At 36.3% G+C, this 473121-nt stretch overlaps 5 protein-coding genes across 8 annotated transcripts; 2 read left to right on the plus strand and 3 right to left on the minus strand.

Moving 5' to 3' along the window:
* Positions 1-960: 960 nt before the first annotated feature.
* On the minus strand, positions 961-43290 carry LOC149777745 (cilia- and flagella-associated protein 77-like). Of its 4 annotated transcripts, XM_089938790.1 has the most exons (9): positions 43079-43290; positions 39668-39764; positions 38460-38703; positions 34475-34577; positions 25715-25756; positions 21967-21999; positions 13312-13422; positions 2981-4171; positions 961-2886 (listed from the first exon to the last, which is right to left on the minus strand). In XM_089938790.1, exons 1-8 carry the CDS (start codon positions 43172-43174, stop codon positions 4043-4045), a joined length of 855 nt encoding a protein of 284 aa, XP_089794916.1. In that variant the 5' UTR covers positions 43175-43290; the 3' UTR covers positions 961-2886; positions 2981-4042. The 4 variants fall into 4 exon arrangements, with proteins under 4 accessions (XP_089794916.1, XP_089794918.1, XP_089794917.1 ...); XM_089938792.1 differs by lacking the exon at positions 25715-25756 and having other exon boundaries at positions 43079-43289; XM_089938791.1 differs by lacking the exon at positions 21967-21999 and having other exon boundaries at positions 43079-43289.
* An 8569-nt stretch (positions 43291-51859) lies between these two features.
* LOC149777746 (beta-hexosaminidase subunit beta-like) lies at positions 51860-166463 on the minus strand. The gene is made up of 13 exons (XM_089938794.1): positions 166362-166463; positions 155154-155418; positions 132744-132809; positions 131976-132022; positions 131086-131196; positions 118963-119064; positions 116405-116543; positions 113724-113919; positions 108627-108786; positions 97128-97326; positions 95300-95390; positions 73994-74098; positions 51860-52122 (listed from the first exon to the last, which is right to left on the minus strand). The coding sequence occupies exons 1-13, from the start codon at positions 166455-166457 to the stop codon at positions 51957-51959; spliced, it is 1743 nt and encodes a 580-aa protein (XP_089794920.1). The 5' UTR covers positions 166458-166463; the 3' UTR covers positions 51860-51956.
* Positions 166464-194509: 28046 nt separating this feature from the next.
* Positions 194510-364290, minus strand: LOC149777747 (uncharacterized). Its single transcript, XM_089938795.1, has 15 exons — positions 364184-364290; positions 315315-315538; positions 290960-291183; positions 284356-284491; positions 283956-284098; positions 249900-250023; positions 235904-236019; positions 230973-231237; positions 223835-223932; positions 219431-219483; positions 218583-218656; positions 216963-217082; positions 215202-215337; positions 209809-210002; positions 194510-206075 (listed from the first exon to the last, which is right to left on the minus strand). The coding sequence occupies exons 3-15, from the start codon at positions 291178-291180 to the stop codon at positions 205893-205895; spliced, it is 1863 nt and encodes a 620-aa protein (XP_089794921.1). The 5' UTR covers positions 291181-291183; positions 315315-315538; positions 364184-364290; the 3' UTR covers positions 194510-205892.
* A 250-nt stretch (positions 364291-364540) lies between these two features.
* On the plus strand, positions 364541-433335 carry LOC149777748 (pre-mRNA-splicing factor SYF1-like). Its single transcript, XM_089938796.1, has 24 exons — positions 364541-364711; positions 369686-369834; positions 371675-371798; positions 372915-373112; positions 377702-377836; positions 380752-380916; positions 381900-382044; positions 382634-382706; positions 383054-383132; positions 390714-390833; positions 396706-396806; positions 400588-400663; positions 401910-401996; positions 403494-403607; positions 407049-407135; positions 409763-409838; positions 411023-411132; positions 419256-419359; positions 423205-423304; positions 425505-425621; positions 426266-426326; positions 427228-427336; positions 431373-431479; positions 433047-433335. Exons 1-24 carry the CDS (start codon positions 364667-364669, stop codon positions 433112-433114), a joined length of 2550 nt encoding a protein of 849 aa, XP_089794922.1. The 5' UTR covers positions 364541-364666; the 3' UTR covers positions 433115-433335.
* Positions 433336-458890: 25555 nt separating this feature from the next.
* Positions 458891-460043, plus strand: LOC149777749 (TM2 domain-containing protein biscotti-like). The gene has a single exon (XM_089938798.1). It carries the CDS (start codon positions 458917-458919, stop codon positions 459508-459510), a length of 594 nt encoding a protein of 197 aa, XP_089794924.1. The 5' UTR covers positions 458891-458916; the 3' UTR covers positions 459511-460043.
* The last annotated feature ends 13078 nt before the right edge of the window (positions 460044-473121 follow it).

Consider the following 473121-nt stretch of genomic DNA (forward strand, 5'->3'; position numbering starts at 1 on the left):
CAGGGAAAACCCCAGAAAGAACCACCGACCCTCGAGAAGCTACCGGCAAGCTTTCTCACATATCCACATTGGCCGAGCCCTAGACTCAAACCCACGCAGACAGAGGTGAGATGGCAGTGATCCATGACGGAGAGCGCTTTAGACCACTTGGCCACTCCGGGCCCCCCTTAATGACAGTGCATACTAATTACATATGTTGCAACATGCAGTTTGTTGATAAACAAAAGAAATGATGCTCCATTCAACAATAAATTACTAGAACTATTCAGCAATAAATGCCTAGAACTATTCAGCAATAAATGACTAGAACTATTCACAATAAATGACTAGAACTATTCAGCCATAAATGATGAACTATTCAGCAATAAATGACTAGAACTATTCAGCAATAAATGACTAGAACTATTCACAATAAATGACTAGAACTATTCAGCAATAAATTACTAGAACTACTCAGCAATAAATGACGAACTATTCACAGTAAATGACTAGAACTATTCAGCAATAAATGATGAACTATTCACAATAAATGACTAGAACTATTCAGCAATAAATTACTAGAACTACTCAGCAATAAATGACGAACTATTCACAGTAAATGACTAGAACTATTCAGCAATAAATGACTAGAACTATTTAGCAATAAATGATGAACTATTCAGCAATAAATGACTAGAACTATTCAGCAATAAATGACTAGAACTATTCAGCAATAAATGACTAGAACTATTTAGCAATAAATGATGAACTATTCAGCAATAAATTACTAGAACTATTCAGCAATAAATGATGAACTATTCAGCAATAAATGACTAGAACTATTCAGCAATAAATGACTAGAACTATTCAGCAATAAATGACTAGAACTATTTAGCAATAAATGATGAACTATTCAGCAATAAATGACTAGAACTTCAACTTTATGTAAAAATCATCATAACTGAGAGAAAAAAATCACAATCATGTTTCAGTCATTTATTTGTCATTCTTATGAGACAAAACAAGCAGTGTAGGGAGTACAAAAAGTTTGGGTGTGATTCAGATCTTCACACAATTTACATGTATAATGTATTCATGAACTTGACACAGAGCTGAATGTGTCATACAGTTTAGAAAATTATTCCTATATACACTGGTTTGATTTATCATGATGACACACACACACGCACACAAAGTAATATAAATAAAACTAAAATAAGGCAAAAAATCACGGATGAACTTTGTGCAGTGTGAAGAAAAAAAAATGAGATGAAAACTTTCAGAGCTAACTGAAAGAAACATTGAATACTTTAAGTCATATTCTGTGTACATGTTTTGGTGTTTATTTTAATCGTTGAATGATTAGACAAAGCACATGCATGGTATTCCTGCCAGATTTTTAATGAAATCTGTTTAATCATTTTGGTTCCTGCGGACAATATGGTTTGGTTTCTGATGCATCTTACAATCAAAGTATATGCAAAGAAAACTATGGAAACAGCGACCTGTTTAACACTGCCATTATAATGTTTCCCTAATTACATAATGTAACTAGCCAGCAAATAGTGATCAACACCAAAATATTCTATTACTAAGTATCAAGATTTTTTTTTACAAATATACCGGTATAAAATTTGACATAATTTACTGACTGAATCTGCAAAACTCTATTTAAATTACTGAAACTTAACAAAAAACCTTTTGGTTTATCTACCCAAGAATCTTCAAATAATTATGTGGCAATCATTAAACTAGAATCTTTAAAAATAAAAAGCAAGTTTCTAATTTAACCATGCAAACAAACAGATAAAAGTACTATCCAATATTAAAATTCTTTCCTGGAACTTTATATTTAAAAAGTCTAGAATTACGTCAATATATCAATAGAAATTATAGATGTACTTGTAAAATTTATCAAATTAGTTCAAGAAATTATGCTACTCTAAACTCTTAAATGCAGACCACAAATCAATTAAATCATTGTGATTGATTTATTCTAGCCTGTTTGTTGGTTCTACCTTTTACAAATGCAATCTTTTATATAAAAAATATTTTGTACATATATTGAAATTGTTGTGACAATCATATGAACAGAATGAAGTTAAAACAAGATTAATTTGTAGTTTTTTTAATGACAACTGATGTTGCCATGCCATCATATGGTCAAACAAACTTCACAGTACAAGTTATGATTTGTGTAACAATCCTAGTTTGATTGACAACACCATCATATGGTCAAACAAATTTAACAGTAAAGGTTGTGATTGTATAACAATCCTAGCTTGACTGATTATATGATTTGTATGCAAGACTGACTGCCAGCCAAGGGTGAACAACGTAAGCCTGGCAATTTTAATTATCCTGCAATTCAAAAATGGAAACTTTCTCTGAGCACATAGGACTGTGAAAATTCTGTAACTATACTGCTCTATTAATTTTTGCACAGGCTTTTATTGTTTATATTAAAATGAGGCAACATCACTTTTTCCTTCTAATTAAATACACATAAGTCAATTTTTAAAGATGTAAAACCTTCCATAAAATTAGACGGCATAATGATTTCATTGCTATAATTATGTATATTTCTTGGTTTTATTTGATCTCTTCATATTACAACCATTTTTATTAATAATTCTCACTAGTACATATAAAAAAAACTGTGACAAATTTTCTCTCCAAAATGTAGCGAGCTCTTGAAAATATTCAACGCTATTATTTACAAAAATCTTGAGGGTACAATTACTTGAACACTAATATCTGGAGTCGAATTAATTGGACAAGATGTAAGAAAATCTGAAATGGACATTGATCACTAATAAAACACTGACGGCAAGATAAAAAAAGGAATTATTGAAAATTCCTATGCATATCACAGTAAATAGATCAAACTTAAAGGTAGATCTTTCTCTCATTATAATGCACTTTGTGATGTGATTCCAGATATCACATGATTCCTCATTATAATGCACTTTGTTATGTGATTCCAGATATCACATGATACCTCATTATAATGCACTTTGTTATGTGATTCCAGATATCACATGATACCTCATTATAATGCACTTTGTTATGTGATTCCAGATATCACATGATACCTCTTTGGATCTATGACCAATACAACAAAAAAATTATAAAAATTACTTGTATTTATAAACTATAAAAATTTACAGGCTTTTCTACTTTCTCTGAGCAAAAAGATATTTCAAATAAAATGATCTAGGAAAAAAAGGAGATCACATGCCAATGTAAATGTAATGTTATCAGCTGAAATAATAATACATTTTTATTTGAAAAATGCAATAGGAATATTTCAGAAAACCTACCATCTACAGTTACTTATAACTTGAACCCAACTGCAAACCATATAGACCCTGATCTGTTGTTCCATAATATACTGGCATATCAGGTTTATGCTGTTAGTTCTACTTACTACTACTGTAGAGACTCTGATATGCCTGCACCTGATGTGCTGGCAGATCTTGGTTTATGCTGTTTACAGTTGGACTCAACTTATAAGCAAGTATAGACGGTACATATAATACAGTGATCACATTTAGTCATGAAATTCAGAGATGATACTCAAATCTGTCTCAATGAAAACTGTATACAGGACAAGATTTTCATTTAAGGACATACTCAAGCTGAGATGCTTTATAAAAGTCTCTCTAAATCAGACAACTTAAACCTTATCATAAACTTAAGTCTAGAATCCAGCAATCACAATCTGATTGAATGATATTTAAATCTTACTCAAAATTAACCAATCAAATGTCTCAAGACTAGAATCTAGCAATCTGATTGAATGATATTTATATCTCACTCTAAATTAGCCAATCAGATATCTCAGGTTTGGACTTATGTTTATTTATAGATTTATTAGTGTAATTAGTGTCATGAGTATCTAAACTGAACTGTCCTAATACTTGTAAAATTTCTTAACCATGCTTTTTCAAGTGCACTAAAATATTGCTAGACTTGTAGAGTTTGAAAAATCCAAGGTGCTGTCATTCAAATGGTGATTTGAATTGTAACAATTTTAAATATATAATCAGGAGATGCCGAGTTAATTCTTAGCAGACTCATAAACTCCCTGTCCAAAGTCCCCTTTCCTGGAAATCTTGTCAAACTCGAAGCTTTCATAGGCAGATTTTCTTGCTTTTGCTGAACGGAACGTTGAAAGGGATGGATGAGCCTGAAAAAAAAATTCAATCAATCAATCAATCGGTCAAACATTAAAAAAATCTGTAGCATTGTAAACAAATATAAACAATGCTGGTTTTCTCTGGCACATTAACACAAGTAGCTTATTTAGTGCCAAGGCTATTGGAGCCCAGTGCCTTGCCCAAGGACACAGGTTCATCCAGTGATAAGATTCAAACCTGCACTCTAATGGCTATGATATTAGAATGCTGACCACTAAGCCATGGTGGTTCCAAATAAAATCAATAAGAAATTTCAACTATCAACAGTACAAAATGTCTATTGTAAGAAATTTCAACTGTCAACAATAAAATATGTGAAATGTCAACAGTAAATGTCAACTGTCTACAGTAAGAAACGTAAATTGTAAGAAATGTCAACTGTCAACACTATGTAATGTCAAATGTCAACTGTAAGAAATGTCAAACATCAACTGTATGAAATGCCAGATGTCATGAGTAAGAGATGTCATTTGTCAACAGTAAGAGATGTCAACAGTAAGAGATGTCAACAGTAGGAGATGTCAACAGTAAGAGATGTCAACAGTAAGAGATGTCAAAGACTGTATGATGGTCATCATGATGTCTACCTTCAGTTTGGAACAAACTCTCTACATTTCTTGTATAAACATTTTTTTGTTTTAAATCCATGATGGATGAGATCAAGATCCTGGATTCCAATATATCAATAGTCATTTGAATGCTACATACAGTATATCTAATACTCTAATGCAGGGGTGGGCAAACTACAGCCCACCAAGGGCTTTCATGTGGCCCGCCAAGGGTTTCCATGTGGCCTAGGAACAAGTCATCATTTGCATGGACTCTTTTTATGTTACTCTGTTTATCAAATAAATGTGCTTCTTTTGAAGTTTAAGTTTTCAAATATTAACAACATATTAACAACTGAAAATTAATTATGATGTTATTTAGAAAAACCTTTTGTTTTTGCTATTTCAAATATTAATTATTTTACTTAATGAACTATGCGGCCCGTGACAAGGTGTAAATTTGTGTATGCGGCACTTGCACTGGAAAGTTTGCCCACCTCTGCTCTAATGGGACACAATGAGTTAACCTGCTATGAACAAAGATGTATAGGCTTGGTCTATCTAAATAACTAAAACATTTCTGAATATATATGCAACTTGAAATATGGTAGTAATAATTTCTATATGCAAAAACAATTGGGGTTGGTGTGAAATTATAAACTGTATGAACTCTGAAGGTATCTTACTCAATATGGCATTGTGAATTGCATGGCATTGCATGGCATTGTGATATGCATGGCATTGTGAATTGCATGGCATTGTGATATGCATGAGCTCATAAAGTATCTTACTCAATGTGACTTTGTGAACTGTATGAAATCTCTTACTCATAAGGTATCTTACTCAATGTGACTTTGTGAACTGTGTGGAATCTCTTACTCATAAGGTATCTTACTTAATGTGACTTTGTGAACTGTGTGAAATCTCTTACTCAGACGGTATCTTGATGCAACCATGTGAACTGTGAAATCTCTTATAAGGTATCTTACTCAATGTGACTTTGTGAACTGTGTGAAATCTCTTACTCAGAAGGTATCTTGATGCAACCATGTGAACTGTATGAGCTCATAAGGTATCTTACTCAATGTGACTTTGTGAACTGTGTGAAATCTCTTACTCAGAAGGTATCTTGATGGAACCATGTGAACTGTATGAACTCAGAAGGTATCTTACTCAATGTGACTTTGTGAACTGTGTCAAATCTCTTACTCAGAAGGTATCTTGATGCAACCATGTGAACTGTATGAACTCAGAAGGTATCTTACTCAATGTGACTTTGTGAACTGTGTGAAATCTCTTACTCAGAAGGTATCTTGATGCAACCATGTGAACTGTATGAACTCAGAAGGTATCTTACTCAATGTAACTTTGTGAACTGTGTCAAATCTCTTACTCAGAAGGTATCTTGATGCAACCATGTGAACTGTATGAACTCAGAAGGTATCTTACTCAATGTGATATTGTGAACTTATGTAATATAGTAGTAATAATTTCTATAAGCAAAAAAATATTGGGTTGGTGTGACATTATAAACTGTATGAACTCTGAAGGTATCATATTCATATGGCATTGTGAATTGTATGAACTCAGAAGGTATCTTATGCAATGCAACATTATAAATTATATGAACTCAGAAAGTATATTACTCAATGCAACACTGAACTGCAACAAATAAGTTACTCAATGTGACCATGTGAACTGTATTAACTCAGAAGGAATCTTAATGTGACATTGTGAACTGTATGAACTCAGAAGGCATTTTACTGAATTTTTGATAGTCTTAATTACAGAAACTTTTAAACCAACAAACACATATTAGCTGATAAACAAAGTTATAAAAAATACAGAAACAAGTAACCCATTTCCAACAAAATGTACCTGTTGACTTATATAATTGCCACCTCCATACAAAAGGATCACACAAACTGTTGTTAAACCCATGCATATTATTAACTAATTATGTAGCAATTAAAACACATCAGTATAATTTGCTTTTTAACCCTTCCTTATGATTTCTAGTACTACTGTAAAGTTATCATAGTGGAACCATAAATGAACAGATGGACATATGGAGTCATGCTAGAACATGATACATGTATACACTGCCCCCCCCCCTTTTTTTTTTCCAGGTAGGCAAATACAAAAGTAATTAAACAGTAATTTTAAACCCAATGTTCTGAATGGCATTGAGTTGTACAGGTTATTTCTTTATCCATAGATTATTACAGGAAAAAAAGAGAGTTTTTCAATCAATAGTTAATTATAGCAAGAGTTCTATCGTAGCGTTGAGTTTTAGCAATTTACCTGGTGTATTTGTTTGATTTACATGTTGATAGATTTTTGAGCATGATATTTATGAACACTTTCGACCATTTCTTGCATACTTGCAGTCAATATAAAACATCAAGGTGAAATAATGAAAACTGACCCAATCACGGATCAATAAACTTTGCAATAGGTTTCTCCTTATGAATAAAATATTAACAAAACACAAAGATTTGCTGTCAAAAATCACTCGACCTGAAGCGAATCAAAACTTGATCAAGCTGTTTTCCTTTCTTTGACAATACCCCAATGTTTTCAGATAAAAAGATATTCATGTCTTGCTTATTATTTTTATTAAAAATGACAGAGCACCAAACTACTACTAGCTGCAGGGATCTTTAAAAATGATCCATAAGTAAATAATGTGTCACATGCAGAACGGCCAATTTTATCAGTTTATCTCTAACAAATTTTAGCAAATTGCTATATTTGGGAGAAGGGGATGGGTGTAAAAAAAACTTCTGAACTAATAAGCCAAGGCCCTAGTTACCCAGGAAAAACTTATAGGCCCAGGCCCTAATTACCCAGGAAAATCTAATAGGCACAGCTCCTAGTTACCCAGGAAAAACTAACAAGCCCAGGCCCTAGTTACCCAGGAAAAACCAAGCAGCCCAGGCCCTAATTACCCAGGAAAAACTAACTGGCCCAGGCCCTAATTACCCAGGAAAAAACAAGCGGCCCAGGCCCTCATTACCTAAGAAAAACTAATTGTCCCAGGCCCTAATTACTGAGGAAAATGCTACAAAATGACATATTTCACACTTTACATCAAGTTATAGCCAGGGAATTTGTAAATACACGTTTCATTTGCATATATCTGCAGAATCAAGTAAATTAGATAAGTTGCTATGTACATGCTGAAGTTAATTAATGAGGAAAAACTAATTGGCCCAGGCCCCAATTACCCAGGAAAACTAATTTGTCCAGGCCCTAATTACTGAGGAAAATGCTACAAAATGACATATTTCACACTTTACATCAAGTTATAGCCAGGGAATTTGTAAAACACATTTCATTTGCATATATCTGCAGAATCAAGTTTAATTAGATAAGTTGCTATGTACATGCTGAAGTTAACTAAAACTTCCTTGAGTTCAGCTTTATATAATGTATGGATGATCATAAGAACTATACCTTGTATCAAACAACTTGACAAAGATTAGGCTGTGAGCCATACATTGTTGTCCAAGTTAACACCTGGCATTACAAGGAGTAACACACTAGAAGACATGTTTGTATACCTGCAACAGGTAACCACTTACCAAACCTAAACAAAGATTAGTAGATCTTAAGGGACTAGCCCACTTGTTCATGTTCCTATGGCATGTCATACAACAACACCACTGTATCAAATCAGTTGACATATACATGTATAGGGTTTTATTGGAGTCAGTCACACAGTTTTCATATCAAATATAGAATGTCTCTTGGTACAGTACTACCTCAACATATCATGCCACTCAATTTCTCACTAAGAGTATGGTCCCAGAGCCACCAGTACATTTTAGTCAGGATAATCTGGGTGAAAGTCATTAATTCCACTTAATTACATGTGAACAGTACTCTCCCCAACCCACCAGTACAATATGGTCTGGACAATCAAGGTTAAAGTCATTAAATCTGCTTGATTTCATGTGAACAGTACTCTCCCAGGCCCACCAGTACAATATGATCTGGACAATCAGGGTTAAAGTCATTCAATTTGGCTTATTTTATGTGAACTGTACTCTCCCAGACCCACCAGTACAATATGGTCTGGACAATCAAGGTTAAAGTCATTAAATCTGCTTGATTTCATGTGAACAGTACTCTCCCAGGCCCAACAGTACAATATGGTCTGGACAACCAGGGTTAAAGTCATTCAATCTGCCTTATTTCATGTGAACAGTACTCTCCCAGACCCACCAGTACAATATGGTCTGGACAATCAGGGTTAAAGTCATTAAATCTGCTTTATTTCATGTGAACAGTACTCTCCCATACCCACCAGTATAGTATGGTCTGAACAATTAGGGTTAAAGTCATTCAATCTGCTTGATTTCATGAGAACAGTACTCTCCCAGAACCATCAGGGCAAGGGCAGATCTAGATATGAGCTTTAGTAGTTATGTGTAGACTTTAGAAAGTTAAATAAAGCAATCTACCATGACTGTAGTAAAAAGTACACTCTACACAGGTAAATAAAGCAACCTGCCATTCTAGTCAAGTGTACACTTTACACAGGTCAATACAGTGTATAATAACTTGTACACAACTATAATGAAGAAACTACTTATGATTTTTTTCAATTTCTGTGGGTACCTATTTTTGTGTTGTGAAAAATAAAAATTTTCATTGTACTTAAATTATGTGTTGTGGGGATTACTAGGTGGTCCTATTTTTTTTACACAAGTGTCATTGTTTATAGGACTGGGTCTTTATTGTCTTGGTTTTTGGCAATGATGAAATCCACAATAACTGACACCCATGATGAAATCCACAATAACTGTTACCCCATGATGAAATCCACAATAACTGTTACCCCATGATGAAATCCACAATGACTTATATCCATGATAAAATCCACAATGACTTATATCCATGATGAAATCCACAATAACCGTTACCCCATGATCAAATCCACAATAACTGTTACCCCATGATCAAATCCACAAAAACTGTTTTCCTATGATCAAATCCACAATAACTGTTACACATGATGAAATCCACAATAACTGTTACCCCATGATGAAATCCACAATAACTGATATCCATGATGAAATCCACAATAAATAATGCTGAATGATGAAATCCATGATAACTGTTACCCCATGATGAAATCCACAATAACTGTTACCCCATGATGAAATCCACAATAACTGTTACCCCATGATGAAATCCCTGATAACCGATACCCCATGATGAAATTCACAGTAACTGATACCCCATGATAAAATTCACAATAACTGATACTCCAATGATAAAATCCATTATAATTAATACCTCATGATGAAATCCAAAATAACTGGTACAACATGATGAAATCCATCATAACTGACACCCCATGATGAAATCCACAATAAATGATACCCCTTGGTGAAATCCATGAAAACTGGAACCCACAAAGAAATCCATGTTAACTAATACGCAAGAAAAAATGATGAATTCACAGTATTAAGTAATATAAGTTACTGTTTTGAATTGAGTATAATAGCCACATTTTGTAACACCTGAGTTTTGAATTTCTTCAGGTAAGTTTTATAATAATTATGATTATTCCATACTTTCTCCAGCATGATTCTGAGTTTTAATTAAAACTGACTTTTAACTCATAATAAAGACAAATATTTTTCAAAAAATGTGTGACCCACCAGTCTACTGATATATATATATATCCCTTTTGTAATTATTATGATGCATAAAATCTTTCTAGCAATCCAAGCACAATTAACTTTTTAGATCCCCTGGCCATGATCCGTTGTGTATCCATCACCAATAGTATAATCCCCTGACCATGATCCGTTGTGTTTCCATCACCAATAGCTATAATCCCCTGGCCATGATCCATTGTGTATCCATCACCAATAGCTATAATCCCCTGGCCATGATCTGTTGTGTATCCATCACCAATAGCTATAATCCCCTGGCCATGATCCATTGTGTATCCATCACCAATAGCTATAATCCCCTGGCCATGATCCATTGTGTATCCATCACCAATAGCTATAATCCCCTGGCCATGATCCATTGTGTATCCATCACCAATAGCTATAATCTCCTGGCCATGATCCATTGTGTATCCATCACCAGTAGCTATCTTCAACTTTTTTTTATACAAAATCACTCAACCAATTTCAACAACTTCCCAAGAACCAATAAAAAAATTTGACCTGATCATGACAAAAAGCAGCCTGACATTTTAAAGACCTTTCAATTTTGTACAAATTATACTGACCCACATTCAAATATGGACACTGTCACTAATGACTTCTTGTCAAATATGGACACTGTTACAAATTATTTAAAAAAAACTTTACATGACTTCTTGTTAAATATGGTCACTGTTTATATGACTTCTTGTCAAATATGGACACTGTTTACATGACTTCTTGTCAAATGTGGACACTGTTACTAAGACTTCTTGTCAAATATGGACACTGTTACTAATGACTTATTGTCAAATATGGATAGTTACAAATTATTTTTAAAAAATTTTACGACTTCTTTTCAAATATGGACACTGTTTACATGACTTCTTGTCAAATATGGACAATGTTTACATGACTTCTTGTCAAATGTGGACACTGTTACTAATGACTTCTTGCCAAATATGGACACTGTTACAAATTATTTTTAAAAAACTTTACATGACTTTTTATCAAATATGGACACTGTTACAAATTATTTTTTTTAAAAAGACTTTAAATGACGTCTTGTCAAAACTGCCTCAAGTTATCACACAACAAATAAGACAATTTTTAAAAAGTGTTAAAAGTAATTAAAAAAAAGCTTTAAAACCAAAAATACAGGAAAGAACATGTTTAAAATGTATCGCCTGTAGAATTTGTTTCCAATATTTCATTCTATGTTTAGCTGATAAACAGCAATTAGTTTGACTCCTATTTTGGTTAGTTGTAACCTGTACAATGCAGGCCATTGTATGAAACAATGAAGGTTTTATGTTACATCAAATATTTATTGTACCAAAGCAACAGGTAAAGTGAGACCCCTGAAGGTTATAGGTCACTGATTATTTCAGCTGAGTGGAAAATAAAACAATACACAAGTCTGTTTATTCACATGGGTCACGTAAGGCAAGGAAATGAATTTCTATGTAAGTTTGGCAAGTCTGCCATTTGTGAATATAACAGTGATTTTTTTTAACAACACATATACTGTTGATATGCTATTCAAAGGTGGTAATGACTTTGTTGTTTAGTAAAAAGAAAAAGACATGTTGCATATATTGTACCCACATTTATTCAAACAATGGTTTTGCTCACTCTATTTTTTAAAAAAATTCATAACATGAAACTAGAAATTTGCTCATAAGTAACATGCTCTGCCGTATGATGCCAATTAAATCCAATGTGTTCTTTGTCAAACAGAAGCTATAATTTTTTGCAATAAATATTTGTTAAAAAAATGAATTTAATCCTCTCATCAAATCTGGCTTTAACCCATAAAGTTCTTCAAAAGTTATCAAGTTGGAACTGATAAGCAACATTTTAACTAAAAAAGGGCCCATAAATTTATAAATCATCACAGAAAATGATGAAAATCAAATTTAGCTTTAATCTTCTACATATTGAACCTCATATAAATAAATATGTGTATGGAATCCATGAAATTCTTCAAAAGTTACAGGGTGGAAATTTACACAGATGGGAAATAATGGGTCACCACTGTCCCCTCCATAGAAATGGCTGGAGCATAGAAACTACAAACAGTCGAACTTCAATAATTCAAACATCTCAATTAAATTGTCTATACAAACTACCTATTCAGTCCCTGAGTACAAACTAATTTTGCCTGAAACCTGGAATTTAGGCTCACTGCACTTCAGGCTCATAAAAGTTCAAATAAATATTGTGGAAAACACTTCACAGTTATAAAAAATATAGTTTACCAAAAACACAACTCAAAATACCCATATATGTGCCCCATCATAGTCATTAGAAACCTCTGAACGCGATTTAATGTACAAGTAACAGTAATAATTTACAGAAGAGTGAGTGCATTTATCAAGCAAATAATACCCCACCTCTCCTGCCTCCCACCTCTGCACCCAAGTTGACGGAGATGAGTTCGCTGTCAAGAAAGCACACAGCTGTTTGGAAAATGGTGCAAGTTTTTCAGAGTACAATGACTGAACATCATTCATATCTTTTAATGCTGGCAATATATGCTAAATTTGAAAGCAATCCACTGAAAACTCAATGAGTATTTGCATTTACATGGATACACTGCATCCAGTTACAAGTCAACAAAGGGCAATAACTCATTCACAAAAATTACAAAAGCAAAATGATTTATCAATATGCGTATCTTTAGCTGATAACCATAATCTGTATCCAGTTTCACAGTGATCTATATAAATGTGCATTCACAAAATTCTGTCATAAGCTACATTCAGCTGCATGACCAAAAAAGGGCAATAACTCTATATAAAAAATGGATGTACAAAAGGATTCCTATATAGCCTTCTACCCTTCTCTATAGAGGAGGAGGAGGAGGTATAATAATAAAAATAATAATAATAATAAACAACTGCTTACATTTCTGACAAATTTTGGCATCTGCCATAGGGGCGCTGGGTCCACTGGGTTTTGATAAGTTCTTAATAGTGATGCACGGGTTTCATATACAGTCCCAGGAATCTTCTTTTGCTGTAAAATTAATAATGTAGAAAAAGTGTCCATAATGATTTGCATAGAAAATTCATTATATGACAAACACTTTAATTATTTATAAACTTGGATACAAATATTATCAATGTGTATTTTAATGCATTTTCTTAAAGAATTACACAACAATATAAAGATATATCTTTATCCATCCTTCCATACACTGAATATATTTTTATCCATCCATCTCTATATTAAATATATCTTTATCCATCCATACATACACTGAATATATTTTTATCCATCCATCTATACATTAAATATATCTTTATCCATCCATACACTGAATATACCTGAATCCATCCATACATACATTAAATATATCTTTATCCATCCACCTATACATTAAATATATCTTTATCCATCCATCCATACATTAAATATATCCTTATCCATCCTTCCATGCACTGAATATATCTTTATCCATCCATCTATACATTAAATATATCTTTATCCATCCATCCATACATTAAATATATCTTTATCCATCCTTCCATACACTGAATATATCTTTATCCATCCCTCCATACACTGAATATACCTTTATACATCCATCCATAAATTACATACATACATATGAATATATAGCCAAACCTGTCATTAGCAAACACCTCTGAAAAAGGAAAAAGGTGACCTCTGGAAAACGTGCTTGCTTAGTGGATACTGCTTAATCAGGCTTTGATAAACCATCAGTTTAAGACAAGTGATTGCTGAATACTAGGTCATACCTGGCATCAGTTAAACTGTACAATTATATTTTACTGTACACACCTTAAAATACTGTATTTCTACTTTGATAAGACCAGAGGAACATCCTAGTGAATTTTTAAAAAGTTGGATGTTGGCTTGTTATCAGATTAAGATTTCATTAGCAAATATTTGTCACAATTTTTTAAAACTAGGGGTGAGACATCATTAGATAAATATGTTAGTCAACTAGTTTTTCAAACTGGGAGTTGACCTATCATTAGATAAATATGGTACAACACTAAATTTCAGATTCAGGGTGGACCTATCATTAGATTCATATGGAAGCCAACTAGTTTTCAGACTGGGGGTGGGTCTATCATTAGATAAATACGGTAGTCAACTACAGTCTGACTATACCTCCCCATTCGTTTTTATCCCCCTACCAATTTAAACAAAGAAAATCATTAATGTGATAAAAATGTGCACAGAACTTAGTCAATTCATGCAGTGATTTATAATTTCTTACCATAATGTGACCAGAGTGGCCCTAACACTGGCATTCCCTGTGCCTTTCATACTTAACAGACCGTCCATACTAACACAGCGCCATGTTGCATACACTATGAGCAAGTTGATTTTCTCAGACAACATTGTCATGCAGTTCATCCTATTCAGTAACTGCCAGGTAATTTAGTAAATTAATGTTTAATTAATTAATTAATTAATTAATGTTTACCATAATGTTGAGATTTAGAGTTATATCATTTGCCCACAGGTACTCAGAAATTACACTGCTAGTTAATTTGATGTGAAAGGCAAATTTGCAATTGTCATTCTATTCCTTGGACATTGTAAATATCGGAAGCAGCTGACATAGTATTTTTCTTCTATGTGCATATATGTGTAGTTGTACATACACCCTTTTGCTGAAAATGGACTTGTCCAGGAACTGGAAATGACTTGCAAACAGGGTCATCTTTTAAACCAAAACCTTCTCTTTGGAATGAAACATGCAGATGATAACGGTGTTAGGGTCACATCCAGGTATAATCAGGTTTGAAATTATAAATCAATAAATGAACTGATTAAGTTATATGCATCGTTTATATCATTTGTGCTTTTCGCCTTTTAAATTGGTTGGAGGGTACAAACAAATGGAGAGGTATATTCTGACTATAGTTTACAGACTGGGAATGGACCTCTCATTAGATAAATATGGTAGAACACTAATTTTCAGACTCACAGTAGACCTATCATTAGATAAATATGGTAGAACACTAATTTTCAGACTCACAGTAGACCTATCATTAGATACATATGGTAGAACACTAATTTTCAGACTTACAGTAGACCTATCATTAGATAAATATGGTAGTCAACCAGTTTTCAGACTAGGGGTGAACCTATCATTAGACAAATATATTAGTTAACTAGTTTTCAGACTGTTGTTGGGCCTATCATTAGATAAATATGGTATACTAGTTTTCACACTGCAGGTGGGCCTATCATTAGATAAATATGGTATACTAGTTTTCACACTGCAGGTGGGCCTATCATTTGATAAATATGGTATACTAGTTTTCAAACTGCAGGTGGGCCTATCATTAGATAAATATGGTATACTAGTTTTCACACTGCAGGTGGGCCTATCATTAGATAAATATGGTATACTAGTTTTCACACTGCAGGTGGGCCTATCATTAGATAAATATGGTATACTAGTTTTCACACTGCAGGTGGTTCTATCATTAGATAAATATGGTATACTAGTTTTCAAACTGCAGGTGGGCCTATCATTAGATAAATATGGTATACTAGTTTTCACACTGGGGGCGGGCCTACCGTTAAACACATAAGGTAGTCAACTAGTTTATCAGTTTTCCTACATTACTATAAGTATTTCTGAAAATAAACATTGTAGCCTAAATAAAATTGGTTAAAGCCCTAAAATGAATTAATCTTTTGAGTGATGCATTAATTACAAATATTCTAGAGTCATACACCAAGATGAAAATTAAAGTTTGGCTAGTTGTTTTCTTTTACATACTCAGAAAATAAACAACTTGTGTACCAAATAAGTGAACCTGAATATCTTAAAATAAACTATAAAAAAAATTAACATCACATTTATCAAAATGTAGTTTCTTGAGAACATTTAACTTTTAATGTATAGGTCACAGAATGAGCATGTGACAAGGTTTATATCACTATAGTGCATTCACAATATCCATAACAAGCAATACCTGTTGTATAGGTCACAGAATGAGTATGTGCCAAGGTTTATATCACTATAGCACATTCACAATATCCATAACAAGCAATACCTGTTGTATAGGTCACAGAATGAGTATGTGCCAAGGTTTATATCACTATAGCACATTCACAATATCCATAACAAGCAATACCTGTTGTATAGGTCACAGAATGAAAATGTGACAAGGTTTATATCACTATAGCACATTCACAATATTCATAACAAGCAATACCTGTTGTATAGATTTCAGAATGAGTATGTGACAATGTTTATATCACTATAGCACATTCACAATATTCATAACAAGCAATACCTGTTGTATAGATTTCAGAATGAGTATGTGACAATGTTTATATCACTATAGCACATTCACAATATCCATAACAAGCAATACCTGTTGTATAGGTCACAGAATGAGTATGTGCCAAGGTTTATATCACTATAGCACATTCACAATATCCATAACAAGCAATACCTGTTGTATAGATCACAGAATGAGTATGTGACAAGGTTTATATCACTATAGCACATTCACAATATTCATAACAAGCAATACCTGTTGTATAGATTTCAGAATGAGTATGTGACAAGGTTTATATCACTATAGCACATTCACAATATTCATAATGAGTAATACCTGTCATGAGTATCTGACAGTATTGCTATAGTACATTCACTATATCACATACATGTCACAGTATATATATTGGTAACTTTAGGGCCGTCATAGTAGTACATGCTCTGAATGGTCTCACCATCTATATTAGGGTGTCAATTAGTACTTCTTGAACTCAATGATCTCACTCTGAACCATCTCACCATTCATATTAGGTGGTCATAATAGAACATGCAATGAACCGTCTCACCATCCATATTAGGTTGTCATAATAGTACATGTTTTGGATGGTCTCACCATCCATATTAGGTTGTCATAAAAGTACATGCAATGAACCGTCTCACCATCCATATTAGATTGTCATAATAGTACATGCAATGAACTGTCTCACCATCCATATCAGGTTGTCATAATAGTACATGCAATGAACTGTCTCACCATCCATATTAGGTGGTCATAACAGAACATGCAATGAACCGTCTCACCATCCATATTAGGTTGTCATAATAGTACATGTTTTGGATGGTCTCACCATCCATATTAGGTTGTCATAAAAGTACATGCAATGAACCGTCTCACCATCCATATTAGGTTGTCATAAAAGTACATGTTTTGAATGGTCTCACCATCCATGTTAGGTGGTCATAAAAGTACATGTTTTGAATGGTCTCACCATCCATATTAGGTTGTCATAATAGTACATGCAATGAACCATCTCACCATCCATATTAGGTTGTCATAATAGAACATGCAATGAACCGTCTCATCATCCATATTAGGTGGTCATAATAGAACATGCAATGAACCATCTCACCATCCATATTAGGTTGTCATAATAGTACATGTTTTGAATGGTCTCCCCATCCATATTAGGTTGTCATAATAGTACATGCAAAGAACCGTCTCACCATCCATATTAGGTAGTCATAATAGAACATACAGTGAACCATCTCACAATCCATATTAGGTTGTCATAATAGTACATGCTTTGAATGGTCTAACCATCCATATCTGGTTGTCATAATAGTACATGCAATGAACTGTCTCACCATCCATATTAGGTTGTCACAATAGTACATGCTTTGAATGATCTCACCATCCAATGTTACAGTTGGATGATTTGCATAATTTTTTACCTACGGGCCAAAAATATTTCTTTTAGCACGTGCTAATCCCATATTTAAAACTAGAACACATGAATGGATATTGTGAATTTTTTTACCTGCAGATATCCTAATTATGAAACACACAGCACCAGATACTCTTGGTATAGTATACCAATGCCACAATACAGCACCTGTACTGTATATGGACTTGTAAGCTAGGTCAAAATGCCAATTGCATAACCCCAGATCTGCCATCACATAATAGCCCCCAAGATCTGGGTTTATGCAATTTGTAAGGAGTAATAAGTAAAACCAAACACCATAGACCCTGATCTGCCATCACATAATAGGCCAACAGACATGGGTCTATGCAGTTTCTTAGGAAAAATAAGTAGAACAAACACCATAGACCCTGATCTGTCAGTGCATTATGCAACAGCAGGTCAGGGTTTATTTTATTTGCAGTTGGACATAATTTATATTATATACAATATAATTGAAATGAAAAAAAGAGTTCGCAAAGCACTGTACAAATATTGCATACAAATGCATGATAAAGTTTTTTCATGGGTGGATTCAGGAAATTTTTCAAAGGGAGAGATCAAGTTTCAAAAAAGGTAGCTGGATATAGTTCTCCATCAGTACACTAAAAAAAGTATATTGTCTTTACTAAATCTCCTCTAAATCTGCCCCTGAGTTTTATACTCTCTAAAAAAGCAGCTCATGCAATGCATTTTCTGAAACTACTTTTTGTTGTTCAAGATTCCTTGTAATTGTTTTTAGCTTGGCCACTGCTAATTCTTTTATGACAAATTGTTGTGCAACATACAGCCCCTCTTATTATAACATGGTAGCTGGGATCCATAACTATTTTATTACTGTATGCACTGAACTATGGTACCAAACTATAACCATATTATGCACTGAACTATGGTACCAAACTATAACCATATTATGCACTGAACTATGGTACCAATCTATAACCATATTATGCACTGAACTATGGTACCAATCTATAACCATATTATGCACTGAACTATGGTACCAATCTATAACCATATTATGCACTGAACTATGGTACCAATCTATAACCATATTATGCACTGAACTATGGTACCAAACTATAACCATATTATGCACTGAACTATGGTACCAATCTATAACCATATTATGCACTGAACTATGGTACCAATCTATAACCATATTATGCACTGAACTATGGTACCAAACTATAACCATATTATGCACTGAACTATGGTACCAAACTATAACCATATTATGCACTGAACTATGGTACCAATCTATAACCATATTATGCACTGAACTATGGTACCAAACTATAACCATATTATGCACTGAACTATGGTACCAATCTATAACCATATTATGCACTGAACTATGGTACCAAACTATAACCATATTATGCACTGAACTATGGTACCAAAATATAACCATAGCATGTACTGAACTAAGGTACCAAAATATAACCATAGTATGTACCAAGGTATAAAGGTATAACAAGACTGATTAAAAATTATATAAATGGTTAAATAAGGGTAGCAAAGGTAAATAAAATAAATGTTATTTTCACTTCATAGTATTTGTGCATTTAATTTTGTCAAAAAATAATAATTATAAAACAAACAATACTAAATAACATGTTTGACTCAACCCATATTGAGTGACTAATTCAAGTACATGGTTTTGACATAAATATTTCAGCTAATGGATGTTGAAAATTCATTTTTTTTACATTTGTTTTATTTTCGTAATTAGGGTCATTGTTATATTTGGAATTGCATGATAACGGCATTATAACAAAAGAGGGCTCAAATTAGAAAGCAACCGACTTATTAAAGTATGAAAAAGACTACTGACCAAAAAGCATTGGAAATCAATCCTATGATGTTTATTTAATTAAACCAAATTATCCCCATTTTCTTGATTATAAGTGTATCTAAGTGTCAATCAGGAACAGAAGTTTCTTCTATCAAAGTGTTGTTTTTTTTATTGTTTTTTATTTTTAATTAAAGAATTCAAATATTCATATATGATTTCAAAACTGTACAAAATATAACTATAATTTCTGGGTATCATGCACAATATGAACTTACCCTGTTACCACAGAGATGATCTTACCCTATTACCACAGAGACGATCTTACCCTGTTACTACATAAATGTCATGCTCTCCCACCCCATGCCTCCCACTGACATCAGTCAGATGGAGAATGCAAGATACACAAAAATGGTGCATTGAATTTAGTTGCATTTAATTTAATTACTCTTTAGAAGGTGCAATAAACTACAAACTTTAAAAGACATCAAGTATATCTTGAAATTCATAAGTGTGTATGTTTCCTTATTTGTCGACTATACTATGTTGAGTAGATCACTACCAAAGCTGGTCAAAACATTGAAAATTCAATTCAATTTAAACATAGTTTAAAATATATTAGTGAAGCTTTTGAGGGATTGATATAAAATTTTCAGCAGTACAATCCACAATATTAGAAAATTGTCATGTCTGTCTCTCTGATGTTACAGTGCATGAAAACTTGTCATGGCTGTTTCCTTGATGTTACAGTGCATGAAAACTTGTCATTGCTGTTTCCTTGATGTTACAGTGCATGAAAACTTGTCATGGCTGTTTCCTTGATGTTACAGTGCATGAAAACTTGTCACTGCTGTTTCCTTGATGTTACAGTGCATGAAAACTTGTCATGACTGTCCCTGAGATGTAACAGTGCATGAAAACATTTCATGACTGTCTCTGTGATCTTACAGTGCATGGAAATGTGTCATGGCTGTCTTTGTGATCTTACTGTGCATGGAAATGTGTCATGGCTGTCTTTGTGATCTTACTGTGCATAGAAATGTGTCATGGCTGTCTTTGTGATCTTACTGTACATGGAAACTTGTCAAGGCTGTCTCTACAATATTACAGTGCTTAGAAACTTGTCATGGCTGTATACGTGTGACATTACATAATGTATGGAAATTTAACATGGCTATCTATGTAATGTTACAAATCATGAAAAATTGTCAGAGTCATCTGTAATGTTGCTGTGCATGGAAAACTTATTATAGTTATCTCTATGATGTTAAGCTGCATGGAAACTTGTCATGGCTCTGTGATATTACAGTGGATGGAAAATTACATTTTCTGCTTTTATCAACAAAAGTTTCCAAAGTGTGTTCGATTAAAATTACGGGTTTTGCATTTGAGGATCTAAGTGTGTTAATGGTAGTTTACCATCATAAATATTCCTTTTACCTACTCCACTGATACATCTGCAACAGTTAACGGTGGTTTTACCACTACAAATATCCATTTTACCAGCTTAATTAATGTGTCACCAATAAAACTCAACATTACAATATTAAACCATCATAAATGACCTTTGACCTCAAATCCCCCATCACATGACTGTTATTCCCTATTTCTTTAAAACTGTATCTCACATTACATTCTCATTGGAACATGAATTTCATCTCTTAGTATTAAGCTCTGGTCTTCCAAGCAAACATAATACTGAATCCTCAGTTATTACCAACACATTAATGGATTTACTGACGTTTCTCATTCAGTGTATTCAAGGTGAATAATTCCCACCCACTGTAAGCTTTATGTATAATGTTTCCAACATAATAATCTGTATCCATCTGATTATGAAACCATTTCTGTGTATCTGGCATTCACTGATAACTCATTTGAAAATATTAATAATATATCTACCATCAAGCTTGCATGCAGTCATGCATGGGCAGGTTTTCTGTACGCTACAATAAGCGGGTTATAGATAGCTGATTCACTAAAATGACTTTTTTTTATACGTATAAATGATTATTCTGGCCTACCTTATAGGCATTAAACCTCAACATTTCTTTTTTCTTCAAAAAAAGAAAACACATTAATTATCTTTGATTATTTAACTTTACGTCATCAAAAAGAACAGACATAGAATAATAAGCATTGCTGGGTGTAGTCAAGTGTATTTGGAAATCACTCTTCGGTATTATACTCATTGAGTGAATACACCAAATATGCTGAGTTACACAAGAAATTTGGGTGCACTCTCTAATTAGGACATAGTACAAACTATTCTGCATTTGATACAAGGTGAATATAGCAACTACACTGAGTTACATAGGAAATTTGGGTGCAATCTCTAATGAGGAAAAGGCACAATTACAATCTGTATTTGATACTAAATGAATAAGGCAACTACACTGAGTTGCACAGGAAAGACTAGTGCACTCAATGATTAGAATAAGGTTCTAACTGTTAAATTCACTTTCTGATAGAGGTATAAATAGTGGCAGCACAAAGAAGACACACATCTGTATAAGAATGAAGCATCAGGTATAATTCAATACATAAGTATAACGCACTGTTTTCATAAATGCAATACAGTGTAACTGAAGGACAACCCTGTTAAAAAAAGAAGAAACATCCTGTGGGCTCATGCAGTTCTTTCTATATATTGTAACTTGATCATCCTAGTTGCCTGCAATTTCAAAATATATTTTTTTCTCAGACAAACCAACCAAAGAAACGTTAAATTTAAAAATAAAACAATTATATCAATTTGATAAAGTCAGGGTCTGAAAAGTCCATGCACATAATCATATCCATGACCCCAAAATTTTGTCCTTGGGACCCAGTCATTTTCCCATGAAAAAGTCCACTGGGCTCAGTCTCAGTATATAAGTTATAATGGACTACATGGATATACTGGGTAGACATAAAATGAGAAAAGAAAACGGAGGGTCCAACATGAAAAATCCATCCAAAATATATATATATATATATATATATATATATATATATATATATATATATATATATATATATATATATATATACTGTAGTTATAATATACACTGTTGTACATCACTGCGTGAATTCAATACAATACTGACACACAAATGTCTTAAATCCAAAACCAGCTTTAAATTGAAGTAAAGAAAAAATGTTCAGCCCTTGTTATGTATGTTACATTCACTGCAAAACTATTAACACCAATACAATGGGTTTGAGCAGATTTCTATTACACATTTTAAACTGACTATGTGTGGATCAAATGTTTCACAGAAAAGGGAAAATGCGTTTTGCAACTTGAGTTTATTTTGAATATGTTTACATTCTTTTCACTAAACTACTATAGTAAACTTCCAAAACACTGAAATACATTAAGATTATAGTCAACAATTTCTTGTTGTGCAGTTTCATATGTAAATAATAAACTGGTTTCAAACTATTGAAAACATTTTTTTAAAATTCATGGTCTTGTTTTTTTCAAATTTTTAACTTTAAAAACTGGCTTAAATTTTCATTAAAAAATCCTGTGAATTTTTATACAAAAGTTTTGCTCATTGCAATATAGTTGTAAGTGCCATGGGAGAAGAACAACGGAACACCAAACCTTTTATAAAATTCTCTTTCAAAACTTAGAAATCTGAACAGGCTTTTCACTCTTGTGAAAAAAATATTGTGATAAAATCCCAGCAATGGTGTTAAAGATTATTAATACCTAGTAAATACATGGAATTAGAAGTCATTCCTGTCTACAATACCTAGTAAATACATGGAATTAGAAGTCACTCCTGTCTACAATACCAAGTAAATACATGGAATTAGAAGTCACTCTTGTCTACAATACCTAGTAAATACATGGAATTAGAAGTCACTCCTGTCTACAATACCTAGTAAATACATGGAATTAGAAGTCACTCCTGTCTACAATACCTAGTAAATACATGGAATTAGAAGTCACTCCTGTCTACAATACCTAGTAAATACATGGAATTAGAAGTCACTCCTGTTATTCCATATCTAACTTACTTCATGATAAATGGAATTAGAAGAACATGCTCCAAATATACCATATTTCACCAACTTAAGTTAACTTGGAATTAAATGAAATCACTCCAAAGACACTGTATTTGGAATTTAAAGAACTCACTCCAAATACACCATATTTCACCTACTTCACGCTAAAAGGGAAAAAAGAACCACTAATATAATTACAAATTAAGATCTATCCAAATTAAACTAAGTTCAAAACACGCATAATAAAACAACAATAAAATGACTCACAGATTGTTAGAATTTAATGATGTACATGAATTACATCATTAGAACACGTCAAGTTGTATGCGATGTTTTAGGGCAATAAGCAGCTAATAAAGGACGCTATTTACTAGCGAAGCAATCAAGTCAACAGACATGTTCCCAACAATTTCTAAAGTATGTTAACTTTCTTTAAATTAGTGCCTTCGAAGTAAATGATAATGTGACATTACTTGTCCCAACATGATAATATGAAATCATTTATCCCAAAATGATATGAAATCATTTATCCCAGAATGATATGAAATCACTTACCCCACAATATGACATCACTTATCCCATAATGATATGAAATCACTTACCCCACAATATGACATCACTTATCCCATAATTATATGAAATCACTTACCCCACAATATGACATCACTTATCCCATAATGATATGAAATCACTTACCCCACAATATGACATCACTTATCCCATAATGATATGAAATCACTTATCCCAAAATAATAATATTACATCACTTATCCCAAAATTATAATGTGATATCACATGTCCCATAATAATAAAATGACATCACTTATACCATAATGATAATATGACATCACCTATTCCATAAAGATAATATGACATCACTTATTCCATAATAATAATATGCTTTTGCTTGTCCCAAAATGATAAAAGCAACAGCAGACAATGCCCAATCTCAAGTCTGATTCTTAAAAATGTATAATTTCTAGAAATTCTGAATTCTTTAAATCTTGTTTGGAGGATTTTTACATCTGGAAGACATGCAATTTGTTAGCTGGCCCGGAGAGAGTTTCTGAAACACTCACTCAAACTTTAGTTTGTTGTTTCAAAAGAAAAAAAAGATTTTGGCTTTTTTTCCAAAGCATGTCTTGGATAATCTATATATTTATATTTTCAATCCAATTACATTTTTATTGCACATGAAATTCACTGTTAAATAAATAAAGAATTGTTTGTTGCCTTCCTAACTTGTAAGGAACATGTCTGCTTAAGTTAAGAACGCCATGTAGAAACCTTAACATGCCTGTCAAAATGTTTTATACCATCCTGTATTTTCAGAAATTAATCAAAATCCATCTTCAAATCTGAGTTTTAAATTTAGGTTTTAAATTATCAGATTTTTCTGATTAAATAAAGTTTCAACTTTGAATAAGTCGTGAATTTAAAATGAAAATCAACATTAAAACTTTAATACAAATTCAGTCTAAAATGATGTTTCAAATTTTGGCAAACAATATTTCATTTAATTCTAAAGAAAAAAATTTCCACAGGCTCAATTCTCCTGCCATTTGGTATGGAAACCAATTTTAAGTGAACTCCTGTTTGAATTTTGAAGAAAAAGAGCATTTTATCAGTCTCTGAATGAAGGCATGTAAAGGACCAAATACGGAGTTCTGACTTGGATGAGTCATGCTGGTGAGACTATTTAAATAAGCTCAAGAAATACCAGTCATCAGTACTTATTACTACAAACAAACAACACCACTGAAGACGACTCACTAGATTATTTACAACTCCTGCTGAATATGTGGATCTGCCCATCTGAATAAAGGATTAAATATTTGGCATGCATTTCTTAATGTCATGCATCTATTATTTCATGCAAATGTAATACTAATATCACAATAAAATCCCACCATAATTATTTCATGCAAATGTAATACTAATATTACAATAAAATCCCACCATAATTATTTCATGCAAATGTAATACTAATATCACAATAAAATCCCACCATAATTATTTCATCAAATGTAATACTAATATCACAATAAAATCCCACCATAATTATTTCATCAGACATATAATATTTATACAGTAGAACCTGTCTTGAAAGACCACCTCTTCTGCCAAAAAATATTGGTCTTTCAAGACAGATGGTCTCTCATTACAGGTAATAACACTATATAATCAATAAATCCGTGCATGGAGATCCTGGTCTCTCAAAACAGGTGGTCTCTCATAGCAGAGATCTCTCAAGACAGGTTTTACTGTACTGCTATTTCTTTCAAAATCTCATATGGCGCATGTTATTTAACTGGACTCTGTCTGCATAGGTTCAAGTCTTGGATTCGGCCAATGTGGGTATGTGAGAAAGCTTGCCAGTAGCTTCTCGAGGGTCGGTGGTTCTTTCCGAGGAATTTCCTGGGTTCTTCCTCCACCATTAATACTGGCTGCCATGTATAGCCTATCGTGTGCTGAAAAATAGCATTAAACTCTACAACAACAACAACAACAATTTACCTGGTATCTTTCTCAAATAATTTGGTTCCAAATTTATAGTCACATGAGAAAACGTTATTCAAAATAAACAATCAAGAGCAGTAAATAAACATGAAAGAGATTTTAGTAAAACATAGGGTAAATTTGATATCAGATATAAAATTAAACTTGTTTTAAGTTCAAGAACAAAATAATTTGACTAAAGAAATATACTAAATTAGCTGACATCTATGAGTCAATCATTAGTAGTCAAATGCAGTTGGCATGACATCTATGTTGAATATAACATGACAGTCTTAATGAATATATTAATGGGATTTAATTACAGCTGTATAATTATGTAAAAAAAATTCAAGTCATCTAAATAAATAAAACATAATCACCAAAATTTAATACCCTGTTGTAACAACCCATCACAATGCTCTACTGTAACATTTCCAACATAATGCCCTGTTGTAGCAACCCATCACAATGCCCTGCTGTAACATTTCCAACATAATGCCCTGTTGTAGCAACCCATCACAATGCCCTGCTGTAACATTTCCAACATAATGCCCTGTTGTAGCAACCCATCACAATGTCCTGCTGTAACATTTCCAACATAATGCACCGTTGTAGCAACCCATCACAATGCCCTGCTGTAACATTTCCAACATAATGCACTGTTGTAGCAACCCATCACATTGCCCTGCTGTAAAAACCCATCGAATTCCATGCTGTAACATTTCCGACATAACGCCCTGCTGTAACAAATCTAACATTTGCCCTGCTGTAACAAATCTAACATTTTGCCCTGCTATAAAAACTGATGATAATGCCCAACTGTGACAAATCCAACATAATGCCCCTGCTGTAACAAATCCAACACAATGCCCTTGCTGTTACAAATTCAACATAATTCCCTGGTGTAACAATCAATCATAATGCCCCTGCTGTAACAAATCCAACATAATGCCCCTTAAACATAATGCTCTCCTTTAACAACCCATTATTGATTTATTTATTTACTTGTTTTTTTTAAATATTTTTTTATTGATCATATGATTCTACCTTGCACAGATATATGTATATACATATATGAAGATTAAAATATAATTTTCCAGAATGCCTTATCTTTGAAAGCATGAGAATACTGTTTACAGTGTGCCTGTTTGTACTTATGTGCTATTTTGTGTGTAATGTACTATGTGTAATCTACCTATGTACTATTGCATGTGTAATCTACCTATATACTATTTATGTGAGTGATCTAACTTTGTAATATTGCAATGTGTAATCTACCTTTGTACTATTTATGTGTGTAACCTACATATGTATTATTGCATGTATGCAATCTATGTACTACTGCACTGTGTAATCTACCTATGTACTATTGCATGTGTGTAATCTACCAATGTACTGTGTATTATTTCACTGTGTAATCTACCTATGTATTATTGCATGTGTGTAAACTACCTAAGTATTATTGCATTGTGTAACCTACTCATGTATTTTTACATGTATGTAATCTACCTATGTAATACTGCATGTGTGTAATTTATGTACTTTTGCATGTGTGTAATCTACATATATACTATGTATTTGTGTAATCTACTTATATCCTATTTATGTGTGTAATCTACCTATATACTATTCATGTGTGTAATCTACTTATCTACTATTGCATGTGTGCAATCTACCTATGTACTATTGCATGTGTGTAATCTACCTATGTACTATTTATGTGAGTAATCTAACTTTGTAATATTGCAATGTGTAATCTACCTATGTACTATTTATGTGTGTAACATAGCTACGTACTATTGGAATGTGTAATCTACCTATGTACTATTTATGTGTGTAACATACCTATGTACTGTATGTGTGTAACATACCTATGTACTGTATGTGTGTAACATACCTATGTACTATTTATGGGTGTAACATACCTATGTACTGTATGTGTGTAACATACCTATGTACTATTTATGTGTGTAACATACCTATGTACTGTATGTGTGTAACATACATATGTACTGATTGTGTATAACATACATATGTACTATTTATTTGTGTAACATACCTATGTATTATTTATGTGTGTAACATACCTATGTACTATTGCTATGTGTGTAACATACCTATGTACTATTTATGTGTGTAACATACCTATGTACTATTGCAATGTGTGTAACATACCTATGTACTGTATGTGTGTAACATACCTATGTACTATTTATGTGTGTAACATACCTATGTACTGTATGTGTGTAACATACCTATGTACTATTTATGTGTGTAACATACCTATGTACTATTTATGTGTGTAATCTACCTATGCACTGTATGTGTGTAATCTACCTATTTATTACAGCATGTACATAATGTCCTTCAACCCCTCCTACACAATTAATCCTCACACCTGAAATTTGGGTCAGTGACTGGAGGAAGGTCTGATTTGGTTTTGAGGGTTTAACACAATTTTTCAGTACAATATAGACTACACATGGCAGCCAGTATATTCGTTGTAGGAAGATCCCAGTAAGAACCACTTACCCATGGAAAGCTAGTAACAAAGCTTTCTCAAATACCCATGTTGGCCAAGCCGATACTCTAACACAAGCAGACAGAGGTGAAATGTGAGTGATCTGGAATACACGCCTACATAAAATGGCTGTCTTCTTAGAAGAACTAGTACGATAAGGTTTTAACTGATCCTGCATGGAGAGAATTTGCTATCTTTGGTTTATTTGTTGCTAGCAGACTCCCAAGGAAAGATTACAGAAATTATAGCATGTCATATATGTATTTAAATTAAAGAAATCAAGACAAATGTTCCAGGATTACTGTTTAGGAAATTTTCTAAATCTTTTCACTCACTAAAGACATGCATCAGGATCTGTTGTCCAATACTGAAATGCCTTTATACAAAGATGCTTTCTTTACAAGTTGGTCAAATTCTATTAAGTGTTTTGTTTTTCTTGTGGATTTTTATAAATAAAGTTGTTTCAATGTTTTATGTTTTTCTACATTGCATAATGGTAACAAGATTACAGCATTTCTTGATATCTGAAACACTAGGACGCTTTTTGTTCAATTTGGTAAAATTCTGCCTATCAATTGTTATTAAAATGTTTGTCTATTTTTAATAATTCAACAATATTTGAAAACAGATCAGCGTCATTTGTACAAATTGAATTGCCTTTCATTCTAGAATGCTTTCTGCTAAATTTATCCAATTATACTGAGTTCTTTTTAAGGATTTATTTGAAGGATTATCTGTTTTTAGTAAAGATGACTTTCACAAATTTAAAATCTCTTCACGCCAGAATGCTTCTCTTGAATTTGGCAAATTCTATCAGATATTATTGTAAGAATTCATTTCAAGTTTTTTTTAAATTTTGGTAACAACAGCCACATATCACATTGGGTCAGCATTATCTGTAAGAAAACCCTGAAAACTTTTCATGCAAGGAAGCTTTTTGTCAAATAAATATTGTCAAATGCTGTTGGGCAGTTTTTGGGAAGTCATTTAGTTTTTTTCCATTTTTAGTAATGTTGGCCATATCTGATAATATAGACTGGCATAATTTATAAGAAATTGAACCTCTCATGCAAGTATGTTTTCTATCAAATCTGGACCAAAAATTCTGATGACAAGTCCTATTTACCAGCTGTCATATTTGACAGATTATCAGCAAGAATTTGTACAAATCTGAAATCCCTTCATGACTGAATACTTTCAAATAAATTTGCTCAAATTCTAATCAGCAAGTTTGGAGAAGAAATCGCTTTAAGTTGTTTCTATAATTAGCAACAAATTTTATGGTAAACATGAAACCCTTTATGATAAGATGCTCATTACAAAATTTACATGAAACTGATCCAGTGGCTTTTCAAAAGAAGAATAATATAGCAAAGATAACATATGACTAATCTTGCTTAGCTTTGCATGCAGGTGAGCTAAAAATAGCATCAAGATGTAAAAAAATATTCATACGATAATTTTAGGTGTTAGCTAGCTAAAATGTTTTGCGTTGGTTACTGAAATTATCTATATTATCATGCATAAAAATGAAAAACATATGAATGTATGCAGTGTATAAATTTATAAAATTATTAAATAGTCGATCCCCACATGCAGCTGCTCATCAATAGCCGATCCCCACAGGCAGCTGCTCATCAAATGGTACTATATTATTATGTTCCTTTACACCCATTGCAGCCTGGTGCCTAAGACCTGTAGTACACCCGAGGATCACTCATTTTACACTAGTCAGTGTACTAAACAAGTGCACCCCGTTTTTAAATGTTACAAGGGTACACTCTGTGTAAGTTTGAAGTGCTACTCTATGTCAGTAGGAGAAAAGATTTAAAAAATATGTTAATATTTCGTAACTTTTGTAACAAATAAATACCAAAATTTGTACACTGCACTGAATTACAAAAAACGTCCAGTAATAGAGAATTTGATGAAATGCTGATCTTATCTAATGACTCATCATACATCGCATGCACTGCACCATAAAATTGCAAACAAAATTAAATATGCATGTAATATACCATATAAACTCATTTATAAGTCAAGTCAAACTGCAAACAACAAACATCCTGATCTGCCATAGCACATGTGTGTGTGTGTGTGTGTGTGTGTGATTTGTATTTTTAACATAGCTTTTTTTAAAATTCAGTCATATCACTACGATGCCTGCAGTGTGACGGTTTATAGTGATGTCTAGCACTGGGGCATCATGCCGCAGACATGTAGCACGATGTCCCACCCAGTCACATTATCCTGACACCAGGACGACCAGTCCTAACACTAACCTCTTAATGCTGAGCGCCAAGCGAGGCAGATGTTAGTACCATTTTTGTAAGTCTTTGGTATGACTCAGCCAGGGATCGAACCCACAACCTCCCACATCCGAGGCAGACGCTCTAACCACTAGGCCACCGGAGCGATTTGCCATAGCATAATGTGCCTGTAGATTTGGGTCTATCTTGTTTGTTCTACTGATTATTCCTAACAAACTGCACAGACCCAGATCTGCTAGCACAGATCTGGGTCTGCAGATGGAGTTGGATTCAATTTATAAGTGAGTACATACGGTATGACATGCAAGTATGAAACCTTATATGAAATAATAACATTGTCTGGGAACAATACCTTTCAGAAATATTATATCTTTATTATAAATTTAACCTTTATATTTTGCATAATTAGCTATTCTTCTGGGTCAGTCTTAAGTCATATGGTATTGTTAACTTTTAGTAATAATTCAAATAATGAACAATATTATACATGCCAAAATATAACCTTATAAAGGGTCTACATACCAAATTATAGACTTATATAGGGTATAGATACCAAAATATAGACTTATAAAAGGTCTACACCAGTTGCTGTATGATTGTTACTTTTTTTTTCACTGTGCTATATAGTTTGAAGCAGCAGAGGAAAATTTACCATGAAATGTAAGGTTCATTTTGTCTTTTCAACTAACAAATTTATTTTCGGTATCAATAAAAGTAGCAACCATACTGGTAACTGGTTCTGGGTCGAATCTTAAATAGTCCTATTAATATAACCAGGATATGGCAACCTCATCGGTAACATCATATTACAGTAAACATGGAACTTTGATCAAGTAGCCCTCTAATTCTCAAAAGTATTACCGTACATACTCACTTATAAGTCAGGTCAAACCGCAAGCTGTATATGCCCACATCTGCTGTCTGATAATGTGCCAGCAGGTTTAGGCATTTTGATAAAAGTAATCAACAGAATAAACAACACCGACCCTGATGTTCCAGCACATTATGCGATGGCAAACCAGGACCTAGTTTGTTGTTTGCAGTTAGACTTGACTTACTCCCTCCATATAAAGTCATACCTTAGAACACAGTTTCTGTTCAAGGACAGATATGGCCAATGATCCCCATTTCATTATCCAGTACAATTATTAGCCAGTCTCAATACACATGATATGCTCTATGATTCCCATGGACAACATTATATTCAAGAAGTTATATTATAGTACTAAAACTATATAAGTACAATTGATCCTATATTAAAAATATATCCTACACTAAAAGTATAACAGACCATTGGATTACTTATCTTAGAGATGGTCACTATAAATGTAATTTGATCATAGCAGTTGGAAAAATAACATCCAAAAAACATGGCTGTATTTATAAAAGTTACTGTTGCTCCATCATGCAAGTAGAAGTAAGTATTTTTACTTTTGCTCCCATCACATATCTGCCAGTGGCCGGTTGAAATGGTAATTTTCATGGGAAAATTTACATATTTTCTGAAGACTTGTGTATGTACAATTAATGTAAACCAGAAATAGATTGAGGATATACACTGCAACAACATGCAGAGCACAGCAATGCAGTGCATCAATTACGGTCTGCACACAATTGGTCAATGCAATTTAGTGCACAAATTTTAACAAATGCACAGAATGCTGCACTGTGCCACATATAATTCAAATAAACTTTGTATAAGTCTACCACAGCAAACAATGAGTTTCCTTCATCTAAAGACTTCAAATATTTTTACTTCAAGTAATATGTTATTGAATCTAATTTTACCAACCAACCTAATATTACCAACCAACCTAATTTTACAACAAACCTAATTTTACCAACCAACCTAAAGATATTAAAGTGGTTTTAGACTGCCTGACCAACAGCTATGAAAAACATCCATTTTGCTAAAGAGTTAAATACTCCAACATAAGGGATTATCCTTAAGACAACCTGTCCATAATGGTCATTTATAGCCAGGTGTTAGAGACTCCAACATAAGGGATCATCCTTAAGACAACCTTACCATAATGGTCATTTATAGCCAGGTGTTAGAGACTCCAACATAAGGGATGACCCTTAAGACAACCTGTCCATAATGGTCATTTATATCCAGGTGTTAGAGAATCCAACATAAGGGATGACCCTTAAGACAACCTGTCCATAATGGTCATTTATAGCCAGGTGTTAGAGAATCCATCATACGGGATGATCCTTAAGACAACCTGTCCATAATGGTCATTTATAGCCAGGTATTAGAGACTCCAACATAAGGAATGACCCTTAAGACAACCTGTCCATAATGGTCATTTATAGCCAGGTGTTAGAGACTCCAACATAAGAGATGATCCTTAAGACAACCTGTCCATAATGGTCATTTGTAGCCAGGTGTTAGACAATCCAACATAAGGGATGATCCTTAAGACAACCTGTCCATAATGGTCATTTATAGCCAGGTGTTAGAGAATCCAACATATGGGATGATCCTTAAGACAACCTGTCTATAATGGTTATTTATAGCCAGGTGTTAGAGAATCCAACATAAGGGATGATCCTTACGATAACCTGTCCATAATGGTCATTTATAGCCAGGTGTTAGAGACTCCAACATAAGAGATGATCCTTAAGACAACCTGTCCATAATGGTCATTTGTAGCCAGGTGTTAGACAATCCAACATAAGGGATGATCCTTAAGACAACCTGTCCATAATGGTCATTTATAGCCAGGTGTTAGAGAATCCAACATATGGGATGATCCTTAAGACAACCTGTCTATAATAGTCATTTATAGCCAGGTGTTAGAGAATCCAACATACGGGATGATCCTTAAGACAACCTGTCCATAATGGTCATTTATAGCCAGATGTTAGAGAATCCAACATAAGGGATGATCCTTACGATAACCTGTCCATAATGGTCATTTATAGCCAGGTGTTAGAGAATCCAACATAAGGGTTGATCCTTAAGACAACCTGTCCATAATGGTCATTTATAGCCAGGTGTTAGTAAATCCAACATAAGAAATCATCCTTAAGACAACCTGTCCATAATTGTCATTTATGGCAAGGTTTTAGACTAGTACTCAAGTTCTCATATGCAGATTTGTGTGTCACAACAGTGGTTGTATTACACTGCACTGCATCAAACAAAACGTGTATCTTTCACCCAGGTGTGACACACACAATGTGTACAACTCATACCCTACATCTGAACTAAATATCAACAATCAGTATACTTACTTTTGTCTCCTCTTGCCTCTTGGCCAGCTCCAGTTGACGCCTTTGTTGTAACCATTTGTCTTGGTATTTGTGCTCAAGAAGGTCGAAAATTGGAGTAGATGGCCTGAAGTGATATGAAAACAAAACACATGGAGATAAACAACAAAAACGTTTATTTGCTGTAAAATTCATTTAATCTCATGAGTATTAATTTTCATGGTTTTTTATTTGGTACTTACATTCACAGATTGGAAAAAAGTTATAGTGTTTTTCTAAAAAAAAAAAACATTCATTTTTTGGATACAAATTAAGCATTTTAGCATTTTGTAAAAAAGCAATGAAAAATAGTGAATTCATGGTATTTTACTTGTAATGTATGATAAATTCTTGCAACTTATGTGATGCACTCCTGATATTTCAGATGTTGAGAGAAAACAGTCTTTCAGCAAGTGAAACCACAGAGCCTAGAGCTGAACTCCAATCCTCTATATGTGACCACATAACTTTGCAACATTTTGAACATCCATGTCTCTATCCAAAATGTTAAATGTGCATGATTCATAAAAAAGACACTCAAAGATAATGATGTTTCACAAGAATGGGCAACATGGCAGAAGAACATCTAGCTATATATGTTAAAAATAGATCCTCATAAGGATAAACAGACTTTTCGATCCTCATAAGGATGCACAGACTTTTAGACTCTCATGATACAAAGACCTTTAGATCCTCATGATACAAAGACCTTTAGATCCTCATAAGGACACATAGACCTTTAGATCCTTGTGATATACAGACCTTTAGATCCTCATGATACAAAGACCTTTAGATCCTCATAAGGATACACAGACCTTTAGATCCTCATAAAGATACACATACCTTTAGATCCTCATGATACACAGACCTTTAGATCCTCATGACACACAGACCTTTAGATCCTTGTGATATACAGACCTTTAGATCCTCATGATACACAGACTTTTAGACCCCCCCTCATGATACACAGACCTTTAGATCCTCATAAGGATAAGCAGACCTTTAGATTCTCATGATACACAGACTTTTAGATCCTCATAAGAATAAACAGGCCTTTAGATTCTCATAAAGATACACAGACCTTTAGAGCCTCATGAAACACAGACCTTTCGATCCTCATGACACACAGACCTTTAGATCCTCATGAAACACAGACCTTTAGATCCTCATGAAACACAGACCTTTAGACCCCCCTCATGATACACAGACCTTTCGATCCTCATGACACACAGACCTTTAGATCCTCATGAAACACAGACCTTTAGATCCTCATGAAACACAGACCTTTAGACCCCCCTCATGATACACAGACTTTTAGATCCTCATAAGGATACACAGACCTTTAGATCCTCATGACACACAGACCTTTAGATCCTCATGAAACACAGACCTTTAGATCCTCATGAAACACAGACCTTTAGACCCCCCTCATGATACACAGACTTTTAGATCCTCATAAGGATACAAAGACCTTTAGATCCTTATGATACACAGATCTTTAGATCCTCATGTTACACAGACCTTTAGACCCCCCTCATGATACACAGACCTTTAGATCCTCATAAGGATACACAGACCTTTAGACCCTCATGATACACATATCTTTAGATCCTCATGATACAAAGACCTTTAGATCCTCATAAGGATACACAGACCTTTAGATCCTCATAAGGATACACAAACCTTTAGATCCTCATAAAGATACACAGACCTTTAGATCCTCATGATACACAGACCTTTAGACCCCCCTCATGATACACAGACCTTTAGATCCTCATAAGGATACACAAACCTTTAGATCCTCATAAAGGTACACAGACCTTTAGATCCTCATGATACACAGACCTTTAGATCCTCATGACACACAGACCTTTAGACCCTCATGATACATAGATCTTTAGATCCTCATGATACACAGACCTTTAGACCCCACTCATGATACACAGACCTTTAGATCCTCATAAGGATAAACAGACCTTTAGATTCTCATGATACACAGACCTTTAGATCCTCATGAAACACAGACCTTTAGATCCTCATGACACACAGACCTTTAGATCCTCATGACACACAGACCTTTAGATCCTCATAAGGATACACAGACCTTTAGATCCTTATGATACACAGATCTTTAGATCCTCATGATACACAGACTTTAGACCCCCCTCATGATACACAGACCTTTAGATCCTCAAAAGGATACACAGACCTTTAGACCCTCATGATACACATATCTTTAGATCCTCATGATACACATACCTTTCGATCCTCATGATACACAGATCTTTAGATCCTCATGATACACAGACCTTTAGACCCCCTCATAATACAGAGACCTTTAGATCTTCATAAGGATACACAGACCTTTATACCCTCATGATACACATATCTTTAGACCCTCGTGATACACAGATCTTTAGATCCTCATGCTACACAGACCTTTAGATCCTCATGATACACAGATCTTTAGACCCTTATGATACACAGACTTTTAGACCCCCTCATGATACAGACACCTTTAGATCGTCAAAAGGATATACAGACCTTTAGACCATCATAAGGATACAAAGACCTTTAGACCATCATGAGGATACACAGACCTTTAGATCCTCATAGGATATACAGACCAAATAGCCTCATAGACCGATCCATTAGCCTAAGTGGTTAGAGCATATGCCTCAGATGCAGGAAGTCGCGGGTCGCCAAGTCATACCAAAGACTTATTAAAATGGTACTAGCAGCTGCTTCCCTTGGTGCTCAGCATTAATAGGTTAGTGTTAGGACTTTTCAGCCTGGTGTCAGGATAATGTGACTAGGTGGGACATGATGCTACATGTCTGTGGCATCATGCCCCAGTGCTAGACATCACTATGAACTGCCATACTGTAGACATTGTAGCGATATGCTAAAACTGTTAAAGCTCTGTTAAAAATCCAAACACACACACACATACAAAGAGCCTCAAAATTATAAGAAGATCTTTATAATATAATTCTATGACTTTGTGACCATCACTAAAATACCTGCATCTGTAATTTTTAATGTTACTCCCTTTGAAAGGAAAATGATTTGAAGAAATCATTAAATTTTAAATGAGTCTTAGTATTGCTCACTTGGCTATCCATAATCACAAGTCATCAAACTGCCATCAAACAGTCATCAAACAGTCATCAAACAACCATCAAATAGTCATCAAACAGCCATCAAATAGTCATTGAACAGTCATCAAATAGTCATCAAACAGCCATCAAATAGTCATCAAACAGCCATCAAACAGTTGTGACATTGATAACATAATTAGACTCAGGATTTCAAATGCGCCATTTGCCAACATTATTCTTTGGTTTCCTCATATGAAATCAGTATTTTTCATGAATGGAATCTTATATCTATAATAATTTAAAATTAAATTTATGAAATTCATCCAATCCTCTCAGCTTTCTGCTTGCCAGGGATCACAAAAGATAGAAATTATTCAAATTAATTTATACATTTTATAAAGATAGAAATTATTAAAATTAATTTATACATTTTATACAATTAGAAATTATTAAAATTAATTTATACATTTTATAAGATAGAAATTATTAAAATTAATTTATACATTTTATAAAGATAGAAATTATTAAAATTAATTTATACATTTTATAAAGATAGAAATTATTAAAATTAATTTATACATTTTATAAAATTAGAAATTATTAAAATTAATTTATACATTTTATCTGAAATAAAAGCTCATACTAAGACCCCTTTTGAAAGTGATATGATAAATCATGCTTGAGAATTAATAATTTAAAAAATGCTTGCCAATTAGGTTCATCAAAGGCTCTCTAAATTTCTCTGCATGGTTCCATTCTGAGTCATTAGGAAATCCTGCACTCCAATTATCTCATTGTCTTGTCTGTTGGCATTGAGACAACAATAAAGTGATAATCTATTGGATGATTTAGGTAAAAGGCATGTTTACCTTGTTGAAATTCCAAAAACCATGGTTGGTGGTATCCGCCGGGTGCGACTCCTCTGTTTATCATCACCGGATGCTTTTCGGCGCACATCATGTGTGGCCCGGAATTCATACTGCTCATTGGCTGACACAAGACCTGAGGTCACTGCAGCTCTGTTTAATGCCATGAAATCTCTCTCTGCAGTCTTCTTTTCTTTCTTTCTGAATGGCAAGGTTGTGGACTGTAATGTGGGCCAGCCATGAAGAGCTACAAGAGAATTAATGGTATACTAAGAATACTAGGGTATAATTACATATAAGACTGACACTATAATGATATTCTTTCTCTCTCCTTAATTTACAGCAAATATCCTCAATTTGCTGAATATTATGGGCTCATAAATGAGGTAGTGCCTGTTTTGTGGTGCTGGGATACCATCCACAGTAGCAATACTGGCAAAGTATCTACTCATTTTTGACCTGTAATTTCAATGGAGCAATGACTTACCCATTAGTATCCCTGTTTGAACTATGATGTACAGTTTACTATATCTGACCAGATGTTGGTGATGACTGAGTTGTTAGGAAACACATCTAATTGACCACATGGAACAATTGAAACTGAGACCTCTCTCACCTACAGACACACACAAAAGGACACCAGTATATTTACTTTTTCCTTGTAAGTTCTATCACATGAAACTTATATGAAAAATCATGTATTTGAAGAACATTCCTTTTTAAAATATCAGAGATTTAAATCAAATATGCCCCCATGCTGCTGTTTTTGTCATGTTTTTATGACTGAATATCTTTCACTTTAGATATAGGTGCAAAAATCACTGCATTGATAATAGTACCTACGTTTTTCTATTTAATATTTTGTCATATGATTTTGTTTTGATTATCACTTGCTTTACCTGTGCAGCTATGACACAGCTATTGGCAATGCTTTGCAAATCAAACTATGACACAGCTATTGGCAATGCTTTGCAATCAAACTATGACACAGCTATTGGCAGTGTCATGCCAGTCAAACTATGAAACAGCTATTGGCAGTGTCATGCCAGTCAAACTTTGTCACGGCTATTGGTAACGTCATGCAAGTCAAACTATGACTCAGCTATTGGCAGCATTATGCAAGTCCAATATTCTTTAATATTATTGTGAAGTTTGCTAAGATCTCATTCTACCACATGTATAAATACACTAAAAATACAGATTTTTGATACCTTCTGTTGTGCCTCCATGCTGATCTTCATTTGGTCGTCCAAAAGTGTAACTTTCTGGTAAACAAACACCTCTTCGCTTTGGTCTACCTAGCTCAGGCTGGAAAAGGAAAGAAAAAAAAAAGAAAAAGAAATTGAGAAAAGAAACTCAAGAGCCATTTATTTTAAATGCTATTTAAAAGTGTCACAAGATTCATTTCAGTTTTGTTTTTATCCAAATTTTTATCCATGTGTCATACAATAATTTTTTGCATATCTGCACAAAAGAGCATTGAATATTTTCTCATCAATTTTCAAAATTCAAATAAATTTTAAGAGTTTATTTGTTTATTGTTAAACAGGAAAGTACTTAAGTTTTCTAGACAATATGCAACAATGTCATTTAAAGTATATTTCAAAGAATGAATTCTGAAATAAATCATATATTTCCACCATTTCAAACTCTCATATATTTTGGAATAATATCATCTATTCGAATAAGCCTGTCAGTGCCTCTAGATATACCCATCTAAAAATGACCCTGAATTAATAGAAGAAAAGAAGAAAAGAAAAACACGGCTACTGGTGACATTTTCATTCATATTTTACTGTTTATATTTAAGAAACTTAATATTTGCCATAGAAAATCAATCTTACAGGCATTTTCAAAGTAACAGAGTAGTTAGTGGTAATGGTGATGATTATGACTATGATAAATTTGTCAAATATCCAGAACCACAGATTTGGCAATCCAATGATCGGACTAAGTCCTAAAGAAGAACTGTCCTTTAACCTTTCTGGACAGTACTGGTCCAGTAATCATATATTTAATAGCATTATTATCAGTAATTAAGTAAATATTACAGTCTGTAGTAATCTGGCATGTTTAAAAAGATAAAATGTTAAAAATACAAATTTTAAAATAATTCCGTTAAATATAAATACTCATAAGATTTTACATTTGAACTTCAGGCTTATTTGAAATTATACTGGTCTATCCATGATGGAATGATAACATTTGTGCCATGCAGGGTCATTATATGTGTTGTTTCATGAACAATGTAAAACAGTTTTGATTCAAGTAAACTTTAGCAAATATGGATTCTATTCACCCCTGTACCAGTAAAAGTGATTAAATTCTATCAGCTGTTAAGTCATTAATGGTCACAGATTGTCAATTACAGACACTTGGACTAAAGAACGCCTTTTACTGGACTATTATGAATCTTTACTTCTGCTTAATTAGCTTGGAATTTCCATAAGACAAATTATATATTGCCCTAGCAGAATTTACTGTGTGTACAAATCTTACAGTACAAGAATAAACTTTCTCTTTTTGCATATTCCTCTCTCTACCTCTCTATTTATTAAATTTGTTTTAATTTAAAAATACAAATAAGTTACACATAATACTTTGTAACTATAATTGCATAAGATTATATTTGTGTTTGTTGCCGATTTCTGTTACTCTATTTTGTAATCAGCAAATTTGCTTCATTTATATATACATGTACAGTACATTGTAAAAAGTATAAATTTCAGGAAACATAGCAGTAGTTCATAAAAGTGAATAATATGGATATTTGGCAACCAGATAATTGATATTTTACTGTATAAAGGAGTGATACTGATGTGAGTGATGGAACTAGAAGAGGTATTAATAATACAGAAACCGAGTTTAATTATTCACTGGTAGCTGGAGATAAAATCTAATGAGTGAAAACCTTTCCTGTCATAAATATCAGTAAGATAGTACAACCTTTCACCATTCAGCTAACTACATAAGAATTAGATTTTTGTATTAGTTTTTTAGTCTTTTTTGCAGATCTGGCTTATTATGCCATTTTAAAAGAGGTAGGAGAAAGTCTAGTTATGAGATTCATTCACAGTGATAACAAAAGGAAAAGCATAGCAGGGATGTGGAAATCCAATGGCTGATATACCCAGTTTGCCCCATGAAACTGCCTGGCAAGCACAATTTTGCCTTTCATTTTTCATGGAAAAGAGAGAAAAATTATGAAATTAATATCATCTTCCTGAATAACAATATACTGTACAGTCAAACATGAGTTAAAGGAAATCTGTATTAAGCAAACACTTGAAAAGTCATTTTTCTGTGGCCTTTTCATGTAGTTACGAGACCTGTTAGACAACCACCTCTCTCAGAGACTACTAATATCTTAATTCATTTATTATGGCAGGGAGTTAATAGTCTATATGTAGGCTCCATTCCCAATCAATAAATGTGTTTTTTTTCTAACTTTTCCCAAACAAAATCCACTTTTTGACAAGCTAGGTTGGAGGGTCAGATTACAAGTAATTTAAAAAAAACTGTGTTTTCTTATTCCATTCCTAAGTGATAAACGAAAAAGAACTATTACAAGTAAAACTCTGCATTCATCACAGTGTTTTATTGTAATGTATACAAATTTTGTTGTGCTGGATTCTTGGAATTGCTTGGTAATTACTTCATAAAATTATGAGTAATCATCCTTGCATATAAATGACATCAAAGTGCCCATGTTATGCCGCTACACTGGTAGGCACAACAAAACCAGCTTATAACATCAATGAAAAAGAATGCTCAGAATTATAAAAATATTTGATAATCATCAATTACTTTGATTTTTTTAAAAAGAAAAGCTTCTCTTATTTGGTTTTGTTGGTTATAACCCCACCATGATTTACTATTTTTGGCAAATACTAGTAATTGTATGTAGTCAACAAATATTGTCTTGTGTTGCTGCCCATCACTATTAGACTCAAACTACCACAAACTGTTTATGGTAGCAACTGTTTTAATGCATTAAAATGTGATGTCGTTAGCTCACTAATACACATGAAGATTTCTGTTTCTATTATTCTGAAAATGTCCCATTTCTTTTGTTGAGACATATATTTCCCCAATTCTAATACCCAACACTGTAAATGGTAGGAAAATCCCTGTATGGACAAGTACATAATATCATAGAGGTGTGTTGTCACAAAACTATGGACAAGTGCCTCCAGCATTCGGACAAATATAAATTTTGCAATTTCCTTGGCTGGGCACATTAGACTATTTTTAAGATTTCCACACCTCTTTGTACAGAACCAGGCCTATCCCTTGAGGAAATGTAATCAAAATATGTACCACAAAAGGGGAGGCGCCTGGTTGCAACTGTTTCAATTTTCCCAAAGAAGATATCTGAAATCCGAAAGTGTCGATGACTTAAACAGTCTTGTTGTTAAGTCTGTGTGCTAAATATGTTTGAAGAAATTAAGAAAAGGCTTATTAAAACTATATTTAAACTGATTTAATTTAAATGAGATTTTTCAGACACATATATGATCAACAAAGATGTGGTCGTGGAGAGAGAGAGAGAGAGAGAGAGAGAGAGAGAGAGAGAGAGAGAGTGAGAGAGAGAAAGCGAGAGAAAGATAAAGAGGAGTTACCCGCAATAATAATTCATTTTGTAGCATTGATTCCCTCTGGTTACCAAGTTCTCCAGTGGCGGTATAAATGAATGGATTCTCCACCGACATCGCCATATTTAAACAGGTTTATGACACTAGCTACTGCCAATACTGGGCTTTACAAGTAAGTCGGTAACAACACACTTCTACTTAAACGTAAGGAGGAAAATCTCCATAGCGACTGTAAGCAAGTAAACTAGTCTGCTTGTTCAGCATGATCATTCCATTGAAGATACTTATGCCATTGGTATAGAACCAGTCAGGAAAATAAGGCGCCCTCTTTTGTCAAACTTTGAGAGGACAATACTCTTGCACGAATTACTACGCTTGCTAAGTGTAGGACATTCTTAAAGTTGGGGAGGATCAGGCATTATTATTAGCATATTCTAATTCGCTACAGTTTCTGTCAAAAATATTTCAAGAAACAGTACATTTTAGTTCAGTTTTGCATCTATCCTAGAGAATCATTATTATTATTATTATTATTATTATTATTGTTGTTTTTGTTGTTGTTGTTGTTGTCGTCGTCGTTGTTGTTTCTACTGTTGTTGTCGCTGACGTTGACGTTTGTTATTATTATTGTTGTTATTTATTAGAGAAAGTGAATGAAAATCATCGTTGTCTTCGTTTTCTGTTGTTATTGATGATGATGACGATGACGACGACGACGACGATGATGATACGGTGCAGGCGGCGGAGATGACGGTATTGGTGGTCAGGTGACCACAAAAATTTGCACTTTTATCAAACTTGTTAAATAATCTTATATCATCAACTTATTAGATTGATTTTGATGTCGAGGAAGATCTGAGATAATCTTGTATCTAAATGACCGACTGGAGACCTAACATTTTGCTAAAACTTGGCAAAGCAATATATTACTATGGACTCAAATAATTTCTATAGCGAGTGAGATCTGTTACTGAGATAATCTTGTATCTAACTGACTGATTGGAAACCTAACATTTTGCTAAAACTTGGCAAAATAATATATCACCATGGTCTTACATAATTTCTATAGCAAGTGAGATCTGTTACTGAAATAATCTTGTATCTAGCTGACTGACTGGAGAACTAACATTTTGCTAAAACTTGGCAAAACAATATATCATTATGGTCTCAGATAATTTTTATAGTGAGTGAGGTCTGTTACTGAGACAATCTTGCATCTGATATCAGGAGCTTGTTATCTCTCATAAGATTGAAATTTTCACCTATTATCACTTAAACATTGTAAATAGGTCATGACTTCAAGGTCTTGGGCAAATTTTATTATTAGCGAGATTGACGGATGTGAAATGGGTCTTTATCACTTGGAAGATAGTTCATGAAACTATAGTGAAATAGGTAAATCAGCAAGATATATAATGTTTGTTATTTACATAGGATTGTGTTCTTACATTACTACAAAAGCCTATTTAGTGAAATGGTTAACTATTAAGTCAGCAGAGTGATATTAGCCCCACTTGTGCCTCTTTAATATTTAATGGCATTTTCATATATAAGTGACCTTAAGCACAAGATGGTAGATTCTCAATTTAAATTTTCATAAACAAAATCCGCACTTTTGCATTATCAGACTGTACATCTGCAGCGTTGACAGAAAATCCCCCAAATCTGGATAAAGTACACGTATTGGAGGAAATGATGATGATGATGATGATGATGATGATTATTATTATTGTTATTACTATTATTATTATTATTATTATTATTATTATTATTATTTTGTTGTTAATTATCATTTCCTCGACGACAGTGGTCATGATTCATTTTATCATTATTATTTATATTTCGATAATAATAATAATAATAATAATAATAATAATAATAATAATAATAATAATAACAATAATAATCAATAATAGTATTGCCAGACTTTTACAGGTATATTATATTGACATATTCAGTGTAGAGAGTTGATTGTACATATTTGTCGGTCTCAAGTTCACTTGTGTGTCTGTTCATCTTTGACGGCCTATAACCAGAAAATGCAGCTCGACTCTATATTGCATTTTCCTTGTCATTTCAGAGTTGCTTCCCTTTAAATAAGTACCGTTCGAGCTTCCATTTTAACTAAATATATTGACACTGTAGTAATAATAAATGGAGATAAGCGATAAAAGGTTTTATTATTTAGTGGATTTTATTTGCATAGATGTATTTTGTGTTTTTATTGACAGAAAATCAAGCGTCAAACATTATATATTTATATGCATGCCGTAATATCTCAACCATTTTCCAGATTAAATTCTTCTACAGCTGGAATTAAAATATTCTAATATGTTTCTAGTTTAAACGCTACCCACCGTCTATTCCTCTGTACGTTGTATCTCTTATCACGATTACGATTTCTTCTTTTTCTTTTTCTTTTCTTTCTTTTTTTTTGGGGGGGGGTAGGAGTGGGGTACCTTCCAAGAGATTTTTGCATTTTTACTTCGAAAATTGTTTAAACTAAACATTACTATATATCCAGTAGTATGCTCTCTCTCTCTCTCTCTCTCTCTCTCTCTCTCTCTCTCTCGTAATATGTTGACAACCATTTTTATATACCCCTTGCCAGTATGCACGTTTTAATTCATTCCATGGAGATAAATTCGTAAGTGTCAAGTGGACCCTATTTCTTCTGACAGTGTCTGTTTTATTCGTTTTATAACCCTCACTATTACATAATATTGCAGGCAAAATATTACTATTGCCAGGAAAAGGGACGCCTTTAAGTCGAGTCGTTATGTTTGTCCGTTCTTGAGTTTGTCCGTTTGTCCCTTCTGTCGATGGAAACAATCATAATGTTGTATCTCAGAAAATTACGTGCATACAATCACTGTTCATTTAAATAACCTCGCAGCGCAAGGACTAGCTACATGGATTTATTTTAAATACTCTGTATTTAATTTTATAACAATACTATATTAACTTCAAAGGCATAGGGTGTGGTTTGGATTTTTATCGTAGCTTTAACAATTTTTCAGTCATATCGCTACGATGTCTGCAGCGTGACAGTTTATAGTGATGTCTATCACTGGGGCATCATGCTGCAGACATGTAGCATAATGTCCCACCCAGTCACATTATCCTGACACCAGGCCGACCAGTCCTAACACTAACCTCTTAATGCTGAGCGTCAAGCGAGGCAGCTGTTAGTACCATTTTTGTAAGTCTTTGGTATGACTCGGCCGATGATCGTACCCACGACCTCCCACATCCAAGGCGGACGCTCTAACCACCAGGCCACCTGAGCGGTCAAAGGCATAGCTAAACAGCATAAAAAATATGCATAATGGATGCAAAGATTGCCGTCACTTTTGGCATTGCGACTTTTATCTTTGATGACATTCATTTAAGGACTCGTAATTAGTAATATGTGCCTCCTGGGGTCATATGGATCCTACATAGGCGACATTAGGTTATCGCGCAGCCCACCTTTGAGGGTCAAAGGAAAATCCTGTTAATATGGTGCATGAACTTAAATGCAGCCACCACTTGGTGGTCAAGAGTGTTTATAGAATAAAACGTTTTTATGGGACCAAAATGTTTATAGGGTCAAACGTTTTTTAGGAGTCGAATAGGAATGGCGATGTAAAAATTGTTTATCTATCGTCCAGCACCCCACACTACGCAATAAAACTTTGCGTGTAGTGACCGATATTCTGTCACCCACTATCCAACACATCACACCATAATATCAAATACGTCGTAAGCAGTGACAAATACTCCGTCATCTACTATCCAACCGCCCACACTATACCATCAACACGACATATGTTGTGACCGATACCCCTTTAGCGGCTATCACACACGTCACACTATGCCATCAACACGACGTGACCTGCTGTCTAGTGGTTATATTTATACAGCTAAGGTTTAAGAATAGAACATTACCTATTCCTCATGTTGGAGGTGTCAGTAAATTTGCATAAATTGTACAGATGTTATAATATATCTTTAATCAAGTGATCCAGTTTATAATAAAACTAAATTGGACTTGGCTAAAAGCAGTAGAACATTTTCGACACTGTACCTTGCTTCAGCGGAGAATAGACAAAGTCAGGATTATAAGAATATAATGGTGGCACTCCAGTTTTGCATTTTACATAGGGTTAGATTTTTAAAGACAAACGATTTCCCTGTTTTTTCTCTCTATTTATCCTGGCTGTTTAAAAAGAACCTTGTACATGTTGGGTTTTGTTAGATTAGCTTTTAATTCCCTTAATTTGATGCATCAAAGGTAAATTGTATATAAAAAAGAACCAATATTTTTTTTACTTTTTATATAATCTGTAATTAATTCACTACACTTCTGGAAGTTGGTATTGTCTTATACATGTCACTCTCTCAAATAATATATGTAGAACGCACCCAATGGCCTAGACTAAATATAGTACTAAACTTCCGAACTGTCACTGATTTTAGCCTGAAAAAAAATCGAAACAAATCTTTACAAAAATGTTTGATTAGATTAAAAGTGATACCAAAATTTTAAAACTTAACCGATGTTGGCGGAGACTAAATATGGTCGAGACTGAAAATAATGCTAAAATTGCTAAACTTAGAAAAAATATCAAACACTGAACACAAAATTTAAAAGGTGCACAAAAAATGTGTGCAAATTGAGAAAACTAAATTTTAAAAGTAAGAAGTAAAATGACAGGACAAATAATTTACACTAAAGTTAGCGAGCACTGAAAAATGTCCGGACAAATTGAAATATTGCAGAAAATATCTGAGCTTAAAATTTTAATATTTTTACAACTTGCGAAAGATACGTATAAAAAGATTTCACGCTGTCTTGAAAGAAGAACAACCCATACTTACTAGCTAATAAAAACTCAATGTAAGCGCGGACGTCAATGGAAATAACAATCTTTAAAATAATTCAAAGATCGACAGATAAAACGTGAAAGAACGTGTCTAAATTAAATTTTTTGTTTCTGCAAAACCAAAAAAACCAACAATTTTTAATTAAACTAACATTTTTAACGTAAAATGTTATATGTTTTCTCCTTCAGTTTTGGCAGAATGCAATTTGAAAGCAACTGCACAGCCATGTTTCCTTGATGTTATACTCGACGACATCAGAATGTACAAGGACAGCTACCCAAACGTTTGCTCATTAGCACTGTCAGTAATGCCGCTCTCAGCGAAGGAGTCATCCGTAAAATCATTTCGAGTTCCAACACTTCAATGTGTCCAAGATAGATGTCACTCGAGATGGCCAAACATTGTGTACCAGACCCTTTGAACCTTTTGCATATAAAAATTATTTGAGATCTTACTTCACACAATTTGAAGCCACAGGGCAGGTAGGTAGCGACAACAGCCATGACATATGGCACGACGATTATGCATGAAGATATGCTCCATTTCACTTCAGACCAAGGCGGCGACCAATGGAAACTCCACGCTCTAAAACCGGGCCAACTTCGCTTGCCATTTCCACCCTATAACACCGAGCCAACTTCGCTTGCCATTTCCACCCTATACTACCGAGCCAACTTCGCTTTGAACTTGAATTTGCTCTAGCCAAAATGGTGAACGTCATCTTGTATACAAGATTCGATTATACTGTGCAAATCAACAGTTTGAGAGAATTGATTCTAGATTATTAGAAAATATTGAGCAAGACAATCTATGGAAATATGCAATGATTATATTTTTGAACCAGAAAAACTACTACTACATTCAAAGACAACAAGTGAATAAGAAGATAAAAAAAACCCACCGTCATGGTGTCAAGATGGCCAGAACAAGAACACCATTTCAGTCTTCTGATTTTCTCGAAACTTTGCTTAAAGAATTACAAGTGTCACCAGAGAACATTGTTATTTATCAAATCGATCATGCTAGTCAGAAACAACACAACAAATATATGATGATGAGTCAAGAAGAAGAGTTGGAAGAAGCTTGGACTCTCATTTCAGAAAAGAAAATTTAGAGAAAGTGGTATAGAGACGTGCGTGACTAAGTTCTCTCGCAACAAAGTACGGAGACTACCCGTGGTTCATCGACTTACAAGGCAGAAACTTTCAAAGAAAAAGTTAGGTGTGAAATGATAACTTATATTTGCCTATGAAAACACAACAGATAAAGAAAAAATGAATACATGGGAAGTTAATTACCTTCTGAATCACAGTTTGTACATAAATTCTTACAGTCATAAGCTGTAAGCTAAAGATGAACGGTTTACACCGCAAAACCAAAGATGTTCAAGCCCATGTCGTCAATAGAGATACACTCATCGTCCAGGAACCCATTAGGTAGCCATCAAATTTCCCAACGATCACAGTTTGGACTATTTTGATTCTTATGGATTACTTCCTCTTCTTATGAATTACCTCCTCATTGACTTTATGAGAAGAAATACTTCTTCTCATCGACTCATTGCAATAATACGAGATAACAAAGATTAGATTCCATAGTGCTTGATGCTAGAGTGAAGGATCATGTTCCAAAGCGATCGTAATCTTAGCTGAGCAAAGGTAAATCTTCTGTTTCTTCTAAAAGATTTGAGACACATGAAATGGACTTCCGGAATGCGTATTGATAGCTTTAGTAACATTGCTAAGAATTTGAAACAAAGATCTTTTGATGACAGTTTTTAGTAAAAGGTGGTCTCTCTATTTGATCAAGCCTTCATGGCGTAGAGGTGGCAAGGATAGCTCAGTTGGTAGAGCGACAGATTCGGAATCAAGTGGTCGCGGTTTCGATACCCACCTAGTCCGTCAGAGTTGACTATCTCGGTGTGTCATTGAGAAAGGTACTTAGCTACGTCGAGCCGGAACTATATTATCTATGTTTAACGATCAATTTGGCCAAGCACTAGAAAAACTTCTCTTAAGATCTAAACGCTCTCCAATAAATTTTCTCCCAGTTTGTTTGCTATTCTGAGGGAAAACACAAATCTCGTTCCTACGAAGGAAATCATCGAGAACGAACGATTGTTTAATTATTCTCGATCCCTTATAGAACGGAACGAATAACTGGTTTTAATGTTTATGTACTCTGAGTACAACGTCGCAGGAAATACAGTTGCTCCTTTTTTGAGAGTCATTTTATTTTTGTAACCAACCTAAAGTATGTAACAGAATAAAGGTTGTCGCTGGAATCGATCAATATAGTACATACATCTACATTTAAGCTAAACATTTGTGTACTTCCTTCCAAAATTTCAGTGTACAGTTTCATATCTGCATTCCTTCTAAAAGATTTGCACAAAGGAGAAATGTCACTTTCCAGCTGTCAAAACGTGTGCGTATGCATGGGTTGAAATTTACATATCAGGTTCGGTACATATACATTCCTTTAAGATTGTTATGCAATGACTCTGGCATGTGCCTGTAATTCAATGGAAATGATTTAATTTTTGTTATGAATTGTGATTTGTGATTTGATAGAGTGATACGATGACAATTCCAAGAGAAAGAGATTATGTTTGGGTCTAACATTCTATTAATGTAATCTATGATCAAAAATGGCACAAACAGTTCGAAAACGTATCTAACCAAACCCATTTATCTAGCCACTCTGAGGATGAAGCATAATACGACGCCTTACTTACATCCTAATAGTTTATATGTTTTTAATTGCCTGTACCGCAGTACTTTGGGTACTTTGATTATTTCATTTTCTTCAGTAGAAAAATAGGTTTAATTTTTTTTAATCAATCGAAACGGTTTCCATAGCAATTTTGCAACCTTCTGAAACGTTGGTACCCAGATTCCTAAATATTGTATTTTATACTTAAATCGTTTTTATAACCATCCAGGGCAATTTTTGTAATGTCTGACATTTTTATTCTCGTTAGGTTATAGCTATTTAAATAACAATCGTATCAACACTGAATAGTGGGCTTTGCACTCGACTGACCTTTGACTTCAGAATTTGCCCCCAAAGTGCGTGATTAAACTGTAACATAGGATGTTATTATTCAGTGCCAAGACTATTTTGCAGGTCTTTCTTTTACCGATTATTTAGGTACCGTGTGCACCAAACGACCGTTAATAAGAATAAAAGAACGTCGGCGAATGGATAAATAAACATTGCCAGTTTGACTTTTAATAACATATTCCCCTTGATTCATCACGCATTCTTGTCAAAACATTGAATATTTATAGCTAGATTATCATTTTATTCGGAACACTTGTGTGGCCGTGCATTTGCACCTGGTTGACCTAATTATGATTATTCATGTTAGGAGTGGTACCTGCACGAACCATAATGAGAACACTTTTAACAACAACATAAATTCCATTATAAATGAAAACTATGAAGCTACAGTGGTGAATCAGTCTAACTGGTTGGTCATTTTAAGTTTATTTTTCGCTCAACATAGTAATTCAATATTAGGTATGTCAATGATATTCAGTATTAGGTATGACAGTGATATTCAGTATTAGATATTACAATGATATTCAGTATTAGGAATGCCATTGATATTCAGTATTATATATTACAATGATATTCAGTATTAGGTATGACAATGATATTCAGTATTGGGTATGAAAATGATATTCAGTATTAGGTATGCCACTGATATTCAGGATTAGATATTACAATGATATTCAGTATTAGGTCTGTCAATGAAATTCAGTATTAGGTATGCCATTGATATTCAGTATTAGGCATGACAATGATATTCAGCATTAGGTATGACAATGATATTCAGTATTAGGTATGTCAATGATTTTCAGTATTAGATGTGTCCATGATATTCATTATGAAGTATGACGATGGTTTGGACAAGATACAACGACAAAAATATACGAATATATCTTTATTATACTATTAATATAACCGTTGTCTTCGGTTTAAACTTGATACAAACGTAAAATATATACATCATTCCTTCGAGTTTATTTCAAACTACAAGTATACAGTCACGTAATTTCATCAAAATGAAAAATGCAAAACACAGCATGGCAGGTTTGGTACTTTTGGCTGCGGATACAGCGGGGTTTGTATCACCTTTCCAGTCAACATGCTCACAGTAACCATTCAGAATTGGCTCTGCGGGAATACCTCGCCTGAAAGAAAATTAGCCATGTTTACAGATTCATTTCCCTACTTGCTTGCTTGGTTTCTATCCTGATTGATTTCTATTTCGCTTACTTGTATGTAGTTTTGGGGGATTTGGGGGGAGTGGGTGTGTTAGGGAATGTTGCCCAACTGAATGTAAACTTATTCAATTATCGCAGAATATACCGCTAATCTGATTATCCATGGTAGCTTACATTTAATATTATCAGCTACTGACTTTGATAGATCAAGTTGAACGATTTATTACGTAAGTAGTGAATGGGGATCTTATAGGGTCTATGGGACTTATCATTAAAAATACCCTTGGGAACATATAGGGTCTATGTAAATTTAACATGGAGAAAAATCGTGGGAACATATAGGGTCTATGGGAATTAACATGGCCAAAAACCCTGGGACAATATAGGGTCTATGTAAATTTAACATGGCCAAAAAACCCCTGGGACTGTATAGGGTCTATGTAAAATTGAAATAGGGAGGGTCTCTATTTTTTTTTTTAAAAAAAAAATAAAAAATAAAATAAAAAAAGGGGTAGGCAATTCAAAGGCTATCTCTTTTCGAGAAATATGGGGGCCCTGAAAAGGGCCTTTGGGTTTATGTTAATGTATTCATAAACATAAAGGGCACCGCATTGGTCTTCTTCTTGTCCTTAGGCTGCGTCTTACTGTTGGTCCGTACATCAGCACTCTTTTCAGGCATCCTTGTCTTTCTACGTAGATCCTACGTATCCACAGACTGGTGTTTGTCCTGTGGACAACGGTCCACTTCGATCGGACATACATGAGCAAGTCTGTCTGAAACATCATGGAAGACACAAGGGTGGATGACTCAACTGTAGTCCACATCTTGAAGCGACGAGAACAGGTGAATCAATGCATTGAACGGCGCTTATTTATAGGTACAGGAAGGATTGAAACGGATTGAGTTCATTTACCAATCCGAACACGCGTTACAGAATTCAGTCAACTCGCATCCAATCCGAAGATAGCAGTCTGTGACGTCACGTAGTCTATATAGATTCGCTAGCGCTTGTGTGCAGTCAATCTATGCGACAGTGATTCAACATGACGGAAACTCAGAAAACGATCCATTGGGGTGCACCAGCAGGGGAGACTGCCCAAGGGAACTCGGACTTACTTTCAGAAGAGGTGAATTGGGATTTTGTGGATTTTCTCTCCTCGCAAGAATTTGTTCCGGAACCTTCGTTACCTTCTTCATTACCGCAAGTGGAGAATTTTAGACAGAGACAGAAAGAAGAATTGGAGAAATTTATACAACGACAAAAGGAAGCGGAACAGGCTTTTCTCCTACAGCAACAGCAACAAGAAGAAGAGGTAAGAAAAAAACAACAGCAACAACAGCAAGAAGAAGTAGCAGCAAAGAAACAAGAGGGTGAAAATCAAACGGTCACGGTACTATTGGACATTTTAGCGGAGTTAAGAAGTCTGAAACAAATGTATCAGACTTCTTTATCACGACCGAAGAGAATACGACCTTCCCGAGCTAAACACGTCAACCCTGTGACTAAGCCTACCGTACCACCCTTAGTGATTTCAACCCAATCATTATCATCATCATCATCAACATTACGCAGTCCAGAAGTAGGCCTTGGCCGTGGCAAAGGCATAAGGCAGTTAAAGTTGATTGCTTAAACTCACCCCTACATCATAAAGAGAAAAAGGCCCTTTTCAGGGCCACCCACATTTCTCGAAAAGAAATACAATTTCAATTTGCCAATAACTCAAAAATAAACCCCACCCATTTTACCCTTATAGTACGTGTCTGTGTATGAGTGCGTGAGTGTACGTTCTTATTTTAAAATCAAAACTCAAAGACACTTACCTTATATCATTAATTTATTCTTTTATCCATTTTTTACAATCCAATTCACAATTCACAACACAACACTTTAATAAAAAGTTCATTGACTTCTTCTTTCTCCTTGTTTAGTCTCTCTGTTTTTTGAATTTCTTCACCGTCTTTTCCTCATTTTCTTCCCTTCTTCTTTTCTTCTTCTCCTGTTTCTTTGCCTCTTGTAAATAGAATTGTCTTTTTTCTTCCTCTTCTTCCTCTGAAGAATCCCTCTCTTCTTCCGAAGAATCCCTCTCTTCTTCTGAAGAATCCTTCTTTTCTTCTGACTCCTCTTGTTTCTTTTTTGGGCAATCTGGAGACCAATGTCCTTTTTCTTTACAATAATAACAGGTATCTTGACTTTTGTCTTTTTTAGTCCCTGTTTTTGTTCTTTTTTGACGGTCTGGACACTCTGAAGACCAATGCCCTTTCTTCTGACAGATATAGCAAGTATCTTGACTTTTATCTCGAAAGGAAGGAGAGTAGTCCGTCGGCTGGTCTGAAGAGAATTTTCTAATGACCCCTCGCAAAGCTCTGACGAAACGTTCCATCTGGGTAGTCTCTTCCATCGTTGTACTCGGCTTGAGAGTGAAATGAATAGTGAAAGGATAAGACACACACCCTTTTATATACGCTGGTCTGCTATGACTATAAAGTAGCTCACGGTGTTTGAACTTGAGTCATTTGACTTTTTGCTTTCAAGATGAAACGATCCCATTCATTCGAGAAGAAAGAAGAAGAAGAAAGTAAGAGGCAGAAACGTGATCTATCGCCTCGAACCAGGGCTGAAATCTTGGCACAAATTCATGCCAGTGATTTTGAAGAGGACATGAGTGAACCAGAATTTGAAACCTCTAAACCAAGTTCACCACCCTTAGTCAACCCTGAAAAATACTATTCCATTCGAGAGACGGAAAAGCGCTCCTCTAGAAAATTTAGAACCACGGCTTACAAATACACGGTGAAGTTTAAAGATTTCAAGTCCGAAGTACCGTTAGAGAAAGCAGAAGGGTTCATCACCGGAGTGTGGGATTCTCTGCTCACTGCACTCAAGCGACAATGTCAACCCAAAGAAGACGATCGCTTGAGACTTTCCATACAACACGACGGTTTGAAATCCCCTGTTTGGATCGAGTTTAGTACCCCTGCAGAATTGACCGCTTCCAAAGTCATGGACAAGATTCAACACGTACAACAATCTAATGACCAGTTTGACATCACCGATGGAAAAGCCACATTGGACATGACCCACGTCTCTCCTCCTCAAGGGACCGGACGCAAAAAGATGTTATTGGTGAACGACCTTCGCAGCATTAAGCGTAGCCTTGTCCGAATTCACAATCCTCATGACCAGATGTGTTTAGCCTGTGCCATCGTGGTGGGACGAACCTATGCCAACAAGAACGACACGGTACAATGGAAAAGAGACTGGGAGAACATTCGACAATCGCACCGAGCCAAACAACGAAGTGAAGCAGAACTCCTGTTACGACAAGCCGGACTGTCCAAAGACACACCCTGTGGCATTCCTGAGATGCAAAAATTGCAAGATGCCCTAGCTCCACGATACACCTTGAAATTGTACCCTCAAGAAGTGCGCGGGTCTCTGTTGTTTCGAGGGCAAGACTTTAAGGACGGAAAATACATTCATGTTTATCATCACGATGAACATTTCGATACCATTACCAGTATCACCGGATTCCTGGGATACGGTTATTACTGTGAGAAATGTGACCATGGTTATAATAATCGAGAGCAACACAAGCATTGTGGATTGAAATGCTCAGGATGTTTGGCCTCTTCACCCTGTCTGAGCGAAGAACCAGTGCCTTGTTCAACTTGTCTGCGCACGTTTGTCAGCCCTACCTGTTACCAACAACATCTGAAAACGCAAGGTTCACAGAAGAAATGCGCTTGTCAACTCCTGAGATTGTGCCCTACGTGTGAACAAGTCATACGTACCAATAGTACCAAGGCACACGTATGTCGAGGAAAGAAAAAATGTCACATTTGTCACCACATCGTGGACTTGGAACACCAATGTTACGTGCAAAAATACCAACCCCCACCAGAGAAAGAGGACGGTCACAAGAAGAAAGGCAATTTCATCTTTTTCGATTTCGAATGCATGCAAGAAACCGGCATTCACATTCCTAATTTCTGCGTGGCTCATCGAGCGTGCGAGAAGTGCATTCAAGAACCTATCTTCAGTCATTGCCCTCACTGCAGCAAGATTCCTGGAGGGCGTGAAAAAATCTTTCGGGGACCGAACACGTTAGCCGATTTTGCCCAATGGGTCTTAGACCCCGTCGACAAGACGTGGAGCCAAGAGGACATCGAACGTTACGGAGATTGTCATCGTCATGCCACGGTGATGGCTCACAATTTCTCCGGATACGATGGACAGTTTCTTTTGAGGTACTATACGGAACAAGGCACCGAACGTCCTAAAGTGACTTTGAACGGAGCCAAAATCATTTTCATGCAAGTGGGACAAGTACAGTTTAAAGATTCGATGAGCTATTTGGCCATGCCTTTGAGTCGAATGCCTAAAACGTTTGGAATGACAGAAATGGCTAAAGGGTACTTTCCACACTTTTTCAATACGGAAGCCAATCAACACGCCGTTCTACCCCATTTACCCGAGGCTCACTATTACGACCCCGACAACATGCGTACCGAACAACGAGAAGCTTTCTACGCTTGGTACCAGGCTCACGCCTCGGACCCTTTCGACTTTCAGGAAGAAATGTTAAAGTATTGTCGTTCCGACGTGGACATTTTACGACGTTGCTGTGGAAAATTTCGAGAACTGTTCATGGAACACGGAGGGGTCGATCCTTTGAAAGAAGCTTGCACCATTGCCAAAGCGTGTTCCTTAGTGTATCGACAACGATTCATGCCTGAAAACACCGTGGCTGTCATCAGTCCTCAAACGACCCACTTTGTCAAACGTCAATACTCGGTCAAAGCCCTACGTTGGTTACATTACTTGTGCGACAAGGAAGACAAGTGGATTCAGCATGCCCGCAACGGAGGGGGCGAAAAGACCATCGGAACGTATTCGGTCGATGGCTGGGACTTAGAAAACCCCAAGATCGTGTACGAGTTTAACGGTTGCTTATTTCACGGATGTCCCGTCTGTTACCCTGACCGTGGCACTAAAAATCAGTTTTTGCAACGAACCATGGAAGACTTGTACCAGGACACTTGTCAGCGGCGCCTAAAGTTAGAACAGCAAGGATACCAAGTGGTGGAAATGTGGGAACACGAGTACGATCACCGTATGAAAACCGATCCCGAGTTTAAACGCCTCGTGGAAAGTTACCAGTTCATGGACCCGCTGAACCCGAGGGATAGTTTGTACGGAGGAAGGACCAATGCCACCTGTTTGCTGTACCAAGCCGACGAAAAGAAAGGAGAAGAAATCAAATACTTGGACGTGTGTTCGCTGTATCCCTACGTGTGCAAATATTGTCGCTTTCCTGTAGGGCACCCGCAATTGCTGACGGAACACATCGACCTGGTCAACATTCGACAATACGAAGGCTTGATCAAGTGCAAAGTTTTGCCTCCCACGAACCTATACCATCCCGTCTTACCTCACCATTGTCAAGGCAAACTGATGTTTCCCTTGTGCCGTACTTGTGCCGAAACGTGCAACCAAGACCAACCTTGCCATCACAGCCAGGAAGAACGGGCCTTGACGGGAACCTGGGTCAGCGTAGAATTGTTCAAAGCTCTGGACATGGGATACCAACTGTTAGAAGTGTACGAAATTTGCCACTTTCCCAAGACACAACAATACCACAAGGGTGACCCCAGTCAGAAAGGCATTTTCGCCGACTACGTGGATGCCTTTTTGAAACTGAAGCAAGAAGCCAGCGGCTATCCTTCCTGGTGTCACACTCCCGAAGACCAAATAAAATTCAAAGAGAAATACTACGAACAAGAAGGCATCACTTTAGACCACATCGAGAAAAACGAAGGCAGGCGATCGTTTGCCAAAGTGATGTTAAATTGCTTGTGGGGTAAAATGGCACAACGACCGTGTTTACCCAAGACGGAATATTTGACAGAACCTTCCCGCTACTTCCAGATGATTCACGACAAAACCAAATACATGAAACACGTGGACGTCGTTCGAGAGAATTTGATCTTGGTCAATTACGAAGAAGATCTGGACTTTGTACAAGACGACCCTTTTGGAAATGTCATCATTGCGGCTTACGTGACAGCCCATGCTCGCTTAAAATTGTACGAAGCTTTAGAACTGTTAGGGGAACGCGTCCTGTACTTTGACACGGACAGTTGCATTTACATCCATCACCCGATTCAACATCACCCTAACATCGAAGGAGACCGTTTAGGAGCCTGGACAGACGAGCATCCCGACGACAAGATTCTAAGTTTCGTCAGTGGCGGTCCCAAAAATTACGGCTACGAATACCGGGACAAACAAGGAGAAGTGCACACGACGTGCAAAGTGAAAGGACTGACTCTGAATTATCGTACCAGTCGTGTGGTCAGCTTTGGGGTATTGAAAGAAGCCTTGCAATCGGGAGAGGATGGAAACTTTAAAGTGACCACCTATCAACCGAACAAGATTGTACGTTTACCCACTCACCACATCGTCAGTCGACCCTTGGAAAAAGTCTATCAAATTGTATACCAGAAGCGAGTGCGACTTCCCAATCATTTCACCTTACCGTACGGTCACGTCGGTATTGGTCTGTATATAAAAAAGGAACCCTAGGCAAGATCGATAGTTCATTGTGACTACCAAGACCGAGCGAACAAGATGAATACTTTGAAAGAGGCATCGTTCCAGTTTGGGGATTGTAAAAAAGTTGTGTCTTCCTCTAGTGTGACTAATATTGGATGGATAAGACCCATGCATTGCGACGGAAAATGTCCGGAAGGAAACTGCCATTGTCCATGTGGTTACCATTGTAATTGCGTAACGGAGTTTGCAGACGAGTGCGATTGTGAGCCTTGAGATGGGTACGATGCTGTACGTTGTGACCTGAGCGATGCCGTAAAGCATCATGGGAACTTTGTTCTCACTACCCCTGTCATGGAAAGTGATGCTGTGCGTGTCAAACCTGAGGGATGCGAAAGCGATGCCGCTCGTCCTCTTAGACATTTTACCGGGTTTAAAGGGGAATGTTCACCTTCACGTCTACCCCCCTACGGATGTCATCCAGCCCTGAGCAAACTCCTGTTCCTGTCACCCAACCCTCATCGAAACGAACCTGTGAAAAACGAATATTCGTTTCCTGTGCGTTTGTCGGAATACTGCGACTTTGAAAATCGTCTTCAATCGTTCAAAGGAAAATGGCCTAAATATCTGGGAGGACCGACCCCCGAAGAATTAGCCAGAGCCGGATTTTTCTACTTGGGCGAAGGAGATAAAGTCAAGTGCTTCAGTTGCGGTGTGTCACTTCACCACTGGGAACCGCAAGATTCGGCCTACGTAGAACATGCTCGATGGTCACCGAATTGTCATTACTTACCCTTAGTGGGACCGAGACATTGAAGTAACTTCTTACCATAATAATCTGTTCATGGATACTTTGCTAGAGAACATTCGTGCCTTGCCTGTGGAATTGAGAGAATGCATTTACCGAGAGCTGGTCAAAATACAAGTGAAACGTAAAGAACAATTGCATCCGTTACGTCACCGGTGTTTGAACCACTGGTACCTTCAGGCTATACAAGGACTGATTGAGTTGAAAGTGTTCCATTGGACAGACATTGATCAACGACCTCCTGGTTATAAAAAGGAATGGTTTGGTATTGACGATTCTATCTACTACATTGTAAACGTACTGCATCGAATTCCAGAGGAAGAGTTAACGAATTACCAACATCTTTCACGCAATGTCAACTTGGTGAAAGAGGAAACTTCTGAACGAATTGTAATGTGTAAATTAGTGGTGAAACGATTTAGATTCGACAATGAATTAAAACCATGTTTGTGCAAACAGTACATTTCTTGTGTCAGACCAAGGAGGATTTAGTATGACCTATTCATGGATACTTTGCTAGAGAACATTCGTGCCTTGCCTGTGGAATTGAGAGAATGCATTTACCGAGAGCTGGTCAAAATACAAGTCAAACGTAAAGAACAATTGCATCCGATACGTCACCAGATCTTTAACCACTGGTACCTGAATGGTATAAGAGAACTGATTCGTCAGAAATTCTTTCAATGGTCAGACATTGTTCAAAACTTTGAGGTCGCTAATGATCGACATGTTCATGATTATGGTTACTTCGAGATTCACCTAGTGCAACGCATTGAGGAAGACAAGTTAAAGGATTACAAACATATTTTACGTGGAATCTGCTTAGCGGAAGAGGAAACACCTAAACGAACCCTGACGTTTCGGTTACAGTATGCAAGATTTAGATTCCCTACTGGAGAACGAAGATCTCTGGCTAGAAAGTACGTGTATTGCATCCAAAAAAAAGAGAATATAAAAACAGGCTGCCATGCCACGGTTTATGTCACATGTCATCCAACAGATTCCGTGGAAGGAACTCAATGACCATATTCAAACCGTGGATCATTACCATCAATTATTACAAGAACTGTATCCATTCAATTTGGGACGACAAGTGGTGTGTGTCTTAGTGACTTGTTTTCTGGGATTTCGTTTACCAGCCGATTCTTTGTGGACTCTTTACGATCAGTACTTACCACCTCCATGGCCTTAAATGGTCACGAAAAACTCCTTTTGCTCAAAGCCTTGCGTTTTCATCTGGATACTTCTCAACCTCAACAGGAAAAAAAGATTCGTCAACTTTTAGCTACCCAAGACGTGTATGACGATGTGTGTGTAGCTTGTGACTTACATCCCCATTTGACAGATGTCCGTGCCTGGAAAGAATGGGGTTTTGAGGCTTGGACCCAAGAAGTGGCCCAGTATGCACGAGAGTTGTTCAAGGAAAAAAGTTACTTTTCAACCCGTGTTAGTGACGGTGCCAGAAGAACCCGTCACTCAGGACAGGATTGTCGTGGACAGACCTGAAAGACCCTTTCGGGAGGACACTTGTGTGACCTTACCCCCTACTATAGAACTGGTTAGAACATTACCCAAAACATGTTGTACAGACACTTGTGTTTATTCCACGTTCATAGTTATCATGTGCCTTGTATCCTTGTACTTAAGCCTTTGGCTTTTATGTATTTTTGTCTTTCGTATTCATGTTTGAAAAAAAACATTCAATAAACGTGTTCTGAAAAAGTATATAAACTCTTGTCTTGTTTGTTTTTGTGTCACAAGTGACATTTCTCACACCATGGCTACCTCTGCTGTCTCTGCTCCCTCTTCCTCTACTGTCAAAGTCATCGACGAACACTTAGATCGTGCCAGTTGGGAGGCTTTGTATCTTCGCCATCCCTTTAACATGCTCATTGCTGGACCTAGCGGTTCAGGCAAAACCGAATTCGTCAAACGTTTGATCGAACATAAACATCATTTGATCGATCGGCCACCTCAACGGATCGTGTGGTGTTACAAAGAGTGGCAATCGGCGTACAGCCTCTTGCGAGAAAGTCAAGGCGATTCCATCGTGTTTGTGGAAGGCATTCCTAAAGAAGACGACGGCATCGTCTCTGACTACCGTCAAACCCATTTGGTCATTTTCGACGACATGTTAGGAGAAGACGAAGAAGAAATTAAATTGTGGTTCACGCGCAAAGGGCATCACCGTAATGCCAGTGTCGTTTACATCACCCAAAATTTGTTTCAACAAAGTAAAGCCCATCGCACCATCAGTCTCAATGCTCATTACGTGGTCTTGTTTAAAAGCCCTCGAGATAAATCGCAAGTGCAAGTCTTAGCCAAACAGTTAGGAACGCCTTGGCTGACTCAGGCGTACGACGATGCCACTCAAACACCACACGCCTATTTACTCGTCGATTTGAAACCTACGACCCCCGAGGATTTGCGATTTCGTACCCACTTGTTTCACCACTGGTGCCAAGACGGAGGGCCTGTCCTGTACACGTCTCCGTCCTCGACTTCATTTCACTCCCCATGAAAAAATCTATAAAAACCTCAGACCCTTTTTCGTCTGTCTCACACAGTGTGAACATGACGTCCCTTCAGTCGCATCTTCCCGTCAAATTGATTCGTGCCTTGTATGGCATCAGTCGAGAAAAAGATCCACAAACACGAGCTCGTGTCTTAGAAACTAGTCTCAAAGAAGTCTTACGATGGTTCACGGTGACGGCACGTCAATTACTGCAAGGAATCATTCAGATTCCTCATCAAACCAAACGCTTTTTCGATCGAAACAAAGTCGCTTTGGTCCAACTGGCTGATCCCCGCATCGACACTCAAACCAAAAAACAAATCATTTTGAAACCTGGAGGGAGCGGTACTCTAGGAGGGGTCATCATTCGCTCACTCTTAAGATGGGATCCTAATGCCCCCAAAGTTATCCCCAAGACAAAAGTCCAACGAAGCCCCAAGAAGAAAAAGAAAAAGACCAGGTCCCCAAGAAGAATAACTTCTCCAGTGGCAGGACCCTCCTCTTACCAGACACCACCACCCCGGAAAAAGAAAAGAAGCCCCCAGAAAAAGAAACAGAGAAAAAGTCCTCAGAAAAAGAAAAGTCCACAGAAGAAAGCTAGTCGCAAGAGAGGCACTTCGGCCAGGACGCAACCTTACACTCGCAAACCACGATCTGCCACAGCGGTGACTGCGTCTCCGGCAGCCTCACGTGTATCCACTTCTCCGTTGATGTCACCAGGAACTGAAGAGTACTTGGAGACGTTGATCACACCAAGAACTTCTCCGTTGATGACCCCCAAAAGAACTTCCCCAGTGGCAGGACCCTCCAATTTAGTGGCAGAGGCTGCTGCTCACAAAGTACCTTCTCCCAAAATCAAAGTCCATGAAAGATCGGGCATGTTACAAACTTTACTGGATTTGTCCAAGCAAGAACTGGCTCGATTTAGTCCGTTACGTACCCCTGCACGACGTGTCATGCCTGTCCTCAAACTGATACGCCGTAAAGACAATCAGTGGCGACGCGTTCCAGTATAAAAAAGGCCTGTGACCGAGTAGGGTATCAGTGTTTTTTAGGTGCTCCTAAAGACTCAAAGATGTCACCCTCCAGAAAACCCCAAGGAAAGAAAAGGAATGGACTGCCACCACGTTTAGCCAAACATGGGGACCTGTTATCTGTCCTGTCCAAAGCTTCTCCACCCCTACGAAAAAAACTCATTCAAACGGCCTCCAAAGAGGTCATCGATACCGTATGCGAATGTTGTTTGAACGTTTTGAAAGGCACGATCCCTTTGTCCAAACACCAGAAACAATGCTTAAGCAAACATCGTCACGTTCTTCGCCAAATGGTTCGAAAGAAAATTCCCATTCGTCAAAATGTTAGTGCAACGTGGAGGCATTTTGCCTCTCTTGCTAGGCCCCATACTGAAAGGAGTCTTGGGAACCATGTTGGGAGGACTGGTGGGAGCAAGATAAAAAGGCCTTCGAAAGTCCCAAGATCTCAGAATCGACCCCTGACAACCCCATGGAAGGACGAAAACTAGCTTTAGTGCCTTACAAACGATGGATGGAATACCATCGGTGGCAAGAACAACGCACCCCGCATTTACCTCCCAATCCCAATTTGAGCGAGATGTCCCAGTTACAACACGAATTGCAGTCCTTGATGGATCGCCAAGATTTGTCCGAAACAGAAAAATCGCAAAAGTACGGTCAACTCTTGCAACGACTGCAACTCTTTCACCAGAAAGCTTTAGACGAAACAGCTCTACCCACTTTGAAAGATTTTAAGACCTTGATGAAAAGTCCAGCACCATCACCACTACCAGCACCAGTACCACCAGTACCCGTGACCAAGACAGAAAAAGGAGAAGAAGAGGAAGGGTTTCAAACTCCACCAGAAAAAGTACGCAAGTTAACAACACCACCTACCTCCAGAATTGGATGGATTAAAAAGATGATGGCCACCCCTTCCTCCTCACAAGAGAAAAAGAAAGTGAAGACAGAAGTGAAGACAGAAGTGAAATAAGAACCGATATCCCCCGCTCAGACATCCTTCTCCTCTTCGACACCTATTGCCGGCCGCACACGCAAAGCATTGCAATCCAAGAAAGTACCCCAAGAGAAAAAGAGTAGCATACTCCAAGAGTGGGTGTCTTATTAACACACCAACCAACACAAAAAATGGAAAAAGTCTTAGCCAGCATTTACTACGATCCCTCCCATCCTGCAGGTTACGCAGGAGTTCAAAAATTGTATCGTGCTGCCAAAACTCGACTGAAAAGTCTCCGTTTACCTCAAGTGCAACGATGGTTACAAGAACAAGCTACCTACACTTTACACAAACCCATTCGACGCAAGTTTTCCAGAAGTCGCACCCGAGTGGAAGGCATCGATCATCAATGGCAAGCCGATTTAGCCGATGTCTCTCACTTGGCCAGCTACAATCGTGGTTACAAATATTTGTTTTGTGTCATCGACGTCTTTTCCAAATTTGCCTGGGTCGTACCCTTGACTTCCAAATCGAGCAGCGAGTTAGTGCGAGCCCTGCAACGGGTGTTGAAACAAAGCGGTCGTCACCCTCTTCGATGGCAAACGGACAAAGGCACCGAATTTCTGAACCAAGCTTTCCAAAAAGAATTAAAGAAACGTGACATTCATTTTTTTACCACCGAGAATCCCGAAACCAAAGCCAGCATCGTGGAACGTTTTCAACGCACTTTGAAAGAACGCATGTGGAAATATTTTACGCATCACCACACTCTGAAGTACATCGACATCTTACCGCACCTGGTGCAAGCGTACAACCAATCTTACCATCGAAGCATCGGACGTGCCCCGCAAGACGTGACTCCCGACAACGAAGTGCTGGTGTTTGAGCGTCTGTTTGGTACGTCCCCGACGAGGGCTGTCCCCAAGAAAAGTGGAGTGTTGGCCGTAGGAGATTGGGTGCGCATTGGCAAAACCAAACGCACTTTCGACAAAGGTTACTTACCTAACTGGACGACCGAATTGTTTCGCGTCACTGGACGAGTGCATGGCCGTCATCCTGCCGTCTATAAATTGGAAGACATGAACGGAGAAGTGCTCAAAGGAACGTTTTATTTGCCCGAGTTACAACGTGTCACCAAAAAAGAAGACGACGTGTACGACATCGAAAGCATTCTCGAACGCAGAACCCGTAAAGTGGGCAAACGACGTGTCAAAGAAGTCAAAGTACGTTGGAAAGGATATCCACCCAGTTTCGATTCTTGGATCGACGCTTCGCAAGTCATCGACTATAAAAAGAAGTGACCATCATGCCCTTTCACACAGCAGACGCAGCTACGTCGACCAGTCCTTCTTCACCCAGTTCTTCTGTGCAAGATTTACAAAAACAACCCTTGTGGGTGTGGTGTGGAGAACGTGTGCCTAAAACGCAAATCGTCTTTTTCTGCCAAATCTTCGTGGTGTATTGTGTCATCGCGGCAGCCATCGCCAATTTGAGTTTGCAACAAGGAGACAAACAATTGTGGACCATTTTATTGAGCAGTTGCATCGGTTACCTGCTTCCCAATCCCTCCCTGAAATTCTCCTCGAACAGGAACGTTGCGTCCAGTGCCAGTGCCAGTCACCACTCCAACCACAATCAGAACCCCATTTTGGGCGGAGACACGCCTCTGACGTCCATTAATAACCCCTCGGACAGCCACAGAACTCTGGAATTATGAGTCACCAAAACCAATTTTACTTAACCTTACCCAGTGACAGTTCCATGGAGGTGTTTCCCCACAACACGTTGTGCTGTTACACGGCCAAATTACCTCAGACCATCCCCTTAGATCACGAAGCCCATTGGGAAGTGGCTTTAGTGGAAATGATTCACCCGACCCAAGTCCTCAATGTCCTTCCCAATCAAAATGTTTTTGATGTGGAAGTTCATGACGAACAATTGCAACAGTACTTGGATACCTATGGCAAATATGACAAGAAAACCCCTGGCACAAAAAATCAAAAGTACACCACCTATCACTTGTTCATTCCCCCAGGGTATTATTTTAGTGGTCAACATTTGGTGAGCACCATTACCTCCAGGTTTAATGTCGTGTTTCTGAAAGCTTTGGAAAGTGTCAAAAAAAGTGTCACCATGGAATACCACAAAACAGCTCGTCGCTTCTTGATGAAATTTGACGGGAGTAAAATCCTGTCCATTTTATTTTGTCCTGAATTGTTTGACATGTTGGGCGGAGACATGGACATGAGAATGGCCATGATGAAGAAAAACGAATCACCCATCGTTTACGACAACGAGTCTTTTAGCAAGTTATTTCGTGCCCCGGTAGAACTGAACCAAGGACTGAATTTGATGTTTGTGTACTCCGATGTGGTGGAGTATAACGTGGTGGGACACACCTCTGTACCGTTACTGCGTGTCATTCCTTTCAAAGTGGATTCTGCCACGAACGCTGACGAGGAAGGTGGAAACACTTATCACGTCCACCGCGAATTTGTCCATCCTCACTATTTGCCTTTCAGCAAGTCGTATTTGGACACGGTCAACATTACTATAAAAGGAGATTTGGGACAAAATATTCCATTCACCAAAGGAAAAGTCACGGTGAAACTCCATTTTCGAAAACGGTTCTCTCACGATTCGTAAGTAAGTCATGTATCCAGTGTACCGAGGGGTTGCTCGACAGCGAGGACACGGTTTAGGAGACATGCTGAAATCGGCCTTTCGTTCGGTGGCTCCGGTGTTGAAACCGATGGTGACACGCGGATTGCACGCCTTGAAAGACGCGGCACTGACGCAAGGCAAAGAATTTCTCCAAAATGTCATCATCGACAAACAAAACCCTAAAGAAGCCTTCATGAGGGCAGGCAAAAATGTCTTGCTGCAAACGGGTAAAGACATTTTGGGCCGACGAGACACACCTATAAATGCCCTGCACGCTACCGAGTCAGGCATTCAGCAAGGACAAGGCAGAAAGAGACGACGAAGAAAACACCCTTTCTCCAGACTTCAAGCGAGAAAGGCCAAGAAAAGAAGAACCGTTCGAGACTTAGACGTTTTCGATTATTGAGAAAGAGAAAAAAATGATGCACCGAGAGTCTTGCGCTTGTTCCAAGACGGAACTGGACCTGTTTGCCATGCCCCCCACCATGATGACCATGCAAGAATCCCAGTGGGTGGAATTTCATCCCGTCTCCTCTTTGACGGAATCAGCTCCCATCGAGTTTGAAATCAAAGGACAACCCGAAGATTACATCGATCTGAATAGCAGTTACCTGTATTTGAAAGTGAAAGTGATCAAAACGGACAACACCAATCCAGGAGGCGATGCTAGAGTAGCTCCTGTCAACAATTTCATGCATTCCTTATTTAGCGAAGTGGACTTGTACTTGAATAACAAACTGGTCAGCAGCAGCATGGATACTTACCCATATCGTGCCTACTTGGAAAATCTCTTGACGTACGGAAAAGAAGCCAAGAATACTCATCTGGATGCTTGCGTGGTATGGAAACCTGACACAGCAGGTGTAGGCACGTTTAGCGACACAGTCCTGACAGAAGATGACAATCCTCACAATGTGGGGTTTAACGACCGTCGTAAGAAAATTCTGCAAGGGCGAAGTTTAGAACTGATGGATCGTTTGTATTTGGACATGTGGTTACAAGAAAAGTATTTGCTCAACGGGGTGGATATCCGTCTGAGACTGAATCGTAGCAGTGCCACTTTCCATTTGATGGCCCATGCCAACGAATACAAAACTATCATTCAAGAAGCCCGACTTTACGTGCGTCGTGTTGAAGTGTTACCTAAAGTGGGAAACGACGTCAGTCAGACGTTGAGCAGAACGACCGCCAAGTATCCGATACGACGCGTAGAAGTGAAAACGTTCACCATTCCCGCTGGACAGCGATCTATGATCGAAGATCATCTGTTCCAAGGACAGTTACCCAAACGTTTGATTGTTGGTATCGTCAGGAATTCAGCCTTCAACGGAACCCACGATCAAAATCCTTTTGAGTTTCAACATTACAATGTGTCCAAGATCGAAGTCAGTCGCGACGGCAAGACCTTGTGTACCCGACCCTTTGAGCCCAACTTTGGTGTGGCAAAGAATTATTTGAGATCGTACTTGTCCCTGTACGAAGCCACGGGACAGTTAGGAACCAACACCAGTCACGGTATTTCGTACGACGATTATGCAGGAGGCTATGCTTTGTGGGGTTTTGATTTCACTCCAGACCAAGGCAGCGACGAGGGACATTTCCACCCTATAAAATCAGGCCAGATTCGTGTGGAACTTCAGTTTGCAAATCCACCTCCAGATCACACAGTGAACGTCATCCTGTATGCAGAATTTGACAATACCATAGAAATCAACAGTTTGAGAGAAGTCATTCTAGATTACTAGAAGTCATGGAAGACTGTTATCCCTCTTTACCTAGTGGAGAAACTTTGGACATGAAATGTGAGGAGACTGTGGAAGAAGAAGAAGTGATCATAATGAAGTCGAGATGGCCAGAACAAGAAGCCCATTTAGTCTCCTGTTTTGCCAAACACTTGGTCGATAAAATGACGGAATTGATCAAGAAAAATTGTTATGGATGTCAAAACGATCATCCCAGTCAAATTCAACACGATAAATGCCTAATGTTAAGTCAAGAAGAAAAATTGGACGAGTATCTGGACGATGCTTGGAGTCTCATCTCGAACAAAGACGTGTTGCACCAGTGGTATAAAGACTTGCGTGAACATTCTTGTCCACCATTAACCACTCAAGAGATCCATCGTATCGAAGCTCTCCTGAATCAGAGTGAGGAAACAGAACGAATAACCGTTTATTCGTCAGACATTTTCAAGCAAAAAGTCAGGATCGAATTGACGACTTATTATTACCTGTGAAGAAGAAAACACAAAACAATGGATACCTGGGAACTTTATTACCTTTTGAACCACAGTTCGTATACGGCTTCTTGGAATCCTGTCGTCTGTGCTAAAGATGAACTCCCTCATCGCAAACCTAAAGACCATCAAGCTTACGTGATCAACACGGACGACAGTCATCTCCCAGGAACCCACTGGGTAGCCGTCTACTTTCCTCAAGAAGGATGTGTGGAATATTTCGATTCGTACGGATTGCCCCCTTTGGAAGACGATATCATCGACTTTATGAGAAGAAATGCTCAAACCACCCGATTCAATAATGTGAAATTACAAGGCACAGATTCCTTGGTGTGTGGACAGTACTGTGTGTATTTTCTGCATCATCGCAGCCTGGGCTATTCCTTAGAACATTTAGTGACTCATTTCGATCCTCGTTCTTCTGCTAGAAACGATGTGAAAGTAGATCGATGGTTTTGTGACCGTTATGCTTATCTTTTGTCTCAAGCTAGGAAACGTAGTGTCCATCAATGGCCTAATGATTTCCAACAGTGGAAATCACAATTTCATTCACAACGTTGTCAGCCCTGTTTAAAGTAGGTTGTAAAATGAGAAAAAAATGTTTGTGATTTGAAAAAATTGTTTGATGTTATAGTGATGGATTATTGTTAAAAATGTTAGAGTTGTTGTTTAGTGTTAAGTGATTTTTGAATAAAAAATGTTGTGTTTTGAAAAAATGCTTTTGTCTTTTGTTTAGCTATAAGAATGTTGGATTGATGCTCTTTCATTTCTTACTATCCCTCTCATGAACGTTGCGGCTCGAAAAACCGTGTGGGGGATGTTTTCCTTCACGTCCGCGCTTTGACTTTAAGAACCGGTTTGTTCCCAGTCTAACCATCCATTGTCGACTCATCCTCCTAGGAAGATGTGCTCCAAACTAGCTAAGCTCAACGAAGCCTACGTGAATTTGCATAGGGTCAGACACAGTCTGATACCGAAGCCAGAAGAAATAGAGAATGTGAGAATGTTAAAAATCACTGAAGACATGATAGAAGAGCTCTTTTGAGAAGAAATGAACAGGGAGAAAGAAGAATGGACAGAGAAGTACAGACTTCAGAGACAGCAGCAACAGCAGCAACAGCAGCAACAACAGCAGCAACCTGAAGCTGACAGAGGCTTTGTCGATTGCCGTATCGACACCAAAGAGTTCTTCTTCTCTTTCCGAAGAAGCAGACCTATCGCCAGAAAGTCTATCCTCAGAGGACATCGCATTCTTAGAAACTAAAAAAGAATGCCATAGCAAAACAAAAAAAACAGCCCTTTTCAGGGCTACCCAATACTCTAGAAAAGAAATAACGATCCATTTGCCAATGTGTGTAGGTAGAGTAGTGTGAAAATAAACACTAACTCTTTTTTTAAAAAAATGTCAGGGTATGTGTTTGTGTGTTTGTGTTTGTAAGTGATTAAGTAAGTTGGTATGGATAGTAGATTAAAATAATGTCTTTTTTGGTGTTTGAGGTGTATATTTGGGGTTAAATTGGATTGCTTTGCGTATGTAAATAGTCTATTGAAGTGATTTATAAAAATTTTTAAAATAGTGATGGGTAGCATAAAAAGTGAGTGAGTGTTTCTTTTAGGTCCGCGCGTTGTTGTTGTTTTTTTTTTTTTGGTCATGATCTAGGTAAGATGAATTTTATGTTTTTAGGGGGATGTTTTCCATCACGTCCGCGCTTTCAGTATAAATTGAAACTCGCTCGGCAGTCCAGCTACCCTTGTTGATTGATCAACACAAGAATGAATAGCAGAATAGTGAAACTGTTAGAACTCCAGATGCACCTGGAATATGCCAGGCGCATAGTAAACGAACTATCAGCGGAGGCTATCGTAGAAGAAGCAAGAATGAAGAAAGAAGAGGAGGAGAGAAGAGAGAGGGAAGAAGAGGAAAAGAAAAGAGAAGAGAGGATGTCGTTCAATATTCCCGAGACAGAGGATTGGGGTGTTGAAGCGAATCATCCTCCCTCTGCGCTCCCCAGAAGAAAGGTGAAAGAAGACTGGGGAAGAAGATGCGTGTGTGGCGCAAGGCCAGGAAGGTGCAACCATTAGATAGGTGCATCTGGAGTTTAAAAAAAACCAACAGCCCTTTTCAGGGCTACCCAATACTCTAGAAAAGAAATAACGATCGATTTGCCAATGTGTGTAGGTAGAGTAGTGTGAAAATAAACACTACCTCTTTTTTAATAGTGAAAGTGTATGTGATTGTGTGTGTGTTTGTGTTTGTAAATGTTGAAGTAAGTTTGTGTTTGTAAATGGTGAAGTAAGTTTGTGTGAATAGTAGATTATGGGTTTATTTATTGATTCTTAGCGTATGTAGAGAGTATAGTTGTGGTTATATGAAATGAGAAAGTAGGGGGATGTTTTCCTTCACGTACGCGCGATGTTAGGTCATGATCTAGGTAAGATCAATTTTATGTTATTAGGGGGATGTTTTCCTTCACGTCCGCGCTTTCACTATAAGAACCCACAGTGTTCGTTGTTCAAACCATTCTGCAAAGAATAAAAAGAAGATGGCGTCAAACCAAATGGACAAAATACAAACCTTGCAAGACGTTTTAGACAACTTAGGAATAATGGAACAGATGCTAACAAGACTCGTTGAAGACCATTATTCCTATAGTCCCCATCGTGTAAAGATGGAAATTAATAACTTAAGAAAAGCAAAGGACAAGATTAGTGGTGTCATGAAAGAGATAAAGGAGGAGAAGGAGGATGAAGAGGAAAGAATAAGAATACGCAAATGGAACGAAAAAATTGAAAAAGAAGAAGAAAATGAAAAGAGGAAGAAAGAAGAGGAGGAAGAGAAGAAGAAAGAAGAGGAGGAGAAGAAAAAAAAGAAAGAGAAGAAGAGTGTAGGAGATAAAATAAGAACTTGGTGGAGAAAAAGAAGAAATTAGAAGAAGAAGAAGAAAACCCAAAGGCCCTTTTCAGGGCCCCCATGTTTCTCGAAAAGAGATAGCCTTTGAATTGCCTACCCCATTTTTTATTTTTTTTTTTTTAAAAAATAGAGACCCTCCCTATTTCAATTTTACATAGACCTTATACAGTCCCAGGGGTTTTTTGGCCATGTTAAATTTACATAGACCCTATATTGTCCCAGGGTTTTTGGCCATGTTAATTCCCATAGACCCTATATGTTCCCACGATTTTTCTCCGTGTTAAATTTACATAGACCCTATATGTTCCCAAGGGTATTTTTTATGATAAGTCCCATAGACCCTATAAGATCCCCATTCACTACTTACGTACATTCAGGATGTATGTATTAGGACAGAACTCTTTAGCAACAGTATTAAGATTGAAATTTTCTCTAAATTGTATTAAAAATAATTTTTCATTAAATTATATTCAAAGTAATTTTCCACTAAAATATATTGAGATTCATTATTATTTATTTCTGTACTACAACTGTAGAGTGTTCTTTATGAGAAATTGCAAAACCCCTTGTACTATAAAATACATTTCCCTTGTGTCCAAAAGTCAGCAATATTTAGACTCGGTTGTAAGTTATGCTGAACAGGCAAATTTCTTTTTGATGAGTATGCAAGAAGATTTCACGTGTTTCTTAGAACAAATAAGCTGATTCAGCAGAATTGTCTGTCTGATGACGTACACAGACGCAGAGATTATCAGTGAGGAAGACGGGAGCCTCGTTCTGATTCGTAATGAATGAACACGAAAGTACCTAGACTAATGTCCATATTTGGCCTTCAGATTACGTACAAAACTGCGTATAAATTGAGAACAAGCTTGCGCAAAATCGGTTCATTCATCGAGAATCATCAAACTGTCTTTCCTTACAGGTAAGCATCGCCTGTATTCGTAGACTTCTTTAAGGTATATGGACTTTTTAATATTTGAGATTTTCATGGTAAAGTTCAGTCTAGACTCGATATTTTTGCTACAATTTTGTGCGTTCTTTTCTATTTTATATTATAAAGTAATGGAATATTTAATTGTTTAAAATAATTTATATTCATTCGTGTTTATAGTATTTATTATTGGAAAAGACGAATTCACTACCAACTTCATGTTTAGGAAAATTTAATTTGGAATTAAAATATTCTTTAAGTAATAAAGAATAATGTTTTAGTAACCTATTCCAAATTAGTATTCTGTTTTAAGCTTAGTAAAATACATTTCTTCAAAATGATTTTGTATTAATCCCAAATATTGAATTTATATTCTTTGGCTCTCATGAATTTAGTCGAGATTTTATTGTATTCAACAATGCAGAAATTATACAAATGTATGAAGCTGGTAAGCTCGAGGGAAAGTTGTAATTGTATATGTATCTCTTGGATTTAAAATATTAAGTTTTTGTGCATGCAATATTATACATACATACATATATATATATACAGACATATATATATATATATATATATATATATATATATATATATATATATATATATATATATATATATATATATATATATATATATATATATATATATATATATATATAAAATTTAAATAAAGTTCAGTTCATTCATCGAGAATCAGAAGACTTTCCTTACAGTGAACCCGTTACCTGTCTTTCAGCCATTCCCTAAGATGTAGACGTATCGACACCGTTATGAGTGACATCTTTTGTTAAGAGCTCTCTCTCTCTCTCTCTCTCTCTCTCTCTACATGAGCAAAGACATATCTTAAGCTATAATTATTTCCTTCTCATAGCAAAAAGGGAGAAGAAGGTTATGAGAAAAATCTCATCGTGACATGTACACCTTTGTTAAAGGACGTTTCTTCCTATTGTTAAAGCAACAGGTTAATTCGTAGGAAACTACATTTATAAAGTTGTAACAATTACTATCAATTAATCAATCAAGCAATCAATTATGAGACAAAAAGCAAGCTAATATATTGGTGTAATTTTGCCTTCTGCACTTCATGAATCCAAATTCTGAGGAAACGAAATCCACAAGCACCAACAGTGGGAAATCTGTTTTATGATTCTATTTATTTAGTTTTTAATTTTAATTTTGTCATCGCTGGTTTATTTTATTTTTTTTTGGGGGGGGGTGTCTCCAAGTTCCATAGCAAGTTGTTACCTGAGCATACGACATCTTTGCTGGTCGAGACGAAAGGCGGCGCTGTCTGTATCTGTCACGTGACGAGGACTCCATAATCGTTCCGCTACAGCAGACGCTCGAGGCCTGATAAAGATGGAAATATTTGTGATCAAATTATGTATTTCCTGTACTCACACTTTTGTAATAAAGATTTTTTTATTTTAGTTTTAAATTTTAATTTGATGGTATTCTTTATTATTTATTTATTTATTTATTTATTTATTTATTATTTTTACTTTACACGTTTAGGTTTGGATACAGAATGACTGCCAGACTGTCTTTGCTGAAACGCCAATACGTCTAATCTTGGTTCATTTTGACTAGTGAGACCATAAACATGTTCACCTTTGTTACCGATTTTTTTTACCGTTGTGGCAAGCCTATTTAGAACATTATAGATAGGCGAAATCGTTCCAGTAAAATATATACCCTTGGAAGTAATTACTTTTTCAAGATGAGCTAATCCGTTAAAAAAAATATGGATATATCCATGAAATTTCATTTCTCATGTTTAAATGAATACGAATTCTTTATATATCAAATAATTCTCATAAAATCGTAATAATTAAGTTTATTGTGTGTGTGTGTGTGTGTGTGTGTGTGTGTGTGTGTGTGTGTGAATAGAATAGTAGTGAAGTGGGATACCCTGGCGACAATGGGAATTAGCATTAAAAACACCCCTGGGACGATATAGCGACAATGGGAAATTTAACATTACGAAAACCCCTGGGACACTACAGCGACAAGGGGAAATTAACATGGGAAATATATTTTGGGACTGTTGAGCGACAAGGGGAAATTAACATGGGAATTTGGGACTGTTGAGTGTCAAATGGAACAGGGTCGGGACCCTATTTTAATATGGTCCCGACCTGATGGGTCTATGGAAATGGAACAGGCGAAACTTGAAACAGGGAGGGGTCTCTATTTTTTTTTAAAAAAATAAAAAAAGGGGTAGGCAATGAAAGTCAAGGTCTTTTCGAGATATTGGAGTGGCCCTGAAAAGGGCCTTTGGGTTTTATGTTAATATTAAGATATATTAACATAGGTGGCGCTCACCAGATAATATGTACTTTTGAGAGAGTGACGTATGTAAGGTGAAGTAGTTCCTATTTAAAACATGCACAGAGGAGAGAATGTTTGCATACCTCTATGCTACATTAATGTAATGTGGATGATATTTCTTTTGGATATTGTACTTTTGGAAATTTTATATGATTTAAGTACACTGCTAATTAAAATGACTACTCCCTTGTGTTAAAAAATCAGTCTGAATTAGTCTAAAGTACACTATACATAGCAGCTATTAAAATAGGGAAAATGAATTTTGCCAGACAAGACAATACCAGCTTCTGAAAGTGCAATGAATGAATTACCAAATATATAAAATGTAAAAAAAGTTATCGACTCTTTTTTATACAATTTACCTCCGAAGTTCAGGAAGTGAAAATGACCAAGTAGAGCTAGCACTTTTTTGAAAGGTGCACATTTGAAGTAAGGCCAAGCTGTATACTCTATAATCCATAGTACACCCATCAATCATACACCAAAATAAAGGGAATTAAAGGTTCTTTGCACTATACCTAAGATATACAAGGTCTTTTTTAAATAGCCAGTATAACCAGTGAGGAAAGCCGCGGACATTCTTTTTCTTTAAAATCCTAACCTATGCAAAATGCGAAACTGTATAGCGCCACGTTAAAGGGCACCGCATTGGTCTTCTTCTCGTCCTTAGGCTGCGCCTGACTGCAGGACCGTAAATCAGGACTCTTTTGAGGCACCCTTGACGCTCCACATATACTCTTCGCATCCACAGACTGGTGTCTGTCCTGTGGACAACTGTCCACTTGGATCGGACATACATCGGTATGTCCGTCCTGAACATCATCGAAGACACAAGCGTAGAAGATTGAACGTCGGTCCACATGTTGAGGCGCCGAGAACAGGTGAAGAAATGCAGTGAACTGCACTTATTTATAGGGAGAGGAAGGATTGAAACAGATTGAGTTCGTTGACCAATCCATACACGCGTTACAAAATTCAGTCAGCTCGACACATGGTCTATATAGATTCGCTAGCGCCTGTGCGCAGTCAATTCATGTGACAGTTTTTCAACATCACGGAAACTCAGAAAACGATAAATTGGGGTGTACCAACCGTGGAGACTACCCAAGGGAACCCGGACTTACTTTCAGAAAAGGTGAATTGGGATTTTGTGGATTTTCTTACCTCGCAAGAATTTGTTCCGGAACTTTCGCCACCTTCTCCTTCATTACCGCACGTGGATAATTTTAGACAGAGACAGAAAGAAGAATTGGAGAAATTTATACAACGACAAAAGGAAGCGGAACAAGCTTTTCTCCTACAGCAACAGCAGCAAGAAGAAGAGGTAAGAATAAAACAAGAAGAAGAAGTAGCAGTAGCAAAGAAACAAGGGTGTGAAAATCAAACAGTCACGGTACTGTTAGACATTTTAGCGGAGTTAAGAAGTCTGAAACAAATGTATCAGACATCTTTATCACGACCGAAGAGAATACGACCTTCCCGAGCTAAACACTCCAACCCTGTGACTAAGCCTACCGTGCCACCCTTAGTGATTTCAACCAAATCATCATCAACAGTACGCAGTCCAGAAGTAGGCCTTGGCCGTGGCAAAGGCTTAAGACAGTTAAAGTTGATTGCTTAAACTCACTCCTACACCAAAAAAAGGCCCTTTTCAGGGCCACCCACGTCTCTCGAAAAGAGATAGACTTTCAATTGCCAACATCCATTCAAACTAAAAAAAAAAACATTTTCCACTATAGTACATGTGTGTGAGTGTGTGAGTGTAGGTTCTTATTTTAAAATCAAAACCCAGAGACACTTACGTTTTATAGACTTTCTATTCTGGTACAAATTTTACAATTCAATTCACAATTCACAACATAACACTTTAAAAAGTTCATACACTTCTTCTGTCTCATTGTTTAGTCTCTCTGTTTTTTTAAATTTCTTCACCGTCACAGTCTTTTCCTCCTCTTCCTCCTCACTTTCTTCCCTTCTTCTTTTCTTCTCCTGTTTCTTTTTCTTTACCTGGCTTCTTTCTTCCTCCTCTTCTTCCTCTTCTTCTTCCTCTGAAGAATCCCTCTCTTCTTCTGACTCTTCTTGTTTCTTTTTTGGGCAATCTGGAGACCAATGTCCTTTTTCTTGACAATAATAACAGGTATCTTGACTTTTGTCTCTTTTAACCCCTGTTTTTCTTTTTTGACGGTCTGGACACTCTGAAGACCAATGCCCTTTCCTTTTGACAGATATAGCAAGTATCTTCACTTTTATCTCGAAAGGAAGGTGAGTAGTCCGACGACTGGTCTGAAGAAAATTTTCTAATGAAACCTCGCAACGCTCTGATGAAACGTTCGATTTGTGTAGTCTCTTCCATCGTTGTGCTCGGTTTGAGAGTGAAATAAATAGTGAAAGGACAAGACACATACCCTTTATATACGCTGGTCTGCTATGACTATAAATTAGTCCATGGTGTTTAAACTTTAGTCATTTGACATTTTGCTATCAAGATGAAACGATCCAATTCATCTGAGAAGAAAGAAGAAGAAAGTAAGAGGCAGAAACGTGATCTATCGCCTCGTACCAGGTCTGAAGTTTTGGCACAAATTCATGCCAGTGATTTTCAAGAGGACATGAGTGAACCAGCATTCAAGCCCAGAGAGCCTTCCTCTAAACAAAGTTCACCACCCTTAGTCAACCCTGAAAAGTACTATCACATTCGAGAGACAGAAAAGCGCTCCTCTAGAAAATTTAGAACCACGGCTTACACGTACAGGGTGAAGTTTAAAAATTTCAAGTCCGACGTACCGTTAGAGAAAGCAGAAGGGTTCATCACCGACATGTGGGATTCTTTGCTCACCACACTCAAGCGACAATGTCAAGCCAAAGAAGACGATCGCTTGAGACTTTCCATACAACACGACGGCTTGAAATCCCCTGTTTGGATCGAGTTTACTAGCCCTGCAGAATTGACCCCTTCCAAAGTCATGGACAAAATTCAAAACGTACAACAATCCAATGACCAGTTTGACATCACCGACGGAAAAGCCACACTGGACATGACCCACGTCTCTCCTCCTCAAGGGACTGGACGCAAAAAGATGTTATTGGTGAACGACCTTCGCAGCATTAAGAGTAGCCTCGTCCAAATTCACAATTCTCAAGACCAGATGTGTTTAGCCAGGGCTATTGTGGTGGGACGAACCTATGCCAACAAGAACGACACGGTAGAAATGGAAAAGAGCCTGGAAAACTATTCAAAAATCGGACCGAGCCAAACAACGAAGTGAAGCAGAACTCCTGTTACAACAAGCCGGCCTGTCCACAGACACACCCTGTGACATTCCTGAAATGCAAACATTGCAAGATGTCTTAGTTCCACGCTACGCCTTGAAAGTGCACCCTCAAGAAGTGCGTGGGCCTCTGTTGTTTCGAGGCCAAGACTTTAAAGACGGAAAATACATTCACCTCTATCATCACGATGACCATTTCGATACCATTACCAGTATCACCGCATTCCTGGGATACGGTTATTACTGTGAGAAATGTGACTATGGTGATAATAATCGAGAGCAACACAAACATTGTGGATCGAAATGCTCAGCATTTTTGGCCTCTCCACCCTGTCTGAGCGAAGGACAAGAACGAGTGCATTGCTCTACTTGTCTGCGTACGTTTGTCAGTCCGGCCTGTTACCAACAACATTTGAAGACGCAAGGTTCACAGAAGAAATGTGCTTGTCAACTGCTGAGATTGTGCCCTACGTGTGGACAAGGCATACTTACCAACAATGCCAAGGCACACGTATGTCGAGAAAAGAAAAAATGTCACATTTGTCACCACATCGTGGACTTGGAACACGAATGCTCTGTGCAAAAATACCAACCCCAACCAGAGAAAGAGGATGGACACAAGAAGAAAGGCAATTTCATCTTTTTCGATTTCGAATGCATGCAAGAGACCGGCATTCACATTCCTAATTTCTGCGTGGCTCATGAGCGTGCAAGAAGTGCATTCAAGAACCTATTTTCAGTCATTTCCCTCACTGCAGCAAGATTCCTGGAGGGCGTGAAAAAAATCTTTCGGGGACCGAACACGCTAGCCGATTTCGCCCGATGGGTCTTAGACCCCATCCACAACACGTGGAGCCAAGAGGACGTCGAACGTTACGGAGATTGTCATCGTCATGCCACGGTGATGGCTCACAATTTCTCAGGATACGATGGACAGTTTCTTTTGAGATACTATACGGAACATGGCACCGAGCGTCCTAAAGTCACTTTGAACGGAGCCAAAATCATTTTCATGCAAGTGGGACAAGTGCAGTTTAAAGACTCGATGAGTTACTTAGCCATGCCTTTGAGTCGAATCCTTAAAACGTTTGGAATGACAGAAACGGCTAAAGGGTACTTTCCACACTTTTTCAATACGGAAGCCAATCAACATGCCGTTCTACCCCATTTGCCTGAGGCTCACTATTACGACCCAGACAACATGCGTACCGAACAACGAAAAGCTTTCTACGCTTGGTACCAGGCTCACGCCTCCGACTCTTTCGACTTTCAGGAAGAAATGCTAAAGTATTTTCGTTCCGACGTGGACATTTTACGGCGATGCTGTGGAAAATTTCGAGAACTGTTCATGGAACACGGAGGGGTCGATCCTTTGAAAGAAGCTTGCTCCATTGCCAAAGCGTGTTCCTTAGTGTATCGACAACGATTCATGCCTGAAAACACCGTGGCTGTCATCAGTCCTCAAACGACCAACTATGTCAAACGTCAATACTCGGTCAAAGCCCTACGCTGGTTACATTACTTCTGCGACAAGGAAGACAAATGGATTCAGCATGCCCGCAACAGAGGGGGCGGAAAGACCATCGGAACGCATTCGGTCGATGGCTGGGACTTAGAAAACCCCAAGTCGTGTACGAGTTTAACGGTTGCTTATTTCACGGATGTCCCGTCTGTTACCCTGACCGTGGCACTAAAAATCAGTTTTCACAACGAACCATGGAAGACTCGTACCAGGCCACTTGTCAGCGACGCCTAAAGTTACAACAGGAAGGATACCAAGTGGTGGAAATGTGGGAACACGAATACGATCACCGTTTGAAAACCGATCCCGAGTTTAAACGCCTCGTGGAAAGTTACCAGTTCATGGACCCCCTGAACCCGAGGGATAGTTTGTACGGAGGAAGGACCAATGCCACCTGTTTGCTGTGCCAAGCTGACGAAGAGAAAGGAGAAGAAATGAAATACTTGGACGTGTGTTCACTGTATCCCTACGTGTGCAAATATTGTCGCTTTCCTGCAGGGCACCCACAATTGTTCACCGAACACATCGACCTGAAAAACATTCGACAATACGAAGGCTTGATCAAGTGCAAAGTTTTGCCTCCCACGAACCTATACCATCCCGTCTTACCTTACCATTACCAAGGCAAACTGATGTTTCCTTTGTGCCGTACTTGTGCCGAAACGTGCAACCAAGATCAACCTTGTCATCACACCCAGGAAGAACGGGCCTTGACGGGGACCTGGGTCAGCGTAGAATTGTTCAAAGCTCTGGACATGGGATACCAGCTGTTAGAAGTGTACGAAATTTGCCACTTTCCCAAGACACAACAATACCACAAGGGTGACCCCAGTCAGAAAGGCATTTTCGCCGACTACGTGGATGCCTTTTTGAAACTGAAGCAGGAAGCCAGTGGCTATCCGTCCTGGTGTCACACTCCCGAAGACCAAAATACATTCAAAGAGAAATACTGGGCACAAGAAGGCATTACTTTAGATCACATCTAGAAAAACGAAGGCAGGCGATCGTTTGCCAAAGTGATGTTAAATTGCTTGTGGGGTAAAATGGCACAACGACCGTGTTTACCCAAGACGGAATATTTGACCGAACCTTCCCGCTATTTCCAGATGATTCACGACAAAACCAAATTCATGAAACACGTGGACGCCGTTCGCAAGAATTTGATCTTGGTCAATTACGAAGAAGATCTGGACTTTGTACAAGACGACCCTTTTGGAAATGTCATCATTGCGACTTACATGACAGCTCATGCTCGCTTAAAATTGTACGAAGCTTTAGAACTGTTAGGGGAACGTGTCCTGTACTTTGACACGGACAGTTGCATTTACATCGATCACCTGAGTCAACAGTACCCTGACATCGAAGGAGACCGTTTAGGAGCCTGGACAGACGAGCACCCCGACGACAAGATTCTAAGTTTCGTCAGTGGCGGTCCAAAAAATTACGGCTACGAATACCGGGACAAAGAAGGAGAAGTGCACACGAAGTGTAAAGTGAAAGGATTGACTCTGAATTATCGTACCAGTCGAGTGGTGAACTTTGACGTATTGAAAGAAGCCTTGCAGTCTAGAGAAGATGAACACTTTAAAGTGACCACCTATCAGCCCAACAAAATTGTACGTTTACCCACCCACCACATCGTCAGCCGAACCTTGGAAAAAGTCTATCAAATTGTGTACCAGAAGCGAGTGCGACTTCCTAATCATTTCACCTTAACGTATGGACATGTCGGTATAAAACATTGGCTGTAAGAGGATAGTCACCCACCAGAAGGATGACTTCGCCACAGCAAGAATCGAGTGAGAAATCCAGTGAGAACTCCAAGTTCAAACCCTACCATTTTCCGGTCTTCTTGCCTGACTATTGTGATTGTGCCCGTCTATTGGACACGTTTCAAGCATGGGGAAGGATTACCTACTTCGCATGTTTTAGCTAGAACAGGATTTGTCTACTTGGGACCTGAGACTGGATTGGGATACGAAGTACAGTGTTTCAATTGTGGCCTGAAGTTACGAATGGGTCTATGTATCTATAAAGATTCAGCTATTCTGGAACATACTCGATGGTCTCCGAACTGCCCTTACATTTCTATGGCCTTTCCACCCCTTACACTACAGTACAATTATGACGGCACCTTAGAGACGGTACCTTCCAAAACTAAACATATAAAAGGAACGATGTACAAGCTTGAGACTGCATTGCGACTAGTATAAAAAAAGGGCTATGGTCAAGATCGATAGTTCATTGTGACTACCAAGACCAAGCGAACAAGATGAATACTTTCAGAGAAACACAAAACAAGTCCAGACAGGCACAATTCAAGTTTGGGGCCTATTAGTGGAATGCGATTGTGAGCCTTGCGATGGGAACGATGCTGTACGTTGTGACTTTAGCGATGCCGTAAAGCATCATGGGAACGTTAGAGTCACTACCCCTATCATGGAAAGTGATGATGTGCGTGTCAAACCTGAGGGATGCGAAAGCGATGCCGTTCGTTCTCTTGGACACTTTACTGGGTTTCGTTTTAAAGGTGTATGTCCACCTTCACGTCTACCCCCCCCTACGGATGTCATCCAGCCCTGAGCAAACTCCTGTCCACGTCACCCAACCCTCATCGAAACGAACCTGTGAAAGACGAATATTCGTTTCCTGTGCGTTTGTCGGAATACTGCGACTTTGAAAATCGTCTTCAATCGTTCAAAGGAAAATGGCCTAAGTATCTGGGAGGACCGACCCCCGAAGAATTTGCCAGAGCCGGATTTTTCTACTTGGGCGAAGGGGATAAAGTCAAGTGCTTCAGTTGCGGTGTGTCACTTCACCACTGGGAACCACAAGATTCGGCCTACCTAGAACATGCTCGTTGGTCACCGAATTGTCATTACTTACCCTTAGTGGGACCGAGACATTGAAGTAACTTACCATGTCGTTGAAGAAGAAACCATATTGGTTAGAAGTCAAATGTTGGACATCACCGAGACCAGTATTTAAACTTCATTTCAAAAACGATATTGAATCATTACCTAAAGAACTGCAAGAGAAGATTTACAACGAAGTTTGGTAGGGACTTGCCAGAGTGAAATCTCAGTGGGTAACTGTAGAACTTTTGTGCCGAGAAATTCACAAGAGGAAAGTGAAAAAAGTCAACCAATGTGTTAGATTTCTCTGGGTCAAGGGTGCATTCATCCTATTATATTACTCTAGACCGTTTACATCAAAAGAGTTCAATGAGATTCTTGGACGTTACCCTGAGTGGCAGTGGTCAGAAATTACTCACTATGTGGATTACTTTTGCTCTAGGAAAAGATTATGAATTGTACGGACTGACCTATTGATGCATACATTACAAGAGAACATTCGTGCTTTGCCTGTGGAGTTGAGAGAACACATTTACCGAGAGCTGGTCAAAATACAAGTCAAACGTAAAGAACAATTGCATCCGTTACGTCACCGGTGTTTGAACCACTGGTACCTGAATGCTATACAAGGACTGATTCAGTTGAAATTGTTCCATTGGACAGACATTGATCAACGATCCCCTGGTTTTAAAAAGGATTGGTTTGCTATTGATGATTCTATCTACTACATTGTAAACTTACTGCATCGAATTCCAGAGGAAGAGTTAACGAATTACCAACATCTTTTACACAATGTCAACTTAGTGAAAGAGGAAACTTCTGAACGAATTGTAATGTGTAAATTAGTGACTAAACGATTTAAATTCGACACTGAAGTAAAACCATGTCTGTGCAAACGGTACATTTCTTGTGTCAGAAAGAGGATTTAGTATGACCTATTCATAGATACTTTACAAGAGAACATTAGTGCTTTGCCTGTGGAGTTGAGAGAACGCATTTACCGAGAGCTGGTCAAAATACAAGTCAAATGTAAAGAACAATTGCATCCGTTACGTCACCAGATGTTTAACCACTGGTACCTGAAGGTATAAGAGAACTGATTCGTCAGAAATTGTTTCAATGGTCAGACCTTGTTCAATACTTCCAAGCCACCGATGATCCACGTGTTCATCAGTTTGGTTACTTCGAGATTCACCTAGTGCAACGCATTGAGGAAGACAAGTTAAAGGATTACCAACATATTTTACGTGGAATCTACTTAGCGGAAGAGGAAACTTCTAATCGAAGTTTGAAGTTTAGGTTACAGTTTGGAGCATTTAGATTCCCCACTGGAGAACGAAGATCTCTGGCTAGAAATTACGTGTATTGTTTCCGAAACAAAGAGAGTATAAAAACAGGCTGCCATGCCACGACTTTTATCACATGTGATTGAACAGATTCCGTGGAAGGAACTCAATGACCATATTCAAACCGTGGATCATTACCATCAATTATTACAAGAACTGTATCCAATCAATTTGGGTCGACAAGTGGTGTTTGTCTTAGTGACTTGTTTTCTAGGATTTCGTTTACCAGCCGATTCCTTGTGGACTCTTTACGATCAGTACTTACCACCCAAATGTCCTTAAATGGTCACGAAAGACTCCTTTTGCTCAAAGCCTTGCGTTTTCATCTGGATACTTCTCGACCTCTACAGGAAAAAAAGATTCGTCAACTTTTAGCTATCGAAGACGTGTATGACGATGTGTGTGTAGCTTGTGACTTACACCCCCTTTGGACAGATGTCCGTGCCTGGAAAAAAGGGTGTTTTGAGGCTTGGACCCAAGAAGTGGCCCAGTATGCACGAGAGTTGTTCAAGGAAAAAAGTTACTTTTCAACCTGTTTTAGTGACAGTGCCAGAAGAAGAACCCGTCACCCAGGACAGGACTGTCGTGGACATGCCTGAAAGACCCTTTCGAGGGGACACTTGTGTGACCTTACCCCCTATAGAACTGGTCAGAACATTACCCAAAACATGTTGTACAGACACTTGTGTTTATTCCACGTTAATGGTTTTCATGTGCCTTTTATCGTTGTACTTAAGCTTTTGGCTTTTATGTATTTTTGTCTTTCGTATTCATGTTTAAAACATTCAATAAACGTGTCCTGAAAAAGTATATAAACTCTTGTCTTGTTTGTTTTCGTGTCACAAGTGACATTCCTGACACTATGGCTACCTCTGCTGTCTCTGCTCCCTCTTCCTCTACTGTCAAAGTCATCGACGAACACTTAGATCGTGCCAGTTGGGAAGCTTTGTATCTTCGTCATCCCTTTAACATGCTCATTGCTGGACCTAGCGGTTCAGGCAAAACCGAATTCGTCAAACGTTTGATCGAACATAAACATCATTTGATCGATCGTCCACCTCAACGCATCGTGTGGTGTTACAAAGAGTGGCAATCGGCGTACAGCCTCTTGCGAGAAAGTCAAGGCGATTCCATCGTGTTTGTGGAAGGCATTCCTAAAGAAGACGACAGCATCGTCTCTGATTCCCGTCAAACCCATTTGGTCATTTTCGACGACATGTTAGGAGAAGACTAAGAAGAAATTAAACTGTGGTTCACGCGCAAAGGGCATCACCGTAATGCCAGTGTCGTTTACATCACCCAAAATTTGTTTCAACAAAGTAAAGCCCATCGCACCGTCAGTCTCAATCCGCATTACGCGGTCTTGTTTAAAAGCCCTCGAGATAAATCGCAAGTGCAAGTCTTAGCCAAACAGTTAGGAACGCCTCGGCTGATTCAGGCGTACGATGATGCCACTCAAACTCCACACGCTTATTTACTCGTCGATTTGAAACCCAGTACCCCCGATGATTTGCGATTTCGTACCCAATTGTTTCACCACTGGTGCCAGGACGGAGGGCCTGTCCTGTACACGTCTCCATCCTCGACTTAACCACACCAAAAAATCTATAAAACCCTCAAACACTTTTCGTCTGTCTCACACAGCGTCAACATGACGTCCCTTGAATCACATCTCCCCGTCAAATTGATTCGTGCCTTGTATGGTATCAGTCGAGAAAAAAAACCACAGATACGAGCTCGTGTCTTAGAAGCTAGTCTCAAAGAAGTCTTACGATGGTTCACGGTGACAGCACGTCAATTACTGCAAGGGATCATTCAGATTCCTCATCAAACCAAACGCTTTTTTGATCGAAACAAAGTCGCTTTGACCCAACTGGTCGATCCCCGCATCGACACTCAAACCAAAAAACAAATCATTTTGAAACCTGGAGGGAGCGGTACTCTAGGAGGGGTCATCATTCGCTCTCTCTTAAGATGGGATCCTAATGCCCCCAAAGTTCTCCCCAAGAAAAAAGTCAAACGAAGCTCCATGAAGAAGAAAAAGAGCCACGGTGTCAAGACCAGGTCCCCAAGGAGACCTGTGTCTCCAAGAACTTCTCCAGTGGCGGACCCTCCTCTTACCAGACACCACCCCGGAAAAATAAAAGTCCCCAGAAAAAGAAGCAGATAAAAAGTCCCCAGAAAAAGAAAAGTCCACAAAAAACTAGTCGCAAGAGAGGCACTTCGGCCAGGACGCAACCTTACACTCGCAAACCACGACCTGCAACGGAGGTGACTGCGTCTCCGGTAGCCTCAGGTTCATTCACTTCGCCGTTGATGACACCAAGAACTGAAGAGTACTTGGAGACGTTGATCACACCAAGAACTTCTCCGTTGATAACCCCAAGAACTTCTCCAGTGGCAGGACCCTCCAGTTTAGTGGCAGTGGCTGCTGCTCACAAAGTACCATCTCCCAAAATCAAAGTTCAAGAAAGATCGGGCATGTTACAAAGTTTACTGGATTTGTCCAAGCAAGAACTGGCTTGATTTAGTCCGTTACGTACCCCTGCACGACGTGTCATGCCTGTCCTGAAGTTAATACGATGTAAACACAATCAGTGGCGACGCGTTCCAGTGTAAAAAAGGTGTGTGACCGAGTAGGGGTATCAGTGTTTTGGTGCTCCTGAAGATGTCGCCCTCCAGAAAACATCACTCTTCTAAACAACCCCAAGGAAAGAAAAGGAAAGGACTGCCTCCACGTTTAGTCAAACATGGGGACATGTTATCTGTCCTGTCCAAAGCTTCTCCACCCCTACGAAAAAAACTCATTCAATCAGCCTCCAAAGAGGTCATCGATACCGTGTGCGAATGTTGTTTGAACGTCCAGAAACAATGCTTAGGCAAACATCGTCACGTTCTTCGCCAAATGGTTCAAAAGAAAATTCCCATCGGACAAAAGAAGAAGATGTTGGTCCAACGTGGAGGAATTTTACCCCTCTTGTTAGGCCCATTACTGAAAGGAGTCTTGGGAACCATGTTGGGAGGACTGATGGGAGCAAGATAAAAAGACCCTCTGAAGTTCAAGATCTCAGAATCGATCCTTGACATCCCATGGAAGGACGAAAACTAGCTTTAGTACCTTACAAACGATGGATGGAATACCATCGTTGGCAAGAACAACGCACCCCACATTTACCTCCTAATCTCCATTTGAGCGAGATGCCCCAGTTACAACACGAATTGCAGTCCTTGATGGATCGCCAAGATTTGTCCGAAACAGAAAAATCGCAAAAGTACGGTCAACTCTTCCAACGACTGCAACTCTTTCACCAGAAAGCCTCAGACGAAACAGCTCTACCCACTCTGAAAGATTTTAAGACCTTGATGAAAAGTCCAGCACCATCACCACTACCACCACCACTGCCAGTGATCAAGACAGAAAAAAGGAGAAGAAGAAGAAGGGTTTCAAACTCCACCAGAAAAAGTATGCAAGTTAACAACACTACCTACCTCCAGAATTGGATGGATTTAAAAGATGATGACCACTCCTTCTTCATCAGAAGAGAAAAAGAAGGTGAAGACAGAAGTGAAACCAGAAAAGATATCTCCTGTTCAGACATCCTCCTCTTCGACACCTATTGCCGGTCGCACACGCAAAGCATTGCAATCCAAGAAAATACCCCAAGAGAAAAAGAGTAGCATCCTCCAAGAGTGGGTGCCTTATTAACAAACAAATAAAAAAAATGAAAAAGGTGTTAGCCAGCATTTACTACGATCCCTGCCATCCTGCAGGTTACGCAGGAGTTCAAAAATTGTATCGTGCTGCCAAAAGGCGACTGAAAAGTCTCCGTTTACCTCAAGTGCAACGATGGTTACAAGAACAAGCTACCTACACTTTACACAAACCCATTCGACGCAAGTTTTCCAGAAGTCGCACCCGAGTGGAAGGCATCGATCATCAGTGGCAAGCCGATTTAGCCGATGTCTCTCATTTGGCTAACTACAATCGTGGCTACAAATATTTGTTTTGTGTCATCGACGTCTTTTCCAAATTTGCCTGGGTCGTCTTCCAAATCGAGCAGCGAGTTAGTGCGAGCCCTGCAACGAGTGTTGAAACAAAGCGGTCGTCACCCTCTTCGATGGCAAACGGACAAAGGCACCGAATTTCTGAACCAAGCTTTCCAAAAAGAATTAAAGAAACGTGACATTCATTTTTTTACCACCGAGAATCCTGAAACCAAAGCCAGCATCGTGGAACGTTTTCAACGCACTTTGAAAGAACGCATGTGGAAATATTTTACGCATCACCACACTCTGAAGTACATCGACATCTTACCGCACCTGGTGCAAGCGTACAACCAATCTTACCATCGAAGCATCGGACGTGCCCCGCAAGACGTGACTCCCGACAACGAAGTGTTGGTGTTTGAGCGCCTGTTTGGTACGTCCCGACGCGGGCTGTCCCCAAGAAAAGTGGAGTGTTGACCGTACTTTCGACAAAGGTTACTTACCTAACTGGACTACCGAATTGTTTCGCGTCACTGGACGAGTGCATGGCCGTCATCCTGCCGTCTATAAATTGGAAGACATGAACGGATAAGTGCTCAAAGGAATGTTTTATTTGCTCGAATTACAACGTGTCACCAAAAAGGATGACGACGTGTACGACATCGAAAGCATTCTCGAACGCAGAACCCGTAAAGTAGGCAAACGGCGTGTCAAAGAAGTCAAAGTACGTTGGAAAGGATATCCGCCCAGTTTTGATTCTTGGATTGACGCTTCGCAAGTCATCAACTATGAAAAGAAGGGACCATCATGCCCTTTCACACAGACGCAGGTACGTCGACCACTCCTTCACCCAGTTCTTCTCTGAAAGATTTACAAAAACAACCCTTGTGGGTGTGGTGTGGAGAACGTGTGCCTAAAACGCAAATCGTCTTTTTCTGCCAGATCTTCGTGGTGTATTGTGTCATCGGGGCAGCCATTGCCAATTTGAGTTTGCAACAAGGAGACAAACAATTGTGGACCATTTTATTGAGCAGTTGCATCGGTTACCTGCTTCCCAATCCCTCCCTGAAATTCTCCTCGAACGGGAACAACGGGAACCTTGTATCCAGTGCCAGTGCCAGTCACCACTCCAACAACAATAACAATCCCATTTTGGGCGGATACACTCCTCTGACGCCCAGTAACCCCTCGGACAGCCACAGAACTCTGGAATTATGAGTCACCAAAACCAATTTTACTTAACCTTACCCAGTGACAGTTCCATGGAGGTGTTTCCAAGCAACACGTTGTGATGTTACACCGCCAATTACCTTAGGCCATCCAATTAGATCACGAAGCCCATTGGGAAGTGGCTTTAGTAGAAATAATTCACCAAACCCAAGTCCTCAATGTCCTTCCCAGTCAAAATATTTTTACGGTGGAAGTTCATGACGAGCCATTGCAACTGTACTTGGATATCCACGTCAAATATAACTTTAAAACCCTAACACAAAAAATCCAAAGTGGACCGACTATCACTTGTTCATAACTCCAGGCTATTATTTTAGTGGTCAACATTTAGTCAGCACCATAGCCTCTAGGTTTAATGTGGTGTTTGGGAAAGCTTTGGAGCATTTCAAAAAGTGTCACCCTGGAATGCCATAAAGTAGCTCGTCGCTTCCTAATGAAATTTCCTGAGGGGGGTAAAATCATGTCTTTTTTATTTTGTCCTGAATTGTTTGCCATGTTGGGCGGGGACATGGAGCTGAAGAAGAAAGCAGAACAACAAAAAGACGAATTAGTAGTCATTTCCGACAACGATTCTTTTGCCAAATATTTTCGTATCCCCGGTAGAAGTGAACCAAGGACTGAATTTGATCTTTGTGTACTCCGATGTGGTGGAGTACAACGTGGTGGGACACACCCCGTACCGTTACTGCGTGTCATTCCTTTCAAAGTGGATTCTGCCACGGCCGCTGACGAGGAAGGTGGAAACACTTATCACATACACCGCGAATTTGTACATCCTCATTATTTGCCTGTCAGCAAGTCTTATTTGGACACGGTCAACATTGCTATAAAAGGAGATCTGGGACAAAATATTCCATTCACCAGAGGAAAAGTCACGGTGAAACTCCATTTTCGAAAACGGTTCTCTCACGACTCGTAAGTCATGTATCCAGTGTACCGAGGGGTTGCTCGACAGCGAGGACACGGTTTTGGAGATATGTTGAAATCGGCTTTTCGTTCGATGGCTCCGGTGTTGAAACCGATGGTGACACGCGGATTGCACGCCTTGAAAGATGCGGCACTGACACACGGTAAAGAATTTCCCAAAATGTCATCATCGACAAACAAAACCCAAAAGAAGCCTTCTTGAGGGCAGGCAAAAATGTCTTGCTGCAAACGGGTAAAGACCTTTCGGGCCGACGAGAAACACCTATAAATGCTCTGCATGCTACCGAGTCAGGCATTCAGCAAGGACAAGGCAGAAAGAGACGACGAAGAAAACACCCTTTCATCAGACTTCACACTTCTAAGAAAACACCCTTTCACCAGACTTCACACTTCTAAAGCTAGAAAGACAAAGAAAAGAAGAACAGTTCGAGACCTAGACGTTTTCGATTATTGAGAAATAGAAAAAATGATGCACCGAGAGTCTTGCGCTTGTTCCAAGTCGGAACTGGATCTGTTTGCCATGCGCCCCACCATGATGACCATGGAAGAATCCCAGTGAGTGGAATTTCACCCCGTCTCCTCTTTGACAGCCTCAGCTCCCATCGAGTTTGAAATCAAAGGACAGCCCGAAGATTACATCGATCTGAATAGCAGTTACTTGTACCTGAAAGTCAAAGTTGTAGATCACGACAATACGGAACTAGATGCCGATGAGGTACTAGCTCCCGTCAACAATTTCATGTATTCCTTGTTCAGCTCAGTGGACATGTACTTAAATAACAAACTAGTCAGTAGCAGCATGGATACTTACCCTTACCGAGCGTACCTGGAAAATCTCTTGACGTGCGGAAAAGAAGCCAAGAACACCCATCTGGATGCTTGTGTGATATGGAAACCTGACACACGAAATAAGTTTACAATTCTAGATGACAAAAATGTGGGGTTTAAAGAGCGTAAAGCGAAAATTGCTGGAAGTCATAGTGTAGAACTGATGGATCGCTTGCATTTGGACATGTGGTTGCAAGAGAAGTATTTGCTGAACGGGGTGGATGTCCGCCTGAGGCTCAATCGCAGCAGTGCCACTTTCCACTGGTTCACTAATGCTGCTGCTGCCAATTGCAAAACTGTCATCGAGGAAGCTAGGCTCTACGTACGACGCGTGGAAGTGTTACCTAAAGTGGGAAACGACATCAGTCACACGTTGAGCAGAACGACCGCCAAGTATCCGATCCGACGCGTGGAAGTGAAAACCTTCACCATTCCTGCTGGACAGCGATCCATGATCGAAGATCATCTGTTCCAAGGACAGTTACCCAAGCGTTTAATCCTTGGTATGGTCGAGAATTCAGCCTTCAATGGAGCCTCCGACGAAAACCCTTTTGAGTTTCAACACTTTAACGTGAAGAAAATCGAAGTCAGTCGCGATGGCAAAACCTTGTGTACCCGACCTTTCGAACCTGACTTTGACAAAAAGAATTACTTGAGATCGTACTTGTCTCTGTACAAAGCTACCGGACAGTTAGGAACCAACACCAGTCACGGTATTATGTACGAAGATTAAGCAGGAGGCTATGCTTTGTGGGCTTTTGATTTCACTCCAGACCAAGGCAGCGACGAGGGACATTTCCACCCTATAAAATCAGGCCAGATTCGAGTGGAAATTCAGTTTGCACACCCAGCCCCTACTGTAACGGTGAACGTCATCCTGTATACCATAGAAATCAACAGTTTGAGAGAAGTCATTCTAGATTATTAGAAGCTATGGAAGACTGTTATCCCTCTTTACCTAGTGGAGAAACTTTGTATATGGAATGTGAGGAGACTGTGGAAGAAGAAGAAGAAGAATCCCAAGACGAAGAAGTTATCATGATGAAGTCAAGATGGCCAGAACAAGAAGCCCATTTAGTCTCCTGTTTTGCTACAGTCCTGGCAGATATAATGAAAGAATTGATCAAGGAAGAGTGCTACGGATGTCACAACGATCATCCCAGTCAAATTCAACACGACAAATGTCTGATGTTGAGTCAAGGTGAAAAGTTGGACGAATATCTGGACAAAGCTTGGGGTCACATCGAGAAAAAAATGCCTTTGTGGTTTGTTTGGCTATAGGAATCTTGATTCATGCTCTTTGACTTCTCTCTATCCCTCTCATGGCACTCATTGAACGGTCCGACTCGAAAACCGTGTAGGGATGTTTTCCTTCACGTCCGCGCTTTGACTTTAAAAAACCGGGGTAGTTTCAAGTCTAACCATCCATTGTCGACTCATCCTCCTACGAAGATGTGCTCCAGACTAACTAAGCTAAACGAAGCCTACGTGAATTTGCATAGGGTCAGACACAGTCTGATACCGAAGCCTGAAGAGACAGAGAATGTGAAAATGTTAAAAGTCACTGAAGACCTGATAGAAGAGCTCTTCAGAGAAGAAATGAACAGGGAGAAAGAAGAATGGACAGAGAAGTACAGACTTCAGAAACAGCAGAGAGAGTAGCAACAGCAACAACAGCAGCAGCAGCAGCAACCTGAACCTGACAGAGGCTTTGTCGACTGTCGTATCGACACCAAAGAGTTCTTCTTCTCTTTCCGAAGAAGCAGACCTATCGTCAGAAAGTCTATCGTCAGAGGACGTCGCATTCTTAGAAACTAAAAGATCACCCAAGCTTCAACTTCGCACACAAAAAACAGCCCTTTTGAGGGCTACCCAATACTCTAGAAAAGAAATAACAATCGATTTGCCAATGTATGTATGTAGAGTAGTGTGAATATAAACACTTACTCTTTTGTGGTGTGAGTGTATGTGTTTGTGATTGTAAGAGATCAAGTACGTTTGTGTGGATAGCAGATAATGATAATGTTTTTTTGCTGTTTGACGTGCGTGGAGAGTAGCTTTGGGGTTTGATTTGATTGCTTTGCGTATGTGGATAGTATATTGAAGTGATTAATGAAAATGTTTAAATTAGTAATGGGCAGTAAAAAAAAGTGAGTGAGTGTTTCTTTTAGGTCCGCGCGTTGTTTGGTCATGATCTAGGTTATATAAGTTTTGTCTTAGAGGATGTTTTCCTTCACGTCCGCGAGTTGTTTGGTCATGATCTAGGCAATTTAAGTTTTGGGTTTTAGGGGGATGTTTTCCTTCACGTCCGCGCTTTAACTATAAATTGAAAATCGCTCGGCAGTCTAGCTACCCTTGTTGATTGATCAACACTAGAGAATGCACAGAAGGCTAGCGAAACTGTTAGAACTTCATGTGCACCTGGAATATGCCAGGCTCATACTGAATGAGCTGGCCGCAGAGGCTATAGTGGAAGAAGGAAGGATGAAAGAGGAGGAGAGAAGAAAAAAAGAAGAGGAGGAGAGAAGAAAAAAAGAAGAGGAGGAAAAGGAGAGAGGAATGGCTGTACCACAGACACAACAAGGAAATTTCAGAATCCCAGAGACAGAAGATTGGGATTCTGAAGCCAATCATTCCGCCTCTGCACTCCCAGCAAAAAGAGTGAAAGGAGATTGGAGTAGAAGATGTGTGTGTGGTGCCAGGCCTGGAAGGTGCCATCATTAACCAGGTGCCCTGGAGTTCAAAACAAACAGCCCTTTTCAGGGCTACCCAAACCTTTAGAAAAGAAATAGTAATCAATCTGCCAATGTGTGTATGTAGAGTAGTGTGAATATAAACACTGACTCTTTTTTCCTAGTGTGAGTGTATGTGTTTGTGATTGTAAGAGATCAAGTACGTTTGTGTGGATAGTAGATAATGATAATGTTTTTTGCTGTTTGACGTGCGTGGAGAGTAGATTTGGGGTTTGATTTGATTGCTTTGCGTATGTGGATAGTATATTGAAGTGATTAATGAAAATTTTTAAATTAGTAATGGGCAGTAAAAAAAGTGAGTGAGTGTTTCTTTTAGGTCCTCGCGTTGTTTGGTCATGATCTAGGTAATATAAGTTTTGGGTTTTAGGGGATGTTTTCCTTCACGTCCGAGCTTTTCGTATAAGAACCCACAGTATTCGTCGTTCAAACCATTCTACAAAGAATAAAAAAGAAGATGGCTTCGAACCAACTTGATAAAATGAAAAAATTACAAGACGTCCTGGACAATTTGGGTATGATGGAGCAAATGTTAGTTAACCTAAACGAGGATCACTATTCGTATAGTCCCCATCGAGTGAAGATGGAAATCAACAATTTAAGAAAAGTAAAAGAAATTATCAGTGATCTGTTGAAAGAAATAAAGGAGGAGAAGGAGGATGAAGAGGAAAGGATAAGGATGAGAGTATGGAACAAAACAATTGAAAAGGAAGAAGAAAATGAGAAGAGGAAGAAAGAAGAGGAGGAGAAGCAGAAAGAAGAGAAAAAGAAGAAAAAGGAGGAAGAAAAGAAAGAAAAGAATAGAAAAAGTGTAGGACAGAAAATAAGAAGCTGGTGGAGAAATAGAAGAAATTAGAAGAAGAAGAAGAAGAAAACCAAAGGCCCTTTTCAGGGCCACTCCAATATCTCGAAAAGACCTTGACTTTCATTGCCTACCCCTTTTTTATTTTTTTTTTATTTTTTAAAAAAAATAGAGGCCCCTCCCTGTTTCAATTTTCGCCTGTTCCATTTCCATAGACCCATCAGGTCGGGACCGTATTAAAATAGGGTCCCGACCCTGTTCCATTTGACGCTCAACAGTCCCAAATTCCCATGTTAATTTCCCCTTGTCGCTCAACAGTCCCAAAATATACTTCCCATGTTAATTTCCCCTTGTCGCTGTAGTGTCCCAGGGGTTTTCGTAATGTTAAATTTCCCATTGTCGCTATATCGTCCCAGGGGTGTTTTTAATGCTAATTCCCATTGTCGCCAGGGTATCCCACTTCACTACTTAGAACTGACCATTTAATATGGTTGTATGGAGGAAAATATATTTATTTCTTGTTTCTTTTGCAAGAGTTGCCAGCAAGGCATTGTCAAAAATGGAAAAAGGTCGCAGGAAAGACACTTACTTATTATCTCGATTACAATTTATTATGAAGGTAGTAATTGAAACCTCATAATGGTAATGTATTCAAAATTGATCGGTGCTTTTTGCAGTCTACAAATCTTGAGCCTACTAAATACCATAAGCGAGGCAAAACGTTCGTCTCGTCCACGTATTCTGCCCAAATACAGGCTTCTCCTCCAATCACGCGACTATAGTCAGCCTCAGTTCCTTTAAGATTGAACAATATAAAATTAGGCAATTTTAAAATTAGATAATATCTGCAGAGAAAAAAAAAACGTAAATTGTAGCATTGATTTATAATTAATTTTCAATACTATATATTCTTAGTTCAGTGCACTGTTATTTTTTATTTATTTATTTTTTTTTTTGGGGGGGGGGTATCAATTGTCACTTGCCTATACTAAAAAGCAGAAGGCTGTTTCTACTCAAATGTTTCCTTGTAATCTGGTTTGTATCATTTCAGGGACGACTACTCGTGCAACGGATCTAACGATATGGAGTCTGATGATACAGCAGCGTACGAACAATATAAACACCATAATATGTTATGGAATAATACTAACATCAGATAAGGTACAGAAGCGTATCAATAATACGAGCACCAGAATAGGATACAGTAGCGTACCAATAATAATAGCACCATAATAAGGTACAAAAGTGTACCAATACTACGAGCAGTAGAATAGGATACAGTAGCGTACCAATAATAATAGCACCATAATAAAATACAGTAGGGTACCAATAATCCGCACACCAGAGTAAGATACAGTAGCGTACCAATAATACGAGCACCAGAATAGGATACAGTAGCGTACCAATAATAATAGCACCATAATAAGGTACAAAAGCGTACCAATACTACGAGCAGTAGAATAGGATACAGTAGCGTACCAATAATAATAGCACCATAATAAAATACAGTAGGGTACCAATAATCCGCACACCAGAGTAAGATACAGTAGCGTACCAATAATGAGAACATTAGAATAAAATACAGTTGCGTACCGATAATACTAGCACCAGAATATGGTACAGTGGCGTACCAACAATACTAGCAGCAAAATAAAATATTGGACTTTTATATAGCGATAAGCTTAGTATTGAACCATTTGAATTTTATTTATTCTTTTAAAACAACGTCCCCACAGTGTATTACAGCTTACAAAATCAAAAAAAGTTCATTTAAAACTTTAAAAATAAAACGTGACTGACAAATCATACGGATATACAATACATATAAACGGATGCATAAGTTTATGTTTCGGCCCGAAATTCTTCGTATTCTCTTCAATAAGATCAAATTCATCTACATAGGACGCAATTTTCCTTCGTGGAACATTTAACTGACAGATAGAAGATAATTTAATCTTAAAAACCTAGTGTGCAAATAGCTTGGTTGGGCTGAAAATGGTAGGTAGCGTCTGTTATACGTTTGTATATCTTCATGATCAAGGAATTTGGAGTCTAGTTTTCAATAATGATTTAAAACTTGATATCACTTTGTACATGTAGCAGTAAACTAATCAGTCTTAACTGACGGCTGATTAACGTTAAAAGGTTTCCTATCGTGTTTCATTCAAATAATACCTTGTAAATAACATCGTTCAATCTTGTCAATCAACGGGTTTTAAGTATGCATCAACTACTTATTTAAGCCAACCAACCAATCGGATAATTATTTAAGCCGACCAACCAATCGGATTATAATTTAAGCCGACCAACCAATCGGATTATAATTTAAGCCTACCAACCAATCAGATTCTAATTTAAGCCGACCGACCAATCGGATTATTATTTAAGCCAACCAATCAATCGGATTCTACTACAACCAACACTTCCTGAATAGCAACTCATTTGAGACTGGGTCTAATTATAAACTGCTCTTTCTAAATTGGAGATCCCATATGAATTTAGTATCGACAGTGACTGACGCCATGAACTGACCCGTAAAATTCAGTGGTTCACACTCGTATCTCTTTCTCCAGTCTGGACCATAACTGATATAGTTTAAATACCAGCAGGCAGATAAAAGGGTCTTGTAGCCTTTTTTGACAACTGGCACCAAATACTCTTGCCAAGGTCGAAACTTTTTGGGGTCGAATACGGCGTCCTTCCATACTTGCACAATAGTATCATTTCCGACCTGAATGAAAAAGGAAATTACCTTAGACAGTAAAAAGTCGATTGTTCACTGTTTATCAAGATTATTAGCAACTACAGACTCACACAACAGACTCACACAGCAACTAAAATCGCATACAGCCACTACAGACTCATACAGCTATTAGAGACTCACGCAGCTATTACAGACATACAGCTACTACAGACCTATGCAGCTACTAAAACACAGCCACTACAGTCTCACACAGCTACTACCGACTCACAAAGCTACTAGACTCACACTGCTACTACAGACTCATGTAGCTACTACAGACACATTACTACTACAGAATCACACATATGCTACAGACATGTAGCTACTATAGAAACATGTAGCTACTACAGAAACGTGTAGCTACTACAGACTCGTGTAGCTACTGCAGACACATTGCTACTACAGACTCACCTAGCTACTACAGACTCACACAGCTGCTACAGACTCACACTGCTACTACAGATTCATGTAGCTACTACGGACACATTGCTACTACAGAATCACACATATACTACAGACTCATGTAGCTACTACAGAAACGTGTAGCTACTACAGACACACCTAGCTACTACAGACTCACACATATACTACAGACTCACCTAGCTACTACAGACTCATACATATACTACAGACTCACCTAGCTACTACAGACTCACCTAGCTACTACAGACTCACACTGCTACTACAGACTCATGTAGCTACTACAGACACATTGCTACTACAGACTGATGTACTACTACAGACACATTGCTACTATAGACTCACACTGCTACTACAGACTCGTGTAGCTACTACAGACACATTGCTACTACAGACTCACCTAGCTACTACAGACTCACACATATATTACAGACTCACACATATACTACAGACTCACACAGCTACTACAGACTCGTGTAGCTACTACAGATACATTGCTACTACAGACTCACAAAGCTACTACAGACTCACACATATACTACAGACTCACCTAGCTATTACAGACTCATGTAGCTACTACAGACACACTGCTACTACACTCACAAAGCTACTACAGACTCACAAAGCTACTACAGACTCATGTTGCTACTACAGACACACCTAGCTACTACAGACTCACCTAGCTACTACAGACTCACACATATATTACAGACTCACCTAGCTACTACAGATTCACACATATACTACAGACTCACACTGCTACTACAGACTCATGTAGCTACTACAGACACACCTAGCTAATACAGACTCGTGTAGCTACTACAGACACACATAGCTACTACATACTCACACAGCTACGACAGACTCACACAGCTACTACAGACTCATGTAGCTACTACAGACTCTTACAGACACACGGCTACTGCCAAGTCAGCCATAAGAGGATAATCAAAGTAATGCTAGCAATCTCATCTCTTTAACTTAAAATGAGGGTTAGGTTTTATTTGCAAGGACCAATGACAATAGTGGACTGTAATAAATTCAACGCAAATGCAAGCAGCCAGTTGGATTTTAAACACAAAAACAAATAAATTATCCATAATGCTATTTATCAGACAACAAAAGGCCGTCGCCTACAACCAAACATATTGTTTAGATGTATCTATATTAATTTCTTGGACTATTTAGTGGTGGGGACACGAGAAAATTAAAATGGAAAAATAGATGTTGTTTCTCACTATCTATTGGAATTCGTTTCCTCAATGACTATGACCACGTAGACTTAGCAAGCAATTCGCACTTATGTTCCCCAATTAAGGAAGAAACTCCGTAATTCAAGGAAAAGAATCAGAAAATTAGCAAGAAAACAAAATCCTATACTTCTGATTATTACAATAATTTTCTATAATTCATTTATTAGCTTGTAATATTTTTATCAACAAAAATATACTGCCAAAAATATTAAAGAGATATATCTCTATACAGCATGTTAGAAAAACTTTACTATTTAACAGCGTAATTATCGATCTAAAAATATTTTTAAGCAATCCGTACTTTTGGATTATCCGTCCCGGTTATAACATATGAAAGGAGAAGAACTCCTTCTTAACAACATCAAATATCATCCGTCCCATAATCTTTTGTTTGCTTACCTTTACATAGGTAAGATGTATTTCTAAATTTGACAATGTCGAAAAGGAATTTATCAATATTGATGAACAATTACAGGTAACAAGTATTTCCTTGAGGAAGTATATATATATAATTTTGTCAATTTTCGTTGTCTTTATAGTGTATATTTTTTCTTAAATAAAAAAAAAGTTACTTTGATTGTTATCGTAAATGCCCATGATCTTTTGTGTAATGCCTTTTTGTTTCTCACTTTTTGTGCGTCCTTCCGTTTACTCAGACTCCGTGAGTTATATATTGGCGATTTATCGGGACCTTCGTTTCAAAAAGGTTTTCTGCTGTTCAGAGTGATTGTATCTATATAGCTATCTCTGAAGGTTACACAATCAGATTCCAATGGACACATGGTGTGTGTATATGCTTACGTATGTGCGTGCGTATGTGTGTGTGTCTACTACGGGGCTAAGCGATTTTAACATTACAGTTTCACTATTGGTGTCTATGGCAATTTAACAATACATTTCGTTCACTAAAAGAAACTTGAGATTGCGTCTGGGCCAATAAACACTCTAATGAGAAATTTCACATTACATCCTGCTTTTTTATAAACTCTAGTAACAGAGAAAGAGGGACATAAAACAACCCCTTGTACCTAAACTAATATATTAAAAGTTATACAGGTGGGTTAGTAAAAAGATGTGAATTCAAAGCTTTGAAAGATTTATGTAATCATCAATTAAGATGACAAATAATAATTATTCTTCCACACTTTAAACGATATATTCATGTAGAGACATGAGGTGACCTATATTTTTCCAACGCTATGCTACATAAATTCACGTCCAAAATGTCACGTGTGGCCTAATAAAGTTTCACAAATTGTTCACATTCTAACTGCAAGGTACGGCCTTGTAAAATACTCGTTCTTCTTTTGTCTGTGTTCACTCTCCAACAACAGTGTGTGGCCTAGTGATGTTTAAATAATCCTGTAGTGTTAAAGTGGGTTCTGCAATGAGTACTGTCGATGAAGAAAGAAGGCACCTATCAGTTTCATCCAGAATGTGTGCATCCCCATTATATTTCTGTCGGTAAATCCAGTTTTGATAGTGTGATAATTGGTATGAAAGAAGATTTCGGACAAAATATTCTATTCTCGAAGGAATTGTAACTCGTGTATCTCGTTCAACGCGGAGTAGGTTGATGACGACGACATAGTTTGGAAGGCATATTCAAATCTGTCTTTCGTCCTGTGGCATATGTCTTTAAAATCACTGTCTCTCATATGATGCATGCTTTAAAAGAATGCTGCCTTAGTGCAAGACAAAGAACTGATCCTAAATGTGCCCATGTGCAACCGAGCCCCAAGCAAGCATTACTGAAAGCTGTGGAAATGCGTTGATCCAGACAGGAGATGACTTCGTTGGACCTCTATAAAATTACATTTCCTTTCTAGCTAAAAGTGAGGATACCTTTATCGTTCGAGTGAAAGGACATAGTTGGGTCCCAGAACGTCAACAGTGTCAGGAAAAAGAGCCCCGAAAGAAGAACAGAGTAGAGAATGTTTTGTGTATCACTAGTAAATACACTGGCCTTCAGGGTGTCCTCCACACAAAAGAAAGATGAAGAAAAAGAGAGGAGAAAACAAGATACTTAAAAAGATGAAGAAGAAGACGAACACATTTTCACTGCGAAATTCAAAGCAAAAACTAACAAGAAAAATGGATTTTGCAACATGTTTGAAATTTCATTGTAATTCTAAAAGATACGGGTGGCTCTGGAAAGGGGAAAACGGTAGTTGCTTTGAAAAGTAGTCATCTCATTAAAATGTATTAAAACCCTTTCCAAGTTCAAGTTCGTCGCAGTCATCCATGTTGTAATTCCCGCAGCAACTGATGATGATGATGATGATGATGATGGTTTGATATTTTATGGAACAAGGCAGTTTTGTTTCTGATAGACTTTGTTAAAGATATTTGGAATGCTCCCCTCTCTATGGTTATCGAGGATTTGATGTAAGTACAAATGTGTGCTTGTAATCTTTACCTTTAACCATTTTCTGCCCTCGTCCAGTCTTTATGCAAGGGAGAGTACTGGATGATATAAATGTGCATTTATTGTTAGGACGACTGTTAGCGATCCGACACATTAAATATCTCACAGCCCCTTTCACGCGAGTTTGTACAGAGGTTTTAGTTAGTTAATAATATATATGAGGTTGTTGTTTATAAGCGTGATTAGCGAATTGTAATTAACTGGATTAGTGATCATCATAAAGTTCATCTTCTCCGTCCATTTTGTTTCCATATATGGGTGTTGTATAATCAAGACGAATGATGACTGGCCGTTAGGTGTTAATTCTCGCCACTCTAAAGGCTGCATCAGTAGATTGTGACATGTGTTAAAAGCCTTGACTTTTCTTTACCCCAACCACCCTGTTCAGGGTTGCCGAGGTAACTAGAATGAGAAATACTAATCAGTATTATTAAATACTAATCAATATTCTGAAAAACCCAGAACTTATTTTGTATTTTTATTTTGTTATTTCCTTTGAAAATCTTAATAATTTTAATTTTTTTAAGCATTTTAAACTATATTGAACATGTCGTTAGTATTTGTAAAAGATGTAACATTTTAAAACTAGTTCAGTTTTTAAACGTTCCTTACAATTTTAAATTTTCGGGGGTGGGGATACTATTCGGTCTTTACAATATTTTGTTTTGGTACAAGTTGCTCAATTATTTCAAGTTTTTACTTGTATAACGTTTTTAGTCTCCACTAAATTCCACATCAGTTAGTAATTTTAGTGCTACTGTTTCAAACATCATTCAAGTTCATTTCAGCTTTTTCTCAGTCTCCTTCAAATTCCGCATTAGTATCGAATTTTGTACTTATTTTAGTCATTGCCATAATTTTCATAATTTTTCTGATTGTTATCTAACTCCTCTCAAGTCCATGACAGTTTCAGAATTTGATTACTACTTTTAGTCTATGCTGTAACTTTTACATTTTCCCCATTGAGTCCATAGATAATGTTTTCAAGAAAGCATCCGTAATTTTAATCACTGAGGCCATGAGGTTCCATTTGATACCATATTGTTCCCATTTCATTCCCAGATCAATTCGTTCTCAATTAGCCCAGCTCATCTTCTGCTCCTCCTCCTCTTCCACTTTTACTCGATTACTCTAGCTCGCCGTCGTCAGCTCACCTCATGTTCACTCTATTACATATAAAACTCACTCTACATGTCTCCGGCTCACTTTATTATTTCTCCAGTTCACTCTATAATATCTCCGGATCACTTTATAATCTCTCCGGCTCACTCTGTGATGTCTCTGGGTCGCCTTGCGATCTCTCCAGCGCTATCCATTAGGCCCTACGTAATGTCATGATCGCCCTAGTAGCATATATGTCAAGTTTCATGCATAGCGTGTGAGACACGTGCATTTTGTACTGACACCGTGCTCAAACGTACATCCTGAATTTTCTACTGCAGTCTTAAAAAAAGCAAAATGATTTTGGACATGTGTTCTCGACATATTAAATCTTAAATCTACATTTAGTATTGTTCTTATGCATGTGTTTTCAACATATTTACCGGAAATTTTAAATTCAATATCAACATATTATGTTATATAGTGTTATTACAAGCAGGCCAAGGCAAACATTAAACTGGTTTCTGATGTAACTATAATACGTTAACTTGGGAGGGGGGAGGGGCTTCCCTCTCAACCTCCCACTGGGACTTCGCCCAATGTCCGCGACCAGACAGCTGGATACCTGTACTATTGTTGACACATCTTAGCCCCGTCCCAGCACATAGAGCTGGTTAGAACTTAGAAGTGACACCCTGATTATATCTAAAAGTGTATTTATTGTGGGTTGACCCTGTCCTCCCTTAATACATCTGTATATGTTCATTGTATAAAACAATAATGTTGATTATGAATTTTGCAGGGTTAATTTCTTTTTTATCATCATATTTGTAAGTTTTTTTTAAAAATCCCATGAAGCCAAAAGCTTATGTACTTTCCGACCTCCATTAGGACTTTTAGAGGTCCGAGTTCCATAAGTTTGGACTTCCGATTTAGGGTCGTACTATTACCCCAGTGACATATTAATGACATGGGCCAATTTCCTTCCCCTTGTTTTCCTTTTATTATGCTTTTTATTAAGTTGACTTTGCCAGAGTCATTTAACCCCATTAATTATTATTTAAAATTTTTAATTCGTTTATTTTTTATTTATTTTTTATTAAATTTTTGTATATATATATTATATATTCACGTATTTAATTTTTGTATTGGCTTATCTATGTCAAATGGATCCAGTCTTTCTCTTAAGTAAGTATATAAGAATAATAAGTGTGTATATATGTTTGTATGTTTGTGTGTTGTGTAGGGGGGTTGATGGTATGACATAGCATACTGTATTTTATTAGATTTTTTAAAGAGTGATGGTTTTTCTTGTAGTTCAAATTTTTTTTTATTTTTTATTTTCACATTTTAGTGCATGTATCTTAATTCGGGGTAATTCTCTCTTCCCCATTTGTCAAACAGGAAGTTGAGCTGTATTAAGTTTTAATTGATGTACCGTAGTACTCTTGTACTTCTAATCATTATGTATACTTTTTTGGAGTAATACATATTCATTAGATTTCTATTTCGGTTGAGTCAATTTGTTTATGTTTGTAGATCTTATATACTTGTGATAGATCTTAATATGTTAAATGAGTTCAATTGTATAGTATTTTCTCAAGACTGGTTTTCAGTACATATCACTGAGGAATTTGCCTCGGGCCCATCTTCATGAAATGATCGTGGGCAAATTTACCTCTTGGCGCGATATGTCAATTTAGAGATGAGGCGATCGTTTTCTGCCATCAAACAGCGGGATTCTCTGTAATGGAACGTCTGAGTCTGCCTGAAAGTCTCTGATAGTACATCAGACTTGTTCATGCATATAGAAATATTTTAGTGAGCTGAATTTGGAATAAGATGGTTATACGACTGTGGCATAGATTCCATCATCAGAAACTTTAATAAACGTCTGAGATGAATTCTCTGTCACATTCATCGTTCATCTATTAAGTTACTTTCCGAATTTAAAGTTCGAATAAAGCTATAATATCTCTTTATTAAAATATAATTTTAAGATTGAATTATAGCATTTTAAATGTAATTTTTCATTATTTCTTGGTTATATTCAATTTTATTGAATTCATTATAAAGAAGAGGGTAGTGGATATAATCCCTTTCGGGTGTCATTTCTCGTATGATTTACCATCCCCTGCCTCGTCTTTATTTATATATAAGTCTTCTATTCACAATGGTCTAAAATTAAATAGTTTGTATTTATGGAAATAAAATATAAGGGAGGGGGATCAATTATGAGTCCCTTTCGGGTGTCACTTATATGATTTCTCACATGGCATCCCGCCCTTATTTAAAAATTGAATTTTGAATTTAAGTTAAATTACAGGAATTGTTTTTTTCCATTTATTTAAGCAGAGGGATTTTTGCAGGCCCCTTTTGGGAATCATGATGATCTCCTGTTTGGATCCCTCTATTAATTCTTCATATAGATGGTAGATTAAGATTTTGTGTTCAATCATATTTGTTTTGCTTGAGTTGGATGTGGAGGAGTATTGAGGGGTCTTGTTAAAGAATCAGATATGATCTGTCCCTCTTGGAGCCCCGCCACAGCTTGTTTTGTTGTAGGTCAAATCCGCTATACATGGTTGTTGATTTGTTTTGTACTGGTCAATGAAGCTACAGCGGCGGACAGACTTTATCCGCAGTCGTAGTATCCTTCATGTATATTAGAAGAGAATATCTGTTTGTTCTCATTACAGAGCGGTCACGTGGTAGCCACATGGTTTTACAATATTAGTTCCTTGTTTGCAAGCAAACCTATTCTTCTCTCTCTCCTGGTGTGTTTTCACTAGCCTATAGGACTCACGGTACTAATTCCACTCCAATGGTAAACATATGGAAACTCTATCATATTCAAAATTCAATAACTTAAAATTTATGGGTGCTGATAATGACACCTATAATTTTTCGTGCACATCTAACCTTGGTGCAAGCTTATGTGTGGAGAACACCATATGACCCGCGGCAATTTGTTTACATACATGTGCATGAAACACGTGTTATTGATTCTGCACCAAATGAATCAGGTGCTACTTTCAGTATTGAGTACTCCTGAGTCAAGCCTGTAAAAATGCTAAAATTGCATCAGTAGAAATTTGTCAATATTTTTTTTACATTACATATAGGACAAGCTCTCAAAAGATATTTTTCCTAAAATTTTAATTTTCATTATTAACCAATTATGGACCACCAAACCTGTAAATACTCTATTATTTCTTCACCCATTTCTAGACTGCTTCACAGTTCTTCCGTATAATTAGTACCGTGTGTCCTATAGGCTCTCCAGGCGGAGGGTTTCTTATTGTAAAAGTAGAATGTTAATTAATGTTAATAAATGTTGATAAATGTTAATAAATGTTAATATCTGGTGTTTTTTAACTAGCCTTTTGGCTTTTCAGTTATTATTCTGCTTCAGTGCTCCATATTTTACTATTTCTTTCACTGATTGCGTGGTAAATGAAATTAATAACTATTTGGTATGTTTTTTTATCGTTAATATATGCTGTATATAGTAGGTTTAGTGGATTAAAGTTACCTAGTTTGTCGGTTATTTGGTTTATTACTTCAGTTCTCTCATTATTTAAATGTGTACATTCTAATATTATATGTTCTTTCCTATCTGTAGCAGTATTACATAATAAACATTTTGGTAAAGAGTGTATTATGTTTCTTCTATATGCATGTTCTTGTGTCCACCATGCATTATGAAGATAGAGATAAAAATTACCATATTTGTTTGGTTCTTTTATTTCTCTACAGTGTTTCCACACTTTAATCCAATCTACATTAGGTACTTGAATTTCTATTTTATTAGGATCCGAATTTGTTATTTCGTTTATTTGTTTCTCTATTAATGGTTTATCAAATATTTGCCACATATTCGAAAAAGTTAGGTTTCTATTTTGTTGCAAATTTATTTGTTTTCCGAACCAGTATATATATAGTCCCTGCCATTAGTATAATGGTTGGTGGTCTAACATATTCAATCTTGAGATTATGTTGGCTTGTTGTTTGTTGACTAGATTTGGTAGCCCTTGTCCACCTCGTTCATAACCTTTTTGTAGTGTTTTTTTTAGATAATTTGTGTATTCTTTTCCAGAGAAATTTTATAATTATTGACTCAATTTTGTCTAAATATAATTTTTCAAACTCTATATTGTCGAAGAGGAACCATATAGAGTTGTATAAATATGTTTTTGCTATTTGTATTTTATGCGTGAAGTTTAAGTTTCTGTCAGTCCATATATTTATGTGTTTTTCTAAACTTTGCTTTATGTGTAAAAAATTTATTATTTTGCTTTCTTTTCCATACGTCACACCGAGTGCTTTTACCTGGTGTCTGATTTGTGTAGTTGGAAGTCCTTGTGGATTATCCTTCCATTGGCTTATTAATAGGATTTCAGTTTTATTATCGTTTACTTGGGAACCAGAAGCTTCACTAAAATTTTTATATTGATTAATCAGACATGTATAAGATGATTTTGTGGTTATTATATTATTACAGTCATCTGCATGTTGAAAAGTTTTGCATTGTTCATTCATATTTGGTATCTTAATACCATGAATATTTTGATCTTGTTGTATATCTTTTTGCAAGATTTCAATGCTAAGTACATAAAGTAACATTGAAATAGGACATCCCTGTCTTACTGATCTATTAATTTTAAAGGGTTTTGTTTTTGCTCCATTTGTTTGTACCTGTGAGCTGATATTATTATGGATATCTGTACTAAGGAGCCATGACAGCTTTATATAAATTCGCCTCACGATCTTTCCAATTTGCTCTGACTTTTGCCGCTCAATTTTCTCATCAATTTTTGAACAATTCGGCGTTCCATACGGACGCAAGTAAATAAAGGAAGTAAACTATATTGTAGATATACTAACTATATTAAAATAATTTAAATAAAAGCTCGCTCAGAGTAAATAGATAAAACTGAAAAGATAAAATAAATAAATAAATCTAGTACGATAAACGGGTGTGTTATGCAAAACGTAGGTATTTGCAGCAAGTTTCTCGACAAACACAATTACTAAAATAGGAAGAAAAAAAATGCAATAAAATAATTTAAATGGCTGATTGCTTTTAATTTTAATACATTCGGGAATATGACCTTAAACATTTCACCGTATTTCTTTAAGTGACATAGTTGTGTTACGTCTTTCGGCTTAAACTACGTAACTTAACAAGGTAACCAACAAGCATTCAAGTTTACCAAAAAAAATAAATTTATTTTGCTAAAATAAAAAATATTAAAACAAACAAAATGAAAGAGATAAATATACCTTACAGTGTATGAATTCCTAGAATATTATCCTAAAATGTACTGTCAATTTCACTGATCTGGAAACGTTCCAAAGGTATTCCGATTGAAAGTTCAAATGTGCGCATATGCTAGGACAGGGGTCGGCAACCTGTGGTGGCACGTCAAGATATTTTGTGTGGCACGCGAAGGGCAGACAAAAATGATTTTAACAGTGTTACTCTCTTACTGGTGGCACGCGCTCGTTCATTTTGTAATTAATCCGGATAAAAATGGCACGCTATGTAAAATAGGCTGCCGACCCTTGTGCTAGCACAACTTAAGAATCACGGTTCAATGTAAATTCCACGAAAGTGAAATAGTACAAAAAGTCATTGAAAGATTCAGATAATCCGACAAAATTATTGAAACGTTCAAGTCCTTGAATAATTTCTCATAGTCATCAGTCAGTCAGTAAGACAAACGTACTTAACCATAGAACTCAGTAGCAAGCTCGTTAGTTTTATTGTTAGTTACTTCCTAAAGTAGTTATTTACGATTATTAGTTAGCCAGGTAGTTAATTAGCGCTTGTAGTGTACTGATGTGTCTTTTTATGCATTGTTTCACTGTTTGTTTTTCTTGTTAATTGTGTTTTCTTTTGGGTGGTTATTTTGGTTTTCGTATTTGTTTCATCGTTGTAGAAGAGCGAATGCCAACATGTCATTTCCCATCATGCCTTGCATTTCTTACCATAATTATGATATGGGATAATACTTGCTATTTCACATTAATGGCAGTACTATTATACCTAGCAGAAGTAAAATAAATATGACTGTATTTACCTCTGCTCCGTTGTCGACTGGATCGTGCCACATAATGATTTTAGACGCCAAACTCTTGACAATGGTTATAACTTTTTCTATATAGTACTGTTCTAGCAGAGTGAAATTGGACCCAAAACCTTTTGAAGCCATGAAGCTTTTGATCTCTGGATTTGTTGCCCTGGAAACAAATTTCAAAGCAAAGCATTCCCATTAACATATCACATTTATTAAATGTACAAATTCGTCAACCCAATTGTGAAACAGTGTTATGCTAGTGTTTCCTGTCAACGTCCGCATGTATCTGCTTCTTCAGATAAGGCATTAACCCAAGGATGAAACTGACTTTGGATATACAGTAATAACATGCACTTGACTATATCCACTTATGTATAATACAAATTACTCTATGATCAGAGTATATTGTTGTGTTCCGATAAAATTTTAGAAAAATTATTTAAATTATTCATTGGAATTACACAATGGTCATTGATTTTTTGGGACTACGAAAATATTTGAGATTGTTTAGAACTCATTCAAAGACATTCTGGATTATATAATTGTAGCACATCGGGATATTCGAGAATGTTGGAATTCATTTGGAATATTCTAACTATTAGACCTGTGCTATGACAGTTAGGATTATTTTGAATTTAATTCACAGTACTGTTTCTTTTGAATTTTCACTGTGTTTTATAGGCAAATAAATTATTTCTTGAATTTTACTTGTTGGTTTAACTTCTTTTCTATTTCTTAGTTTAAGAGCACAAAGTCATAACAATATAACAACACTGTACTATGTATCCATCATTTTTATATTATTTCAATGCATTGGTGAAGGACATTTAAACACTATCAAGTAAATCCAATATTTGTGTGCAGTAATCAGTGAAGCTAATATAAAAATGAAATAAGTACGGTATTTATTGGCTTGGCGGAACTGTACTGAAGATGCATCCTATGGATGCTGACTTTAAAATGACCCCAAAATTCAAAAAGATTTTTATTTCATTTGAAGAATGAAAAGGACTGATATCAGGCTTCCTTAAATTTTCATCCGACGACGTCGTCCGATATAAAACAGGTATGAGTACCAGTTTCATTTTTGTTAGAGAAATACATCAATGGAAAATGTGCAAATCGACAGCGTATGATATTTATCTAACTTTTGCACTGTATTGACAATCCAACCATTTCCTGTGCATGCTCGCCACAAGTATTGAATCAACACGTTTTATAAACAAAGGTATTATATGCTCATTTTTTCTCCGTTAACTTTACATTGTCAGAATCGTTCAGTATTTTACAATATTGCTCTCGCGCTCAACTTCATTATGAACTCACGTGTGCCCAATGATGTATTAGGAACTACTTTGTAAACAAATCATGTACACTCTCGTAGTAGACGCTTTAGGTTTTGGTTCATTAAATTTGTTTCTGAATGAACTAAAGAAGATGTTTCGTGGACGGCCACATACCAGCTGCTTTGCTACATTCCGCGTTAACTTTTTCGAAACAATGTTTCGGATTTAGGCGGAAGATGCCAGATTTCATAAAATTGTTGGGTACCTACAAATAACATGCAAGTGACAAGGCATGAACTGTCTTCTTTAGCTGGTAAAAAGAATGGCAAAAATATACTTACAGTTTTAAATACTGAATTTTCTCAGAATGAACTTTCTTAGTTCTGCAAATCCGAATTACATGAGCTATGTCATGGGTCCTCAAGCTTGATTACACCTTTCAAAATTGTACTGTAATTTCGACTATATTCCAAGTGCAATTACATCCTCCTTACTGCGCTCAAAATGACTTAAACATTATATTCCATAGCTTCATATTGATAATTGCAAATGAAAGACTTCATATTTTTCCCACATTATGATTTCAAACATTCAATGACAGAACAGGAACACACTTGCAGATGTCAACACGCTAATGAAATCCGATGTACTTCGATGTAGAATTGGCACAGATAAATCCGTCCATAATCATTAAATTTTGTACAATCGACAAAAATACCAAAATCTATTCATTCCAGATCAAATGGAAAAGTTGTAGTAATGCACATTCATTCAAAATATGACTCAAATTTCATTTTTAAGTAAACCAAAACGCCATTTTCTTTCAAAAGTTATGTCTAGCGCTTGACTAAGTTCAAATTTATCTGGGCGCAGTTATGTGCGCAGTAATAATGTTGTTGTTGTGTAATGACGAATCTGCATTTGTGTATTTAGTTTGGAAAACGGTATACGTTCAGTTACTTTGTTTCTTGTATTGTATTTTGTTTACATAATTAAGCCTTAGGCAGAATACGAAAATGAGCAGACAATAAAAAGGTTACTGCATTTGTATGGGAAAATATGAACTCATTTTGTCGGATGGATATACTACACTCCCAAGGTTGTAGATAACTAAGAAACAGAAATACCCGTCTCTTTCAAAACTGCGAATATACCGCTCTTCTGTCAATAAATCCATACACCATACAGCAGCGCCACACTGTACACCGTCATATGCATGAATAATAAATCTAGTGCCGTTTCTTTAAAACAATGAAACGATTCGAAATCCTTTGCAGTGATATTAACGTTTTCAATGAGCGTTAGTCGAATACAGTTTCAATATTAATCATTTGTATCATGAACTAGTGTATATTTTATCTCTAAATGAATCGCGAATGACGTCATCAGTAGCCATATTTGTGATATGCTGGCAGATATACTGTTAATTTTATATTGTGTTTGAAAGATGAAATAAATTCACGGAATCTCAAGACACTGTGACAAAATGTACACACATAAACAGAACACAAACCAGGCTTTATAACAGTATCTATATTTGCAATTTAGAAGTTGATTTTGCCTCAGTGTGCCTTGTTGAAAATGGCCAATTTTGGTACTCGCATATCGAATAAACTGCCAGGTAAAATGGGCAGAAGATCGTCTCCTATAGTACAAGTCACATGGGTCATGTATGCGCATTTACTCATTTTAAATTAAATATAAATTGTTCTTTTACAATTTAACACCAATTTTCTTTTACCAAAGTCTATTCAATCCTGATTAATGAATGTTCTGCACCTTAACAGTCTCCAAGAAACTTCCAGGCGAAAATTATTTATCGCTATGGACTATTACAATGGTGGCCACGTACTAAATAAACTTGGGTCAACATAAGAGAGTCGAGTGGAATCGTCACAATCGAGGGTATTACGAATTTGTGTATCAATGTGCGTAGCATTCATTGTTACATCACAGCGCACGACATTCAATCCGGATGGTACTGAATCACATCTTTAGGTTTATTTCGTCGAAAAATGTATACGTACTTGAACATTGATTTTGCCGTATCGTGGCGTCTAAATAATGACCTTCCAAAGGAATATGGATGTATGCGAATCCAAAATGAAGTAAATAATTGCCACTTAAAGGTATGTACAATCAAATTCTAAAAAAAATTACACCCATCACTGAAATAATCGGTGTTGAATGCCTACATGACCCTTGTGCCTTGTACTATAATGAAGTTATTGGGAAGCATCTGTACATAGGTTTTGTCCTCAGCTTTCTACGAAATACAAGTTTCATCTCAGTACTCACGCTGCCTTTATTATGTTCCTTCTGTCTTTTCGTCTTAGGCCGCGCCCATTTCTATTACACAGTTATCCTTGTCAAAGTAAAGCTCTTTTCCACAAGTAACCATTGTTGTGGTCCAACACGTTTAGAGCCTGATTTGTAGAACTTGTTTAATGCACGTGGCACTATTTCAGCAGTCATGTCTTGTGTTTACTCGCCAAGGCTACTCACAAATTTATAATTTTGCTTTTACGACCGCCTTTATTATCACTAGTATCATCATCGTCGTAACGCCAATATCATTATTAATACATCTATCACTATCATCATCGTTACAGTTCTTTTATTTGATAATCTGTACGTGCAGCACTTCAGACGTGCATCTCTGTAACATCTCTGATTAGATGAATAAAAACACTTTTTTATATGTGACGTCATAATGATTACCCATACGTCATATCATGGTCTCCCAATAAGGAAACTTTACGGAAGTACCCATTCCGTTCTTGATGTATAAATGTAAATGTTGCTCTGATTGAATAAATGCTAAAATATTTTCATTTGTGTCAACATAATGTTTACTTACACGTCAATTAACTGAGCTTTAAATAGCTTGGGAAATGCCCAGCAACAGGCAAAACATAGCAACAGTGGCCGACATGAAATTTAGTTAAATGAAATAAATAATAACACGAAATTTGTTGATGTCAGTGATGTCAATCTGTTTTTAAATGAGAACTTTGTTTCTCTTTAATAAGAAGAAAAATCATGGGCTAAGCACACATCACCAAAAAATTATGTCTGCAGTGTGGCATTTTATAGTGATGTCCAGCACTGTGGCATCATGCCGCAGACATGTAGCATGATGTCCCACCCAGTCACATTATTCTGACACCAGGTCGACCAGTCATAACACTAACCTGTTAGTGCTGAGCGCCAAGCAAGGCAGCTGTGAGTACCATTTGTGTAAGTCTTTGGTATGACTCGGCCGAGGATCGATCCCACGACCTCCCGCATCCGAGGCAGACGCTCTAACCACTAGGCCACCGGAGCAGTTCACTATTCTGTAAGACGATGGATTAAATGGCATGCAGAATATCAAAGGAACTTATTTGGAATACTTCATTTGGAATACTTCATTTGGAATACTTCATTCGGAATACTTCATTTGGAATACTTCATTCTTTGGACTTGTAATAGAACTTTTAGGATCGTTTAGGATTTCATTCACTATTCTGTAGGATATGTTTAATTTTTCACTTTGTATTCCAGGAAAATACATTAGTTGTTCGATTTTACAAAACATGCTGGTTTTTCACTCTTTTCTGTTACTTGCTTTAAGACGGTAGAGTCGTAATATTAGTAACAGTCAACAACATAGCAACAGCGGTCGACACAAAGCATTTTTAAAGGTAAATAGAACTAAAATCACATTACTAAAAATTCATATAATGAGAATGAAATAATTTTTTCACTGCAATATAACGAAATAGGTGTGTATAGTCTATCCAGCTGACGTTGTTGTTGTTCGGAAACATACCAGCAAGCTCGATAAGCTTCGTCCATTCCCAAATGCATATACTGATCAGGGAAGTCCTGCTTCACCTCGCTGTACAGCTTATGGATGACGTCATATGTGCTATTTAGAATCGGGTTGACAATCTCGTACTCCGCGTGACTTGTATAATTTGCAGTACCCGGATTCTTTCCGTCTCCATAGCAAGGAGTCAAAAAATCTATTCAAAATAAAATAAAACAAATTATGTTTTAAACAAATGGACAAACATGATTAGCCAAAAAACATACATTAGTATTTTTTATAACATATTTTGAGAATATGTTGAGCGCTAGGTCAATTTGGTACAGAATATAGTCATTTTGCACACTTAAGATCTCACCTATTCGGACTCAATTATTAAAGAACAATAAAATAAAATAATGACAAAATACAAAGTACATTTAAATTAGCTACACTTAATGCAGCTGCGTCCCTTTCGTTCTTTTTTATATCACCAACTGACCTAAACATCAACTTAAAGCATTGTAATACTTAGTTTCACATCCCTTAGCTTGAAAATAAGTCTTCATGTGCCTCCGAGGGTTCGGTGTAATTTAGCATCCGCTTTTGTTACCCTTCAGCTAAATTCATAATTTAAAAAATATTCATCAGAAAAATGGATAGTCTCCCTTCGACAAATTCAAAATTGACTCCATATGGCCTTGACCGTTAGTGATTTTACCTCACACCGTTAACACATAAAGCAAGTCGAAATCTGAACACAAACCACAATGAGGTTTCAATTGGTTATTTTCATTAAATGGAAAGTTCTCCAGCTGCGATTGTAGTGTCAGCAACACTGTGTTTAGACCTATCGGCCCGATAATTGGTTTGTGACTTCTACTTTGCAAATGTAGTAAATCTGTCATGATCGAATTTTTCTGAAAATTGTATTAAAAGCAATTTTTTAATTCTTGTAACTCAAATATGTATTATTTCAATAAAGAGCATGTTTTTATGTTGGAAAACTGTAAAATCCCTTTCACTGCATAATGCATTTCTTCTTATATTCTAAGTCAGCAAATTTAGACTCAGTAAGATTAATAAAAGGTTTGCTGAGCTAGCAAAATTATCTTCTGCTGACATTATCAGATAAAGTATATGTGTTTCATAGAAAATGCTCCTGAAGCACATTATTATATAATGACACGTACAAACGGACAGAACGGACAGCAAAATATGTATAGAGCCCTGGAGTTATGGTGCAAGATGAGAAACGTATGTCCTTTCTTGGTATTCGCCCAAATCACATATAAGCAAGATGCGGCTTTGTGTAAATTAATTCGTTTGCCAGAACTCACGACCTGTCTTTCTTGCAAGAAAGCAACTGTCTGTATTTGTAAGATTTTCTCTTCGGTATATAGAATTTTAATGCTTTAAAATGATACGGTTGTGTTTTGGTTAGCAGTTCAATCTGAGATAAATGCATTTGCAGCATGTTTTTATTCCTTTGATACCCTATCATTATTCTTTACTATAATATATTGGAAAGTTCAATTGTGTAAAGAATGTATATTTACTTGTAATCATGCTATAGATGATTGCAAACGACGAGGTCACTAACAACCTCGTGCTCAGTAATAATTAATTTAGAAATAAAATATTCTTTAAGTAATAGAGTATACTATTTTTGATATTTTAGGTCAAATTCAGTAAAATACTTTCTACAAAATGATTGTTATAATATTCTGAAATATTAAATATTTACACACTTTGGCCATCGTTAATTTATTCCATATTCAATTATTTACACTATATTCTAAACGACAGAAACTCTAGGACTGTATGAAGTTTGTAAGCTGGCAGGAATATGATAATTTTGTATGTATTTCTTTATGTAATTAATTATATCAAATAATTTCAATAGAGTTAGTTCGTTCGCCAGAACTCACGGCTTCATTCTTGCAATCGATTCCGTACCTCTCGTTCAGACTTCCACAATGATGTAGATCTACACCGTTAGAAGTGACACCCCTTCTAAGAGAGCGTGAACTCCCTCATTCTCTCTAAGTATGGTTGAAATGCAAAATATTTTATGACCAGTATTGGGGGGAGGGGAGCGAAAGACATTTCTTAAAAAGTTATTAAATTCCTTTCATAACAAGTACATTTCTTAAAATGTTGCAAAGAGTTTCATAATGTTATAAAAAATTCTTATGCAGAAACCATGACTGCAATTTTACGTCCGTTGCCTTGATCCTCAATCTGTCTCTTGCAACCTCTGTAAGGAAATGTCCTTCCGTAAGTGTAAATCAAAACTGAAGTGTCTGAGGACTCCATTAACCATTCATTTCCCTATCTCAGAATCATTTGGGAGCCGCCCCAGTGTAGCTGCCTATGAAGTATGGTGATAATTAGGGCAATGAGAATTTTCTTATCGTGTAAAAACGAAAATCCCACTTTCATCCTATGTGGCCTTGACCTTGTACATAACATGGTTCTGTTTCTTCCCATAGGTAAAGTACACATGTTGTTCGACTTTTTAAACAAAAGCAACAGCAAAAAAAAGTGTTGCCGAAACTATCTCGGTTACGAAAGGTCAGACAGACAACGTCGCAATATCCCCGTCCCGTCCACACCTTCGGTTAAAAGTGGGATAAAAAGCGCGCGGAAAAATAAAGATAGAAGAAAAAAGAAAGAAAGAAAAAAAAGAAAACACGTACCTTTAAGCGCTCTTCCCCATGACTGAGTGTGTCCGGGGGTATCAAACTCCGGGATGACACGTATTCCCCTGAGACGAGCATACTCGATAACTTTCCGTATGTCACTTTTTGTGTAGACAAGATTTGGTCCATAAGCTCCCTAAATCAATCAATAAATCAATCAATAAATCAAGCAAGCAACAAGACAAACTCTTTATGTCACAGATACCCACTTCGGAATGTATACCTTTATATCATTTCAAAAGAACATACATACATACATACATACATACATACATACATACATACATACATACATTCCATTAAAAATAATAAACTTGGTTAACATATTTTCTTCGCCAATCGCTTGATCAAAGCCATATTGACAAAATGACTGTTAAGTGTGATATACATACATCCATATGCAAAGCCTAGCTTCTCTCAACACTAAATGAAAATGCAGGTACTGTAGCAGTATCTAAAGAGATATACGTATTGTAGCAGTATTCAAACGAGATACATCTATTGTAGTAATATCAAAAGAGGCGAAAGTATTGTGATACAGGTATTTCAGTAGTATCCAAAGAGATAAAGGTGTTGTAACAGTATCCAAAGAGATACAGGTATTGTAACATTATCCAAAGAGATACAAATAATGTAGAAGTATCCAGAGAGATACAGGTATCGCAACAGTATCCAAAGATATATATATATATATATATATATATATATATATATATATATATATATATATATATATATATATATATATATATATATATATATATATATATATATAATGTAGTTGTATCTAAAGAGATATAAGTATTGCAACAGTATCCAAAGAGATACAGATAGTGTGGCAGTATCCAAAGAGATAAAGAGATACAGGTATTGTAGTAGTATCCAAAGTGATGCGGGTATTATCACGGTATCCAAATGAAAACAGGTATTGCAACAGTATCCAAACATATACAGATATCGCCATAGTATCCAAAGAAATACAGGCATTTTAGCAATATCCAAACAAATACATGTATTGTTGTAGTTTCCAAACAGATACACATGGTGTAGCAGTATCCAAAGAGATAGAGATATTGTAGCAGTATCCAAAGAGATACAGGTATTGTAACAGCATCCAAAGAAATACAGACATTGTGAGAGTATCCAAAGAGACGAAGATATTGTGGTAGCATCCAAAGAGATACAGGTATTTGAGCAAAATCAAAAGAGATGCATATATTCTAGCAGTATCCAAAGAGATTCAGATATTGATGTAGTATCCTACGAGATACATGTATTGTAGCAGTATCCTAAAGATACAGTAATTGTAGCGGTATCCAAAGAGATACAGGTATTGTAGCGGTATCCAAAGAGATACATGTTTTTGTAGGGTTTAACGCCATTTTTCAGCACACGATAGGCTATACATGGCGGCCAGTATTAACGGTGGAGGAAGAACCGGGAAAGCCCCAAAAAAGAACAACCGACCCACGAAAAGCTACTGGCAAGCTTTCTCACATACCAACATTGGCCGAATCCGAGACTCGAACCCATGCAGACAGAGGTGAGATGGCAGTGATCCGTAACGGAGAGTGCTTTAGACCACTCAGCCATTCGGGGCCCCAGAGATACAGGTATTGTAGCAGTATCCAAAGAGACACAGGTATTGTAGCAATATCCAAAAAGATACATGTATTGAAGTAGTATCCAAAGAAATACAGGTATTGTAGCAATATCTAGATAGATACAGGTGTTGTAGCAGAATCCAAAGAGATACAAATATAATAGCCGCATCCAAATAGATACAGGTGTTGTAACAGCAACCAAAGAGATACATGTATTGTGACAGTATCCAAAGAGATACAGGTTTCTTAGCAGCATCCTAAGATATACATTTATTTTATCAGTATCCAAAGAGATTCAGGTATTATAGTAGTATCCAAAGTGATGCAGGTATTGTAGCAATATCCAAGGAGACGCAGGTATTGTAGCAGTTTCCAAAAAGATACAGGCATTGCAGCAGTATCCAAAGAGATAAAGATATTGTAGCAGTATCCAAAGAAATACAGATATTGTAACATTATCCAAAGAGATACTGATATTGTAACAATATCCAAAGAGATGCGATAGTTATATATATATATATACATATATATATATATATATATATATATATATATATATATATATATATATATATATATATATATAAAACCACGACAGTATATTAGGCATACGGTATTACCCTAGTCCGTCTATGCGTCCGTCCGTCACACCATGATAAACGTTTGCGTTTGAGTCATTCAGGCACAATGGTGTTCCATCAATATATATTGAGTTAAGGTTCAAATAAAACTGTGAATCTAGTCATGACCTTGATATCGACCTCGTAAATGACTTGGCTTAAATTCAAGCATTAAACATTTATACTGACAATAAATAAAGAAATACATTTTTTAAAACTTCTTGCTGTCTTTGGTACTTAAAAGAGCAATAGATGTATAACAAAACACGACCTTTGCTTGACGTGTAGAAAAACAGGACCTTGGGACAATTTAGGTTTTTATGAATATTACCTTCTTTGACAATTCTGGAAATTCTTTACTGACGTAGGGGAAAGACTGATCGTCCACAATATGCCAGTGAAAAACATTAAATTTATTGTATGCCATGGCATCCTGCAATAAATAAATAAATAAATAAAGATAAAAAAAAAATAATGACAAAAGCCAAAGTATTTTTGAAGCGCTCTGCTTTCTTTTGCAAAGAAGACGTAAATACACAATCATTGTGGATAGAAAACACATTCTTTTCAACGGAATAAATAAATTTAATTTATGTTTGATTGATTTGAGCAGTCAATGAAAGAACCAGGAATCCATCTATCCACTCCTTTATCTGGCACTTCTACCTCTCCATAAATTCCATCTGTCATTCGCTATAACTAGCAATCTAGCTGTCGATCTGTATCGATCTATCGATTTATCCCAGAGGCTGAATAAACTGGGGGTTGTGATATTCGTCAAAACCACTGAACAACTAGATGGAACAAAAATTTTTTTTATATTCAGCACGAAAAATACGAACCCATGTACACACACACACACACACACACACACACACACACACAAGTAGTGAATAGGGACACTCTAGGCACTAGGGGACTTCCATGTTAAAAAGGGTATATCCACTCTGGGGACTATGTAAAATTTAACATAGGAGAAAAAAATATCCACTCTGGGGACTATGTAATTTAACATGGGAGAAAAAAAATATCCATTCTAGGAACAAGGGGAATTGAACATGGGAATAGAGTTTGGGCCTGTCTAGGGACAAGGGGAATGGAACATGGGAATACTGTGTGGGCCTATCTAGGGACAAGGGGAAATGGAACAGGGTCGGGACCCTATTTTAATACGGCCCGGACCTGATGGGTCTATGGAAAGGGAACAGGCAAAAAATTGAAACAGGGAGGGGGGTCTCTATTTTTTTTTTAAAAATAAAAAAAAATAAAAAAATGGGCTAGGCAATTGAAAGTCAAGATCTTTTCGAGACCTATGAATGGCCCTGAAAAGGGCCTTTGGTTTTATGTTAATATATCCTTAATATTATATCGTGGATAAACACCCATGTATCTATTTATAGCTATAATCAGCTTAAATTCCTCTGAAATCTCACTATCTATCTATACTACAACTTGTGGGTTATTCCTTTGGAAAATCCCACTATCTTTTTATAGCCTCAGCTTGAGTGACGTTCCTGTTTATGAACTCTAATATATATGTATAGCTACAACCTGTGGAAATCCCCAAGTCCATATTTATAGTCTCAAAATTTCCAGCGTCAGTGACGTCACTGTACTGAACACTAGGGGATAAATGTCAACAGTGTTGCAAGTCGCTGACCTGAATACGTGCTACTGTAGGTAGGTAGGTAGAGTGTATTTGATAGGGATAAAGTGAGTTTTATAGGAACAAACAGAGACCAATACACATACACACACAACGTACGCGCGCAGACACACACACACACACACACACAGAGGGAAGAGGAAAAAAACAAATCCAAACATACTATCCATACAAACGTACCCAAACGGATACAATCCCCAAACATACTATCCACACAACGTCGCTAACGCATATAAACCCAAAATATACTATCCACACGGAAGGGATGGAAAACAAAACCAAATATACTATCCATACAAACGTACCCGAACGCATACAAATATTTGCTAAAAGTCATACGAAAGTATAATTCAAGGCAAAAGTGGCAACAAAACTTACTCTTTTGGTCGTTGATTTGATGAGAGTCATACGAAAGTGTGTAAGTGCTGATGAAGTTTGCTATATCTGCAAAGGTAAATGGGTATTTGTCTCCAGAATACCTGCTCCGTCTAAGAAAGAGAAACAAAAGTCAAGTCGATCTGTGCTGACTCTTCCATCTTCTTGATCGTTTGAGAGTGCAATGAATACTCTGACGCTAAGACACTTTCCCTATGTACAGAGACCTGCTGCGTATGAAACCTAGTCAAATGTAATTTTGCAATAAGATGAAACGATTTCATTGAGAAAGTAAAAGGCAATGACGTGCCGTGTCGCCTCACACAAGAGCTGAAGTGTTAGCTCAAATCCGTGTCAGCGATTTCGAAGACGACATAACTGAGCTTTAATCAATGTTCTCCATTTATGCCACAAAACCACGAGTCCTGCTTCACGCCAAAAGAAATTTCGTTCGGTCCGTAAAATATAGTATCACATCTGAGAAACGCAAAAACGAACTTCCAGAAAACTGAGAACGACGACTTACACCTACATCGTAAATTTATGAGTTTAAGTAGTGCGTAAAACTTAGTCAAATTAAATTTTTATAGTCAAGACGAAACGATCTATTTTCCAAGAAGAAAGCAGATACCAAGCGACAATGGCGATCCGTGTCACACAACACTTTTCAAAATGTATTATTATAGGTTTGTTCTAGCGATCTGCACGGTTAAATTAAATGTTGATGTATTTTGCAATAAGACGGACACAATTTCCATGGGATCGCCCATGGTACGATTGTTCGTCCATTAGTTTAATTTTTTAAAATATTTTTTTTTATATAAATCGCCTATAGGATAGACTCAGTAAAGCATGGCCATTCTCGTCACTGTCTGAATAGCTACTCAAGTCAATTCGAAGTGAACGCGGTAAGAAAATAAGTATAGCCAATGAAATGGCTTACAACGGGTGATGCATTGTTTTGTTCTAGGACTGTGTGGCATAATAATCCCTGTGTTCTTGCGTTGCTACCATTACAGTGCAGACAGACTGGAATGTGAACTTACAAGCCCTTTTTGTGTATTGTACCATTTCTTCTTACCACATCAAAATACTGAGCGTCACAGTATTGGTTCGCGTTTTCAAGCTGACCATTTTTTTATATCTCATTTAAACATTTTAACATAAACACTCACACTCACACTCACATCGGTAGAGTCAGAACAGACGTGTTACAGTATTGAGGGGCATGCTGTCTTCTTTTTCTTTTTTTCTTCAAACTAATAAATTTGGGGTTTGTATGAAGTAAAGAACCGAAAGTACAGTGAACCTCAAGGATGATGACCCAATCTGTCTGTCTATTGATGCGTGTATTTACTTAAGAAGAAATATGACCTCTAAAACACAAAGAGATACGGCAGGCATGATTAGAATGAACACAACGATGTTTTCCTTCACGCCCGTGTAATTTAGAGTTTCAATCGTCTTTGAAGACAAACTTGGTCTCCTTTTGTAGGGTTTGAAATAAAAACAATCTGAAAAATCTTAAGCACTTTGCTATAGATAATTTCATCAACAGACTAAACAACATAAATACCGTTACAACAATAGAAAGCCTTAAATCTTCTATCAAAAAGAAATGCATCAAAAAAATTAAAGATTAACGATAACTAACCAATGAAACCGAATTTAACAAAGGAAATGACATGTGAAGAAACGCCTCTCACTTTGGAAAGGTAGGCGAATGTAATCTGTCATGCACCATCAACTTGAAAAAAAATTATAAACAGGGAGAAACCTAATTCAAAATTCAGTTTTATTTTTTTTCAAAATTGTTTCGTTTCTTTTTTCTTTTTTGGAACAAATCGAAGCACTAATATAGAGTGGAAAAGGGAAAATGCACATAAAAGCTTTGATATTTCTGAAAAAAATGAGGGATATTCCTAACGTTCATAAACACCTATATATGCTTGGACTTGTCTGTGACTTATCCACAAAACAAGATATACATATTTCTGGTCAAGCTGCAAGTGTGTGCGTGTTTTTGAAAATGGTAAAAATTGGATATACAATTTTCTCGTGACACTTATAAAGTAAAGAGTCTGTGCAAGTGTCAAAAGCCAAAGTCATATAAGTTTTGTATTTTGTACGGCTTGTAAAGATTTCTACTTTAGAAAATGTGAAGTATCACAAGTTATTATCACAAACAGAAGTGGAACATAGGGGCTTGCAAGAAAGAAAATAACCCAGACAGTTGGTGTCATCAAGAGTGCTAGAGACGGTACCCGAACTTGCTTGCTTGCTTACTTGAATTAAAGTGATTTTCGCTCTAATGGAGCATGTATCACTGGTTTAATTACGCACCACTTGATTTTTAATTACTCCTGGGGAAGGAAAGAGAGCCTCATCCCCCAGGCTTTTATGTACTCACAGACTACTTTTAAATTTAGCCACTCAGGTGTAGGACTAACTAGTCCTTAACAACCTGACTGAAAGGCTTTAAACATGAGTGGGAATAGTTTCACCACACACTCATTTTTCTGTCCGAGCGTGGTAAAGGAGGAAAAAGGTGCTCAGCAAGACAGCCATGGGTGTTAAGTACTCAACAAAACGCTAGCCCGTACTTATTTCAAATCAAGTCCCGTTTTTGCTAATGGACAATAAAAAGTACCAATAATGTGTTAACCACCTGTGCAATTAGTTCAAATCTAACGAGTCTGTTAAATTTCCTACTTCCTAACATATCTATCTAATATTAGTACTTAGTGTACATAAAAATAGCCATACTGATCTTATTTAAATTATTATGTCTAAGCGACATATACCAGTTTGGTCACTGTTAGGTTTAAAAAGTTAAGTTTGTTGCGGTGTTCCAATGGGTCAAGTTTGTTTCGAGAATAGTTTAGTCGAGGAGGGATACCAAGCCAAATATGGTTCCCTATTTAATAAAAAGCAATCTTTTGGAGCCCTAAAAAAGGCTGGTTTTTTTTCTGTTAGAAGGTAACACGTATCTCTTTTGCTTCCACGTTCTTTCCCGCACTCCAGGTCTCGTGATTCTTGATATCAGGAAATGCGTAGCCATGATGGGCGGCAATGTAAGCAGCGGCTTCTACCAGTTGACTGAGGGGGTATCCAGTGTAGGTTTGTCTGTAGAATTGGGGGAGAACTCTGACCCCTAATCCCCATTGAGAAGGTCTTGGTTTAAAGGTGTCTAGAGATTTGTAGGCAACGTATTGTATGGCTCTAATAAACTGCCCTGCTTTGTTGACGTCATACAATGCTTGATCTAGCCCCATTAAGGTGTACTTCTCAACGAGGGTCAGCGTCCCCCTCCTCCTCCTCAACCGCCTCACTTTCCTCTTCTGGTTTTGATACTAATTCTTCAGTTGAGGTAGATAGTTTCAAATCCGCTGCTATGGTGTCTGTCGCTGTTATTGTTGTTGTGGTTGTTCTTTTAGCTGAGATTGCCTGTAGTATCGGAGTGAGAAAAGAACGTAGTGCCTCCGATAATTACATCTGAGTTTGCCATACCGTTTGTCTAACATAATTGGCCGTTTGTTCTGCCACCACTCTTTCCGGGGCGGGTTGTTTGTTAGGTATAGTCGGCTGTTGACTAGATGTTATTTGTGTTCTCGAGGTGGGTGGAGTGCTAACTGGCTAGGTCTGCATTTCTTGCTCCCGCTGCTGTTGCCTATATTTCTTCCCTCCACACCGAGTTCCTGGCCTAATTCTTTTAATTTCGTTGTACCCGAACTTACATTATCCATATTATCACCAAAAAAAAAAAAAACGCACAGACTTAAAAGAACACTCACTCACTTTTTACAGAACATTACTATTTTAAAAATTTTGATAAGCGACGGAAACGAAGGACTTAGAGTCACACTTTCTAACCAAGATAAAGAAATTATGTGCTTATAGACTCACTTCTGTAATTTTTCTTCTAACTGACTAACATATCATAGGCAATGGAATGTTATTTCTTTCGAGAGTGTAGGGTAGCCCTGAAATTTTTTTTTTTTTTTTTTTGAGGGGGGGGAACTTGAAGCTATGGCGATCTCTTAGGTTATAAGATGGCGGCCTCCTCTGACGACAGGCTTTCTCACAGGATAAGGTCTGCTTCTTCGGAAAGAGAAGAAGAACTCTTTGGTGTCGATACAACTGTTGACAAGGCCTCTGTCAGGTTCATGCTGCTGCTGCTGTTGCTGCTCTCTCTGCTGTTTATGAAGTCTATACTTCTCCATCCATTCTTCTTTCTCCTTCTTGAATTCCTCCTTGAAGAGCTCTTCTTTCAGGTCTTCAGTGACTTTCAACATTATGATATTGTCTATCTCTTCAGGTCTCGGTATCAGACTTGTCATGACCCTATGCAAATTCACATAGGCTTCGTTCAACTTGGCTAATCTTGAGCACATCTTCGAAGGAAGATGAGTCGACAATGGATGGGCAGACTGGAGACTCCCGTTTTTATGGTCAAAGCGCGGACGTGAAGGAAAACATTACTACACGGTTTTCGAGTCGAACCGTTCAAACAGTGTTATGGGAGGGATAGAGAGAAGTCAAAGAACATGAATCAGGATACCTATAGTTAAACAAACCACAAAGGCATTTTTTTCTTCAAAACACAACATTTTTATTCAAAATTACTTAACACTAACAAACAACTCTAACATTTTTAACAATAATCCAACAATATAACATCAAACATTTTTTTCAAATACCAAACATTTTTTCAACTAACACATTATTTTGGACAGGGCTGACAACGTTGTGAATGAAATTGTGATTTCCACTGTTGTAAGTCATTAGGCCATTGATGGACACTACGTTTCCTAGCTAGAGACAAAAGATTAGCATACTGGTCACAAAACCATCGATGTACTTTCACATCGTTTCTAGAAGAATGACGAGGATCAAAATAAGTCACGAAATGTTCTAAAGAATAGCCCAGACTACGATGATGCAGAAAATACACACAATATTGTCCACACACCAAGGAATATGTGCCTTGTTATTTCACATTATTGAATCGTGTGGTCTGAGCATTTCTTCTCATAAAGTCAATGATATCGTCTTCCAAAGGGGGCAATCCATACGAATCGAAATATTCCACACATCCTTCTTGAGGAAAGTAGACGGCTACCCAGTGGGTTCCTGAGAGATGACTGTCGTCCGTGTTGATCACATAAGCTTGATGGTTTTGAGGTGTGCGATGAGGGAGTTCATCTTTAGCACAGACGACAGGATTCCAAGAAGCAGTGTACGAACTGTGGTTCAAAAGGTAATAAAGTTCCCAGGTATCCCTGTTTTGTGTGGGTTTTTTCTTCACAGGTAATGATAAGTGATCAATTCGATCCTGACTTTTTGCTTGAAAATGTCTGACAAGTAACCGTTTCTTCGCCTTGTCTCCCAACTCTGATCCAGGAGAGCTTCGATGCGATGGATCTCTTGAGTTGTTAATGGAGGACAATAATGTTCACGCAAGCCTTTATACCACTGTTGTAACACGTCTTCTTCCGAGATGAGACTCCAAGCTTCGTCCAGATACTCGTCCAATTTTTCTTCTTGACTCAGCATCAGGCATTTATCGTGTTGAATTTGACTGGGATGATCGTTTTGACATCCATAACACTCTTCCTTGATTAATTTCTTCATTTTTTTCTGTCAAGACTATAGTATAACAGGAAACTAAATGTGATTCTTGTTCTGACCATCTAGACTTCATCATGATGACTTCTTCGTCTTTGTCTTGGGGTTCTTCTTCCTCAGGATCTTCACATTCCATGTCCAAAGAATCCCTACTATATAAACATTGATAAAAGTCTTCCATGACTTCTAATAGTCTAGAATGACTTCTCTCAAACTGTTGGTTTGTATCGTATTGTCAAATTCAGCATACAGGATGACGTTCACCGTATTATCTGCGCGTAGATTTTCTGCAAACTGAAATTCCACACGCATCTGGCCGGATTTTATAGGGTGAAAATGTCCCTCGTCGCTGTCTTGACTTACAATTCGTTAGAGAACCGTTTTCGAAAATGGAGTTTCACTGTAACTTTCCCTTTGGAGAATGGAATATTTTGTCCCAGATCTCCTTTTATAGCAATGTTGACAGTGTCTAAATACGACTTACTGACGGGCAAATAGTGAGGATGTACAAATTCACGGTGTACGTGATAGGTGTTTGCACCTTCCTGGTCATTGTTCGTGGTATTATCCACTTTGAAAGGAATGACACGCAGTAACGGCACAGAGGTGTGTCCCACCACGGTGTACTCCACCACATCGGAATACACAAAGATCAAATTAAGTCCTTGGTTCAGTTCTACCGGGTTTCCAAAAGCTCTGTAAAAATCCATATTACTGTTGATCTTGGGGATCAAATTGTTTGCGACCATTTCTGCATGTCCACCCAAAATTTCAAACAAACTACCATCGAACCTGAGGGACAATGTGTCCGTATCTTGAAATTTGATCATAAGACGATGAGCCACTTTATGGTACTCAATCTTCACACTTTTTTGGCTCTGTTCAGTGCTTTGCCAAAGGCTAAGTTGAACCTGTCCGCAATAGTGTCCACCAAATGTTCACCACTAAAATAATAACATGAAGGAATTTTCAAGGTGTAGATAATGAAGGCTGGATTGCTGGCTGGTCTTGTATCCCCTAAAAACCCGATTTTATTGATTTCTTCCTCCAATTGGGCATTCAGGATTTCCACCTGGAAAGTGTTTTGCTTTTCGGTGATGCTTTTGATTTGTATTGGGTGAATGATTTCCACTAAAGCCACTTCCCAATGGGCTTCGTGATCTAACTGGATGGTCTGAGGTAATTTGACCGTGTAACAGCACAACGTGTTCTTGGGAAACACCTCCATGGAACTGTCACTGGGTAAGGTTAAGTAAAATTGGTTGTTATTGCTCATAATTCCAGAGTTTTGTGGCTGTCCGAGGTGTTACTGGAAGTCAGAGGAGTGTCTCCGCCCGAAATGGGGTTGTTGTTGGAGTGGTGACTGACACTGGACGCAAGATTTCCGGTCTTCCCGTTCGAGGAGAATTTCAGGGAGGGATTGGGAAGCAGGTAAAAGTGGCAACTGCTCAATAAAATGGTCCACAATTGTTTGTCTCCTTGTTGCAAACTCAAATTGGCAATGGCTGCACTGATGACACAATGCACCACAAAGGTTTGGCAGAAAAAGACGATTTGCGTTTTAGGCACACGTTCTCTATACCACACCCACAAGGGTTGTTTTTGTAAATCTTGCAGAGAAGTACTGGGTGAAGGAGTGATCGCAGTAGCTGAATCTGTGTGAAAGGGCATGATGGTCACTTCTTTTTATAGTCGATGACGTGCGAAGCGTCGATCCAAGAATCAAAACTGGGTGGATATCCTTTCCAACGTACTTTGACTTCTTTGACACGTCGTTTGTCCACTTTACGGTTTCTGCGTTTGCTAATGCCTTCGATGTCATACACGTCTTCTTTGTTGGTGACACGACTTGATTTGAAATAAGTACGGGCTAGCGTTTTGTTGAGTACTTAACACCCATGGCTGTCTTGCTGAGCACCTTTTTCCTCCTTTACCACGCTCGGACAGAAAAATGAGTGTGTGGTGAAACTATTCCCACTCATGTTTAAAGCCTTTCAGTCAGGTTGTTAAGGACTAGTTAGTCCTACACCTGAGTGGTTAAATTTAAAAGTAGTCTGTCAGTACATAAAAGCCTGGGGGATGAGGCTCTCTTTCCTTCCCCAGGAGTAATTAAAAATCACGCGGTGCGTGATTAAACCAGTGATACATGCTCCATTAGAGCGAAAATCACTTTAATTCAAGTAAGCAAGCAAGCAAGTTCGGGTACCGTCTCTAGCACTCTTGATGACACCAACTGTCTGGGTTATTTTCTTTCTTGCAAGCCCCTATGTTCCACTTCTGTTTGTGATAATAACTTGTGATACTTCACATTTTCTAAAGTGGAAATCTTTACACGCCGTACAAAATACAAAACTTATATGACTGGCTTTTGACACTTGCACAGACTCTTTACTTTATAAGTGTCACGAGAAAATTGTATATCCAATTTTTACCATTTTCAAAAATACGCACACACTTGCAGCTTGCAGCTTGACCAGAAATATGTACATCTTGTTTTGTGTATAAGTCACAGACAATTCCAAGCATATATAGGTGTTTATGAACGTTAGGAATATCCCTCATTTTTTTCAGAAATATCAAAGCTTTTATGTGCATTTTCCCTTTTCCACTCTATATTAGTGCTTCGATTTGTTCCAAAAAAGAAAAAAGAAACGAAACAATTTTGAAAAAAAACAAAACTGAATTTTGAATTAGGTTTCTCCCTGTTTATAATTTTTTTTCAAGTTGATGGTGCATGACAGATTACATTCGCCTACCTTTCCAAGGTGAGAGGCATTTCTTCACATGTCATTTCCTTTGTTAAATTCGGTTTCATTGGTTAGTTATCGTTAATCTTTAATTTTTTTGATGCATTTCTTTTTGATAGAAGATTTAAGGCTTTCTATTGTTGTAACGGTATTTATGTTGTTTAGTCTGTTGATGAAATTATCTATAGCAAAGTGCTTAAGATTTTTCAGATTGTTTTTATTTCAAACCCTACAAAAGGAGACCAAGTTTGTCTTCAAAGACGATTGAAACTCTAAATTACACGGGCGTGAAGGAAAACATCGTTGTGTTCATTCTAATCATGCCTGCCGTATCTCTTTGTGTTTTAGAGGTCATATTTCTTCTTAAGTAAATACACGCATCAATAGACAGACAGATTGGGTCATCATCCTTGAGGTTCACTGTACTTTCGGTTCTTTACTTCATACAAACCCCAAATTTATTAGTTTGAAGAAAAAAAGAAAAAGAAGACAGCATGCCCCTCAATACTGTAACACGTCTGTTCTGACTCTACCGATGTGAGTGTGAGTGTGAGTGTTTATGTTAAAATGTTTAAATGAGATATAAAAAAATGGTCAGCTTGAAAACGCGAACCAATACTGTGACGCTCAGTATTTTGATGTGGTAAGAAGAAATGGTACAATACACAAAAAGGGCTTGTAAGTTCACATTCCAGTCTGTCTGCACTGTAATGGTAGCAACGCAAGAACACAGGGATTATTATGCCACACAGTCCTAGAACAAAACAATGCATCACCCGTTGTAAGCCATTTCATTGGCTATACTTATTTTCTTACCGCGTTCACTTCGAATTGACTTGAGTAGCTATTCACACAGAGACGAGAATGGCCATGCTTTACTGAGTCTATCCTATAGGCGATTTATATAAAAAAAAATATTTTAAAAAATTAAACTAATGGACGAACAATCGTACCATGGGCGATCCCATGGAAATTGTGTCCGTCTTATTGCAAAATACATCAACATTTAATTTAACCGTGCAGATCGCTAGAACAAACCTATAATAATACATTTTGAAAAGTGTTGTGTGACACGGATCGCCATTGTCGCTTGGTGTCTGCTTTCTTCTTGGAAAATAGATAACCCACAAGTTGTAGTATAAATAGATAGTGAGATTTCATAGGAATTTAAGCTGATTATAGCTATAAATAGATACATGGGTGTTTATCCACGATGTTATATTAAGGATATATTAACATAAAACCAAAGGCCCTTTTCAGGGCCACTCATAGGCTCGAAAAGATCTTGACTTTCAATTGCCTAGCCCATTTTTTTATTTTTTTTATTTTAAAAAAAAAATAGAGACCCCCCTCCCTGTTTCAATTTTTTGCCTGTTCCCTTTCCATAGACCCATCAGGTCGAGACCGTATTAAAATAGGGTCACGACCCTGTTCCATTTCCCCTTGTCCCTAGATAGGCCCACACAATATTCCCATGTTCCATTCCCCTTGTCCCTAGACAGGCCCAAACTCTATTCCCATGTTCAATTCCCCTTGTCCCTAGAATAGATATTTTTTTTCTCCCATGTTAAATTACACAGTCCCCAGAGTGGATACTTTTTTCTCCTATGTTAAATTTTATATAGTCCGCAGAGTGGATATACCCTTTTTAACATGGAAGTCCCCTAGTCCCTAGAGTGTCCCTATTCACTACTCTCACACACACACACACACACACACACACACACACACACCATTCGTCAGGTCAAAACACAACTAACTTACTCGCCATTGCAACGATTCTAAAATAATATGTACAGATACTGACATCAGACGTAACATATCGCTGATTCGACCATGTAATTTATTGTACAGATACTGACATCAGACGTAACATATCGCTGATTCGACCATGTAATTTATTGTACAGATACTGACATCAGACGTAACGTATCACTGACTCGACCATGTAATTTATTAAGTTGTCATCGCACTACAGGATTCACTTCTTTTCAAAATTAAATTAACAAGTATGCCAAGAAAGTATCAAGCGGCCTACCAGATTTGTAAGAATGGTGTCAACAGCGATGTAATGCCTGGCAGTATCCAGCATCAGTCCCCGATGCTGGAACCGAGGCGAATCAATTATGGTTGTTGCATTGATTTTGAACTGAAATAATAATAATAATAATAATAATAATAATAATGAATAATGAATAATAAAAAGACTATAAATGGAAATAAATATTCACACTTTTCAAGCTTGCCACCACCTACCCAAACGCTTTGCCCCCGTCCCTAATCTTCATTAAGTATTCCAAATCTTCGTTGTCATCTAATGGTACTTCTGAAACATCATACGAAGCATAATCGCCATCTCTTGTTCGGTGGAGATGGTGTTCGCTTAATAAGGAAGGGTATATAATACATAAAATAAAACATGTTATATCGATCCGCCTCCCCTGGTGGCTGTACTCATGATATGCACGCGCACACGCACATACGTACTCACATATGTATGTATGTATGTATGCATGCATGCATGCATGCATGCATGCATGTATGTATGTATGTATGTATGTATGTATGTATGTATGTATGTAATGTATGTATGTATGTATGTATGTAGGTAGGTAGGTAGGTATGTGTGCGGTATATTTTTCCTATCTGTAAATCCTTTCTTTTCACTCATTTTTCGTTTATTTTAATTGTTTATCCATTGTTTTTTTTTTGTTTTTTTGGTCTTTTTCTCTGGTTAATTTTTGAATTGTTGAATTTTTACAAATGCTCCCTATAAAATCTGGTCAAAATATGTATGTATGTATGTATGTATGTATGTATGTATGTATGTATGTATGTAAAATGACACAAAGGGAGAGAAGAAGCAAAGAAACAATTATTTATGCAATGCAACGACTTATGTTAGTACCGAAACTATTGTTTACTTACTTCATTTTTACTGTCCATGTAGAGAAGTTGACTAAACGTTTCGAAACCTGTAGAACAATGGCTAGCGTCATAACAAATAAATCGCATTTAAATATTTATGTTAACATATTGAACAATGGCTAGTGTCATAACAAATAAATCGCATTTAAATATTTATGTTAACATATTGAACAATGGCTAGTGTCATAACAAATAAATCGCATTTAAATATTTATGTTAACATATTGAACAATGGCTAGTGTCATAACAAATAAATCGCATTTAAATATTTATGTTAACATATTGAACAATCCATTATAATGACTGTGGTTACACCTTATATCTATGCAAGCATATGTAACAATCCATTACAAGGAATGTATTTATATGTGGGATGAGAAAGACTGGATTAAAACGATCCATTTAACGCTATTTACTCAGTCAACCTAAAGTGCATGAAATATTCATTGACCTAGGTGTATTCTTTTGACATAAAAACAAAGCGTACTGAATTCTGCTGCTTATGAATGTTCTATTTACATCCAATAATGCATGGAACATTAAAAATAATACATTTTCGTATGTCACAACATATCAAATACAAGTTTTAACTGGCAAAAGTTTGTCAAAACTATTTCCTGTAGTTGTTAAAAAGATAAATCAAGAAATCTCCCTTATAAACAACCAGAAAAACTTGTATAATTTAGATCACAAATTTATTCTTCTCAGAAAGAAGGGACTTAATCCTTCCCTCTTTCATGATGAATTATATCATTCACATTACTCTACCCCTTAAGGCGCCCCAAACAGTAGAAGATTCCAATGTCGCTGTTCCTGGAGACACCGTTAAGACGTCTGCAAATGAAACCATAAACAAAACCATAAATCACGACGAAAAAATTACGTGCTTAATGTAACAAGGTGATTCCACCTGGCGAGTGTAGCATACCTTTTAAATCAGTTTTGATACCCTCCACACACCTACACTTTCATTTCCTACAAATTAAAATAAAGTCTGCTGCCTGTGTACCAGAGCTAAGCAACCTATAGTTTTCAAAATTGATGATACGTTAATCGATAAATTAGGATTAAGTTAGTACGAATAATACTTAATTAGGATTGATTTTGTATAGATGACACTTAACAAGGATTACGTTTTTATAGGTGAAACTTAACAAGGATTAAGCTAGTGCAGTTGATACTTAGTTATGATTAAGTTTAGTACATCTAATACTTAATTAGGATTAAGTTGAGTATAGCTGATACGTACTTAGGATCTGATACGTACTTAGGATCTGATACGTACTTAGGATTCTGTTATTACAGATTACACTTAACTAGGATTAAATTAGTATAGGGAAACTTAATTAGGGATTAAGCTATTATAGTTGATACTTAATTAGACTTAAATTAGTATAGGTTACACTTAATTAGGATTAAATTAGTATAGGTTACACTTAATAAGGATTAAATTAGTATAGATTACACTTAATTATGATTAAATTAGTATAGATGATACGTAATTAGGATTAAACTAGTACAGATTACACTTAACTAGGATTAAATTAGTATAGGGAAACTTAATTAGGGATTAAGCTAGTATAGTTGATAGTAGTAAGTAAGGATACATTACGTACAATGGAAATTAGCATTACAGAGACCCCTGGGTCAGATTACGTACAATGGAAATTTAACGTGGCGAAAAATCGTGGGTCAGATTACGTACAAGGGGAATTAACATGGGAATAAATCGTGGGTCACTTTACGTACAAGGGGAAGTTAACATGGGGAATAGAGTTTGGGCTTGTTTAGGGACAAGGGGAATTGAATATGGGATTTTTTTTTTTTAAAAATTTTTTTTAAAAAAAGGGGTAGGCAATTGAAAAGTCATTCTCTTTTCGAGAAATATGGCTGGCCCTGAAAAGGGCCTTTGGGTTTATGTTAATGTATCCATTAACATAAAGGGCACCGCATTGGTCTTCTTGTCCTTAGGCTGCGTCTCACTGTTGGCCCGTAAATCAGGACTCTTTTGAGGCACCCTTGTCTTTCTACGTAGATCCTACGTATCCACAGACTGGTGTTTGTCCTGTGGACAACGGTCCACTTGGATCGGACATACATGGGTATGTCCGTCCGGAACATCATTGAAGACACAAGCATAGAAGATTGCACATCGGTCCACATCTTGAAGCGACGAGAACAGGTGAATCAATGCAGTGAACCGCACTTATTTATAGGTAGAGGAAGGATTGAAACGGATTGAGTTCATTCACCAATCCGAACACGCGTTACAAAATTCAGTCAGTCCGCATCCAATCCGAAGAGAGCAGTCTGTGACGTCACGTGGTCTATATAGATTCGTTAGCGCTTGTGTGCAGTCAATCTATGCGACAGTGATTCAACATGACGGAAACTCAGAAAACGATCCATTGGGGTGCACCAGCAGGGGAGACCGCCCAAGGGAACCCGGACTTACTTTCAGAAGAGGTACATTGGGATTTTGTGGATTTTCTTACCTCGCAAGAATTTGTTCCGGAACTTTCGTTACCTTCTTCATTACCGCAAGTGGAGAATTTTAGACAGAGACAGAAAGAAGAATTGGAGAAATTTATACAACGACAAAAGGAAGCGGAACAAGCTTTTCTCCTACAACAGCAGCAACAAGAAGAGGTAAGAAAAAAACAACAGCAACAACAGCAAGAAGAAGTAGCAGCAAAGAAACAAGAGGGTGAAAATCAAACGGTCACGGTACTGTTGGACATTTTAGCGGAGTTAAGAAGTCTGAAACAAATGTATCAGACTTCTTTATTACGACCGAAGAGAATACGACCTTCCCGAGCTAAACACGCCAACCCTGTGACTAAGCCTACCGTACCACCCTTAGTGATTTCAACCCAATCATCATCATCATCATTACGCAGTCCAGAAGTAGGCCTTGGCCGTGGCAAAGGCTTAAGGCAGTTAAAGTTGATTGCTTAAACTCACCCCTGCACCAAAATGAAAAGGCCCTTTTCAGGGCCACCCACATTTCTCGAAAACAGATAGCCTTTCAATTTGCCAATAACTCAAAAAAAAAAAAATAGTTAACAGCCCATTTTACCCCTATAGTACGTGTCTTTGTATGAGTGCGTGAGTGTACGTTCTTATTTTAAAATCAAAACTCAAAGACACTTACCTTATATCATTAATTTATTCTTTTATCCATTTTTACAATCTAATTCACAATTCACAACACAACACTTTAATAAAAAGTTCATTGACTTCTTCTTTCTCCTTGTTTAGTCTCTCTGGTTTTTGAATTTCTTCACCGTCACACTCTTTTCCTCTTCTTCCTCCTCACTTTCTTCCCTTCTTCTTTTCTTCTCCTGTTTCTTTTTCTTCACCTGTCTGCTTTCTTCCTCTGAAAAATCCCTCTCTTCTTCCGAAGAATCCCTCTGTTCTTCTGAAGAATTTCTCTTTTCTTCTGACTCCTCTTGTTTCTTTTTTGGGCAATCTGGAGACCAATGTCCTTTTTCTTTACAATAATAACAGGTATCTTGACTTTTGTCTTTTTTAGCCCCTGTTTTTGTTCTTTTTTGACGGTCTGGACACTCTGAAGACCAATGCCCTTTCTTCTGACAGATATAGCAAGTATCTTGACTTTTATCTCGAAAGGAAGGAGAGTAGTCCGTGGGCTGGTCTGAAGAGAATTTTCTAATGACCCCTCGCAAAGCTCTGACGAAACGTTCGATTTGGTTAGTCTCTTCCATCGTTCTGCTCGGCTTGAGAGTGAAATGAATAGTGAAAGGACAAGACACACACCCTTTTATATACGCTGGTCTGCCATGACTATAAATTAGTCTATGGTGTTTACACTTGAGTCATTTGACGTTTTTCACTCAAGATGAAACGATCCTATTCATTCGAGAAGAAAGAAGAAGAAGAAAGTAAGAGGCAGAAACGTGATCTATCGCCTCGTACCAGAGCTGAAATCTTGGCACAAATTCATGCCAGTGATTTTGAAGAGGACATGAGTGAACCAGAATCCGAACCCTCTAAACCAAGTTCGTCACCCTTAGTCAACCCTGAAAAATACTATTCCATTCGAGAGACGGAAAAGCGCTCCTCTAGAAAATTTAGAACCACGGCTTACACCTACACAGTGAATTTTAAAGATTTCAAGTCCGACGTACCATTGGAGAAAGCAGAAGGGTTTATCACCGAGATGTGGGATTCTTTGCTCACCTCACTCAAGCGACAATGTCAACCCAAAGAAGACGATCGCTTGACACTATCCATAGATCACGACAGCTTGAAATCCCCTGTTTGGATCGAGTTTAGCAGACCCGCAGAACTAACCCCTTCCAAAGTCATGGACAAGATTCAACACGTACAACAATCTAATGACCAGTTTGACATCACCGATGGTAAAGCCACACTGAAAATGGCCCACGTCTCTCCTCCTCAAGGGACTGGACGCAAAAGGATGTTATTGGTGGACGATCTTCGCAGCACCAAAAAGAGTCTCGTCCGAATTAACAACCCTCATGACCAGATGTGTTTAGCCCGTGCCATCGTGGTGGGACGAACCTATGCCAACAAGAACGACACGGTAGAATGGAAAAGAACCTGGAACACTATTCAACGTTCCTATCGAGCCAAACAACGAAACGAAGCAGAACTCCTGTTGCAACAAGCTGGCCTGTCCAAAGACACACCCTGTGGCATTCCTGAGATGCAAAAATTGCAAGATGTCCTAGCTCCACGATACACCTTGAAAGTGCACCCTCAAGAAATGCGCGGACCTCTGTTGTTTCGAGGCCAAGATTTTAAGGACGGAAAATACATTCATGTTTATTATCACGATGACCATTTCGATACCATTACCACCATCACCGGATTCCTGGGATACGGTTATTATTGTGAGAAGTGTGATTATGGTTATAACAATCGAGAGCAACACAAGCATTGTGGATTGAAATGCTCAGGATGTTTGGCCTCTCCACCCTGTCTGAGCGAAGAACCAGTGCCTTGTTCAACTTGTCTGCGCACGTTTGTCAGCCCTACCTGTTACCAACAACATTTGAAAACACAAGGTTCACAGAAGAAATGTGCTTGTCAACTGCTGAGATTGTGCCCTACCTGTGGACAAGGTATATGTACCAATACTGCCAAGGCACACGTATGTCGAGGAAAGCAAAAATGTCACATTTGTCACCACATCGTGGACTTGGAACATCAATGCTACGTGCAAAAATACCAACCCCCACCAGAGAAAGAGCACAGTTACAAGAAGAAAGGCAATTTCATCTTTTTCGATTTCGAATGCATGCAAGAGACCGGCATTCACATTCCTAATTTCTGCGTGGCTCATCGAGCGTGCGAGAAGTGCATTCAAGAACCTATCTTCAGTCATTGCCCTCACTGCAGCAAGATTCCTGGAGGGCGTGAAAAAATCTTTCGGGGACCGAACACGTTAGCCGATTTTGCACAATGGGTTTTAGACCCCATCGACAAGACCTGGAGCCAAGAGGACATCGAACGTTACGGAGATTGTCATCGTCATGCCACGGTGATGCCTCACAATTTCTCCGGATACGATGGACAGTTTCTTTTGAGGTACTATACGGAACATGGCACCGAACGTCCTAAAGTCACTTTGAACCGAGCCAAAATCATTTTTATGCAAGTGGGACAAGTGCAGTTTAAAGATTCGATGAGCTATTTGGCCATGCCTTTGAGTCGAATGCCTAAAACGTTTGGAATGACAGAAATGGCTAAAGGGTACTTTCCACACTTTTTCAATACGGAAGCCAATCAACACGCCGTTCTACCCCATTTACCTGCGGCTCACTATTACGACCCCGACAACATGCGTACCGAACAACGAGAAGCTTTCTACGCTTGGTACCAGGCTCACGCCTCGGACCCTTTCGACTTTCAGGAAGAAATGCTAAAGTATTGTCGTTCCGACGTGGACATTTTACGGCGTTGCTGTGGAAAATTTCGAGAACTGTTCATGGAACACGGAGGGGTCGATCCTTTGAAAGAAGCTTGCACCATTGCCAAAGTGTGTTCCTTAGTGTATCGACAACGATTCATGCCTGAAAAGACCGTGGCTGTCATCAGTCCTCAAACGACCAACTATGTCAAACGTCAATACTCGGTCAAAGCCCTACGTTGGTTACATTACTTGTGCGACAAGGAAGACAAGTGAATTCAGCATGCCCGCAACGGAGGGGATGAAAAGACCATCGGAACGTATTCGGTCGATGGCTGGGACTTAGAAAACCCCAAGATCGTGTACGAGTTTAACGGTTGCTTATTTCACGGATGTCTCGTCTGTTACCCTGACCGTAGCACTAAAAATCAGTTTTTACAACGAACCATGGAAGACTTGTACCAGGACACATGTCAGCGGCGTCTAAAGTTGGAACAGGAAGGATACCAAGTGGTGGAAATGTGGGAACACAAGTACGATCATCGTATGAAAACCGATCCCGAGTTTAAACGCCTCGTGGAAAGTTACCAGTTCATGGACCCGTTGAACCCGAGGGATAGTTTGTACGGAGGAAGGACGAATGCCACCTGTTTGCTGTACCAAGCTGACGAAGAGAAAGGAGAAAAAATCAAATACTTGGACGTGTGTTCGCTGTATCCCTACGTGTGCAAATATTGTCGCTTTCCTGTAGGGCACCCGCAATTGCTGACGGAACACATCGACCTGAAAAACATTCGACAATACGAAGGTTTGATCAAGTGTAAAGTTTTGCCTCCCACGAACCTATACCATCCCGTCTTACCTCACCATTGTCAAGGCAAACTGATGTTTCCATTGTGCCGTACTTGTGCCGAAACGTGCAACCAAGACCAACCTTGTCAGCACACCCAAGAAGAACGGGTCTTGACGGGAACCTGGGTCAGCGTAGAATTGTTCAAAGCTCTGGACATGGGATACCAACTGTTAGAAGTGTACGAAATTTGCCACTTTCCCAAGACACAACAATACCACAAGGGTGATCCCAGTCAGAAAGGCATTTTCGCTGACTACGTGGATGCCTTTTTGAAACTGAAGCAAGAAGCCAGCGGCTATCCGTCCTGGTGTCACACTCCCGAAGACCAAATACAATTCAAAGAGAAATACTATGAACAAGAAGGCATCTCTTTAGACCACATCGAGAAAAACGAAGGCAGGCGATCGTTTGCCAAAGTGATGTTAAATTGCTTGTGGGGTAAAATGGCACAACGACCGTGTTTACCCAAGACGGAATATTTGACAGAACCTTCCCGCTACTTCCAGATGATTTACGACATAACCAAATACATGAAACACGTGGACGTCATTCGAGAGGATTTGATCTTGGTCAATTACGAAGAAGATCTGGACTTTGTACAAGACGACCCTTTTGGAAATGTCATCATTGCAGCTTACGTGACAGCTTAAAAATGGACGATGCTTTAAAACTGTTAGGAGAACGCGTCCTGTACTTTGACACGGACAGTTGCATTTACATCCATCACCCGAGTCAACAGCACCCTGACATCGAAGGAGACCGTTTAGGAGCCTGGACAGACGAGCATCCCGACGACAAGATTCTAAGTTTCGTCAGTGGCGGTCCCAAAAATTACGGCTACGAATACCGTGACAAACAAGGAGAAGTGCACACGACGTGCAAAGTGAAAGGACTGACTCTGAATTATCGTACCAGTCGAGTGGTCAACTTTGGGGTATTGAAAGAAGCCTTGCAATCGGGAGAGGATGGAAACTTTAAAGTGACCACTCACCAACCGAACAAGATTGTACGTTTACCCACTCACCACATCGTCAGTCGGCCCTTGGAAAAAGTCTATCAAATCGTGTACCAGAAGCGAGTGCGACTTCCCAATCATTTCACCTTACCGTATGGACACGTCGGTATTGGTCTGTATATAAAAAAGGAACCCTAAGCAAGATCGATAGTTCATTGTGACTACCAAGACCGAGCGAACAAGATGAATACTTTCAGAGAAACACAAAACAAGTTGTTTAGAAAGGCACAATTCAAGTGTGAGGCTTCTGAAGTGGAATGCGATTGTGAGCCTTGCGATGGGTACGATGCTGTACGTTGTGACCTGAGCGATGCCGTAAAGCATCATGGGAACTTTGTTCTTACGACCCCTATCATGGAAAGTGATGCTGTGCGTGTCAAACCTGAGGGATGCGAAAGTGATTCCGCTCGTCCTCTTGGACATTTTACTGGGTTTCGTTTTAAAGGGGAATGTTCACCTTCACGTCATCCAGCCCTGAGCAAACTCCTGCCCATGTCACTCAACCCTCATCGAAACGAACCTGTGAAAGACGAATATTCGTTCCCTGTGCGTTTGTAATAATACTGCGACTTTGAAAATCGTCTTCAATCGTTCAAAGGAAAATGGCCTAAGTATCTGGGAGGACCGACCCCCGAAGAATTAGCCAGAGCCGGATTTTTCTACTTGGGCGAAGGAGATAAAGTCAAGTGCTTCAGTTGCGGTGTGTCACTTCACCACTGGGAACCGCAAGATTCGGCCTACGTAGAACATGCTCGATGGTCACCGAATTGTCATTACTTACCCTTAGTGGGACCGAGACATTGAAGTAACTTACCATAATCTGTTCATGGATACTTACAAGAGAACATTCGTGCTTTGCCTGTGGAGTTGAGAGAACGTATTTACCGAGAGCTGGTCAAAATACAAGTGAAACGTAAAGAACAATTGCATCCGTTACGTCACCGGTGTTTGAACCACTGGTACCTGAATGCTATACAAGGACTGATTGAGTTGAAAGTGTTCCATTGGACAGACATTGATCATTGGTTTGGTATTGACGATTCTATCTACTACATTGTAAACGCACTGCATCGAATTCCAGAGGAAGAGTTAACGAATTACCAACATCTTGTACACAATGTCAACTTGGTGAAAGAGGAAACTTCTGAACGAATTGTAACGTGTAAATTAGTGACTAAACGATTTAGATTCGACAATGAATTGAAACCATGTCTGTGCAAACAGTACATTTCTTGTGTCAGACTAAAGAGGATTTAGTATGACCTATTCATGGATACTTTACAAGAGAACATTCGTGCTTTGCCTGTGGAGTTGAGAGAACGCATTTACCGAGAATTGATCAAAATACAAGTGAAACGCAAACGCAAAGTTATTCAACCGTTTTTAAATTATGCTCTGTTCCAAAGTACAAGAAGACTGATTATGAGTGGATATTACATTAGGCACAAAGTTAAACGAGGCTATTGGCCACCACCCAACGATTCCAAAAACAGTGTATATACTTATGGATACTTTACAAGAGAATATTTTGGGCTTGCCTGAGGAGTTGAGAGAAAGGATTTACCGAAAGCTGGTGAAAATACAAGTCAAACGTAAAGAACAATTGCATCCGTTACGTCACCAGATCTTTAACCACCGGTACCTGAATGGTATAAGAAAACTGATTCATCAGAAATTGTTTCAGTGGTCAGACATTGTTCAAAACTTTGAGGTCGCCAATGATGTACATGTTCATAATTTTGGTTACTTCGACATTCACTTACTGCAACGTATTGAGGAAGACGAGTTAAAGGATTACCAACATTTGTTATGTGGAATCTGCTTAGCGGAAGACGAAACTTCTAAACGAACTCTGACGTTTCGGTTACTGTATGTAACATTTAAATTCCCTACTGGAGAACGAAGATCTCTGGCTAGAAAGTACGTGTATTGCATCCGAAAAAAAGAGAATATAAAAACAGGCTGCCATGCCACGACTTATGTCACATGTCATTGAACAGATTCCGTGGAAGGAACTCAATGACCATATTCAAACCGTGGATCATTACCATCGATTATTACAAGAACTGTATCCATTCAATTTGGGTCGACAAGTGGTGTGTGTCTTAGTGACTTGTTTTCTGGGATTTCGTTTACCAGCCGATTCTTTGTGGACTCTTTACGATCAGTACTTACCACCTCAATGGCCTCAAATGGTCACGAAAAACTCCTTTTGCTCAAAGCCTTGCGTTTTCATCTGGATACTTCTCGACCTCTACGGGAAAAAAAGATTCGTCAACTTTTAGCTACCCAAGACGTGTATGACGATGTGTGTGTAGCTTGTGACTTACATCCCCATTGGACAGATGTCCGTGCCTGGAAAGAATGGGATTTTGAGGCTTGGACCCAAGAAGTGGCCCTGTATGCACGAGAGTTTTTCAAGGAAAAAAGTTACTTTTCACCCCGTGTTAGTGACGGTGCCAGAAGAACCCATCACCCAGGACGGGACTGTCGTGGACAGGCCTGAAAGACCCTTTCGGGAGGACACTTGTGTGACCTTACCCCCTACTATAGAACTGGTTAGAACATTACCCAAAACATGTTGTACAGACACTTGTTTTTATTCCACGTTAATGGTTATCATGTGCCTTTTATCCTTGTACTTAAGCCTTTGGCTTTTATGTATTTTTGTCTTTCGTATTCATGTTTGAAAAAAAAACATTCAATAAACGTGTTCTGAAAAAAGTATATAAACCCTCGTCTTGTTTGTTTTCGTGTCACAAGTGACATTTCTCACACAATGGCTACCTCTGCTGTCTCTGCTCCCTCTTCCTCTACTGTCAAAGTCATCGACGAACACTTAGATCGTGCCAGTTGGGAGGCTTTGTATCTTCGCCATCCCTTTAACATGCTCATTGCTGGACCTAGCGGTTCAGGCAAAACCGAATTCGTCAAACGTTTGATCGAACATAAACATCATTTGATCGATCGACCACCTCAGCGGATCGTGTGGTGTTACAAAGAGTGGCAATCGGCGTACAGCCTCTTGCAAGAAAGTCAAGGCGATTCCATCGTGTTTGTGGAAGGCATTCCTAAAGAAGACGACGGCATCGTCTCTGACTCTCGTCAAACCCATTTGGTCATTTTCGACGACATGTTAGGAGAAGACTAAGAAGAAATTAAACTGTGGTTCACGCGCAAAGGGCATCACCGTAATGCCAGTGTCGTTTACATCACCCAAAATTTGTTTCAACAAAGTAAAGCCCATCGCACCATCAGTCTCAATACGCATTACGTGGTCTTGTTTAAAAGCCCTCGAGATAAATCGCAAGTGCAAGTCTTAGCCAATCAGTTAGGAACGCCTTGGCTGACTCAGGCGTACGACGATGCCACTCAAACTCCACACGCCTATTTACTCGTCGATTTGAAACCTACGACTCCCGAGGATTTGCGATTTCGTACCCACTTGTTTCACCACTGGGGCCAAGACGGAGGGCCTGTCCTGTACACATCTCCGTCCTCGACTTAATTTCACTCCACATAAAAAATCTATAAAAACCTCAGACCTTTTTCGTCTGTCTCACACAGTGTGAACATGACGTCCCTTCAGTCGCATCTTCCCGTAAAATTGATTCGTGCCTTGTATGCCATCAGTCGAGAAAAAAATCCACAAACACGAGCTCGTGTCTTAGAAGCTAGTCTCAAAGAAGTCTTACGATGGTTCACGGTGACGGCACGTCAAATACTCCAAGGAATCATTCAGATTCCTCATCAAACCAAACGCTTTTTCGATCGAAACAAAGTCGCTTTGGTCCAACTGTCCGATCCCCGTATCGACACTCAAACCAAAAAACAAATCATTTTGAAACCTGGAGGGAGCGGTACTCTAGGAGGAGTCATCATTCGCTCTCTCTTAAGATGGGATCCTAATGCCCCCAAAGTTATACCCAAGAAAAAAGTCCAACGAAGCCCCAAGAAGAAAAAGAAAAAGACCAGGTCCCCAAGGAGAACTTCTCCAGTGGCGGGACCCTCCTCTGATCAGACACCACCACCCCGGAAAAAGAAAAGAAGCCCCCAGAAAAAGAAACAGAGAAAAAGTCCCCAGAAAAAGAAAAGCCCACAGAAGAAAACTAGTCGCAAGAGAGGCACTTCGGCCAGGACGCAACCTTACACTCGCAAACCACGATCTGCCACGGCAGTGACTGCGTCTCTGGCATCCTCACGTTCATCCACTTCTCCGTTGATGACACCAAGAACTGAAGAGTACTTGGAGACGTTGATTACACCAAGAACTTCTCCGGTGATGACCCCAAAAAGAACTTCCCCAGTGGCAGGACCCTCCAATTTAGTGGCAGTGGCTGCTGCTCACAAAGTACCATCTCCCAAAATCAAAGTCCAAGAAAGATCGGGCATGTTACAAAGTTTACTGGATTTGTCCAAGCAAGAACTGGCTCGATTTAGTCCGTTGCGTACCCCTGCACGACGTGTCATGCCTGTCCTCAAACTGATACGACGTAAAGACAATCAGTGGCTACGCGTTCCAGTATAAAAAAGGCCTGTGGCCAAGTCGGGGGTATCAGTGTTTTTTGGCACTCCTGAAGACTCAAAGATGTCACCCTCCAGAAAACCCCAAGGAAAGAAAAGGAAAGGACTACCACCACGTTTAGTCAAACATGGGGACATGTTATCTGTCCTGTCCAAAGCTTCTCCACCTCTACGAAAAAAACTCATTCAATCGGCCTCCAAAGAGGTCATCAATACCGTGTGTGAATGTTGTTTGAAGGTCTTGAAAGGCACGATCCCTTTGTCCAAACACCAGAAACAATGCTTAAGCAAACATCGTCACGTTCTTCGCCAAATGGTTCAAAAGAAAATTCCCATTCGTCAAAAGAAGAAGATGTTGGTCCAACGTGGAGGCATTTTGCCTCTCTTGTTAGGCCCCATACTGAAAGGAGTCTTGGGAACCATGTTGGGAGGACTGGTGGGAGCAAGATAAAAAGGCCCTCGGAAGTCCCAAGATCTCAGAATCGACCCCTGACAACCCCATGGAAGGACGAAAACTAGGTTTAGTACCTTACAAACGATGGATGGAATATCATCGGTGGCAAGAACAACGCACCCCGCATTTACCTTCCAATCCCAATTTGAGTGAGATGTCCCAGTTACAACACGAATTGCAGTCCTTGATGGATCGCCAAGATTTGTCCGAAACAGAAAAATCGCAAAAGTACGGTCAACTCTTGCAACGACTGCAACTCTTTCACCAGAAAGCTTTAGACGAAACAGCTCTACCCAATCTGAAAGATTTTAAGACCTTGATGAAAAGTCCAGCTCCATCATCACTACCACCACCACTACTACCATCCCCAGGGGTCACCAGAGATGCTACCCCACGAAGACCTGAGGAAGAAGAGATGCGAGAAGTGTTTCAAACACCGTCAGCAGCTCCCATTTCGAGTAAGATTGCAGCATCCTTGTTGACCCCGTCCCCCACACCCCAACGAGAAGAAATGAAAGCTTGGGTTAAAAAGATGATGTCCACTCCTCCTTCGACAGAAGTGAAAAAGAAAGAAGGGAAACCAGAAGTGGAAAAAGAAAAGAAGACCAAAGCCATTCCATTGCCACCTCCACCACCACCACTACCTTCGACTTCTACTCCCGTAGCCCATCGGACACGTAAATCCGTTTCTAAACCACCCTTTCGACCCACCCAAAGTAGCATCACCGAAGAGTGGGTGACATATTAACACACCAAAAAAATGGAAAAAGTCTTAGCCAGCATTTACTACGATCCCTCCCATCCTGCAGGTTACGCAGGAGTTCAAAAATGGTATCGTGCTGCCAAAAGGCGACTGAAAAGTCTCCGTTTACCTCAAGTGCAACGATGGTTACAAGAACAAGCTACCTACACTTTACACAAACCCATTCGACGCAAGTTTGCCAGAAGTCGCACCCGAGTGGAAGGCATCGATCATCAATGGCAAGCCGATTTAGCCGATGTCTCTCATTTGGCCAGCTACAATCGTGGCTACAAATATTTGTTTTGTGTCATCGACGTCTTTTCCAAATTTGCCTGGGTCGTGCCCTTGACTTCCAAATCCAGCAGCGAGTTAGTGCGAGCTCTGCAACGGGTGTTGAAACAAAGCGGTCGTCACCCTCTTCGATGGCAAACGGACAAAGGTACCGAATTTCTGAACCAAGCTTTCCAAAAAGAATTAAAGAAACGTGACATTCATTTTTTTACCACCGAGAATCCCGAAACCAAAGCCAGCATCGTGGAACGTTTTCAACGCACTTTGAAAGAACGCATGTGGAAATATTTTACGCATCACCACACTCTGAAGTACATCGACATCTTACCTCACCTGGTGCAAGCGTACAACCAATCTTACCATCGAAGCATCGGACGTGCCCCGCAAGACGTGACTCCCGACAACGAAGTGTTGGTGTTTGAGCGCCTGTTTGGTACGTCCCCGACGAGGGCTATCCCCAAGAAAAGTGGAGAGTTGGCCGTAGGAGATTGGGTGCGCATTGGCAAAACCAAACGCACTTTCGACAAAGGTTACTTACCTAACTGGACTATCGAATTGTTTCGCGTCACTGGACGAGTGCATGGCCGTCATCCTACCGTCTATAAATTGGAAGACATGAACGGAGAAGTGCTCAAAGGAACGTTTTATTTGCCCGAGTTACAACGTGTCACCAAAAAAGAAGACGACGTGTACGACATTGAAAGCATTCTCGAACGCAGAACCTGTAAAGTGGGCAAACGACGTGTCAAAGAAGTCAAAGTACGTTGGAAAGGATATCCACCCAGTTTTGATTCTTGGATCGACGTTTCGCAAGTCATCGACTATAAAAAGAAGTGACCATCATGCCCTTTCACACAGCAGACGTAGCTACGTCGACCACTCCTCCTTCACCTAGTTCTTCTGTGCAAGATTTACAAAAACAACCCTTGTGGGTGTGGTGTGGAGAACGTGTGCCTAAAACGCAAATCGTCTTTTTCTGCCAAATCTTCGTGGTGTATTCTGTCATCGGGGCAGCCATCGCCAATTTGAGTTTGCAACAAGGAGACAAACAATTGTGGACCATTTTATTGAGCAGTTGCATCGGTTACCTGCTTCCCAATCCCTCCCTGAAATTCTCCTCGAACGGGAACCACGGGAACATTGTGTCCAGTGCCAGTGCCAGTCACCACTCCAACAACAACCACAACCAGAACCCCATTTTGGGCGGAGACACGCCTCTGACGTCCAGTAACCCCTCGGACAACCACAGAACTCTAGAATTATGAGTCACCAAAACCAATTTTACTTAACCTTACCCAGTGACAGTTCCATGGAGGTGTTTCCCCACAACACGTTGTGCTGTTACACGACCAAATTGCCTCAGGCCATCCCCTTAGATCACGAAGCCCATTGGGAAGTGGCTTTAGTAGAAATGATTCACCCCACCCAAGTCCTCAGTGTCCTTCCCAATCAAATTTTTTTAATGTGGAAGTTCATGACGAGCAATTGCAAGAGGAGATGGATAAGAATGTCAAATATGACAAGAAAACCCGTTTACAAAATCAAAAGTACACCACCTATCACTTGTTCATTCCCCCAGGCTATTATTTTAGTGGTCAACATTTGGTCAACACCATAGCCACCAGGTTTAATGGCGTGTTTCAGAGAGCTTTGGAGAATGTCAACAAAAGTGTCACCATGGAGTACCACAAAGCAGCTCGTCGCTTCTCGATGAAATTTGAGCGGAGTAAAATCATGTCCATTTTATTTTGTCCTGAATTGTTTGACATGTTGGGCGGAGACATGAACATGAGAACAACCATACTCAATAACAACGAATTACCCATCGTTTACGACAACGAGTCTTTTAGCAAGTTATTTCGTACCCCAGTAGAACTGAACCAAGGACTGAATTTGATGTTCGTGTATTCCGATGTGGTGGAGTACAACGTGGTGGGACACACCTCCGTACCGTTACTGCGTGTCATTCCTTTCAAAGTAGATTCTGCCGCGAACGCTGACGAGGAAGGTGGAAACACTTACCACGTCCACCGCGAATTTGTCCATCCTCACTATTTGCCCGTCAGCAAGTCGTATTTGGACACGGTCAACATTACTATAAAAGGAGATTTGGGACAAAATATTGCATTCACCAAAGGAAAAGTCACGGTGAAACTCCATTTTAGAAAACGGTTCTCTCACGACTCGTAAGTCATGTATCCAGTGTACCGAGGGGTTGCTCGACAGCGAGGACACGGTTTAGGAGATATGCTGAAATCGGCCTTTCGTTCGGTGGCTCCGGTGTTGAAACCGATGGTGACACGCGGATTGCACGCCTTGAAAGATGCGGCACTGACGCAAGGCAAAGAATTTCTCCAAAATGTCATCATCGACAAACAAAACCCTAAAGAAGCCTTCATGAGGGCTGGCAAAAATGTCTTGCTGCAAACGGGCAAAGACATTTTGGGCCGACGAGACACACCTATAAATGCCCTGCACGCTACCGAGTCAGGCATTCAGCAAGGACAAGGCAGAAAGAGACGACGCAGAAAACACCCTTTCACCAGACTTCAAGCTAGAAAGGCCAAGAAAAGAAGAACCGTTCGAGACTTAGACGTTTTCGATTATTGAGACACAGCAACAAAAAAAAATGACGCACCGAGAGTCTTGCGCCTGTTCCAAGACAGAACTGGATCTGTTTGCCATGCCACCCACCATGATGACCATGCAAGAATCCCAGTGGGTGGAATTTCATCCCGTCTCCTCATTGACCGATTCCGCTCCCATCGAGTTTGAAATCAAAGGACAGCCCGAAGATTACATCGATCTGAATAGCAGTTACTTGTACTTGAAAGTCAAAGTTCAAGATAAGGATGGAAATGCTATAGACACTGAGCCAGTAGCTCCCGTCAACAATTTCATGCATTCCTTGTTTAACGGAGTGGACTTGTACTTGAATAACAAACTAGTCAGTAGCAGCATGGATACTTACCCTTATCGAGCGTACCTGGAAAATCTCTTGACGTACGGAATAGACGCCAAGAACACTCATCTCAATGCCTGTGTGGTATGGGAAGCTGACGAAGCAGGCAAATTTGAAACATTCGAAACTAATACAACCAAAGACAACAATGATGGATTTGTAGAACGAAGAGACAGAATCAAAGATGGAAAGAGTTTAGAACTGATGGATCGTTTGCATTTGGACATGTGGTTGCAAGAGAAATATTTGCTAAACGGAGTGGATGTCCGCCTGAGACTGAATCGTAGCAGTGCCGCTTTCCATCTGTTGTCTAATGCTAACGATTACAAAACTGTCATCCAAGAAGCCAGACTCTACGTGCGACGTGTGGAAGTGTTACCTAAAGTAGGTAACGACATCAGTCAGACGTTGAGCAGAACGACCGCCAAGTATCCGATCCGACGAGTGGAAGTGAAAACCTTCACCATTCTTAGGGGACAGCGATCTATGATCGAAGATCATCTGTTCCAAGGACAGCTACCCAAACGTTTGATCCTTGGTATGGTCTTGAATGAAGCCTTCAACGGAGCTGTCGATAAAAATCCTTTTAACTTTCGACACTTTGGCGTGTCCAAGATCGAAGTCAGTCGCGATGGCAAGACCTTGTGCACCCGACCTTTCGAACCTAAATTTGGTGACGGGAATTATTTGAGGTCGTACTTGTCCCTGTACGAAGCCACCGGACAGTTAGGAACCAACACCAGTCATGGCATTACGTACGAGGATTATGCAGGAGGCTATGCTTTGTGGGCTTTCGATTTCACTCCAGACCAAGGCAGCGACGAGGGACATTTCCACCCTATAAAATCTGGCCAGATTCGTGTGGAAATTCAGTTTGGAAACCGAGACCCTGATGAAACGGTGAACGTCATCCTGTATGCAGAATTCGATAATACCATAGAAATCAACAGTTTGAGAGAAGTCATTCTAGATTACTAGAAGCCATGGAAGACTGTTATCCCTCTTTACCTAGTGGAGAAACTTTAGAGATGAAATGTGAGGAGACTGTGAAAGAAGAATCCCAAGACAAAGACGAAGAAGATATCATGATGAAGTCAAGATGGCCAGAACAAGAAGCCCATTTAGTCTCCTGTTTTGCCAAACACTTGGTCGAAAAAATGACGGAATTGATCAAGAAAGAGTGCTATGGATGTCAAAACGATCATCCCAGTCAAATTCAACACGATAAATGCCTGATGTTGAGTCAAGAAGAAAAATTGGACGAGTATCTGGACGAAGCTTGGAGTCTCATCTCGGACGAAGACGTGTTGCATCAGTGGTATAAAGACTTGCGTGAACATTCTTGTCCACCATTAACCACTCAAGAGATCCATCGTATCGAAGCTCTCCTGAATCAGAGTGAGGAGACGAAACGAAGAAACGGTTATTTGTCAGACATTTTCAAGCAAAAAGTCAGGATCGAATTGACGACTTATTATTACCTGTGAAGAAAAAAAACACACAAATGGATACCTGGGAACTTTATTACCTTTTGAACCACAGTTCGTATACGGCTTCTTGGAATCCTGTCGTCTGTGCTAAAGATGAACTCCCTCATCGCAAACCTAAAGACCATCAAGCTTACGTGATCAACACGGACGACAGTCATCTTCCAGGAACCCACTGGGTAGCCGTCTACTTTCCTCAAGAAGGATGTGTGGAATATTTCGATTCGTACGGATTGCCCCCTTTGGAAGACGATATCGTTGACTTTATGAGAAGAAATGCTCAGACTACCCGATTCAATAATGTGAAATTACAAGGCACAGATTCCTTGGTGTGTGGACAATATTGTGTGTATTTTCTGCATCATCGCAGCCTGGGTTATTCCTTAGAACATTTAGTGACTCATTTCGATCCTAATTCTTCTTCAAGAAATGATGTGAAAGTAGATCGATGGTTTTGTGACCATTATGCTTATCTTTTGTCTCAAGCTAGGAAACGTAGTGTCCATCAATGGCCTAATGATTTCCAACAGTGGAAATCACAACGTTGTCAGCCCTGTTTAAAGTAGAGTCTGAATTGAGAATAATCTTTGTCATTTTTTTGAAGAAAAAAAATGTTTGATGTTATCATGTTGGGTTATTGTTAAAAATGTTAGAAATGTTGTCGTTTAGTGTTAAGTGATTTTTGAATAAATTATGTTGTGTTTTGAAAAAAATGCCTTTGTCTTTTGTTTAGCTATAAGAATGTTGGATTCATGCTCTTTAATTTCTTACTATCCCTCTCATGACACTCACTGAACGTTGCGGCTCGAAAACCGTGTGGGGGATGTTTTCCTTCACGTCCACGCTTTGACTTTAAGAACCGGGGTTGTTTCCAGTCTAACCATCCATTGTCGACTCATCCTCCTACGAAGATGTGCTCCAAACTAGCTAAGTTCAACGAAGCCTACGTGAATTTGCATAGGGTCAGACACAGTCTGATACCGAAGCCAGAAGAAACAGAGAATGTGAGAATGTTAAAAGTCACTGAAGACCTGATAGAAGAGCTCTTCAGAGAAGAAGTGAACAGGGAGAAAGAAGAATGGACAGAGAAGTACAGACTTCAGAGACAGCAGCAACAACAGCAGCAACAACAACAACAACAACAACAGCAGCAGCAGCAACCTGAAGCTGACAGAGGCTTTGTCGATTGTCGTATCGACACCAAAGAGTTCTTCTTCTCTTTCCGAAGAAGCAGACCTATCGCCAGAAAGTCTATCCTCAGAGGACATCGCATTCTTAGAAACTAAAAAAAGATTGCCATAGCAAACAAAAAAACAGCCCTTTTCAGGTCTACCCCAATACTCTAGAAAAGAAATAACCATCCATTTGCCAATGTGTATAGGTAGAGTAGTGTGAAAATAAACACTAACTCTTTTTAAAAAAATGTGAGGGTATGTGATTGTGTATAGGATTGTGTGTTTGTAAGTGCTCACGTACGTTGGTGTGGATAGTAGATTAAAATAATGTTTTTTTGGTGTTTGAGGTGTAGATTTGGGGTTAGATTGTATTGATTTGTGTATGTAAATAGTCTATTGAAGTGATTTATAAAAAATTTTAAAATAGTGATGGGTAGCATAAAAAGTGAGTGTTTCTTTTAGGTCCGCGCGTTGTTGTTTTTTGGTCATGATCTAGGTAAGATCAATTTTATGTTTTTAGGGGGATGTTTTCCGTCACGTCCGCGCTTTCACTATAAATTGAAACTCGCTGGGCAGTCTAGCTACCCTTGTTGATTGATCAACACAAGAATGAATAGCAGAATAAGCAAACTTCTTGAACTCCAGATACATCTGGAATATGTCAGGCGCATGTTAAATGAACTGGCCGCGGAGGATATAGTAGAAGAGGAAAGAATAAAGAAGAAAGAGGAGGAGAGAAGACAGAGGGAAGAGGAGGAAAAGAAAATAGGAGAGAGGATGTCGTACAATATTCCCGAGACAGAGGATTGGGGTGATGAAGCGAATCATCCTCCCTCTGCGCTCCCCAGAAGAAAGATGAAAGGAGACTGGGGAAGAAGATGCGTGTGTGGCGCCAGGCCAGGAAGGTGCCATCATTAGATAGGTGCATCTGGAGTTTAAAAAAACAGCCCTTTTCAGGGCTACCCCCAATACTCTAGAAAAGAAATAACGATCCATTTGCCAATGTGTGTGTGTAGGTAGAGTAGTGTGAATATAAACACTAACTCTTTTTTTAATAGTGTGAGGGTATGTGTTTGTGTGTTAGTGTTTGTAAGAGCTCAGGTATGTTTGTGTGAATAGTAGATTATGGGTTTCTTAGCGTATGTGGAGAGTATAGTTTGGGTTTTATTATATGAAATGAGAAAAAGTGGGGGATGTTTTCCTTCACGTCCGCGCGTTGTTTGGTCATGATCTAGGTAAGATCAATTTTATGTTTTTAGGGGGATGTTTTCCATCACGTCCGCGCTTTCAGTATAAAACTAACAGTGTTGGCCATTGGAGCCCATTCTACAGAATAAGCAAACAAGAAGATGCCAGCAGCTTCAGCTTTATACAACGATCTTATGGGAAGTTGGTATTGGATGGTGGATGGACTGAGTGTAGCAGAAAGGGTTGAACAGGAATGGAGGTATGCAGTGACAAAAGACTTCGTCTCAAGACAAGTAACCAGCCTCCACTTATCCGTAAATATTGTAAAAGAAATGATAGAGGATGAGGAGAAGAGAATCAGAGGTTTAATTAACCCACCGTATGTGAAAGTGGGTAAGTTAAAAGAAGCGATAGTTCATGTGACGAGTGCAAGGTGCTTTCTAGAAGACATTGTAGAATGGACAGATTGGTCTTTCGCGAAGTGGGGGTTAGACAAACTTAAGAAAGCGGAAGAAGTAATGAGGAATGTGCTGACCGAAGAGGTCAAGAAGATCAAAGAAAAGTGGTCAAAGGAAAGAAAAGAAGAAGAAAATAGAAAATAAAAGGAAGAACTAGAAAAACTAAACGCAAACTGGATGAAAATCCAAGAGAAGTTCCGGGCCATGGGTCACTCGGACAGGATGCCGGAAACAGAAAAGAAGAAGAAGAAAGGAATGATGGACAAAATAAGAGGATGGTGGAAGAAGTTAAGAAGTTAGAAGAAGAAGAAAAACCCAAAGGCCCTTTTCAGGGCCAGCCATATTTCTCGAAAAGAGAATGACTTTTGAATTGCCTACCCCTTTCTTAAAAAAAAAATTTTTTTAAAAAAAAAAATCCCATATTCAATTCCCCTTGTCCCTAAACAAGCCCAAACTCTATTCCCCATGTTAAATTCCCCTTGTACGTAAAGTGACCCACGATTTATTCCCATGTTAATTCCCCTTGTACGTAATCTGACCCACGATTTTTCGCCATGTTAAATTTCCATTGTACGTAATCTGACCCAGGGGTCTCTGTAATGCTAATTTCCATTGTACGTAATGTATCCCTACTTACTACTGTTGATACTTAATTAGGATTAAATTAGTATAGGTTACACTTAATTAGGATTAAATTAGTATAGATTACACTTAATTGGAATTAAGCTATTAGAGAGGGCCTGACTTATAACTGATATCTACATGAACTTGAGTACTTTCAACTTCATTAAGTCTTTATCTCGCGTTGTACTATGTATGGCACAAGGAAAACATAATGACAAATAGGCTTCGCTATTTGTACTGTAAATTGTGAACAACTTATCCATTGTAGTTTAAAGTGTGCCAATGGTATCTGCTGGCTGACAGTCATCCGTACTTAGTAATCAGTTTGATACAGAGTTCATGCTGCTGATTGACAGTCAGCCCTACTTACTGATCAATTTAATACAGAGTTCATACCCAATCTGTTCAGTGTAAACATCACCCAGTGCACAAGTTAGATTATAAACCGAAAAGAAAGACCTGAGGAGATTGCTTATTCCCCAACGTTTAGAGTCATCTTTAAAAGACTTGTGTTTGACCCAAAAGTGTTCACACAATCGATCACGAAACAATCAATCAATTGAAATCATATTCTTAAAATGTTAATGTTCTGTAGTTATCTTCCTTTATAATAAAAACCTGTAAAATGAATAAGTACACTTTTCGTTTATAAACAACGAACATAAATATTTACATAATGTAAAACTGAATGACTACTTTTGACATTGTATTTAGTGTGCGAAAACGTAAAGTACTCTATTCATTACTGTCAAGAGAAGGGTATTTTCACACGCACATGATTCGATACTGCTAAGAGAAGGGTATTTTTCACACGAACACTATTGAGTACTGTTAAGAGAGGGAATTGTTAACGCGTACACGATTGAGTACTGTCAACAGAAGGGTATTGTTCACACGCACAGGGTTCATTCCTGTCAAGAGAAGATTATTGTTAACACTTACACGATTCATTACTGTAAAGAGATGGGTATTGTTCGCATGAACACGATTGAATACTGTCAAGAGAAGTGTAGAATATTCTTCGCTGTCAAGAGCAAGGTATGGTTCACGCTTACGCGATTTACTACTGTCAAGAGAAGGTATTAATCACACGTACACGATTCATTATTGTCAAGAGAAGAGTATTGTTAACACGTACACGATTCATTACTGTCAATAGAAGGGTATTGTTAACACGTACACGATTCATTATTGTCAATAGAAGGGTATTGTTAACACGTGCACGATTCATTACTGTCAATAGAAGGGTATTGTTAACACGTACACGATTCATTATTGTCAATAGAAGGGTATTGTTAACACGTACACGATTCATTATTGTCAAGAGAAGAGTATTGTTAACACGTGCACGATTCATTACTGTCAATAGAAGGGTATTGTTCACATGTATACGACTGAGTACTGTCAAAAGAAGGGTATTGTTCACACGTATATGATTCACTATTGACCAGAGAAAGGACGTATACGATTCACTGATGTCTAGAGAAGGGTATTGTTAACACGTACAAGATTCATTACTGTCAATAGAAGGGTATTCTTCACACTTTCCACTTGTTATCTGAAGCTTTTCGACTTGTTTCAGATCAGGGGCCTTGCGTCCAGACTGCTTTCCAAATAAAAGATCCTGATATCGTTTTTCAGCTGCAACCAAGATATCACAGTCTACGTCATGGATAATGCTAAACTCTTTCGGGTCAACGGTAAACTGTTCCGTGAAGTTTATCCATTCTTTTGGCATGGGCCAAGGGGCACCGGGAGCTGCTACAAATCCCTGAAATGAAAACAATACAATTTTCTTTTGCCATTACGGTTTGTGTGGTCGTTTTGGTCATTTCACCATGAATTTTGGCCATTTGACTTCACATCTCCTATTGCCGTTTATCCAAATGGTTTGCATCAATTTTGTAATGACTTGCTATAAAAGAAGTACTGTTCACTTTTAATCTCGTTTTTTTTTCTCTCTTTCCTTTTGTTATTTCCCTGTCTTTCTTCTTCGTTTTCTCAACTTTACTCACTTGCCCAACACATTTTCATTCCCTCTCCTTATCTTTATTTTCTTTATCTTCATTTTTACCAACTCCTTCGTTGTTCATATTTGCATTTAACGAAGATTGTCTCCAATGTAAGTATTCAATTGTTTAAATTCGGTGTCATTACAACTCAATGTCGTTCGCGATATATATATATATATATATATATATATATATATATATATATATATATATATATATATATATATATATATATATATATATATATATATATATATATATATATATATATATATAAACCAAGAACCAAAGCTGACACTTTACATTGTTATTGATTCAAACAGATAGGAGTCGTGGACCATTTTATTGTAATTACAAATAAGCTTACAAAATAGTTATCATATGCTACTGTAATAAACAACTTAATTTTTGTTTTGCTTTTAAAACTTCACCAAGTCCATCGGATTCAGATTCAGTTTTGAATTATCCCTTGATCATGGAACTGGAAAAATTGAGTTTGCTCATCCTTGCCATCATTGACTATCATCGATTTAACAGCTTGTCATCATGGTGCAAAGACTTCTACGCATGTATTCTTGTGTACATTTATAAAGATTGTCTTGAAATTGCTTTGAAATGTTTTGCGCTGTCATTTTGTATTGATGTTATTGAAACTTAAAAAAATACTTGCTTGTTCTTCTAATTATCTTTGTTTTGTTAATTTGTTAATTTATTCTACTGTAACCTATGTACCAATATCATAATCAATTACAATAGATAGCTTCTCATGTGCCTATTTTGAGTAATATGGCCCAAATACATAGGGTAGTGACCAAAACGGAAACATCGACCTTAAAACAGAGGGAAGACAAATATAACAAGAATAGAAACACAACAAAGTGAATTTGCCTATACATGAGGAAATAGAATTTAATTGCGATCTACCATTTGCCTTTTGTTGCTCAGTGACCTAGCTTGTCCCTCCAGGACAACTCCAACTGGTAATCTTATTAATTTCAGTTTGCACAACTTAACAGGATTTGGTTTGAGAGATCGAACACTGTAAAAGTGTTAGAAAGATTAGGTAGCAATTCACACGTCCTTAAATACACGACCATGGTTATTTTAATCCTTATAATTCCAATTTACTTCCTTTCTCATATCATATAAGTGGATTTCATCAACAAAACATTCACTTTTCGGTAGCTCGAAGTTTTCTTTCGTTAACCTCTTCACATCAACAGAAAATATAGCTCCATCTTCGCTAGAGTAGATTCGTCGATTCTTTAAGTAAAACAGAGTAGAATGCCAGACAGGATCATGATAATGATCTAAGACATTTTGTTTTGGTAATTTTTAAAAACAAATGGTGGTATGTATATTTCATCTGTAATGCTTGATGGCTTTTCTCTATGATTGTATGTTATGTATAGATGTATTTTGTAATTGACCTTAGACCAAAATCAAGTTCATGGACTACCTGACTAGTGACATTTCTTTTGTAAACAACATGATACTTAGCTAATATTTCTCTATGATTGTAGATTAAATATTCAGATTATTATTAATGGAGGTAAACATGCTTTTATTCTATATGAGTGTAGGACATTAGTTTTTCACTTGGAAATTCCTAAGTTGTTGACAGCTTTGAATATTTTAGAAAGTTAGTTAGCCCACATCTTGTACTGTGTCTTATCTTTACATACTTAATGTTGTTTACTTGATTACTCATTTCTATCCTAACATTCGAATTGGAATCAGTCTTATAGTTGTGTTCAGTTATTAGTTTCGGTGGATTCAATTATTTAAATTACTCATTGGAACTATAAAGTGCTCATTAATGCTTGTTGGACTAAATCATTAATTTGCAACAGTAATGAATTCAGTCAAGGACATTTTGGATTATATTCCTGTGATAAATCTAAAGACTGCCACGTTCCAAGCCATTAGTACATTCGAGACTACAGGCACATCAACACATTCAATAGTGTTACTTATTTGGAATGCCACTGGAATTCAATTCGAACTTTAAACATTTGGACTTTTGATTGAATATTTATGACTATTTGGGATTTAATTCACAATACTGTAAGTTCCTTATGGAACTAGCTTTTGTAATTATTATGGTGTAAAACGTTATGTAGATAATGCTTCAAATCCAATTCCGAGGAAACAGGGAGCCGAAAGTAGTCTGCATAATTTACCTAAGTGTACAACATTCCAGATCAGTATCACGTGACCGTTGATATCCAATCAGATTGTAGAAAACTCGGTCAATTCATACAAATTGGAATTATAGTTTTAAACTGGGCAGCAGGTGTAATTGAAACAGTTTCAGATGCTAAAGGTGTATAGCAACAGCCGGATTACGTTTCGTAAGAATAGCTATCGTTGTGTCTCTGCCTTTGGCTTTTATCGTTGTGGCTCTACCTTTGGCTTTTATCGTTGTGGCTCTACCTTTGGCTTTTATCGTCGTGGCTCTACCTTTGGCTTTTATCGTTGTGACTCTATCTTTGGCTTTTATCGTTGTGGCTCTACCTTTGGCTTTTATCGTTGTGGCTCTACCTTTGGCTTTTATCGTTGTGGCACTACCTTTGGCTTTTATCGTTGTGACTCTACCTTTGGCTTTTATCGTTGTGTCTCTACCCTTGGCTTTTATCGTTGTGAATAAGATTTGTTGCATAAGACTTCCAGAAGTTTTAAAGCTTGATGAAATAGTGACATACGCCATTAGTAAATTGAACAGTGTCGACTTATTAAGCGTAATGATCAATGACAATGAAATTATATATGATGAGTTTATTTTATTTATCAACGATAACAACAAAAAGAAACAAACACTGCAGAAAACAAGATATTGTGGATTTGGAATTTTGTTTGACTTGAACATAGAAATACAGCAAAACGACCAATAGAAATCAAGCCCGTGAATGATTTCATCATAACAATTACCGGCTCGTACAATACGAGATTTCCTAAGACATGTTAGAGTTGTTGAAGTTGACTGGTTTAACAGAGATAACCAAAACAAAAACAGGATGATAGAAGATAAACGCTACTGAATGTACGATTAAAGCTCCAACAATATCTTACGATTGATTTGTCTGTAAAAAATATGTGTGAGTGTGATTTGGATTTTTAACATAGCTTTAACAATTTTAGTCATATCGCTACGACGACTGCATTGGGCAGTTTATAGTGATGTCTAGCACTGAGGCACCCAATCACATTATACTCACACCAGGCCGACAATTCCTAACACCTACCTGAGCGCCAATCGAAGCAACTGCTAGTAACATATTTAAGTATTTGGTATGACTCGGCTGTATTTCGAACCCGCAACCTTCCGCATCCGAGGCGTGTGCCCTAACCACTTAGGTCACCGGAGCAGCTACTACTTTGGGTAATAAAATGAAAACTATGCAAGATATTAGATTTACTGAATGTTAAAGCAGATATGTGTTACAAAAATACATCACTAACATGAAGTGGTTAATCACATCGGTGCAGTTCAAGGTAGTATTGACGAAATATACCAAAGGGTTACACCAATGATCTAAGATTTCAATGACTTTGAACAGCCATTTACAACAGATACGGATGAAATCAAAACGGAAATAGACAAAGCAATGCCCTCTATATTTGGTGGTAGCCCACATGTACTTGAAACCGAAATAAAGGAAAACGTAGAGACATTCAAATCAGAATCGAATTCAAAAGTGATATCACGATATTTATCGCTTTACTAGATTTGCTTTGTATCAAATCAATATAATCCAAATGGTATAAAACTAATTTTAAAGGGTTTAGTTAGAGAAATTTTATACATTGGAAAAGGTGGATCTGACGAAGAACAAGTTTGTATTTAATTATGCCTCGTCAACCTCTCATGAGAACACATTACACAGACATGGTGCTATTTTAATTACGATGAATATGTCATTCAAATAAAGGAATTATATTTATATACCCTTTTAAAATTTGAAATATGATTTATACATGTTAGATATTGAAGTTATTTCCATGGTTGCAAGCAACGTATTTCCTATTTATTAGAACTAAACAAAATATTGTTATTATTCTTAAAAGGTAACACGGTATTTTATGCGTGCGATTAAAATTTAAAATATCTGCCCCATTTCCGTCTGATAAAATAAAACGGCTGGAAGATGCTTTCGATCATATGCTTCTATTCATAACGCAACAGGAACACGTGATTTGCACGATTCTCATGCATGTACTCACATAGAAGCTACTGTATAACTTAAGAACCAAGTCAACCTAAATTAAATAATTAATATCAACCTTTTTACTATAAAGTCGGATGCGGGAGGACGTGGGTTCCATCCCCGGCCGAGCCATACCAAAGACTTACAAAAATGGTTCAAACAGCTTCCTCGCTTGGCGCTCAGCATTAAGAGGTTAGTGTTTGGACAGGTCGGCCTGGTGTCCGGATAATGTGACTGGGTGGGACATGATACTACATGTCTGCGACAGGATGCCCCAGTGCTAGACATCACTATAAACTGTCACACTGCAGAAATCGTAGGATATGACTGAAAAATTGTTAAAGCTACGTTAAAAATCCAAAACACACACACACAAGTCAATTAAGAGTACATATCCACTGCACTTGTGATGGGTGTTAATGTGCATGTTGCTTGCCGGAGGATTCTTAATGTCGTCTGCATGACTGTCGTTTCGTACACACGCGATGCACCGGACATCTTCCACGGTTCTTTTGTTTTTCTTTGTTTGTTTGTTTGTTTGTTTGCTTTTGTTGGGTCATTTTGTAAAATTAATGGGAAATTAAGCAAATAATACTTCCCCAAATCTCAATTGCAAAGCTAAGTCCTAATATATTGATTGCAACAGAAAGGTGTGTGTGTGTTTGTGTTTGTGTGTGTGTGTGTGTGTGGTTTGAGCTAATAGTCAAAGAGTTGCTAATAATTTAGTTCTTAACAGTCTTGGAAAGCTTTTGAAAGACATCGCTGTATCCTGATACTTAAAGAAAAATTACTACAACACTTTCATTGCATGCATTTAGTTTTATTTTTCGTTATTGCTTGTCCATCGTTATTGTTTGTCAATCGTTATTGTTTGTCCATCATTATTGTTTGTCCATCGTTATTGTTTGTCAATCGTTATTGTTTGTCCATCATTTCCAATAAAAGAGACTTACAATAGATGCTGAAGGAGGGAAATGTGATCATGATGGATCATCATTCCGAGACTGAATTAGACCATGGTCTATCTGTACCAAAGTAAAAGTAATTTGTTTATGAGTGATAACTACGGCAAACTTTTCGAGGTAGAAAGGAACAAAACTAAATTAAGGAAACTAGCGTTTATCGTTTGACGTTTTGAAATATCTATATGAGTAGTCCTACGAAAGTACAACACACAGATTTCAGAGAAAGTACAATTTTTGGATGTATTTTACATCAATGACAAAAGAAGAAACAAGAAAGAATGGAATCGGAGTTTTGAAGAGAATCATGTTGATCCTGATGAACCGAAAGGAGAAATTTTAAAAATAAAAACAACAGACACAAACTTTTCAAGCATTTACAATTTCCTTTTCAATACAAGATGCTTATTCTTCCGGACCTTATTGACTCTGACATGAGTTTGTTCATTTTGATGATGCTATGCAATTTGCATTTGTATGACCTTAAAAAATTCATATTTTGACAATTATCGTTTTCACTGAATAAGAAATGCTCTTTTAGACTTAAAACTTCTTTTCATTGCACGTTTGTATTCCTTAGCACTCTGTCTTTACATCTTTTACAGCTTTTACCTTTTTCCTTAACTGTAAGCCCATTTAATTCATCCTTTAAAAAAGTCTAAACTCTTTTCAGTTCATGCTTGGGACACCATATATGTTATCTTTGAGATAGTTGCTAGAGTTGAAAGATATAATTACTAAAATTATATAACTTGATGTTATCCTTCATGCCACTGTAAACATTTTCCATCTCAACATGGATACCCGATTAATCTCTGTCAGTCATAAGTAATTTAAATCTGTCAACAAATTTGTAGTTCAACTTGCTAAAGCAAAGATGGTATATTGATTTTTTGATAACCTTAAATTAAAGTTTAATTGACTTCTTTAATTTTATTATTTTTCAAACGGAATAATTTCAAGCCAGCGTCTATAATTGTCCTCCTGGAAAACGATCAGTGTTTTCGTCTTATACAAATGATAAACTTCATATTTTTATTTTTTCCTCAAACGGAATTAATATTTGTTTAAAGTAGACCGTTGTTTATCAGTTAGACAAATCTTTCTCGAAATCATATGCTTCTTTTTGTCTCAATTTTGTATTTAACTCGGTGCAGGCTTTCACAAATAGAATTTAATTTTGTGTATCTTTTCTTTAAACTAATATATAAGAATTTAAGTTTTAGTGGTGAGTGACAAATTTATCTTTGTGTTTTAATGTACATACCAGTCATGGTACAGTTGACTTTACACCCTTGCAAATAATTTACCAACTTCTTTTGCTATTCTTCCGGAATCAATTTGTTGAATCTACCGAGTCGTCCTTTATATAGTTATTCTTCCGGAATCAATTTGTTGAATCTACTGAGTCGTCATTTATGTAGTTATTCTTCCGGAATCAGTTTGCTGAAACTACCGAGTCGTCACTTATATAGTTATTCTTCCGGAATCAGTTTGCTGAAGCTACCGAATCGTCCTTGATATATGTACGGTGTAATGTAATCCTCATTTGACTTCTATCGTAGACATCTTATATTTACAACGTAGTTTATTCTGTCTCTAATTTATTCACCAGTTGCCTCTTGGTCCATTCTTAACATTCTTAGACTCTAGGTAGATAATGAAGTATCTTGACCTTGACCTTCTGTACTCGTTACCATGTTATTTCCGTACAATCCGTGTCAAAGATTCGCCTCAGGGTATATATAGGATTAGTACAATTCGTTGTCGACCCCTTATTCCGCTCTCAATCATCAAAAATATGCCACAGTCTTTTTAAGGTTTTCCGGCTTTAGTTCTCAATAGAAGCATTCTGAGTTCACCCTCAACACACCATATGTTAATTCTGTCATTTACTCCATAAATATTGCTTAATACCTTTTTTAACTGATTTAAAATAAAAAAGTAAAACCCTAATATAAGGTATGTGGGTTTTTTTTTTTTTGTATTGTCTTGCTGGCTCTACACATTAACTTAGTCTTCGTGTTTCATAATTGTTCTGGTGTACTGTTTTAAAAAAACCTAGTTTCTTTACTTTGTATGTTTGTTTATGTTACTGAATTCAGGTTTGATAAACATTTAATGACAAGGTAAAAATGAATTCCAAGTTTGTTGTCATAACTTCCACTCTACTGAAATAAAAATAACATCAGATTTTCTCTCTCCCTCTCGCTCGCTCTCTCTCTCTCATAATTTGACAGATTTAATATAGTTTCAGCCAATACCTTGTCTCCCGTTTCCATTATTCCATGTATATTATGTTACTTTTTAGGCTCTTTCAAACAATAACAAGAACAGAGTGAAGACAACAAGCTTTGTACAGTTTAACAAATAATTTATTTCCCTAGAAAAACAAGGTAAAAATAAGAAAAGGAACTTACAATTTTACGATTAAAGTCCAAAAACAATCCAAGAATAATCCAAGAATTAAAAAATAGAAGTCCTAGTAATAAAAAGTCCTAACAAAAATAAGTTCGAATCCCGACGAAATCCAAAATGGAAGGCGATGACGTATGCTGTGGTCATCGTCGTACTGATGTGTCAATAGTTCTTTGCTGAATCACAGAAAATAATATTCCAGTGTTTGAATTCTGTGTAAATTTCGATAACTGTCCTTGTCCAATAATTAATTTAGAGCACAAGTATTTCCAGGAAAAATAATCTCTTCGAATCCAAATAATTAGAAGAGAACAAAATAATTAGCCAAAAACACTGGTCACAACATAAAACACCTGGACATCTCCAGTGTTAAGGCAAGTCGGAAATTCAAACACTGGAATATTATCTTCTGTGGTTCACAGAAAACTGTAGACACGTCAGCGCTATACTGACTACAGTCTACGTCATCGCCTTCCATTTTGGATTTTCGTCGGGACTCGAACTCAAATTCATTAGAACATTATATTACTATGACTATTAATTTTTAATTCTTGGATTATTCTTGGATTATTTTTGGATTTGATTCTTAAAACGGTAAGTTCTTTTCCTCATGTTTACCTTGTTCTTCCAGGAAAAAAAAAATATTTGTTAAATTTTACAAAGCTTGTTGATTTCACTCTTTCTTTGTTACTGTTCATGAGAGCCTAAACACGTGTTATATATATATATATATATATATATATATATATATATATATATATATATATATATATATATATATATATATATATATATATATATATATTTAATTGCGATCATTACTTTTTGCAACTGCTTGGACAGAGAATGAAAGAGATACATATACAGGTATTAGATAGGTGGGTAGGTAAGTATATAGGTAACTAGGTTGGTAGATTAGTAGATATGGCTGAAAAAATCAAACGGTCGTACAAATTATATTCTTCAAAATTATTTCTATCTTCTAAAAACTTTGCATGCGGGATTTTGTGTGCCTCATTTAACAATTACTGTTCCCCGCAATTTACTTTCACATCTGCAACGCGCCGCCGGAAAGTTTCTTTCATAGATCTGGAATTTCCAGGAAACATCTTCCACTCTATTACAAATCCAATAATGCAATCAGTGGTTACAATTTACTCAAATTTAAAACCCAAAATCTATTTCTGTAAATGAAATAAATTTCGAGATATATTCTGGGATTGAAATTTTCCTTATTAAAACAAATAATCCATCAAAAATCTGGAAAAAGGACAATCTTTTTCTATAAATTATTTAGAGCAGCTTGATTTCGTTTCCCTTATTAATTTGTATTTAAACACTGCCATACTTTAAACAAAAGTGGGACATGTAAAATTTCACCTTTGCTGAGATGATGTGTTTTTTATACTACTCAAAGGAGGTGACGTTTAAACTGATTCTACCGCAGCATTATGCACCTGTTTCATAGCCCTTTTGCTAGGACACTGTACAATTTGTAATATCAAATACTATATATCACGTCAAGCACCGATATTAAGTGTTGGTCTGTCTTGCTATTGAACGATAGGTACATTTCTCTGTCTCCCCCTTTTCATTATCAATGCATTAGAGAGGAGGGGTTGATTATAGGGTAGACCGAGTATAGTGTTCTCTTTCGCTAACATGCCCATATCTATGGGCAAGAAAGGGAACCAGACAATGCTTCTTGTTTAATTCAGTCAGAGATCCGGATTACTTGAACGCTTCATCTGTTTGTTTGTTTTTTATCAATGTTTATTATTTTTTTGTTTTCAAGGATACACGTGCTGGGTTTTGTTTATTTCTTTCTGATTGAGCCAGGAGCATCTAAGTGCCCACCATTATTAACATTCAGCCTAACGGGGATACAAGTGACATTTTTCCCAAATTCTGAACTCTTGCACTTTGATAAAGCTTATAATTGTATAATTAACGCAAGACTCGTAACCTTTTTGCCACGTGTCGAACAGCAACAAAAAAAAAAAAAAACATTGTCCATACAAAAGAGATCTTAAGCTTTAGAGAATCATGCAATAAGATAATACTGTGGCTAAAAAGGAGGCCATGAGTTGTAGCGAATCGTGCAATATAATTATACTGTCCATACAAAAGGAGGCCTTGACTTGTAGATAATCAGGCAATAAGATAACACTGTCCGCACTAAAGAGACCTTAAGTAATAGAGAATCATGCAATAAGATAACACTATTCGTACAAAAACAGAACTTAAATTCTAGAAAATCATGCAATAAAACAACACTGTCCGCACAAAATAGGCCTTACGATGTAGAGAATCATACAATAAAATAATACTGTCCGTACACAAAGATACTTTACATTCTGGAAAATCATGTAATAAAATAACACTGTCCGTAAAAAATAGGCATTACGTTGTAGAGAATCATGCAATAAAATAATACTGTCCGTACAAAATAGGCATTACGTTGTAGAGAATCATGCAATAAAATAATAATGTCCGTACAAAATAGGCATTACGTTGTAGAGAATCATGCAATAAAATAATACTGTCCGTACAAAAGAGACCTTAAGTTCAAGACAAATCGTGCAATAAGATAACACTGTCGGGACTAAAGAGACCTTACATTCTAAAACATGATGCAGCAAGATAATACTGTCCGTACAAAACTATGCCTTGAGTTGTAGGGAATCATGAAATAAGACAACAGTCACTAAGATCACTTCCGTTGTAATTGCATTGATAAAAGGAAACCATTAAAAGACCTGAAGAAGATGACATACCATTCTAACACTGTATTAAGTATTATCATGTCAGAAAAATACTACATACTGATTCTTTATTTAAAATCATGGTAACGAAACTCTTGAATCCACTTCAATTAAAGACACCGGTAGAATATTTGTAACGTCAATCTTTTCCTTTAAGAACAAAATGAGTGGTTTGTTAAAAATTAAATGTTCACTTAACCTATTACTTAACAGAGTAGCGACAATGAATAAGCTGGGTATTTTTAGCCCGAAGTTGCGAAGCCAAAATTTAATTATCTCAAAAATACAACATTTTTTGCTCGTTTGTTATTGATGGATAAATTAGCTTGTAGTTAGAAAAGATACTCACTTTCAAGGGGAGTCTGGCTGCGATATATGTGATGTATCCTTCAGAAAATGCCCATTGTGCCATGAAGAAGAATACGGGGAAACTTAGTGACGCCATATTGCATTTGCGATATCACATCGGTTCAGAGTAGATACCCTGCAATTCAATCACTGTTTACACGTACCGCAAACAAGTACTGCATAGATGCAGATACCATTGGGCTCTTAATGTTTTGTAAATAAATGAAACAAAAATTAATTAAGGATTAAATATGCATTTTAGACAGTTTGCATAACCGTTTATTTAAAATATATTGTTTAAATTCTTGCATAGATAGATAGATAGATCTATTACTATGTTAGCATGTATGTGGGTAGGTAAGTACATAGATTATTTTATATCAACGAAAAAATACAAATAGTCCAGCAAAATAATGTTTCTTTTTAAGAACAAAATTTCATATAGCATATTTGCCGCCTAATGAAAGAAATTAATAGCATTCCCACTGATTTGTCATATCAACTCGCTGTGGAAAGATTCATCAACTGGGCTGGAATTTGAAGCGAACATCTTCCGCTCTGTTGTAGATCCAGTAATGCAATTATCGTAACAATGCACATAAACAGAAAGCCATTTAATCTCTTTTCTTCACACGTGGTTTCAATCTTTCGTACATACTTTCTGTAAATACAAGTTATATATAAAATGTGGGAAAATGAAAATTTTACCTCTATATTATTTAGAGTAGACAAATTACTTATAACTGGCTAGTTTTATTTAATAAGATGCAGCCTTGAGGAGACCTGGGTGGCAGAGTGGTCTAGAGGAGCCCTGGGTGGCCGAGTGGTCTAAAGCATTCGACCTTAACCCATCACTGCCACCTCACCTCTCGGCGTGGATTCGAGTCTCGGGCTCGGTCAATGTAGATATGTGAGAAAGATTGCCTGTAGCTTCCAGCGTGTTCGTAGTTTTTTCCCAGGGTTGTCCCCGATCTTCCTCCACCAGTTATAATGACCTATATAGCTATCGGGTGCTGAAATAGCGTAAAGCCCGAAAGAACAACAAATGCAGGTTTGAAGAAAATGGTTCATCTAATTTTCACCTGGCTGAGGTGTAATATATTTTATGTTCACCCATGTAGGTGCTATTTACCATGGTCTCCACCTCAACATTATACTCTTCTGTTTCCAGGTTACTATGTCTAGCACCGCTATTAAAGTCTTAGTGTATCTTGATATCAAATGACAGGTCGACTTCCCTATCTTGTTTAATTGCCTCATAGTTACTACGGTGACATGGCTGGGCTGCATTAAATGTATACCGTCCCGATCTTCCTCCTCTCATCAAGGCACGAGAGAGAGAGAGAGAGAGAGAGAGGGAGAGCGAGAGAGGATAAATATAGGTTAGAGACCCGACCAGAACACGATTCGTGTCCCATTTAGTTAAAAATAACTGAACATCAGCAGCCCCAGCACTTTGCTTGCAGATACACTTCCACACATTGATATTGTATCGGCAGCGCTTTAAGGTCTCAATGGACAGTTTATCTGATGAATTTTCATCCGACAATGACCTATTGCAGAAAAATGGGAATAATTTTACACTGAAGATACTTAAAAAAAAAAAAAGTAATGATTTTTGTAGAAAGCATGCATGTGAGATTTTGACTTCGGCAGTCAGGTTAATCCCTGATACAACTGGTGGATTTTATATTGAACCAATACTGCCACCAACCCCCTCTTATTACATTCATTTTGACAGCAAATAGCTATTTTGAATATTTTCCTGTGGCAAGGCAGCTAAAAGAATCAGTATGTGCCTTATGCATTAATAAAGTTCACTAGTACTATAACAAATTAGCATACTTTTCATCACCCCTCAACCATCTAGATTTTTAGATATTTACCACTGTAGCAGACATGCAAAAATACGTAAGCCAAGTAGGCTGTTCATTTGCAGCCCAAGTTACGCATTTGATCTCCAGTGCTAGTCTGTGACAGGTAGTCACCAACAAGCCAACCCATTTCCAAGCCTAACTGAAAGTAAATCTAAACCATATTACAGATTTAACTTCTGTGTGAATTTATAAATGCTAGGATTAAGATAAATACGAAACTATCCAGCGAGACCTAAGTTCGCAGACAGATAGCTTTATATACCAACATATTGATATCCGCTGGTGTAGCGTAGCAGAACGACCCTCGTAGGAAAATGAACCCATTTTTTTGTAGGAGAATAATTACCCCACCCCACCCCACCCCACACACGCTAATTCGTAGAAAAACTCCCCCATCCTGAGAAAAGTGACCGGGGGAGGATCATTTTTGCTACAGTTCACTTTGTTACAGGAAAGTACATTGAACAAGGAATTAAACTACTGTAACGAGGGGTACAGGGGTTATTATATCGATCGCCTCGCGATCTAATTAAAGAAGATCAAAAGGTATAGCGGCTTTCCTTTAGAAGTCTGACACGTCGTGTATGGCTGACTGTTTGGCAGTATCAAGGAAAATTAAGTATAGATACTGAAGACGCATAGTACTACCTCATTTTCAACATGGATCTGTAGAATCTTGTGCTATTAGGAACTTTGTTTTATAATAATAATAATAATAATAATAATAATGAGGACTTTGTATAGCACCTAATCTTTAGAAGCTCTAAGCGCTTTACAACTTTAGACAACACCTATAAGATAAGAAACATAATAATATTATTACCAAAACAAACATGAAAATAGAAAAACATTTTTGAAAAAAATGAAAAAAATGCTGAGAATATTTCAGGTAGGAAACATTATTAGATCTTTAAGTTTGTTCTTGCTGTCGAAATAAGTGAGTTTTGAGAGCCCTCTTGAATGTGATCACTGTGTCATGCAAAAGAACGCTGTCCATATGACTTTGTTTTCATACTTGGAATAATGAGTATACGATTGTCAGAAGAGGAGCGTAAGTATCTTGCTGGTGTGTACACATGAGTGAGGTCAGATAGGTATGTTGGACTAGAGTCCGACAGTGAAATGTAGCACAGCGAACAAATTTTGTGTTTGATTCTGGATCGAATGGATAGCCAGTGTAGGGTACAGAGCAGCGGGGAGGTGTGCTCTGATCGTGGTACTTTAAGTATGATCCGAGCAGCTGTGTTTTGAACTTTTTGAAGTTTCTGGAGTAGATATTGAGATGAACCAGACAGAATTGAGTTACAATAGTCCAGTCTTGAAAGTACTAATGAATGCATAAGTGTTTTAGTGGCATCAACTGAAAGATATTTGCGAATTGAGCTGATGCGTCTCAGCTCAAGATATGCAGCCTTGCATATGTTCATGACATGTTAGTGCAATGTGAGAGTACTGTCCAGAGTAACACCTAGGTTTCGTACTGATTGTGTGAATTTAATGTTGGCGTTGCTGATATTTATTGTTTTAGGTAAAGGATGTGAATGAGAAAGTCTTTGTGTTGTGATCAGAATGGCCTCAGTTTTATCATCATTCATGTGCAGCTTATTACAAGTCATCCATGATTTCGCATCAGAAATGCACCTCTCTACACCTTGGATGGTAGCATCAACTTCAGTTGGGTGGCTAGTTTTATATATTTGCGTGTCATCAGCGTACAATTGATGAGACACTGGATGATGATCTATCACACTTGAGAGTGACTGAGTGTACAGAATGAAGAGAACAGGTCCAAGAACAGACCCCTGTGGAACAGCACAACATAGATCAACTGGGTTGGAGTGTATTCCATTTGCAGACACAATTTGTGTCCTGTTGACCAAGTAGGACTTGAACCACAGTAAGGCTGTATCATGAATGCCAAATACATGCTGGAGACGGTGAAGTAATATATCATGGTCTATTGTGTCAAATGCTGCAGACAAATCAAGGAGGGTGAGGACTGTAATCTTTCCGCTATCCAATGCAGAGAGAATGTCATTAACTACTTTTAAAAGAGTAGTTTCAGTACTGTGGCAAGGGCGATATGCAGATTGTACATTGCTAAAAAGACTGTTTGAATTTAGATGAGATACAAGCTGGGATAGAACAACCGTTTCTAAGATTTTTTAAATGAATGGGAGATTAGAAACTGGGCGGTAGTTCTTTAAATCGTTATGGTCTAGTGTTGGTTTCTTCAGCAGAGGCTTTACAATGGCAGTTTTGAAAAATGATGGGAATTCCCCAGATGAGAGAGAGGTATTAATAACATCAGTTAGTGAAGGCAATACTGGATCTAAGCACTCAAGCAGCAGTGATGTTGGAACTGGATCAAGTTCACATGACTTTGGTGCACTCTTCACCACGATTGTACGTACGAAATCCATAGAGACAGGTTCAAATGCTGTTAATGGTTGCCGCTCAAATTATGTATCCCAACTGTATGGTGACGACGAGTCAATTGAAATTGTGGTGTCAAGCATATCTCTAATGGTTTGTACTTTGTCACGGAAACAATTTGCAAACATGTCCGGAAGGTCGACTGGAGAGAAGGTAGTTGGAAGTGGTGTTGATTTGTTCCTTGACATTAGCTTGTGAGTAATCTCGAAGAGCTCTTTGCAGCTGGAACTTTCCATGATCTTAGTAGTGTAGTGGGCTGATTTCGCTGCATGGACTATATTTGTGACGTTCTTCTTAGCGACTTCATAGATTTGCTTATGAATAGTGAGTCTGGTGGAAAGCCAGAGCCTCTCAGCTTTACGGCTGTCTTTTTTAGCAGTGCGAAGCTGGTCCCTAACACTGCTATACCATGGAGAACACTTTTTAATTGATACTCTGCACTTGGTAGCTGGGGCATGTTTGTCAAGCAATGAACGCAGAGAGTTATCGAGTTGTTCTGCTGTAGGAGGTAAACAAGTTTTTAGGTTAGCTTAGATGTCGTGCATTAGTTTTGTTCTATTTATCATACGGAGGTTTCTCTTAGTAGCAGATAAAGGTGGAGGGTTAGGGACTGATACGTCAAGATGGCATATAATGCAGAGGTGATCTGATGCAAGGTCATGAGATACCAGGGAGGACTGTAGAATGTTAGCATCAGGTCTATGAAGAATCCAATCTAAAATGTGACCATGTTTATGGGTGGGTTGGTTAACTGACTGTTTGAGGTTGAAAACATTAATGGAATCTAGGAGTTTTGATGTATTTGAGTTTCCGGGACAGTCAAAGTGAAAGTTGAAATCTCCAAGAACAATTAGGTTGCCACCTATCGAATTTCCTTTGTCCAGGAGATTCGGAAACTGCTCCAAAAAGAGAGAGTCATCTAGCTTGTTTTTTCTACTAGGAGGAGGGCGGTATAGGCAGAAAAAATGTACTGACCTTTGCTCCAGTGTGAGTGTGGTTTGGACTAGTTCAAACGATGTATGGTCGAAATTGAATGTTGTGGTGTAGTTCAGACGTTTTATCATGGAGTTCTTTGTGATGACAGCAATTCCACCTCCGCGAGAATTACGGGGGAACGACTTGATGGAGTAACCAGTGGGTGTTAGATCCGCACACTTGGGCTCATCGCTTGATGTTTTTAGCCATGTTTCTGTCAAGAATAATATGTCAACATTTTCGTTGTTGATAAAATTAACTATTTCTGTGCGTTTTTCCGGTGGTCCTACTGATTGGGCATTGAATAATGCAATGCGCAGAGGTATTTCTTGGATACTTGACATAAAGGTTGACGAATTAATTGGGATTTGAATTAGGTTATCTAAATTAATGGTCGAAATTTTTTTAAATGGTTGAGTCGAATTAAGGGAGATAACTGGAATTCTTCTTCCTGTTCTACGCCGGCCAGCTTTGAAACAACGTTTCTTTTTTCGCTTCAGTTTACATTTAGGTAATGATAAATGTAGTCCCAGTTCGTTTAGTCTAGAGCACAATGTAGTGTGGAGAGCCAAGGAGTGAACATTTAAAGCAATTAATGAGGGCCCATCGTAGCATAAACGGGTTGACAGGCGAGTATCACGTGATGGCGGTTTGTTCAAAAACAGTGGAGCAAGACAGCTGAGAAAAAGTCTAATTATTCTCGTTTCCAAAACAAGGAGATGAAGAACACATACGAATTTAACAGCCAATACATAATGAACACAATAACATAGATGAAAACAGGCAACAAGCACAAATATCGTGAAAACGGCACTAAAAAACGGAACAGCTGCTTCAAGCCGGTTAAGCGATAGCGGCCATCTTGTTATTCAACTAGTAACAAAGTACAAAGTATATCCTAATACCATTAGAAAACAGAAAGAGAAATTTCCGGAGAAAGTTTAAAGATTTCAGTGTTCAAGATGACATTCTGTATTTTCGTTCTCTACAGGTAAGTAGTGAAAGGGGTGAGATTAGCGTCAATGGGAATTAGCATTACAAACACCCCCTGGGCGAGATTAGCGTCAATGGAAATTTAACATTAACCACCCTGGGCGAGATTAGCGTCAATGGAAATTTAACATGGGCAAAAAACCCTGGGTAAGATTAGCGTCAATGGAATTTAACATTGGAGAAAGGAAAAAAAAGGAAATATTGAGATTAGCGACAAAGGCATTCGAACAATGGAAAAAAAAAATATCGATTCTAGGGACAAAGGCAATTGAACATGGGGAATAGAGTTTGGGTCTGTCTAGGGACAAGGGGAATTGAACATGGGAATAGAGTTTGGGTTTGTCTAGGGACAAAGGGGAATTGAACATGTTAGAAAAAAAAAACTACTTTAGGGACAAGGGGAATTGAACATGGGATTTTTTTTTTTTTTTTGAATTTTTTATAAAGGGGTAGGCAATCGAAAGGCTATCTCTTTTCGAGAAATGTGGGTGGCCCTGAAAAGGGCCTTTGGGTTTATGTTAATATTAATATTAACATAGACGGCATCTGTCACATCTTCTTCTTCTTCTTAAACTCCTTCTAACTGCAGGTCCATACACAAGTACCCTCTTGAGGCATCCTTGTCTTTCTATGTAAACTCTTCTCATCCATAGACTAGTATCTGTCCTATCAACAACAGTCCACTTGGACCGGACATACATGAGCATGTCCGTCCTAAACATCATGGAAGACACAAGGGTGGATGATTCAGCTGTGGTCCACATCGTGAGGCGACGAGAACAGGTGAATCAGTGCAGTGAACTGCGCTTATTTATAGGTAGAGGAAGGATTGAAACGGATTGAGTCCATTCACCAATCCGAACACGCGTTACAAAATTCAGTCAGTCCGCATCCAATCCGAAGAGAGCAGTCTGTGACGTCATGTGGTCTATATAGATTCGCTAGCGCCTGTGTGCTGTCAATCTATGCGACAGTGATTCAACATGACGGAAACTCAGAAAACGATCCATTGGGGTGCACCAGCAGTGGAGACCACCCAAGGGAACCCGGACTTACTTTCAGAAGAGGTACATTGGGATTTTGTGGATTTTCTTACCTCGCAAGAATTTGTTCCGGAACCTTCGTCTCATTCTTCATTACCGCAAGTGGAGAATTTTAGACAGAGACAGAAAGAAGAATTGGAGAAATTTATGCAACGACAAAAGGAAGCGGAACAAGCTTTTCTCCTACAGCAACAGCAACAGCAACAAGAAGAGGTAAGAAAAAAACAACAACAACAAGAAGTAGCAGCAAAGAAACAAGAGGGTGAAAATCAAACGGCTACGGTACTGTTGGACATTTTAGCGGAGTTAAGAAGTCTGAAACAAATGTATCAGACTTCTTTATCACGACCGAAGAGAATACGACCTTCCCGAGCTAAACATGCCAACCCTGTGACTAAGCCTATCGTACCACCCTTAGTGATTTCAACCCAATCATCAGAAGTAGGCCTCGGCCGTGGCAAAGGCTTAAGGCAGTTAAAGTTGATTGCTTAAACTCACCCCCTACACCAAAATAAAAAGGCCCTTTTCAGGGCCACCCACTTCTCTCGAAAAGATATAGCCTTTCAATTTGCCAATAACTCAAAAATCAACAACAAAAAAAAACCATTTTACCCTTATAGTACATGTCTGTGTATGAGTGCGTGAGTGTAGCTTCTTATTTTAAAATCAAAACTCAAAGACACTTACCTTATATAATTAATGTATTCTTTTCTCCATAGTTACAATCCAATTCACAATTCACAACAGAACACTTTATAAATTGCATTCACTTCTTCTGTTCTTTCTTTTTTACTCTCTCTTTTTTTAAATCTCTTCACCGTCACACTCTTTTCCTCTTCTTCCTCCTCACTTTCTTCCCTTCTTCTTTTCTTCTCCTGTTTCTTTTTCTTCACCTGGCTGCTTTCTTCCTCTGAAGAATCTCTCTCTTCTTCTGAAGAATCCCTCTTTTCTTCCGACTCCTCTTGTTTCTTTTTTGGGCAATCTTGAGACCAATGTCCTTTTTCTTGACAATAATAACAGGTATCTTGACTTTTGTCTTTTCTAGCCCCTTTTTTCTTTTTTGACGGTCTGGACACTCTGAAGACCAATGCCTTTTCTTCTGACAGATATAGCAAGTATCTTGACTTTTATCTCGAAAGGAAGGAGAGTAGTCCGTCGGCTGGTCTGAAGAGAATTTTCTAATGACCCCTCGCAAAGCTCTGATGAAGCGTTCCATCTGGGTAGTCTCTTCCATCGTTGTGCTCGGTTTGAGAGTGAAATGAATAGTGAAAGGACAAGACACACACCCTTTTTATATACGCTGGTTTGTCATGACTATAAATTAGTCTATGGTGTTTAAACTTGAGTCATTTGACGTTTTGCACTCAAGATGAAACGATCCTATTCATTCGAGAAGAAAGAAGAAGAAGAAAGTAAGAGGCAGAAACGTGATCTATCGCTTCGTACCAGAGCTGAAGTCTTGGCACAAATTCATGCCAGTGATTTTGAAGAGGACATGATTGAACCAGAATCCGAACCCTCTAAACAAAGTTCACCACCCTTAGTTAACCCTGAAAAGTACTATTCCATTCGAGAGACGGAAAAGCGCTCCTCTAGAAAATTTAGAACCACGGCTTACACCTACACAGTGAAGTTTAAAGATTTCAAGTCCGACGTACCATTGGAGAAAGCAGAAGGGTTTATCACCGAGATGTGGGATTCTTTGCTCACCTCACTCAAGCGACAATGTCAACCCAAAGAAGACGATCGCTTGACACTATCCATAGATCACGACAGCTTGAAATCCCCTGTTTGGATCGAGTTTATTAGACCCGCAGAACTAACCCCTTCCAAAGTCATGGACAAGATTCAACACGTACAACAATCTAATGACCAGTTTGACATCACCGATGGTAAAGCCACACTGAAAATGGCCCACGTCTCTCCTCCTCAAGGGACCGGACAACGCAATAAGGTGTTATTGGTGAACGACCTTCGCAGCACCAAAAAGAGTCTCGTCCAAATTAACAACCCTCAAGACCAGATGTGCTTAGCCCGAGCCATCGTGGTGGGACGAACCTATGCTGGAAAAGAACCTGGAAAACTATTCAACAATCGGACCGAGCCAAACAACGAAACGAAGCAGAACTCCTGTTGAAACAAGCTGGCCTGTCCAAAGACACACCCTGTGGCATTCCTGAAATGCAAAAATTGCAAGATGTCCTAGCTCCACGCTACACCTTGAAAGTGCGCCTTCAAGAAGTGCGTGGGCCTCTGTTGTTTCGAGGGAAAGACTTTAAGGACGGAAAATACATTCATGTCTATTATCACGATGACCATTTCGATACCATTACCAGTATCACTGGATTCCTGGGATACAGTTATTACTGTGAGAAATGTGACTATGGCTATAACAATCGAGAGCAACACAAACATTGCGGATGGAAATGCCCAGGATGTTTGGCCTCTCCACCCTGTCTGAGCGAAGGACAAGAAAGAGTACATTGTCCTGCTTGTCTGCGCACGTTTGTCAGCCCTGCCTGTTACCAACAACATCTGAAGACGCAAGGTTCACAGCAGAAATGTGCTTGTCAACTGCTGAGACTGTGCCCTACGTGTCGACAAGGCCTACGTACCAATAATGCCAAGGCACACGTATGTTTAGGAAAGAAAAAATGTCACATTTGTCACCACATCGTGGACTTGAAACACGAATGCTACGTGCAAAAATACCAACCCCCACCAGAGAAAGAGGACGGTCACAAGAAGAAAGGCAATTTCATCTTTTTCGATTTCGAATGCATGCAAGAGACCGGCATTCACATTCCTAATTTCTGCGTGGCTCATCGAGCGTGCGAGAAGTGCATTCAAGAACCTATCTTCAGTCATTGCCCTCACTGCAGCAAGATTCCTGGAGGGCGTGAAAAAATCTTTCGAGGACCGAACACGTTAGCCGATTTTGCCCAATGGGTCTTAGATCCCATTGACAAGACGTGGAGCCAAGAGGACATCCAACGTTACGGAGATTGTCATCGTCATGCCACAGTGATGGCTCACAATTTCTCTGGATACGATGGACAGTTTCTTCTCAGATACTATACGGAACATGGCACCGAACGTCCTAAAGTCACTTTGAACGGAGCCAAAATCATTTTCATGCAAGTGGGACAAGTGCAGTTTAAAGATTCGATGAGCTATTTGGCCATGCCTTTGAGTCGAATGCCTAAAACGTTTGGAATGACAGAAATGGCTAAAGGGTACTTTCCACACTTTTTCAATACGGAAGCCAATCAACACGCCGTTCTACCCCATTTGCCTGAGGCTCACTATTACGACCCCGACAACATGCGTACCGAACAACGAGAAGCTTTCTACGCTTGGTACCAGACTCACGCCTCGGACCCTTTCGACTTTCAGGAAGAAATGCTAAAGTATTGTCGTTCCGACGTGGACATTTTACGGCGTTGCTGTGGAAAATTTCGAGAACTGTTCATGGAACACGGAGGGGTCGATCCTTTGAAAGAAGCTTGCACCATTGCCAAAGCGTGTTCCTTAGTGTATCGACAACGATTCATGCCTGAAAACACCGTAGCTGTCATCAGTCCTCAAACGACCCACTATGTCAATCGTCAATACACGGTCAAAGCCCTACGTTGGTTACATTACTTGTGCGACAAGGAAGACAAATGGATTCAGCATGCCCGCAACAGAGGAGGCGAAAAGACCATCGGAACGTATTCGGTCGATGGCTGGGACTTAGAAAACCCCAAGATCGTGTACGAGTTTAACGGTTGCTTATTTCACGGATGTCCCGTCTGTTACCCTGATCGTAGCACTAAAAATCAGTTTTTACAACGAACCATGGAAGACTTGTACCAGGACACTTGTCAGCGACGCCTAAAGTTAGAACAGCAAGGATACCAAGTGGTGGAAATGTGGGAACACGAGTACGATCACCGTATGAAAACCGATCCCGAGTTTAAACGTGCCGTGGAAAGTTACAAGCTGATGGACCCCCTAAACCCGAGGGATAGTTTGTACGGAGGAAGGACCAATGCCACCTGTTTGCTGTACCAAGCCGACGAAGAGAAAGGAGAAGAAATCAAATACTTGGACGTGTGTTCGTTGTATCCTTACGTGTGCAAATATTGTCCCTTTCCTGCAGGGCACCCACAATTGTTCACGGAACACATCGACCTGAAAAACATTCGACAATACGAAGGCTTGATCAAGTGTAAAGTTTTGCCTCCCACGAACCTATACCATCCCGTCTTACCTCACCATTGTCAAGGCAAACTGATGTTTCCATTGTGTCGTACTTGTGCCGAAACGTGCAACCAAGACCAACCTTGTCAGCACAGCCAGGAAGAACGGGCCTTGACGGGAACCTGGGTCAGCGTAGAATTGTTCAAAGCTCTGGACATGGGATACCAACTGTTAGAAGTGTACGAAATTTGCCACTTTCCCAAGACACAACAATACCACAAACTACCTTCTCCCAAAATCAAAGTCCATGAAAGATCGGGTATGTTACAAAGTTTACTGGATTTGTCCAAGCAAGAACTGGCTCGATTTAGTCCGTTGCTTACCCCTCCAGGACGTGTCATGCCTGTCCTCAAACTGATACGCCGTAAAGACAATCAGTGGAGACGCGTTCCAGTATAAAAAAGACCTGTGACCAAGTCGGGGGTATCAGTGTTTTTTTGGTGCTCCTGAAGACTCAAAGATGTCACCCTCCAGAAAACCCCAAGGAAAGAAAAGAAAAGGACTACCACCACGTTTAGTCAAACATGGGGACATGTTATCTGTCCTGTCCAAAGCTTCTTCACCTCTACGAAAAAAACTCATTCAATCGGCCTCCAAAGAGGTCATCGATACCGTGTGCGAATGTTGTTTGAACGTTTTGAAAGGCACGATCCCTTTGTCCAAACACCAGAAACAATGCTTAAGCAAGCATCGTCACGTTCTTCGCCAAATGGTTCGAAAGAAAATTCCCATTCGTCAAAAGAAGAAGATGTTGGTCCAACGTGGAGGCATTTTGCCTCTCTTGTTAGGCCCCATACTGAAAGGAGTCTTGGGAACCATGTTGGGAGGACTGGTGGGAGCAAGATAAAAAGGCCCTCGGAAGTCCCAAGATCTCAGAATTGACCCCTGACAACCCTATGGAAGGACGAAAACTAGCTTTAGTGCCTTACAAACGATGGATGGAATACCATCGTTGGCAAGAACAACGCACCCCGCATTTACCTCCCAATCCCCATTTGAGCGAGATGTCCCAGTTACAACACGAATTGCAGTCCTTAATGGATCGCCAAGATTTGTCCGAAACAGAAAAATCGCAAAAGTACGGTCAACTCTTGCAACGACTGCAACTCTTTCACCAGAAAGTTTAGACGAAACAGCTCTACCCACTCTGAAAGATTTTAAGACCTTGATGAAAAGTCCAGCACCATCACCAGTACCAGTACCACCACTACTAGTGACCAAGACAGAAGAAGGAGAAGAAGCAGAAGAAGGGTTTCAAACTCCACCAGAAAAAGTACGCAAGTTAACAACACCACCTACCTCCAGAATTGGATGGATTAAAAAGATGATGGCCACCCCTTCTTCATCACAAGAGAAAAAGAAAGTGAAGACAGAAGTGAAACAAGAACCGATATCCCCCGCTCAGATATCCTCCTCTTCAACACCTATTGCTGGTCGCACACGCAAAGCATTGCAATCCAAGAAAGTACCCCAAGAGAAAAAGAGTAGCATCTTCCAAGAGTGGGTGCCTTATTAACACACCAACGAACACAAAAAATGGAAAAGTCTTAGCCAGCATTTACTACGATCCCTCGCATCCTGCAGGTTACGCAGGAGTTCAAAAATTGTATCGTGCTGCCAAAACGCGACTGAAAAGTCTCCGTTTACCTCAAGTGCAACGATGGTTACAAGAACAAGCTACCTACACTTTACACAAACCCATTCGACGCAAGTTTTCCAGAAGTCGCACCCGAGTGGAAGGCATCGATCATCAATGGCAAGCCGATTTAGCCGATGTCTCTCATTTGGCCAGCTACAATCGTGGCTACAAATATTTGTTTTGTGTCATCGACATCTTTTCCAAATTTGCGTGGGTCGTGCCCTTGACTTCCAAATCCAGCAGCGAGTTAGTGCGAGCCCTGCAACGGGTGTTGAAACAAAGCGGTCGTCACCCTCTTCGATGGCAAACGGACAAAGGCACCGAATTTCTGAACCAAGCTTTCCAAAAAGAATTAAAGAAACGTGACATTCATTTTTTTACCACCGAGAATCCCGAAACCAAAGCCAGCATCGTGGAACGTTTTCAACGCACATTGAAAGAACGCATGTGGAAATATTTTACGCATCACCACACTCTGAAGTACATCAACATCCTACCGCACCTGGTGCAAGCGTACAACCAATCTTACCATCGAAGCATCAGACGTGCCCCGCAAGAAGTGACTCCCGAGAACGAAGTGTTGGTGTTTGAGCGCCTGTTTGGTACGTCCCCGACGAGGGCTGTCCCCAAGAAAAGTGGAGAGTTGGCCGTAGGAGATTGGGTGCGCATTGGCAAAACCAAACGCACTTTCGACAAAGGTTACTTACCTAACTGGACGACCGAATTGTTTCGCGTCACTGGACGAGTGCATGGCCGTCATCCTACCGTCTATAAATTGGAAGACATGAACGGAGAAGTGCTCAAAGGAACGTTTTATTTGCCCGAGTTACAACGTGTCACCAAAAAAGAAGACGACGTGTACGACATCGAAAGCATTCTCGAACGCAGAACCCGTAAAGTGGGCAAACGACGTGTCAAAGAAGTCAAAGTACGTTGGAAAGGATATCCACCCAGTTTTGATTCTTGGATCGACGCTTCGCAAGTCATCGACTATAAAATGAAGTGACCATCATGCCCTTTCACACAGACGCAGCTACGTCGACCACTCCTCCTTCACCTAGTTCTTCTGTGCAAGATTTACAAAAACAACCCTTGTGGGTGTGGTGCGGAGAACGTGTGCCTAAAACGCAAATCGTCTTTTTCTGCCAAATCTTCGTGGTGTATTGTGTCATCGGGGCAGCCATCGCCAATCTGAGTTTGCAAGAAGGAGACAAACAATTGTGGACCATTTTATTGAGCAGTTGCATCGGTTACCTGCTTCCCAATCCCTCCCTGAAATTCTCCTCGAACGGGAACCACGGGAACCTAGTGTCCAGTGCCAGTGCCAGTCACCACTCCATCAACAATCACAACCAGAACCCCATTTTGGGCGGAGACACGCTTCTGACGTCCAGTAACCCCTCGGACAGCCACAGAACTCTGGAATTATGAGTCACGAAAGCCAATTTTACTTAACCTTACCCAGTGACAGTTCCATGGAGGTGTTTCCCCACAACACGTTGTGCTGTTACACGGCTAAATTACCTCAAGCCATCCAGTTAGATCACGAAGCCCATTGGGAAGTGGCTTTAGTAGAAATGATTCACCCTACACAAATCCAAAACATCACCGAAAAGCAAAACACTTTTGAGGTCGAAATCCTGAACCAACAATTACAAGAAGCCATGAATGACATCGGGTTTTCAGGGGTCACAAGACCATCCAACAATTCACCCTTCAATATCTACACCTTGAAAATTCCGGCAGGATTTTATTTTAGTGGCCAACATTTGGTGGACACCATTACTTCCTGGTTCGAGTTAGCCTTTGGCAAAGCCCTGAACAGAGTCAAAAAAAGTGTCATCCTGGAGTACCATAAAGTGGCTCGTCGCTTACTGATGAAATTTCAGGATACCCAAACGTTGTCCATCAGTTTTAATCGTGACTTGTTTGATATTTTAGGTGGAGACACAAAAATGGCTCCAAATTTTAAACCGAAGATCAACAGCAATACGGAATTTTACAAGTTTTTTCGATTCCCTGTAGAACTGAACCAAGGACTGAATTTGATGTTCGTGTACTCCGATGTGCGGGAGTATAACGTGGTGGGACACACCTCTGTACCGTTACTGCGTGTCATTCCTTTCAAAGTGGATAGTACCACGACCAGTGACCAGGAAGGTGGAAACACTTACCACGTCCACCGGGAATTTGTACATCCTCACTATTTGCCGGTCAGCAAGTCGTATTTGGACACGGTCAACATTGCTATAAAAAGAGATTTGGGACAAAATATTCCATTCACCAAAGGAAAAGTCACGGTGAAACTCCATTTTCGAAAACGGTTCTCTCACGACTCGTAAGTCATGTATCCAGTGTACCGAGGGGTTGCTCGACAGCGAGGACACGGTTTAGGAGATATGTTAAAATCGGCCTTTCGTTCGGTGGCCCCGGTGTTGAAACCGATGGTGACACGCGGATTGAACGCCTTGAAAGATGCGGCACTGACACAAGGCAAAGAATTTCTCCAAAATGTCATCATCGACAAACAAAATCCTAAAGAAGCCTTCATGAGGGCAGGCAAAAATGTCTTGCTGCAAACGGGCAAAGACCTTTTGGGCCGACGAGACACACCTATAAATGCCCTGCACGCTACCGAGTCAGGCATTCAGCAAGGACAAGGCAGAAAGAGACGACGAAGAAAACACCCTTTCACCAGACTTCAAGCTAGAAAGGCCAAGAAAAGAAGAACCGTTCGAGACTTAGACGTTTTCGATTATTGAGACACAGCAACAAAAAAAAATGACGCACCGAGAGTCTTGCGCCTGTTCCAAGACAGAACTGGATCTGTTTGCCATGCCACCCACCATGATGACCATGCAAGAATCCCAGTGGGTGGAATTTCATCCCGTCTCCTCATTGACCGATTCCGCTCCCATCGAGTTTGAAATCAAAGGACAGCCCGAAGATTACATCGATCTGAATAGCAGTTACTTGTACTTGAAAGTCAAAGTTCAAGATAAGGATGGAAATGCTATAGACACTGAGCCAGTAGCTCCCGTCAACAATTTCATGCATTCCTTGTTTAACGGAGTGGACTTGTACTTGAATAACAAACTAGTCAGTAGCAGCATGGATACTTACCCTTATCGAGCGTACCTGGAAAATCTCTTGACGTACGGAATAGACGCCAAGAACACTCATCTCAATGCCTGTGTGGTATGGGAAGCTGACGAAGCAGGCAAATTTGAAACATTCGAAACTAATACAACCAAAGACAACAATGATGGATTTGTAGAACGAAGAGACAGAATCAAAGATGGAAAGAGTTTAGAACTGATGGATCGTTTGCATTTGGACATGTGGTTGCAAGAGAAATATTTGCTAAACGGAGTGGATGTCCGCCTGAGACTGAATCTCAGCAGTGCCGCTTTCCATTTAATAGCTGATAGTGACGATAATTACAAAACCAAAATCCAAGAAGCCAGACTCTACGTACGCCGTGTGGAAGTGTTACCTAAAGTGGGAAACGACATCAGTCAGACGTTGAGCAGAACGACCGCCAAGTATCCGATCCGACGTGTAGAAGTGAAAACCTTCACCATTCCTAGGGGACAGCGATCCATGATCGAAGATCATCTGTTCCAAGGACAGTTACCCAAACGTTTAATCGTTGGTATGGTCGAGAATACAGCCTTCAACGGAGCTATCGCTAAAAATCCTTTCTACTTTCAACACTTTGACGTGTCCAAGATCGAAGTCAGTCGCGATGGCAAGACCTTGTGTACCCGACCTTTCGAACCTAACTTTGACAAGAAGAATTACTTGAGGTCGTACTTGTCGCTGTACGAAGCCACGGGACAGTTAGGAACCAACACCAGTCACGGCATTACGTACGAGGATTATGCAGGAGGCTTCGCTTTGTGGGCTTTCGATTTCACTCCAGACCAAGGCAGCGACGAGGGACATTTCCACCCTATAAAATCTGGCCAGATTCGTGTGGAACTTCAGTTTGCAAAGCCACTGGACGAGACAGTGAACGTCATCCTGTATGCAGAATTCGATAATACCATAGAAATCAACAGTTTGAGAGAAGTCATTCTAGATTATTAGAAGCCATGGAAGACTGTTATCACTCTTTACCTAGTGGAGAACTTTAAAGATGGAATGTGAGGAGACCGTGGAAGGAGAAGAATCTCAAGACAAAGACGAAGAAGTTGTCATGATGAAGTCAAGATGGCCAGAACAAGAAGCCCATTTAGTCTGCTGTTTTCCAAACACTTGGTCGAAAAAATGACGGAATTGATCAAGAAAAATTGTTATGGATGTCAAAACGCTCATCCCAGTCAAATTCAACACGATAAATGCCTGATGTTGAGTCAAGAAGAAAAATTGGACGAGTATCTGGACGATGCTTGGAGTCTCATCTCGGACGAAGACGTGTTGCATCAGTGGTATAAAGACTTGCGTGAACATTCTTGTCCACCATTAACCACTCAAGAGATCCATCGTATCGAAGCTCTCCTGAATCAGAGTGAGGAGACGAAACGAAGAAACGGTTATTTGTCAGTCATTTTCAAGCAAAAAGTCAGGATCGAATTGACGACTTATTATTATCTGTGAAGAAGAAAACAACACACAAATGGATACCTGGGAACTTTATTACCTTTTGAACCACAGTTCGTATACGGCTTCTTGGAATCCTGTTGTCTGTGCTAAAGATGAACTTCCTCATCGCAAACCTAAAGACCATCAAGCTTACGTGATCAACACGGACGACAGTCATCTCCCAGGAACCCACTGGGTAGCCGTCTACTTTCCTCAAGATGGATGTGTGGAATATTTCGATTCGTACGGATTGCCCCCTTTGGAAGACGATATCATTCACTTTATGAGAAGAAATGCTCAGACCACCCGATTCAATAATGTGAAATTACAAGGCACAGATTCCTTGGTGTGTGGACAGTACTGTGTGTATTTTCTGCATCATCGCAGCCTGGGCTATTCCTTAGAACATTTAGTGACTCATTTTGATCCTCGTTCTTCTTCTAGAAATGATGTGAAAGTAGATCGATGGTTTTGTGACCATTATGCTTATCTTTTGTCTCAAGCTAGGAAACGTAGTGTCCATCAATGGCCTAATGATTTCCAACAGTGGAAATCACAATTTCATTCACAACGTTGTCAGCCCTGTTTAAAGTAGACTGTATTTGAAGAAAAATGTTTGATGTTATAATGTTGGATTATTGTTTAAAATATGTTAGAGTTGTTGTTGGTTAGTGTTAAGTGATTTTTGAATAAAAAATGTTGTGTTTTGAAAAAAAAATGCCTTTGTGGTTTGTTTAGCTATAAGACTGTTTGATTGATGCTCTTTCATTTCTTACTATCCCTCTCATGACACTCATTGAACGTTGCGACTCGAAAACCGTGAAGGGGATGTTTTCCTTCACGTCCGCGCTTTGACTTTAAGAACCGGGTTGTTTCCAGTCTAACCATCCATTGTCGACTCATCCTCCTACGAAGATGTGCTCCAAACTAGCTAAGCTCAACGAAGCCTACGTGAATTTGCATAGGGTCAGACATAGTCTGATACCGAAGCCAGAAGAAATAGAGAATGTGAGAATGCTAAAAGTCACTGAAGACCTGATAGAAGAGCTCTTCAGAGAAGAAGTGAACAGGGAAAAAGAAGAATGGACAGAGAAGTACAGACTTCAGAGACAGCAGCAGCAACAGCAGCAGCAACAACAACAACAACAACAACAGCAACAGCAGCAGCAACCTGAACCTGACAGAGGCTTTGCCGATTGTCGTATCGACACCAAAGAGTTCTTCTTCTCTTTCCGAAGAAGCAGACCTATCGCCAGAAAGTCCATCCTCAGAGGACATCGCATTCTTAGAAACTAAAAAAGATTGCCATAGCAAACAAAAAAAAACAGCCCTTTTCAGGGCTACCCCAATACTCTAGAAAAGAAATAACGATCCATTTGCCAATGTGTGTAGGTAGAGTAGTGTGAATATAAACACTAACTCTTTTTTAAATAGTGTGAGGGTATGTGTTTGTGTGTTTGTGTGTTTGTAAGTGCTCACGTACGTTGGTATGGATAGCAGATTAAGATGATGTTTGTTTTTTTGGCTGTTTGAGGTGTGGGGATAGTAGATTTGGAGGGTTTGATTGGATTGCTTTGCGTATGTGAATAGTATATTGGAGTGATTAATGAAAACATTTTTTAGAATAGGAATGGGTAGTATAAAAAAGTGAGTGAGTGTTTCTTTTAGGTCCGCGCGTTGTTTTTTGGTCATGATCTAGGTAAGATCAATTTTATGTTTTTTAGGGGGATGTTTTCCTTCACGTCCGCAGTTTTAGTATAAATTGAAACTCGTTCGGCAGTCCAGCTACCCTTGTTGATTGATCAACACCAGAATGAACACGAGACTGGCGAAACTGTTGGAACTTCATGTGCATCTGGAATATGCCAGGCGCCTGTTGAACGAACTGGCCGCGGAGGCCATTGTGGAAGAAGGAAGGATGAGAGAGGAGGAGGAAAGAAGAAATAAAGAAGAGGAGGAGAGAAGATACAAAGAAGAGGAGGAAAGAAGATACAAAGAAGAGGAGAGAGGATACAAAGAAGAGGAGGAGAGAAGATACAAAGAAGAGGAGGACGAAAAGGAGAAAAGAAGAAGAAATTTCAGAATCCCAGAAACCGAAAATTGGGATTCTGAAGCCACATATCCTGCCTCTGCTCTCTCCCCCAAAAAAGTAAAAAGCAACTGGGGAACAAGATGTGTATGTGGCGCCAGGCCTGGAAAGTGCCACCATTAACCAGGTGTCCATGAAGTTCCAAAAAAAAACAGCCCTTTTCAGGGCTACCCAATACTCTAGAAAAGAAATAACCATCAATTTGCCAATGTGTGTGTGTGTGTGTGTGTGTGTGTGTGTGTGTGTGTAGGTAGAGTAGTGTGAAAATAAACACTAACTCTTTTTTCATAGTGCGAGTGTATGTGTTTGTGTGTTTGTGTTTGTAACTGCTCACGTAAGTTTGTGTGAATGGTAGATTATGGGTTTCTTTATTGTTTCTTAGCGTATGTGGAGAGTATAGTTTGGGTTTTGTAACCGCTCACGTACGATTGTGTGGATAGTAGATTATGGATTTTGTTTATTGTTTCTTAGCGTATGTGGAGAGTATAGTTAGGGTTTTGTAACAGCTCACGTACGATTGTGTGGATAGTAGATTTGGGTTTGTTTTAATGATTTGCGTGTGTAAATAGTAGATTTGGGGTTAGTTTATTGTTGCTTCACTTATGTGGATAGTATATTACATGAAATGAGAAAAGTAGGGGGATGTTTTCTTTCACGTCCGCGCGATGTTAGGTCATGATCTAGGTAAGATCAATTTTATGTTTTTAGGGGGATGTTTTCCATCACGTCCGCGCTCTCACTATAAGAACCCACAAAGTTTGATGTTGGAACCATTCTAAGGAATAACTGAGACAAAATGACTCAAGTATCAGTTCTATTTAATCTATTGAGAGACATCTATTTCTGGATAATGGATGTAGAATATGTTGTAGGAAGAATAGAAGAGGAATGGAGGCATGGAGATATGAAAGACTTTGTAACGAGTCAAGTTCAAGGCCTAAAGACAGCAAGAGATATCATAGCAGGGATGATTGAAGAAGAAGTCAATAAGTCAAGAGGCTTCATTAACTCACCTTACTTCAGAGTGGGAAGTTTGAAGGAAGCACTGGATAATGTCATCAAAGTCCGGTGCTTCCTAGAAAAAATATTGTACTGGACAGAGTGGAGAAATGTAAAATGGGGATTGGAAAAGGTGAAGAAAGGGGAAGATCTGATGAGAAAAGTAATGGAGGAAGAAGTAGAGAAGATTAAAGAGAAATGGAGGGAAGAAAGAAAAGATGTGGAAAACAAAAAGAAACAGGCAGAGTTTGAGAGGTTGAATCAGAATTGGATAAAAGTTCAGGAAAAGTTTAGAGCTCTAGGTCATCCTGACTGGATGCCAGAAAAGGAGAAAAAGAAGACAGGAATAGTGACAAAAATGAAAAGATGGTTGAAGAAGTGGAAGTGTTAGAAGAAGAAGAAGAAACCCAAAGGCCCTTTTCAGGGCCACCCACATTTCTCGACAAGAGATAGCCTTTCGATTGCCTACCCCTTTAAAAAAAATTTAAAAAAAAAAAAAAATCCCATGTTCAATTCCCCTTGTCCCTAAAGTAGTTTTTTTTTTCTAACATGTTCAATTCCCCTTTGTCCCTAGACAAACCCAAACTCTATTCCCATGTTCAATTCCCCTTGTCCCTAGACAGACTCAAACTCTATTCCCCATGTTCAATTGCCTTTGTTCCTAGAATCGATATTTTTTTTTCCATTGTTCGAATGCCTTTGACGCTAATCTCAATATTTCCTTTTTTTCCTTTCTCCAATGTTAAATTCCATTGACGCTAATCTTACCCAGGGTTTTTTGCCCATGTTAAATTTCCATTGACGCTAATCTCGCCCAGGGTGGTTAATATTAAATTTCCATTGACGCTAATCTCGCAGAGGGGGTGTTTGTAATGCTAATTCCCATTGACGCTAATCTCACCCCTTTCACTACTCAGGTAGTTAGCAGGGCAAACACTTTTTTTTGGGGGGGGGGGGCATGATCGTGTGCGACCATCCATGCGTTCTTCTTGATTTGTGTCCGCCTCGATTCGTATCCGACATGTAACTCTGAAACAGTTCAACAGAGGCGAATAAAACATTCAGTATATCATGACCATACTGCAGTGTTAGTCATTTTGAGGACTGTATAACTCTAGATGTATTGTTGTGAAAGACTAGGATGTCTATTATGTACGCTAAATAAATATGACACGAGTTATTATTGAAGTTTGCAGTTTCCACAACAAAATCATGTATCACGTCGTACGTTTTAGTATCACCACACTAAGACTAGCCCTGATACTAACACGTAAGTACGTGATAGGTAACACATACTAACACGTAAGTACGTGATAGGTAATACATACTAACAGGTAAGTACGTGATAGGTAATACATACTAACATGTTGTTGTTGTAGTAGGGTTTAACGCCATTTTTACCAGCACAAGGTAGGCTATACATGGCGGCCAGTATAAATGGTGGAGGAAGAATCCGGAAACAACCCCGGAAAGAACCACCAACATACGGAAAGCTACTGGCAAGCTTTCTCACGTACCCACATTGACCGAGCCCGAGACTCGAACCCACGCAGACAGAGGCGAGATGGCAGTGTTCCGTAACGGTTAGCGCTTTAGACCACTCGGTCACTCGGGGCCCATACTAGCACGTAAGTACGTGATAGGTAATACATACTAACACGTATGTACGTGATAGTAAATACTAATACGTAAGTACATGATACTAATACCATTGGCCGATTTATACTCCCGACGTCCCCCAGCCCTTAAAAATGGTTTAGCTTATGTTGTAACGTTGCTATTATTTGTAGGAGGGAATTAATGGCCAAAAGAAACAACAAATAACAACACCACCCTACCCCACCCCCACCCCAAAAAACAACACAAAAACAAATCACGTTCGCAACATTTGCAAATCAGCTATCCGAGAAAAGACTGGTCATGTGTTACGCATTCGGTAGATAACCAAAACCAAGTCTTTCTCCCTTGATCGGACCTGCGTTGAATGAAGAGTGCAGCCTTGATGACCACACACACAGAGCAGGTACAGTATTTAAACCCGTGGTTGTGTGAATTGAATAAGAGACGAACTAATTCAGAAAAGCGTTAAGTATTAAATAATTAATGTATACATGTAGCAATAACTATATTCCCATTCCCTCGCATATATTATTTCAAGAATAGATTATTGGATAAGGGTGGGTGGTGGGGTGCGGTTTAACGCCATTTTTCATTTTTTACACTGAATTGGTTATATATGGGGACCAGTATGAATGGAGGGGAAGAACCTGAATATCTTGGAAAGAACCAAGACACACCGGAAGCTACTTGTAAGCTTTCTCGTGTTGTTGGATGAATAATATTAGAATAGACAATACAGCACTGGTCGCGGATTAACGATTTTAGCTGAAAGGTCTCCACTTTGAATCTTCGTCGGGGCAACTTTTATTCATAATTTAACTTAATTGTTTTGAGCCTGAAATATATTTAGTTTTTAATGACTGAATGGCGTTTTGTAACCCTTCAACAGCTTATTTCATATGGAATGGGGAATGGTAATGAGAAAAACTTGACAATAACGAAGATGAAGATGATTACTGAAATGACTATAAGGCTGTAAAATCCTATTCAATTCAAAACCATATATATGGCCACGGTTGGCGAGTTGTAAATCCTGTTGTGAAGATAGTTATATGTTTCTTTCGATCAATCCAGCTGTGTGTACATACCTTGTGTACATACCGAGGAATTATGAAGTTTGCAAGACGACCACGGTAATTGAATTTTCGAACCGAAGATTTACTCGATTTTACTGAACACAATAACAAATTATTTTTTTATATTTTTATTTCGTCCGAAGGTTTTCATTTCAGCAAGTACCGTCTCAAACTCGGTCATGGTAACTGTTTTATCTTAGATGGTCACGGAGTACGTTTTGACAATGTGATGAGACTACTTTGGGCGGGCGCAACAATTTCAGAATACACACGTATTCGTTTCTGCAAATGCGACGAAATTGTTTGTGCCAGCGCCGCCGCGGCCACACCTGTTGCTATCGATATCCCCCCCCCACCCGACAACAATACCAGTTGGCGTAATATTTATAATTGCCGTGGTCGCAATTCCAGGAACACCAAAGCCAATGGTTGTTGCTGCGAAGAGTCTACAAATAACATTTACGACAACACACATTCGCTTATATTCCGTGAGCAAAACGGTTTTCTTAATGATTTCATCTCACAGCTATTGTTTCGTTTTAATTATGTTCTCCCTTCGGCAGCTTTGACGGTCCATTACTGTTCTTTTATTAGCATTGCCATCGTGAAGTATAATTGCTCAACAGGCTGGCCTTGTTGGGTACAACACGCACATGAATTTCCAACCAAAGTATTGCTCTTCACATGTAAAACTGCCGCGATATCGTAGACATATCTTCCTGGGTTATATTTATGTCTCTGGCAATTGTGCGTTTCTTAGGGAGGGGGTGCCACCACATTCACATAATGGATTAGGCCTTTGACTTGTGCCCCCTCCGTCCGCACAATCGTTTTCGTCCAAGAACTGTTGCGCCGACAAGTGCATCTTTGGTGAATATTAATCAAGCTCTTTCCTTTTCTTGCCGTGTTAATGTTTGTTCATTATACCTTTTGGAAAATATAACTGGTGTGGATATGTCGGTGAATATTACATCATCATTGTAGAAACAATCCTTGGATATTTTCATGAGGTATGTGAGGGTCTGTTAACATCACTGTCACGCAGATATTAGGCGACGAGTGGAACAAAATCGCCTTTAATGTTGGAATCCCCTACCAACATATTCAACAACTCGTCAGCAAATTCCTCGTCATCAACATCGCGTGGCAGTTGAGAAGCCATCACGTATATGTAATCACAGATCTTAATCACAGACGCCAAAGACTGTTAAGTATCCGATTGTATAGATGTTGAAATTTTCTAATGGTATTTCATCTCAGGAGACAAAGAACACCAATGTCGTATATTTGAAAAAATGTGGAATCTTGTCATCGTTACAGGCACTTACTACTATTGGTGTACCACGGAGAGTGTTTATCTATATTGTATTTGAACCCCATTCACCAGTATATCTGGATAAAATCAATAAACAGGATGCATAATGACACACCTTAAATAAAATCCACCGATCCCACCAGAACCTTTTATTAAATCTTTTTCGTTCATTTCCGCCATTTTTTTCGCGTTGGCTCCTCGCGACTTCAAAATAACATCGATGATATCCACGTTAGACGTTTAGTTTTCCATTTCGATCTTAAAAAAATCACAAGCTCGTTTAGATGGAAGTCAACATCAACCCTCTGCCGAAAACACGAGCAAGTTATTTGCATTAAAGGTCCCCAAACGGTATCTTTAAAATAGTATATGCTCAATTCTATCAAATCGGCTTTGTTTCAAACTTGGTTAAATCTACATCCGCGCCTCCACGTGGCTTTATATCCCAATCACAGTTTGGATTATATAGCCTGAGCTCAGCTTGGATTTTATAGCCCAAGCACAGTTTGGATTTTATAGCCCGAGCTTAGCTTGGGTTATATAGCCAGAACGCATCTTGGATTTTATAGCCCAAGCATAGCTTGGATTTTATAGCCCGATCTCAGCTTGGATTTTATAGCCCGAGCTTAGCTTGGATTATATAGCTCGAGCTTAGCTTGGATTATATATCCCAAGCACAGCTTGGATTTTATAGCCCGAGCTTAGCTTAGATTATATAGCCCAAGCACAGCTTGGATTTTATAGCCCGAGCTTAGCTTGGATTATATAGCCCGAGCGTAGCTTGGATTATATAGAACAAGCACAGCTTGGATTTTATAGCCCGAGCTTAGCTTAGATTATATAGCCCAAGCACAGCTTGGATTTTATAGCCCGAGCTTAGCTTGGATTTTATAGCCCGAGCTCAGCTTGGATTTTATAGCCCAAGCTCAGCTTGGATTTTATAGCCCAAGCTTAGCTTGGATTTTATAGCCCGAGCTTAGCTTGGATTATATATCCCGAGCTTAGCTTGGATTATATAGCCCAAGCACAGCTTGGATTTTATAGCCCGAGCTTAGCTTGGATTTTATAGCCCGAGCTTAGCTTGGATTATATAGCCCGAGCTCAGCTTGCATTATATAGCCCAAGCACAGCTTGGATTATATAGCCCAAGCACAGCTTGGATTTTATAGCCCGAGCTTAGCTTGGATTATATAGACAGACAACATCTTGGACTATATAGCCCGAGTGTGGATTACATTTTAAAGCTTGAGGGCAGTCAGCCTTGCTGTTCCTTTGATCTCTTACTTTGAACAGACCACTGCCAACCTTGTTTGCATATCAGTAGTCAATGGGCGATATTGGGAGCTCTGTGGAGTTTCCAGTCCCAATACATTTGTAATGCTCATTATTAGACTCGCCCAAGTCTGTTACAAAAGTCCTTCATGTATTCAGTGGTACGGACATAAAGATGGCATGAATTGTTTTGTTGGAAAAGTTCTGGATAAATTGAGTTGTATGGACATTAAGACGGGATGACTTGTCTGACAGAAAAGTTTTGGATATATTTAGTGGTATGGACATAAAGACGGGGTGAAATGTCTGTTGGAAAAGTCCTCGATATACTGAGCAGTATGGAGATAAAAACGGGGTGAATTGTCTGTTGGAAAAGTCCTCGATACACTGAGCGGTATGGAGATAAAAACGGGGTGAATTATCTGTTGGAAAAGTCCTCGATACACTGAGCGGTATGGAGATAAAACGGGGTGAATAGTCTGTTGGAAAAGTCCTCGATACACTGAGTGGTATGGAGATAAAAACGGGGTGAATTGTCTGTTGGAAAAGTCCTCGATACACTGAGCGGTATGGAGATAAAAACGGGGTGAATAGTCTGTTGGAAAAGTCCTCGATACACTGAGCGGTATGGAGATAAAAACGGGATGAATAGTCTGTTGGAAAAGCCCTCGATACACTGAGCGGTATGGAGATAAAAACGGGGTGAGTTGTCTGTTGGAAAAGTCTTTGATAAATTAAGTAGTATGGACATAAAGACTGGTGAACTGTATGAAGGAAGCCAGGAAACCAGGACTGGTGGCTGGACCAGGATGAATCACAGTCTATTGAATCTGTTGAAATGGTGTGTGTGTGATTTGGATTTTTAACGTTGCCTTAAAAAGAATTTCAGCCATATCGCTACGATGTCTGAATTGTGGCAATTTATAGTGACGTCTAGCACTGAGGCATCATTCCGCATGATTTCCCACCCAATCACATTATCCTAACACCAGGCCGACCAGTCCTAACACTAATATCTTAACGCTGAGCGCATAGTGAGGCAGCTGTAAGTGCCATTTTTATAAGTTTTTGGTATGACTCGGCCGGGGATCGCACCCATGACCTCCCGCATCCAAGGTGGATGCTCTAACCACTAGGCCACCGGAGCGGTCTCGGCTGTTGAAATGGAAGTGCACGGCCAGACCACGCTGAAATACATGGCCTGACTGGGTTTATGGAATTTCTGTCTGGCTAGATCATCCACATTGTCAAGCTGGATGGTGCAATGCACAAAAACTAAGGTAAATGCATTTGTGCATGAAGTGACACCTCTGAACAACACCATTACATTAAGGTACTAAATAATGCAAAATATAGGTTGTAATGCTCACCACAGTTGAACAAAATGTGCAGAAGTGTTAACACACCAGTATTAGTTATATTGTGAGAATAAAAACCACTATCCACACGGGGGGAAAAAATGACTCAGTAAAAAGGAAACTCAATCAGTTTGCAAAAGTTTTTAAATATTTTTTCTTGACAATTTTGGCAGAAGTTGTGTGAAAGAGGAGAAACAACAAAGAATTGCATGTTACAGGAGGTTTATTCCCTTAGAATTCATGTCTGCTTAGTTTCAGTTCCTCCTAATTACTCTAACTTTGAAAGGACATTCTAAAAAATATTTTTCTTGTGAGGGCTGGTTTTAAAGTTGCAAAGTTGCTATTCCTAACTTCTTAAAATATGGTAATGTACTTGAATAACAAAAAAAAAAATAGAAGTAACTGATGAATTTGTACTATGTATACCGGTACATTTTCTGTTACACTTGACAGTTACAGTTGGGAGTTGCACATCGTAAACATGGGTCGTATCTTTGAATACATAAAGACAAGGCAGACGACAGACAGATAAGATAACAAGGCAGACGATAGACAGATAAGATAACAAGGCAGATGACAGACAGAAAAGATAGTACAGATTGGGAAAAAGAACCCCAAAGATATGTATTTTATCACTCGGTACTTTTATTCATGACGCTTGTAAAACTATTGTCAACAGTTCATGAAACAAGTCATCGGAAACATGTACAGAACAAAAACACGTCTGGTGATCTAATTTACATGTTTGGCAATCTATATTTACACATGTCTTGTAATCTATATTTACAAATGATTATGAAGCAGCACCAATGCAAAATCAAAGCAAATATGAATCTAGAGAGATTCTTGATTAAAGCGATGCCAATCTATTTAAACAAGGGGTGCATGGTAAGGTCAAACCTGCTATGGCAAACACCTGCACGTAGGGCATCCTGTATATAAAGAATGAAACACACATATCAATCCATCTTTACCTGTATATAAAGATCAGTTGCCCATAAAGACCAATTATAGATGGTCTTTTTGGTGGTTGTTACAGGTTGAGGTGTATACATGATGTTTTAGATGACTGAAATGACAAAAATATTGATATTATGAAATTATTTGTCAGTTTAAATTGCTTGTCTCACAGCAGTACAGTAAAAGCTTTTCCTATATCAAATTTATGTTGGTGACAGGCAGCAGTGACCTAATATTTGTGTAAGTGTTTCTAACTATCACAGCAGTTTCAATCTTCTAAGATTCTTCATGAAGCTGAGTCAGGTAATATTCTGACAGTCTACGCATATTAAAATAGTAAAATAGTCAAAGATTATAACATTAATGCATTCATTTTTATCTCACCTCTAAATAGAACAAATAGTATGTATGTATGTTTATATATATATATATATATATATATATATATATATATATATATATATATATATATATATATATATATATAGTTGGGTTTGCATTTTTGGGGCACTTTAGGTAACAATTTCTATGACATCACATTGGCACCCATGTTTCTGACAGTATATTGCAGATGATGGAGTTTTATGTGGAGCCAGTTAGAGACACCATCACATTCACATGTTGGAATTTTTTACCCATGAAATGAAATAAAATATAATTAAAACCATACCGTAACTGTCAAGAAGAAAATAAGAACGAGCCAAAATCGAATACTTGTAAAATATCAGGAACGGAATTTAAAGGGACACAAAATGATCAGCTACATATGACGCAATTTATTTTCAGATCTTTTGTGAGATAAATTTGTTATGTTGTTGTAGGGCGTAACGCCATTTTTCAGCACACAATAGACTATACATGGCGGCCAGTATTAATGGTGGAGGAAGAACCTAGGAAAACCCGGAAAGAACCACAGACCCACGAGAAGCTACTGGCAAGCTTTCTCACATACCCAAATAGGCTGAATCCAAGACTCGAACCCCATGCAGACAGAGGTGAGATGGCAGTGATCCGTAAGGGAGAGTGCTTTAGACCACTCGGCCACTCAGGGCCCCTAATGTAGTTTGTTACTAACCCAGTATGGGGTCTTAATGAGGGGTCAAATGGGGATCTTAATGTGGGGTCAAATGGGGGTCTTAATGAGGGGTCAAATGGGGATCTTAATGGGGGGTCAAATGGAGGTCTTAATGAGGGGTCAAATGGGGATCTTAATGAGGGGTCAAATGGGGATCTTAATGGGGGGTCAAATGGGGGTCTTAATGAGGGGTCAAATGGGGATCTTAATGGGGGGTCAAATGGGGGTCTTAATGAGGGGTCAAATGGAGGTCTTGATGAGGGGTCAAATGGGGATCTTAATGGGGGGTCTTAATGAGGGGTCAAATGGAGGTCTTAATGAGGGGTCAAATGGGGTCCAATAGAACCCAAAATTGGGTTTAGATGGCACCTGATACAAATTCTACTGAACCCAAATCAGGTCAGAAAGAATTCAATAATAATATCAAGTCAGCATAAATTAACAAAGGTAATGGCTGTCCAAGGAGTTAATTATTTATAAAATAAACAGGAGTTAATTAATTTAGTCATAAAATTGCAATGAACATGGCTGTGTACTTGTCAAAGAATGAATTGTGACCTTTTAAATTTTAAAAACTGTCATACAATTATTAAGTACAGGCAATTAAGTACAAATCATAGAAGTGTTTTGTTTTGAGACTCCAGGAGAATAAATAATTTAAACAGTATACATCTTTATAATGACAAAGAACAAATAATAATAATAATAATAATAATAATAATAATAGCAGCAACAATAATAATAATAATACTGGCATAAATGATGGCATCAAATAATAGTGGTGACATAATTATGTCATTACATTTTCAGTATTAGATGAGTTAATAACAATGACAAATACAATATTGTTAACAACCTAACAAGAATGACCTTGACCTTTAGAATCAATATTAGTGCCTAGTCCACTGGACAAAAAAAAGGGGATAGTGGTATGGAAAATGTCTATTTTGGTCTTGGCCTTCTTGAATATTCCACTGCACGGTCAGCAGACATATTCAATAACTAGCATCAACATAATGATTGAAAGTCCAGATATAACAGAAAGAAAAAAGCTCAGCAACAGGGAATAGCCTTTATCCTATTAAAAATATGACCCTCACCTTTGCTTAACAAACGGCCTTTGATCCACCTCATTCCTCATCAATGTTTGGCATATTTAAACTTAAGTTTATCATGTTTCGTTGTATACAGGGGTTGCTAGGATTAGTTCTAACAATTTCCAATTTAAATGTAACAAGAGATCTGACTGGATCAGTTTCTTTCACCTGCATCCAATCCCACAGTGGAGCAGTCAATACTGTTTGAGGTAGTTAAATATGCCAAGGGTTGTTGTGAAACGAAGTAGATCAACAACCCTTGGTTAGCGAAGATACTATGATCCGATGCACTACACGATGCGAAGATACTATGATCCAATGCACTGCATGATGAAAAGATACTATGATCCAATGCACTACACGATGTGAAGATGCTATGATCCAATGTACTACATGATGCAAAGATACTATGATCCAATGCACTACATGATGCAAAGATACTATGATCCAATGCACTACATGATGCGAAGATACTATGATCCAATGCACTACATGATGCAAAGATACTATGATCCAATGCACTACATGATGTGAAGATACTATAATCCAATGCACTACATGATGCGAAGATACTATGATCCAATGCACTACATGATGCAAAAATACTATAATCCAATGCACTACATGATGCAGAGATACTATGATCCAATGCACTGCATGATGCAGAGATACTATGATCCAATGCACTACACGATGCGAAGATACTATAATCTGATGCACTACACGATGCAAAGATACTATGATCCAATGCACTACACGATGCGAAGATAGTATGATCTGATGCACTACACGATGCGAAGTTACTATGATCCAATGCGAAGATACTATGATTCGATGCGATACACGAAGTGAGAAAAGATTAACTAATAAGTAAATGTTTTTAGATTAGCAATTATCTGATATTATAGATATTGCTGAAAAAACACGAGGTTTATGTTTAAAACAATGAATCTCACAGGGAAATTTTACTAAAGAGATGAAACAAAATGAAGGATTTTAAGCCAAATGAACTTCAGACAATTTAACGCACTAGTAAGATTAAATTCAGACAACCATGAAACGCACACATGTAGAAAGTCACAAAACATGGAAATGCCTTAAGCCTGACTAAACTTTTCATTTTCTCTAAAATATTTCTACTGTACTGAAAGGCAAAATGATGATGGCTGGCAGTGAATGACAAAATTATTACATTTTGGACTAGAATTTAAATTTTGAATCTAATACAAGTTTTGTATTTGTGTGTGTGCATGTATGTATGCATGTATTTGTATGCGTGTATTTGTACGCGTGTGTGTATGTGTGTATGCATGTATTTGTATGTATGTATGTATGTATGTAAGTGTGTATGTATGTATGTATGTATGTATGTATGTATGTATGTATGTATGTATGCTCTCTATCAAAAGCATGGTACAAGCACCTGTGGAGTTTTGAACAGAAAACTACCGATACAGATCTAAGATGGTGACCAAAGGTAAAATGTGCAAAGTTTGTATATTAGTGGTCATTCTAAACAGTATTTGAAACTGGTAATTAGAGAAAATATGTCCAAATTCGTAATCTTCTTCAAAATTAGGAATATAGCTTTAAAATATCTCAACATGGTTCAACTTTATCCATGATTTACAATAATTTCATATAATTTTTTTTTATATATTTTGCAAAAATACAACTGTACACATTTTTACTCTTATAAGAGATCATTCATATTCCTGAAAATGGCTCATTACCATTACTTGTAGCATTTGGAATATAATATAATCAAATGTATCCTTAGTAACGTAAAATACAGTAAAGTAGGGGTGAATCAATTCATCGATATATCGATGCTTTTGCTGTAATAGAAACATCGATACAACAGATGGAAAATCAATACAAAATTATACTTAACATATGCATGTTATTTTAGTCTTCAGCAGTCATGAATAATTATTAGTTTGCCTTGTTACTCTTTAAAATTATATTTCATCTGAAACATCATTTGCAGTCCTAGGCATTCGTATGTACTAGTAAAAATGAAAAAGACTAAAGCGAATACATATTTGCCATCTACATGGTTTGTAATCTGCCGCCCCCCTCCCATTCCATGCTAATTACCTTAACCCAGCAGTATGTTAAGCATATACTATACATTCCAAACATGTTCCACATGAATAATGAAGTACTTCAGTCATCATTTAATAACCACTTTCACGCAATGTTTCTATGTTGAATTGTATATTATCTACTTTGGTTGATTTGAAAAAAATACAACCAGTTTGTTGCACACTGAAATATGTTACACTGAATTCTCACTGGTTGTTATTGCTAGTTCCAGTCCAGGTCAAACAGTAACCACCGGTCAGAAGTTCATGTAGCTTATTCCCTGGATGACAAACGGGAAGTATTGGCAAAACAATAGTAAAACACTGCGCACAAGTTATTAATTGATATGTATAGTACTTAAACAGAGATGTTGTCAAGGTGTGCAACTGCATGAACCGTACAAAATTTGTACAAATTCGCACACTTGGAGAAATCCTGCAAATTAGCTTAAAGTCCTGCATATGAAAATGTGCCTTGCAAAGTATACAGTTTATGAAAATGTGCCTTGCAAAGTATACAATTTATGAAAATGTGCCTTGCAAATCATACAATTTATGAAAATGTGCCTTGCAAAGTATACAATTTATGAAAATGTACCTTTTAAAGCATACAATTTATGAAAATGTGCCTTGCAAAGTACGCAATTTTTATTTAATTCTTCTTGTTGTGACACCTGTGTTTTGGGCAGACAACTGTTTACACATATGGGTTCTTCAAGCATTACATGAATGGTTGTTAAACTAAATTTGATTGGCACAATGTGCCCAGGAATAAGCATTATGGTGTAGTCATTCATTAAGGAAGTTTTACAAATGCGTGTTTAAAGTATGGGTTACCTAGAAAAACCCAAATGTCTGATTCCTGGCATGGTTCCTTACAATTTTGTTCAGCAAATACTGGCTGATGATACTGATGATGGCAATAATAATTAAGTTTATGAAATCTATCAGATTATTGGAGCTGGAAAAGTCTTAATGGAGATACCAGTGAGTGATTTTGAGTCCAAAAATGGTGTCTGCTTCCTGGCATGTTTAAAATATCAGCTACCTACAAAACCCCAAAATGTCTGACTACTGGCATGGTTCATTACGATTTCATTCAGCAAATACTGGCTGATGATAGTGATGATGACAATAATTTTTAAAGTTATGAAGTATATCGGATTACTGGAGCTGGGGACATTGTTAATGGAGATACCATTGAGTAATTTTGAGCCCAAAAATGGTGTTAAATATGAATCAGATGTACACGTTGGATGGACGAAAATAGACAGCATGACGGTCAAGCTCCCTTTCAGTGGTTTTTCGAAATTAAATGTAGAAAGAGCAGTGAATGAAACTGCTGATGGAATAAATAAAATTAACACAAAATCTGCAATGGGATAGATTTAACATTGTTCAAGTTTATCAGCTTGTGTAAGTAATTTTTTAAATTACAGAATAGGTCTGGGTGTTGTCAATAATTTTCCTTTTTCTCTAACAAATACGAGTACTTGTGGCAGCAGCAGTCTTTTGTATACTTCACTGACAGTCAACATTTGCATACTACAATAGAAATTACAATCCTGATCATAAAGTTAAAAGAATAGGCATTTGCAATAAAATCCTCCATTGTTAAATATACCATTATTAAAATCTAATTTCTATCAAAATATCAATTTCCAATTCTTTTTTAGAATCTTTTATGAAAAATTTGGAGATTATGCAATCTTCACAAGACAGAGTATCTGTTATAAATGTAAACATTTATTTTTCCCAAAAATATTTCTTACAAAGAAAAACTGAATTTTTTAAATGAAATATATGATGCCAGTATTTCCAAAGTCCCTGGGGTTTTCTTTCTGAAGAGGCTGAAACTTCAATTTTCAACTTCTGTAACTTTAAAAATGATTAGAAAATTTGAATTCTCTTTTCAGGGTTACAAATAAACGACTGCTTTGTTATATTTAAACGCTTCAATAAGAACATAACATTTGTAAAGATGCTTTTATACAATTAAAAAAAACCAAACAAACAGAAATATACTCTGAAATGGGACTATGTAGCCAGTTATGCTGATTTGCCATTAAACACTATACATACATACATACATATGCAAGTACATACATACATGCATACATATGCAAGTACATGCATACATACATACATATGCAAGTACATACATACATGTACACACACATACATACATACATATGCAAGTACATACATACATATGCAAGTACATACATATATATTCAAGTACATACATGCATGCATGCACACATACACACACAAAAAACTACAAATACACACACATACTACATACATGCTCTTTTTGCAGGAATTGCCAAGTAGTTTTGCAAATTTCAGCATTTTAGACAATGTAATAAAAAAAATTAAAACATGGAATTAAAAGGAATTTCACAAAACACAGGCAAAATATAGGACTCCCTGAATTTATAGGACTAATGGAACTTGACACCTGCATGAACGCCCATTAATGCATGAAAATTGAACAAACATGCCAACGATATATATCCATATTACACTGGGTAGCCGTACACTGTATGCATTACCAAGGTCATGGTGGGGCATAAAAAGGTTCATTATTTTTAACACTGGTCACTACTGACAAACACCGACAATTAAAGTTAACAAAACTAAGGTTACACAGATATCATATTTAACAGTATCATATACATAACCATGGTTATGTATGTATCAGGTTTTTGTACAAAACCACGGTTACATTGACATATTTATCAGTATTATATACATGAACATTGTTTTTTATGTATATATTATGTCAGTATCATATAAAAAACCATGGTTATGTAGATATTATGTCACTAACAAATACAAAACCATAGTTAAGTAGATATTATAACAGTATCATATACCAAACCATGGTCACATGGATATCGTATTTATCATTATTATATTCAAAGCCATGGTTAGGTAGATACTATACTTATCAGTATCATATACAAAAATCAGGTTATGTAGATACCATATTTATAAATATTATATAGATTTTTCCAATGGACTTAACATAGGAGGTAACAATATTTTCCCATATGCATCAACATCAATGAGTATATGTTGTTAATAACGATTCACATAATGATTTATGACATCACCAATCAGTAGATGTTGATTAACGATGCACATAATGAATTATGACATCATATAATGTTGTACATTATGGCATCATAGAATGCTGTACATTATGACATCACAGAATGTTGTACATTATGACATCATACTGTACATTATGACATCATAGAAGGTTGTACATTATGACATCACAGAAAGTTGTACATTATGACATCCTAGAATGTTGTACATTATGGCATCATGCAACTCAATGGAAATTTTTATGTATGTCAGTATTGAAATTTCTTTTCTAACATGTTAAAAGATATGGTAATTGAAGCTAGCTATATATTAAACAGGTTGTTGTATGTGTAGTGTCTGATGTCTCTGATGGACAAGTTGTATGTGTGGTGTCTGATGTCCCTAATGGACAAGTTGTATGTGTGGTGTCTGATGTCTCTGATGGACAAGTTGTTTACATGAAGCAGACTGGCATGCTCCTAAGCCAATACTAAAAAACGTGTCTGCCTAAGATATCAGACAGTATATATATAATACCATTTATTTATTACATAATCATTCAATATTACATGGTTGATGTGGTGTTTGATAGGAGTGTTTAATCCATATCACACAACCAAACTAGATTAATTAATGTTTTCATTTAGGTCTGCATTCTTTAAAACTTCAGTCTGATCTGAATTCCATTCACACTGTTTGTCTAATGATAGGAAAGATTAAATACACAACCACATTCATTCTGAATGTAATAGTGATAAATTAACTGTACTTTTTACAGTCAATGAATACACATTAGAGCTATACACAAAGAATCAAGAATTTTCAATATTAGTTCCAAAATACTGCATAATATACGAGTATCTTTAGAACACTCCCATGTCGAATTATTTTGATGTGAGAAACTCAGGCAGAACTCTTATAAGAAATTTTCTTCTCAAATTCATTTAATTAAGCAATCCCTAATTTTTGCTTTGTGACCATTTTCAAATACATCTGTGCATACTTGTTCAAGATATCAAAAAATCAGTTTTAATAAAAAATATACGTATTAAGCCAATCTGTGTCAAAAGACCTATAATTTACTTCTAAGCAAAAGTATTAATTAACCATAAAATGTTAAGCAGATGACTGTGACCTACATTTAACTGATGACAAGAACATCAAAGAATGTGGTGTCCATGTATAATGTCCTATCTTCTATGAACAGGTGATTGAAATTAATGACAATTTTGAACAGAGCATGAAATTCATAGAAAATTCAAACCTTAAATGTTCTGATGTGCAGTATAATGATTCAGTCTGAATAACTATCATGTCTACTGTAGACTCTGAGACAAAAAAATTAACAAACAATACTACAATGAAGTTACCACACATTAAAATGATGGCACGTTTCTATAGTAGATCACTGTGAAACTGGTCCAAATATGCCTATAAAAACTCATTTCTACAGATGAGATGCACTGTCTGGGTACATGCATTGAATGTATTGTCTCTATAAACTGCACAAATTTCCTGCAAGCCAGAAAGGCTATTTTGTGTCATTGTTATCCTTTCTTACTTTAAACTAGAACTAACAGTGATGAGTGCATCGCAGAGGGCCCCGCTTTCCACAATTTTCCTGGCATGGGCTCAAACAAAAGTTATCCTGGAAAGCACAGATCTGGTGATGATAGCCATAACTCTTTGTAACACAAAATGATGAAAATCAAACTCAATCAAGGCATCATCAATGAAAAAGTGCATGATAACATTTACTGAAATGGAATATTCCTTTGTAAAGTTATGCTATGACAAGCAAAGTTGATAGAAGTCTCTTGTAGAAACCAGACTGAAGATGATGAGCAATCTTGGGTTGTAACACTACTGAAAATAACTAAACCCACATAAGGAACATGCAAGTCTATGAAACAAACGTTTGTACCAAATTTCATTAGAATATGTTGAATGGTTCTTGAGCTATTCTGGTTACAATCAACATCTGTTGTTGTTGTTGTTCTAGGGTTTAACGCCATTTTTCAGCACAAGATAGGCTATACATGGTGGCCAGTATAACTGGTGGAGGAAGAACCCTGGAAAACCAAGGGAAAAACCACCAACCCACAAGAAGCTACTGGCAGGCTTTCCCACATACCCACGCTAGCCAAGCCTTCAATCAACATCTGAGTTTCTTAAGTTAACTGTCAAGGAAAGTACTTAAATCAAGTTCATATGACAAAACCTTACCATGGCACATTTAAAACTAGGAGACAATGTTGAATGGTTCCGGAAGTATTGTGGTTATAAGGAGCTAATGTAGTATTAATGGAAAAGGGCAATAACTCCATCACAACTAGATCGTACAAAATAAAATCTTCAAAGGTAGCACACCTGAGTTTTCTATATCATCTCTGTATCATCTCTAAAAGCTACCTTGATGGTCATTGTGTTGCTGAACTGAACTGGGTTAAAAGGTAGTTTTGTACCAAGTAAGACTGTAGAAGTTTGGATGGAATTCAGTTTCCTTTTAAAAGAATCAATGATCAGAGTTATCTTCCAAAATTTTGGCTAATACAGACCACAACTCTCTGCAGAAAAATACCCACTCATCTTCAAAGTTTTGGTGTTGATCAAATAAAGTCTCCCATGCTAATGAAATGCCGTGTGTAAGAAAGCAGCTTCAAAATGTGTTAGAAATTTCATTCTAGGAATACTGCATTTTTTAATTATTTTCATTTTCTACTTGATAACAGACAGACATACATACAGACAGACATACATACTCTGGAGTATGGCACAACTCTAAATGGACCTGACAACAGATGAACACTGTGTACGGGTTACGGAGCTATGTTGGTTAAGAGTAACAAATGTGAAAATATGAAGTATTGGTCAAGGGCTGTAACTCCTTCCACAATGAAGTGGAGACAAAACCCATAAAGTGCACATCTAGGGCTACAACACAATGTAAAGCCAGATTGCACTGGAATATCTTCAATCATTCCTGAGCTGGTTTTAAGAATCTACTGCAGTGGAGACGAAATATTGATTGAAAATGGCAACTGCTCCATCAACACTGGACCTGAAAAGATGTAACTTTTAGGACACACAGCCACATGTAATAAGCAATTCCCCCACCCATTGCTGAGCTACACCAGCTACAAAAAGCGTGAATGAACAGAGCTGGACAGTTAATTAGATGGTTTTCTTTGTTGAGGAAATGGGAACCTAGTGCCTTTATTATGACACTGAGACAGCTAATCCTGGCTGGTCAGGCTGGGTATCAAACCTGAGACTTATAATTTATAAGTCAGACACTCAACCAAACGAGCTACCATGGCTTCCTACATTATAACTTCACTTGAGATCTTGCATTTTAATGCAAGGATCTAATTATAACCCCTTGGTGACAATTGTAAATGTTGTTTTGTTGAGAGAAAAAACTTGCCATGTGAACATTATACATGTTGGGATTTCTGGGAACTTATTTACATATTCTACAAACGTTGAGATTCCTCTTACACTATACATAATAACAAATATTAAGCAGTCATGAAAAATAATGAGACATACACACAAAATTCCTCCATCATGGCACATCACGTGCTGAAAATATGCAGTGTATTTTATACCTAGTCTTAAATTTTTTCTTGAATCACTGCCTTTACAGCTATTAATAACACTCAGCAAAGAGTGACTGGTCTTCAGTTAATTTCATTTCTTCTTTTTCTTTCCTGGTGTGGGTGGAGGCATAGGCTGATCAGGTAGACAAGTTCTCTGTTCTTCTAGCCGACTGGACTGTACCTTTTGTATCAAGTTGAAAAAATCTTCATCTGGAACTGTCGGGGCTTGAAGATTATTCGGAAGGTTACTTCTCTGATCATCAATTCGAGAGCCCTACCAAATAAAAATTGTACATGAAAAGTAACAAGAACGCTGACAACTTGGAGCATTAGGGAAATATGTTACATTAACCATGCTCAAAGGAATGAATGTAGAATGTCAAATCTGACAGTGATGTCCTATTTTATGATCAACATCCAAATACAAAGAGCCCTTTTGAAACGTTTAATCTGAATATTAAATATTTGTAAAAAATTCTTCTCTTTATTGCTCAAAAAAGAATTGATTACAAAGTTCATTAAAAAAAATTCCAAAGATAATATTAAAGCAATTATCTTTAGGTCTCACTGGATAGTTTTGTATTTTGACACCTTCCTAATGTTTAAAGTAGAAGGCATGAACCTAATTATCACAAGCCAAACATTTATAAATTCACACAGAAGCTAAATCTGTAATGTGGTTTAGATTTACTTTGAGTTAGGCTTGAAAATGGGTTGGCTTGTTGGTGACTGCCTATCACAGTTAGACTAGCACTGGAGATCAAATGCATAACTTGGGCTGCAAATTAACAGCCGACTTGGCTTACGTATTTTTGTATGTCTGCTACAGAGGTAAATATCTAAAAATCAAGATGGTTGATGGTGATCAAAAGTATCCTAATTTGTTATAGTACTAGTGAACTTTATTTATGCATAAGGTACATACTGATTCTTTTAGCTGCCTTGTCACAGGAAAATATTCAAAATAGCTCTTTGCTGTCAAAATGAATGTAAACAAGAGGGGGTTGGTGGCAGTGTTGGTTCAGTATAAAATCACCAGTTGTATCAGGAATTAACCTGACTGCCGAAGTCAAAATCTCACATGCATGCTTTCTACAAAAATCATTAGTTTGTTTTTATTTGTATCTTCAGTGTAAAATTATTCCCATTTTTCTGCAATAGGTCACTGTCAGATGAAAATTCACCAGATAAACTGTCCAGAGAGACCTTAATGAGCATACTGTATTGACATGGGAGGTAACCACTCTAAGTATTAATGGGAGGTAACCAGTCTGAATATAATCATTTTTGTGGAGACTTAAATTCAAAATTTTATTGTTTCTGTGGATTACCCTAAATAAATGAACACAACTACACTAAATGATACAGGATATATCAGATTAAAGCTCTTGATGGTGCCATGTGGTACTGCTGTGGCATCTCCAACCCTGCCTCCCCCCTGAAAACAATGGAATAGTTAAAACAAGACTACCCTCATTATAATCACAAATCAAACACCTGCCAAGGTAAAAATCCTCAGTGTTTTCGTCCAAGAGCTCAACCTCGAAAACAGAGATGATGCAGCCAAGAATAATTCCAATTCAATCTGTTACTGAAAAATAGATGATCTTTTACACCAACCACAGTCCACAAAGTTGTACCAGCTGATGATCATGTCATTAACACATTGACTTACTGTCCACAAAGTTGTACCAGCTGATGATCATGTCATTAACACATTGACTTACTGTTCACAAACCTGTACCAGCTGATGATCATGGCATTAACACACAGACTTACAAGGTACAATTCAAATAATGAAGATACTATCACTTTGTGTGCAAATCAAAACACTAACCAACAATCTCTGGTAAAATGCACTGAACTGGCTGTTGCAATCTTTGATGTCCGCAAAGACGTAAAAGTGCAAAGATAAAAGCTAAACATAAAGAGGTTTGTGTCGGCTTCATGCACAGACATACTCCAACAAACAAACACTATAAGGATGAACTGAAACTACTTCCATGACTGATATATGAAATGAGATCAGATACCATGATGAAAAAAGGAAGAAAATACACTTTATCAGTGGACCATCAAACACTCTTGTTTAAACTGATTGATGCTAAATGGAAAATCGTGGCTTATAAAGAAAATGTCAGTGAGACTGGACCAAATTATATGTGGCTTTGAAAAGCTGGAATTGAGTAATTCTGCAACTTCAGGATTATTTATGTGACAAACATTTGAGTGACTTGATTGACAGGTTTGTTCATTGATGTTATATGAAAATCAGTGGCACATGAAATTTTGTACTGCATTGTAGAGATATGTACTCAGTGTTTAATTAGTACTTGTACTCAGTGTTTAATTAGTACCTGTACCTAGTGTTTAATTAGTACCTGTAATTAGTGTTTAATTAGTACTTGTACTCAGTGTTTAATTAGTACTTGTACTCAGTGTTTAATTAGTACTTGTACTCAGTTTAATTAGTACTTGTACTTAGTGTTTAATTAGTACTTGTAATCAGTGTTTAATTAGTACTTATACTCAGTGTTTAATTAGTACCTGTACTTAGTGTTTAATTAGTACCTGTAATTAGTGTTTAATTAGTACTTGTACTCAGTGTTTAATTAGTACTTGTACTCAGTGTTTAATTAGTACTTGTACTTAGTGTTTAATTAGTACTTGTACTCAGTTTAATTAGTACTTGTACTTAGTGTTTAATTAGTACCTGTAATCAGTGTTTAATTAGTACTTGTACTTAGTGTTTAATCAGTAACAATTAACAATAATCCAATTATTTTACAGACTTGTTTCTTTTAATTAGAAATACCTGGATAAAGTGAGATATGCTTTCAAGAGGAATAAAATTTTAACAGTAAAGATTGATACCGCTAATGAGAAATTATCTTTGCATTTATCTATGCATTATATAAATTATTCATTCAGACAGAATCTTAAATCACTCATAAATGAAGTGAGGGACATTATTTTATACAAGTATTTTCAGCAGCAGTTTTGTCTTAATGACAAATAATATAAATAAGTGTTAAATCTAATTTTTGTAGATCATTTCATTCTTTAGTCTTTCGTTTTCAATAATACTACTGCTTAGATCCTTTATGCTTCCTGTTTTCTATCTATCCTTACTGATCTCACTACATGCACTGATTTAGGCAGAGAGTGGAGCCAACAGTTACCAGATAATGGATGCGTACTCATAGACTGGAACAATAAAAAATATTTAATAAATATTTTTCAGAAATGGCTAAAACGAAACAAACATGATGCAAAAGATACTATTTTCTTAAAGAAATCAAGTTGAATGAACCAACAGCAGAGCTGATTTGGTAGCTAAGAATTTAACAGTAAGAAGGGGTAGAGCATTCTGCATCACAAGAGGTTCCTTTTGGTTGGGTCTTTAACTTCATGAATCAGAGTAATTGCAAAATCCATGTAAACTGCTACCCTACAAAAAGTGATACCACAGTATAAAACATACAAGAAGTAAGTTAAACTTTGATTTAGTACCCGACAAATCCAACCAAAAGCCCAGAACTTAACAATGCAGACATATATGGGTAACACTATACATCCCCTCCAGTACCAGACAAACTGTCCCTAAAACACAACACATAACTTGACCATATGGACAATGAAGTGTAACACTAGATGACCAACTACAATACCTGACAAAGTGACCCCAAAACAGACTAAACCATATGGACAGGCAAAGATACACCTAATGATCAACAACAACGCCTGACAAACTGACTCGAAAAACATAACAATATGGACAGACAAGTGTAACACTATATAACCCAACAATATTCATAACAGGAAATAATAATGATAGTGTTAACATGTTTATTATGTTCTTTAACTTAAAACAATATTAAATTCAAATAGACTGTCGTGGCATACATTTTCTTCCATTTTTCTTTAAATAAAGGCTGAAAGCAGCTGCATTGAAAGCTTTTCGTATCTTCCTTTTGATAACTTAATACAGTACTCATGTTTATTACCTGACACCTCATTAACATCTCAAAGAAGCTGTCATCTGGTACATCCTCCTCTTTCCTCTGTTTGAGGTACTGGTTGATGACAGCCTGAGAGTTCAGGCCAGGGAATTGTGGGAGATTCGCCCTTTGGTCATTCATCCGAGATCCCTGTATCCCAGCAACCATGTCTAGGAATTCCTCAGCACCAGGGGAGCTTACTGCAAAAAAATATATTTTTAATGCAAAAACTATTTCAAATATTCAAAGTTCTTTAAATGATTATAAATTTAAGCGCATTAAAATAGTCATTTTATCATCATGACAGAAAAAGCTTAAGCATTGATTTATTTACAAGTTTTCCATGGAATCCTTAGATTTACATACATGAGTTCCATGGAATCCTTAGATTTACATACCAGAGTTCCATGGTATCCTTATATTTACATACCAGAGTTCCAGGGAATCCTTAGATTTACATACCAGAGTTCCAGGGAATCCTTAGATTTACATACCAGAGTTCCATGGAATCCTTAGATTTACATACCAGAATTCCATGGAATCCTTAGATTTACATACATGAGTTCCATGGAATCCTTAGATTAACATACACCACTCCCTTGATAACTCATGCCCTGATAACTTGCAAACCCGCTTATAATGTGGGGTCAGGCGTGGATCCCATTCTTTTTAAAACCAGAAAATTGATCCCTATTTCTTGAACTTGAAATAAAATCATGATCAAAATTAAAAACTGAAACGTTGATATATTGCTCGTTTTATGGTCGACAACGGTAGATATGACCTGGAAACTTTAATTAACATTTTGAAATTATCAACTTTTAATAAGAAGTCATATAGCTGGTTACATTTTCTTTCTAAACAACATTTTTAGTACACCGTAATTAAAGATATTCAGGGAAATTTCAATCACTGAAAATGTCACTTATGCCTAGTGTAGGCAGTACATTAATATTTAAATGCCAATTAAATGATTTTTATTAAGTGATATTTGTGTTTTATCTTTTAGTTTCACTTAAGCATAATCATCATAAATGCAATGTGTATTTAAATGTAAAATGTGTCAATCTACCATAACAGTTATGTCCGCAAGTGTTTCTCTGAGAACCTAATTAAGTGCCGACTGTGCTTTGATAACTGACCTGTGGAAGTATTTATTGTATTGTTACAATCAATTAACAGCTGGCCTCCTTTGTATTAGGCCCTATCACATTAATTATGTCTTTTGAATCAAATAAAGGAGGGTGAATATTTTTTTTAAAAAAGTTAAAAGGCACGCAAGTCCTACATACCTAAAATCTAGCGGCCCCAATCGTATGTTGGGTGAACTCACTTCACTTAATTAATCGAACACTGTTATAAATTTTATTGTGTATGTAACACAAACTACCTTAAATTAACTGACTCTTTCATAACTGATCAAAGATTGCAAGGCAACCAAGCGAAACGAATACTTCATAAAATAAAGAGCCTGGTTTCACAGATACAGACTATTGTGGGCAAGCGATTTTCTGAGAATTTCTGAAATGGCACTTACAGATATCCTCACGGATGATAAGAAATTTCACTATTACTTCCAATGAAATCATGACACCAATATTGTACTAATTGAAGAATATGAAAATTGAGTTTCGACGTAGGCGATTGTCTCAAAAAACAAATGTCAGTAGTTTAAAACAAAAGGAATCTTGTTTGGTGGTAGATCAACAGATAGTCTAGTTTCCAGCTACTTTGACTCCCGACTTGCTAGGATACTATTTAATTACACTCTGGGAACCAGACTAATCAACAAAACAAAAAGCAGTGACATAATACACATGTTTTTGCGTACACGTGACGGTTGTTGAAACAGTTGGAACAATCTTTTACATGTTGGAAATTTTGAAAATAAATGTTATTTATACAGAATAACAAACAACTTCATTAAAAAAGCGCGTTATTAACAGTTATTATCGACATAATTGTAAAGTGAGGATTCAGTCATAAAACAGCCCAGTTCCCTACCCTCCCCCCAACTGGTTTTCTCGATGTATAAGCCGACTTTTACAATTTATAGTGCGGTCTGTTTGTGGACCACATTGTGCACAAGTTATCAAGGGAGAGGTGTACAAGAGATTCACTAAACCAGGTGTTCTCAACAGCATCTGTAAGTCATCTGCGCATTTCTGTATCTCCCATGTATCTCACTTCAGGGCTTGAATTTAGCACTCACATGCTCACAAGTGTATAAATATTAAGCTCTTGTTTCATTTTGTAGCATGGCAGACATTTTTGTTAGTGCTATATTTTCCTGTAATGTACTGTCAAAATCATTAGCATGGCTGACGTCTTGAATGGCTGGGGCCTCAAGCATATTTTGAAGATGGCTGCTATAGCAGCCATATTGGACATCAGATTGGCACCAATTTCATTCAGGACCAAAAAGACATCATAAGAAATCTTTTAGTGAAAACCCATGTTGATGTGACCATCCATTCAGGAGTAGTGATAATATGATATTCAAAATGCCTGCCATAATATTTTGAAGATGGCTGCTATAGCAGCCATATTGGATATCAGATCAGATTGGATATCAGATCAGCACCATTTTCATTTAGGACCAACTTGACATAAGAAAACTATTACTGCAAACGCTATGTTGATATGACAATCCATCCAAGAGGAGTAGCAATAATTTACAAAATGGCCAGGGGCCCCAAGTGGCTGAGTGGTCTAAACCGCTCACTGTTACTGATCACTGCCATCTCACCTCTGTCTGCATGGGTTTGAGTCTCGGGTTCCGCCTATGTGGGTATGTGAGAAAGCTTGCCAGTAGCTTCTAGTGGGTTTGTGGTTCTTTCCGTGGTTATCCCGGGTTATTCCTCCACCATTAATACTGTCCGCCATGTATAGCCTATCTTGTGCTGAAAAATGGCATTAAACCCCACAACAACAACAACAAAATGGCCACTCTGGCAGCCATTCTGGATGTGTGAGCAGCACAAGACCGTAGAATTAATGCCAATACAAAGTTTCATGGCAATCTCCAAAGTAGTTTAGGAGGATTAGGAAACTTGTACAGATGGACAACTGACCATCCCTTCTGGTCTATGACCAATAGAGTTAGAAAGGAATATTCACATTCTGGTCTGTGAACAACAGAGAAGGAAATATTCATTCCTGGACAAAAAGCATGGAAAGAAATGCCTGCTTATTGGACATCATGTCGTATTGATTTCATGCCAGTAAAGATGACTACTGTCACCATGTGAGACTGAAAACAACTAAAGATTACGTCAAGTTAAAAAATCTAGAAACAAGCCAGAGTGCAATCAGGTTTGGAACCGCAGTTTCTCAAACTGTGCTGGGGGTCATTAGGGTTGAAGTGTAATTTAGAAACATTTAGTTAAACATCAGTCTCAGATCACACTACTAAACTTTTTAAATGCCTGTTTTCTATGGGTAAAACGATATACCAGTGCCGCGTGTTGATACGATTCACAATACGCAACCTGCAATATGATACATATTAATAGAACTTGATGGTCTTTCCATCTTTGGAAGGTAGGTGGTGCCCTTTCATGTATGTTGTCATTCTAGTCCTATTTCCAGTATGCAGATTACAGATAGACATATAGTTATCATATATTTATATCCAATTCTCATTGATGAGAAGATAACAACAATACAACAGAGTTTTAACAACTTTTTTAGGCCATTTAATGGTTGCTCCATTTAACTCCCTTTGTTTTGTACAACATGAATGACTTGAAAACATATTATTACCAATTTCGTGTCTCAGTTACACTTGGAAGACATTACGATGCTATCTTCAAAAACAGAAAAAATAATGAAATTTCTGCGTCCATTTAAAATCTCATGTAGAACAAATCCGGGCATTGGGAATAAGGCTGAATACCAACAAAATCTATCACATTTTATTTCCTGCAGATGTAAAAGACTGCTGTAGCCACAGGTACTTGTATTTGTTAGTGAAGATGGAAAACTATTGACTACACCAAGTACCATTCTAAAATTTTCTTTTAACTTACAAAAGGTAATAAACTTGAGCGCTTTGAAATCTGCCCCATCGCTCTTTCTATTTTAATTTCACTTATTCCATCAGCACCGTCATTTATTGGTTAAATATCTGTGCATAAAAAGATAAATTCCAAATCTGTTTCCCATGTACAATTTTTAAGGAGATGATGACAGGATTTTATCTTAAAGGAGACCTGTCCCTTTATCAAAGAAAAAAGGAGGGGTGGAAGAAATGGTCATAGGTCAATATTTGTCTAAACTTCAATATCTGTCTCTCTTTCTTAATGCTCCACTTTCTTATAGCTCTACTAAAATCACCATCTTTGACAGATGTCACCTATAGTTGTATAAGCATTAATCATGATTCATGCAATGGCACACCTGGACTGCATCTCCGCTTAAGTACTTGACATTTCTAATGACTTTCCTGCGAAGTCTCTCTGTTCCTCTGCCAATACTTTCTGTTTGTCACGCAGAGAATAAGCTACATTGATTTCTGATTGGTGGTTATTTTTTAACCTGGAGTGGAAAAAGCAATAACCACAAATGAGAATTCAGTGTAACATATTTCAATGTGCAACACACTGGTAGCATAGTTTTCAAATTGACCAAAGGAGTCAAGATACAATTCAAAGTAGAAACTCTGCATGAAAGTGGTTATTGAATGATGAGTAAAATACTGCATTAAACATGTGGAACACATTTGGAATGTATAGTACAAGCTTAACATACTTCTGGGTTAAGATAATTAGCATGGATTGGGGGGAGGGCCAGATTACGAACCATGTCACTTTGTATTAACTTGTTGACGGCAAGTGGGTATTTTCAAATAGTCATTTTTGTCTTTACTAATAAACAGTGCCTGTGACTGCAAATGCTGTTTCAGATGGATTATAATTTTACAGAGTAACAAGGCAACTAATAATAATTATTCATGACTGCTGAAGACTAATATAACATGCATACCGTATCGTTTTGCATCAATTCTCCGTCCCTTGTATCGATATGTGAATCGTTTCAGCAAAGAAAGTACTGATGCATCGATATATCAATGAATCGTTTCACCCCATACTATTTTCCATGTCAACAATAGCAATACATGGTATTCTGTTATACCTTTACCGAAAACTGGTCAAACTTGTAGAAAAATATTGACAGCTTTACTGAGATGGCATTGCTTAGAGTTGACCGATATGCTCTGCACACAACAGTGTTCAAGATAGGAAGCCTATTACAAAAGCTATTGTATGGAATCATCACAACAACAAATATAAACACTGCTGATGCAGTCACCACTCACAGTGCTTAAAAGTGATATCTCAGTTATGCTTGCATGTAACAAATTCATGTTTAATGGTCATAGCTGATTTTTCACTGACTTTTTAGCTTCCTTTCTTGAGTAATGTCTGGTTTCTTTGATGGTTCGCTGAAGGAACATCGTTGGTCATCGAGTCTTCGGCTCTGAAACTTACTCAACAATTCTAGAAAACTCTCATCATCATCTTTGTTTAGACTCTGAAGAAAAGATAAAGAAAAAACAATAGTTTTTGCTGTTTTAAAATCACATGTATAGTGATCAATTCATAATAGAATATATACCAGGGCCTTGCAGTCTTGCTAAATATTATTTGTTAAGTGTAATTATAAATAAACTTTCAATGGCCTGGTAAATTCTATTAAAGTGTTAACTTGAAATAAACTTTCAATGGCCTGGTTAATTCTATCCAAATGTAGTTATACAGAAACTTTCAATGACCTGGTTTATTCTCTCCAAGTGTAGCTATACAGAAACTTTCAATGGCCTGGTTAATTCTATCCAAGTGTAGCTATAGATACTTTCAATGACCTGGTTAATTCTACCCAAGTGTAGCTATAAATAAACTTTCAATTGCCTGGTTAATTCTATCCAAGAGAAAGTATACAGAAACTTCCAATGACCTGGTTAATTCTATCCAAGTGTAGGTATACAGAAACTTCCAATGGCCTGGTTAATTCTATCCAAGAGTAGGTATACAGAAACTTTCAATGACCTGGTTAATTCTATCCAAGTGTAACTATACAGAAACTTTCAATGGCCTGGTTAATTCTATCCAAGTGTTAACTAGAAATAAACTTTCAATGGCCTGGTTAATTCTATCCAAGAGTAGGTATAAAGAAACTTTCAATGGCCTGGTTAATTCTATCCAAGAGTAGGTATACAGAAACTTTCAATGACCTGGTTAATTCTATCCAAGTGTTAACTAGAAATAAACTTTCAATGGCCTGGTTAATTCTATCCAAGTGTTAACTAGAAATAAACTTTCAATGGCCTGGTTAATTCTATCCAAGTGTTAACTAGAAATAAACTTTCAATGGCCTGGTTAATTCTATCCAAGAGTAGGTATAAAGAAACTTTCAATGGCCTGGTTAATTCTATCCAAGAGTAGGTATACAGAAACTTTCAATGACCTGGTTAATTCTATCCAAGTGTTAACTAGAAATAAACTTTCAATGGCCTGGTTAATTCTATCCAAGTGTAACTATACAGAAACTTTCAATGGCCTGGTTAATTCTATCCCAGAGTAGGTATACTTTCAATGACCTGGTTAATTCTATGCAAGAGTATGTATAAATAAACTTTCAATGACCTGGTTAATTCTATCCAAGAGTAGGTATAAATAAACTTTCAATGACCTGGTTAATTCTATCCAAGAGTAGGTATAAATAAACTTTCAATGGCCTGGTTAATTCTATCCAAGAGTAGGTATAAATAAACTTTCAATGGCCTGGTTAATTCTATCCAAGAGTAGGTATAAAGAAACTTTCAATGACCTGGTTAATTCTATCCAAGAGTAGGTATAAATAAACTTTCAATGGCCTGGTTAATTCTATCCAAGTGTTAACTAGAAATAAACTTTCAATGGCCTGGTTAATTCTATCCAAGAGTAGGTATACAGAAACTTTCAATGGCCTGGTTAATTCTATCCAAGAGTAGGTATAAATAAACTTTCAATGGCCTGGTTAATTCTATCCAATAGTAGCTATAAATAAACTTTCAATGACCTGGTTAATTCTATCCAATAGTAGCTATAAATAAACTTTCAATGGCCTGGTTAATTCTATCCAATAGTAGCTATAAATAAACTTTCAATGACCCTTACATGTGTGTCAGATGAACTCATGTGAAGATTCTCATAATAGACATCTGTGGCTACACTGGCCGATTTTTGGACCTTAGGGATCTTTGGTCTGGCTCCACCACAGGCTGCAGGGGGCTGGTCCTTAAATAATAACATAAAATACATCTACTTTGTGTAGCGTATTATTATATATTGTGATTTTGTTCCACAGACTAAACCATATTTTATTGTTATGCAGTATTTATCAGTAATGTGTAGCCATGTCCTGAACTTATGTTTATTACACACACACACATATTACACACACACACATATTACACACACGCACACACCATATGTACATCGGCACAAGGGCATTTTGTGATTTTATTAATCTGCATGTATTGTTTATCATGTATGCAAATAAACAAAAACCTTCACATCAACTCCATGTGACACTACCTATCATATCTGTGTACCTATTATATATGGACAGTGCCTATCATATCTCTGTGTAACGATAATATATGGACAGTGCCTATCATATCTCTGTGTACCTATAATATATGGACACTACCTATCATATCTCTATGTGTACCTATAATATATGGACAGTGCCTATCATATCTCTATGTGTACCTATAATATATGGACAGTGCCTATCATATCTCTATGTGTACCTATAATATATGGACAGTGCCTATCATATCTCTATGTGTACCTATAATATATGGACAGTGCCTATCACATCTCTGTGTGTACCTATAATATATGGACAGTGCCTATCATATCTGTGTACCTATAATATATGGACACTACCTATCATATCTCTATGTGTACCTATAATATATGGACAGTGCCTATCATATCTCTATGTGTACCTATAATATATGGACAGTGCCTATCATATCTCTATGTGTACCTATAATATAAGGACAGTGCCTATTATATCTCTATGTGTACCTATAATATATGGACAGTGCCTATCGTATCTCTATGTACCTATAATATGAGGACAGTGCTTATTCGTATCTCTATTTGAGCCTATAATATAAAGACAGTTCCTATCATATCTCTGTGTAACGATAATATATGGACAGTGCCTATCATATCTCTATGTACCTATAATATAAGGACAGTGCTTTTTCGTATCTCTATTTGAGCCTATAATATAAAGACAGTTCTTATCATATCTCTGTGTAACGATAATATATGGACAGTACCTATCATATGTCTGTGTACCTATAATATATAGACTGTGCCTATCATATGTCTCTGTACCTATAATATGGACAGTGCCTATCATATCTCTGTGTACCTATAATATGTGGACAGTGCCTATCATATCTCTGGGGCCACGAGTGGCCAAGTTTTGTAAAGTACTCACCATTATGGATCATTGCCATCTCACCTGTCTGCATGGGTTTGAGTCTCAGGTTCGACCAATGTCTGTATGTGAGAAAGCTTGCCTGTAGCTTCTCATGGGTCAGTGGTTCTTTCCGGGGTTTTGCCCGGGTTTTTTCTCCACCATTTATACTGGCCACCATGTATAGCCTATCTTGTGCTGAAAAATGATATCAAACCCTACAACAGCAACAGCTATCATATCGCTTTGTGTACCTATAATATATGGACAATTTATGCATTTAAAAAAATGTTTACCTTTTTGTCTGGAGTTAGTTTCATAACCTCCATCTTTTCCATGCTGTGGCGTCTTGTTCTGGCTGATCTCCGATCTGTGGAGAATACACAATAAAACGGAGTCATATTGGAATAGCTACAAACAGCTTTATGATGTTGAGCCAATCTTCATATCATATGCATAGATTTTTATTTTCTGATCTGGGCTAAATGGGTACGTTTTGTTGCCTATATCTAATTTTTGTTGATATAGCAATTGTCGCACATTTCTGTTTATTGGGTTCATTTTATGCAGTTGCAATGCCATTTGCAAGCTAAGTTCTGCAGCTATAATTAAAGATTTAATAAATTTTTTGTTAAGCCAACTTGTGTAACACAAATCTATTGTTGATTTTTTGTTGTTGTTAAATGAAGTAGATATAGTTGTACGATTGCCAGTTTAAAAAGCAATCAACTTGCAAAAATGAGAAATTGCGGTATTATTTCTTAAGATACAGCTCAGATTTTGATATGTTTTGGGGGAATTTTTCAGTTTATAAAATGACCAGCCAAATCACTAATCATTTGAAGCAAAATGTTCTGATTTATTGTCTATTGTATGACATATATACAATATAACATTGTTTATCAATGCTACATAGCCACCACGTTGAAATATCAAAGTATATGCACAGATTGCTATGGCCCTTGCAAATAAAGCAAATCTGGTAGTTTTTAAAATTTAAATTATTGATTATAATGAATCCATGGCATTCTTTTGTCTTAAGTGGGAACTTATTAAGTGACAGATATTGCTTTGTAAAAGGTATGGGGAAATTACTGCTGTGAACACTGTATTTTCAACTGTAAGGAAAAATAAAAGTACGCACACATTCCTACATCAGCTGCATCTAATGGGTGCTTCTGACTTGATTCTTGAGCTCTGAAATATAAAAATATGTAGACCTTCTAGCACATGACCAATTTATTAGTAACACAGACATGTATCTATATGTCATAGATGCCCCATTAATATAGTTAATTTAAAGTCTGGTTCAGTATGCAAGGGCAAAAGTCTAAGTCAAAGGGAGACCATAGCTGAATTCAATTTTGTCAGAAAAAGTTTAAAATCAATCTTTACGCAGTTTTTTTCATAAAAAGCCTGATAAAAAGATGTTGAGTGGAAGAAAATTCAAGACGGCTTGGGTGACAGGGTTATGATGGCTAAACATGGGCAACATTATTCAAACCCCTTTGTATGTAACATGGGGCCAAAATTAGAGTTTGCTATTTTCTTTAAGGAGCCATTCAGATTTGGAGGGAGCAGCTAGGGTGTCAAAAGGCATTTATTTTAGTAAGGGTGGTAGGGGTACACTGAACTCTTATAAGTGTTTTATATTCACAATCCATTTTAACTTGGAGATATATAGCAGAGTGTTTGAAAAACTCTCTTCTGGGACAATTCCCCTCTTCTTTCTTTCCATTTTAATTCTGGAAAAGCTCTAATTATACCTAATGTGATTAAAAGTTAAAAAATAATAAGACAAGTAATGTGACAAAGAATATATTAACTACATGTACTGTGAAAAAATCATAAAGGAGTCTAAAGAGGGGCAGGTACATCTCATCTGAATATTTCCATTGTGAACCTTATTAGATTATCTCAGAAGTGATTGGTACATCCATAAAGCAAACCATAAGAAGTCAATACAATTTTAAAACAAACAATTTTTAAACAAACTATAGGAGTAGAAATCTGGTGACATGGTTAAACTGGCTTGCAAAGAGTAATCATTTAGTACTTACTCCAATCTCTCCTGTGAATTTTGAAATTGAAGAACAACCTTGCTGCATGTTTTTCAGACAAAACAAACTTCTCTGAAGAATTATTCCTTTCACCTGCAAGCTATTATTACAGATGTAAGCAAGCAGGGACTCTGAGGTTGACCCTGCTTCTGTAGTACCAGTGTACCACTTCTCTGGTATGCATTTATATTATTAGTGATGCTGAATACCCTAGAAAGTATAATATCCTGGAAAGTGTTGTTGTTGTTGTTGTTGTGGGGTTTAACGCCATTTTTCAGCACACAATAGGCTATGCATGGCGGCCAGTATTCATGGGGGAGGACAAACAGGGGAAAACCCTGGGAAGAACAACCGACCCACTAGAAGCTACTGGCAAGCTTTCTCATATACCCACATTGGCTAAATCCTAGACTCAAACCCATGCAGACAGAGGTGAGATGGCAGTGATCCGTAACGGAGGGTGCTTTAGACCACTCGGCCCCCCCCCCCACTCTCGGAAAGTGTGCTACAGTATGCAATCACTTGTTGAGTCAAACTGACAAACAACAAAAAATCCTGAACTGACGTAACATAATGAACATCCAGATCAGGGTCTATGTTGTTTGTTCCACTGATTACTCCAAACAAACCGCACAGACTCAGATCTGCCCATGCATAATGCGACGGCACATCTTGGTCAGAGCAGACTGCTGTTGGCCTCATTTTACAAGTGAATATATATGGTACCATATTCAACCAAACTGCAACTTTTTGATGGCTTCTGGTGAAAGCCTACTGGAGTGAGACTTAATACGATGTTTTTAAACACTGTCAATAAACTCCAGAAAATAGACCAAATCTCCCCATGTTCTGTTCCTAAAACATCTTTATTTCAAATTGCATCAACACTGGACAACTGACCTTAGTATGGAAAACTTAATTTATACCCTGGACAAGAAAGACAAATGGACGCACAAAAACACAGAATGAATCCAAAATACAAACCTCTTGGTTAAGATGTGTGGAGTGGGATATAAAAAAAAAGTAAAATATTTCCAAAATTGACATTGTGGCTATACATCCAGGAATGTAAACTAAAAAACGAGTTTTTTTTCCATCAATCAAATGAAGCAATTATAAGTTCATATTTCGAGGACTTTGAGATTTATCAATAATGATAAAGGCTCTGAACTGAAATACAAACATACAAGTCATTGGAAAACTTGCCAAAGAACTGCAAAATGACAAATTAAACTTTCATTTGTATACCTGTAGAAAAAAAATTTATCGAATGATGCCTTCGATGTAACTTTGAATGATACTCAAGAAAGTTTATTTTTTTAATCCTGATAAACAACATTTCCAAAATAAATTTAAAAATCTTTATTTAACTCATTTCTTTTCACTTAATGCTAAATATTCTGAACAATATGTAACTGGCCCTTATCAGACAGGAAAAGTACAGGCTGTCAATACATAACTGGCCCTCATCAAACAAGCAAAGTACAGACTGTCAATACATAACTGGCCCTCATCAAACAGGCAAAGTACAGGCTGTCAATACATAACTGGCCCTCATCAAACAAGCAAAGTAAAGGCTTTGCATACCCATTGATGGCCTATATGCACAGCATAACAATGAAGTATACATTTACATACCCATTGATGGCCTATACCATAGTATAATAATGAAGTATACATTTACATACCCATTGATGGCCTATACCATAGTATAATAATGAAGTATAAATTTACATACCCACTGATGGCATATACCATAGTATAATAATGAAGTATACATTTACATACCCATTGATGGTCTGTACCATAGTATAATAATGAAGTATACATCTACATGCCCATTGATGGCCTATACCATAGTATAATAATGAAGTATACATTTACATACCCACTGATGGCATATACCATAGTATAATAATGAAGTATACATTTACATACCCATTGATGGCCTATACCATAGTATAATAATGAAGTATACATTTACATACCCACTGATGGCCTATACCATAGTATAATAATGAAGTATACAATTACACACCCATTGATGGTATATACCATAGTATAATAATGAAGTATGCATTACATACCCATTGATGGTATATACCATAGTATAATAATGAAGTATGGATTTGCATACCCATTGATGGCCTATATGCACAGCATAACAATGAAGTATACATTTACATACCCATTGATGGCCTATACCATAGTATAATAATGAAGTATACATTTACATACCCATTGATGGTATACACCATAGTATAATAATGAAGTATACATTACATACCCATTGATGGCCTATATGCAAAGTATAATAATGAAGTATACATTTACATACCCATTGATGGCCTATACCATATTATAATAATGAAGTATACATTTACATACCCATTGATGGTATATACCATAGTATAATAATGAAGTATACATTTACATACCCATTGATGGCCTATACCATAGTATAATAATGAAGTATACATTTACATACCCATTGATGGTATATACCATAGTATAATAATGAAGTATGGATTTGCATACCCATTGATGGCCTATATGCACAGCATAACAATGAAGTATACATTTACATACCCATTGATGGCCTATACCATAGTATAATAATGAAGTATACATTTACATATCCATTGATGGTATATACCATAGTATAATAATGAAGTATACATTTACATACCCATTGATGGTATATACCATAGTATAATAATGAAGTATGGATTTGCATACCCATTGATGGCCTATATGCACAGCATAACAATAAAGTATACATTTACATACCCATTGATGGCCTATACCATAGTATAATAATGAAGTATACATTTACATACCCATTGATGGTCTGTACCATTGTATAATAATGAAGTATACATTTACATACCCATTGATGGTCTGTACCATAGTATAATAATGAAGTATACATTTACATACCCATTGATGGTATATACCATAGTATAATAATGAAGTATACATTTACATACCCATTGATGGCCTATACCATAGTATAATAATGAAGTATACATTTATATACCCATTGATGGTATATACCATAGTATAATAATGAAGTATGGATTTGCATACCCACTGATGGCCTATATGCACAGCATAACAATGAAGTATACATTTACATACCCATTGATGGCCTATACCATAGTATAATAATGAAGTATACATCTACATACCCATTGATGGTCTGTACCATAGTATAATAATGAAGTATACATTTACATACCCATTGATGGCCTATACCATAGTATAATAATGAAGTATACATTTACATACCCACTGATGGTATATACCATAGTATAATAATGAAGTATACATTACATACCCATTGATGGCCTATATCATAGTATAATAATGAAGTATACAATTACATACCCATTGATGGCCTATATCATAGTATAATAATGAAGTATGCATTACATACCCAATGATGGCCTATATCATAGTATAATAATGAAGTATGCATTAAATACCCATTGGAATCTTCAGCAGGACCTTCAATTATCCCCAGGACTGACTTTAGGTCAGCCAGATTCATTTGAGCCGTTAGCTGACCGGTTTCATCTCCAATCTAGAAGGAAACATACACATGATTTTTATCAAACAGCTATTCACGATTACCTACCAATACTGATTACTTTACTTTATGGTATTCAAATCAGTGCAAATGCTGTGAGGCAGCCATTCGTGATTACCTAACAATACCATCATATTACTGTCATGTCATCTGGTCCCCAAGATTCAGCCATTCAACCAATACAGACCATTTCACTGTCACCTTGTTCCTGATTATCAGCCATTCATGATTACCTACCAACACAGAATCATTTTACGGTCATGTCTTCCAATCTCTGAGAATCAGCCATTCATGATTACCTACCAATACAGGGCATTTTACTGCTATGTCATCTAGTCCCAGTGAATCAGCCATTCATGATTACCTAGCAACACAGACCATTTTACTGTCATGTCTTCCAGTCTCTGAGAATCAGCCATTCATGATTACCTAGCAACACAGACCATTTTACTGTCATGTCTTCCAGTCTCTGAGAATCAGCCATTCATAATTACCTAGCAACACAGACCATTTTACTGTCATGTCTTCCAGTCTCTGAGAATCAGCCATTCATGATTACCTAGCAACACAGACCATTTTACTGTCATGTCTTCCAGTCTCTGAGAATCAGCCATTCATGATTACCTAGCAACACAGACCATTTTACTGTCATGTCTTCCAGTCTGAGAATCAGCCATTCATGATTACCTAGCAACACAGACCATTTTACTGTCATGTCATCCAGTCTATGTGAATCAATGCAAATGCTAGATGCAGCCACTCATGATTACCTACCAACACATGACATTTTACTGTCATTTCATCTAGTCCCAGTGTATCAGCCTTTCATGAGTACCTACCAACATAGGGCACTGTCCTGTCATGTCATCTAGTCCCAGTGAATCAGCCATTCATGATTACCTACACAGGGGCATTTTACGGTCATTTCATCTAGTCCCAGTGAATCAGCCTTTCATGATTACCTACCAACACAGGGCATTTTACTGTCATGTCATCTAGTCCCACTGAATCAGCCACTGATGATTACCTACTAACACAGACAGTTTTGCTGTCATGTCATGGAAATGCTGGATGCTGTATCAAATCCCTGGAAACTCCAAATAAAACATGGAGTTTATTCTCTAATGGATGGTGATTGTGTAATTAGTGCATCCAAAAATATTCTTTATCTTAACTTTGAATGCTGCTACTTGATATTTCCATTATCTGATAATGAAGACAATCTACATTGTGCTTAGGTGGGTTGAAGTGTTTAGACAGAGGACTATCTTCATCTAGAAAGCCCTGAAGTGTTCTTTAATTCTCATTAGAAATGTCCTTTAGTTGCAACTACATATTGTTTACATAAGTAAAACAGGTGAGTAATGGCCTCTCAGATGGAACTATTTTTGAGGTCTGTGATTTTAAAGATTTTGGATTTCTCATTGTTACATAAAAAGTGCCATCGATGGAATGGTAACAGAATGACTTTATTTGTTATAGACCTCAATATGAAACCAGGGTGTTTACTTTGAAGGGCACTCAACAAATATACCCATAATTCCAGGGTGTTTACTTTGAAGGGCACTCAACAAATATACCCATAATTCCAGGGTGCTTACTTGGAGGGAAATCCATCCATGAATTTAACCATGATAGCAGGGAGTTTACATAAAGTGCAATCTAGTTTTGTGCAGAATCTATTCTTCTTCTAGCTAGTGACACTGGCCTTTGACCTTTTGTCCCTGATATCAATAGGCTTATTCCTTGCCCCATGCGCAACCTATCAACAAAGTTTGGTCCAAGTCTGTGATGCAGAATTAATGTCACTGAGAAAAAACATTTTTCTTCTTAGTGACCCTCACCTTTCACCTTTTGACCCTGAAAGCACTGGACATCTTCCTTACCCCATGTACAAACTATTCACAAAATTTGGTCCCAGTGTGTGTGTGTGTGTACAACTAATGTTATTAAGCAGAAACCATTTATCTTCTTTTAGTTAGTGACCTAAACCTTTTGACCTGAACTTTTTTTTACCTCAAGATGGAGAGGTCAAGTTATTGTGCAGAAATCAGTTTTCTTCTTCCAGTCACAAGGACTTGTTGCTTTGAATTCTATTTTATCCATTAATCAACAAGTTTCTTCCTTATTCCAAGTGATAGCTGTCAACCAAATCTGGTTCAGGTATGTGATGAAGGACTAATGTTACTGTGCAGAAACCTTTTTCTTCTTTCAATCACTGACCTTACCCTCTGTAAGGGGAGGAGGAAACAAATTTTAATGATGCAATACTACCGGATGCTGTTGTGTAGCCATTTCCAGGACAGAAATTACCCTGACCCATAGTATGAGGAAAACTAATCATCCCACAGTATGAGGAGGACTCATCCTCCCACAGTATGAGGACTAATCCTCCCACAGTATGAGGACTCATCCTCCCACAGTATGAGGACTAATCCTCCCACAGTATGAGGACTCATCAACCCATAGTATGAGGACTCATCCTCCCATAGTATGAGAACTCATCCTCCCATAGTATGAGAACTCATCCTCCCACAGTATGAGGACTCATCCTCCCATATTATGAGGAGAACTCATCCTCCCACAGTATGAGGAGGGATCATCCTTCCCCAGCATGAGGAGGACTCATCCTCCCACAGTATGAGGACTAATCCTCACACAGGGAGACTTTGATTTAAAACTAAATTTTTGAAGTTTTACTTTGATATATGGTTTATAGTAGATTTGATTATTTATCAAACTTAAATGTTGAAACACCAAAACATAAAAATGGGCCAGTCACTGGTTTTCCATGTCTAATCTAATTTCTCTGGTTTTATCAAATTTCTCTGGGTTTTAGGAGGTTCACTTCTTCAAGGACTATGTAGAAAAGGGGTTCATTTGCAAACATATGATGCTAGGAAAATTATATGTTGCTATGAATCTCCTGCTGAGGGCCTCCAAACATTAAGTTAAACTCAACCTGATACATCAATCCACATCATGTGAACATATTGATACATTTATCCACATCATGTGAACATATTGATACATCAATCCACATCATGTGAACATACTGATACATCAATCCACATCATGTGAACATACTGATACATCAATCCACATCATGTGAACATATTGATACATCAATCCACATCATGTGAATATATTGATACATCAATCCACATCATGTGAACATATTGATACATTTATCCACATCATGTGAACATATTGATACATCAATCCACATCATGTGAATATATTGATACATCAATCCACATCATGTGAATATACTGATACATCAATCCACATCATGTGAATATATTGATACATCAATCCACATCATGTGAACATATTGATACATTTATCCACATCATGTGAATATACTGATACATTTATCCACATCATGTGAACATACTGATACATCAATCCACATCATGTGAACATATTGATACATCAATCCACATCATGTGAACATATTGATACATCAATCCACATCATGTGAATATATTGATACATCAATCCACATCATGTGAATATATTGATACATTTATCCACATCATGTGAACATATTGATACATTTATCCACATCATGTGAACATACTGATACATCAATCCACATCATGTGAATATATTGATACATCAATCCACATCATGTGAATATATTGATACATCAATCCACATCATGTGAATATATTGATACATCAATCCACATCATGTGAATATATTGATACATCAATCCACATCATGTGAATATATTGATACATCAATCCACATCATGTGAATATATTGATACATCAATCCACATCATGTGAACATATTGATACATCAATCCACATCATGTGAATATATTGATACATCAATCCACATCATGTGAACATATTGATACATTTATCCACATCATGTGAACATATTGATACATCAATCCACATCATGTGAACATACTGATACATCAATCCACATCATGTGAATATACTGATACATCAATCCACATCATGTGAACATATTGATACATCAATCCACATCATGTGAACATACTGATACATCAATCCACATCATGTGAACATACTGATACATCAATCCACATCATGTGAACATACTGATACATCAATCCACATCATGTGAATATATTGATACATCAATCCACATCATGTGAATATATTGATACATCAATCCACATCATGTGAATATATTGATACATCAATCCACATCATGTGAATATATTGATACATCAATCCACATCATGTGAACATACTGATACATCAATCCACATCATGTGAATATATTGATACATCAATCCACATCATGTGAATATATTGATACATCAATCCACATCATGTGAATATATTGATACATTTATCCACATCATGTGAACATATTGATACATTTATCCACATCATGTGAATATATTGATACATCAATCCACATCATGTGAACATATTGATACATCAATCCACATCATGTGAACATATTGATACATCAATCCACATCATGTGAACATACTGATACATCAATCCACATCATGTGAACATATTGATACATTTATCCACATCATGTGAATATATTGATACATCAATGCATATAATGTTAATATATTGATCAAACAGAGCTTGAAATTTGTGGTAATTCATAAGCCCTGTCAGACCAGTAGTTTCCATAATTGTTGAATGTGTGTGTGTTTGTGTTTTTAGATTTTTAATGTAGCTTTGACAATTTTTCAGTCATACTGCTATCATGTCTGCAGTGTGGCAGTTTATAGGGATGTCTAGCACTGGGGCATCATGCCACAGACATGAAGCATCATGTCCAACCTGGTCACATTATCCTGAAACCAGGCTAATACTAACTACTTAATGCTGAGCACCTAGTGAGGCAGCTGTTAGTACCATTTTTAAAAGTCTTTGGAATGACTCGGCCAGGGTTCAAACCCACAACCTCACACATCCGAGGCAGACACTCTAACCACTTAAGCCACCGGAGTAGTAGTTTCCATAATTTTGATAGTCCAATGGTTATGAAAGTTTCACTTGTCACCAGTGCTTATTTATGCTATCATATGCAATTTTTAAAAATGTGAATACTCTGACATTAAGTTCTTTTGGAATTAAGTGCATAAATCCCCGAGATTCAGTGGACCACTAGATGAATAGAACAAATGAGGATTTACAAATTGTAAAGCAGGCTGTATAAATCCTTCCCAGTTTTGTTAGATTTATAAGGTAAAGTTCTGTATTTTATATATTTTGGTATTTTTTTTGTGGCATGTGGTTAGAGTGCATTGCCTATTGTTGCTGTTGTTGTTGTATAGTTTAACGCCATTTTTCAGCACACGAAAGGCTATACCTGGCAGCCAGTATTAATGGTGGAGGAAGAACCCGGGAAAACCCCAGAAAGAACCACCAACCCACGAGAAGGCACTGGCAAGCTTTCTCACATATCCACATTGGCCGAATCCGAGACTCGACCCCACGCAGAAAGAGGTGAGATAGCAGTGATCCGTAACGGAGAGCGCTTTAGACCACTCAGGGCCCCGCATTGCCTATTGAAAGTTGAAATTTGCAAAAACAATGCATTGTTGGCAGTGGGCAGCTGCTTAAAATTGGGTCTACAACCATTCCTGCATAAAACCGATGATGACTGCATCTTTTCAGAAAGATTGTAACCCAGACTTATGAATTTGTCAAACTACCGTTGCAGTGTCATGGCCATCAGAATGCCTATTACTATTTAACCGTTCCGTATTAGCATTATGGAGACATTTTTTGTTCAAACGGTCACAGATGTTGTGAAATCTGACAATTCCATTACAGCTATAATAAGGTCTTCTCACCCTGTTTTACTTAAGCATGACAGGTGCTGCCTTGAATATTTAATTGTCTGTGTTATGTAATGACCAGCCTTTGTCTTCTTCTCTTAAGTGATATGTTAATTTTCCCCCCAAGATAAGATTCTCTACACTTTACTCATTTATCTTTTTAATGGTCAATTTCATCTATCAATTTAATGGTCAATTTGATCTATCAATTTAATGGTCAATTTCATCTATCAATTTAATGTCAATTTCATCTGTCAATTTAATGGTCAATTTCATCTATCAATTTAATGGTCAATTTCGTGTGAACTTGTTATTCAAGTAACCTTGGTGGTTTTCTAAAGCAAGATTTGTATTTCTTATCTATGCATGATTGTAATATCTAGAAAAAGTGTTCTTCATCCACATACTTGTGAGATTTTTTTGTTAGAAGGACTAATGAAGATTTAGTAGGACTAGTAAATTTCTAAATCTACTAGTCCTTCTATATCATGTTAATACATTGATACAACAATCAATATTTTAATGTATTGGTAGCAACAGTCCATATAATATTACTGTACTAATACAACAGTCTGATTAATGTTAATGTATTACTACAACATTCCATGTTACTGTACTAACACAACAGTCCGATTAATGTGAATGTATTACTACAACATTCCATGTTACTGTACTAACACAACACTCTGATTAATGTGAATGTATTACTACAACATTCCATGTTACTGTACTAATACAACAGTCCGATTAATGTTAATGTATTACTAAAACAAGCCATGTTTTAATATATTTATACAACAATCAAGTTAATATACTAAAATACTGATAAAGCAATGCATATCATGTTAATGCACTTATACAATAATCCATATCATATTAATGTGTTGACACAACAATCCATATCATATTAATGTGTTGACACAACAATCCATATCATATTAATGTGTTGACACAACAATTCATATTATGTTAATGTGCTGACACAACAATCCATATTATGTTAATGTGTTGACACAAAAATCCATATCATGTTAATGTGTTGACACAACAATCCGTATCATATTAATGTATTGACACAACAATTCATATTATGTTAATGTGTTGACACAACAATCCATATCATATTAATGTATCAACACAACAATCCACATTATGTTTATGTATTGATACAACAGCCTGTATCCTGTTAATGTATCGATAATCCACAACTTAACCACCTGCCAGATAATAATGAAATTACCTCTTTTGATATTTCCAAATGCCTACTGGCATACAGTATTGCATCCTGATGGTTGCCCAGGGCAGTGTGGGCATTTCCTAGACTCCAACATGCCCGGCCTTCACCCACTCTGTCTTTTAATTCCTGTGCTATCTGCAGGTGCCTTACATGAAACTCGATTGCTTTTTCGTAATCCTTCAGCAGGGTATATGTATTCCCAAGGCTGTAACATGCTTGGGCTTCTAAAGCCTTGTCTCCTAGCTGCTTGGCCAGCTGTAGCGTTTTCCTTGATAAAAAAATCATAGATTATTTTGAATGTTGTTATCTTACAGGAATTTCAATAGTTTATGGACAAAAACAAATATCCACTCTGTGTTCATTTTCCAAATTTTGATCTGAGAAAATGCCAACCATTATCTTCCTGCATGCCCCAGGTAAACACTCCACCTTTCTTGCTGGGCAAAGGTTAACACTTCACATGAAACATTTTATTATGAAAATAACTGTGAATTCATTTGCTTCTGTGGATATAAATTTTCTGAGATGTGCAAAACAAGAGTCCATTGAAGGCACTTGTGCTTTACTGAACAAACAGAACCTGCAGGAATTCAAGATAAAATCCTTTTGTTTTTTCAAATGCTGAGTTTTGAAACCAACTTTGATATTCTTAAGCAATAAGATTTTCAAAATCAGCCACTGTGACAGCCATATTAGGTGTAAGATCAGCACCATTTTCACTCAGGACAAACTGGACACCATTAGAAGAATTTTGGTAAAAAAACCATGTTGATATGACCATCGAGACTTACCATTAGGGAGCAGAAGCAATAACAAAATTTTTAAGATGACTTTGGTCAAAATGTGCAGCATGATCAGTGACAAAATTTTAATTATGTTCATTGGGAAAGCCATATTTTTTGTAGGTCAGATTTGCACCATTTTCAATCAGGTCAAATCAGATATCACATTAGTTTTCTGATGTAAATCCCATGTCAATATGACTTTCCATTTAGGAGTAGTAGCAATAACAGAATTTTCAAGATGGCTGCCATGGTGGCCATACCGGCTGTCAGATCATTACCACAGATGGATGGACACCAGACATCGTAAGACTGACAACAGGCCATCCCATAATCTCTTCTGGTATATGACCAGTAGAGCTAATTTGACAATGAAACTAGCACCGCAGTCCCTCACTATAATTCTCTTCAAGTACACATAACATATAAGCTCACCTTATACGACGATTTATTTCAGTCCCTCAATATAATACTATTCAGGGGAGCCATGACACATTCCGAGTAGGGTCACTTTATATTAAAGTAGGTTTGCACTGGTATTACAGTCTCTCACTATAACACTGTTCTGGGTAGCTATTTACTGCAGTTCCTTGCCAGAATACAGTTCAAGGTAGTCATTTACACTAGTACTACAGACCTTTGATATAATGCTGTTCAGGGAAGCCATTTACACTGGTACTGCAGTCCTGAGCCAGGACACAGTTCATGGTCACCACTTAAATTGGTACTACAGTCCCTCACTGTAACACTGCTTAGGAAGCCATATAATAATACAAGTAAGATCACCTTTTACTGAGGTTTTCAGTATCAAAGCTTTTTATCCCAGAAGTGGAATCTATGACCATCATATACAGGGACTGCACTATGATGAGGTGCATTGCAAAGAGAAGCTCTTTACCTTAATTCATGGATGGGAAAGGGAGTCCTCCTCCTGTCTATGTAGATAAATCATTGATTGTACCTAAATTCATGGATGGGAAAGTAAGTCATCCACCGTCTATGTAGACAGATCATTGATGGTACCTAAATTCATCGATGAGAAAGGAAGTCCTCCTCTTGTCTATGTAGATAGATCACTGATTGTACCTAAATTCACAGATGAGAAAGGAAGTCCTCCTCTTGTCTATGTAGATAGATCATTGATTGTATCTAAATTCATGGATGAGAAAGGGAGTCCTCCTCCTGTCTATGTAGATGGATCATTGATTGTTCCTAAATTCATAGATGAGAAAGGGAGTCCTCCTCTTGTCTATGTAGATAAATCATTGATTGTACCTAAATTCATGGATGAGAAAGGGAGTCCTCCACCTACACTGGACAACAAATTTTTACAAAAGTCATGTTACTGAAATAAAATTAGTCAATTCTTATCAATTTTTATGTGCTGAACACGAATATGACAGTCAAATTGCAAAATTGGCTCTAGTTTTTTTGTAATCTGCAAGAAATTAATGTTTACATAACGAAATGCATTCCAATAGTAAAAGGTCAACTGTAATAGCCTACCTATAAAAAATCAAGTCATTGACTACATCTTAGATTTCTTCGCCTGTCTCTTGTACAGCTGTTCAGGAGCATCTCTGAGGAGTGTCCAGCAGTAGTCAGCCAGCATTGTAGTGGACCATTTTCCCTGGTATCTTTGTTCCATTGTTGCGATATCTTGATGAAAACGTTCGCCGTGTTCATCACTAACAATACCACAGTTGCTAGGAAAGAAATCCAAATGGGAATGAAGGAAGTGAATCTTTAGAGACATATTGCAGCCAAGTTTCTTATACTTCATCAACATGTCTTCTACTAGTTCCTTATAGTTTTCTGCCCTAACATTTCCGAGGAAGTTTGTAGAAACTAGGCGAAAAGCATTCCATGCTTGTTTCGCGTCACCTTCCAGCAAGTTGTTGAACCGGTCATCTTTGAAAAGCTCTCGAATCTGAGGACCCACAAAAACTCCCTCTTTAATCTTTGCTTCGCTGAGTCGAGGGAATTTTTCATGCAGGTATCGGAATGCTGGCAAAGTCCGGTCAATGGCTTTCACGAAGTTCTTCATCAAACCTAGTTTGATGTGAAGGGGTGGTAGCAAGATTTTCTGAGCCTCAACCAGAGCTGGGTGTTGGATATTCTTCTCTCCAATGGCTACATTCTGCCTGCGAGTCCATTCCTTCCTCATGTAGTGCATTTCCCTTGCTCGGCTATCCCACTCGCATAAGAAACACATGTATTTTGTATATCCTTGCTGCAGTCCCATTAAAAGGGCAACTACCTTCAAATCACCACAGAGGTGCCAGCTGTACTTGTTATACTCAATGGAATTCAGTAGCTGCCTTAAGTTATCGTATGTCTCTTTCATGTGGACAGCATACGCTACTGGAATAGATGGAAGAATGTTTCCATTGTGCAAAAGCACAGCCTTGAGACTCAGTTTCGAAGAGTCCACAAATAGTCTCCATTCTTGTGGGTCATGAGTGATTTTTAAAGCATTCATGAGGCCCTCAATATCGGAACAGAATATCAGATTACTTTCCTTTCTGAAGAAAGGCTCCAATTGCTGGTGGCGCTTTCGATATGCAGTAATTGTGACATCTTCTTCTAGAAGATTCCATTGTTGGAGTCTTGATCCTAGCAATTCTGCCTTGTTCTTTGATAAGTCCAAATCACGAATCAGGTCATTTAGTTCTTCCTGTGTTATTCTGTGTGGGGTTGATGATGCACCACAGTGAAAATCTGGATCACTGCATGCTGATGGACCAGGAGAAGAACAGGTCGACTCACCTTTGTCTTCGTCAGATGAATCAAGAGAATATTCTGCTGGAGGTTCTGGAATAGGAAGTCCCTCACCATGTGGAACTGGTCTCAATGCAGACGGAATGTTTGGGTAGACTATTCTCGACTTCTTTCGCTTCGTTATTCCGCCGGAAAGAGGAGGAACCAAGCAGAAGTAACAGTCATTTAGGTGGTTGCTTGGCTCTCTCCACACCATTGGGACTGCAAACGGCATTGATGACCTTTTGCAATTCAACCACTGTGAAAGCTGTGTTGTACATGTAGCACAGCATATATGCGGAGCCCAAGGCTTGTCTTGGTCACCAACCTTGCATCCGAAGTAAAGATGATATGCCTTCTTCACTTGAGAATTGATACTTTTCTTCTGGTTGGCAAATGTCACTTCCCCACAAATATAGCAAAAATTGTCCGCGGTATTAACACACTTTCGAGGCATTACTGTTCTTTATTGTACGTAAATGGATAAAATAATAAGTTTTATGTAACAGTAGCTTGAACTGTCTCGCACAACGTCTAAAATATTTTAAATGCTGAACCTATCTGATTGGGCTTTATATAGTACACTGCTTACGTCAGCTTCAGCAGCCGCCTGGCATTAGTATAATAGGCCTACACATGTATAGTACACTGCTGACGTCAACTTACTTCAGCAGCCGCATGGCATTAGTATTGCATTGCATCAGAAAATGATGCAATCAACTGTGGATGATGTGAGCATGATGGTATTATGCAGTGTTACATCATTATTCCGGATGTTGCTGCAGTCCTACTGGAGAAATTTACACAGTGAAACATAGAAAATGAGGTATATGAATATCTTCAAAACGAGAGCCAATACAAATTTTTCACGGTTATATTCGTGTTCGGCACACCAAAATACTACAGATTAGGGCCTTTTCAAGTCAGTAATGATTTCACTGTTGACCAGTGCTATCTATGTAGATAGATCATTGATTGTTGGGTGCTGAAACTAGTGGTATATAACAACCATGAAAGCTGGTACCCCATGATTGACTATGCATTCAGAGTATGTAACAATCGGGAATACTTTTAAACTTCTTGCTTCATACGACTTATCAAGATATGAAACTAAAACAGCAATATCTTTTCATTAATGATCGAAAAACCAAAGGCTTCTATAAAATTCTTACAGTATATGTAGCAATGTACATCTTGGGACTATTTGTAGAAAGATTCGAGGGAGGACGTAATTAATTCATATTAGCCTTAAAATGATGCTGCCTTGAGTGGAGAGTAACTTATTGATGCCCCGGTGAATAACATCACCCAAGAATAACTTAAGATTTCTGAAATAATTTATCGAAACAAGCCAAGTTTATGCAAAAAATGTTGCTACAAAGTTGTACTTACTTGTAGTGATCAGCAGCAACTTCAAATTCCCCAAGGAAAATATGAGCATTACCAAGGTTACTATATGCACGTCTCTCAGCAGCTTTATCACCAAACTCCTTTGCTATAGCAAGCCTCTGTGTAAAGAAGATGATTTCAGTTTGAAAAAGGGTAAAATAGTGTTGTTGTCATGGTAACATAAAATGGTCATCATGTCTTTCGTAACATTTAAACTAATTTAGTTTTGTGACATCACTTCAAATGTTTCGTTTCATGACATAATTTAAAATATTTTGTTTCATATCATCACTTCAAATGTTTCGTTTCATGACATAATTTAAAATATTTCAGTTTGATGACATTTAAAAAATGTCAGTTTCTTTGGATCAAATAAATTTGGTCTCACAAAATACTGACTTCATCTAAATTATAAGAGTAATTTATGATTTTTGTTAATGCAAAATGTGTTTGAAATATAAAACTTATGAAGAATTTTTATTATGTTTTTTTTTATAATGTTTATTATTCTTCATATACAGGTAGCAGTACAACAGTGCACATTACTTTACAGGGAATAATGATTAATACTAGTACAAAGAATAATATTCTAATTCTAAACAGTAGAGAGAGAGAGAGAGAGAGAGAGAGAGAGAGAGAGAGAAGGAGAGAGAGAGCAAACAGAAGAAAAACAGCAAGTATTTATTGTTAACATTTTCTACATGTACACATATATATACATAAAATTATACACATATAACACACACACACACACACACACACATGTTACTACTAAATTCGACTTTCTCTTATTACAAGTTTTATACAGTAACTATTTTCTTTATTCATTTGACAATATTTACATTCTATTATCATTTTCTTTATTCATTTGACAATATTTACATTCTATTATCATTTTCTTTATTCATTTGACAATATTTACATTCAGTTATCATTTTCAATAATAATTTTCTCTTATTGTCAATCTCCCAATAAAACAGCTACATAAATCAGGAGGAGACTACTGTTACTTTAACAGCTGACTGCATTAACACCTTAGCAATTACTGCCTTGTAAATGTGTGTATTATATAATTAATTTTCCTTTCTAAAATAACAACAAAAATGAGGTCATAATTCCATCACTGTAATTTCATATTTGGACATATCTGAGCTTAATTAAAATTGTGGCTACAATTTGAAAATATAGCACAAATCGTTGAGAGATATGTTTCTATAGTTACCATTTGTCATCAGTCTTTTCCATGTACAACTGATCTATGCATACTATTTTTCTGACGTGCAACAGAACTTTGTTTCTTTTTTAAATGGGCAACGTTTGGTGTTTCATCATTAAATCTGCATGTATAGATTATACGATTGCAGATGCAATAAAAGGAGGCTGATTACATCATCACTTCGTTCTGGTTTATTATACCAAGAATAAATTCTCTTTCTGAAACTTGAAAATTGTGTAGATGATTACACGTACTCCTTCTCCACCCATTAAAACTAGTAAGTGATAACTCAGTTTTGGAACAGTTCCAAAAAAGATTAAATATAGTCTCTAAGGAGTCATTACATAAATAGTACATGCTAGTAGACTTTTCCAATTTTGTTCGAAAATGTATTTGATGGTAAAATTCTAGGCATTACTTTCGCCTGAAACCATTTAATCTCAGGACACTTAGTTAATTTAGAAGGCAAGAAAAAGTATTTGTTTTAGTCACTCTCATCTATAAACTCATAATCTTGATTCCATTTCAATACTGAAGTATTAAGTTATAGTGTTTGATGTATACTTATACAAGCCCTTTTTTCCCTAATGAGCAAAATTACAGATTTATGTGAAAATGGGCCATATACATTTGAATTAATGTTCATACTAAGTGAATGGCCCGGAGCATGGCTCAAAACTGAGGATGCTGACATAGTGCATTTCAAACTTATTACAAAAATCATTTATATTACTCCATGAACTGCTTTCATCAACTAAACTATTCATACAAAAAATAACCTTTTCCACCTAGTGCATGTATATAATGCTAGAATTTCCAACTGAAATATTAGGATTCATCCATACTGGAGTTGTAAGAAAATTGAGTTGGGTACAGTAAATGTGTTATGTAATTCAATGTATGGTGCTAATGTAAGTAAAATAACCTTTGTCATAAAATCTATACCAAAAGAGAAAAACATGTCTATATTTGGCATGGAAGCTGTTAAAACCTCTTTCCATTAAGGTTTAGAGGTGACACGTCTTCTCACATAAATGAGTTTTAATGAATTTACATTTTCAAACCTACTTCAATATAATCTTTACATAAGAATTCCTTTTTACTTGATCTTTTCCACCACCCCATACATACTTATGGAAAATTACACCAAAGTCTTGAAACTTGGCTTTAGGTGGGTTTGGTAAACTCAGAAATAGGTCAGTAGTTTTAGATAGGTGGGTAGTCTTAGAGAGGGCCAAGCTTTTCACAACTACAACTTTTCAAAGTGGGGTAAGTGATCTTTTTGACCATGTAAAAGTACAGTTTTAGCTTCTCTGATTAGCTTGACTATTTCATCTAACTCTCCTGAAAATGTTATACCTAGATATATGAAATAAGATGTATTCCAATCCAAATGATATCATTGGCAGTATCAAATTTTAATAAAGTACTTATGCAGATAATGATAAAATGTTCAATATTTCTGCACTTTAAATCACTGTGAAATCACCTGATTTCATGAGGTATCAATTTTCATGAATAGTGTGGTTGTTAAAATAAAACCCAACAAACCTGTAACAATACCCTATCTGTGGAAAAAAATAGGACATACATCACCAAACTTAACCTGGGACAATTATTTTTATTTCCTTCCAAAACCCTTGAAAATTTGTACCCACAAAAATAAATGAATTCACACAAACTGATATCACTCCCACCCCCAAATACTTCTATATCTCCTTGTACTACCTTAGTTTCATATACAGTCTAGTCTCTCTCATATAACACAAATTGTTACCAGTAAATTTTCCTGATAAAAGTTAATGCTGGATAAGCCAGACAGGACTGTGGTGGGCAGTTAACTTCCTACACAATGTATATGTACATATGAATACATGAAGACAGGACTGTGGTGGGTAGGTAACTTCCCACACAATGTGTATGTACATATGTCAACAGAAGTTTTGGATGGAACATTATCCAAATGGTGCAGAGAAATCATAAGATCCATAAGTTGTTGATTAACTCTACCGTCGATGTAATGATCAATATTTTCTAAAAGAGTATGACTGATCTCTGTTCCTTGTGCAGACAATTTTTCCCTCATGAAGCTAATAGCAACATAAGCAGTTCTCAGAGAAGTTTTTTTTTCGCTCATAGCATTAAGAGTAACCTCAACCGGTTTCAACACCAAAACTATGGATTTCAATAATTCTATGTTCAAATTAGTTAAGAGATGCTCGGATCCGATTTCACTCAGCACTTCATTGGTGACATCGTATAATTTAATAAAGATTTCTAGCATTTTTAGCATGGAATTCAATCTAGTTTTGCAGTCGAGGGACAGTTGTTGTTCTTTGTTAAATTTATCTGAGCCGATCGTATGGGTGAGCCTTTGAAACATTTAACGATTTCTCTCACAGTGTTTATATTTTCCTTCCATGATTTGCTTTGTATCTCAACTTCTTCAGCACTCAATTCATCGTTGCTTTCATCGAAATCATCAGCCTGTCCAGTTTCTTCACATGAAAAAACTGAAATTCCTTGACTTGGGCAATTTTCTCTGTAAAAAGTTTTTGTAACACCCAAATGCAATCCGTGATCAAGGCAGGCTTGATACAGAGCGGGCAATTTTTCTCCGAACTTGATCATGACACTTGCTCCATCACTGGTAGAGGCAACAATATCCTGTTTGAATGAGACACCAAAAGAATTAAGATGTTCCTCAACGAGCTCGTTCATTCTTTCAGCATTACAACTTCCGTAAATTCTGACAAGACCAAGATTGATATATTTTGACGAGACCATATGAAGGTTGATATTGAGAAATCAATGATTTCCGATACTTGTCCATTCGTCCAATGATATTGAAAATCTCTTTGATCTTGAGAGTTCTTTCTTAATGTCCTGTATGACTTGTTGCTTCACTTTTTCTTCAAAATCGCGAATAAGGGCCATCACCGATCTTTCATCAGCAGGTAGATTCATTCCTCTTAATGACAGCGATTGACGAATAAATTCTGAATGAGTGATTTTCCGAATCGAGAATCCATCGACTGCAGCGAGTTTCGAGACTATTTCTTCCAGTGAAGTTTTGACAACAAAGTTATCCATTGTTCTCATTTTCTTCGGCTCTATTTCAGACTCATCCTTGTTGACGTCAATATGATGAATGCTAAGCAGATGTCGACGCATTGTTGAAGTGTTTCCTTGTGGACATGAAATTGTCTGCTTACATTCATTGCAAGCTGTGAAATTATCCTTTTCGCGCTTGTTAAAAAAAGTCCAAACAGCTGATTTCTTATTTTTTGACATTGCTACTGCTTTAGAAATAAAATATAAGTAAAAATTAACAAACAAAGAGCAGATACAATATGAAAAATCGCTGATAACACGTTTCTGTTCTTTGAACTGTTAAAAAATCAGTTTAAAAGAAATCCCTCGGGCGTCAGTTGTGCACCTACTGCCCCTCCGGCACCACTCACTGTCAGGCCAAACGCTTGAGAAGTTCACCGGTTCTCTCGCTTGCAGAAGTTGAAAAACCCTTTCTCCCTGTCAGTCGCAATCATAATAGTCGGAATTATTATCTTAGGAGCCCCCAGCGATGACCGTTGCAAGGCAACGACCACCCACTGGTCGACCAACACACGGGGAAGCGTAGGCCGTGTGAATCTGTAAAGCCGCTCATTCCCACAATCAATTAATTATTGCACAGGTTTATCTGGTCCGATAGTATAAAAAAGCGGAGAATTTTTCTTGGCGTGAGCTCGAAGCTCGTTGAGCTTCGACCTCAAGCTTCAAGCCCCCGAAAATGCTCCAAAATTATCGAGCCTCGAGCTCAAGCCTAGGCTCGTCCCAAACTCTAAATACATTAAGACAGGACTGTGGTGGGTAGGTAACTTCCCACACAACGTGTATGTACATATGAATACATGAAGACAGGACTGTGGTGGGTAGGTAACTTCCTACACAATGTATATGCACATATGAATACATGAAGATAGGACTGTGGTGGATAGGTAACTTCCTACACAATGTATATGCACATATGAATACATGAAGACAGGACTGTGGTGGGTAGGTAACTTCCTACACAATGTATATGTACAAATGAATACATGAAGACAGAACTGTGGTGGGTAGGTAACTTCCTACATGATGTGTATGTACATATGAATACATGAAGACAGGACTGTGGTGGGTAAGTTTTTGAAGAAGTATACTTATGTGTGGGACTTATTTGTTGCCTGGGTAACTGTGCTTGTAGCTAGGCAAATCATATGGTTATAAAAGCATGATGGTATGAAAGATGTGTAGCTAAGCTAATTGTATGGTTTAAATACATGATAATATGCAGCATATGTTTGTAGCTAGGCTAATTGTATGGCTCAAATGCATGATGATGTGCAGGGCTGAATGCAGGATGAAAGATGGAATTGCTTTAGACAAATGAATTTTGTTCCCAGATGACAGAGTTATAGCTTCATTGAAAATACTGTGTAATGAAAATTTATATTGTGTGTTAGAGTTTTGTCAGTGATTTAGAGTTGTGGATGGAGCTTTTGCATACCTGACTTCTGTCATCATTGTAAGTTGCAAAAAAGATGTTTACCACAATTTGAGTTCAAAGCCTAGCCTTATTACGATGTAATGGAACTTCTTACTGAAATAATTAATTTTCCAGAACATTCTCTTGTGTATCATGTAACATGGGCATTTATGTGTATATATACAGGGGACATCGTAAACAAATACTTCTCTCTAGAATCAATTTGTCATCATAGTTTACCGTTGTATTCCAATATAATTTGAGAGGAATTATTTAAATCATTCATTTCAATTAGTCATTGCTCATTGACAATTGGATTAACTCACAATTTTGGAATTATTTAAAACTCATTCAAAGACATTCCAGACTCCATCATCGTGGTACATCAGGACAATGAAGTCTATTGGCACATCAGGACATTAAAGTGTAATGGAATTCATTCAGAACATTCTGTACTTTTAGACTTGTAATAAGGCATTTAGGATTAATGGGATTTAATTCATAATACTGTAAGTATCTCTTAAATTTTCAATTTGTAACTTAGAGAAATAAACTGTTTGCTGAATTTTATTTAAAATGGTTGCTTTTGCTTCTTTCTGTTACATTGGTTAAGACCTATGGTCGTAACATCATCCATTCTGGAGAAAAGATAACAAAATTTTCAAAATGGTATCCATATTAGATGTATTTAGGGCATAATTTTTATTTATGACAAACCACACCACAGGATGAAACTGTGCCAAGTTTCATGATTTTCCTCGAGACCACTCTTTATTCAAAATGCCCATCTAATCCTACATTTTGCAAAGGTTCACCTGTGTGCAGTTCAGACTGGTCTGCCTTAGGTCTGAGGCCAAAAAATCTAAAATCCAGACACAAAATCGGATTCCAACCATGGGCAAATTTTGGGTGGAAAAAAATGGGTCCAAAAAATTAGGTTTTTACCTATGTATTTTGTAGTGCAACTAGAACATCCCATTTATCTGGTATCATTGTAGAGCTACATCTGTATACCTTTCTATAATACCACTCACTTTAGTGTATCATACATGACCGTGATGCTACAGAGCTTGGCAGTAGGCTACTACCTCCTGACGCGTAAACATGGTGCCAGCGGTTAATGACTTAATAAGGATTTTGGAATTTATTTTACAAATTGTCAACTAATGGCTAAATTTGTAATTTATGTGCAATGTCAATGCACTAGTGATTTAAATATGCAAGAAATATTCAAATTTGGTGACATCATCAAAATGCACCCATTAAACAGTTGGGTTTCTAATTGGGAAAATATAAAACGAAAACTATTTCATGTAATGCTAGTTATGAGATATGAGAACTGAACATCAATGCGTATCTCAGTCCAAATGTTCTTTTTGAAAAACTAAATTCATTTTAGTTTTAAGGTGTGTGGTTTTGCAATACTTTCATTCATCAGTTCCTGTGCATTTTGAAACACTGAAGTTTAAAACTGAACAGTAGCTGGTAGAAACTGCATCGAAAGACTACTTCTGATAAGAGGCTGAATGTTACATTAACAAAATTAACTTTATGTGGTGTCTGTAATTTCTTTTCTAGTTTTATTTGTATTACTGCTTTCAAATTTGTCTTCAAAGTGGGTCTTGGAAATCAAAATATGGCAATAAAAGGGAAATTATGACAAATTAATAACCAGAAGAGAAAGCACATACCAAAAGAACACCGAAGTTATTGCCTGATGCAGAACAGTATCTAAAATTATGCATATGTGTATGCTCATCGATTAACAGGGATGCACATTATAGGTGGGCAATTTTTCTGATGTACATTGTCATGGACAGAGGTGGAATGATAGACAAGAAATTTCAAATCTCATAATTTTTTTGTGCGCTACACTATGCATGTTTTTCTGTATGTATCCACTAGGTCACTAATCAATACAAAAAATATTACCACTGTATAGTCTGAACAGGTAAAGGAATGAAATTAGCACCTGCCATGGTTGGGTTTATGGTGATGGGTTTCTGTCATTTGTTTGTTTAAAGTGTCAACTCAATGAGCAAATACAATAAAATCAACGAGGGGTGCCATAAAACCCACTATGGCTGCAATAAGCTCTATGACAGACTCTCATTAGACCTGGGGAAAATCCATCAGAAAGTGTGGACATCCATTACTTGTAGTGGACACTTAATCCCTTGCCACTGTGTCTATGTCCGCCAGACTGAATTTGCAAACCAAAATGCATGATGAATGTACTGTACTTAAATCAAATGGACATTGACATAATCCATAACTCTAACTGACATAATACAAAAATCTAATGATGGGCATAATACAAAACTCTAATTGACACAATCCATAACTCTAACTGACACAATACAAAACTTTAATGATGGGCATAATACAAAACTCTAATTGACATAATCCATAACTCTAATTGACATAATACAAAACTCTAATGATGGGCATAATACAAAACTCTAATGATGGGCATAATACATAACTCTAATGATGGGCATAATACATAACTCTAATGATGGGCATACTACATAACTCTAATGATGGGCATAATACATAACTCTAATGATGGGCACAATACATAACTCTAATTGACACAATGCACAACAATAATGAGCATAATACACAGCTCTAATGGGCATATTAAACAACTCTAATGACATAATGGACAACTCTAATGGGCATATTACACAACTCTAATGGGCATATTACACAACTCCAGTGCCATCCTGTACAACTCTAATGGGCACATTACACAATTCTAATGACATAATGGCCAACTCTAATGGGTATATTACACAACTCTAATGGCATCATGGACAACTCTAATGGGTATATTACACAACTCTAATGGCATCATGAACAACTCTAATGGGTATATTACACAACTCTAATGGCATCATGGACAACTCTAATGGGCATATTACACAAGTCTAATGGCATCATGGACAACTCTAATGGGTATATTACACAACTCTAATGGCATCATGGACAACTCTAATGGGTATATTACACAACTCTAATGGCATCATGGACAACTCTAATGGGTATATTACACTGGACAACAAATTTTTACAAAAGTCATGTTACTGAAATAAAATTAGTCAATTCTTATCAATTTTTATGTGCTGAACACGAATATGACAGTCAAATTGCAAAATTGGCTCTAGTTTTTTTGTAATCTGCAAGAAATTAATGTTTACATAACGAAATGCATTCCAATAGTAAAAGGTCAACTGTAATAGCCTACCTATAAAAAATCAAGTCATTGACTACATCTTAGATTTCTTCGCCTGTCTCTTGTACAGCTGTTCGGGAGCATCTCTGAGGAGTGTCCAGCAGTAGTCAGCCAGCATTGTAGTGGACCATTTTCCCTGGTATCTTTGTTCCATTGTTGCAATACCTTGATGAAAACGTTCGCCGTGTTCATCACTAACAATACCACAGTTGCTAGGAAAGAAATCCAAATGGGAATGAAGGAAGTGAATCTTTAGAGACATATTGCAGCCAAGTTTCTTATACTTCATCAACATGTCTTCTACTAGTTCCTTATAGTTTTCTGCCCTAACATTTCCGAGGAAGTTTGTAGAAACTAGGCGAAAAGCATTCCATGCTTGTTTCGCGTCACCTTCCAGCAAGTTGTTGAACCGGTCATCTTTGAAAAGCTCTCGAATCTGAGGACCCACAAAAACTCCCTCTTTAATCTTTGCTTCGCTGAGTCGAGGGAATTTTTCATGCAGGTATCGGAATGCTGGCAAAGTCCGGTCAATGGCTTTCACGAAGTTCTTCATCAAACCTAGTTTGATGTGAAGGGGTGGTAGCAAGATTTTCTGAGCCTCAACCAGAGCTGGGTGTTGGATATTCTTCTCTCCAATGGCTACATTCTGCCTGTGAGTCCATTCCTTCCTCATGTAGTGCAGTTCCCTTGCTCGGCTATCCCACTCGCATAAGAAACACATGTATTTTGTATATCCTTGCTGCAGTCCCATTAAAAGGGCAACTACCTTCAAATCACCACAGAGGTGCCAGCTGTACTTGTTATACTCAATGGAATTCAGTAGCTGCCTTAAGTTATCGTATGTCTCTTTCATGTGGACAGCATACGCTACTGGAATAGATGGAAGAATGTTTCCATTGTGCAAAAGCACAGCCTTGAGACTCAGTTTCGAAGAGTCCACAAATAGTCTCCATTCTTGTGGGTCATGAGTGATTTTTAAAGCATTCATGAGGCCCTCAATATCGGAACAGAATATCAGATTACTTTCCTTTCTGAAGAAAGGCTCCAATTGCTGGTGGCGCTTTCGATATGCAGTAATTGTGACATCTTCTTCTAGAAGATTCCATTGTTGGAGTCTTGATCCTAGCAATTCTGCCTTGTTCTTTGATAAGTCCAAATCACGAATCAGGTCATTTAGTTCTTCCTGTGTTATTCTGTGTGGGGTTGATGATGCACCACAGTGAAAATCTGGATCACTGCATGCTGATGGACCAGGAGAAGAACAGGTCGACTCACCTTTGTCTTCGTCAGATGAATCAAGAGAATATTCTGCTGGAGGTTCTGGAATAGGATGTCCCTCACCATGTGGAACTGGTCTCAATGCAGACGGAATGTTTGGGTAGACTATTCTCGACTTCTTTCGCTTCGTTATTCCGCCGGAAAGAGGAGGAACCAAGCAGAAGTAACAGTCATTTAGGTGGTTGCTTGGCTCTCTCCACACCATTGGGACTGCAAACGGCATTGATGACCTTTTGCAATTCAACCACTGTGAAAGCTGTGTTGTACATGTAGCACAGCATATATGCGGAGCCCAAGGCTTGTCTTGGTCACCAACCTTGCATCCGAAGTAAAGATGATATGCCTTCTTCACTTGAGAATTGATACTTTTCTTCTGGTTGGCAAATGTCACTTCCCCACAAATATAGCAAAAATTGTCCGCGGTATTAACACACTTTCGAGGCATTACTGTTCTTTATTGTACGTAAATGGATAAAATAATAAGTTTTATGTAACAGTAGCTTGAACTGTCTCGCACAACGTCTAAAATATTTTAAATGCTGAACCTATCTGATTGGGCTTTATATAGTACACTGCTTACGTCAGCTTCAGCAGCCGCCTGGCATTAGTATAATAGGCCTACACATGTATAGTACACTGCTGACGTCAACTTACTTCAGCAGCCGCATGGCATTAGTATTGCATTGCATCAGAAAATGATGCAATCAACTGTGGATGATGTGAGCATGATGGTATTATGCAATGTTACATCATTATTCCGGATGTTGCTGCAGTCCTACTGGAGAAATTTACACAGTGAAACATAGAAAATGAGGTATATGAATATCTTCAAAACGAGAGCCAATACAAATTTTTCACGGTTATATTCGTGTTCGGCACACCAAAATACTACAGATTAGGGCCTTTTCAAGTCAGTAATGATTTCACTGTTGACCAGTGTTACGCAACTCAAATGGCATCATGGACAACTCTAATGGGTATATTACACAACTCTAATGGCATCATGGACAACTCTAATGGGTATATTACACAACTCTAATGGCATCATGGACAACTCTAATGGGCATATTACACAACTTTAATGGCATCATGGATAACTCTAATGGACAGACTGACTTGTTGACATCTATTGCTTTAAAGGTCACTGGCCACCTATACCTGTCAACCTCTTGAGATGAAAACCTGTACACCATACCAATAAAAACCTTACAAAGACAAAAAAAAAACGTATATAATAAATATATTCATACATTTATAAGATCAAGAGTTTTAAAATGCCATAAACAAACTAACTGTACACACATTTACATAATTATTTACATCTATGAAACTTTATTTTATTTTATTCTAACTTTATTTTATTTTATTCTTTTGATTTTGAGTGTGTTGTAACACGCACACCTTATTATATGCAACACATGCACCCTTTGGGGTTTTAATGTCAATGCAGCAGGTGTCAATGTTTATTTTACACTATAAAAATGATGTTAGTGTGTCTGCATTCAGGACTTCCTACAATCTATATGTAACTTTTTTCATCATAGAAAAAGATCTCTGCATTGTTGTGAGGCAAGGTAATTAGTCACTTAATAACTAATTTCAGATTTGGGAAGCAGATACCACCAGTACTAATTGTCTGGCTGGTAATATCCAGCCAGACAAAAGCTCCTTTTCTGGCAATCATCTGTTATTAAAGGCACACACTTGTCAGGCAGCATGCAATAATCCTCACGCTCGTCTCTAAGTGCTTCATGATCCAGGTGTGGAACAATTCAAAAATGAAAGTGTTGCTACTAATAAAAAAAAACCCAAATACATGCAAGGCATTTTGAAAAACGAATTATCTAGATGTAATAATAACTTCTTTGGATTTAACATGGGTTCATTATTATATTTTTATATTTTTTCCCCATAAACCCGTAGTCCAACAATGTAAGACCTTGACCTGATATATATTTTTGGGCGTCGATGTCTTACTGCCCAATAATGGCACTGTGTAGTGTATTCCAATGTTTATTAACACCCGAATGACAAGTAAAATTCTCAGGAATATCTCACACACTTGGCATCCCATATCAGCGCTTTTCTACAAATTAAAGTTATAATGCTTTAGTCAGACTTTACATGCACTGATATCATTTTCCTAATAAATTCAAATTCCCACAAATGGACATGTTTTCAAGTTCCATTGGCCAACATTTCAGTTGACTAGAATGTGATGAAAGCCATGAATACCGAAATTGGTTAAAAGGATCGCATATTAGCGTTATCCCAACGTTGCTTGCATATAGCTAAAAAAGATTCTGGATCATGCGCAATTTATATAAACAAAATTATGTCACGACTCTAGGTATTAACAAATTTTTTTATTTAAAATTCATAAAAAAGCTAGAATTTTTATAAGAAAAACAAACATACAAAATGGTTGTACGGCCCTACACTGACGAAAATGAAAAAAAATATAAAAAATAAATTACGGGTAACCCGTACAAATTGACAGGTATGCAATTCATATAGAAATACTATTATTGTGGTGGCAGATTTAATTTCATGGGTATTTATGGTTTTATATTTAATCAAAACTACTCCAGAGTGCATGATACATAATTCTAACATGCATAATGCAAAATCTGTAATTGACATAACTCTAATGGGTATAATGTATCAGTACACAATTCTAACATGCATAATGCAAAATCTGTAATTGACATAACTCTAATGGGTATAATGCATAATTCTAATGGAATAATACACAATTCTAACATGCATAATGCATCAGTACATAAATCTAAATGGCATAATGTACAACTTTAATGGACAAAAAACATAATTCTAATTGGTATAATGTGTAACTAATGGAATAATAAACAATTCTTATCTTGGGCATAATACATAAATATAGCATAATGCAAAACTCTAATGGGCATAATGCCTAATTCTAAAAGGCATAATGCATAAATTTAATGGGCATAATGCTTAACTCTTATAGGCATAATGTCTCATTCTAGTGGGCATAATGCATGAATTTAATGGGCATAATGCCTAATTCTGATGGGCATAATGCCTACATTTAATGGGCATAATGCCTACTTCTAATGGACATAATGCATACATTTAATGGGTATAATGCTTAATTCTAGTGGGCATAATGCATAAATTGAATGGGCATAATGCCTAACTCTAACAGGCATAAGGCTTATAATGGCCATAATGCCTAATTCTAATGGGCATAATGCATAAATTGAATGGGCATAATGCTGAACTCTAACAGGCATAATGCCTATAATGGTCATAATGCCTAATTCTAATGGGCATAATGCCTAATTCTAATGGGCATAATGTCTAATTCTAGTGGGCATAATGCCTAATTCGAATGGGCATAATGCATGACTTTAATGGGCATAATGCCTAATTCTAATGGGTACAATGCCTAATTCTAAAAGGCATAATGCATAATTCTAATGGGCATAATGCATAAATATAATGGGCATAAAGCCTAATTCTAATGAGCATAATGTACAACTCTAATTGGCATTTTGCATAACTCTAATGGACATATTGCATAAATTTAATACACATAACACATAATGTAACAAATTAAAAGTAACAAATAATCATGCAGGCAAGAACAGAAGGTTACAAGATATGAATGGAAAAAAGGTTAATAACCTCTATATGTGGATGCGACTAATGATGACAGAAGTGATAACTTAATCTTAATATTCTGAAAGCAGCTTACCTCTTGATGATATATGATAGCTTGACTGAAGTTTCCAAGGAGATAATGTGTGTTTCCAAGGTTACCACATGCTCGCCCTTGAGCTGCTCTATCACCTAGCCCCTGGACAATGTTTAAATTGGCCCTGTTAAAAAAAAATCAAATTCAAAACTGGAGCAGTTTTAAATTGCATACAATCTGGCTTTACATGATTTAATATTTGGTTTAAAAAAAATTAAATTTATGGTTGTAACAATAATGAACAGTGGTCTTCTAAATTTTAGGGCATTGTAAAAGAACATAAAATCACTGACTCTGCTACATCAATCAACCACAACTGGATTTGTGTTTATAACATATCTATTATTTTTATGCTCAAAGGTAAATTAAACATACTGGTATACAAATGTGCTTTTCAGTGTTCATTGTTCTAATGTAGCCCACATAATAAAGAAGAATGTCCAAAAAGGATGGATGCACTTACTGGACAAATGAACTCATGGAATTCAAGATAAGACTATTTCTTCTTTTTAACTGCTGAGTGTTGAAAACATCTCTCATATTCAAAAAGCTTTCCAAATTAGCTGCTGTGGATGTCAGCTTGGCATCACTTTTATTTGCGACCAGGAATACATCATTTAAGACCAATACGACATTATATGACTTTTCATTTTGGAGAAGTGTGTGTGTGTGCATGTGTTTGAGAGATTTGGATTTTTAATGGATCTTTTTAAAAAATTCAGCCATTGCTACATTGTCTATAGTGTGGCAGTTTGCAGTGATGTCTAGCACTGAGGCATCATGTCGCAGACATGTAGCATCATGTCCCATCTGTCACATTATCTTGACACCAATCTGACCAGTCCTAACACTAACCACTTAATGCTGAGCACCAAGTGAAGCAGCTGTCAGTACAATTTTTATAAGTCTTTGGTATGACTTGGCCAGAGTTCAAACCTGTGAACTCCTGCATCCAAGGCAGACGCTCTAACCATAAGGCCATCAGAGTGGTCATTTTGGAAAAGTAACATAAACCAAATTTTCATGGTGGTCATATGGTCATGATCTGTTTTAGGACCAACTAGATATAGTGCAATGTCTCCCACCCACATCGATTCAGAAGGACTAGCAATAAAATAATGTTTAAAAATATGTTTTCAAGTTGCTTGCTGTAGCAGCCATATTAGATATCAGATCACCATTATTTTCATTTATGACACCATAAGATGGATGACTACTGTAAGTATTATGTATTTTGAATTCAGTTATTTTCCTGGGCATATATTCAATGGTTTCACAAAAAATGACCTTAATCTGGTACTCAAATTTGTGTATCAGAGAAGGCATCCCATAGTGTGCATGAAAGGATTGCTCACTGTGCATTTAAATTTCTGCCTTGAATAAATTAATAACACAAGTAAAATAATGAGCCAAGGTATGTGTTTTACACAATAACACAAGAGTAAGCCAAGGTATTTGGTTTATACAACAACATAAAAGTAAGCCAAGGTATTTGGTTTATACAATAAGAGAATGAGCCAAGGTATTTGGTTTATAAAATAATATAAGAATAAGCCAAGGTATTTGGTTAATACAAAAAACAGAAGAGTGAGCCAAGGTATTTGGTTTATTCATTAACACAAGAGTAAGTCAAGGTATTTGGTTTATACAAAAAAACAGAAGAATAAGCCAAGGTATTTGGTTTATACAAAAAACAGAAGAGTAAGCCAAGGTATTTGATTTATAAAATAACACAAAAGCCAAGGTATCTGATTTATACAATAACAGAAGTGTAAGCCAAGGTATTTGGTTTATTCAATAACATAAGAATAAGCCATGGTATTTGGTTTATACAACAACAGAAGAGTAAGCCAAGGTATTTGGTTTATACGATAACAGAATGAGCCAAGGTATTTGGTTTATAAAATAACACAAAAGCCAAGGTATCTGATTTATACAATAACAGAAGAGTAAGACAAGGTATTTGGTTTATTCAATAACACAAGAATAAGCCATGGTATTTGGTTTATACAACAACAGAAGAGTAAGCCAAGGTATTTGGTTTATACGATAACAGAATGAACCAAGGTATTTGGTTTATAAAATAATATAAGAATAAGCAAAGGTATTTGGTTAATACAAAAAACAGAAGAGCAAGCCAAGGTATTTGGTTTATTCATTAACCAAGAGTAAGTGAAGGTATTTGGTTTATACAAAAACACAAGAGTAAGCCAAGGTATTTGGTTTATAAAATAGAAGAGTAAGCCTAGGTATTTGGTTTATACAATGACAGAAGAGTAAGCCAAGGTATTTGGCTTATACAATAACAGAATACACAAGTAAGCCAAGGTATTTGGTTTATACAATAACAGAACACACAAGTAAGCCAAGATATATAATGTACACAATTTGAGAAAATACTTTGCAAAGATATGTAGCTTGTAGATTAAGTAAAACGTACTTAGTGCCCTGAAAAAAATCACCAAGTCTATGAGCCAATTTTCAAATTAAATTGCATTTCTCAAAATAAATATACTGAATGGTTATTCAGCTACACCCGTGACAGCCCATGTGAAGATATGAAGTTAATTTGTCATGGGCTATAATTCTATGCAAAATGGAGTTGACAGGTTAAAATCAAAAGGGCACATTATGGTTCTGCAACAACGGACATGCAAAACTGCATCAGAATATGTTGGTTTCTGAGATATGCTGGCTGCAAGGATCTGGTGTAGTGGGGATTTAATATCGATGGAAAATGGCCAATAACTCCATTAAAATTAGACATGAAAAGATGTATCGATGGAAAATGGCCAATAACTCCATCAAAATTAGACATGAAAAGATGTATCGATGGAAAATGGCCAATAACTCCATCAAAATTAGACATGAAAAGATGTATCGATGGAAAATGGCCAATAACTCCATCAAAATTAGACATGAAAAGATGAATCCTTTAATAGGCACATTTACATGTAATAGGTGATTTCACCTACCAAACAGCATGCAATTTTGTGAAAGAGTTGCAGACCATTGCCGATTACAAGTAACATCCCACGTGAGGATATGAAACTAACTGTCAGGGGCCAGAACTCTATATCCAAAGAGAAATTTATATCCAAAATGAACCCTTTATCCAAAAAAAAGGAATTCTATATCCAAAATTGAATCTATATCTAAAATGGATTTTATATCCAAAACTGACTCTATATCTAAAATGGATTCTATATCCAAGATGGACTCTACATCTAAAATTAACTCTATACCCAAAATGGACTCTATATCCAAAATTAACAATATCTGAACCCAGAGTTGATGAGATAAAATGCATGTGGGTCTATGAAACAATGTATACACCAAACTCCATCTGAACACACTGAATGGTTCATGACTTCTGTTGGTTGCAAGAATCTGCTTAGTGATGTAATAGTACATGTAATGGAAAAGGGCAATAATTCTGTCAAAACTGCATATGAAAAGACGAAACCTTTTATGGACACATCTATGTATAATAGGCAATTCACAAATGACATCCAAATGTGTGTAAGGCTGCATAGAAAAGTAGGTTACGAGAGGTGTGGATCTGAGACAGATAACAGACAGGAAGGTGGGAAAGGTAAATACTACAGAACTCATGGTATTAAATATATGGAGGAATTTTAAATGAAAGAATGTTTTTTGAGCTTATCCTATTTGTAACTGGAGAAGAAAAAAAAAATGAAAATGTTTTATTGATGGAATTTCAGTCCTTTAACAGACTTTACTTTGGAACACTCATTAATTAAATTAGAACCCAAATTTTTTACAAACAATTTAGATTTTAAAAAATGACATCAGACATATGCCATTCTCCACACAAATTTGCATCAAGGATGGGTCTCTAGTGTAAAATATAGGTTTGATCATTAGCATTCAGAACTTTAAAGTTATTGAATTTTTAAAATGATGTTTCCATAGGCTTACTATGGTAGCTGAATTAGTACCTCAAATCCTATAGCACTCACAACGGGCCCTAATGACACAAGTACAATGTTTCTAAATAAAAAATACAAGATATTTTTATCCAAGATCTTATGAAAATACAATAATTTTGAAATCCTGACTGCCAAATTACAACCTATGTGATTCCTAAAACAAACTGCACTAAATCCAACAAATTCAACTAGAAGTTTTTAATTCACAAAAAATATATATACAAATGGTTTTTTTGTGTGTTTGTGATCTGGATTTTTAATGTAGCTTTAACAATTTTTCAGTCATATCACTATGATGTCTGCAGTGTGGCAGTTTATTGTGATGTCTAGCACTGGGGCATCATGCTGCAGACATGTCGAATGATGTCCCACCCAGTCACATTATCATGACACCAGGCTGACCAGTCCTAACACTAACCTCTTAATGCCGAGTGCCAAGCGAGGCAGCTGTTAGTACCATTTTTGTAAGTCTTTGGTATGACTTGGCCAGGAATCGAACCCACAACCTCCCGCATCTGAGGTGGACGCTCTAACCACTAGGCCACCAGAGCGTACTAAACATTATAGTTTTTATGTATCAACAGATATCCTTCCCAATGTTATATTATGCTAAAAAGCTGGATGACGTTAGCAAAAACACATGGGCCAGTATAGTTAAAAGTGTTTAATTCTCTCGAGTTTTGGTTATGCATGGTAGTTTTCTATGTTCAAGATGTCTATTTGATCTCTTGTTACAGGTCTGGTCAAATAAAATAGGTGTTTCCACAAAATAAGTTTATAATAATCAATACAAAATATTTAACATTAGATCTAGTTTTCATTTTCTGAAAACATCTTTGGTATGTTCTAAACATGATTTAATGACTGAATGAGGAAGACACACTAAAATTGAAAGAAAACAATGAGTTGGCAAATTATTTCTTAAAGAAAATATAACGTGTGTAGAAGAGGAGTATTGTAATTCCTATACCAATTAACGATGGAAATATCTCAACCAGATGTGTTATATCAAACCTTCAGTGGATAAATTTAAAATTTTAATGTCCAATCAGAAAATAAGACTTATTATAAATGTTTCAATTTTTTTTGTATTTTGTTTTTAAACTAAGAGATGAGCTGTTAAAAAGTATCAATATTAACACCGAAACAAATGTATTTCATTACGCTATTTATGTCGTACTGTGTTTTACTTTATTTTGTATGTATTACGGGCCCAAGGTCAAAGTACAGAAAATAAACTTTCTTTTCTGTTCTGTTCTGGTAGTCTGCTACACATCATAAATTTACCCATTGTCAGTGTTCTGCTGTTGATACATATAAACACTGATCTTTTATATAAACATTACAACCATAATGACCTTGAAAGTTTGACCTTTTCACCCCAAATCAATATGCTTCTTCCATGTCTAAAAGTGTAGGACCTCCACAAACTTTGCTCAAGGTAAATGGTGTGGAAGTAAAGTTATTAGGTAGAAAATGTTTTCTTATTTTCCAGATAATGACCTTGACCTTTGAGAGTTTGACTCCCAACTGAGAGACTTCATCTTTATTCAAATTGTAAGCATCAATAAACTTTGGTTAAGATATATGGACAAGAACCGAAATTAGTGTGCTGAAACAAGTTTTCATTTTTCTGCCATGAAACCTTGAAAATAAAATCAATAGGCTTTTTCCTTGCTCCAAGTACATGCCAACCACAAAGTTTGGTCCAGGTCTGCGATGTAGAACTAATGTTATTGTTCAGAGACCCCTCTTTTTCTTTCCTTCAGTAACAGGGACCTGATAAGCTTATTCCTTATCTCCAAACATCATTGATGACAGACGGTGGAGAACTCAAGTTACTGTGCAAAACCAAAATAAGGAAAAATGGACAGATGGACAGATGGACAGTTGGACAGATGGACACACATCACAACATAATATGCTCCTTCTCTCATGACGGGATTTAGAAAAATGTCACTTTTCACAACGCCAAGAAAACAGAGACAACAAAAAGATTGATGACGTCACAATATCTGAAAACATGACTGAATCGTCAGTTGCAACTACTTAATAATCAGTTGCAATGCTTTGGTTTCTCTTTTAAATACAATTTTTCTATCAGTATGGCTTTATTCTTCTGTTTAAAAGAAATTCAACACTCACATGGGATACACTTCCGTCTTTTGGGTAGTGTTTGTGATTAATGAGTGTTAACAAAATGATTCGGAGTCAGGCTAGGAATAAAGCCATAATTGTCGCCATTCTAAAGTAAGTCCTGTTGCTGCTTCATGAGAAAAGAAATCAATACCTGCAACATCGGAGATCAGCCCATGACAGAAATTGGTAATAAAATGACAAATACCGAGATGCTAAAATTCATTTTCCAATCCCATTTTAGAAACATCAAATTCCCAACAGACATCAAGCCCTCTCATCATCTGATACTGTAAAACCTGTACTGAAACATTATTTCTTTTTTTTTTGTCTTTTTCAGAAATTACTATTCAGAATAATTTTGGTGCTGGAAGTTTTAAATTTATCGACAACGACTGCCTCATGATCAGCCAAAATACCTGAAAATTGAAGCACATACAAATTTCATGATTTAATAAATAAATAAATAAATAAATAAATAAAATGTATACAATATCTGGAGTAATGAGTGATATATATATATACACAAACAAACAATACTGTTTGTGATTTCAATTTAGCAATTAGATTATTTCTTGTTTTGAAATTCTCTCACTTTATTGTCAAGCAAATCATTTTTCATATTCTCTAGCTGCATTCACAAGCATACCTATTTCCTATTCTCAGTCAAAGCAGACCTTTTCATTTTCTCTAGCCTGGTTCTCAGGTAAACCAATTTCATATTCTCTAGCGTGGTTCTCAATCATACCCATTTCATTTTCTGAAGCCTTGTTTATAGGAATACCGATTTCATCTTTTCTGTTGTCAAGCACACCCATTTAATTTTCTCAAGCCTTGTTCTTAAGAATACTGAATTCATGTTTTATAGCCTTCTTCACAAGGATACCTATTTCATTTTCTCTAGCAGGATTTTCAAGCATTCTTATGTCATATTCTCAAGCTAGGTTCTTAAGTATTCCTATTTCATATTCTCAAGCTAGGTTCCCAAACATATCTATTTCATATTCTCAAGCTAGGTTCTCAGACATACCTATTTCATATTCTCAAGCTAGGTTCTCAGACATACCTATTTCATATTCTCAAGCTAGGTTCTCAGACATACCTATTTCATATTCTCAAGCTAGGTTCTCAGACATACCTATTTCATATTCTCAAGCTAGGTTCTCAGACATACCTATTTCATATTCTCAAGCTAGGTTCTCAGACATACCTATTTCATATTCTCAAGCTAGGTTCTCAGACATACCTATTTCATATTCTCAAGCTAGGTTCTCAGACATACCTATTTCATATTCTCAAGCTAGGTTCTCAGACATACCTATTTCATATTCTTAATCTGGGTTCTCAACATACTTATTTAACATTCCATTTTCTCTAGTCTTGGTCTCGAGCATTCCTATTTCATATTCTGTGTACTAAAGCATACCTATTCATATTCTGTGTACTAAAGCATACCTATTCATATTCTGTGTACTAAAGCATACCTATTTCATATTCTGTGTACTAAAGCATACCTATTCATATTCTGTGTACTAAAGCATACCTATTTCATATTCTGTGTACTAAAGCATACATATTCATATTCTGTGTACTAAAGCATACATATTCATATTCTGTGTACTAAAGCATACCTATGTCATATTGTGTTCTCAAGGACACCTATTTCATATTCTGAGGATGTTTGCTTTGTTTATTCTAAATGAACCAGCTCATTTTTTTACATGACCATATCGTAAGTATATATATATATATATATATATATATATATATATATATATATATATATATATATATATATATATACACATACACAGCGATCTTCAGTATATATTTGTAGTATCTACCATGAAGGTGAAAAATCATACAAGGCACATTGTACAAAAAATATTATTTTTCTTCTGAGTAATTTTTTATCAAATGATGATAAACTTTTCAATAAATATCAGCAATATGAAAACTGTAAAGTAAACCCTATTCAAGTTTACTTCTGCAATCATGGAATATCCAAATTCTATATAAAATTGCTTATATAGAATTTACTGCCTATGACATGATGTTGATGGTTTGTTGCATGTCAAAATGGCACATAAATCCACATTTTTTAAAATTCCATTTTGAGAAGTGCTGGAACTTTACTTCTATGCTGACAGAAAAATGTCAGGGGATCAAAATTTTCTTAGTTTGAATCTGTTACGGTTTTACTGTTTTTATTTTCAATGGCACAAATTTATTTGGTATGTTTTTGACTTACTTTCATAGTACGGTATATTTTGGAGAATGCCAGGTATTTATAATTTTATACTTTACACATCATTAGTAAAGGTAAATTGTGTCAATCTGAAATTTGTAATGACAGCACACTGAGTATGTGTATTGGGAATACTGTATTAATATTTTTATAGCTGTGATACATGCCACAAAACATCAGAACTACACACGTAAATATACTCTTTTGCAGAATTACATCTATTAAAGCAAACTATAAGTGAATGAATTAAATTTGCATATAAATTTGCAGTCAATGAAAAAATTACCTCAGGGCTCAGAAAAACATTTTCCCAAGCACTCGTCCCTGGGACAAGTGAGTTGCAAGAGCTATTTGTCCCTGTCTTAACTATACTCAACATAATACATTTGTCAATTACACTGCTTCCCTGTCTTAACAGTTCTCAGCATAATACACTTGTTCACTACACTGCTTCTGTCTTAACAATACTCAGCATAATACACTTGTCCACTACACTGCTTCCCTGTCTTAACTATACTCAACATAATACACTTGTCCACTACACTGCTTCCCTGGATTAACTATTCTCAACATAATACACTTGTCCACTACACTGCTTCCCTGTCTTAATAATACTCAACATAATACACTTGTCCACTACACTGCTTCCCTGTCTTAATAATACTCAACATAATACACTTGTCCACTACACTGCTTCCCTGAATTAATTATTCTCAACATAATACACTTGTCCACTACACTGCTTCCCTGTCTTAATAATACTCAGCATAATACACTTGTCCACTGCACTGCTTCCCTGTCTTAACTATACTCAACATAATACACTTGTCCACTACACCGCTTACACTTTTTCTACAGAACCACATGCAAGCTTGATAATAAAATGGGTCAAAACCAAGAAAATACATTCTAATGCACGGCTCCTTAGATACACATATGACAAGATTGTAACTCAGGAAATTTCAGTTGCATGCACAGCCATTGATTTCTTGGTGGTATTCATGTTTACAGTGGGCCATTCACTAATTATAATTTTCATATTCAATCAGCTATCACACACCTCTATGACTTAGATACAGGAGAAGTTAAAAGGCGGAGAATGTAAAAAGTTTGTGATTTTCATCGGGTAAGCCATTGCTATGCTTGCCACAGGTCGCCAGTATTTTCAAGACAGTGCAGCTTTATTAATACAAAGTCACACTAAAGTAATGACGCCAGCTTTATTAATACACTGTCATGCCAAAGTAAAGACACCAGCTTTTTTAATACAAAGTCACACCAAAGTAAAGACACCAGCTTTATTAATACAAAGTCACACCAAAGTAAAGACACCAGCTTTATTAATACAAAGTCACACCAAAGTAAAGACACCAGCTTTATTAATACACTGTCATGCCAAAGTAAAGACACCAGCTTTATTAATACACTGTCATGCCAAAGTAAAGACACCAGCTTTATTAATACAAAGTCACACCAAAGTAAAGACACCAGCTTTATTATTACAAAGTCACACCAAAGTAAAGACACCAGCTTTATTAATACAAAGTCACACCAAAGTAAAGACACCAGCTTTATTAATACACTGTCATGCCAAAGTAAAGACACCAGCTTTATTAATACACTGTCATGCCAAAGTAAAGACACCAGCTTTATTAATACAAAGTCATGCCAAAGTAAAGACACCAGCTTTATTAATACAAAGTCACACTAAAGTAAAGACACCAGCTTTATTAATACACTGTCATGCCAAAGTAAAGACACCAGCTTTAACACAGTCACACCAAAGTAAAGACACCAGCTTTATTAATAGTCACACCAAAGTAAAGACACCAGCTTTATTAATACACTGTCACGCCAAAGTAAAGACACCAGCTTTATTAATACACTGTCACACCAAAGTAAAGACACCAGCTTTATTAATACAAAGTCACACTAAAGTAAAGACACCAGCTTTATTAATACACTGTCATGCCAAAGTAAAGACACCAGCTTTAACACAGTCACACCAAAGTAAAGACACCAGCTTTATTAATAGTCACACCAAAGTAAAGACACCAGCTTTATTAATACACTGTCACGCCAAAGTAAAGACACCAGCTTTATTAATACACTGTCACGCCAAAGTAAAGACACCAGCTTTATTAATACACTGTCATGCCAAGTAGACACCGGCATATATTTATATTACGTATGTAATTACTTTTCATAAGAAAAATGTTGGTAACTTGCATCTGAAAGAATTTTAAAAAAAACATTAAATTTCCATACTTTTGTACTAAATGATCCATTTCGGTAAAACCTCCATTCAAGAGAGATACAAACACAGGCACCGTATGAAAGAAGCCAGTTACTTGGCAACCAATTTTGACCAATCATCAGCTGTTGTCTCAATATTGTTTGCTTTGTAAATATATTACAACATGCATTGCGTGAAAGATGGTATGAATTGGCCGAGACACTTAAAATACTCATTTCAAATGCAATCTGGCAACATTTTTCTGATAAAAGGTAATTTAATACTCATGGAAGTATCCACAGGCAGCTTCCTTTTGGCATTATAATCAATACCAATTCTGTCTTCAAAATACCTGTTACATGAAACATTGCCTGAGTAAATGAAAAATCATAAAATATTTGACATTCACTGTTTCTTAACATCTCAGAGATCTGACACATAACAATGGCAGGTAGCTCATTCAAAAGCAAACTTACTCTGCAACAAAACAATGCCTAAAAAATATCACTGTAAATGTTAATACCATTAAAATACTAAGTGTGAAAATAACATGGTCGTAATAGTTACCAATTTTAGTACCAAGCTCACATCAAGTAACTGTGTAAAAGTGGTTTCCTCAATGACATCATCTAAACTGACATCAAGTTGGCAAATCAGGCAATGTTATACATAAATGACGCATACCAAGTATTAAGCGATGTTGAACTTCAGCACCTGGATATTGGTAGAAAATGTATTCACATTTATTTTCAAGGTGCAAATCTTCATCTATCTGGCCAGCCTATTTGGCTATTTGCATCTATTTGGTACATAGTAAAGTTTTACTTGTCTCTGCAGATTTTCACCTGATCAGGACGAGTGGTTTTCCTGACCCCCATACTTCCAAATCAATAGAACCACAATGAATAAAAAAAATGGCACCCTCAAATGCTAATATTTGGGGAAGACAAGAAGAATGACTTTTATCGTAAGTGAAACTTGCACTATATCCATGGAAAGGCTTCATCAATGACACAGAAATGAAATGGTAGCAAGAATGAAAAAATCTGGATGACTTTATCACGAAAGCAACTACTATCATTGTTTAATACAATTCACTGCAGAATCTCCACCTCAAAACTATGTACGTTTTATTTCTTGGCACAATAACCAGACAAGTAGAAAAGCGATTCCACATGGACATCTACTCAAAGACAAACGATAAACGCAAGTATCTTCTGTCATCCAGCTGTTTAAGCTTTAAAATTTTAGAAAAACCTCCACCAGGTACCCACTTATCCTAAAGATCAGTTATCAGGTACCCAATCAAAGGGAAATTGTATTAAATGTATACAAGCCTGAAATGAAGTTCACATTTGTGTTAGGTTCACAGTATCATTACCTAAAATCATCTGGTATAATGTCCAAGAATTCATCCTCATCATCATCTAGTAATAGTCATAGTCTAGTCATCATAAATATTGTTTGACTCCCTTTCCTTGGATTCATTGTCATATGCAGTTGCTAATTCAGAGACAAGCTTGAGCTCTGTAACACCTTGATCCTACAATTTGTGAAATTCAAATTTACAAATGAAGACACCAGTTGTGCAGCAAGACCAAATAACCACCTTTGTTACATGTACTTGCCACTGTCCCACACTTGTGGCTCAAACAAAGACCTGTCATGTGGGAAAAAAGCTATGGGATTAAGGTCAATTATTTACTGGAATAGGCAGATCTCTGCTTGGCATTGATAAAGTACATGTATTTGCAGCTTGATCAAAAGGTTTGTCAACTTGAAAACAAAGAGACTGCTGCCTTTACAAGCAGAAAACCTGTATACGGTAAATAGGTACTCTATGGCTCATTTTATTATCCAGGTTATTATCAAAAGGCAGGTACCCCAGTACACCAATACCCACTGGCATGTTTACCAGCAATTATGTAAAACATCTGAAGCATCAAATATATGAAGAATCTGTTTTGAAAATGAAACACTACAAAAAGGGTATGTGGAGTTGTCTGAACATTTGATGACCTGCGGCTACAACAAAGATCTGCTTTGAAAATGAAACACCCCAAAAAAGGGTCTGTGGAGTTGTCTGAACATTTGATGACCTGAGGCTAAAAAACAGTTCTGATGGTGGAGGAAACACAGATGGTTAAATAAAACAGAGTCCTTTCAAGAGCCTCATGCTCTAATGTCTGAAAGAATTTCCAGGAATTCAACTTAACACAATTTCTTCTTTTCTATTCATAAGTGACAAGATTTTCAAATTAGCGATTGTGACATATTTGATGTAAGATCAGCAGCATTTTTACTGAGGACAAACTAGACATTATTAGAAGACCGTTGGTGAAATCCCCATGTTGATATGACCATCCGTTGTGACCACATTTGCAATATATTCATTGTGGCAGTCTTTTCTGGGGTCAGATCAGCACAATTTGTATTCAGGAGCAACTCAATGTCATAGTCATCTGGTGAAAATTCCATGCTAATTATCCATTTAGGAAGAGTAGCAATAACAAGATTTTCAAGAACACTGCTATGGTGGCCATACTTGATGCCAGACCAGAACCATTTTCAGAACTATCTAGATATTATAAAAAGCCAACATTGATATGACTTTCCATCTAGGAGGAATAACAATAACAAGATTCTGAAGGTGGCTATCTCTGTGTCAGCCATATTGTATATCAGATCTGCACAAGTTTTATTAGACCAACAAGATAACAGAAGAAGCATTCCAGTTAAAACCCAATGTTGATGACTTTTCATTTAAAAGGAGGAGCAATAATAAGATTTTCAAGATGGATGCTGTGGTGGTTATTCTGACTGTCAGAATGGTACCATTTTTGTTTAGGACCAACTAGATATTAGTAGATGTCTTACTGTAAAACCCCATGTTGATATAACCATCTATTCATGATCAATAGCATGAACAAGATTTTCAAGATGGCTGCTGTGGTTGCCATATTGGATGTCTCAATGGCACCATTTTGATTTGAGAATCAACCAAACATCAAAAAAGTCTTTCAGTGAAAACCCCATGCTGATGACCATGTATTCAGGAGGAGCAGCAATAACAAGATTTTCAAGACGGCTGCAGAGGTGGTCATAGTGGATGTCCATGTGGAACTATTTCTCTTTATGACCAATTAGACATCATGAGAAGTCTTCTGGTGGAGAACATATTATCAATATGAAATTCTGTTCTGGAGGATTAGCAATCACATGATTTTTCAAGACAGCTATTGTGGTGGCCATATTGTATGTCTTTGCAGCACCAGAACCATTTTCACCAGGCCAATATATATTGGCATGAAAATGTACGTAGTTCAAGGCAATCATCCAAGTAGTTTTGGATTAGTGATGACAAACTGTGTAATGGAAAGAGGGATCTCGGACAACAGGTCATTCCATAAGCTTTTCTGGTCTATGACTAGTTAGGGTCAAAACAACAATGACGCCTAAAAATATAACAAATTGAAAAAGATTGATCAAATGTCATTTATCCTGACCTACCATCAAGACAACCTAAAATAAAATTCATCCAAAAAACATAAAAGTTTGTCAAATCATCCAAATAACCTAAAAGTATTTCAAATCATCCAGACAACCCAAAAGTATGTCCAATCATCCAGATAACCTAAAAGTATGTCAAATCATCCTGATAACCTAAGTATGTCAAATCATCCAGATAACCTAAAAGCATGTCAAATCATCTAAATAACCTAAAAGTATGTAAAATCTTCCAAAAAACATAAAAGTATGTCAAATCATCCAGATAACCTAAAAGTATTTCAAATCATCCAGGTAAGGTAAAAGTATTTCAAATCATCCAGGTAATGTAAAAGTACAGTGGAACCCCGCTATAACGCGATGATCGGGGTCCATAAAATCGGATCGCGTTAAAAGCGGGGTCGCGTTAATGCAGGGTTTTACAATATTTAACTTTTTTTCCGAGAACATATACGTGTATACATGTACAATGATCAAAAGTCGGCTTATCATCAGATGAATATTAACTGGAATGCATTAATTAAGATATATTCAAAATAATCGATGGCTAATATATTTATAGGTTATTACTGTGCATTAAAAACATTTACTAATTTTTATTTGTTTGAACGATAATACAGATTGACCGATAATACCAGACTATCGCTATATCATGAAAAGTGTATCAACAATGTATGATACCGTGCCGTCGTGGCATGCAGTTCATCCATAATGGATGTAATTTCATTGAAAATCGTACAGATTTAAAATATTCAATAATTTTGTAATAGTCTGAATTCGTCGTGTAAAATATAGGATGAACAAAATATTGAAACCATTTACTTGCCGTCTGATATTGTACGGTCATTGCATGCAGCTATTCCCGGGTCTACACACGGTGTCTGTACAAATTTCATACCGCTAAAATTTTATCACATGCGACAACTGCAAGAATAATTAACAATCAACGCATGATTTCAGCATGCAAATAACTTTTATTTCAGATTTTGTGAACATCAAAAGAAACATGTGAAAACTGCTAAATTAATCGTTGCGCAAAGTGCAAAGTCAGTGTGGTTCCAAATTTAAATTTCATCATTTCTTGAAAAATATATCCAATGACGTTTGCTTCTTTGCCGCGAACTGTTGGGTTCTAGCAAAGTCAAGAATGTTTCTTAATTGAAGGACTTTGACACTGTCAACATCTTGTGTTTCCAGCCACCTTAAACTTGCTTCTAAATGTACTACTGCTTCAGACACTTTTGGTGGGGGAGTTGGGGTGCCATCGTCATCGTTATCATTATCGTCACTGGTTTCAGGTTCTGATTGTGCAGCTTCATTCTTCCTGCTGACATTTGTAACAATTTCGTCATCTGATATGTGTTCGTATATAGGGCAGATGTCATCTACTGAATACCAGTTAAGGATATCATGATGACTGTGCTCGTATTTTTGAGTACTTCTTCTGCTAAACGTACGTCGTCTTCAGTGAATCCTGTAAATTCAAGCTCATCGTCACTATCATTTTGTGTCGAGGGCGTAAAAGCTGGCCCAAGACCCTTTATCCAGCATCGTTCAATGCAGCGTGCAGTGATAGCATCCCAGGCTTTACCTCCAAGGTGACATACTTCTTTTAAGTTGATTAAAAGTCATACGCGAATTCTTCCACCAAATTATAATAAACATTTTACACACTATTTCTCGTACGTTAAACAAATATTTTCACGGTCCGATAAAAATACACGTAAATGAATTTCAAATTTCAGGAACCATGCCACGATCATATTATTTTAAAAGTCACAACTAATCTCATGCCCAAAATGAAGTTAATTTCTTGTTTTGTTTTTTTTTACTTTTCTCCAAATTTTTTTTCTCCATGTGTGAATGAATATACGAAATTTCGGGAGCCATGCTACGACCGCGTTATATCCGAATTCGCGTTATGGCGGGGTTCCACTGTATTTCAAATCATCCAGGTAAGGTAAAAGTATTTCAAATCATCCAGATAACCCAAAACTATGCAAATCATCGAGATAACCTTAAAGAATTTCCAATCATCCAGATAACCTAAAAATATGTAAAATCATCCAGATAACCTAAAAATAAGTAAAATCATCCAGATAACCTAAAAATAAGTAAAATCATCCAGATAACCTAAAAATATGTAAAATCATCCAGATAACCTAAAAATAAGTAAAATCATCCAGATAACCTTTTGTAAAAGTATGTCAAATCATCCGGATAAACTTTTTAAAAGCATGTCAAATCATCCAGATAACCTAAAAGTATTTCAAATCATCCAGGTAAGGTAAAAGTATTTCAAATCATCGAGATAACCCAAAAGTATGCAAATCATCGAGATAACCCAAAAGTATGCAAATCATCGAGATAACCCAAAAGTATGCAAATCATCGAGATAACCTTAAAGAATTTCCAATCATCCAGATAACCTAAAAATATGTAAAATCATCCAGACAACCTAAAAATAAGTAAAATCATCCAGATAACCTTTTGTAAAAGTATGTCAAATCATCCAGATAAACTATTTTAAAAGTATGTCAAATCATCCGGATAACCTAAAAGTATTTCATATCATCCAGATAACCTAAAAGTATGTCAAATCATCCAGATTACCTAAAAGTATGTCAAATCATCCAGGTAAGGTAAAAGTAGGTCAAATCAACCAGATAACCTAAAAGTATGTCAAATCATCCAGATAAGCTTAAAGTATGTCAAATCACCCAGATAAGGTAAAAGTATGTCAAATCATCCAGATAACCTTAAAGGCTGTCAAATCATCCAGATAACCTAAAAGTATGTCAATTCATCCAGATAACCTACAAGTATGTCAAATCATCTAGAAACACTGGTCAATCACGGAATTATGCAATACTCTAATTCTCCCAAACAAACATGAAGTAACCTACCACTTACCAGAAAACCTCAGAGGCATCCTAGTTAGTGCCAAGTTAATACCAATCACAAGCCAATACCATATTGGCACACCTAGGCCCTTTGGTAATAGAAGGTGGAAAACTATTCTACAGATGATAAAAGCCAATATATTCTATGGGTCAGCAGTGATAAGCGCAAGATTAAACATGTGATCCAAAAAGAAAGTGCAAAACAAAGAATGGAATTCATCTCATCATGAAGTATGCTGCAGAAACTAAAAATTATTCAATTTTCATGGATTGGATGACAATGATGATGGAATTTCATGGACTGGATGACAAAGATGGAATTTCATGGATTGGATGACAATGATGATGGAATTTCATGGATTGGATGAAAAAGATGATGGAATTTCATGGATTGGATGAAAAAGATGATGGAATTTCATAGATTGGATGAAAAAGATGATTTAATTTCATGGATTGGATGACAAAGATGATGGAATTTCATGGATTGGACAAAGATGAAGGACGTTCATAGATTGGATGACAAAGATGATGGAATTTCATGGACTGGATGACAAAGATGATGGAACAAGTCCAGCTGCAGAATACTTCTGTTCCCTTGCCCATACTTTCAGTCACTGGCTACAATTTCAGTCCCCTGGTTATACTTTCAGTCCCCTACCCAAACTTTCAGTCTCCTGGGCATACTTTTTGTCCACTGCCCATACCTTCAGTCCCCATGGCATACTTTTGGTCTCCTGGCCATACTTTCTGTCCCCTGCCAATATGTTCAGTCCCCTGGCCGTACTTTCAGTTCTCTGCCCATATGTTCAGTCCCCTGCCCATACTTTCACTTTTAGTAATACTATACTAACTGCAATTGCCCTCAAAAGCAACTGGACTTCTAAAACCAGGAAAGAAAAGGAATCTTGCTGGTGACACTGTTTAAGATCACTGAAACCATGTGACCTAAGGCAAGAAGACTCCAAAAAGGCAGCCACTTGCAAATAAAATCATTATCTGTTTAGAACCATGATTTTTCAATCAAACAATAATGTTCTATATTCATTGACCTATTTATAATTATTATAATTTTTGTAGCTCTTGTTGGGGTTACTAGCACTGATTATCCAGGATATAATTGATTGTAATAAGAAAAGAGATGACACTATTGGTAATCCTTTTGTTGGGCAATGTAAACTAAGCTGCCATTTTATCAATGAAACTCAAGCCAATTAGATAGGACAGGTACAATTTTCCAATAATGCTTCCAGCAGACGTACCGTAAATGCAAAGTTTTGTAAATTCAATGGTTTCCTATTGTTTGTCATTTTTGTCTCTGTTTTCTAATTGCCTTCACAAAAAGTCCATTAGCTGAAAACAATTAGTCTAGTTAAATAAAATTCATTTTGCACTGTTTGCATACCTACTGTAACATCAGGTGTCATGCTAAATCATGATTTTACCAAACACAGACTGGTCATGCTTCAAATAACATGATTTTCAATAATCTTAGAAAGAAAAAAGAGAGAGAGAGAGAGAGACAGAGATAGAGATTTCTTGACCACCTCGATATATGTCCAAAACATGCAATATGTACAAAACAGTAAATAGTTCTGCACAGAACTCATGTAAAACTATCAACTGGGCAGTTTAAATGGCTATCATCTATCATCAGGGTAGTTTAAATGGCTAAATGTCATGGAGGCAATTAAAATGTAAGGTGGCAAGAGATAAGCAACTACCATTTCGGATCACGTTACTGGCTGACATAAGCTAGGGGATGTCATGCCGAGCCCTTTGAATTCTGCTGTGGGAGAGACTCATTTGCATAGGTAAAGTAAACTAAGTAGAACAATCCAATTCATTTGATGTCAGGTATCTTATGTTACATTTTTAGGCTTGAATAAAAAAGTTAATAAATTATTTATTTCCCTGGAAATATACTTTAAAAATAAAAAAATAAGAACTTACAGTTTTAAGACTCAAATCCAAAAATAACCCACAAATAAAATTTTAAAAGTCCTAATACTGAAATGTTCTAACAAATTCAAGTTTGGGTCCCGTCAAAGAATCCAAGATGGAAGGTGATGACGTATGCTGTATCCAGTACTGTGTTTAAGTCTACACTTCTTTGTAGAAACATAAGAAATAATCTGGTGATTGAACTAATGAAATTTCTTTGTTCAAGAATTCTGTATGAGCACTCAAAATATTTCCAGAGAAACGAATTAATCTTTTAGAATCCAAATAATTCGAATAAATATTAAAATGTAATTCCCAAAATGACACAACAAAATAAAAACCTTTACGTCCCGGTGTTTAGAAGCCCAACTGAGATCTCTTTCTCTAAGCAATGGTTTAAAACTTGAATATCATGCAAAAAAGATGTCCAGATAAGGGTTACGTGATCATGCTTACATCACGTACTCTCAGCATGGACCTGACAAGAACCAATCATTTTACTCTGAGAAACATGTTGTTTACTTCACTAAAAGCTATTAACAAGCCTAGGCTCACATATTCAATACAGCCTCGATCTCACTCTTATCATTCCCACAATAAAACTAAATTTAAAAACTTGTTGACATGACTGTTACTAAATTTGAATTAAGGTCGGGAACCAGGTCAGCCTTATGTGTTTACAAAAATGAATAGAGAAGGTCAAACTATTTTCTGGAAAAAATATGAGTTCCTAGTAAATAGAACTGCATTATTTTGACATATAATGAAATTAAAAAATAGAAAGATTTTAAAACTTAAAAACAATTAAAAAAGATATAATTACATCAAATATACATAACAGGTAAAACAAAGAGTAAAAGTTATTGCACATCACTGCCTTCAATAAGAATGTTTATGCCATCTTTATTAATGAGTATTTAATGTTTATGCCATCTTTATTAATGAGCATTTAATGTTTATGCCATCTTTATTGATGAGTATTTAATGTTTAAGCCATCTTTAATAGTATTTAATGTTTATGCCATGTTTATTGAAGAGTATTTAATGGTTAAGCCATCTTTAATAGTATTTAATGTTTAAGCCATCTTTATTAATGAGTATTTAATGTTTATGCCATGTTTATTGAAGAGTATTTAATGTTTAAGCCATCTTTAATAGAATTTAATGTTTATGCCATGTTTATTGAAGAGTATTTAATGTTTAAGCCATCTTTAATAGTATTTAATGTTTATGCCATGTTTATTGAAGAGTATTTAATGTTTAAGCCATCTTTAATAGTATTTAATGTTTCTGCCATGTTTATTGAAGAGTATTTAATGTTTAAGCCATCTTTAATAGTATTTAATGTTTATGCCATGTTTATTGAAGAGTATTTAATGTTTATGTCATGTTTATTGAAGAGTATTTAATGTTTAAGCCATCTTTATCAAAGAGCATTATCAAGCTCATGATCTGCAGCAACATATATAAAACAGAAAACATGATAATGTGACTGTCAAGTCCAATCCCAAAATCATGTTTAAACAATTGACAGCCAATGTCAATATCACTGACACATTTTTCTGCAATTTTGTTACAAGTACAACCTGCTGTTTTCAGGTATAAATAATTTTCCACACTGGTTTAAGGAAATCTTTCCGGATAACGATACTGTGCAGCTGCCAAAAAAACAACAGATTTCATAAATAATGTTAAGCCACACATACACATTATGGGTTCTAAATGATGAATCTAATAAAAAGGGAGGTGACAAAACTGTCATTGTTTTGATCCAGGTTTACTGACCAAGCCACAAAGAAAGTTGCTACAAAGTTTGTATCTAACATCGAGACAAAGGGAACACTTAGGTTAGTTCTCTTTATTATTTATTTGTTATCTTAATCTTGTTAAACTACCAACTATTAATTGATCCATGCTTTTCAGGATGATCTTAGCCATTAAATAAATTGACCCATGCTTTTCAGGATGATCTTAGCCATTAAATAAATTGACCCATGCTTTTCAGGATGATCTTAGCCATGAAATAAACTGACCCATGCTTTTCAGGATGATCTTAGCCATGAAATAAATTGACCCATGCTTTTCAGGATGATCTTAGCTACGAAATAAATTGACCCATGCTTTTCAGGATGATCTTAGCCATGAAATAAATTGACCCAAGCTTTTCAGGATGATCTTAGCCATGAAATAAATTGACCCATGCTTTTCAGCATGACCTTAGCCATGAAATAAATTGACCCATGCTTTTCAGGATGATCTTAGCCATGAAATAAATTGACCCATACTTTTCAGGATGATCTTAGCCATTAAATAAATTGACCCATGCTTTTCAGGATGACCTTAGCCATGAAATAAATTGACCCATGCTTTTCAGGATGACCTTAGCCATGAAATAAATTGATCCATGCTTTTCAGGATGATCTTAGCCATGAAATAAATTGACCCATGCTTTTCAGGATGATCTTAGCCATGAAATAAATTGACCCATTCTTTTCAGGATTATCTTAGCCATGAAATAAATTGACCCATGCTTTTCATGATGACCTTAGCCATGAAATAAATTGACCCATGCTTTTCAGGATGATCTTCGCCATGAAATAAATTGACCCATGCTTTTCAGGATGATCTTAGCTATGAAATAAATTGACCCATTCTTTTCAGGATTATCTTAGCCATGAAATAAATTGACTCATGCTTTTCTGGATGATCTTAGCCATGAAATAAATTGACCCATTCTTTTCAGGATTATCTTAGCCATGAAATAAATTGACCCATGCTTTTCAGGATGACCTTAGCCATGAAATAAATTGACCCATGCTTTTCAGGATGATCTTCGCCATGAAATAAATTGACCCATGCTTTTCAGGATGATCTTAGCTATGAAATAAATTGACCCATGCTTTTCAGGATGATCTTAGCCATGAAATAAATTGACCCAAGCTTTTCAGGATGATCTTAGCCATGAAATAAATTGACCCACGCTTTTCAGCATGACCTTAGCCATGAAATAAATTGACCCATGCTTTTCAGGATGATCTTAGCCATTAAATAAATTGACCCATGCTTTTCAGCATGACCTTAGCCATGAAATAAATTGACCCATGCTTTTCAGGATGATCTTAGCCATGAAATAAATTGACCCATGCTTTTCAGGATGATCTTAGCCATTAAATAAATTGACCCATGCTTTTCAGGATGATCTTAGCCATTAAATAAATTGACCCATGCTTTTCAGGATGACCTTAGCCATGAAATAAATTGACCCATGCTTTTCAGGATGATCTTATCCATGAAATAAATTGACCCATGCTTTTCAGGAAGATCTTAGCCATTAAATAAATTGACCCATGCTTTTCAGGATGACCTTAGCCATGAAATAAATTGACCCATGCTTTTCAGGATGATCTTAGCCGTTAAATAAATTGATCCATGCTTTTCAGGATGATCTTAGCCATGAAATAAATTGACCCATGCTTTTCAGCATGACCTTAGCCATGAAATAAATTGACCCATGCTTTTCAGGATGACCTTAGCCATGAAATAAATTGACCCATGCTTTTCAGGATGATCTTAGCCATGAAATAAATTGACCCATGCTTTTCAGGATGACCTTAGCCATGAAATAAATTGATCCATGCTTTTCAGGATGATCTTAGCCATTAAATAAATTGACCCATGCTTTTCAGGATGATCTTAGCCATGAAATAAATTGACCCATTCTTTTCAGGATGATCTTAGCCATGAAATAAATTGACCCATGCTTTTCAGGATGACCTTAGCCATGAAATAAATTGACCCATGCTTTTCAGGATGATCTTAACCATGAAATAAATTGACCCATGCTTTTCAGGATGGTCTTAGCCATGAAATAAATTGACCCATGCTTTTCAGGATGATCTTAGCCATGAAATAAATTGACCCATGCTTTTCAGGATGATCTTAGCCATGAAATAAATTGACCCACGCTTTTCAGGATGATCTTCGCCATGAAATAAATTGACCCACGCTTTTCAGCATGACCTTAGCCATGAAATAAATTGACCCACGCTTTTCAGGATGATCTTAGCCATGAAATAAATTGACCCATGCTTTTCAGGATGATCTTAGCCATGAAATAAATTGACCCATGCTTTTCAGGATGATCTTAGCCATGAAATAAATTGACCCATGCTTTTCAGGATGACCTTAGCCATGAAATAAATTGACCCATGCTTTTCAGGATGATCTTACCATGAAATAAATTGATCCATGCTTTTCAGGATGATCTTAGCCATGAAATAAATTGACCCATGCTTTTCAGCATGACCTTAGCCATGAAATAAATTGACCCACGCTTTTCAGGATGATCTTAGCCATGAAATAAATTGACCCATGCTTTTCAGGATGATCTTAGCCATGAAATAAATTGACCCATGCTTTTCAGGATGATCTTAGCCATGAAATAAATTGACCCATGCTTTTCAGGATGATCTTAGCCATGAAATAAATTTATCTAAAGAAAATAATAAGCACATACTCGTCTTGTATATAGTTGATCTGTGTTGGTCAAGAGGTCATATTAACTCCCTTAACAGGGAGTAATTTATTCCTGCTGTACTACCTGTGAAGCCCCAATAAAGCTTGAACCCACCCAACCCTTCCTGAAAATGAAATGGTTGGTCCACATGTGATTTACGTTTTCTTTTCCTGAGACAAATGTATCTCATGTTGAAACTGCATGAGATACAGTTCTAACAATGCCAGTGTTAAGATCAGCAACCATAACTCTGTTCTGGGTGGGATTCACTCAGAGAATCCAGCAGGGAAATCTAAACAGTACCATCTGGTCTCTAATAATTGCAAAGATTAACACTAATGACACCTGTATCACCTTGAAACCCAATAATAAACTACTGAAAGCAGTATTGACTGTCTCTAATTAAGACTATTCTCAACTGTCCATTGGATTATAAGGACAGAAACTTTTATTATGTTTGTGTGGTTGGTATAATGAGTGTGCAGATGGTTGGTATAATGTGTGTGTGAATGGTTGATATAATGTGTGTGCAGATGGCTGGTATACTATGTGTATGCAGATGGCTGGTATAATGTGTGTGCAGATGGTTGCTATAATGTGTGTGCAGATAGTTGCTATAATGTGTGTGTGCAAATGGTTGGTATAATGTGTGCAGATGGTTGGCATAATATGTGTAAAGATGTTTGCTATAATGTGTGTGCATATGGTATAATGTGTGTGCAAATGGTTGGCATAATGTGTGCAGATGTTTGCTATAATGTGTGTACAGATGGTTGATATAATGTGTGTGCAGATGGTTGGTATAATGTGTATACAGATGGTTGCTGTAATGTGTGTGCAGATGGTTGGTACAATGTGTGTACAGAGGGTTGGTATAATGTGTGTACAGAAGGTTGCTATGTGTGTGCAGATGGTTGGTATAATGTGTCTGCAAATGGTTGGTATAATGTGTGTGCACATGGTTGATATAATGTGCGTGCAAATGGATGGTGTAATGTGTGGTAAGATGTTTGCTATAATGTGTGTAAAGATGGTATAATGTGTGTAAAGATGGTTGGTATCTGTGTACAAATGGTTGGTATAATATGTGTGGAAATGGTTGGTATAATGTGTGTTCAGATGGTTGCATAAATGCATGTGGAGATGATTGCTCTTTTGTGTGCAGATGGTTGGTATAATGTGTGTGCAAATATTTGGTATAATGTGTGTGCAGATAGTTGGCATAATGTGTGTGCAGATGGCTGGTATGTGTGTGCAAATGGTTGGTATAATGTGTGTGCAGATGGTTGGCATAATGTGTGTGCAAATGGTTGGTATAATGTGTGTGCAGATGGATGGTATAATGTGTGTGCAGATGGTTGCTATAATGTGTGTGCAGATGGTTGATATACTGTGTGTGTGCAAATGTGTGTGGGTTGGGTGGGTTCAAGCTTTGTTGAATGGTTGGTACGTGTGTGAAAATGGTTGTTATAATGTGTGTGCAAATGGTTGGTATGTGTGCAGATGTTTGGTATAATGTGTGTGCAGATGGTTGGTATAATGTGTGCAAATGTTTGCTATAATGTGCATGCAGATGTTTGAATATGGTATGTATGACACTTTCTTTTCAGTTTTTCTGCACACACACGAACTGAATTTCTAATGACTCTCCACGAAAATGAATGGTGACCATATATTTGTATTTTTTATTTTTATTTAAAAAAACACTGAAAGGAGATATACCAAGTAGTGACATAAAAAGAAAACATTGATTATACCCATTGATTATACCTAGTTATTAAATGTGTCGTTTTCAGTTCCAGATTTGATGCTGCCTAAGTGTTAATACTATGCTTGCAGGAGTCAACGGTTTCCAATCAAGCTATTCACTTCTAACCATCAGTTTCTCTTTCAGAATGCTACATCACCCAACATTATTTTTTCCACTCCATTATTTTTTAAAAACTAGCTGTTAACTGTAAAAAGCTGACTTATCACCTTGAAAATATGGAAGACCTAAAAAGCCTTTCTGGCAAGTCAGACGGCAATGTTCTATTATTTGATCAGGTTGCCGAAGTCTTGATGGATGATAATAAATGTAACTTGTCAGTATATATCTTTCTCAATTTTGACCTAGATTTCACTAATTTGGTTCCAAAGGTATCATATGCAGACACACCACAATAAAAACAGTTTATGAATATGAATATAACTTTTCTTAATTAAAGTACGACTGTTCTTTCTTGATACTAATTGGACATGTGATCCAATGTTTACAGAAATGAAGTATTGTTGCGCAGAATCACCAGACATGCAGAATTGGCTGACATGGTGGTACTTCTCATAACAAATTTAATTCCCCTCTGGAAAGACCACCTGTCTTATTAAGCTACTTTCCCAATGCAGAAGGGGTGGCCATATAAGAGGGGGACCACTATATATATATATATATATATATATATATATATATATATATATATATATATATATATATATATATATATATATATATATATAAACACATACACACTGGTTGCCACTGTCATAATTTGCATACACTAATAAACTATTGACTTTTTAGCAATTTTTTAATATAAATTTGGCAGAACTATCTGGCAAAATATATTTTTTAAACATGATTGCATTGTACCTGTCAACGTAAGCCATGCCATCCATTTGAGCCTGCTGCCATACATAGAAAACCAACTGACAATTACAGTGACTCAGTTAATTATACAGTTGGCAAGCATGCTGGCAAGAAAAGAAAACACAAAGGTCGGTGTGAAGACTGTGTATAAGATCCATAAATCAACATCTTGTTTCATATATTCCATTATTTTGCTGTGTTTAAGTTTAGTATCTTGCTTTATTGACTTTGTCAAGACATGCCATTCAGGACAATCAATACAGGTCTGGAGAAAGCATAAAAATTCAAATGATTTACTTCTGGATGACAGAGCCAAAGAGTCTAACATCTTTGCCGTCACGACAATATCTCATTATCCTAACAGAAACAAAGCAAAAACATTTTGGCACGAAAGCCTCAAAGGCATTGCCAGTGGTGTTTGAAAAAACTCAGCTGGAAAACAAAATACAAAACAAAACAACAGAAATGGAAGGATTTGTAAATAGGTACACTTTTATCACATTTAATCCTACAACAACATACATGCACCTCCATCATGTGGCTTCTTTCAGAATGCATGCTGATGTCATTTACTGGTCATCATATAATTCTAATATATTTCTAATTGGTGTAAAGTAGTTTAAGTTATGGGAAAAACTGTTTGGCAGTCACACCAATTGACGCTGGAGAGAAGCAGGCATGAGGATGCAACTCCTGGCTATATATATGCAGCCCCTCTCCCTTTATTTCGACTGAGTCACTGATTGATTAGTGATTGAAAAGGAAAAGGAATTTTTTAATTTTATTTCCCACATCCATGGAAAACAAGATCCTGTTATGCTTCTAACTTTAGAGTCGGAATACTAAAAAAATGTTTTCTTTTCCAATTACTGTCCTTAGCTAGAATTTTTGTTTCTCAATGCATGTATTTATTTAAAAAAGGAAATCTTGATTGCATCAATTTGTAAGATGTTATGGCAACACATAACTGAGTGAATCCTGCCATGGTCAGAAGATCTGCCAACCCTAACAAAACCTTCTCAGTAAGGTAGTCAATTTATTCCCAAGTTGAACCTGTTTTCAGTAAGGTGTAACAAAATATGTGCCGCTATTGCTGAGCAGGAAAACATGCATTGAAATGTCCAGACGTGTGTTTCAGGACAAGATTGATGCAGCAACAGTAAACATCGTGTTAAAATTAAAAGTTTGTAAAAGTTAACTTGAATCTTAATTACTTCCAGTACAGTTTCACAAATTGCAGTTCCAAACCTTACAGAGCTCAATGGCTTCTTGAAATCTCGCAGATTAAAAAATGAAATCTCTTCATCTTTCCTGACATGCTCAAATCAACACACAATGTCCACTAAACAATTAATCCCTTCCAACTTTCTCCCCAAGAATGTAAATATTCCATTTCATTCGTCTGTACTATTAAAACTTTTTAAGAGGTTTATTGTCCCTTTCTACTCTGACCTGTTGCTTGTTGGATGCCATTTGTAAAATAACACAAAATAAGCAAAAGCTTGATCATTCAGAGGTTTTTATAAAAAAAATGTGATTGTTTTTATCACAATATGCAGTTTAATGTGTCTGAGGTACTATGGTAGAGTTAGTCTGGTTCCCTGACCAATTCCACTGAATCTGATATGAAATTTCTGATCCAAATCAAATATGAACATGCCGTTATCAGGATTTTACTGCAAACAATCATATTTCTGTAATTGGTCCTTTTATAATTCCATTAGTATTTTAAGTGTCATTTCCATAAGACTTGCAGCAAAACTGTAAGGGTTGGCAAGTCTGGGTCAATGTGACACATAAAAAATTAAATTGATGAATGGGCTAGGTACCGTATTAAATTGCCAGACTGCGGTAGATTTAAAGTCTCTGCTTGGGGCATGACTGATTTTTAATTCTTGTACTAGGGTTTGTGTACCAGCTGCCAGGCTGTGAACTGACCCATATTAGCCTTAGTTTCTGTTGAATTATGACATTATAATATCTAACACAAGAGATGGATCTGGTTCAGCCCCAAAAGAAAAAAACACGACAAATATTTAGGTTGTCTATTATTTATTTTAAAAGAGAAATAGTTCCATGTATGCACCAAACAGTTGGCAAAGGGAGGAGAGAACCAAATTTGGTTGATGACTGAAAGGAAGCTGGAGAGAGAGAGAGAGGAGAGAGGAAAAGGAATCTGCTGATTATAACCTGCCATCAATATTGAACTCTGAAGGACTGCAAGCAACCAGGTTATGGTGGCATGCTGGGCAATTGAGTTCAGTTGTTCATTCAATTTCATGATGAAATTTGTCTTATCAGTATAAACAGAATGGCTCATTGCATTTATTATAAACTTTGTTATTATTTCTAAGGAAGTGTATCATTCAAATGTCATGTTCAATTTCATTTTGTTTATATAATTAAAATTTTATATTTTGCATATTGGGGCTTGTGTTGTTCTATTCTATGTCTCTGCTCAGATCTCCGTTTATTCCTTCTATAAATTTCATATTTTATTTTATTATTTACTCAATCCAGGCAATAATACCATGGTTGATCATCCTCTAGATAACAATAACCGAACAACTACATTATCAATGATGCTAATCTGATCTATCCAAACCTTCCAAGTCTTGATTACATCAAGATGCTATGTAATGTATCCAAACCTTCCAAGTATGAATTACATCAAGATGCTATGTAATGTATCCAAGCCTTCCAAGTATGAATTACATCAAGATGCTATGTAATGTATCCAAACCTTCCAAGTATTAATTACATCAAGATGCTATGTAATGTATCCAAACATTCCAAGTATTAATTACATCAAGATGTTATGTAATGTATCCAAACCTTCCAAGTATTAATTACATCAAGATGCTATGTAATGTATCCAAACCTTCCAAGTATTAATTACATCAAGATGTTATGTAATGTATCCAAACCTTCAAAGTATTAATTACATCAAGATGCTATGTAATGTATTGAAACCTTCCAAGTCTTTATTACAGCATGATGCTATGTAATGTATCCAAACCTTCCAAGTATTAATTACATCAAGATGCTATGTAATGTATTGAAACCTTCCAAGTCTTTATTACAGCATGATGCTATGTAATGTATCCAAACCTTCCAAGTATTAATTACATCAAGATGCTATGTAATATATTGAAACCTTCCAAGTATTAATTACATCAAGATGCTATGTAATGTATCCAAACCTTCCAAGTATTAATTACATCAAGATGTTATGTAATGTATCCAAACCTTCCAAGTATTAATTACATCAAGATGCTATGTAATGTATCCAAACCTTCCAAGTATTAATTACATCAAGATGCTATGTAATGTATTGAAACCTTCCAAGTATTAATTACATCAAGATGCTATGTAATGTATTGAAACCTTCCAAGTATTAATTACATCAAGATGCTATGTAATGTATCCAAACCTTCCAAGTCTTTATTACAGCATGATGCTATGTAATGTATCCAAACCTTCCAAGTATTAATTACATCAAGATGCTATGTAATGTATCCAAACCTTCCAAGTATGAATTACATCAAGATGCTATGTAATGTATCCAAACATTCCAAGTATTAATTACATCAAGATGCTATGTAATGTATCCAAACCATCCAAGTATTAATTACATCAAGATGCTATGTAATGTATCCATAACTTCCAAGTATTAATTACATTAAGATGCTATGTAATGTATCCAAACCTTCCAAGTATTAATTACATCAAGATGCTATATAATGTATCCAAACCTTCCAAGTATTAATTACATCAAGATGCTATGTAATGTATCCAAACCTTCCAAGTCTTTCTTACAGCATGATGCTATGTAATGTATCCAAGCCTTCCAAGTATTAATTACATCAAGATGCTATGTAATGTATCCAAACCTTCCAAGTATTCATTACATCAAGATGCTATGTAATGTATCCAAACCTTCCAAGTATGAATTACAGCATGATGCTATGTAATGTATCCAAACCTTCCAAGTATTAATTACATCAAGATGCTATGTAATGTATCCAAACTTCCAAGTATTAATTACATCAAGATGCTATATAATGTATCCAAACCTTCCAAGTATGAATTACATCAAGATGCTATGTAATCTATCCAAACCTTCCAAGTATGAATTACAGCATGATGCTATATAATGTATCAAAACTTCCAAGTATTAATTACATCAAGATGCTATGTAATGTATCCAAACCATCCAAGTATGAATTACAGCATGATGCTATGTAATGTATCCAAACCTTCCAAGTATGAATTACAGCATGATGCTATGTAATGTATCGAAACCTTCCAAGTATTAATTACATCAAGATGCTATGTAATGTATCCAAACCTTCCAAGTATTAATTACAGCATGATGCTATGTAATGTATCCAAACCTTCCAAGTATGAATTACATCAAGATGCTATGTAATGTATTGAAACCTTCCAAGTATTAATTACATCAAGATGTTATGTAATGTATCCAAACCTTCCAAGTATTAATTACATCAAGATGCTATGTAATGTATCCAAACCTTCCAAGTCTTGATTACATCACGATGCTATATAATGTATCCAAACCTTCCAAGTCTTGATTACATCAAGATGCTATGTAATGTATCCAAACCTTCCAAGTCTTGATTACATCAAGATGCTATGTAATGTATCCAAACCTTCCAAGTATTAATTACATCAAGATGCTATGTAATGTATCCAAACCTTCCAAGTATTAATTACATCAAGATGCTATGTAATGTATCCAAACCTTCCAATTATTAATTACATCAAGATGCTATGTAATGTATCCAAACCTTCCAAGTATTAATTACATCAAGATGCTATGTAATGTATCCAAACCTTCCAAGTATTAATTACATCAAGATGCTATGTAATGTATCCAAACCTTCCAAGTATGAATTACATCAAGATGCTATGTAATGTATCCAAACCTTCCAAGTATTAATTACATCAAGATGCTATGTAATGTATCCAAACCTTCCATGTCTTAATTACATCAAGATGCTATGTAATGTATCCAAACCTTCCATGTCTTAATTACATCAAGATGCTATGTAATGTATCCAAACATTCCAAGTATTAATTACATCAAGATGCTATGTAATGTATCCAAACCTTCCAAATATTAATTACATCAAGATGCTATGTAATGTATCCAAACCTTCCAAATATTAATTACATCAAGATGCTATGTAATGTATCCAAACCTTCCAAGTCTTTATTACAGCATGATGCTATGTAATGTATCCAAACCTTCCAAGTATTAATTACATCAAGATGCTATGTATCCAAACCTTCCAAGTATGAATTACATCAAGATGCTATGTAATGTATCCAAACCTTCCAAGTATTAATTACATCAAGATGCTATGTAATGTATCCAAACCTTCCAAGTATTAATTACATCAAGATGCTATGTAATGTATCCAAGCCTTCCAAGTATTAATTACATCAAGATGTTATGTAATGTATCCAAACCTTCCAAGTATTAATTACATCAAGATGTTATGTAATGTATCCAAACCTTCCAAGTATTAATTACATCAAGATGCTATGTAATGTATCCAAACCTTCCAAGTATTAATTACATCAAGATGCTATGTAATGTATCCAAACCTTCCAAGTATTAATTACATCAAGATGCTATGTAATGTATCCAAACCTTCCAAGTATTAATTACATCAAGATGCTATGTAATGTATCCAAACCTTCCAAATATTAATTACATCAAGATGCTATGTAATGTATCCAAACCTTCCAAGTCTTATTACAGCGTGATGTTATGTAATGTATCCAAACCTTCCAAGTCTTTATTACAGCATGATGCTATGTAATGTATCCAAACCTTCCAAGTATTAATTACATCAAGATGTTATGTAATGTATCCAAACCTTCCAAGTATTAATTACATCAAGATGTTATGTAATGTATCCAAACCTTCCAAGTATTAATTACATCAAGATGCTATGTAATGTATCCAAACCTTCCAAGTCTTATTACAGCATGATGCTATGTAATGTATCCAAACCTTCCAAGTATGAATTACATCAAGATGTTATGTAATGTATCCAAACCTTCCAAGTATTAATTACATCAAGATGCTATGTAATGTATCCAAACCTTCCAAGTCTTATTACATCATGTTTCAATGTAATGTATTTAAAATTCCAAGTCTTTATTATACCATGGTGCTATGTAATGTATCCATAAATTCCAAGTCTTAATAATCATGGTGCTTCGTAATGTATCCATAAATTCCAAGTCTTATTAATCATGGTTCTATCTAATGTATCCAAATAACAAGTATTGCCTAAAATTTAATCCACTTTGTGTACTTGAATGTCCAGACTACAGTGGGTGGGGTGGGGTGGGGATAAGAACATTAATTATGTTCTGATTATGTGGAAAATACAGGTTTCTGAAACTCAACTGAATTATTTTCATCTGTTTGTCCGTTTGGCTGATTTTTCAAGCAGAGTCAGGAGTCATCATGCAACCATGTTACATCCGATTCTGTGTTATGGTTAAATGCATTATAGCACGTTCCCCTGTACTTGTCATAATCTAGTACCAGAGGAGCAATATTTTTTTCTCCCTCTCCTGGAGTTCCTGAGAAGTGATCAAAAGGACTAAATTTTGTTTGAGAGTGAAATGTTTAAATAACTTTTGTATACAAGATTGTATGCAGTTACAGCACAATATATTAAACAGATTTTGATTTATAACTCATGGCTCATGGCTAAAAGTTGGAAGGGGGGGGATCAGAGGGGGACTGAGGGAACAAAATTCTAAAAATGACATTTTTTTCTGTTGAAGCATAATCTTAAGAGTAGTGGATTTTGTGATGGCTTGATATAAAGTTGATCTATCTCATCATTTGCAGTCAAGGGGTCAAGGGGTCAAGGTAAGTGGATCTGTTCTATTTTAAAGCCTATGTTTAATCTTGGAACCTGACCTTTATGACATTTTTTAGTAGGCATCAAAATCTAGGTACTAGTGCCTAGCTTGTACAGTGGTAAATTGCTTGCTTTGTACCTCTGTGGTCCTGAATTTAATCCTACTTCCAGCATGTGTAAGAGTTTATGGTTTTCTTCACTTTTGACCTTTGACCTTTAAGTCAACTTAGTACAGTACAAGATTTTAGACAGCTTGGTGCAAGTCATTAAGACAACTCTGTACAAATTATTAAGACAATTCTGTACAAGTTATTAAGACAACTCTGTACAAGTCATTAAGACAAGTCTGTGCAAGTCATTAAGACAACTCTGTACAAGTTATTAAGACAACTCTGTACAAGTCATTAAGACAACTCTACAAATTATTAAGACAACTTTGTACAAGTCAAGACAATTCTGTACAAGTTATTAAGACAATTCTACAATTTATAAAGACAACTCTACAAGTTCTTAAGACAACTCTGTACAAGTTCTTAAGACAACTCTGTACAAGTTAGTAAGACAACTGTACAAGCTATTAAGACAACTCTGTACGAGTTACTAAGACAACTCTGTACGAGTTATTAAGGCAACTCTATGAGTTATTAAGACAACTCTGTACGAGTTATTAAGACAACTCTGTACAAGTTCTTAAGACAACTCTGTACAAGTTCTTAAGACAACTCTGTACAAGTTAGTAAGACAACTGTACAAGCTATTAAGACAACTCTGTACGAGTTACTAAGACAACTCTGTACGAGTTATTAAGGCAACTCTGTATGAGTTATTAAGACAACTCTGTACGAGTTATTAAGACAACTCTACAAGTTCTTAAGACAACTCTACAAGTTCTTAAGACAACTCTGTTCAAGTTATTAAGACAACTCTGTACAAGTTATTAAGACAACTCTGTACAAGTTCTTAAGACAACTCTGTACAAGTTATTAAGACAACTCTGTACAAGTTATTAAGACTTATTATATAAATGACGTGATTTCGGTTTGAAGAAATGAAGTACGAGATGATATACTACTCACTCGTAATACTCCGCCGCTTTCTGCAGCGCATCCTTGACATCGGGTGCAAACTCCCCCGGGTCCTGGTTTCCACTCCTTCCTGTATGTTTGCCTTTGGCATGGTATACATTTCCTAGATTATACAGTGCTCTGGCTTCCCCAACCTGAAAGTCATAGTAGTTCATGTTTATCAAAAATGAATACATAATGTTTTCATGCAAATGGATTTTGATTTAATAAAGTTTATTATATAATTGTAGTTTTTGTCATCTGCTAACAATATCATAATACTATGATTTATTTCAGTCAAGTAGCTAACTTCTGGAGTATGGTAATTCTGTTATCACAGTTATGTGAAAAAGGGTTCTGTTCTCTTCTGTTCTTGCTGAAAGACCCACCCCCTTTTAAAACAAAAACTCACCCTGTCTCTCAACTCCCGTGAAATGTCCAAATGGCGCTGGCAGCATGCTATGGCTTCATCAAATTTTCCTAGAACTTTAAGCGTGTTCCCTAAATTTCCACTGGCTTTTGCCTCTCCGACACGGTCTCCTAATGTTCTGAATAAGACAAAATTTGGAAAATAATCTAATATCTAACCACAAAGAGCAATCTGTGACCACGACCTTTTGTGATGAGACCTTGATCTCTAACCTAGCTATTATGACCTTGATTTGTGACCTTTTTGGCATACTAAGACATGACCTTTAACATTTAGGGATAATGAACTCAAGGAACTGTCAGCATATGATAAGATTATGTGTAAAATTAGATAAAAATTTACATGTTAGCATGGACAATTCCTAACAGTGTTAACATAGTCCAACAGAACAGCCATTATACATCAACTTTCATGTCAAGGTTTTCGATTTGTTTTTATGAGGCCATTATGACTACATGGTCTTAAAATAATAAAAAGAGAACAAAATCCAACAAATTTTGTAAAATTCAACAAATAATTTATTTCTCTAAGACACAAAGTGCAAAATGTAACAAGAACTTAGAGAGAAAAAAAAATCACAAATAATCCGAAAACAAGTCCTGAACAAACTTTAGTCTAAAATGAACACAGTGCTGGAAATGTTGATGTGATTGTGGTGGCCCTTGTCATGGTGATGTGCCAACTATCTTTTGCTGAATCACAATAATACAATCCAAGAATATATCATTATCTGAATTTTTCTATAAATCTAAGTCTGTATTCCAAGAATGTTATTTTGAGCACTTTGTATTATCAGAGAAGAATCACCTGAATTAAAATAATTGGAATAAATAAATCCCTGCCCAAATAAAATGCTGGACACAACAATAATACAACTGATTCTGCTCAGATCTTAAAACATGAATAAATAATTTCTAGAGAAACAAAATTTTATAGTCCTCTACTTGACATCAGGCCACAATAAACATTTTCTAAAAAACAAACTATTACCTAAAGGGAAATTTCTTTCTGGAAGGTTCAAAATGTTTACAAGATAAAATCTTAGTTATTATCAGGTCTGTTTCCAAAAGTAAAATACAAAATGTAGTAAACCACAGGCAGACCTGGCATTTTCTTGAGAATTTCCAAAGTTCTTGACTCTGAGATAAACATGTTTACAAAACCAAAATCAATCATTCAGGTCAAGTAGAAAATGAACTTAATTTTGGACAAGGTCAAGACCAAAATTCAATTATTAGCACATAACAAAATTTTTAAAAAAGTAACAAACAATGCAAACTAAATATACATGATAAGGTTGTGATAACAAAAGTACAGAACTTTCAATATGTGCGTCACAAGTTAAATGTAACAAGTGATAATGTATACTGAATAGTCATGTTAAGCCCATGATCAGGAGATTTAGAAAATAAAAGCAAATGAAAAAATTTAAAGCAAAAACCAGAATGCAAATTTTCTGAGTGAGCTTGACTTTAAGATGAAACTAGCAAGCATACAAGTCACTGAATGAACAGACTGATTCATAATGATTTATTCCATCCACAAAGAAAACTTATCAGGGACTTGGGAAATATAAGCAAATGAAAAATCTGAACCAAGACCTTAATGTTAATCTTCTATGACTTGACCTTGACATCAAGGTTATAAGAATTACTTGACCTTGTCAAAGAATGAATAAAGATTCGTGCTATGAATCTTTGAACAGTGACCTTGAGATATTAAGAAAGAAAATTTAATAATTAAACGTTTTTGGACATTATAATATTTAACATGACCACTTTTCTTAACAGTATGTTTGGTTGCCTACCTAACTGGGTTTTCACATTGGGAAGAAATGGACACATGGCATCAATTTTTACTTGTTCTGGGCTCCCAGGCAATGCATTTTTCTACACCTACTATACAAAGTTCGAACTACACACTACAAGAAAAAATACCAAACCAAAATGTGCCCATATTAAGAAGAGTTGACTGAAAATTTCTTTTTCTTGATAATCTCTACGTATATTGGATTAGTTTTATCCGCAACGATCAGCAACATAATACAACAAGTTACTATTACTGTCTCTGCTTGATTATTATAGCTGGAGTCCAACTGTAAATGACACAGACCCTGATCTGCCATTATAAAATGCACTACCAGTTCAGGGTCTATGCTGTTTGTAAAACTGACCACTCCTAACAAACTGCATGGACCTCAGATGCATTATTCTGAATCTGCAGCTTGCGATTGGACTAGACTTGTAAGTTAGGACATATTGTATATTTTATTAAAATTAATGAAAACAAGTTCCAATAGTTATACTGCATTTTTCTTGACTGCTCCAGTGGCCTAGTGATTAGAGCATCTGCCTCGGATGCAGGTCATGGGTTCAAACCCTGGCCAAGTCATACCAAAGACAAAAATGGTACGAACAGCTCCCTCGCTTGGCGCTCAGCATTAAGAGGTTAGTCTTAGGACTATCAGCCTGGTGTCAGGGTAATGTGATTGGGTGTGACATCATGCTACATGTCTGCAGCATGATGCCCCAGTGCTAGACATCACTATAAACTGCCACACTGTAGACATCACAGCGACATGAAACATTGTCAAAGCTATGTTAACAATCTCAAATCTGTTTTTAGTGACAGCAACCCTGACCCTGAAGATTTCAGTCACTCCCCACAACCATCATCAAGATGGGTCAATATTACAAAGGAAGCCAAATACAAAAATGCATTTTGTAAATCGAAATTACTGTTCAAAATTAAAACTGATATAAAGGCAAAATGTAGTCTAAGCAACTGTAACTGTGAACTGGTAGCTGTACCTGGTGACATCAAAATCAATAAGGTTCTTCTTGGGGTTAAGGAATAAAAATGGACCAAATTTTATAGAAATTTGTTATGTAGAACTTTACTTATCATCTTGTAATCAAACTGTTGCAAAATTGATCTTTTAGCAACAATGACCTTGACCCTGGAGCTACTGACCCCCAAATCAACAGGTTTCCTACTTGGGCTGACCAGTGGAAAAATGATGTAAAGTGATAGACTTATAACTTTCTTGTAAAACAATTTAAAACCTAGGATATTTAGTAAGACGAATAAAAGTTCTATAAAGAACAGAATCTTAACTAATAAAAATGTGCACCTAATTTGTGAAAATGCTGATTAACTAAATAGTAACCCCCAAATTCACTTCAACAATGGTCTATAAATATTTTATTACATGACTTTGTGCACAATGTTAAAATTCAACTCTTTTCATAATGCACAAAGTAATTTTTCAGTTACATGATGTAACAAAAAATATATCATGAAGTGATACCAAAGCCTATGATGTTTCTTGCTAATGCAATATTACAAAATACTGCCCTTGATTTAAGGTTATATGATGCTTGGTAATGCAATATTACAAAATACTAGCCATGTTTTAAGGTTATATGATGAATTGTCCATCCAAGATGTACTTCTAGTAAGCCAAGGAAAATGCATTGTTGTGGATGCACAATTCATCACTGGGGCAACTACTGTCTTGCACTAAGGAAAAACAAAATATCTTGGATGAAAAAAATGGCAGAATCCAAGTAATTTTCTTCTGAGTGGCAGTGTGGCACAATCTTGTTGATCTACTAGTGGTTCAAACACATGCAAATTAATGTAATACTAAAGTGAGGATAATATGACATGGGCATTCCAAGGGTAATATGACTCGATATTACGTCCATGCAAATGGTAATCTGACATGATATTTTGCCCATGCAAAGGGGAATATGACACGATTTTATTGGCATTCCAAGGGTAATATGACATGATGTTATGGACATTCCAAGGGTAATATGACATGATGTTATAGGCATTCCAAGGGTAATATGACTTGATGTCATGGGCATTCCAAGGGTAATATGAGATGATGTTATAGGCATTCCAAGGGTAATATGACATAATGTTATGCCCATGCAAATGGTAATATGACACGATATTATGCCCATGCAAAGGGGATATGACATGTTATGAGCATGCAAAGCATATGACATGATGATATGGGCATGCAAAGGGTAATGCATGATGTTATGCTCATGCAAAGGGAATGTGACATGTATGTTATGAGCATGTAAAGCATATGGCATGATACTATGAGCATTCCAAGAATAATATGACATAATATTATGGGCATTCCAAGGGTAATATGCCATGCTGTTATGGGCATACCAAAAGTAATATGATATTATGGGCATTCCAAGGATAATGTGACATGATATCATGGACATTCAAAGGGTAATATGACATGATTTTATGGGCATTCCAAGGGTAATATGACATAATATTATGGGCATTCCAAGGGTAATATGGCATGCTGTTATGGACATACCAAGGGTAATATGACATGATATTATGGGCATTCCAAGGATAATATGACATGATAGCATGGACATTCCAAGGGTAATATGACATGATTTTATGGGCATTCCAAGCGTAATATGACATGTTATGGGAATTCCAAGGGTAATATGACACGACATAATGAGTATGCAAATGGTAATATTAAATGATTTTGTGGGTATTATTTTACAGTTACTGACCTTTGTTGAGGTAAATATGATGTTTTATTAACTGATTAAACCCTGGTGCTGAGTTTACATGGCAGGAGGTACTAGCCTACTGCTGAGCTCAGTAGCGCCAAGGTTATGTACGATACACTAAAGTGGGTGGTTTTATAGAAAGGTAGACAGATATAGTTCTACAATGATACCAAACATTCTGGAAGTTCTAGTTGCACTACAAAATACAGAGGGAAAAACCTAATTTTTTTACCCAATTTTTTTCCACCCAAAATTGGCTCGTGGTCGGAATCCGATTTTGTGTCCGGATTTTAGACTCTTTGGTCTCAGATGTAAGGCAGACCGGTCTGAAATGCACACAGAGAGATGAACCTTTGCAAAAAGCAGGATAAGAGGGGCATTTGGAATAAAGAGTGGTCTTGATATGAAAATGATAGGTCCATTAAGCAAAAAAAAAAAAAAAAAAAAAAAAAAAACTCCAACTTTTACCCATCTGTTCATGTGTGAGCAGAATAGTCAATGAAAATTGATGTTTCTAACACAACATGGCATTAGGTTAATGGAAAATCGTTTGGAAGTTGATGTATTAGGATGTATTCAGAAATAGCCCACAAAATGTGTTTCCTTCCCACATTTCAGGCGAAAAAGACAAAAACCTCGACGGGTTAATGAATTAACCAGTAATTCTAATACTGATTGGCACAAAGCAGAGGTTAATAGTTTGGGCTAACTGTTTCATAAAATTTTATATTCACCTCACCAAAGTTCTATAATATTTTTATTACATGATTTAAAACAGAATTTTGAAATTTTACTTCTTTCAGTATGGTGAAAATGTCATTCTGAACTGCACGTCAAAATGAAAACGTTATGTCAAGATGATGTAATATAATGAATCAATTACGAATAACATGGCATCATCTCAGCCAAAGAAAAAGCATCTCTCAAGGAAATTCGTTAATAATGAGACATGTGAGATTGAACTAAATAGTTTTTGTCTCTGATCTGTAAAGGATGTACACTCTACCTTTAACATCACCTGGCAGATCCAGAACCAATAACATGTTTGTTTTCAAATTCATTAGAAAACGGAAAAACCAAATCAGTAAAAAGATTGGCAAGACAAAGATGGTCCTTCTATGATTACCTTCTTTTTTTAAACAGCAAAACCAACCCCCTAAAAGTGTGATAATTACTGGAATTCATGAATCTGAACCCTAAGAAATATTGTGAAAAAGTTGCCATTAGCTTCTCATGGGTTGGTGGTTCTTATTGGGTTATTCCTGTGTTCTTTCTCCACCAGTTATACATACTCTCCGCCATATAAAGCCCATCCAATAAAATGCATTCCAAGACTGATACAGTAAGATAAATAAGTGCAACATCACATGACATTGTGTTATCCATTGAAAAAAATGTCACTTTATATACCTGTCAAGAATTTTAGAAAGGTAACCAGGTCACAAATTTAAGGTTACCAAAGATAATTTAATGCAGTTCAAAGATTACAAAATAATGGGTGGAATTTTCAGAAGTTGATCTGGTAGTTCCAGTTACATTACATGACATGACAATTTCAGAGACTACCCATTATGAGCTGAAATATTCCACATGAAAGTGACTTGATCTAACATCTCTAACTTACCTTTGCCAAGTGACTTGAGCTAGCATCTCTAACTTACCTTGCCAAGTGACTTGATCTAACATCTCTAACTTACCTTGCCAAGTGACTTGATCTAACATCTCTAACTTACCTTGCCAAGTGACTTGATCTAACATCTCTAACTTACCTTGCCAAGTGATTTGATCTAACATCTCTAACTTACCTTACCAAGTGACTTGATCTAACATCTCTAACTTACTTTGCCAAGTGACTTGATCTAACATCTCTAACTTACTTTGCCAAGTGACTTGATCTAGCATCTCTAACTTACCTTGCCAAGTGACTTGATCTAGCATCTCTAATTTACCTTGCCAAGTGACTTGATCTAACATCTCTAACTTACCTTGCCAAGTGACTTGATCTAACATCTCTAACTTACCTTGCCAGGTTCAGATCATGTTTATGGTATTCAAGCGCCTTCCCATATTCCTGAAGGTAAAAGTATGCATTTCCTAGTTGACTGTAGATTGCACTCAGGGTCTTTAGGTCATCGGTACCAGCTTGAACGGCAGCCTCAAAAAATTGAACACCTGTTCTACAATCACCTGATTTGCAGAGCCTCTCACCTTCAAGGGCTAGTTCCATGCATGTGCAGTCCATTGCCTGAAATAATATTGTATATTTGTTACATTTAAGCAGTTAAAGTTTCAAGACTCCATATCAGGTCTCCAAATTTGCCATGTTCCACTAGCCCCATACCAGATAAGAAAATTTACTGTTGGGCTTATAAAAATTTAATTATTTTGGTAGCCTTCCCGGTTTAGAAAAAAATTGGAAGCTTTCATCATATTTACAAGTGATAAGAAACTTACATGACAGAAAACAGATTTTCAATGTGTACAGGGTCACTCATAAAGTTCTTTTTATTTTAAAGATGGGCAAGTTATAATTAAGTATCCGCCAACATGAATTGGTTACATTCTTCATGCAGGGACAAGTTATTACTTAGAGGGACAAGTACATCATTTTGAGATCCTCCTGTTTATTAAAAACCTTATGTAAAATTAACACCCTACAATTAAAATACGTATTTTCTAAAGGACTGCCTACATGGAAGCTGATCACAGTCAAATGGATTGGGCTGTATACAGGTTGGACCTTTATATTATCAACCGCTTTTGTGCACAAAACTTCAGCTCACATCGAAGACAAAATTACCCAGAGCAAATCTGTCAATGATAAACCCAAATTTGATATATGTATGCCACCTGGAATAAATATATGTCATTTAAATTTAACATGATAGTAGATGAACCAAATTTATAGCCTTGGTTGAAAATAACACAACCCATCTGCCTAATTTACCCTGATATCATAAAATTTCCAAACCTTATATAAGCTTAATCAATCACAATACATGTTACTATTCAAACAACAATTCCGACATTTAAACTTTTCTATGGCGCTAAATAGCCTTAAACTGCTGGTGTGCCATAAAACCACAATCAATCAGTCAATCAACCAATCAATTCTGACTAACTGATTAAAGAAACTATCTTAAAGTTGTATGATTTCTGGCCAGTAAACTGTTAAATGATGCATGGCAAATGTATAATGTTTCAAAGGAGATGGTCAGAGCCTGCTTTGTCAAGTCCAAAGCACTGCTAGCAAATATGTAACCTTGACCACAAGGTCAAATATGTAACCTTCACCACAAGGTCAAGTGTGAACAAAATCCTTCAAGGGGTTTAGAATATAGAGCCATAGCACAAATTTGTTTCTAACTGTGACCTTTAAAAAGCCAAGAGTAAGCATGTTGCAAAATGAACTGTCTTAGTTTCATAATGGTACTATAAAGCAAAGAGTAAGCATGTTGCAAAATGAACTGTCTTAGTTTCATTATGGTACATAACAAGTATAAAAAAAAAAAAAAAAAAATGATTTTGGAAAAATAAGCAAATTAAAACTTCAACCAAAAACCTAACACGAATTTTCATTGTTTTAGGACCACAACCTTGACCACATGGTAAATGCAGCAAGCAATCAAGAATAAATTATTGTAGCTTCATAATGATTAATGCCAAGTACAGGGTGGATATATCAAGGGGTTTAAATTGTGCAAATGAAAAACATTAAATAAAGCCAACACATAACTGAGAAATATGCTTCCAAAGGAAATGCAACTTCTACATCTTGCTGTGCTTATTATGAGAATAAACAGTCTGCTCTCAAATTATATGTACTGGTATATTTAGAACTTTATTAATTTGGAAACCAAATTTTTACAGCAAACAATGATTTACTGAAAACAATGTATTATGTCATCAAAATATAGAGACACTGCAATCAAAATATCAAAGATGCTGGCTGTTGACCAAAATCTATTCAACTATAGGTCCATAAAGGAACTCTAAATTTCAGCTGGCAATTTTGTTAATATATACACATATATGGAATGATTAAACTGAAAAAGATCAAATTATGTTTTTAGTATTAAGGTTTCAAATTTGACAGGAATGCAAATTGCAAGTGTCTTTTCTTATAAGGAGTCAGTCACAAGTACATTTCCAAAACAATAGGAAGCCATGGAAATGACTCGATAACTAAACTTGCTAGGGTTGTAACCATGAAAATGACTCAGTAACTTGCCAGCGTAATAACAATCTGATTGCATCAGATATTGCACAGCAAAACAATATTAAACATATCACACTACTGACAAGATTTGGCTCAATAAAATTTAGACAAATTTATGCTACATGTACCTATTTTTTCTTGCGATTTTTGGGGTGCTTTTGGATCATAAGAAATGTGACAGTACATTTACCCTGCCTCATAGCAGCAGGCCAAGAAATCCGAGTAAGTACAATGCTTTTGGATCATAAGAAATGTGACAGTACATTTACCCTGCCTCATAGCAGCAGGCCAAGAAATCCGAGTCAGTACAATGCTTTTGGATCATAATAAATGTGACAATACATTTACCCTGCCTCATAGCAGCAGGCCAAGAAATCCAAGTCAGTACAATGCTTTTGGATCATAAGAAATGTGACAATACATTTACCCTGCCTCATAGCAGCAGGCCAAAAACTCTGAGTCAGTACAATGCTTTCTAATAAAATTTCTTCCAATGCTGTTAACTGCATATGTTATGAAAACAACTGTTTTATGGCTTCTCTAGTTTCTCCATCTTCATTCATATTTATTGTCATATCAGCATTATTTGCCCAACAATGATAGGGCTCCATGCCATAATGCTTTGAGCCAAAGTTAGTAAAACTCAATTTATTTCATTAAGTTAAATCAATTTTCTTCTATTAATAATGGCTGCCATATCTGATTTTGAATGGGTTTCATCAGAATAAATCTGAAAGGACTTCCACGATAATTTCTGTCAAATTAAGTTAAATTTTGCCAAGCCATCTGAAAACACTATTAAAGATTTGTCAAGTTTAATATTATATTTGAAATTATTTTCAGTACCTTATATACTCTCTTTTAAGTCCAGTCAAACTGCAAACAAAGATCCTTATCTGCACTACCAAAATGCACCTGCAATTCAGAGTCTGTGTTGTTGTTCTACTAAATAATCAAACTGCACAGACCCAGATCTGCCAACACATTATGCGACAGCAGATCAGGGTCTGAGCAGTTTGCAGCTGGATTTGTCTTATAAATGAATACATACATTAACAGCAGCCCTATCTGATGGAAAATTGGCATCAATTATGCACATTAAAAAGAATTAGACAAGGAAGTGTCAGATTTTATTGAGTGTTTTCTAAGAAGTTCATTCAAAGGATTGTCTTTCTTTAGTAACAGCAAAATATTTTATGCTTAATTGGCATCATTTGTATCGATCTAAACACCCTTAATACCATAATGCTATCTTTCAATTATTAACAAATTCGGAACAGCTTATTAAGTCAAGTACATTTTTTCGTTTCATTGCAATAGTGGTGACATCTGATAATGGAATACCATCATTGGTACAAACCTGAAAGCCTTTCTATGCCAGGAACTTTTCTAGCCATTTTGGTCATGGAATGCCATCACTGGTACAAACCTGAAGGCCCTTCTATGCCAGGAAATTTTCTAGCCATTTTGGTCATGGAATACCATCATTGGTACAAACCTGAAAGGACTTCTATGCCAGGAACTTTTCTAGCCATTTTGGTCATGGAATGCCATCATTCAAACAAACTTGAAAGCCCTTCTATGCCAGGAACTTTCTAGCCATTTTGGTCATGGAATACCATCAATGGCACAAACTTGAAAGCCCTTCTATGCCAGGAACTTTCTAGCCATTTTGGTCATGGAATACCATCACTGGTACAAACTGGAAAGGACTTCTATGCCAGGAACTTTCTAGCCATTTTGGTCATGGAATACCATCATTGGTACAAACCTGAAAGCCCATCTATGCCAGGAACTTTTCTAGCCATTTTGGTCATGGAATACCATCACTGGTACAAACCTGAAAGCCCATCTATGCCAGGAACTTTTCTAGCCATTTGGTCATGGAATACCATCATTGGTACAAACTTGATCAAATAGTGTTAAGCATTAAAGTAAAAGGTTCATCTATTTTTAGCATTGTGGCCATATTTGACTGTGGTTCAACATCACCAGGACAAATCTGAAAGGTCAAATTCTATTTTAGCCAGTTCTCTCAACTTGCAATCAGTACATTTGTTCTGCTTGCTGTTGTTTGTCAATTTCAAGTGGCAAAATAAATTATCTCTTCACATACTCAAATCAAAACAACATGATGTCCAGTAAATGTAATTGTTGTCTTTCTTTCTTTTACTCCAACAATTTAATTATTCCTTTTTATACTGACTGTTTCAATGTTTTATGAGGAGTATTGTCCCTTTTTTTTTCAAAGTGTTCATTCAATGCCATTTCTAGACCAGCCTGATCATCCTTTTGTTCTGCATGAATATTATGGGGCAGTTTAAACATCATGTCAAACCCAGTCACATTCTCCAGGCCGACCAGTTCTAACACTAACCACTTAATGTTGAGTGCCTAGCGAGGCAGCTGTTACTACCATTTTTATAAGCCTTTCGTATGACTTGGCCGGGTTTTGAACCTGCAACCTCCAGCATTAGAGGCGAAGACTCTAACTGAAAGGCTCCCTGTACCAGAATGCTCCATATAAAATCATACTGGTCAAATGGTTTTTAAGAAGTTGTAATTAGAATTTGTTGACAGATGACTGAAGATGAATGATACACAGTGGATAAAAGACTTGATCATATGGTTAGGTGATGGGGTTAAATGATACAACTGTGCCACAGTCTACGATACGATACATTACTAATATGTTGCATATCAACTTGATGCTCTCTTAATCTTTCGAAGGTCTGTCAGTGGTGAGGTGGTGCTGCTTTGTTTGTGTTGAGATCTTGGTTGAATTTCCAATATGCAGATACAGACTGGACATCTGTTCATAAAAGATTCTCAAACTTGACAAGAGGAAAAAAATACTTCCAGACAAAACTACCTGTTAGTTGTCAGTGATTTTAGTTAGGCCATTTTAGGCTGCTCTATTGGATCAGGTGCAGGACTCCTCTTGGTCACCTCACCCATGGTTTTGAACTGCATAAGTGCTTTAAAAATGTCTTATTTGATGTCTTCATGACACAAGAAATAGTGCAGTCTTCACAATTCAAGAAAAATCTTATCCCCAACAAACCCCAAATCTGGTTGTGAAGACGACTAGCAACCAAAGTATGTCACCATCCACTGCACTCATTTCTGTCAGTAAAAAGAAACTTATTCATGATACCTAACCCCCTTCTATAAATTAACATAGTAAATAAGCTACAGTTAGTTCTGATTGGTGGTCCCTGATTTACCCTGGACTTGAACAGACAATAACCACCAATCAGAACTAAATGCAACATATTTCACTACTAGTCCTACATGTAAGACATAGCACATTTTGATTTTGTTTAGGTGACGCCCACAACATAAATATTAGCATCAGGTCTTACAGGCAGGACTAATTTCACTACATGAAATACTTGAAGTGTAGCATTCGATTCAAACCAAATAGACAAGATACAAAGCAACAGAGAAGTTTCCCATAGAAGTGTTTTTTGAATGATCAGTCATGTATTTAAACCATGCATGAGGATCAAGTCTGGAATGGTTCCTTTATGTTCATATATCTTATAAATGGCTCAACATGCTGACATGGAAAAATAATTAGCATGGGGGGGGGGCAGTCTTCAAACTACTTGAATTAGTCACCTTGTGCACCTTGTGTTAATTTGTACAAGGCAAGTGGGTGTTGTCAATATTTTTTTGTTAACTGACAGAAATGAGTGCATATGCTGGTTGTGTTTCTGATGAATTCTCAACTTAAAGAATAAAAAGACAGTTCATAATCAACTACTAAAGATTAAAGTAACCTGTACAGAGTATTATCATTTTGTATCAACTCTTCACCTTTTGAATCGAAAGTGGAAAATTTATTAATGCACCAATATATTGATTATTTGTTCCACCCCTACTAGGCGAGCTAAAAAATTCAGAAAGTCTGGACAGGTTGAATATCATAGGCTCCTCTATTTTTACATGTCCGCCAGAGATGAGGGATGTCTCCTCTCCCTCCCATCACTCATTAGAAACTCACGCATACTGAAAATCATTACTAAATATTCAGGATCAGACATTTTTGCAGTTTTTCTTTCTTACACCTTGCTTTCAGTGTCGCATATTTCTGGGAAAGATTTACGGTGATCATGTGACTTCTGGCATGACGCTTTAATTGCTAATCCGACACACAATAAATTAAAAATAATTGTTGGATTTTACTACCACTCTATGTCACTAGTAACTTGTAAAGGATTAGTGAGGTTAAGGGATTATGGTTGGATTAGATGTTACCAAAGACATAAAACAGGTATGGTGTCAGTTTCATCTTAGTCTTCAGTGTTTGCCAATATCTAAATGTGCGAGATCTCCCGATGATAAATGATAAATTCTAAACAATTGAAATATCAAAAAAAAATTAACAATTGATGGAAACAGGAATTTGAGTGGTTTGAATCAATTTTAAAGAGAAATGAATATGCATTCTGCCATCCCTATAAAGACCATTTCAAGCAGAACTTTCCAAATTCAACCCAGATATGTAACACCAATCTTGAGAAGTTTTGGTAGACAGCGAATTCTTGGTGGATTTTCAGTACAGTTGTATTAACTTTGCCACATTCCAATGCAGACACTTAAAGTACATTTTGCATTCAAAGGAAAATTCAGCCTGACTTCAATACATCATCTCCTAGGCGTTAAGATCAATAATGACGAGGACTGCCACAAATCAGGCAATGATCTCCTAAGAGATGCTTAAGTGCTTGTGGCACATGAATGCAGTAAAGAAAGAATCCCAACAAGTTACGGTGACAGGACTAATGTGATCAGATGACGTGTGCATTTAAATGCTGGATATATGGAAATCAGTTCAATAGTTGTAATTTTTTTCCATCAGGTTGATGAAACTCCTTGACGTCAAAACTCCCTGAGGTCAAAACTCCTTACCAAATTTTGTAAATATGCTTATCTGTCCCAAGCTCACCTCTCAGTTCTTCTGTCTTATGTATCCTATTCAAATACATGTACACAAGATAAAGGATATCTTGATGAGAGAAAGTTCTATTTTATTTTTATTTATATAAATTTTAATTGAAACAGTTTAACCACTACTGGGATTATACCACAACATTCTGGTTATTTTCCAAGCTGTGTCCAGTCCCTCCAGGGATTATACCACAACATTCTGGTTATTTTCCAAGCTGTGTCCAGTCCCTACTGGAATTATACCACAACACTCATGGTTATTATCCAAGCTGTGTCCAGTCCCTACTGGGATAGCTTGAAAGATGGCCTAAATATTATGGTATAATCCCAGAAGTAAGATGTGGGGAGTGGACATAGCTTGGAAAATAACCTGAATATTATGTTATTATCCCAGAAAAACGTAAAACATAGGGAGTGGACAAAGCTTGCAGGATAACCTAAATGTTGTGGTATAATCCCAGTAGGGACTGGACACAGCTTGGAAAATGACATGAAATGTTGTGGTATAATCCCAGTAGGGACTGGACAAAGCTTGGAAAATAACCAGAATGTTGTGGTATAATCCCAGTAGGGACTGGATACAGCTTGGAAAATAACCAGAATGTTGTGGTATATTCCCAGTAGGGACTGGACATAGTTTGGAAAATAACCTGAATGTTGTGGTATAATCCCAGTAGGGACTGGACACAGCTTGGAAAATAACCTGAATGCTGTGGTATAATCCCAGTAGGGACTGGACATAGTTTGGAAAATAACCTGAATGTTGTGGTATAATCCCAGTAGAGACTGGACATAGCTTAGAAAATAACCTGAATGTTGTGGTATAATCCCAGTAGGGACTGGACACAGCTTGGAAAATAACCTGAATGTTGTGGTATAATTCCAGTATGGACTGGACACAGCTTGGAAAATAACAATGAATGTTGTGGTATAATCCCAGTAGGGACTGGACACAGCTTAGAAAATAACAATGAATGTTGTGGTATAATCCCAGTAGGGACTGGACACAGCTTGGAAAATAACCTGAATGTTGTGGCATAATCCCAGTAGGGACTGGACACAGCTTAGAAAATAACCTGAATGTTGTGGTATAATCCCAGTAGGGACTGGACACAGCTTGGAAAATAACCAGAATGTTGTGGTATAATCCCAGTAGGGACTGGACACAGCTTGGAAAATAACCTGAATGATGTGGTATAATCCCAGTAGGGACTGGACACAGCTTGGAAAATAACCAGAATGTTGTGGTATAATCCCAGTAGGGACTGGACACAGCTTGGAAAACAACCTGAATGTTGTGGTATAATCCCAGTAGGGACTGGACACAGCTTGGAAAATAATCTGAACCTGGACGGCCATATGTCTTACGGGATTATACCATAATATTCAGGTTATCTTCCAGATTATTTAATTCCTGGACCTTTACTTGAGAGCTTTTACTAAGACAGCGTGACTGAATGGTAAGTTGCGCTGCATCCGGATAGGGATTGGAAGCTGATTCTTTAACAGAATGTTTCTTCAAAAACCAAGTCATCAGTGACTCTTCTGAGGATTCTTGTTAGCAACTGGTGTTAACTTCACATGACAGAAAAAGGGCATGTTCACCCACATTCCCAAAATTTCACACTCAAATATAAAGAACACATTGCCATGGACTTATTCCTTATGAACTCTCTAATTTACAAGTATCTGGGATCTGGGATCCATCTGCCACTGAAGACACATTCCCCATCATTAAAGCAGATGATCAAGTTGATATCCACCATGCTTCATTGGCCATTTTAAATGAATTTGCTTTACTGATAATAAGACTGTACCTATGCTTTGGGATGATACAGTAAAATGATAAAACAGTCTGGCCATAAGAAATGGGTAGCAACAAAGGTATACCAACCAACATAATATCATTAAATGAAACATATGAATAATCATTAATGGTAATACAGTCTGGCCATAAGAAATGGGTAGCAACAAAGGTATACCAACCAACATAATGTCATTAAATGAAGGATCTGAATCATAGAGTACCAGTAAAATGGTAATACGGTCTGGCCATAAAAAATGGGTAACAACAAAGGTATACCAACCAACATAATGTCATTAAATGAAGGATATGAATAATCATTAATGGTAATACAGTCTGGCCACAAGAAATGGGTAACAACAAAGGTATACCAACTAACATAATGTCATTAAATGAAAGATATGAATAATCATTAATGGTAATACAGTCTGGCCATAAGAAATGGGTAACAACAAAGATATACCAACCAACATAATGTCATTAAATGAAAGATATGAATAATCATTAATGGTAATACAGTCTGGCCATAAAAAATGGGTAACAACAAAGGTATACCAACCAACATAATGTCATTAAATGAAGGATCTGAATCATAGAGTACCAGTAAAATGGTAATACAGTCTGGCCATAAAAAATGGGTAACAACAAAGGTATACCAACCAACATAATATCATTAAATGAAAGATATGAATAATCATTAATGGTAATACAGTCTGGCCATAAGAAATGGGTAACAACAGAGGTATACCAACTAACATAATGTCATTAAATGAAGGATATGAATAATCATTAATGGTAATACAGTCTGGCCATAAGAAATGGGTAACAACAAAGGTATACCAACCAACATAATGTCATTAAATGAAGGAACTGAATCATAGAGTACCAGTAAAATGGTAATACAGTCTGGCCATAAAAAATGGGTAACAACAAAGGTATACCAACTAACATAATGTCATTAAATGAAGGATATGAATAATCATTAATGGTAATACAGTCTGGCCATAAGAAATGGGTAACAACAAAGGTATACCAACTAACATAATGTCATTAAATGAAGGATATGAATAATCATTAATGGTAATACAGTCTGGCCATAAGAAATGGGTAACAACAAAGGTATACCAACCAACATAATGTCATTAAATGAAGGATATGAATAATCATTAATGGTAATACAGTCTGGCCATAAGAAATGGGTAACAACAAAGGTATACCAACTAACATAATGTCATTAAATGAAAGATATGAATAATCATTAATGGTAATACAGTCTGGCCATAAAAAATGGGTAACAACAAAGGTATACCAACCAACATAATGTCATTAAATGAAGGAACTGAATCAAAGAGTACCAGTAAAATGGTAATACAGTCTGGCCATAAAAAATGGGTAACAACAAAGGTATACCAACTAACATAATGTCATTAAATGAAGGATATGAATAATCATTAATGGTAATACAGTCTGGCCATAAGAAATGGGTAACAACAAAGGTGTACCAACTAACATAATGTCATTAAATGAAGGATATGAATAATCATTAATGGTAATACAGTCTGGCCATAAGAAATGGGTAACAACAAAGGTATACCAACCAATATAATGTCATTAAATGAAGGATATGAATAATCATTAATGGTAATACAGTCTGGCCATGAGAAATGGGTAACAACAAAGGTAAACCAACCAACATAATGTCATTAAATGAAGGGTATGAATAATCATTAATGCTCAGTTTTCCCAAAACTATGCAATTAAAAGGCTTTTCAAGTCCCCCCCCCCTTTTGCAATTTTCAAGGGTTCTTCAATATTATGTATCAAAGTTAATTGTTTTTCAAGACTTGTGCAAATGATGTATACCTGAATACCAAACAGTCTGAAAAAATTACCCCCTCCAAACAAAAAAAAAACTAACCAAGAGAAATTAAGCTAAATGCAATGGTTAACCAAATATAATTCCCATGCAAGGGACTGATGTTCCACTGTCTTAAAGCATCTCTGGCAATTCAAGATCACATCTTCTTTTTCACTGTGGAGTATTGCATCCATCTATGATATCCTAAAGCTACGAGATTATCAAATTAACTGCTGTGGTGACTATATTGGATGAAAGATTGGCATTTTCTTTTAGGACAATCTAAACATCATTAGAAGGCTTCTTATCAAAACTTCATTCCAATATAACCATCTAATCTGGTGGAGAGTGTGTGTGTGTGTGATTTGGATTTTTAACGGAGCTTTAACAATTTTTCAGTCATATTGCTACGATGTCTGCAGTGTGGCAGTTTATAGTGATGTCTAGCACTGGGGCATCATGCCGCAGACATGTAGCATGATGCCCCACCCAGTCACATTATCCTGACACCAGGCCCACCAGTCCTAACACTAACCTCTTAATGCTGAGTGCATAGCAAGGCAGCTGTTAGTACCCTTTTTATAAGTCTTTGGTATGAATCAGTCAGGGTTCAAACCCATGACCTCCTTCATCAGCGGCAGACATTCAAACCACCAGGCCACCGGAGCAGGTGGAATAGTGATAACATGATGTTTGAGTTGGTCATCATGGCAACCAGGTTTAATATATTTAATTTATCACATAGTAGGTATAGTTTTCCTGCAGTTTCATATTTTTGATATCACAACATGCTGAAATATCACTTTATGTGATTCTGATTGGTATAAGTAAGCCCATGAAATTATTGTGCAGTATCCTCTTTACTGATTGGCTGGGATCGAAGGAAAATGGTTTTCTGGAATGTTTAGTTTTAAATGAAACTTTCTGGCGGCCATTTTTTAACTCGACTCGCAAAAGGAAATTGTGGAAAAATTATCTCGGCTGTCTGAATATGGATATGCTACCCCACAGGGATTTGTTATGTCATGTATAACAATATCATAATGAGAAACATGGCGTACAACTACAAGACAAAAACAACAATAAAAAGTAAAACTAAGGGTATTGCTTATTTGATAGCGGGGTGGGGTGAAGGAGCGGTATATCCATAACATAGATATAGAATCCACTGTATATACAAGTGTGGTTTAAATGTTAGCTTACAGAACTCACCTCTGTTCACAGAGGAAGTAGGACATAAATGGGTCTCCTGACAACTTTATCCAATCACAGCGTCTTTACGCAGTATATATGAGATGCAAATCCAACTCAAAAAGAAATTTGTTTGTCTTCTGTCCAGTCTACTGTTCCAGTCAAATACTGTAAATATCCGGTCACAATTGCATTGCAGTAAATGTGGGAATTTCTGCATCCAGTTAACATTTAGTTATGCAAGTGACATTTTAGGGTAAACATGTACTCTAGGCCTACTGTTTATCGTATCAATGTGGCATCATGTAGCATTAATCATTCTGTTTTGAAAAATTATTTTGTCGTTATAAAATAGAATGTTTATTCGGATGGAAGCTTTTTCTTTGATTTATAGTTTGTAAAAATGTACAATCTACTTTTACTAGTTCAACTTTGTTTGCGACTATATTTTATGCACAACAAATTAAAAGTGCACTGTCTGTCAGAATGAACGCAATTATTTGTTCTTCTTTCTATCTAAATAATTTCCACTGGAATAAAAACTATGTGATAAAAAGAATCTCAAATGGGTAATGATTTAATATTAAATTTATGAAACTCGAATAATGTCCAGCTTTTGCGAGCCAAGGCTGGACACTATTCAACTCGTTTCATAAATTCAATATTAAATTATTACCCATTTGAGATCCTCTATATATGATTGGCACCATTTGCATCTAGGGACAACTAGGTATTACAGGAAGTTTTGTGGTGAAAGCCTATGTTGATATGACAATCAATTATGAAAGAGTAGCATTAACAAAATTTTCAAGATTGCTGTAATTGTGACTATAATGGATTTCAGATCAGCATCATTTTCATTTAGAACCATATCATAAATAGCTTTATGGTGAATACCCCCCCATTGATATGACTTTCTCAACAGTAAGTGATAGCATGAATTTCAAGATGGCTTCCTTGGTGGCCATGTTTGATGTTAGATGAGCATGATTTTATTTAGGCTCAACGAGACATCACAAGATTAGTCTTTCTGTCAAAATCTGGTACTGATATGACTTTCCATCTAGGAGGAATAGCAATAACAAGATTTTCAAGATGGCTGTCTCTGTCAGTGAAAACCCCAATTTCATATATCATCCTTTCTGGAGCAGTGGCAATAACAAGATTTTCAAGATGGCCACCCTAACATGAGTGCTGACACCTCACAGATGGACTGACAGACTATCATCATAAAATCATAAATTGGAATTATTTTGCAATCCGGTAATAATCAATTCATAAACCAAAATTACTTTGCAATCCAGTAATGATCAACTCATAAACTGGAATTATTTTGCAATCCAGTAATAATCAATTCATAAACCAGAATATCTTTGCAATCCAGTATTGATCAATTCATAAACAGGAATTATTTTGAAATCCAGTAAATATCAATTCATAAACCAGAATTAATTTGCAATCCAGTAAATATCAATTCACAAACCAGAATTACTTTGCAATCCAGTCACCATCAATTAAGAAATTGGCACTGTTTTGGTATCTAGTTATGATCCATTCACACACTGGAATCACTTTGCAATTTAGTAATGATCAATTTATAACCTGGAATTACTTTGCAATCTGGCCAAGAGGGCTTTATATACATTTTACATAGCACTACCATATCATGAGAGAATGAATCTCCTCTGTGGAGAGCTTTCAACATTCTGAGCTAACTGATCATGATGAGCATTAGTCTAAAAATTGCAACTCAGATTCAGTTTTCATCAGAGTGTAACTATTATGTATCATATAGGAATTATACGACTGAATTTTTAACCTTTAGGTCTAAAAATTAAAATGTTCTGCTTGTGGTTCCTGACCAATCCTGCTTTTGCCTTCCAATCCTTTAAATTATTTCCAAGCACAAAACAAATTCTGATGTTTCAAATAATGTGATCATTCATAGATAACAGTTTAATGCATCACAATCACTAAGATGGTTGCTAATTTTCCAAATATTGTTGAGCACCTAACTGACATAGACTAGAAAGCATAATTCAATAACAGTTACCTTCGCACCCTCATTAATCAGGGTCAGCTTCAAATTAACAGCAAGTAATAGCAGACAAAAGCAAATTATTTAGGAAATTATGACGAGAGTATATATCTTTCTTGTAACATTGTGTTGTGTAACTTACTATTGTGTAACATTGTACCTCATATTCAACTACTGTGTAACACTGTATTGTGTATTTAACTATAACTGTGTAACACTGCATTGTGTATATACTGTATAACATTGTATTGAGTATCTAACTACTGTGTAGCACTGTATTGCATATCTAACTATTGTGCAACATTGTATTGTGTATTTAACTATTGTGTAACACTGTATTGTGTACCTAACTATTGTGTAACATTGTATTGTGTACCTAACTACTGTGACACATTGTATTGCATATCTAACTATTGTGTAACATTGTAATGTATTATTATATCTAACTATTGTGTCACATTGTATTGTGTATCTAACTAGTGTGTAATATTGTACTGTGTACCTAACTATTGCATTACATTGTATTGCATATCTAAATATTGTGTAACATTGTAATGCATATCTAACTATTGTGTAACATTGTATTGTGTACCTAACTATTGTGTAACATTGTATTGTGTACCTAACTATTGTGTCACATTGTATTACATATCTAACTATTGTGTAACATTGTAATGTATATCTAACTATTGTGTCACATTGTATTGCATATCTAACTATTGTGTAACATTGTAATGTATATCTAACTATTGTGTCACATTGTATTGTGTATCTAACTATTGTGTAACATTGTACTGTGTACCTAACTACTGCATTACATTTATCGTATATCTAACTATTGTGTAACATTGTAATGTATATCTAACTATTGTGTCACATTGCATTGTGTATCTAACTAGTGTGTAACATTGTATTGTGTATCTAAATATTGTGTAACATTGTATATATATCTAACTATTGTGTAGCATTGTATTGTACATGTATATCTATCATGAAACAATGTATTGTTGAGTAATACTGACAAGGTCATTTTCAACAAAAAAATACAATTGGGTCATGCAACCATTGTTCACTTCTGGTAAAGCATTGGTTAAAAATGACAGGGATTTTTGTGCCACAGCAAGAGAGATTGTTGGTGGAGTGGGGAACAGAAGGGCTCAGGAAATAACACACAAAACCATTTTGCCATCCAGTTAACCATCAATCCCTTTTGTTATGGTTCATATCTCTGTGGAAAAAAAATGGGGGAAAAAAAAACAATTTCCTGAGTGACAAAAACTTTTTCAGCCCAAAACTGAAACAAACAGATTGCTTTTGTTCTCTGCCTTATTATTATTATTATTATTATTACAAACTTTAAAACTACTTCACCAAAAATGTCCAAATCATCCATTTACATGATTGGACAGAAAAATCAAAATACATGTATTGCGAATTAATGGTTCCACTTTAAGATGAATTGGTTTCCTTTAATCCCAATAATTTCATTCAAAGATAAGCCATAATCTGAGGACAAGCCTACCCCCACTTACAAAAAAAATTTGTCAAATATTCATGAAATGTACAGAGATCTGTTTTTAAGACCAATTCATACTATTTGGACAAATGTATCTAACTTGTCTCCTGGACTTATTATGGGATAAATACTGGATAATGCATGGCATCAAATTTCACTATAATTCAACACTAAAGATATTTATTTCCATAAATAAAAAGCAAAATATGTTCCTACCTTGATTTTATACTTGTAGTCCTCTAAAATCCATTTTGTACAGTTCACATTATTTTAGCTGTTGCAACCCTACCAATAACCACTATCAAGAAATTAACTGAATACAAAGTCTGGAGTTTCACCAAGTGTTGGCACATTGCAATTACCAGATGTATAAATTCCAACACTGGGAATATTCCTTAGAAATCCATCCCTGGTTTAGCATTCCAAATAAAATATATTTCAGCAGAGGTGTGGAGACTATGCTTAAACTATGAATTTTACAGAATCTTTCATACCCAAAAGGACCCTAGGTCCGACAAAACAAAGGCTATGCAGAACCACCAAATGCTGGAGTGAAGTGATTGTACCAAGTCTGACAGTGATTTCCTAAAAAATAGAAGTGATGTGGACATCTCTCACACTTGTTATTGATTATTCCATACATGTACCCACAGACCTAGTACACAGGGTCATGTTATACATATGCCAATGTTTAATGCACACCTAAATACAAATGAAACAGACACCTGATCTGCAGTCACTGAGCAAACAGGCGGATCAGGGTCCATGACAATGGGAAAATCCTACAATTTTTTTTATATTGCATTCTAGAAACAGATATGGGATGGAAATAAAGGCAGTTTGAACTGACCTCATGCCCTCAGGTTTTTCTGTTGCATGTCAGAAAGACACTAGATGTATGTAGACAATGGCAAGTTTGAACTGACCTCAAGGCTGTCATTATCACTACAGCATTATGTCAGGATGACATTTACTTGCTGTTAGCAATCTCAGCAAGAGTTTGAGGCTGCTGAAACCAACTAAATTGTTTTTGATTATTTTATTAAAATGTTGCAGGAATAAACTGAAATTAAAAATGCATGCATTTCACTGATGGTGGAAATGCTGTGGAGTGTTTTCAAAACTGGATCCATGCATGTTGTTCCCTCTACTTGACACTTCTAGAAAAACAGTACAGACTCTGAGGCATACATTATGTGATGGCAGATTTGGATTTATAATGTTTGCAGTTGGCTATATCATAAACACTAGTATGTATGTAGACTGGTATTATGAAATAATCTTGTTGGGTATATCATACACACCAGCATGTACGTAGACTGGTATTCTGAACTAATCCTGGTGGGAATATCATACACACCAGAATGTATGTTGACTGGTATTCCAACCTAATCCTGCTGGGTATATACACACCAATATGCATGTAGACTGGTATTCTGACCTAATCCTGGTGGGAATATCATACACACCAGAATGTATGTAGACTGGTATTACAACCTAATCCTGCTGGGTATATCATACACACCAGCATGTATGTAGACCGGTATTCAAACCTAATCCTGTTGACTATTTCATACACACCAGAATGTATGTAGACTGGTACTCCAACCTAATCCTGTTGGCTATTTCATACACACCAATATGCATGTAGACTGGTATTCAGACCTAATCCTTTTGGGTATATCATACACAACAATATGTATGTAGACTCTAATTCCAACCTAATCCTGCTGGGTATATCATACACACCAGCATTTATGAAGACTGGTAATCTGACCTAATCCTGTTGGGCACATCATACACACCAGCATGTATGTAGACTGGTTTTCCAACATAATTGTGTTGGGTAGATTATACACAGTAGTAAGTATGTAGACTGGTATTCTGACCTAATCCTCTTGGGTATATCATACACACCAGTAAAAGTACCAGTATGCAGATAGGTATTCTGACCTAATGCTCAGGGCTGATCAAATCTCATAGCCCGACATCCTGGACTACTCATTTTTGAAGTTGGGCTAGTAAAATTTACCAAGTCACTAGTCCTGGACAAGTGCTTTTTTCCTATTTTAAATAGTCTGGCACGTTTGTATTTTTATACTTTAATCAATTAATCTACCTTTATCTGGCCATTCCTGCCTTCAGGGCATACTGAACCCTTGATTCCATCACTTCTATATATACATTTACATCCTGTGTCACACGTAATGGTCATTGATAACTGGTCCAAGTGTGCACACTTTGACTACATTTTGGGCTAAGGGACCAATTCAAAATATGCCAAACAAAACAACATATGGTTAATCAGCAGTGTTTTAAGTGGCTACATTGCACTATGTTTACTCAGACCAGATCCTCGGGAACAGTTCACTCTGATTTTAATCTAGATAGTAAGTGTAATTAATGAAAGAACCTTTACACTGGCATTAGAGCTGTTTCCTTAAAGATATAATCAAATGACAGTAATGATTCTTGAAATTTCATTTCATTATGCAGAAGATTAACTTCAATGTCAGATACTGTATTTAATTTGAAAAGCGAAACAATTACACTAATGAGCTGTCTCTGTTCTTATTTCATCTACAACGTTGAAGCCATCCAAGAAGAATGGTTACTATTATTAGCAATATTTGTATTTAAACAAAGAAATGTATGTTATGATCACTTTTCAGGCAAACTAATATTTATAATGTGGATAAATGAGTTTGCTAAATTATGAGTTTGTTAAATTATTTTCACAGGATGGTAATAAGATCGAAAATGGAAAATCCCTGTGAAAGTGGATGGATAAAACGTAAAACTGCTCTGTGTAATTGGAAAGACATAATCCTCAGACATAATCCTCAAAGACATAATCATCAAACATAATCCTCAAAGACATAATCCTCAAAAGACACAATCCTCAATCTGTGGCCGCATAAAAAAGAGGTCAGATCCAGTGAAATACGTGACTGAAGACTTGCAGGTTTTTCTCAATTATCTTGAAGTTATTTTCAAAACTGCAAATCAGCCTGCTATTCCTCATCCTCAAAGCAAAGATGGAGGCATACAAACAGTGAAAGGATTCACCTGCTGAAAGTCTTGGAGCAATTTTAGTGGAGATTCCACCTTCTCTGAGTCTGATATGCAAACTGTCAGAGATCATGGTTGTTAAAATCCCACCCACTGCTAAGTGTGAACTTGGATTTATTACAAGGAACTTAATCAAGACTTCATTAAGGAATTCAAAAAACCAAAAGGCTTTTTAAATTCTGTAAAGAACATTTCAGCAAATGGACCAGAGCTTGAGGACTTCAACTCTTGCCTTAGTACTGGTCCAGGTGCCAGACATGTACATTTTTTTATATAAAATCCAGCAGTTAAAACATAATGAAATAGCCAAATGTGTAGTATCAACCAATATTTTTAAAAATGCAATTTCTTTAAATATTATTACAAATGCAAATTCTTGTAATAAATAAACATTTTTTTTATTTATATGAATTAAAGTGCATACATCTCATCAAATCTTGACAAGTGATTACAATTTTGGGACAAGTGATTACAATTTTGGGACAAGTGAAAACAATTTTGGGACAAGTGATTACAATTTTGGGACAAGTGATAACAATTTTGGGACAAGTTATTACAATTTTGGGACAAGTGATTACAATTTTGGGACAAGTGATAACAATTTTGGGACAAGTGATTACAATTTTGGGACAAGTGAAAAGTAAGGTAGAACAAGTGAATTTCTGGACAAGTGGATGAAAACAAAATTTGATCAGCGCTGATGATGTTGGGTATGTCAAAAAGCAAACTGACTGACATTCAAAAATAGAAAATATTGAGTAAATTCACAATAAAAACGTGATATGCTTTTTGATTGGTTGAAGGACTCAGAATAGTCTTCATAACAGGTACATGTATGCTGGTTTTCAAAGCACTCATCTGACTGGATAATAGTCTAAAACCAGCCAACAGAATCAACCGCTGTATGTACCATATCTAACATCAAAAAAGAAACAGATCAAATAAAAGGGAAACAAAAATTTTGCACACAGTGGACTCAACTAGCGGAATTTTCATGTGTCCAAAATTAAACATACATGTACTTATGCGGATTTGGACAACCCAGGAATCATTTTACAACGAAGAGTACTGGTAAAGACAATGATGCAATTGTACTGAAAGCATTCAAAATGCAGACAACTCTTGGAAACGTTGTATGCATTATTTTGCAATTATCATGCAAACTAAACAGTGACGGGTTGGAAGGCTACAGAAAGCCCTATCATATTAACTTCTTAAAGTTCAGTTGCATATATGATGACCTATGAATGCATGAGGTGTAATTACATGTACATGTATTACAGAGTCTGGAGAAAAGCTGGATTTTGGACTTAAAAGTTTTCTGTATTTCAAACCTCCTGAACTTTATCCACATTATAATTCTTCAAACAAATATGTGACCATTAGGTTGTGTGTCTTTGTGATTTGTATTTTTAATGTAGCTTTAACAATTTTTCAGTCATATCGCTACAATGTCTGCAGTGTGGCAGTTTATAGTGATTTCTAGCACTGGGGCATCATGCCGCAGACATGTAGCACGATGTCCCACCCAGTCACATTATCCTGACACCAGGCCGACCAGTCCTAACACTAACCTCTTAATGCTGAGCGCCAATCGAGGCAGCTGTAAGTACCATTTTTGTAAGTCTTTCGTATGACTCTGTCGGGTTCAAACCCATGACCTCACGCATCCACTCAGGCCATTGGAGTGGTCTGACCATTAGGTTCAATACCGCATATTTCTCATCAAGTGGGATATAAAGTTAAGTAAGGTGCACATTTTGTACAATATGACAAGATATTATATTAAATAGGGCACACTTGTAACAGGACATGTTAAATTCAGTACACTTTCTGTACCATGGGATATTACATTAAATTCAGTACACTTCCTGTATCATGGGATACTAGATTAAATATGGTACACATCTTGTATCATGGGATGTTACATTAAATACAGTATACATCTTGTATCATGAGATTACATTAAATACAGTACACATCTTGTATCATGGGATATTACATTAAATACGGTACACATGTATCATGGGATATTACATTAAATATGGTACACTTCTTGTATCAAGGGATATTACATTAAATTCAGTACACTTCCTGTATCATGGGATATTACATTAAATATGGTATACATCCTGTATCATGAGATATTAAATTAAATATGGTACATATCTTGTATCATGGGATATTACATTAAAAATGGTACACTTCTTGTATCCTGTGAAAATTACCTTGTGTAACATCTTAAAGTTCTTATGTTGGAAACAATAGTTTTCCTCTTCCTTGTTTATTTTGTAAACTGTGGGTGGAAATTTTTCACCGACTTCAAATTTAAGAGCTTCATTAGAATTGTATACAGACTCACTGACAATGTAGTATCTTCAAGTAGATTCCATATTTTACTTACAACATGTAGGCTGCAATCTAATTAAAATCTTGTATACACTGACCAAATATATGGCATGTTGGTGTACTAATATTCCTGGCATATTCCCAGACAGTGTTGGTGATGGTGGTGGTGGTAGTGTTAGTGGAGGATTTGGGACCCAAAAGTGTTTTTGAAATCCCAAGGGGAGTGGGGGTCAGTATAGTTAACTCAAAAGAGTTATGTCATCAATCTAAGTGATCTTTTCATTTGAGTATAAACAAAATTTCTGAAAATTTAAATTTTGCACACAAAAAATAACATATCTTTTCTCTGAAGCAATTAATACACTTACACACAAAAATAGTTGGTGGACTTAGCATTGTCCAATATCATCACCACACACTCACATAATCAAAACCACACACATGAAAACCTTCCAAGTTTCTGGGTTTTTTTAAAATCCATTAGACAATGGAATATTTTTTAATTAGATGCAGCCTTTGCTGCTCTTGAGAGTGTAGTAGGAGAGTCGATGGTAAAGTAACTGCAATTTGTGTTCATCTTTGTACTCATCAGATGGTACTGTTTTCCAAACTTCCCAAAGATCTTGTTGAATTTGTGTCTGCATCTCGCTACATCTGTATTACTGTGCAGAAGTGTCAAATACATTGCATCAGATTGCTGTATCAATGGATGTCAAATAATCCAGAAGGAATACTATTGATATATTGTTTGCTGTGTCTACAAAAAATAAAATGCTCCTCCTTACTGATTCACTAAGCCCAATGTGAGCACCCAAAGCTATCAACTTAGTTATTCTCATGCAAATTAGGTAATCTGTGAAATGTAACTTATATTGCCGGGCTAAATTGATGTTAAATATGTAACGTGTGTGATTTCGATATTTATCATAGCTTTAAAAAATTTTCAGTCTTATTGTTATGTCTGCAGTGTAACAGTTTATAGTGATGTCTGGCAGTGGGGCATTGTGCCGCACACATGTAGCATGATGTCCCACCCAGTGACATTATTGTGACACCAGGCTGACCAATCCTAACACTAACCTCTTAATGCTGAGCGCCAAGCGAGGCAGCTGTAAGTACCATTTTTCTAAGTCTTTGGTATGTTTCGGCTAGGGTTTGAACCTGCAACCTCCCGCATCCAACCACTAGGCCACTGGAGCAGTCTTAAATATGTAATATTTACCTGTTACTATTGCATAACTCGTTCTTTTTCAGAATCTTCCAGAACACTGGGTAAACCTTGGGAGAACCCCATACATCCTGGGTATGCATGGAGACCTTCTTCAGTCAAAAGTTTAAAACATATCCATCAGATTTAGAGATACGTGTGTGTGTGTGTGTGTGTGACTTGGTTTTTTAATGTAGCTAAACAATTTTTCGGTCATATCACTGCAATGTCTGCAGTACTGCAGTGTATAGTGATATCAAGCACTGGGGCATCATGCCAAAGACACAGCATCATATCCCACCCTGTCACATTATCCTGACTCCAGGTCGACCAGTCCTAGCACTAACCTCTAAATGCTGAAAGACAAGTGAGGCAGCTGATAGTACCATTTTTATAAGTTTTTGTTATCACTCTGCTGGGGTTTGAACACACTACCTCCCGCATCTGAGGCGATGTTCTAAGCACTTTGGTCACCAGAGCGGTCAATTTAGTTTCTGGATCAGTGTGTTGCTTATGTTATTGCTGTAGGCAATGACTGCTTTGCCCTTTTGTAAGCAATGACAGCCTAAAGAGTTTTCATCATTTTTCGTGAGTCTGCATACATAAAAATATGTCATCAACACAATGTAACCATTGTTACAAATCTATGCTCTTAAAATAAGTAACAGAAAAGAGTGAAGACAGCAAGCTTTGTAAAATTTAACAAATAATTTATTTCCCTAAACTACAAAGTAAAAATAAATATGAAAAAGAACTTACGGTATTACGAATTAAAACCAAATTGTAATCCAAGAATTAAAAAGCACAAGTCCTATCAATGAAAAGTTCTAAGTGAACCACAGTTCAAATCGAGATGAAATTCCAAAATAGAAGGTGATGACGTCTGCAATAGCCAGCGTTGTACTGATGTGTGAACAGTCTCTTGTTGAATCAATAATTCAAAGAAAATAAAAATTCAGCCCTGAACTGGACACAGCATAAAACAACTTGACGTCTCATTTGTTAAGGCATGACTGATAGAATTCTTATCATAACATCAGTTATAAGACTAACTAAAACAAAAAAACGATTCCCGGATGGGGGGCAAAAGTTCATCCTTCTGGAAACAATAGAAGTTTGTTTAGGAATTAATATGTGCCTCACGTCATGCAGTCCAGGTATGACCTTGACTCAACTTAATGATTCTTACTCTGAGAAAGAATTAAAAAATAAAAAAGTTGTTTACCAAAACTGTCACTGATTTTAAGGTCAGCAATTAGAAACAATGTTTCTATTATTAGGTATGTATGTATATCAATAAAATAAATATTTTTAAAAAATCAACCAAGTCAAACAGAATTGAACTTCATTCTGAAAAAAAATCAAGTCCAGTAAACAATATTACATTACAATAGCATGTAATGGAATATAAAAAAATTAAAACTAACAAACAAACAATTAAATTAAATTTACATAACACAATCTTCTACATATCAGTGGAAGTGACCATTATATAATAACTGGAATGTGACAGTGTCTGAAGGAAACTTATGACTGGCTCTTCAAACTGTATGTACAGTCATGTTGGGTCACAATTGCAAAAAATATTACTCGCACTGCAGTGACTGATTAAGCAGATTTATGCATATCCACGAGAAAAGCAGAAATCTCCATACAGGCAGTCATGTGTGAGAAAGGAGTGACAACAGGCTTATGTGGGCATGGGCAGTGTAGAGTCCTACACGTCTTCAAGTAGTGAGTAAGAAATGAAATTTTCAGGCCTGGATAGCATATTTTGCATTGATTAAATGTATCACCATCATACAACATGGAATATGCTGAAAGGTAGAACTAGTACTGTACACAGAAAACGTAAACTGTTCTGCATAACTGGTATGTATGACAAACTTGGTGAACTGTCTGTGTCAAATATGCAAATATGCAGTTTATCTCAAGTTATTGTAATGATTTGATTTTCTTGTTTAATAAACACAGTCTTAGCATCGTTTATGGCTGTCATCTTACCTTGTTTAATGAACACAGTCTTAGCATCGTTTATGACTGTCATCTTACCTTGTTTTATGAACAATCTCTTGCCTTCCTGCTTCATGTTGACTTATAAATTATACCTCTTTTAATGACACATTTTAGTCTAACTTGTTCATAAAATGAAAATGCAAAACTCACCTATTCACCTAACTTGATGGATTATACTGGTCAACTTGTACAAAAAATTGTGACTGGTCAGGCTGTCCAGCTACAGTATCAGCTGCTTATCCTGCATTCATTTCTTTGGTCACTGGAGTCATGTACTTGGTATTCAAGGTTGAATGAAGCCTTTTACATAAATATCTCATGCCACATATTAATTATGTACATATCTATTTTCTCTTGGTCATCATCATGTACATCTGAAAGGTAAAGAAAATTACATTTAATTTATGTAACTAGAATTTGATATGCCCACACCATCCCTCTTTGCAGATTCCATTATGCTCCCTTCTACATGTTGTAGAAGGCAATTAATTTCAGCAACTTTAATACACTGTAAAATGCTGTTCCATGATCAGCTTCCAGCTAAGGTCTTGGAATTTTTAGACAGAGTGTGGTTTATTTTAAAAATCTGACTTGTATTTTTAAGAATTTACTCATTTTTTGTCTTTTATATCTGTTTTGAAAATTCTATGGCATTTAAAGTTATTGAATTAGGGCCAATGTATCCTGATACATACTGAATTAGGACCTATGTATGAGAGATACTGAATTAGCACCTATGTATCATGACAATGAATTAGGACCAATGTATCCTGATACATATTTAATTAGGATCAATGTAACATGACACATTGAATAAGCACCTATGCATCATGACACACTGAATTAGGACCAATGTATCATGATACATATTTTTTTAATTAGGACCAATGTAACATGACACAATGAACAAGGACCAATGTATCACGACACATATTTAATTAGGACCAATGTATGATAGATACTAAATTATCACCCATGCATCATGACACACTGAATTAGGACCAATGTATCATGACATATATTTAATTACCACTAATGTATAACATTGAATTAGCATCAATGTATCATCAAACTGAATTAGGACCTATGACAGATATTGAATAAGCACCAACGTATCACGACATAGTGAATTAGGACCAATGTATCATGATACATATTTAATTAGGACCAATGTATGACACTGAATTAGCACCAATGTATCATGATACATACTGAATTAGGACCTATCTATGACAGATACTGAATAAGCACCTATGTATCACAACACTGAATTAGGACCAATGTATCATGATACATATTTAATTAGGACCAATGTAATGACAGATATTGAATTTGCACCTATGTATCATGATACATATTGAATTATGATCTATGCATCATGACACACTGAATTAGGACCAATGTACCATGACACATTGAACAAAGGCCAATGTATCATGATACATACTCAGTTAGGACCAATGTATGACAAATATTGAATTAGTATATGTATCATGACACACTGAATTAGGACCAATGTATCATGATACATATTGAATTATGATCTGTGTATATGTCACATTGAATTACGACCAATGTATTATGACATATTGAATTAGGACCAATCTATCATAATACATATCAAATTAAGACCTATGTATCATGATATGCATTGAATAAGGACCTACTGGTATGTATCATGATACATATTCTATTATGACTTCTGTATCATGATACATGGGTCAATAATAATAATAATAATAATAATAATAATAATAATAATAATAATGATAATAATAATAATAATAATAACAATAATAATAATAATAATAATAATAATAATAATGATAATAATGATAATAATAATAATAATAATAATAATAATAATGACTTAGTGGAGTAATGGACATAAAGGTTTATGAGAAGCAACAACAAACTTGTCTTAACTTGAAGATAGATGATGGATAATCCCAAAAGCTCTTCTGGTAATAAAAATAGTTATGTGTTTATTTAATGTGTGTGATTCCATTAGTCCAAACTGAAAATTAATTTACCTCAAGGCCTATTTAACCTATGATAATATTTACATACCTGATAATAAGTTTTATACACTTCTTTTTAGCCCATCTGTTTTTCCCACTCTATCCCTCCCTTTTTTCTCTTCCTCAATTTTTCTTTTGTACTCACACAAACACAGATCCACAAATCAAAAGCCAAAACAAAACAATACAATGTCATTTCCACAACTAAATCAGCACAAATATACATGTACTGGTACATCCACTGTACATATCCCATGACCTTCTCACTTGTACAAATAAATGTATGCAAATATACCAGCAAATACACTGCACATCTCATATAATCCTCTGTGCAACAGGTTGGAAATGAACTTTTTTGGATCTAGTTCACTTCTGAACAGTCTTTCAAAATAAGAATGTAATTTTTTTTAGGGTATTTACTACATACCGGTACTCTTGGTTAAACGTAAGCCCACAGTGCCATTTTGCATTGCGTATGGCTGCATCCGCACATTTCAAACTATGTAAGGGAGATAACTGATAAGTGCAGGTAAAGTAATAGATGCTTATTTCTACTACAGAGGTTTTAAACAAAGTCCAGAGTGTTGATTATCAAGGGTTTTTTTCCCCTCTGATGTGACACTACTTGGTAATTTCAAAAAAGAAGGAAGCAGAAAACTAGACAGCTAGATCCTAAATGGGGCCATGTATGTGTATATGTGTGTACCTGGGGAAATAAAATCATTGCTGGACAAGTTGTTGTTGTTGGGTTTAACGACATTTTTCAGCACACTATATGCTATGCATGGTGTCCAGTATTAATGGTGGAGGAAGAACCCAGGAAACCCCGGGAAGAACTACCGACCCACGAGAAGCTACTGGCAACCTTTCTCACATATCCACATTGGCTGAATCCTAGACTCAAACCCACACAGACAGAGGTGAGATGGCAGTGATCCGTAACAGAGAGCACTTTAGACCACGCGGCACCCCCTGCTGGACAAGTAAAATGTCAAATAACTGCCCCATTTTTAAAAAGCGAAAAAGAACATTTGAATTTTTAGAATGCATCATCATCTCTGCCCATCCAATGAGTCAATGTTACTCATCTTTGCCCATCTAGTGAGTCAATGTTACTCTTCTGGTGTAAACTATCCCTGACCTGGAATTTTGCAAGATCATGGGGTTATCTGATGTTTATCAGTGATGAGTGACATTTGACAGGTATTGTTATTTTTCTAACATACTTCATAGCGATTTTATCATCCTAAGACAAATAAAAATAAACAGTGAGGGTTTTCTAGATTTAAAATCACATTATAGTTGTCAAACAAATTATATCTCTCCCTTTAGCAAACATCTTTTGAATATGACTCTGATTACATCATTTGGCTTATATTTTATGACTGCTCCGTTAGCCTAGTGGTTAGACCATCTGCCTTAGATGCAAGAGGTCGTGGGTTCAAGCCCCAACCAAGTTATACCAAAGACTTATAAAAATGGTACATTTCAGCTGTCTCACTTGGCGCTCAGCATTGAGAGGTTAGTGTTAGAACTGGCTAACCTTGTGTCAGGATAATGTGACTGAGTGGGACATGATGCTACATGTCTGTGGCATGATGCCCCATTGCTAGACATCAATATAAACTGCCACACTACAGACATCGTGGCGATATGACTAAAAAATTGTTAAAGCTACATTCAAAACCCAAGTCACACACACAAACACATGTACACACACACACGCACACACATGCACACACACACACACACACACACATTATATTTTATCATCTGGTTGTGAAACTGATGATGACATTTATTTTTGAGATGTTCATGTTCATCTGTCCAATTCAAGGTTCTATACTAATGATGAAATTGATACACTTGTATCCTAAATTATAATTATTATTTTTAAATTATTATCATCATGTGTACTTCAAATAAAAATGTTTCCAAAGGTTGATTTTAATTCCAGAATTTGTAACATCAATGATTACACTGGACAACAAATTTTTACAAAAGTCATGTTACTGAAATAAAATTAGTCAATTCTTATCAATTTTTATGTGCTGAACACGAATATGACAGTCAAATTGCAAAATTGGCTCTAGTTTTTTTGTAATCTGCAAGAAATTAATGTTTACATAACGAAATGCATTCCAATAGTAAAAGGTCAACTGTAATAGCCTACCTATAAAAAATCAAGTCATTGACTACATCTTAGATTTCTTCGCCTGTCTCTTGTACAGCTGTTCGGGAGCATCTCTGAGGAGTGTCCAGCAGTAGTCAGCCAGCATTGTAGTGGACCATTTTCCCTGGTATCTTTGTTCCATTGTTGCGATATCTTGATGAAAACGTTCGCCGTGTTCATCACTAACAATACCACAGTTGCTAGGAAAGAAATCCAAATGGGAATGAAGGAAGTGAATCTTTAGAGACATATTGCAGCCAAGTTTCTTATACTTCATCAACATGTCTTCTCCTAGTTCCTTATAGTTTTCTGCCCTAACATTTCCGAGGAAGTTTGTAGAAACTAGGCGAAAAGCATTCCATGCTTGTTTCGCGTCACCTTCCAGCAAGTTGTTGAACCGGTCATCTTTGAAAAGCTCTCGAATCTGAGGACCCACAAAAACTCCCTCTTTAATCTTTGCTTCGCTGAGTCGAGGGAATTTTTCATGCAGGTATCGGAATGCTGGCAAAGTCCGGTCAGTGGCTTTCACGAAGTTCTTCATCAAACCTAGTTTGATGTGAAGGGGTGGTAGCAAGATTTTCTGAGCCTCAACCAGAGCTGGGTGTTGGATATTCTTCTCTCCAATGGCTACATTCTGCCTGTGAGTCCATTCCTTCCTCATGTAGTGCATTTCCCTTGCTCGGCTATCCCACTCGCATAAGAAACACATGTATTTTGTATATCCTTGCTGCAGTCCCATTAAAAGGGCAACTACCTTCAAATCACCACAGAGGTGCCAGCTGTACTTGTTATACTCAATGGAATTCAGTAGCTGCCTTAAGTTATCGTATGTCTCTTTCATGTGGACAGCATACGCTACTGGAATAGATGGAAGAATGTTTCCATTGTGCAAAAGCACAGCCTTGAGACTCAGTTTCGAAGAGTCCACAAATAGTCTCCATTCTTGTGGGTCATGAGTGATTTTTAAAGCGTTCATGAGGCCCTCAATATCGGAACAGAATATCAGATTACTTTCCTTTCTGAAGAAAGGCTCCAATTGCTGGTGGCGCTTTCGATATGCAGTAATTGTGACATCTTCTTCTAGAAGATTCCATTGTTGGAGTCTTGATCCTAGCAATTCTGCCTTGTTCTTTGATAAGTCCAAATCACGAATCAGGTCATTTAGTTCTTCCTGTGTTATTCTGTGTGGGGTTGATGATGCACCACAGTGAAAATCTGGATCACTGCATGCTGATGGACCAGGAGAAGAACAGGTCGACTCACCTTTGTCTTCGTCAGATGAATCAAGAGAATATTCTGCTGGAGGTTCTGGAATAGGAAGTCCCTCACCATGTGGAACTGGTCTCAATGCAGACGGAATGTTTGGGTAGACTATTCTCGACTTCTTTCGCTTCGTTATTCCGCCGGAAAGAGGAGGAACCAAGCAGAAGTAACAGTCATTTAGGTGGTTGCTTGGCTCTCTCCACACCACTGGGACTGCAAACGGCATTGATGACCTTTTGCAATTCAACCACTGTGAAAGCTGTGTTGTACATGTAGCACAGCATATATGCGGAGCCCAAGGCTTGTCTTGGTCACCAACCTTGCATCCGAAGTAAAGATGATATGCCTTCTTCACTTGAGAATTGATACTTTTCTTCTGGTTGGCAAATGTCACTTCCCCACAAATATAGCAAAAATTGTCCGCGGTATTAACACACTTTCGAGGCATTACTGTTCTTTATTGTACGTAAATGGATAAAATAATAAGTTTTATGTAACAGTAGCTTGAACTGTCTCGCACAACGTCTAAAATATTTTAAATGCTGAACCTATCTGATTGGGCTTTATATAGTACACTGCTTACGTCAGCTTCAGCAGCCGCCTGGCATTAGTATAATAGGCCTACACATGTATAGTACACTGCTGACGTCAACTTACTTCAGCAGCCGCATGGCATTAGTATTGCATTGCATCAGAAAATGATGCAATCAACTGTGGATGATGAGAGCATGATGGTATTATGCAATGTTACATCATTATTCCGGATGTTGCTGCAGTCCTACTGGAGAAATTTACACAGTGAAACATAGAAAATGAGGTATATGAATATCTTCAAAACGAGAGCCAATACAAATTTTTCACGGTTATATTCGTGTTCGGCACACCAAAATACTACAGATTAGGGCCTTTTCAAGTCAGTAATGATTTCACTGTTGACCAGTGTTATTTGAGAAGGATGAGTTCCTTCTCAAACTCTTCAATTTTGGTGCTAATTATTTTTAAGAATTCCATATTACCGCAAATGTTCTGGACAAGTATAAATTTCCTAAAAGAAATGAATAACAATAAATCAGGAAATTAATAACACAGGGAAAATACTGATAGACTTTAGCTGAAATAATAATCTTGTTACATTAAAGGGAAGATGCAGTGATGATACAAGTGTTGGTTCTATCTTTCCAAAACTACATCTTTTGTTGACTATTATGTTGTTTCTACTTTAAATGTCCAACTTCCTTCCTACCTACAGACCCCTACAATTACCACTGGCGTACAAGCTCTTCAATTAATATGCCTAGTACAGTACAGACCCCTACAATTACCACTGGCCTACAGGCTCTTCAACTAATACCCCTAGTACAGTACAGACCCCTACAATTACCACTGGCCTACAAGCTCTTCAACTAATACCCATATTACAGTACAGACCCCTACAATTACCACTGGCCTACAGGGTCTTCAACTAATACCCATAGTACAGTACAGACTCTTACAATTACCACTGGCCTACAAGCTCTTCAACTAATACCCATATTACAGTACAGACCCCTACAATTACCACTGGCCTACAGCTCTTCAACTAATCTGCCTAGTGCAGCACAGACCCTTACAATTACCACTGGCCTACAAGCTCTTCAACTAATCTGCCAAGTACAGCACAGACCCCTACAATTACCAATGGCCTACAAGCTCTTCAACTAATCTGTCTAGTACAGCACAGACCCCTACAATTACCACTGGCTTACAAGCTCTTCAACTAATATGCCAAGTACAGCACAGACCCCTACAATTACCACTGGCCTACAAGCTCTTCAACTAATCTGCCTAGTACAGTACAGATCCCAACAATTACCACTGGCCTACAGGCTCTTCAACTAATCCCCTAGTATAGTACATACCCCTACAATTACCACTGGCCTACAAGCTCTTCAACTAATACCCCTAGTACAGTACATACCCCTACAATTACCACTGGCCTACAAGCTCTTCAACTAATAAGCCTAGTACAGTACAGACCCCTACAATTACCACTGGCCTACAGGCTCTTTAACTAATACCCCTAGTACAGTACAGACTGTTACAATTACCACTAGCCTACAGGCTCTTCAACTAATACCCATAGTACAGTACAGACTCTTACAATTACCACTGGCCTACAAGCTCTTCAACTAATACCCATATTACAGTACAGACCCCTACAATTACCACTGGCCTACAGGGTCTTCAAATAATCTGCCTAGTACAGTACAGACCCCTACAATTACCACTGGCCTACAGCTCTTCAACTAATCTGCCTAGTGCAGAACAGACCCTTACAATTACCACTGGCCTACAAGCTCTTCAACTAATCTGCCTAGTACAGTACAGATCCCAACAATTTCCACTGGCCTACAGGCTCTTCAACTAATCCCCTAGTATAGTACATACCCCTACAATTACCACTGGCCTACAAGCTCTTCAACTAATACCCCTAGTACAGTACATACCCCTACAATTACCACTGGCCTACAAGCTCTTCAACTAATAAGCCTAGTACAGTACAGACCCCTACAATTACCACTGGCATACAGGCTCTTTAACTAATACCCCTAGTACAGTACAGACTGTTACAATTACCACTAGCCTACAGGCTCTTCAACTAATACCCATAGTACAGTACAGACTCTTACAATTACCACTGGCCTACTAGCTCTTCAACTAATACCCATATTACAGTACAGACCCCTACAATTACCACTGGCCTACAGGGTCTTCAAATAATCTGCCTAGTACAGTACAGACCCCTACAATTACCACTGGCCTACAGCTCTTCAACTAATCTGCCTAGTGCAGCACAGACCCTTACAATTACCACTGGCCTACAAGCTCTTCAACTAATCTGCCAAGTATAGCACAGACCCCTACAATTACCAATGGCCTACAAGCTCTTCAACTAATCTGTCTAGTACAGCACAGACCCCTACAATTACCACTGGCTCACAAGCTCTTCAACTAATCTGCCTAGTACAGCACAGACCCCTACAATTACCACTGGCCTACAAGCTCTTCAACTAATCTGCCTAGTACAGTACAGACCCCTACAATTACCACTGGCCTACAAGCCCTTCAGCTAATCTGCCTAGTGCAGCACAGACCACTACAATTACCACTGGCCTACAGGCTCTTCAATTAATACCCCTAGTACAGTACAGACTCTTACAATTACCACTGGCCTACAGGCTCTTCAACTAATACCCCTAGTACAGTACAGACTGTTACAATTACCACTGGCCTACAAGCTCTTCAACTAATATCCCTAGTACAGTACAGACCCCAACAACTACCACTGGCCTACAGGCTCTTCAACTAATCTGCCTGGTACAGTACAGACCCCTACAATTACCACTGGCCTACAGGCTCTTCAACTAATGCCCCTTGTACAGTACATACCCCTACAATTACCACTGGCCTACAGGCTCTTCAACTAATACCCCTAGTACAGTACAGACCCCTACAATTACCACTGGCTTACAAGCTTTTCAACTAATACCCCTAGTACAGTACATACCCCTACAATTACCACTGGCCTATATTCAGGGTGCAAAAATGTATTGTCCACATTGGAAATTTGTTCTTATGGATAAGCAACTTTTGCAGGGTTACTTGTCTATGGGCAAATAAAATGTGGCTGTAATTCCTGTTTTGTCAAAGCTATGTTTACACAAATGCCAGTACCATATAGGTGTGTTGCATATTTATATAGTGCATGCTAAAATTTATTGATTAGGAATGGAACCAGTGGCAGCTATTATGGATAAAACAAATGGAAACAGTCAGTACTGTTTTAGACAATTTCTTTTGATGTCGTTATGAGAATTAATGTCACTGGATGGAAGATATGGCTTCATCGAGGAATCTGTTATTTTGAACCAATCACTGGACTCTTGAAACTATAATGCACTACTACGATGAAATTTCCCAGGAATGCAACTGAATGGATCATATTCTTATAAAATTAGTGCCAAAATGTTGACAAGTTGAATGCAAGCCAACAAAACATTAAAAGTAAACTTGACAATGACAGGGAATACACTAATAAAAGAAAATGGAGTAGAATGATTCTTGGCTTTAGGAGATTCCTTGGTTCAAGATCGACAAAGATCAAGCAATTGAATCCAGTGAATTGTTTGCAGAACAGGTTATCACAAATAAAGACGCTGTTAAAACAGCAAAAAAAAGTGCAAAACACGATACATGTCAATCTCTGGAAATCTGAGAAAAAAATGAGGGTGATTTAGACAGTGATCAATAATACAATTTGATCTAATGCTATTTTAACACAGCATATGCAATAAGAAAGTGTTACAAGAAGCTATTTTAACACAGCATATGCAATAAGAAAGTGTTATAAGGAGCTATTTTAACACAGCATATGCAATAAGAAAGTGTTACAAGAAGCTATTTTAACACAGCATATGCAATAAGAAAGTGTTACAAGAAGCTATTTTAACACAGCATATGCAATAAGAAAGTGTTATAAGAAGCTATTTTAAAACAGCATATGCAATAAGAAAGTGTTACAAGAAGCTATTTTAACACAGCATATGCAATAACAAAGTGTTACAAGAAGCTATTTTAACACAGCATATGCAATAAGAAAGTGTTACAAGAAGCTATTTTAACACAGCATATGCAATAACAAAGTGTTACAAAAAGCTATTTTAACAAAACATATGCAATAGCAAAGCAAAGACAAACTTTTTCTGACAATGAATTTCTTTGTGATGTTCAAACAAAAAATGGAGTTGAACTTGGAACTGATCACAATATATCTGACATCACACTGAAAAATGTCAAGGATGTCCTAGTAAAAGGAATCAGAAAAAAGTCTAAGGAAAATTCTCTCCCTATTCTCACTCCAATAAATCCTTTTAGATACTAGTAGTAGTAGTAATAATAATAATAATAGTAATAATAATAATGACCTTATTTAAAGAGGGTAACACAATTAGCTAAGAACTAATCTACCTTGAGGCCCTCATGCAAAGGAATTTATTTATTTAAAAATGAGTGCAATAGGCTAGTACTGATTCAGCAGTGACAGACCAAGAATGCATTCTTGTTACATTTGTAGACCCAGACCATAAAGTCCAAAAGTAACACAAGCTGAAATATCCAGTATATTTTAGGCCAATTTAAATGTTTTTTTAGTTTCCTACTGCACTCGTTTTAAAATAGGATAGGTAGTTTGTTTTTTGCAAATAACATTATATATATATATTTATGTATACTTTAAGTACTTAGCACATTATATATACAGTACTAATCATTATTATATATAAGTACATGTATATATAATGTTGTTGTTGTTGTTGTTGTAGGGTTTAAAACCATTTTTCAGCTATACATGACGGCAGTATTAATGGTGTAGGAAGAACCCAGGAAAACCCAGGAAAGAACCACCGACCCATAAGAAGCTAGTGAAAGAAAGAAAAGATAGGGAATCCATGGGGGGGGGGGGGTATTCTTCTCTATGTAGACAGTTCCATTAGTTATAACAGACATGTTGATCTAGTGGCTATTGGGGTAGACAGTATCTGGATCGAAGTAACCCTTGCCCAATCAAAGCCAATACTCTTATGTTCGGTTTACATGCTACCTAGTTCCACAGCTGATTGGATTGATAGATTTGAGGTTCAAATTCAAAAAGCAATACTAAAGGAAGATTTAGAAATTATCATATTAGGTGATTTTAACATTGACTACATGAAAACTCCACCATTAACATGGATAAGTAGCTTTGAAACTTACAACTTTACTCAATTAATTAACACCCCAACTAGAGTAACAGATAAATGTGCTACTATCATTGATCATGTCTATACTAATAAACCTGAAAACATAAGTGAAATTAAGGTGCCAGTGTATGCACTGAGTGACCACTACCCAGTCTGTATAACTAGACATGTTCTGAAATCATCTAAAAATGGCCAACACATTGAAATACAATACAGAGACTTCAAACAGTTTGATGAGGAAATGTTCTTAAATGATTTAGCTTGCAAACCCTTCCAATCAGTCTGCACTATAGCTTATGTCAACAATGCCTTGGACAAATGGTATCAGATGTTCAATGCAGCCTTAGACAAGCATGCCCCAATTAAAACAAAAAGGGGTAAACATCAAATTACAGCCAAGTGGATTATGCCTGAGATGAATGAGGCTAGGCACCTAAGAGATAATTTCCACAAGAAAAAAGACATGAAAAGCTATAGAAAGTGGACGAATAAAGCCAAGTACCTGATAGATAAGGCAAAAGAGAACTACTATATAATGGTTATTAATGAAAGTAAGAGTACCAAAACATTGTGGAAGCATCCACAGGTGCTCGACGCGAGCTTGATGTTAAGAAAAAATCAATCATCTAAGGGGAAAAAAATCATACAGAGTAACAAAAATACCTTAGATTACCCGGATGACCAGTTCTGACAGAGGACTCTCTCTATCATAATATATAAGAGAGAAGGTATGGAACTTCCAAATACTTTGCTCCATGACCCTCGATTTCCTTCTGCTATTTCCGTCTTTAAAGGCACGCGACCATATTATATGGCTTGTTTTACTTCTGAGACATTTTTCTATCCATCAAGCCATCATTGACTTTTCTGCGTTGTACCAAACTGAAGTTACGGGCTCCGAAATGTGCAATTTTCGCAAAGTTTTCCTTTGTGGACACTTCCGTGCTCATCTGAAAACCGGTGACAAGAGCAATATGGACAATGTTTTCAACTCTATGGTGCATCCCTTCTTGAATTACAGAACAGCGGTAGATGCAAAAGTAAGTTTTTTACTTACCATTAACTCGATTCAACTTTAGGAATCCTGTTCCATGCAAGTATTATTCATTGTCTTCTTCACTGCACAACACATCGTATACATGCATCTCTATTTTCAAAATAGGCGGCACTAACGTCAATGCCGAAATATGACTGGCTCAAAGGTTATTCTGTTTATCATAGGAGCACGGAAGTGTCCACAAAGGAAAACTTCGTGAAAATCGCACATTTCGGAGCCCGTAACTTCAGTTTGGTACAACGCAGAAAAGTCAATATGGCTTGATGGATAGAAAAATATCTCAGAAGTAAAACAAGCCATATAGTATGGTCGTGTGCCTTTAAAGACAGAAATAGCAGAAGGAAATTGAGGGTCATGGGTGGAGTGAAGTATTTGGAAGTTCCGTACCTTCTCTCTTATATATTATGATAGAGAGGGTCCTATGTCAGAACGGGTCATCGGAGTAATCTAAGGTATTTTTGTCACTCTGTATGATTTTTTTTCTTTAGATTATTATTTTTTTCTTAACATCAAGCTCGCATCGAGCACTTGTGGAAGCATCTAAATGAGCTGAACCCACCCAAGAACAGTTGTCTTCCTCCTAGACTTAAGCAAAATGATGATATAACATCAAGCTCGCATCGAGCACTTGTGGAAGCATCTAAATGAGCTGAACCCACCCAAGAACAGTTGTCTTCCTCCTAGACTTAAGCAAAATGATGATATAGCAACATCTGTACAAGACATTGTGGAAATGTTCAACAATTTCTTCATAAGCATCTCCAGTAAGAGTATTCAGAACCAGACTAACATCCCAATTGAACTTGATGCTCTTCTATTATTTATAAGAGCTAAAATTCCTGATGATAATTATTTTGCAATAGCTAATGTTAGTGAAGTTGATGTTTTTGATATGCTAATTAAGGTTAATATTAATAAATCCTATGGACTGGATGGTGTTGGTCCACGAATTCTTAAAATTGCTGCACCAGTAATAACAAAATCACTAACGCATATCATAAATTTAAGTATAATGAGTGGTAATTTTCCAGAAACAGTGAAATGTCCAAAGGTTACACCTATCTTTAAGAAAGAAGAAAAGGAGGATCCAGGAAATTAAAGACCAATATCAATTCTACCTGTATTGTCAAAATTATTTGAAAAGCATGTAGCCATTCAGGTCTATAAATTTTCTGAAACATACTCTCTATTTCATAAAGTGCAATCAGGTTTAGAAAGTACCACTCATGCCAAACAGAACTTACCAAATTAATTGATCTTTGGCTGAAGGAAATGGATAATGGACATATGACTGGGTTTGTTTTCCTTGACTTCAAGAAAGCCTTTGATCTTGTTGATCATGAAATTCTGCTCCAAAACTTGAACTCTTACAGGTTTGACAATCCGTCTTTAAACTGGTTTAGATCATACCTAAACCAAAGGTCTCAACAAGTAAGCACTGGCAATATTAGCTCTCAAACTCGCACTATTCATTCAGGAGTCCCTCAAGGCTCAGTTTTGGGCCCTCTCCTCTTCTTTATCTATATCAATGATCTACCATTAAATATTGAATCCACAAATACAGATTTGTTTGCAGATGATGCAACCTTGTATACATCTAGTTCTGATACTGAAGTTATCCAAATGAGATTAAACTCAGACCTTATTAGAGTCCAAAACTGGGCACAACAAAATAGGATGATAATTAATGAAGGTAAAACAAAATGTATGATTCTGGGGACATCACAAAAGCTACACAAGTCAGGGAACCCAAAACTATCTCTTGCAATAAATAATCATCCATTAGAAAATGTCAAACATGAAAGGCTTGTAGGTGTGTCTGTAGATAATAATTTATTATGGAATGACCATATTGATAAGCTTTGTAAAACACGGTCATCCAAAATTGCCCTTCTCAGCAGAATCAAGAAATATTTACCTATGGAAACTCGCAATCTATACTACAAGTCATATATTCTTCCAACAATGGATTATATTGTTCTAATGTATGGGGAAACTGCTAAATCTGAGCTTGACAGGATTTATAAACTTAGAAATGAGCAGCACGTGTAATTTTAGATGCATCTGTTGATCATCCCTCAAAAGCATTATTTACAGAACTCAAATGGTCCACAATATATGACAGGATAGATTTTCACAAGGCAGTTCTTTATATAAATGTGTACATGGAACTGCACCAGAGTATCTTCAGGACTTATTCAGGCCTTTTTCAACACAATACTAGTTGAGATCAATATCACATGGAAACCTTCTAATACCAAAACCAAAAACAAAGCAATTTAAAAAGAGCTTCCAATACTCTGGTACAGTTCTGTGGAATAAGCTTCCACTACATGTAAAATCTGCTGAAAATATTAGAGTATTTAAGAAAAGATATCATGAGCATGTATGTGTTTCTAATAGATAATGGAATTTAGTTTTAATATTAAACATGTTAAAATAAACACTAATTATTGCTATCTTCATATAATGTGCATTGTTATACTCTCCTTAAGAGGGCCTCAAGGGAGAATAGTCCTTGACTAATGAGTCACCCTCTATAAATAAAACATTATTATTGTTATTATATTATTATATTATTATACTGGCAAGCTTTCTCACATACCCACACTAGCTGAATCCGAGACTCGAACCCATGCAGACAGGTGAGATGGCAGTGATCCGTAATGGAAAGCACTTTAGATCACTCGGCCACTTGGGGCCCCTATATATAATGTACTAAGCACTTTAAGTACTTGACAAAACTGGCTCAGATAGATGCACAAGTCAATCTGGAATATTTTTTTTAACCTGGGGGAAAGAGTACTAGGGTCAGCAATGAAAAACAGAGGGTTGGCCGACCAGAAGCATTTTTTGGGTGTTACACATGTCTCAGATCTTACAGCATGCTTTTAAATGGTTAATAAAACTAAACATTTTTACAATTCTGTCTTCCACTATTCTTTTTAACTATAAAAATATGAACAAGTGCAACTCTTATATGGGAAACATTATAATTTACTTGTCTGTGGAAAATTTGATTTTGTCAAAATTTCTGCACCACTGTACATGCTATTTGGCTAATATGCCTAGTACAGCACAGACCTGAACAATTACCACCTGCCTATGGACTCTGTAAAATTACCACCGGCCTATGGACTCTGTAAAATTACCACAGGCCTATGGACTCTGTAAAATTACCACCGGCCTATGGACTCTTCAAGTACCATATATACTCGTGTAAAAGCTGAGTAATTATCACCAAAAAAAATTGCTCGGAAGAAGGGCAGTAGGCTTTTCTGCTGGCCAAGGTCTAAACGAGAAAATTTTAAGTTTTTTACAAACTACTGTAATGGCTGTAAATCTTGGGATATGAAACAATAATTTATTTTTTTTTACATGTCCCAAGACTTTATATGCATGTAAAAAAATACACATTTTCAGTCAGTGTCGATGACGTATGCAATAGTCAGCATTGTACTGATGTGTCAACAGTCAAGCGTTAAGGCACGACTAATAGAATTCTTATCATAACATCAGTTATTAGACTAAATAAAATGCGAAACAGATTCCCGGATGGGGGTCAAGAGTTCAACCTTCTGGAAACAATAGAATGTTTTTTTACGAATTAACACATACCTCACGTCATGTAGTCCAGGTATGACACTGACTCAACTTAATGATTCTTACTTTGAGAAAGAATTTTTAAAATTTTAAAAAAGCTGTTTACCAAAACTGTCACTGATTTTAAGGTCAACAATTAGATACAATGTTTCTATTATTAGGTACATGTATTTAGAACAATGAAATAAATTTTAAAAAATCAATCAAGTCAAACAGAACTGAAGTGAATTCTGAAGAAGAAAAAAAATTCCGATTAACAATATTACATCACAATAACATGTAATGGAACAAAAAATACTTTAAAACTAACAGACAAACAATTTAAATGTACATAACAGTCACTTAACATCCTTGCTTATTCCCAAAAATATAAGATGCAGATTTTTGTTTGTTTCTACCAAACTTCATTTTTCCAGATCATATTTCAGCTAGACGTACATAGCTGTTTCATTTACATTGATCGAGGCATTTACAAGTTAATCTGTTTCATTGATATATGCGATCCTACTGAGGTAATCTTTATGAAAAGGTACACTTTTAATTTTACAAGGCACATAACATGGTAATATTAAAGGCTAAAATTCTGAATACAGCATATATCACTAAGCTCATCATCGGTTTATTTCTGTTTTGTGTTTGGACGAAACAAAATAAACTTTCCAAACACAATGGAAAGCTGGTTGTTTCAGCATCTCCTTTGTTTATAATTGGCAGATTTGTCTTTTGTTTTCTGACACCAATCCAGGCCAGTTAATCGTTAAAACCCTGAAACTGCCTTGGGTTAAGAGGGAATTTTGTTTGGCAGCTATTCCAGTACTTTGATATGTAACTGCCTTTTACTCCATAATATTTGCATGAATACCAGAGCTGTGTAAAATGGAGTGTAAGGTAACTTACATCAAAGAAAACTTCAACTCTGAAAATTAAATAAACGTATTGACTTGTCAAACAAATATATTAACTTATAACACTTCCATGTAATAATCAATCATGCCAACTCCAAAAGAGGTATACACATAATTGTCGCTAATACAAGTTTGCCTAAATAAATGAATTTAGAACTAACAACATACATCTTGTGATTTTGTCACGGAGCTGTAGATTGGCTTATTCAAGGGTCCGGCACTTTTTAATTTTTTTATCTATTCGGGGGTAGGGGGAGGTTTAGCTCATACACCAATGAGCTTACATGTATATACGGTAATCTACATAGTATATTACATCACCCTACAATTACCACTGGTCTACAGGTTCTTCAACTAATATGCCTAGTACATGTACAGTACAGACCCTTAGTGGTACCATTGGCATACAAAGTGCAGACCACAGGCCTACCTGCTACTAAAATAATATGCCTACTACATGTATTGTACAGAATATGCTATATAACCAGTCTGCCTAGTGCAAGTACAGTACAGTCCACTGGCCATCATGCTATTTAACTAATATGCCAATTACATGCACAGTACAGTCCACTAGCCTACATGATATTCAACTAATATGCCACTTACATGTATGGTACAGTCCACTGGCCTACATATTATTCAACTAATATGCCAAGTACATGGACAGTATAGTCCATTGTCCTAACTGCTATTCAACAAGTATGCCTAGTACATGTACTGTACAGTCCACTGGGCTACATGCTATTCAACCAGTATGCCTAGTGCAAGTACAGTACAGTCCACTGGCCATCATGCTATTTAACTAATATGCCAAGTACATGCACTGTACAGTCCACTGGCCATCATACTATTTAACTAATATGACAATTGCATGCACAGTACAGTCCACTGGCCATCATGCTATTTAACTAATATGCCAATTGCATGCACAGTACAGTTCACTGGCCTACATGCTATTCAACTAATATGCCAATTACACATACAGTACAGTCCACTGGCCATCATGCTATTTAACTAATATACCAATTACATGCACAGTACAGTCCACTGGCCTACATATTATTAAACTAATATGCCAAGTATATGTACAGTATAGTCCACTGTCCTAATTGCTATTCAACAAGTATGCCTAGTACATGTACAGCACAGACCACTGGCCTACATGCTATTCAACTAATATGCCTAGTATATGTACAGTACAGTCTATTGTCCTACATTATATTCAACAAGTATGCCTAGTACATGTGCAATGCATTCCACTGGCCTACATGCTATTCAACTAATATGCCTAGTACCTACAGTACAGTCCACTGGCATACATACTATTCAACTAATATGCCTAGTACCTACAGTACAGTCAACTGGCATACATGCTATTCAGCTATTATGCCAAGTACATGTACTGTACGGTCCATTAGCCTATATGTTATTCAACTAGTCAGTGCTAGATTTATCTAGTAACTATAACAGTTGACTGTCCATTGTATGTAGTCAGTGCTAGATTTGTCTAGTAACTATAACAGTTGACTGTCCATTGTATGTACCGTAGTCAGTGCTAGATTTATTTAGTAACTATAACAGCTGACTGTCCATTGTATGTAGTCAGTGCTAGATTTATTTAGTAACTGTAACAGTTGACTGTCCATTGTATGCAGTCACTGCTAGATTTATTTAGTAACTATAACAGTTGACTGTCCATTGTATGTTGTCAGTGCTAGATTTATTTAGTAACTATAACAGTTGACTGTCCATTGTATGTAGTCAGTGCTAGATTTATTTAGTAACTATAACAGCTGACTGTCCATTGTATGTAGTCAGTGCTAGATTTATTTAGTAACTGTAACAGTTGACTGTGGTATGCAGTCACTGCTAGATTTATTTAGTAACTATAACAGTTGACTGTCCATTGTATGTTGTCAGTGCTAGATTTATTTAGTAACTATAACAGTTGACTGTCCATTGTATGTTGTCAGTGCTAGATTTATTTAGTAACTATAACAGCTGACTGTCCATTGTATGTAGTCAGTGCTAGATTTATTTAGTAACTGTAACAGTTGACTGTGGTATGCAGTCACTGCTAGATTTATCTAGTAACTATAACAGCTGACTGTCCATTGTATGTTGTCAGTGCTAGATTTATTTAGTAACTATAACAGTTGACTGTCCATTGTATGTAGTCAGTGATAGATTTATTTAGTAAGGAACCAGTGTCAATACACCAATTAATGCCTGATTGATTCTACTGATTGAATAGGAAAATGCATTTGAAATATGTCAGATATTGGAATTATTGTGTCCTTTTCTTTCCCATGCTTGCATATGTGTGTGTGTGTGTGTGTGTGTGTGTGTGTGTGCTGTCAACATGCACATTTAACATTGCATGTTCATCCAAATGGATGCATACCAGTGTGTGCAAACTTACACATGGGACTACAATACATCCAAATGGATACATACCAGTATGTGCAAACTTACACATGGGACTACAATACATCCAAATGGATACATACCAGTATGTGCAGACTCACACATGTATCCATAATACATCCAAATGGATACATACCAGTGTGTGCAAACGTACACATGGGTCTATAATACATCCAAATGGATACATACCAGTGTGTGCAGACTTGCACATGGGACTACAATACATCCAAATGGATACATACCAGTATGTGCAAACTTACACATGGGACTACAATACATCCAAATGGATACATACCAGTATGTGCAGACTCACACATGTATCCATAATACATCCAAATGGATACATACCAGTGTGTGCAAACTTACACATGGGTCTATAATACATTCAAATGGATACATACCAGTGTGTGCAGACTTGCACATGGGACTACAATACATCCAAATGGATACATACCAGTGTGTGCAAACTTACACATCGGTCTATAATACATCCAAATGGATACATACCAGTGTGTGTAGACTTGCACATGAGTCTACAATACATCCAAATGGATACATACCAGTATGTGCAAACTTACACATCGGTCTATAATACATACAAATGGATACATACCAGTGTGTGCAGACTTGCACATGGGACTACAATACATCCAAATGGATACATACCTGTGTGTGCAGACTTGCACATGGGTCTATAATACATCCAAATGGATACATACCAGTGTATGCAGACTTACACATGGGTCTATAATACATCCAAATGGATACATACCAGTATGTGCAGACTCACACATGGATCTATAATACATCCAAATGGATACATACCAGTGTGTGCAAACTTACACATGGGACTACAATACATCCAAATGGATACATACCAGTGTGTGCAGACTTACACATGGGTCTATAATACATCCAAATGGATACATACCAGTGTGTGCAAACTTACACATGGGTCTATAATACATCCAAATGGATACATACCAGTGTGTGCAAACTTACACATGGGTCTATAATACATCCAAATGGATACATACCAGTGTGTGCAGACTTGCACATGGGTCTATAATACATCCAAATGGATACATACCATTGTATGCAGACTTACACATGGGTCTATAATACATCCAAATGGATACAAACCAGTATGTGCAAACTTACACATGGGACTACAATACATCCAAATGGATACATACCAGTATGTGCAGACTCACACATGGGTCTATAATACATCCAAATGGATACATACCAGTGTGTGCAGACTCACACATGGGTCTATAATACATCCAAATGTATACATACCAGTGTGTGCAAACTTACACATGGGTCTATAATACATCCAAATGGATACATACCAGTGTGTGCAAACTTACACATGGGTCTATAATACATCCAAATGGATACATACCAGTGTGTGTAGACTTGCACATGGGACTACAATACATCCAAACGGATACATACCAGTGTGTGCAAACTTACACATGGGTCTATAATACATCCAAATGGATACATACCAGTGTGTGCAAACTTACACATGGGTCTTTAATACATCCAAATGGATACATACCAGTGTGTGCAGACTTACACATGGGTCTATAATACATTCAAATGGATACATACCAGTGTGTGCAGACTTACACATGGGTCTATAATACATCCAAATGGATACATACCAGTGTGTGCAAACTTACACATGGGTCTATAATACATCCAAATGGATACATACCAGTGTGTGTAAACTTAAACATGGGTCTATAATACATCCAAATGGATACATACCAGTGTGTGCAGACTTGCACATGGGACTACAATACATCCAAACGGATAAATACCAGTGTAAGCAAACTTACACATGGGTCTATAATACATCCAAATGGATACATACCAGTGTGTGCAAACTTGCACATGGGTCTATAATACATCCAAATGGATACATACCAGTGTGTGCAGACTTACACATGGGTCTATAATACATCCAAATGGATACATACCAGTGTGTGTAAACTTACACATGGGACTACAATACATCCAAATGGATACATACCAGTGTGTGCAAACTTACACATGGGTCTATAATACATCCAAATGGATACATACCAGTGTGTGTAAACTTACACATGGGTCTATAATACATCCAAATGGATACATACCAGTGTGTGCAGACTTGCATATGGGACTACAATACATCCAAATGGATACATACCAGTATGTGCAGACTCACATAAGGCTGCAAGAAATTGGGCTGCTTGCTTTTGTTTTTTAAAGTTCATCCTTTAGTCTCAAGCAGACATGAATAATTATTAGTTTGCCTTTTCAGTCTTTCAAATGAGAATTTATCTGAGACAGCTGTAGCAGGAATATGTACTCACTGAAAACACCTACTCATCTTCTTGAAATTAAGAAACATAATGTGGCTAACACATGTAGTTTGAAATATGCCTATACGTACAAATACTACCAATTCCATGCTGATTATTCTATCCCTTCAACACGCTCAGCCACTATTTATATATATCAACGTAAAGAAGACATTCCAGACTTGTTCCCAATGCATGATTTAAGTACTGTACTAATCACTTAATAACCAAATTACAAGGACTTTATGGCTTTGCATCTTGACAACTTGTATTGAACTTCATCGCTATGCTTCTAGTGTGTCACATAAACAGAAACTGAAAATGTATCAGTTTGGTTATACGAAGATTCAGTGGATGGGATTAATCATTCTGACACAAAATTCTAACCTGCAACTGTTCTTGGGATGAAAAAGCTACATTGTTCCTATCTGTGCAAGCACTGGGTATCTTGAAGGCTTATTCATGCTGATCTATACTAGTTTCATTTGGTAAAAACTGCACTTGGGCATTTTTGCAGAGGTTTGCTTTTTTGTTTTTTAAAAGCAACGTATTCAGTATTAAGGTCATACTCAATGGTTTATAGTCATAACTGGATGCAAGAAATTGGACTGATTGCTTTTTTTAAAAGTTCATCCTTTAATACTTTAGTCCCAGATTTTTCATAGTATTATAAAAAGAGTTTTGCTTTTTCTGAAGCCAAACAATGGAATTCCATACCACCTTATATAAGTCAGCTGACACATGCCAAGCTTTTAAAAAGTTTCTTAGTATACATCTACAGAAACAACCATTTGTATGATTTTGTTTAATTCAGTGCTTCTACTTTTTGCGACATTTTTAATACATACTCACCAATAATGTTTTACACATGTTCGCTACTACTATTTGTATGAATCCTGTATAATACTATTTGTATGAATCCTGTATACTACTATTTGTATGAATCCTGTATACTACTATTTGTATGAATCCTGTATACTACTATTTGTATGAATCCTGTATGTACTCATCCTTGAAGCCTTGTACATATTTTATTGTAACAGTAGATCAATTGTCAAGTTATTAACAGCATTTGTTGTCTAAAGACACCTTAACTTGTAAAAATTGTGCATTTTTTATATATATATATATATATATATATATATATATATATATATATATATATATATATATATATGTATATGTACGTACAAATGTCATTGTATAAGGCCTCATGAAATATTGGTCAGTTGACCAAATGACCTTCTTTAAATAAAATCCTTATGATTATTATTATTATTATTATGATTATTATTATTATTATTAACTAAACCCTTTCAAGGCTAATTCTTTAACATGTTGTGGGCACAATGAAAAGTTGAATCTTAATATACTTAAAGTAAGATTTGCCTTGCTGCATATTTCTGGACTTGATGGTAGTATTTTATCATGTTGAAACTTTTTAAAGAAGTTCCAAGAAATCTGTCATGCCAATTAAATGAGATTTTATTTCTTGTCATCTGTAATAAGTATTTGTAGGGGTAAGACTTGTATAACCCAGCCATCATGCCTTTTAAGACTTGTACAACCCAATCATCATGCCCTTTAAGACTTGTATAACCCAATCATCATGCCCTTTCAGACTTGTATAACCCCATCATGTTCTTTAAGACTTGTACAACCCCATCATCATGCCCATTAAGACTTGTATAACCCCATCATCATGCCTTTTAAGATTTGTATAACCCCATCATCATGTCCTTTAAGACTTGTACAACCCAATCATCATGCCCTTTAAGACTTGCATAACCCCATCATCATGCCTTTTAAGACTTGTATAACCCCATCATCATGCCTTTTAAGGCTTGTATAACCCTAATCATCATGTCATTTAAGACTTGTATAACCCCATCATCATGTTCTTTAAGACTTGTACAACCCCATCATCCTGCCCTTTAAGACTTGTACAACCCCATCATCATGCCTTTTAAGGCTTGTATAACCCTAATCATCATGTCATTTAAGACTTGTATAACCCCATCATCATGTTCTTTAAGACTTGTACAACCCCATCATCCTGCCCTTTAAGACTTGTATAACCCCATCATCATGTTCTTTAAGACTTGTACAACCCCATCATCCTGCCCTTTAAGACTTGTATAACCCCATCATCATGCCTTTTAAGGCTTGTATAACCCTAATCATCATGTCATTTAAGACTTGTATAACCCCATCATCATGTTCTTTAAGACTTGTACAACCCCATCATCCTGCCCTTTAAGACTTGCATAATCCCATCATCATGTCATTTAAGACTTGCATAACCCCATCATCATGCCCATTAAGACTTGTATAACCCCATCATCATGCCCTTTAAGACTTGTACAACCCCATCATCATGCCCTTTAAGACTTGTATAACCCAATCATCATGCCCTTTAAGACTTGTATAAGCCAATCATCATGCCCTTTAAGACTTGTATAACCACATCCAGTATGAATTTAACAAAATTAATCAAAGCAGGTACATGTAGTTCAAAATGGTGATAAAAATTACAATTTTAACTTACAGAAAAGTATCAGGGTTCATTTCATACTCTAAAACCCAATACAGTTAGTATAGATTAAAAAAAAGGAAAAAACAAAGAATTGATATAAAATTATAATTTGAAAGCTGATATAATCTCCACTAGCAAAAATATTCAAGTAGTAAAAATTATATTCAATCCCTAATTAGTGAAAATCATGCAATTATGCATCCTAGATTAATAATAATAATAATAATAATAATAACTTTATTTAAAAAAAAAAAGAAGCTCATCTGGTCAGCTGACCAATCTTCCATGAGGCCTTATACAATTACATTTTTATGTATGTATGTATGTATGTATATATATATATATATATATATATATATATATATATATATATATATATATATATATATATATATATAAATATATAATGCACAATTTTTACAAGATAAGGTGTCTTTAGACAACAAATGCTGTTAATAACTCGACAACTGATCTACTGCTACAATAAAATATATACAAGGCTTCAAGGATGAGTACATACAGGATTCAAGCAAATAGTAGTAGCGTACATGTGTTAAACATTTTAGGTGAGTACACGATAACAATGCTGTAAAAAGTAGCAGTACTGAATTAAATAAAATCATACAAATGATTTTTTCTGTAGCTGTTGACCAAGAAGCTTTCTGAAAGTTTGGCACGAGTCAGCTGACTTTATATATGAAAAGACCCTGGGTAAAATCATCTACTGGTATGTCAACAACCCCACCCCACCCCTGTGTTTACTTAACAATGTACAATAAAAGTGAATATGCTACATGGCCATGTAGAACAGGGAAATTAAATATAATATTTGCACATTTTTATATCACTAACTTCCCAAATGTGTCACAAGACACATCCTCCATAAGTCAATAACTGTTGATAAAAAATGAGACAACATATACATGACCTATCAACAGAATACAATAATGCAATCAGCCCATTGTATCTTTCATGTGAATTCTGGAGTACTAGTTGAACTGTTTTGTTAACTTAAGTCTCATATTACCACAGCTTTAATTCCCCTGACCCATGGCAAGATGTCCAAAGATAACAAAATGAAGCATAATCAATCACAAAATAGTCCAAAGATAACAAAATGAAGCATAATCAATCACAAAATAGTCCAAAGATAACAAAATCAAGCATAATCAATCACAAAATAGTCCAAAGATACTAAAACCATACATAGTCAATCACAAAATAGTCCAAAGATAATAAAACCATGCATAGTCAATGACAAAATAGTCCAAAGATAATAAAACCATGCATAGTCAATCACAAAATAGTCCAAAGATAATAAAAACATGCATAGTCAATCAGAAAATAGTCCAAAGATAATAAAAACATGCATAGTCAATTACAAAATAGTCCAAAGATAATAAAACTATGCATAGTCAATCACAAAATAGTCCAAAGATAATAAAAACATGCATAGTCAATTACAAAATAGTCCAAAGATAATAAAACCATGCAGTCAATCAGAAAATAGTCCAAAGATAATAAAAGCATGCATAGTCAATCACAAAATAGTCCAAAGATAATAAAACTATGCATAGACAATCACAGCATAGTCCAAAGATAATAAAAACATGCATAGTCAATTACAAAATAGTCCAAAGATAATAAAACCATACATAATCAATGACAAAGTAGTCCAAAGATAATAAAACTATGCATAGTCAATCACAGCATAGTCCAAAGATAACAAAACCATGCATAATCAATCACAAAACAGTCCAAAGATAATAAAACCATACATAATCAATGACAAAGTAGTCCAAAGATAATAAAACTATGCATAGTCAATCACAGCATAGTCCAAAGATAACAAAACCATGCATAATCAATCACAAAACAGTCCAAAGATAACAAAACCATACATAATCAATGACAAAGTAGTCCAAAGATAATAAAACTATGCATAGTCAATCACAGCATAGTCCAAAGATAACAAAACCATGCATAATCAATCACAAAACAGTCCAAAGATAACAAAACCATACATAATCAATGACAAAGTAGTCCAAAGATAATAAAACTATGCATAGTCAATCACAGCATAGTCCAAAGATAACAAAACCATACATAATCAATCACAAAATAGTCCAAAGATAATAAATCCATGCATAATCAATGACAAGACAGTCCAAAGATAATAAAACCATGCATAGTCAATCACAAGATAGTCCAAAGATAATAAAACCATGTGTTCAAATGTTGTTACCCGGCATCTATGTACTTTGGTACTTTCTGGCATTAAGGAATGTATGGAAATTCCAGACAGAACCTGTTATGAATTTATTGACATTAACAGCATGTTTTCATATCAAACAACAAATTAGTTTTAATAAAATTTAATTTCTTAAACAAAACAGTTTTATTTGTCAGAAATTAATTTTGAATATTACAAAAACCATTATATTTTGAAGTTTGTAGTATTATTTACCTACAATTGTATGGGAGTGTGCTAAGCAAAAGTCCTTTGTAAGACTGCAACTCATCCTATGATTTTCAGAAGTAAACTTTTTTTTGTTTAAACTATACGTAATTTCTAAAGTCCAATAAATATCTTCTCGATGTCGAGTGTGTTTTATGTTTACTGGCTCTCTCTGATAGATATTGTGCTGGCATCCCACTTAAAGTTTCCCTGCCTATTATATCCCAAATGTACATGAAAATTGTTTGCTTCATTATCAACACTTTCTATTTTTACCAGTTGGTTTTCTCATGTCAGCATGATATCTTTCATAAAATCAGTTATAGTGTTAGCTTAGTCATCCCCACTTTAGTTGAACTTTTTAGATTACAACCTATACAACAATTAACATACAGCAAATTCATCTACTATAAGACATTGGGCATTTAATCTAATGGATGGGCATGTGAGTGTGTGTGTTTGTATTTCTGATTTTTAACGTAGCTTTACAAAATGTTCTGTCAAACCACCATGAAGGCCTGCATTGTGACATCAGTCCACAGACATGTGACATCACATCCCACCCAGACACATAGTTCTGACATCAGAATGACCATTCCTAACACTAACCTCTTAATGCTGAGCGCTAAGCGAGGTAGCTGCAAGTACCATTTTTATAAGTCTTTGATATGACTCTGCCTGGGCTCAAACACATGGCCTGCATCTGAGGCAGACACTTTAACCACTAGACCACCAGAGCGGTCAATGGCGGGGGGGGGGGGGGCTGGCTGTTTGCTTCTTTTAGGCAAAATATTTTCTTTTTGTTTATCTCAATTAATAGTTTTTTTCTCCAAATAATGACAGGGATATAATATGGCATTATTTTGCTATAAATCATAGCAAGACATTTGTCCAGCTTTTGAAATACAGAAATTAAACAAACAAGGCAAACCCCTGTCCCAGAATACTAACTGTTGGTCTTTAATACAAATAAGGCCATGGGTTCTTCCTCCACCATTTATACTGGTCACCATGTATAGCCTATCATGTGCTGAAAATTGGTGTTAAACCCTACAACAACAACAACAACAAATAAGACAGACCCCTGTCCCATAACACTGAACTGTTGGTCCTTAATACAAACAAGGCAGACCCCTGTCCTAGAACACCCAACTGTTGGTCCTTAATACAAATGGGAGTAGTAGTAATATTCTCCTTAAGAGGGCCTCAAGGGAGAATAGTCCTTGACTAATGAGCACCCTCTATAAATAAAGCACAAAACCTAGTACAAGTGACTGGAATTCACCATATATTCTTGTCCCAAACTAGAAAATACTTTCTGCATGTGCACCTACAACAGAAAAGTTAACAGTGTGGCCAAAACAGATTCATTTGCATTGCCAACAATGACTGCATTGACAAAATTGGAAATACAAAATATGTCACTAAATTTGATCTTGTGAAAGGATTCTGGCAAATTCCACTGACGGAAAGGGCAAAGGAAACTTTGGCATTTATAACTCCAGAAGGACGATATCAATATAAAGTAATGCCATTTGGGACGAAAGGTTCACCTTGTACTTTCTAGCATTTAATGAACATGATTACATATGGTCTATATAATTGTGATACTTACATTGTTGATGTCAACATCTACAATGACACCGGAAAAGATCACTTGCAAACTATTCGGAAATTCTCTGATATTCAGTTATGAATATTTGATAATTAATTTTAATAAAAGTGAGATTTAATGTGATTGTGCTACATCTACAACTTGTGGGACAAGTTAAACCAATAGAAGTTGAGACTATTAAAGTACAGTCTGATGCTGCAGGAATACAATACTGACACCTGGCACATCAAGGGAAAAGATAATCTAATTGCAGATGCACTTTCACATGTACAGAATTATTATATTGCTTTACATAACTGATGTCATTCACAAGACTTCATCTTGTGTAATTTTGATCACATGTATATCAGACTAATATTCAAAAGAAAGCTTTATTGGATATATCTTTCTTTAGCTTTATGAGGGGATGTGTTATATATATATATATATATATATATATATATATATATATATATATATATATATATATATATCTATCTTACATTTCTTGTTGGCTTTTCTTAATGATTATATGTTATGTATAACTGTAAAATTGACTTTGCCCAAAATCAAGTTCATTGTGTACCTGAGTAGCGTAATTCATTTTGGTAAACAACATAATACATAGCTAAAATATACTCTGAGTATGGACTAAAGATTCATATCATTATTAATGTAAACATGTTTATCTTACTCTGAGTCTAGGACATTGGAATTCCCCCATGGAATAACCTGATGTTTACCATGTTCTTTATTATAATTTCTTTACAGATTCTATCTTGTTGACAAGTTAGAATTTTCAAGAAAGGAACTTTTGATCCTCATTGTGGTTCTACCTGTGTGTCTTAGTTTTTATAGACTCTTGACTACTTGAGAAACTACTAATTCTTGTGATATTGAGCAGAATCCTTTGTATAGTTGTGTTCAGTTTTTGATTTGGATTTATTCAAATTATTATTGACTGGAATTACAATGTGCTCAATAATATTCTTGGACAGAGACATTAACAAAGGATTATAGTGAATTCAGACAAGGACATCTTTGATTATATTACTGTAATTCATCAAATGACTGTTGGCAAATCCCCACATCCTAGACCAATACAGGCACATCAACACATTCAAAGCTGAAGTTTTTTTGGAACACCACTGGAATTTAGTTAGATCTTTCTTCATTAGGACTGGTGATATAACTTTTTGACTATTTTGGGATTTAATTCACAATACTGTAAGTTCCTTTTTAAATTTCACCTTTGTATTCCAAGGAAATTTTTTAAAAAATCTTTTATTTTACAAAACTTTTGGTTCTTGCTCTTCTCTGTTACTTATTTTAAGACCATGGAGGCATAATACACGGCATTCTTTTGCTATACCTATACTGTGGTAGTAAAAGTCAAGGAATTTAGCCAAGAACAACTTCTTTCCAAAGGTGATGAATGTTTCAGGCTCTTTTAAAATCTTTTTCCTTTTTTTACATGGAAAAACTATTGGTTTCAATATACATGTACATGGAAAAGTGATTCCAATATGCAAAGTAACTAATTCCAATATACATGGAGAAGCTATTGGTTCCAACATACATGGAAAAGTAGTTCCAACATACATGGAAAAGTAGTTCCAATATACATGGAAAAATAGTTCCAACATACATGGAAAAAGAGTTCCAACATACATGCAAAAGTAGTTCCAACATACATGGAAAAGTAGTTCCAATATACATGGAAAAATAGTTCCAATATACATGGAAAAGTGGTATAAAACTGATAAATCAAGAAATTATGCAATAAGAATTCATCCACAATCTCGTATCTTCAACATAAAATGTGTATTCTGCAGCCATATGACTGAAGGAATCAACCAGTTGGGGGGGGGGGGAGGGGGAGGATGTCTTCAAGATTTTTCCTTAGAGTGGAATATTGTTTAAATATCTGCTGATCTTTGCACCAAAAATCAGATATAGGAACCTGAATGGACAGCAAGTGGGAATTTTTTTTATACATTTCTGGCAAAGGTGGGCAGTAAGACTGCAATGTTTTGCCAAAATTTCTAACTGTGTACATGGTTTGTAATAACCAAAATGATGCTGCCGAATCCAAATGTTTCGAAACTCCATCTTTCCCATTTCTACCCAAGAGTCTTAAAAAGGAGCTGAGAGGTTCATACTATGGATGTCGTACCATACTCAAAGTGTGACTTTCATTTGCTGTACATCTTTCACTGCGTATAATAATGGAATTCAGCACCTTTGTGGAATTTATATGACAATTTAGGTCAAATATACTTTAGATATTCTTTCTTACTGCTGCATACATGTCCATAATGTTGTTGTTGTTGTTTTTGTTGTAGGGTTTAACCCCATTTTTCAGCACAAGATAGGCTATACATGGCGGCCAGTATAATTGGTGGAGGAAGAACCCTGGAAAACCCCAGGAAGAACCACTGACCCACGAGAAGCTACTGGCAGGCTTTCTCACATACCAACGTTAGCCAAGGCTGAGACTCAAACTCACACAGACAGAGGTGAGATGGCAGTGATCCATAATGGTGAGTGCTTTAGACCACCCGGGGCCCCCTGTACGTAATGAAACAAATAGATAATTCAACCCAACTTACTGCGTGGACATCAGCATGACTTGATTTTGACTAAGCAACTGTACATTGGCATAACAATTTCAAATGATGTTTCTTTAAAATAAAACGTTACTAATTCAAGGTTTACTTTTTAAATTCTGAAGTTCAAATGAAAAAATTTTCAGCATCATCAATAAATAAACCTCACAAGAATGCTGTGTAATGTGCGCTACAAACGAATTTTTTCAAATTTTGGCCTTTACCTTAAGCTAAAATGATACATAAGCAAAGCTACTACTAAGCAGTCCTCTTAAGCAGAAATGGGGACCTATAATATAAAACAATAATGGGGACCTATAATATAATACAATAATGTGGGACCTATAATATAATACAATTATGGGGACCTACAATATAATACAATTATGGGGACCTATAATATAATACAATTATGGGGACCTATAATATAATTATGGGGACCTATAATATAACACAATTATGGGGACCTGTAATATAACACAATAATGGGGACCTACAATATAATACAATAATGGGGACCTATAATAATTTCCATGGAATGTGTACTTCTGCATCACTGACATGCATGTTCATTTATGTGTTGACCAATTTTGCCAATTAATTAAAGGCAATGAGCTAAATAAAATAAGTCATTTTCATGTGTAAATGTTGCAGCCCACGTGGACAATAAACTTTTTCCTTTCTTAACCTTGTGCTTTTGTACTCTCCCCCCCCCCAACTTTATTTACTCTGTAAATAGCTGTTCTACACAGGTTCAAAATTATTATCATCTTTCTTATACATCATTAATTATTAATAAATTACCCCTATGGAACCTCTTTCTAATACATCATTATTTATTATTTAATTACCCCTATGGAACCTCTGTGACCTATGTTATACAAGCAGTCATCACATCTCCTCAATCACAGTACTACCATATACTGATTTAACCTGACTGTATACAGTACTTACATTCATTCAATAATTGCCAATTACCTTTGGTGGCCTTACCCAGTAAGATCCATAAATCTCAATTAGAACAGACAATTTCTCCAATAAAAACACTTGTTTAACAATACTTACTTGATACACTGTAAATCAAGACCAAAGAGAGTGGAAGAAAAGCAAGCATTCCAATTGATCCATTGACATTTGTGGTACAAACAATGTCGCCAAAGTCATATGTAAGCAACTATTGCATTCATTGGGATTTAACAATCGATCTGAATGGTACACACAGACCTCTCATATATAATCAACTATTGCATTCATTGGGATTTAACAATCGATCTGAATGATACACACAGACCTTGGTGACATGTTTTATAAGGACTGGCTGCATCAAGAGCTACGTCAGGATATAAGCCATAAATAATGTTCTCTGATAATAAAAGAAATAACACTGTTCTCTCATAATTAAAATGATCAGGTTTCTGATCCTATCATCCAATAGATGCTCTCTGTGCTGAGGTATGTCCCTAGGCAATATGCTTTGCTCTTAATTGTCTGGCACAATAACCTTCAACATGCTGATGTGCCATAAACCACCAATTCGGACCACACCACTGATTTCCCATTTAACTATGATATCCGGAATGACTGAAATTTAAGATTTGTCATTTGCTTTAGGGGGTGCTCACCAGTTATTATGTACTTTTGAGAGAGTGACATATGTAAGGTGAAGTTGTTCGCATTTAAAACATGCACAATGAAGAGAATGGTGGCATACCTATATGCTACATTAATGTAATGTGGATGATATTTCTTTGGAGATTGTACTTTTGGAAATTTTACATGATTTAAGCACACTGCTAACTAAAATTACTGCTCCCTTGTGCTAAAAAAATCAGCCTGAATTACACTATCCATAGCAGCTATTAAAATAGGAAAAATGAATTTTGCCTGACTAGACAATACCAGCTTCTGAAAGTGCATGAATGAATTACCAAATATATAAAATGTAAAAAAAAGTTATCGGCTCTTTTTCTACACAATTTACCTCTGAAGTTCAGGAAGTGAAAATGGCCAAGTAGGGCTAGCACGTTTTTGAAAGGTGCACATCTGGAGTAAGGCCAAGCTGTATACTCTATAATCCATATTACACCCATCAATCTTACATGAAAATAAAGGGAATTAAATGTTCTTTGAATTATACCTAAGATATACAAGGTCTTTTTTAAATAGCCAGTATAACCAGTGAGGAAAGCTGGGGAAATTCTTTTTCTTTAAAATTCTAACCCTATGCAAAATGCGAAACTGTAGAGCGCCACCTTACAAAACTAACACACAGCTGCAAAAAGTGTGAACTCGTAGTTTACGATCTTATGTTGCCAGATCTGTGTCTCCATATGTATGAACAGATTTTAGTGGCACATCAGCACACTTCTGGCTACATAGTGACGACTAAAGGCAAATTTCTGAATATGCAAAGGTGAAAATTGCAAAATCTTTTGGAAGCTAAAACTTTCAAATATATGTAAATAAGTAATCTTAAAAGACAATATGAGAAAAATGGTAAAGGTGTTAATGCTTCTTTAAAAGTGTAACATTTTTACGCTTCAAGTCACACCTATGACAAGAAAGATTTAATTTACTGTGAGGTTCAATTAATGACAAAAGAAACTAAATTCATGTGAATGCATACTTTGTCATCTAATTCATGATTTATAAAATTCAAAAGAAAAGAGAGAAAAAAAAATCCAGGGTTGTTTCTTGAATGTACAACATGATTCAGGCTTATTTCTAAAAACATCACACAGAAAAATCACATGAAGGCATGTATAATTTTTTCAAGCCCTACCATTATTTCTTCACTAAATCCCTCGTATATAAAAAAATTAAACCATTTTTTCCAATAGGGGATGGGTGGGTGGGAATCATTAAATTGACAGTCCTAAAATACAGCCCAAATTCAAATGGAAACAATGGTGGCTTTATCTGGTAACCAATCTGAAATAACGCCATACTAGATGCAACAATGGCAGATGCAACCTAGCCTCCATTTCTCAAACTAACTGTCAACAAGGATGTATGGCCATGCTGGGAAGCTGCAATTAGAATGAATTTACTCTGATCAATGAAAAGATTAATACAGGATATTTTATAATGGCAATGATCAAATATTTTTACAGGGTTTATAACCAAGGTGGAAATTTGGGGGAAAAAAGTACTGCAGTATTGGCAAGATGTCGTTTTGCAAATTCAAAATGAAAACAAGTTACCAATAATATGCAATAAGGTGGAATGAAATTTGGTTTCCAATTATACAAGGTTTCATTCTAAAGGACTGGGATCAGCTGGATTAGATAGAATGTTACATAGCATAGGAAGGGCCAGTTATGCTAGTCTGAGATACATTAAGATACACTGAGGCTTTCAGATGGGAAAGTTCTGAACTGCTCCAAAAGTCCATGTCCCTGATTGTACCAGATCAAGTATCTGTAGGCAGGCTTTTCTAAGCAGATCTGTATAAAACAGTTTTGGTCAAGTTTAGATCTCACCAAGCATTAGCTTTGAATCATGACCAAGCAAGAGCTTTGAGTCATAGTCAAGTTTAGATCTTATCAGGCATTAGCTTGGAGTCATAGTTGAGTCAAGTGAAGTTTACATCTTACCAAGCATTAGCTTTGAGTCATAGTCAAGTTCAGATCTTACCAAGCATTAGCTTTGAGTCAAGTCAAGATTAGATCTTACCAAGCATTAGCATTAGCTCTGAGTCATAGTCAAGTTTAGATCTTACCAAGCATTAACTTTCCAAAAAGCTTCAAGATTCTGCTATTTATTCATTGCTTAGGTTAGCAAAAAACTTTGTAATTATTGAGCTGGTGTTGGACTTTGCTTTAGTAATACTACTTACTGCTGTCAATTGAAAGAGTGATCTACTTTTTCATGCTCTAATGACCATTGGTACATGTACAGGCTGGACATATTAAATGCCATCCTACTGACCATTGGTACATGTACAGTCTGGACATTGTAATACAATCCTACTGACCATTGGTACATGTACAGTCTGGACATATTAATGCCATCCTACTGACCATTGGTACATGTACAGGCTGGACATTTTCATGCAATCCTACTGACCATTGGTACATGTACAGTCTGGGCATATTAATGCAATCCAATGTTCCCTCTCATACAAAATATTGACTGGACATAAATCAGATTCAAATGAACCTTACATGTCTAATTCCTGGCAATTAAAGTTATTGTTAAACTTCCATCATTTGTGAATTTAATTCCACTAAGAATCATGCTTTATAAAACAAATTAGATTTGACATCAAATGACACATGAATATCCATGCCACTGTAAAATCTCCATTGATGTGTACAAAAAAAAAAAAATAATACACACAAAATGACACAAGTCAGCACAAGTCTAAGATTCCAAAATAATGTCTACACGATAGAATAGTTTAGTATTTCACTGTGTGTCTGTTTGCCACTACAGCCAATCTGGCATGCTTTTTAATATGAGATTATGGCACATTAACACTACAATGGATTGAATCAGCTTATGAAATTAAGGTACTCCCCCAAGGAGTAAAGTCTTATTTAGCCATCTGGTCTGCTCCCTCAGGCCTCACCATCCAAAAACTTCAATAAACTATAAATCTTACTTGAAAATGTTCTGATCAATGGAAACACTGGATTCTTTCAGTTTTGGTAAGACTATATTTTGAAGTAGTATTAATCACCACTGAATGATGTTTTAGGACAGAGGGACCTGACAAGTGCTTGCTATTTTTGGCATTTGTTCCAGGATAGCTAATATGCGGAAGGAATACTATTTCTTTTACATAAGATGTCAGTAAAGAGCACAAGCAATAATAATAATAATAATAATAGTAATAATATATATTTTATGAGGTTATCTACTTTAAATATATTCTCCCCTGAGGCCCTGATCTGATCCTGCCTTATACCACAGCAGATTGATGTCTATGCTGTATACAATTTGTTGCATTTTATATAAAAGTAAATGCCACATACATGTACATGACTTAAGGGTCTACTTGTATAGTGTACCATTTATACCACGCGCCTAAAGGACAGCTAAGATATATATATTTTTTATCTGTACTCATGATGCATTACCGTTCCACATGAGAAAACTATTATTGGGTAAATTAGTGCAGGAAATGTATTAATTAATCTGTCTTTGTATGAAATGAATTAGCTTTTAAAAACAGGATTGAATTTAAAGGCATTATGGGGCGATATCTAATCCAGTGATCATTAATATAAACACACAAACACGCACACACACAAATATATATATATATATATATATATATATATATATATATATATATATATATATATATATATATATATATACACACACACACACACACACACAAAGATCACATAATTTCCTGGCAGATCAGGGTTTTATACTGTTTGTTTAAAATTATAAGAAAAGCAGCAGCTCTATAAAAACACAGTATTGTCCCATCCCACCCTTTACACATACATTATAACAAAATAACCCTTTACACATACATTATAACATACCACCCTTGACACATACATATAGGCTGATAAATCAACCCCAGAAATCTGTGTTGATAATTTTGTACGATATGGGTGTGATGTCACCAGTTCATTAAAATGTGCAATTCTGCTTCATGCACATCTTTCCAGAACAGACCTGCATACTCTTTAGACACATACTGGTAATTGGTAGCAGCCATATCTAGCGCAAAATTTAAAATGGCCACAGGACAGAGGGTTGTGCTATTCCACATGGATTTACAAGTCACCAAACATATGATTTGCTCCAAAAATATAATGAACATCGTACCAAAAGAACCCTTCAGCCTAAAGTAGCTCCACAGCTGCAAGAAATAACTAAGTGTATGAAATATACACTGATGTGTGCAGCCAAAATTGGCTGCTGACTTTTGCTGGTGATATCAGCCTCTAAACCACCAATCAATATCATCACAGGTGTGGAGCTGAATTATTTGTCTAACGTACATACAAAAGTACAGATTCCACTCCATCCTTTCCTCAAGCACTACCCCACCCCACTCTTTACACATACATTAACCCATCCCAACCATTACACATCTTTACACAAGAACAGACTGCACTCCACCCATATCTTTTCTTCAATCACTACCCCCCCCACCTCTTATACATACATACACAAGTATGGACTCCACTCCACCCAGATGCTTTCCTGAATTATCAATACCCCAACGCACCCACTTCACATAAATACAAGTACAGGCTTCGCTCCACCCATATGCTTTACTCAATTATCACTACGCAACCCCAAGTATTGCACATACATGCACAAGTACAGACCCTGCACCAACCACAAGCATTCCTCATTCATCAAAAGCCCACCCTTTACACACACACATACATAACCAGACACCGTCCATCGCCATGCTTTCATCATTTATCACTACCCAATCCTGCCCCACCCTTTGCCAATATATGCAATTACAGATCCCACCCAATACCCTAACTCCACAACCAGCAGACGGGTCTAAAATGCCCGAAATTTGTGCATATCTGCGGGTCACCCATGATCACATCACAAAGTCTGAAGTCTATATCTCTAATGATGTAGGAGTTATGCTACATTATTCACATATTCATGTCTGTCTGAATGGACAAAAATAACAAAATCTTTTACTTTTCATTGAAATAAAAAAACAGCAAAGACCTTGTTCTACTGACACATTCAAGAATGTCAGATCATCGTGTTGTACCTAAAATTCAGTGTCCTAGGAACAATGTATCACCCTTCCAAAGAAACCAAAAATTTTTTGCATTTTTGCATTGTAAGTAGTTATTAAAAGCAAGGGTTAACCGGGGGGGGGGGGGGGGGCATGGAGACCAAATCATCAATCTCTCACTCAAGGTGCAACACTGGGATCAGAATATCTACTCCTAATAGTCAGCAGTGTTTCACACAGGTAAATACCATAGCAACAAAACTGCTGTGAGAATTAAATCATGCCAACCAGTCAAGTGCTGCAATAAAGACAAGAGCTAGGGCAGCACGGCTTGCCTGTAAAAGAAGAAGTATTATGCTGACACAGCCAAAATAATGCATATTTTAATGGGACTCTTAGCTTGCTCAGCAATAAAACCACCATTCCAGGGTTTTCCCATTTCTCTCCTTTTTCTTATTATCAAGGGTAGGTACATCTGTACATGTAAATCCTTGAAATAGGCTGTTCATTTTTCACAAATATGGTTCCTTATAATAAATGATAGGGAAAATTTCAAACAAAAGTCTAGAAAAAAGATCAATAAAGGCAGATATTTTTAGTACAATTAAGGCTGGCATTTTAAGAACAATTAAGGCAGGCATTGTAAGAACAATAAAGGCAAGCGTTTTAAGTACAATTAAGGCAAGCATTTTAAGTACAATTATGGCAGGCATTTAAAGTACAATTATGGCAGGCATTTTAAGTACAATTAAGGAAAACATTTTAAGAACAATTAAGGCAAGTATTTTAAGTACAATTAAGGCAAGCATTTTAAGTACAATTAAGGCAAGCATTTTAAGTACAATTATGGCAGGCATTTTAAGTACAATTAAGGCAGGCATTTTAAGAACAATTAAGGCAGGCATTTTAAAAACAATTAAGCAAGCATATTTGCTGCTAAAGAAAAACCTGCATTCGGCTGACTATCACAAATTAGCAAATATAACACACGGGTTATCCAAGTTTTTCCCTACCACGCACCTCCACCTGCAAGGTATACATGTCCGCATGTTATACAATCTGATTTTTACTTGTATTTCCATGCTTACTAATATGCTAAGAATCTTTTCCTATTTCAAACACTGCACAAAGTTCAAAATTTGTAAAACTGTCTAATGTTGATTACCTAATTATGTTTCACATTTCAGTGAAATTTTTCAAAATTTAAAGACGATATAATTAGCAACCCCAGCCTAACACGGTCAAGATGCCAGTTTACCTGGAAATCTGATGAAACTGTTGACCAAGTGTAGAACTTTCATTGCAGCATCAATACACATCATTTGAGTGCAACACATTTTATATATTGTAAAAGCTAATAATCAACATAATAAAATCAGCATCTTCAGTTTATTAACTTACTAATTTATCAAGAGCAGCGATGTTGTGTTTATTACAATCTTAAACTGCCATAGATGGGTCTGATTCAAAACTATCATAAAAAGTCAACTTCCGGATGAATTTCATATTTTCTGAATCCACTGCAAATAAATAGTAACTGGTGTTATTATCGTTAATTGTAAAATCGGAAGGTGTGTAGTTCATGCCATTTGGTGATTATTCATGAACACGTTTTGAATTACCAGTAATAATTAGGCATGGCTTTGGTCCTCCACTTAACAAAGAGAGCATATGACATTGTCTTGGAATGTAGATGGCTCAAGGTGAGGAAACAAATTATGAATTGACCCAGTTGGGTTGAAACGGCTCGGCTCTGGTTCAATGGTTAACAGAAAGGATGATTCACCATACCTTAGTATTTTAAACTATTTTTATAATAAAAAGTAGCCAACACAGATTTGTGTTATTTATTATTCTTTACAAAAACCTGCAGGCCATATATGTCAACAGTTTATCTTTTTCTTACACACAACAGAAAAACTGCGAGCAATACAGAGTAACATGTGTGCATGTTATACTTGGACGCATTCTGTATTCACTAATTTACAGCACTGGCTCATGAGAAAAATGTTCCATTGTTTTCATAATAATAATAACAATAATAATAATAATAATAATAAATAATAATGAATAATGAATAATAATAATAAATAATAATGAATAATAATAATAATAATAATAATAATAAATAATAATAAATAATAATAATAATAATAATAGTAATAATAATAATAATCATCATCATCATTTATTTGCAGACAAGTCAACTGCACAATATGCTACCAGCAGGATATGACATTTTAAATACTGATGAAAAAATGCAAAACACCATCAAAATTTAGATTTATTTTACTACTCACTATGTGTTCTGTCAATGCCAATGCCACAAGGGAGATATAAGCTCCCTTATATTTTAGTCAAGACAAGCTACAGATGATGTCGAATGGACACAGATTGAGACTGTGTATCTTTTTGCATAAAGACAAGTAATAATTGTGTACATTCTTGCATACAGACAAGTCATACTTATGTACCTTCTTACATACAGATAAGTTATATTTGTGTACCTTTTTACAGACAAGTCATATTTGTGTACCTTTTTACAGACAAGTCATATTTGTGTACATTTTTACAGAAAAGTCATAGTTGTGTACCTTTTTGCATACAGACAAGTCATATTTGTGTATATTCATACATATAGACAAGTCATAATTGTGTATATTCATACATACAGACAAGTCATATTTGTGTATATTCATACATACAGACAAGTCATAATTGTGTTCCTTCTTGTATACAGACAAGTTGTAATTTTGTACATTCATACAGACAAATCATAAAACACGTCTGCATACAAATTAAAAAATTAAACAAAAGATTTCTACAAGGTTGGATTCAATAACATCATTTATTGAATACTCTAGTATCATGGATACTGGCAATACCAGCAGATGCATCATTTAAATGTACCAGCAGAAATTTTTAAACAAAATTATTGCAAAACCTCGATATCACAAATCCCCATGCTTTTCACTCTTTTGCTTTCTCTTTCCCTTCACCTGCAAATTATATTACACACCATCCTCTCTCCATTCACTAACTAGTCATGTTACACACCTCCTCTCTCCCTTCGCTGTCTAATCACAGTACACACCCTCCTCTCTCCATTCACTGATTAAACACGTTATACACCCTCCTCTCTCCATTCACTGCTTAAACACATTATACACCCTCCTCTCTCCGTTCACTAACTAGTCACATCACACCCTCCTCTCTCCATTCATCAACTAGTCACATTACACACCATCCTCTCTGCCTTCTCCCATTAACACATTAACCCCTGGAGGTTTTTGCCATTTTTGCCTGAAAATCGAGTAGGAAACACATTTTGAAAGCTATTTCTGAACAGACTCGAAAACACCAAATCCCCATTCATCTTTCAATAACATACTGCCTAGTTGTGTTAGAAACATCCTTTTTCATTGGCTATTTGTATCGCGCATGAGCAGAAGGGTAAAAGTTGGACTTTTTGTGTTGTTTTTTTTTGCTAAACAGAGCCATTATTTTTGTATGGAGATGACTCTTTATTCCAAATGCCCATCTTGTCCTACTTTTTGCAGAGGCTCATCTGTCTGTTTGCAGTTCATACCAGTTTGCCTTAGATCTGAGACCAAAAAGTCTAAAATCCAGACACAAAATGGGATTCCGACCACAGGCGAATTTTGCATTAAAAAAAAGTCGGGTCCAAAAAAAATAAGGTTTTTCTATCTGTATTTTGTAGTGCAACTAGATATTCCAGATTATTTGGTATCATTGTAGAGCTACATCTGTCTACCTTTCCATAATACCACCCACTCTAGTGTATCGTGCATGACCATGACACTACAGAGCTCAGCAGTAGGCTACTACCTCCTGCCCCGTAAAGTCATCGCTAGGGGTTAATGTGTTAAATTCAAACATTTCCTCCAACTGTCCATGAAACACTTCAATACGGACCCCAAGTTTGCAATTGCTTACATGATGCAGTTTATGGTTGCCTTTTCTTTCAAAGACAGTAAGATCTGATTTGCACCATGCAAATCTTCAATAATAATAATAATAATAATAATAATAATAATATAAATAATAATAATATTAATAATTTCAATAATCATAATAATTTCAATAATAATAATAATAATAATAATAATAATAATAATAATAATAATCTGTTGCTGTGACAGAATCCATTGTAATCACTCCTCACCCTAAACCATCAATGAAAAAGTGTCATTAGCTGCTATTATTTTGGCTACAATCATCCGACCTAGGTAAGTGAGTCTAGGTAAACTTGTAACAAGCTATCAATCAACAGAAGCAATCCCAGTCTTCAAGAGCACAACTGCAAAAAAAGATGATTTCTCTCTCATAAAACTTCAAAAATTCTCAAACTCTTTCTTAAAACTTCAAAAATTCTCAAATCTGGCTTAACAATCTTTCAGAACCAATACATCAAAATTAAATCTATGTTATTTAATAGTAAATGGCTGTACCTTTCACTGAATTTTGGAAAAGTCTGGTATCACACAAAGATTGGACTCTAATGAAGAAGAAAAAAATTACATTGATTTATTTACGTTAAATATTATTAAAAGCAGTGTGAAACTCTTAAAGAACATAAACCAGTCTAATTTACAAAAACATCAACAAACCACATGAAATACAGGCGCTTACAAATCCAACCTATCCCCTTTGGAAAATTTAAAGGGGCCATTAACCTTTTATCCATAAATCGTTGATCCCCTATATTACAGATGGGTGTTTTGGGTATTATCTATGACTTTTAATTTGTAGTGGACAACAAAAAAAAAGGGTCAGTGAATCTGAGACACGTACAATGTAGGGACTGTTACATAACTAATATATATGAAGAAAATTCCTTCTTCCATTTAAAACAGGGAAAATTTCTTTTTCCATTAAAAAAGTGAAATTCTTTATACCATTTAAAAAAGGGGAAATTCCTTCTCCATTTTAAAAAATAAAAATTGCTTCTTCCATTAAAAAAAGTTATATTCCTTCTTGTCTTCCATTTAAAAAATGGGAAAAGTCCTTCCATTAAAAACGTGAAATTCCTTCTCCGATTAAAAGAAATAATTTCTTCTTCCATTTCAAAAGTGAAAACTTCCTTCTTCCTTTAAAACTGAAATTCCTTCTTCCATGAAAAAAAGTGAAATTCCTTCCCCTTAAACAAAGGAAAATTTGTTCTATTTAAAAAACTTTTCTAACTACATGTATAATAGGTATTTAATGAAGAAATAAAGCTAGCGCTTCAAATTAGTGAACTTTCGGTTGATAATTTGGCTAAATTCAAAGTCAGCATTAATCCTAAAATTGTGCATTCAAGAATAGAACTTCTGACGGAGTTTTCATCTCCTACTGCAACTACACTCAGGTGAAATAAACTATCTGAATGCAAAGCCTGGCATAATTAACTAAAACCACGTAATTAACTAAAACCACGTATTAAAAAAACATTATTCTTGAATAACCTTTGAAATCAATAACTATATGCCAGATTAATATTTTTCAACCCCGATTAAAGTAACTCTAGAAACAATTATCTTTAATTGGGATCAACGTGCTTTGATTTATCTGTTTATAACCCATATTTTACTGCCTATTTCAACATTTGATGATTATGTCTGACTTCATATTATTAAAATGTTCCGTCTAATTAGTTAATTACATAATGATGAGCGATTGTATATGCCATCTACACAGTGTGTAATGGTCCATTGTTATTTTAGGAAATTTTGATGCCTGAAAGTCAGTTATGGAGAAAATCGTCAAAACATCAATTTTTCATCATAATAGAACATTAAACCAGGAAAATTTATTCCAACCAAATTTCATATGTATTTTATCCCTCGATTCAGGCTCAGTTTGCTTATCTATTGCAACATCATGTCACAAAGAGTTAACCAGCCACTAATGTGGCAAACATCATCCGGAGAAATGAAGGCTGTAAACAAATGAGATGGAAAAAAACATTGAAAAGTGAGTCATCTACTTTCATGAGACACAGATTTTTTCATCTAAATACACTGTACTTACAGCCTCATCAAACCTTTCATCTGTATTATTATCATAGAGAAAAAAAAAAGCAGAAAATATCAAGCAAAACATGGCAAAATAATGGGTTACATTTAATGAGGGTGGGGTCGTCCATGTACTTTGAAGGAAAAATTCAGTTTATTTTCAAAGTGTTATTATCGTTAATTTTTAATGAAGTTCTATAATTATTTATCTACTATTAATATAATTTCAAAATGCACCAAGATAACGCTTCAGATTATGAATGCAAAGCATTTTTATAATTATTTCGAATTCTTTTCATCATCTGTTACCTGTCAGTATATTGAATTTAAATTTCCACAGTGACACTGTTCATTTTAAATTCCCTACACTCATGGCCAGACATAGTGTCATCACGACTAGAACAAAAAGTCACAATTTATATTCTTAATAATTGTAAGAATAAAAGTTTCCACAAATAAAAAACCACGAATGTTGACTAGTACAATAAGAAATGGTCATTTGGCAAGTTAATCTGCATGTAAATATTTGTCAATAAACATTCACATAGAGTTAAAATTGTTAGTTTTCCAGTTGTATGTCTGATAATCTGCCCAGAAGGAAAATGGTAACAATCATATACAAAGCAATAATAATCGTAATCATCACACTGTAATCATGGTTTCCAAATGAAGAATAACCATAATTAATATCAGTGCCAAGCAAACTATAACTGTAACCATCACCAAGCACCTGTGATCAACTCCATGCCTGCTACAAAACATCAGACACTAAACAATCATGCTCTCAGCAGACATGTTACATCACACGACTTTGTTGGTCAGGGGGATCCTGCAGTGTACTGTGTTACCATGTTGTAACTTCTTAATTTCAATACATGATAACAGCAATATGTACTGCTGCCTTATGCTATTAAAACTATTCCATTTTCTGTAAATAATGTACAGTTTTAGAATTTATTTCCCTATTGTGGTCCCTTTCATATATTATAGATAGAAAGAGAGTACATTTGGTGTGAGCTGATTTAACATGTAAATGATCCAAATTAACATGCAAATGAGCTTAAAGACCATATGCTTCTGTTCTTCACCCTTTCATTTTTATTCTCACGTCATGCTTTCTATTTTTTACAAATAAAGTAGCAGTTTCCAATTTGGGGACATTATTTTGAACTGATTTCCTTGCTGTGTACAGATGTATAGAGCTTCCCCATGGATTTTAAAAATAAGGCTTTGTAATTATCCACCAAAAATGGCACTTTAAATCTCAGAATCAAATGGGTCTCCTATTTTAACATGAACTGTTGTTGCTATTATTGCTGTTATTGATATTAATGACAGAAATTCTTGTTGTAAAAATAGGAAATCTACATGGTCATTGATCTGTCTCAGAAAGTCAGCTTAAATTTGCATGAAAACTTGCACATACAGTTAAAACAAGAGATGGACAGATACTATGCCTATTCATCTGTAATTGGCCTGATTTTACACTACCTGGAAATACCAAGCCCAGCCAGGTTTTAAAATAAAAATTTGATTTTCCCAGGCCAGGTCTCCCATGCTGCAGCAATAATAAAAAAAGAAATAAAAGAAATCCAGTTGTTTTATGGTTCACAAAAATGGAGGCAAGCGAAGGGTTGGGCAACCAGACAAAATGGGAGTGAAGAAATCCAACCCAATCGGGTACCCAGCAAAATATCCCTATCCACTGAACCCTAATTAAAAAAGAATTTCTTTTTGAGTGGGCCCCCATATGATCAATTGAAATATAGCATTTGTTTTCCTTTAAATACAATATTTTGAGAAATGCTGTATATATCTTCAAATGACCCACTGCTTATCTTAATTTACGGTTGGAACACATAAATGAATCAGACAAACAAAGTAAAGACGGAAACATAACGGTTGTATGCTGTAATATTTCACATTCATTCTTACCCTTCTGATCTATTTGGGCCACGCCTCATGCCACTTTAAATTCCAACAATTACACACTCATATTTATGCAAATAATCTAGAATATTTTTATTGTCTGAACAATAAATTTCATGAATTTAAAAGAAAAAATACATACTTAACACAAGATTACCTTCGATTAAGTTTTATTTTTAAATACAAAGGCCAGTGGTCATCAACAACCCAGCATTGTTGATATGTAATTGGATCAATTTTATGAATTGGCCTATTCAGGCTAAAAGACTGAATTTTTATGATGCATTGGCATCATAACTTCTACCTGTTTACTTTTCATTAATTTGACTGTCAAAGGAAATTATCTTTTAGTACTGTACCAGAAAACCTTATTCAGACTATTTGTCTTCAAACAACAAACAGTGGGACACTTCCAAGGCTTCCTCTGGAACTATTTTTCTTTGCGCCATGAAATTCACCAAATTAAAAAAACGAGCCACTTTTCAGCCATTGGAGCCATTTTAAGCCATGATGCAGGGACTTATATACATGCATAATATTATATTGGTCCTATTTTAAATCTATATAAACCTGACAATAAAACAGTTTTTACATGTTTTTATTACATTTCAAAGCCCAAGAATAATTATTAATATAAAAATACCATTATACACATCTGAAGTTGAAGATACAGCATATGAAAAGCAAGAATGAGTAAGAATGTTTCTTTATAACCAATAATACAAAATACTGCTTAGTCTTTATGAACAATGTCACTGAAACTTTATCAATATTTGCCTCATTTTTTTTCCCCAAGACCATTTCTTAAATGCCTTACTGAAATCAAAATTCTCAACACCAGGCCAATCAACAGAAATTCTCATTAAATCTTTTCAGAGTAGATATACCCAAAGAATTTCATAAGTTTGTTTTGATCAGATTCTAGAGACTGAAACCCCCTCACGGTCTGCAGTAGAAATGGGAGCAACAAGTAACCTGGTAGTGGCCTCACATGCAGCTGGATATAAATCTTTGCTTTTAGAGCTAGATTAGCCATATTCTTTGTGCTTGATTCAGACTTGTTTTATAAAGTAAATTTTGAATTTTTCATCGATATAAGCAAGTCTGGCCCTTTACAGTCGATGACTGGCATCCTTGTAGTGGCATCCTGTGTTACTCAGTTAAGTTCAGGTTCAAAAACATGTTATCTAAGTAAATAATCACTAAAACACTAAGCATTCCTAAGTGCATCTCACAACACATGCAAATGACACTGAACGTTTTTGCCGACCTATTCAACAATAGAGTATTTCCCCTGTCATTCCTTATTTCCTGATAATCACATGTAATTGCTTCTCAAAACTGACCGACAGCTTGCAGTTAGCTGTAATCATGTTTGAATAATGTCTTATTCTTCATCTACTGACATGATCCACTGACTACTGCATATAGTGAAAACAGGTATTAAGTGACGAGAGTCGATTATATCTATGAATTTTGTCGGGACTCGAACTTGAATTCATTAGAACATTTCATTACTAGGACTTTTCAAATTTAATTTGTGGATTATTCTTGGGTTATTTTTGGATTTGATTTTTAAAACTGTAAGTTTTTTTTTCTTCTTTTATAGTTACATTGTTTTGCAGGGAAATAAATTATTTGTTAAATTTTTCAAAGTTTGTTGTTTTCACTCTTTCTTTGTTACTGTGTATTAGAGCCTAAACACATAAGAACATAAAGTACATTTAAACATCGATGCCAACCTTCCATTAACAAAAATTACTTCTTCATGGAAAAGTGCAATTTTCATATGTAATAAAGTAATATGTAATAAATTAACATAAGATCATACATGATTTCTTATTTTTTTATAATGATACTCATACAAACTTTACTGCATTTCCATTCTTTTCTTTATAGAGACTGTATCACATTTCAATTTAAAATGTTGGAAATAAATTATTTTTTTTAAAAGATCACTCAATCATTATCATTATACAATGAGGAATAAATGAAGAAAAAAATTTGAAGAAAAAAATTCAAGTACATGTAACGCAGTGTATGAATGAACAATAAGAAACAACTTCACCAAGATAGATAGATAGATACATAGATAGATGAAGCAAGTTGTATTTTAGAGTCTCAAGTCTTATTTTGTATTATAGCACCTGTTAACTAAATCCATCAATTTCAGTTTGAACCAATAGCATCTATATTCATCCAACTTATTACATATGAAAACTAAACCAAAGTAGCATAAATTAAAACGTACTGGTTTATTGTACATTATCCATAACATCGTATCACATCAATTCATCCATCTGCAAAAACAAACTTAAAGACCTAATAATGTTTCCTACCTTAAATATTCTCAGCATGTTTTTTTAATGTTTTCTAATTTCATGGTGTTTGTTTTTGTAATCATATCATCATATGTTTTTTATCTTATATGTGTTGTCTAATGTTGTAAAGCGCTTAGAGCTTCTAAAGATTAGGCGCTATACAGAGTCCTCATTATTATTATTATTATTATCTTTCATATCTCACAGTAACAAGATCCCATTTTTCATAATGTGAAATCCTGAATAATCTGTGTTAGCAAACCCTCTGTTCTCTAGTGATTGATAATTTCAACATGACATCATCCATGGCATTCAAACACTCAAACACTGCTATCTGACTCATTTGAGTAGGTGACAGACTCAGTTTTATCTTTTTAGACCTTAGTCTTTGATAGTAAAGAAAATTCTTCTAGTCTGCTATTGCTTTAAAACTAAATATTTAAAACAATAACATGTTAAAATGCATTTGCATGATTTTCCAAGATTCATTTTGATAAATTCTATGATACGAAATTAGACAACTGAAAGGCAAGATGAAGGAACCTGAGTAAACCAAACTAATTTACCTACAAACCTGTTGTAGAGTGTATGTCAAAATTATCATTACGTTTGTTCCACATACATATCTAAGACTGCTAATACTGTGCAAACATTTAAAAGTTACGTAGTTTGAATGGAATTATACATAAATGATCCACTGTACTTTTACTGTCACAACATTGGGTTTTTCATACGTTTTAAAATTAAATTTATAAAATAGAAACCTCAATCTCTGACCTTTCATTTACAAAGAAAGTAGCAAGATATTAAGTCAAATAACATAAATTAATGCACAAAAGACTTTCTTTTTTTCAGCAACCCTGTAATAGTGTTTTTATATTACCGACCCCAGATGACGGGCGGGCTATCCTCGTTACTAAAAATAGAACCCTACTGCGTCATCATTAAGACCCCCCATAGCAAAATCGGACGTTTTTTGTGACACTTGAAGTGAGATTGGGGAATCTCCTAGTGGGGCTACCGCTCCCGTGTTCACAATAAACATTCTTGTATATTTATAAGTCCATTAGATTTTCTTTTAATCATCTATTTCGCTTTACTATATCAAACGATACTGTAGAAGAGAAGCTTGTGAGTTTCAACACTTTACTGTACTGATCAAACATAGAACAGATTGAGAGTTGTACGTTTGCTCCAGCCTTTGATCTCCCAGAAAGTAACTATGTGTGATTAAATTGCGTAGAAAATGAATAATTTTAAAATTTGACTGTGACTGAATAATATACTTACCAGGGATCACCAAGGAACTAACATTCACTCACTGCATTGTCATAATTTAGGAGGGAAGAGGTTACATTAATACAAACACTTAAAAAAAACAAATAAGGTACAACCAGTCTAACTCTTTCTCGCGTACTTGACGAGATTTCAAATTGGACTAGACCATTTCACGTACCGGGTGAAATCAGATCTAGGTTGTGGGTTTTTTTTCTTAGAGCCTTTACTAAGCAGTAATAATTCGTTCAGTTGACTAAACTACTCATCAAATTAAAAGCACTTAAAATTATTGGAGTCATCAAATATTTCATACAACAAAATAATTTTAAACTATATCCCCTTAATTGTTGATGGGTTTTGCCCCCGCAGACACGTGATGTGAACGATTTAATATGTCTGCGCCCATGGTCAACATTTTCTTTGAGACTTGTGATGGATAAGTCACATAAAGTCTATTTGTTTTTATAGTAGCCGCAGAAAGAAGGGAAATTTAAAATGCCAGTCGCAGAAGAGAAGGAAATTTCAAAAGACATTTTCTTTGTTAGTATTCAAGTTGCTCAGTTAAGGGGTATTGGTAATGCACAATTCAGTGAAGATGTAAATGGGATGGTACTGTAGTGATTTACTGTTTCGTTTAATAAACTATCCAGTAAAACTTAGCACTGAGTTTGTGCAAATCACTTTTGAAACAGAAATGTCAGTGGATTTTATTTTAAAACAATGCATATGCGTCGGCATCCTTTCCTGAATAAGATCGGTACCCTCCCGCCCCCAATTATTCCAACAAATCCTCAAGTAATTTGAAGCCCTGAACCTAAGGGTCCATGGTCCTTTATGCCCCTTTTTCAACCAAAATATTTTATTGCCAGTATTTTTTAAAAATGTTGGTATTTTCATGATACAGTATTACCCATTTAACTCAACATCCTCGAGACCAAGGTAATAGTGTCGACTGAAGTGGGTGTTGAGTTAAGTATTGGTCAGTTGGGGGTGGTGAGAAAAATTTTTCTTGTACAAGTGCAGTTTGGAAGAGGTGACCAGGGTGTAGGCTGATAAATCGGCTACTCACCTGTGATGATATTGATTGGCAGGTTAGCGGTAGCCAATCTTGTCTGCATACATCAGTGTACACTTGATACATTTACTGGTATTTCTCGTAGCTGTGGAGATATCATCGGCTGAAGGGTTCTTTTAGTGACATATACATTATATTTCCAGAGCAAATCCTATGTTTGGTGGCCACATGGAATAGAACAACCCCCAGTTCTATGGCCATTTTGAATTTTGCGCTTAATATGGCAGTTACCAAATACAGGTAAGTGTCTAAAGTGTATGCAGGTTTATTCCAGAAAGATTTGCAAGCAGCAGAATTGCACATTTTAATGAACAGGTGATATCAGACTCGCATCATCCATCAGTATCAACACAAATTTGGGGGGTTGATTTATCGGACTAACCCTTGGTGACCTGTCATTGATGAGTAGGATTTGCACTTTTAAAAAAATGAAAACTTTTACTAATTAAAGGCAAACCTGGTCTGAATACACTTGTATAATGATGACTTGCCATTGTGTAGTGGACTCCGTAACGCATTAAGTACAGTACATGTATATAGAAAAATCCATGAATTCGAGTACAGATCACATCTTACAAAATTCATATAATTCACATCTTGTTAGAAAATACAGATGACTTGTGTAAAAAATGCCAGTCCTCGCTTGATCGTATCTCATTGTCAACAAGCACCTGTCACTAAACAATTCAAGATATTTATTCACCAGTAGCACATGGCTGTATAGTTGTCTACATGTGCATTTACTTAAACTGACCTAGAGTTTGGTCACATGGAGACAGCTGTCATCTTGCCAGTAAATCTGAGTACTTTGAAAGATTTTGTATTACAGTATTTCTGAATGATACATACCATGGTATACCATAGTTACATTAGGGACCAACAGTTCAATGTTCTTGGGCAGGAACCTGACACAGTTTTGTTTAATTTCTGTCTGTCAGTAGTTGGAAAATTATTTTCCTCCAATTTGATAAGGCTGTTGACAAAGTCTTCCACCTCTTACCCCTGGACTTGTGCCCTAAAACCATTTGGCATTCAGTCCAAGAAGAGTCTCTCCATTTTGGAAAATATCTCAGGGGAGCAAACCCAGCCAGATCTCTTGCTTCTTTCTCATTTCTCCACAATCAAGGAAATCTCAGATGTACTCAGCAGGACAAAATGGCAGTCTGCAACATTTAAGCAGGTCCATCCCTCCCTCGATGTTGAGACCCCTGGTCTCTACTGCCAGTTATTATGTACATTCCCCAAAGTGGTCTACTTCATCTAAAGTGGGTATTTTAATTCATTAACTCCAGCTGTCACATTAACCTGTCATTATCTGCCTTGTCTTCTGAGTGTCACAGTAATGTGGTGTAGTTTACCTTTGTTTTCCCATTTGCTGTTTTTGAGTGGCAGTATTAGTCTGCCTGTATCCCGCACAACAAGTTAAAGTTGCACAAACCATTTGATGATTTCAAGACATTACTTCATTATGCAGACAGTTAACCAATCAAATTTTAGCTTATGCAGGCAGTTAACCAATCAAATTTTAGCATATGCAGGCAGTTAACCAATCAAATTTTAGCATATGCAGGCAGTTAACCAATCAAATTTTAGCTCACATAGATACAGGAATACTGCCACACAAGAAATTTGACTATGAGGGTGCCAGAAATAGTGTAATTATTTAGAATTGAAAATGATGAAAATTGGCACTGGGAGAAGAAGGTTACATTACAGACTCTGATGAGTGATGGAGAACTTTTCTGATCTTTTGAAAAATTGGAAAATAAATGTTTTGGAAAATAAATTAAGTTAGCATGTGTTTACATAATTCTGAGTTTGTTCAAAGCATTTTGTTACTTTTTAAATGTTCATTAGAGAATTCAAAGGAAGAAAGGTATGTAAAGGGCAAGAAAAATATCTTCCCACAATCATCAAAGATTGCCCTTTCCAGTTCCTGCTTCTAGCAAACTGGAATCATGCAGGGATGCTCTGGCTGCCCTGCTTTCACCACTACCTGCATTGGTTTCTAATTGTGGAAATTGTTTATAGCTTTACCATTTATACCATGCGCCTAAAGGACAGCTAAGATATATATTTTATATCTGTAATCATGATGCATTACCATTCCACATGAGAAAACCTCATAAGGCATCATTCTGCTATGGTCAGCTCAGATATTAGGCATCATGGAGGTACACATGCTCCTTCACTTTTTGTAGAATTTTGAAACCTTCTGTGATGGGCAACTGTGGAGATCGCTCCTTGTCCACTATATTTCCAGGCAGATAGAATACCTTGGAGGACAGGTCATGTGGTCCTCATGGAATCGCCTCTGCATCTGTGGGTAACAAAGTCACTTTTCCAGCTTTGGGGGAGACCTTTGGTGAACTTGTTCCCTACTAAACTGAACAAAAAGCAACCTCTTTTTTGTCTTCCAGTACCAAATCAATGGGCCTGTACATATGATACTTTTAGTTTAAACTGTTATTGTCTGTATGCATACACCTTTCTGCCTTTCAAAATAAGTCAACAAGTGCTTCACCAATTTAGGATCTCTACTGGTTGGATCATCCTGGTAGTCCACCCATTTGTCATGATTACACTACATACTTGACCTGTTGGTAAACAAGCCCAGGAGATTACCACAGAGGAGTGATCTTTTTGTGTTCGCTATTAAAGGCTAACGGGCAGCCCTGTCTAATAATCTAGGAGTTCCACCATTGGATCAGACCCTCTTCTTTCTAATATAATTATTATTCTGAGCTTCAGAGGGCAGTATTCTTTTGACGTCAGAACATAGATATTTTAAGATGCAATGAATTGGACTGCTATATATCCCAATTTATTTCGAATTGCATTCATATAGTAATGTTATATTTGGAACATGTAAAGAGTGGGTATCTAATTTTTGTAACAACACATTCGTGTTTTTAGTCTGGGGAAAAAATATGTTTAATATAGCTTATGAATACATCTTGGCCTGGCGGTCTTGCCATATTCCTATGTCTTATGAAACTCACTCTTCCAGACAGCTCAGAACAAAATGCATATGCAGTTTTGTGTACCATGCAGCACCTTATTATTAAAGATGTCAAAAGTTTAGAAAACGTCAACTGGGTACCCGACAAGCCATATGATCAGTTACCCAGGTAAAGGGCAATATAACTGCTTTGTTGTAAGTTCATACACGCCAACTCCCTGAGAGGTATAAGCGTAATTATTACTAATATGAGTGGCAAAAAAGTGCTATCTGAGCATAAAAAGAGTGATCTATATATTACATACCATAATTACAGAAAACCGTATGAAAAATGTACATTTATTACAATTTATTTCTGCTACTTACCTGGATTTGCAGTTAGTCAAAATTCTTGTCACAAATCAGCTAAATCCATGTGGATTAGTACAAGCATACAGACACAAAGTAAAATGATAAAATATTTATACACAACATTAACTTTGATTAGTCTACGTCACGTGTTTAATAAGTTCAAAGGTCATGAAGTCAAGTCCACAAATTATGAATGCTGTATTATTTTCACTGTAGAACTCAAATTTGTAAAGCTGTGTTGATTTGTCTTTTCCTGATGCAAAAGTTTTCTTCAGTTTAGCAAAATCCCTCTCCTCCAACATTTTTCAGTCATATAACATCCATGAGTCACATCGATAAAGCCCGTTGCACTTGATAATTGTCGCCATGTTTTTTTCCAGTATGGTCTGCAACATAAGTGTGTATAAAGCTATAATTATTGCGTGACACGTGGTTTCAAAATTCAAGAAATCCATCTGTTTTCTTTGAATATGTCATGTACAGTTACTATAAATAGAAAATAAGGAAACTTCGATTTCACAGCCATATAGTCACATGTTGACTATATGAAGATCAGTAGACGGAGGTTTATGAGGGATCACTGTCACATGACACAAGCCTCAAACTGTAGTCGTTGTTTTGTGTCTCGCTAGCTCCTGACATTGCCAGATATAATCTTTTACCTGAACTTGGAAACTTTTTTGTATATATTTTTTTTAACGTGAACTAAATGGGTACCATGAAGCTAATTTTCCAAATGGGTAATTATGAACAGGCAGGCACCAGAGTACGTGGGTAGCCACTGACACCTGTACTTGTTACAGGTAGGTCCACCTGATAATGATACATATTATCAGAAATGCAGTGGTACATGGGTGTTATGGTACACAAAGTTGCAATAAAATGTATTTCATGATGTTAAACCATGTTATTGGTTCTCATCAGTCAGGTACAGTTAAACAAGAAGCAATGTACAAAAAAGTTGGCCAATTTTATGGGATCCATTACTATACCAATGTTCTATACTAGGTTGCAACATACTGAGTTGTTATTTTACTGGGGTACTATTCTGTTATTACAGCAAGCAAGCTGGTCTGAATTGCAATGACAACATAATTAATTCATCCCATCAGCATTTGTTTTGCAGGAGGAGGAGGACCTACCCTTTGAAGAGGACATTTTGCGGAATCCATTCTCGGTCAAATGTTGGCTTCGTTACATTGAGCACAAAAAAGATGCTAGTAGAAATGCACTGAACTTGATTTTTGAAAGAGCTTTGAAGGATTTGCCAGGAAGGTATTCAAAGCAATAATTACTCTGCAGATTTAGAATAGAATATAACCCGTCACCTGAACTAAAGGGTGTGATCTTGTTTTCTTTCAAATCAGGTTTTTACTTTCACAATATCAGCAATGAAGTTCTGGCCAAAGAAACAAACTACATTAAAGTACTGCTAAGTATTTAATTTATTTTCAGTCATTTAGATAATGTTCATTGGTTTATATTCTGTAGTGTAATCAGAGTTGATTATTCCCATTCCTTGGCTCCATGGGATTATATCTGTAGTGTAATCAGTGTTGATTATTCCCATTCCTTGTCTCCATGGGATTATGTATTTTGTGTAATCAGTGTTGATTATTCCCATTCCTTGGCTCCATGGGATTATATCTGTAGTGTAATCAGTGTTGATTATTCCCATTCCTTGGCTCCATGGGATTATATCTGTTATGTTATTGGAGCTGTTTGATATACCCACTCATTCGCTCCATGTGGTTATGTTTGTTGTGTAATTTGAGTTGTAAATTATTCCCAGCCTTTGGCTCAATGTGGTTATAGCTGTAGTGTAATTGGAGCTGTTCATTATTTCCACTCTTTGGTTCCATTTGGTTATATTTGTAGTGTAATTGGAGCTGTTCATTATTTCCACTCTTTGGTTCCATTTGGTTATATTTGTAGTGTAATTGGAGCTGTTCATTATTTCCACACTTTGATTCCATTTGGTTATATCTGTAGTGTAATTGGAGCTGTTCATTATTTCCACTCTTTGGTTCCATTTGGTTATATTTGTAGTGTAATTGGAGCTGTTCATTATTTCCACTCTTTGGTTCCATTTGGTTATATCTGTAGTGTAATTGGAGCTGTTCATTATTTCCACTCTTTGGTTCCATTTGGTTATATCTGTAGTGTAATTGGAGCTGTTCATTATTTCCACTCTTTGGTTCCATGTGGTTATATCTGTAGTGTAATTGGAGCTGTTCATTATTTCCACTCTTTGGTTCCATTTGGTTATATCTGTAGTGTAATTGGAGCTGTTCATTATTTCCACTCTTTGGTTCCATTTGGTTATATCTGTAGTGTAATTGGAGCTGTTCATTATTTCCACTCTTTGGTTCCATTTGGTTATATCTGTAGTGTTATTGAAGCTGTTCATTATTTCCACTCTTTGGTTCCATTTGGTTATATCTGTAGTGTAATTGGAGCTGTTCATTATTTCCACTCTTTGGTTCCATTTGGTTATATTTGTAGTGTAATTGGAGCTGTTTATTATTCCCACTCTTTGGTTCTAATTGGTTATATTTATTAATTAGCTGTTATTTGTTTGCATACTTAAGGATATTATGATGCTAACTCAGTCTTTCCACCCACCTTACCTTAACTTTACCACTTATGAGACTTCTGGATGGAAATTCACCAAATTTGGTACATTAATTGTTCATATTGTAACCAAAGGAGCACAATTTTTCTCTCATTTCCTTTGTGTTTCTAGAAATGACTCAGATGTAAAAAAAAATGTACCAACAGCCTTTTCAGATTTTTAAAAATATTTTTCTAAATGAAGTCAGAGCTAGAAGGCTAATATATGTAACAGGTTTTTGGTGACAATCTAGGGGTAGGAGTTAGGGATATGATCGGAGCAGTCAGGATGGTGAAAAGATGCAAATAAACAAAATGTAACAACACAATATATCCATCTTCTGTTTTCTCGCTTCCACCTTCTGATCACAACATTATGGATACACTATTAAAAATGTAGTGTAACAAATATTTACAGGAAAAGCGGCCTGTTTTATGAGGTTTCCCTGTTATGCATTTAATTCTTGTGATTTCCAAAGCATGTGTTTATTTTATTTTTAAGTTACAAATTGTGGTACAGTTACCTGAAGTTAAGGAGAAAACAAGTAAAGGGAAAGTGCATAACCAATACAGCCTTTGAAGATGCCAACAATGCACATGAGAGGTCACTTGTCTTCATGCATAAGGTATACCCCAATCCCTCTTGGAGAGATGCATTTAAGTAAATTTAAAAAAATGTTTGGTCTGGGGTTTTGGCATTGTATGGCACAACAATGTTAGAAGGTAATATCATCAGCAAGTTGTGCCTTGTGCAAATATTCAGCGTTATAGCCAATAAAGGTGTAATGTTTCATTAATACATATCAGCATTGCAATATGTTCTGTGATAATAAACTGCATTGGTAGCTATATTAGTGCCAGAACATCCTAGTACAAATTGCATTTGTGTTCATACATAGATGCACTATGACTTGAATGTGACGTATACCTCAATTAAACATGAGAAAAGAAACTTTAAGAGTTTTATGTCTCATTATTAAAGTATTAAATATTTTGGTGCTGTACTTTTGTGATCTATCTGCTAGATATCATTTATCATACAGAGACCGCTCTAGTGGCCTAGTGGTTAGAGCGTCCACCTCGGATGCAGCAGGTTGTGGGTTCGATCCCCAGCCGAGTCATACCAAAGACTTACAAAAATGGTACTAACAGCTGCCTCGCTGGGCATTCAGCATTAAGAGGCTAGTGTTAGGACTGGTTGGTGTGGTTTCAGGATAATGTGACTGAAACCAGTCTGCGGCATGATGCCCCAGTGCAAGATGTCACTGTAAACTGCCACACTGCAGACATTGTAGCGATATGACTGAATATGTGTTAAAGCTATGTTAAAAATCCAAATCACATCACATTTCGCACCATTTATCAGACTGGATCCCCTACTGATGAAGAGAAACCACCAGTCACAGTGATGAAACATAGCACCAGTCTGATGTTGAGAATAATTCCACACCCATCCACAGACATGCACAAAGCACTATGTCCATTTGTTCTTGCAGTGCATGAAATGTGGTGGTAATATTATGTTCAGTAGTTGTGGTCATGATTGTTCATGCATTTGTTTTATTTTATGGCATGATCGTTTAGAAGTCAGCAAGAATCGCACAGTGACACATCCTAAAATTGAAACTATTGTAGTATATTTCCCAACACATAAATATCTCTATGCATGCTAGATTTATTCAGGAAATTACTGTGAATCATGAAGTTAAGCGAATTCTATAGTAAGTGTTTTGCTTTTTCAGATGCCCAGAATATGGCTTGATTATTGTCAGTTTTTGATGGACCAGTGTCTGGTGGTTCGAACGCGCAGGACTTTTGATCGTGCACTGAGAGCCTTACCAGTGACACAACACCACAGAATATGGCCCCTTTATCTGAAGTTTCTGAGGTCCTATGATGTGCCTGAAACTACAGTTAGAGTTTATAGGAGACATCTAAAGGTTTGGAAAACAAAGAACTTTTTTTAAATTACAGTTAGAGCGTATAGGAGACATCTAAAGGTTTGGAGGACAAAGTACTTTTTCTTTATTACAGTTAGAGCATATAGGAGACATCTAAAGGTTTGGAGGACAAAGAATTTTTTTATTATAACAGTTTTGATACTCATCTTTTCTTTCTATATCATATTGACAAAGGGCACCAACTTTTGCGCACTAACTCCCCTGGCCACCACTAGGTGTTGCCCAATTTTTAACCACTGCTTCTGTACACAACATAGTACGGAATAAACCTCCAATTAATTCCAAGTGAAATTTAAGCCATCTGCCCAAAATTTTGGAGATACTTGGAATATTATTGATTCAGAAACAGGTGGTATACATTATTTTGTTGAATTTGGTGGATATTTTGTGAAATTTATTACTTTCTCAGATTCTGTCACTTTTGACCACATGGTTTAACACATCACTGTTGATGCATGTTGACTTTCAGGTGTTCACGCATGCTGTCTTTAGTTTGTGCTTTCTGTTTATAACGTTATTTAGCAAATTATTAACAAACTGATGTCATTTTATTGGTTTTATTGATTTAGTGCTAGACATCACCATAAACTGCCACATTGGAGACATCATAGCGATATGACTGAAAATTGTTAAAGCTACGTTAAAAATCCAAATCACATCAGAAGGACAACTCTTCCCACCACTATGACATTGGCAGATTTGAGGGAGACAAATCAGCTATGTTGCAGTCGCAGTTAGATACCAGAGCCTTTCAAGAATATGTGTCAGATAGTCCAGGAGATGTTGATGTAGGCAGCCCAATGGGTGTAAATCCCCCTGCAGGTGTTGGCTTGACCTTCAGGCCTGTAAGACCAGGTGCATAGAGTATTTTTTGGATCCAGTTGAACCTGCATGTTGTACTGTCTTGCCATCAGGAGCATTACCAGCTGTCCAGCCAGCCCAATCGTCCCAACCCAGAGACTCAGTTATAGGTAGATCTGACTGTTTAGCCAAACTTATGGCTTCTTGTAAATATGACTAAGCCAACGGTTACACATGCAAATTGGGATGGGGATGATAGCAGAATATCCAGTCATGCTTCCAATACTAAAACCAAACAGTCCAGATTCCAAATGTTCAACAACTTGGCCAGTCATTCTACCCAGGTACATCGCCCACGAGACCAGCATTTCATATTTTCAGTGCTTACCTGCAGAGTATTAGCGGTAGTTTATTTAGGGACGATGGCATTGCATAATTGTTATGTCCCAAAATGGAAGCAGATTTTGACTGAGATTATTCACACTGTGAGTATGAAGATTCTTCTTAGCATGGGGATGACACAGTTCAGTTTTAAGGCTGCCATCAATGAGTTATACTGGGTGTTGCTGGCTTTGGAATGCCCTCAACCCCCTACCTCCATGAATGGCAGTTTCTTTACTGGTCTTCCCAACTTAAGATTGACATGCAGATCAGACGCATTCCTTGCAGACTTAATGTTCTAGCCAACGTTTTGCCTAGACATGGTCAGGTTATTCATATGAAATGGTCCCGTATCCATTGATTTTTCTTCAGGTTTGGGGGCGTCCAATGATCAACATGTTTGCAACAAGGTGGAACAACAAGCTGCTCACCTTTGTCTCACTGGTCCTAGACTTCGAAGCCTGGGCCATGGATGTGCTGTCAGTTAGTTTGGAGGAGTTAATGGGCCTTTGCTTAACACACACATGTGGTTTTAGTAACCAAAATAATAAAGAAAATACTGGGTCAGAACTGCGAGATAATTCTGATATCTCCTCTCAGAATGGACAGGTCCTGAGTTAGTGATCTACTCAAGCTAACAATATTCCTGCCCAGGAAGATTTTGGCCAAATCTCCAGTTGCCTTCAAAGGCTACCGTTTGATGACATATGACCATCAGGCACCATGTCAGTCATGATAAAGATCTCTTAGACCTACAAGCCAATTTTGATTTGAATAGACCAAAATATCTCACCCTGTTTCCAAAATAGTTGTTGTTGTGTGGTTTAACACCATTTTTCAGCACACGATATATGGCAGCCAGTATTAATGGTGGTGGAAGAACCCGGGAATACCCTGGAAAGAACCACCGACCCACGAGAAGCTACTGGCAAGCTTTCTAACATACCCACATTGGCCGAATCATAGACTAGAACCCACGCAGACAGTGGTGAGATGGCAGTGATCCGTAATGGAGAGGGCTTTAGACCACTCGGCCACTCGGGGGCCCCGTTTCCAAAATAGATTCTATCCTTGGTTCTAGCATGGCTCAGCTCGGAGAAATTTGCCTTCTCAAGATTTTATCTCATGGACTTAGCCTTGCAGAGACAAAATGTGTAACTGGTGAGTGGACTGTGGCCCAGATGAGCATCAGACCTAATTAAACCAACACAGCCTGGATTCACCAGTGAAATTTCACAATAAGATTTCAGTAATCATCGTCACCTGATAGCATTCCCTTCACCTATTGCTTATTCTTCTAATGGTAGTGTGATTGAGGAGTGTATTTAGAGGAGAATACATACCAGATCACATTACTTGAAGAACCACGCAACTATGCTAGTGTCCTCAGTGGTAGTTCCCTCTGTTTACAACTGGCAGCACCTAGTGGTGGCAAAGGGAGGTAATGAACAAGAGCTATTGCCCTTTGTCTATAAGATAAAGACAGAAAAGACATTTCATCTTTTAGTAGGACTGGAATCAAGCAGTAGCAGGTTTATTACTGTCAGTATGATTGGGATAGTATTCACAGAGAAACATAATTTACTGTGAAATTTGCTTTCTCTCATAGAAAGAGTCTTGGAGGAAAAAATGTCATGTCAGTTGTATTATTATCCATAGTGTTTAATTTAATTTTTAAGGTTTTTATATCCCAAAAGTATAGGGTTTCCATACTAAATGGAAATCTGGAAAAAGAATAGGTTTGTTTCTGACCAGGAAAAGTCCTTTCATTTTGCAAATATTGGTCTAAGCTTGGGGAAAAACCAAGGAATGTTTAACCTGTACTTTATTGCAGAAAAAATACATAATTGAGATATTGTTGAACTCATTACGATCTTGTGGAATTTTGAGAGGTTGCAGAATTCATCAGTCACTTAAATTACAGTTGCCTTATGGATTAAAAAGGACAATTGTTGATGGACAATACATAAAAATGGTAGTTAACTTCATTAGCTTCACATTTATTTCGAGATTGATTGTTCTTTCTTGATTGGTTGTATTCCAGATTGATTGACATTTCCAAATTGGTTATATTCAGATTTCAGATAACCCTTAAGTGTATCAAGGTCACCCTGGTTGGGAAAGCACTAGTGTTAATATGTAAATATTGCATTTTATTAAAGTCACTCAGGTAGAGAAAGCACTGGCGTTAATATGTAAATATTTTAGTGTATCGAAGTCACTCAAATAGAGAAAGCACAAACGTTAGTATGTAAATATTGCATTGTATGAAGGTCACCCAGGTAGTGAAAGCACTAACATTACTGTGTAAATATTGTAGTGTATCACAGTCACCCAGGTAGAGAAAGCACTAACGTTAATATGTAAATATTGTAGTGTATCGAAGTCACCCATGTAGAGAAAGCACTAACATTAATATGTAAATATTGTAGTGTATCGAAGTCACCCACGTAGAGAAAGCATAAACATTAGCATGTAAATATTGCATTGTATCAAAGTCACCCAGGTAGAGAAAGTACTAACGTTAATATGTAAATATTGCATTGTATGAAAGTCACCCAGGTAGAGAAAGCACTAACGTTAATATGTGAATATTGTAGTGTATCAAAGTCACCCACGTAGAGAAGGCACTAACGTTAATATGTAAATATTGTAGTGTATCAAAGTCACCCAGGTAGAGAAAGCACTAACGTAAATATGTGAATATTGTAGTGTATCAAAGTCACCCACGTAGAGAAGGCACTAACGTTAATATGTAAATATTGTAGTGTATCGAAGTCCCCCGGGTAGAGAAAGCACTAGCATTAATATGTAAATATAGTAGTGTATCGAAGTCACCCACGTAGAGAAAGCACTAACGTTAATATGTAAATATTGCATTGTATGAAAGTCAGCCAGGTAGAGAAAGCACTAATGTTAATATGTAAATATTGTAGTGTATTGAAGTCACCCAGGTAGAGAAAGCACTAACGTTAATATGTAAATATTGTAGTGTATTGAAGTCACCCAGGTAGAGAAAGCACTAACATTAATATATAAATATTGTAGTGTATCGAAGTCACCCACGTAGAGAAGGCACTAATGATTATATGTAAATATTGCATTGTATGGAAGTCACTCAGGTAGAGAAAGCACTAACGTTAATATGTAAATATTGCATTGTATGAAAGTCACCCAGGTAGAGAAAGCACTAACATTAATATGTAAATATTGTAGTGTATATTGAAGTCACCCATGTAGAGAAAGCACTAACATTAATATGCAAATATTGCATTGTATGAAAGTCACTCAGGTAGAGAAAGCACTAACGTTAATATGTAAATATTGTAGTGTATCTAAGTCACCCATGTAGAGAAAGCACTAACGTTAATATGTAAATATTGCAGTTGCAAAAGGAGAACACAGAGGACTATATTGAATACCTCAAAAGTATTGGAAGGCTGGATGAGGCAGCTAAGAGACTAGCTGACATAATCAATGATGATGGGTTTGTGTCTAAAGAAGGCAAGTCCAAGCATCAGGTAATTTATGGCTTACATTGTGAGTGTTTTATCATGGAGTATACTACCGTTGATGGAAAAATCTTAGTGAAACAATTTTTTATTTAATTTTCCAAATGAACTCATTTTTGCTTAGAATATTATTTACACCAAAACTTTATGTCACTTATGATATTGTTACAATCAGGAACCACTTTATTTTTTAGTTATGGACCACTGTATGATATAATATAGCAAGCTACCACTGTATATGTAATAGTGAGGGACTGCTGTAGGATATGTTATAGTCAGGGACTGCTGTATATGTTATAGTTAGGGACTGCTGTATGATATGTTATAGTCAGGGACCATTTACCATTGCATGATATGTTGCAACGAGTGACCACTGCATGATGTGTTAAAGTGAAGGACAGCTGCATGATATGTTGTAACGAGTGACCACTGCATGATGTGTTAAAGTGAAGGACAGCTGCATGATATGTTGTAACGAGTGACCACTGCATGATGTGTTAAAGTGAAGGACAGCTGCATGATATGTTGTAACAAGTGACCACTGCATGATATGTTGTAACGATTGACCACTGCATGATGTGTTAAAGTGAAGGACAGCTGCATGATATGTTGTAACGAGTGACCACTGCATGATGTGTTAAAGTGAAGGACAGCTGCATGATATGTTGTAACGAGTGACCACTGCATGATGTGTTAAAGTGAAGGACAGCTGCATGATATGTTGTAGTGAGTGACCACTGCATGATGTGTTAAAGTGAAGGACAGCTGCATGATATGTTATAGTCAGGGACCACTGTATATGTAATAGTCAGGGACCATTGCATGATTCATTGTAGCGACAGACCGATACCTGATGTGTTATAGTGAAGGATCACTGCACAATATGTTATAGTGTGGGACTGCTGTATGATATGTTATAGTTTGGGACTGCTGTATGATATGTTATAGTGTGGGACTGATTTATGATATAGCAAGGGACATTTGTATATTTTATAGTGAAGGACCCATGTATGATATGTTATAGTGAGGGACTGCTGTATGATATGTTCTAGTGAGGGACTGCTGTATGATATAGCATAGGGCATCTGTATGATATGTTATAGTGTGGGACTGTTGCATGATATGTTATAGTGAGGGACTGCTTTATGATATAGCATAGGGCATCTGAATGATATGTTATAGTGTGGGACTGCTGTATGATATGTTATAGTGAGGGACTGCTGTATGATATGTTATAGTGTGGGACTGCTGTATGATATGTTATAGTGAGGGACTGCTGTATGATATGTTATAGTGAGGGACTGCTGTATGATATAGCATAGGGCATCTGTATGATATGTTATAGTGTGGGACTGCTGTATGATATGTTATAGTGAGGGACTGCTGTATGATATATTATAGTGTGGGACTGCTGTTTAATATGTTATAGTGAGGGACTGCTGTATGATATGTTATAGTGAGGGAATGCTGTATGATATAGCATAGGGCATCTGTATGATATGTTATAGTGTGGGACTGCTGTATGATATGTTATAGTGAGGGACTGCTGTATGATATAGCATAGGGCATCTGTATGATATGTTATAGTGTGGGACTGCTGTATGATATGTTATAGTGAGGGACTGCTGTATGATATATTATAGTGTGGGACTGCTGTTTGATATGTTATAGTGAGGGACTGCTGTATGATATAGCATAGGGCATCTGTGTGATATTTTGTATTGAAGAACTGTTGTATGATATGCTGTAATGAAGGACCAATGTATAATATAGCAAGGGACCACTGTATAATATTTTATAGTGAAGACCACTGTATGATATTTTATAGTGAAGACCTCTGTATGATATGTTATAGTGAAGACCGATGTATGATATGTTATAGTGAAGACCACTGTATGATATGCTATAGTGAAGGACCAATGTATAATATAGCAAGGGACCACTGTATAATATTTTATAGTGAAGACCACTGCATGATATCTTATAGTGAAGACCAATGTATGATATGTTATAGTGAAGACTGATGTATGATATGTTATAGTGAAGACCGATGTATGATATGTTATTGTGAAGACTGATGTATATGTTATAGTGAAGACCGATGTATGATATGTTATAGTGAAAGACCAGTGTATGATATTTTATAGTGAAGACCACTGTATGATATGTTATAGTGAAGACCGATGTATGATATTTTATAGTGAAGACCACTGTATGATATGTTATAGTGAAGACCGATGTATGATATGTTATAATGAAGACCGATGTATGATATGTTATAGTAAAGACCAATGTTTGATATGTTATAGTGAAAGACCGATGTATGATATTTTATAGTGAAGACTGCTGTATGATATGTTATAGTGAAGACCAATGTATGATATGTTATAGTAAAGACCGATGTATGATATTTTACAGTGAAAGACCGATGTATGATATGTTATAGTGAAGACCACTGTATGATATTTTATAGTGAAGACCACTGTATGGTATTTTATAGTGAAGACCGCTGTATGATATGTTATAGTGAAGACCGCTGTATGATATGTTATAGTGTAGACCACTGTACGATATGATATAATCTGTATGACATGTTAAGATTCTGTGCTTGTAAAATTTTCATAGTTATTGTTGCAGCAATGTATGATAGGTACTTTTTAAATTCTTGCTCAAAATCAGTCTGGGACAGACATTTAAGGGACCAATAAACTGTATCATATATGGACATGCATATCTCTAAGCCGATCAAAAAGATCATAACAGAATTGAAACACTTTTTGATTGGCTGACACAAAGTCTAGCTCAAATTCAAGCTCAGAAGTATTGCAATTTTATGTCTAGGTAGTCTTTATATGAAGATGTTTGCTAAGGCAAGTTTCATTGTATGATATTTATCAGATAACACTCTGTAGCGCCTCTTTCAGCTTTGGAATGAATTGTGTGACCTTGTTGCCAAGAATCCAGACAAAGTAAAGTCTTTGAACATTGAGCCCATCATTCGCCAGGGCCTGAAGCGCTACACAGACCAAATTGGTGTGCTGTGGAACTCGCTGGCTGACTACTACATCAGGGGTGGCCATTTTGAACGGGTAAATATCAAATTATTTGTTCTATGATCAGTCTGGATTGAACTTTACAGTATCCAAACTTGAAAGGTTTGGTTGGTCAGTCCAGCTTTGACTTTATCATATCTATACTTTAAAGAGTCTGATGGATTTTGAATACATATTGTAGCACTGTGTGCTGCCAGGAAGGGATTATGATTTTCTGTAGCTTAGCTAAAATTTAGTAACCCAAAGAAGGAGCTTGAATCTTGTAATTTGTACCTTTTCTTTGTTATAAGTCATCAATAATTATACTCATTTCTGATGCAACGATAAAGTTTTGTTTTTATATATATTTTAGAACAGTTAATACCATGAGGGTAGCTCACAGGGCTACCAGGACTGAGTGTAAGCCAGATTTGGTATTCTGGTAGCCCAAATTCTAGGGCACAGTATTTGTTGAACGCTGCATACATATCAGACAAACCTAACTGACTGATTGATGAACAGACTTTAAATAGTGTTAATTCATTTGCGCTCAAAGAATATAATTTCAAAGTGATATTAAGATAAATTGGACCCGCGTTAAGTAGACTGGAGGATAATATATCTACCAAATAATTGGGAAAGAATTGCAACTGGAGTAAAATTAGCAAAATAGAATATGGAGAAATGGACCAATAAAAATGCATAAACATTTATTCAGACTGAGTTAAAAAAAAAATTGCAACACATCCATGGATAGTGTTAAAGTTTTACTGCTGAATTTCTTTATTTTTATATTTATTGTTTTTAATTCTATGTTTATCTTTATGTTCATGTGGATGCCAGTAGCTTCTCGTGGGTCAGTGGTTCTTTCCGGGGTTTTCCCGGGTTCTTCCTCCACCATTAATACTGGCCGCCATGTATAGTCTATCATGTGCTGAAAAATGGCGTTAAACCCCACAACAACAACAACATGTTCATGTGGATAGCAGCTGTTATGGTGCTGCACATATTTACATCTGTTTCTTCAATTTTCATTAAAGGCAAGAGATATCTATGAAGAAGCCACACAGACTGTCATCACGGTGCGTGATTTTACCCAGGTTTTTGATGCTTATGCTCAGTTTGAGAAAAACTTAATCAGCGCAAAGATGGAGACAATGGAGGAAGTGGGCCCTTCAGAGGAAGGTGAGTTCATGCCGCAACCTCGGAATAACTTTCCATTTGCATTTGGAGTTTGACACATTTGATTTCGACATTAGATTGGCATCTGGCATTACCCATTTGAGTTACTTCACCTTAACATAAAGAATGGGCACAAGACTGGCATCTACTGCAGCTTCAAGTCATAAAATAATAACGGAAAAGGACACTTCATAAACAGCATGGGTGTAGATTAAGTGTAGTTAAAAAGTGTTGAATTAATTGAAAATTTTTGGCTAAGTTTGGATTTTTGGCATTAAGACAAAACTATCGTTGTGCAGTTTCACACCTAAGCTGAGGAATTCAGAATTAGAATTCTGTTTTTCACATCAAAATTCTGAGTTAGACCAGTTAGCACTGATATCAAAAAGAATGTTTAAATAAATTTACAAAGCAAATTATATTGTACTTAGATATAAATTTAGGTAAATATAAATTAGTCAGATATGAATTTAGTTAAATATAAATTCAGTCAGATATAAATTTAGTTAAATATAAATTTAGTCATATATAAATTTCTCGTCCAAATGTCATTTAACATCCCTTTTAGATATTGTTGTAAATTCTCTTTCAGATGACCTTCAGCTTGAGCTTCATTTGTCCCGACTAGAAAGCCTTATGGATAAAAGACCATTACTGTTAAACAGGTCAGCAGACATGTTAATCAAACAAATACATTATTTCCTTAGTATAATAAATGATTTAGTGTGATACAGACTGTGTTATAATGAGGAATCAGTGCACTCTGGGGTCCAGTGTCATTTAAATCTCGAAATTTAAGTGAGCACAAAACTTTCACAGTGCCATTAATTCATTTTATTTTTATGTGTATCATTTGTCATGATTATGCAATGAAGGCCGATATTCATTACTAATGCATCATTTTTCATTGAGACTCAAAATTTGTGCTTATAGCACCCACATAATTTACAAATCCACATAAAAGGTACAAGAGAATGACCATATAAACATGCAAATTTCTTTGGCTTTTCAGTGTTCTGCTAAGACAAAATCCACACAATGTGCATGAATGGCATAAGAGAGCGAAACTCTTTGAAGGAAAACCGAGAGAAGTGAGTATTCGAAGAGGAAATAGTATCTTTAGCAAATGGTAAATATGGTCACTATTGTCATGCAGATAGTCAGTATAATTGTCATGCAAATAGTCAATATGATTGCCATGAAAATGGTCAATATCATTGTCGTGAAAATGGTCAATATCATTGCCATGAAAATGGTCAATATCATTGTCGTGAAAATGGTCAATATCATTGTCATGAAAATGGTCAATATCATTGTCGTGAAAATGGTCAATATCATTGTCGTGAAAATGGTCAATATCATTGTCCTGAAAATGGTCAATATCATTGTCGTGAAAATGGTCAATATCATTGTCCTGAAAATGGTCAATATCATTGTCGTGAAAATGGTCAATATCATTGTCCTGAAAATGGTCAATATCATTGTCCTGAAAATGGTCAATATCATTGTCGTGAAAATAGTCAATATCATTGTCATGAAAATGGTCAATATAATTGTCGTGAAAATGGTCAATATAATTGTCATGAAAATGATCAAGATGGCCAAGTCATACCAAAGACTTACAAAAATGGTACTAACAGCTGCTTCACTTGGCTCTCAGCATTAAGAGGTTAGTTTAGGACTGGTCAGCCTGGTGTCAGGATAATGTGACTGGATGGGACATCATGCTACATGTTTTCGGCATGATGCCTCACTGCTAGACATCACTATAAATTGCCACACTGCAGACATCATAGCGATATGACAAAAAATTTGTTAAAGCTATGTTAAAAATCCAAGTCACACACACACGGTCCCAAAATACAAAAGTCATTCATTGCATCTTTTGGTTAGTTTTCTCACATCAGGGAAGAATCTATAGCTGTTATTCTGTCAATCCTTCATCCTGTCTTCATGATAAAATGATAAGAATATTGTTGTTTAACTTGATCATATGATTTGCGAAGTTTTGCCGTCTTAACTGGCTGCCCAGTAATCTGTAGTACTTCACTGGCTGCTGAGTGGTCTTTCAACAGTCAATCCTGTATTACATGTGATAGATCATTCCTGTAATTTCCTTGGTATTGTTGCTTTATTCATTAATTCCTTTTTATGATAAGTTCAAAGTGATGCTTGACTGACATTATTTGTCCATGCCATTGCTCTAATGTCTCTACTTACACATGTCAGCACAATGGGCAGTATTGACTGACTTGACTTGTCCATGCTATTGTTCATGCCATTGTTTGCTATCTCTATTTAGACATGTCAAAACAGCGGGCAGTATTGGCTGGTTTGACCTGGGCAGTACTGACATATTTGACTTGTTTATGTCATTGTTTTGATGTCTCTACTTACACATGTGAACACAATAGGAAGTATTGACAGATTTAACTTGTTTATGCCATTATTCTGATGTCTCTATTTACACATGTTGGCACAATAGGAATTATTGACTGACTTGACCTTGTATGCCATTGGTTTGCTGTCACTATTTCAGACCTGTTTACCCCTATGGATTCTCTGTATTTTGTATGGATGAAGTCAGAAAAATACTCACTATGGACTGTTTAGGCAAGACTACAGAAACTGACAAATTGGCAATAGATTACGCCTTAATGTTTCATTTCACTTCTAAATGTTCTTTTCATTGAAAAGATTATTTGATCACTGTCAGAGAAGTGCTTATTCAATGATTTATGTGCAAACTGTAAACCATCCAGTCATGAAAGGGAGCAGTTGGCAGTTGTTGTATAAAATAGAAAAAGAAACTTTTGCAATCACATCCATCATTTGCTTCTCACACAACACCTCTAACAAAACAGATCTTCACTGTTTACCTGTGTATGTCTATGTTCAATGCACATGTGATACTGATCCTGATGGGCCACAGTACCTTGTTGTTACTGGTCTAGATGGCCACTGTACCTTGTTGTTACTGGTCTAGATGGCTACTGGACCAGATGGGCCACTGTACCTTGTTGTTACTGGACCGGATGCCCACTGTACCTTGTTTTTACTGGTCCAGATGAGCCACTGTACCTTGTTGTTAGGTCCAGATGAGCCACTATACCTTGTTGTTACTGGTCCAGATGGCCACTGTACCTTGTTGTTACTGGTCCAGATGGCCACTGTACCTTGTTGTTATTTGACTAGATGGCCACTCTACCTTGTTGTTACTAGTCCAGATGGCTACTGTACCTTGTTGTTACTGGACCGGATGGGCCACTGTACCTTGTTACTTGACCAGATGGACCACTGTACCTTGTTGTTACTGGTCCAGATGGCCACCGTACCTTGTTGTTACTAGTCCAGATGGCCACTGTACCTTGCTGTTACTGGATCAGATGGCCACTGTACGTTGTTGTTACTGGACCAGATGACCACTCTACCTTGTTGTTACTGGTCCAGATGGCCACTCTACCTTGTTGTTACTCGACTAGATGGGCCACTCTACCTTGTTGTTACTGGTCCAGATGGCCACTCTACCTTGTTGTTACTGGTCCAGATGGCCACCCTACATTTGCTGTTCCTTGACCAGATGGGCCACTGTACCTTGTTGTTACTGGTCCAGATGGCCACCATACCTCATTGTTACTAGTCCAGATGGCCACTGTACCTTGTTGTTACTGGATCAGATGGCCACTGTACATTGTTGTTACTGGTCCAGATGGCCACTCTACCTTGTTGTTACTGGTCCAGATGGCCACCCTACATTGCTGTTCCTTGACCAGATGGGCCACTGTACCTTGTTGTTACTGGTCCAGATGGCCACCATACCTCATTGTTACTAGTCCAGATGGCCATTGTACCTTGTTGTTACTGGACCAGATGGCCACTGTACATTGTTGTTACTGGTCCAGATGGCCACTGTACCTTGTTGTTACTCGACCAGATGGGCCACTGTACCTTGTTGTTACTGGTCCAGATGGCCACTACCTTGTTACTGGTCGAGATTGGCCACTGTACCTTGTTGTTACTGGACCAGATGTACCACTGTACCTTGTTTTTACTGGACCAGATGAGCCACTGTACCTTGTTGTCACTGGACCACTGTACCTTGTTGTTACTGGTCCAGATGGCCACTGTACCTTGTTACTGGACCAGATGGACCACTGTACCTTGTTTTTACTGGACCAGATGAGCCACTGTACCTTGTTGTAACTGGACCAGATGGACCACTGTACCTTTTTGTTACTGGTCTAGATGGCCACTGTACCTTGTTAATGGACCACTGTACCTTGTTTTTACTGGAACAGATGGACCACTGTACCTTGTTTTTACTGGAACAGATGGCCACTGTACCTTGTTGTTACTGGACCAGATGGACCACTGTACCTTGTTGTTACTGGTCGAGATGGACCACTGTACCTTGTTTTTACTGGACCGGATGAGCCACTGTATCTTGTTTTTACTTGACCAGTTGGTTCACTGTACCTTGTTGTTACTGGTCCAGATGGGCCACTGTACTTTGTTGTTACTGGACCAGATGGACCACTGTACCTTATTGTTACTAGTCCAGATGGACCACTCTACCTTGTTGTTACTGGACCAGATGGCCACTGTATCTTGTTGTTACTGAACCAGATGGCCACTGTACCTTGTTGTTACTGGTCCAGATGGCCACTCTACCTTGTTATTACTGGACCACATGGACTACTGTACCTTGTTGTTACTGGTCCAGTCACAGCAAGGTACAGAGGGAAGTAACAACATGGTACAGAAGGACAGTAACAACATGGTACAGAGGGATGGTAACAACAAAGTACAGCGGGACAGTAATAAGATGGTACAGAGGGACAGTAACAACATGGTACAGAAGGACAGTAAGAACATGGTACAGAGGGATGGTAACAACAAAGTACAGAGGGACAGTAATAACATGGTACAGAGGGACAGTAACAACATGGTACAGAAGGACAGTAAGAATATGGTACAGAGGGACAGTAACAGCATGGTACAGAGGTACAGTAACAACATGGTACAGAGGGACAGTAACAACAAGGTACAGAGGGATAGTAACAGCATGGTATAGAGGGACAGTAACATGGTACAGAGGGAGAGTAACAGTATGGTACAGAGGGACAGTAACAACATGGTACAGTGGGACAGTAACAACATGGAACAGAGGGACAGTAACATCATGGTACAGTGGGACAGTAACATGGAACAGTGGGACATTAACAACATGGAACAGAGGGACAGTAACAACATGGTACAGTGGGACAGTAACAACATGGTACAGTGGGACAGTAACAACATGGTACAGTGGGACAGTAACAACATGGTACAGTGGGACAGTAACAACATGGAACAGAGGTCTATCTGGACCAGTAGAAGATATGCCATAAACACAGACATACATACTCCATTATGGACTACAACGATATTTCCTGACATAGCCTGTATATGACTTTGGCACAAGTTGCCTAACAGCTGCAGATATGCCACTTTTGACTTCCAGGACTAGATAATGGTGATCTATAGTAGGCCAAAGTGCCACAAGCAGAGCATTCCATCAGGGCTTAGACTACCAGTACTAACATACTCTGGTAGCCACCTGAACCAGCCCTGGGCATCCCATCACGATGTCCAAAGCCTGATAATGCCTATGGTGATCATTCCCTTGGGACTGAGTATGGGGATCTCTCTTGGGACTGAGTATGGTGATCTCTCTTTCCACTAAGTTCCCAGACCCAAAATAACAGTGTCCAACACCCTTTTATGCCAGGTGCAGCCTCACCTCTGTCACGGATGCCCAACAACCAGCCTAGGATTCAGTGAACGACTATAGTACAAGTCACATAGCTCAAGTACATGGTCTAAGTCAATTTTTTCTGCTACAGGTGTCATTTTGGAGAATTTTATTACACATATCTTTATATGGCATTTATTCACTTTATTTCGGTCCTTATCCATCAAAATTCCATTGTAAATTATTGTATAAATTCCTTACAAAATACTCAACAGCAAATTCAGTGATATCATACTTCGACAATTTTTAAGTACAGTCAAGCAAGCTGGGTGATCTCATTTAAACCAGTTTTGTCCTGCCCTGTAATGTAAGAGGGAATGCGCCTGTGGCTGGGAAAATGTTGTACTACAAACGTAAAAGAGATGCAACATTGTCATCATTTATAAATAAAGCCTGAGAAAGCGCCAGAAGGTAAAAAAATCGGCACACAATTCCAATAAATTTTATTGCAGTGATGTAATTTCGTATATATCTTCAGTATGTTATGTCACGTCTTTTATTTCAATTTGTACATAATGCCTATTTTTTCCATGTAAATATGTGCTTTCATACATGTAAAAGACTTGAAACTCGGCTGTCAACTCAGATTCATTTTAGTGAAATTTTACATCATGCTAAATTATTGCGAAGAAATATTGTATGTACATGCTAAGAATAAAACTTTTGTACGTTAATCCTCTATCCTTCATAGTTCAACATCCATACAGTAGATGAAGATGTGTGCAACTTCATGTTCACACGATTATACCTTGCTCCCCCTGCACTAGTAATAGTTCAGTCCAATATCGACATTTGTGACCCAGTGTAATGCCGAACTGTCATTGTAAAAGTCCATAGTGAGCAATAATTTTCATCTGGAAATTTCGTTATGACAATGTGTAGATCACTCAAAGATCACAATTGAATAAACTTTGTTGTGACTATATTACAAATTTTTTTTAAAAATAAAATTATTTTTAAAACTTATTTCAAAAAATGCACTTACATGAGCTGTATGACTAATACTATAGAGATAACAATATCCCAGCATGGATGGACCTCCAGCTTCACTCGCCATTCCTGAAACCCTGCTTCACCATCTTTTTTATTGCTACGTTCAATGGAGGTGAACCCTTCAGTCCTGTACTATGGAATTTGAGTGACCCAGCCCCAATGACGAGTGGTGAACCCTTCAGTCCTGTACTATAGAATGGGAGTGACTCAGCCCCAATGACCAGTGATGAACCCTTCAGTCCTGTACTGTGGAATGGTAGTAACCCAGCTGTAATGATCAGTGGCTGACTCACCAGCCCTAATGAACACTAGCTCTCACTCAAAATGCAGAATACCAGGTCTTTTCAGATCAAAGCTGTCTTACCAGCCCCTTCAGGCAACAGAGTTCCGCAAGAATTTAACAAGATCTGTCCCTTAATATTGTTATTTAGTGATCACTGCATTTTGTATGACCCAGTGCAAAGGTAATATAGTGCTTTGTTCAGTATCTAAATGTTCCTAATGCTGAAACTTGTGAGTATATGTAGTTAGCTAGCCTGTATCTGTTTATTTATTTGTATTCTTAAGTTACCACCAGCTCAGCTGCCACTACACAACTGTACCAATGCTGTATTCTTAAGTTACCACCAGCTCAGCTGCCACTACACAACTGTACCAATGCTGTATTCTTAAGTTACCACTAGCTCAGCTGCCGCTACACAACTGCACCAATGCTGTGATGAATATGTACTATAAGTTATTATAAATATAAGTTATTAGAACTTTTTTTAAAATGTAAAATAAGTGAATTTATCATATAGATGTAGTCAGTTGACTGTGCAGATGTTTCCTTTTATTTCTCATAATTTTAATTAGTGAGTTATCGGAAATTATTATCTTGTGATTTATCAGTCACATGACAGCTGTCAGAACTGTATAATGCTCAGCTGTGAACTAAAAACATGGAATGTGTTTATTTACACAATGTCTGCATCAAAAATGCTCAGCTATGAACTAAAACCATGGAATGTGTTTGTTTACACAATGTCTGCATCAATACAAAGTTCTGATATGTTGACATCCTATTTTGCTTATACTTTTACTGATTTGTGTAACATATTCAGATGTTGTATGGGGAAACAATCTAGAGAGCATTGTTATCTCACTTACAAATCCTAAGAAAGACATGGGTTTTCCTTTTACGACCATATTGTTGTTCATGCCAGGCATTAATGTCAACATTGTAACTCTGTTTCTCTCACTCTTTTCTATGTATAGGTATGAAACTTTGTGGGTTTATTCATCATCCAGTGTGCTGTTCGTTACAGGCAAAATGAGGTCACAGTGGCCTGCTTTTGATACTAAAGTGTCTTTTGTTGGTTATTTGGAATATGCCTTAGAAGAGCATGCAAAACACAGCATTCAGTGGAGTTTTGTTTTATTTTGTCGACTTTGAAACAGAGATGAATGAATTAATGTTCTGTACATTGGTGTATTTTGATGGGTATCAGTTTTCATGTTTTGTGATAAACCACATATGGGAAGGTAGTACATACATTTTGGATGAGTAAAGGAGTTCTCTTGTTTCAACATTTGGATCATTGCCCATTGGGTTATAAATCTGTGGTTTGTAGTGACCATAAAATACACAAAAACTGGTACAGCACAAAAGATAAACAAACTCACTCATGACCTAAGTAAATTTAGACATAAATTCCTGAATATTTTTACCGTACTTACATGTATTAGAAAAGTTGATATAAAATGACCAAAGATTGTTATGCAGAGTTTTATGGATAATAACAAATGTATTATCCAGTATAAAGTTGGTATAGTATGGCCTAAGCTTGTTATGCATTGCATTATGGATTAACACAAATATAACTTTGCTATTTCTATCTTATAGATAATTAACACTTACACGGAGGCTGTTCAGACGGTAGACCCAAAGTTAGCATCAGGAAAACCACACACTCTTTGGGTGGAGTTTGCCAAATTCTACGAGAAGGCAGATCAGGTTGAAGATGTAAGTAGTTTTCCTTGCATTAAAATATACTGTGAGTAGTTTCACTTGGATAAAAGTATAATGGAATAGTTTTATTTGGATAAAAGTATACTGTGAGTAGTTTCACTTGGATAAAAGTATAATGGAATAGTTTTATTTGGATAAAAGTATACTGTGAGTAGTTTCACTTGGATAAAAGTATAATGGAATAGTTTTATTTGGATAAAAGTATACTGTGAGTAGTTTCACTTGGATAAAAGTATAATGGAATAGTTTTATTTGGATAAAAGTATACTGTGAGTAGTTTCACTTGGATAAAAGTATAATGGAATAGTTTTATTTGGATAAAAGTATACTGTGAGTAGTTTCACTTGGATGAAAGTATACTGTGAGTAGTTTCACTTGGATAAAAGTATAATGGAATAGTTTTATTTGGATAAAAGTATATTGTGAGTAGTTTCACTTGGATAAAAGTATAATGGAATAGTTTTATTTGGATAAAAGTATACTGTGAGTAGTTTCACTTGGATAAAAGTATAATGGAATAGTTTTATTTGGATAAAAGTATATGTGAGTAGTTTCACTTGGATAAAAGTATAATGGAATAGTTTTATTTGGATAAAAGTATACTGTGAGTAGTTTCACTTGGATAAAAGTATAATGGAATAGTTTTATTTGGATAAAAGTATACTGTGAGTAGTTTCACGTGGATAAAAGCATACTGTGAGTAGTTTCCCTTCGATAAAAGTATACTGTCAGTAGTTTACTTGGATAAAAGTATACTGTGAGTAGTTTTACTTAGCTAAAAGTATACTGTGAGTAGTTTCACTTGGATAAAAGTATAATGTCAGTAGTTTTACTTGGATAAAAGTATAATGTGAGTAGTTTCACGTGGATAAAAGCATACTGTGCGTAGTTTCCCTTCGATAAAAGTATACTGTCAGTAGTTTACTTGGATAAAAGTATAATGTGAGTAGTTTTACTTTAATAAAAGTATAATGTGAGTAGTTTCACTTTAAAAAAAGTATAATGTGAGTAGTTTTACTTTAATAAAAGTATAATGTGAGTAGTTTTACTTGGATAAAAGTATAATGTGAGTAGTTTCACTTTAATAAAAGTATAATGTGAGTAGTTTTACTTGGATAAAAGTATACTGTGAGTAGTTTTACTTGGATAAAAGTATAATGTGAGTAGTTTTACTTTAATAAAAGTATACTGTGAGTAGTTTCACTTGGATAAAAGTATAATGTGAGTAGTTTTACTTTAATAAAAGTATAATGTGAGTAGTTTTACTTGGATAAAAGTATAATGTGAGTAGTTTCACTTTAATAAAAGTATAATGTGAGTAGTTTTACTTGGATAAAAGTATACTGTGAGTAGTTTTACTTGGATAAAAGTATAATGTGAGTACTTTTACTTTAATAAAAGTATACTGTGAGTAGTTTCACTTGGATAAAGGTATAATGTGAGTAGTTTTACTTTAATAAAAGTATACTGTGAGTAGTTTTACTTTAATAAAAGTATACTGTGAGTAGTTTTACTTTAATAAAAGTATACTGTGAGTAGTTTTACTTGGATAAAAGTATAATGTGAGTAGTTTTACTTTAATAAAAGTATACTGTGAGTAGTTTTACTTTAATAAAAGTATACTGTGAGTAGTTTTACTTTAATAAAAGTATAATGTGAGTAGTTTTACTTGGATAAAAGTATAATGTGAGTAGTTTTACTTTAATAAAAGTATACTGTGAGTAGTTTTACTTTAATAAAAGTATACTGTGAGTAGTTTTACTTTAATAAAAGTATACTGTGAGTAGTTTTACTTTAATAAAACTATACTGTGAGTAGTTTTACTTTAATAAAAGTATAATGTGAGTAGTTTTACTTTAATAAAAGTATAATGTGAGTAGTTTTACTTGGATAAAAGTATAATGTGAGTAGTTTTACTTTAATAAAAGTATACTGTGAGTAGTTTTACTTTAATAAAAGCATACTGTGAGTAGTTTTACTTTGATAAAAGTATACTGTGAGTAGTTTTACTTTAATAAAAGTATACTGTGAGTAGTTTTACTTGGATAAAAGTATAATGTGAGTAGTTTTACTTTAATAAAAGTATACTGTGAGTAGTTTCACTTGGATAAAAGTATAATGTGAGTAGTTTTACTTTAATAAAAGTATAATGTGAGTAGTTTTACTTTAATAAAAGTATACTGTGAGTAGTTTTACTTTAATAAAAGTATAATGTGAGTAGTTTTACTTTAATAAAAGTATACTGTGAGTAGTTTTACTTTAATAAAAGTATACTGTGAGTAGTTTTACTTTAATAAAAGTATAATGTGAGTAGTTTTGCTTTAATAAAAGTATACTTTGAGTAGTTTTACTTTAATAAAAGTATACTGTGAGTAGTTTTACTTGGATAAAAGTATAATGTGAGTAGTTTTACTTTAATAAAAGTATACTGTGAATAGTTTCACTTGGATAAAAGTATACTGTGAGTAGTTTCACTTGGATAAAAGTATAATGTGAGTAGTTTTACTTTAATAAAAGTATAATGTGAGTAGTTTTACTTTAATAAAAGTATACTGTGAGTAGTTTTACTTTAATAAAAGTATACTGTGAGTTGTTTTACTTTAATAAAAGTATAATGTGAGTAGTTTTACTTTAATAAAAGTATACTGTGAGTAGTTTTACTTTAATAAAAGTATACTTTGAGTAGTTTTACTTGGATAAAAGTATAATGTGAGTAGTTTTACTTTAATAAAAGTATACTGTGAGTAGTTTCACTTGGATAAAAGTATAATGTGAGTAGTTTTACTTTAATAAAAGTATAATGTGAGTAGTTTTGCTTTAATAAAAGTATACTGTGAGTAGTTTTACTTTAATAAAAGTATAATGTGAGTAGTTTTACTTTAATAAAAGTATACTGTGAGTAGTTTTACTTTAATAAAAGTATACTGTGAGTAGTTTCACTTGGATAAAAGTATACTGTGAGTAGTTTTACTTTAATAAAAGTATAATGTGAGTAGTTTCACTTGGATAAAAGTATAATGTGAGTAGTTTTACGTTAATAAAAGTATAATATGAGTAGTTTCACTTGGATAAAAGTATAATGTGAGTAGTTTCACTTGGATAAAAGTATACTGTGAGTAGTTTTACTTTAATAAAAGTATAATGTGAGTAGTTTTACTTTATTAAAAGTATACTGTGAGTAGTTTTACTTTAATAAAAGTATAATGTGAGTAGTTTCACTTGGATAAAAGTATAATGTGAGTAGTTTTACTTTAATAAAAGTATAATGTGAGTAGTTTTACTTTAATAAAAGTATACTGTGAGTAGTTTTACTTTAATAAAAGTATACTGTGAGTAGTTTTACTTTAATAAAAGTATAATGTGAGTAGTTTTACTTGGATAAAAGTATAATGTGAGTAGTTTCACTTGGATAAAAGTATAATGTGAGTAGTTTCACTTGGATAAAAGTATAATGTGAGTAGTTTTACTTTAATAAAAGTATACTGTGAGTAGTTTTACTTTAATAAAAGTATACTGTGAGTAGTTTTACTTGGATAAAAGTATACTGTGAGTAGTTTTACTTTAATAAAAGTATAATGTGAGTAGTTTTACTTGGATAAAAGTATAATGTGAGTAGTTTTACTTTAATAAAAGTATACTGTGAGTAGTTTTACTTTAATAAAAGTATACTGTGAGTAGTTTTACTTTAATAAAAGTATAATGTGAGTAGTTTTACTTTAATAAAAGTATAATGTGAGTAGTTTTACTTTAATAAAAGTATACTGTGAGTAGTTTTACTTTAATAAAAGTATACTGTGAGTAGTTTTACTTTAATAAAAGTATAATGTGAGTAGTTTCACTTGGATAAAAGTATAATATGAGTAGTTTTACTTCAATAAAAGTATAATGTGAGTAGTTTCACTTGGATAAAAGTATAATGTGAGTAGTTTCACTTGGATAAAAGTATAATGTGAGTAGTTTTACTTTAATAAAAGTATACTGTGAGTAGTTTTACTTTAATAAAAGTATACTGTGAGTAGTTTTACTTTAATAAAAGTATAATGTGAGTAGTTTTACTTTAATAAAAGTATAATGTGAGTAGTTTTACTTTAATAAAAGTATACTGTGAGTAGTTTTACTTTAATAAAAGTATACTGTGAGTAGTTTTACTTTAATAAAAGTATAATGTGAGTAGTTTCACTTGGATAAAAGTATAATGTGAGTAGTTTTACTTTAATAAAAGTATAATGTGAGTAGTTTCACTTGGATAAAAGTATAATGTGAGTAGTTTTACTTTAATAAAAGTATAATGTGAGTAGTTTTACTTTAATAAAAGTATAATGTGAGTAGTTTCACTTGGATAAAAGTATAATGTGAGTAGTTTTACTTTAATAAAAGTATACTGTGAGTAGTTTTACTTTAATAAAAGTATACTGTGAGTAGTTTTACTTTAATAAAAGTATAATGTGAGTAGTTTTACTTTAATAAAAGTATACTGTGAGTAGTTTTACTTTAATAAAAGTATACTGTGAGTAGTTTTACTTTAATAAAAGTATACTGTGAGTAGTTTTAGTTGGATAAAAGTATAATGTGAGTAGTTTTACTTTAATAAAAGTATACTGTGAGTAGTTTCACTTTAATAAAAGTATACTGTGAGTAGTTTCACTTGGATAAAAGTATAATGTGAGTAGTTTTACTTTAATAAAAGTATAATGTGAGTAGTTTTACTTTAATAAAAGTATAATGTGAGTAGTTTCACTTGGATAAAAGTATAATGTGAGTAGTTTTACTTTAATAAAAGTATACTGTGAGTAGTTTCACTTGGATAAAAGTATAATGTGAGTAGTTTTACTTTAATAAAAGTATAATGTGAGTAGTTTTACTTTGATGAAAGTATAATGTGAGTAGTTTCACTTTGATACAAGTATAATGCAAGTAGTTTCACTTGGATAGAAATGTAATGCAAATAGCTTTACCTGGATAAAAGTATACTGTGAGTAGTTTTACTTAGATAAAAGTATACTGTGAGTAGTTTTACTTAGATAAAAGTATACTGTGAGTAGTTTTACTTGGATAAAAGTATACTGTGAGTAGTTTCACTTGGATAAAAGTATAATGCAAGTAGTTTTACTTGGATAAAAGTATAATGTGCTACTTTATTCTGTTGAGAGTTGATGTTTGTTCCACACATTTTGTAACACTTTTTTCCCCAAAAGACTGCTTCTTTGCACTGTTTTGTACCACCTTATTACTACACCATCATTTACACTGTATTGTACCACTTTATTACTACACCATCATTTACACTGTATTGTACCACTTTATTACTACACTCCATCATTTACACTGTATTGTACCACTTTATTACTACACTCCATCATTTACACTGTATTGTACCACTTTATTACTACACTCCATCATTTACACTGTATTGTACCACTTTATTACTACACTCCATCATTTACACTGTATTGTACCACTTTATTACTACACTCCATCATTTACACTGTATTGTACCACTTTATTACTACACTCCATCATTTACACTGTATTGTACCACTTTATTACTACACTCCATCATTTACACTGTATTGTACCACTTTATTACTACACTCCATCATTTACACTGTATTGTACCACTTTATTACTACACTCCATCATTTACACTGTATTGTACCACTTTATTACTACACTCCATCATTTACACTGTATTGTACCACTTTATTACTACACTCCATCATTTACACTGTATTGTACCACTTTATTACTACACTCCATCATTTGCAATTTCTATCATCATTACACCATCATCATCATCATCATTGAATTTTTTAAATATTTTTTGTTTTGATGTGAATTCAAACTAATGTGTATCTTTGAATTTCAGGCAAGAGTGATATTTGAGAAAGCCGTTAATGTCCCATACAAGCATGTTGATGATCTGGCCTCAGTTTGGTGTGAGTGGGCAGAAATGGAAATCAGACATGAGTATGTTATCTTTTTTTTTTGTTGTGTGTGTGACCGCTCTGGTGGCCTAGTGGTTAGAGCATTGTGGGTTCGATCCCCGGCCGAGTCATACCAAAGACTTACAAAAACGGTACTAACAGCTGCCTCGCTTGGCGCTCAGCATTAAGAGGTTAGTGTTAGGACTGGTCGGCCTGGTGTCAGGATAATGTGACTGGGTGGGACATCATGCTTCATGTCTGCGGCATGATGCCCCAGTGCAAGACATCACTATAAACTGTCACACTGCAGACATCGTGGCGATATGACTAAAATATTGTTAAAGCTACGTAAAAAATCCAAATCACACACTCGTTTGTTGTGAGTGGGCAGAAATGGAAATCAGATGAGTATGTTATCTTTTTCTTTTGTTAAAACCTGACTTGTGTTTATAAAACATGCCTCCAATGCAGATGAAATAATTGGAGAACCAAAAGTTAAAAAAGTTCAGAAAAGTTTGAAAATTTGCTGTTATGGCCTGAAAATCTCATTAGGTCATTTACGTATCCATAAAAATGTGTATGCTATTGTCATAAAAGTCTAAGACCTAAAAAATTATTTTAAAAAACGTTTTAAAAAATTGCTGTCAAGGCCAGAAGATTAAATCAGGTCATCTACATATCAATACAGATATGTCTACACAGATTTGTTGTCTACTTCAAGTGGTCCTTAATTCTGCTTGCAAGATTTTTGCCCAAAGTGTCCAGAAGATTGAAAACCCTGTAAAAAAATTAAAATTGTTATAATAACTTTGAGATCCAATTATGTCATATACGTATGGATACAAACATGTCTAAACAATTACATTTGTGTATTTAAAGAGTTTCTCGTGCAACCTTGCTTGCAAGCTTCTCAGGACAGATGGATGGACAGACATACAGATAGACAGACAATACCAAATCAGGAAAAAGAAAAATGTTTGTGGGGAAAATCTTGAGATGTTTCATTTTGTAGTAAATGACTTCTAAAATTGTAGAAAGATGATATAATTGCTTGCAGCATGTATAATGTTGACATGCAACACTGCTATCACCTTGAAAAATCGGTAATACTCATTCCTCAAGGAAGTGTATAAATACTTTTGTATTTGAGACCAAGAACTGCAGTCCACAAAAACGTAAGTTTTTAATAAATGAGAATAAAAAGTAACCATCTTTTTTCAATGTGCACATTTGAAAAAATCAATATTTTAAGACAGTATACAATGTAGCTAATCTTAAAAATTTAATTTCACAGATATGCTTATATGATCTTCTTTATGTTCTAAAATTTAATTTACAGAAAAGAAGCAAAACCAATAATTTTTTAAAAACTTTAAAACAAATCAATTATCAATGTTATAAATGAAAATTGTGAGAGGAACTTACAGTATTATGAAGTGAATCCAAACTAGTCCCTATAAAGGTCTATGAAAGTCCTTAATGAAAAGTTCCTTATGAATTTCAATACTGGAAATGTACTGGTTCTCCAAAAACTGTGATGTTGACAAGATGGCATTGTCCAGAATTCCTTCAAATAATTTATAACAGTTCCAGAATAATATTATAGTCCAAATAAAGAGCACTTTCTATTTCCACTGAACAGTTCAAAGAAATGTTTTTCCTCTCGAAAAATCTTGAAGTAAAACATAAAATAAATCTTCGGACTTACAACAGGGTCACAAAAAGTGTGAATAACTCGAAAAAATTCGGAATGAATCTGATTTTTGAACTTTCTGCTTATATACACCATATATTGTGAATATACTTTGCAACAGATCCCATGTGACATCCACTATTGATTTTGCATCAATTAAGAACATTCATGTGACCTTGCATAACCAATGGGAAGCCACAGAATTATTCTGGAAATATTGATATTCCATCAGTCACTGAGAAACTACGCCATTGGCGCCATTTTAAGTCTTATTATTAAGATTGTTATTACTAATTGTCAACACATACGTAAACATCTATTTATAAATCCTATGTAATACTATACTCAAGTCACATAGGCCAGTCTGAACTAAAAATATTCTCTACACATTACAGCCATGAATAAGAATTATAAAAATTAGATAAAATCATGTACCAGGAGTTACAGAAACTATAGACATACATAACACTTAATTCTCACTAATTTTGAAATTGATTTCTTCCACTCTTAACATTTGTTCCAGTTGGAAAATTAAATTTGAAAAGTTTGTCTAGGCTTCAAAAAACATTTATTCTTCCTGCCTAAGTTTATTCATGTTTTATGAGCATGTAATTCTGATGACCGAAAATCTACATCATATACATTTGAATGATTTGGGAACTTTGGACATTTAGTCTTTCTAATGGCTTTTCATGCTCTACAAAGTGTAAGTGTTTTGACTTTTGTCATAAAATTTTGCCACTCCCATGGCCTAGTGGTTAGAGCATCCGCCTCAGAAGAAGGTCGTGGGTTTGATCCCTGACAGCATACCAAAGACTTCCAGAAATGGTACTGACAGATGCCTCGCTAGCTGCTCAGCATTAAGAGGTTAGTGTTAGTACTGGTTGGCCTGATGTCATGATAATGTGACAGGGTGGGACATCGTGCTACATGTCTGTGGCATGATGCCTCAGTGCTAGACATCACTATAAACTGCCACACTGCAGACATCGTAGCAATATGACTGAAAAGTTGTTAAAGCTACGTTAAAAATCTGAATCATACACACACACATAAAATTTCAGTGATTATTTCCTAATTTCTTAAACCCACAACTATGAATGATGTTGAATCTAATGTTGTTGTTGTTGTTGTGGGGTTTAACGCCATTTTTCAGCACACGATAGGCTATGCATGGCGGCCAGTATTAATGGTGGAGGAAGAACCCTGGAAAACCCCGGGAAGAACCACCAACCCACTAGAAGCCATTGGCAAGCTTTCTCACATACCCACATTGGCCAAATCCTAGACTCGAACCCACGCAGACAGAGGTGAGATGGCAGTGATCCGTAACGGAGAGCACTTTAGACCACTTGGCCACGCGGGGCCTCGAATCTGATATTGATGGGACTTGAAAAAAAAGCACATAGACTCCTCATCATACTCCAGTTGATCACATTTTGAAAGCATCTCTTACATTTTTGAAGGATCATACTGGTGTTTTCTCTAGATATCTTGTCCCTGCTTCTTGTTTTAGCCTTCTTTTATCTTTTTATCTGATTGCCCAACATTTAAAAACCTGTGTGTGTCCAATACAAGCCTTCTGTTCAGATTTTTGCTGACATAAGTGTATTTATCTCTAGACTAACCTATGCAAAAATGGATTCTTTAGAATTGACAATCCTGTCAAATATGTGTACTACATTAGCTCAGTCTCCAGATGAACTGCACTAACTGCAAAGTTGCTGGTGACAGTCACAAAATATTCAGAACATTTCTGCTCTAAACATAGGAAATAATGGAGTATTCCTGGTGTATGAGATGCTTATGTAAGTCATATTCAGTGATATCAGGTGATTAAGATTTAATATTATGCACCTGACCGATAGAGACTCTTTACAAATGGATATTCTGTATTTTATGTTGGCTGACACAATATCTGACTAAAGGATGACTTGCAAATGATTAGAGAAAGCTTGTATTTTTCCCATTTTTATTGGATAAATAATATTGCATACATTTGATTGGACAAACATCTTGAGAAGGTCACTTACCCTTATGAGCTGATGGAATTTTTTGGCCTAGATTTTGCATGACGTTGGTCAAAGGGTATGTTGCATATTTAATAAAGATGAGATTGACTTCCTTTCAGAAACTATGAAGGTGCGCTGAAGCTAATGCAGAAAGCAACAACTCCTCCATCCAGAAAAGTCTCTTATCATGATCAGGTTTGTAATTTGTAAATTTAAATAATTATCATATTCTAATAAATGAGTATTCTCATAAAGAAGTCTCTCTCTCTCTCTCCCAATTTTGACTGTAATGGGCTTTGGACTTGCCATATAAAATAAACATGCATAAATATTTCAATTTTTTTATATAATAATGCAAAATTGATACTATTTGTTATGAATGATATTATTTGATAAAGTTGATATTATTTGATATGATACTTCTTTGATAATGTTTGATACCATTAATACTAGTTGGATTTGAATCTGCTAATGTTTTTTTTGGCCGTTGCATAAGAGTCATGTAATTAAAGATATTAGGATGTTTGCAGATGTTAATGATGGTTCTACTGCTGCAGAATAGAGTTATTTAAATGGATATTTGTGTCAAAGTTCTACTTAGAAAAATGTCTTGAGTATGACGTCAGTGAATTCAGTAATCACTGTCAGAAATGTGGACCATCTAAGAGGCCTGGACATTGAAGTGATATCATGCTTATATTACACTGCCTTGGTCCCAGGTTAGATCACAAGTTATGATAAGTGCAAGGGTATATTGTCTTCAGCCTGATTTTCAGGTTCCCTCCATTTCCAAGACCATTTAACAAAAACACCTAAGTGATTGAGAGTAATTTCATTAACTACTAGAACATATTGTACAATTAACATCAAATAACCAAAGCGTAAACAAAGAAAGGAAACCCATTTTTTGTTGATAGATTGCATGATAAGGGCTGTGAAGAAGCAGTTAGCCATCATCTCGTGTTAATTTAAAGATCGAATTTTCCATAACATGAAGGTTTCCAGCTCTTAAACAGATCATTTTCATGTGTAGAAATAGCTTGAAAACCATTTTCTTAAAATAACAACAACAAAAATAATAATAACAATTACAGTCTGGATTTCCAGAATAATGAGAAGGGATGTTCATAAGCCATTAACAGAAGAGTGCTATTCTATACAGTACTCATTGTCTAAGGTGACACAATTTAGCATTTATTTTTAAACAGAAAAATTTTGATTGTCTATGCATTATACCGTTATACAAATTGACTGGATGGATAACCATGATTGATAAATGTTTGTAATATTTTCGATGGTCAGTAATCTCAGTGCTGATTTTTCTTGCAATATCAACAAATACAAACCAGCACCATATATATGTTGTGCAATATATTTATGTGTTCATTCACAAAAGAATATTGAATGCATTTTTTAATAAACAAAATTTTGTCCTTTCTAGACTGAAACTGTACAGAACAGGGTTCACAAGTCTCTGAAAGTCTGGTCCCTGTATGCTGACCTTGAGGAAAGTTTTGGAACCTTCAAGGTAAGTGTTAGCACCATCCAAAATGCAGTAAAACTGTCTTTAAAGTACACTACACTGAACTAAGAAGTACAGTTTATGACTAAATGTCTTTTATAAAGATGTTTAAAAAAATTCTTATGAAATCGAACAAAAATAAACCATACACATTGTCAAGTATGAGTAGGGGCCTGTTAAGTAGAGATGTCCTTTACATAGAAGTACCAACAGTTGTCCATCACACAGAAGTGTCTGTTACATTAAATGGTGGTGTCAGTTAGTTGTCCATCACACACAGGTGTCTGTTATATGGAGGTGTCTGCTGTTGCCTGTTAAATAGAGGTGTCTTACATTACACTGAGGTGTCAGCAGATGTCTGTTACATACCAGTGTTAACAGTTGTCTCTTAGATTTGTTTGCCAGTTGCACATAGGTGTCATGAGGTGTCTTTTGCATGTAGTTGTCAGATAGGTGGAGTTCTCTTCCAAGGACAGTTTGGGGAACAACGGTTGGAAGGGTCTTTTCAGAGTTTATATTTTACTTGCATCTTTTCATGAAATGTATTTTTTTTGCTAATGAATAATAGCCTTAGAAATAAAACTTGAATGATATTGATATGTGGGCATATGTCATGTGTTTATTCAAACAACTTCTTTGTACATGTTCATTGCTTATGATGGATCAGTGCTTTATGAAGATTTTCAGAGTGTAAGGTAATATTCCTATTTATTATGCCCACCGTGTTATTATGTTACGATGTTGTCAATCTGTCCATTCATCTGTTGCCAATTTTGCTTCCACACAAGAACACTAATTGTCTCCCTTGTAGGGTTACCTGACTTTCTGGATGAGCTGGTAAAGACGAACCCCATCAATGTCAGTGTCTAATGGTCAAGGTCACAATGGTCACGGTCACAGTGTCTAATGGTCACGGTCACAGTGATCAAGATTACAGTGTCTAATGGTCACGGTCACAGTGATCAAGATTACAGTGTCTAATGGTCACGGTCACAGTGATCAAGATTACAGTGTCTAATAGTCAAGGTCACAATGGTCAAGATTACAGTGTCTAATGGTCAAGGTCACAATGGTCAAGGTCACTGTGACAGAACTTTTATGCACAATAACTTGAGTTCTTCACCATCAGCAGTTATCCAACATTGGAATAGGAAAGAACATTGTCATTTTCATTGTATAATGATGAAAGTCACTGTAACAGAAGTTTTCTGAACAATGACTCAAGTTGTCCACCATCAACAGTTACCAACGTTGGAATAGGAAAGAACATTATAAATTTCAGTGTCATTAAGTTGAAGCCCAAGATCACTGACAGAAAGAAGAATAATGGTTTCAGCAGAATAATTCTCCATTATCTGCAGTCACAAAACTCTGTGGATGGCTTGCACATGGGATAAGGAAGGTGGGTAAAATCCTGGCAGCATCTCTGATAAGGGTAACATTCATAGCTAAACAATTCAAAAATTATAGATGATGTTATTAATTTATCTTTTTTATTTTTAGACCTGTAAAGCGGTGTACGACTGCATTATTGATTTGAGAATTGCCACACCCCAGATCATTATTAATTATGGACTTTTCCTTGAGGAGAACAACTATTTTGAGGAGGGTTTCAAGGTATATGCACACATGAATTGATAAGTTTACAAATGATGTTTGTATTTTGGCATGATTAGACAAGTTGCAGCTGCTTTTATGCATGTTATGTCATTATGTCATGCAATATTGTCATGCAGGGTGATATAATGCCATGCTTTATTGTCATGCAGTGTGATATTGTGTCGTGATAATGTCATGCAGTGTGATATCATGTCATGCAATATTATCATGCAGTGTGATATCATGTCATGCAATATTGTCATGCAGTGTGATATGTCATGCTTTATTGTCATGCAGTGTGATATCATGTCATGCAATATTATCATGCAATGTGATATCATGTCATGCTTTATTGTCATGCAGTGTGATATCATGTCATGCTTTATTGTCATGCAGTGTGGTATTATGTCATGCAGTATTGTCATGCAGGGTGATATCATGTCATGCTTTATTGTCATGCAGTATGATATCATGTCATGTGATATTGTTATGCAGTGTGATATCATGTCATGCAATATTGTCATGAAGTGTGATATCATGTCATGCTTTATTGTCATGCAGTGTGATGTCATGTCATGCAATATTATCATGCAGTGTGATATCATGTCATGCTTTATTGTCATGCAGTGTGATATCATGTCATGCAATATTGTCATGCAGTGTGATATCATGTCATGTAATATTGTCATGCAGTGTGATATCATGTCATGCAGTATTGTTATGCAGTGTGATATCATGTCATGCAGTGTAATATAATATCATGCAATATTGTTATGTAATGTGATGTCATGCAGTTTGATATTATGTCATGTGATATTGTCATGCAATGTGATATTGTCATGTCATGTAGTGTGATATCATGTCATGCAGTGTGATAGTGTCATGCAATGTGATATTGTCATGTCAGGCAACATTGTCATGTAATGCAATATTATCATGCCATGCAGTTAATTGTCATGTCATGAGATATTGTTATGCATTGTGATATTGTCATGTCAAATGATATCATCATATCATGTGACATTATCACATCAACCAGTTACTGTAGCAGGGATCGTCAATGGTTTACTGTGTACAAAATTTGCTGGAGCAAGGTTTTATTCTTAGGGATCTTTAGGGATTACTACAGTATTTCCTGAGAGTACTGGTAAATGCATGCACCCATCAAACCATATATGACTGTTATTTAGCTGATACTAAATCCGTAACTACATGCCAAATATGATTCTTATTTAGCACTTACTAAACACATGGCCAAATACAAACACTTGCCTCTTAAAGATGAAAAACCAGTTTTTTCAAGATTCTCATTAAATATTGATAGTCTTATTTTTGAACTTGAACCTTGCATGTTGGAAGGACATCAAGTTATTACATTGGCAAGATAATTGGGGACAAAAAGCCATTATACCATGTAAATTAATGTGTAAATTGCTACTTAAACATTCACTGTCAATTATGTATATATTGCTGTATAAACGTTCAGTGATAATTTATTAAATTTTAGTTTATGCCCAGCTCGATGATCTTGAGTTATTGTAGGTCACATTGCCAGTGTTCCATTATGTTGACATTATGGGAGGAATTGGTGGTGTGGTAAGATGATATAATGCCAAATTATAAGGCTTCTTCAGTGGCTAACACTTGGATAAGGGTGTTGTATGCGTACCTTGAAAATGAGAAGCAGACAGTAAATTATGCAAGAGACTGTTATTAACCTCTTACTTGCTGTTTTCATGGGGCTTGTTGGAGGATGGGGGGGGGGCATGAGCAGAACTATTCTTGTTGGTTGGCATTGGCAGCAAAATTGAAAGAGCCAACTAAATTAGATAATCTTACATAACATTACATGATCATATAGAGTACCATGTGACAGTCACTTCTCTGGTTTTTCAAATGTACAGACAATGAATGTAGAGTTTCATTTCTCTGGCTTTTCAAAGGTACAGACAGTGGATTTTGAGTCTCTGCATCAAACTTTTCTTATCTAACTTTGCTGGTCTGTCACCACCCCAGCCACCACCCATAAATGACAACATGGGGCTATCATGGGATAGGATATTTTTTTCCCCAATTGGATACTCATAAGCTATACTAATAACGCAAAGGTCATGCCTGTTAAATACATTTCTTTTACAGTTTTAAATAGGAAAAATATAAGAATATTTTCTTCATGCTGGGATCAGCCTAGCTCTATTCTACAAATCTGGGATCAACCCAGAACACACTGTTATGTTGGGATCAGCCTAGCATAGATTTAATTAAGATGGGATCAGCCCAGAATACATTAGCATGCTGGGATCAGCCTAGCACATAGCCTACTTCAGCTGGGATCAGCTCAGAATACAGTCGAATGCTGGGATCAGCCTAGCACAGATTTTTGCTTGAGCTGAGAACAGTCAAACACAGTCCACAGAAGCTGGGATCAGCCCAGATTACACTTTGATGCTGAGATCAGCCTAGCACCAATTGTCCTTGAGCTGGGAACAGCCCAGATTACACTGTAATGCTGGGATCAGCCTAGCATAGATTTACTTGAAGATGGGATCAGCCCAGAATATACTCAGATGCTGGGATCAGCCTAGCACCAGTATTACTGGATCTGGGATCAGCCCAGAATACACTGTAAAGCTGGGATCAGTCTAGCATAGATTTACTTGAAGATGGGATCAGTCCAGAATATACTCGAATGCTGGGATCAGCCTAGCACCAGTTTTTTTACTGGATCTGGGATCACCCCAGAATACCCTGTAATGTTGAGATCAGCCTAGCACCGATTGGGAATGAGTCTTTTACATTGAGCTGGGATCAGCCTAGCACCAATTCTATTTGAGCTGGGATCAGTCAAGAATACACTGTAATGCTGGGATCAGCCTAGCACTGATTAGGAATCAGTATTTTACATTCTGATTCTAGCCCATGAGTAGCCCCTCCCCAAAGAGAGCCAAATATTTTTTAAAATATTAAAATTAGGTATTGATATTATTTTATTTATGAATTTGATGTTGTAGAATATTGGTAATAATGAATAGTGGCATGTTTGAGAGAAAGAGAGAGAGTGAGTGAGAGAGAGAGAGAGAGAGACAAATGCGTATACTCATATATCCTGTATTTCTTACAATGCATGTATTAAATCATTTCTTGTACAATTCAGTATTGCTTTGTTGTGCATAAGCTGTAAATTAATGTGTATAAACATTCACTGTAAAGTAAATGTTTATGTTGCTATATAAACGTGCACTGTAAATTATACTTTTATATTATATAAATATTCACTGTAATTTAATGTATATATTGCTTTATAAACATTTACTGTAAAATGTATGTGTATATTGCTACATAAACATTCACTGTAAACTGTATATGTATTTTGCTACACAATCATTCACACCATCCGCCAAGAGTTCTGTATATGCCTTCATTTTCACTTCTGTGTTTGTCTTGATTATTTCTGTGCAGGCTTATGAGAAGGGAATAGCTCTCTTCAAGTGGCCCATCGTATACGATATATGGCTGACCTACCTGAACAAGTTCATTGATAGATATGTAAGTATTCTTATATATTTATACAGGTAAAAATAGTTGTCATATATTCCAACACTTTTACATCAACATCTGCTTGCATGTTCAATCTTCAGCAAGTTACAAGCTTCAGTAAATTGTCCACTTTATGTTGCAGAAAGCTGTCATAATCTCATTAATTGCTTCATAGAAACCAAATTAACTGACCGACATTCCCTTTTCTTCGTGCATTTGATAAAAAGAGTATTTGATGTTAAAACTGTCCAGATATAAAAGATTTGTAAATTCTCCTTCAGCTGTTATTGTATGGGTCAATGGTGGGGATACTTTACCCTTTTCTTTCATATGTAATGAGATATTTAAGTATGGGTAGCACACAAACATGCATACCAGCCTATAAATTTGTAGTGATTTTGGATTTCTTGGATCCTAAACTCTACAAAAATAAAAGTTAAATATTGCAACATTTTTACAAGTGATCATTTTTAAACATTGTCATCATCCTTTTATGTGTTTTTGTAATATATGGGGAAGGAAAATAATTCAGCTTTCTGGAACATTTTTTATGGACACTACACAGTTTGTTGTTGTTGTTTTGTGGTTTAATGTCATTTTTCAGCACATGATACGCTATGTATGGCGGCCAGTATTGATGGTGGAGGAAGAACCACTGACCCACAAACACAGAGTTTGTAAAATCAGCATAATAAATCATGGAAAATCTGATGTTTATATTATTATTATTATTGTTGTTGTTATTATTATTATTATTATTATTATTATTATTATTATTTCACTTTTGATGTTAGTATCATTGTTGTCATATAATAGTGGCTTTAGGAAAGTTGATTTATTCATATGCATTTTGGCTTACCTACGGATAACTTGTATACATTCATTTTAGTACAATGAAAGTAATTCCATGTAAAACAAAGGCATTTTTGGGAGTTCTTATCCATAGATTGAAATCTCAGAAATCTTTCTTGAGCTCAAATATGTTATATTTTTAAACATTAAGTGTAGACAAAATAAATTCATATATATTGAGGCAGTTATATTATATAACAAAGTGTGTATTGAGAGATCTATATTATATTACATAAAGTGTATATTGAGACAGTTATATAACAAAGTGTGTATTGAGAGATCTATATTATATTACATAAAGTGTATATTGAGACAGTTATATAACAAAGTGTGTATTGAGACAGTTATATGAACTAAAGTGTGTATTGAGACAGTTATATTGTTGTTGTTATAGGGTTTAACGCCATTTTTCAGCACAGGATAGGCTATACATGGCGGCCAGTATTAATGGCGGAGGAAGAACCGGGAAAACCCCGGAAAGAACCACCGACCCACGAGAAGCTACTGGCAAGCTTTCTCACACATCCACATTTGCCGAGCCCGAGGCTCGAACCCACACAGACAGAGGTGGGATGGCAGTGGTCCGTGATGGAGAGCACTTTAGACCACTCGGGGCCCCGAGACAGTTATATAACAAAGTGTGTGTTGAGACAGTTATATTACATGAAGTGTATACTGAGACATTTATATTACATGAAGTGTATATTGAGACATTTATATTACATGAAGTATATATTGACAGTTATATAACATGAAGTGTATATTGAGACATTTATATTACATGAAGTATTATATAACATGAAGTGTATATTGAGACAGTTATATTACATGAAGTGTATATTGACAGTTATATAACATGAAGTATATATTGAGACAGTTATATTACACAAAGTGTATATTGAGACAGTTATACTACATGCTGTGTATATTGAGACAGTTATACTACATGCTGTGTATATTGAGATAGTTATATTACATGAAGTGTATATTGAGACAGTTATATTACATGAAGTATATATTGAGACATTTATATATTACATGAAGTGTATATTGAGACATTTATATTACATGAAGTATATATTGACAGTTATATAACATGAAGTGTATATTGAGACAGTTATATTACATGAAGTATATATTGACAGTTATATAACATGAAGTATATATTGAGACAGTTATATTACACAAAGTGTATATTGAGACAGTTATACTACATGCTGTGTATATTGAGACAGGTATATTACATAAAGTGTGTATTTAGATATTTATATAATATAAAGTGTTGAAAGATAAATTATTTTATTATTAAGACAAGAAGACATTTTTGTTTGTGATGCATGCTATGATTAGCTGAAAACAGACTGGCACCAAATTATGTTCTTAATCCCACAAAACAGAATGGCACTAAATTATTTATAGCCCCACCAAAAAGACTGCCACCAAATGAATTTCTTTATTTAAAAGAATAAGGATGACTTTATCATTGTGTTGTGAAGAATGTACCAAACAAAATCAATTCTGTAATCTGCTAATGTTTATATTTTGTCGTCATGTTCATTGAGGTACATAAAAGTCAACACCCGATTATCTTACCAATGCAGTCATTTCTATTTAAAGGCTGTTTGGAACTTAAAGCAAAACCTCTACTACCTTCATCTTTAATGGAGTTTTATCAATTTTTAATACCATCGATACATAGCTATTTAGGTCAAAACATTACATTTTAGTTATGCATGTTGAAATGAAAATGTATCAGCTATAATATTTGTATTTTATTTTTACAGGGTGGTGAGAAGCTTGAGAGAGCAAGAGACCTATTTGAACAGTGTCTTGAAAACTGCCCTTCGAAATTTTCCAAATGTAAGTACAGTCAACCTATATATATATATATATATATATATATATATATATATATATATATATATATATATATACACTTACCTGTAAACAAGATAGACTGTGATCTGTCACCACATTGTGTGCATAATATGCCATTCAGGGTCCATATTGTGTGTTCTACTGGTTACTTGTAACAAACTGGATAGACCAGATCTACTGGCACATTATGTGATGGAAGATCTGGGTCAGTGCTGATTGCAATTGGACTTGACAGTATTATGAAGTTTTCTAGCTGAGTCATATTCATTTACAGCACTAACACTTTTTTGTATAATTCTTCGTTGATTTAGCCATATATCTTTACCACACCATAATATTTATTTTCAATATTGCTGTTTTGACTTTTAATTTTTGGGTAGCTACTTCAAGATATAGCAAAATGGCCTTAAACTTGACTTTGTCATAATTCCTGGTGTAATAATTTGCTTATAACACCATAAAAATTGGTCCAAGAATACCTGCAGTACGGACTTGTTAGAATTAGTACTACGGAATCATTGCTCTAATTATGTTGACCAATCCAGTGGCATAAGTGGTTAGAGTGTTCATCTCAGATGCAGGAGGTCACAGGTTTGGACCCTGGCCAAGTCATATCAAACATAAAAAGGTACTAGCAGCTGCCTCAGTTGACGCTCAGCATTAAGAGGTTAGTGTTAGGACTGGTCAGCCTGGTGTTAAGATAATGTGACTGGGTGGGAAATGATTCTGCATGTCTGCAGCAAGATGTCCAAGTGCTAGACATCACTAAAACCTGCCACACTCCATACATTGTAGTGGTATGACTTAAATTATTAAAGCTGCGTAAAAATCAAAATCACAAATCACTAATTACCAATCTGCCTAACCTATAATTATGATAAAATGTCAGTACCAACAGCTAGCATTCAGTTTACTTTTGCTTGTTTCAGGCTTAATTTCAGTTTAATTTTAGGTTTTAAAGCATTTTTAAAAAATTTGTTTTAACTCTAGAAAAGTTTGGAAAAAATATGTGGCAGAAAAACAAATGAAAAAAGCAGTATCTGACACGTGCCATTTTTCAATTCAAATTTTGGGTTTTTAATTCCGATTTGAGAAAATACTTTGATTAGTTTTCTGTATGCTGTTTATTTTATGATATACTATATTGTGCCTTTTCCCTGTTCCAGCTGTTTACCTCTTGTACGCTAAACTGGAGGAAGACTTTGGTCTTGCTCGGCATGCGATGGCTGTATATGATCGTGCTACTCGTGCGGTGTTACCAGAGGAACAACATGAGGTAAAGCATGTATACGTGTGCATCCAGATCTTTGGAAATTCTTATATGGTATAGAATAATTTACAAAAACCAAGAGAAGACCAATTTTTCTTGTTAGTACCTATTGTTATTGTTTTGTTTTATAATAGGTTGGAATGACAAAACAACACACACACACACACACATGCACACACAGCCAATGTGCATATACCTATACCTGTTTATTCTTCAGAATGTTTTCACGGATGTAAAATATTTCCGATGCACCCATACACATTCAGAGCTATCAACGTTACTTCAATAATGTGCTGAGTACAAGACATTCCATTGAAAGGTCATATTCTTACTAGAGATATCCTTTTTGAATCCATCAGGTAGAAACAATAACATGAGTTCTTCACTTTCTAAAATTACTATACTTTGTGAATATCTTGCACTTGGGGCAAGGATGAACCATACTGATTTCAGGGTTAAAAGTTCAAATGTTAAGATCACTGAATGACAAAAGGAAAATGAAGGGTTTCTGCACAAGAACTTAAGTTTTCCACCATCTGTAGTTTCCAAACATTGTCTGTGACTTGTTCTTGGAGTTAGGAAGAACCTGTCAGTTTTGGGCTCAAAAAATTGCATTTTGAGAGTACATGCACATTAAATCTCATTGCTTTTTGAGAATACATGAGCATTAAATGAGTGCATTTTGAGAATACATGAGCATTAAATGAGTGCATTTTGAGAATACATGAGCATTAAATGAGTGCATTTTGAGAGTGTATGAGCATTAAATCTGAGTGCATTTTGAGAATACATGAGTATTAAATGAGTGCATTTTGAGAATACATGAGTATTAAATGAATGCATTTTGAGAGTGTATGATCATTAAATCTGAGTGCATTTTGAGAATACATGAATGTTAAATGAGTGCATTTTGAGAATATATGAGCATTAAATTAGTGCATTTTGAGATTGTATGATCATTAAATCTGAGTGCATTTTGAGAATATATGAGCATTAAATGAGTGCATTTTGAGAGTGTATGATCATTAAATCTGAGTGCATTTTGAGAATATATGAGCATTAAATATGAACTCTGGTATATGCCTACTTACTACTTTTACCTACTCTCATCCTGCCTGTTGTGCAAAGAAAGGAGATCAAGAAATAATGTATTGGCATACATCCTTCCAGCATGAAGTGAATTGGAATATTTATAAATTTAATTGTAATACAATGAATTGATTATATTTGTGGTTTTGTGAAAACTCTTGTCAACAGCACTAAACTGTTGGATTAAAGAAAGTGTTGTTATTATGACATTGTTTGTTGTGTCATTAAATTAACAACCACAAAATCCATTAAAATTTTTACACTGTGAAAATTGGTACCTCTCAGTAAGAGTGAATTCACAGTATTTTGTTAAACTGGATAACATTATGTGAATGAATGTTATCATTTATTTTTTGCTTAAGATGTAGTTTTAATCTATCTTCCTGATAGCGTTTAAAATTCTACTATAGTCTGTGTCTGGTCCATTATCATCACTGACCTCCAGTCTTTGAATCTCAAGTCCATCATACCCCACCTCTTTGATTCTCAGGTCCATTATCATACCCCACCTCCAGTCTTTGAAACTATTTACCTGGCACAGTTACAGTCTAACAGAGGATCATTTAATCCCTTCATAACTTACAAATTTCAAACAAAACCTTGTTCCATCAGTGCAAACTTTTAATTTGGAAAAAGAGTGTCCTCAACAGCAGGAGCAGTTGTAAAGAAATGCTGTTTCAAGTAGGGTTGTGAAACAGATGCTCATGCAGGTAAAAGTAAAAGTTGGTACATCTTTATCCAGCATGCAGGAGACCACCAATCTATGACCAACAGGACTGCTCTGGTGGCCTAGTGGTTAGAGCATCTGCCTCGGATGCGGGAGGTTGCAGGTTCAAACCCCAGCTAAGTCATACCAAAGACTTATAAAAATAGTACTGATCGGCCTGGTGTCAGTATAATGTGTCTGGGTGGGACATCATTCAACATGTCTGCATCACGATGTCCAAGTGCTATACGTCACTATAAATTGCCACATTGCAGAAATCATAGCGATATGACTGAAAAGTTGTTACAGCTATGTTAAAAGTCCAGATCACACATACACACATACACACACACACACACACTATGACCAGTAAACATCAAATAAAGGGTATAAAACTTAAGTAATAAAAATCTCTGAATCATAAAAAATGTAGACTTTATACATTTTTATAACATACCACACATTCCAAAATAATGCAGTCTGAATAAAAAAAATGGCTTTATATTATTTTTGTAAAATTCATAATTACATATCATTTGAAATGTCAGTGTTTTGACTACATTTAAAAGAGTATGTAATTTAAACATTATTATTATTATTATTATTATTATTTTAGAAGACAAAGATATACAGAATGAAAGCAATAATTAAATTATTCAGATGATAGTTATTTCTCTACCAGATCAATGATATACACGCAAAAAATAATGGCTAATATTTTTATATTAATTTTAAAATTAAGAAATTTAATCAGATTATAAAATAAATAAATTTAATCATGATAATTTTTGTTTTTCAGATGCTTACACTTATATCTTAGAATTATTTGTTTTGTATTTTCAGTAACAACAACAATATAATAATAATAATGTTTACATATTGTTTTTTAAGTTAATCAAATTGCTGGTATTATAAATGCCATCTAAATATGAAATAAAAATATTTCTTCTTCAAATACATTACCCAATCATAATGCCTTAGGAAAACTACCACTACCTCACAAATCGCGGGCCATCTCTTTTATGGGGCACCGGGTGGCTGAGTGTTCTAAAGCACTCTCCGTTACGGATCACTGCCATCTCACCTCTGTCTGCGCCAGTTCGAGTCTCGGATTCAGCCAGTGTGGGTATGTGAGAAAGCTTGCCGGTAGCTTCTCGTGGGTCGGTAGTTCTTTCCAGGGTTCTTCCTCCACCATTAATACTGGCCGCCATGTATAGCCTATCGTGTGCTGAGAAATGGCGTTAAACCCCACAACAACAACAACCTCACAAATCCAACCCTCCTAGATACAACTTTGGCTAAAGGGAGCTAAAAGTTGTCTGCTGACCCATGTGGTGGTCAGGCAGAGTGATCTCCTCTTCCCTATAAGACTTGGCAGCAATGTATAAGGATATTTCAGTTATTACTTCCACTCGTGCGACACAACACACTTTTTTCACAAGAGACCTCGTCATCCATTTTCATCTTAGAAGCATACCTGCTTTCAGTTGGAGGAGTCCTTTCGCTTCAAGGAAAGTATACTACATCTCTATTTCCAACTTTTCTCTCACTTTTGCCGACATTCGTTCATATATGTCATATGTATATATATTAGAGCTCTTCATCACTTGGCGCCAGTAGCTTCTCGTGGGTCGGTGGTTCTTCCCTGGGTTTTTCAGGGTTCTTCCTCCACCATTAATACTGGCCGCCATGTATAGCCTATCGTGTGCTGAAAAATGGCGTTAAACACTACAACAACAACAACAACATCATCACTTGGCCATTCTTTCCCCACTGGATAGCTCCGGACTGCATTAATTACTTGTGCAAGTTTCTTATTCTTTTCTGTTTTATCGGTATATTCCCGCTTCCGGTACATACAGATGGACATTCTTTGCACTGCATTTTTAGCACTCTGGCACCATGCTGCCATGAGCTCATTGTATACTTGTACTAGTTGTACTAGTATAGGCCATCTCTGAGCCTTCCTACAGGTAGTATTATCTGTATATTGTTATTACTTTGATATATATATATATATATATATATATATAAACTTTATTGTTTTTTCTGCTATTTTAACCTAGGCAGTCTTAGTATCCTTGACCTCTTCAGGATTGGCTTAAATTTGTCTGCTATCACATATCATTCCAGGTAACCTTCTTTTGTCAGCTCTGCACCTAAAAGTTGGCAGGGCTAGGCCCCTCATGTTTGTATTTTATGCTCATTATACTTACAGGTTTGAACTATGGGCTCCTCTCAACTGCCTCCTCCCACTAAAAAATGACACCGTCTCCAATCCGCCCTTTCCAGACATCCTGGTAGGAGGAAGGCTTCTTTTCTTTGCTGCCGAATGGGACAAAATTTGCCACAATGATACCTAAACCCAACCAGTGGTTCACAAGGGACTCTGCATCATGTTTCACTCTCCTCCAGGGCTGTCCACAGTTCTGACTTTCACCCAACGTCCCATTGGATCCACTCAAAGCCACCACATTACAGCAGGAAATAGACAACCTTCATCTGAAAAGGGCAGTAGAACTTGTCTGAAACACTCTCTCTGGTATTTTATTCCAGACTCTTATCAGTTCCAAAGGCAAACAGCACTCTGCTCCCATTCATCGACCTCAGCACCCTCAATCGCTTCATTCATGCTCCTTGGTTCTCAATGAAAACACCACAGTGCATTATACATGCCATCTAAGAGGGAGACTTTGCCATAAGTGTGGACTTAAAAGATGCAAACCTCCATGTCTCAATTCACCAGGCTTCCAGGAAGTTCCTGCAGTTCGTCTACAACGACGTGGTTTACCAATTCAGGGCTCTACCATTCAGTCTCAATAGCAGCCCCTGGGTCTTCACTCGTCATGGTATATGTCCTGACCATTTCTATGGCGGCAACATCAAACTACCTGGATGACATCCTGCAAAAACATCAGGTGGGTTCTATTTTACATCACAACATGGTAACCCTTGTCACATCATTTACCAGTCTGGACTTTCTTGTCAACGAGGACAGATCCAACCTAGTACCCTCCCAATATTTTGTTCATCTCGATATGGAGTTTAGTATACAGGAAATCTTGCTTCATCTCCCTCAGGATCTTGCATTGAAAATCTGCAACAAGGTGGCTTCTTTACTCTTGAGGAGTTTACTCAATGCGGCAGTGGACCTCCTCGCCCTAGGTCACCTTTTTATGCGCCCATTACAAAAGCTTCTTCTCTCTCAATGGAAATCCAAAGTTTTCCCACTGGACCAACTTTTAACCATTTGCTCACAACTGAGGCACCATCTGCAGTCTTGGGGCAACTTTTCTTGGCTCATAGCGGGTATACCTCTGCACTTACCACTGCCTGAGATTACAATTTGTACCAGCGCCAGCATGGATGGCTGGGGAGCCCACCTTCTACCATCATTTCAAGAAACCAGCAGTGCATGGTCTCCCAATGAGTGACTGCTGCACATCAGTCTCTGGAAATGATGGCCATTGTGAAACCCTTTCACTGGTGGCAGGAACGCCTCTCTGGCAAGGGTGTCCTGATTCTGTCCAAAAACTCTGCAGTAGTTACTTGTCTTAAATAGATGGGAGGAACCAAGTCCCTAGACATTTGCATCATGGTGTGGGACTTTCTAAATTTGTGTTGTCAACAACAAATCCACAAGTTTATCATATACTAGGACACCTCAAAGTTTTAGCCAACTTGTCACGAAACAATCAACTCATTCAGACGGAATGGTCTCTTCATCCCTTGGTTTTCACCCAAGTCTGTACCCAATGGGACTGACCACTGGTGGATCTATTTGCTGCAAGGTCAAATACCAAACTCCCAACCTTTTTCCCTCCCATCCTGGATCCAAAAGCATGGGCAATCGATGCCCTATCCTTGGATTGGAACAAGCTGAATGCATATGCCTACCCTCCAACACTGCTGATTCTTCCTCATCACCCCACTCTGGTAGGAGAAATTGTGGATCAACAATCTTGTCAATCTTGTATCAGAAACCCCACAGAAGATTTAGGTCTTCCCTCATCTACTCAAACAACCATGGCGGCAATTGTTTCCTGGAGCACCTGAACCTGCACGTCTTGATCATATCAGACAGGCGCTCAGACTTAAACAATTCTTGCAACCAGTCATGGAGAGAATCGGTCAGGCATGACAGCCCTCACTCTAAAAGCGTATGAAGGCAAATGGCACATTTTCACCCATTGGTGCACAACCAAACATATTTTACCTCAACAAGCGTTGTTACCACAGATAGCTAATTTCTAAATTAGCTCCAAGTATGATCAAAGGCTACTGCTCCATGATAGCTGACACCTTTTGTCATGGATGCAAAGATATTGGACAAAACAAGGATTTATCAGACCACTTGCAAACTTTGAGTATACAAGACCTAAAATGTTTACCCTCTGCCCAAAGTGAAACCTATCTTGGGTATTAACCTGACTGAACAAGACCCCCTTTGAACCAATTGCACAGGCATTTCTGATGCACCATTCCTACAAGACCCACTTCCTTGTGGCCTTGGCGATGGCAGGCAGAATTAATGAAATACATGCCCTGTCTGTGGACCCCAGGTACCTACAGTTCCAACAAGAAGATCAATTTTATTCATGATGGCTTCCTTGTTTTGTCATGAAACTTCTGTCTCACCTGAACAAATCAACTGAAGGCCACTTAAAAAGACCTAGTCAGATCTTTGAAGTGGTACGCTAATCGAACAGAGCCGGTGCATTGAGGGAGATCATGCCTTTTTCTACCTCTTAAGTCGGAACAGGATGATATATCAGCTCAGACTATCTCATCCTGGATCAAGTGGGTTATTCACTCATTGTACAGGGAAATAACCCTGGCTCAAGTGAACTTATTACGAATCTTGGCTCATGAGGTTAAGGCAGTTACCGCCAGCCTAGCATTGGAATGAAACTGTTCTCTAACCGATATCATTCAGGGAGTTGGATGGAGATTGGAGTCCACATTCTCTAGCTTATATCTCAGAGATCTATCATCCCAAAAAGCCCAATTCAGTCTGGTGGGACCTATCTTTGCAGCTCAACAGGTCACACTTCCAGATCGATCAACAGCTTCTTAAAAATGTGACTTCACGACTTCCACTGGATTTGCAGTGGAAAATTTTCCCTTTTGAAGCTGTGCCCCAACAGATGGAGTCCCCGCCATCGGGTTACCTAGAAGATGTCTTTCTTACCTTAGAGTACCAGGTCTTATTTCTGGGGTAAAGGGATGTACCTCCCTCCACCTCTTACCTATTCTTCTAAGTTATTATGATTGCATAATGTATTTGAAGAAGAAAATTTTTCTTAGTAAAATGTTTCTTCGAAAACACTTACCCAATCATAATAAACATACACCCTCCCAGCCTCCCTGCAGGTACATCCATAGGGAGAGTGCCTACCACTCCAGTAATAACTGAAATATCCTTACACATTGCTGCCAAGTCTTAAAGTGCCCGACCATCACATAGGTCAACAGACAACTTTTAGCTCCCTTTAGCTAAAAGTAGTATCTCGGGGGGCTGGATTTGCAAGGTAGTGGTAGTTCTCCTAAAGTATTATGATTGGGTAACATATTTTCGAAGAAACATAGTTTACTAAGAAAAGTTGATTTCTATGGTTTAGACACTTCTGTTCATTATAGTGGAATGTTTAGCACATAATATAAAAATGAATTGTCTTTACAGTATAGTTCTCCATCAAAGCTGTGTACCTTACAATAAAACTATCAGCTATTATTTACAATATTATTTCTGCTTTTAGTTGTGTTCTTCATTGATTTGTTAAAAATATTGTCATCTGAATATTTTAACAATTACTTTAAATGTAGTCAAATCACTAACATTTTAAATGGAACTTAATTATGAATTTTACAAAAATTATTATGAAGTCATTTTTATGCATGATAATGTCTATATTGTACTTAAATTACGTTTTTATGATTCGGAGAATTTTTTACTGTTATCTAATTAGTTATAGTTGTTGTTATTTTGCATGTGTGTACAGTATAGATGTACTATTATTTTTACCTGTATGAGCTTCCGCATCAAAGCCATACACCTTATGATGTGTATTAGGCTGCTCCTTATTCTGAATGGCATTTCTTTAACATTGGACTCACCTGTTTAGATTGTAACAGTTGGAAGAGAAGACTTGGTGTATGATTCATAATGGACCAGAGGCAGACTAAAATGGCGGATAATTAACACCTAGTCTTTCATTGAAGATGTATATATGTACATATAAATATTCACAGATTTTTTAATAGTTTTTGACAGTTCTATAATATCTGTTGTTTTATTGAAAACACTAATTGACACATTTTCTCTAATTACCAGATGTTTAACATCTACATCAAGAGAGCAGCAGAGATCTATGGAGTGACATACACACGACCTATCTATGAAAAAGCCATAGAAGTCCTCAGCAATGATCAAGCCAGGTTTGATTAATATCTTCTTTGATCAAGAATATACTCAAGTTCAGACTCTGACTAGTACTGCATTACTATATTTATGACTAGTGCTGCATTACTATTTATGACTAGTACTGCATTACTATATTTATGACTGGTACCTGCATTACTATATTTATGACTAGTACTGCATTACTGTATTTATGACTGGTACCTGCATTACTATATTTATAACTAGTACATGCATTACTATATTTATGACTAGTGCTGCATTACTATTTATGACTAGTACTGCATTACTATATTTATGACTGGTACCTGCATTACTATATTTATGACTAGTACTGCATTACTGTATTTATGACTAGTACTGCATTACTATATGTATGACTAGTACCTGCATTACTATATTTATGACTAGTACCTGCATTACTATATTTACGACTAGTACTGCATTACTATATTTATGACTAGTACTGCATTACTATTTATGACTAGTGCTGCATTACTATATTTATGACTAGTACCTGCATTACTATATTTATGACTAGTGCTGCATTACTATTTATGACTAGTACCTGCATTACTATATTTATGACTAGTACATGCATTACTATATTTACTAGTACTGCATTACTATTTATGACTAGTACAAGCATTACTATATTTATGACTAGTACATGCATTACTATATTTATGACTAGTACATGCATTACTATATTTATAACTAGTACATGCATTACTATATTATGACTAGTACTGCATTACTATTTATGACTAGTACATGCATTACTATATTTATGACTGGTACCTGCATTACTATATTATGACTAGTACTGCATTACTATTTATGACTAGTACATGCATTGCTATATTTATGACTAGTACATGCATTACTGTATTATGACTAGTGCTGCATTACCATCTTTATGACTGGTACTGCATTACCATCTTGATGACTAGTACTGCATTACTATATTTACAACAAGTACTTCATTACTATCTTTGTGACTAGTATTTGCATTACTATATTTATGACTATTACTGCATTACCATCTTGATGACTAGTACAGCATTACTATATTTACAACAAGTACTTCATTACTATCTTTGTGACTAGTATTTGCATTACTATATTTATGACTTGTAGTGCATTTTTACTGTTTATGACTTGTACTGCATTGCAATGTTTTTGACTAGTACTGCATTACTATATTTACAGTTAGTACTGCATTACTATATTTGTGACTAGATTCTGCATTACAGTCTTTGTTTCTTTATGTTATCTTCCCTCTCTAATTCCCTTAATTCAAACAGCTTTGACAGTCTTAAAATGCCTGTCAGTTTGAATGATGCTTTTAAATTTACAGTAGGGTTCTGACATGTTCCTTTGATCGAGAGAAGTACATAACAAGGAGAAAAAAACAGGTTGCCTTACAATCTATAACTTTTAAATGTCTGTTAAAATTAAATTCACGTAAAAAGTTTATTTTCATGTCAGATCAAATGATTTTCTTTTACGTTGACAACAACATTTTCTCTATTTTAAGCGCATTTGCACTATTTCAGCCTTGGAATATAGTTAAATATGAAGCACATTATTACAGAGTTATGGCCCTTTTATGATTCATAAGGTAAAACTTATTCTAGTTTTCATTGCTTAAACCTACTAAATATTGGGATTATTTGATCACACTTGAATTGCTCTTATAATTTATGTCCCTGCCTCTGTAAATATGGTCTGCATTCACCTTGCAGATATATATCAGTTTGGGCAAAGACATCAATGAAGAAAAGTGTCGGGGAGTGATTTAGGTTAATAAAACAATCCTTTGTCCATTTATTGAGATGAACATTATGAATTGTCAACACTAAAAGCCTAGTAGTCATGGACATCTTGGGTTGTCAATTTTTACCTGACCCAAAGGTACAAGATTAAGCCCATATGGGACAGCAGTCTATCACAGATTCCAATCTATCCCGTCCCCAGTATCTGAAACTGTGTGGTACATTGCCAGCAAAAATGGCCATGGAAGGACTTAAGACTTCCTCATTTTGAATCTAGACTGACAACCACTGAAGTAAAATGGTAGATTATATTAATTTAGCATTAATGTTTTGATTGATAAGACATTGACCAGATTATATCTGCTGTCATCCGCACGTGCTTATTTACCTCAATCAGCAGGTAGTGACAACACAGTTTTGAAACAATGTGGATTTTTTAATTTTCAGACAACCAAAAGTTTATCTTTTTTACTGTGCAAGCAAGAACCATAAACCTTTATTTTTGTCTAAAGAGACATTTTTTGTGACCTGTGAATTTTCCATCATTTTAACAAACAGTTACGATTCAGAATGAACCCAAGCTGTACTCAGTCAACATACAAGTATAGAATTATAGGTAAAGGATATTTCTAAGTTATTTCATCAAAAAAGAACAAAACAGAAGCGTTTCTTTTCATACATTAACAAGCAACCCATGAATCTAACTTACTTTTCTATGAATGAGGTGTGAATGCCTTTGTCACCTGCCACCTTTGTTTGGCCTTTGTTATTTTCCCACTATGAACCACATGTGATTATCCTGCTTTTCTTACCAGGGACATTTGCTGTTACAACTTTGGCATTTAAACCACTGCCATTGTTTAACTGGCTTCAGTGCACTAGGTGATAAAAACATTATAATTAAGTTGATTTTCTCAGGTTGGCCTCACAAATCAAATACTTGTACCAATTAAATGTTGTAACAAAGAGCATTATAATAAACACTTGTTTAGAATATACAGTAAATAGGAATTTGGCGCGGAAAATTAAACTCAGACATTTTCACAGGAAACATTGTATCCAAAAAAGTAATAAACAATATTTACTATATCTAGCTACATGATAGTTTATCTTGATACATGATACTGTATCTTGATACATAATACTGTATCTTAATAAATGATACTGTATCGTGATACATGATACTGTATCTTGATACACAATACAGCATCTTAATAAATGATACTGTATCTTGATACATAATACTGCATCTTGATACATGATACTGTATCTTGATACATAATACTGTATCTTAATAAATGATACTGTATCTTGATACATGATACTGTATCTTGATACATGATACTGTATCTTAATACAGCATCTTGATACATCATACTGCATCTTTATACATGATACTGTGTCTTGATACATGATAGTGTATCTTGATACATGATACTGTATCTACATGATACTGTCTTAATACATGATACTGTATCTTGATACATGATACTGTCTTAATACATGATACAGCATCTTGATACATGATACTGTATCTTGATACATGATACTGTATCTTGAGACACAATACAGCATCTTGATACATGATACTGTATCTTGATACATGATACTGTCTTAATACATGATACTGCATCTTGATACATGATGTGTCTTGATACATGATACTGTATCTTGATACATGATACTGTATCTTGATGCATAATACTGTATCTTAATACATGATACAGCATCTTGATACATGATACTGTATCTTGATACATGATACTGTGTCAATACATGATACTGCATCTTGATACATGATACTGTGTCTTGATACATGATACTGTATCTTGATACATGATACTGTATCTTGATACATGATACTGTATCTTGATGTATAATACTGTATCTTAATACATGATACTGTATCTTGATACATGATATGATACATGATACTGTATCTTGATGCATAATACTGTATCTTAATACATGATACTGCATATTGATACATGATACTGTATCTTGATACATGATACAGCAAAAAACTATGCACATCATATATCTTAATCATAGGTTCCAATTCAATATAATTATTTTTTCTTCAGAGAAATGTGCTTGCGATTCGCAGATCTGGAGCGAAAACTGGGAGAGATTGATCGTGCTCGTGCGGTATATGCTCATTGTTCACAGATTTGTGACCCCAGGGTGAGTTTTAGTCCTGGCTACCATTGTAGTGTAAGAAAGGGGTAATAATTTAACATGAGAATTTTCTTGATATATCTGGAATTCTGTTTTTATAATTCTTGCCCCAAGACCTTTAAGACATTGCTCAACAACCTCAGAGTGTAAAATTCTGACATTGATTTATCAGGTATTTTTATCAGAAACCTCTGCTCTGTTTTGTTGGTGTGAGATGTCAAATTTAAATGTTTTATCCATGAACAATTTAGATTTGGTCATAGTAATGTGTGTATATGGATATGTGTTTCCATGGTTACTTGGATTACTCTGCTGCTTTCAAAAGGAGCTAAATGTTAAATGAATGAATATTACAAGGGCATGTGGGAACAGAACATATGTTTAAAGGGCAGGTGTTAAAGAACATGCATTAAAAGAGCATGTGATAAATGAGCACATGTTAAAATAAGAATTGTTAAAGAGCATGTTAAACAAACTTGTGTTGAAAGAATGTTTGTTTAAAGAAAATGCTATAGGAATGTGTTAAATAAGCACATGTTTAAAGAACGTGTTAAATGAACTTGTTTAAAAAGAACATTTGTTAAAAGAAGGTGTGTTTAACAAACAATTTGTTGTTGGTTTGGGTTTTGGGCTTAATGCCATTTCTCAGTAACATAGGCTATACATGGCAGCCAGTATAATTGGTGGAGGAAGAACCCAGAAAAACCCCAGTAAGAACCACTGACCCATGAGAAACTACTGTCAGCTTTCTCACATACCCACATTGGCAGAACCCAAGACTCAAAACCACACGGACAGAGGTGAGATGAGAGTAATCAGTAAAGGCGAGAGCTTTATACCACTCCTCCGCCCGTAGCCCAAAAGAACAATTTAAGAAGCAGATTAGATTCCAGTTTTTGACAATGGCTTACAGCATAAAATTCAGATCTGCCAACCCTTTCGATTTTGTCTTAAGTCTTATGAATATGATCCTTAAAATACAAACTTGTGGAATAAAAGCGAAATCTACAGAAAAATTATTGTTGCCATAAAATCCAAATAATTGGCTCACCTGTGTTTGATTTGGATCTGGGTTTCATATTAGATCTAGTGTAGTTAGTCAGGGAACCAGACTACCTCAGACACTTTTAACTGCACATATTTTTTCATGCAAAGAGTATGCGTGATCATACTGTTGATTATAGAATTTTTTTAAATGGCACCCAACAAGCAATGCATGTTGAAGACAAAAGGGAAAATAAGCCTCTTGAAAAGTGTTATTAATCAGCACGGAAGAATAATAAGGAATTTTCAGATTCTTGTGAATAAAAGCAGGAAGAGACACAATGATGTTTATTGGACATAACGTGTCAGTTTAAGTATGTCTTATGGCGGGAGATATGATTGCCATTGTCATGTGAAATGGAAAACAATTCCAAGAATTATGTGAAGTTGAGAGATAGCCCCAAGCTGTTGAGCTGCATAGGGTTTGGAACTGAGTTTCTGCAACTGTACTAGTGATAAAAGGTTTCTACATGTACTTCACAAACGTTTCAGTTGAGCATAATGTTTAAAGCAGTTGCATGTTTCAAATATTGAACGTTTAAATACGTTTTCCAGCTTTGCAATAGCAGTATATGATATTTTGTTACACCTTACTGAAAACTAGTTAAACTTGCAGAAAAAAAATAACTGCCTTACTGAGACAGTCTTGTTAGGGTTGGCAGGTCTAAAAATCACAATTCAAACTGACTTGGTACCAGTCAGAATGTGCATGAGTCTCAGCCTACCCAGACTGTATGGAGAATCTGTCCAGGTAAACTTGTGTGGATTGTTTAATCTAGCAGATGCATTTTGATCCCATTTGTTGAGCAGTTGTTGATGTTATTGATTTTATAATGTTGCAAGTAGTTGTTGACATTGTCAATATTATGATGTCACATGACATCAAAAAATGAAATTTAGCTAATATACATATAAATTGATCTTGCAACATTCTTCCTGACTAGTATAATTTTGACTTCTTGAAACCTTGAAGGTGCTAATTGGTATGCTTCGTTTACCTTAGTCAAAGCTCAGAACCATTCAGCACCCAAAAATCTGGGACACGCCATTTTTTGTCTCCCCTCTTTTTTTTCTCTCCTAACCCTGGTTTGACTTTCCATTGCATAGCAGGTGAGCTTAATTATGTCCCCACTTTATTCCTCTATCTTTTGTCTTCCTGCAGGTGGCACCATCATTCTGGCAGACATGGAAAGAGTTTGAAATAAAACATGGGAATGAAGACACAGTCAGAGAAATGTTAAGGATAAAGAGAAGTGTGCAAGCTATGTATAACACACAGGTATGTAAATGTTTGCTCAAAAACTTTTTGTGTTTTCAGGTGAACGCATGTTAACAAAAAGTTAAACTATGACAACAGTCTGAGGAAATGATTTCCAGCTGATTCTTCTGGGAGTGGTAGTGACATCTCTGTTGAGATTTAACATATCAATAAATTATATTGTCCCCAGGATCTCTTTGTATTTCACCTACTGTGGTGTTCTTTATTTTCAGTGACATATCACTGAAGTGCTTGTGAATACTCAGTTTGACCCAATTCAAGCACCTGTATGATAACAAGTCCTTGTACATGTGAAACCCAAGAGCTTCATGATGAAGTAAAATAAAGCAACAGGATTTAAGATCACTTTGAATAACAGATGAGATGGTCTTAACGTGATTGAAGATATGAGCCAAAAAGATTGATCCTATGTCAGGCAGTTCACGCAAACTGTGGTTGGTGTAAAAGAGGGGTAGGGTGGAGTTTAGCTGATTTGAGACAATAGAAATAAATAACCACATGCATACCTTCTGATACTGTGGGTTAGGCTGGCTGCGAATTTTATGATTAAAAGACATGGCTGAAATTGCAAGCAATCTAACTACCCACAGATAAAAGTCTTGTCATCTTCTCAGGTTATGGATGATTTTATTTTTATTTTTCAGGTCAACTTTATGTCTGCCCAAATTTTAGCTGCCTCTGTAGGAGCCAAGGGAGACAATCCAGGTTTGTAAAGTAGTTTGTCTAGGTCATGGAGTTTAATTCTTCAATTATGCAATCTACTTCCAGCACGTTTGTATTGGATTATGTTGATTAAGACACCTCGGTATAACCTCCATCTGTTTATAAGGGCATTGATAAATCCATTATTATTTGAGAATGATATACAGTATCTTTATGAGTAGGAGTGAGGCCATTGTATCCGAATCTGGAGCTGTAATGTATGTGACGTAGTGCCATTGTCACAATACACAATCACTGTCACTGTGCTGATAATGAAGAATAATGACTGTAATAGCTCTGTTGTTAAACAGGGTTCTAATGCATGTAACACAGTCCTATTGTCATAACACAAAATTCCTGCCTCTGTGCCGCCGATAATGAAAAGAAACAAATTTTAAGTTTTATCTTTATTTATTTAAAGTTAATTATCACATACTCTTTTGTTGAAACATACAAATAAGAGGTCTGTTCACATTGTTCTCACCCCCCACCCACCCACCCCCGCTTAAAAATTTAAAATACCTTGATTAAAAAGGACAGATGGGGGAACTCAAATCTGTTTGAAAATCCTGAAGCCAAGTACTAAAAATATAGATGTAGCAGTATCTATAGGTCCTCCAGTCTTTTCCACGTGTAAGTGAGGTGGCCTTTATGTAATAAATTTCCTCTTCTATACTTCAGATATTTATTAGCCCTTTTATTGTGTCCTGTGGGAACAAATGAAATCAACTTACTATGACCTGGTTTTGTTTAAAATGTAGATAAGTATTAATCCTTCAAGGTAACAGTTAAAACTGAAATTAACTGAATTAAGCTTTTGTTGTAAATTTATTCTACTCCATTAATTTTAATTGTAACTGCTTCCGTCTGTATGGTTTTTTTTATGTTCTTGTTTTCATTTTAGCAACCACAGAAAATGATGATATGAAGAAATTGGAAGAGAAGGCTCGACAGCTAGCAGAGGAATCTCTAAAAGACCAGCCAAAACCAGACAAAGGAATTCTGTTTGTTAGGTATGTCACTAATTATAATTCTTCCCTGATGAGAAAACTTCATTTCCTAGATTTCCTTTTGATATGCTAGGTTTTATCTAACCTGTTCATAATGTGGGGGCCCCAAGTGGCCGAGTGGTCTAAAGCGCTCACTATTAAGGATCATTGCCATCTCACCTGTGTCTGTGTGGGTTCGAGTCTCAGGTTTGGACAATGTGGGCATGTGAGAAAACATGCCAGAAGCTTCTCATGGGTCGATGGTTCTTTCCAGGGTTTTCCCGGGTTCTTCCTCCACCATTAATACTGGCTGCCATCGTGTGCTGAAAAATGGCATTAAACACTACAACAACAACAACACACATACATTGTTAGGGAGGTAAGTGCTAAAGATAGAGACTGACTTAAACAGTATGTTATTTCCCTTAATAAACATGCATAGTAAAGTGTAGAGCTTTTATCTTGACAAGAACTTGAATGAATATGGTTTCTAGCATTCTAGAACACTTATGCAAGTTATGCCCCCGTAATCTCATGTTCTTCTGACTTTTTTGATTAAGAATTGCTTTATTTCAGCCAAAGTTGGCATGTAGCTTTAAACAGATGAGATCTTAAACAAATCTTATTTCCAACATTCCAAATTAATATTTAGAAGAGTTGTGTCCCCTGATGACCCATTCTTAGTATACTTATGTTTAGAAATGTTGTATGTCAACCAAATTTAGCATGCTTGTTTAGATTAATGAGACATTGACCAAATTTAGCATGCTTGTTTAGATAGATGAGACATTGACCAAATTTAGCATGCATGTTTAGATTAATGAGACACTGACCAAATTTAGCATGCATGTTTAGATTGATGAGACACTGACCAAATTGAGCATGCATGTTTAGATTGATGAGACACTGACCAAATTTAGCATGCTTGTTTAGATTGATGAGACACTGACCAAATTTAGCATGCATGTTTAGATTGATGAGACACTGACCAAATTGAGCATGCATGTTTAGATTGACGAAACATTGACCAAATTTAGCATGCTTGTTTAGATTGACGAAACATTGACCAAATTGAGCATGCGTGTTTAGATTGACGAAACATTGACCAAATTGAGCATGCATGTTTAGATTAATGAGACACTGACCAAATTTAGCATGCATGTTTAGATTGATGAGACACTGACCAAATTGAGCATGCATGTTTAGATTGATGAGACACTGACCAAATTTAGCATGCTTGTTTAGATTAATGAGACACTGACCAAATTTAGCATGCATGTTTAGATTGATGAAACATTGACCAAATTTGCCATGCATGATTAGATTGTTGAGACACTGACCAAATTTTGCATGCATGTTTAGATAGATGAGACATTGACTAAATTTGGCATGCATGTTTAGATTGATGAGACAAGACTGAATGAATTTAGCTTGCTTGTTTAGATTGTTGAGACACTGACCAAATTTAGCATACATGTTTAGATTGTTGAGACACTGACCAAATTTAGCATGCATGTTTAGATTGATGAGACATTGACCAAATTTGGCATGCATGTTTTGATTGAGGAGACAAGACTGAATAAATTTAGCATGCATGTTTAGATTGTTGAGACACTGACCAAATTTAGGATGCATGTTTTGATTGATGAGACATTTGCCAAATTTAGCATGCATACTTAGATTCATGAGAATTGACCAAATTTAGCATGCATGTTTAGATTGATGAGACATTTGCCAAATTTAGCATGCATACTTAGATTCATGAGAATTGACCAAATTTAGCATGCATGTTTAGATTGATGAGACACTGACCAGATTTTTAGCATGCATGTTTAGATTGATGAGACACTGACCAAATTGAGCATGCATGTTTAGATTGATGAGACACTGACCAAATTTAGCATTCTTGTTTAGATTAATGAGACACTGACCAAATTTAACATGCATGTTTAGATTGTTGAGACAAGACTGAATAAATTTAACATGCATGTTTAGATTGATGAGAAAAGACTGAATAAATTTAGCATGCTTGTTTAGATTAATGAGACACTGACCAAATTTAGCATGCATGTTTAGATTGTTGAGACACTGACCAAATTTAGCATGCATGTTTAGATTGTTGAGACATTGACCAAATTTAACATGCATGTTTTGATTGATGAGACAAGACTGAATAAATTTAGCATGCATTTTTAGATTGATGAGAAAAGACTGAATAAATTAGCATGCTTGTTAGATTAATGAGACACTGACTAAATTTAGCATGCATGTTTAGATTGTTGAGATATTGACCAAATTTAGCATGCATGTTTAGATTGTTGAGAAATTGACCAAATTTAGCATGCATGTTTTGATTGTTGAGATATTGACCAAATTTAACATGCATGTTTAGATTGTTGAGACATTGACCAAATTTAGCATGCATGTTTAGATTGTTGGGACATTGACCAAGTTTAGTACTGTTGTTTAGATTAATGAGACATTGACCAAATTTGCATGCATGTTTAGATAGATAAGACATTGACCAAATTTAGCATGCATGTTTTGATTTGATTGATGAGACACTGACCAAATTTAGCATGCTTGTTTAGATCGATGAGACAAAACTGACCAAATTTAGCAGTCATGTTTAGATTGATGAGACATTTACCAAATTTAGCATACATGTTTAGGTTGATGAGACAAAACTGACTAAATTTAGCATGCATGTTTTGATTGATGAAACACTGGTCAGGTTTAGCATGGATGTTTTGATTAAAGAGATATTGATAAAGTTGGATAAAGCATTCTACCTCATTATTTAAAAGATTCACATCTCCAGATTGTTCATTCTCTTAAGTTTGATTTCCCATCACAAAATACTGTTTAAGGCCCTGTCAAGTAAATTGTAGAGATTGGATTCCTGTGTCATGCATCTTCACTAATAACCAAAGCTAAGGCCCTGTCAAGTAAATTGTAGAGATTGGAGTCCTGTGTCATGCATCTTCACTAATAACCAAAGCTAAGGCCCTGTCAAGTAAATTGTAGAGATTGGAGTCCTGTGTCATGCATCTTCACTAATAACCGAAGCCAAGGCCCTGTCAAGCAAATTATAGAGTGATGAGTTGTTTGCCACAACACTGGCCCTGTCAAGCAAATTGTAGAGGGATGAGTTGTTTGTCATGACACTTCACTAATAACTAATCAAGGCTCTGTCAAGCAAATTGTTTAGATTGGAGGCCTTTGTCATGCACCTTCAGTTGTATTTTTTCATCTTAAGATAGCATAATAACTGCAGTTATCAGTTATGTCAGCTGTGATGTACCGATTCTCTACTGTAAACAGTATATCTGATTGTGGGAGATTAAACAGTTGAAGATAATAATCACTAGCCTCAGAAATAAAATTATGTTGGGCAAACAAATGTTTCAAATTAAAAAACAAAAAGTCTTTATGGTCCACATTCCAAGTTGTATATCCTATTTGTTTATCAGACTAAACATTCTGTCTGGAAACATATGTCTGTGTCATCATGGAATAATTGATATCAGGAAACAGTGACAGATATATTAACAGATAGTCCAAGTAATTTCATAATTTATGGTCTAACTCTGAAAAAGGTCAAGAAAGTTTTGGGCATATAGTCAGTCTCGATGTCAACTTGTAACTTGTCCATCTTCTGGTGAAAGTATTGTAAAAGAAATTTCTGTCCTGCTTTTTGAGCATATAGCCTTCTCATTTTGCACAGAGGTTCAGAAATAGACATCAGCAATGATACTTCACCCAAAAGATTTCAGTTACACCAGGATGGGAGTGGTGGAATTTGAAACTATAATGCTAACCACCAACCCTCTGCAACCCAGAGAAACACTACATTAACTAATCTCGGCTTGACTGGGTAGAATTTGAAACCTTGTTCCACTGATTGTCAGTCAGATATACTAAACACTAAAAAAGTGCAGCCTCCACCAAAACAATTTTTTTTAAAGAGTGATTGATGTATATTTTAAAAGCTGAAAAGAAAACATTTTATTCCTTTGGAGGAATCAACAAGTAACGTAACTATTGGATCCATTTACAGGAGCAATGCAACAGATGAGGAACTTGGAGAGTTGACCAAGACCAATAATCCAGATGAAATCAACATCGATGAGGACTTCTCCAGCGATGAGGATGAAAATGTGGAAGGTATGATTCCTGATTGTCTGAGGAAACTCATACTCCAGGAATTTTGTTGTATTGGTAATAGTTCACTGACCAGTATGATTACTAACAGACCACTGACCAGTATGATCACTAATAGACCACTGACCAGTATGATTGCTAATAGACCACTGACCAGTATGACTACTCACAGACCACTGACCAGTATGATTGCTAGATTGGTGCAGGTTATTATGTTGTTGCAACTACATTGTCACAACTTTCAGAACTTAAGTCCAGCATCTTGGTGTTTATGACCATTCAGAAAATAGTTTAAATATTTCATATCTGATTTTCATGAAATATACATTATATACTATGGTCTGCTAGTATTACTGTCCGGACTGTTGTTTGCAGAGACTGAAGTAAGTATTTTGGAGGTAAAGAATACTTTTTTCTCTGCAGCTTCTCAATTGCAGTATAGAGCCTTCTCTTTCCTGATCAGTCCCAGCAAAGGGCCTTCTCTTTCCTGCTCAGTTCCAGCATAGGGCCTTCTCTTTCCTATTCAGTCCCAGAAGAGCTTTCTCTTGTCTGCTCAGTTCCAGTTTAGGTCCTTTTCTTTCCTGCTCAGTTCCAGCATAGGGCCTTCTCTTTCCTGCTCAGTTCCAGCATAGGACCTTCTCTTTCCTGATCAGTCCAGGCATATGGCTTTATCTTTCTTGTTCAGTACTAGCATAGGGCCTTATAATTCCTGCTTAGTTCCAACATAGGGCCTTCTCTTTCCTGCTCAGTTCCAACATAGGGCCTTCTCTTTCCTGCTCAGTTCCAACATAGGGCCTTCTCTTTCCTGCTCAGTTCCAACATGGGGCCTTCTCTTTCCTGCTCAGTTCCACCATAGGGCCTTCTCTTTCCTGCTCAGTTCCAACATAGGGCATTCTCTTTCCTGCTCAGTTCCAACATAGGGCATTCTCTTTCCAGTAACCTCAAACACTTAAACAACCAAAATCTTGAACATAAATTTTACACCTGGAGCACTTCTGCTTTAATTTTGATGACTTTTATTTTGAGTATTCATATTTTTCTCAGAAATTCAAACTCACTGAAACTGGAGGAAACTCAAATTGGTATATATTGGACTACACTATTTTAGCAGGCATGTTAAATAAGAATGATTAGCACTGCTGATTCGGGGCCCTGAGTGGCCGAGTGGTCTAAAGCGCTTTCTGTTACGGATCACTGCCATCTCACCTCTGTCTGCGTAGGTTCGAGTCTTGGATTTGGCCATTGTGGGTATGTGAGAAAGCTTGCCAGTAGCTTCTCGAGGGTCGGTAGTTCTTTCCGGGGATTTCCCGGGTTCTTCCTCCACCATTAATACTGGCCGCCATGTATAGCCTATCGAGTGCTGAAAAATGGCATTAAACCCTACAACAACAACAACAACAACAAGCACTGCTGATTCAAGCTTGATGAATTAGTAACAGACATCATTACTTGTGGTCCATTTCCGTGTATTAAGTGTAGGGCTAATACATGTCCAGCAGCAAATGTGACTGATAGTTTGAGAACCTGTGATTTAATAGCATACAGAACATTCATTATTTTCTTATTACAGAGCTGGAAGTACCCCAACAGACTGTGCCCTCGGAAGTTTTTGGTGGACTGGTTCCTGATGACGATTAGCACCATTCACATGAGTGGAAATATTGTTTAAATGTGTGAGATAATGATTCAGACTGCTGAAACTCAAATATAATTTTTTTAAATAAATTTATTGTTCATGGCAATGAAAATTGTAATTGCTGTGGACAGAAATTAAGATTTTGTCTAAGAATTGTCAGAGGATCTGTTTTAAATTCTGTCAGCAATTTTGTGTGAACAGGAATAAAATTGATATGATCAAATGTATCTTTGTCATATTTTTTCCACTTGATCTAACCTTTGTTTTCCTTTATGTTTAAAGCTAAATTCTGCTTTATTTACTATACATCCAAAAAGGTTGTCAGTAATTTACTATACATCCATAAAGGTTGTCAGCAGTTTACTATACATCCAAAAAGGTTGTCAGCAATTTACTATACATCCAAAAAGGTTGTCAGCAATTTACTATACATCCAAAAGGTTGTCAGCAATTTACTATACATCCAAAAAGGTTGTCAGCAATTTACTATACATTCAAAAAGTTTGTCAGCAATTTACTATACATCCAAAAAGATTGTCAACAATTTACTATACATCCAAAAAGGTTGTCAGCAATTTACTATACATCCAAAAAGGTTGTCACCAATTTACTATACATCCAAAAAGGTTGTCAGCAATTTACTATACATCCAAAAAGATTGTCAACAATTTACTATACATCCAAAAAGGTTGTCAGCAATTTACTATACATACAAAAAGGTTGTCAGCAATTTACTATACATACAAAAAGGTTGTCAGCAATTTACTGCTTATCAAGGATACACAGATACTCATGACAGAAATAAATCGGCTGAACTTTCAAATAGAGATTACTGCTGCCCAAGATTAAACAGCTCAGAAAGAAAAGCTCATATGTGTTGAACACTAATACACTCGGACTTTGTATAACTAAAGCATAATCACTCAAACTCAAGATCACTTTCAGCTTCTGAATCTGTACTTTCAGTTTTTAGCATCATGAAAATCTTCCATTTAGTAATGTCTGGACTTTTGAAGCATTGTGGTTCACAACTTTCATTTATAAAATTGTACAGGATCTGTTACCTTCTTTGATATTTGGATTTTGGCCTATAGTGGGTTGCTAACAGATTGGGGAACTTTGCTTATTTAATAGCATTCTGCCCCTTTTTTTGGTCTAATCTGTATTCCAGAAAAGTAATGTATGGAAATTTATGCTTAATTTGGTATTCATATAGGTATGAACTTAAGGCCAGGATACTTTGAGTTCACAGAATTCATATTAAAATTATAAGAAAATTCTTATTGCATCTATGGTCCCAGATATGTTTTCCTGGAATTCCCAGCCATTAATAAATATTAATGTATCATGGACAGATGTGGAAAGAGTTATGTTTTTTTTTTTTAACAACTAAGCCCATTCTGTCATATTAGCAAAAAAACACATTCAAAGAAAATATTTTGAACATTTTACACTTATGCATACAGTCATACATCAATTTGTGTTTAAAGAAATCTATTACGAGGTTAAGGTTAGATTTCTTTATTTAAGCTCTGTTTACACAGACTTTGACAATGTCAATCAAGTAAGCTCAAAGACATTGTACATTTCTCTGACAAATGTCTTACCTGATCACATTTGGAAATAATCTCAGATCCATCCCACCAAGAAAGACGTAGAATTTTTCTACCTACTATGTATCGTATTGGAACTGATACCTGCCCTTGTCACTGCTAGGTGGCCACTCGTGTTATTTAAGCTTTCACTACAACACTGTTAACTTCCCATTGTCTCACGATATCCGCCAGAATCAATCTTGAATTCTACTTGTCTGCTTCTTGAGTCGGGATAGTATTGATAATCAAGTTCACTGCAAGACATCAGTAAGTTTGTTTCTGTTGTTTTATTTATAATTTTGCGCATTATTCAGAATGTGTCAACTTTGTCTCTCACAAAGTAGTCACACTTGGTAGTGTTGATACTGACTGTTTCATATATTTATCTTGTGGACACTGCTTTGATTTATAGTTTTGTTTCAGGTGTGGTTTATAATAAACTCTACACTTTCTGGTTGTCATTTCTAGTTATTTAGGCATTACCATTTTCTTTTCATCAGCAGCAGCTGATGTTTCTCATTCGTTTTTATGAAACCAATTTTGCTGTTTGTGCGTGGTGGTACCAAAGGTTTCAGATACAGCTGAGTACACCAAGTCTCTCAATGATGTCCAGTTTTCCTTGACATTCTCGAATATTGCATCAGTTGTTTCTAATTGGCTGCACATTTCTTTGATAAATGGCGCTTCACTTTCTTCTGTTTCAATTTTTAGACATTTTTGGCTATTAGTCATCTGCTAGGCCAATCTGGATTTCGATCTTGGAGACTATGGACCTGTGATCAGTCCAGCATCATGCATTTCCCCTGGCAATCGTCACTCGGACATCCTGCCTCTTCCTTCTCCTGATGATATTGCAGTCAGTGAGATGCAAGTGTTTGATGCATCCAAGATGCAAGTTCTTGATGCATCCAAGATGCAAGTGCTTGATGCATCCAAGATGCAAGTTCTTGATGCATCCAAGATGCAAGTTCTTGATGCATCCAAGATGCAAGTGCTTGATGCATCCTTATTGTAGTTTGGCAATAGGAAGGCCTTTTCAGTGATTGGGAGATCTTGTTCAGCGCATTTCCACAGCAGGAAGGGTCTGTTGTTGTTGCCCTAGCCAAGGTCATTTTTTTTCCTATGACACCTGACCATGTACTGCAATCAAGCACTAAATTCACCGAGGTTTAATGAGCTTATCTGCCTTTAGTACTTATGTGATAAGAGACTCCACGTCTTCATAAAATTTGCCTTTGATCACTTGGTGGGTCATGGTGGGTGCTAATGGTAATGATAGCTGCACTTTCCCCAGACAGTGGGAGTTTCATTTGTATTAGTCTGTCATTCACGTCCTTTCCAAGGTCTGTGATCATGATGACCTACCACTAGCTCCATGTAACTCTTTTTTAGTTCAGTCTCTCCAGAACACGTATCTGGCTACTATGTGGATGAGCTGTCTTTCGTCAGCCAGGCTATGTTCCATTATGGCTGCTATCTGGATGTTGAATCTCAACAGCTCTCTACCAACTCATGTTGCTCTTCTCTCTAGTCTATGTGCTTACCTACTGAAAACTGCCTTCCTAGTTGTGTGGAGGGGAAGGGGGATGATGGGCCATCTACTACTAAAAGCAAAACTTGTTCTGAAGCAAAGCATACGGGCTGTGAAAACAGAATGGAAACAGATAAGAGCTGAAATTCAAGAAAATGTTGCCAATTTACCTAACAAAAGGTCAACACCCAACATGACTTGAAACCTAACTTTAGATTTGAAATCATTCTGGAAATATATCAACCCCACCCACCCCAAAAAACAAACAAAAGACCAAGGGAAATTCACCACTGAAGACGGATAACCAAGTAGAAACAAAATCACTGAACACACAAAACTGGTGTTTGTTGCACTTAAGTGAGATGGCTTCACAATGTATATTTTCCAAAGTATCAGCAATGAATAATATAGTTGCAATGCATTTAGGAGTTCAAAATTTGCTATATGATCCTTATTATGTACAGCCACAAATACATTAAAAAAAAACTATCTTACTAGTGTTTACACGCCTCTTCTGAGATAGTACCAGGGTTTACACACACCTTCAGAGATAGTACCAGTGTTCACACGCCTCTTCTGAGATAGTACCAGTATTTACACACCTCTTCTGAGATAGTACCAGTGTTTATACACCTCTTTCAACAATCTTTGGACATTTGCAACATCCAGAGGGATTAGCCTCTAGCAAATGTCCACTATCAAAAAATGTTGACTGTGCAATGGCCAGTAATTTCCCCCCAATCTCACACACCAGTGCAAAGTGCTTGGGTATATTTTCAGTTACTTTAGCATTTGGATAACTTTTTTATCATATCATATAAGCAGCATGCCTTCCAGAAATTTCACAGCTGCAAAATATAATTGTGTTGCATTGTTGATGACTGGGACAAACATGTTAACAAACGTGACAAGGGAGACAATTTTTTTTATTTTTTTTTTGGCAATAGACTTCATGAAGCTTTTGACAATGTCCCTCATGAACTGTTAAAGAATTAACTATTTAATTTTGGAATTGCAGGGAAAACTATCTGGATAGTCTTTCATGTTACCGAGAACAATATATGGTGGTAAATGGTTCCAAATCTGATTGGTTCAAAGTAGCTCATGGAATACCTCAAGGCAGTATACTTGGACCAGCGTTCTTTTCCTTGTACATCGATGATGTCATGATTGAAACTGACTCGGGCATTTGCCTCTTTGCAGATGGCTGTGTATGTTACAGCTCAATCAAAACAGAGTGAGATACTAAAATATTCAAACATGACAATGTTACGATTGAATTTTTATGGATTTCATAAAAACACAAATCTGTATTGTTATAATTCCATTTTTTTTAAAAATTTTAATAAAGACAGTGATTGTTGGTTATGTGCCTTTTACATTGGACAATTATGTTTTAGAGTTTCTTCATATATACTACGCTATGGACCTATGTAACATTATGCAGTACAAATACTATACCAAGGGACCTCCATATGGTAGCAAATTCCTAGTTATCTACGTCAAGTATATACAAAATAGATGGTAGGAAGGTCATGCACCCTGTAGTCAGGCGGCGTGAGCAACATCTGACGGGCAAAATATTTTTGGAAACTGAACGCATTATAAAACAAATCTTGTAATTGTTGGTGATGACGAAAAACTTTTCTCTTACTCCAGAGCGCAGGGTTGCGACGATGGACCCTAGCCGAAAGTTTTATTTTTTTATTTTTATGGAGCAAAGGTGTACATTAGATTCCTACGAACTATATATAAACAGAAAGCGCTTGTGACCTTGTGTAAAATTTGATTTGTCTCAGAACTTCAGAATTCCGACTTGCTCATGCAGGCAATAAAAATATATATCATTACAGTTTAAAGACTTTTAAACATTGTGCTCGATTCAGTTTTCTCTCGAAATATTTTGCATTCTTTTTTTATTATATAATATTACATATTAAATATAGTGTTTAAACTTTATCAAAAATCTGTGTATTTGTAATCTTAGTACTAACAGATTGTGAAAAAGATTTGCTAACAACTTAAGGCTCAATAATGTTAAAGAAATAAAATACCTTTAACCTACAGAACATAAAAGTTCGGAATTTATGGACAAATATTCCATAATTCATTTTACTGCAAACAATTTTGGTATTAGTTAAAAATATTGAATTCTTACGCATTTTTGTTCTCTTTAATTCATTCGATGTTTAATGATTTACATTATATTCTAAAATACAGAAATTCCAGAATTGTATGACGTTGACAAACTTTGAAAAAATGTAATGTATATATTTTTTTATCTAAAATATATTACTTGATGTGTGTGTGTGTGTGTGTGTGTGTGTGTGTGTGTGTGTGTGTGTGATTTTTCTATATTGAGTGTTGTTTGATTTAAATTATTAAAAGGTTGCTACGTCACAAAACGTCAGAGTTATGACTGACTTCCTCTTGCAGTTTCAATCCAGTATTCCTTCGCACACAAGCGGTGAAAAATAATATCATCGCCAGGTGACACCTCCACGAAAGGAGTCTCTCTCTCTCTCAGAATTGTCATACCAATAAAATGGGGTATTATTGAAAAGAACTTACCTGTAATAATTGCACAATAATCCAGTGACAGTAGTTTGAATCTCTTTCATAATAACATTAATAAACAATAACATCGGGAGACGAAATTGGGGCAAGCGATTCCAACCACCATCACCAAAAATGCAGCATAAAGAAAATGACAGTGCATGGTTTGGATGGGGTCACTTAAGATAAGCGTTTGATCTTATTAAGAAATGAGTTTCTTTTGCACGAGATTTTGCAGTCTTATAAAATAAATAATTACATTTTTTTTATTTCTCGTGTTTTCAACCCTGCAATTACAAATAAAATAAATTTAATACAGATATACTTGACAATACGGTCATCAGTATATTACGTTTCGCACGTATATATCAATCCATTTGCCAGAATATTTAAGAAGTAATTTCTCTTATATTTATTATTTATCCAAAAGAAAATCTAAACACAAGGGTGCAAATGATAGGTGTAAAGCCAACATTGTTGTAGGGCACAGTTTTTTGAGCAGATAGGCAGACCGGCTCATGGACAGAATGGTAACAGTCTATCACATATATTTCAGAGAGAAATATACCGAGTACATAAAAACAGATATATCAAACATGTATCACATCATATAAATCTAGGTACCTTATCATATGGGACAAGGGTCATGCTTTTCCTTTAAACAGGATCATCACTCTTTCATATGGGATGCAAAGAAATTAATAATTATCATAGATCTAAATACATTTGGTATACGAGTACTCTTACAACGTACGGCGTGAATACTGAAAGAGTGATCAACTATATAAAACAAAAATAAAACAAACTTGAAGAAACAAAAACCACCACACCCACCATCACCCACAAAAAAACAAAGGCGTTTCCCCCGCAACCACTCTTGTACTGCGCAAATACTTAACGCACATGTCAGCATCACCAAGCAATTAAATAACATGTAAAATATCAATATTTACATTCTATCTTATTCTTTAAGTGAAACTTCTCCATAAGTTACTACCACGTGAAGATCAATATTACCAAAACAATATCCCCAATGATTGCTCCGGTGGCATAAGTGGTTAGAGCGTCCAAATGGAATGCAGGAGGTCGCGAGTTCGAACTCCGGCTGTGTCATACGAAAGACACAAAAAATGGTACCAGTTGTTGCCTCGCTTGGCGCTGAGCACAATGAGGTTAGTGTTAGGACTGGTCGGCCTGGTGTCAGGATAATGTGATGTCTGTGGGTATGATGCCCGAATGCTAGACATCACTATAAACTGCCACAGTGCAGACATGGTAGCGATATGATTGGAAAATTGTTACGTTAAAAATCAAAATCACACACACACACACACACACACACACACACACGTAGCAGCAGAGAGGGTGAACAGACCATAGAATTCCGACAAAACAAATAAAACAAACAAATAAAATCATCTCGTAGAAAGGTCAAGATTTTTACAAATGAACTTTTCCTTGAGATGTTTTATTTCTGTAATGACCGATTGTACTAATAAAACCTCAGTTCGAAATAGTAGCTGAAAAAATAAAGTACTCTACGTGTTTATTTATTTTTGTTTATTTTTTTGACGACCAACGTTGGTAGGTACCCTCTCTGCTGATATTAATTTACCACCATACCAAGTTTGATGAATATTTTTCAACGCGTTCTCGCTGTCGTTTTTCCTCATCTGTTTCATCTTTATTTGTTTCATCTTTATTTGTTCTATGTTTCAAGTAATATTCAAGTTCTGATGGTGGTTTTTCTATTTTTGGATTTATGTTCTTTCTGTGTTTATAATATATCATCAAACTTCTGTATCGATCTCCACTGCAATTTTTGCAAATCTGATATAATCCTCTAACGCCCTTGTTACATCCAACACAACTTCGTGGACCAGCATGAAGGTTTTTCTTTATAAGATAATTATGTTTCTTGCAATATTCTCCACGGCATTTTTTATTACAATTGTTAGTGGTTCCTTGACGTAACCACGCAAAGTTGTTCATTATATTAATGATATCTGTTTAATTTAATTTAATTTTGTCATCACCCCTGTTACCCAAATATTTTATCAAGACCCACACGATATCTTGTTCTTGGATCATGTAAATTTATTGTTATAAATCCATGTGGAGTAGCTTGCGCTCGTGAGAAGAAATTTTTGAATTTAATTATATCCATGTCACCGCTGCACCAAGTTTGATGAATATTTCTAAGTGTGTGTGTGTCTACGCCATTAAACACAACTAAAATGTTGCAGTTGTCTCTGATCACTTTCGGAATTTGTGTATATCGTTGAGTAACATAGATCACGTCTGTATTTTTATGTCTACCTCGGGAAAATATTCTGGCTGGATTTGATTGTTTATCTAGCATCACATCGTCGTATGCAACTAAATTATTAATAAATCCGTCTATGGAATCTACGGATGGTGCTTCATTAATATCGGTTATAAACTCTATAACATCATTATCCTCATCCAGTAATCGCGCGTTTTCATTGAAATCTTTAAGTACATCATAACATCGCTGATCATCAGCGGATGGTGCTACTAAATACAATTTATCCCATTTCAACCATCTCATTATCAGATTAAGTAATAATTGCGTCTTACCCGATCCAGATGGTCCTATGATAATCATTCTGATGGAGTTCGGTAGCGCAGGATGATGCTTAACTGGCTCTCGCTGCCGAGTTGCTGAGAAATCAATTATATCCATATATTTTATAACATGAATCTATATTGTTTACGCTGTAAAGTTAAAACTCCAACCACTGATTTAGCTACGGTTATAACAAAAAATAAAAAAATAGCGTACGGTGGAAAATGTTCTGTATGCGGTAGAAAGAAATTTTCGTTTTTACCTAATAAGCGCGGTGGTGATATTGCTAATTTGATGTCAAAGTTTCCAGGTACTCCATGGGCTAAATACAGTGGAGAAAAACATCTACCGGGATATAAAATTATTGCGGTCCTGGTACCAGACTTGATATCAGGCTCGATAATCAGGATCAACCAAAACCAGGCGAGGAACCAATAAATGCTATTGATCGAGCTTGTCATGTTCATGATGTAGCTTATAAAAGTCAAAATCTACAAGATAGGCATATTGCAGATGTGAAATTAATTCATGCATTAAATTCTATAAAAAATAAAAATATTAGAGAATCATTAGCTAATTGGTTAGTAAAGATCCTCGATGAGAGGTAAATTAGCGCTTGGGGCTGGTAATTAATAATGGAATTAATTTATTATTGACCAAGAGGATACTGGAGAGGCAAAGCAGCAATTGGTAAACTCGCTGATGCAGCAGCGGTTAAACATTCTACTGCTAAAGCGTGGTTGTCCAGGCAGGCAATATGGCAAATTTATCTACCACGTCCTAAACGAATTCAGTACGCGTATTTCGATGTCAGTGTTCCTAATGAAGTTCATCAAGCTGATATTCTGTTTTTACCGCATGATACTGTGCGTAGAAAAACATACAAATACGCGTTAACCGTAGTTGATGTTGCAAGTAGATATAAAGAAGCAGAGCCGCTATCAGCGAAAACATCATCTGAAGTAGCCGATGCGTTTGAACGAATTTATCAACGAGGACTCGGACCACAAGGTGGTCTGCGATGGCCACAGCTACTACAGGTTGATCCTGGTAAGGAATTTCTTGGTCCAGTATCATCGCTGATGAAACGACATAATACCAAAATACGACGAGGTCATACTGCAATTCATCGTGATCAAGCAATTGTTGAGCGATTTAATCGAACACTTGCTGAGCGGTTATTTGGATATCAATACGCGAGGGAATTTATTCAGGATAAAAGATCTCGCGAATGGGTTGCAAGATTACCAAGCGTGATAGCTGCATTAAATAATGAGATCACACGAACAACCAACATGAAACCCATTAATGCAATTACAAAAAAAAATATACCAACACAACGAAAAGATGTTAAAAAACAAAAAATATTAGGTGATGTTACAGTTAGATATTTATATGAGCCTGGTGAACTTGAAGGTGGTAAACGAAGAGCGACTGATCCTATTTGGAGTGTTACCACACACAAAATATCTACCGTGACAAGATCCACTGGGAGAAACGCAGGCGTTTCCAGACCTGCAATCTACAGATTAGATTTGGCCGCTCCTCAACGTGGATTTACACGTGAACAACTACAAATAATTCCCGCGGATACACAACTACCACCAAAATCACTTTAGTGATTTCGATCACTTAACTAGCACTAGCGCCAAGGGTGCCTGCACCCAAGGCGCTGGCGCCTCTACGTCGATTACACTCAAGACAGGTTAACATGGTATTTTCTCGTATATGACCGCGACTATTATCTTTTCTATCTACGGTGAATTGTCTTGAATCATTACTCGAATATCGCCATAACATTATACAATTACAACTTGCGCAATGATTATTCTGCTGCTGTTTTAACTCAATAATAAATTCAACATCAAGATCAAAGTCGTGTTTATTTTTTTTATCAGATTGTTTGTATCCGATTAATTTTTTTCTTATTATATCATCATCGATGATGTTAAATTTATCAACGATTTCAGGAATTATGATTCTACGTAATTGAGATATATTTCTGACCCTCGATACCGCTAAATAAACTAAATTTGACCACTCGATGCGATCGTCTACAATCCAGACTCGTGTATCAGAAATAGTTAATCCCTGAGACGAGTGGATTGTCATAGCGTATCCCAACACCCATGGAGATTTGTCAGCGTGTATTGCATCTTCGACCACACTGATATCAACGGCGACAATATCATTTAATACGAGATTTTGTTTCCTTGACTCTGTCAAGGGTCCTGGAATATCAACATTAATATTCTGTTTTCGTGTATCTGATGGTCTATAACACAACGGTACGGGTAATTCTGAATATTTTTCTTTATGCAGCTGAAATAACTGCTGTTGTAAAGCGTCTCTGATTATTTTTCTGCTTGCTACGATCAAATCGGTGGGTCTCCATAATTTCAAAAAATCACTCATTGAGGTCTCTGAGATCACTCCACGTATTATTTCACACTGAATTTTGTTTGATTGTAATCTGATTAATTTTTTAAACTCCCTCAAATTTGCATCGAGAGCTCTATGATCATCATCTATTTCTTCGTAATAATCAACGAAATTTTTTAACCAATCATGTGGAGATGGTCCAACAAAAGGCGGCGGTTGACCATGATCGCCACACATTATTATAGCGGTATTTTTCGTCAACAACCAATCAAGAAACTTTTTTAATGTATCCAATGAGACCGTGCATATCTCATCCCAAATAATTATTTTAGGTATATATTTTTCTCCCATCCGTTCAGGAGTCCATGTATCTCCGCGCCACCGAAAGAAACTATGATACGTACACGATTGTACTTGCCGCTGTTTCATCTCACGTGCAAGTCTATGTGTGGGTGTCAGCACGATTATATCTGAATTTTTAAAAACATTAATCGTTCGAGTTGTTTTGCCGCATCCACCAGGTCCATTGAGATATACTGTCTTATATCTGGTTATTGGATCACTCAACGATGGTGCTTTCGACATTTCTGATATTTTATTACCCTTACGATAAAAATCTCTCATTGGAACATCTGCTGATTCTGCATAATTGTGTAATAGTTCCTTTTTTATTCTCCACGAACCCCATCGTTCATCATTACTTGTAAATTTCATAACAAGTTCTAAATATTTACTCGAAATATAAAACGAATCTGTTGCGACTCTGACTGCGGTCTCAGGAAATCTATTAATCATCGATAATAAATTTATAGAAACATAAGCCAACATGGAAGATCTTAGATGAGTATATTGCGGGGAGACGTCATTTATGTAACTAACGATCGTACCCAATTTTGTTCCGTCGGATAAATAAACACTTTCTCGATTTACAAATATATTTTTCGCTGTTGTGTCAGCGATTATAAAATCGTACTCGGCATCATCCAGAATTAATCGTGCGTAATGTCTTTTATAATCATATGCACCACCTTGAGTAAATTTACCTATAATTTTTCTACCGAGATCTTTTGCGGTTTTGAGTTTATTAGGAATATCATCTTCGGAAACATCAGGACATTTTTCCTTAAACTCGCTAATAACTTCAGAATCTGACATGGGCAACCAAACTTTGGTCTGTGCATGATATGATATAATTGCCTCACTGACCACCAACGATGTCAGTATCATACAATCTAGCATATATCGCAACAAAACTATAGGTGCCCAACGTTTTTCACAAAAATGTCTACCAAACCAAACGTAACAAATCTTGTGAAGATTTTCGTTAAACTCGAATGATTCAATACAGGCGAATCCAGTCAGATCAAAATCAGGTAATGGTCCATTAATTGCCACTCGCGTTATCTCGTTTGTAGGGTGACCAAATCTTTCAAAGTACACAGAACAATCTCCGTATCCTAGAAAACTTCCCGGATAACATGCAACCATATCAACCGAAATAACATCATTGTAATTATATTTGGTATTCCATAATCCGCCATGTCCGTATTCGACGCAACTTGCGCGTACGTCCTCGAGTAAATCAAATCGTGTTGGTTTCCATGAATTTCTTTCTCTGGCGAAATGAGCCGCAACAGATGGAACGGTAAAACAATTAGTTAGTAATTTGTCAGTATTTTCCGCGTGCTTGCACTGTAAAAACGTCGCGAGATTTTTCATCTCGTCATGGAGGGATTCTGTTCGATATATTTCACCGTTTGGTTTGACAAACTGATCAAATTCACCTTCCTCATTACTTTTAAATAACCATACCGATACAGGATCGGTTTTACTTATTTCTTTAATAAAATCAAACATACCTCTCCCCATATCTGAGGGGTAAAATCTAACAGTTCGATCACGTGGAAATATTGTTACTGCGTTAGTCCATGCGTGCGCGTTATGATCGATAATATTTATTGGAGCTCCCTTCGATTTATATTTCGATTGGTACAGTACTTCTCCCGTTATTGTCGCTACGGTTATTGGAAATTTTAATATTTTTCCTAACTCAGCAACATCTTTTATTGTAGCACCGGTATCCTTAACTGAATCAGCCCACGAGTTTATTTTTTCACGCCTTAAATCAGTTAATCCATTTCCACGCATCGCGTTTGTAAAGTGTTCTATTACTCGTTCGGCTACACAATTTAACCTTGAAAATTTCATCGGCGCTAGTTTATCAACGTTGGGTTTTTTATTTATCTCATAGATTCCATAAATAACCGCTGTTACAGGATATGCTCGCTCATAATACGGTTTGTCAATACCCGTCAGTAGACCCGGTCTGGAATTTTTACTTAATATGACAGTTTTATTATTGCCAAGGACAGGATCATATTTGTCACGGATAATCCAACTACCTGTTTCTGTTAATACAATAAATTTTACTCTGAAGAAATATTTTTGATTGCCCTCGTATTCAGCGATGTAGTTACTTATAGTTGCCGCTCGCTTGTCGTTCATTGTGGCGTCCGTGACTTTGTCGACACTGACAAAGTCAGCTTTCTTGACTCCGTCAAGGCGTATGATCTTGAACGTTGACCATGTATGAGATGCACCATCCGTGTAAAATTCTTTCTTGGCGTCGTGAATTTTCGAGATCAAACTTTTATTTTTCGGATCAACCAAATCTCGCACTGGCAAGTCAGAAGATAATCTGTCAAGGTTGAATTTATATTTAACAGGCCTAGTTTGGGATAATCTCTCAAACTCGTTCATATAATTAAAACAAATATTTAAAATAAAAAATATTATATATACAATGTCTCAATGCAGATGGTTGATGATCGGCTCAGTAAATCGATGCAACAAATCCTGCAGAAAGGAATTTTGTTGGATGCACTCACAAAACATACGACGAGGAAGTCTAGGACCAATACCATGTCTGCGGTGTGGTATTGGAGTGCGAGGAAAAACAGAATTATGTGGAAAGTGCGGCGGAAAACGGTTCAGAGAACTTAAAAGATATTATGACAAAAAAAATAATAGCGGTGAAAACGCTATAAAATCCGTGGAGGATTATATATCAAGATTTCAGACAAACAATGATTTAAACAAATAATATTATTATAATGGAGCAAAATAAATTTGTCCCACATCCTGTCATAACAAACTATGAATCAAATATTAATGGTATCATCAGACACTGCAAGTTGAAGAGACAAGTTGGTTGTATTAATAATCATGGTTATCTAAGGTTCACATGCGAGGGGGGGGAAGAAAAATTATTTCTGTCATAGATTTGTGTATGAGTGTCATAATGGGATGATCAAAGACGGTCTTGTTATTGATCATATTGACGGGGACACTCAAAATAACTCCCTACACAACCTTCGAGTTGTCACACGAAGCGTGAACTCTGCATGTGGTAATACAGGAAGATGTAAGACAATCGGAAAGAGGGCGATAATTTCCACAAACACAGAAACTGGCGAAAAAATTATATTTCAGTCCATGCGTGCTGCTGCAAAATATTTTGATGTTGACCCGCGTGTGGTAAAATACGTCGCAGAAAATATAACCAGATCTACTTTCTCGAAAAAATATAAACAGAAAATTACCTTTCAGTATCAATAACTATCATCACCACATTGAATTAATTTTTTTAATTTATGTCACAGTATGTCCTCCATACACTACTGAATTTTTGATTATATAAGGGGGAGATTACTTTGTAATATATAGTTTTCTTCGTAGGTTTTTGATTTTTTATGATCGTAATTAGTCAGTTTAACTAATTACTCGTAGAAGTATTATTTATGGTTTTTAAATATTTCCCATCATACAACATTACGAGAAATCATGATAATGTTATTGATCCGCAAGGAAGCTGTAATACAGGTACAGAACAGAAACCGTTGTCATGGTAATCGATCTGCAGGTGTGTTCATGCCACTGTTATTATTGATTCGCAGTCTGCTTAGGAAAAACGCTGTTTTATATTCAGAAACTGTTATTATTCAGAAACCGCTGTTTTATATTCAGAAACCGCTGTTTTATATTCAGAAACTGTTGTTATAAATACAGAAACTGTTATTATTCAGAAACCGCTGTTTTAGTGTAAATATTGGTTCCTTGGCTATATAGTTCGGCTATATATTAACTTCCGAAACATATGTTCGTAACAAGGTTTGATAGCTCAATCAGTATGGTATTGGACTGTGACGCTCGCGGTCCAGGATCGAATCCCCATGGCTGACAATTTGTCGGTGGTGTGCGCATAATTGCGATTTTTATAATAATGGGGGAACCGCAAAACCCCCCGCTCAGCAAAATTCAACCACAATATTGACTTGTGGTTGATACATATTTTCGTATCACCCACTGGATTAATTATTGTGGGTGGGATTTTTGCTGAGCGTATATGTTTGTACTGTCCTTAATTAAGTTATATGTTTGTGCCGTCCAATGCATAATCTGAGCTCGCTAATACACTCGATAGGGGCTCTTCATTCATAATCTGAGCTCGCTAATACACTCGATAGGGGCTCTTCATTCATTGTATATGTTGTGCTGTCCTTGAAACATCCCGACGAACTCGCTAATACACTCGATAGGGGTTCTAGGGATATTTTTTTTATTTTAAAGATTTATATATTATATAATGAACCATGAAAATATCAATGATGTAATTGTTGCTATTAAAAAATTGAAAAAAGATGGAATTAATATATCTGATGAACTTAATCCTGAAAAAATAGTTTCTGACTTTGAGATTTTACAAGAACGTAAAAACCAGGGAACACACACACTATCATCTGAATACAAGCTCATGAAACGGATTCAGGCAGCTATGTTTCAGTCGCTAGCTACCGTAGAAGATGATCATGTGAAGGAGTTCGTTCCTCTCTCTGCCGCCGTAGAAAAAATTAAATCGTTATTATCCCACGAGTATGAGGCAAAGAAAACGATTAGTACTCGTATAAGACAATTAAGAAAAATTATGTCAGAAAGTAACTTCGTTACTGGTGAAACGATCCAGAGTATCCACGTCCAAAGTAGTAATTCCGATGAAGATGACTGAGATCTTTGATCAGAAATATTATTTCTGAATTTGATGGGTTAGTTGGTACTTAGATTTATGCAATTTATAACTCTGATTGGCTAGTTGGTACTCAGATTTATTTATTCATAATTTTGATGGGCTACTTGGTACTCAGATTTATTATTTATTTATTTATTTATTTATTTACTGAATTAATTTGTTTGTTTTTTTACTGAAATTTAACAAAATTGTACAAATTTCTTAATTTTGACTACCATTTACCCCATCAAATTTACAAAATTGTACAAATTTCTTAATCTGACTACCATTTACCCCATCAAAACATAAAATTGTACAAATTTCTTAATTTGAGTACCATTTACCCCATCAAAAACATAAAATTGTACAAATTTCTTAATTTTACAAATTATTTATTTCTGAATTATTTTATTTATTTACTGAATTAATTTATTTATTTACTGAATTAATTTGTTTTTTTTTACTGAAATTTAACAAAATTGTACAAATTTCTTAATTTTGACTACCATTTACCCCATCAAATTTACAAAATTGTACAAATTTCTTAATTTGAGTACCATTTACCCCATCAAATTTACAAAATTGTACAAATTTCTTAATTTGAGTACCATTTACCCCATCAAATTTACAAAATTGTACAAATTTCTTAATTTTACAAATTATTTATTTCTGAATTATTATTTTATTTCTGAATTATTATTTATTTATAACTCTGATGGGTGAGTTGGTACTTAGATTTATGCAATTTATAACTCTGATGGGTGAGTTGGTACTCAGATTTATGCAATTTGCAATTTTGATGGGTGAGTTGGTACTCAGATTTATGTAAAATGATCAAATTTTCAGAAAAAAATAAAACATTTTAAAAAAGATGAATTACCTCATCAGATATATTTATTCGACTTTGATGCAGGAGTGTACCGGAGTTCATCTAACTGTTCTTGTGTTAATAAGAAATCCTTGTTTCCGTGTTCATCAATGACTAAATTGCTCTGTGTTTTGTGAAAACGCGCGTTTTCAAGTGTATAAAAAACCCTCACGTGCTGGTACATTACTGGATCTTTAAAATCAAAGATCTACGATAAAAGTCTTACGACTTTACATACAGATTTATCACAAGTTCTTCTTCACGTATGTCAATTAAGCGATTAAGGTGGTCTGTGAGCTTAAAATTTATTCGTGTTAACATATTATTGTGACACCGCAAATACACAGGATTAGTTGGTTCTTGCACGATTAAACTTCCAGGGGGAACTTGTGGTGTGAACGTGTATAGGATGTATCCTTGTTGAGCTTGATTTGATCTTCCGAGATCTATTTGATAGCTGCCATCGACTACGTCACAAACCAGATTGATCGCGAGCGTCGGTGTTATATTAACGATTCCCGGAGATACGTGTCTCCCGCCGCCATGTGGATCATTATCATATCTGAGAACAAACTCCGGTGGAGTTATTTTTTTCCATGCATCGGTTATTTTAGGAAAGTTTTCATTGATAAGATCCTTGAGTGATTTTGTCAAGTCGTTGGTGGCAAATCCTGGTAGTATAAAATCTAATAAATCCGCTTCAGTTATTTTATAATGATCAAGATAGGTTTGTCTAGTACTTTTACCCGTCTTAAGCGGAAGAACACTTTCATTTATGACATCAATAAAATATCGATTAACGTATTTAAGATCTAATATAATTTGATTCAGATGTTGTATTGTTTCAATAATTTTTTCTTTCAGATTGTTATTAGGATATTCCAGGATATAATTTTTAAACAACTGTGTTAATGTCGTTAATGTATTTGTAAACTCGGCCTTAATTTCCTCGGATATAATCCTGATATATTCCTCACCAACAGTTGTGGTTGAAGCTGTCACATCAACAACAACAAAATGAAGAAATACTGGTGTGATAAGTTTTCCACCAGCAGCAGCAACAGAATCTCTCCATGCTGGATACTGGCGAGAAAATCGATATCCTGGAACTGTTATAAGTTTTGCTTCATCCGTGAGAAATTCACCTAACTTCGGTTCTGATGGTCCATGATATTCTGGCATGATATCAGGCCAGCCTAGTACGGATCTTATCGTGGACTGATAAATATCAACGACGTAATTGGGAGAATGTATTTCAACCGTCGAGGACAGGGTGGGTTCATGAACATTAATTGATATTTTTGCTTCTTTTCCCGTTATTGATTTTATTCTACGTTGAAATTCCTCATTAATTTGTTCGACCTCATAACTGCCAGTTGGTATTCCAACAACAACCCAGTCAGGTGTTCCATCGGGTTTGTTCTTGTTAGCAAATACAAGCGAATTATTTGCTGGTGTACCATTACATGATTTTGATCTGATATTTGGCCAGCTGTAATATACTCGTAATTGTGCTAGTGCTATTTCTTTTACTGGAATTGCAGTAGGAAAATTAACACTAAATTCAGGATTGATTGAACTTACCGAGATCATCGTTATCTTTGGCGGAGTTGTGTTGGTCACGATCTGCTGGAGTAATTCTGTCATTATTGATACTTGTATCTGTAATACCGATACCTTCGTCGTATATTTTGGTTATCACTGAAAATTCAAAATCAGATATAATTCCATCACTGAGACTCGCTGATAACAACGAGGATAATTTCGAGTATGCTACCGTCGCTGTATGTAATTTTATTTTGTAATCGGATAATTTTTCGTTCGTGCAAGTACATATTTTTTTGCGATGATATTAAGCACACCTGCAATAGTTGTTGCTGCTGAAATACAAATAGTTACAGCTACTGGTGCCATCGTTGTCAACGCTGATAATATGACACCGGTTCCAGCAACAACAGCGGATACTGAATAAACAATCACATCAACGATAACCAATCGTCGTCGATATTTTTTTACTTTTACTGTATATTGATCGACTTGATCTTTTAGCGCCGCCTGCCATTCACGCGCTTGATTGTATCTGCATTGTGCACCGTCCATATATATTTTTATGCAGTAACTAATTGAGGTGTTTCAGCTACAAAATCCAAACACCACCAGTAAGATGTTGCGGTTAATTCCTTATCAGCTGCTTCCAGAATAAATATTTCTTCGGTTCCGCTATTTAATACAACAGATACAACCCCCGAAAACCTGTCGGTGGAATGACGCCATGGAAACGTTGTAAATATTTCAAATTTTTCAGCACTAAACACAGACAGCCTGTACACGCCAGTGACTGTTGCGGTATATTTGATAGTATTATTTTGCTGCGACCATGTTGCAAATCCCGATGATACCGTGCATACGATGTTTGTGATATGCCCGGGAGTTATTCCAGCTGGAATTTTAATCAAATTGGTTTTATTGATAATCTCAGGAATTCCCGCTACGATGTCTTGCTGTGTTCGTTTGATCGTGTCAATGTTGGTCTTGATATCCTGCTGTGTTTGTTTGATCGTGTCAATGTTGGTTTTGATATCAACGAGTTTTATGTTGACGACAAGCGGAGTGCCGAAGAATTCTTCTGTGATTTTTTGATGGTTTCTGCGAAATCTTGCAAAAGCGCCCGCGTGAACGTCATACTCAGCCCGTAACGTGGATAATTTACCATCCACGTTGTCAACGTATTTTTTTGTTGCTGCGTCTTCGTCAGATGTTGGATCTCTTAAAACTACTATTTTATTTCCGTTCATGCTGAGTTCACCCGTCATTGTGTCGCCGGTGCTTTTCACACAATTAGCAACGCTTTTTGTAATTTCATTTCTAATTGTTGCAAACGATATACTTGAATCTCTGATTTTGCCGTTGTCAGTAAACACGGGAATATTATCCGTAACTGCACCAAGTACTCGCCGAACTATATCATCCCATTTGATATTGCTGGTTTTTAGTTTACCATGTTGATCATGAAAAATAACAACCTCATCTTGGTCAACTCCAGCCAGGTTCATAATATCAGCGAGGTCATCCTTAGTCGCATACTTCGACAGATCAACGTCGCCGGGTTTTTTCTTAACGCGTGAAGAAGATCTTCCGTAAATATCAACCATTATATAAAAATCTAAGATCTGTTTAAAACGCCTTACGCGCAACATATCGGTTGCTTGTATAATCGTGCACGACTTTATGTGGCGGCCTGGATGATTTTGATATAGCGTCGAGTACATTAATTACTTCACGGCCGCATATTGGCGGATCTGTCATTGTTTGTGTGGGTAGCGTTGAATACCAAACTCTACAACCAGAGGTTGTTGCGTGAAGTGGTGCGACATACTTGATAAATTCAACAGGTGGAGCTAACCCGTACGAATCACAATAAATGATTCCACGTGGATCAACCGCGTATGATACCCAATGAGTACCGGGTCCGGAACGTTCGTCAAGATTAATAATACCTGTTTCGAGTTTGTTTGGTTGTTTCGGTAATTGATCTCGCATAAAAACACCTCTAAAGGCTTTTATTTTTAATTTTTAGCAGCATCAAGTAAATCAAAATTTGATGCTGGAACGTCTAACGAAGTGATCCTGGAAGCCTTAGGCCTCTCCCCCAACGAGATCCTGGCAATCTTAAGCCGCGTCCCTTTTTTGTATCCTTGCCCTGTTGCTTTCTTTAGTGCCATTCCGGCAGCTGTTCCAACAGCACCTAACGCGGCTGCTTTTGCTACGGCTGGAGCAGCTGCAGCTATTAATGCCGGAATGGCCGCGAGAAGTGGAAATATACCACCGGTTTTAAACATGTCTTTGATGGCGCTCGGGGAAAGATGAAATTGAACTCCAGTTTTTGATTCCAGGGCTTTATTGAAATGTTTAATCTGATTATTTGTCAGCGATAATTTGTTTGGACCACCACTAATATGATCTCGTTTTAGTGATATTTTAGTTCCGCATTTGTTGGCGGTTTTTGATTGAAGCTTTTTTACCTGACCGGGAGTCAGAGTAACATTAACATGACTGTACGACATTTTTATATAAATAATATTTTTTCTGAATAATTAAAGATTTTCCACCGGTGCATCAACAACTCTCATTCGACCACTACCACCTTCAAGTAACATGGCTTTGTCGCTAAGTATGACCGCGATCGCTCTGTAGAAGGCACCAGCACCTGGCGGGTTAGTAACATGAGCTCGAAAGTGTATATCAACGACAGATTGTTTGGATAAATCAAGATGTTCTAGTGAAAAATAATAAATCGGATATAGACCTGTAAAATCTAATTGTGATATTTGCAAACCGGTATCTATATTTTGATCACGTCCCATGAATGACATTAAACGATGATATGCGCGCGCTACATGATTTTGATCAAAATTTAACAATATATTTTCTGTTGGTTCTTGATGTCCATTTATCCGTAAGGAAACTTCATTAACTCCAAGGTTATCAAATATCATATGTGAAAGTTGTTGAAGATTTATCCGGTCAATATTTTGCAGTGCAATAAAAATATGTCGTGGTGCAGAAACACCCTGTTGTGATGCTATATGCCATGTAAATAAACCATTAATATTGCTTTGAGCAGCATCTGTGGTTACTGTTAACCATGATAGCAATGATTTACCGCCTTGATTCATAAAAGAAAGTAATTTTTGTTCCTCAGTAATAGATGGAGTTATTACTGGCATCCACAATGAAAGTTTTGATATATTTACTTTACCATCAGCAACACCAGCACCTCGCCAGATTGCATCATTATCATCACCTTTTCTTACGAGCACAATTGTGTGTTTAGCTCCAAAGATGACTTTTCTAACATTTCTGCAAAATCCAAAGATGTGAGATAATGGAATTGCACACGAAAAATTTCTATTATCTCCCGACAGCGCTGCTCGGCGTGTTGCAAATCCCAGGTTGTAAGTCGCATTAACACTTTTTATAATATCAAAATCAGCACCTGGTCTGTCTGCGTGCTCAAAATCAACTGGTTGTGGATTAACTGCAGTATTTTGTGGTGTTCGTATTTTGGTATACTGAACATGATCAGCGTTGTTGGTAATATCCTTGGCAAACATCATTGTTGGACCAGCCGATCTTGTAAAGTCGTCAGAATATCTCGCTAGACCAATTATTGTTGTGGCAACATCAACATCCTTCTGAACTGATTCAATATTTTTTCCATCAATCATGTATGTGGCGCTATCAAACAACGCCATAATCCCGTTGTTGACAAAACCAACACGTAAATTAGCAGCATATGGCGTATTAGCTACAACGTTCGTTACAAGTCTACCTTCTACTTCAATAAATGCCTCAGCGGGCAAGAAATATCTACTTGTATCATGAACCTGTAATTCGATTCTCCCCCGCTGATTTGGTTGTCTTGCGTCATAAGAATAAAACTGATAATCACGTATAGATTCATACTTAAGGACAGGTGCCTCCATATCAAATGCTGGGTCTGATTCGCGCCTGAACATTTTTATTATAGTTACCATTTTTCAAATGATGATCATCGTCGACGAAGGCCGCTTCCTGCTATTAAATTTGCTGTTATATTTTTTTCTGCTTCTTCAGATATCGCCGCTAGTTTTTGATTTGCAGCCTGATTTATTATTTTACTTACGTCTGCGGGCATCACCTCAGTACTTGCCAGTTTCACCGGTGGTTGTTGTTTTCGTCGCAATAATCGTGCTAATCTTTCTTTGATCGCCGAGAACGCCTTACCAGCAACATTGACAATTGCACCAGGAGCTTTATCACGAACAATATCAATAGCCTTCATCGATAATTGTTTTGCTACAGGTGCTACTTTTGGAGCTATCCTCGTGAATAATCCCCGAATGACATCACCAAGTCCATCTCCGTAAATAACACTATAGATTGGTAATCGTGAGTTTACCGCTCTGACCTGTACAGGTTTGCGATGATTATTATGTATTATCATCTTATTTTTATTTACCATTTATCTAACAACTAGTCATCAGCAAGTTCATCGATAAGTTCTCGGTAAACGCCGATATCCATGATGCCGCCGCGAAATAATCGCTGGCAAATATCAGCTGCTTCATTGGTTATTTCTGGTGAATTATTTCCGGCGCGTTTTCCTCCCATGAGAACTTCTAACCGTGACACGTCATTGATGATATTATCAGGACAAACAAAATTATTTCCCAGACCACTTCCCGTTGCTCCTTCTTCTTCTTCCTCACTTATTGTTCTGAGAGATTGTGATACTTTTGGTTCTTGTGCAAGATACATGTCTATTTTTCTGCGATAATCATTATATACCTCATCATTGGGGTAAACTCTATTTTTATTGTAATATATACGATATATCCATTTATACCAGGTTTCAGGCTCACTAATACGAGTGGAACTATATTCAGGTCTTAAAAGTTTTTCTATTTTATTTAAACTGTCTGCTGAAAGTTTTGATAACGTATTAATATCCTTAATTTCTTTTATGAATTCGATACCCACCTTGGTAAATTTATTACTCAGCGTAATCGTTCTCCCTTCATCATCTTTCATATCACCTATCTCAGCACGAAGTTTTCCAATTTCTTCAAGTATTTCCTCACCAATAGGTGGAGGTTGAGCTGCAGCTATTTCCCTGGCTATGCCAGGTGGAAGATCTCGTAAAATCTTCTTTGCCTGTTTAGTTCTTCTTGCTATTTTTTCAGTCTGCGCCGCAGTTTGTTTTGATACCGGAAGAAGATCTTCTTTGATGACTGTCGTAACTTTCTCAGTAGCTGCAGTGACGGGCTTAAACAGTTTTTTAGTGTCCTCTTCATACTCAACTTGTGCTTCTTGCTGCGCTTGTAGATTTTTTCTGAATGAGTCTCTGACAGGAAGAAATTTTTTAATTGCTTCTAATCGTTCTCGTGCTGTTCTTGCAGTATGAGATTCTGGATGTATCATTTTATTATAACATAATGATTTAATTAATATCAGCAGAAGGGGAGCAGCAGAGAGGGTACCTACCAACGTTGGTCGTCAAAAAAATAAACAAAAATAAATAAACACGTAGAGTACTTTATTTTTTCAGCTACTATTTCGAACTGAGGTTTTATTAGTACAATCGGTCATTACAGAAATAAAACATCTCAAGGAAAAGTTCATTTGTAAAAATCCTGACCTTTCTACGAGATGATTTTATTTGTTTGTTTTATTTGTTTTGTCGGAATTATATGGTCTGTTCACCCTCTCTGCTGCTCACGTAGCAATTTAAAGTTAATATATTTCGTCATATATTTAATTAAAAATAATCAAGATGAGAAAGAATGTGCATTTTACAAAGAAAACATCAACGTTGACAGAAAAAGAAATGCAGAAAATAAAGCTAATAACCTCACTGCACCGGAGCGGTCTATTTCTTCATGTAATTTTAAAGTGTATCTTACTTGTAGCATTAGCAAAGATATCTCGTTTATTTGAAAAAGAAAAGCAGGTCCAGTATTCGGTTCATAATTAAAATGTTACGTAAGAAGTCTGAGTTTGAGTGACCATATATTCTAAATATAGATTATTATTTACTGAGTATATGTAAAAAAAAAAAAAAAAAAAAAGTAGTGCGGGTGAGCGTGGCTTAAAACAAAAGTTGGGTTCATATAGGTGTGAACCCCCCCAAAAAGGGCCAGGCTGATCAGATTGCTGTAAATTGTAATTACGAAAGAAAAATGAATTATTTAAGAGACTAAGACTTATCGAAGCAAGTACTTTCATTTTAGCATCCTGCTTAAACTGAAGCCAGAGAGGTGAACAATACATAGCACAACAATACGATTTAAATAATGGGATCTTCATACTAGGAGGTCAAATTATGAATTTACGAAGCAGCATTGGGACATGTCTTAAATAGGTGAAATATTTTACAGGTACTAAAGCGTGAATGTTTAAGAATAGGGGTAGGGGTTTAAAGGTTTGGCCGTCTCAGATTGACCTAACATGCATACCGTTCTTTTGTATTTTTTATTGTTTGTTTGTATTATATATGATATCGCGATCAAGAGCTTCACATATCTTCAATACATTTCTTAATCTGACGCAGAAAGACTAATCAATGTCGTTTGCAAAGGTAAAGTTATTGTGATATACATCATTGGGGATCAAGTGGAGGCCGATATGACATCTACTCAGATTACGGTTTATATGTTGAAGAGCCACGGCAAAACGATACCCCCTCACTGTCATACTCCGATACTCACAAAAAGGCAGAGATATTGTGGTTCCCCATCGTACACCTTATATATGTGTGGTATACTAGTCAATAAGAACAGAACAATGTAAATGGGTATTTGTGTATCAATGGACTTTTTGAAATAACGTTCAGTGGTTGGCCCTATATAATGCTTTACTACCATCTAGGAAACTTGCCAACACCGGGTACCATGATCTAAGTAATAATTAACTGCTTCTTTGAAAGCAAAAAGGCACATGTCTGTCGAGAGACGTTTCTTTTATCCAAACTGAAAGTCAGAAATCATGACTTCACAATGTTCAAGTATTAAATGTCCAAATGTTTTCAATATAATTGTTGTAAGAGTTATAGGTCTATAATTAATTTTGTCTTTGAAGTTGTCAATTGTGCTTTTTCAGTTAGAGTCGAGAGAAGTGAGTGAATATGTATTGATAATCATTATAACAGGACGATGACCGGAGCCTATTATTGAAAGCGGTTTATGTAGATATATTTCTTATACGAAAATGTTGTCTAAATGCACGTCATTTTTGCTGAAATTACATTTTCTTTAGCTGTTTTCAAGTACTGTCTTTATTTTAATGTGTTCGGTGTTAATTGCATTGCGTTCGGTGATTTTTGACTGTTTGGTGGTTAAAAAAAAACCCTACCCGTAGGGGCGGTGCACATACCCCCCCCCCCAATCTGGCCCTGTGCAAGGAAAAATGCTATAACACTAATAAGCCAGCAACTCACTAACGTCCCAAAATTTGTGAATACTGTTTACTTCTCCACATAATCGTTTAGTCTGTACACGGGCACCTTTCCCTGTTTAAGATGTGGCATTTTTAAAAGAGGGAAGTAACTCTAGCAATTGATTACTGCGAAAATCTGAGCTGTGTTCTTTCATCGCCTGACATTGTTAAACGAATTTTGATCGATACTGAATGGACAACTTAAAAGTAACTTAAAAGTAACATATATTACCCTAAAACAATGGAGATATGTTCAAAATGCTTGAAAAACTTACGCATTCAACTGTTAGTATATATTTTCGTGCTTAAAACTACCATAGCAGGAAGTAATTTTACTGTAAAACCGTGCTCTGAATTACTGATGGGACAGTTTTGGTGTAATGACCCTGAGATAGACACAGAAACTCAACAAGCAAAGGGATGTAAGAGAGAAACGAGGACTGTCGCAGTACCCTGTATGCCTGCCCCAGAAATCACATGTTTGAATGAACAGCGCAATGAACAGACCTTTAACGGAACCGAGGTTGGATTCTATAAAGAGGTGCCGTGTAAATGGACTAATGGATACCATTTTGAAACTGCTTTATTGCTATCCATATTTCTGGGAGTATTTGGTATTGATCGATTTTACCTTGGATATCCTGCAATTGGATTACTAAAATTTTCCACCCTGGGATTCTTCTTTTTAGGCCAGCTGGTGGATGTTCTGCTTATAGCTATCCAGGTTGTGAAACCTTCCGATGGATCGGACTACGTGATAGATCATTATGGTGCAGGGTTAATAAGAATTGTGATGGACAATGATACATACATAAAACCAGAAGATTATTCATGACCGTGAAAGGGAAAACGTGTTATTTCTTCATGTTCGTCACAACAGACAAAAACATTTGTGTCTAATTTATTAAGTTGCAAAATTTTGCATAGTCTCAAGTTGCAAATTCTTACATGGTATTTGAGGGAATTTGATTGGGTCAGGTAGCATGCATAACAAAAAAATCGGTCATGTGAACATTGCCATTTTAACCTTACACTGAATGTTTAGAAACATTAAAAAGCTTTACATGATAAATGTTCTTTTAAACATTGCTTGTCAATTACTTTGAATACAAATGTTGAAATTTAAGTACACAAATAGTTCAGAAAAGTGATGCTATCAATGTATGTTCTGTATATCTTCAGCAAGACCAACAGATGAATATTACTTGAGTTAAAATAATTATAGATTATAGTGTTTTGTTCTGTACTATATTGAGGGTGAGACTGAAGTACAATGGAGCAAGCTGTACTGTTCTATAATAAGGGTCAGACTGACTTACATTGGGGCAAGCTGTACTGTTCTTTATTAAAGGTGAGACTGAAGTACAATGGGGCAAGCTGTACTGTTCTATATTAAAGGTGAGACTAAAGTACATTGGGGCAAGCTTTACTTTGGGTGAGACATCAGTACAAACACAGGTTATTTATTTCTGATAAATATCCCAAGTTTAAGAAAACAGAATTGCATTTTTAATTGCTTATTAAGAATTGAAAAAAAACGTATTAAAAGGGAAAATATTTTAACGAAGAATATCATATACATTTTTAAGTGCAACCTGTATGAAAACATGGAATGATGTCTATGAAAACATGGCATGGTGTCTGTATGAAAACATGAATGATATCTTTAGGAAAACAAGGAATTATGTCTATAGGAAAACATGAATGATGGATGTATGAAAACATGGAATGATGTCTTTATGAAAACATGAACGATGTCTGTATGAAAACATGAACGATATCTTTAGGAAAACAAGGAATTATGTCTTTAGGAAAACATGGAATGATGACTGGATGAAAACATGAATGATGTATTTATGAAAACGTGGAATAATATATGTATGACAACATGAATAATGTCTGTTTGAAAACGTGGAATGATGTCTTTATGAAAACTTGAATGATGTTTGTATAAAAACATGAATGATATCTCTGGGCAAACAGTTAATTATGTCTTTATGAAAACATGTGCTATGTATATTTGATTTAAAGTTTATATTTGATTTAATTTAATTGTATGTTTAAAAAAATTATTACATGTTAAAGTAATTTAATTTTCTTTACTGGAATTTGATATTTTCCAGAAATTAGTTTGACCTGACTGTTCTGTTGAAAACACATAAAAATAGATGTTATGCTGACCTAGTTCCTGACCTTGATTGAGAATCAACTAAACAACTTCATTTTTGTATTATTCGTTCATAATATGGGATTGATAATAGTGAAATTGAGGCTGACTGGGACTATGTGACTTTGGATGTAAATAGCTACTATGATTTGCTAGAAATTCTGGTTTTACCGGAGGGTTGACCCTCATCCGGGCATCTGTTTTGTGCAGTATTCAGGTTTTATACCGATGTCTATATAGAATTTAGTCAGTTGCACTTTAAAAAAATTAATGTCAAGGTGTTTGGTTTGTTGTGACCAGTTTTGGAGTTACATTTGGATTCTAAAAGATTAATTCATTTTCCTGGAAATATTTTAGTGCTCATACAGAATTTTTGGACAAATACATTTATTGAAATTTTATTCGGAAATTCAAACACTGGAATATTATCTTCTGTGGTACAACAAAGAATTTAGACACGTCAGTCTTATAAAGGCTACAGTATACAACATCGCATTCCATTTTGGATTTTTCAGTGTGACTTGAACTTGAATTCATTAGAACAATTTATTACTAGGACTTGTAATTTTTAATTCTGGGATTATTCTTGGATTATTGTTGGATTTGATTCTTAAGACCATAAGTTCTTTTTTCCAATATTACTTTGTTTTTCCAGGGAAATAATCTATTTGTTGAATTTTTTGAAGCTTGTAGTTTTCACTTTTTCTTTGTTACTGTTCATTAGAGCCTAAACACGTAACACATGGAATGATGACTGGATGAAAACGTGGAATTATGTCTTTTGGAAACACGAATGATGTCTATATGAAAACATGAATGTTGTCTTTATGAAAACATGAATGATGTCTTTATGAAAACATGAATGATGTCTGTATGAAAACATGAATGATGTCTGTATGAAAACATGAACTATGCATGAAAACATGAATGATGTCTGTATGAAAACATGAATGATGTCTTTATGAAAACATGGATGATGTCTTTATGAAAACATGAATGATGTCTGTATGAAAACATGGATGATGTCTTTATGAAAACATGAATGATGTCTGTATGAAAACATGGATGATGTCTTTATGAAAACATGAATGATGTCTGTATGAAAACATGAATGATGTCTGTATGAAAACATGAATGATGTCTGTATGAAAACATGGATGATGTCTTTATGAAAACATGAATGATGTCTTTATGAAAACATGAATGATGTCTGTATGAAAACATGAACTATGTCTGTATGAAAACATGAGTGATGTCTGTATGAAAACATGGAATTGTCTTTATGAAAACATGAATGTCTGTATGAAAACATGAATGATGTCTGTATGAAAACATGAACTATGTATGAAAATATGAATGATGTCTGTATGAAAACATGAACTATGTATGAAAACATGAATGTCTTTATGAAAACATGAATGATGTCTTTATGAAAATATGAATGATGTCTGTATGAAAACATGAATGATGTCTGTATGAAAACATGAATGATGTCTGTATGAAAACATGGATGATGTCTTTATGAAAACATGAATGATGTCTGTATGAAAACATGAATGATGTCTGTATGAAAACATGAACTATGTATAAAAACATGAATGATGTCTGTATGAAAACATGAATGATGTCTGTATGAAAACATGGATGATGTCTTTATGAAAACATGAATGATGTCTTTATGAAAACATGAATGATGTCTGTATGAAAACATGAACTATGTCTGTATGAAAACATGAGTGATGTCTGTATGAAAACATGGAATTGTCTTTATGAAAACATGAATGTCTGTATGAAAACATGAATGATGTCTGTATGAAAACATGAATGATGTCTGTATGAAAACATGAATGATGTCTGTATGAAAACATGGATGATGTCTTTATGAAAACATGAATGATGTCTGTATGAAAACATGGATGATGTCTTTATGAAAACATGAATGATGTCTGTATGAAAACATGGATGATGTCTTTATGAAAACATGAATGATGTCTTTATGAAAACATGAATGATGTCTTTATGAAAATATGAATGATGTCTGTATGAAAACATGAATGATGTCTGTATGAAAACATGAATGATGTCTGTATGAAAACATGAATGATGTCTGTATGAAAACATGAACTATGTATAAAAACATGAATGATGTCTGTATGAAAACATGAATGATGTCTGTATGAAAACATGGATGATGTCTTTATGAAAACATGAATGATGTCTGTATGAAAACATGGATGATGTCTGTATGAAAACATGAATGATGTCTGTATGAAAACATGGATGATGTCTTTATGAAAACATGAATGATGTCTGTATGAAAACATGAATGATGTCTGTATGAAAACATGAACTATGTATAAAAACATGAATGATGTCTGTATGAAAACATGAATGATGTCTGTATGAAAACATGGATGATGTCTTTATGAAAACATGAATGATGTCTTTATGAAAACATGAATGATGTCTGTATGAAAACATGAACTATGTCTGTATGAAAACATGAGTGATGTCTGTATGAAAACATGGAATTGTCTTTATGAAAACATGAATGTCTGTATGAAAACATGAATGATGTCTGTATGAAAACATGAACTATGTATGAAAATATGAATGATGTCTGTATGAAAACATGAACTATGTATGAAAACATGAATGTCTTTATGAAAACATGAATGATGTCTTTATGAAAATATGAATGATGTCTGTATGAAAACATGAATGATGTCTGTATGAAAACATGAATGATGTCTGTATGAAAACATGGATGATGTCTTTATGAAAACATGAATGATGTCTGTATGAAAACATGAATGATGTCTGTATGAAAACATGAACTATGTATAAAAACATGAATGATGTCTGTATGAAAACATGAATGATGTCTGTATGAAAACATGGATGATGTCTTTATGAAAACATGAATGATGTCTTTATGAAAACATGAATGATATCTGTATGAAAACATGAACTATGTCTGTATGAAAACATGAGTGATGTCTGTATGAAAACATGGAATTGTCTTTATGAAAACATGAATGTCTGTATGAAAACATGAATGATGTCTGTATGAAAACATGAACTATGTATGAAAATATGAATGATGTCTGTATGAAAACATGAACTATGTATGAAAACATGAATGTCTTTATGAAAACATGAATGATGTCTGTATGAAAACATGAATAATGTCTGTATGAAAACATGAATGTTATCTTTATGAAAACGTGAATGTCTGTATGAAAACATGAATGATGTCTGTATGAAAACATGGAATTATGTCTATGAAAACATGAATGATGTCTGTATGGAAACATGGAATGATGTCTTTATGAAAACATGAATGTTGTCTGTATGAAAACATGAATGATGTCTGTATGAAAAAGTGGAAGTATGTCTTTATGAAAATATGAATGATGTCTTTATGAAAACATGAATGATGTCTGTATGAAAACATGAATTATGTCTTTATAAAAACATGAACGATGTCTGTATTAAAACATGGAATGTTGTATTTATGAAAACATGAATGATGTCTGTATGAAAACGTGAATTATGTCTGTATTAAAACATGGAATGTTGTATTTATGAAAACGTGAGCTAACCCAGTTTGGATGTTCACAATGAAGTTTATTCAGGGGACTATGTTATTTCATTTTCTGGTCGGAAACCATTTCATTGTCATAAAATGTTAAATTTGATTCTGCGATCCAGTTGTCTGCATTGTCAATTAAATTTCTGCTCGATATGGCAACCATTCTTAAAGCACCTCTAAAAGTAGTTCCTTAGCTTTAACGATTGCATTATAAAACTTTGGTTACTTACTTGAAAGTTTACTAGCGTTAATGGTTTTTAGTTGTCCATGATAGATGAGGATACATATTATTTCTTGCTTTAGAGTTTGTTTTTAATCTGTTACAGCTAACTATGCAAATGTCATCTGGATGCTAAAATTTCAGTTGTATCTCTTGATATAAAATATCTTCAGGTGAAAACAGAAAGTGACCATCATTATAAACAGTATTTTTAGTAATGTAAAAATAGGCAGCATGCCATATGCTTTAGAAGATTGTAATCTTGTAATCACTTGAAATGAAAAACAGGTCATAGTGACCGACTATCAACTCTTCGATTTATACGCTATACATGTGAACACTTTTCATGTCAAGGCGAGTTTTTTGCATGCATCCACTTGTACGGTCTTGAAACTTGACATAATCATGTATTCGAGAATACACCTTTAAAGAAAAGAAAGTCACTATGACCTACATTCACCACATAAAGCACTTTTTCTACAATTAAACCTCTCATTTCTCTATTAAAATGTGCTTACCAGCCATGATGAATCATGACAGCTGTTTCTGGTTTCCTCAACACTGTAGCCAAAATTTTGTGAGTTGCTATTAAAACCTATATACACATGGTGTGTGTGTGTGTACATATATATATATATATATGTGTGTGTGTATATATATATATATGTGTGTGTGTGTATATATCCAAACACAATTTCTGGTTTCCCTGTCTGTACACTGTACAAGCAAATACTGTAGTTACAATCTAGCTTCTCCATACCTTATCTAAGACAGGAGTGATCAAATTTCTTAACATACCTTTTGGTTTTATGATCTGTGACCAAAGCCTTAACATGTCAAACCTGTATGACCAGGTCAGGAGTGACCAAATTCTTAACAAGCTATTGGTTGTATGACCAAAGAAAGTAACCAAATTCATCCTTTATATGACATAACCATGGGTTGTATGACCAAAGCCCATTTTTTGAAGTTAAATGGCCGGCACATTCTGGCTGGAACTCAATTGTACATTGCAACATATTGCTATTGTTGTTGTAGGGTTTAATGCCATTTTTCAGCACACGATAGGCTATACATGGCGGACATATTGCTATTAAATTTTGTAAATTCACTTTGAAAAATAGTGATTCAAACATAGTAAGTTCTAAGGGCTATCTGAACTAACAGCTCTGTAAGTTGTAAATTATTAGATTTTAGCTACCACTCTTTTGTGAAGAAATCAGTGATGTCAAATCAACACAAGAGAAGATGGACAGATGAATGAATGCTGGAGATGTGTGTGTTATTAATATTTTTTTTGATCATCCGTCCCTGTTGACACAATTTCCTCTCATTTTCGGTTTGTGTCCCTCTTGTGTCAAAATAAGTTTTTCTGTTTATGAAAACCATTACTACCATAGTTGTATGTGGCTATCTACAATATCTGTTACTGTTGAAATCAAACCCTTACACGTTACTACTTGAAACCCTTACACATCTGTTACTGTTTGAAGTGAGCTCTACACATCTGTTACTGTTGAAAGCAAACCCTTACACGTTACCACTTGAAACCCTTACACATCTATTACTGTTTGAAGTGAGCTCTACACGTCTGTTACTATTGGAAACAATTCCTTACATATGTTACTGTTTGAACCAAACCTTTACCTATATTTTACTGTTGGAAACAAACACTTACATCTGTTACAGTTTGAAACAAACTCTCACGCATTACTGTTTGAAACAAATCTTGCAAACATTACTGCTTGAAACTCTTATTGTGTGAAACAAACAATTACACATCCGTTACTGTTCAAAACGGACTGCTCCAGTGGCCTAGTGGTTGGAGCATCTGCCTTGGAAGCGGGAGGTTGTGGGTTTGAACCTGGGCCGAGTCATACCAAAGACTCACAAAAATGGTACAAACAGCTGCCTTGCTAAGCACTCAGCATTAAGAGGTTAGTGTTAGGACTGGTCGACCTGGTGAATAAAGTGACTGGGTGGGACATCATGCTTCATGTCTGTGGCATGATACCCCAGTGCTTGACATCACTATAAACTGTCACACTGCAGACACTGTAGTGATATGACTGAATTTTTTTAAAGCTACGTTAAAAATCCTAATCAAACTGTTCGAAACAACCATAACACATAAGTTACTGTTTGAAACAAACCATAACACATAAGTTACTGTTTGAAGCAAACCGTAACAATGGTTACTGTTTGGTTTGAAATAAACCAAAACATAAGTTACCGTTCAAAACCCAAATAACAGTATATCTGCTACTGTGTGAAACAGACCCACAATATGTGGTATTGTTTCAAAACATTCACAACACATCTGCTACTGTTGAAACCTTAATACCAGTATATATGATACTGTTTGTAGCACAGAACATGTTTCTCTTTGAAACAAAATCCTTTACATACCCATTACTGTTTGAAACAAACCTCTAGATATCCATTACTGTTTGAAACAAATCTCTAGATATCCATTACTGTTTGAAACAAATCTCTACCTACCCATTACTGTTTGAAACAAATCTCTACCTACCCATTACTGTTTGAAAGAAATCTCTAGATATCCATTACTGTTTGAAAGAAATCTCTACATACCCATTACTGTTTGAAAGAAATCTCTACATACCCATTACTGTTTGAAAGAAATCTCTACATACCCATTACTGTTTGAAACAAACCCAAACATGTTACTGTTTGAAAGAAATCTCTACATACCCATTACTGTTTGAAACAAATCTCTAGATACCCATTACTGTTTGAAAGAAATCTCTACATACCTATTACTGTTTGAAAGAAATCTCCACATACCCATTACTGTTTGAAACAAATCTCTAGATACCCATTACTGTTTGAAAGAAATCTCTACATACCCATTACTGTTTGAAACAAATCTCTACATACCCATTACTGTTTGAAACAAATCTCTACATACCCATTACTGTTTGAAACAAATCCCTACCTACCCATTACTGTTTAAAACAAACATACCCATTACTGTTTGAAACAAATCCCTACCTACCCATTACTGTTTGAAACAAACATACCCATTACTGTTTGAAACAAATCCCTACCTACCCATTACTGTTTGAAACAAACATACCCATTACTGAAACAAACCCAAACATGTTACTGTTTGAAACAAATCCCTACATACCCATTACTGTTTGAAAGAAATCTCTACATACCCATTACTGTTTGAAACAAATCTCTACATACCCATTACTGTTTGAAACAAATCCCTACCTACCCATTACTGTTTGAAACATACCCAAACATGTTACTATTTCAAACAAATCCCTACATACCCATTACTGTTTGAAACAAATCTCTACATACCCATTACTGTTTGAAACAAATCTCTACATACCCATTACTGTTTGAAACAAACCCAAACATGTTACTGTTTGAAACAAATCTCTACCTACCCATTACTGTTTGAAACAAATCCCTACATACCTATTACTGTTTGAAACAAACATACCCATTACTGTTTGAAACAAATCTCTAGATATCCATTACTGTTTGAAACAAATCCCTACATACCCATTACTGTTTGAAACAACCAACAACATATCCAGTACTGATGGACTACTGCTACTATTTGAAACAAAGGACAGAAAAACACATTTTGAGTCATTACATTTATTTGTCAGTTAAATAGAAACAGATGGGTCGTTTGGTTACATAATTTGTGTAATGAGGCAATATAATACAAAAGTACAAGAGCATGAAACAGTACTGTCAACACTGCAAAATGCATTATGTTTTTGTGTCAGATTTGTCATTAAAAATACAAACTGTTTTCACTTTTCAAATGTACATACTCAATGAAGAAAACCAGAGTTCCAAAATATGTGACTGAAGGACTGTTACTTGCACAAGGACAATATTACTATAAAAAAACATCGATTATGGTAATGCACCCATGACCATAAAGGTACTGGTCAAATGCACACCGTAGGATAAGCCACATATCCCAATTTGGTGCATCCTTAGGCTAGACACTTTACCTCGCTTGGCACACTACATAACCTTTAAAGTGTTGCTGTGCCCTGAAATACACCCCGAACAAAATAAACCAGATCTGCACAATATAACGGTGGATCACGATCTATTCAAGTATTACTTGAATTGTTTGTAGAATGTAGACTGTGATCCACTGGTATTTGATGCATCAGAAAATCTGGGTTCATGTCACTCATAGTTAACTGATTTATATAGGTACCAATATTTATTTTGCGGTATAAAGACTATTGGTTAACAAAAAACAAAACGATGTCTACAAAACAGCTAATGAACAAAATAAAATGGCCCTATAGTCAACATGAAAAATTGTGTAAATTGTTCCAACTTTAAAGACATAAAATGAACAAAATTAAGCAGACAATAATTTGAAGAATAAAAATATGTGCAAGTTAGCTTTTTAAATTTCTTTTAAAATCTGAACTACACAAGTGTATTAAGTTCATATGATTCTTCATTTACCTACTTTAAAGCAACACAAAACTACCCTTTGATCACCTATCTACCTGAGAACAAGATGCAAAATCTTTTTATAAATTCATTATTAAAAAATTCTAGAGATTACAGGCCGCCCCCTCTTCCTCAGGCTTTTGCTCAAGTGAAGACTTCTCTGCAGGTGCCTGATGGCCCAGTACTGTCAATACTTGTACTACTTATGCAAACAGCCTATGGCCAGTCACCTAAATTTATATACTATTCATGCGCAAGCACACTCAAGCTTGTACTTAAGCTACTCTAGGTCTCCAGGGTAACAAAAAAATATTGAATGCAGAAAAGTAAATATAAACAAGTCATCTCTACACAACTTGCATGATGTGTACACCAGGTCTGGTTGAAATTCCTCAAATGGTTGAAGTTTTACTATGGAAATAAAAATGTTTTCTGACAGAAATAGAAATAGTTTTATCTCTCTATATTAAAAAACTAGTTATCACAAAATTGTTGTACATGCCAGCATGCAAACAGTGTAGACTCTTATCTGCCATCACCTAACGATGCAGTTATCAGCAAAACAGGGCCTGTATTTCTTCATAATAGTAGACTGCTTTAAATACAGTTACCTTGTATGGAGAATGCTTGTGAATTATATTATTAGATAATTAAATGGACTCCATGGCCATACCCAGCTTGAAAAGAGAATGGTCTTACACCGAAACACCTTACATAAAATTGGTACTGTACAACTTAAAGTTAATAGCATAAATCCTGACCCAGATACATTCTATGTGCAACAGGTATGCCATGTATCTCTATGTCCATGAAATGCAATAGATACTCTGTATACCTCTGAGACCATCAATAGCAACAGGTACTCAGTATACCTCTGAGACCATCAATAGCAACATGTACCAATATACCTCTGAGACCATCAATAGCAACATGTACTCAGTATACCTCTGAGACCATCAATAGCAATAGGTACTCAGTATATCTCTGTGACCATGAACAGGACAGATACTCAGTATATCTCTGTGACCATGAATAGCGACAGGTACTCAGTATACCTCTGTGACCATGAATAGGACAGGTGCTCAGTTTATGTATGTGACCATGAATAGCAACAGGTACTCAGTGTACCTTTTGACCATGAAGTATAATAGGTACACAGTATACCTCAAACCATGAATAGCAAGTTTCTCAATAAACATATATGACCATGAAACACAATAGCTGGGAAATGTCTTCTAAAAAAATGGTCTCATGTTGCAATTTTCCCAAATTTTTTGTTAAGAAGATATCATAGCAACGTTTTTTTTTTTGCTTCAAGTATATGCTAAATACTCATGGAAAGAACAAAGGCATCAAGAGAATGCCTGATTGGTCACGTACAAAACAATGGTATAACTTAATGTGTCAAGCCCACTACCAGGAAGTGTGCAAACAGGAAACCCATAAACTAAATTATGTGGCTAAACATCCAACACACTGGTTTCACTGGGAGCACAACTGATGAATTTCATTGTGTGCCTAATTCTCACCACACAAGGTGTAACATCCGTGTTATGCATGTTCATTAATCAAATACTTCCAAACAAGCAGAGTGAACTTTCAAAATGCAAACAAAAATTTGTAAGAGTATATTACACAAAATGTTTAACATAAATGCAAAAGTACTGACCATCGTTTTTGTTTAAAAATACAAGCATTTTGCTAAATACAATTAAAAATCTGCTGCAATAATCAAGATACAGTAACTACAAAGGATATAATAACCTATTAAAACGACGACTTTTCAAAGCTGTGAGACGTCTTATCTACAATCATTTCTTAAAATTTACACAATTAACGCGTAACAGGCTCTATTTCATGCACGTGCAGGCCATATCCAGCCCATAACCTAGTTTTATCCGGTTCCATGTAAAAACTGCCACCCCGCCTACGCCCTGGTGGAAGCTGCACAAGCCTGCTTTATATCCTAGGGTTTCAATGCTCAATACATTTCAGAGACTGAGGATTGAAAACACAACTGAAACAACACAAGAACTTAAGACTAGAAAAACTGAAATGAAAATAAATACAATGTTACATAAAACTTGACAAGTCTTTGGTGGAACAAACAGAACAATTACAAAAGATTAAAATTTGACAAAACTGGAAAGAAAAAAAAAAGAGAAGCCATTTTTTCAAGCAGATATTTGGAAATTTTCTTGGTCTGAATAGTTATCTGTCCTTTGTAATTAATTACCTACTCTTGGCAGAAGATACTGTGGCTTTGTGACTATTTCAGAAACTATATTGTTAATTCTGAATCTGCAAGGACAATTCTGAAATTTTTGTTAAAACCTTTACTAAAAATAAGTAGATCATGCAGGCTAACAGCTGTAACCTATATTAGGGTAATCCTATAATCATAAAGAGAAGGTGGTTGTTTACAAATATAACAAAATGACAGTAATCAGATTACTCAATTAGTTTGTATGAAATTGATACAAAATTTTACACTGCATCTATGGATGACTACACCGCTAATGATAGTGCCCTCCCGGATCCAAAGTATGTTTTACTAGAACAGCTGTATTCACAAACCTTTTAACTTGGATGATGACTACATATTCGACAGTGTTTTTAAAAGAAATTATAAATGTTTACATAAAACAATAACCTTTCTCTCTCATAAATGCACCATGTAATTGTTGTATTCTGAAGAGTGAATATTAACATAAATAAAAACTGCAAGCAAAAGTGTTCTCTGCAGGAGAGATCATATATTAAATTGAAAATATATGTGAAAATATAACCCCTCTACCAAAAAAGGACAGTTTTGTTAACTTTTAAAATTATTTTTTAAAAACACAATCATTTATTACATTATTTTTTTGATAGTGACAACGCCTGTTTCAATCATGTTACAATTCTTTTTGTGAACTGAAGAACAGCTAAATAAATTTTAACAAAATACAAATTAAAAAATAATTCCTCTTAACTTTTATTTGCAGCATCGTTAATTAAATTCCTTGTACCTGTTCATATTTAATTTAAGCAGCAAACCTGATCAGCTTAACAATGCCCATTGTAAAGGTCAAACGACCAAATTTATGTCCAAAAAGGTTGAACAGCTCATTTTAAATTAACAGTTTGAAATATAACTTTTGAAAAAAAATTTCTTAAGAATGGAAAGAAACTAAACATTTTTGACAATGTGTCAAAACTTACAGGCATATCTGTTGTTACATAAGGGACTTAAAGAAAATTCATCTTGACTGCTTCTTTGACAGAGGAATGAAAAAACGTGATAAATGCACAAACCTGTGTTATTAAATGATGAAATGCGTCTACAAAAATGGGAAAGGAGACATTTACAAATGCACTTTTGACAGTAAATCAGAAATCTCAAATTAATACACATAATTACTATAAAATTGTTTTGTAAATAAGAACAAATATATAAAATCTTTGCAAAATGCAAAAATGGACAATTGCTATAAAAACAATGGAAATCTACAAGAAAAGGCTGATTTAATTGACAGCTAAATATTCTTTGATAATTTTTTTTTATTACTTCAAAATTGCAAGCTTTGGACTTGTATTAAAAATTTCTTCTGTTATGATACACAAAAAAACTCACAAAGACTTTAAAAAATGCCCTTAAAAATTTGATTTTAAACAATCTTAACAGATCCGCTTTCTGTGGCTTTTTTGTGACCCACCTTGTTGTATCAACTCAAACTCTATGTTTGGTTATCGCTTCCAGATTCATACGGCAGCTATTTTATCCATAATCCAATACCTGGTTTGGTAAACTGAATACTAATCCACCTTGTTGTTAATGAACCAAACCATACAACAAACAATACAGATGCAAGTAGCCACGTGATGAGATCAGAAGCAATAACATCCAGCGCCTGAGAGACTCACAAATGACAATTAATTTCAGTTAACTGCAACTTCACAGTTTTGTGACATAAAATTTAACATAAATTGATGAGCAATCCACAATGAA

The sequence above is a fragment of the Sinohyriopsis cumingii genome, chromosome 17 (genome assembly GCF_028554795.1).
Source record: "Sinohyriopsis cumingii isolate HCF-2022 chromosome 17, ASM2855479v2, whole genome shotgun sequence".
Taxonomy (NCBI): Eukaryota; Metazoa; Mollusca; class Bivalvia; order Unionida; family Unionidae; genus Sinohyriopsis; species Sinohyriopsis cumingii.

Bases quoted from the DNA above. Each gene is read 5' to 3' on its own strand.
- LOC149777745 (XM_089938790.1), bottom strand. From the start codon at position 43,174: ATGGCGATGTCGGTGGAGAATCCATTCATTTATACCGCCACTGGAGAA. The intron at 22,000-25,714 runs GTGAGTCGTCTT...CTTTTTTTGAAG, and splicing joins CAGGAGTTGTAAATAATCTA to AAAAAAGAAATGTTGAGGTT. The intron at 4,172-13,311 runs GTAAGCAGTTGT...TTTTTTTTTCAG, and splicing joins TGCCAAAATTTGTCAGAAAT to GCTCATCCATCCCTTTCAAC.
- LOC149777746 (XM_089938794.1), bottom strand. From the start codon at position 166,457: ATGGCGTCACTAAGTTTCCCCGTATTCTTCTTCATGGCACAATGGGCA. The intron at 113,920-116,404 runs GTACGTGTTTTC...TATTTTGAATAG, and splicing joins ATGGGGAAGAGCGCTTAAAG to ATTTTTTGACTCCTTGCTAT. The intron at 95,391-97,127 runs GTCAGTTCATGG...TCAATCTTAAAG, and splicing joins TGAACCACTGAATTTTACGG to GAACTGAGGCTGACTATAGT.
- LOC149777747 (XM_089938795.1), bottom strand. From the start codon at position 291,180: ATGGACTGCACATGCATGGAACTAGCCCTTGAAGGTGAGAGGCTCTGC. The intron at 250,024-283,955 runs GTGAGTAGTATA...TTTTTTTAACAG, and splicing joins AAAGCGGCGGAGTATTACGA to GGCCAATTTAAACATTGTCC. The intron at 218,657-219,430 runs GTGCGTACTTTT...TATTCTCCACAG, and splicing joins TGCAGCTGATGTAGGAATGT to ATCGGAGATCAGCCAGAACA.
- LOC149777748 (XM_089938796.1), top strand. From the start codon at position 364,667: ATGCCAGTCGCAGAAGAGAAGGAAATTTCAAAAGACATTTTCTTT. The intron at 411,133-419,255 runs GTAAAGCATGTA...TCTAATTACCAG, and splicing joins TACCAGAGGAACAACATGAG to ATGTTTAACATCTACATCAA. The intron at 423,305-425,504 runs GTGAGTTTTAGT...GTCTTCCTGCAG, and splicing joins CACAGATTTGTGACCCCAGG to GTGGCACCATCATTCTGGCA.
- LOC149777749 (XM_089938798.1), top strand. From the start codon at position 458,917: ATGGAGATATGTTCAAAATGCTTGAAAAACTTACGCATTCAACTGTTA.